Here is a 576,716-nt window from a genome sequence, read left to right as displayed (position 1 = left end):
CACATAACTATTTAGATGGTTTAGAATACCGGTGTGTACATTTATGAGAGGGAGTGACAGTACAAAGAATACATTTACATTTTGTTATTACAGCCAAGAGTCATAAAGGCCCCAGGAGCATGATTGAGTGTTTATTGCATTGTGATGAAGGACTTATTGAATATCATCGAGTGCAAATAATTTAATTTCCCTTGTTCTGTGGGGGGGGGGGGGGGGGGGGTCCTCAGACTGATGTTACTGTAAACTCTAGAGACTAGGCTATGTGATAAATGTTTGTGTGGAAAGTCATATGAATAAATGAAAATATGAATAGCATGGAGTGGATTGGGAATTTTCATGATGAGTGATATGGACCGCATAGGCAATTACATAGCATGACTATGTGTTCAGGCTAGTTTACGGTGGGTCTATCAACATTTCTGTATACAATTGTCGCAGTGACATCGTGAACATTATATTGTCGTCCCACATAAAACTGGTCGCTGACGTTATGAAAATGTATGAACACAAGAACGACAGGACAGTCTGCATGACATCAGCAGCCTGGCGGACCAAATAGCAGAGTCGACATAGAGTAGATGTTACATTGATTGCAGAGTTGACAGATAGGGTCTAGAGTAGATTTTACATTGTTACTTTATTTATAAGGGACAATGCACATGAATTAACATATTAACAATATTACAATAATGCAACATCCATGTAAATGTGCCGGGGTTAGCCCGAAAGCTAATTTGCACCCGTAGTCCCAGGGTAAGTAAGGGCAATTACACAACCACAATACACATACTCACTAAAACGATACAAAATACAAATACATTACATCCAGTAATATATAATTCAAACAATCTTATTCGTAATAAAAACACTATCATCAACTGTTGTCTTACATATGAGGAACCACAGATAACTCATGTCTACAGGTTTGGATAGAGTTTAGCCATGTTTTCAATAAAAATGTAAAAGTACAATAATCAGTGCAGCTTCTCAAGTCCATGGGCATTGCATTACAGTATATTATATCTCTAACAGAGAAGGCCGATGTCACGCCCTGGCCTTATTATTCTTTGTTTTCTTTATTATTTTAGTTAGGTCAGGGTGTGACATGGGGAATGTTTATGTTTTGTTGGTTTTGGGTGTTTATTTGGTAAAGGGGTTATGGGGTGTAGTAGATGGTTTTGTGTTGAGTGTATATGTCTAGCGTTGTCTATGTTGGTTAGTTATCTAGGAGAGTCTATGGTTACCTGAATGAGTTCCCAATTAGAGACAGCTGATTTCGGTTGTCTCTGATTGGGAGCCTTATTTAGGGTAGCCATAGGCTCTCATTGGTTGTGGGTAATTGTCTATGTAAGAACGTTTGTAGCCAGTGTGTGTAAGTGCACAACGTTTGTAGCTTCACGGTCGTTTTGTTATTTTGTTGTTTTGTTAAAGTGTTTTTGTGTCGTGTTCATCTTCGTGGTGTAAAATAAAAGAAGATGGCGTATTTTCCAACTGCTGCATTTTGGTCCGTTAATCCGCCACACGATCGTGACAGCCGATTGACCGAATTTACTGTGTCGAAAAGGGACAACGCAATCCCCTCTAGTTACTGCTCTTGTTATCCTGGAGGGGCTTTCCTTGAGCACGATGTGCTCTATGAAGGTGTGGAGGTGCAGGATCTTGAAGACAAGGCTTGCATCTACATACTGGTTAAAGCTATCCAGACTGAATACATTATGTTTGTGAATGATGTGACAATGGTGGTAACTGTTTGGTTTGTTATCAAAACTCTTATGAGTGATTCAACTGGTTTCAGACTAGTAGCTCCTGCTTGTGACCAGCATGTGAGGCAACATCTCAGCTGTGAGAAGATCATAGAGTGCATATATAGTTTGGCGGTCTCCAGAGGAATGAAAGGTCTTATAAACCTAAAGTTGGATAATCCAAACTTGACTCTGTTAACCACCTTCTTCAGATGTTTTTTGAATGTCAGGTTGGAGTCTAAAATGACACTGAGAAGTTACCTGAAGTTAGACACAACTTTCAGATTCTCGCCATTAACAAGAACAGCTTGTTGGGCATAATCAATGGATTTCTTAGAGAAGTACATACAAACACTCTTGTCAATATTTAAATGTAGGCAAGAATCAGTCATCCATTTAGAAATGTGTACCATAGCAACATCTTGTCTATTTTTTTGTGAACATACAGGACTGTATCATCTGCATACATCTTCATGTTAACTTGTGGGCAAGCAAGTGGGAGATCATTTATAGATGGTTAACAGAAGGGGGCCTAAAATTGACCCTTGGGGGACCCCAATGTTATAGTAAAGACAGTTCGACTGATTGTTCCCCAGACGAACCCCAAGGGACTTCTGTTTGTCAGATAGGAATAAAATCAAATCAAACATTATTTGTCACATGGACCGAATACAACATTAGCGTGAAATGCTTACTTATAAGCCCTTAACCAACAATGCATTTCAAGAAAGAGTTAAGAAAATATTTACCAAATAAACTAAAGTAAAAAATAATAAAAAGTAACACAATAAAATAACAATAACGAGGCTATATCCAGGGGGTACCAGTGCCAAGTCAATGTGCGGGGTTACTGGTTAGTCGAGGTAATTTGTTCATCTAGGTAGGTGTAAAGTGACAGTGCATAGATAGTAAACAGTGAGTAGCAAATGGTCTATGACTTGGGCGACTGGAGACTTTGACAATTTGTTGTGCTTTCCTCTTACACCGCCTAGTATATAGGTCATGGATGGCAGGAAGCATAGCCCCAGTGATGTACTGGGCCGTACTCATTACGGTAAGCACCTTACGCTAAGATGCCGAGCAGTTGCCATACCAGGCGGTGATGCAACCGGTCAGAATACATCCAACTAATGGCTTCAGTGGACACATTAAGGTAGGATAGTTTGGATAGGATGACCTCATGATCCACAGTATTAACCTGTTGGGGATGGGGGCGCTGTTTAGACTATTTATGCTAATGTGGCTAATTTTTTAAACGGCTTCCCACAAAATCCTTGATCGTACAATATGCATATTATTATTATTATTGGATAGAAAACAGTCTATAGTTTCTATAGGAGTTGAAATTTTGTCTCTAAGTGGAACAGAGCCCATTCTACAGCAATTTCCCTGACATGGAGTCAGATTTGAGAAACGTTGGCCACTTTTCTGAAGTCATTTAAACGGGCACTGTCGTTGCTATGACTATACGGACACTTCTTACGTCTTCCCCTGGATGCCTTTACGTGATGACGATTCCAACGGGCTCGATTGCTCGTTCACAGGCCCTACAAATGAAAAAAACCTTTAGCTAGCAAGTCTTTTCTTGCTGCGTAACGCGCGTGGAAGACACCGACCCTCTCCTGTTCCAAGCGTTAGTTTAGCCTGTTATATTTCTCCGGTCATCTTTTCACTCGTTATAGGAGTTACAAACATCACAAAGTAGTTAATTTAAAGCGTTTTATAGCAATTTATATCCGTTTAGTGCGATTTTGGGACATTTATTTTTGCAACGATGTGAAAAGTTGGGAACGCTTTTCAGTTCATCCCGAACGTAGTTGACATTTCCACATGGCAAGAGGACAGCTTTCCACCAAAAGACGATTTCTCCCAAGAAAGGATCCTTTGCCCAAGATACTGATGGAAGAACAGCTCAAGGTAGGACATTTTTATTATGATAAATCGTGTTTCTGTCGAAACATTTTAGTGGCTTAGGACGCCATGTTTTTTGACGTAGCTTCGCTTGGCGCAAACTGTATTGAAAAGTAAGGATAAATTAAAAAATGTAATAACGCAATTGTATTAAGAATTAAATTGTCTATCAATCCCTGTCCACCCTATATTTTTTAGTCACGTTTATGAGTATTTATGTATAAGAGTAGATCACTGTCTAAGTGGCGCAAGGACGTTTTCTTTACCAGCTTGTCTACATTTCACATTGTCTAACCATGATTTTGGTGGCTAAATATAAACATTTTCGATCAAACTGTATATGCATGTTGTAATGTGATGTTACAGGAGTGTCATCGGAAGAATTCTGAGAAGGTTAGTGAAAAAATTAATATCTTTTGGCGATGTTGACTTTTATCGCTCACTTTGGCTAGAATCAATGCTGGGCTGCTAATTGCTATGTGCTAAGCTAATATAACGATTTATTGTGTTTTCGCTGTAAGACACTTAGAAAATCTGAAATATTGTCTGTATTCACAGGATCTGTGTCTTTCGATTCGTGTATGCTGTGTATTTTTACGAAATGTTTGATGATTAGTAGTTAGGTAAACACGTTGCTCATTGTAATTATTCTAGTCCATTTGTGATGGTGGGTGCAATTGTAAACTATGCCATATACCTGAAATATGCACTTTTTTCTAACAAAACCTATCCCATACCATAAATATGTTATCAGACTGTCATCTAATGAGTTTTTTTGTTGGTTAGGGGCTATAAATATCTTAGTTTAGCCGAATTGGTGATGGCTACTGGTGTTGGTGGACAAATAAAAGATGGTGGATTATGCTAATGTGTTTTTAGGTAATAGATGTACATCTTTACATATTGTGTCTTCCCTGTAAAACATTTTAAAAATCGGAAATGTTGACTGGATTCATAAGATCTGTGTCTTTCATTAGCTGTATTGGACTTTAATGTGTGAAAGTTAAATATTTTAAAAAAATATTTTTTTTGAATTTCGCGGCACTGGTTTTTCAGTGGGGGGGGGGGGGGTGTGCCGCTAGCGCCACGCTGATCCTAGACAGGTTAAAGTCCTTTTTAAGATCCAAAAAGACTGCGCGGACTTCACCACCTATGTCCAGTTAAGATTTAATGCAAAATAGCAATTGGCTGTTTTTGTAGAATGGTTATGTCACACCCTGATCTGTTTCACCTGTCTTCGTGCTTGTCTCCACCCCCCTCCAGGTGTCGCCCATCTTCCTCATTAACCCCAGTGTATTTATACATGTGTTCGCTGTTTGTCTGTTGCCAGTTCGTTTTGTTTCGTCAAGCCTACCAGCTGGTTTCCCTTGCGCCTTTCTGTCTCTAGTTCCTGTTTTCTAGCTTTCCCTGTTTTTGATCATTCTGCCTGCCCTGAGCCTGCCTGTCATTCAGTACCTTGTCATACCACCCTGGATTACTGACCTCTGCCTGCCCTGAGCCTGCCTGCCGTTCTGTACGTTTCAGACTATGCTCTCGACTACTGACCTCTGCCTGCCCTTGACCTGTCGTTTGCCGGCCCCCCTGTTTTTGTAATAAACTTTTGTTACTTTGAAACTGTCTGCATCTGAGTCTTCTCCTGAGCCTTGACAGGTTAGTTCTGAATCCAAAATGCATTTGATTGAGTTGAGTTGAGTATTGAGTTGCCCTGATTGAGGTGATCAGTCAGATGATCAGCCACCCATCTTTCAGCTACTTTTGATAGCACTCGAAGAATGCTTATAGGTCGGTAATTTTCCACCAGTTTTGGGTCACCATATTTTAAAACAGGTATCACTGCAACAGACTTCCAAGCATTGGGGAAGAACCCATATTTGATAGACAGATTAACTAGATGTACAATAGGGGTAATCAGAGAATATTTGTCTCTTCAGGGATAAAGTATCTTGACCAAATACGTTTTTTGTTGTAGAGCTCCTGAAGAAGCTAATAATACTGTCCACTGCTGACGCGGAGATTTCAGGAATGATGAATATCGGTTTATTATTATTATTATCCACGGGAGTGAGAACTGTGGTCTTGGTTGAAAATCTTTGAGCCAGTTCCCTGGCAGAGCCAACAAAAAAATAGTTAAAGGTGGTGGATATGAAATTGGAGTCTTGAATTAGAATTACATTAACCTTTAATTCAGGATGTTTTTTTGGGACTTTTCAGCTCCTCTCCCTGTTAGTTTGAGATTTTCCCAAATCACTTTGCCATTTCCTTTAGTTTCATTGATAACTCTGAATAACTCTGCCTTTGCTTTTATTATATTCCTTACCACCGTATTTCTCAGTGATTGTCACGGCAGCCTTCCCTTTCTTCACTAAAAGAGGGGGTGAAACAGGGATCGGACCAACACGCAGCGTGGACAGCTGTCTCTGATTGAGAACCATATTAGGCTGGACACAGAAACAGACAAACTAGACACAACATAGAATTCCCACCCAGCTCACGTCCTGACCAACACTAAACAAGCAAAACACATAAGAACTATGGTCAGAACGTGACAGTACCCGCCCCCCCCCCCCTGAGGTACGGACTCCGAACGCACCCCTAAAACTCAAGGGGAGGGGGTCTGGGTGGGCATCTGTCCGCGGTGGCGGCTCCGGCGGTGGACGAGGACACCACTCCACCACTGTCTTTGTCCCCCTCCTTAGCGTCCTTTGAGTGGCGACCCTCGCCCCCGACCATGGTCCAAGAACCTTCACCAAGGCCCCTCCTAAATATAGACAACTCAGGACAGAGAGGTAGCTCAGGACAGAGAGGTAGCTCAGGACAGAGGGGTAGCTCAGGACAGAGGGGTAGCTCAGGACAGAGAGGTAGCTCTGGACTGAAGGACAGCTCAGGACAGAGAGGCAGCTCTGGACTAGATGCAGCTCTGGACTAGATGCAGCTCATGACTGGAAGGCAGCTCATGACTGGAGGGCAGCTCATGACTGGAAGGCAGCTCATGACTGGAAGGCAGCTCCTGACTGGAAGGCAGCTCCTGACTGGAAGGCAGCTCCTGACTGGAGGGCAGCTCCTGACTGGAGGGCAGCTCCTGACTGAAGGGCAGCTCATGACTGGAAGGCAGCTCATGACTGGAGGGCAGCTCATGACTGGAGGGTAGCTCATGACTGGAGGGTAGCTCATGACTGGCGGGCAGCTCATGACTGGCGGGCAGCTCATGACTGAAGGGCGGCTCATGACTGGAAGGCAGCTCATGACTGGAGGGCAGCTCATGACTGGAAGGCAGCTCATGACTGGAGGGCAGCTCATGACTGGAGGGCAGCTCATGACTGGCGGGCGGCTCATGACTGGCTGGCGGCTCATGACTGGAGGGCAGCTCATGACTGGAGGGCAGCTCATGACTGGCAGGCGGCTCATGACTGGCAGGCGGCTCATGACTGGCTGGCGGCTCATGACTGGCTGGCGGCTCATGACTGGCTGGCGGCTCATGACTGGCTGGCGGCTCATGACTGGCTCCTGACTGGCTGGCGACTCTGGCGGCTCCTGACTGGCTGGCGGCTCTGGCGGCTCCTGACTGACGGACGGCTCTAGCGGCTCCTGACTGACGAACGGCTCTGACGGCTCGGGACAGACGGGCGGCTCTAATGGCTCGGGACAGACGGATGGCTCAGATGGCGCTGGGCAGACGGATGGCTCAGATGACGCTGGGCAGACGGATGGCTCAGATGGCGCTGGGCAGACGGATGGCTCAGATGGCGCTGGGCAGACGGATGGCTCAGATGGCACTGGGCAGACGGATGGCTCAGATGGCGCTGGGCAGACGGATGGCTCAGACGGCGCTGGGCAGGCAGGCAGCTCAGACGGCGCTGGGCAGACGAGCAGTGCAGACGGCGTTGAGCAGACGAGCAGTGCAGGCGGGGTTGGGCAAACGGCCTACTCCGACCTGCTGAGGTGCACAGTAGGCCTGGTGGGTGGTTCTGTCACGGCAGCCTTCCCTCTCTTCACTAAAAGAGGGGTTGAAACAGGGATCGGACCAACACGCAGCGTAGCCAGTGCTTAACATGTTTAATTACAATAAACGTGAACACTTAACAAATAACAAAATAACAAACCGTGAAAAACCGAGACAGTCCTATATGGTGCAGACCACAAACACAGAGACAGGAAACAACCACCCACAATCCCCAACACAAAACAAGCCACCTATATATGATTCTCAATCAGGGACAACGATTGACAGCTGTCTCTGATTGAGAACCATATTAGGCTGGACACAGAAACAGACAAACTAAACACACAACATAGAATTCCCACCCAGCTCACGTCCTGACCAACACTAAACAAGCAAAACACATAAGAACTATGGTCAGGATGTGACAGTGATGCAAATATACGTCTGTCATTATTCTGACCAGACTTCAGTCCCTTTATTTCAAGGAAAGATCCCGTTCTCTCATCTGCCTAGAGATCGTTGAGCTATGGTAGAGATGTTTTCTGTCTTGGCTTACGTTGAAATTTCCTGGTAAAATAGGTATCCACTCTGTCAATAGCTGACAGAAATGTTCTATATCCAGACTCTGGGTCTTCATTGCTTAACAGCTTAGACCAGTCAATTTGATTTATAGCTGCATCGTAGTTACTCTGCTCACTTATCAGGATTTTTTTATCGTACTGTTGCACGTTAATATAGTTCTTAAATCTCTTTTTTAGTGAGATTTCTAACCACCAATGTTACATTGTGGTCAGATATGCCAGTTAGTAAGTTAATGGACTTATTTATTTGATCAGGTCTGTTAGTAAACACCAGATCAATTTGAGTCTGGGATGTCTGTGTTACTCTGGCTGGTCCTTGTATTATTTGAGTCATGTTGAAATACTTTGTGCTCTCAGAGTTTTTTCCTGATAGTTTTGTTTCCCCAGTTTATATTGAAATCACCCAAGAAGATGATCTCCTTCTTATGATCATATTCTTTAAGCATGGCAATTAGATGGTCATAAAATTAGATATCAGTTGTTGGTGGTCCATATAATCCAATAATGGTGAGAGACATATGAGGGGAGAGGAAGACATTTAAACCCACACATTTAATGTCATTGGCATGCTTCCATCAGATACGATTTTATTTCAAATTTTAAGCAATCCATAAGCAATCGACCCCCTATGCCCCCTCCCCTGTCCCTCTTGAATATGGAATATCCAGGGACATTAAAGGCAGAAATATGAGAAGATTTATTCAGCCATGTCTCAGAGAAACAGGAAAAAAAATCAAGATTAGAGTCATTCAATAAATGTTCTAACTGTTCACTTTTAGATATAATGCTATGAATATTCAGATGACCTCCTAATAATCCTCTAGGCTTGGAGCGAGGGTCCCAAAGCATTTTAGCCTGATTAACGGTTTCAAAAAGTTTCATGGTGCAATGTTTTCTAATAGCTGAGTTAAGGGAACTGAGTTTGTCTCAAAGACGGGTTTTGTTTGGGACAAGAGTTTGCATTAAAATGAGATTATCTGCAGATTGCACATTCTCTTAAAGCATGTTAGCGACAGAGGTTATGTTCACATAACCAGCATGTCCTTCTCTGAACCTGTCACGACTTCGGCCTAAGTTGGTCCCTCTCCTTGTTCGGGCGGCGTTCGGCGGTCGACGTCACCGGCTTTCTAGTCTCCACCAATCCATGTTTCATTTTCGTTTTGTTTTGTCTTTATCATACACACCTGGTTTCTATTCCATTAATTATGTTCCCTATTTAACCCTCTGACTTCCCTCTCTGTTTTGTGTGTTATTGTTTGTCATGTGGGTTCGTGTTGTTAGTGCTCTGGATTATTGTGTTTTTTCCTTGTTGGAACTTTACTTATATTTTGAGTACATTTTGGACTATTACTTATATCTGTGTCCTGCGCCTGACTCTGCATTTTTCCATTCACCAACACCCTCACACAACCAGATAATACAGGCTACTCAAATATAGATTACTTCAGTCATTCATGTTCCACCATTCATCAATGATTTTGGTTTGGATTGCTAATTAGGGGGACATTTCTCCACTTCTCCCAGAATTACATCGTGATTCAGTGGTGTAAAGTACTTAAGTAGTACTTTAAATTATTTTTACTTAAGTAGTTTTTTGGGGTATCTGTACTTTACTTTACTATTTATATTTTTGACAACTTTTACTTCGCTACATTCCTAAAGCAAAGAATGTACTTTTTACTCCTTACATTTTCCCTGACACCCAAAAGTACTTGTTACATTTTGAATGCTTAGCAGGACAGGTCTAATTCACACACGTATCAAGAGAACATCCCTGGTTCTCCCTACTGCCTCTGATCTGGCAGAGTCACTAAACACAAATGTTTAGTTTGTAAATTATGTCTGATAGTGTGTCCCTGGCTATCCGTAAATTTAAAAAACTAGAATATCGTGCCGTCTGGGTTGCTTAATATAAGGAAATTGAAAGTATTTATACTTTTACTTTTGATCCTTAAGTATATTTAAAACCAAATACTTTTAGACTTTTACTCAAGTAGTATTTTACAGGGTGACTTTTACTCAAGTCTTTTTTCTTTTAAGGTATCTTTACTTTTACTCAAGTATGACAATTGAGTACTTTTTCCACCACAGCCCATACCTGCCTTTTTTTCCTGCAGATGACCTAACTCCAGGCTCTGATGGGGAGCTTGGTATCCTGGGCCGCTTAGGTGTTTGTTGACTGAAGGTCATCATTGATGTTTGGCTGTCTTTTATATTCCTCAAAGTTGCACCGCCTTCAGGGTCCCTTATTATCCTCAGTTTTCTATTGGGTTATGATTGTCACTGGTCTCGGTGACTTTCCCAGATTCATTTTCAGCATTTTTCCTCTTCTTCTTCTTCTTCTTCTTCTTCTTGGAATGAAAGGTCATTGTTGTAGACTCTGGATCACCAGGTACCAACTCCAATGTTTCATTCACTCCGTCTTTGTCCTTGGGAGCCGATAAATGATACTCTTCAACCTCAGTTTCACTTTACAGTATGTAATTTCAGCTGAGATATGTGATACGTCTGCCCTACTCATGGGGATAGGATTGTTGTCCTGCACATAGTGTGAAAATGTTTCCTCTATGCACCTTACGCTGTCCAGTGTAGTAGGACTGTACTCTACCATCTCCTGACCCCATCTAGCGTGGGATTGTGTCTGCCAGTCATGTCTACGCGCAGAAACTCAGTCACAACACTATCAACTGCTTATTCAGGTAGCTCTTTAACCTGTTGGGGATGGGGGCGCTGTTTAGACTATTTATGCTAATGTGGCTAATTTTTTAAACGGCTTCCCACAAAATCCTTGATCGTACAATATGCATATTATTATTATTATTGGATAGAAAACAGTCTATAGTTTCTATAGGAGTTGAAATTTTGTCTCTAAGTGGAACAGAGCCCATTCTACAGCAATTTCCCTGACATGGAGTCAGATTTGAGAAATGTTGGCCACTCTTCTGAAGGCAGTTAAAAGGGCACTGTCGTTGCTATGACTATACGGACACTTCTTACGTCTTCCCCTGGATGCCTTTACGTGATGACGATTCCAACGGGGTCGATTGCACGTTCACAGGCCCTACAAATGAAAAAACCCTGAAGCTAGTCATTCTTTCCTTGGTGCGTAACGCGCGTGCTGGTCACCGACCCGCTCCTGTTCCAAGCGTTAGTTTAGCCTGTTATATTTCTCCGGTCATCTTTTCACTCGTTATAGGAGTTAAAAACATCATAAGGTAGTTAATTTAAAGCGTTTTATAGCAATTTATATCCGTTTAGTGCGATTTTGGGACATTTATTTTTGCAACGATGTGAAAAGTTGGGCACGCTTTTCAGTTCATCCCGAACGCAGTTGACATTTCCACATGGCAAGAGGACAGCTTTCCACCAAAAGACGATTTCTCCCAAGAAAGGATCCTTTGCCCAAGATACTGATGGAAGAACAGCTCAAGGTAGGACATTTTTATTATGATAAATCGTGTTTCTGTCGAAACATTTTAGTGGCTTAGAACGCCATGTTTTATGACGTAGCTTCGCTAGGCGCAAACTGTATTGAAAAGTAAGGATAAATTAAAAAATGTAATAACGCAATTGTATTAAGAATTAAATTGTCTATCAATCCCTGTCCACCCTATATTTTTTAGTCACGTTTATGAGTATTTATGTATAAGAGTAGATCACTGTCTAAGTGGCGCAAGGACATTTTCTTTACCAGCTTGTCTACATTTCACATTGTCTAACCATGATTTTGGTGGCTAAATATAAACATTTGCGATCAAACTCTATATGGAATGTGTAATATGATGTTACAGGAGTGTCATCGGAAGAATTCTGAGAAGGTTAGTGAAAAAATTAATATCTTTTGGCGATGTTGACTTTTATCGCTCACTTTGGCTAGAATCAATGCTGGGCTGCTAATTGCTATGTGCTAAGCTAATATAACGATTTATTGTGTTTTCGCTGTAAGACACTTAGAAAATCTGAAATATTGTCTGTATTCACAGGATCTGTGTCTTTCGATTCGTGTATGCTGTGTATTTTTACGAAATGTTTGATGATTAGTAGTTAGGTAAACACGTTGCTCATTGTAATTATTCTAGTCCATTTGTGATGGTGGGTGCAATTGTAAACTATGCCATCTACCTGAAATATGCACTTTTTTCTAACAAAACCTATCCCATACCATAAATATGTTATCAGACTGTCATCTAATGAGTTTTTTTGTTGGTTAGGGGCTATAAATATCTTAGTTTAGCCGAATTGGTGATGGCTACTGGTGTTGGTGGACAAATAAAAGATGGTGGATTATGCTAATGTGTTTTTAGGTAATAGATGTACATCTTTACATATTGTGTCTTCCCTGTAAAACATTTTAAAAATCGGAAATGTTGACTGGATTCACAAGATCTGTGTCTTTCATTAGCTGTATTGGACTTTAATGTGTGAAAGTTAAATATTTAAAAAAAATTTTTTTTTTGAATTTCGCGGCACTGGTTTTTCAGTGGGGGGGGGGGGGGGTGCCGCTAGCGCCACGCTGATCCTAGACAGGTTAATTGTACCTTGAACTGAGTTCTGGTCAGCCACGCACGACTTCAAACTGAAAGGATTATTCCCTTTGAACACAACATGTTTTCCTCTGACTGTTATTCGTCTGATCAGAAGCTTTGCCCTTTCTTAGTCAGAAGATATATACTCTAGAGTGCAAGTACTCTCTGTACTGACCTCAAGTGGTTTGGATGAATTTCATGCATGAGACTGTGGTAGAGCTCCACCTACTTAATGGGGTTGGCTATGGCCTCCTCCTTTGTCAAGATTTCTCTCTCCATGATAAAAATAGGATAAACAGTCTCCTTTGAGGAATTTCGTCCGACAACCTTGATCCAGGTCTCTTTTTCCTTTACATCAGTTTTTGCATCGCTGGAAAAAGCCATAACTACAGCAGCCATTTTTAATTGTAGTATTATTGTTTAAAGTAATTTGTTAAACATTAAAATGTACTCTGTGGATTCAGTGTTCTCCAGCAATTGAAGCTGCTTAGTTGGGCTGAAAACTTAGACAAAAGGAGATGTCAAAACATAACAAAACAAATGATGGATATATCTTTCCGGACCTTACAGGCTGTCGGTCGATAAATTCAAAAAAGAAACAAACAAAACAAAAAAATAAAACTGTTTAAGACAGTAATTTATTATTACTATTATAATGTATTTTTTCCAATTTCGAATTTGCGTCATTGCAGTCACTCCCCAACAGTAGGCGCTAGAGCGCGATAAGCCATGTAAAGCCCCCCCGGCCCGACCCTCCCTTAACCCAGACGGCGCTGCGCTGATTGTGCGCGGTCTTGTGGGACTCCCGGCCACGGCCAGTTGTGGCACAGCCCAGGAAGGAACCCGGGTCTGTAGTAACGCCGCTATCATGGCGATGCAGTGCCTTAGACTGCTGCGCCACTCGGAAGGCCCAAGACAGTAATTTAAACAAAAAGGTATCCAATATACCAGGGGATCCCTGCCCACACTCAAGCAGCCATTTTGAATTAAGGAGTTGACATATACTATTGAACCATGGGGGAGGTGAGGCATATGACACAGACAGGCTGATTATAAAGACTGGGTTGGTCATGGTAAGAGAGTTGCTCCAGTCTGGTCAGGTATATTCAAGGCTGATAGCAAAAGAGAAAAAGCCATTAATTTCTGAGTCTAATGGGTTATTTTTCACCTCTGCAGAGCATAACTCTGCCATCTGCTGCAGGGAGCAATTCTCACCGTCTCTACCGTCTCACTGGAGATAGAGATGGGCAAATGGCAAACCTGAGTGTTACACTGAACAGCTGAGTACAATGCTATACACACACTGTAAACACACACACACACGCATAAGCCAATAAAAGCATGCACATACACAGACATCTGTGTGTGCACATACAGTTGAAGTCGGAAGTTCACCTACACTTAGGTTAGAGTCATTAAAAGTCATTTTTCAACCACTACACAAACTTTAGGTTTGGCAAGTCGGTTAGAACATCTACTTTGTGCATGACACAAGTAATTTTTCCAACAATTGTTAACACAAATTAATTTTAAACAAGGAACACCTGTTAATTGAAATGCAGTCCAGATGACTGCCTAATGGAGCTGTTTGTGAGAATTCCAAGAGTGTGCAAAGCTGTCATCAAGGCAAAGGGTGGCTACTTTAAAGAATCTCAAATATAAAATATATTATGATTTGTTTAACACTTTTCAAACACTTTTCACACTTTTCAAAAGAAATCAGCCAAGACCTCAGAAAAAAATTGTAGACCTCCACAAGTCTGGTTCATCCTTGGGAGCAATTACCAAATGCCTGAAGATACCGCGTTCATCTGTACAAACAATAGTACACAAATATAAACACCATGGGACCACGCAGCCGTCATACCGCTCAGGAAGGAGACGTGTTCTGTCTCCTAGAGATGAACGTACTTTGGTGCGAAAAGTGCAAATCAATCCCAGAACAACAGCAAAGGACCTTGTGAAGATGCTGAAGGAAACACGTAAAAAGTATCTGTATCCACAGTAAAAGGAGTCCGATATCGACATAACCTGAAAGGCCGCTCAGCAAGGAAGAAGCCACTACTCCAAAACCACCATAAAAAAAGCCAGACTACGGTTTGCAACTGCACATGGGGACAAAGATCGTACTTTTTGGAGAAATGTCCTCTGGTCTGATGAAACAAAAATGGAACTGTTTGGCCATAATGACCATCGTTATGTTTGGAGGAAAAAGGGGCTGGTCTGCAAGCCAAAGAACACCATCCCAACCGTGAAGCACGGGGACGGCAGCATCATGTTGTGGGGGTGTTTGCTAACACACCTAAATTGTGTTAGCTGCTAATGCTATTTCCTAGTTAGCTGGTAGCTATCTAATAAATGTACTGAGTCAGAGCAAACGTAGCTAGCTATACAGCATGATACTAGTGATGGTGTAGGACTAAATCTTCATGTTTGTGCAACAGTGTCTTCTAAATCAGAGGAAAGCATAAATATGTTAGCTACATGAAGTAGCTAAGGGAACATTTATTGTAGCCAAAATATTATAGGGTCCCCTAGGAAACACTGACCAACACTTTGGTTCCTACCCTAAACACAATTCTATTTTTCTAGTGGGTGTGTGAGTGGACACATTTATATTATACAAATACGTTTATCTGGCAGTGGAATCTGTTTATGTAACCCAATGAAAAAGAATGTAAAGAATGTGGAATAGATTCATTCAATGCAATCGATATTCCAGAATTCCATGAGAAACGCAGTACCATGCCTTTCAGTCGCTTTTCCCAAAGCTTAATGATCAGATTATTTGAATCAACTGTGTAGTGCTAAGGTAAAAACCAAAACATGCACCCCTTGGGGTCCCCAAGGCCGAGTTTGGGAAACCCTGTTTGCAGTATTTTTGCGGTAATATTTTTTGCTGTTATTTCTGTACCATAGTGCTATACCAGTGGCATTATATGTCTAGTTTATATTTTTATGGTCATATTTTTTGTTGATATTCACGCCATATACAGCCATAATAGTGCCATAATATGTGTTTTGCTGTATAATTGGATAACTGCATAACAAGGCATGGGAGGGTCTGTATTTGTAATGTGTGCTGCCGATGTGACCTCTTCCATAGGGAAGGCCTGTCACGATCGTGTGGTGGATTGACGGACCAAAACGCAGCTTTAGGAAAATAAGCCATCTTCTTTTATTGGTGAAGAAGGCAAACGAAACAAAAACACTTAAACACTAAACAAAACAAACAAACGATCGTGAAGCTAAACAACGATGTGCACACACTGGCTACAAACGTATCACATAGACAACTACTCACAACAAATGAAAGCCTATGGCTACCCTAAATAAGGCTCCCAATCAGAGACAACTGAAATAAGCTGTCTCTAATTGGGAACTCTTCCAGGTAACCATAGACTCTCCTAGATAACTAAACATACATAGACAACGCTAGACACCTGAACTCAACACAAACCCATATACTACACCCAATAACCCCTTTACCATAGAAACACCCAAAACCAACAAAACACAAACATTCCCCATGTCACACCCTGACCTAACTAAAATAATAAAGAAAACAAAGAATACTAAGGCCAGGGCGTGACATAACCCCCCCCTTAAGGTGCGAACTCCGGGCGCACCATTACACAGTCTAGGGGAGGGTCTGGGTGGGCTTCCATCCATGGTGGCGGCTCCGGCTCTGGTTGTGGTCCCCACGTCACCACAGTCCCTAACCGCCTCCTTAGCTTCCTTCAAATGACCCCCCTCCACATTAACCCCACTGCATTAAGGGCCAGTTCCGGACTAAGGGGCAGCTCCGGACTAAGGGGCAGTACCAGGGTAAGGGGCAGTACCAGGGTAAGGGGCAGTACCAGGGTAAGGGACAGCACCAGGATAAGGGGCAGCACCAGGCTGAGGGACTGCAGCACCGGACTGAGGGACGGCCCATGGCTGGCTGACGGATCTGGCTGCTCATGGCTGGCTGACGGATCTGGCTGCTCATGGCTAGCTGACGGATCTGGCTGCTCATGGCTAGCTGACGGATCTGGCTGCTCATGGCTGGCTGACGGATCTGGCTGCTCATGGCTGGCTGACGGATCTGGCTGCTCATGGCTAGCTGACGGATCTGGCTGCTCATGGCTAGCTGACGGATCTGGCTGCTCATGGCTAGCTGACGGATCTGGCTGCTCATGGCTAGCTGACGGATCTGGCTGCTCATGGCTAGCTGACGGATCTGGCTGCTCATGGCTAGCTGACGGATCTGGCTGCTCATGGCTGGCTGACGGATCTGGCTGCTCATGGCTGGCTGACGGATCTGGCTGCTCATGGCTGGCTGACGGATCTGGCTGCTCATGGCTGGCTGACGGATCTGGCTGCTCATGGCTGGCTGACGGATCTGGCTGCTCATGGCTGGCTGACGGATCTGGCTGCTCATGGCTGGCTGACGGATCTGGCTGCTCATGGCTGGCTGACGGATCTGGCTGCTCATGGCTAGCTGACGGATCTGGCTGCTCATGGCTAGCTGACGGATCTGGCTGCTCATGGCTAGCTGACGGATCTGGCTGCTCATGGCTGGCTGACGGATCTGGCTGCTCATGGCTGGCTGACTGATCTGGCTGCTCATGGCTGGTTGGCGGCTCTGGCAGATCCTGTCTGGTTGGCGGCTCTGGCAGATCCTGTCTGGCGGGCGGCTCTGGCAGATCCTGTCTGGCGGGCGGCTCTGGCAGATCCTGTCTGGCGGGCGGCTCTGGCAGATCCTGTCTGGCGGGCGGCTCTGGCAGATCCTGTCTGGCGGGCGGCTCTGGCAGATCCTGTCTGGCGGGCGGCTCTGGCAGATCCTGTCTGGCGGGCGGCTCTGGCAGATCCTGTCTGGCGGGCGGCTCTGGCAGATCCTGTCTGGCGGGCGGCTCTGGCAGATCCTGTCTGGCGGGCGGCTCTGGCAGATCCTGTCTGGCGGGCGGCTCTAGCGGCTCCTGTCTGGCGGACGGCTCTGTAGGCTCATGGCAGACGGGCGGCTCTGTAGGCTCATGGCAGACGGGCGGCTTTGCAGGCTCATGGCAGATGGGCGGCTTTGCAGGCTCATGGCAGACGGATGGCTCAGACGGCGCTGGGGAGACGGATGGCTCAGATGGCGCTGGGGAGACGGATGGCTCAGATGGCGCTGGGGAGACGGATGGCTCAGATGGCGCTTGGCAGACGGGCAGTTCAGGCATCGCTGTGCAGACGGCAGACTCCTGCCGGCTGAGGCGCACTGTAGGCCTGGTGCGTGGTGCCGGGACTGGTGGCACCGGGCTGGGGACACGCATCTCAGGGCTAGTGCGGGGAGCAGCAACAGGACGCACAGGACTCTGGGGACACACAGGAGGCTTGGTGCGTGGTTTAGGCACTGGTGGTAAAGGGCTGGAGACACGCACCATATGGCTAGTGCGTGGAGGAGGCACTGGTGGTACAGGGTTGGGGCGGGGAGGTGGCGCCGGAAATACCGGACCGTGCAGGCGTACTGGCTCCCTTGAGCGCCGAGCCTGCCCAACCTTACCTGGTTGTATGCTCCCCGTCGCCTGACCAGTGCGGGGAGGTGGAATAACCCGCACCGGCCTATGTAGGCGAACCGGGGACACCATGCGTAAGGCTGGTGCCATGTACGCCGGCCCGAGGAGACGCACGGGTGACCAGATGCGTTGGGCCGGCTTCATGACATACGGCTCAACTCTCAGTCTAGCCCGGCCGATACGTGGAGCTGAAATGTACCGAACCGGGCTATGCACGCGTACAGGAGACACTGTGCGCTCTACTGCATAACACGGTGTCTGCCCGTACTCTCGCTCTCCACGGTAAGTACAGGGAGTAGGCGCAGGTCTCCTACCTGACTTCGCCACACTCCCTTTAAGGCCCCCCCCAAGAAATTTTTGGGTTGTACTCACGGGCTTCCAGCCTTGTCTCCGTGCTGCCTCCTCATATCGCCTCCTCTCGGCTTTAGCTGCCTCCAGCTCTTCACGAGGAAGGCGATATTCTCCCGGTTGTGCCCACAGCCCCTTACCATCCAGTATCTCCTCCCATGTCCACGAATCCTGTGTAGGTGGGTCCTGTTGCCGCTTTCCATGCCGCTTGGTCCTGTAATGGTGAGTAGTTCTGTCACGATCGTGTGGTGGATTGACGGACCAAAACGCAGCTTTAGGAAAATAAGCCATCTCCTTTTATTGGTGAAGAAGGCAAACGAAACAAAAACACTTAAACACTAAACAAAACAAACAAACGATCGTGAAGCTAAACAACGATGTGCACACACTGGCTACAAACGTATCACATAGACAACTACTCACAACAAATGAAAGCCTATGGCTACCCTAAATAAGGCTCCCAATCAGAGACAACCGAAATCAGCTGTCTCTAATTGGGAACTCATTCAGGTAACCATAGACTCTCCTAGATAACTAAACATACATAGACAACGCTAGACACCTGAACTCAACACAAACCCATATACTACACCCAATAACCCCTTTACCATAGAAACACCCAAAACCAACAAAACACAAACATTCCCCATGTCACACCCTGACCTAACTAAAATAATAAAGAAAACAAAGAATACTAAGGCCAGGGCGTGACAAGGCCGGCCTGTTGGACAGAGGTAGAAAGAGCTTACCCTGAGTTAATAATTGAGAGCGCCAATGAAGACTATCATAGAACATCAGAATATATATACAATATATAATTTTATTAACGCATTACGTAACCAGGAACCAGTGTTAAGGACATCTATTCTCAGTGTTGTTTCTGGAATTACTGTTCAATACACAGCATGGCCTATCCTTCCTATCCTTACTTCTCAGAGTTTAGCCGCTTTCAGCTCTTCGCATAGGAGAACACAGGTACCATTTCCAATCCGCGGCAGAACAATGTCTCTATCTCTCTCAATGACCTGAGCACACCTCAATCTGACCTTGTCTGGACCCAATCATCATCATTCAATACCTACCGTAGGGCAGAGAGGAGCTGTTGATGGCTGCTGTGCTGTGGAGGAGATATGGGAGTCTCTGTGGTCACTGTAGTCTCTATAGGATTACTACTCAGGTTCTGTTCTCTCTCACCTCTTACACGCACACACACACACACACACACACACACACACACACACACACACACACACACACACACACACACACACACACACACACACACACACACACACACACAGACCTGCCCTGTTGGAGACACTTCCTATAGTCCTTGTGTGCACTCCACACTCTGTGGGAACCATAACCCTGTGGATGTTTCTGGGGAAGATTAATTAAGGGCATCGTTGCGGGTCACAGGAGAAAATAGATAACACAATCGTGTTCGTGAGTCTCATCTTTCCATAAAGGAGTCATAATAGTTTGTAGGCCAAACCGTTCGGACGCTACAGATCATTTTGTGAGAAGACCGCTCTAGGTCTGTCACCTTTCACTGCAGATGCGGAAGTGGATACTGTGGATTGAGGCAACAAAAAACCCCAGATAACTCTATCTTAAACGGACAGATTTTTATGTTTTTATTATTATGCTAATTAGATTTCCGCGGCAGCACGGACATCGACTCTAGAGTTTTTTTATAGCAAATTTCCTGCAATTCTTCAGTTTGCCATGACTTATGCCATGTTAATGATATCTGATTGAGAGGGACTAACAAAATCAATGGGGGTCACTTGGAGGTCAGGGATCCTGGGCACGTGCCCGGTCTGTATTCGTCCATGAAGTTTAGATTGCTGCCTAGACTAATTTACCAATCTAAATATTGTTAGCTGACATGGCAAATTGAGTCACTGTCAGTGACTGACATAACAAGAGAAACTGCTGATGCACAACCACGTTTCTAAATTGCACCTTGCGTTCTCTATTCTAACTATTAACAGTAAGATCTCGAATGAGTTAATCAAAATAAAAATAAAAATTTGGGGGGTCGAGGGTCTCCTAGCGGCAGAGGGGGCCCTAAGTTACCGATTATGTCGCTTATGCCTGGAGCCGGCCCTGACATACGTACTCGAAAACACAAGCATATACAGTACACACACACACTTTCCAACACATTTTTCCTGTGTTCTCAGCAGGAAATATGTTCTGTAATTCTGCAGGTGTTCTCTGGGTAGACCAGATTTGCACAAGTATGTGGTACATTTTAAAAACTCTTAATGCAAAACTAGATACAGATCTTCCAAAAGGCAGTTGTTTCAAAACCCTAAGCCCATTTTTGATTGACTAAGTACAACACACAAAATCATAGTCACTTAATCAGTGTTTCACATTGCAATACATGTTCATATAAAGTAATTGCCTCTCAGAAGGCAATGCACAGATTATTTTTGATGTGATTATTTAACATTTTGTTAAAAGGCATTTTAAAAATGACTTAATCCGACTGCTCTCAATTGATGATCACTTAAATATTTAGTAAACATATAGATTTAACATGTAAACTGTTCGTCTACTACAGATTTTGAGAACTACATAAGAGAGAGTGACCAACAAAATCAATGGGCGTCACCTGTAGGACAGGGCCCCTGGGCCCTGAGTGCCCGGGCGGTATTCGGCCATTAAGTTTAGATAGCTGGCTAGACTAATTTACCAATCTAAATATTGTTAGCTGACATGGCAGCTGCTCTCAATTGATGATCACTTAAATATTTGGTAAACCTTTTATTTTTTACTTTTGATACATAAGTATATTTAAGACGAAACAATTTTAGACTTTTACTCAATAGTATTTTACTGGGTGACTTTCACTTTTACCTGAGTCATTTTCATTTAGGGTATCTTTACTTTTACTCAAGTATGACAATTGGGTACTTTTTCCACCACTGATGTCTGTAAAGTATCAACTCAAAAAGTAAGACATATACTCACATGTACTACTGTGACTATGACTATCATAATTTTACTTCACAGAAAGTTGTACTGTTTGTAAAAACTCTATTGAAATCAAAGTTTGTTTGTTGCGTCAGCAGATTAGCAGATGTTACAGGAGGTGCAGCGAAATGCTCATTTCTAGCTGCTACAGTGCAGTAATACAATATCAATTCAATACCAAGCCGCAAATAATCCAGAAAGCCCAGAACAAGAAAGTCCAAAACACTACTTTACTAAAATTGCTTTGGCCAATACAGTACTATAATACCATAATATATGCAATTTATGTAGCAGAAACTTCTATCCGATGTGACCCCAGTGGGAATCGAAAACCACAACTCTGTTGTTGCTAGTGCGATTCTCTTTACATAAGTACAATACAATACTGTAAAATACAAAACACGATTACAATACAGGTGTAGATGTATGATTGCCATCCCCATGAGCGTACCACCATCCTCCTGGCCATGGATGAGGCATGCAATGATTTCAATCCAGACTGATGTCAGGCTTGGATTCACCATGCCAAAAGGTTTTTCCCCTGGTGCATGAACAATGAAGATATTTACTGCAATTTCAATGACAACCTGTGGCCAAACGCTCAAGACAGGCTCGATGCAAACTAGTGCCTGTGTCACATCCTGACCATAGTTCTTATGTGTTTTGCTTGTTTAGTGTTGGTCAGGACGTGAGCTGGGTGGGAATTCTATGTTGTGTGTCAAGTTTGTCTGTTTCTGTGTCCAGCCTAATATGGTTCTCAATCAGAGACGGCTGTCAATCGTTGTCCCTGATTGAGAATCATATATAGGTGGCTTGTTTTGTGTTGGGGATTGTGGGTGGTTGTTTCCTGTCTCTGTGTTTTGTCTGCACCAGCTAGGACTGTTTCGGTTTGCCACATTTTGTTGTTTTGTGTTGTAGGTGTTCACTGTTTTCGGTTAATTAAACATGTTGAGCACTGGCTACGCTGCGTGTTGGTCCGATCCCTGCTACACCCTCTCTTCTAGTGAAGAGAGGGAAGGCTGCCGTTACACCCTGCTAAACGTTTTCTTTCATTTCTTTAATTTGATTACATTGTGAAAGATGTATTCAATGATCACACCTTTGATCACAGGATAGAAATTATGGGAATTTGATCAGTCAATTGTAATGGGTAGTGCAAGTGTATTATTGTCTTAAGTGAAGACAGTTTAATTTACTGTAATTTACAGTAGTGTAGCATACTACATTCAAGGGGCAATTTTGAAACATCTATCTTAATTGTTATGCTATTGGATTAACTGGTTGTTAAAATACCTAAATTGAGAGGATATCATTGTGTCGTGTTTTGGTGATTTAAACCAATCTACTCATTATATTTCACAGTTTTATTTTGGATCAATGGTTGTGTGGTGAAAGATGTCTACAAACAAAACGAATGCACAATGAAAGATATTGAATGTGAGACTGGCTGCGTTACAAGTGTTACTATTTTGGAGTTTTGTACTAAGAGTTTTGAAAATTCTCCACATGAAGATTGTACCACTACAAATAACTGTAATCCCCAGTACACCACACTACTGGATGTCCTCCACAACTGTCACGTTCCTGACCTGTTTTCCTTTGTTTTGTATTCATTTTAGTTGGTCAGGGCGTGAGTTGGGTGGGTTTGTCTATGTTTGTATTTCTATGTGGGGTTTTGTGTTCGGCCTGGTATGATTCTCAATTAGAGACAGGTGTGTATTGTTTGTCTCTAATTGAGAGTCATACAAAGGCAGCCAGGGTTTCACTGGTGTTTTGTTGGGTGTTTGTTCCTGTGTCCTCACAGGACAGTTGAAGGTTAGTCACGTTTGTTGTTTTGTAGTTTGTAGTGTCTTGTTTGCTGTTTTTTCATTAAAAGATGGCTTATTTCCCTCAATCCGCATCTTGGTCCTATCCATGCTCCTTCTCGTCTAAGGGGGAGAACAACATTGACTGCCTTTACAGAAACACCCACCACAACAGGACCAAGCGGATTGAGGAGAGAGAAAAGGAACTACAGCAATGGGGAAAAGAGGAATGGACTTGGGAGGAGATTCTGGACGGAGAAGGACCCTGGGCACAGCCAGTGGAGTGTCGCCGCCCCAAAGCGGAGCTGGAGGCAGCGAAAGCGGAGCGGCGGCATTATGAGGCGCTTGCAAGGCAGAGTGGTTGGAAACCCGAGAGGCTCACCCAAAAATTTCTTGGGGGGGGGCTAAAGGGGAGTGTGGCGAAGCCGGGTTGGATACCTGAGCCAACTCCCCGGGCTTGCCGTGGAGTAAGAGGGCGTCGTACTGGTCAGACACCGTGTTATGCGGTGAAGCGCACGGTGTCCCCAGTACGCGTGCTTAGCCCAGTGCGGGCTATTCCACCTTGCCGCACTGGGAGGGCTAGGTTGGGCATCGAGCCGGATGCCATGAAGCCGGCCCAACGTATCTGGCCTCCAGTACGTCTCCTCGGGCCGGCGTACATGGCACCAGCCTTACAGGTGGTGTCCCCGGTTCGCCTGCATAGCCCAGTGCGGGCTATTCCACCTCGCCGCACTGGCAGGGCTACGGGGTCCATTCAACCTGGTAAGGTTGGGGAGGCTCGGTGCTCAAGAGCACGTGTCCTCCTTCACGGTCCGGTATATCCGGCGCCACCTTCCCACCCCAGCTCAGTACCACCAGTGCCTACACCACGCACCAGGCTTCCAGTGCATCTCCAGAGCCCTGTTCCTCTTCCACGTACTCTCCCTATGGTGCGTGTCTCCAGCCCGGTGCCTCCAGTTCCGGCACCACGCACCAAGCCTCCTGTGCGTCTCCAGAGCCCTGGACGCACTGTTCCTTCTCCCCGCACTCGCCCTGAGGTGCGTGCCCTCAGCCCGGTACCTCCAGTTCCGGTACCACGCACCAGGCCTAGAGTGCGCCACGAGAGTCCAGTGTGCCCTGTTCCTGTTCCCCGCACTCGCCCTGAGGTGCGTGCCCTCAGCACGGTACCTCCAGTTCCGGTACCACGCACCAGGCCTATAGTGCGTCTCAGCCGGCCAGAGTCTGCCGTCTGCCCAGCGGTGCCTGAACGGCCCGTCTGCCCAGCTCCGTCTGAGCCATCTGTCTGCCCAGCGCCGTCTGAGCCATCTGTCTGCCCAGCGCCGTCTGAGCCATCTGTCTGCCCAGCGCCGTCTGAGCCATCTGTCTGCCCAGCGCCGTCTGAGCCATCTGTCTGCCCAGCGCCGTCTGAGCCATCTGTCTGCCCAGCGCCGTCTGAGCCATCTGTCTGCCCAGCGCCATCTGAGTCATCCGTCTGCCACGAGCCATTAGAGCCGCCCGTCTGTCCCGAGCCAGTAGAGCCGTCCGTCAGTCAGGAGCTGCCAGAGACGCCCGCCAGTCAGGAGCTGCCAGAGACGCCCGCCAGTCAGGAGCTGCCAGAGACGCCCGCCAGTCAGGAGCTGCCAGAGACGCCCGCCAGTCAGGAGCTGCCAGAGACGCCCGCCAGTCAGGAGCTGCCAGAGACGTCCGACAGTCCGGAGCTGCCCTACAGTCCGGAGCTGCCCTACAGTCCGGAGCTGCCGTACAGTCCGGAGCTGCCCTACAGTCCGGAGCTGCCCTACAGTCCGGAGCTGCCACTCAGCCCGGACCTGCCGGAGTCCCTCAGCCAGGACCTGCCGGAGTCCCTCAGCCAGGACCTGCCGCCCCTTATCCCGGTGCTGGTCCTTATCCCGGTGCTGCCCCTTGTCCCGGTGCTGCCCCTTGTCCCGGTGCTGCCCCTTGTCCCGGTGCTGCCCCTTGTCCCGGTGCTGCCCCTTGTCCCGGTGCTGCCCCTTGTCCCGGTGCTGCCCTTTGTCCCGGTGCTGCCCCTTATCCCGGTGTTGCCCCTTGTCCCGGTGCTGCCCCTTGTCCCGGTGCTGCCCCTTGTCCCGGTGCTGCCCCTTGTCCCGGTGCTGCCCCTTATCCCGGTGCTGCCCCTTATCCCGGTGCTGCCCCTTCATTTAGGTGGGGTTAGTGGGAGGGTGGTCATTGGGAGGGGGATAAAGACGCGGGGATTGATTATGGTGGGGTGGGGACCACGACCAGCGCCAGAGCCGCCACCGTGGACAGACGCCCACCCAGACCCTCCCCTAGACTTTGTGCTGGTGCGCCCGGAGTTCGCACCTTAAGGGGGGGGTTCTGTCACGTTCCTGACCTGTTTTCCTTTGTTTTGTATTCATTTTAGTTGGTCAGGGCGTGAGTTGGGTGGGTTTGTCTATGTTTGTATTTCTATGTGGGGTTTTGTGTTCGGCCTGGTATGATTCTCAATTAGAGACAGGTGTGTATTGTTTGTCTCTAATTGAGAGTCATACAAAGGCAGCCAGGGTTTCACTGGTGTTTTGTTGGGTGTTTGTTCCTGTGTCCTCACAGGACAGTTGAAGGTTAGTCACGTTTGTTGTTTTGTAGTTTGTAGTGTCTTGTTTGCTGTTTTTTCATTAAAAGATGGCTTATTTCCCTCAATCCGCATCTTGGTCCTATCCATGCTCCTTCTCGTCTAAGGGGGAGAACAACATTGACTGCCTTTACAACAACGTCCTCACAAACCACATTCCTTCATGTCTACACTGTAAAAAAAAGTAACTGGTTCCAATAGCCTTTTTTTTTTTACTCAACTTTTCCGTCCAAGTGTTACCTGAACCCCCCCAAAATATATTTTTGAAGATAAAGATAAACTTTGCTCCAACTTGAGAAAACTTTGGCAAAATATGTCAATTTAACATTATGTGTTCGTTCAACTAGAAGTTTATTATTTGGGCATCTTGACTGAAAAGGGCTGTGCAACTGGTTACACACACAAACAATGATTTTAACATAGAACGCTTTCAACTTACATATTTGACACACCTTTACATGTTTGTTTATGCCGTAATTATTATTCGACATGTCCACACCCGGGATTTGAACACATAACCTCGTAGTTCATGGCTTTCTGATCTTCTGTGTCAATTATCAGTCAATCAGACTATTCTCTCATCATTGAATTGATTGACTTATTTAAGTGTTTTTGTTTTTTTTCTCTGTAGTTATCTAATGTTGTTGGGGAATATTACTCTATTTTAATGTTACTCCTTAATCACTATGATAAATACAATTGTTTTTCTTGAATGTACTTTGAACAGAGCTGAGATCTGCTTTGAAGTGCAAAGTGTAGCACCCTGATTTGTTTCACCTGTCTTTGTGCTTGTCTCCACCTCCTCCTTGTCCCCTATTATTCCCTGGGTATTTATACCTGGTTTGCCTGTTTGTCAAGTCAACCAGCATTTTTCTCAGCTCCTGCTTTTCCCCAGTCTCTCTTTTTCTCGCTCTCCTGGTTTTGATCTTTGCCTGTCCTAACGCTGAGCCCGCCTACCTGACCACTCTGCCCGACCCTGAGCCTGTCTGCCGCCCTGTGCCTTTGACACCACTCTGGATTATTGATCCCTGCCTGCCTTGACCTGTCGTTTACCTGCCCCTGTTGCTGTAATATTTTTTTTTTTTACTTCAACAGTCTGCATTTGGGTCTTACCTGAAACGTGATAAAATGAACTTGCTCAGTGTACTCGTGTGTTAAATACATTGCATGTTTATGTAACAGTCCTGACCTGTTTTATGTTGTTTTTGTATGTGTTTTAGGTCAGGGCATGTGTTTTGGGTGGGCAGTCTATGTTATCTGTTTCTATGTTGGTTTTGGTTGCCTGGTATGGCTCTTAATTAGAGGCAGGTGTTTTGCGTTCTCCTCTAATTAAGAGTCATATTTAGGTAGGGTGTTCTCACTGTTTGTTTGTGGGTGATTGTCTTCCGTGTTTGTGTTATGTTTGCACCATACGGAACTGTATACGGTTTGTTCGGTTTATGTAGTCTGTTTCCTATTCGTGCGTTCTTCGTGTCTATGTAAGTTCTCATGTTTAGGTCAGTCTACGTAGTTTGTTATTTTGTATCATTTCAAGTGTAGTTCGTGTTCGTTTTTCGTCTCGTTTAATAAATATGTGTTCAAACTTCGCTGCGCCTTGGTTCCCTCAATACTCCTCCTTTTCCGAAGATGGAGAGGAGGAGGATCACCGTTACAGAATCACCCACCATTCCAGAGCCAAGCAGCGAAGTAATTGGAGTAAGGGACAGGAAAAGAAGGAGCAATGGACATGGGACGATATATTGGACGGAAAGGGTTGCTACACTTGGGAGGAGATCCTGGCTGGTAGGGATCGCCTCCCATGGGAACAGCTGGAGGCACTGAGGAGAGCAGAGGCTACCGGAGAGAGGAACCGGAGCTATGAGGGAACGCGTCTGGCACGGAAGCCCAAAAAGCCCGTAAGTAACTCCCAAAAATTTCTTGGGGGGGGGCTAGGAGGTAGTGGGCCAAGGGCAGGTAGGAGACCTGCGCCCACTTCCCAGGCTTACCGTGGAGAGCGGGAGTACGGGCAGGTGCCGTGTTACGCAGTAGAGCGCACGGTGTCTCCTGTACGAGTGCATAGCCCAGTGCGGGTTATTCCACCTCCCCGCACTGGTAGGGCTAGATTGGGTATTGAGCCAGGTGTCATGAGGCCGGCTCAACGCGTCTGGTCTCCAGTGCGTCTCCTCGGGCCGGCATACATGGCACCTGCCTTACGCATGGTTTCCCCGGTTCGCCTACATAGCCCGGTGCGGGTTATTCCACCTCCCCGCACTGGTCGGGCAACCGGGAGTATTCAACCAGGTAAGGTTGGGCAGGCTCAATGCTCAAGAGTGCCAGTACGCCTCCACGGTCCGGTATTTCCGGCGCCACCTCCCTGCCCCAGCCTAGTACCTACAGTGCCTACACTACGCACTAGGCTATCAGTGCGTCTCCTGAGCCCAGTTCCTCCTCCACGCACTCTCTCTGTAGTGCGTGTATCCAGTTCGGTGCCTCCAGTTCCGGCACCACGCACTAAGCCTCCTGTGCATCTCCAGAGCCCTGAACACACTGTATCTTCTCCCCCTACTAATCCTGATGTGCTTGTCCTCAGCCCGGTGTCACCAGTGCCGGTACCTCGCATCAGGTATAGAGTGGGCTTTGAGAATACAGTGTGCCCTGTCCCTGCTCCCCGCACTAGTAGGAAGGTGCTTATCCTTAGCCCGGTGCCTCCAGTTCCGGCACCACGCACCAGGTCTACAGTGCGCCGTATCCGGCCAGAGCCATCCGTCTCCCCAGCGCCATCTGAGCCATCCGTCTCCCCAGCGCCATCTGAGCCATCCTTCTCCCCAGCGCCATCTGAGCCATCCGTCTGCCATGAGCCTGCAAAGCCGCCCGTCTGCCATGAGCCTGCAAAGCCGCCCGTCTGCCATGAGCCTGCAGAGCCGCCCGTCTGCCATGAGCCTGCAGAGCCGCCCGTCTGCCATGAGCCTACAGAGCCGTCCGCCAGACAGGAGCCGCTAGAGCCGCCCGCCAGACAGGATCTGCCAGAGCCGCCAACCAGACAGGATCTGCCAGAGCCGCCAACCAGACAGGATCTGCCAGAGCCGCCAACCAGACAGGATCTGCCAGAGCCGCCAGCGAGCCATGAGCAGCCAGAGCCGCCAGCGAGCCATGAGCAGCCAGAGCCGCCAGCGAGCCATGAGCAGCCAGAGCCGTCAGCCTGCCATGAGCGTCGAGAGCCGTCAGCCTGCCATGAGCGTCGAGAGCCGTCAGCCTGCCATGAGCGTCGAGAGCCGTCAGCCTGCCATGAGCGTCGAGAGCCGTCAGCCTGCCATGAGCGTCGAGAGCCGTCAGCCTGCCATGAGCGTCGAGAGCCGTCAGCCTGCCATGAGCGTCGAGAGCCGTCAGCCTGCATAGACCTGCCAGAGTATATCAGCCGGGACCTGCCCCTTGTCCCGGTGTTGCCCCTTGTCCCGGTGCTGCCCCTTGTCCCGGTGCTGCCCCTTGTCCCGGTGCTGCCCCTTGTCCCGGTGCTGCCCCTTGTCCCGGTGCTGGTCTTTATCCCGGTGCTGCCCCTTGTCCCGGTGCTGCCCCTTGTCCCGGTGCTGCCCCTTGTCCCGGTGCTGCCCCTTGTCCCGGTGCTGCCCCTTGTCCCGGTGCTGCCCCTTGTCCCGGTGCTGCCCCTTGTCCCGGTGCTGCCCCTTGTCCCGGTGCTGCCCCTTGTCCCGGTGCTGCCCCTTGTCCCGGTGCTGCCCCTTGTCCCGGTGCTGCCCCTTGTCCCGGTGCTGCCCCTTCTCCTGGTGCTGGCCGTTTATTTAGGGGATTTGAGTTTTAGGGTGGTCATTGGGAGGGGTAGACAGAAGAGGGGGGTGACTATGGTGGTGTGGGGACAGCGTCCAGAGCCGGAACCACCACCGTGGTCAACTGCCCACCCAGACCCTCCCCTGGACTTTGTGCTGGTGCGCCCGGCGTTCGCACCTTGAGGGGGGGGTTCTGTAACAGTCCTGACCTGTTTTATGTTGTTTTTGTATGTGTTTTAGGTCAGGGCATGTGTTTTGGGTGGGCAGTCTATGTTATCTGTTTCTATGTTGGTTTTGGTTGCCTGGTATGGCTCTTAATTAGAGGCAGGTGTTTTGCGTTCTCCTCTAATTAAGAGTCATATTTAGGTAGGGTGTTCTCACTGTTTGTTTGTGGGTGATTGTCTTCCGTGTTTGTGTTATGTTTGCACCATACGGAACTGTATACGGTTTGTTCGGTTTATGTAGTCTGTTTCCTATTCGTGCGTTCTTCGTGTCTATGTAAGTTCTCATGTTTAGGTCAGTCTACGTAGTTTGTTATTTTGTATCATTTCAAGTGTAGTTCGTGTTCGTTTTTCGTCTTGTTTAATAAATATGTGTTCAAACTTCGCTGCGCCTTGGTTCCCTCAATACTCCTCCTTTTCCGAAGATGGAGAGGAGGAGGATCGCCGTTACAGTTTAAAGCACTGTGTATAGCTATATAGTACCAACGTTTTTTTTTTAGGTAAGATGTCCAAATAATAGTTGAATGAACATATGAGGCAATTTCTGCCCGTTTTTTCATCTTTGAGCTAAGTTTGGGCCAACTAAAAATGTTAAGTTCAGTTAACACTTTGACCGAAGAGTTGAGCAAACAAAACAAAGGCGGTGGAACCAGTTACTTAATCATATTTAGTTGAAAGAACTAGATTTGTTTTACAGTGTATGTTATCCCATGACATTTTCTGCAGTAACTACAAAACACATTATTTCTAATAATAAATTGACATTGACACATAAGCAGTGTTGTTCTGGAACACTTTTTAATGGTCAGTGTGGATTCAGCAATTCATATTTTTTCCCTGTTTTATTTATTTTCTTCCCTGTACAGGTTTACTTAACCATTCAATTTTTCTGCTGATATTCATGAATGTCAAATAGATTTAAACCCGAGCAGGTTGTTATGTGGAGGCAGCAGATGGATAACGATTGGCTGTTGAGTGGCTGATGGAAATTAAAGCTGTCCTTTATTACCTCTTTATTCCCTCCATCTCTCTCCCACATCCTACCTCTCTCCTCCCCATCCCTACACCTCTCTTCCCCCATCCCACCACCACCACTCAACCACTGCTAAAGATAGCAGCCAGTGACATACCCAGAGGTGTATAAAATGTCAGGATTACAGTGATGGAGAGGCACGGTAATGAGATGATAATTGTGTGTTTTCCATGCCTTAGATGTCAACAGAGAGAACAACAAGCTCCTTGGATGTCCCTGTCAATAAATTGCTGAAGCATACAAAATTACATTATATAGTCGATTAGAGGGCTGGAAAGTGCTAGCCATTATATTGGCTAGCACTTTACCTGAACCGTACCAGTCAAAATGGCTGCACTTTCTCTGTCATAAGTATGGCCAAATGCAGGCTCAACGCAAAGCACTGTCAAAACGACAGTCAAATTCACAAAAATAGTAAATTATTAATGGCAGTTCAGGTAGTGTAAGACTGTTATATGATGTTTGTTTTGAGGGGGGAAAAGTTTGTAACATATTCATTCCTGGTTGGCAGAAAATTGGCCACATGTAATCATTGCATATTTTGTAAAAAGGGTTTAAAATCAACATTCAGCTGCTTTCATTGTATGAATTGTATATATTTTATTGTTTCTATGTGTGATGCCTTCTTGCACATTAAATATCTCCCTCTGGGATATTAAAGATTGATTGACAAATTAATAAACTGACATCAGCAAGGGTGGCTTTTGACATTTTACGATGCCATACGTACTAGCTGATGCCATTTTAATGTTGGATTTACTGTACTGTCTCCCTCTTCATTACAACTGCACACATACTGTATGTGAAACTTCATGTCAAGAAATATACTTTGTTTTATGATGATGAACATTGTCCATATAGCCTCTTCCACTCAACCTTAAAAATAATTGAAACTAGTATATATAAGAATAACTCTAAACTACTAAAAAGATTCTTCCACCTTTATTAAACCTTCTTTACAGTACACTGTGAGTCACTTCCCAGTCTAGACACTTCCCAGTCTAGACACTTCCCAATTCTAGACAGTCTCAGTGTTGTATTAGGTGTTTTGCTAGTTCAGGATTTCACTATTTGATAATTATATATGATTGATGTTATGATTGTAAATTGTTTCACAATTTAGTCTTTGACTGCGAGAAACCAATAAAATCGACTACTACCACTATCCCCAGAGAGGTCCAGGCACCAGCAACGAAAGAAGTGTTTGGAGGGGGAAGAAAAATAAGACCCCGATGCGTCTGCTTCATCTTGGTAAACTCACCTACTACTCCTCTCCTCTCCGTCTCACTATTTTCACTGCGCCTGGGCTCTCCCCACTCTCCATGCGCTGGAGTCAGTGTCTGGGAGTGCCTGATAAGCTCAGAGGCATACGCCGGCAAGCATCTGGGCGTCGAACTGAGGGAGGCGCAGCCGAGGCAACCGGCAGGTTAGCCAGACCGACACGTCTGCTTCTACCATCAGAGAGGTCAGGAAATGCCTGAGTGTCTTCTCTCTGACTTTCTTTCCATCACTCTTTTATTTTTTCCTTCACTCTCTCCCTATCTGTTTCTCACTCTTTTCTTCTCCCCTTTCTCATCTCTCTGTCTTCTCTCTCTTCTCTCTCTTCTCTCTCCCCCTTCCCTCTCTCCTCCTCACTCTCTCTTATTTCGTTTTTTCTCCAACCCGTGGTATGACCGCTGTAACTCCCTATTAAGTAGCCCTGTGAGATTAGGGTGGACACGTTTATCATGGGGGGCTTAATACAGTGCCTTGCAAAAGTATTTATCCCCCTTGGCGTTTTTCTTATTTTGTTGCATTACAACCTGTAATTAATATTGATTTTTATTTGGATTTCATGTAATTGACATACACAAAATAGTCCAAATTGGTGAAGTGAAATGAAAAAAATTACTTGTTTAAAAAAATTCTAAAAAAAGGAAAAGCTTGTGCGTGCATATGTATTCACCCCTTTGTTATGAAGCCCCTAAATAAGATCTGGTGCAACCAATTACCTTCAGAAGTCACATAACTAGTTAAATAAAGTCCACCTGTGTGCAATCTAAGTGTCACATGATCTTTCTCATGATCTCAGTATATATACACCTGCTCTGAAAGGCCCCAGAGTCTGCAACACCACTAAGCAAGGGGCACCACCAAGCAAGCGGCACTATGAAGACCAATGAGCTCTCCAAACAGGTCAGGGATAAAGTTTTGGAGAAGTACAGATCAGGGTTGGGTTATTAAAAAATATCCAAAACTTTGAACATCCTACGGAGCACCATTAAATCCATTATTAAAAAATGGAAAGAATATGGCACCACAACAAACCTGTCAAGAGAGGACCGCCCACCAATACTCACGGACCAGTCAAGGAAGGCATTAATTAGAGAGGCAACAAAGAGACCAAAGATAACCCTGAAGGAGCTGCAAAGCTCTACAGCGGAGATTGGAGTATCTGTCCATAGGACTACTTTAAGTTGTACACTCCACAGAGCTGGGGTTTATGGAAGAGTGGCCAGAAAAAAGCCATTAAAGAAAAAAATAAGCAAACGTGTTTGGTGTTCGCCAAAAGGCATGTGGGAGACTCCCCAAACACATGGAAGAAGGTACTCTGGTCAGATGACACTAAAATCAAGCTTTTTGGCCATTAAGGAAAATGCTATGTCTGGTGCAAACCCAACACCTTTCATCACCACCAGAACAACATGTTTTTCATCGACTGGGAAACTGGTCAAAATTGAAGGAATGATGGCGCTAAATAGAGGGAAATTCTTGAGGGAAACCTGTTTCAGTCTTCCAGAGATTTGAGACTGGGACAGAGGTTCACCTTCCAGCAGGACAATGACCCTAAGCATACTGCTAAAGCATTACTTGAGTGGTTTAAGGGGAAACATTTAAATGTCTTGGAATGGCTTAGTCAAAGCCCAGACCTCAATCCAATTGAGTATCTGTGGTATGACTTAAAGATTGCTGTACACCAGCGGAACCCATCCAACTTGAAGGAGCTGGAGCAGTTTTGCCTTGAAGAATGGGCAGAAATCCCAGTGGCTAGATGTGCCAAGCTTATAGATACATACCTCAAGAGACTTGCAGCTGTAATTTCTGCAAAAGGTGGCTCTACAAGTATTGACTTTAGGGGGGTGAATAGTTATGCACGCTCAAGTTTTCAGTTTTTTGTCTTATTTCTTGTTTTGCATCTTCAAAGTGGTAAATATGTTGTGTAAATCAAATCATACAAACCCACCCAAAATCCATTTTAATTCCAGGTTGTAAGGCAACAAAATAGGAAAAATGCCAAGGGGGGGTGAATACATTTGCAAGCCACTGTATATGTTAAATAAAAAGCATGAGCTGGTGCACACCCGCCAAAAAGTTGGTAGAGGTGCTGACTAATGGCGAGTAAACCCTAAAAAGAAATAAAGCGATTTACACACTCTATACACAAGCTCCCAGTAATGTATCGCTTAAACTACCAACGTTTCAGCATCACTACAGTGAGACCATGCCGAAACGTTGGTGGTTTACCCAATAAACCATGTTGGTGGTTTAACCAATAAATGACTGGGAGCTTGCATATAGGGTTTGCGACACTCTTCATTTATTTTTAGGGCTTAAGATATGTGTCATCATCATCATCTCGCAGGTGCCGGGAGATTATCCTCTTCCATGAAGATTAAGTCTCCCCCCTCACATCCCCCCACTCGGTGGAATCTCCTCAAACTGGGGCAATAATTAAGCAAAGCTCATTCATATTCATGAGCTTCTTAATAACCCAGCCATGATTAGAGTTGGAGCTGAAAACCTTATGAAGATTTGGACACAACGTTGTCCCATGTTTTCTTACAGCGACGACGGTGTCCAATCTATTATTCATGTGTTTCTTTCTCATCATTATACTCCAAATGGATAATTATTATGTGGTTCTCAAAAGTTGCTGCGATACATATTGGTTGAGCTTGGAATGATACGCACAAAGCAACATCCTCATCAGAACTTTGCCATTCAATGAGTCTCTCGAGAGGTCAAGAGACAACGGTAAGCCCTGTGGCACTCCATTGGGGTATAGGCCTTCACATGACAGCTACTTTAGTCTCCATTTTTCCTGGCAGTTTGCTACTATAGCCAATAGCCGGTGGAGCTAGCTCCCTGAAAATGGCTGGGCTGTCTCTGATTGCTATTAGCATTCCTTTGTTGTCAATGTATTTTTCAATTAGAAATAGCTAATGCATTGCACCTACCAAACAACATGACAAGAATAGGCCCAGTTCTTAAGGGCTGATCCAACAATAGTCTGTGACCTTGCTAAGGCACTTTTAATGTTTCTACTGAAAGACAGTTCTTTCTTTTCCCCAAGTCTTTCAAGCTTTTCTTTGAAAGTTGTCTACTCCTGCGTCACAACATGCTGAGACATTCCGTGCGAGCAGAATTTCTTTGAGTCATTTGAAAGCAGTGGAGGCGGGTGGGAGGAGCTACAGGAGGACGGGCTCATTGTAATGGCTGGAATGGAATAAATGAAACGGTATCAAACACATCAAACATATGGAAACCATGTGTTTGACTCATTTGCATAAATTCTATTCCAGGCATTACAATGAGCCAGTCCTCCTATAGCTCCTCCCACCAGCCTCCACTCTTTGGAAAGTGCTGAGTCTACCATTTTATCAAAGTTATTGTACCATAACCACATCAGCTAGCATTGCCGCCACTAGATTCTTGGTAAGCAACAAACACAGAGAGAGATGCCATTTTGTGCAAACTAACCATCTCTTTACCCTATGTAGCTTACAGTAGAAAACTCCACAACTCTTTTGGAGATGCATATTTGCTCCAGTGTCCTGCCCTGCTTTATGAACCGCGGCTAATGTAATTAAATATGCAGAGGAATCTGCGTGAATCTTCCCATATGAGCCCAGAAGCGCTGCTGCTGCTGTGAGGATTCCTTCTGTGTTCGTTAGCATCCAGCCCTAGCTACCTACCTCCCTGCAGGCCGTCAATAAATATGTGTTACGTAAAACTACCGACTCCCCAAAAAACTCAAACAGATCTGCAGGAGGACTTAGCCGGCCATCCCTGGACACACACTCACTATTAATTTGTGTGTGTGTGTGTGTGTGTGTGTGTGTGTGCATACGTGCGTGCATGAGCCGAAGCCCAGGTCTAATGCAATGCAGGATGTTACCATCTAAAGACAGTGTGGACATACAGTGTTTCAGATGAGACAGACAAGGGAGAAGGGGATTTATCAGAGAATCATGGGGATTTGATAACAATACCTACAGTATACTGACATCAGTGGAGGCTCCTCAGAGGAGGAAGGGGTGGACCATCCTACTCAGTGAATTTCAGGAAAAATAAAAAATAAAGTTATTTTTATATAAAACTATACTAAATATGTTTATTCACGTGTCACCGAATACCTGATTAAAACACACTTTTTTGAAATTAAGATCTACAGTAGTTTCAACAGCACCTTCTAGGTGAACAGCTATTTTCTGTCCTCCTTTGGCTACATTAACTTCAATACAAAACCAAGGAGGCTCGTGCTCCAGAGACCTACAGGGTAATTATGGTAACTTCCGGAGAACATCCTCCAACCAATAAAATCTTTTGCAGTATGAACTAACATGTTGTCAATTCAATCAAAAGAAAAAAGAACGAAACGAGATTGAGATAGTGATTAGTGGTAGTTGAGAATTTTTGGGATATTATTAAATTCAAATGAGTTTCTTCAAACTACAGGAGAAGGAGGAGGTAGATTATATTTGCCTTGCTAACCAGAGTGCACTTTTCTCTGCCCGAATGGCTAGCTAATGCTAACGTCAATGTAGTTTTTTTTTTTTTTTGACGAAACCCTTTCGTTGCCCACATCAGATTCAAGCTTCTTCGAAAAAGCTGCATCGTAATCGACGAAGGTCTGCATATTCAAAATGCACAACACAAATAGACGGTAAGAAGAAGCAGGGATGTTCAAAAGGAGCTTTTTGATACTACTGTGTTTTTGGGCATGTAAGATGTGGCTTTTAGAGGGCACTGTGAGAGGGAAAGTTCCACTAACAAGGGGCACTACAAGGAGCTTGCAGAGGTAATTGCATGTTATGATGCATCACTGGCTGATCATATGGACATTTCTACTGTCTTCTCTGGTATGTCAAAATCAATTCAGAATGATTTGATAGCTTCAATCACATCATCCATTGAAAGTGAGATTTAAAGAGAGGTTGACGCAGTGCATTTTCTAGCAGTTGTCAGTTATCGTTAGGTATGTGGATGACCAGGTCTTTATTCAGGAACGTTTATTGGGCTACTTTGATGTATCGAGAGGGTATGATGTGCAGTCTGTGTTTGACTTTGTGAATTCTGAGATGTCTGAGTTTAACTTAATGGAGAAACGTGTTGCCAAACCTATGACCCTGTGTTTACAAAGGTGGATATCGACTTTGCTTTTGTGGCACAGTCGATGCCATGCAGGGCTACGGGCCAGAAGGTTGAGGGTTCGAGTACCACCGCAGAGGAGCTCACCCTCCCTGCCTGTTTCATTACTTCACGACCAGAGCCGGTTGCAGACAATGATCAGTTAGGGGGTAATCTGATTTTAACATTTTGATGCCATATTTATAATTATATAAAATATATGCAATGAATTATCCACCAACAGGTTTCTGTGCTAATGCACCACACAACCAATAAACAGATACTGACTTTGGGCACGTCAATATCATGGTTTGATTTTCAACACCACTATAAGTAGACTATGTGAATCTAGACAAACAGAAAAACACATCCCTCCCTACCTTGTAGGCTTGCCCAGTATCGAAGGCTTGGCATGAGAATCTCTGAATGTCATTCAACTTGTGGTGTTATGGAACAGATGTCTCTTTCCATTCATCAAATTGCCACTGCACAGTTTGGGTTGATTGATTGATTATATTTGTCAGTTAAAAAGATACAAATATACACAAATTATTTAAAAAATTACCTGGATTGCACAACAAAAGGGACTTATTTCCATTTTGATCCCTACATTTGCTGCAGCATATGCTACAGTAATATAAGGACTGAATGTGCATCTAATTTACACATCGCCATCTTCCTTTGGGATCAACTTATTTTGCTTTTCTATCGTGCATAATGTGCGGTAGCCTATATCATAGGCTATGTATTAGATAACAGCAAATTCATTTGGGCATTTGTGGGCTAGGGCTCACCAAATGTATTTACTGTAGGGCTTATAAAATGTACTTAATGTACAGTTCATCAGGCTCAGGTAGCATCAAACCACTCCTGCGTTGTCTTGGCTGTGTGCTTATGGTTGTTGCCCTGTTGGAAAGTGAATCTTTGCCCCAGTCTGAGGTTCTGAGTGCTGAGGTTCTGAGCGCTCTGTAGCAGGTTTTCATCAAGGTTCTTTCTGTCAAGCCTGACTAGTCTCCCATTCCCTGCCGCTGAAAAACATCCCCACAGCATGATGCTGCCACCACCATGCTTCACCGGAGGGATGGTGATAGGTTTCCTCCAGACGTGACGCTTGGCATTCAGGCCAAATGCCAAGCCTTTGGGCAAACTCCTAATGGACTGGTGATGTGCTGCAGAGATGGTTGTCCTTTTGGAAGGTTCTCCCATCTCCACAGAGGAACTCTGGAGCTCTGTCAGAGTGACCATTGGGTTCTTAGTCACCTCCCTGATATATGTCCTTCTACCTGATTGCTCAGGAAGAGTCTTGGTGGCCAACATTTTCCATTTAAGGATGATGTAGGCCACTGTGTTAATGGGGACCTTCATTGCTGCAGACGTTTTGGTACCCTTCCACAGATCTGTGCCTCGAGAGAATCCTGTTTCGTTCTACAATTTCTTTGACCTCCTGGCTTGATTTTTGCTATGACATGCACTGTCAACTGTGGGACCTTATATAGACAGGTGTGTGCCTTTCCAAATCATGTCCATCAATTGAATTTACCACAGGTGGACTCCAATCAAGTTGTAGAAACATCTCAAGGATGATCAATGGAAACAGGATGCACCTGAGCTCAAGTTCGAGTTTCATAGCAAAGGGCCTGAACACTTATGTAAATAAGGTTTGTCACAATTTACATTGTTGTAAATTTGCAAAAACTCCTGAAAACCAGTTTTCGCTTTGTCATTATGGGGTATTGTGTGTAGACTGATTAGGATATAATTTATTTAATACATATTAGAATAAGGCTGTAATTTAACTAAAAAGGGAAGGGGTCAGAATACTTTCCAAATGCACTGTCTAAAACAACAATTGAGGCATCAATCCGTTCGTTTCAATTCAAGCTATTACATCAAATGCTTGCTACAAAAAGAATGCTCAATATATTGGTAATTGAAAAGTCAGCCCTGTGCAGATTCAATGGAGCATCCATTGCTGGAGGTCCAGGAATGGTTGTTATGTCATAATATCAGGGTTCAGATGGACCTGCAAACTATGTTGTTAGGGGATCTGGAAAAATCATTAGACTTTTGGGTAAAGTATTTACTTTTACAGAGATATCGGTAGAAATGCTAGAAACAGGGGGGTTCAAGACCCTCATGAACAGTGTTGTAGTGTTGTAGTATCTGAAGTCTGGTCTCGAGACCACATATTGAGGTCTCGGCCTTGTCTCGGTGTCGGATTTATTTGTACTCGGTCTTGGACAGACATTGAGGACTTGTAATTTCTTCCCTAGACCAGCCGAGAGCAGCCGAGTTAAAAACTCATCATTATCAGCTTCCATTCAGTCAGCGCAAAAAAACGCTTTGCCAGGCAAAAATATATACACCCCTTTCTTGAAACATTAATATCTTAACAGCCTTATCTATTATAGACATGCTTGCACAGTGGCAATCCTATAGGCCTTCAGTGTGTGACAGGTTGGTGATTCTGAAAGGAGAGCAACCGTAATACCAGTGCACTCATGTAGGAGAGAGCACTTTTTGTAAAACACAAAGGGCCAGTGATTTAGTGTATACCCACTTTTCGTTCAGTGGACATTGCATATACTCACTTCTTAATCCCTAATTATGCATAGTTTAGTGGAGGTATACGATTGATCAATTATGTAGTACAATAGAGAAATCATGCACAAAGTAGCCTACGCAATCGCAAAGCATGTGAAGTATATAGTATATATATGTGAATATAGTATATATAGTATGGTGAAGCATATATAAGTATATATATGTGAAGCACATATAGCCTAGTTTCAGCTGAATATCATCTGCAGACAGCAAGAGTGTGCAGCTCTCAACTGGTTTTGCCATGGAGCAGCTCATAGAAGAAGGACATCGGTAGCCGGTAGGGTATGAAAGATCTTTCAACTTATGATCTCTACTAGGAAATGTTTACTAAGGCAACAATGGGTCTGCAAACCAGGTATTGAAAAAGTTTAATCCGAAGTGTTGGTTAGTAGGCTATTTTTCATCTTGGCTGTTTGCATCAGGGGTGTAGATATGGATGGGCCTGGGTGGACACAGATCCACCCGCTAGGGAGCCAGTCCCAAGCATTGTTGTGGACTTAGACCATCAAATGTGTTTATTTTTTCCTATAAAGAAGTGTGATTTTGAGAGTGAAAATCTGAAAGAGCTATAGGAAAACCCATAAAAAAACATAGGATTTTCCAAAGAGGGTGCAGTTCCTTCATTGGGACGGGCCGTTTGCGAACTTTTTGGCAAAATTACAGTAGAGTATACCCACTTCTCCAAGCACCACTACACCACTGCATAGGGCCGATGGAAAAACAGCAGTCACACACAGCATGATGTTAAAGGATAAGCAGTCCATAAACTCTGACATAATAAGCCAGTAGGTCCCAATCATAAGAGTACAAAAACATTTTAACCTGTTTGGAGTGCAAGCCCGACATCGGTACACTTATGACAACAGCCACTTCAAGTGCAGGGCGCGAAATTCAAAATATATATTTTTTAAATATTTAACTTTCACACATTAACAAGTCCAAGACACCAGATGAAAGGTACACATCTTGTGAATCAAGCCAACAAGCCAACACAAATTCGACCAAATAAAGATATAAATAGCCACTAACCAAGAAACAACTTCATCAGATGACAGTCTGATAACATATTTATTGTATAGCATATGTTTTGTTAGAAAAATTTGCATATTTCAGGTATAAATCATAGTTTACATTGCAGCTACAGTCAGAAATTGCACCGAAAGCAGACAGAAAAATTACAGACACCAACGCCAAATACCTAAATCCTCATCATAAAACATTTCTGAAAAATACATAGTGTACAGCAATTGAAAGACAGGCATCTTGTGATTCCAGACAATATTTCCGATTTATCAAGTGTTTTACAGCGAAAACACAATATAGCGTTATATTAGCTTAGCACAATAGCAAACATAACAACAGCATTGATTCAAGGCAAAAATAGCTATAATGTTATAAACCACCAAAATATATTAATTGTTTCACTAACCTTCTCAGAATTCTTCAGATGACAGTCCTGTAACATCATATTATACAATGCATATAGAGTTTGTTCGAAAATGTGCATATTTAGCGGCACAAATCGTGCTTAGACAATGAGAATAGTGTCCATAACGTCAAGCAATCTGTCCGGCGCCATCTTGTAAAGGCACCTTTTCTTATCGAATACTATTCATAAACTTGACAAAAAAAATACAGGTTGGACAGCAATTGAAAGACAAATTAGTTCTTAATGTAATCGCTGAATTACATTTTTAAAATTAACTTTACTGCGCAATACAGGCTGCGATAACGCAAGGCTACACTGCAGGAAATGGCGTCTTATGCATTTGACATTTTTCAACAGAACAATGAATTATCAGCATAAATAGTTCTTACTTTTAGATGAACTCCCATCAGAATCTTGGGAAATGTGTCCGTTGTCCAAAAGAATCGTTGCTAGGTTGGAGAACGTCGTCTTCAACGTTGCAATAAACAATAGCCATGTGGGCCAGAGATACCCAACTTCCTAAAACGTCACGAAAATAAATACCCGAAAATTGCAATATACTGACATAAACTGATATAATTTGGTTTAAAATAACAACATTACGATGTCTTCAACACCTATATCGAATAAAAACAGAGCCGGATATATCTAGGAGCTAATACGGGAGTTTCTAAAATGACATGCCAAGACCCTTCCTGCGTCAGAGCGAAGAGTGGAAAGATGGGACACTTTGGTTCCAAGCAATTTATAACCTTTGGGACCTACGTACAAACTCCATTTCAACTCTCCCTATTCGCTGACACCCAGTGGAAGGCGTATGCAGTGCATCTCAACCAATAGAGGACAGGCAAATTAATACACAGGTCTCAGAACAGCCAGCAAAATTCTGCATTCTGACATACACATAGGAAAATTGCTCTAAGTCGAGTTCTGTTTCACTCAGAGAAATAATTCAAACGGTTTTAGAAACTAGAGAGTGTTTTCTATCCAATAGTAATAATAATATGCATATTGTACGAGCAAGAATTGAGTACGAGGCATTTTTGAAATGGGCACCTTTTATCTGGCTACTCAATACTGCCCCTTGAGCCCAAAGAGGTTAAAGTGGAACTGACATCGTTTTAACTACTTTGCAGATATGAAACAAACAGACAATCATAATATCAGTCAAACACAGTTTATGGAACAAAAGCAACTTCATTAGAGGTTTTAGAAACAGGTTCTATTTGACTCAACGTTCCATAACGTACACTTAGTCATTGTTGGCAGAATAGATTGATACAGTTCAATTTATGATTAATATAATTCACCAATACATTTCACGGTAGTCCAACAAATATTGCTATCAGGTTGTAAATCTTTTTTTTTCACCTTTATTTAACCAGGTAGGCAAGCAAAAAAAGGCCATGGTGGCGAAATAAATACAATATAGCAAGTAAAACTGTAAATCAGCTGTAAATCACAGCTGGCCTGGTATATTATTTGCCGCCTCCATTCTGGATGCACTGTTTAATTTTCAATGGCTCAATATTCTGGACAAAAACAGACGAATGTAACTAAAACTGGGAATGTCGATAACGTTAGCTAGAAAGCTAGCTAGCTAGCTGCTAGGGGGATGTCTTGTTATGCCATTGGAGGAGTGGGTGAGTGACTGACTTTTCCCTCTCATATCCTTTTTCGGTGGCTATACACAGCTAGAGATGCAGGTATCATTTGGTTAGCTAGCAAGAACTTGAACGACTGTTATCCAGATCAAATCAAAGTTTATTTGTCACGTGCGCCGGTGTAGATCTTAGTGAAATGCCTACTTACAGGCTCTAACCAATAGTGCAAAAAAAGTGATAGGTGAACAATAGGTAAGTAAAGAAATAAAACAACAGTAAAAAGACAAGCTATATACAGTAGCGAGGCTATAAAAGTAGCGAGGCTGCATACAGACACTGGTTAGTCAGGCTGATTGAGGTAGTATGTACATGTAGATATGGTTAAAGTGACTAAGCATATATGATGAACAGAGTAGCAGTAGCGTAAAAGAGGGGTTGGCGGGTGGTGGGTGGCGGGACACAATGCAGATAGCCCGGTTAGCCAATGTGCGGGAGCACTGGTAGGTTGGCCCAATTGAGGTAGTATGTACATGAATGTATAGTTAAAACTTCTTCTGGCTGCAAGCCCGAGGCCGGCCACAATATGACAACAGCCACTTCAAGTGCAGGGTGCGAAATTCAAAATATATGTTTTAGAAATATTTAACTTTCACACATTAACAAGTCCAATACAGCAAATGAAAGCTACACATCTTGTGAATCCAGCCAACATGTCCGATTTTTTAAATATTATACAGCGAAAACAGCACGTATATTTATGTTAGCTCACCACCAAATACAAAAAAGGACAGACATTTTTCACAGCACAGGTAGCATGCACAAAGCCAACCTAACTAACCAAGAACCAACCAAACTAACCAAGAAACAACTTCATCAGATGACAGTCTTATAACATGTTATTCAATAAATCTATGTTTTGTTCGAAAAATGTGCATATTTCAGGTATAAATCATAGTTTACATTGCAGCTACAATCAGAAATTGCACCGAAAGCAGACAGAATAATTACAGACACCAACGCCAAATACCTAAATACTCATCATAAAACATTTCTGAAAAATCGATGGTGTACAGCAAATTAAAGACAGGCATCTTGTGATTCCAGCCAATATTTCCGATTTTTTAAGTGTTTTACAGCGAAAACACAATATAGCGTTATATTAGCTTACCACAATAGCCAGAAACACAAGCCATTTCCCAGCAGCAAAAGTTAGCGATCGTAACAAACCAGTAAAAGATATATAATTTTTGACTAACCTTGATATTCTTCATCAGATGACAGTCCTATAACATCAGGTTATACATACACTTATGTTTTGTTCGAAAATGTGCATATTTAGAGCTGAAATCAGTGGTTATACATTGTGCTAACGTAGCTACTTTTTCCCACAACGTCCGGATATTTTTCTGACACTTTTTCTGACACACATATTCTGACCAAATAGCTATTCATAAACATAACTAAAAAATACATGTTGTATAGGAAATGATAGATCCATTAGTTCTTAATGAAATCGCCATGTTAGATTTCGAAAAATAACTTCATTACGACATACAGCTTCGGTATAGTTAAAGTACCCAAAAGCTGGGCGCCGACGACTATTTCACATGTACGACAGATATATGAAATAGCATCATAAAATGTTTCCTACTTTTGCTGATCTTTCATCAGAATGTTGGACAAGGGGTCCTTTGTCAAGAACAATCGTTGTTTGGATTTAGAACGGCCTCTTTCCCTCTCGATTTATCAAGCACACTAGCCAAGTGGCACGAATCTCTCCATGTCAACAAACGGAAGAGAACGGAACACGGCAAAACTCCCGAAAAAATTTCAATAATCTGATTAAACTATATTGAAAAAACATACTTTACGATGATATGGTCACATGTCATCGTCACATAAAATCAAAGCCGGAGATATTAGTCGTCCATAACGGCAGCTTATCAGAAGGCAAATCCAGGTTCCTTCTCGCGCCTTCCTGAAAACAGGAAATGGGTGACACGTCATGCGGAGAGCATTTATTCGACCCCAGATCAAGTTATACACTCCATTTCTTCTCTCACTGCCTGTCGACATCTAGTGGAAGACGTATGAAGTGCATGTATACTGATATATATGAAGCCCATTTATAGGCAGGTCCTAGAACAGAGCATCGATTTCAGATTTTCCACTTCCTGTCAGGAAGTTTGCTGCAAAATTAGTTCTGTTTTACTCACAGATATAATTAAAACGGTTTTAGAAACTAGAGTGTTTTCTATCCAATAGTAATAATAATATGCAAATTGTACGAGCAAGAATTGAGTACGATGCCGTTTAAATTGGGCACGATTTTCCCCCAAAATGAAAACAGCGCCCTCTGTCCTCAACAGGTTAATGCAATCAGGATGCACCGAAATTCAATTTCGAGTCTCATAGCAAAGGGTCTGAATATTTATGTAAATAAGATAAATAAGTGTTTTTATTTATAATAAATTAGCAAAAAAAGATAAAAACCTATTTTCACTTTGTCATTATATAGGTAGATTGATGAGGGAAGAAATTAATAAAATCCATTTTAGAATTAAACAGTGATGTAACAAAATTTGGTAAAAGTCAAGGGGTCTGAATACTTTCCGAATGCAGTGTATTTGCAGAAATCCATTCAGGTGTATTTTGTGGCTTTTGGCAAGTACGTTCCAATGATCTAAAGTTGCGCTGTTGCAACTGCCTGTAAACATAGTCCAATTCAAAGTGAATGATGCAGGCCCGTGTGACAAATGGCTTGTTTGTATAAAGGCCTACTGTAGTTTTGATTGGCTATAGCGCACCGGTCTGTGTAGACTCCGGTCCTGGACAAGACAGATGTTTTTATTCGGTTCTATTTACTGCAGTGTCTATTAATTGTCCAAATGCACAGCCGTTTTCCCACTCTATATTGGTATAGCATTTTCACAAATGCCTTAGTATACGTATTTCCCAAACATTCTAAGAATGTATGAAAACTTGAAAATGACCTAAGTGGTCGCCTGTCAGAAAATGTTTAAAAAAGCTTCATTTTCTTCCTGGGGTTGTACATGAACAGATTTGGATAATATTTAATGTTGCGAAAATGAAATGCGGTCAGTTCCACTTTAAATGCAACAATGTTTCATACACATAAGTTATTTTCAAAGAGATGACTAACAATAGCAAGCATGCTGCAATGAAAAACACAATTCCACTCCCCAGATGAGGATAATTTGAAACTTAGCTTCTCCCTTTTCAATAATAACTTTCAACAAGCTGTTAACGCTTCAAACTAGCCGACAACAAAAGCTAGCTAGCTAGACCATGTGGAAACCACTGCTCGCTATTGCGCAGTGACCTGCTGGCCTTCAAAAAGGCAGAAGTTTCTAAAAGATTTTTTTTTTTTTGTAAAAACAGTCCCACCCGTTAAGTCAAAATGTGATTGGTTGATTCCACTGTCACTCCAAATTTTTGCCATGATACAGTTGAAAGGCAGATTCCTATATTTACCTTCTGATGCCAATGGCTGATTTAGCTAGCTAGATTTATCTCCCCAGAGACTAGCAAAGAAAAATGCTGATTGGATGTTTTTTTCTCTTCAGTGTTAACCCTTTCCTTTCCAACAAAAACAGAAAACATTAAATCAGAACATCATTGAAAATAATAATATTATTCTAATTATTATTTTAGAAATCCTTAGCCCTTCTCTGAAGGCGTGTTTCCCACTTTGTTTGGGTTAGTTACAAATTGTAGAGTGGATCTATTTCCCTCAGCATGCATTTATTCACTATTTACAATGTCTAAAGAATCCATATGTTATTCTGAAATATGAACACAGAAATACTGGATATTTCAAATTCTTATTATGGTGGTGATTTGCCAAAATTACAATAATGGTCTTGAACTGGACTTGCAGTTTTCTTGTCTCGGTCTTGTCTCCGTCTCGGACCACTTATCCCACTCCCAGTCTCGGGCTTGACTCGGTCTTGCCCTCCCTCCCGTCTTGGTATTGACTTGGACTCGATTTGCTCGGGTCTTGGTCTTGAATCGGTCTCGCCTTAGGTGGTCTCGAACACAACACCGCAAAAATAAATAGCTAAATGGTATTATACTGGGAAAGATGGGTTAATCAGTGGGTTGTGGGTTGGAGTTAAAATGGTGGATTGACCGCTGTGGGTGAAAATCCAACACCTGCAGAGAAAGGAAATTAGGAAAATGTGTATAATTATTTAACTACATGTACCGTACATGTGAGCGAAAATAGCTGTAAGTAGCAGTAGAAGTATTGTTTTCCTTTAGTTTACTCCAATCAGGGGAGGGGGGAGGGGGTTGGGGAAAACATACAAAAAAATACAAATAAGGGGGATTAGAAATTACGCAATCAATCAAACTGATAGAGCTCCAAATCTATCGGCAATATTAAACTGGTATAAAAACAACCCTGACTTCATACTGTAATGCCGTAATACTGAAATATTGTAACACCGTAATGATGGAACACTGTAAAGTTGTGACAATGTAATGCCATAACATTGTGACGTTGTAATACTGTCACACTATAAAGTTTTAATACTGTAATGCTGTAACATTTCTAACCTTGTAACACTGTAACTCGGTTAATCTGTAATGCTGTAACGCTATAATTAGTCCCTTACCCACAGGGAGAGATTAAGCAGAAAGAAAACCCGGGCCAACCAAGAGATACATTCAAATAATAGCAAAAATATCAGCTCTCGATAGAAAGTTTCAAAACATTTATTGAATTTTTACTGGAAAATTGTCACCTGTAAAAATAAATAAAACAAAGTATATCATAAGCCTATATACCGGTGCCAAGAACTCTATCATAGTTCTACAGTGGAGCAGTACAGTGGTGGGAATAATCCATCACTTTCTCCTCACTTCCCTGCACTGCACTGCTCGCTTACACAGAGAGAAAGGAAAGAGAGGAGGACAGAGAGAGAGGTAGAGAAAGAGACAGATACAGAGATGGAAAGAGCACTTGGGGGACGTTCCATGGAACACGTTACATTAGAGCAGTATTTAACGTCGGACGTGTTAAGGCCGCTAGAAAGTCCTGTCTGTAATGTCCTTGTACATCTGACTTACTGAATGAATGTTGGGTACAGGACTAGGAGTAGATAACCAGGGTTAGAATGTGAATATAGAATAATGAGCCTGGACAAAAGGAAGATGGATCACATTAATCTAAGCAGCAGAGGATTTTTTTTATTACAAAGTGAGTAGCTAGCTCCTATACTGCAGATGGTTGTGTGGCTGACACTGCAGCCTTGGCGTTTGATGGGCAATTAGCAAGGGTGCTCTCGCCTGAGTTTGTATCATGATGATCCATTCATTTCCGCACTGTAATTATGTGTATAAGGCTCCTCATTTGGAAAACATTGAACTCATCAATCTTTTTGCACCCGTTTTCTAATTCGTCCCATTGAGAGAACCCTGGGGGACGCCCAAACCGCACACTTAATTGCCCTCTTTCCAAACAGCCCCTAATTACAACCCCAGCACTTTAGATCTCGTTAGGAAAAAGATAAAGATCCTCCTCACTCTTCTTCTTTTTGTGGAGCAGTGTTCTCGGTGCATAAAGGAAGAGAGAGTGAGGGGGAGAGTGAACGAGAGAGATAGAGAGAGAGAGAAAGGCAGAGCAGAGAGAGGGAGAGAGAACGAAAATGAGAGAGCGAGAGAGTGAGAGAAAAAGACAAATTCCCTAGTCACCTTGCTCTCTGGCAGCTGCACCCTGGATAAACAAACATGCGCCGCTGCACATCAGTCAGACAGCTCTACACTGCTCTGCTCAACTCTGGGGTTTGATTAAAACGCTCTCTGTTCTATATCACTGTGGCCTTGCTGCCCCCAGCACCCAAATAAATGAATTAATAAATAGCGAATGGTTGTACTAACGGGGCGACTGACTGAGCGTTGGTGCTGTGGCTCGGTGGCTAACGGCTAGTGGTATAGTTAGTGGGTCCCTTTGACTAAGCGAATGGCAATAGATGACACACACACACACACACACACACACACACACACACACACACACACACACACACACACACACACACACACACACACACACACACACACACACACACACACAAAGTGGTATCTAGGTATTGCAGATCAGTTGGGTTTTGGATCATCATCCAATGTTCAAAGGATTACAAGCGAGCGAACATTCCGTCCCTTCCTCTCCTCCTGCTCTCCCTCCTGACTAGGTATCCCCTTTCCCTTACTTCCTCTCTCCTCCTTTTCTCACAATCAACTACCACATCACTGGCAAGAGTGCAGGTGTTGTGTCCGCCTCGATGCTCACCATCCACATTCAGAGTAGAAAGGTGAAACAACTGTCAAATAGACACTGTATTTCTGTAGCTGTGTTCTGAGAGTAGGCTAATATAAGAGCAATGGTGAATGTGAGGTTGGCCCAGAGCTCTTCAGCACACAGAAGAAAAGCAATGGGTCTAGAGCAAGCAGAGAAGCATTTTTCATGCTGCAGATGGGAGCTGGCGGTCAGACAGACTTTATGATTCAAATATATGTTTTGTCCTGCAGAGTATTAGAAAACGGTTGTCTTTCTGCTTTGTATGCGTTAGCCCAACTATTGTATTAAAAAACACATCTTTGTCACATTATTGACACACTCAGCATTCGCTGCTTCAAGTTAAGTAGCCTACCTCTTGTCTCCTAGTTGGGCCTGCAATATCAAGTGAGCCTATATGTGCTGTCTCTGTGAAATAGAGTAGGCTGCGGCTAACTATGCATGGGCGGAGAATCTTGCGGCAGTTATCTTTCCAAGGAAATTAACTCAACCAAAGTGAGTAGAGGTGCAATCCAAAAAATCGATCATAATTGAAAAGGCGCTACACTCGCACAGTGAGCGAGCGTTGTGCCTCCTTCTTTTCAATAAATATTGATTGTCCATTTATTTGTCTCTGCCTGCAAATCGTCCCGCTACTAAAAGGTAGGCTATATCCTATCTGCAAGACGTAGCTCAAGAGAAAGTGTAAGTGTCCGCTTTTTGCTGCTTCAAGTTCAGTAGCCTCTCCTCTTGGGCTTGTGAAATCAGGTGCGTGTGTAGTCTATATTCGGCCAGATCACCCATGATACAAGTCCGTGTTTGACATCCATCCATGTCTGAGGACGTTGGGAGATGATGTGGAAACCGGCCACTAGGGGCAACAGTGAGCACGGTTAACTTCAAGTAGGTTTTGCTAGGGTGTTGTGGATGGGGATGTTGGATGGGTGTAAGCATCTGCCTCTGATTCCAAAGGTTGTACGTTTGAATAGAGCGATAGAAAGTTGTTTTAGTCTAGCTAGCTAAGTTAGCTGAACAACAGCTGGTAGCCATATCTAGGACTAAAAATAGAAGATGTTTTGCAATCGGAGATCTATTGTATCTTGATTTGATTACCTCTTCTCTTTTTAGTCGTAGATATGGCTACTAAATAGCTAACTATAACGTTACAACCAGCCACCTGAAGCTAGGTTTACCAGCAAATGATAGCACATGACTGGAGTTGGCTAGCTAGTTAGCCTGGCACCTGCTAACTTGTTACTATGCGCCAGGCCTCGCATTTGTAACTTTTTAGCAAACGTGTAACATCAGCAACTGTAAAATGTTTTACTAGCTAGCTGTGTAACATAATTGTCGAGGGTTGACATTGGTTATCATGATGACCGTGGATGCTCTTCAAAATCACAAAATTATAGGCAAGATAGGATTCCAAACAGATGTAACTAACAACTATTGCTAAGTTTAGTAGCTAACAGTGAGGAGAAATAATAATGCAACAATTTAACTGTTGTAAAACTGATAAGCTGGTTTTACTATTCAAATATTTGCCTAAGCTTGCCTGTTAGACATGGCTGTAACTAGATACTGTCTGCCTACCTACCTAGGCTCATTTGAACAGTCTGGTCACTGTGCAAAGGTTGAGGCAAAGGTACATGTTGTAAATGTATCTCTGTGCCTGTGCACATGTATGCATGTTCAACTAGTCTACTCTAATGTTGTTATGCCGGCCCAGTTCAACTGTCCTTCAAACTGTGCAGTGGAGTATCATTTATGATCTTTTTTTCTCTTATGGACAATACTGTGTGCTGCCTGGGCTTCGTCCTGGAGAGGATTCTTGCAGAGAAACAGAATACCTTTGCCTGCGTGTGTCATTGTAGCAGAACTATATCCATCTTGATGGATTGAACATTATGCTGGATTTCAAGCAAAAGATGACTCAAGAGGAACTGAATGGCAGTTTGATCATGACAACACTCCTCCCACAGCTGTACAAGTGTTCCCTGAGCTGTACTTTCATCATGACCATCTCTCCCATCATCTGTTGATCACCAGTTATTTTAGCTACAGATTGTTACACCATATAATGTAATTTAACCAAAGATTTTTGATGCCATTAACGGGAGTTACAGGATAGGTACTGTTCAGTGTGCCCCCCCCTAAAATATAGCTGACAGATCTTCTTATAAAAGTTATGATGCAATGTGGGCTTTGTTGAGTAATTCATTTAACATCTGAAAGAAATTGTTTAAAACAGGACAAATCTGAGGGGGCACGTGCCCTTGTGCCCCGTATGGCATGACGTCTTCTTTATGCACACACACACACACACACACACACACACACACACACACACACACACACACACACACACACACACACACACACACACACACACACACACACACACACACACACACACACACACACACACACACACACACACACACACATCCCTGTGGCCTGGGCTGAATATCAAGGTTGAAAAAACACCACCTGAGCCATGTCTACCTGGGCCAGACCACACAGCTGGCCCACACTGAAACTAATGGCCGGGTTCAACAGGGATAGAGAACACACACACGGAAGCATGCACGCACACCAGCACGCCCCGCGCGCACACACGGGCAAGAAAGTCTAGTGGACTCACAAAGCTAAGCAAAGTGATGCACAAAAGAAGAGTAAGGACAAGGTAAAGTAACCCGAGTAACTACTGTGCATGCGCAAGCATGCCAAAACACACGCATGCAAGCAAACACACAGAAACACGCAAGGAAGAGTAAAGACAAGGTAAAGTACACTGAGTTACCGAAAACTACTATGCATATAAAAGGAACAGAACATGGTGAAATTAGACTTGACTCTTTTTTTCAGTAAAGAAAAGTACTTTGAGAACGCGAAGTGTTGAGTAACTACATGTGAGTCACACGCAGTCTTCTTTTTCTAGTTTTTTTCCCCCCTTTAAGTGTATCCACATGACCATGACAAACACCTACTTGTCAAGTTAGTCACCTTTCCAGGTTTATCTGGGCTGATTGAAAGGTACTGTAGGTCTCTTACTGAGTAATTTATGAGTCCAAACCACCATAATGAGATATAACCCAATGAGGGCCCCAGGACTTGGCTTTTTCACATTTTAGAGGGACTATTAGAGCCACAGTAAGCATGTTGAGGTTGATCTTAGTGAGGTTTAACTGACTAGGATGAAAAAAAGCAGTTTTACTGAGCAATTATTGACATCATTTTAGTGGGGTAATATTAAATCATATACTGTAGATTATATATACCTCACATGCAAACCGTTATAAGACTATGCAATTAGCTTATTAAAATGTTTATCTGACTCCATAAAAATTGTTTAGCAATATGCAAGCAACTACAGTTGACTTACAGTAATTGTCCAAGAAGAACTAAGAATTGTTTATATCAGTGGCAGATTTTTAATTACATTGTACAAGGCATAAAGTGCAAGTTACAAGACAATACTGACATCAACATAGCATTCACAATCTAGACATACAAAACGTACAGTTAAAAGCCAAAGAATGAACAAAGATATGCCCACTAGGCTAGAAGCCTAGGGAATTAGAATTGATCATACAACCGGATACACGATAGGATACACGATAAGAGGCATTTACTGTAATTATATTCACAACATTTGTGACTCTTTCAAACCAAAACCAACAACCACAGCCCAATCAAACAATACCAACTTACAGTAACCTGATCACACAGGCCCAATCTCCACAGGATGTCACCAGCATGTAAAGGCTTCTGTGGGAGATGACAATATAGATAATAAACCCCCTTTGCATAGAGTAGTTAGAGTTCCCCTTGTGCAGATACAAATTACCACAGAGATCATACATCCATATAGATAGCATCAGAGTTCTCTTCAGTGGACACGTTTCAGACATTTCTGTGGTCAATTCTCTGGTTACAGTTAGAAAGAGAGATACACCCCCCCCCCCCCCCCCTCAACAGGAAGGGCTGCCTTGCACTTGAGAATTGTATCAGGCCATTTGCCATGATGACCCAGAGGTGACAAAGAGCACATCCATTAGAGCAGAGCTTACATCATCATAGAATGTCTTATTTAATGAATAACCTATTGGGAGTCACTGTCTATCACAATTACTTAATGTATCTGTGCGTATGTAACAGGGTAGAGGTGCCTCTATTACATGATATACAGTAGGAATGCGATCGTGAACCGTGAGCTTTCTATTGGTCAATTTGAACAGATTGTTTCTGGTTGCCTTCCCCTGCTCAGATGTTGCATGCGTCAACCAATGGTTGCGTGCCACGTCATCGACTGTGCTGTTGAGCACCAGATAGTAAGATCTGGCATGCGTCAGCACCGCCTGGTCATAGGAACGCTCCGTCTGTGTTTGTGTTAATTGATTGCAGGTGTGATTGTGACAGCACCTCCATCTGTTATCAGAGGTGGAGGTGGATTCACAATTGTACTACCAGGACTCCATCTCTTTTCAGTCTCTGTGTAGTTGAAAGTGCTAATTGTCAGTATTCTGAGTTCAATTTGTTTTGTGACTGTGTGGGGCTTGGAGACAGGCAGCAAAGATATTTATTGTGTTTTACTGTTTACTTATCTGAGACCTTTGATATTTATCCATACTCAGATGATTGTGTGAAGTTTGCCGCGCCTACTTTTAAGATTTGCTGTGCCTCTTGAGATACATTGATTTCCTAGAGAATTGAACATTGCGTGTGAACACCGAATTATTGCCTTTGCATTAAAGACTTGAGACTCACATGCAAACCTCACCTGCCACGTTGCGTGCACAAGAGTTGGAAAATAAATGTACACATGTTATTCAATCATTTTGCTATACCTCTCACGCGCGTGAACGAACATCTGCGCAGCCAAAGGCTAAAATAGAACTTGGTTCTATTTGAGATGCTCAACGCGCTGCACGTCCCCTCCTTATTGGATATCAGGAACATACAGCCCCACGTGGATGCTTGAAAGACAAACGAGGAGAGATTCATTAAAGATTACGAACTAAACTAAATAGGTTTCCCTTTTAATCTGTGGATTAATCGTCAGCGTTCTTATCTTTGTCTCTCTGGGATCTCCGTAGCACAGTGAATAAATGACCTCTCGGATTGTTATATTTCCATCTTTAAGGTAATTACCATGTTTGAATCTGGGCTGAGATGCCTTTTGTCAGGTAATCTCACGCTGAGAAGCCAATAAAAGATATATAATCTAAATCAAATCAAATGTTATTTGTCGCAGGTGCAGCAACATGCTAGTGTTTCTATCTCCAACGGTGCAGTAATACCTAACAATACACATTAATCCCCAAAATAAAGACATTCTGAAATATCCAACCGGCCTCACAACGGCAGACCACGTGTATGGCGTTGTATGGGTGAGTGGTTTGCTGATGCCAGCGTTGTGAACAAAGTGCCCAATGGTGGTGATGGGGTTATGGTATGGGTAGGCAATGGCTACAGATAACGAACACAATTGGATTTTATTGATGGCAATTTGAAGGCACAGAGACACCATGACGAAATCCTGAGGCCCAATGTCGTGCCATTCATCTGCCGCAATCACCTCATGTTTCAGCATGATAATGCATGGCCTCATGTCACAAGGATCTGTAGCAATTCCTGGAAGCTGAAAAGGTCCCAGTTCTTCGATGGCCTGCATACCGTCGTGGCAATTTCCCGTATTACCAAATGAGGAGAGTTACAAACCACACACCAGTAAGTTATACTTAAATTTCATCTTTAATAATGTGAGCTTTAAAATCGCCCTTTGACTCTCAGATCAATTCAGTGTCTATAATGAATTCGGAGAGTGCCTACAAAAGAATACCAAGATCTTTTACAGCCAAGATACACCCCCCTAGTCGACAAGACAAACCACAGATCTTAGGAACAGTTCACAAAGAAAGACTTTTACTTGAGAGAGCAGTATCCCATAGCCAGATAGCATTCGCTATAAATTATTGTTCAGTTTGGTCTCTAAGACGAGGTTCTAATCTCGTTCCTGGTACTTCATAGTACAAAAACATTACCTCACTATCTGGAATGCTCTTCAGGCTTTATTGGCCAAAGACATCGTAAATCTCCTCTGTCAGTACTATCTCATAGAGGCCCATCCTCAGTGGAACACTGAACACACAATAGTCGACAGATTCTATTCTGTCGAATAAAACAGCCATTCTAATGCAATACAAAGATTATAATATAATCTTTCAAGCACTATAACATAATCTCGCAATTTTCCACGACAATACTCACCAGACATGTCACCCATTGAGCATGTTTGGGATGCTCTGGATTGACGTGTATGACAGCGTGTTCCATTTCCCGCCAATATCCAGCAACTTCACACAGCCATTTTAGAGGAGTGGGACAACATTCCACAGGCCACAATCAACAGCTTGATCAACTCTATGCGAAGGACCACATGAGGCAAATGGTGGTCACCAGATACTGACTGGTTTCTGTACATATACACCTACTCATTCAAAGGTTTTTCTACATTGTAGAATAATAGTGAAGACATCATAACTATGAAATAACACATATGGAATCATTTAGTAAACAAAAACGTGTTAAAGAAATCAAAATATATTTTTATTTGAGATTCTTCAAAATAGCCATCCATTGCCTTAATGACAGCATTGCACACTCTTGGCGTTCTCTCAACCAGCTTCACCTGGAATGCTTTTCCAACAGCCTTGAAGGAGTCCCCACATATGCTGAGCACATGAATCCATGTTTTCTTTCATAGTTTTGATGTCTTCACTATTATTCTACAATGTAGAAAATAGAAAAATAAAGAAAAACCCTTGAATGAGCAAGTGTATCCAAACTCTTGACTGGTAGTGTATATATAGTTGAAGTCTGAAGTTTACATACACCTTAGCCAAATACATTAACTCAGTTTTTCACAATTCCTGACATTTAATCATAGTAAAAAGTCCCTGTCTTAAGTCAGTTAGGATCACCACTTCATTTTAAGAATGTGAAATGTCAGAATAATAGTAGAGAGAATGATTCAATTCAGCTTTTATTTCTTTCATCACATTCCCAGTGGGTCAGAAGTTTACATACACTCAATTAGTATTTGGTTGCATTGCCTTTAAATTGTTTAACTTTGGTCAAACGTTTCGGGTAGCCTTCCACAAGCTTCCCACAATAAGTTGGGTGAATTTTGGCCCATTCCTCCTGACAGAGCTGGTGTAACTGAGTCAGGTTTGTAGGCCTCCTTGCTCTTTTTCAGTTCTGCCCACACATTTTCTATGGGATTGAGGTCAGGGCTTTGTGATGGCCACTCCAATACCTTGACTTTGTAGTCCTTAAGCCATTTTGCCACAACTTTGGAAGTATGCTTTGGGTCATTGTACACATGGAAGACCCATTTGTGACCAAGCTTTAATTTCCTGACTGATGTCTTGAGATGTTGCTTCAATATATCCCCATAATTTCCCTCCCTCATGATGCCATCTATTCTGTGAAGTGCACTAGTCCCTTCTGCAGCAAAGCACCCCCACAACATGATGCTGCCACCCCTGTGCTTCACGTTTGGGATGGTGTTCTTCAGCTTGCAAGCATCCCCCTTTTTCCTCCAAACATAACGATGGTCATTATGGCCGAACAGTTCTATTTTTGTTTCATCAGACCAGAGGACATTTCTCCAAAAAGTACGATCTTTGTCCCCATGTGCAGTTTTTTTTTGTGGCTGTTATGGAGCATTGGCTTCTTCCTTGCTGAGCGGCCTTTCAGGTTATGTCGATATAGGACTCGTTTTACTGTGGATATAGATACTTTTGTGTACCCATTTCCTCCAGCATTTTCACAAGGTCCTTTGCTGTTGTTCTGGGATTGATTTGCACTTTTCGCACCAAAGTACGTTCATCTCTAGGAGACAGAACACATCTTCTTCCTGAGCGGTATGATGGCTGCGTGGTCCCATGGTGTTGATACTTGAGTACTATTGTTTGTACAGATGAACGTGGTACCTTCAGGTGTTTGGAAACTGCTCCCAAGGATGAATTAGACTTGTGGAGGTTTCCAGTTTTTTTCTGAGGTCTTGGCTGATTTCTTTTGATTTTCCCATGATGTCAAGTGAGTTTGATGGCACTGAGTGATGGCACTGAGTTTGAAGGTAGGCCCATGATGGCACTGAGTTTGAAGGTAGGCCTTGAAATACATCCACAGGTACACCTCCAATTGACTCAAATGATGTCAATTAGCCTATCAGAAGCTTCAATAGCCATGGCATCATTTTCCGGAATTTTCCAAGCTGTTTAAAGGCACAGTTAACTTAGTGTATATAACCTTCTGACCCACTGTAATTGTGATACAGTGAATTATAAGTGAAATAATATGTTTTGTAAACAATTGTTGGAAACATTGTAGTTTGTTTACAAGAAATGTTTGGAGTGGTTGAAAAACGAGTTTAATGACTCCAACCTAACTGTATTTAAACTTCCGACTTCAACTGTATTCAGACCCCTTCCCTTTCTTCTCATTTTGTTACATTACAGCCTTTTTCTAAAATGTATAAAATAATTTTTTCCCTAATGAATCTACATACAGTACCCAATAATGACAATGCGAAAACAGTTTTATTTACAAAATAAATCAATAACTTAATTACGTAAGTATTCAGACCTTTTGCTATGAAACTCAAAATTTAACTCAGGTACATCTTGTTTCCATTGAAACAAGAAAGATGTTTCTCCAACTTGATTGGAGTCCAGTTGTGGTAAATTCTATTGATTGGACATGATTTGTAAAGGCACACACTTGTCTATATAATGTCCCACAGTTGACAGTGTATGTCAGATCAAAAACCAAGCCAAGAGGTTGAAGGAATTGTCCGTAGAGATCCGAGACAGGATTGTGTCGAGGCACAGGTCTGGGGTAGTGTACCAAAACATTTCTGCAGCATTGAACATCCCCAAGAACACAGTAGCCTCCATCATTCTTAAATGGAAGATATTTGGAACCACCAAGACTCTTCCTAGAGCTGGCCGCCCGGCCAAACTGAGCTATTGGGGTCAGTCTGACAGAGCTCCAGAGTTCATGAGCGGTTTGCTGATGCCAACATTGTGAACAAAGTGCCCAATGGTGGCGGTGGGGTTATGGTATGGGTAGGCAATGGCTACAGATAACGAACACAATCGCATTTTATTGATGCCAATTTGAAGGCACAGAGACACCATGACGAAATCCTGAGGTTCAATGTCGTGCCATTCATCTGCCGCCATCACCTCATGTTTTAGCATGATAATGCATGGCCCCAAATTGCCATCTATGGAGATGGGAGAACCTTCCAGAAGGACAACCATCTCTGCAGCACCTCACCAATCAGACCTTTATGGTAGAGTGGAATCCACTCCTCAGTAAACGGCAGATGACAGCCCGCTTGGAGTTTGCCAAAAGGCACCTAAAGGACTCGCAGACCATTAGAAATAAGATTCTCTGGTCTGATGAAACCAAGATTGAACTCTTTGGCCTGAATGCCAAGCGTCGTGTCTGGGGGAAACCTGTCACCATCCCTACGGTGAAGCATGGTGGTGGAAGCGTCATGCTGTGGGGATGTTTTTCAGCTACAGGGACTGGGAGACTAGTCAGGAACGAAGCAAAGTACAGAGAGATCCTAGATGAAAACCTGATCCAAAGTGCTCAGGACCTCAGACTGGGGTGAAAGTTCACCTTCCAACAGGACAACAACCCGAAGCACACAGCCAAGACAACGCGGGAGTGGCTTCGGGACAAGTCTCTGAATGTCCTTGAGTGGCCCAGTCAGAGCCCGGACTTGAACCTGATCGAATATCTATGGAGAGACCTGAAAATAGCTGTGCAGCAATGCTCCCCATCCAACCTGACATATCTTGAGAGGATCTGCAGAGAAGAATGGGATAAACTCCACAAATACAGGTGTGCCAAGCTTGTAGCTTCATACCCAAGAAGACTCGAGGCTGTCATCATTGACAAAGGTGCTTCAACAAAGTACTGAGTAAAGGGTCTGAATTCTTAGGTAAGAATTGTTTGAAAAAAAAGTTTTATAAATTTGCAAAAATTTGCAAAACCTGTTTTTGCTTTGTCATTATGGGGTATTGTGTGTAGATTGATGAGAAAAAACAACAATGTAATGTGTCACATATGCTCCTGCCACGCCCTCTAGTGCTCATTGTGTGCCTCCTTGACCTGCCGCCACTCCCCCAGTGCTCTCTCCCTCTCCCTCTCTATCTGTGTGTGTGTGATTGTGTGGGCGGAGACAGGTGTGCTGGAGTCAGAGCAGATCCCCACCAGCTGCAATCTGTTCCATAATCAAGACCTCTACATATACTCAGTTCTGCCACTTCCACACTGCCAGATTGCAATCTCTGCTCAGTCAGTCCATGTTTCAAGTCGTTTGTTTTTGTTTTCCCTTGCCTGACATTGTTTTCCTTTCCGCTGCAGTTCTGCCCGCTCTGATTCTGGTCCCTGTCTCCAGTCCGATTTCTCGTCAGTCCTGCTACTCTGTCCTGGATTCCCCACTCTACACTCCCTTGGATCCCCCTCCGGACCTGCTTAGCATGTCCCAACACCTCTCACTCCAGCCTCAGTCTCTGCACCTGGTTTCCGGCAAGCTGTTTTTCAGTCTCTGGGTCCCATTGATGCACCTGTACTGTCTATGCCTTCTAGATGGTAGCAGGTTGAACAGGCCGTGGCTCGGGTGGCTGAGGTCCTTAACAATCTTCTTGGCCTTTCTGTGACACCAGGTGCTGTAGATGTCCTGGAGGGCAGGCTGTGTGTCCCCGGTGTTGCGATGAACTGACCGCACCGCCCTCTGGAGAGCCCTGCTCTTGCAGACGGTGATACAGCCCGGCAGGATGCTCTAAATGGTGCATCGGTAGAAGTTTGTGTGGGTCTTAGGGGCCAAGACAAATATATTCAGCCTCCTGAGGTTGAAGAGGAGCTGTTGCTCCTTCTTCACCACACTGTCTGTGTGAAGGGAACATTTCAGGTTGTAAGTCATGTGCACACTGAAGAACTTTCAGCTTTTCACCCTCTCCACTGAGGCACCTTCGTTTTGTTGACATTGAGGGAGAGGTTGTTTTCCTGGCACCACACCACCAGGGCCCTCACCACTTCCATGTAGGCCATTTCATCGTTGTTGGTAATCACTGTTGTGTCATCAGCAAACTTGACAATTGAGTTGGAGACATGAGTGACCACGCAGTCATGGGTGAACAGGGAGTATTTAAAAAATATATTTTTTACCAGGCAAGTCCGTTAAGAACAAATTCTCATTTTCAATGAAGGCCTAGGAACAGTGGGTTAACTGCCTTGTTCAGGGGCAGAACAACAGATTTTTACCTTGTCAGCTCGTGGATTCAATCTTGCAACCTTTCGGTTACTAGTCCAACGCTCTAACCACTAGGCTACCTGCCAACCCAACTACCTGCCACCCCAGTATAGTAGGGGGCTGAGCACGAACCCTTGTTGCGCCCCCATGTTGAGGACCAGCGTGATGGAGATATTGTTGCCTACCTTCACCACCTGAGAGAGAGTGTGTGTGTGGGTGTGTGTGAGAGTGAGCTGGCATCATGCATGCTTGTTTGTGGTGTGTGTGTGCTTTCCCGGCATCATGCATGCCTGCGTGTGTGTGTGCTGCGTCATGCATGGCAGTGTGTGTGTGTGTGTGTGGGAATAAGGCAGGTTGTCATCTCATACCTTCTGCTGTTGAATCTTAACATGATCTGAATGATTATCCTGCTTCAATCACTTTGTCTCACATCAGCCCAGAGAGGCTGCATGCAACATGGTGAACGTTACAGCTAGATTTGCAAAGTCTGGAAACTTCTATGGTTTTCCAGAAATTCCTGTTGGAAGATTCCTGGAATCAGGAGGGAAAACGCAGGAATTATCCAGAATCCTCCAACCAGGATTTTGCAAAAGTTACTCCAATTTTGCAACTCTAGTTACAGCTGATGGAGGTTTTCTGCTGCATCAAATACATTTTACAGAAAAGAATGGAGAACATTTCACAGTACACATTTAGTATTTACAGTATAAATGTCATTCAAGACTTCTTCCTGGGTACAAACTGGTTGTCACAAATAGGAGAGACCTGGAAATCATGTAACCATTTTCACAATAGTTTTTATTGTTGTATTGTTCCAATTTGATGCGATGCAATTTTTCTTGGTCTGAATCACCAAAAAACTGTCTTTGTTTTGTTTGTTGTACAACTTGATAAGATGAATAAACCACGACAAATCGTCATGGTGATAGCTGTTCTGTAAATATCATTGGTGGTCATCAACTGGATTTATTAGATAAGCAGAATAACAGTAATTTTAAATACTGTAGCTCAATTAATAGCTCAATGAATTCAGTGTCTTAAACATGTCCAATACCTGCTGTGGCAATTTTAGCACTTTCTTATAGAGCAGTGAAACAATTATGGATGATAAACCTTGAGTATTTTTTAACAACATGCAAAAACCGATCAGATTGTTTTTGAATATATGGCAAGGCAGACCTTTATAAATGAGAATATTAAACAGCTGCATGGGGGTAATTGAAACGTAGACATTTAGATTTGAAATCTTACCGTTATAGTCATAGAAAACAAATAGAGAAATAGACACCACTTTGTTTCACAGATATTTGGTATGTTGATGGCTCATGTACTTTATCAAGATGACCAGGGCAGTCATGTCCAGAGGGGATAGGGGGAAAAATGTAGTTTTAAAGGCCTTTATCATAATGGTGTTTGTACAGAAAAATAGAAAATGCAATACACCACTGGGTTTCATGAAATAGTGCTCTACTTTTGACAAGGGGCCACAGGGCACAGTGTAGGGAATAGGGTGCCATTTGGTGCCGGCTGGGCCTTCATTAATAAGCCAGTAGACTCCCCTTCACTTGTTTAGCTCCTCTATTTTTGTGCTCTAAATTAATGTCAAAGTCACACAGGGATTTCCACTAAGGACAGAACACACACATACACACAGGAACCCAATCTATCTTTCACACACAGTTGATATGGCCAGAAATAATATCATTTCTTTTGCCAGCCCACATTAATATGCTGTTGTCATACAAAACACGATTATTGTATCATTTCTTCCCTATTTGATGCATAATCACCATCGTGATGTAACAATGATTAAATAAAGAATTCCATGCCCTACGTCGTGACAGCTTCCCTATTAATAACGTGTCAGAATCAGACCTATCTAATGAATATTAAGAGTGGTGGCAGTGTGGGGGGGCTGCATCCCTCCCTCCCTGCTCCCAGCCCATCTCTCTCAGGTGGTCATGGAGAATATTAAAAGGCCTGGTTTCCATTATAAAGGAAGGAACCTCAGTCAGTGTGGTTAATTCCCCCATCTGGTGATGAGGTGCAGCGCCTACTAACTCTGAGTTGAGTCACACCCCTATATGTTATCTCTCTCTATCACAATCCCTGCTGTCTTTTCTCTCTTTCTCTCTTTCAGACTTCTCTCTCTTTCTCTCTCGTTCTCCTTTCTCTACTATAATCTGTCTCCCTGTTTCTCTCTCTCTCTCTCCCCCCCATCTTCTCTCTCCCCTCCTCTCTCTGCCTCATCTCTCTGTGGAGTAGGGGTTTTGGAGCATGTGTCAGTCTGTTTCTCTGAGACCAGGCTTTGGATTAGGAAGCATGTTCAACACCTTGTACCTCAATCTGTCGTCGGCTTCTGTGGCTGAGTGCTGTTGAAAAAAGGCACACAAGCCCTGACAGTTTGAAACACACACAAGACCTGACAGGCTGGTCCAACAAAAGGTGTGGAAAGTAAGAGGCGATGGAGTTTGAGAATGTTGGAGTATATTCTCACTGTGTTCTGATTGGCTGAGTCAGAGATGGAGATTTTACAGTGCGAGAGAATTCTTTAAGATTGCAACATTAGATAGGCAACGCATTAAATAAAGGAGAGCTGTATAGAATTTTGAAGAAGGGCTGTCTCATTCTCTCTGTCACACACACACCGGCATATATTATATTCAGACAGTTTGACAACTGCAGTAGAAAAAAAAGTGATCTTGTCAGAAAGGTGGCAACTTAATTCTTAACCTTAGTGTTCCTACAACTACTACAGATACTAATAGCATAGTGCGCTTGAATACATCTAGAGACTAACACTAAAAACATTAAAACATACAATAGCTTTCTAGATCCAGGGTTGGAGACCTGGATCTATATATAAACTATCAGAGTGGAAACTAACCTTTGCTGGCTGTGAGATGAACAGAGGAACAGAGGAACAGAGGAACAGAGGAGGTAGAGAGACACCGTGGGATCAGATAGCACTGAGAGCCACATAACCCTGAAATCTCAAAGACCGCAAGCCATGTCAGACAGCGTAGAGAGAAGGACACGTGGACATATTTGCATGGAGGCTAATTTACGTCAGTCAGTGAAATATTTTCAAATCTGACCCGGAAAACTTCAACTCTGGATTACCAGTGAGATTTTGAACTCTCTTCAGAACAATCTTTCAGTAGAAATTCTGGTGTACACTCTTAGAAAATAAGCGTTCCAAAAGGGTTCTTTGGCTGTAGGTTCTCCACAGGAGAACCCTTTTTGGTTCCACAGCCTCTGTGGAAAGGGCTCTACCTGGAACCAAAACACTTTTACCTGAAAACAAAAGGGTTCTTCAAATGGTTCTCCTATGGGGAAAGCCGGAGAACCCTTTTAGGTTCTAAATAGCACCTTTTTTTGTAAGAGTGTAGGACAGATGGACTGACACATGCACACACACATACAAACGTGAGTAGTCCTGACAAGCTAATGACAATCCTATTAAACAATGACACATGGTGTGTGTTGTGTGTTGTGTTGTGCTGAAATATGACATAGAAACATGACAGGAGTCACCTTACTCACCCACAAGACAGTTGTTCACAGCTATCTAGTTTGATGTCATATCATGCACCTTCGACAGATTCAACACAATCTCCTTTTCACCCTATTTCACATATTCACATTTCGAATCTGTTTTTCTTGTACATCGCTCACTTTTTATTTCTTGAATCTTACACCCCCATACCGTCACTGTATGTACTGAGATCATTTTCCCAAAAGGCCTAAAAAAATCTGGTTTTCAGGGGAAAAAACTACAAACTGAAAGAACTGTCTCTGCTTTGAGTGAGCCAGTACAGGGGAACAATTGCATTTTAGCTAAAAGGAAAAACCCAACAACCTTGAAGTTGTACCTGCAGTACACCATGAGAGAAAGTTACATCACATGAAAGGACTGATCCATTGTCACTGTCAATATCTGAAACAGTGGGGAAAGAAATCTCCTGCACATCATTTCAGATATTGACAGGAAAATATACTCCATATTATAGTGTTTTGGTCTGCTTTCTACTCTCAGACAGCGTTATGCATAGAGATGAAACTGCCCTCCCTCCCTCTCTCTCTATGTCCTGGTGAGAAGGGCCACTCAGGCCCACACCACCACCAGCACCACCACCAGAGCCCTGTGGCTCCCATGCCATTGATATTCCTGTGAGGGCTCAGCAAAGTAATGCCTCTCATTTGTACCTAAGGCACAGAATAAGTGGCAGTCTTTACCCTGACAATCTGGCGTTTTGACTTCAAAGGGCTATGTGGAGAAAGATCCTATTATTCTGCCACTGCACAAATCATTAGACTCCAAATCTCAGATGCGGCCATTGAGGAAAGTGAGTGGTGAATTAATACAGAGCCGCTGTAGCTGTACCAGAACTCTGCTGATGTGTGTCCCTAATCCTGATGTGGTTGTTGGGGGGAGCGGTGGGTGGTTGTGTGTGTGTGTGTTTGTTTGTGTGTGTGTGTGGGAGAGGGTGTTAGTGGCCATTGGTGAGTGTTAGTGTCACACATGTACTCTATGTGCAGGGCTATTAAATTGTAGATCATGTCTATATCTGCCTCACTTCAGGACCATGGACAAGGACAAGAGGTACACACAAAGCGGTAAATTGTGATTTATGCAATGGCTATTCTTTGTCTTTTGTTGGTGAATCCCTGCACTAGTGGGAGTAGTTATCAGAACCCTGTACTCTCCACAACCACCCAGCAGAGTTGTAGCACCAATCACACCTGAGCACAACAGACCAGCAAACACACATTAATAAGCCTAAGGATCAAAATACTTTTGTTTCTGTCATCAATTACTCGAGCGAAAGACCAAACTTTAATCTCTTTTCATGAAAATATAACAACTCCTCTTATTAACCTAACTTCAAAGTTGTTATGCGTCAGGCCTGTCCTGCAATCTCGGAAGGTTTTCCGCCCAGGGATGAGTCATCCATGTAATATTAATGGAGGTAGGAGACGCACACAACATGTTTTAAGAATGGGAAGTAGATGTGTCATTAGTAGGGCCAGGAGTTTTTCCAGACCATGTGACCCGATCAGGAAAAACTCTGGCGCTCTAGTAAATCTTTGGCTGTAGTCATGGACTACATAGGCTTTAACAGGGCTCAGAGTAGTTCATGGTCAGGTCACAGGGTTAGGAAATACGCCTGACTCTAGCCCAGATAGTTGGACTAGGTGCAAGCCAAATAAAGGTAAAAATAAGAGTGCCAGTATCAAAGATTTCAGTATTCAGTTTTTTCAGTATTTCAACCTGAGGGGGAGAACGTTTCACCTTGATGTTTTACATACATGTCAGGAACTCCACTTAACGCTATCGCTTCTCCAGGCCACTGAGAAACCCACCCATAAAACGTTTTAAAAATGTATACCAAACATCATCCACTTCGATCTCCAATGCTAACTCTCCACACACCTTCCCGCTGATAAGTGCACACATGCATCATAAAACCAAATAGAACAGCAAAGCCATATAAATCATGTAGGGGAACAGACTCTGAGTGCTGTAGTAATTCATCTAATGCTTTCTGTTTCATATACTGTACCGGTCACTCCAGCCATTGCTCACTGGTCTTGCCATACCTGTCTCTGAACTCTCTGTAAGTGCATGTGTTCTTTGACAATCGACTGGTGTAAAAGCCTTAGATAAATAAATCTATTGATTCTAAACTGATTCCCATTCTGGCCGGAGCACAAATTTCAGTGTTCGACAAACTATGTCAGTCTTTAGTGTGTGTTAGGCTTGTAGAGTTGTAAAGAATGATGTTGGACAATTGTTGTGGTATGAATAATTTTTATTTGATCCAAGGTATTTTCTCATCTATCATTATTGAAAACACTTCTGCTTTGGCAATGCTTACAATGTCTTGCCCATATAGCTGTGTTGATATAAATGTGATATTTTGCTTAAACAGTTTGCCTATAAAACATTTCTAAGTGAAGAAAGTCACAGTAGTCATCTGGCTCAATTACAATTTCTGTACAGCCCAACTGATTTTCTATTAGTACAGCTTGACTCAATGCTATTGTGCCTTACTTATTAGTTGGCTGAAAAGCTGAACGTTTTTGGGTTCCTGTCCACAATTCATGAATGCAAATTCATAAACGATATTGCCTCTCCTCTCACTCACAGGCTCGCTGTGAGTGAGATTGTTGGTAAATTGTTTTGCTGATGGAGCGGGCCGGTGAAAGGGAGCAAAAGAACGCATCAGAGCCTGGGATCTCCCCCCTTGGAGCGTCTCGTTTCTGGGTTGGTGTTATCTGATCACAGCCCCTTCCATTCCTTCCACTTCAGCGACCATCCTCATAACATAACAGAAGAAGACAAGAGAGCTCCAAACTCCAACCACTTTCCCATTATGCAAACTATTTCCCCTAACAAAACCATGCTTGGTGCCCATCAATTCAGTTAGAATGCATCCATTTGATCTCCTCCTCCCTCCCCTTCTCCTTCTTCCCTCCATACTTCTGAAAATAGGGTATATTTCTTATGCAGAGCGTTGGTGTGTTGGCATTCTAGCAGGTGGGGAACAGAAAAGGCTCTTACTCACTCAATAAATGCATATAACACCCCTCTTTGAAGAGGCTGCCTCTTTCTATGGCGAGAAATATAATTATACAAATGTATGGGGAATACCGTCCGTACGGCAGTAAAAAACTAAGTTGCACTTCTATAGCCCCGGGTTGTTTAGATGGGTGGTTTAGGACACTGCCATTACATGTGAATATAAGGTTATAAATAAACACTAAGAAACATGTTCCGTTAACTCTTTAAAAGCCCTGAAGCCGGGAGAGGCCCTACCAAAAAAATACCCCATCGCTTAATCCTTCTCTATTCTGGAAAATTCTCTTAGAGTAATACCATCAAACACATCCGCATCGTGGGTAAAGCCAAGGGAAAATAACCACTCCACAAGACTGGACAAGCTGAGAACTACTGAGATGGGTTATTTCATTTTACTCTTTGATGTTAAGAGCTCGACTAGAGGACAAGTGAGATCACAATATTTAACCTGTACATTATGTACAGTGTGGTTCATTGGTACATGATCAATGCACTCCAGAATGATATACTTTATGAGGTCGAAGTTCTCCACCTATATGTTATTGAAAGCGGTCCATCGTTACGTTATCGATTCATGTTTGAAAATGTATAACAATCAATGTACCTGTACATACTACATACTACAAACCATAGATTAAATACATTGCTCCCTATGTTTGAAACATTTCTCAAACAGAAACCATAACCTCACATATTCCAATACACAATATCTAAGTAACAAGTTGCCAGCAGGGACTACAGTACAATTGCCATTGAGTTGTTGGTCAGTCAGTGGGCATGTTAAGTGGGTGAAGCCATTTTGTTTTCCAGTGTGGAGTCAGCTAAGGACAAGATAGCTTTGTTCTATTGCAACATCAGACTCTGGCCTCCAAAGCGGAACATCAACAGGCTTCTCATCAATAGAAAATGATGTCTCTTTGTGTGCCTGTGCCCACACTCCTTTTACTGAGCTGGCCTCCATCTCATAAAACGATCAATACCATAGAACAGTTTCTGAGAAATCCAAGCTGTTTTTAACTCGTCACTGTCCAGTAGAAATGTGCTGAGAAAACATACTGAACTCTATAGGCTCTGCGGCAATCGTACACACACACACACACACACACACACACACACACACACACACACACACACACACACACACACACACACACACACACACACACACACACACACACACACACACACGCTTGCTTAATCAATTATACACGCCTGCAGCATGTCTCGCCAACTCATACACAAACATGGGTTTTATTAACGGACTCAATCTGTCACTGATCCTCACGTAGGCGCATCCTCCACGTTGTTAAGAACACTGGTATGCAGTAGGTTGATCACAGCAGATGAGATGAACAATCTTCATTCAAAAAGCCAAAAAAAGCAACAAGATGAAGAGCCTTTCTCAATGAGAGTTTGTACCTTTTCTTCTATTTCCTGTGATTCACCAGAGAAGAGCATCATATAGAGTATGATTACAGTATGACAGATGTCTAATGACATGCTAAGCACCCTCATTGAGCGCTAAGCGCTGCATGGTGTTTAAACATCTGAGCCCCGGGAACGTACACCTGCTATTGTCCCATTATCTATTGACTATGGTGTCACTGTCAGTCACAGGGTTTACAGATGACAGACCAAATATCGGTGTGATGTTTAACATTCATCATGATGAAGTCTTCAGTATTCAAAGTCACAATAGTAGAGTGCACTCTTCTGATGGGACTATAATCTGTGACAATGTGATTTGCATTGCCAACTGATTCGTACATTAAAAGCAAAGCGAAGTGTAAGTCAATGAGGATCCAGGATCAACATAGTTCAATGACAATCCAAGATCAACATACTGTAGCTAAATGTTGATCCAGGATAAACACAACTAAAGGACGATCCAGAATCTACTCAACTAAAGGACGATCCAGAATCTACTCAACTAAATGACGATCAGGATCAACACAACTAAATGAAAATCCAGGATCAACACAACTAAATGAAAATCCAGGATCAACACAACCAAATGAAAATCCAGGATCAACACAACTAAATGAAAATCCAGGATCAACACAACCAAATGACGATCCAGAATAAACACAACTAAAGTTTTCAGTTTCAGATTTACCTTCCTTTTGGTTGTTCTATGAATTAAAAGGGGTCTCTAAAAATGAAACTAATTTCGTCAGAAAGCAATCTTGACGGCAATATGATACATGAATTATTCACTGACTTTTCGATAGATGATCGCTTCGACTAAATTTCCCCAGTTTCTCCCCCACAGCTTGTCTTATGCATGCCAAAAAGGAGGTGTTGATGGATGAGGTGTAACTCAAACAGGAGGTGTTGCTCAATGACATCGCCTCAGATTTACTACATTGACACGAAACAACAAACAGGGAGACTAAAAGCGCAACTGAAGGTAATAAACAACGTATCTGGTAGAAAACAGCCCGTATGGCATCAATATTTTTTCAGAAACATTTATTAGAGTGTCAAAATTTACTACAAAGTGTAAATATAATTTTCGTCATAAAGTAAGTATCGTCCAAAACAGAGATTTGTAAGTGAGTTCGTCATGACTTACTTGAGGTTGGGTTTTGATTTCGACAATGCTCACTTGCCCACTAACACAGGAAACCCAGCTGCAGCTCTATACAATCCTACCGCAGCAGATCAGACTTTCTTTACATAAGACAATAGGTAGTGCATTTTTTTTATTTGAGAAATTGTGCACCAAACACCTTAGCTACATGTAAAATTGTGCAACTAAAACCTCCTCGACAAAATATCAAAATGAATTACAGATTTCTTGAGTTATTCGCTGACTCTTTTGAGGAAGTGATACTGGCTTTGTTCCTATGGTGTCTCATGGTGGGCTAAGATTAATGATGTCACATCGAACCATACCCCCAAGACTGAAATCACATTTTTCTTAATGAGCAACAAAGTCGCTCTTTGAAGGACTAGGTTATCTTTGAAATATTCATTTTGATGTCTCACAGTGAGATTTGCTCAGAATCACAAAAGCTTGAATAACCAATCAAACGTCTGACGGAGACAGACAGGTCGTGTGGCGAATGAGGTGAGGACCTCACTTCATTACAAGGAGCCACTCTCCTGCCCTCTGGTCATTTTTGCTTATCTTCCTTGCAAAGAGCACCACCTTTTTTGTATATTCTGTAAATTCTGGAGAAAAAATTCTGGAGATCAGAGATCATATACACTGCTCAAAAAAATAAAGGGAACACTTAAACAACACAATGTAACTCCAAGTCAATCACACTTCTGTGAAATCAAACTGTCCACTTAGGAAGCAACACTGATTGACAATAAATTTCACATGCTGTTGTGCAAATGGAATAGACAAAAGGTGGAAATTATAGGCAATTAGTAAGACACCCCCAAAAAAGGAATGGTTCTGCAGGTGGTGACCACACACCACTTCTCAGTTCCTATGCTTCCTGGCTGATGTTTTGGTCACTTTTGAATGCTGGCGGTGCTTTCACTCTAGTGGTAGCATGAGACGGAGTCTACAACCCACACAAGTGGCTCAGGTAGTGCAGTTCATCCAGGATGGCACATCAATGCGAGCTGTGGCAAAAAGGTTTGTTGTGTCTGTCAGCGTAGTGTCCAGAGCATGGAGGCGCTACCAGGAGACAGGCCAGTACATCAGGAGACGTGGAGGAGGCCGTAGGAGGGCAACAACCCAGCAGCAGGACCGCTACCTCCGTCTTTGTGCAAGGAGGTGCACTGCCAGAGCCCTGCAAAATGTCTTCCAGCAGGCCACAAATGTGCCTCCACGTCTCCTGATGTACTGGCCTGTCTCCTGGTAGCGCCCCGCCAGCATTCAAAAGTGACCAAAACATCAGCCAGGAAGCATAGGAACTGAGAAGTGGTGTGTGGTCACCACCTGCATAACCATTCCTTTTTTGGGGGTGTCTTACTAATTGCCTATAATTTCCACCTTTGTCTATTCCATTTACACAACAGCATGTGAAATTTATTGTCAATCAGTGTTGCTTCCTAAGTGGACAGTTTGATTTCACAGAAGTGTGATTGACTTGGAGTTACATTGTGTTGTTTAAGTGTTCCCTTTATTTTTTTGAGCAGTGTATATATATATATATATATATATATATATATATATATATATATATATATATATATAATTTTTAGAAGATGGGGAGCTCTGATCTCCAGAATCTTTTCAATTTTCATGACAGAACATTAGGAAGCAGAGGGAGAAAGTATTTGGAGGGAGACTGAGAATAAGGGCACAGACAGTCGGCCGAGCCGGGGCTCAAACCCCCGTCGCAATGGGGAATGTGTGGAAATTTGTTCTTTTGCTTTTCCTACTCTTCGTCTCCTGTGGTAGCTAGTGTCACACGGCTAGCTACTGAGACTTGGCGAGCTCTCGCCGCAAGGCTTAGCTAACCGGGCTAACTCGATGCAAGGCCAGCTATACCACCGAACAGCTTTTCTACCTGGAAAGGTAGAATTGCTAGCTTTCTCTCTCATTTAGAACAGCCCACTTCCCTTTGTGCCATGTTGATTAGACTGACCATCCTAGCTTCACAGCTTATCGGTCGAGAGACACACTATTGTTCAACAAAAGACTAGCAAAGCACTCGCTTTCTTAGGCTAGTATTGTGCTAAGTAGCTAGTCTTTTAGGGACTGTAAAAACAGTGTCGGAACTGGCACCCGGAGAAAAATGGGGAAGGACCAAGATTTTTCCATTTCAGTCAGGGGCAGGGTTGAGTATTTCAGTCAGGGGGAGGATTACGTCTAGTCCAGGGGAGAGTCATGTAGTTTGTATTTGATGACATTTCAGTATTGCTCAGTGTTTGAGAATTTGCTTCTTATTATACCTCAATGTGTGCTCGATGCTGCCCCTCACCCCGGATTATCTGCTGGGCATGCAATAACAAGTGCGCCTAGTGCGGTCCCAATCAAATGATCCATAGCCTATACTATAGGCTATTGGCCTAGGCTATACGAAGTGCGTGCTAAGAGAAGCATAGGGCAAAGCTATATTTCTAAGAAAATGTACTCCCTTCCTGAGGTTTGGAGTACATTAAACTAGGCGACATTGCAATAAGCCTACACACTGTATGGATAGGGTATCCCATGAGTCCTGGCTTACCCAGCGCTTGCTGATGTAAACCCTTTGTGCTGCCTAACCAATGGCTGTGCTTTGTACGGTGGCACTTCAGGAGGCGAGTCAAAGGCTTTTTCCCAAATAATCTATATCTGTGCACGCGGACGAGGCTACTGATGAGAAGATGAGACGGAGCACTGGAGGTACATTTTGATAGCTTGCTACGGCTATAATTGATTTTCTTAAAAACAACATGTTTCGTTGTGCATGATGAAGCTTTTTATTGGAGTTATTGACCTCACAATAAGCCAGATTTTAGAAATGTATGTAACATGCATTACATTGAAGCGGGAGCCCCGGCACAATCAATCGGAGATCAATCAGAGACTGTGCATGTGTGCTGAAAGTAGGCTAATTTGAGAAGGCCAAATTCATTTAAACTGTTCAATATTCATTTAACTTTATTGACAACAAGAGGGCTTTGTGTTGGAGCCTATTTCTTCCTAACAGTTTGACATACAAAATTTAGGCTTCAGTTGAAGTCTGAAGTTTACATACACCTTAGTCAAATACATTAAACTCAGTTTTGCACAATTCCTGACATTTAATCATAGTAAAAATGTCCTGTCAGTTAGGATCGCCACTTTATTTTAAGAATGTGAAATGTCAGAATGATAGTAGAGAGAATGATTTATTTCAGCTTTTATTTCTTTCATCACATTCCCAGTGGGTCAGAAGTTTACATACACTCAATTAGTATTTGGTAGAATTGCCTTTAAATTGTTTAACTTGGGTCAAACGTTTTGGGTATCCTTCCACAAGCTTCCCACAATAAGTTGGGTGAATTTTGGCCCATTCCTCCTGACAGAGCTGGTGTAACTGAGTCAGGTTTGTAGGCCTCCTTGCTCGCACACACTTTTCAGTTCTGCCCACAAATTGTCTACACGCTTGAGGTCAGGGCTTTGTGATGGCCACTCCAATACCTTGACTTTGTTGTCCTTAAGCCATTTTGCCACAACTTTGGAAGTAAGCTTGGGTTCATTGTCCATTTGGAAGACCCACTTTCAACCAAGCTTTAACTTCCTGACTGATGTCTTGAGATGTTGCTTCAACATATCCACATAATTTTCCTGCCTCATGATGCCATCTATTTTGTGAAGTGCAATAGTCCCTTCTGCAGCAAAGCACCCTCACAACATGATGCTGCCACCCCCGTGCTTCACGGTTAGGGTTGTGTTCTTCAGCCTGCAAGCATCCCCCTTTTTCCTCCAAACATAACAATGGCCATTTTGGCCAAACAGTTCTATTTTTGTTTCATCAGACCAGAGGACATTTATCCAAAAAGTACGATCTTTGTCCCCATGTGCAGTTGCAAACCGTAGCCTGGCTTTTTTATGGCGGTTTTAGAGCAGCGGCTTCTTTCTTGCTGAGCGGCCTTTCAGGTTATGTCGATATAGGACACGTTTTACTGTGGATATAGATACTTTTGTACCTGTTTCCTCCAGCATATTCACAAGGTCCTTTGCTGTTGTACTGGGATTGATTTGCACTTTTCGCACCAAAGTACGTTCATCTCTAGGAGACAGAACGTGTCTCCTTCCTGAGCGGTATGACAGCTGCGTGGTCCCATGGTGTTTATACTTGTGTACTATTGTTTGTACAGATGAACGTGGTACCCTCAGGCGTTTGGAAATTGCTCCCAAGGATGAACCAGACTTGTGGTAGTCTTGTGGTAGTCTTGGCTGATTTCTGTAGATTTTCCCATGATGTCAAGCAAAGAGGCACTGAGTTTGAAGGTAGGCCTTGAAATACATCCACAAGTACACCTTCAATTGACTCAACTGTCAATTAGCCTATCAGCTCCTAAAGCCATGACATAATTTTCTGGACTTTTCCAAGCTGTTTAAAGGCACAGTCAACTTAGTGTATGTAAACTTCCGACTTCAACTGTATATTTGAAAAGATCTGAAATCTCCCTCTATAATATAATTAGGAATACCTACTGTACAATGATTAACAGATAGAAAAACCTGTGGGCTCTATTTGTGATCACTCTCACTTTCTGTAGACAAGGTCAGACTTTGGAGAAAGCTGTAAATGACACAATGCATTTTCAATCCAACTTTATTCTGAGTGCATTTCACCCAAAAAACGCAACATCACTTCACAGAAATAGCGGTGAGAAAATAAAGAGAAAATATTTTCATAACATTGACATCCACTTTCTCACACTAGAAGAGGCTCTAAGAACCTGTCTCTCACAGAAAAGAAGAAGAAAATCCTCCATTCTTTGAGATGACCATTGTCACGTTCCTGACCTATTTCTGTTAGTTTGTTATATGTGTTAGTTGGTCAGGACGTGAGTTTGGGTGGGCATTCTATGTTTTCTGTTTCTATGTTGGTTTATGGGTTGCCTGGTATGACTCTTAATTAGAGGCAGGTGTTTGGCGTTCCTCTAATTAAGAGTCATATTTAGGTAGGTGTTTTCACAGTGTTCGTTGTGGGTGATTGTCTCCTGTGTTTGTGTATGTCATTACTCCACACGGGACTGGTTTCGGTTTGTTTGTTCAGTGTTTTTTATGTGTAGGCTTTTTTCCCTGTTCGTGCGTTATGTGAGTCCGTCGTTCAGATCTGTCTACACCGTTTATTTGTTTTGTTAGTTTATTAGTCAAGTTCGTGTTTTCGTGTTTTTTCTTTAATAAATCATGTCTACAAACTCAGCTGCATTTTGGTTCGATCCCTGCTCCTCCTCTTCATCAGAAGAGGAGGAGGAAAGCCGTTACAACCATAATAATGAACACTGCTGATGAATAGATCGATGGACTGTTAATGTCATTACTCTACTTTGATATAATACTTTTCAAAGTGTTCTGTTTCACTCACTCTGTCAACTCTCTGTCTCTGTCTACGAAAGAAAGCTGTGGGATGTGAGGGACTGTGGTCGTTTCATACCGACAAATCTTCTGCTTTAGGTGTGATGTCTAGCCATTTAGCTGTCTATCCAGGGAGAGGTAGTCTGATGTCTCTGGTACTCTAAGGTTTCTCAGGTGACTCGCTGGCTCAGGGATGGTTGTCGTTTGATTGTGATGGATGTGTTAGGTGGGGATGTGAACCAGCTGTAAGAGCTCGGGTTTGTCCATCTGTCTCTGCTGATTACCGTGGGATTGTGCAGCCAGTTCTGGAAGGACGGACATGTATACAATGAATAACCAAGGAAACGCCACATTAGAGGGTTTTTACAATGAGCGTTTCTAGTTCAAGACGGCAATGGGTTCTACAATGCTGGTTCTGGTTTTAGGGTCCAAAAGGTTCTACAGTGAAGGTCCTGGTTCTAGGGTCCAATGGGTTCTTCTATGATGAGGGTTCAAGTGCTAGAGTTTACTAGAAAGGGACAGTTTCTGTGTAAACTCTGTGGCATGCAAAGCATAGGCTTCTGGAAACATTCTTTGTGACAATAAAAGCTCTCCACAAGCAAGCCACAATAATGCCCATCAAGCAATAATACATTTTATACATGTTAAGCAGTGATGCAGTCTGAATCAATTATGCATTTTAGAGACTAGCAAAGCTCAATTCATTGTTTCTCATGCAACAGCGAGTAATGGAAAAAGACTGTTTTTTAACAAGGCAGAGGGTATGATTGTCCTCAAACAGCCTTGAACAGTACGACAACAAAACATGGATTTATTGCTGAACTTTGAATCTGATTGAAAATCTGAGAAGTGTTCTGAAAACCCCCGTGGATTGTTTCCTCTGTATTGATCTGATTCGCAGCAAGATTCTTTGGATAATTAAGTTTGCGTTTGTTTGTTTGTGAGTATGTGTAACAGTCCTGACCTATTTATGTTAGTTTTTATGTGTTTTTGGTCAGGGCATGTGTTTTGGGTGGGCAGTCTATGTTATCTGTTTCTATGTTGGTTTCGGTTTGCCTGGTATGGCTCTTGATTAGAGGCAGGTGGTTTGCATTTTCCTCTAATCAAGAGTCATATTTAGGTAGGGCATTTTCACTGTTTGTTTGTGGGTGATTGTCTCCTGTGATGTTTTCGTGTTGTCGATGTATATTCACAAACGGGACTGTTTGGCTGTTCGTGTGTTTCGATGTAACGTTCCTGTCCGTGAGTTTACGTTTGTGGTGTGAGTTTATGTTCAGGTTCTGTTTTACGTCGTTTTGTTATTTTGTAGTTTTGAAAGTGTTTTGTTTTCGTGTTGCCATCTACATCGTTGTAATTTATAATAAAGATGGCATATTTCCCAGACTCCGCATTTTGGTCAGAAGATCCTTCTCTCCTCACCTCATCTGAGGATGAGGAGAGCGACAGCTCTTACAGAATCACCCACCAAAATACAGAGACCAAGCGGTATGGGAATGCTCGACGGCGCAACAAGAATTTCTGGACTTGGGAGGAGATTTTGGACGGTAGAGGACCTTGGGCTCAACCAGGGGAATATCGCCGTCCTAAGGAGGAGAAGAAGGCAGCCACAGCCCAGGAGCGCTGGTATGAGGAGGCAGCGCGACGACGCGGTTGGGAGCCCGTGAGTAAGACCCAAAAATTTCTTGGGGGGGGGCACACGAGGAGTGTGGCAAAGCCGGGTAAGATACCCGAGCAAACTCCCCGTGCTTACCGTGGAGGTAGAAGGCGTCGTACTGGTAAGAGACCGTGTTATGCGGTAGAGCGCACGGTGTCCCCAGTACGCGTGCTTAGCCCAGTGCGGGCTATTCCACCTTGCCGCACTGGGAGGGCTAGGTTGGGCATCGAGCCGGGTGCCATGAAGCCGGCCCAACGTAGCTGGTCTCCAGTACGTCTCCTCGGGCCGGTGTACATGGCACCAGCCTTACAGGTGGTGTCCCCGGTTCGCCTGCATAGCCCAGTGCGGGCTATTCCACCTCGCCGCACTGGCAGGGCTACGGGGTTCATTCAACCTGGTGGGGTTGGGGAGGCTCGGTGCTCAAGAGCACGTGTCCTCCTTCACGGTCCGGTAGACCCGGTGCCACCTCCATGTACCAGTCCTCCGGTGGCAGCCCCCCGTACCAGGCTGTCTCTCCGGGTTCTCTCTCCTGCTGTTTCCTCCTCTCCAGCGCAGCCAGTGCCTAGACCACGCACCAGGCTGTCTCTCCTTCTCCTCCCTACAGAGCCATCCGTCTCCCCAGCGCCATCTGAGCCATCCGTCTCCCCAGCGCCATCTGAGCCATCCGTCTCCCCAGCGCCATCTGAGCCATCCGTCTCTCCAGCGCCATCTGAGCCATCCGTCTCCCCAGCGCCGTCTGAGCCATCCGTCTGCCATGAGCCTGCAAAGCCGCCCGTCTGCCATGAGCCTGCAAAGCCGCCCGTCTGCCATGAGCCTACAGAGCCGTCAGCCAGACAGGAGCCGCTAGAGCCGTCAGCCAGACAGGAGCCGCTAGAGCCGTCAGCCAGACAGGATCTGCCAGAGCCGTCAGCCAGACAGGATCTGCCAGAGCCGCCAACCAGACAGGATCTGCCAGAGCCGCCAACCAGACAGGATCTGCCAGAGCCGCCAACCAGACAGGATCTGCCAGAGCCGCCAACCAGACAGGATCTGCCAGAGCCGCCAACCAGACAGGATCTGCCAGAGCCGCCAACCAGACAGGATCTGCCAGAGCCGCCAGCGAGCCATGAGCAGCCAGAGCCGTCAGAGAGCCATGAGCAGCCAGAGCCGTCAGTGAGCCATGAGCAGCCAGAGCCGTCAGTGAGCCATGAGCAGCCAGAGCCGTCAGTGAGCCATGAGCAGCCAGAGCCGTCAGAGAGCCATGAGCAGCCAGAGCCGTCAGAGAGCCATGAGCAGCCAGAGCCGTCAGAGAGCCATGAGCGTCGAGAGCCGTCAGCCTGCCATGAGCGTCGAGAGCCGTCAGCCTGCCATGAGCGTCGAGAGCCGTCAGCCTGCCATGAGCGTCGAGAGCCTTCAGCCTGCCATGAGCGTAGAGAGCCGTCAGTCTGCCATGAGCGTCGAGAGCCGTCAGCCTGCATGGACCTGCCAGAGCCGTCCAAACAGGACCTGCCAGAGTCCTTCAGCCGGGATCTGCCCCTTGTCCCGGTGTTGCCCCTTGTCCCGGTGTTGCCCCTTGTCCCGGTGCTGCCCCTTGTCCCGGTGCTGCCCCTTGTCCCGGTGCTGCCCCTTGTCCCGGTGCTGCCCCTTGTCCCGGTGCTGCCCCTTGTCCCGGTGCTGCCCCTTGTCCCGGTGCTGCCCCTTGTCCCGGTGCTGCCCCTTGTCCCGGTGCTGCCCCTTGTCCCGGTGCTGCCCCTTGTCCCGGTGCTGCCCCTTATTCCGGTGATGGTCCTTATCCAGGTGCTGCCCCTTGTTCTAGTGCTGCCCCTTGTCCCGGAGCTACCCCTTGTCCCGGTGCTGCCCCTTGTCCCGGTGCTAGCTGTTTATTTAGGGGAAGGTAGTGTTAGGGTGGTCATTAGAGGGGGTAGACAGAAGAGGGGAGTGACTATGGTGGTATGGGGACAGCGTCCGGAACCGGAACCACCACCGTGGTCAACTGCCCACCCGGACCCTCCCCTGGACTTTGTGCTGGTGCGCCCGGCGTTCGCACCTTGGGGGGGGGGTACTGTAACAGTCCTGACCTATTTATGTTAGTTTTTATGTGTTTTTGGTCAGGGCATGTGTTTTGGGTGGGCAGTCTATGTTATCTGTTTCTATGTTGGTTTCGGTTTGCCTGGTATGGCTCTTGATTAGAGGCAGGTGGTTTGCATTTTCCTCTAATCAAGAGTCATATTTAGGTAGGGCATTTTCACTGTTTGTTTGTGGGTGATTGTCTCCTGTGATGTTTTCGTGTTGTCGATGTATATTCACAAACGGGACTGTTTGGCTGTTCGTGTGTTTCGATGTAACGTTCCTGTCCGTGAGTTTACGTTTGTGGTGTGAGTTTATGTTCAGGTTCTGTTTTACGTCGTTTTGTTATTTTGTAGTTTTGAAAGTGTTTTGTTTTCGTGTTGCCATCTACATCGTTGTAATTTATAATAAAGATGGCATATTTCCCAGACTCCGCATTTTGGTCAGAAGATCCTTCTCTCCTCACCTCATCTGAGGATGAGGAGAGCGACAGCTCTTACAGTATGTTTGCGTATGTGCGCTTTCAATTCTGTAGTGCCAGTGTGTTTGCGTGCGTGTGTGTGTGTGCACCTTCGCATTCATGCAGCAGGCGTTATGTTCACGCAGAAACACACTCTTACGTAATGAGATGGATACAGAGTGGCTCATAATGAGTTAGCTGTGTGTGTGTGTGAGTGTGTGTGTGTGTGTGTGTGTGTGTGTGTGTGTGTGTGTGTGTGGCGTGTATGTGCAGCTGCTACAGTAATGACTTAGTTGGTGCCTCACCTTTCCAGATGAAGTCTTCTCTGTGATCACCTCTCTCTCTTCTCCCTGTTGGCCACGTTTCTACAGTACCATCCTGCTTCCCACTAGTGAGTCACACACACACACACACACACACACACACACACACACACACACACACACACACACACACACACGCACACACACACAAACACACCAGCTAAATTATAAAGACCTGTGTATTAAAACATGCAGAGGAAATTTCAAGTTAGTTAACTCTTTCCTGACTGGATTGCATTAATTCCATGTGGTTACAGGGTTAGTTCGGCTTAGTTACAATGGTAGAACGTAAACAACTCAAAGGTGAACAGTTTAGGCATTCATTCAGAGTGGTTAAGGTTAGGGCTATGATTCTGGGAAGGCTTAAAATGAAATAATTTAAAACGACGTGCTTACAACATTGATGTTGAGTAGTCTGAGCAGCGAGTTCCGATCCAAGAGTTTGCACCCAGCGCTGGGCAGTCGTTTTTCTTTTTATTCTTTTTTTGCATTGAGGAAGGCATATATCGACGTCCTCATTACCTTTTTAAACGTCCAAAATCTAAATATTTTTCTTGAGATCAGGCTGGGCTAACAAACCTCTGGTAAAACAGCATGCAGAGACAGTACGCTGTTCACTCCCTAGATAATGAGGTCTAAGTATGTGATCACACCAGCGGTATTCAGGCAGAGATGCTATTTATAATTCCAGAGGACATTATGACAGTATGAAAATAGTTTAGATGTAATGTGTTAGTCATGTGACATACACTGAGTACACAAAACATTAAGAACACCTGCTCTTTCCATGACATAGACTGACCAGGTGAAACCAAGTGAAAGCTATGACCCTTATTGATGTCAGGTGTTAAATCTACTTTAATCAGCGTAGCTGAAGGGGGGGAGACAGGTTATAGGAGGATTTTTAAGCCTTGAGACAATTGAGACATGGATTGTGTATGTGTGACATTCAGACGGTGAATGGGCAAGACAAACAATGTAAGTGCCTTTGAGCGGGGCATAGTAGTAGGTGCCAGGAGCACCGTTTTTTCGTCTAGAACTGCAATGCTGCTGGGTTTTCCACGCTCAACAGTGTCCCGTGTGTACCAAGAATGGACATTCAGCCAACTTGACACAACTGTGGGAAGCATTGGAGTCAACATGTGACAGCATCCCTGTGAATCACTTTCGACACCTTGTAGACTCCATGCCCTGATGAATTGAGGCTGTTCTGAGGGCAAAAAGGGTGGGGGGGGGGGGGGTGCAACTCAATATTAGGGAGGTGTTCCCAGTGTTTGGTATGCTCAGTGTATGTGGGGATCAGATCTCTAATCTATGTCAAATTAAATAAAATTGTAATTCTCACATGCTTTGTAATAAGAAAGCATGAGCTGGCACACCAAATGATTTAGTGTAGAGGTGCTGACTAACGGTATAAGGGCACAAGGTGAGACCCAGATGCAGACACAAGAAGCAGATGGTTAAAGTCCAAGATGTTTATTAACAATCCAAAAGGGGTTGGCAAGACAATAGTCGTGGACAGGTCAAAGGTCAAAACCAGTTCAGAGTTCCAGAGGTACAGAATGGCAGGCAGGCTTGAGGTCAGGGCAGGCAGAATGGTCAGGCAGGCGGGAATGGAGTCCATAAAACAGGCAAAGGTCAAAACCCGGGAGGACAAGTAGAAGAGAATAGAAAAGCAGGAGCACTAGAAAAAAGACGAACTGGCACAGAGAGACAGGAAACACAGGGAGAAACACACCGGGGGGAAATAAGCGACACCTGGAGGGGGTGGAGACAATAACAAGGGCAGGTGAAACAGATCAGGTTGTGACAAACGGGGAATAAACTGTAAGCTATAAAAACAAAGAGAGTCACACACTCTATGTATAAACTCCCAGTAATTTATTGGGTAAACCACAAAAGAAAACAGTATTAAAGACTTTCAGGATCACTGTGCCTTCTTCAGGGTAATGTCATGATTGCCTGAACCACGTTTTGTAGACAAAACAGTGCAATTAGTGCAAAACCTGCTTTGTAAACAACAGGTGTAGACAGACAGTGAAACGCTTACTTACGGGCTCTTCCCAACAATACAGAGAGGAAAAAAGAGAAATAATAGAAAATCATAACACATGAACACATACACAATGAGTAACGATATATACACAGGGATCCCTTTTACATCCTAGCTACACACACACACACGCACACACACACGCACGCACGCACACACACACACACACACACACACAAACACACACACACACACACACTCACACATGCACAGGCTTGAGGAGAAAGCGTTACATGTAAGGGATTACAAAATAATGGTGACTGTAATCCGTTGCGTTACCAGCAAAACGAGTGTAATCAGATTACATATACTTTTGAAAAACTAGATGATTACTTCAAGGGTTACTCTTAAATTCAGAAAGGATGCTTGCGGGGGAAAAAAATCTTTGACACTTCAGTGTTTTCTCAGTGACATTCAAATCAGCATTGAAAAAAGGCTGAAGTTTAATCTTGTTTCCACCTGAGCGAGTCTGACCACAAGTCAGAGACCACAATAATGACACACCAAATGTGTTTGATGGATCGCGGGGAAAGAGCAGGAACAGGCTTTTGTAGGCCACAGTCCAAGCTCTGTCTTCCAATGGTGCGACTGCTGTCGGCATCCAAAGACGATCCAACTTGAATGAACGCTTGGAGGTAAGGATGACAGCAGTGGTTTAGTCTACGACAATACAGATATCACTTATTATTGATATCTACAATAGCTCATTGATGTGAATCACACTGCCGCTCTCTCATTTAGCTATTTGCGCCTTACGGATTGTGGTTGTTGTGGATGGCTGTTCACAAATCTAAATGTGTATTTCAACCCAATAATGGTTAAATTGAAGAAGTTTAAGGTGCCTATCAATCATTGTTTTTGAAACCAGTGGACAGCCAGTGAAGAATGCGCTCTTGCAACAGCTGCACAGTGCGGATCCAAGCCTATGGAATAAAAGTGGGTCTTTTATTGCTCAATCTAATTCATGCTAATAAAAAATATTATTGATTCATGCTAATAAAAAATAGTATTGATTATTGAAGAATATAACTTATGAAAGCCTAATGAGCTTAGTTCAACTGTCACACTCCATGAGAACCCAAAATATAAGCTTATTTTTCTCTCCAATGTTTGTAAACATTGTAAATGTAAACACACACTGTATAGCCTCATAACATGGTTAAAACAATCATTTTAATACCATGGATGGTCAGTCCTTACATCCATAGCTCTGTCTATTAATCTGAGAGTGGTTACATTTCTCCAGGCCCATCCCTCAGCTTTTTACCAAAACAGAGGCAGGGCGTCGAATGTGTTATTGTTTCATCTGTGGATTTGCCCTTTAAACTGCTGCATGTTATCATGATATCCAAGTGTTACCAACAAAAAGGTCAACAACAGGCCTATAGCAAATGCAGCATATGGCATTCATTTTTCACATGTAAATAGCACTTTTCAGTGCTCAAAGCATGCCATTCCATGAGCGCAGCATTTATTTTCCAACTCAAATCAATGAGCTCAATCAGTCCTCCATGACCTCAAAATCATAAGCAACAGAGTAGGGCTGGCTAATAAGTCCTTAGTTTTGGGGTCATGCTCAGGTAAAATAATATGGCTAAACTATTCTTCCATATGTCCAAGTCCTGTTCTTGAAGATCAAGGGGTATAACATTTATTGGAATGACTGGAATATTGACAGACTGGTTTTTAATGTAAAGATCTAATTGAATAGTAATATTATATGTAGTGGGAAGAGATGGGTTAGAAGAAGCCTACATTACAAACCCATAAAGTAAAATGTAACATCTATATATAGCCAGCTATGTAAACCTTAACATAGATTTTTCCTGCAATAGATGTTGTTCAATTGGTCCCAGCAGCATACCACCCTGCATACCACTGCTGGCTTGCTACTGAAGCTAAGCAGGGTTGGTCCTGGTCAGTCCCTGGATGGGAGACCAGATGCTGCTGGAAGTGGTGTTGGAGGGCCAGTAGGAGGCACTCTTTCCTCTGGTCTAAAAAAATAAAATAATAATTATCCCAATGCCCCAGGGCAGTGATTGGAGACACTGCCCTGTGTAGGGTGCCGTCTTTCGGATGGGACGTTAAACGGGTGTCCTGACTCTCTGAGGTCATTAAAGATCCCATGGCACTTATCGTAAGAGTAGGGGTGTTAACCCCGGTGTCCTGGCTAAATTCCCAATCTGGCCCTCAAACCATCATGGTCACCAAATAATCCCCAGTTTACAATTGGCTCATTCATCCCCCTCCTCTCCCCTGTAACTATTCCCCAGGTCGTTGCTGCAAATGAGAATGTGTTCTCAGTCAACTTACCTGGTAAAATAAATAAACCATACATTTTTGTCTTCTTCTAATGCTCTTAAGGGGAAAGTAATCTAAAAGTAACTGCATGTAATCAGATTACATTACTGAGTTTGGGTAACCCAAAAGTTATGTTATTGATTTCAATTTTGGACACTTAACTAGTAACTTTAACAGATTACATTTAGAAAGTAACCTACCCAACCCTGCTCACGCACGCACGCACACACACACACATGCACACACACATGCACACACACACAGCAGGTATACTGCGTGTCGCTGTGTCTTCCACAGTTGAATTATTCATGTCATAAAGCCTGTCCTCTCCTGGTATTTGTGGAGGCAGCTTTACCTTACACAGTACAACCCCTATTACCTCTCTCCATCTCACCCCTACCCAACCCACTGCATATCCCCCCCCCCCTCCCTACTACACAGGTAATATGGGTTGATTTGGGATACATCCCTGGTATCTGTGGAGACAGCATCTTCCAAGGGTTACACGCCAACAGAGAAGTGGCTTTATGGGGAACGGTGAAGGCTATGACTGCCCTTGTTCTTCCACACAACCTCTTCCCTCTGTTTTCTCTCTCTCTCCTCCCCTCTCTTCATATCTCTCGCTATCCCTCTGTTACACCCTCCCAACCTTCTCCCACCCCACCTTTTCCATCTGCTTCTCCCCTTCCCTCTACCCAGCCCACACATCCCCTGTTATCCCCTCTCCCTCTCCCTCTCCCTTGTTCCCCCTTTGCTGTTTTGATCTCGATGTGACTTTATGGTGAACTCCTTTTCTACCGTTCCTGTCCACCCACTATACATCGCTCGTTCTCTCCTGTTTTCCTCAATGTGACTTTATTAGGATCACCTCTCCCTCCCTCCCTCCCTCCCTCCCTCCCTCTCCTCCAGTTTCCCTAGTCTCAGAGGACATCTCCTCTTTCCCTCCCTCGTTCCCCTGTCCCATGGGACACCTCTGCTCCTCTATCACTATCCCTCTCTCTCTCTTTCCCTTTCCCCCTCCCCCTATGTGCTGCTGAGCCTGGGCTTTTCTCCATTCAGAGCAGATGCCACCACCACTGACCTATCATCAAATGTGTCCCCAATCCATGTGCATCCAGCATGTCTCTCTCTCTCTCTCTCTCTCTCTCAAAATTCAATTCAATGGACTTTATTGACATGGCAAGTTCATTATTACTTACATTGTCAAAGTAAACATATCTAAAAATAAAAATCAACTATATATGTATATATATACAAAATATATATATATTTATATATAAATAAATGGTGGGACCAACAGCAATAATAATAGTAGTAGTGGACATGGGATTACCATTAACAACAACTACAACAACAATATTAATCAGAACAACAATACATTAAAGCAATGGTAGTAGACCAGTCTCAACTGAGAAGACACATGACCTGGTATGAAAGACAAAACAAAACAAGATGGGAAATATTATCAACATTACTTTGCACTTTTCACTGGCTGTCCCTCAGGTTGTGGCAGGAGGACACATATTTGGCTGCCAAAATTGCACATTTTGGCTTTTCACCCAATAAATATTTGATTTTTTTCTTCATATTGAATTATAATTTTGGGAAAGAAATATTCTCTTAGTTCTGAGTATTTGTCACAGTGCAATAGGAAATGCAGCTCTGTCTCTACCTCTCCCCTGGAGCAGAGTGAGCACAGCTTGTCCTCTCTGGGCAGCCAGGTTTGTCTGTGACGACCGGTCTCTATAGCCAGACTGTGCTCACTGAGTCTGTACCTAGTCAATGTTTTCCTCAGTTTTCTATCAGTCACAGTGGTCAGATAGTCTGCCACCATGTACTGTCTGTTTAGAGCCAAATAGCATTGAAGTTTACTTAGATTTTGGTGGTGTCTTTCCAATAGGTGATATGCACTGTTCAAAAAAATAAAGGGAACACTTAAACAACACAACTCCAAGTCAATCACACTTCTGTGAAATCAAACTGTCCACTTAGGAAGCAACACTGATTGACAATAAATTTAACATGCTGTTGTGCAAATGGAATAGACAAAAGGTGGAAATTATAGGCAATTAGTAAGACACCCCCAAAAAAGGAATGGTTCTGCAGGTGGTGACCACAGACCACTTCTCAGTTCCTATGCTTCCTGGCTGATGTTTTGGTCACTTTTGAATGCTGGCGGTGCTTTCACTCTAGTGGTAGCATGAGACGGAGTCTACAACCCACACAAGTGGCTCAGGTAGTGCAGTTCATCCAGGATGGCACATCAATGCGAGCTGTGGCAAAAAGGTTTGCTGTGTCTGTCAGCGTAGTGTCCAGAGCATGGAGGCGCTACCAGGAGACAGGCCAGTACATCAGGAGACGTGGAGGAGGCCGTAGGAGGGCAACAACCCAGCAGCAGGACCGCTACCTCCGCCTTTGTCCAAGGTGCACTGCCAGAGCCCTGCAAAATGACCTCCAGCTTTTGCCTTCGTTTTGGTATCAATAAGAGTGTGGAGGGTGTAAATGTGGTCTGTTGTACGATAATTTTTTTGAAATCCAATCTAGCTTCTGCTCAGGACGTTGTGTTCGTCAAGGAAATGATGTAGTCTGCTATTTATAATACTGCAGAAAATTTTCCAGTTGCTGTTAACGCAAATTCCTCTGTAATTATTTGGGTCAGATTTGTCTCCATTTTTATAGATTGGTGTGATCAATCCCTGGTTTGTAATTGTAATTTGGGTATCCACGGGATTCTGACAGTCATTGACTGCTAATTCAAGGATTTGTAATTTTTCTTGTATATCTTTTTGTTCTGGGCTCTTTGTTATATTGCTGTAGAGGTTTGCAAAGTGATTTCTCCACATATCCCCATTTTGGATAGCCAATTCCTCATGAGGTTTGTTTAATTTATTCCAATTCTCCCAGAAGTGGTTTGATTCTATGGATTTCTCAATTCCATCCAGCTGATTTCTAATGTGCTGATCCTTTTTTGTTCTTAGGGTGCGTTTGTATTGCTTCAATGTTTCCCCATATTGAAGGTGTATATTTTTGTTGTCTGGTTCTCTGTGTTTTTGATTAGATATATTTCTCAATGGCTTTCTTAGATTTTTGCAATCATTATCAAACCATTTTTCATTATCTGTTATTTTTGGTTTCTCTCTCTCTCTCTCTCTCTCTCTCTCTCTCTCTCTCTCTCTCATGGGGCCCTTTTTCATGTTTATTTATAGGTTGCTGTTGGTTGATAGTAACTGCCATTCAGCCTGTTTTATCACTTTTCTGAATAACCTCGAACTATCCTTTGACCTGTTTTTGTCGGATTGTCTAATTTCATAAGTCCGCACGTTTCTTGATGATTTAACCCTCAGCTCAAATGACATTTCAGGAGCTGTCATCTTCTTTCTTCACCCTTTCTCACACTTCCCTCTCCCTTCTCCATGAAGAATCCCTGGCATCTCCCCTAACCCCAGTCTTTCCCTGGGGGCCTGCAGAGGTGCGATTTCAGAGGGACAGAAAAGGAAAACACAACACTCAGTAAGCAGCGCTGCATAAGGGAAGGGGCAGAGAGATAAAGGGTTTAACCAACCGAGCAGGAATTTGGTTGGTGAAGCGGATGGAGTGAGAGAGAATCAAATAAAAACACCTTCCCATCCCAAACAAAGACGTTGAGGGTACATACGCATCATCAAAACATGAAAGGAAATATGAAATATGCTCTTTCATATCTCATCAGTAATGAACCACGGGAGAAATGTGTTGTGGAGGGAGAGAGAGTACAGAAAAGGAAGCTAATGTGTTCTAAACTAAGGGTGATGTATTCGTTCCAGCAGGGGTCCCCTTGGTATTATGGAGAGATGTGCATGCATAAGCAACTAACCAGGTATCGATCCTGGGTGGTTTGTGCGATTCAAGACTGCATTAGCCCACTGAGTTAAAGCCTAGTCGTCATAGTGTTGGTCCACATGGTGCCGTGGTGCCATGTACATGTATAACAGACTTGGTATTGATTCCAAGTCGCCTGTGTGACTCAAGACCACGTTAGCCCTCTGAGCTCAACTCTAGGCATTTACTCGGCGTGATAACACACTAAGCTAAAACCTAGGCATTAACTATGGGAGCTAACACAAGTTGTCAGGTCTCAAGGAACTGCTACTAATCTTGAGAGCATTCAATGCTCCGCCTTTTGTTAGGCGGCAATATATTGATCCGTGTGGATAAGATAGCACCAGCTCGACTGATGAGAGATTGATTGAACAACACAGACTGTATGAGTGTCAGTTCAAAACTCATCAGAAGAGACTAACCTCTGCTGGCACTTTATTCGGCCGGAGAGATGAGTCCGTTTGAATATGTTATGTTAACAGACATTCTCCCACCCCTCACATATTGGAAAATATATGCACCTCCCCTCCCACCCAGGTCTCACACCAAATCCCCCCCATTTTCCCCTCCCCCGTGTCCAATCGTAGCCATGTTTTAGCATGATAAGGTACAGTGTATGTTACCAACAGATGCATTTCTGCGTTTCCAGTCATGTGAAATCAATAGATTAAGGCCTAATGAATGTTTTAAGTTGACTTATTTTACTGTGTTACAGTTAAATACATCTTTAAAATGGTTGCATGTTGCATTTATATTTTTGTTCAGTAGTTATGTAAACTTCTCAGAAACTACAGAGAAAAAGCCTACATGGGGAGATAGTTGGGCGAGGTTGTCTGAAAGGAAACCAACAAGGAGACTTGTGTTTATGGAGGTCAGTCTGTTATTTTTTAAATCAGTTTTCAGTAAAGCGGTTTGCTTTTATGGCAGCCACAGGGTCAGTCGTGCTCTTAACAGAACATAACAGATCTGTAGACATGTACATATACGGTTAAATTGGGCTCCTTGAAGTATACAACATTGATAGAAAAGAGAGCCAACAAAGGCATTTTTCAACATACAAGGTTCTAATGCTCAGAAACCTGAAATAAATTGTTGAGATTGCTTTGAGATTTTGTATGCTATGCCCTGATCTCCTTAAACTCTACTTAACCTTGGTTGTAGGCAGGAGAGCGGTAGGTTTAAGTGGTGAAATACCTCCATTACCTTTACAAGCTTACATACTTGATGGGCCAATCAAGCAGTGTTTGTCTATTATTATAACTCCTTCTGCATGTTAATGTCCGGACCTTCTTCTGTAAGGATCAAAACGGGGAAAAAAACATTGCCGTGTAGCTCAGGCGCAACCTTTTCAACTGCCAGGCATGTCTTGAGAGCACCCATGAGCTGTAATCTGAGGACGTCTCTCAGCCAAAGCTCCTGGAAGACGCATCCTTCCTTTGAAATACTGAGGAGCTTTGAAGCAGTCTGCACTCCTCTTTCCCCTCTTGCTTTTCCCCTCTTCCGTCACTTTTTTCATCTTGTCTGGCAGATGTTTGGCTGGATGATTGCAATGCCATACTTGCAACAGTGCCTATTTGGCCGGATCCGTTATCCCTCATGGTATACATTTTATTTATTCACATTTGCAATGTACAAATTCTAATAAAAACAATCAAAGTTCATAAAGTTGTCTTTTCGTTAAATCTCTTACCCACACAAAAACACATAATTGTCACGCTGGTGTAAAGGATTTGGAGACGCAGGGATACATCATCTGGGTTTTTAATACACCAAAACAAACACGTGCACAAAACATGTACCCAAACAAAAGACCGAGGGTAAACCTCGTAGAACGACACGGGACGAGACCCGTAATACACAATGCACAAAACAGGTAGCACAGGCTGAGCCAACGCATAGGTACTCACACGACCAATGGACAATAATCGACAGCCCAATGGGGAAACAAAGGGCACATTTATACAAATACAATCAGTGAGGAATTGGAACCAAGTGTGCGTAATGACAGTTCAGTGCAGCCTAGAAGGCAGGTGACGACGACCTCCAGAACCGGTTAACAGAATGAGCAGCAGTACCAGGGGGCTCCGTGACAGTAATGGGAAAAAGTACATTTTCAGCCCTATTTCAACCCGGCCGGCCCGGGTTTATGGTTTGCGGAACATTATAACCTACTGTATGTGTGAGACCAACAGGTGGCGGTGGCTGTCTGAGAAGCATGCCTGTATCTTTCGCATAACTAGAATGTGATTCACTCTCTCCCTCTCTGCTCTGATAGACATGAGCCTACAACTCTCATCTCATCCAGCGATGCACTTAATAAATGTATTCCTTATAGAAATCATAGCTGCGCAAAGTGTTCTGAAGGAACTGAAGCACCGCTGTATGAATTGAAATACATTTGCCAAAGATACAGAATTACTGCTGTCTGTTAAGAAATAAATGAAATAATCGGATTAGCCTACTACACCATGAGAAGGCCTATAGTAATGTCGCAGAGGATCAATAGCCTCTTGTGGATTGTGGCCCAATAACAAGGAATAGCCAACAGTCGGGAACGAGCGTCAAATCTGTCAGTGAACAAACAGCATGCAGAGAAAACAGGCCTTTCTCAATATTACAAATACAACCCATGGAAAACACAGGTTGGAAAGCAAATGGCTCCTGCTGAAAAGAGAAGAATCTATGCTGTAGCCTACATAAACATTTCCAAATATTGTTTAACAAAGTAAAACATCAACAGTGAGTTAGCTGCGTGTCATTGGGTGAGTCAGTGGGACTGGAAAGCATTTTTAGGACTATCATTTTCTCAAGGGGGAGGGGTTCAATGTAAATAGTCCAGGTGGACATTTGATTAGTTTAGTTGTTCAGCAGTCTTATGGCTTGGGGGTAGAAGCTGTTAAGGAGCCTTTTGGTCCTAGACTTGGTGCTCCGGTACCGTTTGCCGTGCGGGAGCAGAGAGAACAGTCTATGACTTGGGTGACTGGAATCTTTGACAATTATTTGGGCCTTCCTCTGACACCACCTAGTACATACAGTTGAAGTCGGAAGTGTACATACACTTAGGTTGGAGTCATTAAAACTTGTTTTTCAACCACTCCACAAATTTCTTGTTAACAAACTATAGTTTTGGCAAGTCCGTTAGAACATCTACTTTGTGCATGACACAAGTATTTTTTTTCCCACTGTATCACAATTCCAGTGGGTCAGAAGTTTACATACACTAAGATGACATCATTTGAGTCAATTGGAGGTGTACCTGTGGATGTATTTCAAGGCCTATTTCAAGACGTACTTTGGTGCGATCATTTAGGCAGGTTACCATCGCTATCTTGGGCACAGGGACTACAGTGGTCTGTTTGAAACATGTAGGTATTACAGACTCGGCCAGGGAGACGTTTATTTTTTTTTGGGGGGGTGGATCAGCTTAATATTGCGGAAAGAATGTTGCTTCCAATGTAATTGTCTGCATCATTTCCAATCCCCCATATTTTTTTGGGTAAACATATATATCCATTCACGTATGCATACATATACACATATATACATACACATACCTACATAGACATACATACTTTTTTTAAAGAGTATACCTTTATTATTATTCCCCGCAAACCCTACCACCGATCCCCCAATTGGAGTAAACTGATAAACATTTCTGTTTTTACCTTCAATTTATACATCTTATACACATTTTACAGACACAGTCTACTTTATAATAGTTCTCTCTTGTTTGTTCTTAGTCCTTCCTCTATTTCTGTTGTCCATCCAGTTTGATTTCCACTTGTAACTGTGCTATTTCACAATAGCTCCGCACCTATACACATTTCACAGATCCCGTATGCCCTACATTGTTTATCTTGTTATTAGTCCCACCCTTCAGTTCCACTCAACCCTTCCCATCTATCTTCCAACATCATCCATTTCGGATTTTTATTTGCCATATATTTTTCAACTGTGCTGTGATGCTTCACAAAAGATTTGAATCTTCCTATTCTCATAGCTTCCACGGATTGTAAATTAAAAATAATTTTTTTTGCTAAAATAATTATTATATTATTGATTGATTGACTATGGCTTTTCAGATCCCCCAGTATTGCTATCTGTAGCGTTAGTTCTACGCAAATGTTGCAATTCTTCAACCATTCCTGGACCTGTGACCAAAAACGAGCTACATGCGGACAATACCAAAATAAATGGTCTAATGACTCTGCCTCCTCACAGCAGAATCTACAGAGCTGGGAAGATTGTATCCCCCATATATATAACATTCTATTAGTTGCAAGAATTTTGTACAATAATTTAAATTGAAAAATTCGAAGTTTTGAATTAGGCGTTGTTTTGCGTATCAATTCATAAACCATGTGCCATGGAATGGGTACATCGAAAATCTCTTCCCAACTATTTTGCAATTTATATGGTAAGTTTTTTGGTCCTTAAATGAAATTGGTATATGTTTTTATTTATCACACTTTTCTTTAACCATTTATGTTCTTTAATATAAGGCCGACATACAAGTTCCTTACTTTTATCCCCTTCCACCTGCCTCTTCCATTTTTGTGGTAATGCTGCAATTAATTGGTTGTAATTTTGGGTAGAGCAGACATTTCCATATGTCTGTGTTAGCTGCATGTGTGACATTACTCCACCAGTCCTATTTATGATATCATTCACAAAAATTATACCTTTTTTAAACATTTCTTCGATAAATACAGTTTTTTTATCAATTACTATATTTGAATTTAACCACAAGATTTGTTGTACTATTTGTTCCGTCCTTTCAGGTGGATTAAACTGAAATTGCAACCAACTTTCTAAGGCTTGTTTAAAAAATAAAGATATTTTGGAGATTATTTCCTTTTCAAGCAACCGAAAGTGAGCAGGTGTAATCTGAATAAAGGGAAAAAGGCCCTTCTTGAACATAGGATGAGACATTCGTACCAATCTACTAGAGAACCAGTTTGGATTTAAGTATAACTTTTGTATGACTGATGCCTTTAGTGAGAGGTCTAATGCTTTAATATTTAATAATTTCTGCCCTCCGAATTCATATTCGTTATATAAATAGGCCCTTTTAATTTTATCTGGCTTGCCGTTCCAAATAAAATTGAATATTTTTTGTTCATATAATTTAAAAAGCAGGTCACTAGGTGTAGGCAAAACCATAAGCAAATAGGTAAACTGTGATATGATTAAAGAGTTAATCAGGGTGATTTTCCCACAAATAGACAGGTATTTTCCTTTCCATGGTAGCAAGATCTTATCTATTTTTGCTAACTTTCTATAAAAATGTATTGGAGTGAGATCATTGACGTTGAAATTGTCAGTGAAGACACTTGCCAGTTGGACCGCGCATGATTTGAGTACACATCCTGGTAATCTGTCTTGCCCTTGGCTTTGTGAATGACCGGTTTAAAGGTCTTGCTCACATCAATGCACTTATTGATGAAGCCGGTGACTGAGGTGGTATACTCCTCAATGCCATTGGATGAATCCCGGAACGTTTTCCAGTCTGTGCTAGCAAAACAGTCCTGTAGCGTAGCATCCATGTCATCTGATCACTTATGTATTTAGTGAGTCACTGGTACCTCCTCCTTTAGCTTTTGCTTGTAAGCAGGAATCAGGAGGATATATATATGGTCAGATTTGCCAAAAGGAGGGCTAGGGAGAACTTTGTATGCGTCTCTGCTTGTGGAGTAAAGGTGGTCTAGTGTTTTTTTCCCTCTGGTTACACATGTGACATGCTGGTAGAAATTAGGTAAAAAGGATTAAAGTTTACCTGCATTAATGTCCCTGGCCACTGTAAGCGCCGCTTCTGGATAAGCATTTTCTTGTTTACTTATGGCCTTATACAACTCGTTGAGTGCGGTCTTAGTGCCAGCATTGGTTTGTGTGGGTAAATAGACGGCTACGAATAATATAGATGTGAACTCTCTTGGTAGATAGTGTGGTGTACAGCTTATCATGAGGTATTCTACCTCAGGCAAGCAATACCTCGAGACTTCTTAAGTATTAGACATCGCGCACCAGCAGTTATTGACAAATAGACACACACCCCTGCCCCTCGTCTTACCAGATGTAGCTTCTCTGTCCTGCCGAAAAATGGAGAAGCCAGCCAGCTCTATATTATCAGTGTCGTCATTCAGCCATGTCTCTGTGAAACATAAGATATTACAGTTTTTAACTTCTTTGGGACTGGGGGTCAGTATTGAGTAGCTTGGATGAATAAGGTGCCCAGAGTAAACTACCTGCTACTCAGGCCCAGTTGCTAATATATGCCTATTATTAGTAGATTTGGATAGAAAACACTCTGAAGTTTCTAAAACTGTTTGAATGATGTCTGTCAGTATAACAGAACTCATATGGCAGGCAAAACCCCAAGAAAAAATCCAACCAGGAAGTGGGAAATCTGAGGTTTGTAGTTTTTCAAGTCATTGCCTATCGAATATACAGTGTCTATGGGGTCATATTGCACTTCCTAAGGCTTCCACTAGATGTCAACAGTCTTTAAAACCTTGTTTGATGCTTCTACTGTGGAGGACGGGGGAATGGGAGCTGAATGAGTCAGAGGTCTGCCAGAGTGGCATGAGCTGGTCACACGCGTTCACGTGAGAGCGACCTGTGTTCCATTGCATTTCGACAGACAAAATAATTCTCCGTTTGGAACATTATTGAAGATTTGTGATATAAACATCCTAAAGCTTGATTCTATACATCGTTTGACATGTTTCTACGAACTGTATTATAACTTTTCGTTTGAACTTTCGCCTGGACCTGCCCACGCGTCGTGAGTTTGGATTGTGTATCAAACACGTCGGAAAAAAGGAGGTATTTGGACATAAATGATGGACTTTATCGAACAAATCAAACATTTATTGTGGAACTGGGATTCCTGGGAGTGCATTCTGATCACGATCATCAAAGGTTAGTGAATATTTATAATGCTATTTCTGATTTTGTTGACCACAACATGGCGGATATCTGTATAGCTTGTTTGAGCTCTGAGCGCTGTACTCAGATTCTTGCATGGTGTGCTTTTTCGGTAAAGCTTTTTTGAAATCTGACACAGCGGTTGCATTAAAGAAAAAATCTTCATCCAGTTCGAGGTGAGTAATCGCTGTTCTGATGTCCAGAACCTCTTTTTGGTCATAAGAAACGGTAGCAGCAACATTATGTACAAAATGAGTTTTAAAAAAATCTTAAAAAAAAAAAAAACTAACAAAACAGCACAGTTGGTTAGGAGCCTGTGAAACGGCAGCCATCCCCTCCGGCACCATTATCTACTCACCTAGGCCTAGGCTATTGATGGATTCAACACAAGGTCGTTTTTATTGATCTCAGATTCTCAGTTTGTAAGTGTCAAAGTAGCCTGCCATTTCGATCATTTGTGAAGTATTACAATTTAAATGACATAGAATTGCATTAAATGCATTTATAAAAGGCCACATTTTTCCCGGACCCTAGGCTACTAAAAATCGTGCCAATGTGTGCATTTTCTGTAAGTGCCTCGACTCTTCTGCTCTATGTCACTACGCAAACGCAATTATATGCATGCAATGCTTTATTATGAAGGTGATTTTTTTTCTCATGTGGTCTGGTACCTCAGAACTCCCACACACCCCTCTCGCACTCACTTTCTGTTCCAGCACCTCCCGATTTACAAATTAAGCACTGCCTTGTACCCCCCTGTGGATTGGCACAGCACTGCTAGTCGCCTGCCATGTGGCCTTGTCTGGAAATGCCAGAATGTGTGTGTGTGTGTGTGTGTGTGTGTGTGTGTGTGTGTGTGTGTGTGTGTGTGTGTGTGTGTGTGTGTGTGTGTGTGTGTGGAACGTCAGATCTTCAAAGGGATAAAACCAGCATGGTTCAGTTAGGGAAAGAGAGTGAAACTGTGTAAGAGAGAGAGAGAGTCACCAGAGCTCACCATATTGGGGTGTAGTGGTTTTATAATCTCTTGGGACCAACCACACCTTGGCATAACTTATTTTATAACCTCTGTCATTGATCGTTAGATGGTTGGACTATATCAGATGCTTCCTACTGATCTAAACTCACTGTTTTTGCAGCATTTTATGCTCTTTGATTATGATGACAAAACACATGTCTAATACACAATGACATCACCAATTAGACAGTCCTTTATATCAATAGGGTTGGGTAGTACATGTACATGTAACCTGATTACACTACCAGCAAAAATATTGTAATCTGATTACAGATACTTTTGAAAAACTAGATGATTACCTCTTGGATTACTTTTGTGTAAAAATACATTATGACACCTTTCTGTTTTTGCAAGTTTAAGTTTGTTGCACCTGAATCCGTCTGACTACAAGTCAGAGACGGCTATGATGACACAACACATGCATTTGATGGATCCTTTCTGTCTTCTTCTAATGCCACTTAACTGGAAAGTAAGCCAAAAGTAATCAGATTACATTACTGAGTTTAGGTTAATGATTTAAGACGACTAAAGGAAACGCTTCTCATTCATGTTACGTACAAACGTACATGCATACTTGACATTTCACATCTCTTGTTACTGTGACGTATGCAAACAACTCAAACAATCAGCTCACAGAACATGTCAAGGGGTTTGAAGATTTATGTCTAACCTACTTTGAAATGTGTGTCCAAGAAGTTATGCTGTTAATTCACAACAAACATAAACACATTGGGTAATATTTTATTTGGATTGTCAATTTTTAGATTCTCTATAGATTATTACTGAGTATCAGTATTTAGCTATCTACTAATCCTAACCTTTTACCCTTATCCTAACTCTAAACATAACCATTACTCGATCCCTAACCTTAACCTTAACCCTTATCCAAACCCTCATTCTAACCCTAACCCTAAACTTAGCAAGCAGTTGCTTATCAACAGATAGCTTGGTGATAGTATAACCATCTGTAGAGCATCTATAGATGGACAATCAAATTAACAACAAGCTCTCACAGTCTTAAGTCAGAATATGACATTTCTCAAACATCAAATTTTGAAGTTGTTCCAAATGTCAAATTTGAAAGTGTTTCAGGTTAAGTTTAGGCATTAACTCCAAACTATTAAGGTTAGGCATTAACTCCAAATAGTTAAGGTAAGTATTAAGGTTTGGGATAGGCTTGAAAAAAGATATAATAACAACTTGATTCAAACATGCAACCTTTGGAACCAGATGCAGAAACTTACGCTCATCCTCTATCCCTGTCCACAATGCCCTAGCAAAACCTAAACATACATGAAGGTAACAGCGCTCACTGTTGCCCCTAGTGGCCAGTTTCCACTTAATTTCCAGATGTCCTCAGACATGGATGGATGTCAAATACTGACTTGAATATTTATTTTTATTTATTTCATCTTTATTTCACCAGGTAGGCCAGTTGAGAACAAGTTCTCATTTACAACTGCGACTTGGCCAAGATAAAGCAAAGCAGGGCGACAAAAACAACAACACAGCGGTACACATAAACAAACGTACAGTCAATAAGAAAAATAGAAAAATCTATGTACAGTGTGTGCAAATGTAGAAGAGTAGGGAGGTAAGGCAATAAATAGGCCATGGAGGCAAAATAATTACAATTTAGCATTAATACTGGAGTGATATGTGCAGATGATGATGTGCAAGTAGAGATACTGGGGTGCAAAAGAGCAAGAGGGTAAGTAATAATATGGGGATGAGGTAGTTGGGTGTGCTATTTATAGATTGGCTGTGTAGAGGTACAGTGACCGGTAAGCTGCTCTGACAGCTGATGCTTAAATTTAGAGAGGGAGATATATTTACATTTACGACATTTAGCAGACGCTCTTATCCAGAGCGACTTACAGTAGAGTGCATACATTTTTATTACATTTTACATACTGAGACAAGGATATCCCTACCGGCCAAACCCTCCCTAACCCGGACGACGCTATGCCAATTGTGCGTCGCCCCACAAACCTCCCGGTTGCGGCCGGCTGCGACAGAGCCTGGGCGCAAACCCAGGCCAGGCGCGAACCCAGAGACTCTGGTGGCGGAGCTAGCACTGCGATGCAGTGCCCTAGACCACTGCACCACCCGGGAGGACAGATATAAGACTCTAGCTTCAGAGATTTTTGCAATTCGTTCCAATCATTGGCAGCAGAGAACTGGAAGGAAAGGTGGCCAAAGGAAGTGTTGGCTTTGGGGATGACCAGTGAAATATATCTGCTGGAGCGGGTGCTATGGGTGGGTGTTGCTATGGTGACCAGTGAACTGAGATAAGGCGGGGCTTTACCTCGCAAAGACTTATAGATGACCTGGGTTTGACGAAGGATATGTAGTGAGGACCAGACAACGAGAGCATACAGCTCACAGTATATGGGGCTTTGGTGACAAAACGGATGGCACTGTGATAGACTACATCCAGTTTGCTGAGTAGAGTGTTGGGGCCTATTTTGTAAATGACATCGCCGAAGTCAAGGATCGGTAGCATAGTCATTTTTAAGAGGGTATGTTTGGCAGCATGAGTGAAGGAGGCTTTGTTGCGAAATATGAAGCTAAATCTAGATTTAATTTTGGATTGGAGATGCTTAATGTGAGTCTGGAAAGAGAGTTTACAGTCTAACCAGACACCTACAGTTGAAGTCGGGAGTTTACATACACCTTAGCCCAATACATTTAACTCAGTTTTTCACAATTTCTGACATTTAATCCTAGAAAAAAATTCCCTGCCTTAGGTCAGTTTGGATCACCATTTTATTTTAAGAATGAGACATGTCAGAATAATAGCAGAGAGAATGATTTATTTCAGCTTATATTTCTTTCATCACATTCTCAGTGGGTCAGACGTTTACATACACTCACTTAGTATTTGGTAGCATTGCCTTTAAATTATTTAACTTGGGTCAAATGTTTTGGGTACCCTTCCACAAGCTTCCCACAATAAGTTGGGTGAATTTTGGCCCATTCCTCCTGACAGAGCTGGTGTAACTGAGTCAGGATTGTAGGCCTCCTTGCTCGCACACGCTTTTTCAGTTCTGCCCACACTTTTCCTATAGGATTGAGGTCAGGGCTTTGTGATGGCCACTCCAATACCTTGACTATGTTGTCCTTAAGCCATTTTGCCACAACTTTGGAAGTATGCTTGGGGTCATTGTCCATTTGGAAGACCCATTTGCGACCAAACTTTAACTTCCTGACTGATGCCTTGAGATGTTGCTTCAATATATCCACATAATTTTCCTGCCTCATGGTACCATCTATTTTGTGAATTGCACCAGTCCCTCCTGCAGCAAAGCACCCCCACAACAACGTGCCAGCCACGTGCTTCACGGTTGGGATGGTGTTCTTCAGCTTGCAAGCCTCCCCCTTTTTCCTCCAAACATAACGATGGTCATTATGGCCAAACAGTTCTATTTTTGTTTCATCAGACCAGAGGATATTTCTCCAAAAAGTACGAGCTTTGTCCCCATGTGCAGTAGCAAACCGTAGTCTGTCTGTTTTATGGCATCCCCATAGAGACTGCCAGAGGTCTGGACAACAGGCTTCCGATTTGACACACTGAACTCTATCTGGGAAGTAGTTGGTGATCCAGGCGAGGCAGTCATTTGAAAAGCCAAGGCTATTGAGTCTGCCGATTAGAATGCAGAGACTGACAGATATGAAAGCCTTAGCCAGGTCGATGAAGACGGCTGCACAGTACTTTCTTTTATCAATGGCGGTTATGATATCGTTTAGGACCTTGAGCGTTGTTGAGATTCACCCATGACAAGCTCGGAAACCCAAATGCATAGTGGAGAAGGTATGGTGGGATTCGAAATGGGCGGAGATCTGTTTATTAACTTGGCTTTCGAAGATTTTAGAAAGGCAGGGCAGGATGGATATAGGTCTATAACAGTTTGGGTGTAGAGTGTCTTCCCCTTTGAAGAGGGGAATGACCGTGGCAGGTTTCCCATCTTTGGGGATCTCAGACGATACAAAAGAAAGTTTGAATAGGCTAGTAATAGGGGTTGCAACAATTTCGGCGTATAATTTTTGAAAGAGAGGGTCCAGATTGTCTAGCCCAGCTGATTTGTAGGAATCCAGATTTTGAAGCTCTTTCAGCACATCAGCTGAAAAGCATGGCCAGCCGTGGAAAAATGCTTATTGAAAGTATCGATTATCGTAGATTTATCGGTGGTGACAGTGTTTCCTATCCTCGGTGCAGTGGGCTGCTGGGATGAGGTGCTTTTATTCTCCATGGACTTTACAGTGTCCCAAAACCTTTTGTAATTAGTGCTACAGGAAGCAAATGTCTGTTTGACAAAGTTAGCCTTAGCTCTCCTAACTGACTGAGTATATTGGTTCCTGACTTCCCTGAAAAGCTGCATATTGCGGTGGCTATTCGATGCTAATGCAGAACGCCACAGGATGTTTTTGTGCTGGTCAAGGGCAGTCAAGTCTGGGGTGAACCAAGGGCTATATCTGTTCTTAGTTCTACATTTTTTGAATGGGGCATTATTTAAGATGGAGAGGAAAGCCCTTTTGAAGAGCAACCCGGCATCCTCCACTGACGGGATGAGGTCAATATCCATCCAGGATACCCAGGCCAGGAGTATTTAGGGAGCGTTTGTATCATGGGTGACCTGCCTGCCAATGAAAGTGGGATCACACCTTGCAAGGCCAGCCCTTTTAAAGAGGTCTGCTCTGCAATGCTGTTTTGGGTCATGGTTGGAGAGGAAGTAGGAAGAAAGGAAACAATCGAAGCTGCACCGTCAGCACAGGAGGGACTTCCTTGAACCGCTGAGCTGCATCACTGATTTGCTGTCACTTACTGTCACTCACATAAAGGAATTATTTGCAAATTGCTAAACTTTCCCCCTTAGATATATTAAGAGAAAGGGAATTACCTCAGAGAGTGGATTGGAAAGGGTTGCCCTTAACCACAACTGTTCCAGATTGGTGGTTACTTGTTGAGATGAGAAAGAGAAAGAGAGACCTTGTTAGCGAGAGGTTTCTGGATGTATTGGTGCGGGGGAGCAATCAATCACTTTAAAGCAGGGGTGGCAGTTTGGTTTTAAAAGTGTGTGGGGGGGGGGGGGTACAAAACCTGGCGGGGGGGTCTGTGAGTACTCCCCCTGGTTCTTTTTGGGCATCTAAAGCACATTTCCTGCATTTTTACACAATCCAATATGACATCTCTATTTAGAACAAAAGGTAAGCAAAAGGCCCACTGTCATCAAGCTAGGTAAGAGATCATTATTAAATATGTTTAAGTGATTAATAAGACTGAACTAGATCAAAGGTAATCCAATAATTCCCTTAACAAAAATATAAATGAAACATGCAACAATTTCAAAGATTTGACTGAGTTTCAGTTCATATAAGGGAATCAGTCAATTGAAATGGATTCATTAGGCCCTAATCTATGGATTTGACATGACTGGGAATTCAGATATGCATCTGTTGGTCACAGACACGTTAAAAAAAGGTATGGGCGTGGATCAGAAAACCTGTCAGCATCAGGTGTGACCACCATTTGCCTCATGCAGAATGACCCATAGAGTTGATCAGACTGTTGATTGTGGCCTGTGGAATGTTGTCCCACTCCTCTTCAATGCTGGATATTGTCAGGAACTGGAACACGTTGTTGTACACATACTGTAGATCCAACGCATCCCAAACATGCTCAATGGGTGACAGGTTTGTTGAGTATGCAGCTCATGGAAGAACTGGGACATTTTCACCTTCCAGGAATTCTGTACAGATCCTTGCGACATTATCTTGCTGAAACATGAGGTGATGGCAGTGGACGAATGGCACGACAATGGCTCATATAATTAATCTCATAGGACTAATAGTACTGTAAAGCTATTTTTACTTGCACACAATATAGCTGGGTTGCCCCATCCCGTCCCTAGGGGTCCACCAACCTTCAGCGCCCCAACCCAACACACCCCACTCAGCTTTAGATTCTTGCTTTCGGGTGTGTTAGGCCAAGGCCAGAGTGACAATCCACAGGACAGCAGACCCCCAGCGCCAGGAACGAGCATCCCAGCAGCTAAGGATTACCTAAATAGGTACCTCCCCTGACGTGGGGATATTTTCAATACAGACTCCTTTAGTCGCACTGTATTCCATATAAGGCATCCAGATATTATGAAAGTTGCCCAGTAATCTTGTAATCAATCAAATCTAGTGATATATAACTTGACATTGTGGGAGGATAACCAACCTTACAGATAATGGCAATGCATTACTTAGCTGCTATCAATGCTTGGTTACACAGTTTCTGTTACATCTGCCCCTGCCATGCCCTCTACGTCTCATCCTGCATCTCCCTAACCTGCTGCCACTCCCCCAGTGCTCTCTCCCTCTCTCTCTCTGTGTGGGTGCATCTGATTGTGTGAGTGGAGACAGGTGTGCTGGAGGCAGAGCAGATCCACACCAGCTGCAACCTGTTCCATAATCAAGACCTCTACAAATACTCAGCCCTGCCACTTCCACGCTGCCAGATCGTAATCTCTGCTCAGTCAGTCTACAGTTCAAGCCGTTTGTTCCTGCATAGATCTTGTTATCCTGTTGTGCCTGTTTTCCCTAGCTTGACGCTGCTTTTCTCTCCGCCACAGTTCTGTCCGCTCTGCCTTTGGCCCCTGTCGCCAGTCCCTCGTCTCATCAGTCCTGTTTCCCTGCCCTGGACTCCCACTCTACGGCTTCCTTGGATTCCGCTCCGGACCTGCTTACCCTGCCCTCGCTCCCTTTGCGCCAGCCTCAGCCTCAGTCCCCGCCCGAGCCTCCCCTGGCCTGCACCCCATCTTCCCTCCGCTGTTCAATAAATACCTTAGTTACCTTATCCGTCTCCTTGTCTGAGTCTGCACTTGGGTTCACCTGCTTCGCCCCGCTTAACAGTTTCTTCAGATAAGTCTCCTGAAGGGAGAATCTTTAGACATGCTGAGATAAAAAAACATACTCTTTGGCAGAATTCAGCCAACCTTCACAAGACCATAACACATGCAAATCTGCATGGCCAGGCAGACTGCACGGCCAGGCACGACTCCAACACCATCATTAAGTTTTCTGATTTAGCCCCCTTGACGCTCTGGCCAATTATTTGTTTACCTATGGATAACACGAAAACATCCTATACAGCTCTGCTGGCAACAATTTCATTACTCTTTTTTTGTAGACGTTTACTGACACCGGCCATTTTCAAAGTGTGTTGTATTCTTTATCTTAAGACATGTAGCTCGCTAGCTAGGTAAACAATGAACCTAGCTAGGTAAACAATGTGTAAGATTACACACGTCGCGTAATGTTAGCTAACGAGCCAGCCAACGATAGCTAGCTAAACAACAATGAACATAGAGCCAAATCATGTCGTTACTACACTGTATGAATATGCTGGGAGCTAAGCAACCAGGTTCAATGTTAGCTAGCTAACATTAGGCTCTAACTACAAAGCAAACAGCTCTGAGACGCAAATAATAACGTCAGCTAGGGAGCCAGCCAGCCAACGTTAGCTAGCTAACAATACACTTTAGCTTGAAATGAAACAACTTTCTGTCAAAATAAGAAACGTGTAATATCTGAAAATGTAGCTAGCTAACGCTAGACTATCTTACCTGTATACATCATCATGCAGAATGGACGCGTTTCCCTGTCATGGAGGCATGCCACACTTGCCCTTAGTTTGAAGATGTAATCTAGAGACAGTTTTTTTCTCTTTAGCTATCATACTCTAATTCCACTGATTTCAAAACTTGATCGTCCAGAAAGTGGAGAGCAACACTTAGCTATGCAGCTCCACTACATGATATATTACAAATTTAACAATTGTATGCATATTTACCTATGGCATACAAGTTTGTTATTAAGGCTCTTGAAAGTTAACATGTTCCAGAAGGCATTTCTACCAAAAAACACATAAAAAAATATATATATGGTAAAATGCCTCTCCTGTGAAATCGTGACTTGCGACATACGCCTAGATATTTATAATGGAAAGAAGTGGAGGGCTCTTAATAAACAACATGAGTCAAAGTGATATAAAAACATGCAATCATCATTGAAAAGGAAAAGGCACAACGCGCTGAAAAACATCCCCACAGCATGATGCTGTCACCACCATGCTTCACCGTAGGGATGGTGCCAGGTTTCTTTCAGAGGTGATGCTTGGCATTCAGGCCAATGAGTTCAATCTTGGTTTCATCAGACCAGAAAATCTTGTTTCTCATGTTCTGAGAGACTTTAGGTGCCTTTTGGCAAACGCCAAGCGGGCTGTCATGTGCCTTTTGCTGAGGAGTGGCTTCCGTCTGGCTACAGCCCTAAAGGCCTGAATGTTGGAGTGCTGCAGAGAAGGATGTCCTTCTGGAAGGTTCTCCCATCTCCACAGAGGAACTATTGAGCTCTGTCAGAGAGAGCAGCGGGTTCTTGGTCACCTCCCTGACCAAGGCCCTTTTACCCTGATTGACCAGTTTGGCCGGGCGGGCAGCTCTAGGAAGAGTCTTGGTTGTTTCAAACTTTTACCATTTAAGAATGATGGAGGACACTGTGTTGTTGGAGACCTTCAATTGCTGCAGAAATGTTTTGGTACCCTTCCCCAGATCTGTGCCTCGACACAATCCTGTCTCGGAGCTCTACGGACACTTCCTTCGACCTCATGGCTTGGTTTTTACTCTGAAATGCACTGTCAACTGTGGGACCTTATATAGACAGATCCATGTCCAATCAATTAAATTTACCACAGGTGGACTCATCTCAAGGATGATGAATGGAAACAAGATGCACCTGAGCTGAATTTCAAGTCTAATAGCAAAAGGGTTTGAATACTTACAGTACCAGTCAAAGGTTTGGACACACCTACTCATTCAAGGGTTTTCATTATTTGCACTATTTTCTACACTGTAGAATAACAGTGAAGACATCAAAACCTTGAAATAACACATGAAATCATATAGTAACCAAAAAAGTGTTTAACAGATCAAAATATATTTTAGATTTTTCAAAGTAGCCACCCATTACTTTAATGACAGCTTTGCACACTCTTGGCATTCTCTCAACCAGCTTCACCTGGAATGCTTTTTCAACAGTCTTGAAGGAGTAACCACATATGCTGAGCACTTGTTGGCTGCTTTTCCTTCCCTCTGCTGTCCAACTCATCTCAAACAATCTCCATTGGGGTCAGGTCATCTGATGCAGCATTCCATCACTCTCCTCCTTGGTCAAATAGCCCTTACACATTCTGAAGGTGTGTTGGGTCATTGTCCTGTTGAAAAACAAATGAAAGTCCCACAAAGCGCAAACCAGATGGGATGGCATGTCGCTGTAGAATGCTCTGCTATCCATGCTGGCTGTGTGCTTTGAATTAAAAAATAAATCACTGATGATGTCACCAGCAAAGCACCCCCACACATCACACCGCCTCCTCCATACTTCACGGTGGGAACCACACATGCACAGATCATCCGTTCACCTACTCTGCAGTTGGAACCAAAAATATCAAATTTGGACTCATCAGACCAAAGGACAGACTTCCACCAGTCTAATGTCCATTTCTCGTGTGTCTTGGCCCAAGCAAGTCTCTTCTTCTTATTGGTGTCCTTTAGTAGTGGTTTCTTTGCAGCAATTTGACCATGAAGGCCTGATTCATACAGTCTGCTCTGTACAGTTGATGTTGAGATGTGTCTGTTACTTGAACTCTGTGAAGCATTTATTTGGGCTGCAATTTCTGAGGCTGGTAACTCTAATGAACTTATCCTCTGCAGCAGAAGTAACTGTGGGTCTTCCTTTCCTGTGGCGGTCCTCATGAGAGACAGTTTAATCATAGCGCTTGATGGTTTTTGTAACTGCACTTGAAGGATCTTTCAAAATTCGTGAAATTATCCTCATTGACTGACCTTCATGTCTTAAAGTAATAATGGACTGTCGTTTCTCTTTGCTTATTTGAGCTGTTCTTGCCATAATATGGACTTGGACTTTTACCAAATAGTGCTATCTCTGTATACAATCCCTACCTTGTCACAACACAACTGATTGGCTCAAGAAGGAAAGAAATTCCACAAATTAATTTTTAACAAGTAACACCTGTTAATTGAAATGCATTTCAGGTGACTACCTCATGAAGCTGTTTGATAGAATGCCAGAGTGTGCAAAGCTGTCATCAAGGCAAAGGCTGGTGTCACGCCCCTGACCTTAGAGAGCCATTTTATGTCTCTATTTGGTTTGGTCAGGGTGTGATTTGGGATGGGCATTCTATGTTTTGTTTTCTATGATTTTGTGGTTCTATGTTTTGGCCGGGTATGGTTCTCAATCAGGGACAGCTGTCTATCGTTGTCTCTGATTGGAAACCATACTTAGGTAGCCCTTTTTTCCCTCCTTTGGTTGTGGGTAGTTGACTTTGTTAGTGGCACTTATGCCCTGTAAGCTTCACGGTGGTTTTTGTTATTTATTGTTTTGTTGGCAACATTTTAACAAATAAAAGAAAATGTACGCCCACCACGCTGCACCTTGGTCTTCTTCCAGCATTGGCCGTGACAGGTGGCTACTTTGAAGAATCTCAAATATAAAATATATGTTGATTTGTTTAACCTCTAACGCCTCACAAACCCGGATCCGGGAGCACCCCCATCACAAAAGCTGACTAGCATAGCCTAGCCTAAAGTTACAGGGATATCATAAAATAAAATGTTCATGAAATCACAAGTCCAAGACACCAAATGAAAGATACAGATCTTGTGATTCAAGCCATCATCTCTGATTTTTAAAATGTTTTACAGGGAAGACACAATATGTAAATCTATTAGCTAACCACGTTAGCAAAAGACACCACTCTCATACTCCACCATTTTCTTACTGCATCAGTAGCTATCACACATTCGACCAAATAAAGATATAAATAGCCACTAACCAAGAAACAACCTCATCAGATGACAGTCTGATAACATATTTATTGTATAGCATAGGTTTTGTTAGAAAAATGTGCATATTTCAGGTATAAATCATAGTTTACAATTGCAGTCCCCATCACAACTGTCACTAAAATGACTAGAATAACTACAGAGACCATTGCGTATTAGCTAATTACTCATCATAAAACATTTCTTAAAAATACACAGCGTACAGCAGATGAAAGACACAGATCTTGTGAATATAGCCAATATGTCAGATTTTCTAAGTGTTTTACAGCGAAAACACAACATAGCGTTATCTTAGCTTACTACAATAGTCAGTCACACAGCAGCATTGATTCAAGGCAAAAATAGCAATAACGTTATAAACCACCAAACGCTATTAATTTTTTCACTAACCTTCTCAGAATTCTTCCGATGACAGTCCTGTAACATCATATTACACAATTCATATAGAGTTGGTTCGAAAATGTGCATATTTAGCCGCACAATTCGTGGTTACACACCGTGGTTAGTGGGCAAACAATCAAACAATCTGTCCTGCGCCATCTTGGAAAGGCACCTACTCTTATCAAAAGCTATTCATAAACTTGACAAAAAAAATACAGGTTGGACAGCAATTGAAAGACAAATTAGTTCTTAATGCAATCGCTGAGTTAGATTTTTAAAATTAACGTTATTAGACATACAGTGTGCGTTACAGCCAGACTAGTGCCGCAATAATGGCGGACAAATGCGTTTACATTTTTCCACATAAATACGGAATAACATCATAAATAGCTCTTACTTTTGGACAAGCTTCCATCAGAATCTTGGCGAAGTGGTCCTTTGTCCAAAATAATTGTTGCTTGGTTGTAAAACGTCGTGTTCAAATTCGGAAGTAGCAGCTAACAAGTAGCTATAACAAACAGCATGCCCAAAACTTTATACTCAATACTAAGGAAATTCCGAAAATAGCAATATACTCGCATAAACTGATATAACTCGGTTTAAAATAACTTCGTTATGATGTTTCTAACACCTATAACGAATTAAATTATAGACGGATATAGCTAAGGTCAATAACTGAGCGTTCCAAAATGCCATCCTGAGGTCTTGCTTTGCGTAATGGCGAGCGTTGAAAAGATAGGTCCTCTCGCTCCTTGGCCTTTTATAAACTCTGGGAACTACGCAGAAAGTCCATTCCACTTCTCATTGGTTACTGACATCCAGGGGAAGGCGGGTGCAGTTCATGTCTACCCATAGGATACATACAGAGCTTTAAAAACTGATCCGAGAGCAGAGCCTAGTTTTCAGACCTTCGCAGTTCCTGTCATGGATTTTGCTTCAGAGAGAGTTCTGTTTCACCCACAGACATAATTCCAACGGTTTTAGAAACTAGAGAGTGTTTTCTATCCAATAGTAAGAATAATATGCATATTGTACGAGCAAGAATTGAGTACGAGGCCGTTTACATTGGGTACACATTTGTGCTATGTCGAAATGGCACCCCCCTAGTGGCAAGAAGTTTTTAACACTGTCACGCCCTGACCTTTGAGAGCCTTTTAATTTCTCTTTTGGTTAGGTCAGGGTGTGATTTGAGTGGGCATTCTAGTTTGTCTATTTCTTTGTTAGTACGGGTATGGTTTCCAATAAGAGTCAGCTGTCTATTGTTGTCTCTGATTGGGGATCATACTTAGGCAGCCCTTTTTCCCACCCTTAGTTGTGGGATCTTGTTTGTGTGTAGTTGCTTTCGGCACTTCATATAGCTTTACGTTCGTTTTGTATTTTGTTGTTTTCTGGAGTCATTTAAAATAAAAGTACAATATACGCCTACGACGCTGCACCTTGGTCTCCTTCTAACTACGGACATAACAAACACTTTTTTGGTTACTACTGTAAGGCCTGGATGTCGGAGTGTGAAGTCAAAGCGCAGGAAACAGCAGGTGCAAATACAAATGTTCTTTAATGAACACGGACAAACTAGGCCACCCTACTAACACACTGGGTGTACTTCTTAACCAACCCCAGACACGGGGGAAACGAACACAGTCCAGTAAACACGTAGCACAAAACCAACACCACTACTTACAAACAAACAATCCCGCACAAAGAAACGTGCGGGCCGGCTGACTAATAAGCCCAACTAATTAACCCTAATACAAAACAGGTGCACCCAATAAACACATAGGGAGGGGGAGAAAAGGATCAGTGGCAGCTAATAGGCCGGTGACGACGACCGCCGAACGCCACCCGAACGGGAAGGAGAGCCTGCCTCGGTCGAAGTCGTGACAGTACCCCCCCTCTGACACGCGGCTCCCGCAGCGCGCCGACACCGGCCTCGAGGTCGACCCGGAGGACGAGGTGCAGGGCGATCCGGATGGAGGCAATGGAAATCCCTCAGCATAGACGGATCCAAAATGTCCCCCACCGGTACCCAGCACCTCTCCTCCAGACCGTACCCCTCCCAGTCCACGAGGTACTGCAGGCCCCTCACCAGGCGCCTCGAGTCCAGAATGGCCCATATCGTGTACGCCGGGGACCCCTCGATGTCCAGAGGGGGAGGAGGGACCTCCGGCACCTCACCGTCCTGCAGGGGACCAGCTACCACCGGCCTGAGGAGAGACACATGAAACGAGGGGTTAATACGATAATAGGAAGGGAGTTGTAATCGATAACACACCTCGTTTATTCTCCTCAGGACTTTGAAGGGCTCTACACACTGCGGACCCAGCTTCCGGCAGGGCAAGCGGAGGGGCAGGTTTCGGGTCGAGAGCCAGACCCTGTCCCCCGGTACAAACACGGGGGCCTCACTGCGGTGGTGGTCGCGCTCCTCTTCTGCCGTCCACTAGCTTGTTGGAGAGATTCCTGGACGGCCCTCCATGTCTCCTTGGAACGCTGCACCCATTCCTCCACCGCAGGAGCCTCGGTCTGGCTCAGATGCCATGGTGGCAGGACCAGCTGGTACCCCAATACACACTGAAAGGGGGACACGTTAGTAGAGGAGTGGCGTAGTGAGTTCTGGGCCATTTCGGCCCAGGGAATGTATCTCGCCCACTTCCCTGGCCGGTCCTGGAAATACGACCGCAGAAACCTACCCACCTGGTTCCCTCTCTCCACCTGCCCATTGCTCTCAGGGTGATACCCGGAGGTCAGGCTGACCGAGACCCCCAAACGCTCCATGAACGCCCTCCATACTCGGGACGTGAATTGGGGGCCCCGATCAGAAACGATGTCTTCCGGCACCCCGTAGTGCCGGAAGACGTGGATGAATAATGCCTCCGGAGTCTGTAGGGCTGTAGGAATACCGGGCAACGGGAGGAGACGACAGGACTTCGAGAACCGATCCACAATCACCAGTATTGTAGTGTTCCCCTGAGACGGGGGAAGATCGGTCAGAAAATCTACGGACAGGTGCGACCAAGGCCGTTGTGGAACGGGGAGGGGTTGTAACTTCCCTCTAGGAGGGTGCCTAGGAGCCTTACTCTGGGCGCATACCGAACAGGAGGAAACATAAACCCTAACGTCTCTCGCCAAGGTAGGCCACCAATACCTCCCCCGAAGGCTCCCCACTGTCCTCTTCACCCCAGGGTGACCCGAGGAGGGTAGAACGTGAGCCCACCGAATCAATTTGTCCCGAACACCAAGCGGCACGTACTTCCGCCCCACCGGACACTGAGGAGCGGGTTCTGCCCGTAAAGCCCGGTCGATGTCCGAGTCCACTTCCCACACCACTGGTGCTATCAGCCTTGAGGCGGGAAGGATGGGAGTTGGTTCGGTGGGCCGATCGTCCGAGTCGTAAAAACGGGACAGTGCATCCGCCTTTACGTTCTGGGAGCCCGGTCTATACGTTAACGTAAACTGGAATCGGGTAAAGAACATGGCCCACCTTGCTTGACGTGGGTTCAGTCTCCTAGCTGCCCGAATATACTCCAGATTCTGGTGGTCGGCCCAGATGAGAAAAGGGTGCTTAGCCCCCTCAAGCCAGTGTCTCCACACCTTCAGGGCACTGACCACTGCTAACAACTCCTGGTCCCTAACATCATAGTTACGCTCCGCTGGACTGAGTTTCTTCGAGAAGAAAGCACAGGGGTGGAGTTTTGGTGGCGTACCAGAGCGCTGTGATAGCACGGCACCTACCCCAGCATCGGACGTGTCCACCTCCACTATGAATGCTAGAGAGGGATCCGGATGCGCCAACACGGGCGCATCCGTGAACAGCGCCTTCAACCTGTTGAAAGCTCCGTCCACTTTTGCTGACCACTGCAACCGCACCGGACCCCCCTTCAGCAGTGAGGTAATGGGAGCTGCTACCTGGCCAAAACCCCGGATAAAGGCTGCACCTCTTTTACCGTGGTCGGAGTCGGCCAATTACGCACGGCCTTAACATACAGTACCAGTCAAAGTTCAGACACACCTACAGTACTCATTCCAGGGTTTTTCGTTATTTTTACTAGTTTCTACATTGTAGAATAATATTGAAGATATCAACACTAAAAAATAACACACATGGAATCATGTAGTTGTCACGACTTCGACCGAGGCAGGCTCTCCTTCCCGTTCGGGTGGCGTTCGGCGGTCGTCGTCACCGGCCTATTAGCTGCCACTGATCATTTTCTCCCCCTCCCTATGTGTTTATTGGGTTCACCTGTTTTGTATGAGGGTTAATTAGTTGGGCTTATTAGTCAGCCGGCCCGCACGTTTCTTTGTAAGTAGTGGTGTTGGTTTTGTGCTACGTGTTTACTGGACTGTGTTCGTTTCCCCCGTGTCTGGGGTTGGTTAAGAAGTACACCCAGTGTGTTAGTAGGGTGGCCTAGTTTGTCCGTGTTCATTAAAGAACATTTGTATTTGCACCTGCTGTTTCCTGCGCTTTGACTTCACACGCCGACACCCAGGCCTTACAGAATCCCGCACCCTAAAATGGAGTCAGCAGGAGCAGCGGCCAACCCTCTCCCATCGATGGAGGAACGGGTGCTCCATCATACCACTGCTCTCCACCGTATTGGATCAGCGATGGATTCGATGATAGAGCGAATGGACCGATGGGAGAGGAGTGGTCTCCTCTCTCCACCTTCGGCTCCTCCAGCCCAGGACTCTCCATTCCTCGGCTCCAGCGCTCTCTGTCTGACACTCCCGAGGGATTATGATGGATCGGCGGTGGGGTGCCAGGGGTTCCTACTCCAACTGGAACTGTACCTTGCCGCCGTAAGACCCACTCCCTCGGGAGCGGAGATGGTGAGTGTCCTCGTCTCCTGCCTCACGGGTCGTGCTCTGGAGTGGGCCAACGCAGTCTGGAATGGCCCGCGCTGGAGTTCCGGACCCTGGCTGCAGGATCTGGGTGGAACGACAGGGCCCTTATTGATCACTACCGGTGTGGTCTCCGGGAGGACGTCCGCAGGGAGCTAGCATGTCGGGACACTGCTCTTTCCCTGGATGAGCTGATTGACATGTCCATCCGTCTGGACAATCTGCTGGCTGCCCGCGGGCGTTCTGAGAGGGTCCTGTACGTTCCACCACCCAGCCTCTCCGCTCCTATTCCGATGGAGTTGGGAGGGGCTGTGCCGAGGGGTACCGGAGGAGGAGGCTCTCCCTAAACCAGCTGTGGTCGGAGAGGACACATGGCCGATCGGTGCTGGGGGGGGTCGGTCTGGGAGTCGAGATGGCAGGCGGAACGCTTCTCGATCACCCCAGGTGAGTCAGCACCAAACTCACCCAGAACCCCCTGTTAGTCACATGTTTGTCTTGATTTTTTTCCTTAATTTTTTCCCCTCTTCCCAGCATGGGGCGCTAGTCGATTCAGGCGCAGCTGGGAACTTTATGGATCGCGGACTCGCTCTTAGGTTAAGGGTTCCGCTTGTGCCGATAGATTCTCCCTTTCCCGTGCACTCCCTAGATAGCCGGCCATTAGGGTCAGGGGTGGTCAGGGAGACCACGGTCCCCCCGGACATGGTGACGCAGGGGAATCATAAGGAGCGTATCAGCTTTTATATTATTGATTCGCCTGCGTTTCCAGTGGTGCTAGGGATTCCCTGGCTGTCCCGGCACAATCCTAAAATTTCGTGGAGACAGGGGGTTCTCCAGGGGTGGTCAAAGGAGTGTTCTGGAAGGTGTTTGGGAGTTTCCATCGGTGCCACGTCGGTGGAAAGTCCTGACCAGGGTTCCACGGTGTGCATTCCCCCCGAATATGCCGATTTGGCAGTCGCTTTCAGTAAAAAGAAAGCGACTAAATTACCACCTCATCGACCGGGAAGGGATTGTGCGATAGATCTCCAGGTAGACGCTGCGCTTCCCAAGAGTCACGTGTACCCATTGTCCCAAGAGGAGACGGTGGCTATGGAGACATATGTCACTGAGTCTCTGGGACAAGGGTACATTCGGTCCTCCATCTGACCCGCCTCCTCGAGTTTCTTTTTTGTGAAGATAAAGGAGGGAGGTTTGCGTCCGTGTATTGATTATAGAGGTCTAAATGCCATCACCGTGGGGTTTAGTAACCTACTACCTCTCATTGCTACGGCAATGGAATCATTTCACGGAGAGCAGTTCTTCACAAAGTTGGATCTCAGGAGCGCGTATAGTCTGGTGCGTATTCGGAAAGGAGACGAGTGGAAAACCGCATTTAGTATCACATCGGGCCATTATGAGTACTGCGTCATGCCGTATGGGTTAAAAAATGCTCCAGCCGTTTTCCAATCCTTTGTAGACGATATTCTCAGGGACCTGCACGGGCAGGGAGTGGTTGTTTATATCGATGACATTCTGATCTACTCAGCCACTCACGCCGCGCATGTGTCTCTGGTGCGCAAGGTGCTTGGTAGACTGCTGGAGCATGACCTATATGTCAAGGCTGAGAAGTGTGTGTTCTCCAAACGAGCCGTCTCTTTTCTGGGTTATCGCATTTCCACCTCGGGCCTGGTGGTAGGGAGTGACCGCATTAACCTGTCTAGGATGAGAGTGCCGCTAGCGGCACTCCCCCCCCACCCCCACTGAAAAACCAGTGCCGCGAAATTCAAAAAAAATATATTTTTAAAATATTTAACTTTCACACATTAAAGTCCAATACAGCTAATGAAAGACACAGATCTTGTGAATCCAGTCAACATGTCCGATTTTTAAAATGTTTTACAGTGAAGACACAATATGTAAAGATGTACATCTATTACCTAAAAACACATTAGCATAATCCACCATCTTTTATTTGTCCACCAACACCAGTAGCTATCACCAATTCGGCTAAACTAAGATATTTATAGCCCCTAACCAAGAAAAAAACTCATCAGATGACAGTCTGATAACATATTTATGGTATGGGATAGGTTTTGTTAGAAAAAAGTGCATATTTCAGGTAGATGGCATAGGTTACAATTGCACCCACCGTCACAAATGGAATAGAAAAACTACTTAGAGCAACGTGTTTACCTACTTACTAATCATCAAACATTTTGTAAAAATACACAGCATACACTAATCGAAAGACACAGATCCTGTGAATACAGACAATATTTCAGATTTTCTAAGTGTCTTACAGCGAAAACACAATAAATCGTTATATTAGCATAGCACATAGCAGCCCAGCATTGATTCTAGCCAAAGTGAGCGATAAAAGTCAACATCGCCAAAATATATTAATTTTTTCACTAACCTTCTCAGAATTCTTCAGATGACACTCCTGTAACATCATATTACACAATCCATATAGAGTTTGATCGAAAATGTTTATATTTAGCCACCAAAATCATGGTTAGACAATGTGAAATGTAGCTCAGCTGGTCAGAAAATGTCCTTGCGCCACTTAGACAGTGATCTACTCTTATACATAAATACTCATAAACGTGACTAAAAAATATAGGGTGGACAGGGATTGATAGACAATTTAATTCTTAATACAATCGCGGAATTACATTTTTTAAATTATCCTTACTTTTCAATACAGTTTGAGCAAAGCGAAGCTACGTCAAAAAACATGGCGTCCTAAGCCACTAACATTTTTCGACAGAAACACGATTTATCATAATAAAAATGTCCTACTTTGAGCTGTTCTTCCATCAGTATCTTGGGCAAAGGATCCTTTCTTGGGTCCAATCGTCTTTTGGTGGAAAGCTGTCCTCTTGCCATGTGGAAATGCCAACTGCGTTCGGGATGAACTGGAAGCGTGCCCAGCAATTTACAGCGTTTCAGAAATAAATGTCCCAAAATCGCACTAAACGGATATAAATTGCTATAAAACGCTTTAAATTAACTACCTTATGATGTTTTTAACTCCCATAACGAGTAGAAACATGACCAGAGTAATATTACTCCCTCCACTAATGCTTGGAACAAGTGCGGGTCGATGTCCTCCACGCGCATTACGCAGCAAGAAAAGACTTGCTAGCTACAGGTTTTTTTAATTTATAGTGCCTGTGAACGCGCAATCGACCCCATTCAAATCGTCATCACGTAAAGGCATCCAGGGGAAGACGTAAGCAGTGTCCGTATAGTCATAGCAATAACAGTGCCCTTTTAACTGACTCCAGAACAGTGGCCAAAATTTCTGAAATCTGACTCCATGTCAGGGAAATTGCTGTAGAATGGGCTCTGTTCCACTTAGAGACAACATTTCAACTCCTATAGAAACTATAGACTGTTTTCTATCCAATAATAATAATAATATGCATATTGTACGATCAAGAACTTTGTGGGAAGCCGTTTCAAAAATTACACGATTAGCATAAATAGTCACAACAGCGCCCCCATCCTCAACAGGTTTTAATAAGGTATTTCAGTTTTTTTATTTTTAATACATTTTCCAACATTTCGAAAAACCTGTTTTCGCTTTGTCATTATTGGGTATTGGGTGTAGATTGATTCAATCTCTTTTAGAAAAAGGCTGCAACGTAACAAAATGTGGAAAAAGTAAAGGGGTATGAATCCTTTCCGAATGCACTGTAAGTAGAGACTAGAGCTGACCTGGCTGTGGTAGCTACTAAGTAGTGTAGCTTATTCATTCACCTCAGTCAAGAGGGAATGAAACATTAGCTAACGTTATATGTCAGTTACAATACTAGCTCACCACTGTGAATCAACACAATTTCAGCTTTTTTATCTGAAGTTAAACAGCAGTTACCTTGCCAGCTACCCCAGTCAACTAAAGAGTAGCCAGTTTCTGCTCTGCATGCTTTTACAACATGCTGAAAGTGCACAACACATTCACGCTGAACTATGCTTAACTCTCCGGGGCTGGTCGAGCCAACCTTCCAGAAGCTTTGCCTCAACAGCCTGTCAGCCCGCTTTGAGGTATCTGTGGGGTACTAAATTCAGCCGGCTGAACACTCCAAACAGCCTACCTGACCACTCGGAGGCGTACACATGGTCCAAAAGCACACTGTTGCTGCTTTTTGTATCACATTGCAATGATAAAACTGGGGGAACAAAAATGCAATTTCACAATGTGTGGGAGGACATGATCCCCCGTCCCCAGTAAAAGTTATGCCCCTGCTTCAAAGCATATTTTATTCAGACTTAAATAAGCCATTACCTGTTATTTTCTGATTTTGTCATTTTATCTCTGCTAGCTAGCTATATGCTAATTATTTGTTTAGCATAGCAATGTTGAATAAATAGAATTATTACAATTAACCAGAGAAAACCAGATAACCAGGGAATATAACTAACTACCAGCCCGCTCAGGTAGCAACTTCAGACCGGGAGACTCATGTGGTGGCGCACAATTGGCACAGCGCTGTCCGGGTTAGGGGAGGGTTTGGCCGGCCGGGACATGCTTGTCCCATCGCGCTCTTGCGACTCCTGTGGCGGGCCGGGCGCATGCACGCTGACACGGTCGCCAGGTGTACAGTGTTTCCTCCGACACATTGGTACGCCTGGCTTCCGGGATAAGCGGGCATTGTGTCAAGATGCAGTGCGGCTTGGTTGGGTCATGTTTCGGAGGACACACGGCTCTCGACCTTCACCTCTCCCGAGTCCGCATTTGAGTTTCAGAGATGGGACAAGACTGTAACTACCAATTGGATACCACGAAATTGGGTAGAAAAAGGGAGAAAATTATAATAAATAAATAAGAATCCAATGCGGCCATGGAGGCAAGGGAAATGATGGCTGTGAGTGGCCATCGGTGTGAGTGCTCACTCAAGAGTTATTGGTAGCCCCTAACATGGAGCACAGAAAATACTGGAGTTCCATTTTAGCAAGCAACAATGTGAGAGACGAGCACTGGCTGTCACCAACCAGTGCCAGGACCATGGAAAGTTCTTCCACTCGTGTGCCATGATTGGAACGTCACTAAATAACTATCGACTAGCCCGCATGGGTAGCAACTTCAGAATGCAAAAACCAATTTACTCTTTAAAATAATGTTTTTAATAAAAAAATGGAATTCCTATTTTTATAAATATGTTGGCAACCATTTTTATAAAAGCGTGTGTTTGTGTGTCTATGTGTGTGTGTGTGTGTGTGTGTGTGTGTGTGTGTGTGTGTGTGTGCGTGTGTGTAGCAAGTGCCTGGTCTGCAAATGGAGTCAATGGATTATTGACCTAAACCCCTGACAGGTGCGAGGAAGCTGCTCCCTGTGGCGACATGCTCATTGACAAGGCAGAGGCTGCATGCAGTGCCCACGCTCCAGCATTCCTTATCTACACAAAGTTAGACCTCCTCTCCTTTATATCTTTCTTTCTCTATTTGACTGTCTCACAGCGTTCTTTCTTTCTTTCTTATCTTCAGTTCCGAGATCCTTCATTGCCCTGAGATCACCATCACAGATTCTTTGATAGACTTTAGGGATCCTCAGGGTTCCACAAACAGAGCTAGAGAATTCCATCCCTGTTCCATATGGATCTCCTCAGGGAATCTACCCATACCTGAGAAGCAACATACATTGAGTATATAAAGCATTAAGAAAACCTGCACTTTCTGTGACATAGGCTGACCAGGTGAAAGCTATGATCCCTTATTGATGTCACTTGTTAAATCCACATCAATCATTGTAGATGAAGGGGAGGAGACAGCTTAAAGAAGGATTTTGAAGCCTTGAGGCAATGGAGACATGGATTGGGAACACAAACTATTTAAGTGCCTTTGAAAATGGCATGGTAGTAGGTGCCCAGGCCATGTGCATCGGTTTGTGTCAAGAACTGGAACACAATTTTCACGCTCAACACCCAAAGGACACCACCCAAAGGACATCCAGCTAACTTGACACAACTGTGGGAAGCATGGAGTCAACATTGGCCAGTATTTTGACAGAGTCCATAGCCCAACAAATTGAGGCTGTTCTGAGGGCAAAAGGGGGGAAAGGGGGAGAATATGTTAGAATGATAATGGTAAACAGTAGATAATTAATAAAGAATGTCATCCTGTCTGATTTCTTTCAGAGTCTGCCTCGTTAGAAGACATGAATAGATTGTAACATTTACTGTGAAGAAATGACAGTGAAATATTAATTTTCTCCTTGATTAGATAGAACTGATGAGAAACTCAAAGCTTAATTAGGCATAGATAATGACAGCTTATAGGTTTACTGGAATAAAAGTGAAAAAAAAGACTGAAATGTCTGTTCTTTATATTTTTTGTCTTACGAGGGTTTAAACTAGCGAGTAATGTCATTAGCGGTTATAGCTAGATGATAAGAGATGAAGACAGCAGTTTTTTTGGGGGGGGGGGGGGGGTCTCGACCCGATCCATGTTGTCAAACAACATCGCCTTTAAGAAGGCATTCTAGTCCTCCGTAACCTCTTAACCATTCACGTTTTGTGCTCAAGTGGATTCATGCCGTAATTATCTTACTATATCATTTGTGACAGCTCTTCCAGAATGTGTGATGTATTCAACTCTAAAGGAATATTCTGCTCCAGTGATATGCCAGAAGGGGTCTTCAGGAAGCAGCCATTTACAGAAAAAAAAAAAAAAAAGTAATTGTGGATGTAATTATTGTATATATATTTGCAGTGTGCATGGGCGCTTTCAAATATCTCAGTTTGTGAGAGCGAGCGCAATAATGAGGCATCATTATCACAATCCAAATTTGCAAAAAATCTTCACTTGCATGCCAAGCAAACACATACTGGAACACTTCTACTGACTATTCATCGATTTTTTTATATACAAAACATCACTTCGGTGTAAATGTCCCTGATACCAATAATAGCTGACTGCCTTTTTTATCTCCATCGAAGCACACAAACCCAGACCTTTAGAAAATGTAATATTTCCTTTGAAGTTTAGTCGCTGTGAAGTTTAGTCGCTGCTATTTGTGTGACAACAAACAACCTCTGGGGTGTAGATGATTGACAAGTTGTGACACATAATTAGTCACATCCTGTCGTTCTATTCCTTCATGGAGACTGTCAGGCTGATCTGCCACAACACCTGACAGCGTCAGCGGCGGAACGGGAGAGGTGTACGCCAGATAAGACAGTGTCCCTCCATGCAAAGAGAAAGGGTTGAACTTTATACCTCGAAGTTTGTACCCAGTGGAATAAAACTCGACTTTGTTTATCCCTGTGGGGCAGTTGTAACCAGGCCAGATCTCAGTTTCCTTTCAGGTCTTGTTGTTAGCATAGCAGATATGGATAGTTATTTTGTAAAGCCATGCAGCTCTGCATATGAGACCCACTAGCTTCACCCACCCATGGAATACTATTTAAGAACACATCTGCAACAGAGCTCCCTTCTGGAGGTTTGTTTGTGTGTGTGAGCGTGTGTGTGTGTGTGTTTTCACATGTTGAGCTTAAATTTCACATGTTAAATCATATTTTCATATGTATTAAATTGACAGTTCAGATGTTAACACCACCTTTTCACATGTGAGATGTTTTCACCTCACATGCGAATTGCAGTTGCACGTGAAATTTGCGGTTTCACATGTTAAAAACTGTATCGTGAAAATCTCATGTTCACAGGTGGAATTGTAGTTCCCAAAGGTGGTGCAGTAGCAGTGTTACCACATACGAAATTGCAAATGCTGTAATGCAGTTCTGTAAATAGGTAACAGCCTACCTGAGTATAACAATTCAAGTGCGTTCAAAGTAATGGTTTCTTATTTCCGAGCCATCCATTCTGAGCGTTACTGCTGCAGGCACATGCCTCTCTTCTTCATACGTAGGTCTGTGACCGTTGGGAAAAACACAATGAAAGAACCGAGAAACTAGCTGTCGCGACCGTCTGTTGATGAAATGGACCAAGGCGCAGCGTAGTGAGCGTACATAATTCTTTATTAACGATGTCACCAACAAAACAATAAACCTCCAAACGAAACGTGAAGCCAACGTAGTGCTCACAGGCAACCAAACATGGACAACTACCCACAAAACCAACATGGAAAATGGCAACCTAAATAGAATCCCCAATCAGAGACAACGATAAACAGCGGTCTCTGATTGGGAACCAATTCATGCCACCATAAACCTACATTCCCCTAGACAATATATAACTAACCAAACCACCCTTGTCACACCCTGACCTAACCAAATAATAAAGAAAACAAATATAACTAAAGTCAGGGCATGACAGTACACCCCCCCCCCCCCCCCAAGGTGCGGACTCCTGGCCGCAAACCTAAACCTCTATGGGAGGGTCTGGGTGGGCATTTCTCTGTGGTGGCGGAGGTCGACCTCGGACTGGGAACCCTCGCAGCGGGCCCCAAACTGGGCGCTCCGGGCTGGAGGCTCCGGACTGGAGATCGCCTCTGGAGGCTCTGGGCTGGAGGCCGTCTCTGGAGGCTTCGTGTCATGTCTCACCCCTGGAGGCTTCTTGCCATGGATCATCACTGGAGGTTTCTTGCCATGGATCATCACTGGAGGCTTCGTGCCATGGATCATCACTGGAGGCTTTGTGCTATGGATCATCACTGGAGTCTTCGTGTCATGGATCATCACTGGAGGCTTCGTGCCATGGATCATCATTGGAGGCTTCGTGCCATGGATCATCACTGGAGGCTTTGTGCTATGGATCATCACTGGAGGCTTCTTGCCATGGATCATCACTGGAGGCTTTGTGCCATGGATCATCACTGGAGGCTTCGTGCCATGGATCATCACTGGAGGCTTCGTGCCAATGATCATCACTAGAGGCTTTGTGCCATGGATCATCACTGGAGACTCTGTACCATGGATCATCACTGGAGGCTTCTTGCCATGGAGAGACACACAGGAGGCCTGGCTCTGGGAGCAGGCACAGGACTCACCAGGCTGGGGAGACATACAGGAGGGTTAGTTCTTGGCCGAGGCACAGGACTCACCCAGCTGGGGAGACCAACAGGAAGCCTTGTCCTTGGCCGAGGCACCGGGCCGTGGAGGCTCACTGGAGGTCTCGAGCTAAGAGCCTGCACAACCCGTCCTGGCTGGATAGTGACTTTGGCCCGGCACGTGCGGGGCGCAGGCACAGGACGCACTGGGCTGTGCAGACGCACTGGAGACAGTGCGCAAAGCCGGCGCAGGATATCCTGGGCTGTAGAGACGTCCTGGAGGTCTGGAGAGCAGGGCTGGCACACTCCGTCCTGGCTCGATTCCCACTCTAGCCAGGCCGATGCGAGGAGCTGCCATGTAGCGTACCGGGCTGTGAACGCGCACTGGTGACACTGTGCGCTCCACCGCATAGCACGGTGCCTGACCAGTATGACGCTCCACCCGGTAAGCACGGGGAGTTGGCTCAGGTCTACAATCTGACTGAGCCAAACTCCTCGTGTCCCCCCCCCCCCCAAAAAAAAATGTTTTGGGGCTGCCTCTCGTGCCTGCTCCGCTGTGCCACCTCCTCAAGACGGCGATGTTCTCTCGTCTGTCCCCAGGGTCCCTTGCCTTCCAGGATTTCCTCCCATGTCCAACTCTCCAGGTAACCACGCTGCTTGGTCCTCTTGGTTGGTCCTCTTGGTCCTCAGAGTGCTAGTGACACTAGCACTCTGCGTATTCTTATTTATCCTGTTTACCATGTTACTATTAGCTCTGTCAAAGTTAACAAGTTAAACTTGAGTTACTTTTTGTAAGTTTAGGCCACAATTTGTTTTTAATTGCATCGTCTTAAAGCGTTCAATATACACTGAAAATACGCTTGGCTTTCTTTGCAAAATAACTATGAATTAACTGACTTAGTGTCAAATAATTGTCAACATACAACATCCCATTAAGGTGACATGTGTGTGTGGGATGTTCACTGTATTACAACAGCGGGTCTATTTTGTTCCAGCTGCTGGCACATTCTTTACATTTATAATTCACCTGTGGGAAAACGGAGGCTCTCTCTAGATTGTTTGTGAGGAAATTACCTCTGCCCTCGACTTGCAATTAAAACCGATAAATTAATCTCTTGCACTGCTCTCTTCCAAAGTGGATATCTACTCAACTAAAGTGGAACGTTTGGAGACAGTGGCCAATGTGCCAGATGGGACTCCATGACCTGGAAAGAGTGTGAACTAAGCTAGAAGGGGGAAAAAATTAATCTCCAAATAAAGAAAATAGAATCACTCGAAAATCATTCACATAAATTCAACGTGTGGTTCACTGGACTTGAAACTGGTGTGGAAGCACGGAACCCAACTCCCTTGATGAGCAATCTTTCCTATGAACTGTTTAGGCGTTAGAATCCGGGTCCCATGCTGCTGATAAATACTGCGCACCATATGGGTCCTCTCCGGAACGAATCTCGGTGAATGATTGTACAATCCACAGTTTTGAAGTCAAACTGCAAATTGTTCGCCTCGTAGCACAATCCGGGGTTCTGACCTATGTGGAGAAGAGGATCAGCGTATGTGACTGACCGGATCAAATCGGTCTTATGTAGCAAAGGTTTTGACATTGGTAAAGAGTAGAGACTCAGAGCTACAAAATGGTATATCATACACTGCATTTTTGAGGAACAATGGGAAAGTAATTCTGCTTTGAAAGTTGATAAACTTGTAAACTCACTTTTGAGAAAAGGGCCATTGAATGTTTTGGTACCTACCGGAGAGCTCTCCTTTGTCGACACCCATTCAGCATTGTTCACACCGTCTTTTAAGCCAGCCACACCCATCTCTTTAAGGATTCACATATGAGGTCATGTGTTAAACAGTGAGTAGTGTAGTAAAGATTAAGACTAAAGTGGTAGTAGCCTATAATAAGGAAAGTTCCCAGGTAAATAGAAAGTGTCCAGATCCAAATATTTTATAAATATTACATCAATCAAGAATTGTACTTTTGAATTCCATAAAGTCAGTGTGGAAGAGGTGGACTCGTTTTACTGTGGATATAGATACTTTTGTACCTGTTTCCTCCAGCATCTTAACAAGGTCCTTTGCTGTTGTTCTGGGATTGATTTGCACTTTTCCCACCAAAGTACGTTCATCTCTAGGAGACAGAACTCGTCTTCTTAATGAGGAGCAGGCTGCCTAAGTATGATTCCAAATCAGAGGCTGAGTATTTGTAGAGGTCTTGATTATGGAACAGGTTGCAGCTAGTGGGGATCTGCTCTGACACCAGCACACATGTCTTCGCTCACACACACACACACACACACACACACACACACACACACACACACACACACACACACACACACACACACACACAGAGAGGGAGAGGGAGAGAGTACTTGGGGAGTGGTAACACAATTTGAACAAATTATGAATTTGTGATTAGTCGTGATTAATCACAGCAAAACCTTCAATTAACTCGATTATTCATCTATTCCTATTTTACAACCCTATTTGACCTTAAATGTGAAAATGTGACGCGGAGACACAGGATGAGCAGTAGAGGGCGTTGCAGGAGCAGATGTGACAGAAAATACACACGTTAAAGTGTAGCGGATATGAGTCGGTTGCTCATGGTCACGTGATGAGGTAGCTCTGTCTGCGACTTCAAAGTTAGCATTGGCTCTCTTGGTTGAATGATCAAGATTGGTTCTGGGTTCATGCCAGTTACAAAAGCACACGTGAAACTTTGGGAAACCACATGTGTTTTTTCACATGTGATTTTATTCATTATACATTTGTTTTGTAAGGGTATGTACTTCATGTGTGTGTAACCTTTTCCAATGTGTGTGTGTAAACTTAGCCATCCCCAAGAGCACGCTGGGAGTGACAGCCAGTCGACAGACAGAGTGAGACAGAGAGAGGGAGATGGAATGAGAGAGATAAAAAGGGAAGAACAAGTAAAAGAAGGATAGAGAGAGAGAGAGAGAGAGAGAACCATGGTCATTACCCTGCAGGGTCATTATGCCCCATCCATCCCACGTCTGCCACGCCCCCCTCGCCCACGCTGTGGGCCTGCTAATTGGCCCAGTGTACAGTGTGCTGTTTCCTGAAGCACTGGAGCACCGGGCCAGTCTGATGAAGGGCACTTTGGGGGAATGTGGTGAGCTCAATTTGGCTCTCTGTCGCATCATGGATTCATAGAAAGGAGAGAGGGATGGTGAGGGGGTGGTCTCTGAAGGAAAGGAGGAAGGAGAGAGGGGAGGGAAGGATGAAGGATGGGGAATAGGGGATAGGGATGTTGAGGGGGTGGTGCATGGAAATGTGGAAGGAGAGAGCGGAGAGCATAGCCGCAAAGTCGCTGGTGATACAGACATATATATCCACTAATACAGGACTATTAAAGGCTCAGGAGATTATTCCATTTAATTAGATCTGCTTTCATATAGTTGACTAATGGAATAAAGTTATCTTTATATATTTTTTGTTTGCTGTCACTTATTAAGCATCCTAAGTATTTCATATTTTTTGTTGCCCACTTAATGTATCGCTATATATTTTTTAAATTCTTATTTTTCAGGGGGTGCTGCAGCACCCTCAGCACCCCTACTTCCCGTGGCTATGGGGAAGGGGGATGACGAGGGGTGGTGTCTTGAAGGAAAGAAGGAAGGAGAGAGGGGAGAGGGATGGTGGTAGTGTCTTGAAAAGAAGGACAGGTACAGTAGAGGTGGGAGTGGGAAGGAGGGGGCGCTTGGGGGCCTTGGGGTTTGCCCAGAGCTGTAGACAAGAGCACACTTCTCATGAATGCACCTAAGTGGCTTAGAACCAGCACAGATGGTTATGTTGTCATTGGATAATGAGCGACTAGAGTTTTGATCTGACTCTACATGGCTCTGATTTACTGAGGGGTACACGGAGGGGCATCTTCTACCTTCAGGCCTCATTATTTTGCTGTTTGTCATTCCATTGTATTAAGTCTCACTCATTGAACCTCCAGTCAGCATCATGTCTTTGTTACTATGTCTCATTCCAAATGATGTCTCTGCAATCACATTGTCTGGAGGGGGTGGTCCAGTGAGAATTACGTTTTGTAGTGAAAAAAATAAAATGTTGGAACTTAAGTAGGAATACGATCTTTTACTTCAGGTTAAACTCAAACAAAGCATACTACTTAATGACAAACAAACCTGCAGCTCTCACAAAACAAATGCATGCTAAACGAGTTATAATTTTACAAGATAAAGACACAAAGATGGTAATTAGAAACAAAAATGCGATTAAAACAATTTTAAAAGCTGCTTTGAAAATGTATATATTAAACAACAGTGGGACGGACGGATCATACAGCCTTCTTAGACTCAATAACTCTGAAGGAACTATCAGCAGACTTAAAATTTGAATTAGAAACAGAGATCCCCCAAGAAGAAATAGTGGATATTGTTAAAACATTAGCATGGAGAAAAGCACCAGGAATGGATGGCTTTCCCATAGAACTCTATTCAACATTTGGGGACAAAGTAGCCCCCTTATTTACACAAGTGAAAACACACGTCACTTAATTCAATACATCCAAGTTTCATCTATCAAACAGTTATTTCAGTTACAGTGCATTTGGAAAGTATTCAGACAACTTTCCTTTTTTCACATTTTGTTACATTACAGTCTTATTCTAAAAAGGATAAATCGTCCCCCCCCCCCTCATCAATCTACACACAATACCCCATAATGACCAAGCAAAAACAGGCTTTTAACATTTTTGCAAATGTATTACAAATAAAAAAACTGAAATATAACATTTACATAAGTATTCAGACCATTTACTGAGGACTTTGTTGAAGTAACGTTGGCAGGGATTACAGCCTCGAGTCTTCTTGGGTATGACGCTACAAACTTGGCACACCTGTATTTGAGGAGTTTCTCCCATTGTTCTCTGCAGATCCCCTCAAGCTCTGTCAGGTTGGATGTGGAGCGCCGCTGCACAGTCATTTTCAGATCTCTCCAGAGATGTTTGGACATTCAGAGACTTGTCCCTAAGCCACTACTGCATTGTCTTGGCTTTGTTCTTAAGGTCGTTGTCCTGTTGGAAGGTGAACCTTCACCCCAGCCTGAGCGCTCCAGAGCAGGTTTTCATCAAGGATCTCTGTCCTTTTCTCCATTCATCTTTCCCTCGATCCTGACTAGTCTCCCAGTCCCTGCCGCTGAAAAACATCCCCCAGCATGATGCTGCCACCACAATGCTTCACCGTAGGTATGGTGCCAGATTTCCTCCAGACGTGACGTTTGGCATTCAGGCAAAAAAATTCAATCAGACCATTGTTTCTCGTGGTCTGAGTCTTTTAGGTGCTTTTTGGCCAACTCCAAGCAGGCTGTCTTGTGGCTTTTACTGAATAATGTTTTTACGTGTCTATTTTCAATGGATAAAGCTAAGAACATGAACAGCTTCCTAGTTAAGAACACTATAACAATATGGAAGGAAATGAAACGTATTCTACAAGAACCAATATCACTCCCTAAAAACACAGCCTTATGGAACAATCCTTGGATAGCTTTTCAGAATTCACAGATTAAATTGGTCCACATGGGAAACTAAAGGCATAGAAACCGTAAATTACATGGTAACAAGAAATACATTTTTTTCCTTGACAGAATAAAAAAAAAAATTAGACTGACCAATTTGAACACTTCCGAATACATGCAACTTAAAAGTTAGATATCATCAGAGTAACCTCAAGGGAATCTTATTTGAGTCAGAAAAGGATGTTCGTATGATAGGGAAGATATACAAAACTTGGCAGAGAGCATATCCAACTGACAATCCAACAAAAAATATAAACCAAGATGTAAAAAGAACTGATGTTGGTTCAAGATGGAGGGAAAGTTGGATCATAACTACAGTTTATGAAAATATATGCTTAATCCAGTATAAAGTAATGTATAGAATGTATTATATAAGAGAGTCATGTCTCAACTGTAAAACTAATAATGACTCAAACTAATAATGACTATGTTATAGTCTGGAAGTTGTGAGCGGAGCTAGAAGGTTGGCTGTCAGATGTATTACAATGTGAACTTGCTTTTAATCTGTCTGTCTGCAAATTTAAAGACATGTCATATGGGGCTGTAGTGAGATGAGTAATGAAAAAAGAATCATCCATCTTGAAAAAATGTTTACTAAAAACTTGGAAGTCAATCAATCCGCCATCATTGACCCAATGTAAAAATCAAAGGATTTATTATTTAAATATTTAAATAGCATGGGCGACCGAGAAAAACAAATTGGTACAATTTAAGGCCAAATGGCAAACAATAATGTAGGCACTAGGAATGGGGGTGGGACCATGCAGTTCTGGGCAGATGAGATGTAGTTATTTTTTGTGTGCGTCTGTAAGTTGTTGTTATTTATATATGTTTTTGGGGGGAAATGTAAAAAAAAAAAAAAAGGGGGGAAAAAACATGATATATATACAGTGTATGTATATTTTTAAATATGTTTTGTGCAAGCGGTAACTTTCCTCTTATGCTGTGTATTCCACACATACTGTTCCTGCCTAAGCTTTAATAAAACCTCTGGAATTTACTCACAGATATCCTTGTTAAAATGATCTTGACAGGTCGACAAGAACTGAACCGTATGTTAGCTTAGATGCCTTACAAGGATACCAACTAAAACGTTTTATTGTACAAGACTAATCTGCATGTTGAGCAGTTTGAATGCTTACTGCTGAGAACAGCAATTTAGCAGCAAAGTTGAGGGCCTTGGTTAGGAATGCAGTGGTGGCAGAGAGAGTGAGAGAGAGAGAGAGTGAGAGAGAGAGAAGCCTTGTCTATTCCAATTTGATGGATGTCTTCCTCACCTGGCAGTAGAGAGGGAGTATATTGGGCTGACTCAGGACCTGCCACTGGAGAGGACTCATTGAATATCTAAGAGCAGCTGGCCTTTAGATCCAACGGCCGCAACAAACTTTATTTTAAGGAGAAACCGGTTTCATAGAACTTCTACTCAATTAATGCAGATTTTTTCCCTCAGAACTTTTCAGCCATTGATTTTTGACTCGTCATAAGAAGAGGCAGTTCTGATCTTTTCAAAAATCTAAATGTATTTGCAGTGTACTTGATGAAGTCTGATGAAGACCAAAACTACTTCACACATTTTAAGGAAGATTGGGAAACATAGTATATATGTTGGCATTGGCAGAGAATTATAAGCAACTTATTGAAACATTTTGCCAACAAGTCTACAAATCAAAGTGAATGCTAGCAACTACTGTAGTTAGCTAAATATCCCCCACCAAACTATACATAAACAGCTCCAGGTTTTGCTAAAGATTAGAGGGCTCCTCATTCAGAATCAGCCTTGAAAGACCTGATGTCACTCGCGCACACACACACACACACACACACACACACACACACACACACACACACACACACACACACACACACACACACACACACACACACACACACACACACACACACACACACACACACACACACACACACACACAAAGAGCATACTCACATACACACATAGAACCCCACACACACACACCCACGTACATTATTGATGTGCTGGGATTATCAAATTGCAATAGAGAAATGGGAATGTGAAATAATCATAAAGGGGTGTACTGGCTGTAAGCTCTCTGGAGAGGGTAGAGAGGGATAGAGATGCCAGAGTGATGGAGGCAACAGCCAGGCTAGTGAGCAGAGGACTGTAGACCTCTACTCTGACAGCCGGTCCCAAATCACTCCCTATCCTTCTCCACCTCGGTCCTAACCCTTTCGATTTGGGCAGATCTATACTGATCTATACTGTACATTTTGATGATAAATGTCATGCCCTTATACACCCCCATGCCCCCCCCCCCACACACCCTTCAAATTCACTCCCCCTCTTTTTCTCTCCCCACCGTCCTGTCTCCCTCTCTCTATCCCTCTATCCCCCTCCTCTGTATCTAAATCGGTTCTGCTCTGGCAGTCTCTGTTCTTTAATCCTATCTGTAGAAGACCCAGCGGTCCTGCATTATGGAGTGATGTATGCTAATTTGGCCTGGCTGCTAAAATTGAAATTATACTGGAGCTCTTGGTGACACCACACTGACAATATCATCAGAAAATACACTGTGTTATTATTACACAATAAGCTGGGGTAAAATGTAATATATAAAATGTTGTCAAATTTGATCAACAATGAATAATACACCAAGGGGCTCTACAACTACCTTTATGATGAGGCCTTCCATCTGTTGTCTGAGAATAAGTCTTAGACATCAGACGAGAGAGAGAGAGAGAGAGAGAGATTGAGTGTGATTGATATCTGAATAATTTATTTACAAAATGCTATATCCACCTAAAAAAAAAATCACATTTGTGTTTTTTAAGCAGAAATTGTTGCTTATGTTTACCCTCATGTGCACCGGAGCGCCAAGTATAGGTCCAAAAGGCTTCTTAACCGTTTCTACCCCCAAGCCATAAGACTGCTGAACAGCTATTCAAATGGCTACCCGGACTATTTGCATTGAACCCACACCATTTGTTACGCTGCTGCTACTCACTGATTATTATCTATAAGTAGTCACTTTACCCCTAGCTACATGTACACATTACCTCAACTACCTTGACTAACCTGTACCCTCGCACATTGACTCAGTACAGGTACCCCCTCTATACGGTGCATTCGGAAAGTATTCAGACCCCTTTACTTTTTCCACACTTTGTTACTTTACAACCTATATTAAAATTGATTAAATCGTTTTTTCCCTCATCAGCCTACACACAATACCCCATAATGACATGGCAAAAACTGTTTTTTATTTTTATTTTTGCAAATTAAGTATTCAGACCTTTTACTCAATACTTTGTTGAAGCACCTTGGGCAGCGTTTACAGCCTTGAGTCTTCTTGGGTATGATGCTACAAGCTTGGCACACCTATATTTGTGGAGTTTCTCCCATTCTTCTCCTTGGATCCTCTCAAGCTCGGTCAGGTTGGATGGGGAGTGTCGCTGCACGGCTATTTTCAGGTCTCTCCAGAGATGTTCGATCAGGTTCAAGTCTGGGCTCTGGCTGGGCCACTCAAGGACATTCAGAGACTTGTCCCGAACCCACTCCTGCATTGTCTTGGCTGTGTGCTTAGGGTTGTTGTCCTGTTGGAAGGTTAACCCTCACCCCAGTCACCCCAGAGTTCCCAAGCGCTCTGGAGCAAGTTTTCAAAAAGGATCCTTCTGTACTTTCTGTATCTTTCCCTCGACCCTGACTAGTCTCCCAGTCCCTGCCACTGAAAAACATCCCCACAGTTGCACCCCTTTTTGCCCTCAGAACAGCGTCAATTTGTTGGGGCATGGACTCTACAAGGTGTTGAAAGCGTTCAACAGGGGCTGGATGCCCTTTGGGTGGTGGACCACTCTTGATACACACGGGAAACTGTTGATCATGTAAACCCCAGCAGCATTGCAGTTGTTGACACACTCAAACCGGTGTGCCTGGTACCTACTACCGTACCCCGTTCAAAGACATAATCTTTTGTCTTGCCCATTCACCCTCTGAATGGCACACCTACGCAATCCATGTCTCAAGGCTTAAAAAAGACCCTCTATGGGGCGGTTTCCAAAACAGAGTTTTATTTAAATCAGGACTTGGCTAACTCTACTTAAATGAATCCAGATGTAAAAAATTGCTTCCTTAGCCGTTGCTTAATTTCAGATGAATTAGTTCTAGACTAGGGCGTCCCAGATTAAGGTGAATAAGGGCAAACCAGTTCATCTTTGTGTAGGCTGATTTCATTAACGATGTGCAAAAGCCACTGATGGGACACTAATGTCTTGTGTTGTCACGATCGTGTTGACATGAATGAGAGGACCAAGGCGCAACATGATATGAATACATCTTCTTTAATTACAACGACGAAGATGAACACGAAACACTTAAACCACACTAACAAAAACAACAAACGATCGTGAAACTTCAAACGTAAGTGCACACACAAACTACTTACGTCGACATATACATATACAATGACCCACAAACAGCTAAAGCCTATGGCAGCCTTAAATATGGCTCCCAATTAGAGACAACAGAAATCAGCTGTCTCTAATTGAGAACCCATTCCGGCCACCATAGACTTTCCTAGACGACTACACCCAACATAGACACAGCTAGACACATACACTCAACACAAAACCATAAACTACAACCAACACCCCCTCTACCATATAATACCCCAAAATACACACATACCCCATGTCACACCCTGACCTAACTAAAATAATAAATAAAACAAATAATACTAAGGCCAGGGCGTGACATGTGTGGAATTTGAGCAAGTCACCTAAACTAAACAATGGACAGAGGTAAAATAAAATGTTCAAAGAAGTTAAGTGGTTTAAAAAAAACAACTCTTAAAGCGAATTATGTAAAACCACCCAATTATCGATAACGAACAGCATTATTCCTCCACAGAAAACAAGAAAAATAATGCCTGGACTACCATTTGTAATGAATTCAACTGAAATGAAAAAGTGAGCAAAAGCATGCCACAACAACTTTATTGTTGGCCCACTTCTACGAATCAGAGTAATTTTGAAATGTTCGTTTTCTTGTTTTAACAACACAATGGTGGCTAAATGTACTTTTGTGACAGAAATGTAACACAAACAATATCATACATAATTACTAATATCATTTTTATATTGTCTTGTCTTTCTAAGGTTCTGTGGAAAAACATTTAAATCACATTTTAGAAGACAAATACTGTTGCCTGTTGGCAGCATTTCAAGACTGGTAAAACCACAGAGATGAGTTGGGGGACTTGTTGACTGGGATCATTGATAGCCAGCAACCCGTGGAAGGTATCCTCAATAAAGACTATTTGGACAGTTCAGATGGGGGACCGTTCCAATCCTCATTTTGTAGGACACATTCATTCAACATGTGCCATCCTCGGACTGCAGGGGATATTTAATGTTGCCTGTCATCTCTTGCACTCCCATAATAACATGATGTAATGAACTCAACTCTTAAAGAAATAATGTTCTCTAATGCAGCAATGTAATAATTTTCTGGAGGCAGATGATCACCATAGCTTGGACGGGATGAAGGTCAGCCCACTACATCTGCAGCAGCCAGGAAGGAAGATTGTGTCACTAACCAGGGCCGGAGGACAAAGACAAGGCTGAGCATGCATGAGAAACTGGCCATGGAATTTCTTGAGCGTAAGCTAATCTATATAAAAGAAGAGCATGATATGAAGAGGCAAATCCTTCATGTTGAGTTGGCTATGGCGTGAAGCAGCAGCAGTACCAATGTTCTACTATGTACCAATGTTCTTCAAGAACCAGAACTGTTCGGTGTCCCAATATTTCCATTTGTGAATTAATAACCTTTTTTTAAGAATCCATGCCTATTGTTTATTTCAATCACTTTGTTATGAGAGGTGCCACACAGCAAAAGCATCTTTCACCTGGTGCGGATTTGAGCTTGGTTGTACCATTGTTGCTCAGGTCCTATTGCATGAAGATGGTCTTTGCATACCCACCTTCACCAAGTTTGATTCCACTATGTTGTCCTCCTTCAAGGTGATCATACATAGAGGAATTTTGGAAAATCCTTGAGTCGTGAGTGTTGGAGAACTGCAAATTGGGAGTGCACACACTTTGTACATTTCTAAGAGAAACCGTTTTTAGGATTCCTGTACTCCTCAGCATCTGCTGTAGAGGGACACTTGATGGGAATATGATATCCATATGTACAGCCAATGACTGCAGGGAAGTTCCCATATTCATGGAACTCTACCTTGTAGTTGGCTTGGGCAGCAGCATCAGGGAACTTTATATAACTGTCAGTTCACATATAGCATTGCAGACTTTGTGGACTATTCTGCATACAGTCGGTTCACTTACACCACACAAATCTCATGTTTCACGATGGAAGGTTCCAGATACCAAAAACCTTAAGGTGATCAGTACTTGTAGGGCAGGAAGGATAGGCCTTCCCAAAGAAAGTCAGATGAATGCCTTGGCAGAAGCAAACAAATGTCAGCTGAATTTTCTTTGTACATATGGAAACGGTCAAGGAAATTGATTTAATCAAAATCCTTCAGTGGGTTTATCCGGTCTATAATTGCTCTTCTGTTTGGCCTTGGTGGTGCTCTTTGATCATCATTGAAATAGTCCAGGTAATCTATTTTCCTCCATTGACAAGGTCAACCTAGGGGCCCACATCCATTAATCTGAAGTCAAACCTGCCTCTGCCAGGTTTAATTTAAGCCTTTGCTTATATCTAGATGAACTCTAATCACCCTTCTCGAAATCCAACTTTTTAAATCTAGACTAGGTCAAGTCTGAGTCTATTTTAAACCATGTCTGAAAAATTCCATTTCAGTTAGTCCAGTTTAAAAGTGCAATTTTGTCTAGGATTAGGCTTAATCTGTGGCTGCGATTAAGCCTACTAAAATAACATGTGGAACTGTTTAAAGATGGTCAAACCATTGATTATTTAGCTATTTGATTTTTAGGACACTTTAGGTATAAAATAATCTAAAAATGTTTTTGATGAAATATTGAATTTGGCCTTTACTACTATAACCCAAAGAAACACATTGAATGGAAAAAAAGCATTCAAAATATAGATCATAAGGAATACGGTTTTGAAGTGGCTGTCCTAAATCTAGAATAAATAAGAAAGCTCAGGATTGAGATGCATCCCATGCAAAAAATAACATCTCTAGCATAAACTGACAAATCTGGATGGGGATTTTTGTATTACGTTAGATTGACGCACATGTCCACCAATAGACTCTGTCTCCTCCCCTTCATCTACACTGATTGAAATGACATCAATAAGGGAGCATAGCTTTCACCTGGATTAACCTGGTCAGTGTATGTCATGGAAAGAGTTCCTAATGTTTTGTATACTCTGTGTATATCAGTTGTTTAGCTGGAATGGAAAGTTCATATCCTGTACACTCACTGGCCAGTTTATTAGGTACACCACCCGATTCACAAAAATGTATCACTCCTACAGACAATGAGTCACGTGGCCGTGGCTCACGATATAAAGAAGGCAGAGAAGCTTTCCGTTACTGTTCGATTGAACGTTAGACTGGGAAAAACGAGTGAACTAAGCGACTTTATGCGTGGTGTGATCGTCAGTGCCGGGTACGCCGGATCCAGCATCTCAGAAACGGCCGCCCCACTGGGCTTTTCACGCACGTCAGTGTCTCGGGTTTCCTGAGGAAGCTGTGACAAAAAAACATCCAGTCAGCGGCAGTCCTGTGGGAGAAAACAGCTCGTTGATGAGGGTTTGAAGGAGAATGGCAAGAATTGTGCACACTAACAGTGATATCCAGATCGGCATCTCGTAACGCACAACTTGTCAGTCCTTGTCAGCAGACGGCCACACCGAGTTCCACTACTATCAGCTAAAAACAAGAAGAAGCGGATCCAGTGGACACACGATGACCAACGCTGGAAAATTGAGGAGTGGAAAAACATTGCCTGGTCTGACGAATCTTGGTTCCTGTTGAGTCATGCTGATGGTAGTGTCAGGATTTGGCATAAGCAGCATGAGTCCGTGACCCCAACCTGCCTGCAGTCAACGGTATAGGCTGGTGGCGGTCGTGTCATGAGGTAGGGAATGTTTTCCTGGCACAGGTTTGGTCCCATTTACATACCCCAAAGAATTCAGGCTGTTCTAGAGGCTATATGGGTGTTTTGAATCACTTAATTTGAGTCACTTTGCTACAGCAGGAAAATAATCCTGCAGGAACAGCAAATTGTTCTGTAAATGATAGTTAATGGACATTTCTTTTAAGTGGTTGATACATTGTTCGCTAGGGCAAATCAAATCTGACATTTCAAAGTGAAAATGAATAACTTTAGAAGCCTTTTAAAACTTTGACTGAAAAAACCCTCCTCCTCACAGCTGCCCATGTCCCCTAATGTTGGTGATGTGGTTGTTACTGACAAGGAGCACATGGCTGAGCTCTTTAATCACCACTTCATTAAGTCAGGATTTCTAATTGACTCAGCCATGCCTCTTTGCCTGTCCAACATGTTTGTACTTTGTTTTGCACTGCTGCCATGTTGTGCTGCTGCCATGTTGTGTTGCTACCGTGTTGTTGTCATGAGTTGCTACCATGCTGTGTTGTCATGTGTGGCTGCCATGCTCTGTTGTTGTCTTAGGTCTCTCTTTATGTAGTGTTGTGGTGTCTCTCTTGACGTGATGTGTATTCAATGTATTTTTAATTCCAGCCCCCTTCTCTGCAGGAGGCCTTTTTCCTTTTGGTAGGCGGTCATTGTAAATAAGAATTTGTTCTTAACTGACTTCACAAAAAAAAGATTGCATTTGCAAAATTATCAGCAACAAAGGAGTGATCAAATTAAGATCCTCCATCTTTAAGAAACTGGCCACTGATTGTATATTTGACTGTGATATGTGGTTGTCTCACCTTGCTATCTTAAGATGAATGCACTAACTGTAAGTCTATCTACAGTTAATAAGAGCATCTGCTAAATGATAAAAATATCAAATGCTTTGATTCATTTTTAAACTTTTTTTAAGCTATTGATGTCACAAATGCATAATTTGCACAATTCTTTAATGACAATCTTGTTATTTGTTACATTTGACTGTAAAATGTAACAGTTCTACTTATTTCTCTGAGAGTGAGGCAATTATGTGTCTAGTGTTTAAAAAAAAAACATGATGAACATGATTATTTGTCTCTCTACAATGAAATCATTAAGTGATAGCTTTCAAACAAATACATGTCTGTCATTGAACAACCCCATGCCACACTTTAACTGTTCTGACAACCTCCACTGACTGTGTGCACCTTAGCACACATGCACTCACTCACAAACAAACAACACACACACACACACACACACATGCTACACACACACACAATTGCTGCTACCATATTATTATTTGCTATACATAATACTTCACAATTTAAAAACTTGCCCCCCACATCCCCCCCCTTTCTCTGATACATTAGTAAATATTGTACTATAAATTGTACCTTTCTGTATTACTGTATTTCTGTATTATACAGGAGTCTTTGAAGCGTCCTCTGTAGCCCCCTCCTGCTGTTCAAAGACCATCACTGACATTTTCTACAACAAATCTGCCTCCAGAAATAAAAGCTTCTCCCAAGTGGGTGTGACACCTACTCCCATTGCCTGCTGCACTGCTGCTTGGATTCCACCTGGTGATCTGTTCACCGTCTGCGTGGGCCTGTCTCCCAGGCTGGTACAGGTACAGTTGAAGTCGGAAGTTTTCATACACTTAGGTTGGAGTCATTAAAACTCGTTTTTCAACCACTCCATAAATTTCTTGTTAACAAACTATAGCTTTGGAAAGTCGGTTAGGACATCTACTTTGTCCATGACACAAGTAATTTTTCCAACAATTGTTTGCAGACAGACTATTTCACTTATAATTCACTGTATCACAATTCCAGTGAGTCAGAAATGTACATACACTAAGTTGACTGTGCCTTTAAACAGCTTGGAAAATTCCAGAAAATGATGTAATGGCTTTAGAAGCTTCTGATAGGCTATTGACATCATTTGAGTCATTGGAGGTGTATCTGTGAATGTATTTCAAGGCCTACCTTCAAATTCAGTGCCTCTTTGCTTGAAATCATGGGAAAATCAAAAAAAATCAGCCAAGACAATAGAAAACAAATTGTAGACCACAACAAGACCACAACAAATTCCTTTTTGACTCAGCCATGCCTCCTTGCTCATCCAACATTTTCCTCATCCCCCACCCCTTCTAATGCTACTACCCCCATTGCTTCTCCCTCTTTTCCCCCTGCCCCGCTACAAAGTTAATCTCCGCAGGCAGTCACTGAATCCAAGGTGCTAAAGGAACTCCTTAAACTTAACCCCAAAAAACCATCAGGGTCAGATGGTTTAGACCATATCTTCTTTAAGGTTGCTGCCCCTATCGTCGCCAAGCCTATCTCCAACCTTTTTTAACTTCTTGCAACTATAGGGGGTGCTGTTTCAAATTAGCATAATTGTCTCCACAGATTAAACTGCCTAGTACTCAATTCTTGCTCGTACAATATGCATATTATTGTTATTATTGGATAGAAAACACTCTCTAGTTTCTATAGCCGTTTGAATTATGTCTCTGAGTGAAACAGAACTCATTCTACAGCACTTTTCCTCCCAGTGTGTGAGATTTAGACATCTTGGCCTCTGGTTCCAGATCAGTTTTAAAAGTCTCTGTTAATCCTATGAGATACAAACACTGCCCACGCCTTCCTCTAGATGTCAGTAAGTGGTGACAATTTGAATGGAGTCGATTGCGCAATCATTGGCTCTATAAATGACAAAATACCGGATGTAGCCTTCCTTTGGACACTGCGCTCAATGCAAGAAGGATATCTGACTGGCCTTTTTCCAAGCATTGGTTTAGCCAGTAATATAGCGTCGGTCATCTTTTTACTTGTTATAGGTGTTAGAAACATCATAATGTAGTTAATTTAAACCGTTTTATAGCAATTTATATCCGTTTAGTGCGATTTTGAGGCATTGCTTTGTAATAGACTTTGAAGCTCCGGGCACGTTTCGGGGTCCCGGTCGTACGTTAGTGGGCATTTCGACGGACAAGTGGACATCTTTCGACCAAAAGAAGATTAGACCCAAGAAAGGATTCATTGTCCAAGATTCTGATGGGAGAACAGCTCATAGTAAGAACAATTTATGATGATAAATCGTGTTTCTGTCGATAAATGTTAAACGTTTATGCCGCCATCTTGTTTGCTATAGCTTCACTTGGCGCAACCTGTATTGAAAAGTAAGGATAATTGAAAAAATGTAATTCCGCGATTGTATTAAGAATTAAATTGTCTATCAATCGCTGTCCACCCTGTATTTTTTAGTCAAGTTTATGAGTATTTATGTATAAGACTAGATCACTGTCTAATATGGTGCAGGACATTTTCTGACCAGCTGAGCTACTTTTGTCATTGTCTAACCATGATTTTGGTGGCTAAATATGCACATTTTCGAACAAACTCTCTATGTATGTTGTAATATGATGTTACAGGAGTGTCATCTGAAGAATTCTGAGAAGGTTAGTGAAAAGATTAATATATTTTGGCGATGATTACGTTATCGCTCTCTTTGGCTAGAATCAATGCTCTGGTAATGTTTGCACATGTGGTATGCTAATATAACGATTTATTGTGTTTTCGCTGTAAGACACTTAGAAAATCTGAAATATTGTCTGTATTCACAGGATCTGTGTCTTTCGATTAGTGTATGCTGTGTATTTTTACAAAATGTTTGATGATTAGTAATTAGGTAATACACGTTGCTCTATGTATTTATTCTAGTCTAGTTGTGACGGTGGGTGCAATTGTAAACCATGATTTCTACCTGAAATATGCACATTTTTCTAACAAAACCTATCCTATACCATAAACATGTTATCAGACTGTCATCTGATGAGGTTTTTTCTTGGTTAGTGGCTATCAATATCTTAGTTTAGCCGAATTGGTGATAGCTACCGGTGTTGAGAGAAAATGGTGGACAAAGAAAAATGGTGATTTTTGCTAACGTGTTTAGCTAATAGATTTACATTGTGTCTTCCCTGTAAAACATTTAAAAAATCTGAAATGGTGGCTTTATTCACAGAATCTGTATCTTTCATTAGGTGTCTTGGACTTGTGATTTAATGATATTTAGATGCTACTATTTAATTGTGATGCTATGCTAGCGATGCTAATCAGTGTGTGGGGGGGGGGGGGTGCTCCCGGACCCGGGGTAGAGGCTCGTGAAAGGTCTCTAGGGTACATGAGACGGTAGCGGCCCACCTCTGCAACAGCCAGTGAAACTGCAGGGCGACAAATTCAAAACAACAGAAATCCCATAATTAAAATTCCTCAAACATACATGTATTTTACACCATTTTAAAGATACACTTGTTGTAAATCCAGCCACAGTGTCTGATTTCAAAAAGGCTTTACAACGAAAGCAAACCACAAGATTATGTTAGGTGAGTGCCTATTCACAGAATAACACAGCCATTTTTCCAGCCAAAGAGAGGATTCACAAAAAGCAGAAATATAGAAACTAATCACTAACCTTTGATGATCTTCATCAGATGACACTCATAGGACTTCATGTTACACAATACATGTATGTTTTGTTCGGTATAGTTCATATTTATATCCAAAAATCTGAATTTACATTGGCGCCTTACGTTCAGAAGTTACAAAACATCCTTTGATTTTGCAGAGAGGCACATCAATTTACAGGAATACTCATAATAAACATTGCTAAAAGATACAACTGTTATGCATGGAATTTTAGATGCACTTCTCCTCAATGCAACTGCTGTGTCAGATTTCAAAAAAGCTTTACGGAAAAAGCAAACCATGCAATAATCTGAGTCGGCGCTCAGAGCCCAATCAAGACACAAATACATCCGCCATATTATGCAGTCAACAGAAGTCAGAAATAACATTATAAACATTCACTTACCTTTGATGATCTTCATCAGAATGCACTCCCAGGAATCCCAGTTCCAGAATAAATGTTTGTTTTGTTCGATAATGTCCATCATTTATGTCAAAATTCCTCCTTGTTGTTCTAGCGTTCAGTACACTTTCAAACTCACAACGCGCGCGCAGGTCCAGCGGAAAGTATGGACGAAAAGTTTAAAAAGTTATATTACAGTCCATAAAAACATGACAAACAAAGTATTGAATCAATCTTTAGGATGTTTTTAACATAATTCTTCAATAATGTTCCAACCGGAGTATTCCTTTGTCTTCAGAAGTGCGATGGAACAGAGCTCGCTCTCACATGAGACGCGCATGGTCAGGGCATGTTCAGGTCATGATAGACCTTGCTCATTCCCCTCTCCTTCGGCCCCACTTCACAGTAGAAGCATCAGACAAGGTTCTAAAGACTGTTGACATCTAGTTGAAGCCATAGGAAGTTCAAAATTACCAATATCCCATTGTATCTTCAATAGGGGCTGAGTTGAAAATCGACCAACCTCAGATTTCCCTCTTCCTGGTTGTATTTTTTCTCAGGTTTTTGCCTACCATATGAGTTCTGTTATACTCACAGACATCATTCAAACAGTTTTAGAAACGTCAGAGTGTTTATCCAAATCTACTAATAATATGCATATTCTAGCTTTTATGGCTTTGTAGCAGGCCGTTTACTCTGGGCATGATTTTCATCCGGACGTGAAAATACTGCCCCCTACCCCAAAGAAGTTAACCTATCTCTCCTTTCTGGGGAGATTCCCATTTCTTAGAAGGCAGCCGCAGTTCATCCTTTATTTAAAGGGGGAGATCAAGCTGATCCTAACTGTTATAGGCCTATTTCTATTTTGCCCTGTTTATCAAAGTGTTGGAAAAACTTGTCAATAATCAATTGACTGGCTTACTTGATGTCTATAGTATTCTCTCGGGTATGCAATCTGGTTTCCACAGGTTATGGATGTGTCACTGCAACCTTAAAGGTCCTCAATGATGTCCCTGAGGGGTATTTGGCCTGGTTTGCTAACTACCTCTCTCAAAGAGTGCAGTGTATAAATTCTGAAAATCTGCTGTCTCAGCCACTGCCTGTCACCAAGGGAGTACCCCAAGGCTCAATCCTAGACCCCATGCCCTTCTCAATTTACATCAACAACATAGTTCAGGCAGTAGGAAGCTCTCTCATCCATTTATATGCAGATCATACAGTCTTATACTCAGCTGGCCCCTCCCCGGAGTTTGTGCTAAATGCTCTACAACAAAGCTTTCTTAGTGTCCAACAAGCTTTCTCTACTCTTAACCTTGTTCTGAACAAATCCAAAACAAAGGTAATGTGGTTTGGTAAGAAGAATGCCCCTCTCCCCGCAGGTGTTATTACTACCTCTGAGGGTTTAGAGTTTGAGGTAGTCACCTCATACAAGTACTTGGGAGTATGGCTAGACGGTGCACTGTCCTTCTCTCAGCACATATCAAAGCTGCAGGCTAAAGTTAAATCTAGACTTGTTTTCCTATATCGTATTCGCTCCTCTTTCAACCCACCTGCCAAACTATCCCTGATTCAGATGACCATCCTACCCATGCTAGATTACGGAGACATAATTTATTGATCGGCAGGTAAGGGTGATCTTGAGTGGCTAGATGTTCTTTACCATTCGGCCATCAGATTTGCCACCAATGCTCCTTATAGAACACATCACTGCTCTTTATACTCCTCTGTAAACTGGTAATCTCTGTATACCCGTCGCAAGACCAACTGGTTGATGCTTATTTATAAAACCCTCTTAGGCCTCACTCCATCCTTTCTGAGATATCTACTGCAGCCCTCATCCTCCACGTACAACACCCGTTCTGTCAGTCATCTTCTGTTAAAGGTCACCAAAGCACACACATCCCCGGGTCACTCCTCTATTCAGTTTGCTGCAGCTAGCGACTGGAACGAGCTGCAACAAACACTCAAAGTGGACAGTTTTATCTCAATCTCTTCATTCAAAGACTCAGTCATGGACACTCTTACTGACAGTTGTGTGATATATTGTTGTCTCTACCTTCTTGACCTTTGTGTTGTTGATAGTACCCAATAATGTTTGTACCATGTTTTGTGTTGCTACCATGGTGTTGTTATGTTGTGTTGCTACCATGCTGTGTTGCTGTCATGCTATGTTGTCTTCTATTTATGTAGTGTTGTGTTGTCTCTCTTGTTGTGATGTCTGTTTTGTCCTATATTTATATTGTATGTATTGATTTATTCATTTTTAATCCCAGGCCCCCGTCCCCGCAGGAGGTATTTTGCCTTTTGGTAGGCCGTCATTGTAAGTAAGAATTTGTTCTTAACTGACTTGCCTAGTTAAATAAAGGGTAAATAAAGGTTAAATAAAAAATACAGTGTTTATTCTATTCTACTGAGCCATTTACTTTATGTTCATATTCTTATATTTTATTATTTCTTATTGTTGTTGCATTATTGAGAAGGAACCTGCAAGTAAGCATTTTGTTGGATGGTGTATACCATGTGTATCCTGTACATACTACTAAAAAAACTTTAAACTTGAGCCATGATTACATAGTGAAAAAACACACCAATCTTTTTCCTAAGTTCTATACGCAATATAAGCTAATTTACCAATAGTTCTTATAGCGTTTTGGAAAGAAACTCTTCATGTATAAAACATAAATTATTGACACCCTTGATAAAGATCAAGGGTGTCAAAAAAAGAAAAATATGCAAATGGTATTATTTTACAAAAACAATTTCTCAGAGAAATATATTTTGTTGAACAAGTAGATGTAGTGATCAAAATTATTAAAACCATTGTTTTTTCACCATGCAAGGATTTTTTGATTTATTTATTTTGTATTTAACCTTTATTTTTTTTATTTAGTTCACCTTTATTTAACCAGGTAGGCCAGTTGAGAACAAGTTCTCCTTTACAACTGCAACCTGGTCAAGATAAAACAAAGCAGTGCGACAAAAACAACAACACAGAGTAACACATGGAATAAACAAACGTACAGTCAATAACACAATAGACAAATCTGTATACAGTGTGTGCAAATGAAGTAAGGAGGTAAGGCAATAAATAGGCCAATTGTTTTGCTGAGTAGAGTGTTGGAGGCTAATTTGTAAATGACATCGCCAAAGTCAAGGGTCGGTAGGATAGTCAGTTTTACGAGGATAAGTTTGGCAACATGAGTGAAGGAGGCTTTGTTGCGAAATAGGAAGCTGATTCTAGATTTCCTTTTGGATTGGAGATGCTTAATGTGAGTCCAGAAGGAGAGTTTACAGTATAACCAGACACCTACGTATTTAAAGTTGTCCACATATTCTAGGTCAGAACCGTCCAGAGTAGTGATTCTAGTCGGGTGGGTGGGTGTGGGCAGCGATCGGTTGAAGAGCATGCATTTTGTTTTACTAGCATTTAAGAGCAGTTGGAGGCCACGGAAGGAGTGTTGTATGGCGTTGAAGCTCGTTTGGAGGTTTGTTAACACAGTGTCCAACGAAGAGCCAGATGTATACAGAATGGTGTTGTCTGCGTAGAGGTGGATAAAAGAATCACCCGCAGCAAGAGCAACATCATTAAAATATACAGAGAAAGAGTCAGCCCGAGAATTGAACCCTGTGGCACCCCCATAGAGACTTCCAGAGGTCCAGACAACAGTCCAGACAACCTATTTAACTAGGCAAGTCAGTTAAGAACAAATTCTTATATACAATGACGGCCTACAAAAAGGCAAAAGGCCTCCTGCGGGGACGGGAGTTGGGATTAAAAATAAAATAAAGATTTTACATAAAAGAACACTACATAAAAGAGAGACCTAAGACAACAACATAGCATGGCAGCAACACATGACAACACAGCATGGTACATTAGCAACATAACATGACAGCAAAATGGTAGCAACACAACATGGTAGCAGCACAATACAAGGTACAAACAGCACAAGGGCAAGAAGGTAGAGACAACAATACATCACGCAAAGCAGCCACAACTAAGAGTGTCCATGATTGAGTCTTTTAATGAAGAGATAAAACTGTCCAGTTTGAGTGTTTTTTTGCAGTTCGTTCCAGTCGCAAGCTGCAGCAAACTGAAAAGAGGAGCGACCCAGGGATGTGTGTGCTTTGGGGACCTTTAACAGAATGTGAGTGGCAGAGCGGTGTTATTTCAGACCCACTGTATATTAGAGAGAGATAGAGATAGAGATAAGGTACATGTGTAACATTATGTCAATTGTAAGATTGAAAATGAAAAGCTAGCATGCAAAGAGCAATTCCTTGCTGACGGTACTGTAGAAATGTAAAGATCAAACTTTATCTGTGAAACTTCCCTATCTTGAGCTAGTGATTCTACAAGAAGCTGCTAACAAGATTATATCGGTTCACCTTTACTCAGTGGCCACAGAGCGTAATTCAATACAATCTTCTTCCACCATTGTAACACTATTTACAGTAGCCTTCAGTGTGACTTTGAAGGTGGAACTCTCGACAAGTGCCCCTTTTCCAAGGCTGAGTGCCAGCGTACTGTATACCTGAGCCTTCTACATTTGCAAGAGAAAATGGAAGAAATACTTCATATATCTGATGTTGTCGTAATTCACACGACAAGCTAATTATAATCCTATCACTGTGATATCCTTCCACTTAGTAAGGTAGTGATATCACCAGTGTATTCAACACAAATTAAAGAACAATCCTTGGCTCAGAAATGGACAGTCAGTCATTTGTATTTAGCCCATGCTGTAGGTGTCATGCATTGAACATATCTCATTAGTCTACAGGAGAATGGTTCTGGCCTGTCTACTGCTAAAGCGCTTTATAATCCAACTGTGATGAGCTCCTTTCTCATCTCACAAAATATTATAGCCTCCCGGAATCTGATTCACATTTCTCTTCCTTTTTCACCCGGCTCTGGGAAAGAGAGAGAGTCAGACTTCCTTGAAGTTAATGACATTGTCACAGCACCTTATCAAATTAGCAGTGTGTAAGCAATAACATCTGGCAAATACATGGTGCATGTAATGTCTGCTGAGCCTCACTACTCCTCAGAGAGAGATTTTGATTTTGATTTATTAGGATCCCCATTAGCGACAGCTAGTCTTACTGGGGTCACATAACGAAAAAGACATTACAGACCAACAAAAAAAACTTTACAAATGACTTTACAATTGACATACAGAGAGAGGGAGGGAGAGAGGGAGGGAGAGAGGGAGAGGGTGTGGAGAAAGAGAGAGACGAAGTGAGAGGACACAGGGAGACACAGGGAGAGGAGCAGGGAGAGAGACAGGGAAAAACAGAGGAAGGAAGAGAGAGGGGAGAGATACAAGGAAAATATATAGGAGAGAGGAAGAGAGAGAAAAAGAGAGAGAAGCGTGACCAAAGCCACAGAGAGTGAGATAGAATGACAGAGAGAGAGAGACCAATACTCCTTAAACCTTCAAGGCTACCCACCTCTTGTAATTAGTAAAACCCACAGTGGTAAAAAAAGATAGAGACCTACAGTCTTTAATAAAATATTAAAAGCCTAATTAAAATGAGTTAGGCCTTCCAGCCTACACTCTGAAGCTTAACGAACCAAGACGTCTTTATATAACACCTCAGCCGTAATGACAGGATGGGAGACTTGACTTCAGTTGATCTGAGAAATGAATCAATTTAATAATACTTGACAGATCAGTGCAGAGAGAATCTCATGTCAGACATATGTGTATGATTGTTTCGTCATGTTACGTGTGAACCACAGAAAGAACATGGTTGATGCTAAAGTAACATCTAATGAGGATCCAAAGGATCAAAAATATCTTAGATTGAATCTAATCTTATTGTACTGTCTCCTGTTACAGAATCATCTTAACTAGAATGGAGCGCTCACAGCTTCTCACTGCTGGCTGTCTGGCAGCACTCTGAGCCTTGACAGTTAGTGTTGGCTGGCCACCCATGCTGTCACTGTAAGTCTTTCCCTCCAATGGAGAGCCAGCTGGCCTGGCTGAGACTGATTCACATTCCACCACCAGCACACTGGAGACTGAGAGAACTCTGGGAGGACAGAGGAGAGGAGGGAAGGGCAGGGGAGGAGGGGGGATAGGGGATGGCATGAGAGGAGATCCCAGCAAACAGGGGACGGCCTGAGAACATTTGGCGACGTTCCCATTAGGTCCCTTAAGGGTTTCGCCGCAACGTTATCCCACTGAGAATGTAGCGTGATGGTCCCAAGGGAATGTTCTCTGGGGGACCTTTGTGCAGTTCCCTGTAAGTTCCCAAGACGTCACTAAGGACCATGTCAGGAACATTTTGACGTTCTCAGGACTTTCATTTTACTGGTCATCAGGACGTTGCGTGATGGTCCCTAAGGATCTCTGGGGGACATTTTTATAGTTCCCGGGTTTGTTCCGGGACGTTTTTAAGACTTTCTTGGGACGTTGTGTCATGGTCCCCTCAAGGTACCCTGAATGTTCATGGGATATTCTCTCATGGTCCCCTGGAAGTTTTGTCTAATTCCTAGTTTGTCCCTTGGACGTCACCGAGGACGTTTTTATGAAGCTCCTGGTTAGTTGTGTTATGGTCCCCTGAAGGTCTCCTGAGCCTTCTTGGGACGGTGTGTCATGGTCCCCTGGAGGTTTTTGTAACTGATGGTCCCATGTGTCCCAAACCATTATAAGTAAATTAATGAAATGATATGGGGATTTTAAGGTAAGTAGTAGGAGGTACGGCTACAAAGTGTAAAATCTTTAATCAATGACAATCTGATTACTTTCATGATGTTGGCCTGGGGGTAGGTTTATGACAGTCATAAATACCTCTTTCCCCCTTTTTCCCTCTCCCTACTATACTGATGTGACATAAGAAAACCCCTTGGTTAACATAGAGATTCTGGGAACATCAGAAGTTGGGGGGAAATGAACTATATTCTGGTAATCCGACCAACTGAACATATACGGTGGTACTTAAGGTATATTATGTCAGTTCGGTTGCCCTCTGACACATTCTCATCAATGATAGAATGACATAAACTCTACTGTGGAAAGTCTAAACATCAGAGGTATCGGATTCACATGGAATTGTTGTTTAATTCAAATGTTTGGATATGAAATTATTTGTGAAGAGATGAAATGTAATTTTAGCTTCCAAATGAGAGATTTGGGTTTTCATAAGTTTGGGCCTCTGCTCAACCAGGTGCCCGCCCCTGTGAAGAGACATGGGTTAAAAACTTTTCAGACACACCCCTCTCCCTCCACTATATAAAGCCATTGACAAAAATATAACCTTCTGTTCCGAGGAGATAAGGGTGACGATCCCATGTCAGAATGGTTCAGATAATAACTACAGAACTAAGCCAACATCAGCATGAACTTTGGTTGTGAATGGTATGAACTTTGACCTCGTATTCACTACAGAAGTGATACCTCCTAGCCGTTGACTTACAAACGCAGGTTAGGAAGGACAGTCAGAGTATCCCGTCTACTACACAACGACGTTACTACAACGTATCCAGTGACCACCAGAGACATTCTTCAAAGGACAGAGGACTCGGTTTGGCAACACGGTCTTCCATCTACCACCAACCTACTGAAGCGCAGCTAAGAGTAAATATTTATTGCATTTTCCTTTTCCAAATGTGCGGTAATTTAGAATGCATAAGATACTGTATTTACGATAGCACAGCTTCGCCTCTGTTCCAGTCCCCCGCTCTTTCACTAAAACCCAGCCCCCTTTCCTTTGTGTAACAAGCTGTCATATCTGTTCCGCCCGCTAGGGGCGTTTTCTTTTATGACGGCAATTTGTAATCAAGTTATGATTTAATTGTGTATGTGTGATTCTGTGTGATTAGTTTGGTATTTAGTAAATAAATAATTAAACCCAATTTTGTATTGCTGATTCAACTTGTTACCCAGGATTCTTGCAGATAACCAAGAATTTACAACTTTCAGATGCGACTGAATAAGATGACGATTAATGTTGACTGCTATTGATGTAAAATATTACTAAATCTTTAAGAGTTTATTCGGAAGATAACAGCTCTATAAATATTATTTTGTGGTGTCCCTCTCTAGTTAATTACATTTACATGATTAGTTCAATCAGGTAATATTAATTACGGAGAAATTATTTTATAGAATAGTATGTCATAGCAATTAATCCGGCATAGCCAAAGACACGACATTACATTTGACATGATCACTTAGTACTGCCTTTCGATATGACCACATGTAACTCAAACCTCTGGATTTGGGGTACGCTGACATTTCTGCTCCGCACAGTCTGTAGAATTTCTGAAGTCCCCTACACATTCATTACTTATAATACATACAGTGCATTTGAAACTATTGAGACCCCATCACCCTTTCCACAGCCTTATTCTAAAATGGATTGAATGAAACAAAATCCTCATCAATCTCCATACAATAATGACAACGCAAAAACAGTTTTTTCGTTTTTGCAAATGTATTAAAAATAAAATGGAAATACCTTATTTAAATAAATATTCAGACCATTTGCTATGACTCGAAATTGAGCTCATGTCACACCCTGACCATAGTTTGCTTTGTATGTTTCTATGTTTTGTTTGGTCAGGGTGTGATCTGAGTGGGCATTCTATGTTATATGTCTAGTTTGTCTGTTTCTGTGTTTGGCCTGATATGGTTCTCAATCAGAGGCAGGTGTTAGTCGTTGTCTCTGATTGGGAACCATATTTAGGTAGCCTGTTTTGTCATTGTGGGTTGTGGGTGATTGTCTATGTGTAGTGTTTGGTGTCAGCACTATGATTCGTTAGCTTCACGTTCGTTGTTTTTGTATAGTTTCGTTAAGTGTTCTCTGTGTTAATAAATATCACGATGAACACTTACCACGCTGCATATCTGTCCTCCGATCCTTCCACCTGCTCTTCCTCAGACGAGGAGGACGACGAGCGTGACAGCTCAGGTGCATCCTGTTTCCATTGATCAACCTTGAGATGTTTCTACAATTTGATCGGAGTCCACCTGTGGTAAATTGAATTGATTGGACATGATTTGGAAACACCTGTCTATATAAGGTCCCACAGTTGACAGTGCATGTCAGAGCAAAAACCAAGCCATGAGGTCGAAGGAATTGTCCGTAGAGCTCCAAGACAGGATGTGTCGAGGCACAGATCTGGGGAAGGGTACCAAAACATGTCCCCATCATTCTTAAATGGAAGAAGTTTGGAACCACCAAGTCTGACCGCCCAGGCAACCTGAGTAGTCAGGGGAGAAGGGCCTTAGTCAGGGAGGTGACCACGAACCCGATGGTCATTCTGACAGAGCTCCAGAGTTCCTCTGTGGCGATGGGACAACATTCCAGAAGGAGAACCATCTCTACAGTACTCCACCAATCAGGCCTTTATAGTAGAGTGGCCAAACGGAAGCCACTCCTCAGTAAAAGGCACACGACAGCCCGTTTAGAGTTTGCCAAAAAGTACCTAAAGGACTCTCAGACCATGAGAAACAAGATTATCTGGTCTGATGAAACCAAGATTGAACTCTTTGGCCTGAATTCCAAGCGTCACGTCTGAGGAAAACCTGGCACCATTCCTACAGTGAAGCATGGTGGTGGCGGGATCATGCTGTGGGGATGTTTTTCAATGGCAGGAACTGGGAGACTAGTCAGGAGCTTGAGAGGATCTGCAGAGAAGAATGGGAGAAACTCCGCAAATACAGGTATGCCAAGCTTGTAGAGTCATACCCAAAAAGACTCTCTCTCAACTAGTAACCATGGCCGAATAACGACCGGGCACGCATGGCACGTGCCCAGTGGCCTCATTGATTTTGTTAGTTATTCTCACACTGAGATTATATAAACATGGCAGAAGTAATTTCAAAATGTGTAGAATTGCAAAAAAAAATCTTTAAAACAGCAAAAATGTTGCTCCATCCAATGGCAAAATTGATTAAATTTAAGAAAAGTAGCTGCAAAGTTGCAATTTTTTTCTCTCTGCCCCATGGCAAAATGAGTACATTTGCAGAAAACTTGCTTTAAAACTGCAATATTTGCTCTATGCAAAAAGTGTAGAAATGCAGGAAATTATTATTATTATTTTTTTTCTCTCCAACGTCAAGAGGGGAGCCACTAAAATGTGGGGACCCCCAACTTCTGCATCTATTGATGTCTGATTGCCCAACAATCTGCTCACTCACCTCATCCCCTCCTCCCTTCTCCGTCTCTGGAGACCTCCTTCCGTTCCTTACCGCCCTCATCAACACATCTGACGTAAAAAAAATCCCGTTCTCCAGGACCTAAGGGGTCTGCCTAATAACCAAACGTTGATCCACCTGATGTCTTCCATTACCAACCACCCTCCATCTTTTCATTACATCATCGACAGCTACTGTTATCATCATATTGCCATTATCTGCTAAGAAGGTTTACTTGCTGTGTCATACTGGACATATAATGTGAGATACACAGATGGACTTAAAACACCAGCACTCCAAACACACTTCAAGTCCTCCTTCTGAGACTGGCTGCCTGTGTAGAACAAGTGACAGAACCACCCACCCAAACAGCACCCACCTCCAGTTTATGATTGTCATGTCAGTGTATTAAAAATCTGTGAAAATAAATGTATGAAATACCTGTACCATAAAAAGATCAAAGTTTATATATTTACATTTTAAATATTGCCAGGTTGGTTTTCACAGCTGTTTCACAAGGTGTTCATTGTTGGAAATTGTAACGTATCTGTTACAGAATCCCCCTGCCCGAGAGCACTATAGGACGCTATATCACTGTTTGTATGGGCATTTGTTCATTTGGTTCCTGGAGCTGCGTTGTCTGTCTCTCACCAATCCTCGCCCTTTTTCCCCCTCACCTGAGAGATCAATATCTCCTCCAGCTCATGACTTCGGCCAATCGGACAATAGCCATGTGTCTCACCACTGTGCATGCTCTAGCCATGCAGTCTCTCCAGGCCCTGATTGGCTAGCCAGCCTGACCCACGCTCTCCAAGGGAGTAAATATTGCCCGTAACTGAACGGTGTACATGGGATGCGTGACTACAAAGTAAGTTGCTGTCGCTGTTGTTATCATTTCAGTATGTGGAGTAGCAGTATTCCATGTAGTTGTCATTTCTATTATCATTATGTTACTACTAATTGTTTGCAAGGGTGAGTTTTTGCTCTTATGTGTTTCTGTGCAATAGCCTACTATTTGTGTAATATACAGTCCTCGCGATTATTATTACTGTGCTATTGCCATGCTAGTCATTCATTGGGTGTTACTATGTAATACATAGTTATTAAGTTATTATTAGATACAGTCCTTGTTGTTCTATCCCATATCTCATTCTATCGTTCTTTGCACATATCTATTCAGGTCAGTGTATTCATCTCCTGTATAGGATATTTATGAACTCTCTGTTTGTGTCCATTACAGAAGCCTACCCATCTTCGCCTGTGTGTGTTTTAAAGTTACTGTGTGTATTAACTCTTGGGCTGCTTTATTCCCCTCTAACCGGAGGCGGTGTCAGTGAGTCACAAACCAGTACAATACGTAGAGCCGGGTCGCTATCTTTCATGTCCCTTGATGGTATTTGTTAATTCAACATTGTTAATTGTTGTATCCTGGGACCTACAGTAGGTATATATATATTTTTTTTTTCAACCACAAGGGTGTACTAATGAGTTATGCAAGATATTTATTTTTTTAGTACGAATGAAATAATATTATTTCTGTGTAGACAAGACAAGCGGAGGGCAGCTCAAAATAAAAACATGCCAGCCAGACAAGCCAGTGTATAAATCAAATTGATTTGCATATAAATGGAGTGGAAATTAGCTGACTTTGTGATCTGTAAGGTAAGTCACTTTTAATGTGTCAAGTAGATTACAGGTTTTCTTAGCTTTTTCCTCAACATAGTCACAATTAAGACATAGATTTCATGTTGTTGAATTGTTAAAAAGATACCCAAAAGTAGTTTGAAGTAATGTTTTCATCTTGTTAGTGTCGTGAAGTAATATATATCATATTAGTACATTATGCTGTATATCAAAGGAGGTTGGTGGTACCTTAATTGGGGAGAACGGGCTCGCGGTAATGGCTGGAGCGGAATGAGTGAAATGGTATCAAACACATGGTTTCTCTGTGGTTTATTCCATACCATTTGCTCTGTTCCAGCCATTATTATAAACCGTCCTCCCCTCACCAGCCTCCACTGCTGTATATACCTCACATGCAAATCATAATAAGACTAAGCCATTTCAATTAGCCTGATAAAATGTTTATCTGACTCCATAAAGATTATTTAGCAATAGGCAAGAGACTATAGTTGAGTTAAAGTAATAGACACTCAAGAAATGTCTGAGAATTTAATTCTAAATACAAGTATACAATAGACTGTAAAATGAATGGATTCACATACAAGGCATGAAGCTTAAGTTACAAAGCATTAACAAGCATTATGAGGAATTCATCTAAGTATGATCAGAGAGCAAGAGAGAGACAAAGAAACCATGCCTTGAGCTCATGGTTCATAGCTCATGGGAGAGAAAGAAAGAAATAGCGAATGAACAAAATAAAATGTCACCACAGCAGTTCACGAACAAAAGAAGAAAGAGAGACAAGGAATCTAAGACCTTTTATAACATCGGAGTTGTTTCGATTCAAAATTGACCAAAAGCGTTACTGTAAAGTTAACCTCCAATCAGATATCAGTCCTATATGATGCTATCACAACAGAACCTCTGCTTCTCAGAGGTGTGGCAATAAGGGTTGGCAAGACAACACAGAGGAAATATAACGACACAAGACGAGACCGAGATGCAGACACGGGAGGCAGATGGTTTGAGCTCTGATATTTATTATAGTCCAAGGGGTAGGCAAAAGGCAGGTCGGGGACAGGCAAGAGTTCATAACCAGGTCCAACACAGTACAGAGCGGCTGGCAGGCTCGAGATCAGGGGAGAGCAGAATGGTCAGGCAGGCGGGCACAGAGTCCGGTCAGGCAAGGGTCAGAACCAGGAGGAAGAGAAAAAAATGAGACTGGGAAAAACAGGAGCGAGGAGAAAAACGCTGGTTGACTTGGCAAACAAGACGAACTGGCACAGGCAGTTGGCACAGGCAGCTAGATAGGAATGCTCCGTTCTTCTTTGTAAGATCAAAACACACAACTGAAGGTACATCACAAAATCACATATTCATTCACACTTCAATGATCATAAAATAGTCTGTTTGGATTGATCAACAGCAACTTCAGATGTGGTTTTGTCAAAAAATATATCAAAGATAACTGAATCATATATGACAGTTTATTTGAAATTAAAACTTTCCAAATCTCTGCAGTGAAGTGATATTTATCATATAAGTATATTATATATACAGTGCATTCGGAAATTATTCAGACCACTAGACTTTTCCCCCATTTTGTTATGTTACAGCCTTATTCTAAAATTGATTAAATTGCTTTTTCCCTGATCAATCTACGAACAATACCCCATAAAGAGAAAGCAAAAACAGGTTTTTTGAAATTTTTGAAAATGTACTAACTATAAAAAACAGAAATATTGTCACGGCTGTCTTCGTCCTCCTCATCTGACGAGGAGAAGCGAGAAGGATCGGAGGACCAATACGCAGCGTGGTAAGTGTTCGTCATTTTAATGGAAAAACTGAACACTACAAAACAACAAAGTTACAACCGTGAAGCTAATGAACAATTGTGCTGACACAAACAGTACACATAGACAATCACCCACAACCCACAATGACAAAACAGGCTACCTAAATATGGTTCCCATTTAGAGGGAACCATATTTAGGTAGCCTGTTTTGTCATTCTCAGTCCCTACCCCTGAAAAAGAGTTCAATCTTGGTTTCATCAGAGCAGAGAATCTTGTTTCTCATGGTCTGAGAGTCTTTTAGGTGCTTTCTGGCAAACTCCAAGCAGGCTGTCATGTGCATTTTACTGAGGAGTGGCTTCTGTCTGGCCACTCTACCAAAAAAGCCTGATTGGTGGAGTGCTGCAGAGATGGTTGTCCTTCTGGAAGGTTCTCCCATCTCCCCAGAGGAACTCTGGAGCTCTCTCAGTGTGACCATCAGGCCTGACCAAGGCCCATCTCCCCTGATTGCTCAGTTTGGCCAGGCGGCCAGTTCTAGGAAGAGTCTTGGTGGCTCCAAAATTCTTCAATTTAAGAATGTTGAAGGCCACTGTGGTTTTGAGGACGTTCAATGCTGCAGACATCTTTTGGTACCCTGCCCCAGATCTGTGCCTCGACGCAATCCTGTCTCTGAGCTCTACGGACAAATCCTTCGACCTCATGGCTTGGTTTTTGCTCTGACATGCACTGTCAACTGTGGGACCTTATATAGACAGGTGTGCCTTTCCAAATCCTATCCAATCAATTGAATTTACCACAGGTGGACTCCAATCAAGTTGTAGAAACATCTCAAGGATGATCAATGGAAACAGGATGCACCTGAGCTCAATTTCGAGTATCATAGCAAAGGGTCTGAACAGTTATGTAAATAAGGTATTTCCCATTTTATTTTTATACACCCGCAAGATTGCAAGTAGATTACTAAGAATTAAAAAAAATATCTATTTTAGAATAAGGCTGTAATGTAACAAAACGTGGAAAAAGTCAACATATACTTTCCAAATGCACTGTACCTCACATGCAACACACAATAATTCTAAATAATTAGCCTATTAAATTGTTTATCTGACTCCATAAAGATTATTTAGCAATATGCAAGACTATAGCTGAGTTACAATAATAGGCAATCTAGAAATGTTTGAGAATGGAGTTCTGAAGAAAGAAAGACTCCCACCACAGCAGTTGAGGAACAAACAAAGAGAGATAGACCGTGAGTCTAAGACCCTTTTATAACATCTGAGTTGTTTGGTTTGAAAATCTGAGTTGTTGACCAAAAGCATTACTGTAAAGTTAACCTCCAATCAGATATCAGACCTACATGACTTAATCACAACAGAACATCTGCTGCTCAGATGTGTGACAATGGGGGTTGGCAAGATACACACAGAGAATGCTGAATTCCTAAGACAAAAGAGGAAATCCTTGCATACAGTTGATAAGAAGAGTCACTTCGGGGCCTGGGCTGCCCTACATTAGCTGAACAAAACTTGTTTAAGGAGCAAAATTGTAGCGGAAATCAACTTTGTTTACATAGTGGGGATGAAAAGAATGTAAGTTTGGCTGCAACGATCTCCAAAATTCGACGCAACGTCCCACCGTTGACATAGAAACGGGTGCTAATATCTTAAAATGAAATCCCCTTGGAACACAGGGTAGGGGGACACTATTTGGCATTGCAGGCTAGAGGAGAGGAGGAGACAAAGGAATCACTCCTTTCAGTTGGTCTGTCAGTTCGTCCTTCAGTCAATCAGTCAGTCACTCTTTTGTTGTTGTTTTGATTGTTTGAAAGCAGGAAGTCACCCCCACTTTTTAGGAAGTCTCCCTACAGTCATTGCTGAGTCCACTTTGAGACATTCCTACATTACACTCTTAGAAAAAAAAGATGCTATCTAGAACCTAAAAGGGTTCTCCGGCTGTCCCCATAGGAGAACCCTTTGAAGAACCTTTTTGGTTCCAGGCAGAACCGTTTTGGTTCCAGGTAGAACCCTATTGGATTCAATGTAGAACTATTTCCCAAGAGGCTTCTACATGGAAAACAAAATAGTTCTACCTGGAACCAAAAAGGGTTCTACCTGTTCTCCTATGGGGACAGCCGAAGAACTCTTTTGGAACCCTTTTTTCTAAAAGTGTATTAGTCATTAGTCATGCTTCTGCACTTTACAAGAACCCAATCTTCAAAAACCTTCATCAGTTGTGGAGAGAGATTATTTTGTTTATTTATTTAACTAGGTAAGTCAGTTAAGAACAAATTCATTTACAATGATGGCCTACACCGGTCAAACCCAGACAACGCTGGGCCAATTGTGCGCATCCCTATGGGACTCCAAATCACGGTCAGTTGTGATACAGCCTGGAATCAAACCAGGGTGTCTGTAGTGACGCCTCAAGTACTGAAATACAGTGCCTTAGACCGCTGCGGCACTCAGGAACCCTGTGTGGGAGATGTGGAGAGGTAGAAAGAGAGAGAGGTGGAGAGAGTCATAGAAGTTTGAGAGGTAGAGAAGTATTGAGGGGAAGAGAGAAATAATGGTTGAGAGAAGTATTGAGAGGAAGAGAGGTAGAGAGACAGGTGTGATTATCTATTCATTATACCCCCCTTCCTATGCTCCTGGCATCCCCGGGCCCATTAGGCACCCCCGGGCCCATTAGGATCAGCAGTAGGGTCAGCAGGGCTGAGGGAAGCATCACACAGTAATTAGGACCCCTCAGTCTGCTCCACTCACTACAGTTCTGCTTTGCTGGGCTCAGGACTACCTTGTCGTGTGGACACACACACACACATGCACACACAGACAAGCCTGCAAGCACACGCACACACACACACCTGTCAGATCAAGTCAGGCAGGGCGATGGGTGTATCTTCATCAATGTATGAGCTTGACACCTTGATAAGCTCATTTCCTGACGATGGATCACGGCTCTTCGTACTTGGCAACTTCAACCTCCCGTCGTTTGCGTTTAATTCATTTCTTTCCAACTCTCTCTTTCCCCTCCTTGTCTCTTTTGACCTCACCCTTTCCCAATCACCTCCAACTCACAAGGCAAGCAATACGCTTGACCTCATCTTTACTAGAGGCTGCTCACCTACTAATCTCACTTCAACCCCCCTCTGATCACCACTTTGTTTCCTTTTCTGTCTCCCTTTCCTCCAACCCTAATCATGTACCATCACAATCTTCACTCTCTCTTCTTCTATCCTATCATCTCTCCCTTCTGCTAAATCCTTCTCCCTCCTGTCTCCTGATTCTGCCTCTTCGACCCTATTCTCCTCCCTTTCCGCATCCTACGCATCCTGGCCGGCTGGCTCAACCCTTCCCTCCTGCTCCGTGTCTGATTTGACTCATTGCGAACTTACAGAACAGGGCTGTGTGCAGCTGAGCGAAAATGGAGGAAAACTAAACTTTCGGAGGACCTATCATCCTTTCACTCCCTCCTCTCTACCTTCTCTTCCTCTGTATCTGCTGCTAAATCCACGTTAAATGTCAAGCTTCTGCCTCTAACCCTAGGAAACTCTTTTCCACCTTCTCCTCCTTCCTTAATCTTCCACCCCTCCCTCCCCCTCTCTGCGTACAACTTTGAAAAAAGGATGACAACAACCGCTACTCATTCACTCAGCCTATTTAGTTCACTGATCTCACTCACACAGAACTACCCTATGCCTTGACCTCTTTCTTCCCTCTCTCTCCAGATGACATTCTGCTACTAGTGAGGTATGGCCCCCGGACAACCTGCCCGCGACCCTTTCCCCTCCTCCTTTCTATAGACCATCTCTGGAGACCTTCTCCTATTCCTCACTTTCCTCATCAACTCATCCCTGACCACTGGCTGCATCCCCTCTGACTTCAAAATGCTCAGAGTTGCTCTTTTCTATGTCATGGAGGCTCTCCGCACTGCCAAAGCTGTTCTCATCCTCCTAGATCTATCCACTGCCTTCGACACCGTGAACCATCAGATCCTCCTCTCCACCATCTCAGGGCTGGACGTCTCAGGCTATGTGCACTCTTGGATTGCATCCTGCCTGACGTGGAGAGGATCTGTGTCTGCACCACGTACTCTCACTACTGGTGTCCCCCAGGGCAAGGTTCTAGGCCCTCTTCTCTTCTCTCTATACACCAAGTCACTTGGCTCCTTCATATCCTCACATGGTCTCTCTTATCATTGCTATGCGAATGACACTCAACTACTTTTCTCCTTCCCCTCCTTAGACACCCAGGTGCCGACACGCATCTCTGTGTGCCTGGCAGATATCTCAACTTCGATGTTGTCCCACCTAGCTATCTTAAGATGAATGGACAAACTGTAAGTTTCTCTGGATAAGAGCGTCTGCTAAATTACTAAAATGCCATAATAGTACGCCTCTAACTATATGGTTAGTTAGAATTGAACACATTTCACCTTCTTGGAAATGCTAACACTGGGAAACATGTTGCCTCCAAACATTGCCCAGACCAGGTGTGCTAATGCTTCCTTCACATTTATGTTACTGTGATACCAGCAATGCAAATTCTGTAAATGCAATGTAATTGGAACTTAAACATCCATTTAGTCTTCATTTTGGTGAGTTGCTGAATGAGAATGCCCCAAAAGCGATGCGTAGGCCTGTCAGATGAACTGTGATTCTCCATCACGTTGCGATAAATGCTGCAATGGAGAATCTCCATTACCCAGCCATGAGTGTCTGTCTTTATCTTACTTCCATTAGTTACATGCAAGCAAGCCACAATAGATGCCTGTCCAGCAATTAAATGACAGAGAACATTTTTGGCGAATGCTGGAAAATAAGTATTATTTTCAAGGTTTGCATTCTTCCCTCCCTTTCCCTCTCTCCCTATTTCCACTACTATGTTTGAGCTGATGCACATCCAACTCAACATCCAGGTTTTGGTTGGAAATAAGCATACTAACAGTATCACATTAGAATTAAAGGAAAGGGGAATTAAAGAAATGGGAATGGCAATGGTGGCTTTATTTCAGAAGTCATTTGCATCATCATTCCTCTCAGCAAAAAATGTGTCTCATTTCCTAATGAGCAAGGGAGCAGATTTAACGTTCAGTAGCTTATGAAATCAAGGAGTTGCAACATACTGTAAATTCAACAACGACTCTGGCACACCACTGAGAACCTAAATTATCCTGAAAATTAGTAGGCGCTCTATTCAAATCAGATCCGCTTTAGCTGACATCCGCATAGCAGTTGCTTTGGCATAGCGGTTGTTTCGGAGGTGTTGGAGGTGGAACTGCGTTAAAGCGGTCAAATCCACCAGCAGCTCCTGGCATTATACCTGAAGCGATTGGCTGCACACGGAGTTGCATTAAGGAATCCCATGCAGTCTTGTTTACAAGTTTGAACACTGAAATGTGAGATATAATCTACTCTTCGATTTGGCCAATAAAAATCCACATTATTTAATGATTTTGAATTTGAGCATCATTATTTCTATATAGCCAACACTTTCTCATTCTGAACTTCTAAAGCGAGTATGATCAAGAGCAGCTGTTCACCGATTTGACAGCGCCAACGCAGTTCCACCTCCGACGCAGCCAAAACATCAGCTATGCAGGTGTTGGCTGTCGCCGATTAACGCTTGATCTGATGGAATCTAGGCCTTGTAGATCTCTTGCCTGACAACTCAAATGGAATTATTCCACTGCTGTAGGTTTGCTACATACTTCAGACTGAGACTATAATTGAAGTTTTCTTCGATGGAGTTTAATGGTGGTTGGCATCCAATACTTATGGTGCATTAACGCCACCAACTGTACGGGGGTAAAAAGGAAACTCCATACGGTGATGGGAGGTGGGGGGCTAATCCACATAACCTAAAACACAAAAAAATTACTTAACAAAACCTATATTTTACTCCCTCAATTCTTCAATCTTCCATATCTCCCTCCCCAGGCTCTGGGACCTGAGGAGGTATCACTGCTCGAGACAGAGCTTCATGTTACTCCTTCCCTGAGAAATCCTTTAGTCCCCGGAACCGCCCTGCCGCATCCACAATAATGTCCATCTTCCTGGACTGTCCCTCCTCTTTAGCCGTGCCATTGATCGCCATTGCCATAAAATTCACAAAGTCCACCTTTACACGTAACATCCCTGGATCCTGCTGGTGGAAAGCGAACTCTGCAGCCTGCATTAAAGGCCTTCCCAACACCATAGAGTGCTCAAGAGTACCTTTTGTTCCCTCCACCTTTTTGACAGCCTCTACGTATGAAATCCTCTGGATGGCCATTACTATGACAACCTCATGTAGCTTCATGCTTTCCACCACAGGTGCAACACTTTACAGCTTCTTCATAAGAAACACCATGCCCTTCTTTTCCACAAATTCTAAATCTTGGATTCATCCGCCTGCAGACACTCTTTACATTGCAAGGGCCAACGTTGAAATCAGATGTGGTAACGTCAAAATGAGAGGTCTTGTACAAAACAAAGTCACCAGCGATTGGATCATCTCTAACCAATCAGAGTACCAAAGCCAATGATGAATTTTCAAAATGGCACTTTACCCACATGTGTTCTGGCTCTGGCCCAACCCATTGGCTTCTGGGACCAATCCGAATGGTGCGAATGTGTTTGCGTTCTAGAAATTGTTCGAGAGGTACTCAGATCTAGACTCATTGCGTAGAAGAAACGAACGTCTGTGGCCGTGCCATAGCGATTGGCCGGAGCAAGGAGTTTGGGTAGCCAGGCAAGTAGATTTCATGCATGCGCTTAGAAGAGGGCACCAGTTCTCTTGACGGTGGTGCAGTATGATGTGTTATGAATAAATATGTATAAACGGGTTTAATAATTGTCGCTGAACTTCTGTCAAATTCTAACCAGTAAACCAGGAGAATGAGTGCACAAAAATACAGTAACTTAGAGTACAGTTCTGCACTAAAGGTCAGTAATGTACTGTCTGTGCGTCTGCTCCTTGTAAAACATCATGAATCTTTAACGTGGCGACACAACTGTACTGAGTGAGTTGAGATTGTTCCCAAAAGCACACTTGACTGTAGCTTTACTAAAATAGCTCATGAGTTGACTTTATTTCGCAACACTTTACCACACTTCCTTTCGGTTTTCACTCAACCTCAGCCATAGTGATAAGTGCACATCTTTGTCTGACTCTACTGAGTTTTGACTAGTAGTCTGATTGAGTTGGTGAGCTCTGCAGGATACATTATGACAGTTGTCACAGTGGGGTGAAGCATGGGTTTGAAAAACTGAACAAGGTGTCAGTTTACAGTTTAGAAACAGCCAAAGTCTTCAGGTAAGACATTTCCACATCCATATCTGTCAAACACCATCCAGCCAGCCTACAGCCTCCACGGATAATCTCTAAAACCCTATGACACACCACAGAGAGAGCATCCCCTAAGGCTATTCCTCACTAGATATATTAGATATATTTTGGTTCTTGCCGTCAGTCTCTCCCTTGAGCCTGTGTGTTTGATAGAGGTGAAACTAGAAAACACACTGCATCAAGTACAGCCATAAAGAAATGTCTAATCCCACCGACCAAAAGCACTCCTGTTTGTTGAAAGGTGAGGTTTTTCATTGCATATTAATTAGTATGTACTGTATATATAATACTATACCCACATGGTAGGATAACCTGCAACATCCAAATACCTAAGCCATAACTCCAGTGGGTGCGGTACTATAATTCATATATTACCTGAAAAGTTGAATTTTAGGTACGGGTTGATTGTCCCTATAGTCCTGACGTTAGTTCACTGTTATTAAATATGAATAAGCCAGCCATGAAGTGGGCATACACCTGGGAATAGTGTCAGCAATAACACATTTCTGTTGTATTAATATTTAAAATGGCACACATCGACAGCCTTTGTTTTAACATACAACCCTGAATTCAAAGTCCTGATCAATAACGTTGAATTCTAATCATCCCTGACAAACTATGAGATTTCTTAGAGTTCACAGTATTTGCAGAGTCATCGCCGGGCATAACTCAAACTTTCCCTTGACTCATGCATTGATGTCAGTATTATATTGCAAAACCCATTATTACCCCTCCATTGGGGCAGAGAGAGCACAGAACAGAAAAGCCAATGGGTAGTGTATAGCTCTGTGTGTGTGTGTGTGTGTGTGTGTGTGTGTGTGTGTGTGTGTGTGTGTGTGTGTGTGTGTGTGTGTGTGTGTGTGTGTGTGTGTGCGTGTGCGTGTGCGTCTTGTTCAAAGCCATGTTTTATCAGTCCATTACTTTTCAAAGACAGCCACAACAGAATTGGATGCTGGTTGAAAATGAGGGCATGACAGAGTGTGATGGTGCAAGACAAGCAACGTTTATCAACCAGAGGATAAAAGAAACACAAGGCGCACTAGGTTGACTGGCTTCAGGGTGTTCTATCTAGAATATAAATCACATCTTATGTACTGAAGTACTTTGGACTTGGACTTTTAGATAAACTTTTATTTTCCCGAGGGAACTTAATTGGTGATGTCAGGCACATACAAACACAAAATAATGAACATAACAGCATGTTACATTGTTATACATAGTGCACAACACCCAACAAAAAATTCACCAATTAAATATCCAGTCTAAACAATTGTGTATATATCCGTCCTGTAGACATGTACAGTGGGGTCTGGAATTATTGACACCCTTGATAAAGATGAGCAAAAATTACAGTATAAAATAAATCATTCCAATACTGAGCAATATTGTATGCTCAAAAAAGTTTGCGTGGCCAAAGAGCTATATTTTCGTATCATCCAACAAATGTAAACGTCTGGAGTTTGCTAAAAGCCATTGGCACTTGAATTGAAACCGGTGCTTTGGTCAGATGTCATGAAAATAGAGCTCTTTGGCCACGCACACCAGTGTCGAAATTAGAATGCATAAGCAGAAAATCACATTTTACAGTAGGTATGGGGTTGAGGATCTTTGATATTATAGGGCTATTTTGCTTCCACTGGTCCTGGGGCCCTTGTAAGGTTGAAACTTGGCCACAAGTGGATCTTCCAGCAAGAAAAAAAAAACACACATCAATATCAACAAAGAAATGGTTAATTGGCCATTCTTCAAAGGCCATCTCAGTCTCTGGATTCATAACCCATTGAAAACATATGGTTTGAATTGTAGAGGGCAGTCTATAAGCGCAGGCAAATGATATCAAGGATCTGGCAGGATTCTGTATGGAGGAATGGTATAACATTTTGGATCCCACTGTATATATCTTTTTTGATAGTTTTCCTGTTTTTTTTTACTCAGATCAGTCCTGTAGTATCCCACAACATATATTGCAGGCTGATTAGAATTCTTTGCTCTGTGGAGGTAAATATCTTGTCATGTAAATCTAATCTTGTTGGCATATGATGCAGACGAAACAACAATTTTTAGACCAATATGCAATATTCATCCTTCATAAATAATTAATTTGTTTGCTCACAGCTCAGCTGCAAGTGACTGTGGGGTGTATATGCATGGTAGAATGAAGCAGCATTTATATTTTATCCACATACAGCGCTTTAACCCATACTTCATTGCTTTCTGCGATTGCTCCCGGCCTCAATAAGGCTTTAGAAAATAGCTCATTTTCATAATCAGACCCTTCACGCAAAATCCCACACAGTGCAAACAACGAATGATTACAATGCAAATTAATATAACTTATTTAGAAGTTTGTGTTTTAATTTTTTTTTTTTATCTACATAAATTCAAAAACAAGATGGCGCCGACAGACATGGCAGCTCTGCTTCTAGCTCCAAAGCAACTTTGCAATATATATATATATATATATATATATATATATATATATATATATATATATATATATATATATATATATACACTGCTCCAAAAAATAAAGGGAACACTTAACCTGATGAGGATAGAGGGCGCTATTTATACTATGGGGGAAAAACGTGCCCGATTTAAACGGCCTCGTACTCTATTCCTGCTCGTACAATATGCATATTATTATTACTATTGGATAGAAAACACTCTCTAGTTTCTAAAACCATTTGAATTTTGTCTGTGAGTAAAACAGAACTCATTTGGCAGCACACTTTCTGACCCGGAAGTGGAAAGTCTGAAAATTATGCTCTGTTCAAGGGCCTGCCTATAAATGGGCATGACACGTATTACTATGCATGCACATCATACACCTTCCCCTAGATGTCAAGAGGATGTGAGAGAAAACCGTGCTGTTTATCTTGGTCTGAGGTGGAATATATCCTCTTGGCACGACGAGTCATCAATTTCCTGTTTTCTGGAGAGCGCGCAGATGGACCTGGAATTGCCTTTTGAAATGCCGTCGTTATAGGCGACTACTATCTCCGGCTTTCATTTTATTTGATACATGTCACAATATCATCGTAAAGTATGTTTTTTCAATATAGTTTTATTAGATTTTTAAAATTTATTCGGGACGTTATAGGCGTGTTGCGTTGTGTGCCTTTTTTCAGAAAGGAGAGCTTCGCGCCACTTGGCCAGTGTGCTTGCTAGTTCAAGAGGGAAAAACGATGTTCTAAATCCAAACAACAACTGTTCTGGACTTGTTAATGTGTGAAAGTTAAAAATTAAAAAAATATATTTTTTGAATTTCGCGCTCTGCCTTTTCATTGGAATGTGGGAGGATTTCCGCTAGCGGTTTTATTAGATTAAATAACTATACATAAACGTTACTAAAAAAATACATGTTGTATAGGAAATGATAGATACACTAGTTCTTAACTTTTTGCCACTAGGGGGGTGTCATTTCGACATAGCACAAATGCGTCTCCAAATTAAACTGCCTCGTACTCAATTCTTGCTCGTACAATATGCATATTATTATTAATATTGGATAGAAAACACTCTAGTTTCTAAAACCGTTTGAATTATGTCTGTAAGTGAAAGAGAACTGGACTTAGAGCACTTTTCCTATGTCTGTGTGAGAATGGCAAATTTTGTCATCTGCTCTGAGACCTGATTTTAACATTGCCTGTCTTCTATTGGTTGAGATGCACTGCATACGCCTTCCCCTGGTTGTTAGCGAATAGGGAGAGTTGAAATGGAGTCTCTACGCAGTTCAGAAAGTTGATAAATTGATTGGGAACGAGGTTGCCAGCCTTTCGGATCTTCGCGCTGGCACGGAAAGGGTCTTGGCATGACTTTTTAGAAGCTCCCGTTTTAGAAACTAGTTATATCCGGCTCTGTTTTTACTCGATATAGGCTTTACAGACATCATAATCTTGTAATTTTAAACCGATTTATATCAGTTTGTCAGTATATTGCGATTTTCGGCCATTTCATTTTCTGATGTTGTATTGAGTTGGGGAGCTCTCTCTCGAATGCCATTCTGTACTGCTAATTGCAACGTCGAGGGAAACATTCTCCAACCCAGCAACGATTCTTTTGGCCAACGGACACCTTTCCCAAGATTCTGATGGGAGTTCAGCTAATAGTAAGTACTATTTATGCTGATAATTCGTTGTTATGTTGAAAAAGTAAAATGCATAAGAGGCCATTATTTTCAGGGTAACCTTGCGCTATCGCACCCTGTTTTGCACCCAGTATTGCGCAGTAACGTTAATTTTAAAATTGTAACCCAGCGATTGCATTAAGAACTAATTTGTCTTTCATATGCTGTCCACCCTGTATTTTTTAGTCAAGTTTATGAATAGTTTTCGATAAGAGTAGGTGGCTTTCCAAAATGGCACCGGACAGATTGCTTGATTTTTTGCCCACTAATCACGTTGTGTAACCACGAATTGTGCGGCTAAATATGCACATTTTCGAAATACTATATGCATTGTGTAATATGATGTTACAGGACTGTCATCTGAAGAATTCTGAGAAGGTTAGTGAAAAAATTAATAGCGTTTGGTGGTTTATAACGTTATTGATATTTTTGGCTTGAATCAATGCTACTGTGTGACTGACTATTATAGTAAGCTAAGATAACGCTATATTGTGTTTTCGCTGTAAAACACTTAGAAAATCTGAAATATTGACTATATTCACAAGATCTGTGTCTTTCATCTGCTGTACGCTGTGTATTTTTAAGAAATGTTTTATGATGAGTAATTAGCTAATACACGATGGTCTCTGTAGTTATTCTAGTCGGTTTGGGGAGAGTTGGGATGGTGGCTGCAATGGTAAACTATGATTTATACCTGAAATATGCACATTTTTCTAACAAAACCTATGCTATACAATAAATATGTTATCAGACTGTCATTTGATGAGGTTGTTTCTTGGTTAGTGGCTATTTATATCTTTATTTGGCCGAATTTGTGATAGCTACTGATGCAGTAAGAAAATGGTGGAGTAAAAAAATAAGTTGTCTTTTGCTAACGTGGTTAGCTAATAGATTTACAAAATGATGGCTTTATTCACAAGATCTGTATCTTTCATTTGGTGTCTTGGACTTATGATTTCATGAACATTTTATTTTATGATATCCCTGTAACTTTAGGCTAGGCTATGCTAGTCATCTTTTGTGATGGGGGGGATCCCGGATCCGGGTTAGGTAGGCGTTAGAGGTTAATGCAATCGCCGTGTTAGAATTCTAAAAATAGCTTCATTACGACATCCAGCTTAGGTATAGCGAGAGAGTACCCAAAATCTGGGCGCAAACGACTATTTCACATGTTCGACAGATATATGAAATAGCATCATAAAATGGGTCCTACTTTTGATGATCTTTCATCAGAATGTTGTACAAGGGGTCCTTTGTCGGGAACAATTGTTAGTTGGATTTAGAATGTCCTCTTCTCCAGTCAATTAGCACGGAAAGCTAGCAAAGTGACGCGAAGCTCTCCTTCCTGAACAAAGGCACACAACGCAACACGTCTAACGTCCCGAAAAAATTTCAATAATCTAATAAAACTATATTGAAAAAACATACTTTACGATGATATTGTCACATGTATCAAATAAAATCAAAGCCGGAGATATTAGTCGTCTATAACGACAGCTTATCAGAAGGCAAAACCAGGTCCCTTCACGCTCTCTCCAGAAAACAGGAAACTGGTGACACGTCATGCCGAGAGCTTTTATTCGACCCCAGATCAAGTTATACACTCCAGTTCTTCTCTCACTGCCTGGCGACGTCTAGTGGAAGACGTATGAAGTGCATGTATTCTAATAAATATCAAGGACATTTATAGGCAGGCCTGTAACGGGCTTCCTCTGTCTCTTCATCCGAAGAGGAGTAGCAAGGATTAGACAAAAATGCAGCGTTGGAGTTATACATATTATTTATTACAAGGAACCAGACGAAGATGGAAAACTCTTGAACAAATACCAAAACAAAAAACGAAGTAGACAGACCTGGACTACGAACTTACACGTAACAAAGAACGAACGAACAAGTACTGACTACAAACAAAACGAACTCACGATACAGTCCCGTATGGTGCAACAAACACTGACACAGGAAACAACCACCCACAACAAACAGTGTGAAAACACCTACCTTAATATGACTCTCAATCAGAGGAAATGAAAACCACCTGCCTCTAATTGAGAGCCATATCAGGTCACCCATTAAACCAACATAGAAACAGAAAACATAGACTGCCCACCCAAACTCACGTCCTGACCAACTAACACATACAAAAACTAACAGAAAACAGGTCAGGAACGTGACACAGGCCCTAGAACAGAGCATCGATTTCAGATTTTCCACTTCCTGTCAGGAAGTTTGCTGCAAAATGAGTTCTGTTTTACTTACAGATATAATTCAAACGGTTTTAGAAACTAGAGAGTGTTTTCTATTCAATAGTAATAATAATGTGCATATTGTACGAGCAAGAATTGAGTACGAGGCCGTTTGAAATGGGCACCTTTTACCTGGCTACTCAATACTTCCCCTGCAGCCCAAACAGGTTAAAGACTAAAATACCAGAAAATGGTAATACCCTCTGAAACTCTTTATCGAAGAAGAGTACACAGGAACATTCAGTCTACAGCTGTTTATGCACTGTTAGCCTAGGAAACTTGACCAAAGATGAGGGACAAAGAACAAGTTCCTCTCACCACTATAGGTATCTCTAGGGTATCTATTCTAAACAAACAGAGCAAAGGACAAGGACCGCTGAACACCACGTGGTAAACCTCTAGAAGATCTGTTCTAAACAGACACTCCGAGACCAAGAAGCTACGACTACAAAGGACATGGTGATCTCTGGTGGCCACCAGGGACTTACACAACCAGAGACCTTCTGTCGACTGACTCCACAGACTGATCGGAGGTTTACAACAGAGAGAGACTACAAAGTCATACGAGCGTAAATATGTACCTTGCATTTTTAAATCCGAATGGGCGGTTGTTGGGGTGCTAAATATCCATATTTACGATGAGCGTATTATTCATCTGTATGTACGATTGAATCCCTTTGTTGTCCTCCTCCCACTCCGGATGTACGATTGAATCCCTTTGTTGTCCTCCTCCCACTCTTTCTCCACCCACCCTTTCATTGTGTAACACGCCTTCATACCGGGTTAATCCACTAGGGACTTTTCATTGCATTATGTAGTAATCAATGTATAATCTATCCTGTGTGTGTGTTTATGTAATTCTGTATGATTATTTAGTTAGTTAGTAAATAAATAATTAAGCCAATTTGTGTACGATGATTCCTCATGGAGACGAGGATATTACGACGTTCAGAATGAGACTGAGGGATAACGGATAGTATATTGAGATGTTTTGATATTTCTGAGTTAATTCAGGAAACATTAAGGTCGTTAAATAAACTTTCCCCGTGGTGCCTCAGATTACTTCTTAATTAATTGTTATTTGATTAATTTAATTGCGTAATAATTGAACGTGGTATGTCATTTGTCGATGAATAGCTATCATCGCATTAATGGTAGCAACATAACGACAACTCAATGAAAGCTCTGGTTGTCCCGCTTCACATGTTGGTCTCCACTCTCGTCTGAGATGCAGTATATATAAATATTTGCATAGGGAGCGACACTTTTCTGGCCTATCCAGACAAAGGAAAACTCTACAAAAGGAAACTCTACCGAAGTTCTATCAACACATTGCCTGTAGTACTCGATATCCTCTGTCTGTGAACCTGCAACTCCTCTTACAATATGGCATATGAAATGGGGGGGGGGGGATTATTTTTGTAGAATTGAAACATGACTGCTTTCTCTTGGTCACAGAGGGACTTCATGCTTAAAGCTGAAGTTGTAACGAGTTAACAGGCATTTGAATGGCGTCTGCGTCACTCAGAGGACGCTGGGCAGAAAAATGTCTGTTGTCAGTTATATGAAATGGTGACAATTTTGTACTCACTAAGTATGATCATATTTATATTATAGTTACAAGAAAGTCAAAATATTATAGTGAATCATTTATAATTTGATTGTTACTATATTTAGAAAGCTTTTCAATCCTTTTGATCCCTATTACCCCACTATTTTTGAATAAGGAAAAAATAATATGATTTTTCACATTTGTGTCATATTTGTACTGGGTACTTGAGCTTGTGTCCTCAAAGGTGACTACACTTCATCAATTTATGACAATTTGTTAGTTGCTAAAAGGGGAGATTTTAATCTCTCTGGCGGTATCACAATTACTAGTGTAACGGCAGCCTTCCTCCTCTTCACGAGAAGAGAGGGTGTAACAGGGATCGGACCAACACGCAGCGTAGCCAGTGCTCAACATGTTTAATAAAACGATAAACAGTGAACACTTACAACGAATACAAAATAACAAAATGTGGCAAACCGATACAGCCCTATCTGGTGCAGAGAAAACACAAAGACAGGAAACAACCACCCACAAACCCCAACATAAAACAAGCCACTTATATATGATTCCCAATTAGAGACAACACAAAACACCTGCCTCTGATTTAGAACCATATTAGGCCAAACATAGAAACAGACAAACTAGACACAACATAGAATGCCCACCCAGCTCACGTCCTGACCAACACTAAAACAAGCAAAACACACAAGAACTATGGTCAGAACGTGACAACTAGATATTGTTTATCTTCTTATGGCTGCAAGCTCTAAGTCGGGATCAATATGACAACAGCCACTTCTAGTGCAGGGCGCGAAATTCAAAATATATTTTTTTGAAATATTTAACTTTCACACATTAACAAGTCCAATACAGCAAATGAAAGGTACACATCTTGTGAATCCAGCCAACATGTCCGATTTTGAAAATGTTTTACAGCGAAAACAGCACGTATATTTATGTTAGCTCACCACCAAATACAAAAAAGCACTAACATTTTTCACAGCACAGGTAGCATGCACAAAGCCAACCTAACTAACCAAGAACCAACCAAACTAACCAACAAACAACTTCATCAGATGACAGTCTTATAACATGTTATTCAATAAATCTATGTTTTGTTCGAAAAATGTGCATATTTCAGGTATAAATCATAGTTTACATTGCAGCTACAATCAGAAATTGCACCGAAAGCAGCCAGAATAATTACAGACACCAACGTCAAATACCTAAATACTCATCATAAAACATTTCTGAAAAATCGATGGTGTACAGCAAATGAAAGACAGGCATCTTGTGATTCCAGCCAATATTTCCGATTTTTTAAGTGTTTTACAGCGAAAACACAATATAGCATTATATTAGCTTACTACAATAGCCTACCACACTACCCCATTCATTCATCAAGGCACGTTAGCGATAGCAATAGGCACGTTAGCGATAGCGAATAAACTAGCAAGATATATAATTTTTGACTAACCTTGATAAGCTTCATCAGATGACAGTCCTATAACATCAGGTTATACATACACTTATGTTTTGTTCGAAAATGTGCATATTTAGAGCTGAAATCAGTGGTTATACATTGTGCTAACTTAGCATCTTTTTCCCAGAATGTGCGGATATTTTTATGGCACTCAACTATTCTGACCAAATAACTATACATAAACGTTACTAAAAAATACATGTTGTATAGATAATGATAGATACACTAGTTCTTAATGCAATCGCCGTGTTAGAATTCTAAAAATAACTTCATTACGACATCCAGCTTAGGTATAGCGAGAGAGTACCCAAAATCTGGGCGCAAACGACTATTTCACATGTTCGACAGATATATGAAATAGCATCATAAAATGGGTCCTACTTTTGATGATCTTTCATCAGAATGTTGTACAAGGGGTCCTTTGTCGGGAACAATCGTTGTTTGGATTTAGAATGTCCTCTTCTCCAGTCAATTAGCACGGAAAGCTAGCCAAGTGGTGCGAAGCTCTCCTTCCTGAACAAAGGCACACAACGCAACACGCCTAACGTCCCGAAAAAATTTCAATAATCTAATAAAACTATATTGAAAAAACATACTTTACGATGATATTGTCACATGTATCAAATAAAATCAAAGCCGGAGATATTAGTCGTCTATAACGACAGCTTATCAGAAGGCAAAACCAGGTCCCTTCACGCGCTCTCCAGAAAACAGGAAACTGGTGACACGTCATGCCAAGAGCTTTTATTCGACCCCAGATCAAGTTATACACTCCATTTCTTCTCTCACTGCCTGTCGACATCTAGTGGAAGACGTATGAAGTGCATGTATTCTAATAAATATCAAGGACATTTATAGGCAGGCCCTAGAACAGAGCATCGATTTCAGATTTTCCACTTCCTGTCAGGAAGTTTGCTGCAAAATGAGTTCTGTTTTACTTACAGATATAATTCAAACGGTTTTAGAAACTAGAGAGTGTTTTCTATCCAATAGTAATAATAATATGCATATTGTACGAGCAAGAATTGAGTACGAGGCCGTTTGAAATGGGCACCTTTCACCTACACCTACTCAATACTGCCCCTGCAGCCCAAACAGGTTATTGCCCTCACATAATAAATCATATATTTTGGGTATGTCTATTTAGGCTGAAATATACATTTTGACATTATATTTTAAGTCCAAGTTCAGCAAAAACATGATTTCCTGAGTTTTATATACACTACACTATGAAGTTTGAATAATACTGTGAAAATGCAGCCATTTCTATCTCCATATTGTATAATTTCTGGGTAACAATTACTGCAAGTACCTTAGTGTGATTGTCTTCAAATAATCAAAAATGTAAAAAATGCTTCCTTCGCAAAAAGCAATTTCTCAAGCAAAAATCTTTCAAGGACTGCCTGGGATTGGTCTGAGTTTGGAGAGGAAAACTGAAAACTAGCTGTTATTGGCAGAGAGGTTTGGAAGTATCTTTCTTATTGGTTTACTAACTAATTTACCACCTGGTGATGTCACCAGGTAGACCAAAGCGCCTTCCCACCAAAACAGGCTAAAATATCAGGCAGTCTTTTCAAACAGCTCTTACTCTAAAAGGGCACTATCATAATTCCCTCATAGTGGGACGGCAGGTAGCCTAGCGGTTAAGCACATTGGGCTAGTAACTGAAAAGTTTGCGCTTCGAAACCCTGAGCCGGCTCTGTAATTTTTTTTTTTTTTATGTGCCTTTGAGCAAGGCACTTAACCCATAATTGCTGCTGTAAATCGTTCTGAATAATAGTGTCTGCTAAACGACTAAAATGTAATAGTTTGGAAATATACTGCACTGGGCCTTTAATGCCTTTATCAGGACAGGATTTAGATTTCCAGTCATTCAATTCACAAAATAATCTTAGACCTCATGAATTTGTAACTGAGTCAATGTGCAATACTAAGCTGATAAAATCACATGGGACAGAATCAATCTGCTGAGTCAAACTGAATCACTTGGGACAGACTAAATCTGCTGAGTCAAACTGAATCACTTGGGACAGACTAAATCTGCTGAGTCAAACTGAATCACTTGGGACAGAATCAATTACCACATCAATAGGTCCCAGGGGTCATTAATACATCAGCTGGGCTTACTGAATTATTAATGTCATATGAATCACATGAGTTGTCATTGGTTTGAGAAGGAAGTGTTAATTTAGCACCTTGATTAATGTGGATATCATCAGTAGCGGTGCGTGGGTAAAATCACTGGGGAAACCAAGCGCCCCCTAAAAATTATGTGGCTGTCCATGGTTCTGATTTCTGTGTGCGTGTGTGTGTGTGTGTGTGTGTGTGTGTCTGTGTGTGTGTGTGTGTGTCTGTGTGTGTGTGTGTCTGTGTGTGTGTGTGTGTGTGTGTGTGTGTGTGTGTGTGTGTGTGTGTGTGTGTGTGTGTGTGCGCGCGCGCGCACGTTCATGCAAGTAGAAAACATGTTAACTCACCCTACTTATAGAGAAATGCCAACCCCCCCTCTTTCATGTTGACGAAACAGTCTATGGCTAAAATGCTTGCACGCTAGCCTAACTTCCATTCATGAGCAACGTTAGCTAGTTAACATTAGCCTGCTACATCTAGCTACAAATTGCTAGCTACATACCTAACTTCTCTCCTCTCAGGCCAGGGGCACAACAATGTATGTTTAATGGTTGGATCAGAATTGCCGATATAATCATTGGCCATTACAGAGAATTAAGTAAAACCACAAGTCCAAATCCCTATCTTCATCCATGGCTAATTTAGGAATGGAACAATTTTAGCTAGCTGGCTAGCTAGCCACAGGAGGACAACAACACAACGAGATGAGAAGCTTCCCCTGGCTTCCCTTGACACTTGTTTGGGGTGTGACAGGACCATTCACTCAGTTTAGCTATTGGCAAATTTGTGGTAACTTCTTTTGTCAAGGGAGGCCAGATGCAACTCGACACTGGCTTCCCTTGCCTTTAATACTACGGGCAGAAACAATGTCATACTCGTTTGGACCAGGCAGCATCAGATAGATGGCCAACACGTAGAGAGAGAGTGGGGTGCTGTTTATAAAAAAATATATATATATATTGGTCAATGTTTTGGGGAAGCCTGGATTTCCCTGACATCCCTGAATACACGCCACTGGACATCATATTACAGTTTCAGCCACAACACTGTTCAACACTTCACCGCAGTGAGCAGAGACAAGTTTAAACTTTGACTGTACAGAAAACGTTGCACTATGTTTCCTCTGAGTTGGTCTGCCATTTAACTCAACGACTCATTGAATCCCATTGACAATTCAGCCTGCCTAAGCCCATATCTCCGTGGGACTCTCACAAAGGGGCCACCTTTTTCGATTCTGACAGCATCTTGATACCAACTGCCATGAACCACTGCACATCATTGTACCTCAACCTACCTCTTTTCACCCTGGTAATGTGTGTAAACGCTGCTGACAGCGCCTCTGCTGACATGAATACTGAGTGTGTCTAACCAGGTTGAAGAGACAGAGGGAGAGAGGTAGGGAGACAAAGAGAGAGAGGGACTGTGATGCTATTGAGGAGAGAAAGAGAGAGAAAGGAAGAAGAGTGACTGAACAGCTATCAGGGGTAAGAGGGGGGTGTATGTGATATGCCTATCGGGGCCAGGAGAGAGATAAAAAAGAGAGAGATGTGTGTTGGAGGGAACACTTGTAGAAAAGACACACGTCAAGCCTGCCATAACCACACTTTGTTTCTTCAGTCAGGCACATGCATGTCTTTCCGTCTCACATCATGGTGGGAAACAAAGGGGTGATAGTATCACACTGAATGGCGAGAGCATAGGATGTAAATGCATAGACAGCATGTTTAGCATTTAAAAGAATGTATTTGTTTAAAAATGCGTTTGTAGTTTTCGGAGTATCATCCTCATCCTCACAGAGTGTTTGAATGAACCTTGACATGAAAAACCCCCAGTGCTTTTGATTCAGACGGAGAACTGCACTTAGCCACTGATAAAAGTGTCAACAAAGGTCTATTTGGGAATCACATATATGTCTATATGTATTCACCCCCTTGAACTTTTCTCACATTTTATTGTAATGGTAAATGTGGTGAATACTTAGGCACTAGTTTAAGCACTGTACCCAAAGTTATTCATTCAATATTAGGGTCATTCCACATGCCTTTTGGACATGCACACTTTTAAGAAATGATCTTTAAAATATTTCTTCTTTCAACGTTCAATTGCATGGAGGATAACTTTATCAGGCATCAAAATCCTATGAACTAGGAGCATTTTATCTGCACGTCTACGACACCGTTTGTCAACCCTGTTACAGACAATTGTGTATGTAAGTGCATAAAATGCAACCTTTTCTCATTGATCAAGTATCCCTTGTACAAAGAAATTCACATACAGTATAAAATCAAACTGATAAAATGACCATTGAGCCTCTAACAGGTTGGAACATAACAGGGTTGAGGTTTTAGGTGAGTGTTGGCCGTGGGACCACATGGTTTTCGTGAATGATGAATGATACTGTACATACACTATGTTTCACACATAATGAAAGTCAAATCAAATTCAAGTTTTCCTTTCTCGCCATGCTGTTCAGAGGATCCAAGCGATGTCACCTGCTGTCAATCATTTAACTTGGTGGAACGGTCCATTATGTTAAAGGGGTAAATCGTTTTTTATAAAACAGGGTTGACCTTAAAATGAGGGACAGACGTAAATGCATCACTAACCACATGAATATAAATAATCATCTTCACAAATGACTTTGTCAAAGCAGCAAAATAACTATGCCTTTACAATGATGGTGAAACTTGTAGAATCTTTGGATTAAGTTGGTTGAAATCTTTCTAGAATTGACACAGGGTATGACGAAGGGACATGTCAAAATGCTGCCTTTTTGTACTTTAGCACACCTTTATTCATATAAGAAAATCTGATTTATTAAATTCTCAATGTGGTCTATATTAAAGTGCACTTCATTTAATGTAACAGGATTTCAAAAATTAAATATTGGTGCATCATTTCTGCTTAAAATATAAAAAGTTACCCATTACGTGAAACGACTCATTAAATAATCTTGCCTGAGACCTAAGATGTGCCTTACCTCCTGTGTGCTTTAGCTCGGTGGGCTAACACCTGTGGCACACAGACCAAAACCAAATCTGGCTGCCATGCCAAATAAAATATGTGTGTCCACAAAAATTAACCACAACAACACGCAACCAAATCAAATTCTAGGTTGCAACTTTCACTTCAATCAAATTCTAGGTTGCAACTTTCACTCCAATCAAATTCTAGGTTGCAACTTTCACTCCAATCACAGTTTTCTCTGCCGAGGCATCCTATTTTTGCTGAGAGAACCTTCCTAAAGACCCACTGTGGAACGTTCCGGCCTGTCCGGTGAATCTCCAGAGTTCTAAGCATTTTGAGTTGTCCCATGCAGTGAGCCATGTACAATTATACAATTTCCAGTACATACAAAAATATTAATAACATGCAGCGCCTCCTATGAGCCCTGCCTAGCCATTCCACTCCATATGGGCCTAGAAGCCTTGGTGTCTCTATGTTAAGTACGTCTCCCAAGGTCTTCCTTGAGGAGAAAGGTAATGGTAGAGTGTTTGAGCCATCAAAGTGCTGCTTTGAATCCTGACGCTTGGGGACTCTGTCATGTGCCTATCTCACAGCTCCCCTGGTGGGCGTCGAACAAAGACTCCCTTGTTGAACAGATAGAAGTTCAAAGTAATCATTCGCTTCAAATGCCACATTTGAGCAGTGATGTTGACAATTTAAACGGAGCAACAGGGAGCGGCACAAAGACAAACAGAGCCAGGGCTGTGTTCATTACTGTACCCTGATGAGACTGGAGATGGGCTTTGTTGTTCAGCACCATCACTGTGCACAAGCTCTGAGCATGGTGGTGGAACTCCAACTACAGTTGCCACAGGTGGCTATTAGAGGACAGCATTTTGGAAGCAATGGAATGGAAACAATACATAGTGTTCTGTTCTGGATTTGTTCATGTGTGCTGTAATGCAAAATCCTGCCTGTATGTTGGAATACAATAACCTCCAATAAATTCATGTGTTTATTGTCATAAATCGTCTCTGTGTGTGTGTGTGTGTGTGTGTGTGTGTGTGTGTGTGTGTGTGTGTGTGTGTGTGTGTGTGTGTGTGTGTGTGTGTGTGTGTGTGTGTGTGTGTGTGTGTGTGTGTGTGTGTGTCGAAACTGAATTGTTGGTTCAGTCATGCAATAAATACACTATTTGGGGTTACTGTAATATAGACTAGTGTGTGCAACTTTCTCAAGTTACAATTATTTTCTCTGCACCTTGTTAAATGTTCTTTTCAGCTCCGACTCCATTACCGTAGAACTAAAAAGGATTGTAGGCATGGGGTTCTAGCATGGCTGTTATGTGCAATAGCAACACTCTCTCTGTTAGGGACTTTTATCTAAAACATTTTCAGGAGGGTCTGTGCTGTTTCCTCACCAGTTTACTTTACAATTCTACCTGTAACAACGGTGAACAGACATATTTAACTACATGCCATCAACAAGCTAGCCATCTGCCACAAACACAGGAATTAACTCTATACACCCCACCCACCGGGCACAGTCGTCAATTAACGTCTATTCCATATTGGTTCAACGTAATTAAATTGAAATGACGTGGAAACAACGTTGATTTAACCTGTGTGTGCCCAGTGGGAAGTGTATAAAAAGAAAACAAATGATCTCCCCAAACCTTAAGATATATCTTCTATGTCTGTGCCTTACAGCCTCATATCGCCACGGAAATCCAATAAAGCCTCCACTGGGACTCTCCAGGAAGAAGCCATCATATCTATGAGCCTTTAAATTAGGTTAAATGGACATGGAAGCACTCTCCACTGAGCCATCCCCAGTATAGTGCAACTGCAGCTCCATCCATCTCGTATGGTCATTATGAGTGGTGCTAGTCGGATACGTAGGATATGAAAGGATCCATCATGGTTCACTGGTGAAGAGGAGCGAGTGGACCTGGAGGGTGTCTGATCAACAGTAGACAGATAGAGTTCAAGTCTGAGACAGAGTTAAAGTCTGCAGAGTCCTTTGTGGCCCCCCGGTGTAGACATCCATATTGGATGGATCATTCTAAAGGTACATTCAGAAAACAAAAATATCTTCAGAATAACAGATGCTGTATTAATATCAACCGCAAATCGGAGATGATGTCACAATGGCTTTCACGAACACATAGACGCAGACACGCAGACGGAGATGCACGCACACACACACAGAGGGGGACTTTAGATTACATAATAACCACACACACACTTCTGCTGAAGAGGCCTCGTTGAGATAAAACAAAGCAAATGTTCACTTGAAAAATAAGAACAAGTCTTCCCTGTGTTTCACACTGCGACTATCTCCACGGGGTACCTTTTTAATCTCAAATTGATAGATTGGTTTAATCACTTGGATATTTGTGTTGAATTCAAGACACATTTCCAGCTCTTCCATAATAAATGAGACAATTTCATCAACTTATCTGAGCTTTCCTCAACATTTTACATTTCTCACGAATAACATAGTCCATTTCTGGTATGGCTGTTGCATAACTTAAATCGAGTGGGTCATTAATGTGTGAGATGAGGCCTAATCACTGACATGTTGAAGTGTAAATTCCACAACTTGAAGTGAATTGAAGATGTTAGGGTGATATTGAATTGTAAAATAATGAGAATCAGTGCTAAACATTAAAGTACTGTATATCCCCTAAAGAGATGCATACTATAGATTACATGGAGAGGGGATAAACTATTAAACTTTACAACTATTTAAAGTTAAAACTGAAGTTAGTTAGCTGAAACGTGTTCTAGAAAAACAGTTACGCTAACTAGCTTTAAGTTGCATCACATTTAGTATTTAATCAATTATCTGTCAACTAGATTTTGCTGCTCTTAAAGCAGTTTGAGTCAACTGGGTCTGCTCTAAGAGCAGAACTGTCAGTACTGGCCTCAACACAGTCAGTACTCCATACTCCTCTTTATTTATTGTATTCCCTTTTAATGATGTAAAGTGTGTACTCGTGACTAATGTGAAATGCACTTAAAATGAACTTTTCTTAACTGTAAAACATACATTATTGAGTTGGGATGTAATTTTGCTCCTAGGCATGTAACGATCTGGGTCAGATCTGGATGGAGTCGGGAGTGAGTGAGAACGCTGTGTCTGGACACATCCAGCTCATCCTACCAGCTTGACCGTATATCACAACACACACTTAGTCTAGAAGCAATTGTTTTCTATTTAATCTAAATCAGGTATTCCCCTAGGGATACACGCAATGCCATAGAGGGTATGCCAAATAAAATGATTCACATAAATAAAAATATTTATTTTATCTTTATTTACATTTTCAAACAGTCCATTTAGATTTTCCAACGGGGCTATACATTTGGGTGAGTTTTTTCCCCCTAACCTGAGTAGCCTCGTTCCACTGCAAAAAAATTGTGAAATAGCAAAATAACAACACAATGTCAAATACAGGTAGCCTAGTCAAATAATTAACATCCAATCACATTAACAGTTTCTCTCTCGCGGGAATTCCACTAATGGTCCGTATGTAGCCAAACGTAGCTCATTCTGTTTGCTCAAAAATTGATAAATGGTTAAAAAAAAGTAAGGCCCGCGTCCATAGAGACACATACCAGCTCTACTGGTAGTACTGCTACTACCAGCAGTACTACAACTTCTACTGTCGACGACACAAGTTGTTCCGCTTCCACGAGCACATCCAATGCTAGCATCAGTCATTCTACATTTGTTGTTAGCCCAGCTAGCATGGACATTGACAGTTGTGAATCTGATGCAGCCGAAGAGCTACTGCCCACTTACCCGGGAAAGCACCGAACAACAGACAGGGACGTTGGACCATCGAAGAGGAGCAAATAGGATGAGAATTACATTGATTTGGGGTTCACTTACATTGGTGGTAGTGCCTTTCCTCAGCCACAGTGTGTTATATGTGCAAAAGTACTATCTCACAATTCGATGAAACCTTCACTCTTGTACAGACATTTAGAAACAAAACATGCCAATTTGAAAAATAAGCCACAGGAGTTTTTGGAGTGAGAATTAAGACAACTTTCGAGTATTAAGACATGTATAAAAGCAACAGATACCATTAATAAGAAGGGGTTAGAAGCGTATTATATGGTGAGCTACCAAGGGACTAAGACAAGCGAGCCCCATACTATTGTGGAGGACTTAATTCTTCCTGCTGCCGCGGATATGGCTTGGACAATGGTTGGGGAAAAGGCCAAAACAACTATACATACAATGACTTCATCAAACAACACGAAGCAACAGTGACATGGCAGGAGATGTTTTGAAACAATTATTGCTTTGCATACAAGCCAGTGAATTCTATTCATTACAGCTGGATGAGTCAACAGGCGTGGCGGGCCTGGCACAGCTCCTGGTATATGTTTGTTACGTTTATGGGGGTGTAATAGCTGTCGCTTTCCTCATCCTCGGACGAGGTGAGGAGAGAAGGATCTTCAGACCAATATGCGGAGTCAGGGAAATATGCCATCTTTATTTATAACGAAAACTGATGACACGAAACAAAACACTTTAACAAACTACAAAATAAGAAAACGACGTACACGCAACCTGAACATAAACTTACATGGACAAACGTAAACTCACGAACAGGAACGGACATCGAAACATACGAACAGCCAAACAGCTCCAAAAGTGAATACATCTAACATAACGAAGACATCACAGGAGACAATCACCCACAAACAAACAGTGAGAATGCCCTACCTAAATATGACTCTTGATTAGAGGAAAATGCAAACCACCTGCCTCTAATCAAGAGCCATACCAGGCAAACCGAAACCAACATAGAAACAGATAACATAGACTGCCCACCCAAAACACATGCCCTGACCATAAACACATAAAAACTAACATAAATAGGTCAGGACTGTTACAGGGGGGTCAATTAAGGAAGACAGGACAGCTTTGTGACTATAAATGGACTTTGGTGGTCAAGATGTGTTGAAACTATATCTGTACGGATGCCGCAAAAGCCATGACAGGGAGACATAGTGGAGTGGTAATGCGTGTGCAAGCAGTTGCTCCCGATGCTACTTGGATACACTGCAGCATCCACAGAGAGGCTCTTGCTGCCAAGGGAATGCCTGACAGCTTGAAAGATGTTTTAGATACTACAGTGAAAATGGTTAACTTTGTTAAAGCAAGGCCCCTGAACTCTTGTTTATTTTCTGCGTTATCAAGGGGCAAAGTATTGACACCTTTTTTTAAATTGAGAGACAAGCTTAAAGTTTTCTTTACTGACCATAATTTTCACTTATCTGACTGCTTACATGCTGACGAGTTTCTCACATCTGGGCCTATCTGGGTGATGTTTTTTCTCGCCTGAATGATCTGAATCTAGGATTACAGGGACTCTCTGCAACTATATTCAATGTGCAGGACAAAATTCAAGATATGATTAAGAAGTTGGAGCTCTTCTCTGTCTGCATTAACAACAACACACAGGTCTTTCCATCATTGTATGATATTTTGTGTGCAAATGAACTCAAGCTTACGGACAATGTCAAATGTGATATAGCGAAACACCTGAGTGAGTTGGGTGCGCAATTACGCATGTACTTTCCCGAAACGGATGACACAAACAACTGTATTTGTTATCCCTTTCATGCCCTGCCTCCAGTCCACTTACCGATATCTGAACATTAGAGCCTTATCAAAATTGCAACAAGCGGTTCTGTGAAATTTTTATTTAAATCAGAAGCTACTCCCAGATTTCTGGATTGGGCTGCGCTCAGAGTATCCTGCCTTGGGAAATCAAGCTGTTAAGACACTGATGCACTTTGCAACCACGCACCTATGTGAGAGTGGATTCTCGGCCCTCACTAGCATGAAAACTAAATACAGGCACAGACTGTGCGTAGAAAATGATTTAAGACTGAGACTCTCTCTTATACAACCCAACATTGCAGAGTTATGTGCATCCATTTAAGCACACCCTTCTCATTAACCTGTGGTGAGTTATTCACAATTTCCTATGAACAAATAAGGTTTTATATGTAAGATGGCTAAATAAAGAGCAAAAGTATTGATTATTATAATATTATTATTTGTGCCCTGGTAATATGAGAGCTCTTTGTCACTTCCCATGAGCCGGGTGGTGACAGAAACTCACACTCATTCTCATGTTTAATAAATGTATCGTATGTGTGTGGCAGGCTTACAAAGATGGCAAAAAACAATATTTGAGAGTGCACTGACCCTGGTGCTGGAGGGGGTACGCAGCTTGAGGTTGAATGTTTGCAGTGGTACGGGACTATAAAAAGTTTGGGAACCACTGATCTAAATAAATGTCTGAACTCATAACACAAGATTTGGTGGCCTGCGTGGTTAGTGCTACAGACCCGAGCACACATGTATGGCCTAGTCTACACCAGTTCGAATCAGACCCACTGCCCTTCTCTGGCAACCTGTCCTATCTTTCAAGTCTCATTTTCCCTCTACTCTACTCATTTTCCCTCTACTCTCCCTCTACCCTCATCTCAATAAAGTAAATAAAACCCCACAAATATACACTCAGTGGCCAGGTTATTAGGTACACAAATCTAGTACTTGTTGGACACCCCTTTGCCTCCAGAAAAGCCAGAATTTTTCTGGCCGTGGAATCTACAAGGTGCGTCATTCAAACTTTGCTCAATTGGTTTCAAGGTACAATGTTTTTCCACTCCTCAATTATCCAGTGTTGGCGATCGTGTGCCCACTGGAGCCGTTTCTTCTTGTTTTTAGCTGATAGGAGTGAAACCCAGTGCGGTCATCTGCTGCAATAGCACATCCGTGACAAGGACCGATGGGTTTGGGATTCCAAGATGCTGTTCTGCACACCACTGCGTACTACGCTGTTATTTGCCTGTTTGTGGCCCTCCTGCTAGCTTGCACGATTCTTGCCATTCTCCTTCGACCTCACCCATGAATGAGCCTTTTTTACCCACAGCACTGCCACTGACTGAATGTTTTTTGTTTGTCGCACCATTCTCTGGGAACCCTAAACACTGTCGTGCGTGAAAAGCCCAGGAGGCCGGATGTTTCTGAGATACTGGAACCGGAATGCATGACACCGACGATAATACCTCGCTCAAAGTTGCTCAGGTCACTCGTTTAGCCCATTCCAACGTTCAATCAAAAAGTAACTGAGTGCCTCGACACCTGTCTGCCTGCTTTATAAAGCAAGCCAAGGCAACGTGACTCACGTGACTCACTCTCTAACTGAGAACCATTTTCATGAACGGGGTGGTGTACCTAATAAACTGGACAACTGAGTGTGTGTATATATATAAACACACACACACACACACACACACACACACAGTGCATTCAGAAGAGTATTCAGACCCCTTGACATTTTATTTTGTTACGTAACAGCCTTATTCCAAAATGGATTAAATTAGTTGTTTCCTCATCAATATACTCACACAATACCCATAATGACAAAGCAAAAACAGGTTTTTTGATTTATTTAATAAAAACTAAAATAACACATTTACATAAGCATTCACTTATGTAAATGTGTTATTTCAGTTTTTTTTAAATAAATCATAAAACCTGTTTTTGCTTTGTCATTATGGGTATTGTGTGAGTATATTGATGAGGAAACAACTAATTTAGTTGTTGAAGCACCTGTGGCAGCGAATACAGCCCTGAGTCGTCTTTGGTATGATGCTACTTGGCACACCTGTATTTGGGGAGTTGGAGTTGGACGGGGAGCATCACTGCACAGCTGTTTTCAGTTTTCTCCAGAGATGTTTGACTGGGTTCAAGGCAGGACCTGGTCAATGACCTGAAGAGAACTGGGACCACAGTCTCAAAGAAAACCATTAGTAACACACTACGCCGTCATGGATTAAAATCCTGCAGCGCACGCAAGGTCCCCCTGCTCAAGCCAGCGCATGTCCAGGCCCGTCTGAAGTTTGCAATGACCATCTGGATGATCCAGAGGAGGAATGGGAGAAGGTCATGTGGTTTGATGAGACAAAAATAGAGCTTTTTGGTCTAAACTCCACTCGCCGTGTTTGGAGGAAGAAGAAGGATGAGTACAACCCCAAGAACACCATCCCAATCGTGAACTTGGAGGTGGAAACATCATTCTTTGGGGATGCTTTTCTGCAAAGGGGACAGGACGACTGCACCGTATTGAGGGGAGGATGGATGGGACCATGCACCCTCAGTAAGAGCTTTGAAGATGGGTCGTGGCTGGGTCTTCCAGCATGACAACGACCCGAAACACACAGACAGGGCAACTAAGGAGTGGCTCCGTAAGAAGCATCTCAAGGTCCTGGAGTGGCCTAGCCAGTCTCCAGACCTGAACCCAATAGAAAATCTTTGGAGGGAGCTGAAAGTCCGTTTTGCCCAGCGACAGCCCCAAAACCTGAAGGATCTGGAGAAGGTCTGTATGGAGGAGTGGGCCAAAATCCCTGCTGCAGTGGGTGCAAACTTGGTCAAGAACTACAGGAAACGTATGATCTCTGTAATTGCAAACAAAGGTTTCTGTACCAAATATTAAGTTCTGCTTTTCTGATGTATCAAATACTTATGTCATGCAATAAAATGCAAATGAATTACTTAAAAATCATACAATGTGATTTTCTGGATTTTACAGACCTCTACATGCTTTGTAAGTAGGAAAACCTGCAAAATCGGCAGTGTTTCAAATACTTGTTCTCCCCACTGTAGGTATTCCTCTTGCTCAGATGGGATAGGGCAGTGTGCAGTGCGATGGCATTGTCTGTGGATCTATTGGGGCGGTATGCAAATTTAAGTGGGTCTACAGTGTCAGGTAAGGTAGAGGTGATATGATCCTTAACTAGCCTCTCAAAGCACTTGATGTTGACAGAAGTGAGTGCTACGGGGCGATAGTCATTGAGTTCAGTAACCTTTGCTTTCTTGGGTACAGGAACAGTGGTGGACATCTTGAAGCAAGTGGGGACAGCAGACTGGGATAGGGAGAGATTGAATATGTCCGTAAACACTCCAACCAGCTGGTCTGCACATGCTCTGAGGATGCGGCTAGGGATGCCATCTGGGTTGGCAGCCTTGCGAGGGTTAATACGCTTAAATGTCTTACTCTCGTCGGCCACAGAGAACGAGAAACCACAGTCCTTGGGAGCGGGCCGCGTTGGTGGCACTGTATTATCCTCAAAGCGGGCAAAGAAGGTGTTTAGCTTGTCCGGGAGCAAGACAACAGTGTCCACGACGTGGCTGGTTTTCTCTTTGTAATCTGCTATTGTTTGTAGTTCCTGCCTTAATCTGAAGACTGGTATTTATCTAATCAACTACCGAGCAAGACGTTGGTAGGTTTTCCCTTTGTAATCCGTGATTATCTGTAGACCCTACCACATATGTCTTGTTTCTGAGCCGTTGAATTCCGACTCCATTTTCAAATGAAATGATATTAAACTTTATTTGTCACATGCGCCAACTACTTCCTTACCGTGAAATGCTTACTTACAAGCCCTTAACCAACAGCGCAGTTCAAGAAGGAAATATTTACCAAATAAATTAATGTAAAAAATTATAAAAAGTAACACAATAAAATAACAATAATGAGACTATGTACAAGAGGTACGGGTACCGAGTCAATGTGCAGGGGTACAGGTTAGTCGAGGTAATTTGTACACGCAGGTAGGGGTGAAGTGAATATGCTTAGATAATAAACAAATGGAGGGGGGGGGGGGTAAATGTAAATAGTCCGGTGGCCATTTAATTAGTTGTTCAGCAGTCTTAAGGCTTGGGGGTAGAAGCTGTTAAGGAGCCTTTTGGTCCAAGATGTGGTACTCCGGTACAGCTAGCCGTGCGGTAGCAGACAGAACAGTCTATGACCTCGGTGACTTGAGTCTTTGACCATTTTTGGGGCTTTCTTCTGACACCGCCTAGTATATATGTCCTGGATGGCAGGAAACTAAGCCCCAAACTACGCAATACCTTCTGCAGCGACTTACGGTCAGATGACAAGCAGTTGCCATACCAGGTGGTGATGCAACCAGTCAGGATGCTCTTGATGGTGCAGCTGTAGAACCTTTTGAGGATCTGGGGACCCATACCAAATCTTTTCAGTCTCCTGAGGGTGAAAAGGTGTTGTCATGCCCTCTTTACGACTGTCTTGGTGTGTTTGGACCATGATAGTTTGTTGCTGATGTGGACACCAAGGAACTTGAAACTCTCGAACCGCTCCACTACAGCCCCGTTGATGTTAATGGGGGCCTGTTCGGCCCGCCTTTTCCTGTAGGCAGAAACTCAAACAGGAGGTACCCGTCACAGTGGGAACAACATTGCCTATACACTTCCCGAGGATCTCAGTCACCGTGTACGTGTATATGTCAATGTTATTCTCAGAGGTTACCCGGAACATATCCCAGTCCACGTGATCAAAACAATTTTGAAGCATGGCTTCCGATTGGTCAGACCAGCGTTGAATAGACCTTAGCACGGGTACTTCCTGTTTGAGTTTGTGCCTATAGGAAGGGAGGACCAAAAAGGAGTCGTGATCTGATTTGTTGAAGGAAGGGCGGAGGAGGGCCTTGTAGGCATTGTAGGGGGAGTAGCAGTGATCGATCGTTTTAGCAACACGAGTACAACAGTAAATGCGTTGATAGGACTTTGGAAGCGTTTTCCTCAAATTTGCTTTGTTAAAAAGCAAGGTATATATGGGGTAATCTGCTATCTTGATGAGATACTTATCACAGGTTGTGACACAGAAAATCACATGAGAAATCTTGAAGAAGTGCTAAAAAGAACAAGTCTGCAATCTGAAAGTTAAAAAAGATAAATGTTCTTTCTTGCAGAACAGCGTGGCGTATCTAGATGCAGAGGGGATACACCCCATGAAATAAAAAACTGAAACTATTGAGAAGGCTCCCATTCCTAAACACCACTGAGCTCAGGTCTTTTCTTTCATTACTTAACTTAGCAAAAAAGAAACATCCCTTTATCAGGACCCTGTCTTTCAAAGATCCATCGTAAAAATCCAAATAACTTCACAGATCTTCATTGTAAAGGATTTAAACACTGTTTCACATGCTTGTTCAATGAACCATAAACAATTAATGAACATGCACCTGTGGAACGGTCATTAAGACACTAACAGCTTACATACGGTAGGCAATTAAGGTCACAGTTATGAAAACTTAGGACACTGAAGAGGCCTTTCTACTGACTAAATTGCAATGTCTGTACTGTGAGACGCCTAAGACAGTGCAACAGCAAGACAGGACGGACAGCTGATCGTCCTCGCAGTGGCAAACCACATGTAACCCCATTTGTACATCCGAACATCACACCTGCGGGACAGGTACAGGATGGCAACAACAACTCCCCGAGTTACACCAGGACACACAATCCCTCCAACAGATGACTTGCCAATCACTGCTAAAGATATATCACTTGAAACGGAGAAAGATCCTGTATTGAAAATGGTGAAGTAGTATGTAATATCAGGTTGGCCAAACCGTGTACCAAACGAAGTCTTTAAACCTTACGTCAAAACAAAGCTTGAACTTACCATTGAGGATGACTGTATTCTTTGGGGTTACAGGGTGGTGATTCCACAAAGCCTGCAAAGCAGACTATTGGCAGAGCTACATGAGAGTCATTGGGGTATAGTTAAGATAAAATCCTTAGTTAGAAGTCTTCTCTGGTGGCCTACTCTTGATGAAAATATTGAAACTGAGGTCAGAGACATATGCAAGCAGTAGTGTAGCATGCCTGCAAAAGTGCCAGTACATACATGGAAATGAGCATCAGGTCCATGAGAGAGAATTCACTTGGACTTTGATGAAGACCACAAGTAAACGTTTTTGGTTGTTATGGATGCTTATGCTAGATGGCCAACAATTGTACACATGCAGAGTCCTACTTCAGCTAAAACTGTTGAGGTACTCAGAAATCTGTTTGCTTCCTATGATCTGCAACCCAGGAAGTAGTCACACATAATGGCACACAATTCACTTCCTGTGAAATGTAAATGTTCTTAAAATTGAACGGTATTGAGCATACCACATCACCTGCATATCACCCAGCTTCAAATGGGTTAGCGGAAAGGCTAGTGCAAAATCTTAAGACGTCGCTAGCTAAGAACAGAGCATTGTGCAGCATTGTGTTGCTAACTTCCTATATGGCTACCGCAACAAACCACATCCTAGTACACCAGTGGAGGCTGATGGGAGGAGCTATAGGAGGACAGGCTCATTGTAATGGCAGGAATGGAATTATTGGAACGGAGTCAAACATGTGGTTTCCATATGTTTGATGTGTTTGATACCGTCCCATCAATTCCATTCCAGACATTACAATGAGCCTGTCCTCCTATTGCTCCTCGCACCAGCCTTAACTGTAGTACAATGAAAATGCCAGCAGAGCTTTTCTTAAAGAGGCAGGTCCATATACAACTGTCCCTGGTCAAAACACAGTTCTCTTCGAGGGTACAGACTGAAGGGTCACAAGTCAACAGTGACAAAACACAGGTCAGATCCTTCTCTGTTGATCAAGAGGTCTTGGGAAAGAATTACAGGGGAGGAGAAAAACGGTGAATGGTGTGATAACTAAGGTCCTGGGTCCTGTCACATACATGGTTAATGTTGAGGCTAACTGTGTTAAAAAACAGGTGAATCAGATGTTTAACATCATGCCAAAGAGACAAGATGATGCTCTTGCACAGGGAGATGGTTCACTTTATGTAGGTGGATCTCGGGATTATGATGTTGATGACATTGATTTGGACATTGAGATGGACAATACGATCAATGTGCCTCAGAGCACAGCTACTGAAGCAGTTGAGATGCCTCCTCCACAGCCTCAGAATGTTGTTCCGAGACCCCATCCTGTCAATAACAAACGCACACCACAGAGGCTGGACTTTGAAAAGGACTACTGGAAGAACACTTTTTTTTAAATGATGTAAATAAAGAAATGTGTAACACATTGTTTTGAAGAATCCTGCTACCGGTAAAAGGAAATGTTAAAATACTGTAAATGGGTTTTGTACTCCGAAGTTTTTTGTTAAAAAATAAGAGAGTATGGTTCTCAAAACTAGTTGAATTTACAGGGGAGGAGCTGTACTGTTTGAGAGATAAGCAGCATGTTATTATGCACATCTGGTTGAAATGGTATGCACATGTTCAGTGGGTGATATTGTAAATATGTATCTGATTGGATATGCATAGCTTAATTGGTTGTTGCCAGACTATTCAAGTGTGCTACCTTTGAGCGGGTCCAGATGGCTATGAACAGGCTATGTTGTATCCACTGTCATGTTGTAAATAAACCGTCCTCGTGATGTTAAACCTTTATACTGTCGAGTTTCTCTTTGCAAAAACTAAAAAGAACCCGCTTCCTTTATTAACCTGGCATGCAACACAGTTGAACTGTTGAACTCTTAGAGCAGCAAAATCTGCTGTGGTTAACACAGTTCTGTTCCAATAGCAGCATCCCTGTTCATTAATGTTGCTACTACTATAACAGCAACACATTTAGATGCCTAGTTAGCCTGCAGGCGTAAATTGTTTACTAGCAAGCTAACTAAGGGCTAAACTGTTGGTTAGCGAACATTAGCTAGAAAAATACATTTTAGCTAACTAACTTTAGCCTGCATCACAATTAGTATCTAATCAACTCATTAGACTAGCTGGAATCAGGACGTTGATGTGCAAAATGAATAACTTGCTGGCTATATTCAACTTACCTTGTTTTGCTTTCTTGCTGCTCACTCCTGGCGAATTTTGTTCTTCCTCTTCTTCCCTCAATTTTTTTTCTGAATCCAGTCATGTGACACGTCTACTCCCCGCCTGCTCTCAGTTTGGTATTCCTGCCTCCTCTCCATTTTCACTGGGGACCTGACGCAACCAATTATAGTCCTTTCAGCTTTGAGAACATGTTTGAGTAAGTAAAACCGTTTCATCAGGGGTGACAAGTCCATCTTCCTCAACATAGGCTACATTAATTTTGCCCTCCATCGATGATGATGTCTGTGAGTGTTGGTGAGTGAGTGTGAGAGAGAGAGAGCGATTAATATAGTCAAAACAGGAACATTATACATCTGGCTAGAAATGACTAAGGATATTATCTCAACAGAGAAAAATGTTCCCAAGTCGGAAGTTTACATACACCTTAGGCAAATACATTTAAACTCAGTTTTTCCATTTAATCCAAGTAAAAATTCCCCCGTCTTAGGTCAGTTAGGATCACCACTTTATTTTAAGAATGTGAAATGTCAGAATAATAGTAGAGAAAATGATTTATTTCAGCTTTTATTTCTTTCATCACATTCCCAGTGGGTCAGAAGTTTACATACGCTCAATTAGTATTTGGTAGCATTGCTTTTAAATTGTATAATTTGGGTCAAACGTTTCAGGTAGCCTTCCACAAGCTTCCTACAATATGTTGGGTGAATTTTTCCCCCTGACAGAGCTGGTGTAACTGACTCAGGCATGTAGGCCTCCTTGCTCGCATACGCTTTTTCAGTTCTGCCCACAAATTTTCTATAGGAATGAGGTCAGGGCGTTGTGATGGCCACTCCAATACCTTGACTTGGTTGTCCTTAGGCGATTTTGCCACAACTTTGGAAGTATGCTTGGGGTCTTTATCCATTTGTAAGTACCATTCGCGACCAAGCTTTAACTTCCTGACTGATGTCTTGAGATGTTGCTTCAATATAGCCACCTAATTTTCCTCCCTCATGATGCCATCTGTTTTGTTAAGTGCACTAGTCCCTCCTGCAGTAAAGCACCCCCACAACATGATGCTGCCACACTTGTGCTTCACGGTTGGGATGGTATTCTTCGGTTTCCAAGCCTCCCCCTTTTTCATCCAAACATAACAATGGTCATTATGGCTAAACAATTGTATTTTTGTTTCATCACGCCAGAGGACATTTCTCCAAAAAGTGCAATCTTTTCCCCATGTGCAGTTGTAAACCGTAGTCTGGCTTGTTATGGCGGTTTTGGAGCAGTGGCTTCCTCCTAGCTGAGCAACCTTTCAGGTTATGTTGATATAGGACTTGTTTTACTGTGGATATAGATACTTTTGTACCTGTTTCCTCCAGCATCTTCACAAGGTACTTTGCCGTTGTTCTGGGAATGATTTGCACTTTTCACACCAAAGTACGTTCATCTATAGGAGACAGAACACATCTCCTTCCTGAGTGGTATGATGGCTGTGTGGTCCCATGGTGTTAATACTTGCGTACTATTGTTTGTACAGATGAACGTAGTACCTTCAGGCGTTTGGAAATTGCTCCCAAGGATGAACCAGACTTGTGGAGATCTACAATTTTGTTTCTGAGGTCTTGGATGATTTCTTTTGAATTTCCCATAATGTCAAGCAAAGAGGCACTGAGTTTGAAGGTAGGCCTTGAAATACATCCACACGTACACCTCCAATTGACTAAAATTTTGTCAATTAGCCTATCAGAAGCTTCTAAAGCCATGACATCATTTTCTGGAATTTTCCAAGCTGTTTAAAGGCACAGTCGACTTAGTGTATGTAAACTTCTGACCCGCTGGAATTGTGTTACAGTGAATTATAAGTGAAATAATATGTCTGTAAACAATTGTTGGAAAAACGATTTGTGTCATGCACAATGTAGATGTCCTAACCAACTTGCCAAAACTATAGTTTGTTAATTAACCAAAAAATTGTGGAGTGGTTGAAAAACTAGTTTTAATGACTCCAACCTTAGTGTATGTAAACCTCCAACTTCAACTGTATATCCCCCCCCCCAATAGAATCCCCATACTTCAACGATGACAGCTTCTCTTGGCAGTAGTACTATAGATTACTTTATCACTGTCCTCAACCTAGAGTCTCTCAGAGCGTTCACAGTCAGCCAAATGACACCTCTATCAGATCACTATTTTCTACATTGAATAATATTAGTGAAGACATCACAACTACGACATATGACACATATGGAATCATATAGTAATCAAAAAAAGTGTTAAACAAATCAAAATATATTTTAGATTCTTCAAAGTAGCCACCCTTTGCCTTGATGACAGCTTCACACACTCTTAGCATTCTCTCGACCATATTCATGAGGTAGTCACCTGGAATGCTTTTCCAACAGTCTTTAATGAGTTCCCACATATGCTGAGCACTTGCTGGCTGCTTTTCCTTCACTCTGCAGTCAAACTCATCCCAAACCATCTCAATTGGGTTGAGGTCAGGTGATTGTGGAGGACAGATCATCTGATGCAGCACTCCATCACCCTCCTTCTTGGTCAAATAGCACTTACGCAACCTGTGTTTTGGGTCATGGTCCTGTTGAAAACAAATTATAGTCCCACTAAGCGAAACCAGATGGATGGCGTATCGCTGCAGAATGCTGTGGTAGCCATGCTGTTTAAGTGTGCCTCGAATTCTAAATAAATCCCTGACAGTGTCATCAGCAAAGCATCCCCACACCATAACACCTCCTCCTTCATGCTTCACGGTGGGAACCACACATGCAGAGATCATCCCTTCACCTACTCTGCGTCTCACAAAGACACAGTGGTTGGAACCGTTAATTGAAATGCCTTCCAGGTGATTGCCTCATTAAGCTGGTTGAGAGAATGCCAAGAGTGTGCAAAGCTGTCCTCACGGCAGATGGTGGCTACTTTGAAGAATTTCAAATATAAATATATTTTGATTTGTTTAACACTTTTTTTTGTTAATTCTGTACATGATTCAATATGTGTTATTTCAAAGTTTTGATCTCTTCACTATTATTCTACAATGTATAAAATAGTAAAAATAAAGAAAAACCCTGGAATGAGTAGGTGTGTCCAAACTGTTGACTGGTACTGTACATGATAAATTACAAATCTTTCAATCATCTATTAAACCAGTGGGTCCTGGTCGTCTTTTTCAAAATAATTTGAATGAACTACAGGACAAAATGAAAACCCTCAAACCCAAAAAGGCCTGTTGTGTTGATGGTATCCTAAATTAAATTATAAAATATACAGACCACAAATTCCATTTGGCTATACTTAAACTCTTTAACATTATCCTCACCTCTGGCATCTTCACCAATATTTAGAACCAAGGACTGATCACCGCAATGCACAAAAGTGGAAACAAATTTGACCCCAATAACTACTGTGGGATATGCATCAACAGTCACCTTGTGTCACGCCCTGACCGTAGAGAGCTTTTTATGTCTCTATTTTGGTTTGGTCAGGGTGTGATTTGGGTGGGCATTCTATGTTAATTTTCTATGTTTTGTATTTCTTTGTGTTTGGCCGGGTGTGGTTCTCAATCAGAGCCAGCTGTCTATTGTTGTCTCTGATTGAGAATCATTCTTAGGTAGCTTTTCCCCACTGATGCTTTGTGGGTAGTTATTTTCCCCACTGATGCTTTGTGGGTAGTGTTTCTGCACCTGACAGGACTGTTTTGGGTTTTCGTTCATTCTCTTTGTTATTTTTATTATTAGTGTTCAGTTGTAATAAAAAGCATGAACACTTACCACGCTGCGCTTTGGTCCGATCCTTCTTCAACAGACAACCGTTACACCTTGGGGAATTCCTCTGCATTATCATTAACAGCAGACTCGCACATTTCCTAAGTGAAAATAATGCATTGAGCAAATGTCAAATTGGCTTTTTACCAAATTACTATACGACAAACAATGCATTCACCCTGCACACCCTAATTGACAAACAAACAACAAAAACAAAGGCAATGCTTTGTAGTTTTATTGACTTAAATAAAAGCTTCTCACTCAATTTGGCATGAAGGTCTGCTATACAAATTGATGGAAAGCGGTGTTGGGTGAAAAACATTGAACATTTATTTCAACAGGGCCGTGGGGTGAGACCCACCCACTTCAACACATACACTACCTGACCAAAAGTATGTGGACACCAACTCGTCTAACATTTCATTCCAAAATCTATGAACAGCCCTCCACTCTGCTGGGGTTGGAACACTGCTGCGGGAACTTGCTTCGCCTCAGCCACAAGAGCATTAGTGAGGTCGGGCACTGAGGTTGGGCGATTAGACCTGGCTCACAGTCGGCGTTCCAATTTATCCCAAAGACCTTTGATGGGGTTGAGGTGAAAGCTTTGTGCAGGCCAGTGAAGTTCTTCCACACCAGTCTCGACAAACCATTACTGAGCTCTTCAGTAAGGCCATTCTACTGCCAATGTTTGTCAATGGAGATTGCATGGCTATGTGCTCGATTTTATACATCTGTCAGCAATGGGTGTGGCTGAAATAGCCAAATCCACTAATTTGAAGGGGTGTCCACATACTTTTCTAGATGTAGTGCATATCAACGAATTGGCGAGGGCACCAGAGGAGTCTGTAGCACCAGGCCTCACCTTACTAGAATCTGAAGTAAAAATGTCTACTGTTTGCTGTTGATCTGGTGCTTCTGTCCCCAACCAAGGAGGGCCTGCAGTAGCACCTAGATCTTCTGCACAGATTCTGACATGCCTGGGCTCTGAGAGTAAATCTCAGTAAGACAAAAATAATGGTCTTCCAAAAAAGGTCCAGTTGCCAGTACCACAAATACAACTTCCATCTAGACACAGTTTCCCTAGAGCACACAAAAAACTATACCTACCTCAGCCTAAACATCAGCACCACAGGTATTTTCCACAAAGCTGTGAATGATCTGAGAGACAAGGCAAGAAAGGCCTTCTACGCCATCAAAAGGAACATAAAATTCAACATCCCAATTAGGATCTGGCAAAAAAATACTTGAATCAGTTATGGAACCCATTGCCTTTTAGGGTCATGGGGTCTGGCGTCTGCTCACCAACCAAGAATTCACAAAATGGGACAAATACCAAATTGAGACTCTGTATGCAGAATTCTGCGAAAACATCCTCCGTGTACAGAGTAAACACCAAATAATGCATGCAGAGCAGAATTAGGCCGATACCAGCTAATTATCCAAATCCAGAAAAGAGACGTTAAATTCTACATTCACATAAAAGGAAGCAATTCCCAAACCTTCCTTAACAAAGCCATCACCTACAAAGAGATTAACCTAGAGATGAGTCCCCTAAGCAAGCTTTCTACAACCACCTAAAAGGAAGCAATCCCCAAACCTTCCTTAACAAAGCCATCACCTACAAAGAGATTAACCTAGAGATGAGTCCCCTAAGCAAGCTGGTCCAGGGGCTCTGTTCACAAACACAAACAGACCCCACAGTGCCCCAGGACAGCAACAACAGCACAATTAGACCCAACCAAATCATGAGAAAACAAAAACATAATTACTTAACATATTGGAAAGAATTTACCAAGAAACAGAGAAAACTGGAATGCTATTTCGCCCAAAACAGAGAGTACACAGTGGCAGAATACCTGACCACTGTGACCCAAAATGAATATGTACAGATTCAGTGAGCATAGCCTTGCTGTTGAGGGAGGTCACCGTAGGCAGACCTGGCTCTCAAGAGAAGACAGGCTATGTGCACACTTCCCACAAAATGAGGTGGAAACTGAGATGCACTTCCCAGCCTCCTGCCAAATGTATGGCCATATTAGAGACACATATTTCCCCCAGATTACACAGACCCACAAAGAATTTGAAAACAAATTAAATTTTGATAAACTCCTAGGTTTATTGGGTCTTGTGGAGTCTCTGTCACGCCCTGACCTTAGAGATCCTTTTTATGTCTCTATTTTGGTTGGTCAGGGCGTGAGTTGGGGTGGGCATTCTATGTTTTGTTCTGTGTGTTGTATTTCTATGTGTTTGGCCTGGTATGGTTCCCAATCAGAGGCAGCTGTCAATCGTTGTCTCTGTTTGAGAACCATACTTAGGTAGCCTGTTCCCAACTGTGTTTGTGCGTAGTTGTTTTCTGTTTTGTGTATTGCACCATGCAGAACTGTTCGTTTGTCTTTTTTTGTTTTTTTTGTTCAAGTATTCAGATTTATTAAAAGGTATTATGAATACTTACCACGCTGCACCTTAGTCTTCTCCTTCTCCCGACGACGTTCGTTACGGACACTTTAATAACGTTTACATACTGTTTTACGCATTTCCTATGTATATACTGTATTCTACTGTATTCTAGTCAATGCCACTCTGACATTGCTCCTCCTAACATTTCTATATTTCTCAATTCCATTATTTTACTTTGAGATTTGTGTGCATTGTGAATTGTTAGATACTACTGCACTGTTGGAGCGAGGAACACAAGCATTTTGCTACACCTGCAAAAACATCTGCTATATATGTGTATGTGACCAATAACATTCTATTTGATTTGTGACTTGTTGTCTCAAGGAAAGGGCAACCAGTGAAGAACAAACACAAAGTAAACACAACCCATATTTATGTTTATTTATTTTCCCTTTTGTACTTAAACTATTTGCACATCGTTATAATACTGTACATAGCCATATGACATTTGAAATGCCTCTATTCCTCTGACATTTTTGTGAGTGTAATGTTTACTGTTCATTTTGATTGTTTATTTCACATTTGTTTATGATTTCACTTGCTTTGGCAACTTAAACATATGTTTCACATGCCAATAAATCATTTTGAATTGAATTGAGAGAGAGAGAGAGAGAGAGAGTGTGTGTGTGTGTGTGTGTGTGTGTGTGTGTGTGTGTGTGTGTGTGTGTGTGTGTGTGTGTGTGTGTGTGTGTGTGTGTGTGTGTGTGTGTGTGAGCGTGCGCGCCCCTGTGCATTCAGGTGTTTGGGGTTGTGGTCCTCTCCTCCTGCCTTTCCTCGCTGCAGAAAAGTAGAGTGCTGTAACATGAATAGTTAGATATCTCATATATGAGACCCCTCTGTAGACTCTAAGAGTTACATCAGTAACCCTGTTGTAGCCTACGGCCAATCAACTGAAGACAATAACAATCAACGAAAGCGCCTTGTCTATAGAGAAGTGAATAGATAAGTCGGAATATGACCGGGCATCTCGAGGTGTTTGCTGTTGATTGCGGTGATCCGTTATCTCTACAGAATTCCAATAAATCTCTCTCTTTCTCTTTCTATCTCTCAATCCAGCAGCTGCACTCACCCACACGTCTCGCCTGACGCTGCGCGTAGACTTCCATACAGATGAAGGCTGGAAGTCACGCACTCCTTGACGTAGCGAGAGACCGGTTGCAGTGCCGCTCCGTCTCCGAATCAGCGCAGCACGTATTGCGCAGCGTGACTGATGCTCAACTCCCCCCATATCCGCCAATCCAGCCGGTAAAATACCGTTATCCTATAAAGTGGGAAGAAAAACGACGAGAAGCTTCTCATTTTATTCTACACCGGAATCATACCGGCAATCTGGTGCACGCACTGCTCTCTTCCCCCTCCCTCTCCCTAAACCGGACTCACCCTCCTCTACATCAACATCCCCACCGGAGATGACTCGCGCACGGCGTCGAGATGCAGTGCTGATGTAGCGCTGTGCTGATAATCGCCGTTCTAGAACTCACCTGCTTGTAGCAGCAGGCAACCGTTTTTTTTCCCGAGCAGCAAATTGCAGAGAATATAGTTGTGATTTAAATGGTAGCGCTTTTCAAATGGCAGTTCATTGATTCTATCTAAACAGACACAGATAAAGACATGACAACCGCTGGAACCGCTGAGGAACCATGTCCCTGGTTATCTTCTCAACCATTCCGCAGCCAGGAGCATCAGTGTGACCACTCAGTGAGGAGCCCAGAAGATCAGCACTAACGTGACGGACAGGACCGAATATAGTCTACATCAGTCTTGGGTCCCACCTACCTGAAACAGCCTAGTTCGTCCACTGTCATCACTGACTGACTGTAGGCTAGGGCGTACTATTCTGCTCTACTCTGTCTCTCTTTCCTGGCTCTATTTTCTACAGAACCGCCAAGACATCCATTGGCTCACTATACGAGCACAACACCGCTTTTTCAAGTGAATTCGTCAGCCCTTGATTTATTTTGACAGTGTACTGAGGTGAAAACGCGCCTTTTTGCCTTCTGTGTTCATAAATTCAAGGCGTAACGCATTCAGAACATAAATTAATCAGCACCCGGATTGGAGCGGCAGCGGTGTTCGGTGATCTATCTATGCACGCGAGTTCCGCCTCGCCAACCTCCTTCCTCGCCCCGGAAAGGACTTCTCGCCTTTGAGAGCTGGAAATGTTGAGATTAACGTAAAGGATGGACCTAATAATTTCTGTTTTGGGGCTCCTGACGCTGTCTCTGGAGAGCATCCGTTGCCAAGGAGTGTACGGTAAGTGTGCCTTATCCCTCCCACGGGTTGCAACAAACGTGATCATGACCTTGTAAAATAATTGCAACCGTACTATCTACCTGGCAACATAGCCTATATACACATACCCTCCGATGCTTTCTCCATAGAATCATATAGTACTGATGTTGCACGGGGTGTTGAATTACATTTTATAGACTGGTGAGTGACCCGCGCCAGGTTATTGAACAGAGAATATATCACAAACTGTCTAATTCCGATCAAATCCTTCACAAATTATTCGTTTAAATATTGATTATCATTCACAGTCGAGTATGTCCCTCCGTTGTTAGAGTCGATGTGGGTGCATATTGAGGGCCGTCTATGTATCTTAACCTATTAAGTATAATGTTTTACGTTTCTAGATTCAGACAATGTGACCGTCACATTATTGGGTTAAGCGTCTCCTAACAGTCATCAGTGAGCGAGTACTGTTATGTATAAACTTTTGGTATTCACCAACATCAATGGTATTCAAATAATGTATGAGCAGAGAGGGTCTATCTATCTCTCCTTCTCTCTCTCTCACACACACACACACACACACACACACACACACACACACACACACACACACACACACACACACACACACACACACACACACACACACACACACACACACACACACACACACACACACACACACAGACATCAGTGCAACTTCTAGTTTTTATCTACATTTGTTTGAGTTGTCAACTAACATGAAATCAACAAAATATTTCACTGTCATAAGATTTAGGTTAAAAGTTGGGTGAAAAAGAAACGAAATTCCCTTACATAGATACATTTTTGGAAATCCAATCCGTTTCCATGTTGATTCAAACAGAGTTTTCTGGTTGAAATGATGTGGAAACAAGTTGATTCAACCAGCTTTTGCCCAGTTGGACAGGAGTGTGCAAACAGTGGCACTGACTGATGCTGCCTTGGCTGAATAAGCATGTGTGTTGAAAGCAGTGGGGCTCTCACTGCTCTGCGGTAATAATGTGAATCACAGGAGCCAGTGGAGCCACCTCACCTCTGATCTGGATACATGGGGACAGACAGCACTGACCTACAGCTGCTGCTACTAGTGGCAATGACCTGAGAGAAGATTGTAGACCAGAGAGAAAGCTCCGGTCAGATCCTGGGTTTAAGACTGCCGATGCTGGTGGTGATGCTTTACTACCAAGCAGGCATGCTATGTACTAGTGGCATTATCCAGAGCCAATGAGGGTCGGTCAAACTGAGGGGTTCAATAGAGACTGCTGATGGGGATGTAATACATGACATTACCAAGCAGCCCCTGCAAGGCCTCGTGGCATAATGTGTTGAATATCACCTTGGGAGGGTGTCCCGTGAAACTGTGATATGCCACTGATCACATGGTCAATGCTACTAGTGCTTTGTACTACTTCTACTGCTGTTGACCAATGAGGAAGCTGCAGACTATAGGGGGTCAAGTAGAAACGGGTGATGGTATAATAATATCATGGCGATGCAGTGCCAAGCTGGCATATTACCCATATTTTGGTACCATTCCATAGATTTTGTTTCATCCAATGCCTATAGTGCTAGAAGGTGGATTGAGAGGTTTGCTAACTGGAATGGAAGCAGGACACACCTGCTGATAGAGGGTTATGACGTTGTACTAAGCATGCAATAAGGACCACTTCAGTGGGCTTTGTTCACAGTCACAGCAACACAAAATGATTCAGTTGTTCACATATGTATTTAGTGAGATGCTTTATGCTTGTACATACGATTCTCTTGCGCTCCGCTATGGAATGTATGGCAGTATCCCACACACTGCCAGGGTTGGGCATATTGGCTTCTTTTCTTGTCACATTTGCACATGCGTTTTAACCAGATATTACATAGGGCTGCACGATATGGGCAACAAATCGACACTGAACCAAAAATGAACTTAACATGCAACAATTTTACAGTTACAGTTCATATAAGGAAATCAGTCAATTGAAATAAATGCATTAGACCTTAATCTTTTGATTTCACAAGACTGGGAATACAGATAACTTTAAAAAGAAAAGTAGGGTCGTGGATCAGAAAACCAGTCAGTATCTGGTGTGACCTGTTGATTGTGGCCTGTGGAATGTTGTCCCACTCATCTTCAATAGCGGTGCATTTGCCCACTGAAATCGGTTACGACGCCGAACTGCAGTCAGGTTAATAAGACCCTGGTGAAGATGAGGAGCAAACAGATGAGCTTCTCTGAGACGGTTTCTGACAGTTTGTGCAGAAATTATTTGGTTGTGCAAACCCACAGTTTCATCAGCTGTCCGAGTGGCTGGTCTCAAATGATCCCGCAGGTGAAGAAGCCTGATGTGGAGGTCCTGGGCTGGCATGGAAAAACGTGGTCTGCGGTTGTGAGGCCAGTTGGATGTACTGCCAAATTCTCTAAAATGACGTTGGAGGTGGCTTATGGTAGAGAAATGAACAATCCATTTTCTGGCAACAGCTCTGGTGGACATTCCTGTAGTCAGCATGCCAATTACTCATTCCCTCCCCAAAAATTGACATCTGTGGCATTGTGTTGTGTGACAAAACTGCACATTCTAGAGTGGCCTTTTATTGTCCCCAGCACAAGGTGCACTTGTGTAATGATCATGCTGTTTAATCAGCTTCTTGATATGCCACACATGTCAGGTGGATGGATTATCTTGGCAGAGGAGAAATGCTCACTAACAGGGAAGTAAAAAATGTGTGCACAACATTTTAGAGAAAAAGCTTTTGTGCAAATGGACAATTTCTGCAAAAACAAAATTCAGCTCATGAAATATGGGACCAACACTTCACATGTTGCGCTTAGATTTTTGTTCAGTATAATTTAGATATTTTTTTTACTAAATATTGCGATTTGACTTGCAATATAGATCAAAACACTTGGGTGAACTGTTTGAATCATATAAATAGAATGATACATTAAAAAGCAAAGTGGGCCTCCCGGGTGGTGCAGTGGTCTAGGGCACTGCATCGCAGTGCTAACTGCGCCACCAGAGTCTCTGGGTTCGCCCCCAGGCTCTGTCGCAGCCGGCCGCGACCGGGAGGTCCGTGGGGCGACGCACAATTGGGCTAGCGTCGTCCGGGTTAGGGAGGGTTTGGCCGATAGGGATTTCCTTGTCTCATCGCGCTCCAGCGACTCCTGTGGCGGGCTGGGCGCAGTGCGCGCTAACCAAGGGGGCCAGGTGCACGGTTTTCCTCCGACACATTGGTGCGGCTGGCTTCCGGGTTGGAGGCGCGCTGTGTTAAAGAAGCAGTGCGGCTTGGTTGGGTTGTGCCTCGGAGGACGCATGGCTTTCGACCTTCGTCTCTCCCGAGCCCGTACGGGAGTTGTAGCGATGAGACAAGATAGTAATTACTAGCGATTGGATACCACGAAAATTGGGGAGAAAAGGGGATAAAAAAAAAAAAAAAAAAAAAGCTAAGTGGAAAGCAACATCATTATTGTTCAGAACAATCTCTTGACTGCATTTTACCTAATGCTTGGAACAATCTGTTGACTGCATTTAACCCAATGTTGGGAACAATCTGTTGACTGCATTTAACCCAATGTTTGGAACAATCTGTTGACTGCATTTTACCTAATGCTTGGAACAATCTGTTGACTGCATTTAACCCAATGTTGGGAACAATCTGTTGACTGCATTTAACCCAATGTTTGGAACAATCTGTTGACTGCATTTGACCTAATGTTGGGAACAATCTGTTGACTGCATTTTACCTAATGCTTGGAACAATCTGTTGACTGCATTTAACCCAATGTTGGGAACAATCTGTTGACTGCATTTAACCCAATGTTGGGAACAATCTGTTGACTGCATTTGACCTAATGTTGGGAACAATCTGTTGACTGCATTTAACCCAATGTTTGGAACAATCTGTTGACTGCATTTTACCTAATGTTTGGAACAATATGTTGACTGTATTTGACCTAACAGAACAGCATGCAAACGTAGTTCTTTACATTCATACCCGTATACAGGTTGAAAATGGCAGATTTGGACACTGATAAGTGCCTCAATTGGAATGCAGTGGATGTCCAGTAACATGCTATACATGACGTCAGAGCTTCACAGCTCTGTATGGGTTTTGACTGGCAGCCGTTCCAAACTTGAGCACTGTGCGTGACAAGAAGTTGCCCCCATCCCTCCCGCTTATTGGGCAAGTTATGCAAATGTTTTGTTGTTTGAATTGAGGGAAATGCTGTAAATTACAAAGGAATCTATGTATTTTTAAAATATGAATTGCCTCGTGAAAACCTTACACTGTAAAATCGTATTCAATAATTTAGCCGGTACTGTTGGCAATAGAACAAGCTTTCAAATGATGCTTACTTTTCTAAAATAGCATTTTTTGGATTGCTTAAACAACAACGTTAATTATGTGAAGGCAGGGATGTAGGGCTGTATTCCAACCAAAACTACTACAAGTGTGCTCGCTCTAGTTCCTCAACAGCAAATCTAGGAGAGCTAATAAAAAAAACACCTTATAGTTGAAGACTCTTCTTAGAGTCAAAAAATTGCATTGTAATGACGTAGGAACTGTGTACACTTTGGAGAGGTGTGAGTCCAACAGTTAAACCTTTCTTTCAAACCCTTGTCATTTTTTTGGTCTTATGTTGCACCTACCCCAAGTGTTCCACAAATGTTCTTATCATGTTACTGAATGTATCCAGAGTATTTTCAGATTTGGTTATCAACAAACGTCACAAAAAGTACAGTTCATGTAAAATGCACATAAAAATCAACCGTGTAATGTTTCGATTCAGTCTTGTCAGGTGAGCTGTTATGTCCTCAGTTTGAGTCTAATCATTTTCCCATCATCTTCAAACTGTTCCCTTTAAATTGCTACCATAGTAATGCATATGCTTTCCATATTTCTTTTGTAAGAAACATTGAAATTTAGCCTATCCATATAGGCCAATTCCCACGAGTGTAAGGAGTTTAAAGTGGATCTAACAGCGAGGTGGAGGAACTGCGCCGCTTGAGTGAGGGGGCGGGGCTTAGTGTGTGTGTGTGTGTGTGTGTGTGTGTGTGTGTGTGTGTGTGTGTGTGTGTGTGTGTGTGTGTGTGTGTGTGTGTGTGTGTGTGTGTGTGTGTGTGTGTGTGTGTGTGTGTGTGTGTGTGTGTGTGTGTGTGTGTGTGTGTGTGTGTGTGTGTGTGTGTGTGCGTGCGTGCGTGCGTGCGTGCGTGCGTGCGTGTGTGTGTGTGTGAAGCAGCCGAAAGAGGAGACAAAAAACTGAGTAAACTATAAAAACGTCACATGCGGCTGACTCATTTCAAAATATTGCATGCGATAGGAATCTCTTGCGAAATGGATATTACACATGTCAATATTGCGATATCGATGTGAATTCGTAACGCCCTAATATTACAGTAGAAAGGCCTATTCACTATTCAAGGTATAACACTGTCAATATGCCATAAGGCCAATTACCTAATCCCAGAGATACACAAGCGATCTCTTTCTTACCATCAGAATTAATCAAACGCATACATAGGGAGACTTCCTGCGTAAAACTACAGGCCTGCAAATTGGCGTCAGCACTGAACAGCAGCCCTCGGTTGAAAGAGAGAGAGGAACAGATGAAATTGTTTGTGGTCTTGTCTCTTTCAGAGAAAGGAAAGGGGGGGAGAAAAGGGGTGTTGACCAACCAGATCTCCCCCCGTCCCTCTGTCCGTCCGTCTTCCCAGGGCTTTCTACACATCTGTCTGCTAGGGCTTGTGGTTCACTGGCTTTCTATGTGTAGGGGCAGACTTTAAGGCTCATTTATATTGACATCCCCCATTGGGTAATGAGATATCACATGCCTTCAAGAGACAGTGAGAGAAAGTGTGAGAAAGAGAGAGTGAGAGAGACAAAATATTCTTGGTGGCTTTTTAGGAAGATCCAAAAGGACTAAGACCACTAAAGGCTCTTAACCCCCTATCCCCCCTCCCCCTTAAGCTTATAATAAGACAACATGTACGTGCCCTCCCCCTTAAGCTTATAATAAGACAACATGTACGTGTTCATGCCCTGCGTGACCGCATCAGAGCAGTAGCTTGTGGCAAAGACTTCATGTGATGTGAGCATACAGTATAGTGTAGATCATGCTTGATTATGTCGGAAGGAGCCTCTGCCAAAATACGCTGGACATGTTCAAAGCAGTATACAATATACAGTACATACAGAATGGGGATGGCTCCAGAGAAATGGGTTGAAATGGGAGGGTTTTTTCCAGGGTTCAAAGTCAACATTTATATTTGATAGATGCAAAATGACAATATGCAACATTCCATTGTTTGGGAATAGGAAGTATACGGGAACCATGCATGGCATCATAATACATCATAATGATGCTAAACGGACACTAGTGAGGAATGACCAACAATGAGTAGGATGATTATCTAAGATGATACAAGACATCTTGACTTGTTACCAATTTCTATGTTTGTATTAATATATAATATTTCTCTGTTCCATCACATATATTCACATTCTGTACCAGTTTAACAAAATGCATGGTGCAACACATGGACATGACGCTTGTTTAGATAATACTGTACACATCATTCTATTCACTGTAGTATTCTGTTGCCATTGTAGATGTCAGTCCGACTCTGTTTCGGGGTCGATATGATCTTGTAGCAGTCTGAGATGATTAAATGACTCTGCCAGAATCATTATTGAGGGCTGATGAAGGCCGGTCAGAGCTTCAAAGCTGCAGGCCACAGAGGTCTAAAAAGACACTACACTACAAGTAATACTGCTGTAACATCTGCCCCCCCCCCCCCCCCCCCCTGTCAGTTTCATTCTTATTAAACCAGCGTCAAATTTGAGGGGAATCGTGGATTTTGTGATAGAGGCACCACATTTCACACACAAGTCCTTATAAGTGTATTTAGCGTTTGCGCCATCACCAGGGCTCGAAAGTGCGATCAAGTTGATTCCGTTATTTTGGGAGCAATGTGCACCTAGGAATAAAATCTCCCAGATAATAATTGCTGTAATGATACGTCTTCACTGTGCCGTTCTTTCAGAATGCCCTATAGAGAAAAAAAGTGAGTGCAGCCTTTGCACCATAACTTCAGAGAAAACGTCTTGCTTCTAGCCCAACCACGTCAAAAGATCTGACCCATATAACCAGAGCAGCATTTTTATCTTCCTATAGCGGATCGCAGGTACTGCATTCTACATTGATAAACCATGTTGTAGGCCTGTTCTAAAACTACTCTTGCGCTGTTAACCATTTATTTACACTTTGTTTGGTCATGTTACCACATTAGCTAACAACCTGGTAGCTTCACCAGTTTATCCAAACATTTGGGGGCAAGGAAGGAAAGGAAAAGAGATAGCTTCTTCAATAGATCAATGATCTTAGCAAAGAATGAATGACGGAACTCTTGCATGTCTTTATCACAAACCTGGCATTTTTTAAGAGACAGTGTACAATTTGCCTCAATAGGAAAATAGTGCTTTTACACAATGTAGAAACCTTAAATTTCACATGACAGGTATTCCTATCAACATTAGGCCTTTTATAATAAACTAATGTCTTTACAATGTTACATATTAGTTTCTAGGGCACAAAATGTGCTAGAATTCTAGGATTCATATAGACCCAATATAGGCAGTAACTCAATCAATAAAACAACTGTATTTTCTTGTGCTCGTAAATCATATCTGGTGCTCCTAACTTTAAAAATGTTTGATTTATATTACCCCCCTGGTGACCATTCCAATATGGCCTCCAACCAGCTCCATACGGCCATATTAGACAGGAGTCACACAACCATATCTCCATAAATAATACGAACAACAATTTTAAAGCATACATATGACATATTCTCCACACCACCTTAAACATTTTAAGCCATCACTGGGATTTATTTACCAATTATTTATGTGTATGCAGTACACTACCGGTTGAGAGAATGCCAAGAGTGTGCAAAGCTGTCGTCAAGGCAAAGGGAGGCTATTTGAAGTATCTCAAATCTAAAATATATTTTGATTTGTTTAACACTTTTTTGGTTACTACATGATTCCATATGTGTTATTTCATAGTTTTGATGTCTTCACTATTATTCTGCAATGTAGAAAATATAAAAAATAAATAAAAACCCTTGAATGAGTAGGTGTTATAAAACCTTTGACCATTAGAGTATATTTAAGCAATAAGGCCCGAGGAGGTTTGGTATATGGCCAATATACCACCACTGGTGTGTATTCATGGATGCCAAGGTAAGCCATGCTTCCCCAAAAAATGAATGAAAAAAAACCCTAGTTAAATAAAGGTTAAATATAAATAAAAATAGCCAATCAGCTTGGAGCTAAACTGAGTGAGCTCAACTGTGAATGAGCCTAGTGCCCCAAAAAAAAGGTCAAAGGAAGGCAGTTTGGATATGGCTTCACACCAATCACATTTAAAAGCCAAATGTCATTAACAGAAAAAACTTGAGTTGTTGCACCTGGTTGTGGTGTTGTCCCCAGGTGGCTAGTTAGCAGTGGTGTAAAGTACTTAAGTAAAAATACTTTCCCTGACACCCAAAAGTACTCGTTAGATTTTGAATGCTTAGCAGGACAGGAAAATGGTCCAATTCACACACTTTTCAAGAGAACATCCCTGATCATCCCTATTGCCTCTGATCTGGTGGACTCACTAAACACAAATGCATCGTTTATAAATGTGACCAGATTCAGGAAATTAGGCGTATGTCGCAAGTCACAACTTAACAGGAGAGCCATTTGAACTTCATTTTTTTTTTTTAAATCAAAATGTGTTTTTTGGCAGAAATGCCTTCTTGAACATGTGAACTTTCATGTGTCTTAATAACAAACGTGAATGCCATCTATAAATACAAATACAATTGTTAAATTACGAGCCTTGTTGGTTAAGCCACAGAAAAAGTTATCAACCTTCCCACTAGCCATGATTGCCTGAGAAAATGAGTGGGCTGGACATGCCGAGAGAGGAGTTTGGATTGGTCTGCCATAGAAGCTCGTCAGTCTGTGTTGGTAATCATGTCGAACACGGCTTTTAAAAACATTTATTGTGTAGTGAAGCTACATAAGTGTGGCTCGACTTTCTGGAGGATCAAGTTTTGAAATCAGTGGAATTAGAGTATGATAGCTAAAGAGATGGAGGAAACACCTGTCTCCGGATTACATCTTCAAACTAAGGGCAACCGTGGCATGGCATTCCTGACAGGGAGACGCGTCCATGTACGATGATGTATACAGGTAAGATAGTCTAGCGTTAGCTAGCTAACGTTACATTTTCAGATATTACACGTTTTCTCATTTTGACAGAAAGTGGTTTCCTTTCAAGCTAACGTTAGCTGGCTGGCTCCCTAGCTGATGTTATTATTCGTTTCCTAGAGCCATTTGCTGTTCTCGTTAGAGCACCCTAGCATTGTTGGCACTGTTCATTGTTGTTTGACTAGCTAACTTTAGCTGGCTGGCTCATTAGCTAACGTTATGTGACGTGTGTGAACTTACACTTTGTTTTCCTAGCTAGGTACATTGTTTACCTAGATAGAAAGCTATATTTTTTAAGCTAAAGTGTACTGCTAGCTAGCTAACGTTAGCTGGCTGGCTCCCTAGCTGACGTTAATCATTTCCCAGAGCTGTGTGCTGTTCTAGTTAGAGCCTAATGTTAGCTAGCTAACATTGGACATGGTTGGTTAGCTCCCAGCACTGTGGCATTATTGGCACTGTTCATCATTTAACTAGTTAACGTTGGCTGGCTGGCTCGTTCGCTAACGTTACGTGACGTGTGTACAACACCCATTGAATATGGCCGGTAAACGTCTGCAAAAAAAGTGTAATGCAATTGTTGCCAGCAGAGCTGGTTAGGCTGTTTTCATGTCATCCAGAGGTAAACAAATCATCGGCCAGAGCGTCAAGTGTGCTCTTCGAGAGTGAAACGAGATGGGTGGGGCTAAAGCTTAGGGTGAGGGTGTGAATGATGCTGAATGGGTTTAGACAAAGAAGAGCTCTTCACTAGATAGCAAGACATTCAAAGGCAATTTTCTCAAAGTGAGTTTGCAAGTTGATCAACTTTCAAAGCAGAATTACTTTCCCATTGTTCCTCAAATGCATTGTAGTATATACCATTTTGTTTTCTGAGTCTCTACTTTTATATAACGTAAAAAACACAATTTCAAATTTTGCTGCATAAGACCGAATCCAGGTGGTGAGTCACAAATTAAGTCTGGGTGTTAGTGTGACCCTCGCTATCCGTAAACATTTTACGTTAAGAAAATTGTGCTATCTGGTTTACTTAATATAAGCAATTTGAAATGTACCTTTACTTTTGATACTTAAGTATATTTTTGTAATTACATTTACTTTTGACACTTAAGGATATTTAAAACCAAATACTTTTAGACTTTTACTCAAGTAACATTTTTCTGTGTGACTTTTACTTTTACTTTTACGAGTCACCTTAACAGAAAATTACTACTTTTACTCAAGTATGACAATTGAGTACTTTTCCACCACTGCTAGCTAGTGTCATGATGTTGGCCTGAGTGGGGGAAGTTTATGACCCCCATAAATACCTTTCTCCCTTTCCTCTCTCTTGACCCTACAGAAGGACTCTTGAAAGGCCTTTGTTAAACATATAGAGTCTGGGAACATCAAAAGGTGGGGGGAAAGGAACCATATTTCGGTAATCCAACCAGTTGAAAATATGCATTGGTACTTATTGAATATGATGCCAGATCAGTTGGCGTCTGAGACATTCTTACTAATGATAGGATGACATAAACTGTATCTTGGAAAGTCTACACAGATTCACATGAAATTGTTGTGCAATTTAAATGTTTAAATATGAAACTATTTGTGAAAAGATTAAATGTAATTTTAGCTTCCAAATGAGAGAATTGGGTTTTCATAAGGTTAAAGCTCTGCTCACTCAGTGGCCCCGCCCATGTGAAGAGACATTGGTTATAAACTACAAAACACGCCCTTCTCTCCCCTCCTATATAAAGCCCTTGACGGAAATGTACCTGTCACTCCCTGACCATAGAGAGCCCTTGTTTTTCTATGGTGTAGTAGGTCAGGGCGTGACTAGGGGGTGTTCTAGTTTATAATTTCTATCTTGTGTTCTAGGTTATATATTCTATGTTGGTGTTTTGTATGATTCCCAATTAGAGGCAGCTGGTAATCGTTGTCTATAATTGGGGATCATATTTAAGTAGCTATTTTTCCCACCTGTGTTTGTGGGATATTGTTTTGTGTTTGTGCATGTGCACCACATAATCACGTTTAGTTGTTCGTTTATTGATATATTTTGTTTTGTTTAAGTTTCTCTTTGAATTAAATATGTGGAACTCAACATCCGCTGCGCCTTGGTCCCGTTCTTACGACAGCCGTAGGAGTACCTTTCTGTTCCTAGGACGTTAGGGCGACAGTCTTACGTTTAAAAGGGCACAGATAAGAAGCTGTTCCAAAAGGACAAAGACCACTAAGCCAAGCTTAGAGAACCTAACGAAATTAGCTTGGAATTTCAATGTGAAGGTGACAACCTACACCCCGGAAGGATGAATTTTGACTATACCAGCCAGAATATAGCATGAGCTTAAAAGTATGGCAACTTGGTATGATCTTTGAACTCTTATTCACTCCAGAAGTGATCCCTCCTAGCCGTTGAGTTAGCAGCAGTCGCTAAACGTGGGCTAGGAGAGGACGGACAGAGTATCCATTCTATCACGTTCCAGTTCACCACTAGACATTATTCAGAGGACCAGAGATCCATAAAGGACAAACCGACCTTCCATCGACGACCAATCTACCGAAGCGCAGCTCAGAGTAAATATTTATTGCATTCTCCTTTTTCAAATGGGCGGTTAATTAGAATGCATAAGATTCTGTATTTACGATAGCATAGCTTCTCCCTTTGTTACTCAGTCTTCCCGCTTTTTCACTCAAACCCAACCCCCTCTCTTTGTGTAACCAGCCGTCGTATCTGTTCCGTCCACCAGGGACGTTTTCTTTATGACATAATTTGTAATCAATGTATGATCCATTCTGTGTGTTTTATTAAGGTATTTAGTAAATAAATAATTAAACCAAATTTTGTATTGCTGATTCAACTTGTTAGCCAGAGTTCGTGAAGAAAACCAAGAATTTACAACTTAAAGATGAGAAGGTGACGGCTAGGAGGTATCACTTCTGGAGTGAATAAGAGTTCACAAGGTGACGATTAAATATTGACTGCTATTGATGTGAAAGATTACCAGGTCTTTAAGAGCTTATTCAGAAGATAACAGCTCTATAAACATTCTTTCATGGTACCCCGACTTTCTAGTTAATTATCTACATGATTAGCTTAATCAGGTAATATTAATTACAGAGACATTATTTTATAGAATAGCATGTCATATCACTTAATCCGGCATAGCCAAAGACACGACACTAGCTAGCCTTTTCCTATATTAGCCATGGGTGGAGCTAGGAATTTGGACTTTATGGTTTTACTTAATTTTCCGTACTGGCCAATGATTATAACGGCAGTTCTGATCAAACCATAAATTTTTACATTGTGTCAATGGTCTGAGAGGATGGAAGTTCAATATGTAGCTAGGCCAATTTTAACTAGCTGGCAAATCGTTGCCCATAAAAGGAACTTAGGCTATCAAGCAAGCAATTTAGCCAGCTAGCCTAGAACAACAAAAACTAAAAGTGTGTTCTGTATGACACAGTCATAGATTGTTTCGGGCAACATGAAAGAGAGGAGGACGGCATTGGCGTTTCTCTACAAGTAGGTTGTCAGTATTTTTTTCTCTACTGACACACACACACACACACACACGCGCACACACACAAAATCAGTGCCATGGACAGAAACATGACAAAGAGCTTACATCGATTGGACAAAACTTTTAGTTGTCACTGTATTAGACTAATCATAGGTGATTTGATAATGTTGAAAATGAAATGGTGCTAATAAACTACGGTTTGCAGGGCTCAAACCACCCAGTTTATAATGTTGGCTGGCTGACAGCCAGTTGTATCATGTGCAAGGCACAGCTGAGCATAAATTGAAATTATTTGCTAATAATTTGCTTTATATTTTACTGGACTGATGGTCAGTCTGAGTGGAGGGAGGGAGAGATTAGCAGAGGGTCCACCTTTTACCAGCCCAGCTCCTTTCCTCCAGTGAGACTGACCAGAGAGGGGACACTGTCTTCCACCTAATGGTGAAACGCGAGTTGCGTCGCATTATTTCCGCCTCATGCACAAATTAGTCTTGTTATGACCAGAGAAAGTTAAATATTCCTCGATATTAAAATACGATGCTACTAATAATAATAAAAATGCAGGCCTATCGATACACTTGGCTACTCATTCATTGCAGCTGCAACTCGAGTGAAAGTAGGGAGAAGCACGTTTTATGATTTGTAAAAGTGTTGAATAGCCTCCCGAGTGGCGCAGCGGTTTAAGGAACTACGTTGTAGTGTTTGAGGCATCACTACAGACCCGGGTTTGATCCTGTGTTGCATCCAGCCGCAACTGGGAGACCCATGAGGCGGCGCACAATTGGCCCAGCATCGTCCGGGTTAGGGGAGGGTTTGGCCGGCCGGGATGTCCATGTCTCATCTCTCTCTAGTGACTCCTGTGGCGGGTCGGGTGCAGTGCACGCTGACACTGTCGCCAGGTGTACGGTGTTTCCGTCGTGGAAGCTGTAGGAACAGTGATTTGAGCTGATTGGCCAGCACAGTAAGCGTAATTGATTTAGCCACACCTCTCCTGGTCCACCGGGTAGGCGGAGTTTGTCCCTTCCGACAAATGAAATGGTTCAAAATGGGAACACTTTGCCTACCCGGTGTGAGGGCTTCAGAATCAAGTGCACCTACTGCCAACAGCACAAGACGTTGGCTTTTCTACAGAAATGTTTGGTGATCGACTAGGAATGTCTGACGAGATCGACTGGTTGGTGACCACTTGTCTAAATGATAACATGAAATAAGGGAGAGGAACAAGTCTTGTTTTCTTCATGTTTTGAGGACCATGTCTTCGTATGATATGATGAAACTGTAGCTGTGAGTTAAAGTGAAAGTAGTATCTTCATCTGGAGACAACACCTTTAGTTTGCATCACAGTCTCTGACAGACAACTGCATTGGGAGCTCTGAGATGCTCCTGATCATGTCTCTCCATTGCTCCACAGAGGCAATAGAAGCAAAGTGCCCACCTCTTCTTTCCCTCTCTTGCGTTGCCATTGAAGTCCCTGTGATTCCTGGGGTTTCTTTTCATGAGGCTTGGTTCAGACGCTTTGGCTTCTAAGCTATGCAAATGCTTTCCGCCAGTGAAACTAAAGCCGTCTTTGTTGGTTCTCAGAAGCCTCCTCCACAAAGTCCTTCATCAATGCTCTTGGATCTGGACCCTCACATTTCCCACCATAATGAGACACCAGAGAACTCTCCCTCCCTCTCTCAATCTATCTCGCTGTCGTTATCCCTCTCTTTCTCTATCTCTCCCTTTCTATTTGTCGTTATCTTGCTCCCTTCTTTCTCTGCACACTCTGCTAGCACACAACCCACCAGGGGAGAATGGGGAAGGGATGAGACTGAGAGGTGGGGTACGGGGGGGTGGCGTTCCGAACAGCAGAGACACTTTGGAGCAGTGGAGTGGTGGGCATATAAGGGACTGGTCTGTACCCCTGGGTGGGCCCTCAGATTGCTAGTACTCTCTCTCATACTGGCGAACTTACTCACACAGAATGTCAGCTCTCATAGGACCCAGACTTAGGAGACTATTGTGCTCTGCAGTGCTTGGAAAGCAGGCACCAGTTCATACCTGAGATTGGAACCCGTACACATGTGATTGCTGCTAGTTCCTCATCTGATGTGAAAGTTACTCATATAGAAAGCCAGCTCTCACAAGACCCAGTCTTTGGAGAGTTCCCTCTGTTTAATGTTGGAAAAACAGGAGCTAGGTAGCAGCCAATCTACAGTATATAGCCTAATTAGCCTACTCCTGTCTACACAAATACATTACATTATTTAAAGTTGGCTACTAAAGCATGATTTGGCCACAGAGGATAATTAGCTTCTTTCAAAAAAAAAAGTTGTGATTTGTTTTAAATCGCATTGCCTACAGTCGGAAGGAAAGACAGCACGCGCGACAAATACGCACGGGAAATACTAAATACATGATTGTTAAGTAGTAGAGAGGCCCAGCCAGGTATATCTCAATATTTCAAAATACAAACGCAGGAAAACATAGTTTTAAGCAAATGGTTATTGTTGTAAAGAGAAGACAATTAAAAGTATTTTAGTTATCAAAATTCTCAACTTATGCACCCTCTCCTTTTGTGCTTCTCTGCCTGTGTGTGTGCCTTTGCTGTGAGTTCTGTTGCAGACTTCTCGCACTCTCTTTTGCTACAGAATTTTGTGGGAAAAGTCACGAAATGCTATCAAACCATAGAAACCCTTGATGTCAAAACTCTGCAAAGGCAGTCTGAAAAGTAATAACATTTGTTGCTCAACTCTTATACTAATAAAAGTCTCTGGAGTGGTCTGAAAATTTGATAAATATAGTGACAAAGTCACTAAATTGGCAACACCGCAAACAGACACTGGACCCAATACCCTAGTTTCAGACTCCTATTTATCCTTACACCTTTGAAGACTCTAGTCAGTTCCATGCCAGTCGTAAGAACTTAGATGTTTTACACTATATATACAAAAGTATGTGGACCCCCTCAAATTAGTTGATTCGGCTATTTCAGCCACACCTGTTGCTGACAGGTGTATAAAACGAACACACAGCCATGCAATCTCCATAGACAAACATTGTCAGTAGAGTGGCCTTAGTGAAAAGCTCAATGACTTTCAATGTGGCACCATCATAGGATGCCACCTTTCCAACAAGTCAGTTCATCAAATTTCTGCCATGCTAGAGCTGCCCCGGTAAACTGTAAGTGCTATTATTGTGAAGTGGAAATGTCTTGGAGCAACAACAGCTCAGCCGCAAAGTGGTAGGCCACACAAGCTCAGAGAACTGTCCTCGGTTGCAACATTCTCTACCGAGTTCCAAATTGCCTCTGGAAGAAACGTCCGCACAAGAACTGTTCGTCGGGAGGTCCATGAAATGGGTTTCCATGGCCGAGCAGCCGCACACAAGCCTAAGATCAGTATGTGGAATGCCAATCGTCAGCTGGAGTGGTGTAAAGCTTGCATGGACTATGTATTGGACTCTGGAGCAGTGAAAACGTGTTCTCTAGAGGGATGAATCACACTTCACCATCTGGCAGTCCGACGGAAGAATATGGGTTTGGTGAATGCCAGGAGAACTCTACCTGCCCCAATGCATAGTGCCACCTGTAAAGTTTGGTGGAAGAGGAATAATGGTCTGGGCTGTTTTTCATGGTTCATACTATGCCCCTGAGTTCCAGTGAAGGGAAAACTTAACGCTACAGCATAGAATGACATTATAGACGATTCCATGCTTCCAACTTTGTGGCAACAGTTTCTTGTTTCAGCATGACAATGCCCCCGTGCACAAAATGTTAGGTCCATACTGAAATGGTTTGACGAGATCGGTGTGGAAGAACTTGACTGGCCTGCACAGAGCCCTGACCTCAACTCCATCGAACAGCTTTTGGATGAATTGGAACGCCGACTGCGAGCCAGGCCAAATCATCCAACATCAGTGCCCAACCTCACAAACGCTTTTGTTGCTGAAAAGTAATTCCCCGCAGAAATGTTTGAACATCTAGTTGAAAGCCTTCTCAGAAGAGTGGAGGCTGTTATAGCAGCAAAGGGGGGACCAACTCCATATTAATGCCCATGAGATGTTCGACGAGCAGGTGTCCACATACTTTTGGTCATGTACTGTATCTCTGAACACTCAAAAGCTTGTTTCTCCTCTGACTGTTGGATAACAACACTCGGTGGAGTCTAGAAATCCTGACTGGCAATGTGTCCAGCCTGAGACATCATTGTGGGCAGCTCGATGGTGAGAGATTTTTGCCTGTCTTCTCTCTGCGGACCGACCAAGCTCCACTGTCACCCAGGAGCTGGTGTCCATGACGTCAACTCTCTCCTGCCGACGGTTCTGGCCAACTACTCCAATATTGACACCATCGTCACTAACGTAGATTTTTAACGACCTTCTCACTGAAACATGGCTGTCTTCTGACTGTAGCGCTGCTTATATTGAGTGTATGAACAATACTCTGTCACCTGTTCTGTCTTCTTCTTGTGATGATTTAGTTGATAACTTAAATAGCAAATTAAGGGCAACCATTGATGCCATTGCTCCAGGAAGTTTGAAAAAGGACACATCCAAATAGAGAACCCCTTGAATGAGTTAGGAAACAAATAAATGAAAGAGAAATTGCAGAAAGGCAGAGCGGAAGTGGAGAATGTCAAAGTTGCATGTCCATTATGATATTCTGAGAGAGCAACTTGGCATATATAACAAGGCAATTAGAAATGCCAGACAGGCTCATTTTTCTAACTTGATCACTAATAATCCAAATAATTTGAGGGCTCTTTTCGACCACTGATGGCCAGATAAATCCTACCCCGTGACTGTCGTCCACATCTAAATGTGATGAGTTTGCTGCATATTTCAAAAATAAGATACCCGGCCTAATGTTTGTTATCAGTGAAGCAAGACCTGATGAGAAGTTTGATGATATGGGCCCTAGCCTACCATGCAAAGGTACTATGGATTTATTTCCCCTGGTTGACACAGAAATGCTCAGGAAAGCGATATCACAACTTAAGCCTTCTACCTGCCTTCTCGATCCTATCCCCACCATCTTCTTCAAAACAGTTTTTAATTGCATATCTGAAGAAGCGCACGGTATTGTATCAGACAATCTCCAACCTTCCATTCTTAATCAAAATTGTGGAGAAATTGGTTTTCAAACAGCTAAATTATTTTTTAAAGTGCCAATTGTATTTTTTACAAATTCCAATTTGGTTTTCGGGCCCACCACAGCACAGAGACAGCCTTAGTTAAAGTGGTAAATGATCTTAGAGCCAACACAGATGCCAAACAGCTCTCTGTCCTTGTACTCTAGGATTTAAGTGCTGCAGTCAACACTGTTGGCCATGATGTCCTTCTGGACAGACTGGAGAGGTGGGTTGGCCTCTCCGGTCCATTTCTAAATTAGTTTAGGACCTATTTAGCCGGTCAAGATTTTTGTGTCACCCTTGGTAAACATAACTCAGAGAAAATACATAACAAATGTGGCGTTCCACAAAGGTTTGATTTTGGGTCCGGTACTGTTCCGCTTATATATGTTACCTCTTGGCAGCGTTATCAGAAAGCACAGTATGGATTTTCACTGCTACGGAGACGACACACAACTTTACATTTCTGCGTCACCAGGATTTTAACTCCATGGATAAATTACAAGACTCTATTAGTCACCAGGATTTTAACTCCACAGATAAATTATAAGACTGTATTAGTGATTTAAATACTGGGATGGCTCACAACTTCCTCCAGCTAAATCAAGACAAGACTGAGGTACTTATTGTTGGAGCCAAAGCACAGAGAGAGAGTCTGGCTGCACATTTTAATTCACATTCAATAAAGATAAAACACCAGGTGTTATTTTAGATGATGAACTCAATTTCGAATCACACATTAGGAATGCGACCAAAATAGCTTTTTACCACCTGAGGAACATTGCCAAAGTTTGGCTGTTTCTCTGTCAGGCTTATACAGAGAGACTCATCCATGCTTTTATAATAAGCAGGCTTGACTACTGTAATTCTCTCCTGACTGGTCTACCCAAGAAAGCCATTGGTCAAGTACAAAACATACAGAATGCTGCAGCACGGGTACTGACCAAGATCAGACGGAGAGCACACATTACACCAGTTTTAAGGTCTCTGCACTGGCTGCCTGTGATTCATTTTATGATTCTTCTATTGGTTTTTAAATCAATCCAAGATTGTGCACCCCAATACATGTCAGACATGCTTTTAAGTTACATACCCTATAGGTCCCTCAGGCCATCTGGCACTGGCCTTTTAACTATCCGAAAGCCTAGGACCAAGAGGCATGGAGAGGCAGCCTTTAACTATTATGCCCCCAGCCTTTGGAATAGCCTGACGAAGAACCTGAGGGGGGCAGAAACTGTGGGCATATTTAAAAGAGATCTTAAAACACACCTTTTCAGCTTTGCTTATCCTTAGGGTGCTTTTTAGTCATTCTGTTTTTATTGTTATACTTTAGTTTTTTATCCTCTTATGTTTGTTGTTTAGTAAATATTAAAGTTTTTTTAAAATCATTTGAAGCATTCCATGTCTGAAATGTATAAATAACGCTTGATTTAATTTGACATGCCATTAAGTTATCCTGAAACTCACACCTCGCCATTGTTATAGCCCCCCCACCCTTTATTGCCCTCCTGTTACAGACCCACCACCCCTTACACTAACTGCTTTCCAGTTCCTTGGTTTCCACATCACCAACAAACTATCATGGTCCAAACACAAACAAGACAGTTGTGAAGAGGGCACGACAACACCTTTTCCCCCTCAGGAGACTGAAAGGATTTGACATGGGTTCCCAGATTCTCAAAAAGTTCTACAGCTGCACCATCGAGAGCATTCTGACCGGTTGCACCACCGCCTGGTATGGCAACTGCTCGGCATCTGACTATAAGGCACTACAGAGGGTAGTGCGTGCGGCCCAGTACATCACTGGGGCCAAGCTTCCTGCCATCCAGTACCTATATAATAGGCGGTGTCAGAGGAAAGGACAAAAAATTGCCAGAGACTCCAGTCACCCAAGTCATAGACTGTTTTCTCTGCTACCGCACGGCAAGCAGTATCGGAGCACTAAGTTTAGGACCAAAAGGCTCCTTAACAGCTTCTCCCCCCAAGCCATAAGACTACTGAACAATTAATCAAATGGCCACCGGACTATTTACACTGACCCCCCCCCCCCCCCCCCCCCCCCCCCATTTATTTTGTACACTGATGCTACTTGCTGTTTATCTATGCATAGTCACTTCACCCCTACCTACATGTACAAATTACCTCAACTAACCTGTACCCCTGCACATTAACTCGGTACCGGCACACCCTGTATATAGCCTTGTTATTTAATTGTGTAACTTTGAATTATTTTTTACTTTAGTTTATTTGGTAAATATTTTAACTCTTTCTTGAACTGCAATTTGTGGAGTGGTTGTAAAAATGAGTTTTAATGACTCCAACCTAAGTGTATGAAAACTTCTGACTTCAACTGTACATATACATTAAAACACATTTTTCAAACACTCCACAAATTTCTTGTTAACAAACTATAGTTTTGGCAAGTTGGTTAGGACATCTACTTTGTGCAAGACACAAGTAGTTTTTCCAACAATTGTTTACAGACATATTATTTCACTTATAATTCACTGTATCACAATTCCAGTGGGTCAGAAATGTACATACACTAAGTTGACTGTGCCTTTAAACAGCTTGGAAAATTCCATAAAATGGTGTCATGGCTTTAGAAGCTTCTGATAGGCTAATTGACATAATTGTAAGGGCTGTCGTTCTCCTCTTCCTCAGATGAGGAGAGGAGAGAAGGATCAGTGGACCAATACGCAGCATTAGGGAAATATGCCATCTCTTTATTGACACGACGGCACACGAAAACAAACACTTTTACAAAATTACAAAACAAGAAAACGACGTAGACGAAACCTGAACATGAAGTTACAAAACTAAACGTAGAACTCACGGACAGGAACAGACTACATCAAAACGAAACGAACAACCAAACAGTCCCGTATGGTGCAAAACATAACACAGATACGGAAGACAATCACCCACAAACAAACAGTGAGAACACCCTACCTAAATATGACTCTTAATTAGAGGAAAACGCAAAACACCTGCCTCTAATTAAGAGCCATACCAGGCAACCAAAACCAACATAGAAACAGATAACATAGACTGCCCACCCAAAACACACGCCCTGACCATAAACACATACAAAAACAACATAAAACAGGTCAGGACCGTTACAATAATTTGAGTCAATTGGAGGTGTACCTGTGGATGTATTTCAAGGCCAACCTTCAAACTCAGTGCCTCTTTGCTTGACATCATGGGAAAATCAAATGAAATCAACCAAGACCTCAGAAAAAATTTTGTAGACCTCCCTAAATCTGGTTCATCCTTGGGAGCAATTTACAAACGCCTGAAGGTACCACGTTCATCTGTACAAACAATAGTACGCAAGTATAAACACCATGTCACCACGCAGGCGTCATACCGCTCAGGAAGGAGACGTGTTCTGTCTCCTAGAGATGAACGTACTTTGGTGCGAAAAGTGCAAATCAATCCCAGAACAACAGCATCTTCAGGTACAAAAGTATCTATATCCACAGTAAAACAAGTCCTATATCAACATAACGTGAAAGGCTGCTCAGCAAGGAAGAAGCCACTGCTCCAAAACCACCATAAACAAGACAGACTACGGTTTACAACTGCACATGGGGACAAAGATTGTACTTTTTGGAGAAATGTCCTCTGGTGTGATGAATCAAAATACAACTGTTTAGCAATAATGACCATTGTTATGTTTGGAGGAAAAAGGGGGAGGCTTGCAAGCCGAAGAACTCCATCCCAACCGTGAACGACGGCGGTGGCAGCATCATGTTGTGGGGATGCTTTGCTGCAGGAGGGCCTGGTGCACGTCACAAAACGGATGGCATTATGAGGACAGAAAATGATGTGGATATATTGAAGCAACATCTCAAGACATCAGTCAGGAAGTTAAAGCTTGGTCACAAATGGGTCTTCCAAATGGATAATGAACCCAAGCATACTTCCAAAGTTGTGGCAAAATGGCTTAAGGACGACAAAGTCAAGGTATTGGAGTGGCCATCACAACACCCTGACCTCAATCCTATAGAAAATGTCTGGGCAGAACTGAAAAAATATGTGCGAGAAAGGAGGCCTACAAACCTGTCTCAGTTACAACAGTTCTGTCAGAAGGAATGGGCCAAAATTCACCCAACTTATTGTGGGAAGCTTGTGGAAGGCTACCCGAAACGTTTTTTAAAGGCAATGCTACCAAATACTAATTGAGTGTATGTAAACTTCTGACCCACTGGGAATGTGATGAAAGAAATAAAAGCTGAAATAAATCACTCTCTCTACTAATATTCTGACATTTCACATTCTTAAAATTAAGTGGTGATCCTAACTGACCTAAGACATGGAATTTCTACTTAGGATTAAATGTCAGGAACTGTGAAAAATTGAGTTTAAATGTATTTGGCTAAGGTGTATGTAAACTTCAGACTACAACTGTATATGAAAGAGTAGTAAAAATAAACAGGCAATGTTCTGTGTGTTCTGACCTCTGTGCCAGCCAAGGCGGGGGGGTACAGGTCGCAGTGGTGAGTAGTATATGGGGCTTTGGTAACAAAACGGATGGCACTATGATAGACTTCGTCCACTTTGCTGAGTAGAGTTGGAGGCTATTTTGTAAATGACATCGCCGAAGTCAAGTATCGGTAGCATAGTCAGTTTTGCAAGAGTATGTTTGGCAGCATGAGTGAAGGAGGCTTTGTTGCAAAATAGGAAGCCGATTCTAGATTTAATCTTGGATTGGAGATGCTTAATGTGAGTCTGGAAGGAGAATTTACAGTCTAACCAGACACCTAGGTATTTGTAGTTGTCCAGGTATTTGTAGTTGTCCACATATTCTAAGTCAGAACCGTCCAGAGTAGGGATGCTAGTCGGGCCGGCGGGTATAGGCAGCAATCGGTTGAAGAGCATGCGTTTTGTTTTACTAGCTTTTAAAAGCAGTTGGAGGCCACAGAAGGAGTGTTGTATGGCATTGAAGCTCGTTTGTTAACACAGCGTCCAAAGAAGGGCCAGATGTATACAGAATGGTGTCGTCTGCGTAGAGATGGATCAGAGAGTCACCAGCAGCAAGAGCAACATCATTGATATACAGTATATACAGAGTAAAGAGTCGGCCCGAGAATTGATCCCTGTGGCACCCCCATAGAGACTGCCAGAGGTCCAGACAACAGGCTCTCCGATTTGACACACTGAACTCTATCTGAGAAATAGTTGGTGAACCAGGTGAGGCAGTCATTTGAGAAACAACGGCTATTGAGTCTGCCGAATCTGTGGTGATTGACAGAGTCGAAAGCCTTGGCCAGGTCGATGAAGACGGCTGCACAGTACTGTATTTTATCGATGGCGGTTATGATATCGTTTAGGACCTTGAGCATGGCTGAGGTGCACCCATGACATGCTCGGAAGTAGTGGTAACCAGGTGGAAAGCATGGTCAGCCGTAGCAAAATACTTGAAATTATCGGTGGTGACTATGTTTCCTAGCCTCAGTGCAGTGGGCAGCTGGGAGGAGTTGTTCTTATTCTCCATGGACTTTACAGTGTCCCAAAACTTTTTGGAATTAGTGCTACAGGATGCAAATTTCTGTTTGAAAAAGCTAGCCTTAGCTTTCCTAACAGACTGTGTATATTGGTTCCTGACTTCCCTGAAAAGTTGCATATCGTGGGGGCTATTTCAATGCTAATGCAGTACGCCACAGGATGTTTTTGTGCTGGTCAAGGGCAGTCAAGTCTGGGGTGAACCAAGAGCTATATCTGTTCTTAGTTCTACATTTTTTGAATGGGGCATGCTTATTTAAGATGGTGAGGAAAGCACTTTTGAAGAATAACCAGGCATCCACTACAGACAGAATGAGGTCAATATTTTTCCAGGATACTCTGGCCAGGTCGATTAGAAAGGCCTGCTCGCTGAAGTGTTTTAGGGAGCATTTGACTGTGATGAGGGGTGGTTGTTTGACCGTGGACCCATTGCAGATGCAGGCAATGAGGCAGTGATCGCTGGGATCCTGGTTGAAGACAGCAGAGGTGTATTTAGAGGGCAAGCTGGTAAGGATGATATCTATGAGCGTGCCCGAGTTTACGGATTTGGGGTTGTACCTGGTAGGTTTCATGATAATTTGGGTGAGATTGAGGGCATCTAGCTTAGATTGTAGGACGGCTGGGGTGTTAAGCATATCCCAGTTTAGGTCACCTAACAGTAAAAACTGAAGATAAATGGGGGGCAATTAATTTGCATATGGTGTCCAGGGCGAAGCTGGGGCCTGAGGGGGGTCTATAACAAGAGTGAAAGACATATTTCTTGAAAGGTGGATTTTTGGAAGTAGAATCTTGAATTGTTTGGCACAGACCTGGATAGTATGACAGAACTCTGCGGGCTATCTCTGCAGTAGATTGCAACTCCGCTCCCTTTGGCAGTTTTATCTTGTCGGAAAATGTTGTAGTTGGATGGAATTTTCAGAATTTTTGGTGGCCTTCCTAAGCCAGGATTCAGACACAGCTAGGACATCAGAGTTGGCGAGTGTGCTAAAGCAGTGAATAAAACAAACTTAGGGAGGAGGCTTCGGATGTTAACATGCATGAAACCAAGGATTTTACAGTTACAGAAGTCAACAAATGGGTGCGCCTGGTGAATAGGTGTGGTGCTGGAGGCTACAGGGCCTGGGTTCACCTCTACTTCACCAGAGGAACAGAGGAGGAGTAGGATAAGGGTACGGTTAAAGGCTATAAGAAATGGTCGTCTAGTGCGTTGAGAACAGAGAATAAAAGGAGCAGATTTCCGGGCGTGGTGGAATAGATTCAGAGCATAATCTACAGACAAGGGTATGGTAGGATGTGAGTACAGTGGAGGTAAACCTAGGTATTGAGTGACGATGAGAGCGGTTGTGTCTCTGGTGGCACCAGTTAAGCCAGGTGAGGTCTCTGCATGTGTGGAGGATGGGACAAAAGAGCTTTCTAAGGCATTTTGGGCAGGGCTGGGGGCTGTACAGTGAAATAAAACAATAATAACTAACCTAAACAGCAGTAAACAAGGCAAATTGACATTAGGGAGAGGCATGTGTAGCCGAGTGATCATAGGGTCCAATGAGCAGCAGTAGGTGAGTCAGGGAGCCATTCGGTAGTTGCTACTACGCTAGGCTAGCTGGGGACACGGCGATTCAGAAAGCCGGGGCTAGCAGATGGGTCTTCGGCAACGTCGCAATGGAAAAGCCTGTTGAAACCTCCTCGGACAATTACGCCGGCAGACCAGTCGTGATGGATCGGGGGGGCTCTGTGTCGGACATAAAGGGTACATGCCAATTTGCAAAAGAGGTTTTGTAGCCAAATAATTAGCCGGAAGACCTCTTTGGCGAGCCGGGAGATGGGCCCAGCTCAAGGCTAGCTCAAAGCTAACTGGTGCTTGCTTCGGGACAGAGGCATAGCCAGCAGGCGTTAGCCAGCAGTAGCCACTCAGTTTGCAGCTAGCTAGCTGCGATGATCCGGTGTAATGGTCCAGATCTTGCGATAGGAATCCGGTGATGTGGTACAGAAAAAGCAGACCGATATGCTCTGGGTCGATATCGTGCTGTGCAGACTGGTAGGTATTGACCGAGCTGAAGCTGGCTGGCGTCCGAGTTAACGGTGCAGACCGCTAGCAGTGGCTGGGCTCAGTCCTGATGGTAGGGCTGTGCTGGACGTGGTTGCTCCGGTTTTCATTCTGATGGCGCTTTTTCTCCCCGTAATCACGCCTGGCCCTTCTTCTCCGTTCTGCTGACGCAATCAGGTCCTCAAACTCGGGGAAGTGCCAGGGTGGAGAAGTTATTAAAAATGCATCCGGGTCCTCTGGGTCTGTCTTTACATCAGACATCACCAGTGAAATTACAGGAGACAATAAATGATTCTGTCCAATAAACAACTCTGGAATCTCAATTAATCTCAACGCTAAAAAAGCACACACAAATCTGTGGAACAGGTCTCAACTTTTTAAAATTCCGTACGGTATTTACAATGTATGGATTGGTTCACATTTGTAAACTAAACTGCCTCTGGTGCCACCGCCTTCACATTTGTATGTCCCATTCCTTTGCTCCCTCTGTCTGAGTTGTCCGATGACTTATGCCTGTCTCTCTCTTTCGGTATGATATAGATTTGCAGCTGCATCTGAGGAGTCAGTGTGGTGTATTACAATGGTTAAATGCTTCAAAATCCTTGAGAAAATGTATGGGACTCTTCACCTTCAAAATCTGCCATGCTCCACTTTCCATCTGTCTACCTTAATCTCAGCTGACTAACCAGCAGACAGTACATGGGTGTTGTGCGGACTGTTCTTCCTGAGACATGAGAAAAAACATGATTCATTATTTATGATATTCACACCACTAATTCATGTTACGTATATGGCCTTTAGCCTCTTTAGCTACCTACCACCAATGTGCAAGTTGTAAAAGTTAAACATTGAATTTACGGTTGGTTCGTTCCGTCTTACTCGACGAACGCCTGTCTCCCTTTCTGGTGCATTCTCTGGATAAGTGCTCTGCTATAGCTGCTGCTGTTGGAATAGTTGGAATAGTTGAGCTACTTGTGTCATCAGTCTTTCGTTCATATCAGTTAGTGTTGTAGTCCAGCCTCTGATTCAGCCTGGAACTTACATGATGAGTTGTTGGAAATCCATGCCCTGGTTTGGTGATGCACAGTTCCCTTGCACAAAGAGACTCCTGGTGGGCCTGCGGGTCCCACAACTAATTGTATAAATTAAAAAAATAAACAGGCAGTAACCTCTTGTCTCCTTTGCTGTATTTTAATAGGCTTGTTTAGCTAGCTAATTAATTACCAAGCTATCCATTCTTCCACCAATGTTGGGTAGCTAACATTAGCCAACTATGCTTTGGTAGCTAGTTAAAATTAGCTTGTTTTATCATGTTACAAGTAAAAATCCATGTAACATGATCATTTTAACTACAAAATGTGTTAACCAGCTAGCTAGCAACGTTAGTTTTTGACATGTAATATTGGCTGTAGTAATTTAACTTCTGCTAATGTTACAGCTGCTACAGCGCTATCTAGAAGAGGTAGCTATGCTAGCTGTTTTATCAGATTGCTTTGTTGACAAATATTAGGACTGCATTTGGAAGGTTATGGCCTTGGGGTATAGAGTATTGTGGACTAAGAGTACAGTTATAAACATTATCCATAACCATTTCCATGGCTTGGTGTCACATTGTTAGCTACAGGAATATATATTTTTAAATAGCCTCCAGTAGAAAACACCCCCCAATGAATTGTTGTGCCTTGCAGAGTTTTCAAATCGTATTCATTTGATTGGTAATTTTCAACGGTCACACCCTCACTTTTGGTTTTGTTCATTTGATTGGATTATTTACCTTTAAATCACGACACACTCCCTTTTATTCCCCTGTATTTCAGTTTTTGCCAGTGTTTCATGAAACTACACTTACTGTCCCATCAGTGCGTCGCTCCCAATGACTATATATGGTCGCTCTTTGGCAAAAATGTTTTGGTTCGTATACAAGTAGACCAGATGCAGCTGCTATTGCATTGGTGTCTATGGGAGAGCCACCGCTTAAGTAGACCAGAACTGTGTTCATTTTTTCAATGGTAAAACATCTTCATTTATCAACCATCTTTGGCTCTAGGTGCACAGATACATAGCCAAGACTTGGCTCAACGTGTGTATTGGTAATTCTATAGAATATCTCTGCCTCACATATTATTGATTGTCGATTGGCTGTAAGAATAGACTGGGTTGCTATCGTGTCAAAGCGCAGGCAGATTACTCCATCATGGACTGGATGGACAACGTCAGAATGAAGTTCACAAAATGCAAGGGAGTATGTTGACACAGGTGAAGACCAAGTCAGAGAAGAAAACAATAGAGACTGAAACTGGGGCCAGATTCTCTGAAATATTTAAGTAGCCATATTTCATGCCCGTAGACATGTCTGTAGTTGACCCTATGCATAATATTTTACTGGGGACAACAAAATATGTTTTTACCATCTGGAAAAATATTGGTGTGCTGGATGATTAAATACTATGAAAAATTCAGCTATAAAATTGATGCACTGAAAGCACCTACAATGCACAATAATGGAAATATTGGACATGCGTTTACTTCTTATTAGCTCTTAACGGCTTTGTGGAGGATGCCCATTATGATTGCTGGACCCATTTTGTCAAAGTTTGTACCATCTTGTGTAAAAGTTGTGTCCAAATGGAGTTGGAGAGGCTCATTGCCACATGCAACCGTTCTGTGAGAGCTTTGGAAGGTCGCATGGAAAACAGTATTGCACACCAAATATGCACCTCCATAGCTACTTTATGAAATTATTTTTGACTATGGTCCAGTATATGGTTTCTGGTGCTTTCATTTGAGCGAGAAAATGGATTCATAAGCAAACAGAAGACCAACAATCACAGCATCTCAGTTCAGTAAATGAGCATGGTCTTGCCAACTGACTATGAGGAACTTGTTTGCAGGTGGTCATGAGAGATGACATACATGTAGGTCCTGATGGTACCAAGTACTTACATGCCATTGATCAGAGGGAGAATACGGATCTGACCAGTGTTGAATGTGTAGTGATCTCAGACATTACTTGCCTGCCATTTTGCCTGCCCGGATGTTTGTCATAGCAATGAAGATAGGAATTATCTGTATAGTCTTCACATGAATGTAACCAAACAAGGATCTCACCATTGTACAGCTGGCAGAACAACGTGATAAGGTAGACATGCTGGGAGAGGTTATGAGCACTGATCAAGGTAGAAGTTTTTGCTCATCATGTGTACTTGCAAAGTGGCTCGCCACGGACAGACAGACGGGCACACCACGCGTTCAACCAGATGTAGAGCGAACACCAGGCGTAGTAACACAATTGTTCTCTGTTCGGATGTGCTTGTTGGTCCAGCACATGAAAACGCACACATTTCTCATGCCATGGCTCGTGTAAATTGTTTCCTGAAACCTCCAAATCAATATCATTTCAAGACCCCTGTTGAGGTTTGGTGCAACGCATTGAACTCTCAATCAGCGGCACAGTGCATTCCAGTTCAAGAATTATGAAGGGCTGCACATATTGTCGGTTTAAAGTTCAGTTTGACAGGACTACAGAGACAGTCAATGTGGCAGTACCAGCTTCAAGCAGGGCTGCTTTTTAGGCATTATACTAACTTGGAGGTGAAACTATGAGAAATCAAGGGGCCTAGCATCGGGAATTTGAGAGCAAAGCCACAGTTTATTTTTTAAATTGTAGCAGTAATAAACGTTTTGATGATTTCGTCATTGTTTGTGTTTATTTTATGAAGTGTGTCATGCTTTTCAGATGTTTTATTATACATGTTTATATGGAACTCTGCATTGTACTGTGAAACTGTGTGAGGGGTTAAAATCCCATTTGTCAGCCAGCCTTTTTAGCTTGGCCTTAATAATCCTCTACGGGATCAGTGTCCCCCACGTGGTAGAGTTGAGCTAACGTGCGCTAATGTGATTAGCATGGCGTTGTAAGTAACAAGAACATTTCCCAGGACATAGACATTTCTGACATGGGCAGAAAGCTTAAATTATTGTTTCTCTAACTGCACTGTCCAATTTACAGTAGCTATTACAGTGAAAAAATACCATGCTATTGTTTGAGGAGAGTGCACCATTATGCACCAATTTGGCACATTTGGGCAGACTTGATACAACATTTTGAACAGTAATGCAGTGGTTCATTGGACCAGTCTAAAACTTTGCCCATACACTAACTTTGCCCACACACTAAATTGCGCCTACATTGGAATAATACATTGTGGCCTTTCTCTTGCATTGTGGCCTTTCTCTAACTCGGGCAGTTGTTGTTGCCATCCTGTACCTGTCCTGCGGGTTCATGTTCGGATGTACCGATCCTGTGCAGGTGTTACAGGTGGTCTGCCACTGCGAGGATGATCAGCTGTCCGTCCTGTCTCTTGTTGCGCTGCTTTGGCATCTCACAGTACGGACATTGCAATTTATTGCCCTGGCCACATCTGCAGTCCTCATGCCTCTTTGCAGCATGCCAAAGGCACATTCATGCAGATGAGCAGGGACCCTGGGCATCTTTCTTTTGGTGTTTTTCAGAGTTAATAGAAAGGCCTCTTTGGTGTCCTAAGTTTTCATAACTGTGACCTTAATTGCCTACCGTCTGTAAGCTGTTAGGTGCATGTTCATTAATTGTTCATGGTTAATTGAACAAGCAGGGGAAACAGTGTTTAAACCCTTTACAATCAAGATCTGTGAAGTTATTTGGATTTTTACAAATTATCTTTGAAAGACAGGGTTCTGAAAAAGGGACGTTTCTTTTTTTGCTGAGTTTATATAGTGCAGGGTTATATAACCGGGTGGAAGCCGTTTACTGATGGCTATTTAACAGTCTGATGGCCTTGAAATACAAGCTGTCTCTTGGTCCCAGCTTTGATGCACCTCTACTGACCTCGCCTTCTGTATGATAGCGGGGTGAACAGGCCGTGGATCGGGTGGTTGATGTTCTTGATGATCTTTTTGGCCTTCCTGTGACATCGGGTGGTGTAAGTGTCCTGGAGGGCAGGTAGTTTTCCCCCGGTGATGCGTTGGACAGTCCACACCACCCTCTGTAGAGCCCTGCGTTTCCATGCAGTGCGGTTGCCGTACCAGGCGGTAATACAGCCCAACAGGATGCTCTCAATTGTGCATGTGTAAAAGTTTGTGGTTTTTAGGGGACAAGCCAAATGTATTTAGCCTCCTGAGTTTGAAGAGGCGCTGTTACGCCTTCATCACCACACTATCTGGGTGAGTGGACCACTTCAGATCATCAGTGATGTGTACGCTGAGGAACTTGAAGCTTTCCATCTTCTCCACTGCGGTCCCATCAATGTGGATAGGGGCGTGCTCCCTCTGCTGTTTCCTGGAGTCCAGATCAGCTCCTTTTTTTTGTTTTATGTTGAGTGAAAGGTTATTTTCCTGGTACCACACTCCCATGGCCCTCACCTCCTCCCTGTAGTCTCATAATTGTTGGTAATCAGGCCTACTACTGTTGTGTCGTCTGCAAACTTGATGATTGATTTGGATGCTTGCGTGGCCACACAGCCATTGGTGAACAGGGAATACAGGAAGGGGCTGAGCACGCACCCTTGTGGGGCCCCTGTCTTGAGGATCATTGAAATGGAGGTGTTGTTTCTTACCTTCACCAATTGGGGGCGGCCTATCAGGAAGTCGGACCCATGGCCCCAAGCTTATTGATGAGCTTGGAGGTTACTATGATGTTGAATGCTGAGCTGGAGTCAATGAACAGCATTCTTACATAGGTATTCCTCTTGTCCAGATAGGGCAGTGTGCAGTGTGATGGCGATTGCATCATCAGTATATCTAAGCAAATTGAAGTGGGTCTAGGGTGTCAGGTAAGGTAGAGGTGATATGATCCTTAACTAGCCCCTCAAAGCACTTCATGATGACAGAAGTGAGTGCTACGGGGCGATAGTCATTTAGTTCAGATACCTTTGCTTTCTTGGGTACAGGAACAATGGTGGACATCTTGAAGCAAGTGAGTAAGACATTTAAGCATGTTAAAACCTGTTGATGATAGGGGGCGCTATTTACACTTTGGGGGAAAATCGTTCACAATTTAAACGGCCTCATACTCAATTCTTGCTCGTACAATATGCATATTATTATTACTATTGGAGAGAAAACACTCTCTAGTTTCAAAAACCGTTTGAATTATTTCTCTGAGTAAAACAGAACTCATTCTGCAGCACATTTCCTGTCAAGGAGTGAGATTTCAGAAATCGAGGTCCCTGTTCTGGGTTCAGTTTATAAGTCCCCATGTAAGCCATCGGGCTACATGCACTGCACACGCCTTCCTCTAGATGTCAGTAAGTGGGGAGATTTTGAATGGAGTGGATTGCGCAATCTGGGACCTTTTATAAGACCGTGGCATCTTATAAGACCGTGACATCTTTCAACCCAAAGACGATTGTTCTGGAGAAAGGACACATTGCCCAAGATTCTGATGGAAGCTCAACTAATAGTAAGCAGTCTTGATGCTGTTAATTCGTACTTATGTTGACAAATGTCAGATAATAATTCCGCCATGAATTATGGTGCGGTCTCGCTTTAGCGCACGCTGTATGCTTGAAGTAACATTAATTTAAAAAATGTAACCCAGCGATTGCATTAGGAACTAATTTGTCTTTCAATTGCTGTCCAACCTGTATTTTTTAGTCAAGTTTTGGAATAGTTACTGATTAGAATAGGTGCCTTTTCAAAGTATTCTCCTGCCATTATCTGGGCAGCTTTGCTACTTTTCTCATTGTATAACCACGATTTGTGGCGCTAAATATGCACATTTTCGAACAAACTCTATATGCATTGTGTAATATGATGTTATAGGACTGTCATCTGAAGAATTCTGAGAAGGTTAGTGAAAAAATGTATATCTTTTGGTGGTTTATACGTCATCACTATGTTTGGCTTGATTCAATGAGCTATTGTGATGTTTGCTATTGTGCTAAGCTAATATAACGCTATATTGTGTTTTCGCTGTAAAACACTTAGAACATCTGAAATATTGTCTGGATTCACAATATCTGTGTCTTTCAATTGCTGTACGCTGTGTATTTTTAAGAAATGTTTTATGATGAGTAATTAGGTAATACACGTTGGTCTCTATAATTGCTCTGGCTGCTTCGGTGCTATTTTTGACGGTAGCTCTGATGGTAGCTGCAATGTAAAACTGATTTATACCTCAAATATGCACATTTTTCGAACAAAACATAGATTTATTGTGTAACATGTTATAAGACTGTCATCTGATGAAGTTGTTTCTTGGTTAGTTTGGTTGGTTCTTGGTTAGTTAGGTTGGCTTTGTGCATGCTACCTGTGCTGTGAAAAATGTCTGTCCTTCTTTGTATTTGGTGGTGAGCTAACATAAATATACGTGCTGTTTTCGCTGTAAAACATTTTAAAAATCAGACATGTTGACTGGATTCACAAGATGTGTATCTTTCATTTGCCGTATTGGACTTGTTAATGTGTGAAAGTTAAATATTTCATTTTTTTTTTTTTTGAATTTCGTGCTCTGCCTTTTCAGTGGAATGTGGGAGGAGTTCCACTAGCGGAACGCAGGGGCTAGACAGGTTAACCCTCACAAGGCTGCCGGCCAAGACGGGATAGGGAGAGATTGAATATGTCTTTAAACACTCCAGCCAGCTGGTCTGCGCATGCTCTGAGGATGCAGCTAGGGATGCCGTCTTGGCCGGGGGCCTTGTGAGGGTTAACATGCTTAAATGTCTTACTCACGTCGGCCACAGTGAAGGAGACCCCACAATCCTAGGTAGTGGGCCGCGTCGGTGGCGCTGTGTTATCCTCAAAGCAGGAGAAGATGGTGTTTAGCTTGTACGGAGGCAAGACGTTGGTGTTCACGACATGGCTGGTTTTGCCTTTGTAGTCAGTGATTATGTGTAGACCCTGACAAATATGTCTCGTGTCTGAGCCGTTGAATTGCGATTCCACTTTGTATCTGTACTGACATTTTGCCTGTTTGAGTACCTTACGGAAGGAATAACTGCACTGTTTGTATTCAGCCATATTCCCAGTCACCTTGCCATGGTTAAATGCGGTGGTTTGCGCTTTCAGTTTTGCTCGAATGCTGCCATCTATCCACGGTTTCTGGTTGGGGTAGGTTTTAATAGTCAGTGGGTACAACATCTCCTATACACTTCCTGATGAACTCAGTCACAATATCTGTGTATTCGTCGATGTTATTCTGATGCTACTCGGAACATATCACAGTCTACGTAATCAAAACAATCTTGAAGCACGGATTCCGATTGGTCAGACCAGCATTGAATAGACTTTAGCACGGGTACTTCCTGTTTGAGGTTCTGCCTATAGGAAGGGGCGAAATGGAGTCGTGATCAGATTTACAGAAGGGAGGGCCTTGTAGGTATTTCTAAAAAAGTTCAGTAGCAGTGGCCCAATGTTTTCCCCGCGCGAGTACTATAGTCAATGTGTTGGTAGAACTTCGTTTGCGTGTTTTTCTCAGATTTACTTTGTAAAAATCCCCAGCTCAATAAATGTTGCCTCAGGATATGTGGTTTCCAGTGTATTTCTTTGAGGGCCGTCGTGTTATCAGCTTGAGGGGGAGTATACACAGCTGTGACCATAACCGAAGAGAATTCTCTTGGGAAGTAATACGGTCGGCATTTGATTGTTAGGTATTCTAGGTTAGGTGAACAAAAGGACTTGGGTTTCTGTATGCTATCACGATCACACCATGAGTGTGAATCATGAAACATACACCCCCGCCTGTCTGCACAATGTACTGAGAACCCAGCTCGCTGTATGGACGGGGACAGTATATCACGAGAGAGCCATGTTCCATGAAACAGAGTTTGTTACAATCCCTGATGTCTCTCTGGGAGTAGATCCTCGCCCTGAGCTTGTCTACTTTATTAACCATAGACTGAACATTATCAAGTAATATACTCAGAAGCAGTGGATAGTGTGCACGCCTCCTGAATCGGACTTGAAGTCCACTCTGAATACCTTTTCTCCGCCGGCGATGTTTTGGAGCTGGAATAAGTTAAATTTCCCTGGGGGATACAAACAAAGGATCCAACTCGGGATAGTCATATTCCTGGTTGTAATGTTGGTGAATTACCACCGATCTGATATCCACAAGTTATTTCCGACTGTATGTAATAATACCCCAAAAATTCTGGGCTAGTAATGTAAGAAACAAAACACGCAAAAACAAAATACTGCAAAGTTTCTTAGGAGCTAGAAGCCGAGCTGCCATAATTGTCGACGCTGTCTTATCGTTAAAGATATTCTGACTTATATGTACACACTGGGAAACAATCCATTTTACACAGTGCGAGTGCGTTTTGTGTTGTGCTCAAAAGGGTCTGTGCGGAAACACAGACTTTTGGGTGAAAAATGTTGAATAAATGTATGGATTGAAAAATTCCAAAAGACTTTGACAGCCATAGAAGTAAGCTGTCATTGTCTAATGTTTAACTTCCATTATAACCATACACTGCTAGTTTGTGATGTGAGCTGGACAGTTTTCAACTCAGCTATAACCTGACGACTAGTGCATTCGGAAAGTATTCAGACCCCTTGACCTTTTCATTATGTTATTACGTTACGGCCTTTTCCTAAAATGGATCAAATATTAAAATATCCTCATGAATCTACACATAATACCCCATAATGAAAAAGCGAAAACAGGTTTTTGGAATTGTTTTAAAATGTATAAAAAAATGACAGAAATACCTTATTTACGTAAGTATTCAGACCCTTTGCTATGAGACTCGATATTGAGCTCAGGTGCATCCTGTTTCCATTGACCATACTTGATGTTTCTACAACTTGATTGGAGTCCACCTGTGGTAAATGTAATTGATTGAACATGATTTGGAAAGGCCCACGCCTGTCTATATAAGGTCCCACAGTTGACAGTGCATGTCAGAGCAAAAACCAAGCCAGTCGTTGTCCTGTTGGAAGGTGAACCTTCGCCCCAGTCTCTGTACTTTGCTATGTTCATCTTTCCCTTGATCCTGACTAGTCTCCCAGTCCCTGCCGCTGAAAAACATCCTGCTGCTGCCACCACCATGCTTCACCGTAGGGATGGTGCGAGGTTTCCTCCAGATGTGACGCTTGGCATTCAGGCCAAAAAGTTCAATCTTGGTTTAATCAGACAAGAGAATCTTGTTTTTCATGGTCTGAGAGTCCATTAGGTTCCCTTTGGCCTTGGGCGCCAAATTCAACAGCCAGTGAAACTGCTGGGCGCCAAATTCAAATACAGAAATATTCAGAAAACAAAACATATTTTACATAGGTTTAAAGATGAACTTCTTGTGAATCCAACCACGGTGTCAGATTTTAAAAATGCTTTACGGCGAAACTACCTCACGATTATTTGAGAACATAGCCCAGCAGACAAATCATTACAAACAGTAACCAGCCAAGTAGAAGAGGTGCACAAGTCAGAAATAGAGATAAAATTAATCCCTTACCTTTGATGATCTTCATATGGTTGCACTCAGCAGAAATTAATTTACTCAATAAATGTTCCTTTTGTTCGTGTCACGAATCCCGCCGAGGATGGTGCCTCTTCCTGTTCGGGCGGCGCTCGGCGGTAGTCGTCACCGGCCTACTAGCTGCCATCGATTCCTTTCTTTTTGTTTCTGTTAGTTTGGGCTGATTGGGTGCACCTGTTTTGAGTTTAGTTTGGTGGGTAGGCTATTTAAGGGCAGGTAGCCCGCTGGCTGTTGTGCAGGCTTGTATTCTGTTATGTTGTGGTTGGATTGTAATGTGGATTTTGTTATTTTCTGTTTACAGTTTAGTCCGTTGTTTTTGGACTCGTCTTTTTCATGCGCCCGTGTGTTTTAGGGCATGATCGTTTGGAAAATAAATCCTCATTATTGAAACCTGCTCTCTGCGCCTGACTCCATCCACCCAGTACTCCTATCAGCTCTGACAGTTCGATAAAGTCTCTTTATATCCAAAAACCTTCGTTTTGTTAGCGTGTTTTCTTCAGTAATCCACAGGCTCAAACGCAGATAAAAAATCTAAATTGTACCCGTAAAGTTCATAGAAACATGTCAAACGATGTTTATATTCAATCCTCAGGTTGTTTTTAGCCTCAATAATCGATAATATTTCAACCGGACAATAACGTCTTCAATATAAAATGTAAACAAGATAGGCACTCTCTCGGTCGCGGGCATGAAAAAGCTCTGTGACACGACAGGCTCCACTCATTAAGACTGCTCTTACTACCTCATTTTTCAGAATACAAGCCTGAAACAATTTCTTAAGACTGTTGACATCTAGTGGAAGGCATAGGAACTGCAATTTGAGTCCTAAGTCAATGAATACTGTAATGGCATTGAATAGAAAACTACAAAATAAAAACAAAAACTACTTCCCGAATGGATTTTTCTCAGATTTTCGCTTGCCAAATCAGTTCTGATGTTATTTGATGTTATTTTAATGGACAAAAAAATCTGCTTTTCTTTCTAGGACATTTCTAAGTGACCCCAAACTTTTGAACGGTACTGTATGTAAATGTGATAATTCAGTTCTTTATTTTTAATACATTTGCAAAAAAAAAAAAAAAACAGTTTTTGCTTCATGGGGTATTGTGTGTAGATTGTTGAGGAAAAAAAACAATTTAATACATTTCAGTTTGTGGCTGTAACGAAACAAAATGTGGAAAAAGTCAAGGGGCCTGAATACTTTCTGAATGCACTGTACATCTTGATGAAAAGTGCAGACCACAAAGAATTGTAAATGCAGGCTTGTTTACGTAGGCATGTCATTAACTATGATCATGATGACAGTAGCTTGTTTCATACTGAAATCACTCTTATGCCCCCTTTAATGTAGCTACAGTATTTCTGTATGTTAATCTGAACCGGCAGAGACTGCATTCAAATAAGTACACGTACACATCGAAAGACATTTGATCTCTAGAGTTAGCTAAGCTAATGTAGCAGGAACACACGGCACCCCTTTAGTGACGCCGGAGAAACGCAGTGATCGGATAGGTTGGCTGGCGCGGCGCACATAGCCTTTGACTGACTGTGTAACTATCCCGGCCCACACAGACATTCTGAGTGCTGCTTCTGTGAAGTGATGTCTGTTGTCATGGCAACGCTATGCGAGGCGCCACATTCCTCTTTTCACGTCCCCTGACTTCCCTTCGTTGCCTCCCTCTCCTCCCTCTCTCTCTCTCTCTCTCTCTCTCTCTCTCGCTCTCTCTCTCTCTCACAGTTACTTTCTCTCTCAGCCTCTTTCTTTCTGTCTCTCTCCGTTGCTCTCTCTCGCTGTTGCATGCCAGAGAATTAATAGCTGAAACAAATGTGAAGTGATTGCAGCCTGAAAGGTCCTCGCAGCAGCCTGACACGTGTGTATGAGCACAAGAGAGTGCCGGGAAAGAGAAGAACAGAGAAAGAGATGAGAGAAATTGATTTTGAGAGAGCGAGGGAGCTGGAGTAAAATAGAGAGACATAGAGAATGAGAGGAAAAGGAACAGAGGGAAAGGACAGAAAGACAGATTTTGAGAAAGCGAGAGAGAGATGGAGGAAGAGAGAGAGAGCAAAAGACAGCGGGACAAGAAAAGAAGAGAGTGAGCGGCAGAGGGAGAGAGTCTTCAGAAATCACCTCCGTGCCATCCTTAGGGAGGCAACTGGAGGACGAGGAAGAGGGCTACTTATCTCTGTAGCGAGTAATGTTTAAGTAGCTCTGACAAGCAGGAACAGTGGTGAGGTAAACGTGTTGACGCCTTCAGTAGTCTGCTTGTTTCAAACCCCAATGATAAAGAGCTCAGACGGCAGGGGGGCTGCACACTGCAACCACATCCCTCTCTCTCTCTCTGTTTCTCTCTCTTCTATTCTTTCTTTCTGTTTCTCCCTCTCTCTCACTTGCTCTCTCCCTGCACTGTGGCAGATTTGCTAACACAGCTCACAGTGTGGTATCTGTGTATATCGTTTATGTAGGGCACCGCTTTGTGATGTAGACAGAGAGACAGAAATATTCATGGAGTGTTCGTTGTGTGATTTATCACAGCGTTCATTCGTTTTGTTGGTTCCTCCACACATCCAACAGTCACTCAGAGACAGGAAGCAGGATTCAGGATTCGTCACAGGCTCCCAGCTCCTATCATGTGTGTCTGGTCCAAAATGATTGATAAAGATGCGCAATAGACTGTATAAAAATAATTAATACAAATAATGAGCTGTATTGATTGCTCTATACATTTGGAAAATGATATTATTTTATAAACAGAAGCACATGTAGAAAAGTACCTCATAAAATATGGTGGTGGATCTTTGATGTTATGGGGCTATTTTGCATCCACTGCTCTTGTGGCTCTTGTTAATAAGTAATACATTTTTTTAATTATTATTGGCACCTCTGTTTTCAATACTCCAGCACCCTCTACTTGCAAGGATAACAAAACTGAGCAGTCAAGTTTCAGCCTCCTGGCATAGGAAACCAGGTTTTTGGCAAAAATGTCCTGGTACTTGATGTTCATGATGCCATTGACCTTAAAGAGACACATCGCATTTTGGAAATCTCAATTCGGCTGGGAAAATGGCTGTAAAAATATTTCTGTTCGACTTAGAGAAATAATTAAAACCTTTTTAGAAACTATAGACTGTTATCTATCCAACAGTAGTAAATATATGCATATTGTAAAATAAAAAATTTCTTAAGAGGCCGTTTGAAAATGTGCACATATTTTCCAGTTTTTTCAATATTCACCCTGCAGCCTGAAGAAGTTAAGCAAAATCTCCTTCTCTAAAGAGTATAAAATAATGTAATAAAAAAAATATAGCATGCAATATAGCTTTGTATTTGTAGAATTCATTTTCAGTGGTGTAAAGTACTACTTAAGTAGTTTTTTAGGGTATCTGTACTTTAATATTTACATTTCTGACAGCTTATACTTTTACTTCACTACGTTCCTAAAGGAAATAATGTACTTTCTACTCCATACATTTTCCCTGACACCCAAAAGTACTTGTTAAATGTGGAATGTCTAGCAGGACATGAAAAGGATCAAATGCATGTACTTATCAACATAGCATCCCTTGTCATCCCTATTGCCTTTGATCTGGCAGACTCACTAAACACAAATGCTTCATTTGTAAACTATGTCTGAGCATTGAAGTGTGCCCCTGGCTATCCATAAATAATAAAATAAAAAAATAGAATAAATGGTGCCATCTGGTTTGCTTAATATAAGGAATTTGAAATGATTTATACTTTTACTTTAAATACTTAAGTATATTTTAGCAATTATATTTACTTTTGATAGTTAAGTTTATTCAAAACCAAATACTTTTAGAGTTTAACTTGAATCGTTTTATTTTAAGGTATCTTTACTTTTACTCAAAGATAATAATTTTGTAGAAAGATGGCGCCGACAGATTGGGAAGCTCTGCTTTTAGCTCTTAAACAACTTTGCAGTATTTTGTGTTTTTATGTGTTATTTCTTACATTATTAGTCCAGGACATTTTTGTGTTATTTCATACAGCCATAAATAACTTTTAGATATCAGAGCAGCGGTAACTCACCATCATTACGACCGGGAATATGACTCTCTCCGAAATTGGATCCTTTGTTCGTACCACCCAGGGCAATTGAACTGATTCCAGTGCCTGATCCAAAACACTGCCGGCTGAGAAGAAGTATTTGGAGTGGACTTCTAGTCCGACTCAGGAGGCGCGCACACCTTCCACCTCTTCCGAATATATTACTCACTAATCTTCAGTCTCTGGATAATAAAGTAGACGAGCTCAGAGCGAGAATCTCCTACAGAGAGACATTGTAACATACTCTGTTTCATTGCTCTCTCAGGATATACTCTCTTTGTCCATACAGCCAGCTGGGTTCTCAGTATATCGCGCAGACAGAAATAAAGAACTCACCAAGATGATTAACCACTCATGGTGTGATTGTGATAAGGTACAAGTCCTTTTGTTCACCGAGAATACCTCACAATCAAATGCCGACTGTATTACCTCCCAAGACAATTCTCTTCGGTTGTTGTCTCAGCCGTGTATATTCCCCCTCAAGCCGACACCACAACGGCCCTCAAAGAACTTTGGTGGACTTTATGCAAACTTGAAACCACAAATCCTGAGGCCGCATATATTGTAGCTGGGAATTTTAACTAAGCACATCTGAGGAAAATGTTACCGAAGTTCTATCAACACATTGACTGTAGTACTAGCGCTGCTAAAACACTCGACCACAGCATTCTCCAACCCGCCCTCCCATTGGCAAATCTGATCACGACTTCATTTTGCTCCTTCCTTTAGGCAGAAACTCAAATAGGAAGTACCCACGCCAAGGACTCTTCAACGCTGGTCTGACCAATCGGAATCGACACTTCAAGATTGTTTTGATCACGCACATGTTCCGGGTAGCCTCTGAGAAAAACATTGACGAATACACGGATATGGTGACGGAGTTTATCAGGAGTGTATAGGAGATGTTGTACCCACTGTGACTATTAAAACCTACCCTAACCAGAAACCGTGGATAGAAGGCAGCATTTGGACAAAACTGAAAGTGTGAACCACCGCATGGCAAGGTGACTGGGAATATGGCATAATATAAACAGTGTAGTTATTCCCTCCGTAAGGCAATCAAACAGGCAAAATGTCAGAATAGAGACAAAGTGGATTCACAATTCAACGGCTCAGACACGAGACACATGTGGCAGGGTCTACAGACAAGCACGGACTACAAAGGGAAAACCAGCCACGTCTCGGGAAACCGACGTCATGCTTCCAGACAAGCTAAACACCTTCTTCGCCCACTTTGAGGATAACACAGTGTCACTGACGCGGCCCGCTACCAAGGACTGTGGGTTCTCCTTCCCTGTGGCGGACGTGAGTAAGACATTTAAGTGTGTTAACTCTCGCAAGGCTGCCGGCAAAGACGGCATCCCTAGCCGCGTCCTCAGAGCATGCACAGACTAGCTGGCTGGAGTGTTTACGGACATATTCAATCTCTCCCTATCCCAGTCTGCTGTCCCCACTTGCTTCAAGATGTCCACCATTGTTCCTGTACCCAAGAAAGCAAAGGTACCTGATCTAAATGACTATCGATCCGTAGCACTCACTTATGTTATCATGAAGTGGTTTGAGAGGCTAGTTAAGGATCATATCACCTCTACCTTACCTGACACCCTAGACCCACTTCAATTTGCTTTCCGCTCCAATAAATCCACAGACGATGCAATCGCCATCGCATTACACACTGCCCTATTCCATCTGGACAAGAGGAATACCTGTAAGAATGCTGTTCATTAGTGAAGATAGGAAACAACACCTCCACTTCGCTGATCCTCAACACAGGGGCCCCACAAGGGTGCGTGCTCAGCCCTTTCCTGTACTCCCTGTTCACCCTTGACTGTGTGGCCATGCACGATTCCAACTAAATCATGAAGTTTGCAGATCACACAACAGTAGTAGGTCTGATTACCAACAATGACGAGACAGCCTACAGAGAGGAGGTGAGGGTCCTGGGAGTGTGGTGCCAGGAAAATAACCTCTCACTCAATGTCGAAAAAACAATGGAGCTGATCATGTTCTTCAGGAAACAGCAGAGGGAGTAAGCCCCTGGAAAGCTTCAAGTGTAACGGCTGGTGCTCTCCTCATCCTCGGATGAGGTGAGGAGAGAAGGATCTTCAGACCAAAACGCAGCTTGCGGGAAATAAGCCATCTTTTATTTATAACAACGATGAAGATGGCAACACGAAAACAAACACTTTAACAAACTTACAAAATAAGAAAACGACGTAGAACGAAACCTGAACATAAACTTACATAACTAAACATAAACTCACGTACAGGAAACAGATGACATCGAAACGAAACGAAACAAACAAACGCTACAGTCCCGTGTGGCACGAACATACATACTGACACGGAAGACAATCACCCACAACGAACACTGTGACAACGCCTACCTAAATATGACTCTTAATTAGAGGAACGCCAAACACCTGCCTCTAATTAAGAGCCATACCAGGTAACCCAAAACCAACACAGAAACAGAAAACATAGAATGCCCACCCAACCTCACGTCCTGACCAAAACACACATAACAACTAACATAAATAGGTCAGGAACGTGACATTACCCCCCCCACAAGGTGCGAACTCCGGACGCACCAGCACAAAGTCTAGGGGAGGGTCTGGGTGGGCATCTAACCACGGTGGTGGCTCAGGCTCCGGGCGCGGTTCCCACCCCACCATATTCCATCCTAGCTTCCTCCCTCCAAGAATGTCCACCCTCTTTTTTCCCCCACAAAATCCTCTTAATAACCTACCTAATAAGGACAACACCGGGACAGAGAGATAAATCAAGACAGAGGGATAGATAAGAATATAGAGGTAGATGAAGATAGAGAGGGAGATCAGGATAGAGGGGCAACTCCGGACTGAAAGGCAGCTCCGGACAGAGAGACAGCTCTGGACTGATGGGCAGTTCTGGGTATCTAGCCTTTTCAGGCTGAAGGGCAGCTCATGGCTGACTGACGAATCTCGACGCTCATGGCTGGCTGACGGCTCTTGACGCTCATGGCAGGCTGACGGCTCTCGACGCTCATGGCAGGCTGACGGCTCTCGACGCTCATGGCAGGCTGACGGCTCTCGACGCTCATGGCAGGCTGACGGCTCTCGACGCTCATGGCAGGCTGACGGCTCTCGACGCTCATGGCAGGCTGACGGCTCTCGACGCTCATGGCAGGCTGACGGCTCTCGACGCTCATGGCAGGCTGACGGCTCTCGACGCTCATGGCAGGCTGACGGCTCTCGACGCTCATGGCACTCTGACGGCTCTGGCTGCTCATGGCGCTCTGACGGCTCTGGCTGCTCATGGCTCTCTGACGGCTCTGGCTGCTCATGGCTCTCTGACGGCTCTGGCTGCTCATGGCTCTCTGACGGCTCTGGCTGCTCATGGCTCGCTGGCGGCTCTGGCAGATCCTGTCTGGTTGGCGGCTCTGGCAGATCCTGTCTGGTTGGCGGCTCTGGCAGATCCTGTCTGGTTGGCGGCTCTGGCAGATCCTGTCTGGTTGGCGGCTCTGGCAGATCCTGTCTGGTTGGCGGCTCTGGCAGATCCTGTCTGGTTGGCGGCTCTGGCAGATCCTGTCTGGCTGACGGCTCTAGCGGCTCCTGTCTGGCTGACGGCTCTAGCGGCTCCTGTCTGGCTGACGGCTCTGTAGGCTCATGGCAGACGGGCGGCTTTGCAGGCTCATGGCAGACGGGCGGCGTTGCAGGCTCCTGGCAGACGGATGGCTCAGACGGCGCTGGGGAGACGGATGGCTCAGATGGCGCTGGGGAGACGGATGGCTCAGATGGCGCTGGGGAGACGGATGGCTCAGATGGCGCTGGGGAGACGGATGGCTCAGATGGCGCTGGGGAGACGGATGGCTCTGGCCGGATACGGTGCACTGTAGACCTGGTGCGTGGTGCCGGAACTGGAGGCACCGGGCTAAGGATAAGCACCTTCCTACTAGTGCGGGGAGCAGGGACAGGGCACACTGTATTCTCAAAGCCCACTCTATAACTGATGCGTGGTACCGGCACTGGTGACGCCGGGCTGAGGACAAGCACATCAGGATTAGTAGGGGGAGAAGATACAGTTTGTACAGGGCTCTGGAGACGCACTGGTAGCTTAGTGCGTGGGGCCGGAACTGGAGGCACCGGGCTAGATACACGCACTACAGGGAGAGTGCGTGGAGGAGGAACAGGGCTCAGGATACGCACTGGTAGCCTAGTGCGTAGTGTAGACACTGTAGGTACTAGGCTGGGGCGGGGAGGTGGTGCCGGAAATACCGGACCGTGGAGGCGTACTGGCACTCTTGAGCATTGAGCCTACCCAACCTTACCTGGTTGAATACTCCCGGTTGCCCGACCAGTGCGGGGAGGTGGAATAACCCGCACCGGGCTATGTAGGCGAACCGGAGAAACCATGCGTAAGGCAGGTGCCATGTATGCCGGCCCGAGGAGACGCACTGGAGACCAGACGCGTTGAGCCGGCCTCATGACACCTGGCTCAATACCCAATCTAGCCCTCCCAGTGCGGGGAGGTGGAATAACCCGCACTGGGCTATGCACTCGTACAGGAGACACCTTGCGCTCTACTGCGTAACACGGCGCCTGCCCGTACTCCCGCTCTCCACGGTAAGCCTGGGAAGTGGGCGCAGGTCTCCTACCTGCCCTTGGCCCACTACCTCCTAGCCCCCCCCCAAGAAATTTTTGGGAATTACTTACGGGCTTTTTTGGCTTCCGTGCCAGACGCGTTCCCTCATAGCTCCGGTTCCTCTCCCCGGTAGCCTCTGCTCTCCTCAGTGCCTCCACCTGTTCCCATGGGAGGCGATCCCTACCAGCCAGGATCTCCTCCCAAGTGTAGCAACCCTTTCCCTCCAATACATCATCCCATGTCCATTGCTCCTTTCTCTCCTGTCCCTTACTCCGTTTAGTTTTCCCTTGCCGCTTGGTCTTAGCGTGGTGGGTGATTCTGTAACGGCTGGTGCTCTCCTCATCCTCGGATGAGGTGAGGAGAGAAGGATCTTCAGACCAAAACGCAGCTTGCGGGAAATAAGCCATCTTTTATTTATAACAACGATGAAGATGGCAACACGAAAACAAACACTTTAACAAACTTACAAAATAAGAAAACGACGTAGAACGAAACCTGAACATAAACTTACATAACTAAACATAAACTCACGTACAGGAAACAGATGACATCGAAACGAAACGAAACAAACAAACGCTACAGTCCCGTGTGGCACGAACATACATACTGACACGGAAGACAATCACCCACAACGAACACTGTGACAACGCCTACCTAAATATGACTCTTAATTAGAGGAACGCCAAACACCTGCCTCTAATTAAGAGCCATACCAGGTAACCCAAAACCAACACAGGAACAGAAAACATAGAATGCCCACCCAACCTCACGTCCTGACCAAAACACACATAACAACTAACATAAATAGGTCAGGAACGTGACATCAAGTTCCTCGGCATACACATCACTGATGATCTGAAATGGTCCACCCATATAGACAGTGTGGGGAAGAAGGCGCAACAGGGCCTCTTCAAACTCAGGAGGCTGAAGAAATTTGTATTGGCACATAAAACCCTAACAAACCCCTTTTACAGATGCACAATTGAGAGCATCCTGTAGGGCTCTATCACCGCCTGGTACGGCAACTGCACTGCCCGCAACCGCAGGGCTCTCCAGAGGGTGGTGCGGTGTGCCCAACACATCACCGGTGGCAAACTACCTGCCCTCCAAGAGACCTACAGCAGCCAATGTCACAGGAAGGCCAAAAATATCATCAAGGACAACAACCACCCGAGCCACTGCCTCTTATGGGACCAATCAGAACGGTTTGAATGTGTTCGCATTTGAAATGTTATCGGGGAGGAGATCAAATCCAGACTCATTGTGAGCGTGCCGTTTAGCCGAAGGGATGTGGATGGGTAGCCAGGCAAATGGATGAAAGGACTGACTGACCATCAATGATACTGTGTCAACATTTTAGCTTTAACCATGTTTTGAGGCTATGTAGTGTTTGTTTACATTTACCTTTTTCACAAACATTGGAGTAAAACAAGCATATATTCCGGGCTCTGATGGGTTACAAAAGTTGAACTAAGCTCATATAAGTTATATCCTTCAAGAATCAATGGGTTAATGTATAAGTCCAAAAATGTATGTCGCAATTGCGATCTCTATTTGATACTGCAACTTCGGAAATGGAGGTCTACTATCTTACACACTCTAAAATGGTTATTTGATATCGTTCTTTGATACTGTGTTTAACTGCCACCACTGCCATATATAGGCTTACTGAAGTACTTGTATTATTTAAAATGGCTTCTCTTCTTTTTTGTGTCAAACCCACTTTGTTCCTAACCTCAATGTTTCACAGAAGGCATTGCTCTCTTGGGGATATCCTCGCCAACCAATTAGGTGAATGGAATCCTGCAGGGAAGCAAGGGAAGTTTACTCTCACGTGACACACTTACTTCATTGACAATTCACAAGCTCTAGAGAAGGAGCAATTCTTGAATGGATGTACTATTCTTATATTGTCAAGGGCTGACAAAGGTCTATTTACAATCAAATTAAAAACAGTTTTATTAATTGTATCATCATATATCTATTGAAGTCCGTAAAATATTCTGAGGACCTAAATGGTTAACATTCGTCATGACGCTTATACACAGTTTAAGAAACCTTCCAATAAAAGTGTTTTATTGTTCCAATACAAAATCCTTACCAGAGGCTTTGATGTCTCTGTAGAGAGATTCATAAATGTATAATATCCCCGAGCTGACTGCCATCCAGGACCTCTATACCAGAGGAATATATGTCAGAGGAAGGCCCAAAAAATGGGCAAAGACTCCAGCCACCCAAGCCATAGACTGTCCTCTCTGCTTCTGCATGGCAAGTAGTACCGGTGCACAATGTCTGGAACCAACAGGACCCTTAACAGATTCTACCCCCAAGCCATAAGACTGATAAACAAAAGGCTGCTAAATACAGTAGATAATCAAATGGCTACCTACATTGACCTTTTTTGAACTAACTCTCCTGCACTGACTCCAGGGCCGTCTCTAGCTTTTGGTTGGCTCTCAGACAGATTTTTAGCAAATTTCCTGCAATTCAAAAAATGTTGCTATGACTTATGCCATGTTAATTATATCTGAGTGACTAACAAAATCAATGGGGGCCCCTGGATGTCAGGGCCCCGGGGCAAATATCCTGCATGACCGGTAGGTATTCGTCCATGATTACTACAAGTTTAGACAGCTGGCTAGACTAATTTACCAATCTAAAAATGGTTAGCTGACATGGCTAATTGAGTGACTATCAGTGATTGACATAACAGGAGAAAAATTGCTATCCTATTGCCTAGTCACTTTACCCGTACCTATATGTATACATATACCCCGGGACATCGACTATGTATTGGTACTCCCTGTATATAGCCATGTTATTTGTATTTGTTATTGCTATTCGTTAAAACTGTGTATTTATTCCTTGGGTCATTATCTCAATTTTTATTTCATATGTTTTATATTTATCTGCATTTTTGGAAAAGGACCCGTAAGTAAGCATTTCAGTGTTAGTCTGCACTTGTTGTTTACGAAGCAAGTGATGAATACAATTTTATTCGATTTAAAAAATATATTATTTGATAACACAATAGCTTACCCAAAAGAGCATAAGAATTTGTTCAGTTCCCATCTACAGCTTAGTATAAATATTTAATATGATATTTTGTTGTGAATAGGGTGAGGAACAAAATCAGATGTGATTGAAGCAATACATTTTTGTTACCGGATGGTAGAGGATGACTGCTAGCAGAATGCGTGGGCTGTTTCTTTTCTTCCTCTTTCCTTTCAGGCGGAAGGGAAAATACTTACAAAACGACCCCCCCCCCCCCCCCCCCCCCCACCACCCCGTGATCAGACAAACATACATACCATGGTTTCAAGGCTGGTCGTAGGCAGTCAGCAGTAATGAATGGCGGCTGATATTTGAATGCCAATGTGTGAATACCAGGGAGAAAAAGGGAGACGAGAGGTAGTCAGTAGTGCTTTTTGAGGTTAGCCCGGGTTCAGTTCTATTATTTAAAAAAATGATCACGGCTTTCCGATTTTGCTTTCAATAATTTTTTTTTCAACATTAAATGCACTAAAGCAGTATGTGGGTTGAATTCTGGAACAACACAGAATAAAACATTTAATCAAAGTCCCATGATGGTATTGAATGCCCATTACTGCTTTTGACTTATTAACCGTAATTTATTCACATTACTTTACTTTAATAAAATAATTTTGTTGTGTATATCACATTTATTTTATTTGACGACTTTATGATTTCATTCCAAGTTATCATCTCATCTCTATAATTGTTGCCTATGTTGTCCGACAAAAATCCCTATTTTAGTAGTTCTTCAATAAATAAGGCCTACTTTTATGACTGCTGAGTCCCAACTATCAATCACTTAGATCGTGTATTTTCAGGTAGAAATACCTCGTGAAGCAACTGCTCTCTATCCCTCGATCGTGCATTCTGTCTCTTCTCACAGTGTCTGGGCCACACTAACCTAACATAGCAGCCGTAAAAGCAACACACAGACTGGACAAGTAGGTGCACAATGGATTATGGTTGTTGTAGTTAATTACCATGTTGTCTGCTCTAAACTATGTAGACTTGTTGGAAACTACAACTCCCTACTACATCACACAGTTTGTCTTGATCTGATTTATCTCTACAGAAACTGTACAACGTGTGCATTGAGCTCACAGAAAAAAACCTGAACTAAATGGAATTCTAATAATTGAACTGTCATCGGTCAATTAGTTGTTTAAAAAATGAAGGGGAAAAAAACAGACATTTTGGTTAATCGCTTAACACTAGTAGTCAGACAACATGTTCTGGAGAGAGAGAGCAGGAAATAATGTTATTTTGGTAGGTAACCATGCTTCAGTATTGTATTATGCCCATATTCTTCTGTATTGCTACACTTGTCTTTAGAATTACATTCAGTTAGTGGAGAATTAAACCACAATAGGACAGTAGGACCTTGTTTAGACTCGTCTACCAGACGGATCTACCGATTACCCTGGGACTAGGTTAGACCTTGTGTATTGTAATATTGTAAGAAAAGTAAATTCATTTAAGTGTAATGTTACATTGGGGCGGCAGGTAGCCTAGTTGTTAGCGCGTTGGACTCGTAACCGAAAGGTTGGTGGATCAAGTACCCAGAGCTGACAAGGTAAAAATCTGCTGTTCTGCTCCTGAACAAGGCAGTTAACCCACTGTTCCTAGGCCATCATTGTAAATACGAATTTGTTCTTAACTGGCTTGCCTAGTAAAATAAATATGTCCAAATGGCACGCTATTCCCTACAGAGTGTGCTACTTTTAACCAGTTCAAAGTTGTGGACTATATAGGTTATAGGGTGCCATTTGGGACTCACTCTAAGTGTTCTAGCCACTGCTCTCTCTGTCGTGTTGGTGTTAACTGCTTTGTGTCTAGCTGCTGTGTCATCACGGCTATTAGCATATTCACCAGGCTGTGTTGTGAGTCACTATGCACAGTGAGAGAGCACAGATACACTGGGTCATAAACCTGTACGTCAGAAGGACTGGGAAGAGAGTGTAATGTTTACTGTTAATTTCTTTAATTGTTTATTTCACTTTTGTTTATTATCTATTTCACTTACTTTGGCAATGTAAAAATATGTTTCCCAAGCCAATGAAGCTCTTCAATTGAATTGAAATTGAATTGAGAGAGAGAGAGAGACTCAAAACAAGAATGAGAGTTTGGGAGAATGATACAAAACAGCAATTATGTCATGGAAGTGACAATAGAGAAAGAGACTGAGTGGAAGAGAGAGATAGAAGAGTTACATTTATACAAGGTTGATCGACAGTGGGAGAGTTGGAAAGAGAGGGAATGAGAGACAAAAAAAGAGAGCCTCCGAAATTGAGTGTTTTCAATGACTGGACTAGAGAGGAGTAGAGACCTGTCAACAGCAACATCTTAGTGTCTATGACAGCTGCCCACAGCAAATCTCAATCTAATACACACACACGTACACACACACATACACACACACACACGCACGCACGCACGCACGCACACACACACACACAGCAATAGCAGCAGGGAGTGACAGTCATCGTCAATGTCACCCTTGTCTTTTCACAGGAAGGTCTGACTCTCTTTCTCGCTCTCCCCCTCTATCTCCTCTCTCCTCACTCTTCCTCTCCATCTCTTCCTCTATCTCAGTCTCTCTCCCTCTCCCTAATCTTCCTCTCTCTCCTCCGTCTCCCTCTCCATCTCCCTCAATCTGTCTCCTCCTGGAGTGTCTGGAATATGTAACTGGCAGCGTGTGTGCCATGTTCAAAGCTGAGGCCTCAGGGGCCCAGTACTGGAGCCTCAGTAAATGGCACTGGCCTCCTTTTGGAAAGCTAGCCTGTAGCCCCCACTCCTAAATCCAAGGGATGCTTGGCTTTAGGAGGCTGGTCCAGATTGGCTGGTTTTGGCTTTGTTTCACCAATTACCTATCCTCTGTCCAAAACAGTTGGAAAGGTTTTATATCTGGAAGTGAAGTAGCTACCATTGAGCTTAGGTTTACTGGTTGTAGTTGGTGCTGTTGGGTTGTGCTGTAAATGTCCAGTGTATGTGCAGCTTTATTAGCTACCTTTTTATTGTACAGTAACAATGCAAGTCGTATAAATGGTTTATGACTGTATTATATGGTAAGTCACTCCTTCCACAACCAATGTGTGGCTCCTTTCCTTCAGTGCCAATGTGACTGTGTATTATTCATGTTGCAATAATGGTGCTAGCGACCTTCCCATCATCGACTTGTACGTTTTAGGTAATGAAGAGTCTGTGATAATTAGATAAATACCAGAAAATCTCTTCCGCAGTTCTACATGCAAGATTATTTCCTCAGGCTTCAATAGCTCCTATGACGAGGGAGGGGGGGGGGGGGGGGGGGATGATTAAACGTTTGGAATCTATGAATCTCTGAGTGTAATATTATTCCCAGTACTGTATACCCGGGAAGCTATGTCTTAAATTAGTTTTGGTTCCCTATGCGTTTGCTTTACTGATTAGATGTGTGTGCTGTATAAGGTGTTGGGAGGTAACTCTCTATGGCCCTGTCCATACTCAAGGTGTTCAACTGATGCATAACAGGGTTTTTCTACTCAAAAGTGTATGTGTGTGTATTCTCAGTGCATCAGTGTGTGCGTCGGTGTAGTTGCATATGTGTATCCTCGCTGGATTGGCGTGTTGCTGCCAAGGTAATTGGATGTGTGAATGGCCACCTAAAACTCCCCTGTAGCCCCGGGCAGGTGGGGGGGCCTAGCAACTCTCTGAGTCCCTCCATGACTCTCTGGAACACTCCCCAACCCAGAGGAAAGATGTGTTTCTACACTGGCTTACACCATTGTCCTCCTGTTTCTGTCTTCTCTACTAGCTCTCTCACTGGAGCATCAGAGTGTAGGTCCAAAATTGTACCCTATTCCCTATGTACTGCACTAGTTTTGACCAGGGACCATAGGGCTCTGGTCAAAAGTAGGGCACTATATAGGGAATAGGATAGCATTTTGGACACAGACGGAGAGAGACGTTGGCCGTTATTAAGAAGGCATAATAGTAATACACGTACCCCTTTCGTCTGAAACTCGTCAGTCTATTCTTGTTCTGAGAAATGAAGGCTATTCCATGTGAGTTGGAAGAAGTTGAAGAAGTTGAAGATCTCATACAACACTGTGTACTACTCCCTTCACAGAACAGCGCAAACTGTCTCTAACCAGAATAGAAAGAGGAGAGGGAGGCCCCGGTGCACAACTGAGCAAGAGGACAAGTACATTAGAGTGTCTAGTTTGAGAAACAGACGCCTCACAAGTCCTCAACTGGCAGCTTCATTAAATAGTACACGCAAAACACCAGTCTCAACGTCAACAGGGAAGAGGCGACTCTGGGATGCTGGCCATCTAGTTCCTCTGTCCAGTGTCTGTGTTTTTTTTGCCCATCTTAATATTTTAATTTTTATTGGCCAGTCTGAGATATGGCTTTTTCTTTGCAACTCTGCCTAGAAGGCCAGCATCCCGGAGTCGGCTCTTCACTGTTGACATTGAGACTGGTGTTTTGTGGGTACTATTTAATGAAGCTGCCAGTTGAGGACTTGTGAGGCGTCTGTTTCTCAAACTCCAGCTGCAGATAATCAACTAGTCTAAAGAAGGCCAGTTTTATCGCTTCTTTAATCCGAACAACAGTTTTCAGCTGTGCTAACATAATTGCAAAAGGGTTTTCTAATGATCAATTAGCCTTTTAAAATGATACACTTGGATTAGTTAACACAACGTGCCATTGGAACACAGGAGTGATGGTTGCTGATAATGGGCCTACGTCGTTTCCAGCTACAATAGTCATTTACAACATTAACAATGTCTACACTGTATTTCTGATCAACTTAATGTTATTTTAATGGACAAAAAATGACAAGGACATTTCTAAGTAACCCCAAACTTTTGAATGGTAGAGAATATATACGGTACACGATGTACAGTATGTATATACGGTATGTACTCATATATATGTATGAAGCAAGGTATGTTGTATATTTGATCCCCTCTCCTCACATCTCGCCCACCTGCCCTTGTCGACCTCACTGAATCAGTCCAGTATAGAAGCAGTAGGGATATGGAGGAAAACCTAACTGTCATTCAAACCTGAGAACGCAGAGCAAAAAATCCCAGGTTCACTTAGACCAAGGTTTCCCAAACTCGGTCCTTGGATTTGCCCTAGCATTACACATCTGATTCAAATAATCAACGCTTGATGATGAGTTGGTTATTTGAATCAGCTGTGTAGTGCTAGGGCAAAAACCAATATGCTCACCCAGGGGGGCCCCCAGGTGCAAGTTTGGGAAGCCCTGACTTAGACAGCCTGCATGCCTGCCTGCATGCCACACATCTAAATGGGTCCCCTCTGCAGTTTAGTGGTATAGCCCAAATTGCACCCTATTCACTACGTAGTGCACTACTTTTGACCAGAACCCATTGAAAGTAGTGCACTATATAAGGAATATGGTGCCATTTGGGACACAAACCTTCGGACTTCATCGTGATCACTTAGACTGGCTGCCTGGCTGCATGTCACACGTGAACGGACCCCTCTCTGCAGTATAGATGTCTTAGCCAGTGATACTCAATGGTGTCTTAATGTCGCCACCAGGCCCTCTCCTTAACTAGGAAGTGATATTAATAATGCCTGACATAGAGAAGGTCACAAAGAGGTTCCTTTATACTGAGGATGAGGACGCCTCATTTGAGGAGTTTGATCAGAGTGTGTTTACCGTTCACTGCTAGTGCAGCCATGCTCCTGTGGAGCAGCAAGGATGCACATGCACGCTGTGCACACACACTGGGATCCGCCTCTTGGGAGCGAGACAGTCTCTTCCTGCTGTCGAGGCCTATGGGGAACCTACGTCACCTCATGAACATCAGTAATGCGTGTGTGTGTGTGTGTGTGCTGCAGGCGCCCCTCAGCCCGATGGACCGACCTCCTGCTGACTCACACACTCCTGAGGAGAGCAAGGAGGGAGGGGGAGGAAAGATCTGTCGTTCTTCCCCCTTCTCTACACTCCTTTATTTCTCACCGGATCAACCGTGACCTGGTTTTGTGGGGGAGGTTGCAAAAGACTCAGCTAGGGTTTCTGGGTAAGGCGGGATCTCTAGCCAGGCAGGGGTGGAGGAGGAGGCATAGAGTTGAGGTAACCTATGTTGACAGCTTTGGCTTTCTCCCTCTCACCTCCTACACACACATTACGCACACACACACACACACCGACAGACAGAAACACACACAGCAAACACACAAAAAAACACACACACCGATATGCATGGCTGGAAGTGACAGAGGATGGTGAGAAGGAGAAACCCTACAGACAGACAGCAAGGATTAGGTCACCGACCGGTGAAAAAAGGACACTTTCTACTGTAAAAAGAGGGTTAGGGGTGAAAACTGTCGAGCACTTTACTACTATTGCATTCAAACTGTATACTTATTACATTCAGTCAAAAATGCACACATACCACCACACACACAGATACATACACAGATACACACCCCCCCCCCCCCCCCCCCCCACAGAGGATGTGAGACAAGTGAACATGCTCCTGCTCCATTTGTTTTCCCATTAACAGGCCTGCTGTACATGTTATAGGGCCATTTCACACTGAGCGAATGGGAGACGACCATGTTGATGAGGTCATTAAACTGCCGCCCACTCCAAGAGAGAGGAGCTTCTTGGGGATGCAGCTCACTGTTGGCATGGATACCCAAAATTCAGACGTTTGTAAATGCAATGGATTTGACTGCCGTGAATGTGCACAACGTTGGTTTATGTAGCTCTTTAGGACCAGAATTGGTGAGTAGTACTACACATCCTCCCTCCATACATCAGTGCACAGTAGTGTTATTCAACCCTGGTCCAGGAGAGCTACGGAGTTCAAAGGTCAGGCTTTTTTGTAGTTGTACAGTCTGTCTGAGGCTGAGAGAACTCTGTTGGACGGTATACAGTAGTTGGTCATGATGGAATGCAGTTGGTCATGATATAACCAGGTGGCTTAGCAAACAAGATCCATCAGAGAGCAACGCAGAGATAGGATAGCCTGTGTACCCACGCTTGCCTCTGAAGTGCCGACCATGTCCTGAGTACCCTGGTCCTCCTCTGTGTCAGTTGATTTTGTGTGCCCCGTGCTGTGCTGGCCCTGTCTGTATTTGGGATAGACCTTGTTCCAACATGGTTTGACCACGGCCTCTACACATCAATACAACAGTTGACTGTGCAGCCTGGTCCTTCACTGCCAGTGCTGTGGACGACAGTAACTAAACAGTAGCTTGTGTAGCCTGCACAGTGTAGCTCAGTGCAAGCTCAATGTAGCCTGTTCTTGCCTTACCAGTGCTGTGCTGTACAGTTAGTGTAGATAGCAGTAGCTGGCAGGCAGGAAGGCACGGGAGGATGTCTCTAGGTCACAGCCCATTAGTCAATTTCCTATTACACAGTAGAGGTGCAGATTAAGCCGATGTGAGCCAGATTGGTCATTTTACTCAGGTCTCATTGGATATAGATTACTGTACATACAGGATGGAATAAAGGTAGAAGCCTGGCGAATAAATAGTCTGTAAACTACAGTATACAGTAAACCTCTTCGTGGGATATTTGTACATCTTTTTAGATAAACTGTGTGCTTAATCCAAATTGTCTAGAATACAACGGGGATATTTTCCTTATACTTTATTCCTAAAAGATTACTCTTTCTGTTTCTCTCATTTTGCGGAGTGCTTTATCTGTAGGTAGGGGCTCATCCCTTCACAACCAAAATGTTTTTTTTTTTCATAAAGGGTATTATACTTTGGATCGTTAATCATATAAAAAAGAATATCCACTGCTTTCAGAAAAAGAACTAATACAGTAAGCTGTACATGAGTGAACCTAGATGACGCTGTACAAAAGGACAGAGGAGGACAAAGAAGACAAATTAAAAGTTTATTTCCAAAACGCTATACCCAACAAACCGGGAACATTCCCAGAACATTGGCTAAGTTTCCCATTAAGTTCTAGATAGGGTTTTATCTAACATTAGCATGATAACATCCCAAAAACATTCACACAATGTTTTTGAAAACGAAATATGTTTTGTTTATGTTTTAAATTAAATATCCTTGGAATGTTCTCCTAACATTCACTAAAAATAACATCTGTAACAACCTCCACAGAACATTCCCCAAAAGGTGTCCAGGTAATGTAATAATACAATGTACCAGTAATGTTTTCCCAGCAAACCAAAATTGGTTCAGTGAATTGGTTCCCAGAACATTCGTTAGGTTGTGGCAAATGTTCTCATATCACAAAAACTGTCCAGTCATGCTCATGATTATACAATGTTTGTATAAAACATTTGCCTGAGGTTGCAAGAACGTTCCCAGAACACGTTTTGTCTGTTCTTTAAATGTTCCCAGAATGTTTGATTTAAGTTGTGGGAACAGTCTGGTGGGAACTTTGTGGGAACATCACAAAATATATGTTCCCAAAAGAGAACAACTGTCCAGTTGTGCAGAAGATTCTGCAATGTTTCTTTTAGGGTGCAAAAAAACATTCACCAGATGTTACAAGAACGTTCCCAGAACACTTTTTCCCCTAAAACATTTTATTTAGATTGTGGGAACATTGTAGGGATATGACAGGAGTAGGTTCTCAAAACACTAAAACTGTCTTAATATAAGGACTCTTCAAATTATTTATACTTTTACTTTAACTTTTGATACTTAAATACATTTTAGCAATCACGTTTACTTTTGATACTTAAGTACTTTGATTACAGTACCAAATACTTTTACACAAGCAGTATTTTACTGGATGACTTTCAATTTGACTTCAGTCATTTTCTATCAAGGTATCTTTACCTTTACTCAAGTATGAAAATTGGTTACTTTTTAAGATTAATACAATTACTATAAGTCGCTCTGGATAAGAGCATCTACTAAGTGACTTAAATGTGAAATGTCAATGTTTTACATACAGATCTCATATTACTGTATTGAATTATAAAAAAAATACAAATAAATACAAAATATTGATGTCACAAATGTATCATTTGAACAGTTCTTTATTAAAAATGTATCGTACTAAACAGTAATGTATAAACTCAACATGCAACAATTTCAAAGATTTCACTGAGTTACAGTTCATGCAAGGAAATCAGTCAATTGAAATAAATGAATTAGGCCCTATTCTATGGATTTCCCATGACTGGAAATATAGATATGCATTTGTTGATCACAGATACATAAAAAAAGAAGTGTGGGCATGGATCAGAAAACCAGTCAGTATATCGTGTGACCACCATTTTCCTCATGCAGCGCGACACATCTCCTTCGCATAGAGTTGATCAGGCTGTTGATTGTGGCCTGTGGAATTTTGTCCTAGTCAGTTGCACAACTGAAGGCATTCAACCGAAATGTGTGTCTCGCATTTAACCAAAACCCTCTAAATCAGAGAGGTGCGGGTGACGGTCTTAATCGATGTCCACGCCATCGGCGCCTGGGGACCAGTAGGGAGAAGATTAAATGATCTCCTTTGAAGGTGCGTCAGGTGGCTGCGGCGTTGGTAGCGATGGCGGCGTCTGCATCAGATGAGAGGGAGACCATTATTAATATGCAGTGACACTGGCATAATGAAATGATCCTGGACGGTATGTCAAGGATCATAAAATTGGCCAAGGTGCCTTTCGCTCATAGCATACTGAGAGTTGCTACAGCTACCACAGATCCGTTGTAAATCATCATTGTCGCTCCGATAGAGGGAGAGAGAGCTATATAGAAGGAGAGAGACAGAGAGAGAGATATAGAAGGAGAGAGACAGAGAGAGAGAGAGATATAGAAGGAGAAAAACAGAGAGAGAGAGAGAGATAGAAGAAGAAAGACAGAGAGAGAGAGAGAGATAGAAGGAGAAAGACAGAGAGAGAGAGAGAGAGATACAGAGAGATATAGAAGGAGAAAGACAGAGAGAGAGAGCTATAGAAGGAGAAAGACAGAGAGAGAGAGTTATAGAAGGAGAAAGACAGAGAGAGAGAGAGAGAGAGATAGAAGGAGAAAGACAGAGAGAGAGAGAGAGAGAGAAGGAGAGAGAGAGAGATAGAAGGAGAAAGACAGAGAGAGAGAGATATAGAAGGAGAAAGACAGAGAGAGAGAGATATAGAAGGAGAAAGACAGAGAGAGAGAGAAGGGTGGGGTGAAAGAACTACCTTAGTGTTTTTATTAGACTGCCCAGACAAAAGTATACTTAACAAAAACACAACTGAATTTTTATTTTACTACGCAAGTCAGTAAAGAACAAATTATTATTTTCAGTGACAGCCTAGGAACAGTGGGTTAACTGCCTTGTTCAAGGGTGGAACTACTACTATTTGAACCTTGACAGCTCAGGGATTTGATCTTGCAACCATTCGGTTGCTAGTCCAACACTCTGACCACTAGGCTATCTGCCGCCTACAGCTTGTATAAGGAAGTCAGTCAATTGAAATACATTCATTAGGCTCTAACATATGGATTTCACATGACTGGGAATACAGATATGCATCTGTTGGTCACAGATACCTTAAAAAAAGTAATGCACTAAATAGGGAATAGAGTGCCATTTGGGCCCTATAATTACTAAAGGATCTGTTGGCATAGCTTTACCTTGAACTGGCGTTGGTTACAAGGACTGAATAAAACTGTCATAATCATGACATAACACGACAGCTTTTTCACAACTACTTTTTACAATTACAATTTCACAACACAAATCATTCCATTAGATCTGCTACTAGCCAACCGGTTTACCTCGAGTGTTGGCGATCTGTTTCTACAGTGCAGTTCCTCTTAGAAGAATCAAATTGGTTCAGTATGATTGAAAAGTGAAGCACATTATACGTTTTTCTGTTCCTGTGCTCTGTACTGGACATCATTGTTGTGGATTTTGTCATGTATGGCACCTTAAGGCTCTTGAAACAAGATGAATCTTTTGCTCTGAAATGCCAGATCGGTGGGGTTTGCACTTTTGGGACTATTCCATTGGTTCCATCGAGCCAGGCAAGCTCAATCAAGTGCATCAACCAATACAATTTGATCCAAGGGAAGAAGGGGAGCGAATCGGGCCACAGCCAGTGTGTTGTAGTACTGAGAGAGAGTTCCTCTCAGAGTGTAGTAGCTAGTACTAAGAGTTGAGAATCGAGATACACAAACAGAGTACTGAGAGCTATACTCACAGGGTTTACTGTTACTGAAAGATAGATACACTCACAGTGTATTACAGTAGCACTGAAAGATCCTTTCCACGGTATGGACATCGCTGTGAGTAACCAGGACACTACAGTGAAAGAAGCAGATGCATATGCTCATTAAAACCTATGAAGAGGAGTCAACTGGCTGGAGATCTAGAGGTGAAACAACATTATCCACGCAGGAAATGCTGAACGACTGGGTAATTGACATTTCTCCCCCCCCCCGCTCGCTCCTCTTCTCCCATCCTCCTCATCCCTCCATCATCCCCCTGATAAATCATCTACATGAGCTGTCATCCATGACTGATTTTCACATTTTTGTATTTCAGGGAGGACGCTTTTGCTCTGTGTAAGCATCATTAGGAAGCGGCCTATTGTCCATGGCGCAGTTGAGGCGGATCCCAGTGTGTGTGTGGGATGGGATGGCATGGTGGTAAATCTAGAGTAGGGGAGGATTATGGTGCGGATCTCAAGCACAGCATGTATATTGGCAATAAACTGTACATGCTAGTACACAACGGTAGTAAACTTCGCATGATCTCAAAACAGATTAAGAAATACTACACACTGTGTTAAAATGTCTCGTCACCTCATTTGACTTTTTCTTTTGTTTCCCCCAAGGAAAGTAAAGGTTGCTCGAGGTTGTTTGCTGACGCAATTCACATTTCCGCTGTGGTGTTCAAGCTTCCATCAGAGTTTTCTACGCCACGTGCTTATTAGGCCATTTTAGCCAGTTGAGAGGTGTTGCCATGGTAGCTCTGCACTTCTTTGTATGTTTCCACTTGAGCAGCCAACACTGAAAGCAGTGTTGACATCACGTCATTGTTGGAGACACCTATGGAGACAGCGAGGCTGAATGAATGACAGTCTGTGAACACTTCTGTTCTGTTTTGCTTGTCGCCAGCCGATCTTGTTGCTAACTCCACTGCAAGTCAATGACAATAAGTCCCATTCATAAAGTATACTGTTCTTTAGATTCAAATGGTGTATGATGAGGTTCAATGTCATTTCAGTTCAGTTATATAAACGTACAAATCAATGTCAATTTATCAAAACTAAATGACCAAAATTGGAGTTGGAATATCAGTTTATGGGAATTTAACTCAACCAATGTATGGTACCATTCAGATTCCCCTTTGACTTCTCTGGGTTGTAATGACCTTTTTGAGGTTTTTTTCTTCTTCTGATTGGACAGTGATCTAGTCCCTCTGAGTGCTATGGTTATGGTGCAGTATGGTTGGCTGGCCAGGGCATGATCACTTATCAAATCAAATTGTATTGGTCACATACACATGGTTAGCAGATGTTAATGTGAGTGTAGCGAAATGCTTGGAGAACGTGAAGCGAGGAGGCCATCTCTGTCGGCGCCAGAAGTGTATCTCACTTACTGGGGGAAATGGACTTTGTTCAAACACAATACTCTGGGTGGCTCTGAAGATTACGCGCGCGCACACACACACACACACACACACACACACACACACACACACACACACACACACACACACCCACACACACACACACACACACACACACACACACACACACACACACACACACACACACACACACACACACACACACACACACACACACACACACACACACACACGTACACACACACACACACGTACACGTATTGAAGTACCGTATGAACTCGCACATACTTACCTACACATGAACAAATGCATGTTCACGCTTGCAATCACACACAGTTTACTGTGTGTGGAATGGACAAAATGGAGGCATGTTCCTCCTCCAATTTCCTCTAGGTGTATTGTCTTATTGTCCATTAGTCTAAGTGTCACCAGTTTATTGCCTTGTAAGTGATGGGTCATGGCTGGATAACAATTTATGGAGAGGAAAAGGGAGATTTCTACCCATGTAGGATCAATGATTGACCCCTCTCAGAACATATCTCTGTCATTTGGATAGTCCATCTGTAGATGCTCTACAGACTATCAGTAACATTTCAACCAACTGTCTATTAACCCTAACCCAAACTTTAACCCTTATCCTAACCCTAACATTAACCTTAACCCTTACCCTAACCCTTATTCTAAACCTAAACTTAACCTTAACCTTAGCAAGCAGCTGCTTATCAACACATAGTTTGTTGATAATATGACCATCTGTAGAGCATCTACAGACGAACTATCCAGATTATCCAAATAAAGTGTGACCAAGTTATTATTTTTTTATATCAATGGGATATTACCTGTATAAATCAATAAACAGTGATGGGCTGGATCAAAAGCCAATGCACACAGACACCACAGTCCTCCAGAGTAGCAGTGTGACTGGCGTATCTCAGGTTACAGAGGCTCATTGATAATCAGACCACGGGGCTGACTGAGTGTGTCTGCAAACACAGAGCTCCTCAGTGGCCTGCCCTGTGCCCCGCGGAGTATACTGCCTGATCTCTGCTGTGGTAGCTCTCTGTGTGCTGTCCCTCTCTCGCTTATCCAAATGTAGACACACCTAGGGTTGAGAAATACTGATAGGTTACATCTGCCTACATACAACACAATTGGCTATTCAGGAAATTGTAAGTTGTTTACCTATAATGATTGTAGAGAAATGTAAACTTTGTTGTCAGTGATGGACCTAGCTTGACCAGCGTAGTTTTCAGAAAACTAAAACTGCTTCTAACATTATTTCTCTTATAACACAATTTTTGATATCGAAATTCTAACAACGTAAGTGTTTAAAGAGACTTCTTTAGAAAAGTCAAAGAAGGTGGGTGGCATGACTTAAAAAATTGCAGACATATATACAAAAGTATGTTGATTCGGCTATTTCAGCCACACTTGTTGCTGATAGGTGTATAAAATCAAGCATACAGCCTTGCAATCTCCAAAGACAAAGATTGGCAGTAGAATGGCCTTACTGAAGAGCTCAGTGACTTTCATAGGATGCCACCTTTTAAACAAGTCAGTTCGTCAAACTTCTGCCCTGCTAGAGCTGCCCCGGTCAACTGTAAGTGCCGTTATTGTGAAGTATAAACATCTAGGAGCAACAACGGCTCAGCCACAAAATGGTAGGCCACACAAGCACACAGAATGGGACCGCCGAGTGCTGAAGCACGTAGCGTGTAAAGATTGTCTGTCCTCGGTTGTAACATTCCCCACAGAGTTCCAAACTGCCTCTGGAAACCATGTCAGCACAATAAGTGTTCGTCAGGAGCGTAATGAAATGGGTTTTACATGGCCAACCAGCCGCACACAAGCATAAGATCACTACTCCAGTCAAGCGTCTACTGAAGTGGAATAAAACTTGCCGCCATTGGACTTTTGAGCATTGGAAATGCGTTCTCTGGAGGGATGAATCACGCTTCACCATCTGGCAGTCCGATGGATGAATCTGGGTTTGGCGGATGCCAGGAGAACGCTACCTGCCCCAATGCATAGTGCCTTCTGTAAAGTTTGGTGTGAGGAGGAATAATGGTCTGGGGCTGTTTTTCATGGTTCAGGCTAGGCCCCTTAGTTCCAGAGAAGGAACATCTTAACGCTACAGCATAGAATGACATTCTAGACTAATATATGCTTCCAAATGTGGGGGCTGTTATAGCAGCAAAGGGGGGACCAACTCCATATTAATGCCCATGATTTTGGAATGAGATGCTCGATGAGCAGGTGTCCACATACCTTTGGTCATATAGTGTATTTCAATTTTAAATTCATTATGCAGTCAAAATGATCGCCTTTGCGCTTCGAGATCTAATGAGAAGAAGAGAGGGGTGAGGTGTGTGTGTGTGTGGGCTGCCTGCTAGGGGCTTGGCACAGCGTTTGCTACAGGTGACACCCTCCCCTGCTGGGAACTGAAATGAACTTCTACAAAACTTACAGAGACTTCAGGGAGGTTGAAGGGGGTCTTAGGGGGAGTTGCGGCAGCAAATTAATGGGTTTCATTTTCTAAACTTTTCTAAACTTTTTCGTAACTGAGCCTCTAAGGTGTATCTGGGACAGTAGGAAGTGATCAGTCGGCACGAAATGCAAAACATTCGTATTGGATAAGTTAGGTAGGTAGTAGCCTACATTCTGCTTTTCAAAACGTTTTCTCCCATTTCATGCCTACTTAACACAACCCTATATAACAGCTTGAACGGATATTTGTATATCATTTCAAATGAATTGTTAATTTAACTGAAATATTTTGTGATATGATTGCATCTTATTTGAGGTCAAATATTCATCCAATTCTTTATTTGAGGGGAATCATGCTTTTTTTGGGGGTGCGGCACGTTTTATACAACGGTCATTATCTTTAAAGAGCTCTCATTCCTTTGGAATGAACGTGAATAAAACACCAGATTTTCCCCCAATGACACAATAAAATAATAACGGTTGGAAATGGCACGTTCAGTTTTATTATCGCAAATGAAAGATGAAGGTCCCCGATTAATTCTGTGACGCCTTCAGTCCTGTTTTAGATGATTTGGATGATCCCGTGTGTTCATCACCAAAGCAAATTGTAATTGCCAAGAGATAAGAATCATTTCAAGGGTGTGGTCTCCCAAGCATTTATCTGTAAGTGCAGCTGCCAGCTCGAATACCTAAAGTATAAAAGAAAAGGTGTAGGACTTTTAATCTAAGACATTTTTTTAGGACAACTGAGTCATTTCTCGACTTGTATGTCTCAATGTCACAAAATGTTACTGCTCCCAATATTAAAGTTTCTGTAAAATAGATGTGTATGTTCAAGTATAGAAAGGGCATTGTAATTTGGAAGATACTGATACTGATTGATACTGGAGTATTTACAGCAGCGCCATCCCATTTCTGACACCAATATAGCTACTTGAGTCTGACACCAATATATGAGTCTGCCAGTCTAACACCTTTCAGCTATTACCTGAAAAGGTATGAACCTCCTGGGAAGGTCACTGCAGTTATGGATGGTACAGAACATTATTATGGAAGAATTTAATGCCAGAATAGTTATTTGTGAAAAATGATGGATCCTAAGAGAGAAATTCCCCTTTTCTTTCCGTGGAATTGTACTCAGTTCCTCTAGAGCTCTCCCCGCCACTCAGCATAAGCCGTGTGTTGCCTGTTCCAAATCCATCTCTGAAACAAATCACCTCCGGACACCTCACGCTTTCTGTCATACCTGTCAAAAAGAAACAGCTCAGATGACAGATTACAACGATTCCCTCTTTTCTCCTTCATTTGTTCCTCTACTGACCTGGCCCCTGCTAAATCTCCGTTTGGCATTGGGGTTGGTTTCTAAAGAGAGGAACTGAGGTAGCGAGGGTTGTTCTGCAGTAGGGAAGGCATTAGGGGACGCTCCAGTCTGACAGGTATCTATAGATGCCATTGACTTTAAATTAAAGCAACGTGTGAGGTGATCAATCATAAGAGCCAACTCCGGACAACGACTCGGTGTGATGCATTGGCCCCCTCTTCCCCCTTGGCTTTTTTTGCGATAGCGCTTCACCATCAGAACTAAATTACCTCAGTGACCCACACTCCTCTCTGCTCCTCTCTCCTCTCCTCTTCCCTTGTGCACTCCAGAAACCTCCACCATTTTGCACTTCACAGAGCAACACAGTTTTTTAATACCTCTTACAAAATGTTGCGGCTTTACTACAGTATGCTGGACTACATTATGAACTGTTTATCTAAGTTGGAGTTTCTACAGCTCAGCGTTCAACACCATAGTGCCCTCAAAGCTCATCAATATGCTAAGGACCCGGGGACTAAACACCTTCCTCTGCAACTGGATCCTGGACTTCTGACGGGCCGCCCCCAGGTGGTAAGGGTAGGTAACAACACCTCCGCCACGCTGATCCTCAACACAGGGGCCCCTCAGGGGTGCGTGCTCAGCCCCCTCCTGTACTCCCTGTTCACTCATGACTGCACGGCCAGGCACAACTCCAACACAATCATTACATTTGTCGATGACACAACAGTGGTAGGTCTGATCACCGACAACAACGAGACAGCCTATAGGGAGGACGTCAGAGACCTGGCAGTGTGGTGCCAGGACAACAACATCTACCTCAACGTGATCAAGACAAAGGAGATGATTGTGGCCTACAGGAAAAAGAAGACCGAGCACGCCCCCATTCTCATCAATGGGGCTGCAGTGGAGCAGGTTGAGAGCTTCAAGTTCCTTGGTGTCCACATCACCAAAAAACTAACATGGTCCAAGCACACCATGACAGTCGTGAAGTGGGCACAGCAAAACCTATTCCCCCTCAGGAGACTGAAAATATTTGGCATGGGTTCTGAGATCCTCAAAAGGTTCTACTGCTGCACCATCGAGGGCATCCTGACTGGTTGCATCACTGCCTAGTATGGCAACTGCTCGGCGTCCGACCGCAAGGCACTACAGAGGGTAGTGCGAACGGCCCAGTACATCATCAAGCTTCCTGCCATCCAGGACCTCTATACCAGGCGGTGTCAGAGGAAGGCCTTAAAAATTGTCAAAGACTCCAGCCAGCCTATTCATAGACTGTTCTATCTGCTACCACCTGGCAAGCGGTACCGGAGTGCCAAGTCTAGGTCCAAGAGGCTTCTAAACAGCTTCTACCCCAAAGCCATTAGACTCCTGAACATCTAGTCAAATGGCTACCCAGACTACTCGCATTGCCCCCCCCCCCCCCCTCTGCTCTCCGCATCACTGCCACTCTGTTGTCATCACTTGAATTAACTTTACCTACATGTACATACTACCTCAACTAACCAGTGCCCCCGCACATTGACTCTGTACCGGCACCCCCCTGTATATATTGCTATTTTTTTACTGCTGCTGTTTAATTACTTGAAACTTTTATCTCTTATTCCTTTCCATATTTTTTTCAAACTGCACTGTCGGTTAGGGGCTCGTAAATAAGCATTTCACTGTATGGTCTACACCTGTTTTATTTGGCACATGTGACTAATAAAATTTGATTTGATTTGAGTTTATTATGTAGTTTAAGTCAGCCATAGACAAATATATGTTTTCACCTTCTAGCTATGGATTGTATAGACTGTCAAATCACAGGAGGCTGCGGAGGAGAGAACGGAGCAAATGGAATGGCATCAAACACCTGGAAACCATGTGTTTGATGCATTTGATACCATTCCACTAACTCCGTTCCAGTCACGAGCCCGTTCTCCCCAATTAAAGTGCCACCAACTTCCTGTGTGTCAAGTATGTGATGTAGATTATACCTTGGTTACTGTTGCTATGTGTAGTATATTCATCTTTATGGGTGATCCAGTGTTTGGAAGTGCGTGGCAAAGGTAAGAAATGACTGTGGCTGACTGCACTTTAAGTAAGGGGAAGTGCAGAAAAAGCGGCTATGGTTTCTTGATGGTGGTGTACAGACAGTTCTCTCTGTTGGACTTCGGAGGATGCAGACCGTATACAATTTTTTTTTAAAGTGAGAACTCAGCCGCTTTGTCGGTGTTGGAATGTATGCTGTGCTCTCAACGGAGGTCAAAGTATCAGTGTCTCAGCAGTTGATGTGTAGACACGCGCACACACACTACTGGATCTAGAATAATCCTGGCAGCGCGACTGCATGGAAATGACAGGAAACTCAGGGGACAGTCTTTCACCTCTCTCTCTCTCGCTCTCCCGTCACTCTCTCTCTCCCAACTCTCTCCCCCTTTTTTTCCCTCTCAGTACAGTGCAGGGTAACTGTTCAATTTCATGCTCCCGTGACCCTCTCACCACACAAGGTATCATACTGGCACACACTATGTCAGGTTGGTTATGGAGATAAAAAAAAAAAAAAAAAAAGGGTTTCAATCACTTCCATGTAGTAGTAGTGGGCTTGGATTTGGAGATACATATTCCATATGTAAGATATTTCACTATGGAAAATATAAGCCTGAAGTAGTTTTGATTAACTGGAATGACTGCACAACCCTATTGGGCCACATATGAAAATAAAACTATGTCAACCAACGGAGGATAAATCTGCCTCTTAGCTTGATTCATTGGCCATCTGCCCGCAGCGGCATCGTAAATGCACGATTGATACGCTGTATAGAAATTGGTCATGGTCGCTTATGAAAAGTATAAACACAGAGACAGTTGACAGCTATTTTATACACAAAGCTTCCGCCATTGAAGCTTCTTCTGATGTATGGTAGATCCACGATAGGAATACAATAAAGGGGCAGTGCAGTTAAAAACGTGATTTCCTTTACCACTAGAACATTGTCGGGCGTCCCTTTTAGCACACGCATCAGATGCATATCAACCCGCAAGGTGCGACTTGATAAATATACTAAACAGAAATATAAACGCAACATGTAAAGTGTTGGTCCCATGTCTCATGAGGTGAAATAAAAGGTCCCAGAAATGTTCCATACACACAAAAAACTTATTTCGCCTTGTGCTGGGGACAATAAAAGGCCACTTTAAAATGTCATATTTTGTCACACAACACAATGCCACAGATGTCTCAAGTTTTGAGGGAGTGGGCAATTTGCATGCTGACTGCATGAATGTCCACCAGTGCTGTTGCCAGAAAATTTAAAGTTAATTTCTCAACCATAAGTCACCTCCAACGTTGTTTGAGAAAATGTGTCAGTACATCCAACTGGCCTCACAACCGCAGACCACGTGTAATCCGGCTTCTTCACCTGAGTGATCGTCTGAGGTGGGGAGGGGGTGCTGAGGAGTATTTATGTCTGTAATAAAGCCCTTTTGTGGGGGAAAAAATCATTCTGATTGGCTGGGCCTGGCTCCCAAGTTAGTAGGCCTATGCCTTTCTAAGGCCCACCCATGGCTGCGCCCCTGCCCAGTCATGTGAAATCCATAAATTAGGGCCAAATTAATTGATTTATGTTGACTGATTTCCTTATATGAACTGTAAACTCAGTAAAATCTTAGAATTTGTTGCATGTTGCATAATTCTTTTTGTTCAGTGTAATTCGTAAACTATCGTAAAAGATTAATTGCATGAAGAAATATTTATGGAAATATGTAAATAATTTTTATTGTATTTGTTTAGAGTCAAAAATATATTTGTATGATTCTAAAAAGTCCTAGAAAATTGTAGGCCTATTGTAACGACTCTCGTCGGTGGAAAGAGAGGAGGACCAAAGCGCAGCGTGGTACGTTTCCATATTTATTGGAACACTTTTTCAACACGAACAAAAACAATAAACAGACGAAAACCGACGAAGCTACAGTCCTGAACATGGGAACACAAAATACATGAACACACGAACAGGAACAATCACCCACAAACAAACAGTGAAAACAGGCTACCTTAATATGGTTCCCAATCAGAGACAATGACAAACACCTGCCTCTGATTGAGAACCATATTAGGCCAAACAACAAACCCAACATAGAAACACAAAACATAGAATGCCCACCCAGCTCACGTCCTGACCAACTAAACAAAGACTAAACAAAGGAAATAAGGTCAGGAACGTGACACCTATATCCTATTTGCGTTTCCCTTACAATAAAAACTTAACAGTTTGTTGATTTGATTAGTAAAAGAGTTGAAGTAATTAAAAGTCCAGTTAGAGCTTCTTTTGACAAAGTAGAAACTAAAAAGAAAATAATAAGCCAGGTGCGCAGGGGAAAGTATTTGCTGCTCTCCTAAAAAAAAAAGCACAAGTGAATGAACAATTGTGAAGGATGAATTGCATGAAGAAATATTTGTAGAAATAGATTTATGACAATATACAAAAACAGTCATTTGTTGATTGTATCAGACACTGTATTGTGCCCTTATACCCGTGCCTTAGGCATGAATCAATCTCGTCTACGCTTTATGTTTTGGGTACGCAGTCAGCTTCTGGGCTTTGTGTGAGCAAGCCCCACAAACAAATCGGTTGCACTGCACACAGTTTTCATGGGCCTTGATTCGTTTGCACCTGCCGACTTAACATTGTGTCTTCTTTTTCCCGAGTGGGAGCTGTGGTGCTTGGGGAAGAGGGAGAGCAGGTCTCATTTGACTCTGTTCTGGTTTTTCTGCGGTGAGGCATCGGAGGCAGAGGCTCGAAGTCAACATCAGAATCAGATGAAGACTCTTCATCAGCAATGTAGATTTCAAGCTCAATATCTGATCCTCCATCTGACTCCTACTCCTTTAAATTCTGCATTATTTGCAGTGCTGTCAGTGCATCCATTTGTTTGTTTTGGCTTGCCATTGTGTTTTGGCTTGCCATCTTGCCGTTGTATGTTGTACTTATAGCCTGATTTGAATCTCTGAGTGGAGATTATATAGACTACTATTTCTAGCCTTTCATAATAATATAATTAGACTGCCCATAATGCCCACAATTCTTCATCATTATTACACTATTGTTCTAAATTCAATCACCCTCTTCACCCTCATCATTCAGATCACCCTCTTCACCCTCCTCATCATTCAGTTCATTGAAGTCACATGGACCATTATCAGTTTCAATCTGGCTTCTATCGCCCGACAAAATAGCATATTTTAATTTTGAAGTTTCTTTTGTTAACAGTTTTTGCTTAGTAACTAGAGCAATGCTGCCGTGCAAGTGGTCATGTGCTGAATGAATGGACAGCTTGGATATTCTTGGAAAAAGTCAAATCTGGAAGAAGAGCTGCAGCTCTTGAATTTTGAGAGTTATTTGACAAAGGTAAGTGTCATAGAAACTGCAGAATATGCTATTTCTGATACTATATAGAAATCACCCACTTCACCCTCCTTATCATTCTGTTAGGCTTCATTTACATTTCAGTTGTGAAGGTGCACAATTATTGCCCGTTCATCCATTTGTCATTCATTCAGTGAGGAGAGAGAGATGCATTAGCGCTTGGCTGGGTACCAACGTCCTACTGCGCATTGTCTTGGTGGGTTAAGTTAGGAGTGAGAAAGAAAATAGGTAAAAGGCTCTAAATATTGTGATTTGTAATTTCAAAATTCTGACAAATGAGCCATGTAAAATGCAAACATTTAGGAAAAGTCAGGGAAGGAGGACAGTTTTTTTGGGGGGGGATATTTTTATTTACAAAATCCAACGTCTTTGACCGTTGGCCTCTGGCAGTTCTAGTGTTAAAAAAAGAATATATATCTACACTATGAGGTCAAAATAACACTGAAATTGTGAAAATTATGATAATGCACTTTTTGTGTAAGAGCTGTTTAAAAAAAATGCCTGGAAATTCAGCCTGCTCAGGTTGGAGTTTTTGGTCCACATGCCATCACAATCAGGAATTATGCACATTTGTGGCCTGCTGGAGGTCATTTTGCAGGGCTCTGGCAGTGCTCCTCCTGCTCAAAGGCGGAGGTAGCGGTCCTGCTGCTGGGTTGTTGCCCTCCTACGGCCTCCTCCACGTCTCCTGATGTACTGGCCTGTCTCCTGGTAGCGCCTCCATGCTCTGGACACTACGCTAACAGACACAGCAAACCTTCTTGCCACAGCTCGCATTGATGTGCCATCCTGGATGAGCTGCACTACCTGAGCCACTTGTGTGGGTTGTAGACTCTGTCTCATGCTACCACTAGAGTGAGAGCACCGCCAGCATTCAAAAGTGACCAAAACATCAGCCAGGAAGCATAGGAACTGAGAAGTGGTCTGTGGTCACCACCTGCAGAATCACTCCTTTATTGGGGGTGTCTTGCTAATTGCCTATAATTTCCACCTTTTGTCTATTCCATTTGCACAACAGCATGTGAAATTTTTTGTCAATCAGTGTTGCTTCCTAAGTGGACAGTTTGATTTCACAGAAGTGTGATTGACTTGGAGTTACATTGTGTTGTTTAAGTGTTCCCTTTATTTTTTTGAGCAGTGTATATATATAATGTTTTCACTTTGACTTTATGGGGCATTGTGTGTAGATTTGGAACATAAAAAAATATATTTTAGAATACGGCTGCAATGTAACAACATTTGGAAAAAGGGAAGGGGTCTGAATACTTTCCGAATGCACTGTATAACACATCACCAAACAGAACTGGAGTTATTATAGCCAGTTTTAGGAAGGCATGTTATTTTTTTGAATGGTTTTCCCCCGTTGCCCCTCCTTCTCCCAACAGTATGGCCTGTTGAAAGACAGTTGAAAATGCAGTGCCCAGCTGATAATGACCCTGACAATTGCCTCAACTGAACCTAAACTATACCGAAACAAATTTTACACATATAACAACAGATGAAATACATTAAGTAAAGTTTGATGATGAGAAAGGGGAAGAATGGGTGAGTTGATGATGAAGGGGAAGCGGATGATGCATAATTATGTAATCACCAATTGTGAATGAAGAACAGGGACGACCATTCTATTGTATTGATCCAGTCTAATTAGAACCTTAATATGGCATGTACCCTATATTAGTCCACTGGATCAAAGCAGTCTAATCTGGCCTGCTTGGAGAATGCTACACAGTGAGAGCGTGCATAATTGAACATGCTAAACGGCTTTCAATATCTGGGGAAATATCCACATTGGTGCAGCAGGCGCCAGTGTCGGAGAATGTGGTGATGAGGCTTGTGGAACCTTATGTTGGCAAGGGGAAGAATGTCACCATGGACAATTTATTCCCTTCACTGTCATTGGTGAACAAGTTGCTTGCAAAGAAAACAAGTCTGGCCTACACCATGAACAAAGCGATATGGGATCAACCTCTACGCAAAATAAGACATCTGCACAGCCGTTGTGGAACAACAGTGCGGAAGAATGACAAGACAACAGACACAATAAAGAGAAAACCGGAGTCTTTTACCCACTACAACCAAACAAAGGTATGTCAAAATCCCACCACTGTCAGGAAACCTTTGGGGCGGCAGGTAGCCTATTGGTTAGACCGTCGACCGCTAATCGAAAGGTTGCTAGATTGAATCCCAGAGCTGACAAGGTACAAATCTGTCGTTCTGCCCCTGAACAAGGCAGTTAACCCACTGTTCATATGCCATCATTGTAAATACGAATTTGTTCTTAGCTTACTTGCCTACTTAAATGAAATTAAATACAAAAAAAGTGTGTCAAGCATGTGAAAGTTACACAAATTGTGTTAACTGTCAGGACAAGGGATGTGAGCTCAATTAAATTAATCTAATGCCTTTGAGTGAAGATCTACACAAGCTGACAATAATTGACTGTTTATGACTGCTGTCATATCTACATATCTAGTCGGACGTTTACATACACCTCAGCCAAATACATTTAAACTCTGTTTTTCATAATTCTTGACATTTAATCCTAGTAAAAAATCCCTGTTTTAGGTCAGTTAGTTTAACCACTTGATATTAAGAATGTGAAATGTCAGAATAAAAGTAGAGAGAATTATTTATTTCAGCTTTTATTTCTTTCATCACATTCCCAGTGGGTCAGAAGTTAACATACACTCAATTAGTATTTGGTAGCATTGCCTTTAAATTGTTTAACTTGGGTCAAACTTTTCTGCCACGATCGTTGAAATGAGTAGACCAAGGCGCAGCGCGCGTAGAGTTCCACATAATTTTAATAAACCGAAACTCACTGAACAAAAACAACAAACAACCAACCAACCAAACAAATGAAACGTGAAGCTACTGTTGCGCACTCAGGCAACTGAATGTAGACAAGATCCCACGAATAACCATGGGGAAATGGCTACCTAAATATGATCCCCAATCAGAGACAACGATAAACAGCTGCCTCTGATGGGAAACCATATCAGGCCACCATAGACATACAAATTCACCTAGATGACCCACCCAAGTCACTATCACGCCCCAACCAACACAGAGAATAAACAGCTTACTATGATCAGGGCGTGACAGTACAAAGGTGCGGACTCCGACCGCAAAACCTGGCTCAATAGGGGAGGGTCCAGGTGGCCATCTATGGTGGATTACACAGGACGTCGGGGGCGGCTCTGGTGCGGGGCGCATCGCCGGAAGCACCGGACCGTGGATCGTCGCCGGAGGCTCCGCACCGTGGATCACCGCCGGAGGATCGTCGCCGGAGGAACCAGGCCGTGGATCGTCTCAGGAGCTTCCGGACCGCGGCCCGTCTCAGGAGGTCCCGGACCGGGAACTGTCGCCGGAAGCTCTGGACCGGGAACTGTCGCCGGAAGCTCTGGACCGGGAACTGTCACCGGAAGCTCTGGACTGGGAACTGTCGCCGGAAGCTCTGGACTGTGGAGGCGCACTGGAGACCTGATGCGTGGGATCAGTACAGGTGGCACCGGGCTGATGACGCGCACCTCAGGGCGAGTGCAGGGAGGAGGCACAGGACGGACCTGACTGGGAAAGCGCACTTGAGTTAGAGTGCGAGGAGTTGACACAGGACGCACTGGGTTGTGAAGGTATACTGGAGACCTGGTGTGTATAGCCGGCATTAATTGTTCCGGAACTTTAACACATGTTTCAGGACGAGTACGGGGAGCTGACTCAGGTGGCACCAAACTGTCAACACGTTCCTTTATTCCAAATCCGTGCGTCCTCCAACTCAACTCCCCCATTTCTCTCTCCTCCGAATTCTCCTTCTTCTCCCAGAATGGCTCTGGCTCACTCCTCGGCTCCGCCAACTGCTGCATGTGCCCCCTCAAAAAAAAATATTGGGGTTTCTGTGGCCTACCCCCCCTGACTTTGTCGCTGTCCCTCCTTCACTGCTTCCAACTGCCTCCATGGCAGTCTCTTCTTTGGCTTGCAAGCCTCCCCCTTTTTCCTCCAAACATAACAATGGTCATTATGGCCAAACAGTTCTATTTTTGGCTTAACAGTTCTATCAGACCAGAGGACATTTCTCCAAAAAGTATGATCTTTGTACCAATGTGCAGTTGCAATGTCATGTTTTGTCTTTGATCTTCATGTCTTGTCCCTGTGCTTCCCTCTGCTGGTCTTATTAGGTTCTTTCCCTCTTTCTATTTCCTCTCTCTCCTCCTTCCTTTTTCCCTCTCCCGCTCTCTCTCTCTATCGTTCCGTTCTTGCTCCCAGCTGGTTCTCATTCTCCTAACGACCTTATTTACTCTTTCACACCTGTCCCCTATTTTGCCCTCTGATTTGAGTCCCTATTTCTCCCTCTGTTTTCTGCTTCTGTCTTTGTCGGATTCTTGTTTGATGTTTGCTGTTCTGTGTCCTTGTTCCGCCCTATCGTGTTTTTGCCTTCATCAGATGCTGCGTGTGAGCAGGTGTCTAGTGGTCGCGTCTCCAGTCGTTCATCTCTACTGACGAGAGGATTTCAGTTTTCCTGTTTTGTTTTTACCTTAGATATATCAGGAGTATCGTTTTTGTCTAAGACTGGAATAAAGACTCTGTTTCTATTTCGTCGCTTTTGGGTCCTCCTTCATCAGCATAACAGAAGAATCCGACCAAGAATGGACCCAGCGACTACGGATTCTCTCTACACTACCGTCAAGTTCCAGGGAGCAATGCTCGGCAGACACGAGCAGGAATTGTCTGCTGCTCGTCATGCCGTTGAGACCCTGGCCGCTCAGGTTTCCGATCTCTCAGGACAGTTTCAGAGTCTTCGTCTCGTACCACAAGCTACTTCCTGGTCTTCCGAGTCTCCGGAACCCAGGGTTAATAATCCACCATGTTACTCTGGACAGCCCACTGAGTGTCGCTCCTTTCTCACCCAGTGTGATATTGTGTTCTCTCTCCAGCCCAACACATACTCTGGAGAGAGAGCTCGGATCGCTTACGTCATATCACTCCTTACTGGGCGGGCTCGGGAGTGGGGCACAGCTATCTGGGAGGCAAGGGCTGAGTGTTCTGACGTTTATCAGAACTTTAAGGAGGAGATGATACGGGTCTTTGATCGTTCAGTTTTTGGGAAGGAGGCTTCCAGGGGTCTGGCTTCCCTATGTCAAGGTGATCGATCCATAACGGATTACTCTATAGAGTTTCGTACTCTTGCTGCATCCAGTGACTGGAACGAGCCGGCGTTGCTCGCTCGTTTTCTGGAGGGACTCCACGCTGAGGTTAAGGATGAGATTCTCTCCCGGGAGGTTCCTTCCAGCGTGGACTCGTTGATTGCACTCGCCATCCGCATAGAACGACGGGTAGATCTTCGTCACCGAGCTCGGGGAAGAGAGCTCGCGTTAGCGGGGCTTCCCTTCTCCGCATCTCGACCATCTCCTTCCATCGGCTCAGAGACTGAGCCCATGCAGCTGGGAGGTGTTCACATCTCGACTAAGGAGAGGGAACGGAGAATCACCAACCGCCTTTGCTTCTATTGCGGTTCTGCTGGACATTTTGTCATGTCATGTCCAGTTAAAGGTCAGAGATCATCAGTAAGCGGAGGGCTACTGGTGAGCGCTACTACTCAGGTCTCTCCATCAAGATCCTGTACTACCTTGTCGGTCCATCTACGCTGGACCGGGTCGGCTGCTTCCTGCAGTGCCTTGATAGACTCTGGGGCTGAGGGTTGTTTTATGGACGAAGCATGGGCTCGGAAACATGACATTCCTCTCAGAGAGTTAGGGAGGATCACACCCATGTTCGCCTTAGATGGTAGTTCTCTCCCCAGTATCAGATATGAGACACTACCTTTAACCCTCACAGTATCTGGTAACCACAGTGAGACCATTTCTTTTTTGATTTTTTGTTCACCTGTTACACCTGTTGTTTTGGGTCATCCCTGGCTAGTATGTCATAATCCTTCTATTAATTGGTCTAGTAATTCTATCCTATCCTGGAACGTTTCTTGTCATGTGAAGTGTTTAATGTCTGCTATTCCTCCTGTTTCTTCTGTCCCCTCTACTCAGGAGGAGCCTGGTGATGTGACAGGAGTGCCGGAGGAACATCATGATCTACGCACGGTCTTCAGTCGGTCCAGAGCCAACTCTCTTCCTCCTCACCGGTCGTATGATTGTTGTATTGATCTCCATCCGGGGACCACTTCTCCTCGGGGTAGATTATTCTCTCTGTCGGCTCCCGAACGTAAGGCTCTCGATGATTATCTGTCTGCTGAAGGCATTCAGATGGATCCCGCTAAGGTCCAGGATGTCAGCGATTGGCCTGTTCCTAAGTCACGTGTCGAGTTACAGCGCTTTCTCGGTTTCGCTAATTTCTATCGGCGTTTCATTCGTAATTTCGGTCAAGTGGCTGCCCCTCTCACAGCTCTGACTTCTGTCAAGTCTCGCTTTAAGTGGTCTGGTTCCGCCCAGGGAGCTTTTGATCTCCTCAAGAAGCGTGTTACATCCGCCCCTATCCTTGTTACTCCTGACGTCACTAAACAATTCATTGTCGAGGTTGACGCTTCAGAGGTGGGCGTGGGAGCCATTCTGTCCCAGCGCTTCCAGTCTGACGATAAGGTCCATCCTTGCGCTTACTTTTCTCATCGATTGTCGCCATCGAAACCCGAGGGGATTCTCCCTGAAGGGCGTGTTGTCGGGTTGACTGTCTGGGGAATTGAGAGACAGGTAAAGCAAGCACTCACTCACACTGCGTCGCCGCGCGCTTGTCCTAGTAACCTTCTGTTCGTTCCTGTCTCTATTCGTCTGGCTGTTCTTCAGTGGGCTCATTCTGCCAAGTTAGATGGTCACCCCGGCGTTCGGGGTACGCTTGCTTCTATTCGCCAGCGGTTTTGGTGGCCTACTCAGGAGCGGGATACGCGCCGTTTCGTGGCTGCTTGTCCGGACTGCGCGCAGACTAAGTCAGGTAACTCTCCTCATGCCGGTCGTCTTAGACCGCTTCACATTCCTTCTCGACCATGGTCTCAGATCGCCTTAGACTTTAGTACCGGTCTGCCTTCGTCTGCGGGGAGGACTGTGAGAGCCGCCAATAAACGTAGGATTAAGAGTCCTAGGTATTGTCGCGGTCAGAGAGTGTGGCTTTCCACTCGTAACCTTTCCCTTACGACAGCTTCTTGCAAGTTGACTCCACGGTTCATTGGTCCGTTCCGTGTCTCTCAGGTCGTTAATCCTGTCGCTGTGCGACTGCTTCTTCCGCGACATCTTCGTCGCATCCACCCTGTCTTCCATGTCTCTTGTGTCAAGCCTTTTCTTCGCGCCCCCGTTCGTCTTCCCTCCCCCCCTCCCGTCCTTGTCGAGGGCGCACCTATTTACAAGGAACGGAAGATCATGGACATGCGTTCTCAGGGACGTGGTCACCAGTACTTAGTGGAGGGGGAGGGTTTCGGTCCTGAGGAGAGGAGTTGGGTTCCATCTCGGGACGTGCTGGACCGTTCGTTGATTGATGATTTCCTTCGTCGCCGCCAGGGTTCCTCCTCGAGTGCGCCAGGAGGCGCTTGGTGAGTGGGGGGGTACTGTCATGTTTTGTCTTTGATCTTCATGTCTTGTCCCTGTGCTTCCCTCTGCTGGTCTTATTAGGTTCTTTCCCTCTTTCTATTTCCTCTCTCTCCTCCTTCCTTTTTCCCTCTCCCGCTCTCTCTCTCTATCGTTCCGTTCTTGCTCCCAGCTGGTTCTCATTCTCCTAACGACCTTATTTACTCTTTCACACCTGTCCCCTATTTTGCCCTCTGATTTGAGTCCCTATTTCTCCCTCTGTTTTCTGCTTCTGTCTTTGTCGGATTCTTGTTTGATGTTTGCTGTTCTGTGTCCTTGTTCCGCCCTATCGTGTTTTTGCCTTCATCAGATGCTGCGTGTGAGCAGGTGTCTAGTGGTCGCGTCTCCAGTCGTTCATCTCTACTGACGAGAGGATTTCAGTTTTCCTGTTTTGTTTTTACCTTAGATATATCAGGAGTATCGTTTTTGTCTAAGACTGGAATAAAGACTCTGTTTCTATTTCGTCGCTTTTGGGTCCTCCTTCATCAGCATAACATGCAAACCATAGTCTGGCTTTTTTATGGCTGTTTTGGAGCAGTGGCTTCTTCCTTGCTGAGCGGCCTTTCAGGTTATGTCGATATAGGATTAGTTTTACTGTGGATATAGATACTTTTGTACCTGGTTCCCCCAGCATCTTCACAAGGTCCTTTGCTGTTGTTCTGGGATTGATTTGCACTTTTCACACCAAAGTACGTTCATCTCTAGGAGACAGAACGCGTCTCCTTCCTGAGCGGAATGACTGCTGCGTGGTCCCATGGTGTTTATACTTGCGTACTATTGTTTGTACAGATGAACGTGGTACCTTCAGGCGTTTGGAAACTGCTCCCAAGAATGAACCAGACTTGTGGAGGTCTACAATTTCTTGGCTGATTTCTTTTGATTTTCCCATGATGTCAAGCAAAGAGGCACTGAGTTTGAAGGTAGGCCTTGAAATACATCCACAGGTACACCTCCAATTGACTGAAATTATGTCAATTAGCCTATCAGAAGCTTCTAAAGCCATAAAATAATTTTCTGGATTTTTCCAAGCTGTTTAAAGGCACAGTCAGCTTAGTGTATGTAAACTTCTGACCCACTGGAATTGTGATACAGTGAATTATAAGTGAAATAATCTGTCTGTAAACAATTGTTGGAAAAAATGTACAAAGTAGATGTCCTAACCGACTTGGCAAAACTATAGTTTTTTGACAAGAAATTTGTGGTTGAAAAACAAGTTTTAATGACTCCAACCGAAGTGTATGTAAACTTCCGACTTCAACTGTACATTCATTATAATGCCTTTATTGCTTTTGTGCCGAGATTCACTATTTATCAAGGCCACTTGGCCACTTGGCGCTTCTAATTGATGTTTTCCTCTGTTGACCGTGTGACTTGGTGCTTTCTGTTTCATACTTGTAACAAAGACACTGCACAAATAAAAAAATTGATTGAACACTTTTATTCTGGTGTTTATTTTTTAAATATGTCTTATATAGTAACATAAACCAATAAATACTTTTGTGTTATTTTAAATAAAATTCAAATCTTATTCAAATTGTACCCGAGGCCTTCATAAACATAAACAAATGGTTATTTTTGCAAAAGCATTTATTAAATATATGAATTACACTGTTAGAATGACTGCTCTTTAGCATGAAGTGGGGTCCATCGAGGCCCAGCGGTTCTAGTGTTAAGACCCTGAAAATATAGCCTCTCGTGACAAGTATAAGGGCGATTTACTCCCTCAAATTAAACCTTTAGACCCAAACAAACTAGTGAGAAGTTCAATTCCTCTCAACATGAAGCAACATATTGAGCAGGAGGACACAGATTCCTGTAACTTGGTAATGTGAATTTGCTAGATAAAATAGCTGTGTCCAGTGATTGGGAGGTGTAGGGGAAAACATTAAAGAAAAATCGGAAATAGTGCTTTTCCATTCCACATACCTTGTTTTGTATGTTTTCAAACTTGACTGGTTTGATTTTGTTTGACTTGAAAAAGAAAAGGAGAGGCTCACTCTCTAGGAGCTCAGATGCAATAACGTTTCGACAGACAAGCTGTCTTCATCAGGGTATAATGACAAACACTGCGGGTCACTAATTTATGTACTTTGAAAGGACACACACAGGTGTCTGTAAACATGGCCCGGGTGTGGCTTGATTTCATTGGTTGATTTACAGATATAAATAACATATAAAAAAGCATGAATGGATAACATACGATCATAGGTACAATTTGGTTACATAAGCCAACACACATTTACAATGGATAGCAAATACACAACAATCACAAGAATGGCTTCAGATCAAAGTCTACGTTGAGACCGAAGGGAGCACGGGTCTTAAAATGAAAGATCCATGCGGCCTCTCGTTTTGACAATAAATTGTCAAGGTTTTGTTGGACTCCCTGCACAATATTCAGAGATGATTTGCAATGTGACAAGCAAAAATATCTTCACTATGTGAGGAAAGTAGAGCCAACCCTTATACTGAACACTTCAATACACACACGTATTCATGTGCACACCTGCACACAAGGGTCCGGGCGGGCGCACGCACGCACAAACACACACACAAACACACACTTTAGATATATTTGTCCAAATGACTTCCGAGGTGAAACTACAAAGGATACATGTTAGGTCTGCAGCCAGTTATTGTGAAGAAAAGGTTAGATGTCACAACAGAAAGAAGGCAGCAGTGAGATAATCTCGTTCCCAGATGGTAGTGTCCGCCCAAATGCGTAAAGAGTCTGGTGGACCAACACGTTAAACTTGATCTTTGCATCGCAGTGCTAGTATCGTCACTACAGACCCGGGTTCAATCCCAGGCTGTGTCGCAGCCGGCCGCGACCGGGACACCCATGAGGAGGCGCACAATTGGCCCTGCGTCTTCTGGTTTAGGGGAGGGTTTGGCCGGCCGGGATGTTCTTGTCCCTTCTCACTCTAGCGACTTCTTGTGGTGGGCCAGGCACACGCACATGCACTTCTGTCGCCAGCTGTACAGCTTTTCCTCTGACACATTGGTGCAGCTGGCTTCCGGGTTAAGCGAGCAGTGTGTCAAGAAGCAGTGGCAGGGTTGTGCAGGCTTGTGTTTCGGAGGACGCGTGTCTCTCGACTTTCGCCTCTCCCGAGTCCGTACGGGAGTTGCAGCGATGGGACAAGACTGTAACTACCAATTGCGGAGAAAAAGGGGGTAAAAAGTACAAAAATAAAAAAACTCCAGAGAAACACCCGACACATAGGCATTGGCTTAACCTCCTTATCTAACTACCAACCAATCATGTTCTCCCACAACAACGTCCTCCTAACCCTCCCCACGCCTCGCGGTTGTGTGATTTGCTCAAATTAAATGATGACAAATACTTCTCAAATACTTCTCAGTAGGTCACTCCAATATAATTCAATGGTCACTTCCATTAATGCCAACTTTGAATCGTTGATATCCTAGCTTTGCTTTATATGTGCGGTGCGCAATAGCCTGGGGACAAGATTAGCGGCGAGGCAACAGTGCTTGCTGATGAGGTTCTTCTAATTCTAAAGAAAACAGTTCCACGGTTACTGTAACAATCAAAACCATCACCATCATTGTCATTGTCATATTTACCATCATCACCATCATCACCAACATCCCCATCGCTCATCAAATAGCAGCAACATCAGCACAGTAGAATTCTTAACGCCCCCCACCTCCATCTAGTCTAAATCAGACAGTTTTTCTTTAGATTTGATTTAGCAGACTCTTGTGGACACAGTGTACTTTCCCTTTGCCCCAGTCTACAGACAGACACACTTTGCCTAGCTGGATACAGACACAGTTTTATGTTCCAGCATCCAGCCATGCAGCTCACTCAACAAAAAACAATTGAATGTTCCACTGTCTGGAGGAGAAGGATCAGAGGACAGCAGAACTAGCGTCATCAAAGTCATTTCAAAGAAATGACTTTTTCAAAGTAGTACAACAGAACTGCTGAAGGACTTTTGACCCTTCTCCTTTGTTGTTGTACACTTTCCCTGTCTTTATTCTCTATTCGGATTGTTTGTCCTATGTTTTATTTATCACATTCCCCTGCAAGCGCAACACTCCACTGAATTAATGATGTCTTTAATTGGTGCCATACACAACTATATTGAGTAAAAAATATCTTAAATGCACAATATATCTCTACAGGGACAAAGTGTCCTCCTAGGAACATTATGTTATAACCAAAGCGATAATTTTTTAAAAAGCATTTAGATTAAAGGGAGCAATTTCCATCCACATCGGCCCTAGCTGTCCCGGAGCATTAGCGAGCTGAATGGTTATTTAGTTATTTAATGTGTTCAACACTTAAACACAGTATGTCCCAACTTTGGGATTCCCAGCGCTCACTGTTCACTATGTGCTTATACATGGAGAGTTGTATATCTATTAAAGATGCACTCTGGGATCTTAAGCACAACAAGTTCGTAACATATTGCATGAATTGGATGACGTACTACATACTTGGATGATGAGGTACAAAAGAACAACAGGGACCCGTTTTGACTCACGAGCACCACTTTCAAAATTACTGGATGAAATTATACAAAAGTTTGAGAGTGCATCTTTAAATTCATTGTTTTCTTCACCAATATAGGCCATCAACTATGGTAATGGCTTGGTATCTGTAAACTGTATTGGAATATCAAACATGCATGACAATGAAGCTGTGAATGGGAGTGATTGGTATAGCATTGCCAGCATGCCAATAGATCATGATCTTAGAACCAATTTTGCTGAAAATGTTTTCAGTGACTTCAGAGCTTATGATGAAAACTACAGTACCAGTCAAAAGTTTGGACACACCTACTCATTCAAGGATTTATCTTCATTTTTACTATTTTCTATGAAATAACACATATGGAATCATGTAGTAACCAAAAAATGTAAAACAAATCAAAATAGATTTTAGATTTTAGATTCTTCAAAGTAGCCACACTATGCCTTGATGACAGCTTTGCACACTCTTGGCATTCTCACAATCAGTTTTACCTGGAATATTTTCCAACAGTCTTGAAGGAGTTCCCAAATATGCTGAGCACTTGTTGGCTGCTTTTCCTTCACTCTGCTGTCCAACTCATCCCAAACCATCTCAATTGGGTTGAGGTCGGGTGATTGTGAAGGCCAGGTCATCTGATGCAGCACTCCATCACTCTCCTTCTTGGTCAAATAGCCCTTACACAGGATGGAGGTGTGTTTTGGGTCATTGTCCTGTTGAAAAATAAATCATAGTCCCACTAAGCCAGCAGCATACCACCCTGCATACCACTGCTGGCTTGCTTCTGAAGCTAAGCAGGGTTGGTCCTGGTCAGTCCCTGGATGGGAGTCCAGATGCTGCTGGAAGTGGTGTTGGAGGGCCAGTAGGAGGCACTCTTTCCTCTGGTCTAAAAAAAAAAATATATCCCAATGCCCCAGGGCAGTGATTGGGGACACTGCCCTGTGTAGGGTGCCGTCTTTCGGATGGGACGTTAAACGGGTGTCCTGACTCTCTGAGGTCATTAAAGATCCCATGGCACTTATCGTAAGAGTAGGTGTGTTAACCCCGGTGTCCTGGCTAAATTCCCAATCTGGCCCTCACACCATCATGGTCACCTAATAATCCCCAGTTTACAATTGGCTCATTCGTCCCCCTCCTCTCCCCTGTAACTATTCCCCAGGTCGTTGCTGCAAATGAGAACGTGTTCTCAGTCAACTTACCTGGTAAAATAACGGTAAAATAAAAATAAATAAATAAATAAGCGCAAACCTCCCCTTATCAACACACCCTACACTCAGTACATTCCAAACTTTAATTGCACCCACCATCTTTTTTTATTTTTTATTTAACAAGGCAACTCAGTTAAGAACAAATTCTTATTGTCAATGACGGCCTATGAACAGTGGGTTAACTGCCTTGTTCAGGGGCAGAACGACAGACTTTTACCATGTCAGCTCGGGGATTCGATCTTGCAACCTTTCGGTTACTAGTCCAATGCTCTGACCGCTAGGTTACCTGCTTCCACATATACCTTCCTCATATACCCCATATACCTTCCCCCTACAGATAACCATTAACCTCTGGTGTAGCCCCTCAGCTATGGCACCCCTCAGGTCTCTATTTTAACTAATGATTAATAACATTTAAAGTTCAGAAATCCAAACAAATCAATTCCATATGTGTTATTTCATAGTTTTGATGTCTTCACTATTTTTCTACAATGTAAAACCCTTGAATGAGTAGGTGTGTCCAAACTTTTGACCGGTACTGTACACTGGACACAAACTGAGAATCTCCTACAGATGCCGTATCTTAATTTGATCATCCTGTTACTGCAGGATTTTTGCAAACATTGTTTTTTCGAGATTTAAAAAGGCTTCTAAAGTTTGTAATTTCCACTTTGAAATTGATCAACCCCGACAAAACATTTCCATTAAATATAATCCCCATAACAATTCACATTTCCGGTTCTGCAGGATTATTTTCCTGCTCTGTGAAACTGACTCAAATTATGATTTGGCATCTGTATAGTATGGTGGGTTATGATTGACCTACTGGAAAGGATTGAGTCTTCTTACTCTGCTATGGCAGAATGAGACGACTGATTGAGACAGTGGAAGGCCATAGAAATCAGCTGTGTGACCCTGCTTGGTCTGTTACTGTCATTACGTCTCATTGTGCCACTCTTATAAATATCACACACACACACACACACACACACACACACACACACACACACACACACACACACACACACACACACACACACACACACACACACACACACACACACACACACACACACACACACACACACACACACACACTGAGTGATTACCATGGCACAGGAGGTTCGTAATTATATCACTATAGCTGCAATTATGTACCCCATCGTTGTTGTTCTGCACTAAACGGTTGCATGCTCACACACACATTCATACACACACACGCACACACACACAGGATAAGTGTAGGTGGTTGCGGCTGAGGTTGCTTATTATGTGTTGACAAACTAAACAGCGAGAATAAGTCTCTGAGTAATTATGATGTTAACTGTATTTTAATGCATGTTGTTGAGCATGCTGTGGTTGTCGAAGTAGAAAGTCACTGTAAACTGCTTATTTTTATCACTGTTTTCCTTCCTTCCTCCCTACCGTTGTAATTGAACTGCTGTCTGGCTGACCCGGCTCTTTGATTAATCGTGACTTTTACAGAGTTAATTGAGGGAGGGAGGGACAGGGGCCATTACTTAGGAGGTGTCAAGTTGGGAGGATGGAGGGGAATGGGGGGGGGGGGGGGGGGTATACGGCACTGCATCTCAGTGCTAGAGATGCAGATGCAGCGTCACTACAGGCCCTGGTTAGATTCCAGGCTGTATCACAACCGACGGTGATTGGGAGTCCCATAGAGCGGCGCACAATTGGCCCAGCGTCGTCCGGGTTAGGGTTTGGACGGGGTAGATCGGCATTGTAAATAAGAATTTGTTCTTAAATGACTTGCGTAGTTAAATAAAGGTTAAATCATAAAGCTGAAGTCGGAAGTTTACGTATAATTAGGTTGGAGTCATTAAAACTCGTTCTTAAACCACTCCACACATTTCGGTTAGGACATCTACGAAGCAATTTTTCCAAAAATTGTTTACAGACAGATTATTTCACTTATAACTCACTGTATCACAATTCCAGTGGGTCAGAAGTTTACATATACTAAGATGACTGTGCCTTCTAAACAGCTTGGAAAATTCCAGAAAATTATGTCATGGCTTTAGAAGCTTCTGATAGGCTAATTGACATAATTTCAGTCAATTGGAGGTGTACCTGTGGATGTATTTCAAGGCCTACCTTCAAACTCAGTGCCTCTTTGCTTGACATCATGGGAAAATCAAAAGAAATCAGCCAAGACCTCAGAAAATAAATTGTAGACCTCCACAAGTCCGGTCCATCCTTGGGAGCAATTTCCAAACGCTTGAAGGTACTATGTTCAGTTGTACAAACAATAGTACGCAAGTATAAACACCATGGGACCATGCAGCCGTCATACCGCTCAGGAAGGAGACGCGTTCTGTCTCCTAGAGATGAACGTACTTTGGTGTGAAAAGTGCAAATCAATCCCAGAACAACAGCAAAGGACATTGTGAAGATGCTGGACTAAACAGGCACAAAAGTACCTATAACCACAGTAAAATGAGTCCTATATCGACATAACCTGAAAGGCTGCTCAGCAAGGAAGAAACCACTGCCCCGAAACCGCCATAAAAAAGCCAGACTAAGGTTTGCAACTGCACATGGGTACAAAGATCGAGAAATGTCCTCTGGTCTGATGAAACAAAAAAATAACTGTTTGGCCATAATGTCCATCGTTATGTTTGGATGAAAAAGGGGGAGGCTTGCAAGCCAAAGAACACCATCCCAACCGTGAAGCATGGGGTGGCAACATCATGTTGTGGGGGTGCTTTGCTGCAGGAGGGACTGGTGCACTTCACAAACTAGAAGGCATCATGAAGGAGGAAAATCATGTGGATATATTGAAACAACATCTCAAGACATCAGTCAGGAAGTTAAAGCTTGATCACAAATGGGTCTTCCAAATGGACAATGACTCCAAGCATATTATCAAAGTTGTGGCAAAATGACTTAACGACAACAAAGTCAAAGTATTGGAGTGGCCATCACCAAGCCCTGACCTCAAACCAATAAAAAAATTGTGGGCAGAACTGAAAAAGCGTGTGCGAGCAAGGAGGCCTGCAAACCTGACTCAGTTACACCAGCTCTGTCAGCTTGTGGAAGGCTAACCAAAATGTTTGACCCAAGTAAAACAATTTAAAGGCAATGCTACCAAATACTAATTGAGTGTATGTCAACTTCTGACCCACTGGGAATGTTATAAAATAAATACAAGCTGAAATAAATCATTCTCTTTACTATTATTCTGACATTTCACAGTCTTAAAATAAAGTGGTGATCCTAACTGACCTAAGATAGGGAATTTCTACTAGAATTAAATGTCAGGAAATGTGAAAAACTGAGTTTAAATGTATTTGGCTAAGTTGTATGTAAACTTCTGATTTCAACTGTATATATGTATATATATTTTTAAATACATCTATACATCTATACATCTAATACAACTAGGATGTTTGGTGCAGTATTTTTCAATTTAAAAATCTACAAGAAAACGAGTCGTCTCCCGTTGAATGACAACAAAGACTTTCCTGAAGACTCCCTATTGTTGACCAACCACTGACAAAGGGGCATAGACTTCGGCCAAACTGTTGACCAATCACTGACAAAGGGGCATAGACTTCGGCTATCAACTTCGGCTTTCCTCAACAAAACATTTTGTGTGCCCGAACAACCCAAGAAAACCTTACCGAAGTCCAAAATGAACAAAAACATCATAAAATGTTGTCATAATATATGCACAGTCTTCCCAACTGTTTCGGGCTGGGAAGCATGCGGACACCTTCATAGAGAAATGATGTGAGTCACTCTCACAGGGCACAGGGGTCTGGGTTTCTCTCCATCTCTCTGTCTCTCTCTCTATCCATTTATTTGTTTCTATTTCTTTCCTTTGATTTCTCATGTCCCTCTATCCCCACAATCACTCTTTCTCTCATTTCCGCTCTAGTCTATGTCTCTTTTTCTCTCTTGCTCTCCCTCTTTCCATCTGCCCTCACTCTTTCTTTATCTTAACCTCACTATCTCTCTCTCCCCCCTCTCTCATCAGACACCTACAGAAAGAGAGAAAGATGGAGAGAGAGGAAAAAGAGAGAAGGAAAGAGAAAACGAAAGAAAGAACCAAACACCATCCCTAACCTTTCAAATGAGTACCTAGTTATCGCCCGTGTCCCACAATGGCTTTCTCTCACTCTGCCTCACACCCTGGTTTGATTCTGTCACCAATGGCACTCTACAGCTGCTGTTCCTCAGGAGGTGACATACTGTACGTTCGACAGCCAGCCACCCAGGAGAGAGAAATCTGGGGGATTCTTACTAAATAACTCCCTCTTTGATTTACACATTTACAAACACTGCCTTAATCATATAATTTATCTTAGTGGCAGACATGTTATTATCAGACGTGTTGCATCGTCGTTCAGTGTCTCCCCATCTTGCTTTGCCATTTAAGAAATGTCATCATCTAGATTTAACAGAGCGTCGGCCCGATAGTGATGTCATGTACCGCAATGCTATTGAGGCGGTATGCATGAGATTTGACAAGCAACAGCTAGTTGCGCTATTCCCAGTCTCTGTCGGCTACTGTTGCCGTAGCGAAGTCAGTTTGAGTGTCAAAGTAGCTAGTAGAGACGGGACAAGCTGTTTGACTCTGTGAGTCTCTGTGAAAGCTAGCTGATAAAAATAATTATAAAAACACATGCGAGTGTTTGTATTTCTTCAATCTCTCTCCCTGCTAATCGTCCCCAGCAGGAGCTGTAGCCCAATAACACAGACCTTCTGTTTCCCTCTCTTCCCACTCCTCTGTTATTCTTTACAGTTTAGATTATGTGCAGAATTCACTTGTTTTTCTGACCTCTTCTTCCGTTTCGCGCACAAGGGGCCCTTAATGGTTGACTTTTTGGCGACCCCTCAGAGGCGTTGGAAGCAGACACAGATTGTAATATCAAACAAGGCCTCTCTGCTCCGCCTGGCTCGACTCTGTGGCTCTAGATCTGCCCATGAAAGCACAAACACATTCTGAGTAAAATGCTTTTATATTCACCTCACTTGCATTAAAATGGATTTAATTCAGGCCCTTGTTCAGGAAGGGGACTGGTTGGTTTATCTATTCAGGCTGTATTACAAAACAAACACTTCACCTTTGTATTTATACCTCAGACTTCTGCAACGTCTGGCATAACGAGGAAGGAAAAGAGGCCCTTTGATATTTCTGTTTCAATTCTACTCCTGAGTGGAGAGGGTTTGTTCTGCAGGAGGTCCCAACCTCCGCCATGTTCAGACTGTCTCAAGTGCTTGGCTGCGCCCTAAATGGCACCCTATTCCCTATGTATTGCATGACTTTTGACCATGTGCAGCCCAATAATTGTGCCTGGGTACTATTTGGGACACAGCCTGGTCTAGATAAGATGTTAGCGTTACATTGTGGAGAGAACATTTTCATTTCATATGGCTGGGTATTAAAGGTCCAATGCAGACGTTTTTATCACAAGATCAAATCATTTCTGGGTAACAATTAAGTACCTTACCCTGATTGTTTTCAATTAACAACTGTCTGGGAGCGGTCTGAATGGGGAGGGGAAAACTGAAAACTAGCTGTTATTGGCAGAAGGGTTTGGAACTCTCTCTCTCTCTCTTTCTCTCTTGGCCTGCCAAAACTCCATCCCACCAAAGCAGCCCGAAATATCAGGCAGTCTCTTCAAACAGCTCTTACACAAAAAATGGCATTATCATAATTTTCACAATTTCACAGTATTATTAAAATCACGTTTTTGTCTGCACTGAGCCTTTAAGGCATAGACGGTGAGCAAGCGAAGCTTATAATGTTCGAGGAGAGGCAGGTAGACTGGTCTAGGTTAATAATAACGTGGTGGGTGGGAGAGGAGCCACGGCTAGACAGACAGACAGACAGACAGACAGACAGACAGACAGACAGAGACAGACAGACAGACAGACAGACAGACAGACAGACAGACAGACAGACAGACAGACAGACAGACAGACAGACAGACAGACAGACAGACAGACAGACAGACAGTGATGGTGGGCTATCTGATTAGCTCTAACATTTTTTAAAGTGATTAATGATGTATAATAACTTAGAATACTCGTATGCATGTTTTGTTTTCCTTGATCATTAGTTTTAAGAGTTTGTCCAGAAAATCTGTTGTTTCAACAGTATTTTATATGCATGTATATAACGACATGTTTGGCCCCTCGATGTCATGTTTTTAATTTACTCACCGAAAATAAATAATTTGATCATTATCTCCTCTGCACTCAAATAAAAGAATTGCAGCACACCGTGGTTAAAAATAACCTGTGCTTTCACCTCCTTAGCTGACTCTAAGCCCAAACACTGTACAAATAAATACATGCACGGATGTAATTCTCAGTAGACTCATAACATCATAGGGAGTAAAATATCACACCACGCAGTGAAATTTGGCTAATGTGAAGTCGCCGATGCAACTCTGTGGTTTCGACACTCCTCGTCTCAAATCCAACTTCTCCATCCTCCCACTCTCTGCTCTGTCTCTTACCCCTTCGCTCTGTCTCCTTCCCTCCTTTATTGCTCTCTCTGTTCTACCTCTCTCCCACTTACTCTTTTCCCCACTCTCTCTAACACCCCTCTTCCGATCGCTTCCCCATTCTCTCTCCCTCCATCTCTCCTTCCCCTGTAAAAATGCAGCGAGGGATTCACTGGGGTGTAAAGTACAATTGCCCGGCATGGGATTTCAAAGCAGAAAATAGAGTGAGTGTTGGGCAGATGAGACCAACTGAGTAAAGAGTTGGGCAGATGAGTCCAAGCGACTAAACTCATTTCTCTGCAGGGTCATGGAGTTGTGAGAGTGCCTGTTTAGTGGAACACTAGCCTTCCCGCATCTTTGGAGAAACATGTGTATTAGCTATGCTCAAGGCCCTGTGTGTGTGTGTGTGTGTGTGTGTGTGTGTGTGTGTGTGTGTGTGTGTGTGTGTGTGTGTGTGTGTGTGTGTGTGTGTGTGTGTGTGTGTGTGTGTGTGTGTGTGTGTGTGTGTGTGTGTGTGCGTGCGCGCGTGTGCCCGAGTGCACGTGCATTTGTGTGATCAGTTCATGGGACTACAGCTCTGTGTCATCCAATTGCACCTTTCTTTTGTTGATGTTTTTCCTCTCAGTACTACATATTAAAGTGTAACTTACCGTGTTTGAACTACTTTGCAGATATGAAACAAACAGACAATCATAATATCCATCAAAAATATAAAATTCCCAGTTTAGGCCACAAAATCAACTTTATAAGAGTTTTTAAAAATAGGTTCTATTTGACTCAAAATCTCATGATGTACATTAAGGCGTTTTGGGCAAAATAGATGGATGCAGTTCAATGCATGATTTACATAATTCACCAATACATTTCCTGGCAGTCCAACAAATATTGCTATCAGGTTGTAAATCACAGCTGGCCTGGTACATTATTCGCTGAGTCCACTCATTCGGGATGCACTGTTTCAGTTTCAAGGATTCAATATTTTTCACAAAAACAGACGAATGTAACTAAGGTTGGAATGTCAATACAATCAAACTAGCAAGGGCAATGACCATAAGTCAGTCATAACGTGGCTAATAGGCTAGAACATCTATTTATGTAGCTATTTATTTAGCGAGCTAAAAACACGGAACCTAACGGTAGCTAGCTAGTGGAGCCTAACATTAGTTAGCTAGTGGAGCCTAATGTTAGTGTAACGGATGTGAAATGGCTAGCTAGTTAGCGGGTACGCGCTAGTAGCGTTTCAATCAGTTACGTCACTTGCTCTGAAACCTAGATATAGTGTTGCCCCTTGCTCTGCAAGGGCCTCGGCCTTTGTGGAGCGATGGGTAACGACCGTGCTTCGTGGGCAATCGTTGTTGATGTGTGCAGAGGGTCCCTGGTTCGCGCCCGTGTCGGGGCGAGGGGACGGTTTAAAGTTATACTGTGATATTGGTGCTGTTGACCCGGATCACTGGTTGCTGCGGAAAAGGAGGAGGTTGAAAGGGGGGTGAGTGTAACGGATGTGAAATGGCTAGCTAGTTAGCGGGTACGCGCTAGTAGCGTTTCAATCAGTTACGTCACTTGCTCTGAAACCTAGATATAGTGTTGCCCCTTGCTCTGCAAGGGCCGCGGCTTTTGTGGAGCGATGCGTAAGGACGCTTCGTGGGTGACAGTTGTTGATGTGTGCAGAGGGTTCCTGGTTCGCGCCCTGGTCGGGGCGAGGGGACGGTTTAAAGTTATACTGTTACATTAGCTAGCTAGCTAAGTTGCTGCTGGAAGGATGTCATGTCATTGGGAGGAGAGGGTGAGTGACCAACTTTTTCCCCTCAACCTTTTTCAGTGGCTACAGCTAGAGATGCAGGTGTCATTTGGTTAGCTAGCAGGAAATGTGAATAAATTTGCTAGCTAGCTAGCTATGCTGAACTTGAACAACTGTTATCCAATTAGCATATCTCTTGCGTTCGTAATTCACTCTAGCTATCTTTTTCGATTTCAGAGCACTCTCATATGAGTGTGCCAGAGCGCACAAAAACTGATGAATTTACGAATGCACAACACCCGCTGAATATAACTGTGTCAGTAAACGTCAGCAAAAAAGTAATTAAATTGTTGCCAGCAGTATAGTTACAGTCGCCAACTCTCTAAATAACATGTAAACAGCCTAACCAGCTCAAATAGGGTGAGTAAAATGGTCAGAGTAAGGTGTTCTCATTTGTGTCTGGAAGTAGCTAGCAAGCTAGCCTACTTTAGCCAGTTAGCTTGGGTGCTTGACTGACTGCCATTGTGAGGAACGCTCGGCCAGAGCATCCAGTGTCAATAGTGCAGTGTGCTCTCTGAAAGCTCGGAGAGTGAAACGCTCTGAATTTATGAACAGACAATCTGACAACGCTCTGAATTTATGAACGACCCAGATCGCACTCGGACACACTGGAGGCAATTTACGAACGCACCTTTAGAGGTCAATCAAATGTATTTGGTATCAATCAAATGGTTGGGCAGGCAAGTTCCCATTGTCAAAATATGGTTTGGGACAGTCATGCATTGGCAGGCAAGCTGTAGAAGGACGAGCAGGCTCTATTTCCCATCGTTTATCAGTGCAATTTTGACGGCCAACTAGCTGAACAATTTTGAGAGGGTTTTTTGTTCATCTCGCTATGGCTAGCGTTAGTTGTTGATCCTGTTGTTGTTGTTGATGTGCATACCTGAGGAGGAGATAGCCTACCTTTTCATGTTTGTTTGATCATTAGCACTGTAAAGTTCCCAAATATAAGAGGACTCTGGTGGAATTTACATATTTTCAGAAATCCATTCAGGTGTATTTTGTGGCTTTTGGTGAATTTGTTCTAATTATCTAAAGTTGCATTGTTGCTACTGCCTATAAACACACAGTCCAGTTCAAAGTGAATGATGGCAGGCCTATATGGCAATTTACTTATTTGCATAAAGGCCTACTGTAGCTCTGATTGGCTATGGAGCACCGGTCTGCTTAGAGGGGACAGGTTTTTATTAGGTTTTATTTACTGCAGTGTCTATTAATTGTCCAAACGCACAGCCACTTTCCCACTCTATATTGCTATAGAATTTTCACAAATGCCTTACTCTACATCATTCCTAAACATTCTATACATTTATAAAAACGTGAAAATGACCATATGTACGTGCTCGGTTATCAGAAAATGTAAAAAAAATATATATATATTTCATTTTGCTTATACACTGTCAATTCCACTTGAATTATTAAATCACTGTTTTATTACCCATTTTGTTTGGATTGTTTTTACACACAAACTTAAATACAATAAAATAAGCGTATATTACCTCAAAAATAAATAGTTTCGAACCATTGATTGCATATTCAGCCTCACAGCCTCACAGATCCCAAGGCTCTCTTCCTCTTCTTCTTCTACAGAGAAACCAACCAACCAATATATTAAACATTAATCATGTTTACAGCCCAACGGAGGCATATAGAAGCTATTCCCTCAGACCTTTGGTGTTACAGAATCAGGATGAGGCAGAGAAGGATATCTAGAGAGTGAGACAGAGAACGAGAGAGCGAGAGAGAGAGAAGAAGACCTCCTGTAATGAGTATGTTTTAACCTTTTACTGCAGTGGTCTAAATCAGGGTCGCACAGTGTTTCTTGGTAGTCTTAAGTAAATATACTTTGAAACCAAAGTATACACCTCACACACATGGTTATCGGCTTAAAAAAAGAAGACACGTGTACCATGTCAGGTATAGAGTTGAAACGTATTCTGTCTTGAGTTTGCATCCCAATATTACACTTTATATACATCACAGAAGACTGAAAAATATTTTTTTAAACGTTTGACATTGAAACACTTCCCAGCATTTAAAAAATAATAATGTTTAGGGGGTGCTGAAGAGTTATTTCTGTCTGTAATAAAGCCCTTTTTTAGGGAAAAACTCATTCTGATTGGCTGGGGCTGTCTCTCCAGTGGGTGGGCCTATGCTCTCCCATGGCTGTGCCCCTGCCCAGTCATGTGAAATCCATAAATTAGGGCCTAAGGAATTTATTTCAATTCACTGATTTCCTTCTATGAACTGTTAATCTGTAAAAAATAATATATAATAAATAATAATAATAATTGTTGAATGGTGCATTTATATTTTTATTCATTATAGCTTATACAATGTACAGTCAGGCAACCTGGGCATTCCGTATTATTCTGTATGTTAATCCGACACACTCCATTTAGTATGATATTTAAGTTACGTTTCATATGGTTACATAAGACAGATGGTTACTTGAGGTAAAAATCTAAGGTTCGAATTTCATCACGGACAACTTTAGCATTTTAGCAACTTTTCAACTATTTACTACTTTTTAGAATAGAATATAATAGAATAATACTGCCCCCTACTGCTGGTCAGGTGTATTTATTTGAAGGATCAGTATGATGTGCACAATAGATTGTTTTAATGTGAAATTAATATGGTTGATTTTTAAGGTTAGGGAGAAGTGCAGTGAATAGTGCCACTTTTTAGGACGTCAATATAAATGAATGTATTTATGGTTGTTTGTAATTTTGTCTTGTCTTTTAATCATTATATGTGTTATTGTTTTTACCATCGAGGACCACTTTGGAAACGAGCGTTTTAATTAATACTTTCAAGTGATGTCCTCTGGGTCCACATTGTACATTTTGTTGTATATGTCTGTTACTCAAAATAAATTCAATTAAATTGTCCATCCAGGATGGACATTTTTCTTTGGCACCACCTTCCATTAAAAGGATCACATACCCAAACATACATTCTCACATCATACACATTTCAACCAGTCAGTCCATCATGTTGCATCCACTAACAACATAGAGGACATTAATACATCGCTGTCCCAACTGCACTAGATAGATAAGTACATATACTAATACAATTTACTTTGCATTTAGTAGTCCAACAGCACAAGGAACGAATGAATGTTTGAACACGTTCTTCTTGGCCATGGGCATTCTGAAGCGCCGGCCAGAGGGATGACTCTCCAACTGAGGGTGTAGTCTAGAGGGTGGGAGGTCTCCAATGACAGCCAGTGCCTTCTTCTTGGTTGCCTTGTGGAACAGACTGCTCAACTGTGTCTGTGGTCAACCAATTACTTTGCTGGCTGTGTTTACCATTCTGGTCAATTTGCTTTTGCTCCTCTCACTCAGATTACCATACCAGACTGTCTTATTGCATGTGAGGATGCTCTCCACCAAGCTGCTGTACACCCTCTCCAGAACAAACCCTTTCAATTTTCTGATTAAAAACAGGCGCTGGCTTGCTTTTTTAAGAATACAGTCTGCATTCTCTGTAAAACTCAGCTTGTTATCAATTTGTGTCCCTAGGTATTTGAAACACTCATTGGGTCATTGGCAAGTTGTTGCCATTGATGATCAGCTCCTTTGTTTTTTCCACATTGATGTGGAGGGCACTTGACCGGCACCATTCTTGAAGGTTATTGGTCTGTTGAAAATAGCTGTCCCCATCTGATGAGTCCTACCAGAGCCATGTCATCTGTGTAATTGAAAAGGCTCACATTGTTTCCTTGGATCTCCATCTCATTAGTGTAGATAGAGAACAACAACGGTGAAAGGACACACCCCTGGGGAGCCCCTGTGTTCAGGGTCAGTTCATCAGAGAGGACCCTCTGTAGGCGGTCAGTTAAAAAGTCCTTGATTGCATGGCTGTGTGCTCGATTTTATACACCTGTCAGCAAAGGGTGTGGCTGAAATAGCAAAATAATCTAATTTGAAGGTGTGTCCACATACTTTTTTATATATAGTGTATCTTGACTCAACCTGGTCTCAGAGAATTTCGTTATATTCTGTAGGTAATTCCGAGAAACTCCATTTTAGATTATTTTCAACTACTTAGCATGCTAGCTAACACTTACCCTAACCTTAACCCTTTTAACTTCCCCCCTCCTCCAACCCTAACCCCTAACCCCTAGCCTAGCTAACGTTAGTGAGCTAGCTAACATTAGCCACCTAGCTAGAATTCGTAACATATCATACATTTAGCAAATTCGTAACATATTGTATGTTTTGCAAATTTATAGCGTATTGTACATTTTGCTAAACCGTAAAATATAAAGCATATTGTAATTCGTAATATATCATATGAAATGGGTGATGGACATCGACAAATTAATTCATAACGTACGAAACCTAACATATTATACTAAATGGAGTGTCTTGGATTTACGTACAGAATAAAACTAAATGTTCTGACACCAGGTTGAGTCAAGATACACTTTATATATGCAAAGGTATGTGGACACCCCTTTATTTTGCTATTTCAGCCACATCCTTTGCTGACAGGTGTATAAAATCACGCACACAGCCATGCAATCTCCATAGACAAACATTGGCAGTAAAATGGCCCGTACTAAAGAGCTCAGTGACTTTCAACGTGGCACTGTCATAGGATGACACCTTTCCAACAAGTCAGTTTGTCAAATTTTCTGCCCTGCTTGAGCTGCCCCGGTCAACTGTAAGTGCTAAAAACAACAGCGGCTCAACCGTAAAGTGGTAGGCCACACAAGCTTACAGAACGGGACCGCCGAGTGCTGAAGTAAAAATCGCCTGTCCTCAGTTGCAACACTCACTACTGAGTTCCAAAGTACCTCTGGAATCAACGTCAGCACAAGAACTGTTCGTTGGGAGCTTCGTGAAATGGGTTTCCATGGCTAACCGTCGGCTGGAGTGGTGTAAATCTCTCCGACATTGGACTATGGAGCAGTGGAAACACGGTATCTGGACTGATGAATCACGCTTCACCATCTGGCAGTCTGACAGACAAATCTGGGTTTGGCGGATGCCAAGAGAACGCTACCTGCCCCAATGCATAGTTCCAACTGTAAAGTTTGGTGGAGGAGGAATAATGGTCTGGGGCTGTTTTTCATGGTTCGGGCTAGGCCTGAGAAACCTTAGTGCCCCACCATAAAATTACATTCTAAACAATTCTGTGCTTCCAACTTTTTGGCAACAGTTTGGGGAAGGCCCTTTTCTGTTTCAGCATGACAATGTCCCCGGGAACAAAGCAAGGTCCATACAGAAATGGTTTGTCGAGATTGGTGTGGAAGAACTTGACTGGCCTGTACAGAGCCCTGACCTCGAACACCTTTGGGATGAATTGGAATGCCAACTGTCAGCCAGGCCTAATCGCTCAACATTAGTGCCTGACCTCACTTATTCTCTTGTGGCTGAATGGAAGCAAGTCCCCGCGCAATGTTCCAACATCTAGTGGAAAACCTTCCAAGAAGAGTGGAGGCTGTTATAGCAGTAAAGGGGGAACCGACTCCATATTAATGCCCATGATTTTGGAATGAGATGTTCAATCAGCAGGTGTCCACATACTTTTGGTCATGTAGTGTATATTCATAAAGTCTTAAGGATGCAGATACCATTAGGCCTCTTAGGGAGGGTCTGCTTAATGTATTCAGAGACCAACACTACATCATATCATTATGGATGGTACCATACAATATAAAAACACTTCAACCTGTCTTCCCACACGGCGAAACGCGGCCACAACGTGGCGAAATAAGGAGAAATGCGAGTGGTTTAAGAAAGGTTAGGGATAGTTAAAACAACTGTTTAAAGCGAGGTTCAAATAAAGATTGAACCAGGAAGTAAAAGTGTAATTGGGAATTGCACACAGTGGTTTACGCCCATCTACCACCCCACCTACCAACCTGCTTGCAAACTTTTTTGAATCTACTTTCCAAGCGTTCAATATCACCCTACTACACGTAATTGTCTATGCGCAGACGGAAAGTGGTAGTGACCGGTTTGCAGAGACTATAGCTAGCATCTATGTATCAACACAAAGGACACATTCACATTCACACTCAGTTATTTTGCAGACTTGACCATCTTAAAACAGATGCCATAGAATTTGCCTTCTAGATTGACTATTCTAGCTCACATGTTTCTTTTGCATTGGTTGTAACAGGCAGGCTTACCAAGATGGATACATCTTAGCCATGTTGTTTTCAACAACCATTAGTGCTCAATTAGTGGCTAGCTGTAATGTTCTGTATAATGAAGGCATCGAATCAAAGTTTATTTGTCGCGTACACAGATTAGCAGATGTTGAAGCAGGTGCAGCAAAATGCTTGATATTGCAGTGATATAGTGTGTGAAATGCTAGCGTGTCTGAACAAGCATACTTTATTTATTGGATGCAGGGAAGCAATTAGCTGTACAAACTGTAAGCCATTTCATTTGAGGATTCGTTTGAAGTACTGTATACATCATTTGATTGTAGAATCGTAAATCAGGTTCCAGTAGAATGTTTACAGGCGTAAGACAAATGTTTTCGGAAAATCACACCACAACAAAAAAGCTTTACAGTCCAGCGTGATACAGAGTCATACCAAGTCATGGCTAAGGGCCTAAAGCAGAGATTTTATCTCAGTACTGTTTGTATTATCTTTCTCTCTGACATAAATCACATTACTGTGGACTTTATGAAAGGGTGAATAAAGAGATCAGAGTGTGTGTGTGTGTGTGTGTGTGTGTGTGTGTGTGTGTGTGTGTGTGTGTGTGTGTGTGTGTGTGTGTGTGTGTGTGTGTGTGTGTTTCCCCAGATTTGCTGTGTATGTGTTTCACAATTGGATAACCCGGCTAGTTGTGCAGGTAATCCAATTTGCGTTTGAGAATTGGCACACGGCAGGAACAATACCTCTATGATGTATGGCCCATCCATTCCGCTGTACTCCATTAGTAATGCCTTCCAGTAGAAAGTAGATCTTATTTAATTATGTCCCTGTGTATATCTGGCCACAGAAAGGGTTTGTGCTCGGCTCTAAATGTCTGTGTGTACAGAGACAGTAGTTGGCCCTGTCGACCTTTACAGCCACTCTCATAACTCATATCAAACCAACGTTTATTCGTCATGCATACAGGTTACAGCAGGTGTAAACGATGCAGCGAAACGCTTACTTGCAGGTCCCTCAACACAGATGTAGGGCTGTGTCTTGTTCCAGAAAGATGTTCACTTCACTCCCAACTGCCCTGATTTACTTCCTGTCATATCTTTGATAGACGTGGATAGGCAGAGCATAGGTAATAGATTCACCCATCCAGCCATATCAGATCTGCAAATGGGAGTTAGCACGATAGGGAGTTAGCAAGAGAAGATGGGAGGGAACAATTTATTGGATTGAGACACAACCAGAACATACTCCCTACTAGCCCATTTTAACAGACCTCTTATCTTGTTGAGTATGTCTGGGTCTGACTGTGTCTGAATCTGTGACAGTGTGTGGGCAGATAGGCAGGCTAGCCAGCCAAACAAGTACAACAGTCAATGAACAATATCACTTTAGTTAATGGACTATTAGACGATGGGTTTAACATTAACAGTAAGTGTAGTGGTGTTGAATGGGAGAGAGTGCCAGGGAGAGCGTGGGGCTGGTTGTTACCATTTAACAGATATAAACTCAGCAAAAAAAGAAATGTCCTCTCACTGTCAACTGCGTTTATTTTCAGCAAACTTAACATGTGTAAATGTTTGTATGAACATAACGAGATTCAACAACTGAGACATAAACTGAACAAGTTCCACAGACATGTGACTAACAGAAATTGAATAATGTGTCCCTGAACAAAGGGGGCGTCAAAATCAAAAGTAACAGTCAGTATCTGATGTGGCCACCAGCTGCATTAAGTACTGCAGTGCATCTCCTCCTCATGGACTGCACCAGATTTGCCAGTTCTTGCTGTGAGATGTTACCCCACTCTTCCACCAAGCACCTGCAAGTTCCCGGACATTCCTGGGGGGAACGGCCCTAGCCCTCACCCTCCAATCCAACAGCTCCCAGACATGCTCAATGGGATTGAGATCCGGGCTCTTCGGCTGGCCATGGAAGAACACTAATATTCCTGTCTTGCAGGAAATCATGCACAGAACGAGCAGTATGGCTGGTGGCATTGTCATGCTGGAGGGTCATGTCAGGATGAGCCTGCAGGAAGGGTACCACATGAGAGTAGACTTCCCTGTAACTCACAGCGTTGAAATTGCCTGCAATGGCAACAAGCTCAGTCCGATGATGCTGTGACACACTGCCCCAGACCATGACGGACCCTCCACCTCCAAATCGATCCCGCTCCAGAGTACAGGCCTCGGTGTAACGCTCATTATTTCGACGATAAACGCAAATCTGACCATCACCCCTGGTGAGACAAAACCGCGACTCGTCAGTGAAGAGCACTTTTTGCCAGTCCTGTCTGGTCCAGCGACGGTGGGTTTGTGCCCATAGGCGATGTTGTTGCGATGTTGTTGCCGGTGATGTCTGGTGAGGACCTGCCTTACAACAGGCCTACAAGCCCTCAGTCCAGCCTCTCTCAGCCTATTGCAGACAGTCTGAGCACTGATTGAGGGATTGTGCGTTCCTGGTGTAACTCGGGCTGTTGTTGTTGCCATCCTGTACCTGTCCTGCAGGTGTGATGTTCGGATGTACTGATCCTGTGCAGGTGACATTATTTCCTAAAGGACTTAATGATGAAATGCCTATGTATGTTATGTTGTGAATTTGAACATGAATTATGTCCCTATTTAAGATTACTCTGATGTTTTTCTTGCTATGTCCTCATTGTTGTTTTACAGACGTATTTAATACGTCTTATTTACACACTTCATTTGAATATTTATGAAACGCATATTGTTATATTTGGTAGCACTTATTTGTTTTTTCTTCGCCTCCAACCGCTTTCTATGCGTGGAATGGATGTGGGTGGGGCTAGGTATACATAAGGGCGCTAATTTAAAAAAATTCACAAAATCTCTGACGAAGGCCGTGAGGACGATACTTAAGCGTATTAAAGATCAGTGACACTATCAAGAGCAGTGTACGATTTCCCTTTTCATTCAGATTCTTCAAAGTAGCCACCCTTTGCCTTGATGACAGTTTTGCACACTCTTGGCATTCTCTCAAAGTAGGTGTGTCCAAACTTTTTACTGGTACTGTGTACTTAACAAAAATATAAACACAACATGTAAAGTATTGGTCCTATGTTTCATGAGCTGAAATAAAAGATCCTAGAAATGTTCCATACCTCGAAAAGCTTATTTCTCTCATCTCTCAAATGGAGCGTGCAATTGGCATGCTGACTGCAGGAATGTCTACCAGAGATGATACCAGAGAATAATGTTAATTTCTCTACCATAAGCCGCCTCCACTGACGTTTTGGAGAATTTGGCAGCACTTCCAACCGGCATCACAACCATAACCAACCCAGGGCCTCCACATCCGGCTTCTTCACTTGCGGAATCGTCTGAGACCAGCCAGCCGGACAGCTGATGAAACTGTGGGTTTCAACCAAAGAATCTCTGTACAAACTGTCAGAAACCGTCTCAGGGAAGCTCATCTGCGTGCTGACTGCAGATCGACATTATAACCAACTTCGATGGCCACTGGCACACTGGAGAAGTGTGCTCTTCATGGATGAATCAGTACCGAAGGCAGATGGCAGACAGCATATATGGCGTCGTGTGGGCGAGTTGTACGCTGATGTCACCGTTGTCAACAGACTGCCCATTTTGCCGGTGGGATTATGGTATCGGCAGGCATAAGCTACAATATGATAATGCGCAGCCCCATGATGCAAGGACCTGTACACAATTTGAAATGTCCCACTTCAATGGCCTGCATACTCACCAGATATGTCACCAATTGAGCATGTTTGGGATGCTCTGAATCGATGTATATGACAGCGTGTTCTAGTTCCGCCAATATCCAACAACTTTGCACAGCCATTGGAGTGGAGTGGGACAGCATTCCACAGGTCACAATCAACAGCCTGATCAACTCTATGCGAAGGAAAAGTGTTGTGCTGCATGAGGTAAATGGTGGTCACACCAGACACTGACTGGTTTTCTGAACCACATCCCTACCTTTTTTAATGTATCTGCAACCAAAAGACGCATATCTGTTTTCCCAGTCATGGGAAATCCATAGATTAGGGCCTAATGGATTTATTTCAATTGACTGATTCCCTTATATGAACTGTAACTCAGTAAAATCTTTGAAATTGTTGCGTGTTGCATTAATCTTTTTGCTCAGTGTATTATATGAGGTGGATAAAAAAATGTGCCCTTAGATATGAAGCAGAAATAATAATGTGATGTTTTCCTTTTTGGCATAAAATAAACCCACCACGGTACCAAGTCAACAACGCACCAATCAGCACAATGTAAACCTCAATCAGAGAAAATACCAGTCTTTCTAGATAGAGTATACCCTCCCCACTCCTGTTTCATTTCGATAGGCTTAGTAAACACAGCCCAGCATGACATTTTTTCCAGTACATGTTAGTAGTGCTAGTCTTCCAATACCAGGCAAATCTAGGGGCCTAGCATGGTGAGAGAGCCCTGTAAACCCATCGCTTCCTGGGCAAGAATATTGAAGTGTTCGGGCTTGCTGGCTGGGCTTAGCAGCACAGCTCCCCAAATGCAAGAGTTATGGATGGCACAAACAGCTCCCCACTGGATGTCAGGGTTATGGATAGCCCTAAATAAGCCTGCCAGCAGGCAACCCCAGCAGCCAGCCTGCACCGTGTCCATTGATAGGACGATCAGTTAGCTCCATGGTCACAGCAGCCAATCACCCAAGAGTTTGTTGGCTGGCGACACCCAATCCTTCAACGGTTGCCAGATAGCAACTCCATTCTCAGCAAGCTCTTCCTGGCTCCTGACTGGTGGTCGCCAACCATAAAGGAAGCTTCTGGCTTGCTATATCCAATCATCCAAGGGCTCAACAAGATATCACAGTGTCACGTAATTTCTTGACGTCCTTGGAACAACAAGTCTATTTTTGACTAATAAACTGACTTCATCTCCAGACGTCCTGTATTTAGGTACACGGCTCCAGCATGAGCTCCAGACAATTTAGGCTCACAAAAACAACTCTAGGGTGAAGTTCAGGCATTAATTACAATTGGTTAACAGTTCATGCATTAATTTCCGAATGGTTAAGTTAAGGATACGTTTTGGGATAGGGCTAAAACAAAAACCAACTCCACTGGTCTTGCTACCTCTTTGTGGAAAGATGGCATGGTGGTCTAACCAGTGACTGCAGGTTCATAGACTGCAGGTTCAATCTCAGCTCCAGGCACTTGTTTAGATATTTTTTTTTTTTCAGCGGACGGTTTTGACTGCGTCTCCCGACGTCCTGGGGACCTGCAAAAACATCACATTTCGACTTGAATCTGGAGTGATCTCTCTGCAGGGCTGGTTGGAACTAGCCTATCGTAAGAGAGCTGCTGCCTGCTTCCAGACAATCTGGGCTTTATCCTCCCCTACAGATGCCCGATTAGGGTTGTTTAGGGAAATCAAGTGGGCTCAACAGGGCTGTCATGCCAATGTGGCACCACAGACATAGAGACTGGAGAACAGGATAGAGGGGAAAAACCCACTGAGGCTTAGTCAACTGGAACAATGCTATATTGTTTGTGTGTGTGTTTGTGTGCTTGTGTCCCTTTGTGTGTCATTTCTAGTTTATAGATGTGTCAGTAGGCTCTGTACAGCCATATACCTCAGTAAAACAAGCATTGTTAATAATCACTACCATGAGATGCTAGACACTGTTAAGTCGTAAGGCCTTAACAGCAATATATATTTACCACCCTGGACCCTACACGGTTAATCCTCTTATAACGGGGATTTAAACATGTATTGACGTAAGGAAGTGTGTGTAATCTGATTATAAGGATACAGTATACAGTGTTTACAATGTCTTTATAGTATACCATTGCATGGCCTCATAACACATAAAATAGACCTTTGTTTTGTGATTGTTTGGTGATCGTGACTGTCGTCATGTGATACAATTTGGCATTTTGGTTCTGCACAATAATCCATCTGTAAATAGTGATATTCACTCAGTGTATACACACATTTGGAATGATTGTGTGGCATGATTGTGTATGTTTGTGTGTGTGTGTGTGTGTGTGTCTGTGCACACATGCACGTATGTAGCATCGCCATCAAACAAGTAAACACTGCAGGGTTCCACACACCAGTGTCCCCTCTACAAGACTACTTCAGCCAATCAATATGTATCCACTAGAGCATTCAACAGCATGCCAATAGAACAAAGAATTCCCCCAAATTCAGCTGCTGTCGGTTAGAAAGAAACCGGTATCATTCCACATTCCAGTAGAGGAATGTGGAATTACATTTGGCTAGGTATGGCTGTTAAAGACTTGTCAATCCAGCGACATTAGGTTTCTCTATGGAACTAAGAGTTTCAGCAACTCACAGGAGTCATCCTGTCAGTGGTGTTGTAGTAGCAAGGCTGACAGTCCACATGAGCATATCATCACATTCTTCATAGCAATATGTAGCCGTTTCAGCACTTCTGGTCCAGCACCATGGACAGCGGCACTGACAGGGCACAGCTTCTCAGTGCTTCTGTGGAACTACTGTGGCTGCCTGTTTTATACTTTGAAAGACTTTGAGCAGAGCTGGAGTTCACTTCACTCCTGTGCAGGATGGGCAGAGCTTGCACTTTGGGGAGTATTCCATTGGCTCCATACAGACAAGATAAATGAAGTGTACATCAAGTATATGAAGGTTCTTGATATGCATACAGACATGTATTCGATCCAAGTCTGCTTCCACAGCTGGTCTCTCACAGTCCGTCTTCCTAGATGATCTATGCTGATGGAATGCTGATGAAATGTTGATGTAAGGCTGATGTAATGCTGTTGTAAGGGTCATTTAGAACAACAGTTTAGGGACAGGAGCGCATGTGAGTGCATTAACGGGTGTGATCAACGGCTGCTGGCAACTCATGCTGAGGGACAGTGATCAACTCAAGTCTGGTCAGGTTTACTTAATGACAGTGATGTAATGGTGTACGCATGTGCTGAACAGTCAACCCAATGTTGTGTCATCCATATGAGTCAGTGCCTTTCTGCTGTTACTGGTAGTGTTTGCACACATACAAGCATATTTCAATGGTGCCGGGTGTACAAAATGGGGGATACAAAATGGAATTACCTGTGCACTGTTAGATGATCCCCGAGTTTTAATGTAACAGTGTTTCGACCATCGGTGGATCGTCTGTGTGTTTTTTCCCCTCTTATTATCCATTCGTGTTGTTCACCTATAATGAGACTACATAAGGTTTTGTTTTAGAATACACCCAAGCCTGAATCATAAGGACGTTATTGCTGTACTCTTTTATGATGTAATCTTTCCCCTGATTTACCAACCTCTAGTTCTGACATCAGCTGGCAGAAGCTTAGCTTCTACAGTGGTGGTCCTGGATCATGGGTCCTGCGGCCTCCTGATAATGACTCTGGGTGGGATAACAGAGACAAAGGGAAACTAGGCATTGTATACTGTTATTGTTCCCTTGTGCACTATTCTCTCTCTCTCTCTCTATTTATGTCACTCACACACTCACCAATCGCACTCTCTTTCTCTGTCTCTCTGTCTCTTGCTCACTCGCTCAACAAACACGCACGTACGCACGCACACGCACGTCCACAAGCAAGCATTCATGCACACACGCTGAGAAGCCCAACGGGGCCGTGAAACTAGCAGAACATGTATAATGGTCTTAAGGGGTTGTTCTGAAGACATTAAGCCTAGCGTCAACGAGACCCAGCTGTTTGGGCTTTTTTTTCACATGCATTTGTTTGTCAAATGTAGAGTCTCTGTCCCTGCCAAGAACCCCCTCTGCCTCTCTCTGTGCCTCTCTGTCTCTGCCAGTCCAGGGCCATGGTGACAGGCATGCTTTAGCCAAATCACATTTAATCTCTCCATTGGCTGTCTGTGGATAAAGCTGTCCCGTCTCTCCTCTGTCGGCTAGGGACATGGAGGGCCGGGCTGTCTCTCCGGTGGGACCTTATTTTGCTTCCTCCAATAAACACACAAGCTAGCATGGATGCACACACATACACACAAACACACACATTCCCCCTACTCCCTCACTGCAGGGGAAGTTATTTCATTTATAGCACATACACACTCCCCCGGGCTGTGGTGTGTGTGTGTGTGTGTGGGGGGGGGGGGAATTCTGACACTACAGCCAACCTGAGACACACAGTAGAGGTCTGCACACGGGACTTATTTTTTCATCTCTCCCGCTGCTTTTCATACTGCACCCCCTGCCTGCTCTTGCTGGCTTCTCGTCAGTCTCCCACCTGCCACCGCGACAACTGGCCCCGAACCCAACCGCAGTCCTGCAATGTTATTGTAGTTGTGTGTAACGTAGCTCGCTTTGCAGCCCCGGTCCCAGCAATATTGTCAACCTAGCCAAGATCAAAATGCGCCAAAAAAATACAACAGATTCTCATATGGCCCATTATGCTATCGGTATTATTGGGCTATATCAGTCGATAGGGTCGACGTAGTTTGAAAGAGAGTAGAGTTGGGCGAAATATACGAGTGGACACTTACTTGACTTGAGCTACATTTTGCATAGCCTTTAGGAGCGGAATGATAGGCCTACCTGTGTTGTACATATTTTCAGTCAATGTCGGAGTCTGAACGTAAATATTTCCAGTCAATGTCAGGTCTAAACTATAGAAGATCATATTTAGGAAGTTCAAGGTAACTGCGCTGTGTTTCTCCGCCCATATAGCCTAGTCTACAGGCTATTTGATTGAGACCACACATAGATGCACTAGATCTCGCAGGCACAACAAAAGAGAATAAAGGTAGGCCACTGAATGTAAATCAGCAAGAATTAGGCTATTAGAGTTTGTGACTATTGCGACAGAGGAGCTTTTAATCAAATATATAATGAATAGTCTTCAAAACAGAAAGACAACCGTTTCAAAATAATCTTGTATAATTTAGGAGCCAGACAATTTGCAGGCAGACACAAATAAGTGTGTTATCAATATTTATTTCCAGTCAATGTCGGAGCCTAAACTAATACCCTATCATATTTAGGAAGTTAGTTCCCATGGAAAGACAACTGCGGGTGCTTCTCCGCCCATGCATATAGCCTACATGCTATTTAATTGAGACAACACATAAGGCACATTTGATCTTGCAAGCCCAACACAAGAGTAGAGGTCGGCTACTGAGTAGAGGTAGGCTACTACTTGTCCTATGAACGTTTGTGACTAGTGCGACAAAGAGGTGCTTTTAATACAATATATCACACACACAAAACAGAAAGACAACCGTTCGAAAAAATAACAACAAATATATATTTTCATCCCAAAGTTCATCCTGCTCCAGCCCGCGTCATGAAAAAATGCTGACCAAGCCATAATGCTCTCTCTCGGGGCCCTCGGGAGGGAATGTGGCTCTCTAACACACATCTTACCCTAAATACTACAACAGCTAGCCTAAATTTCACTGGTACTCGATCTACCCTGCATAGGTCACTGTACATGTATAGTTAGTCGACCCTACATATCTCAGAGCCCAGATGGGTTAGGTCAGGTTCTGTCATCACAGCATTGGAGAGAGAGAGAGAGGCACTCAATGTAGTGCCCTACATAAGTGTCAAGGGTGTTGGGTGTGCACATGGGAGCAGTGAGCAATTGATTGGTGCATATGTGCTTGCACCTGCGCTTGCGTCTGTGCACGTTTGTGTGTGTGTGCGTAAGCTTTTTATCTGTTCATGTGCTTGATATTTTTGTGTGTGCGGCTGTGTGCGCGAGAGGGGAGCTCGCGTATGGGTGCTTTTACAGCATCTCTGAGGATCATTCATTACGGTTGTTTCTCCAGTTTCCTCCTCTGCTGCTCTGTGCTGGTCTCAGGACTGATAGCATGTTGTAGAGATACTGGCTTATTGGAGTAAATTGCATTAGCACCATGTTGCCTTGCGCCCTAGGGTCTTATCCTAAGCCTCCTTTGTTTTAAGTGGCAGCCGTGTGTGAAGCTTTTCTCTCCCCAGCCAAGGCTTTCATTCCTCTTTTCCCCCTCTGGAATGTACTGCTGGCGGATTTATCCCCAAATGGCAAGACCCACTGCAGGCTCTGTCCATGTGCATGACTAGTTAGCAATTGTTGCTGGCATCAGTCTCAATGTTAATCAATCTACGTAGCAGTTTGCGTGCTAAATGCTATTTAAGGGCGTTACGCTAACAAGCTGAGTAAAGGACAAACAGTGAACAGTCACAGTGGTGCAGTAAGAGGTGGGCGTGTGATTAGCGTCTCGGGTTAGCGCGTGCAGATGCACTGTGTCTGGGAGTCCAAGTGCAGCCTGCAGGAGGATTGTTGCGACACACACATGCGCACACACACAAACACATACATGCACATACACACATACACACACACACACATAATCGCTAGGCTTATTAGCGTGTTGTGAGACCAGAAAGATCTGGGGACGAATGTGGATCTCTGCTTCAGGGTGTGAGTCTACTGAGTGTTTTGGAACAGGAAACCACACTGATACGGTGAAAGGGACAGTATGTACCCATCTGATTTTACTACATTTTTCCTTTTACCCTAGTCTTGTTCACTGCTCACGCCCTGAAGCGACTAATGACGAGACTCCTTTTACCCAAACTGCACAGATTTGAGTTCAGTTTACCTTCCACGGTCTAACCTAAACCATTCGAGGGAGAAACGAATACCCAGACCTATGATCAGCCTCTAGGGGTCAAATTAATTCGACCCCATCATTCACGGCCCAGTGGGCCTAGCGTGCATCCCCAGGCTCACCTACCGTCTCTCCTTTGCTGAGGTAGAGGAGACATGGACGATTGACCTGATCTGGCCCCCCCAACCCTGCCTCTCTGCCCATGATCCCACTGGGCCTCTCTTCTCTCTCTCTCCCTCCCTCTCTCTCTCTACACAGGGGTGAACCGCAGGCAGAATCAGTCCTCATAAATATCAGCATGGTCGGCGGAGCGTAAGGAATAGAGAGACAAACATCACACACCTGTGCTGTAATTACATGGGGATGGACGCGCTGTAGAGTAGTGGAGTTACAATTGGGTGCGCAGGACCTACTGGAGAGAGAGGGATTGCACCGGTTATTTCCCTCAAAAACCTTGTTACAAATGATCTATGTTATTTCTCTGGACAACTCACTAGAACAGTTTGAGAAATACGATTCTTTTACGCACAGAGGATTGATCACCAAACTTTTTTTTTTATTTCCTTTTTTTTTGTCATTGCTGTGCGGCTAGATTGTTTAGAGGTTTGTTTGTAGATGTTTTGATGTTTAATGAGGGGACAGACTACCTGCAATGCTATCAAATGAAGGTGAATAGGCATGTTGAGTGTTGACGGGATACATGATACCTGCAGATGCTGTTCAATTGAACCGTAATCCCCCCCCAAAAAAGCTAAACCCGTGACTGTGGAAAATCAGGGCCCAGACCCCACAGATTTTGGATCGTGTGTATCATAACAAGGTCATCACGGGGCCAGCTGGGTGATCATTTCATCAAACAGACAGAAATCAATGGGGGAAGTGTGTGTGTTTGCGCGTGCGCGTGTGCCTCCTCAGCGCCACTCCCTTGACTCTGTTAAAACTGATAACCTGTCCCTCGGAGTCCATCCAGATAGCATCTAGATCGATTTAGATCTCTCCACGTTTGGAAAGTCGAAGAGAGAGAAGGACCATGGGAAACATGTACACCAACATAAAAAGCTTAGGGGAAGTGCATAGAATGAAAAAAATGTTGTTTCTTCACTCATTTCTTCACACACTTTCTTTCCCCAGTTATACATATAGGATCTCCAATGCAAATTGTGTGAGTTAATTTCTTTGACTTTGTGCTTGTAATGATTAGGATGTACTAACTGTTCTGTTTGTCCTCTACAGCACCCCCTACGGTCCGCATCGTGCACTCGGGCCACGCGTGTAACGTGGAGGAAGAACGTCACACAGAGAGAGTGTACACCATCCGGGAGGGAGAGACCCTGGAACTCACCTGTCTAGTCACAGGACACCCACGGCCACAGGTCAGTCCACCGGCCAATCACTCTGTACAGCCAATCAGGACACTTATCACTGCACCCACCACTCTCTTTCTGAACCATGAAAACTTTGGAACCAGTTCAGAAGATATCCAGTCCAATTTAGATGCTCTTAGACTCGGTCGGTGCCATTTAAGATTAGGGAGGATCATTTGTTTTATTTATATGAGCATATCATTATTTCTATTACAGCATATTGGATGACTGTCATTCATATTCCATTCACCCAGCTCAATGTAACATTGATAGGTTTAGGCTACTACATGATACTCAAATTTGCCTTAAACGCATCATGAGGTTGCTACAACCTAGCCTACAAATCAAAGTGTATAATGTAGGTGCACAGGTCGGGAGACAAATTAGAGTAATCAAGGTGACAGAAAATGTCACATTCAATACCGCCTTGCACACTCTTGCCTGCATCTAGTTGATCTGAAGTGTAATCATTCGTCCAAACACCCACCACTCTCTACAACGAGAGTTTCTATTGGACAAATTGAGGTAGGTCCAATAGAAACGTTTTGCAACAGAATCGGCAGAATGAATATACCCCTGATCACCCGCACACACAGTGCACTTTCATAGCAGCCACACACAACATCATCACTTTGCTCGTTGTATGACGCCTTCTTGCATCTACGCTCTCTCTTCTTCGCACCTTGTCCCTTCACTTGTGGACTTCAGTGCACAACACAACAGCTGTCTGTGACCAGGTGCAAAAACCTCTTCAAGCCAAACCTTCATACCGTAACCGCTAACATTAAACAGCCTACGTCATTGTCACCATATTAACATTATAGAAAATAAACTAGAGCTAACGCATTAGTAAACCCACAATTCAATTAATGTGTACAATCATGCAGTGTACAATGCAAGCAGTTCAGCAGTTACACCGGCGGGCCCTGGTGGCAATATATTAATTAAACAGAAAGCTTACCTTGACTTGGAAGAGTTGCAGTGTTGGGTAGCCTTAGCCAGCTAGCTAACATAAATAGTATTCCTCTCTATTTGAGTCAAGTTGTTGAGTAGGCTAAATTAGCCACATTAGCGAAGTAAATGAAAGGCATAACTAAGAAGAAGAAAAAGCTACTTCTCTCTATCTATCTTTCATTCTCTTTCTCTCTCTCTCTCCCTCTGCTTCTTCTTCCTACTTTTTGAAGAAAATAATTTGTTCAAAACTGTTCAACTATTGTCTTTCTCTCTCTGAGTCAACTACTCACCACACTTCATGCACAGCAGTGCTAGCTAGCTGTAGCGCACGCTTTCAGTATTAGATTCATTCTCTGATCCTTTGATTGGATGGACCACATATCCGTTCATACGGCAAGAGCTCTGATAGGTTGGAGGACGTCCTCCGGAAGTCCTCATAATTACTCTGTAAGTCTACAGAAGGGGGTGAGAGCCATGAGTTTTATTTAAAAAGGATAACTTTTTCACAATAGCAATTTTTGGAAATTCACTGCGTAGCATGGTCCTCCCCTTCCTCCTCTAAAGAGCCTCCGCTGGAATCAGCACCACAGAGCTCTCACTCCACATGTCTCCCCACTAAACCGGCTTATAAAATTAATCCGTCAATTATTGTTGCTCCGTATTGTACTGTGCACCTGCAAATTCCTAATTAAAAGCTGGCAGATCTAATGAGAAGTGTGAAGACAGAGCAGCAACCGCGTCTGCCAACTCAACATCGCAACACAAGTAAGTAAGTAAATAACTAAAAACAGGAAACAACAGTGCTGTGTGATATGAATGCGGAGGAAAGCGGGTTGAGCGAGCAGAATGGGTCCTCAGCATCCTAACAAGGAGCTTTTTATCTATGTTCTCCGTGATTCCAACCAATTAAAGTGTTGAGCTCTTGACATCTTCAATCGCATGCTTATTCTCACCTGTGATGAGACATCAAGCGCTCGTTCAGATGAGTGCCATGTTGCAGAGCGTTCAGGTAGTAAGATATAGGTATGTCGAACAGACACGATTCTCTGTCATGTAAAACATGACTCATGCCAGCTCTGCAACGATGAAGCGATGGATACAGACACTAATAAATAAATGAATACTACATATCCATCAATTAAGAAGTACTTCGTGTTCAGCACTGTATTCATTTGCTTGATTAGACAAATTCAATGTGTATCTGGGAATGGGATCGACTCCCATTTACATTCATTCATATTTTGTTCCCTTTCGATCGATATATGTGTACGATTCTTTTGTACACGTCCTGTCCTGTTGATGCGGATGCAGAGAAGGCTATTGATTTTTATATTCCCTTTGAAAAGGTGAAGGACACTTAAATTAGTGAGACACTCGACACGCGATTCATCTTCGGCTCTCATCCGTGGCGACAACTTGTTCTTTCCTCCGTCTTGACTTCCATACTCTTGATTCATGTTGGGGGAAAAAAAGTGAGAGAGGGAGAGAGAGAGAGGGAGGGAGAGAGAGATTACAACAGAGGAGAGAGAAAGATAAAGAGAGAGAGAGAGAGAGAGAGAGATCAAAGAGCTACATGGCAGTAGCAGGAGAGGCGGGATTTCCTTTGAAAGGGAGTCATTATGAGCCTCAGTCAGATCCCATGGCATAGGAGGAACAGGGTTGTCATTCTGGGCTTAGGGAGGGAACAGCCTGGGTCTCTGGTGGTTCTGGTGTGAGTGAAGGGGGTTGTCGGGACTCATGCTACAAAGTAGATGGGAAGAGTAGAGGGTTATTTGAGGGTAGTCTGTACTAGTGTACTAGTCCCGAGGCTGTTGGTAAAACATAAGGGATGTCAGTCCTCATCAAGGATAGTTGTATGTGAACAATAACAATTCATCTTTCCATTAGAATGAAACATTTATCTTCTGAGCGTGTTCATAATCTTAGCTCCGGGTTGGCTTTGTTTATCCCCTCCTTCTTCTTCTCCTTAAAGTTCTGTCATTTCTTCTTCTTCATGCTAATTTGACTGAACTTGTTCCTCCTCCAAGAGAGGAGCAGATCCGTAGCCCTGAGTACGCCACTATTCTAACCAAAGGTTATATGTCGTTTTTAGACAAGAAAGAAAAGAAAGATATCGTTTTGATTAGGAGGAACCTTCCTCCCGTATTTTTGAATTGCATGGGTTGGGTTGAAAGCAAAACGATGATCTGAAAGGAAAGTGGACAATAAAGTAGTCTTCTATTCTTATTGAAGTTAGCAGTGTTATGAAAAGCAACGTATAGTTAACTCACATGCTACCTCTAAGGTAACACTTTACTTGACATCTAGCGTCGACACGTTATGACACGGTCACAACCATGTCATAACATGTCGTAACAGTTGACATACCTTGTCATAACCTGTCACAAATGTGGTCACAACACTGTCATGACACATATATTTAGACCCGTTGTGACATACTGTATATTGCGTTATTTTATGACTGGTTATGAGACCTACATTAATAGTGGCAAATCCCACAAAACCTACCACACAAGGCAAAAAAATCCGTTATTACACCATAGCCTAGTTGTCAACAGTATGTTTACGTTATATAACATTTTCTGAAATTGACCATATTCAATTGTCATTGTAATTGCACACACATTGATGTCAGACATGCACCTGCCCCGATGCTCTGTTGCTGATGACTGGGATGAATGCAGGAGCAGATTTCAGGAGCAGGACAAGACACCCTTTTTATGACTGATGACTGACATAGGCCTATCACGTACATGTCCATATCTGACATATATGATTCTGATGGTTATAATGCTTCTTGACAGTGTCATAAAGTGTATTTTCTACACGTTCTTGAAAATATGCTGAAAAAAACATGGCGGTAAAGAATTCATTACAACAACAACAAAGGATTTAAGAAACAAACTTTCAAACAAAAGGAAACGTCTTGGCAGGAAAAAAATACAATTGAATAAATGTGGGTTTTGACAATCCTATGGAGGTGTCATAACCTGCCATACAATAACACAATGCACTGTATGTCACAACAGGTGTAAATATATGGGTCAAGAAAGTGTTATGACTATATTATTACAGGTTATGACAAGTTATGTCAGCTGTTATGACATATTATGACACGGTGACACACCGTGTCAGAACGTGTTATGACGCTAGGTGTCAAGTAAAGTGTTACCAAATAAAAGTCTATGTGGAATTGAACTCACGACTACCACTATCCACCAAGCCACTGATCCCTATGGACCTCACTTGACATTGAAGTCTAATCGTCATTGCGACATTGTGCCATTGAAGGTCATCTCTATAAAGTCATGTCACAATTCCTGCACTACTTTATTATAAGCAAACACACAAAGATGACATGTCCTCATTACCAGACAGACCTTGTGTTTCTCCATCAGTAAGAACTACCAGTTCTCTGAGTAATACCTTTACTCAGACTGAGACTTGTGCGAGCCAGTATCACACAAAGCGAATGGCCAACTGCGTACTAAACAGGGCCGTCGTTGACAATTTTCACCAGCGATGAATTATTTTTATGTCTGTCAAGAACCAACTCTCTCTAAATTACCCGCAAACCCCTCAGGTCCTCCCACTGATGGAGGCTTTGGCTCTAGTCCAACCAGGCGGAAGCTTTCTCTCAGCATGGCGCTCTCTGTCCCATGTCACACAGACACACCCACACACTGCTAACCTCACGACATTGACACACCTCAGCCTCCTATTATGGGATGCCTGTCAAGTTTGGACCTGTTGGCAGGCAGGAGCATCGCTCGGGCAGGTTCCCAGGGAGGGGTCAAAAGGTCATGGGAAGGACTTGTAAGTCAGGGCTCTAGGAGGAAAGAGATAGCGATATGCGGTGTGAAGCTGGCGGTCTCACTCTTTCTCTCTCACCCTTTTCCTCTCTCACTCTTTCTCTCTCACCCTTTTCCTCTCTCACTCTTTCTCTCACCCTCTCCCTCTCTCTCTCTCTCTGTGTCTTTCGCCCTTTTCATCTCTCTTTCTCTTTCTCTCTCACCCTCTCTCTCTCTCTCTCTTTCTCTCTCTCCATCTCTCTCTCTCTCTCTCTTTCTCTCTCAACCTCTCCCTCTCTCTCTCTCTCTGTGTCTTTCGCCCTTTTCATCTCTCTCTCTCTCTCTCTCTCTCTCTCTCTCTCTCTCTCTCTCTCTCTCTCTCTCTCTCTCACTCTCTCTCTCTCTCACTCTCTCACTCTCTCACTCTCTCACTCTCACACACACACACACACACACACACACACACACACACACACACACACACACACACACACACACACACACACACACACACACAAGTTTTGGCCCTGGAGTGGGGAGTGTGGCTATAGCTGCCCCATGTGATTCTGGGATACTGTAGAGTAGTGTATTCTCATGGAAGGATATAGCTACTGTAGAGAGAGTGTAGTTTATCCAGGGGTTAGTTGTGGCCTGGACTGCAGTGTGTTCCTAGCCACCCCCATTCTCCCTGGGCTACGGTACAGATAGGTTTATTTGAGTCCTATGAATCCCAGTGTGAGTCATCAATAACCACAGGCTTTACAGAGAATTCTTCATTTAGGGAGACCTAAAATTGCAACATTTTACTATGCAACTGTATTGCGTAATGTTAGGACTACTGCAGTACTCTGGAACTTTCTGTATAGTCTTTGGTATTTGTGATTCAGACATTTCACCCTTCATGAAATGTCATCATTTGGATGTTTGGATAGTTGGATCTTTGGCTCTCATTGTTTATGATACCTGTTGATTTGGACATTTTGTGATTCAGACCTTTTGAGTTTCTTTTTTAATAATGCAGATAGATTGTAGTTTCCATCAATGCAATTGTCTGCATCATTTTCAATCCCCCATATATATTTTAAAAATAGATTTAGATAAAATAGATTTCCCCCAGACCTTTGAGTCTTAGTTGAAATGAACAGTATTCCCCACAGATGTAGGATCTTCATTTGAGCCAGTTTGCAACTCCAGAAAAATAATCCTGCGGCAACAGAAAATGTGAATTATTCTGTGGATTCCAATTAATGGACATTTTTGTGGGGGTTGATAAAAAAATGTAAGTGGAAATGACAAACTTCAGAGGCCTTTTTAAACCTCAAATACACTACAAGTTTAACATTTCCTGCGACACCAGAAAGTTATCCTGCAAAAGGGTGATCAAATTAAGATCTGTACGTGCAAAAGAATATCGGGTGCCATGGAGTCACAGTATTTATCCCGTCAGTCTGTGATATGTACTCGTAGCTGATTTTCTCTGGTCATTTTATTTTCATACTTGGCCACACTTGGCTGCACAGAGACCTTATCTGACCTCCTCCCTCGTACCCCCTACAGAACTCAACGATGGTAAGCAATTCAAAAACAGTCAGAAGTTAGGACAGAGAGCAGGGGCGGACATGGCTGTGTTGACCATCGCTGCTGGCAGTTACTGTTGGATTCAGATCCAAGCAGAATAGCAACTTTACATAAAAGCAAATGTTGATCTTTGTATCAGAATGCCAAAGACGAGACTGACTGACTTACAGGGAGAATAGCATTATCATAGTAATGACTTTCTCTCAATTCTTCTTCCCTGCTGTAAACAAAAAAATGTCATGTTTTCTAATGCTCTTTCTGGTGGATATGTAAAGGTTGAACTCCTGACCTCCCCGTCTAATTAAACATTGTTAATTGTATATACATTGTTAATTGTATAATTGTACATTATTTGAGAGAACTACAAGGGTATAAGCAAACATGTAAACTCATCTTATTATAATAGCGAGTATGGCCCAACCCATCCACTACTCTCAAATCTCCAATGTCTGTCTTAGGGCAAGAAAGAGTGTCAAACCGTACTTTCAGGCATACTCTAATTCTTACAGAATCCCCCAGTGGATATACACAGCTTTCAGAAAGTATTCAGACCCCTTGATCTTTTGATCTTTGATCCTAATTTTGTTACGTAACAACCCTCTTCCATAATTGATTATATCGTTTTTTTCATCAATCTACACACAATTCGCCATAATGACAAAGCAAAAACAGGTTTTTAGAAATGGTTGCTAATTTACTAAATCTAAAAAAACATCACATTTACATAAGTATTCAGACCCTATACTCATTACTTTGTTGAAGCACCTTTGACAGCGATAACTGTATTGATTCTTCTTGGGTATGACGCTACAAGCTTGGCACACCTGTATTTGGAGAGTTTCTTCCATTCTTCTCTGCGGATCCTTTCAAGCTCTGTCAGGTTGGATGGGGAGCGTCGCTGCACAGGTATTTTCAGGTCTCTCCAGAGATGTTCATTATGGTTCAAGTCCAGGCTCTGGCTGGGCCCATCGAGGACATTCAAAGTTTTGGCAAACTCCAAGGGGGCTGTCATGTCCCTTTTACTGAGGAGTGGCTTCCATCTGGCCATTCTACCATAAAGGCCCAATTGGTGAAGTACTGCGGAGATTGTTGTCCTTCTGGAAGGTTCTCCCATCTCCACAGAGGAACTCTAGAGCTCTGTCAGAGTGACTTTCGGGGTCTTGTTCACCTCCCTGACCAAGGCCCTTCTCCCCCGATTGCTCAGTTTGGCCGGTCTAGGAAGAGTCTTGGTGTTTCCAAACTTCTTCCATTTAAGAATGATGGAGGCCATTGCGTTCTTGGGGACCTTCAATGCCGCAGATATGTTCCTCGACACAATCCTGTCTGGGTACTCTACGGACAATTTCTTCAACCTCATGGCTTGGTTCTTGCTCTGACATGCACTGTAAGCTCTGGGACCTTATATAAACAGTTGTGTGCCTTTCCAAACCATGTCCAATCAACTGAATTTTGCACCGGGGGACTCCAATCAAGTTGTACAAACACCTCAAGGATAATCAATGGAAACAGGATGCACCTGAGTTCAATGTTGAGTCTCATAGCAAAGGGTCTGAATACATATGTAAATAAGGTATTTCTTTTTTAGGCTTTTTATAAATTAGCACAATCTTCCGAAAATCTTTTTTGCTTTGTCATTATTGTCACGTTCTGACCTTAGTTCCTTTGTTATGTCTTTATTTTAGTTTGGTCAGGGCGTGAGTTGGGGTGGGCATTCTATGTTGGTTTTTCTCCTTTGTTATTTTGTTTAGTGTTCTCTGTTTATTAAATATAATGATGAACACTTACCACACTGCGCTCTGGTCCTCCTCTTCTTCCACCCACGACAAGCGTTACAGAATCACCCACCAACCAAGGACCAAGCAGCGTGGTATCGGGCAGCGAGTTCTGGACTCCTGGACATGGGAGGAGATTTTGGACGGTAAAGGACCCTGGGCACAGGCTGGAGAATATCGCCGCCCCAAGGCAGAGCTGGAGGCAGCGAAAGCTGAGCGGCGGCGATATGAGGAGGCAGCACGGCAGCGCGACTGGTACGAGAGGCAGCCTCCCAAAATAATTGGGGCCGCTATAGGACAGCCCCCCGAAAGTGTCATGAGAGTGTGGGCATCCAGCCAGGGCGTATTGTGCCTGCTCAGCGTGTCTGGTCTCCGGTACGCCGTTTCAGTCCAGGGTATCCTGCGCCGGCTCTGCGTGCTGTGTCTCCGGGGCGCTGGGAGGGTGCAGTGCGTCCTATGCCTGCGCTCCGCTCGTGCCGGGCGAATGTGGGAATTGGGCCTAAGGGGGTGGTGCGCGTAGTATGCGCGGGGGGTGGTGCGCGTAGTATGGGGTGGTGTGCGTAGTATGGGGTGGTGCGCGTAGTAAGGAGGTGCGCGTAGTATGCACCAGATCTCCAGTGCTCCCCCACAGCCCGGTCCTTCCGGTGCCTCCTCCAAGCACCAGGCCTCCTGTAGGTCTCCCCAGCCTGGTGGGTCCTGTGGCGGCCCCACACACCAGGCTGTCTCTCCATCTCCTCCCTCCAGGTTCTCTCTCCAGGCCAGAGCCGCATGAGCCGCTCGTCTGTCCTGAGCCACCCGTCTGTCCTGAGCCGCCTGAGCCGCCCGTCTGTCCTGAGCCGCCCATCTGTCCTGAGCCGCCCGTCTGTCCTGAGCTGCCTGAGCCGCCCGTCTGTCCTGAGCCGCCTGAGCCGCCCTTCAGTCCGGAGGCGCCTGAGCCGCCCTTCAGTCCGAAGCCGCCTGAGCCGCCCTTCAGTCCAGAGGCGCCTGAGCCGCCCTTCAGTCCGAAGCCGCCTGAGCCGCCCTTCAGTCCAGAGGCGCCTGAGCCGCCCTTCAGTTCGGAGGCGTACGTCAGTCCAGAGGCGTCCGTCAGTTCAGTGGTGCCCTTTACTAGGGTGTCCAATCCAGGATCGGTTACGAGGGTCGCTGCTCCTAAGGTGCCACAGAAGTGGGCCGAGACTATGGTTGAGTGGGGTCCTCGTCCCGCTGCCGCGGTAAATGTCCACCCAGACCCTCCCCTATAGGTTCAGGTTTTTGCGGCCGGAGTCCGCACCTTTGGGGGGGGGGGGGGGGGGGGGGGTAATGTCCCGTTCTGACCTTAGTTCCTTTGTTATGTCTTTATTTTTGTTTGGTCAGGGCGTGAGTTGGGGTGGGCATTCTATGTTGGTTTTTCTATGTTTTGTTCTATTGTTCATTTTCTATGTGTTTGGCCTAGTATGGTTCTCAATCAGAGGCAGGTGTCAGTCGTTGTCTCTGATTGGGAGCCATATTTAGGTATCCTGTTTTTCATTCTGTTTTGTGGGGGATTATATGTTCTGTTCTGTGTTTATGTCACCTGACAGAACTGTTGCATTTCGTTCTCCTTTGTTATTTTGTTTAGTGTTCTCTGTTTATTAAATATAATGATGAACACTTACCACGCTGCGCTTTGGTCCTCCTCTTCTTCCACCCACGACGAGCGTTACAATTATGGGGTATTGTGTGTTGATTGCTCATGATAAAAAAAAAAAATCAATCTTAGAATAAGGCTGTAAACTAACAAAATGTGGAAAAAGTCAATGGGTCTGAATACTTTCCGAAGGCTCTGTGCATAGCACCCACCCAGACACACAATCTCTAGCACCCAGACGAAGAAAGTAAGGCAAAAATATGAGAGCAAAATGGCCGTGGGGCTCCAGGAAAAACTTACAAAGCCTCCCAGTCAGTCAGATAATGTGGTCTACCACCATGTGAAACAAACAGTAGCACTTTCCCTTTGAAAACCACAGAGGCTATTTGAATATCCACTTCTTAGTGTCACTCGAACAATACACTTATTGATATTGGCGCTGTGCTGGAACTCAAAAGCTCTTTACACAAATGGCAAAGGAGAGGAAATGAATGGGAGGATATAAGCTGGTAGAATATTGAATTCAGCTGAGTTCTTCATAAGCTATCTCTCTGTCTCCCTCCCTCTCTCCCTCTCTCCCCCTCTCCTCCATCTCTTGCGCTCTCTCCCTCTCTCGCACTCTCTCCCTCTCTTCCTCTCCCTCTCTCCCCCTCTCCCTGTCTCCCTCTCTCCCCCTCTCCTCCCTCTCTTGCGCTCTCTCCCTCTCTTGCGCTCTCTCCCTCTCCCTCTCTTCCTCTCCCTCTCCCCCTCTCCCTCTCTCCCCCTCTCTCCCCTTCTCCCTCTCCATCTCTCTCTCTCTCTCTCTCTCTATCTCTCTCTCTCCCTCTCCCTCTCTCCCCTTCTCCCTCCTCCCTTTCCATCTCTCTCTCTCTCTCTCCCCCTCTCCCTCTCTCCCCTTCTTCCTCTCCATCTCTCTCTTTCTCTCCCCCTCTCCCTCTCTCCCCTTCTCCCTCTCCAACTCTCTCTTTCTCTCTCTATCTCCCCCCCTCCCTCTCTCCCCCTCTCCCTCTCCATCTCTCTCTTTCTCTCCCCCTCTCCCCTTCTCCCTCTCCATCTCTCTCTCTCTCTCACTCTCTGTCTTTCTGTCTTTGCATGATGGGAGATCTGGAGAAGAAGTGGAGGAGAGGAAAGAAGAGAAAGGATGGAAGAAAGAGAATTCAGACAGAAACTTTGGCTCTATCTAATTTATGCTCATAACTTATTTAACTCCTGAGGAGGAGAGGTTGTTTTTATTAACTCATGCTGTCCTTAACTGGCATAATAGGGAAGAAATGTACTCAGTGTTTAGTGACGTAGGCTTGCTGGGCTTCACCATCGATCGCTTGCTGAGTTGAGAGGTTTTTTGGTTCAGTGCTTCTGTATCTACTTGTCACATTTTTTTTCTTCCAAAAAGCACTTTAGTTTTGACGTTAATATAACCTCTTTAAGTCAGTATGAAAGTCTTGTACACAGAAGAAGTAGCCCCTGTGTGTGTGTGTGTGTGTGTGTGTGTGTGTGTGTGTGTGTGTGTGTGTGTGTGTGTGTGTGTGTGTGTGTGTGTGTGTGTGTGTGTGTGTGTGTGTGTGTGTGTGTGTGTGTGTGTGTGTGTTTTGTGTGTGCGTGCGCTTCAGGTCAGATCTGTGAGTTATAGTTCAGTTTTAATGCAACGTAGAGACCCTGGCTAGTTTGTATGACGTACAGAGACCTGGGCTAGTTGGTTGGTTCCTCGCCCTCTATGAACAACTGGACTCTTGTCAAGCTAATAATAAACTCCATGGCTCCATCTGAAGACTCTTCTCTCCCTCTCTGTCTCTGCTTCTGGCCCCTGGCTTGGACAAGATCCTTCGGAGTAAGATGGAATCGTAGGGTTTGGACCCCCTCTGATGCAACACACACATACACAAAGACGCACACATGCACACACACATCACACACACACAGTCACAAAAGGGGGGTGAGAATGATACGATATGCTGCCTTGCCTTCTCTCTCTCTCTCTCGCTCTCGCTCTCTCTCTGTCGCTCTCTTCCCCCCCTATCTCTCTCTCTCTCACTCTCTCTCTCACTCTCTCTCCGTCGCTCTCTTTACCCCTCTCTCTCTCACTCTCTCTCTCTCACCCTCTCTCTACCTCACTCTCTCTCTCACTTTCTCTCTCTGTCTTTGCATGATGGGAGATCTGGAGAAGAAGTGGAGGAGAGGAAAGAAGAGAAGGGATGGAAGAAAGAGAATTCAGAAACTTTGGTTCTATCTAATTAACTTCTGAGGAGGAGAGTTTTTTTTTTTTTAACTCATGCTGTCCTTAGCTGGTATAATAGGGAAGAAATGTACTCAGTGTTAAGTGACAGGCTTGCTGAGCTTCACCATTGATAGCTTGCTGAGTTGAGAATTGTTTTTGGTTCAATGCTTCTGTATCTACTTGTCTAATGTATGGGGGTTTGAACCCCCTCTGATGCAACACACACATACTCTAAGAAGAAACAGGGGGTGGTAAGGGGGGTGATAATGAGACAGGGGTGATAATGATACGATATGCTGCAATGCCTTCTCTCTCTCTCTCTCTCTCTCTCTCTCTCTCTCTATGAATATATATATTCATATATACACTGCTCAAAAAAATAAAGGGAACACTTAAACAACACAATGTAACTCCAAGTCAATCACACTTCTGTGAAATCAAACTGTCCACTTAGGAAGCAACACTGATTGACAATAAATTTCACATGCTGTTGTGCAAATGGAATAGACAAAAGGTGGAAATTATAGGCAATTAGCAAGACACCCCCCAAAACAGGAGTGATTCTGCAGGTGGTGACCACAGACCACTTCTCAGTTCCTATGCTTCCTGGCTGATGTTTTGGTCACTTTTGAATGCTGGCGGTGCTCTCACTCTAGTGGTAGCATGAGACGGAGTCTACAACCCACACAAGTGGCTCAGGTAGTGCAGTTCATCCAGGATGGCACATCAATGCGAACTGTGGCAAAAAGGTTTGCTGTGTCTGTCAGCGTAGTGTCCAGAGCATGCAGGCGCTACCAGGAGACAGGCCAGTACATCAGGAGACGTGGAGGAGGCCGTAGGAAGGCAACAACCCAGCAGCAGGACCGCTACCTCCGCCTTTGTGCAAGGAGGTGCACTGCCAGCGCCCTGCAAAATGACCTCCAGCAGGCCACAAATGTGCATGTGTCTGCTCAAACGGTCAGAAACAGACTCCATGAGGGTGGTATGAAGGCCCGACGTCCACAGGTGGGGGTTGTGCTTACAGCCCAACACCGTGCAGGACGTTTGGCATTTGCCAGAGAACACCAAGATTGGCAAATTCGCCACTGGCGCCCTGTGCTCTTCACAGATGAAAGCAGGTTCACACTGAGCACATGAGCACATGTGACAGACTTGACAGAGTCTGGAGATGCCGTGGAGAACGTTCTGCTGCCTGCAACATCCTCCAGCATGACCGGTTTGGCGATGGGTCAGTCATGGTGTGAGGTGGCATTTCTTTGTCGGGCCGCACAGCCCTCCATGTGCTCGCCAGAGGTAGCCTGACTGCCATTAGGTACCGAGATGAGATCCTCAGACCCCTTGTGAGACCATATGCTGACACATGCACATTTGTGGCCTGCTGGAGGTCATTTTGCAGGGCTCTGGCAGTGCACCTCCTTGCACAAAGGCGGAGGTAGCGGTCCTGCTGCTGGGTTGTTGCCTTCCTACGGCCTCCTCCACGTCTCCTGATGTACTGGCCTGTCTCCTGGTAGCGCCTGCATGCTCTGGACACTACGCTGACAGACACAGCAAACCTTTTTGCCACAGTTCGCATTGATGTGCCATCCTGGATGAACTGCACTACCTGAGCCACTTGTGTGGGTTGTAGACTCCGTCTCATGCTACCACTAGAGTGAGAGCACCGCCAGCATTCAAAAGTGACCAAAACATCAGCCAGGAAGCATAGGAACTGAGAAGTGGTCTGTGGTCACCACCTGCAGAATCACTCCTGTTTTGGGGGGTGTCTTGCTAATTGCCTATAATTTCCACCTTTTGTCTATTCCATTTGCACAACAGCATGTAAAATATATTGTCAATCAGTGTTGCTTCCTAAGTGGACAGTTTGATTTCACAGAAGTGTGATTGACTTGGAGTTACATTGTGTTGTTTAAGTGTTCCCTTTATTTTTTTGAGCAGTGTATATATGAATATATATATATGAATATATATATATATTAATCTATATATATATTAATCTATATATATATTAATCTATATATATATATATATATATATATATATATATATTCATCTATATATATATTCATATATATATATATATATATAGATATATATATATATATATTCATCTATATATATATTAATCTATATATATATTAATCTATATATATATTAATCTATATATATATATATATATATATATCTATATATATATTCATATATATTATATATATATATATATATATATATATATATATATATATATAGATGAATATATGAATATATATATTCATATATATATATTCATATTCATATATATATATATATATATATATATATATATATATATATATATATATATTCACATATATACTGTACCAGTCAAAAGTTTGGACACACCTCCTCAGTAAATGGTTTTTCTTTAGTTTTTATATTTTCTACATTGTAGAATAGATGTTGGATGTTAATTTTAGCCAGTTTGCTACAGCAGGAAAATAATCCTGCAGCTACAGGAAATGTGAACTCTTACGTGGATTACAGTATATATAATTAATATATATAATTATATATATAATTAATTAATGGATATTTTTGTAGGGGTTGATATATCTTTTGTGAGGGAAAATCAAGTCTGACATTTCAATTTCACGTATGCTCCCTCTCTGGCGCTCGAGATCAGCAGGCTGCTCATTATTACGCACACCTGCCGCCATCGTTACGCGCAACTGCGCCACATCAGACTCACCTGGACTCCATCACCTTCCTGATTACCTTCCCTATACATGTCACTCCCTTTGGTTCTTTCCCTTGTTTCTGTTCCATTTTCTTTTTCACGTCTGTACACTACTCGTGTTTCTTGTTTTGTCCATGTTCGTTTCTATATTAAATGATTCACTCCCTGAACTTGCTTCCTGACTCCCAGCGTACACATTCCAGGAAGCTTTTTAAATCCTCAAAGAAACTAAACGTTTTACATTTATTGCAAAGTTTTCCTGCAACAGGGGGATCAGATCCTACATTTGTACATCACCTATGAGGATACACAAGCGCAAAGCAAAATGCAGTGATGTCTAGCCATAAATCGACAGTATACTATGACAAATGATTTAAACGTTGTTACTGATCAAAATCTTAGAAAAACCTTGACTAAGTACAAACTTAATGAGCATAGGCTTGTCATTGAGAAAGGTAGACACAGGGAAACCTGGCTCCCTGTAGAGGAAAGACTGTGCAGTCACTGCACCACGGCAAAAATGGACACATAGCTACATTTCCTGACAAAATTGCAAAAATATAAAGCAATTAGAGATTTTTTATTTCCCCAAATGTGAAATCGTTATTGAAGGTTTCCAAGACCTCTCTGATGAGAAGAGATTACCCATCCTGTTGGGTGGGGGAGGACGCAGAGAGCTGTGGGTTGGCATTGCTGCCTCTCATAAAATGAGGGATTGTGTCTGACCGATCAACCAACCTGCACATGTCTTTGTGTTATATGCTTATTTATTTACTGATTTCCAATACAACCCCACCCCCCTCACCCTTGATTATTGCTGTTACTGATTGTCCTGTTCGTGACAATGTTGATTATTTCTGATGTTATTGATATTGTTAATGAATCACTCCGTTTCCAAAGTACACTTCGGCAATATGTACGCCATTACGTCATGCAAATGAAGCAAGTGAAATTGAAAATTGAGAAAGAGAGAAAGAAAAAGAGAGAGAGAGATACACGATGGAGGGTCAATTACACCTCCATGTTGTAGACCAGAGGAAAAGACTGAACGCCAGTTCACCTTTCATCACCACCCCCTGCCACATGGTTAAGGTTGTTGCGCCAGTTAGTGAAAGACAGTGAAGCTGTGAATGAGGGTTTATCAGATAGAGATATCAGATCTCCTTTGAGGGCGGTAAGAGTCAGACACAATATATTGGGTGATAAAGTGTGGTTGTAATAAAAAAAAGGAAATTGGTAGAGAGTAGGGGCTCACCTTTCCAGGGCTGATAGAGGTTAACAATGCGCAGTAACCTGATAAAGACCAGGATGGCTTCCAAACGGTGTAACTCTAGCTAGCTAGAAGATTCTTTTTAAATTCAACAAACAGTGAGCAGACATGTGCTTTCTTGTCGTTGCTATTTCTTTATCATTTCTTTATATCCAGTCCTTGTGCCACACCTACCCCTTTAATCACCGTGGAAGACATTCATCAGTGGCCTATGCACCTAAATTAAAGAAGCCAAGGGCTTTATGTCAAGTAGGTCATCTAACCAACCACGTGTCCTACACAGATCCGATGGACCAAGACAGCAGGCAGCGTGTCGGACCGCTTCCAGGACTCCAGCGTGTTTAACGAGACGCTGCACATCTCCAAGATCCAGAGACACCAGGGAGGACGCTACTACTGCAAGGCCGAGAACGGCCTGGGCTCCCCGGCCATCAAGTCCATACGGGTCGACGTCTACTGTAAGTACTGTACATTACCTTCGGACACAGTGGTTGGGTCAAGGTTGTTTCCTTCTTATTCAAATGTACTTCCTCAACGTAATAACGTTGCATACAATTCAACGTGGCTAGTTAGTATACCATTCCCTTTTGATTTTAGAGCTGCAAAATGTAACTTTTTGGGCGACTCGACCAAATACACATAGACATTTGTGTTATATTTGTCTCATTGAAAGCAAATCTAAAAAGTGGTAGATCGGTTCTATGTGTGCGCTATTTCAATGCTTCCCTTAAGTTTTGTTTTTGCATCTTTTACTTTCGGATTTCTGCACCACTTTCAAACAGCTGAAAACACAAAACTGTTGCTTATGGAAAAGTTTTTTCACAGCGGTTTAGATGGTACGATGATTCTCTACACCATGACTGCTTGTTTTGTCACATAAACTGATATTAGGAAAACTATTTGAATTTTAGCAACCAGGAAATGGCGGAGTGATTTCTGCATAGTTCATCTTTAAACTAGAATTCAACCATAAGTTAACGATAAGCTTTTAAGGTGTGGTTTATTCCAATTGTTGCACAATTCAATCAAATGTCAGTCAATACTAAATGTTGAATTGGGGCCCTATCTAGACATCCTGTGTGTGTGTGTGTGTGGGGGGGGGGGGGGGGGGGGGGGGGGGGCTGTACAGTAGACAACAGTATAAACAACCCAACCCAGTAGCTTCCACCCTAGTCAACCTAGCCATTAAACAATAGTGAGGTCTGATTGGAGTTGTCTGGGGCACCCAACAACTCCTCAGACGTGCGCTTAAATGGAGGACGGTTTGTCTCATCTGAACCCTGGACAAGCAAACATTATATAGCTCCCAGCCAGAACCTCCCCAGATCCACCACTCTGTGACACAAGCACATTAAACCAGCACTTTCCCTTCTGTAACATCATCGCAAGCGATAAACCTTTTGGCCTGTGTTCTCCTCTTCTCCCACTCTCTTTGTGGCAGAACACAGAGCAGTCTGCAGTCCTGTCTCATTCTTGCCTCTCGTCTGTCTCCACCTCTCTTCGGCCTCTGCCTCTTTCTCTTCCTCTGCCTTCGCCTCTCCTCTCTTCTCCTTGGTCAGGCAGGGGTTACCAAAGTAAGTGGAATCGCTTTCATCTGACATCTAAAGCCTCTGCTCCAGCTCCAGTGACTCCTGTCAGTCTGTCACGACATTTCGGGTCTGTCTGTGTGGCTGGTGGTTAGCCTCAAGGCTCTTTCTCTGCCTGCTCTCGCTTTCTCTCTCTCTCTGATCTCTCTTTCTCTCTCTTTGCTATCTCTCTCTCTCTGCCTTTCCCTCTGTCTCCGTTCTCTCACTCTCTCACTCTCTCTCACTCTCTCTACCTGCCTCCTTCTGGACCCTGGGTGTCTGTGTGGCTCTCCGCCCTTGTACCTGTTTATCAATACTGACTTGAGTAGAGGCTGTGGAATAGAGGATGGTTAGAAAGCTTGGAACTTGGAGGAAGGAGGGGGAAGAGGAGTATTTTACTCTCTCCTTGTCTCCTTTCCTTCATCTGCACTGGACTGCCATATAGGCTTGGTGGTGGATGTATACTAGACATTTGCTTTCTCCTTTTCAGTTCTTCCACACTGTTAACTGTAAACTATTGAGACAGACAACAGGCCCTGGTCGGACAGCGACTAACATCCCAGTGTCACTGTTTTAGCTTGATAACAGTATGATTAACGGAGTTGACCTGTGGCTCTCTGGGTTGCCATGGCTAGGGCTGTGGCGGTCATGAAATTTTGTCAGCCGGTTATTGTCATGCAAAAGACTGCCGGGTCTCACGGTAATTGATCGTTAATTAACCACAACATGTTTAACATCTCCAGGTGTCACGGCAGCCTTCCCTCTCTTCACTAGAAGAGAGGGTGAAACAGGGATCGGACCAACACGCAGCGTAGCCAGTGCTTAACATGTTTAATCACAATAAACGTGAACACTAACAAATAACTAAATAACAAACCGTGAAAAAACCGAGACAGTCCTATCTGGTGCAGAACACAAACACAGAGACAGGAAACAACCACCCACAATCCCCAACACAAAACAAGCCACCTATATATGATTCTCAATCAGGGACAACGATTGACAGCTGTCTCTGATTGAGAACCATATTAGGCTGGACACAGAAACAGACAAACTAGACACACAACATAGAATTCCCACCCAGCTCACGTCCTGACCAACACTAAACAAGCAAAACACATAAGAACTATGGTCAGGACGTGACACCAGGCTCCACTCGTACAAGCCTCTGATGTGCGCCTTTGGAACATCTACATTTCAAACTTGTTGAATAAATCAATTGAATATACACCATCACAATAAATACATTATTTATGGTAGGCAGGCCTAAAGAAACATTATGATATGTAGAAAATGTATTTCATAAGAGCAGAATATGAGTTGGCCTACTGTATGTTATCTGGCTATGCGCTAGGCTTGTTCATTTATCAGACAAGATATGCCTATAAGTCCTGTGCCATTATTTCATATTGTATGATTTTATAGTAAGAAGAATATAATTGAACTTAGCTGAATAAAATATAATGGATATTTGTCCCATTCAGAAGTTGAAGTGGCTATGTTGAGCGTAAAAGTGATCTAGATTTAGAGTTATTTGGCAACTTTAGTTGTGAATTATACAAACCTTAGAAAGTCTTAGAATTCAATGGATTTATGCGCTCTGTTCCTTGCCTCATGCTGTACACGCTGTTCTCTCATCAAGTGATCATATTTTCACCCGTCAGACTATTCTCAATTTTATCTTGTTTTTACTAATATGTCAAATACGTTTCGATTTAGAATGGCCCATGATCAAATTTACAGGGACAGGGGCAGGGGGAAAAATTAATATCATCCGTATGCACTGGAATAGTGAATGGAGGCTGCTTTCCAGCGGGTACGTTTTTCACTCATGTTGGATAGGCTACTGCGGTCATTTTCGCAGCACCACAGGTGATATTCTGCCCAAACTCTGTATGCCATTGGCTCTCCAATCCTGTTCCTGCAGCTACCCAGTGCTTAATTTGGGAAATCAAGGGAAATTTGTTTGTGAACATCGATAGTAACCTTTTCACAACAAAACTCATTTCATGAAACTGTTGACAGCACCTCTGTTGATGCAGTGCTGGAGAGAGGGGAGGACATAGAAACTCGTGATCGTGAGATATTCTGTATAGCTAAAGGTAATGTGTCAATCTATTAATTATGAAAATTAAAAAAGGCCCTATTACTAGGCTGTTCAACATCTAAAAAAAAAGATAATTGTAGGCTAAATCTGAATTGGTTTAATTTAGGCTAGACCAATTATGTAGCAAAGATATCTTAAATCAGTATTTTTCAAATGTTTTTCTGTCATGTGTGTAATAGCTGTCGCTTTCCTCATCCTCAGATGAGGTGAGGAGAGAAGGATCTTCTGACCAAAATGCGGAGTCTGGGAAATATGCCATCCTTTTATTTAATACGAAAAACTGATGACACGAAAACAAACACTTTCAAAACTTACAAAATAACAAACGACGTAGAACGGAACCTGAACATAAACTCACATAACAAACGTAAACTCACGGACAGGAACGTTACATCGAAACACACGAACAGCCAAACAGTCCCGTAAGTGAAACACATCGACAACGACGAAGACATCACAGGAGACAACCACCCACAAACAAACACTGTGAACCGCCTACCTAAATATGACTCTCAATTAGAGGAACGCCAAACACCTGCCTCCAATTGAGAGCCATACCAGGCAACCCTAAACCAACATAGAAACAGATAACATAGAATGCCCACCCAACCTCACGTCCTGACCAACTAACACACAAAAACTAACATAAATAGGTCAGGAACGTGACAGTACCCCCCCCACAAGGTGCGAACTCCGGACGCACCAGCACAAAGTCTAGGGGAGGGTCTGGGTGGGCATCTAACCACGGTGGTGGCTCAGGCTCCGGGCGCGGTTCCCACCCCACCATAATCCATCCTAACTTCCTCCAACATAGAATGTCCACCCTCTTTCTTCCCCCACACAATTCTCTTAATAATATATTAAATAAGGATAACACCAGGACAGAGAGATAAATCAAGATAGAGGGATAGATAAGACTATAGAGATAGATGAAGATAGAGAGGGAGATTAGGATAGAGGGGCAACTCCGGACTGAAAGGCAGCTCCGGACAGAGAGACAGCTCTGGACTGATGGGCAGTTCTGGGTATCCAGCCTTTTCAGGCTGAAGGGCAGCTCATGGCTGACTGACGACTCTCGATGCTCATGGCTGGCTGACGGCTCTCGACGCTCATGGCAGGCTGACAGCTCTCGACGCTCATGGCAGGCTGACGGCTCTCGACGCTCATGGCAGGCTGACGGCTCTCTACGCTCATGGCAGGCTGACGGCTCTCGACGCTCATGGCAGGCTGACGGCTCTCGACGCTCATGGCAGGCTGACGGCTCTCGACGCTCATGGCAGGCTGACGGCTCACGACGCTCATGGCGCTCTGACGGCTCTGGCTGCTCATGGCTCTCTGACGGCTCTGGCTGCTCATGGCGCTCTGACGGCTCTGGCTGCTCATGGCGCTCTGACGGCTCTGGCTGCTCATGGCTCGCTGGCGGCTCTGGCAGATCCTGTCTGGTTGGCGGCTCTGGCAGATCCTGTCTGGTTGGCGGCTCTGGCAGATCCTGTCTGGTTGGCGGCTCTGGCAGATCCTGTCTGGTTGGCGGCTCTGGCAGATCCTGTCTGGTTGGCGGCTCTGGCAGATCCTGTCTGGCTGACGGCTCTAGCGGCTCCTGTCTGGCTGATGGCTCTAGCGGCTCCTGTCTGGCTGACGGCTCTGTAGGCTCATGGCAGACGGGCGGCTTTGCAGGCTCATGGCAGACGGGCGGCTTTGCAGGCTCCTGGCAGACGGATGGCTCAGATGGCGCTGGGGAGACGGATGGCTCAGATGGCGCTGAGGAGACAGATGGCTCAGATGGCGCTGGGAAGACGGATGGCTCAGATGGCGCTGGGGAGACGGATGGCTCAGATGGCGCTGGGGAGACGGATGGCTCTGGCCGGATATGGCGCACTGTAGACCTGGTGCGTGGTGCCGGAACTGGAGGCACCGTGCTAATGATAAGCACCTTCCTACTAGTGCGGGGAGCAGGGACAGGGCACACTGTATTCTCAAAGCCTACTCTATTCCTGATGCGTGGTACCGGCACTGGTGACACCGGGCTGAGGACAAGCACATCAGGATTAGTAGGGGGAGAAGATACAGTGGGTTCAGGGCTCTGGAGACGCACTGGTAGCTTAGTGCGTGGGACCGGAACTGGAGGCACCGGGCTAGATACACGCACTACAGGGAGAGTGCGTGGAGGAGGAACAGGGCTCAGGATACGCACTGGTAGCCTAGTGCGTAGTGTATACACTGTAGGTACTAGGCTGGGGCGGGGAGGTGGTGCCGGAAATACCGGACCGTGGAGGCGTACTGGCTCTCTTGAGCATTGAGCCTGCCCGACCTTACCTGGTTGAATGCTCCCGGTTGCCCGACCAGTGCGGGGAGGTGGAATAACCCGCACCGGCCTATGTAGGCGAACCGGAGAAACCATGCGTAAGGCCGGTGCCATGTATGCCGGCCCGAGGAGACGCACTGGTGACCAGATGCGTTGAGCCGGCCTCATGACACCTGGCTCAATACCCAATCTAGCCCTCCCAGTGCGGGGAGGTGGAATAACCCGCACCGGGCTATGCACTCGTACAGGAGACACCGTGCGCTCTACTGCGTAACACGGCGCCTGCCCGTACTCCCGCTCTCCACGGTGAGCCTGGGAAGTGGGCGCAGGTCTCCTACCTGCCCTTGGCCCACTACCCTTTAGCCCCCCCCCAAGAAATTTTTGGGAGTTACTCAAGGGCTTTTTCGGCTTCCGTGCCAGACGCGTTCCCTCATAGCTCCGGTTCCTCTCTCCGGTAGCCTCCGCTCTCCTCAGTGCCTCCAGCTGTTCCCATGGGAGGCGATCTCTACCAGCTAGGATCTCCTCCCATGTGTAGACACCCTTTCCATCCAGAACATCGTCCCAAGTCCACGAGTCCTGATTATTTGGTCGCTGCTCGTAGTCACACTGCTTGGTTCTGGACATTTGGTGGGTGATTCTGTAATAGCTGTCGCTTTCCTCATCCTCAGATGAGGTGAGGAGAGAAGGATCTTCTGACCAAAATGCGGAGTCTGGGAAATATGCCATCCTTTTATTTAATACGAAAAACTGATGACACGAAAACAAACACTTTCAAAACTTACAAAATAACAAACGACGTAGAACGGAACCTGAACATAAACTCACATAACAAACGTAAACTCACGGACAGGAACGTTACATCGAAACACACGAACAGCCAAACAGTCCCGTAAGTGAAACACATCGACAACGACGAAGACATCACAGGAGACAACCACCCACAAACAAACACTGTGAACCGCCTACCTAAATATGACTCTCAATTAGAGGAACGCCAAACACCTGCCTCCAATTGAGAGCCATACCAGGCAACCCTAAACCAACATAGAAACAGATAACATAGAATGCCCACCCAACCTCACGTCCTGACCAACTAACACACAAAAACTAACATAAATAGGTCAGGAACGTGACAATGTGTAATATGCAGTTGGCTATGTATTGTATATTGGAACAATCATTCTTTTTATTTCAGGTTTTTTTTTCGGGCTTGGGCTCATATATAGGCCTATGCTTATGCATAAGCGCTAATATGCTAATATGGGTGTTTTGAATGAACCTTCGTGACAGTTGCTGCTCAATATGCGATATTTGACTAGAATGTCGTTATAAACAAAAGCCAACTTTTCGGGACAAAGACATGTCTTATATGGTCAGAAAGCTTAAATGATTGTTAAGCTAACTGCGGTGTCCAATTTACAGTATATATTACAGCAGGAAAAAATACCATGCTATTGTTTGAGGATAGTGCACAACAACAAAACACTTTTATCCAGGCAACTGGTTTGATACATTCACCTCTGAAGGTAAATAATGTACTTTCATTCAGTAATCTTTCTCTGATTTGTCATCCTGAGGGTCCCAGAAATAAAATGTGGCATAGTTTTTTGATAAAATCTATTTTTATATCCTAACACAATCCACGTTCTGAACAACGTTTCGCATGAATTCCAACTTTTTCAACAAAACTATTTATGAAATGTAATACGCTAAACCTTGTCTCACCCAGTCAAGTTCAGTTTTTGCGCCTCAGACACTTTAGACGACAACCAAACCTTGTTTCATCATTCTACATTACATATTGGCTACACAATACGTCAATTAGCCCGTGAAGGTCAGCCATCATTATGCACCAATGAGAAGGGTGGTGTTCACTTGATAGACAGTGTCTTGGTCCAATGACCACCTTTTGTTTTAATAGCTAGCTAACATAGCTAGCTAGATAGCCAATGAGCTAGGCTTTACACGAGTATGTGATGGCCCTTTGTAGGACTAACGGCCATTGTCCTATGGTTGCGAGCGACGCAATTCATTCTCCATTGAAAATCCACAGGACGCAGGGGAATGGAAAAATGGAAAAAGTACAACATGGCTACTTAGAGTATAAACATTTCGATGAGATTATTGCAGAAATTGACCAGGAGAGTGACACAAGGAGTCCTGCGCACAAGAGAGATTGGAAGGAGAATGTACTTTTAGATCAGTAAGTAAAATATGTTTTTGCTTGTCGTACAAATCTAGTTTTTTAAATGGTTGCATATCAATTTAAAGTATTTGTCTTTGATTTCTATATATATAAATACAATATATAGACCTGAGGCATACAATATATAAGTATAGGTTATGTGTATGTTATGTTGGCTATGACATGTTCTGGCTGTGGTTTTTGAGCGTCTTGTTGTCTATTGGTCCACATATTTCATTATAGTGATTGTGTTCTACATAATTTATAGAATATATGTTTATAGATATGTGTATCACGTTTGAAGGTAAGACCCAGGTGCAGACAATGTCGAAGTAACAAAAGTTTATTAATTCGAACACGGGCATGCAAAGGTACAGGACGGCAGGGAAGAGTCAGACATGGTTTTAAATTGACGCAGAAAAGGTAGGACTAATACGGAGGGTACGGGGCAACAGAGGACGAACAGCAGAGGGGCTAATGATCTTGGAGCGGGGGGAAAGGTCTCTGTAGCCGTGGCACTATAGCTGTGTGCAAGCCCCCGAGTCGATGAGTACCTGGAGAGACTTGGACTGGTCTCCCCACCGCAGGATTGCACAGCGAGGGGGGTGAGCAAGGGGAGATGGAAATGTTTCTTTAAGGCCCACCATAGTAATCACACCAACGAATGAGCTAGGTCTCTTGAAGGGACAGGTAGACAAATAATGACCGGCAGTACCGCAATACAGACAACTCTGGGTCTCAAGTCTGCGTACGCGTTTGGCTGGAGACAACCTAACCCTGCAGAGCCGCATCGGCTCGGGAAGAGGTGAATCGGCAGTCTCCGGGGGCTCTTGGAGGGACTCGGATAAGCTCGGATCCTCTCGGGGACTTCCAGAGTTCATCGGATGTCAAGTGGGATCCTTGAGTGAGCAATTGGGACCGCAATCGGACCTCTTCTCCCTCCTATGTTCCCGTAGCCAACCATCAATCCGGATGGTTAAAGTGATTAGTGAGTCGAGATCTGTTGGTAGTTCTCGGGCTGCCAGCGCATCCTTTACCTTCTCCGATAATCTGTGCAGTAATGTGTCGAACAGCGCTTCCGGATTCCAGGTACCCTTTGCTGTTAGCCTGCGGAACATCACCGCATAGTCTGCCACCCGGAGGGTGTCCTGCCAAAGCTGGAGTACCCTCCGGGCAGCCTCTCCCCTGGACACCGGAGCCTCAAACTTTTCTCACCTCCGCCATGAATACCTCCAGACTGAGGCAGACGGCAGATTGTTGCTCCCACACCGCCTTGGCCCAGGCGAGTGCCCTCCCGGACATCAGCTTAATAATGTATGCTATCTTCGAGCGGTCCGAGGGGAACGAAGAAGGCTGCAGATCAAAAAACGAGGGAGCACTGGGAGAGAAAGGCCCCGGCAGGTTCTGGAATCTCCATCGTAGAGCTCTGGGGGAGGTAAGCGGGGTTCCCGGGAAACCGGGGTGACGGTGCTGCTACCAGCCAGGTTACTGAGGGGCTGTGAGGTTACCGTCGTGGTAGGCTGCCTGGTAGGCAACCCACGGAATTGCTCCCGCAATGCGTCCAATGCTAGGTTGTGACATTCGACCACGTCCTGGAACCGTTCCATCAGACCACAAAGCAACTCCTCGTGTCTACTAATGATGGTTCCTTGGGAGGAGATGGCAGTGCGGAGCTGGTCCAAGTCTGCTGGGTCAGTCATGGCCAGTTCGTACTATCACATTTGCAGGTAAGACTCAGGTCCAGACAATGTCGAAGTAACAAAGGTGTATTCATTCGAACACAGCAGGCCAAGGTACAGGACGGCAGGCAGGCAGGCTCCGGGTCAGGTCAGGCAGAGGTCAGTTTATCAAATCAAATTTCTAATCAAATCAAATGTATTTATATAGCCCTTCAGCTGATATCTCAAAGTGCTGTACAGAAACCCAACCACAGATGGCAGATTGAGGCAGACACTCTATAACCAGAGTAGTGTGGCAAGGTACCGGACGGCAGACATGCTCAGGGTCAGGGCAGGCTGAAAGGACAAAACCGGGAAAACAGGAAAACAGGAATATAGACAAGGCAGGAGCAAGGGGGAAAACGCTGGTAGGATGGCGGAAAATGAGATGATGGGTCCGATCCTTAAGAGGTTTCATCCCCGTAGAAAGCACTGTCCGTTCCGTTGTGTTAGGCTTTGAAACAACATCCACAATAAATGTTTTCCACTCAGTTACAACCTATTGTTCAACTTCTTTCTTCAAATTGACCAATCACAGTAAGGTGAGTTTTAAAAGCACCTACTGTTTTGATGATAAGTGTTTGATGTGATTTTCGATGTCAGAGTGATAAGAGGCAATAGAGTCCTGAGTACCAGGCCATTAGCGACCTGATGATCGTTAACGAGTTGGGTAGGCTACTACTAATTAATATCCAGAGTGCATAAGAGGAGATTACCGTGACTAAATGGTCATGTAGAATTTTACTGCGGTCATGACTCATGAATGCCGGTGTGGCGGTAATACAGTCACCACAGAGCGTTGGGCCAGTAACCTGAAGTTTGCTGGATCAAATCCCCGAGCTGACAAGGTAAAAATATGTCGTTCTGCCTCTGACCACGGCAGTTAACCCACTGTTCCCCGGGCGCTGCAGTTAACCCACTGTTCCCCGCACCTCTCTGATTCAATGCGGGTTAAATGCGGAAGACACTTTTCAGTTGAATATATTCAAATGGACAACTGACTAGGTATCCCCCTTCCCCCCTTTCATAACAGCCCTAGCCATGGCAGTGTTTACAGTTTCATCCTGAATAGCCACCATAGGAGGTTTGCTGAGCCTATCAGAAACATCAGCTGTGACATTCATTCAACCAATGATGTCATCCAATGCTCTCTCCAGTTGGCTCCCTGTCCAATGAGGTCCTGAGTTGTGCTCTCCAGAAACACTCTGTGTCCATTGGAAGGGGATTAAAAGGGACAATCAATTGTCAAAGACATTGTACAATACTTTCAAGTACTTTAGCCTTTCAAGCTTGAATAGATCATTATCTCATCTTGTAAACTCTTCATATTTATCATTGAGTATACACTAAATATGTAATGCTATGTCCTTCATATTGTAGAGCCTTAAAACAGGACTTTATATGACAGTATTCAAACAGCAGCAGCGTTTAAAGCGTTGCGTGGATGCCCTTGTCTCTGGCCTTGTAGTGCATGTGTACTTCATTAGCACAATGTTGTATTGCACATCCAGCAGAAAAACACTGGCTTTCCCCATAGAAATGTTATAGCTGTCCCCCAGGGGTGGATTTCATTGATGGGCCTCTTTTGCAGCTTTCACTATTTTTAGTGCTTTGCAGCCTTGATTTTTAATTTGCATTAGAATTGCTGTTTGGGCACCAGGACTCAACAGAAACACCTTGACAAATTGTGTTGACTGTCTGTTTTTCAGATGTTGCACCGCTGTGTCTTTTATTCATACCAATGTGTTTATACTACCCAGAAGTGTAACCGCTAGTTAGGATGGACACTTCTATTATGCTTGAGGGACGATACACATATGAGAGAGAAACATGTAAATGTGAAATGAGAGAGACAGGAATTTAGGAGGGCGTGTATTTCAATGTGAATATCTTGTTTCTAAAGTGAAGTATTTTCTTCTGTTCTTTAAAAAAAACATGTATTGCTTTTCCTTCCCAGTCCTTTTGAAACCGGAGGGGTATACTAAGAAGCAAGCTAGATCTACTCAGGGTTTTCTGAAGCTAGCCAGCTGCAGTTAGCTTCACATTCCAGCTGAGGCTTCATCCGTACTGTGACGGTGGATATTGCCTGTCACCCTGCCGCCTACTCTAGCAGGCTTGTAACTGCGCGTGCTTGTCGCACGTGGCTAGCCGAACGCCAAACTCTTTATTGAGACGATCAATCAATCCATGGGTGAGTCAGTGACACATTCTCATTTGTGCCAAAATCAAAATGAAATTAAAGTTTTCTTGCAAATTCAGCAGGCTATGGTGTGGACTCTGCTTTTTATTTTATTACTTATTATTAGTGCCGTCTTTGGTGTGCTTATCAATGCACAATCCCTTTTTTCCCACTATCGATAAAATTATACAAAGGTTTTACTGTGTGTGAAGTTTCAAATGCATTATATCATTACTAAATGTCTAATGTTATAGGTATTTTAACAGTACACATTTTTTGCACACAAAATTAAAGGGAAGATGACGCAAGAGGGAGGGAATCTGATTTCATTGGTCCTCAACTTGTGGCTCAGACCATCTCATTAGGGATATTGGAGTTTGCCCTGAGTTAGCCTGCCTCGAAGCAGATTAGATCTGAAGGATTCGTTGCCATAGAAATTTAGCTGGCTAAAAGGTGAGCCACCTTCATGGTACCGGTTATCCCGAGTTGAACTCAGAGTTGAGCAAAGTTTTCTCGCTAACTCCTCAAACTACATTCGTATTATAGGGCTCAGGTGGCTTCTTTTAAATTTGGAGTGTAAATACAGGTACTTCCAGATTTATTTATTCATACAAGCATACGCTGGAGCGGCCATGACTCACAACGTCCAATAGATACAGAATGAAATTAAATGAAGGAAGGAAAGAGAGAAAGGGAGAATTCTCTAAATGTATTGCCCAGGTTAGAAAATGAATGAAATGAAAGAAGGGAGGTGCCCAGGTGGCTTGTCTAGCTTTAGCATTGCTATACTAACTCAGAAAGACAGACAACTGCAGGATGGGTTAATGGTAAACTTATCTCTGCAGTGCAGAGGAGCTGATATTAGCCCTAGCAGGCCTAGCAGACCCAACGATAACTCATTTAAAATACCCACCGAGCTCGGCGAAGCCCCCATCTAAGCACATTTCTACATGCTGACTCCTTAGAAGATGTGTTTGTCCATTGTGAGGTCTGCAGGAATAGATGCCCACACAGAAGTTAATAAAGAACTTCCTCCATTGATCGATTGGTAGTTTTGCTTTTCTTGAGAAGCCTTGAGCCTCTTCTTCTTCAGTTCCTAGAAGGGTCTATTTATTACAAAGTTTTTCATTTCATCTGGGCTGTATTGCTGTGTGTGAAGCTGCATTGCTATATCTAGTAGACAAAGGCCTAAAGTATTTCAGCAGGGGCTTATAGCTGACATTAAACTACTTCATCGGCAGGTGGAATTCACATCTCTAATGTTATACATTTCTGACATGAAAAGAACTAGGAGAGTACAATGGACTCCAATGAAGTACAAAAGACTAATGTTTTTCACGTGTGCCCATGCATTTATCAGGAGCATTTAATAAAGAGCATGTACTTGAATCGAGACTGGAAAACTTTAGTGCACTTGAAATGAGTTTGTACTTATCCGAAGCGCACTTGTCAGGAGTCGACGTTACAGGGCCTCTGGGAGTATTCAGACCCCTTGACTTTTTCCAAATTTTGTCACGTTACAGCCTTATTCTAACATGTATTAAATCGTTTTTTCTCTCATCAATCTAAACACAATACCCCATAATGAGAAACCATTAACCTGTTGGGGATGGGGGCGCTGTTTAGACTATTTATGCTAATGTGGCTAATTTTTTAAACGGCTTCCCACAAAATCCTTGATCGTACAATATGCATATTATTATTATTATTGGATAGAAAACAGTCTATAGTTTCTATAGGAGTTGAAATTTTGTCTCTAAGTGGAACAGAGCCCATTCTACAGCAATTTCCCTGACATGGAGTCAGATTTGAGAAACGTTGGCCACTTTTCTGAAGTCATTTAAACGGGCACTGTCGTTGCTATGACTATACGGACACTTCTTACGTCTTCCCCTGGATGCCTTTACGTGATGACGATTCCAACGGGCTCGATTGCTCGTTCACAGGCCCTACAAATGAAAAAAACCTTTAGCTAGCAAGTCTTTTCTTGCTGCGTAACGCGCGTGGAAGACACCGACCCTCTCCTGTTCCAAGCATTAGTTTAGCCTGTTATATTTCTCCGGTCATCTTTTCACTCGTTATAGGAGTTACAAACATCACAAAGTAGTTAATTTAAAGCGTTTTATAGCAATTTATATCCGTTTAGTGCGATTTTGTGACATTTATTTTTGCAACGATGTGAAAAGTTGGACACGCTTTTCAGTTCATCCCGAACGTAGTTGACATTTCCACATGGCAAGAGGACAGCTTTCCACCAAAAGACGATTTCTCCCAAGAAAGGATCCTTTGCCCAAGATACTGATGGAAGAACAGCTCAAGGTAGGACATTTTTATTATGATAAATCGTGTTTCTGTCGAAACATTTTAGTGGCTTAGGACGCCATGTTTTTTGACGTAGCTTCGCTTGGCGCAAACTGTATTGAAAAGTAAGGATAAATTAAAAAATGTAATAACGCAATTGTATTAAGAATTAAATTGTCTATCAATCCCTGTCCACCCTATATTTTTTAGTCACGTTTATGAGTATTTATGTATAAGAGTAGATCACTGTCTAAGTGGCGCAAGGACAAATTCTGACCAGCCGAGTTACATTTCACATTGTCTAACCATGATTTTGGTGGCTAAATATAAACATTTTCGATCAAACTGTATATGCATGTTGTAATGTGATGTTACAGGAGTGTCATCGGAAGAATTCTGAGAAGGTTAGTGAAAAAATTAATATCTTTTGGCGATGTTGACTTTTATCGCTCACTTTGGCTAGAATCAATGCTGGGCTGCTAATTGCTATGTGCTAAGCTAATATAACGATTTATTGTGTTTTCGCTGTAAGACACTTAGAAAATCTGAAATATTGTCTGTATTCACAGGATCTGTGTCTTTCGATTCGTGTATGCTGTGTATTTTTACGAAATGTTTGATGATTAGTAGTTAGGTAAACACGTTGCTCATTGTAATTATTCTAGTCCATTTGTGATGGTGGGTGCAATTGTAAACTATGCCATATACCTGAAATATGCACTTTTTTCTAACAAAACCTATCCCATACCATAAATATGTTATCAGACTGTCATCTAATGAGTTTTTTTGTTGGTTAGGGGCTATAAATATCTTAGTTTAGCCGAATTGGTGATGGCTACTGGTGTTGGTGGACAAATAAAAGATGGTGGAATATGCTAATGTGTTTTTAGGTAATAGATGTACATCTTTACATATTGTGTCTTCCCTGTAAAACATTTTAAAAATCGGAAATGTTGACTGGATTCATAAGATCTGTGTCTTTCATTAGCTGTATTGGACTTTAATGTGTGAAAGTTAAATATTTTAAAAAAATATTTTTTTTGAATTTCGCGGCACTGGTTTTTCAGTGGGGGGGGGGGGGGGTGTGCCGCTAGCGCCACGCTGATCCTAGACAGGTTTAACAGTAAAAAAAAAAAAAAGAAATCTAATTTATATTAGATGTTTTACTCAGCACCTTTGGTAGCGATTAAAACATAGAATCTTCTTGGGTATGACACTACAAGCTTGGCACACCTGTATTTGGGGCGTTTCTCCCATTCTTCTCTACAAATCCTCTCAAGCTCTGTCAGGTTGGATGGGGAGCGTTGCTGCGAAGCTATTTTCAGGTCTCTCCAGAGATGTTCATTATGGTTCAAGTCTGTGCTCTGGCTGGGCCACTCAAGGAAATTCAGAGACTCGTCCCGAAGCCACTCCTGCATTATTTTGGCTGTGTGCTTGGGGTCGTCGCCCTGTTGGAAGGTGAACCTTTGCCCCCAGTCTGTCCTGCGCGCTCCCAGTCCCTGCCGCTGAAAAACATCCCCACAGCATGATGCTGCCACAACCATGCTTCACCGTAGGGATGGTGCCAGGTTTCCTCCAGACGTGACGCTTGGCATTCAGGTCAAAGAGTTTAATCTTTGTTTCATCAGACCAGAGAATCTTTCTCATGGTCTGAGAGTCTTTTGGTGCCTTTTGGAAAACTCCAAGCAGACTGTCATGTTCCTTTAACTGAGGAGTGGTTTCGTCTGGCCACTCTAACATAAAGAACTTATTTGTGGAGTGCTGCAGAGATGGTTATCCTTCTGGAAGGTTCTCCCATCTCCACAGAGGAACTCAAGAGCTCTGTCAAAGTGACCTTCAGGTTGTTGGTCAACTCCCTGACCAAAGCCCTTCTCCCCCGATTTCTCAGTTTAGCCGGGCGGCCAGCTATAGGAAGAGTCTTGGTGGTTCCAAACTTCTTCCATTTTAAGAATGATGGAGGCCACTGTGTTCTTGGGGACCTTCAATGCTGCAGACACCCTTCCCCAAATCTGTGCCTCGACACAATGCCGCCTCGGAGGTCTACGGACAATTCCTTCAACCTCATGGTTTGGTTTTTGCTCTGACATGCACTGTCAACTGTGGGACCTTATATAGACAGGTGAAACAGATCAGGATGTGAAACTGAGCTCAATTTCCAATCTCATAGCAGAGGATCTGAATACTTAAGTAAATAAGCTATTTCTGTTTTTGCTTTGTCATTGTCGAGTATTGTGTGTAGATTGCTGAGGATTTTTATTTATTTAATCAATTTTAGAATAAGGCTGTAAAGTAACAAAATGTGGAAAAAGTCAATGGGTCTGAACACTTTCCAAAGGCACTGTATTGTATATACCACCAATGTGACCATGGAAGTGGTTCTAGGACACTTTAAAGTGGGAAAATGATCAAATAGATCATTTTTACACTGGAGGGTTCTGTGGGCTATGAGTCACCCACCAATTAGTGCCACTTTTGTAAATCACCTTCTGACAGTTCCATAAACAACCCATTGCTTATCTTTAACAGCCTTCTTAATGGCTCAGCCTCAAAATGTTACTACAACCAGAAATTACCGTTACTTAACCCTTGTGTGGTGTTCGGGCCTGTGGGACCCATTTTCATTGTTTACTAAAATAAAAATGATACAATGGATTCATTTTTCAACCTGAGACTCATTGGCCTTGGCTCATTTTCTGTGAAGAACATGTAAAATAACCGATTTCCATTGAGTGCACACTATTGTGTTCAGGTCCACTGGACCTGAGGGTAATAAAAGTGTGGAAAAGTGTGTGTGTAGGTGAAAACAAGTAAAAAGGAAACAAAAAGGTTTGTTATGTGCCTTCACTCTGTCTTCCTCCTCCCTGGGCCTGCTGTTTCAACATAGCACCAATAACCTGTCTGTCTCCATGCATGTCTGCCTGTCTCCCGCTTTTCTCACACTCTTTACCCTTTGTAGTATGTGAAACTACACAATGTCTTGCGGGAACCTGCACAATGTTATTACAATACATTATTTCTATACATTATTTCAATACATTGTAAAAAAAATGATGTGTTTTCCCACACTCTACCCCAGCCAGGTGCAAATTGGGGGTGGAACACAACAAATAAATAGCTTTGCATGTGTGGCTCCTTACCACAATCAATCAGTATGGCAAAAAGACTCTCTGCTCAGAGGGCTTTAGACATTTTTTTTGCAGAGGAATTAGCTACCTCGCATGGCTGCCAATGTGTTAAGGATGCAACTAGGCCCGACACGGATGGTGGTTACTCATGTGCAGGACAAAAAGTCTTCTTTTGAACTGTTCATCCCAGACGCCATCCAGAAAATCATTCTGGACTGCACTAATTTGGAGGGAAGGCGTGTTTTTGGAGAGAGGTGGAAGGAGATGAACCAACTCATTTACATGCATACTTTGGGGTTCTTATCCTTGCTGGTGTTTTCAGATCCAATGGGGAATCAACAGAATCCCTGTGGGATGCAGAAACTGGCTGATAACTTTTCTGTGCAACAATGTCTCTGGAAAACTCCCATATTATTTCCAGGAATATCTGCTTCGATAACCAAGACACCAGACCAGCTTAGCGGCAGAGAGACAAGCTAGCTGCAAACAGGTCAGTGTGGGACAAGTGGGTGGACCGCCTTCCCCTGTTTTACAACTCTGGGCTTAATGCTACTGTTGATGAGCAGCTTATGCCATTTAGGGGTCGCTGCCCCTTCAGGCAGTACATACCGTCTAAACCCGCAAAATAGGGAATCAAGACCTGGGCTGCCTGTGATGCTGCTTCATCATATGCATGGAACTTGCATAACAAAAACATAACAATGGTCATTATGGCCAAACATGTCTTATTTTGTTTCATCAGACCGGAGGACATTTCTCCAAAAAGTATGATCTTTGTCCCCATGTGCAGTTGCAAACCGTAGTCTGGCTTTTTTATGGCTTCCTTGCTGAACGGCCTTTCAGGTTATGTTGATATAGGACTCCTTTTACTGTGGATATAGATACTTTTATACCTGTTGCCTCCAGCATATTCACAAGGTCCTTTGCTGTTGTTCTGGGATTGATTTGCACTTTTCACACCAAAGTACGTTCATCTCTAGGAGACAGAACGTGTCTCCTTCCTGAGCGGTATGATGGCTGCATGGTCCCATGGTGTTTATACTTGCGTACTATTGCTTGTACAGGTGAACGTGGTACCTTCAGGCGTTTGGAAATTGCTCCCAAGGATGAACCAGACTTGTGGAAGTTTACAATTTTTTTTTCTGAGGTCTTTGCTGATTTCTTTTGATTTTCCCATGATGTCAAGCAAAGAGGCACTGAGTTTGAAGGTAGGCCTTTAAATACATCCACAGGTACACCTCCAATTGACTCAAATGATGTCAATTAACCTATCAGAAGCTTCTAAAGCCATGACATCATTTTCTGGAATTTTCCAAGCTGTTTAAAGGCACAGTCAGCATAGTGTATGTAAACTTCTGACCCACTGGAATTGTGATACAGTGAATTATAAGTGAAATAATCTGTCTGTAAACAATTGTTGGAAAAATTACCAACTTGCCAAAACTATAGTTTGTTCACAACAAATGTGTGGAGTGGTTGAAAAACGAGTTTTAATGACTCCAACCTAAGTGTATGTAAACTTCCAACTTCAACTGTATGAAGCATGTGAAGTTTTACTGACATCTTTCAAGCTTTTCTGCCGTATTTTCTTTCAAATCTTTATTTTCTGATGTGGCTCACGTGTCGTCTTGATGGTTTTCTTTTCTCTTTCAATAAACTCCTCTCCTCCAAAGAATACATCTGAGTAGCATCATGCTTGATTTAGTTTCACATGCAAGGTCTTGCTCACTGCATATTCCGTACCTGTTATGCAGTGAGCCAGAGACTTTGGCAGAAACACAGTGTTGAGAGAATAACATTCGAGCTGCTCGCAATAGAGCTGAAGCCAAGCCAATGGTTATGCATGATCACACTCAGAGGTCCTGACTCAGACACACGTGTCAAAAGGCTTAAGACGCCATGACACACACACGTCGCCTCAGCTATGTAGGCTAACACACAGCACAGAGCCAGGACAGTGTGTGCGTGTGTGCGTGTGTGCGTGTGTGCGTGTGTGCGTGTGTGTGTGTGTGTGTGTGTGTGTGTGTGTGTGTGTGTGTGTGTGTGTGTGTGTGTGTGTGTGTGTGTGTGTGTGTGTGTGTGTGTCCAACGCTGTAGAAGAGCTTCCTCTGTTTTATGTTTACCTAGCGTCCAGCATCGGAGTGGAGTTGAGTTCATCTGTCAATGCCAAGGCCATGCGGTCAGGGACAGTGTTTGTTTAGTGGCTTTACCTGCGGTGGGTTTAGATCCCAGCCAGTCAGGAGGTGTGCTGCTTCTTATCTCATCAGGAGTCCATTTACTGTCCGTCCTACTGCAGGGATAATTGGGTTACCGTGTACATAACGAAGAATTGGGGACAGCACCCGGTGTCACAGGCCTGTTTGCCCCGCTGTTCGTCCCGTTCGCCCCGAAGACAGTACAGGTGCATCAAAGCTGGGGCCGAGGGACTGAAAAACAGCTTCTATCTCTCTATGACTGCATGGCCTCGCACGCCTCCGACTCAATCATCGAGTTTGCGGACGACACGACAGTAGTAAGCTTGATTACCAACAAGGACGAGACGGCCTATAGTGAGGAGGTGAGGGCCCTGGGAGTGTGGTACCAGGGAAATAACCTCTCACTCAATGTCGAGAAAACAAAGGAGCTGATCGTGGACTTCAGGAAACAACAGAGGGAGCACCCCCCTATCCACATCGGCGGGACCGCAGTAGAGCAGGTGGAAAGCTTCAAGTTCCTCGGCGTACACATCACTGACGATCTGAAATGGTTCCACCCACAAAGACAGTGATGTGAAGAAGGCACAACAGAGCCTCTTCAACCTCAGGAGGCTGAAGAAATTTGGCTTGACAGCTAAAACCCTCACGAACAGATTCACAATTGAGAGCATCCTGTAGGGCTCTATCACCGCCTGGTATGGCAACTGTACTGCCCACAGCCACAGTGCTCTCCAGAGGGTGGTGCGCTCTGCCCAACGCATCACCGGGGGCACACTACCTGCCCTCCAGTACACCTAAAGCACCTGATCACAGGAATGCCAAAAAGATCATCAAGGACAACATCCACCCGAGCCACTGCATGTTCACCCCGTTAATAACATCCAGAAGGCGAGGTCATTACCGGTGCATCAAAGCTGGGACCGAGAGACTGAAAAACAGCTTCTATCTCAAGGCCATCAGACTGTTAAATAGCCATCACTAGCCGGCTTCCACCCGGTTACGTAACGCTGCACCTTAGAGGCTGCTGCCCCATATACATAGACTTGAAACACAATACACATTTAATAATGTTTACTTTTAGGTTGTGTGTATTGTGTGTATTGTTGTGAATTGTTAGATTTTACTGCTCTGTTGGAGCTCGAAACTTAAGCATTTCGTTACACCCGCAATAACATCTGCTAAACATGTGTATGTGACTAATAAAATTGATTTATTTTGATTTATATGCAGATTGTAGTGTGTGTGTGTGTGTGTGTAGTATGTGTGGTAGGAGGCTCTCCAGGGGATGTATTGATCCTGGCGTTCATGTAGAGGCAGGAGATCTGAGTGTGTGTGTTCATGTAGAGGCAGGAGATCTGAGTGTGTGTGTGTGTGTGTGTGTGTGTGTGTGTGTGTGTGTGTGTGTGTGTGTGTGTGTGTGTGTGTGTGTGTGTGTGTGTGTGTGTGTGTGTGTGTGTGTGTGTGTGTGTGTGTGTGTGTGTGTGTGTGTGTGTGTGTGTGTGTGTGTGTGTGTGTGTGTGTGTGTGTGTGTGTGTGTGTGTGTGTGTGTGTGTGTGTGTGTGTGTGTGTGTGTGTGTGTGTGTGTGTGTGTGTGTGTGTGTGTGTGTGTGTGTGTGTGTGTGTGTGTGTGTGTGTGTGTGTGTGTGTGTGTGTGTGTGTGCGTGTGTGCGTGCAGGAGATCTAAGAAGTAGGTTCAATAGAGGGAGTAGAGAATGGAAGACTACATCATCATCAGCTGTCCAACTCACTGCCTTGCCCACTTTTGAAAGACTAAGTATCAGTCATACAGTGCCTTCGGGAAGGTATTCACACCCAGGTTTACCCAGACATTTTTGCAAATGTATTAAAAAAAACAGCAGAAAAAAACGTATTTACATAAGTATTGAGACCTTTTGCTATGAGCCTCGAAATTGAGCTCAGGTGCATCCTGTTCCCATTGATCATCCTTGAGATGTTTCTACAACTTAATTGGAGTCCACCTGTGGTACATTCAATCGATTGAACATTATTTGGAAAGGCACACACCTGTCTATATAAGGTCCTACAGTTGACAGTGTATGTCAGAACAAATACCAAGCCATGAGGTCGTAGGAATTGTCCGTAGAGCTCCGAGACAGGATTGTGTCGACACAGATCTGGGCAAGGGTAACAACATTTTTCTGCAGCATTGAAGGTCCCAAGAACACAGTGGCCTCCATCATTCTTAAATGGAAGAAGTTTGGAACCACCAAGCCCGGGGGAGAAGGGCCTTGGTCAGGGAGGTAACCAAGAACCCGATGGTCACTCTAACAGCGCTCTACAGTTCCTCTCTGTTGATGGGAGAAACTTCCAGAAGGACAACCATCTCTGCAGCACTCCACCAATCAGGCCTTTATGGTAGATTGGCCAAACGTGAGCCACTCCTCAGTAAAAGGCACATGAAAGACCGCTTGGAGTTTGCCAAAAGGCACCTTAAGACTCTCAGACCATGAGAAACAAGATTCTCTGGTCTGATACAACTGTTTGGCCTGATTGCCAAGCGTCACATCTGGAGGAAACCTGGCACCATCCCTACGGTGAAGCATGGTTGTGGCATAATCATGCTGTGAGATGATTTTGATTTTTGATTTTCAGCGGCAGGGACTGGGAGACTAATCAGGATTGAGGCAAAGATAAACAAAGGGAAGTACAGAGAGATCCTTGATGAAAACCTGCTCCAGAGCTTTCAGGACCTCAGACTGTGGCGAAGGTTCACCTTCCAACAGGACATTGACCCTAAGCACACAGCCAAGACAACACAGGAGTGGCTTCGGGACAAGTCTCTGAATGTCCTTTTGTGGCCCAGCCAGAGCCCGGACTTGAACCCGATCAAACATCTCTGAAGATACCTGAAAATAGCTATGCAGCAACACTCCCCATCCAACCTGACAGAGCTTGAGAGGATCTGCAGAGAAGAATGGGAGAAACTCCCCAAATACAGGTGTGCCAAGCTTGTGCTTCAACAAAGTACTTCAACAAAGTGCTGCTTCAACAAAGTGCTTCAACAAAGTACTGAGTAAAGGGTCTAAATACTTACGTAAATGTGATATCAATTTTTTTTATTTGTAATGAATTTGCGAAAATGTATAAAAACCTTTTTTTGCTTTGTCATTATGGGCTATTGTGTGTAGATTGATGAGGGGGGAAAAAACGTTTTAGAATAAGGCTGTAATGTAACAAAATGTTGAAAATGAAAAAGTCAAGGGGTCTGAATACTTTCCAAAGGCACTGTATATTGTGTTTATTCCTACAAAGCTAATTGACCCTTTGGGAGATGACACAACTATGAACCTGAAGGATTTCCTTTGCAGCATAAAGAAACCCCACCAAATATTATCCCTCAAAGCTATGATGTCATGTTGCTTACCATCTCACTCTTCTTGATTCACAAAAACACATATTCTATTCTGCTCTACGATATCATTTGAACTATATTGCATGGGGGAGATATTTTGATCCGTTCAGATGATGTATGTATGTCGAGACGGAGATGTATTTGGCCTCGAAGATGTTTTATATGTAAAATGATTTGGCATGTTGAATGCTGAGACCCAGGCCCTGGTGACTTATCTGAGGCCTGTTAGAATCAGCACAGGATGAATCAGCACGTTGTCAACATTATGTGTACATTATGTAAATGTTTGCTGCCGTGGTTAATGGAGGTAAGGCCGGTTCACGATTGGCCATTAATCTCTCAAGGTCTTCCTGCTCTGAGGATCTAGGGAGGAGGACCTTTAATCAGTGGGCGACAGGATCCCTCTGCGGCTGTCCATGCAGACAATGCCTGTGTCCCAAATGGCACCCTATCTCTTTATAGTGCACTACTTTTGTCCTTCCTCAACTACTTATAATGACCCGTATAATCGTACTACAAGCAGTAAACGAGCCACATTGCTGTCTATAAGTCATTTGGTTTAGGAAAGTATTGTAGTTTGATTTCAGTGAACTTAATCTGTTGTCTGTAGATACATTGTCCATCCCATTCTCCATATGAAACTTAGAACATACAATAGACTTATACATACACGATAACAGCGTCTTTTGGCTACAAATATACATTGAATTACATGAAGGATAAAACATGTATAGGAAAATACGTACAGTATGATTTGTGATTGAATGTCCATAGCTAGATTCTGGACAACATAAAGATAAGCCCAAATCATCACAATCCCATCATTTATTTTTATTTCACCTTTATTTAACCCGGTAGGCCAGTTGAGAAAAAGTTCTAATTACAACTGTGACCTGGCCAAGATAAAGCAAAGCAGTGCGACAAAAACAACAGCACAGAGTTACACATAAACAAACGTACAGTCAATAACACAATGAAGAAATCTATTTCTGATCGATAATGGTTTATTTACACAGTGCTTGGTGTGTTATTGCGAAAGGGACATGTAGTAGTGTTGACTGAAGAGGTCTCTGGAGAATCATAAAGGCCATTACTGGAGACTCATGACTGGTTGAAATGTAGAAATCAATACCTAAGGAGACCAGGAGACCAGGACTGAGGGGACAAATATGGAAAAGAATGGTACAAATATGCTTCGTCCTAGAATTCCTATTGGAGCATTTTTAACAGAAGATAGTCTACCGTACATGTATCCTTGAATTTAGCTGTAGGATTGTTGCTTGGATCATCTTGAGTGGGTGTTGTTATTTAGCGTACAGAACAGAACAGGGCTGGGTCTGTGGCGAGATGACTGGTGAGAAGAGATGGGCCGAGGAAGAGGAGATTAACTACCCAGTGTAGGGGTCTGTGTGTGTGTCTCCATTACCCCCCCCCCCCCCACCCCCACCCCACACACACACACACATCTCTATTGGGGCTCACTATTCCTCCACTCGGAGGAAAAGAGGGGGCCGCTGACGTCTCATTAACTCTCTCTTCCACACACACACACACTAACTAACACACACACAACACTTTCACAAACTCACGCACGCCACACACCCCAAAAAAGGCAGCCTAATCGAAAGAGAGCAGGTACCGTGGAAGATAGAGATGAGTAGTTCGAAGTAGAATGAGCCACCCTGAACCGGTGATCCAGTTCCCAGAAACACAGCAACGAGTAGAACAACAGAGCAGAGACTGGTGAGCTACTACACTGTAGGATACTAGCTCAAAGCTGAGACACTATAGTTTGGGTAGATGGAACATTGGCTAGAACTGGAGTTCGAACCTTTAACTGGAGTTCAAACGTTTTAATTCAGTTCTTACGAGCTAATTCACTAAGACCTTGTGGATGCACTGTATGTGCACCTATTCAATAGTAGCAACTAAGTTACAGTATTATCTCATCAGGCATGCACATGCATTAGACACATTTGGTCTGGTCTAGCGACTAGTCCACGCTTCATAATGTTATATGGACTAGCGCACATTAGGTTAATTCAAGTTTACATGGACCAGTGCACACTTTATATGTCTAGTCTTTAGGGACTAGCAACCACTACATAATGTCTATTGCAGGGATTAATATGCATGTCATTATGTGTGCCTTTATCTTGCGGTGTAACAGAATATACCTTCCAATGTTAACGGTATGCCTGCCCTCTATATCCCTTTCAGCGCTGCCACTAAAACACCACGAGCAGTACATTACCTAACGCTCCATTGTGTCCATCTGCATCAGCACAATAATCGGTTCTAATTACATCTAACCAGGGCTGATGACTATGATGTGTGATGTGCTCCCACAGACGTTAATGCACAGCTCATCTCCTGTTAACGAAGAGACTGCAGGTAGCAGTTAACTATATGTACAGATCTAGGATCAGCTTTCTCTCCTTCAATTCTAACTTTTAGCTCAGTGGTAAGGGATAGCGTCATCTTACTCCTATGACACGAGGGAGGCAGATGAGGTGAGAGAGGGAGAGGAGAGGCAGAGAGAGAGAGTTTTCCTACTCTCCCTCCCTCCCTCCCTTCCTGCACCATCAAAGCTGAAGTCTTTCAGGTGAAAAGAGAAGATTGAGATGCTGATTGAATAATTCAGAGGTTGTTACGAGGCAGAAAGACAGCATGCCAAACAGTGTGTGTGTGTGTGTGTGTGTCTGTTTGTGTGTTTGTTTCAAGCAGCAGGACAGCATTTCAAACGGCAAACATGGCAGGAGTGCCAGGGTGCCCTTCTGAACTACAACCCAACTGGCCCTTGTATTCCAACCTGTGTACACGTAGGGAGAAAATGCCCACAGGCATTCACAACTCCACACACGTACATACACACAAACACTTTACTCTGACTGGGAAAGTTCCTCGTACACACACACACACACACGGACTCCAAAATCTTGGACACGACCTTACAAAAGGGTATTGTTTTATTTGAAAGGGTAAACTATGTAGAAGGTTTCTGCTTCCTTGCAATTATAGCGGAGCTGCATAACATCAGACAGAAACATTGCTATTCATTTGTTGGTATTTATAAATCCTGAATACAAATCACATTGGCCATTCACAAAGTTAATGAGGTTCATTCGGTTCATAAATGGCATTGTAAATTCACAGCGTTTTTGGACAGCGTTTTTGTGAATGTTAATAAATGTTTGCCAGGTGTCACACAACACATCAGTAGGTATTTTTCAATTTAATATCCCCTTGAACATGAAGTTCATGATGATAACACTGGATGCGTCCCAAATGGCAACCTATTCCCTATATAGTGCACTACATTGACCAGGGACAAACCTGATATAGTGCACTACTTTTGACCAGAGCCCTGGTCAAAAGTAGTGCACTATATAGGGAATAGGGTGCTATTTGGAATGTGCCCACGGTCTACTTCCTGAATATTCAATATAATGCCATTGACATTTCCATCCGGGAGCAGATTGCCAGTCCTTTATCAGCCTAGGGGATTTCAGAAGGCTTCCTTTATGGTTATAGCCCACACTGGAGCTGGGTTAGACTACACAGTCTGGCATGATAATCATAACATTTAAATCTATAATGGAACAGAGGCCATGTGCGCATTACCATAATTACTATCCAGAGAGATCCACACACATTTCACATAGCTCAGCACTCGCTGCAACCAATGAGAGGGTTTATGTCTGTCTGTCTGTCTGTCTGTCTGTCTGTCTGTCTGTCTGTCTGTCTGTCTGTCTGTCTGTCTGTCTGTCTGTCTGTCTGTCTGTCTGTCACTATTTCTTTCTTTCCCTCTATCCTCTCACTCTGTCTGTATGTCTGTCTGTCTGTTTTGCTCAGGATGGAGAAGTATTTGTCACTTTGATCCTCTGCCTCTTAACACCAGAACCGCCATAGGCCAACGGCCACTAAAGTTTGATTGTGTAATCAAAAGCCATGTCCTGCTCCTGACCCTAATACCTTGTCCCGAACTGCCGCTCTTTTGGGTAAGAAGTAATGCATGTATTTACGTGTTGAAGGTCTTCGTCGGGTATCTCTGTTGGGCCCAGGCCTTCGTGGAAAGGGCTCCGCTGTGTGAGAAGGGTCGATTGGCCCTTCTTCGTTCTCAGGTGTAAGTCTCTGATTGTCCACAAGAGGTCACAATGTCCTTCTTCTTATTTGTCTGTTTACTTGCACTCGTTCTGGAAGTGTGGTCTTCTGATTAGCCGTGTCGATGATCCCCAGAGTGGTGATGAGAGTAGTGTAGGCGACAATGATTTGAAGAGAATAACCGGATGGTCCTACTTAAATTCACTTTCTTAGATACAGTACCCAGAACTGCTACTCAACCGTAGTATTGATTGTTAGAGGTTCCTTTGTCTTCTTCGTGCTGATTCTCAGGGTCGTGACTAATGTAGACCTAGCTGCAGCTTGTGGTCCTTCTAGTCCCGTAAATTAATTCTTAACTCAATCTTTTATACCTTCGGGTAAAAAGGGGGAGTTTTCGTCATGCTGGCACGCTCTCTGGGCTCCCTGGGGCGTGGCTAGTTATGAGGCAAGGTATCATAATTACTATGATCTCGTTAGAGAACTAAAATCCCAATCCTATCGTCACAAAAACATTATCTTTATCCGTGATATATTCTACACAACGTAAAGAATGTAAACCTGATGAACACAGTGTAAAGCTCTTCAAGTTACAATGTTTTCGTTCTAACCTTTATATAACAATTTTAATGACATCACAAAATAGACATTCATTTTCCGTCTCTCATCATTCCCAACATTCGGATGTTGAAATATATTGTCCCAGTGTTCATTGCTCGATGTTGAGCTTTTGTGCGGTAAAATCTTCTGTAACAAACAGACATTCCATTCACCCATACTAGAGACCAGAAAGGAGTCGTCTGCTGAATTACAATTTACAATCGAAGTGAGGTCACAAAAAAGAAACGCATCAATCCCCCCCCTGCGGGTGAGACGGCTCTGTAGACTCTCCTCACAGGAGAGTCATGACACTATGCTGCAGCAAATGTAGGTCCTACCTGTCACAAGAAAAAAAGTTACCATGACAAGATGATAGATCTACAGTACATGCATTGTGAACTGCGCTCCATACTGAGATGGGCTGTATGTCCCCGCCCTGAGCGTTGATGGTGGATCATGCAGAGAGGCTGTAGAGAAGCCAGATAAAGACATTGCATATAATTGAACAGTTCTATTTCACGTCATTTTATATTTCACGCTGTTCAAATAAATAATTTATTATAATTTTGGGGTTTCTCGCAGTTATTTATCCTGGGAAAAGAGAGTGGTTTTGAGGGGTAAATCTCTGTAACCAGGTTCCCGCCATTCAACCCTAGATGGTACCCAGCCAGGCACTAATGCGTCTCGCTCTCCTCACTGAATGAATGAATTACAATTGAATGAATGGGCGATAATTGTGCACCCTATTCCACAATTCCATTTAAATTAGGTATTTATTTTTATTTTTTTATTTATCCGTTATTTTACCAGGTAAGTTGACTGAGAACACGTTCTCATTTGCAGCAACGACCTGGGGAATAGTTACAGGGGAGAGGAGGGGGATGAATGAGCCAATTGTAAACTGTATTGTATAACAGAATGATAAGAAGGGGGAAGAGGTTGATTTAATGGAGAAAGACAATAGTGTAATGATGAGTTTTTGTTATGCCTATTTATCAGCTGCAAATTATTTGATTGCTCACCTTGCGGGTTGATACCGTTCTCTTTTACATTTTACATTTGAAACAGAAGCTGTTATGGGACTGTTTTATTTACTGTAAATCTATTACTAGTCAAATCTATTGTAAGGGAAACAAGTAGGCCTTTAGAATAATGAAAAACATATCCTTGACACTACCTATGTCGATGAGCGGGAAACAAACAATGCCATTTAACCTGCACAGCCGGCCCATCGAAACTACACCTAAACTACAGTACCAGTCAAAAGTTTGGACACACCTACTCATTCCAGGGTTTTTCTTTATTTTTACTATTTTCTACATTGTAGAATAACAATGAAGACATCACAACTATGAAATAACACATATGGAATCATGTAGTAACCAAAAAAGTATTAAACACATCAATGTGTTATATTTGAGATTTTTCAAAGTATCCACCCTTTGCCTTGATGACAGCTTTGCACACGCTTGGCATTCTCTCAATCAGCTTCATGACGTAGTCACCTGGAATGCATTTCAATTAACAGGTGTGCTATGTCAAAAGTTAATTTGTGGAATTTCTTTCCTTCTTAATGCGTTTGAGCCAATCAGTTGTGTTGTGACAAGGTAGGGATGGTATACAGAAGATACAGTAGCCCTATTTGGTAAAAGACCAAGTCCATATTATGGCAAGAACAGCTCAAATAAGCAAAGAGAAATGACAGTCCATCATTACTTTAAGACATGAAGGTCAGTCAATCCGGTTCAAGAACTTAGATTTTTATTTCAAGTGCAGGAATCCATCAAGCGCTATGATGAAACTAGCTCTAATGAGGACCGCCACAGGAAAGGAAGACCCAGAGTAACCTCTGCTTCAGAGGATAAGCTCATTATAATTAACTTCACCTCAGATTGCAGCCCAAATAACAGCTTCACAGAGATCAAGTAACAGACACATCTCAACATCAACTGTTTAGAGGAGACTGCGTGAATCATGCGTTCATGGTCGAATTGTTGCAAAGAAACCACTGCTAAAGGACACCAATAAGAAGAAGAGACTTGCTTGGGCCAAGAAACACGAGCAATGGACATTAGACCGGTGGAAATCTGTCCTGTGTTCTGATGAGTCCAAATTTGAGATTTTGGGTTCCAACCGCCGTGTGTTTGTGAGACGTAGAGTAGGTGAACGGATTATCTCCGCATGTGTGGTTCCCACAGTGAAGCATGGAGGAGGAGGTGTGATGGTGATGGTGTCTCAATGGATGAATGGGTGATAGAAACTGATAATGGGGCATGTGACTTCAATGAACTGAATGATGAGGAGGGTGAAGAGGATGATTGAATTTAGAACAATAGTGTTTTTTATTTTATTTCACCTTTATTTAACCAGGTAGACCTGGACAAGATAAAGCAAAGCAGTTCGACACATACAACAACACAGAGTTACACATGGAATAAACAAATACACAGTCAATAATACAGTATAAAAAAAGTCTATATACATTGTTTGCAAATGAGGTAAGATAAGGGAGGTAAGGCAATAAATAGGCCATGGTGGTGAAGTAATTACAATATAGCAACTAAACACTGGAGTGATAGATGTGAAGAAGATGAATGCGCAAGTAGAGATACTGGGGTGCAAAGGAGCAAGATAAATAAATAAATACAGTATGGGGATGAGGGAAGTTGGATGGGCTAATTGCAGATGGGCTATGTACAGCTGCAGTGATCTGTGAGCTGCTCTGACAGCTGGTGCTTAAAGTTAGTGAGGGAGATATGAGTCTCCAGATTCAGCTTCAGCAGAGAACTGGAAGGAAAGGTGGCCAAAGGAGGAATTGGCTTTGGGGGATGACCAGTGAAATATACCTGCTGGAGCGCGTGCTACAGCAGGTGCTTTACCTAGCAAAGACTTGTAGATGACCTGGAGCCAGTGGGTTTGGCGACGAGTATGAAGCGATGGCCAGCCAACGAGAGAGTACAGGTCGCAGTGGTGGGTAGTATATGTGGCTTTGGTGACAAAATGGATGGCACTGTGATAGACTGCATCCAATTTGTTGAGTAGAGTGTTGGAGGCTATTTTGTAAATTGCATCGCCAAAGTTGAGGATCGGTAGGATGGTCAGTTTTACAAGGGTATGTTTGGCAGCATGAGTAAAGGATGCTTTTTTGCGAAATAGGAAGCCGATTCTAGATTTAATTTCGGATTGGAGATGCTTAATGTGAGTCTGGAAGGAGAGTTTACTGTCTAACCAGACACCTAGGTATTTGTAGTTGCCCATATATTCTAAGTCAGAACCGTCCAGAGTAGTGATGCTGGACGGGCGGGCAGGTGCGGGCAGCGATCGGTTGAAGAGCATGCATTTAGTTATACTTGCATTTAAGAGCAGTTGGAGGGTACGGAAGGAGAGCTGTATGGCATGGAGGTTAGTTAACACAGTGTCCAAAGAAGGGCCAGAAGTATACAGAATGGTGTCGTCAGCGTAGAGGTGGATTAGAGAATCACCAGCAGCAAGAGTGACATCATTGATGTATACAGAGAAGAGAGTCGGCTCGAGAATTGAACCCTGTGGCACCCCCATAGAGACTGCCAGAGGTCCGGACAACAGGCCCTCCGATTTGACACACTGAACTCTATCAGAGAAGTAGTTGGTGAACCAGGCAAGGCAGTCATTTGAGAAACCAAGGCTGTTGAGTCTGCCGATAAGAATGTGGTGATTGACAGAGTCGAAAGCCTTGGCCAGGTCGATGAATACGGCTGCACAGTATTGTCTCTTATTGATGGCGGTTATGATATTGTTTAGGACCTTGGGCGTGGCTGAGGTGCACCAATGACCAGCTCTGAAACCAGATTGCATAGCGGAGAAGATACGGTGGGATTTGAAAGGGTCGGTAATCTGTTTGTTAACTTGGCTTTTGAAGGCCTTAGAAAGGCAGGGTAGGATAGATATAGATCTGTAGCAGTTTGGGTCTAGAGTGTCACCCCCTTTGAAGAGGGAGATGACCGCGGCAGCTTTCCAATCTTTGGGAATCTCAGATACGAAAGAGAGGTTGAACAGGCTAGTAATAGGGGTTGCAACAATTTCGGCAGATAACTTTAGAAAGAGAGTGTCCAGATTGTCTAGCCCGGCTGATTTGTAGGGGTCCAGATTTTGCAGCTCTTTCAGAACATCACCTATCTGGATTTGGTTGAAGGAGAAATGGGGGAGGCTTGGGCGAGTTGCTGTGGGGGGTGCAGGGCTGTTGACCGTGGTAGGGGTAGCCAGGTGGAAAGCATGGCCATGCTTATTGAAATTCTCAATTATAGTGGATTTATCGGTGGCGACAGTGTTTCCTAGCCTCAGTGCAGTGGGCAGCTGGGAGGAGGTGCTCTTATTCTCCATGGGCTTTACAGTGTCTCAGAACTTTTTTGAGTTTGTGCTACAGGATGCAACATTCTGTTTGAAAAAGCTAGCCTTAGCTTTCCTAACTGCCTGTGTATATTGTTTCCTAACTTCCCTGAAAAGTTTCATATCACGGGGGCTATTCGATGCTAATGCAGTACGCCACAGGATGTTTTTGTGCTGTTCAAGGGCAGTCAGGTCTGGAGTGAACCAAGGGCTATATCAATTCCTGGTTCTCAATTTTTTGAATGGGGCATGCTTATTTAAGATGGTGAGGAAGGCACTTTTAAAGATTAACCAGGCATTCTCTACTGACGGCATGAGGTCAATATCCTTCCAGGATACCCGAGCCAGGTGTATTAGAAAGGCCTGCTCGCAGAAGTGTTTTTGGGAGCGTTTGACAGTGATGAGGAGTGGTTGTTTGACCGCAGACCCATTACAGATGCAGGCAAGGAGGCAGTGATCGCTGAGATCTTGTTTGAAGACAGCAGAGGTGTATTTTGTGGGCAAGTTGGTTAGGATGATATCTATGAGGGTGCCAGTGTTTACAGATTTGGGGTTGTACCTGGTAGGTTCATTAATAATTTGTGTGAGATTGAGGGCATCAAGCTTAGATTGTAGGATGGCCAGTGTGTTAAGCATGTCCCAGTTTAGGTCCCCAAGCAGCACGAGCTCTGAAGAGAGATGGAAGGCAATCAATTCACATATGGTGTCCAGGGCACAGCTGGGGGCAGAGGGTGGTCTATTGCAAGCGGCACCGGTGAGAGACTTGTTTCTGGAAAGGTGGATTTTTAAAAGTAGAAGCTCGAATATTTTGGGTACAGACCTGGATAGTAAGACAGAACTCTGCAGGCTATCTCTGCAGTAGATTGCAACTCCGCCCCCTTTGGCAGTTCTATCTTGTCGGAAAATGTTATAGTTAGGGATGGAAATTTCAGGGGTTTTGGTAGTCTTCCTAAGCAGGGATTCATACACGGCTAGAACATCCGGGTTGGCAGAGTGTGCTAAAGCAGTGAAAAAAATGAACTTAGGGAGGAGGCTTCTAATGTTAACATGCATGAAACCAAGGCTTTAACGGTTACAGAAGTCAACAAATGAGAGTGCCTGGGGAATGGGAGTGGAGCTAGGCACTGCAGTGCCTGGATTAACCTATACATCACCAGAGGAACAGAGGAGGAGTAGGATAAGGGTACGGCTAAAGGCTATAAGAGCTGGTCGTCTAGTACTTTCGGAACAGAGAGTTAAAGGAGCAGCTTTCTGGGCGCGATAGAATAGATTCAAGGCATAATGTACAGACAAAGGTATGGTAGGATGTGAATACAGTAGTGGTAAACCTAGGCATTGAGTGATGATGAGAGAAATATTGTCTCTAGAAACATCATTTAAACCAGGTGATGTCACCGCATGTGTGGGAGGTGGAACTAAAGGGTTAGCTAAGGCATATTGAGCAGGCCTAGAGGCTCTATAGTGAAATAAGACAATAATCATTAACCAGAACAGCAATGGACAAGGCATATTGGCATATTGACATGCGTAGCCGAGTGATCATAGGAGTCCAGTGAGTAATGAGGATGAATGAGGATGAAGAATTGTGGGAGTTGTGGGCTGTCTAATTATTTATTATGAAAGGCTAGGAAATGGTAGTCTATATAATCTCCGCTCAGAGATTCAAATCAGACACTGAGTACAACATACAATGTGTGTAGTTCACAATGGCTAGCCGAAGCAAGCGAATGGACATACTGACAACATTACAAAGGTTGCGGAATTTAGATGAGTTGGAGTCAAATAGAGGATCGGATGTTGAGCTTTAAATCGACGCTGCTGATGAAGAGTCTTCATCTGATTCTGATGTTGACTTCGAGCCGCCGATGCCTGATCCTCGCCACAGAAAAAACAGAACAGAGCCAACTGAGAAGGTGATCCCAACTGCCACAGTGAGACAGGAGTCTGGGAAGGACGGCACTGTTTGGGGAGAAAGGTGTGACGAGTTTGTGACAAGCAGATGTTGCAGCACATCAGAGATTGTACTGTTGCTAATGCACACGGAAAAGGAAACAGTACGTGGGACATGTCTATGGAAGAACTCAAAGCATTTATTGCACTCTTGTATGTCCACGGGGCATACGGTCGAAAGTAGTCATTTTGGTCTGATAAGTATGGGATGTACTTTTTCTGAGAGACCATGGGAAGCAACCACTTCTGGGAGATTTTGTGACACCTGCGGCAGGTACACACAAAACAAGGCCCATGAAAACTGTCTGCAGTGAAACCGATTTGTTTGTGGGGCTTGCTCACACGAAGCTCCGAAGCTGTGTGCTGCCTGTGGACCCAAAGCATGAAGAGAAGACGAAATTGATTAATGCATAAAGCCACGTGTATAAGGGCATCCTTTACAATTGTTGATGCACTGGTGCTTTTGTTTAGGAATACTACATTGAACAAAAATATAAACGCAACATGCAATAATTTCAACCATTTTACTGAGTTAAAGTAAATCAGTCAATTTAAATCAATTCATTAGCCTCAAATCTATATATTTCACATGACAGGGGCGCAGCCATATGCCCACCTACTTGGGAGCCAGCCCCACCCGCTGGGGAGCCAGGCACAGCCAATCATAATGAGTTTTTAAACACAAAAGAGCTTTCATACAGACAGAAATACTCCTCAGCTGTCCGGGTGGCTGGTCTCAGAGGATCCTGCAGGTGAAAAAGCCAGATGTGGAGGTCTTGGGCTGGTGTTGTGAGGCCGGTTGGACATACTGCCAAATTTTCTAAAATTTCATTGGATGTGGCTTATGGTAGAGAAATTAACATTAAATTATCTGCCAACAGCTCTGGTGGACATTCCTACAGTCAGCATGCCAATTTCACGCTCCCTCAAAACATGACATCTATGGCATTGTGTTGTGTGACAAAACTGCACATTTTAGAATGGCCTTTAATTGTGCCCGCACAAGGTCTTTAATCAACAAAGGAGAAATGCTCACGAACAAGGATGTAAACAAATTTGTGCACAACATTTGAGAAAAAGAAGCTTTTTGTGCGTATGCAACATTTCTGGGATCCTAAGAGATTAGATTAGTGATAGAGTAAGTCCAGTTACAGGTTCTTTTGACAAAGTAGAAACAAAAAAGATCATAATAATGTAACCAGCCAGGTGCACAGATGAATTATTGTACAAATAAAGGTAATCAAATAGATTACACTGTAATGCTTTTATTGTAAGGGAAACGAAAATAGGCTATAGGCCTAATTTTTTTATAGGACTTTGTAGAATTATACAAAACATATCCTTGACTCTATCTAAACATTTTTTTATTATTATTATTATTCATATATTTCCAACAATATTTCTTCATGCAATTAATCCTTTACAATAGTTTTTGCAGAATTTATCCAGCGTTGGTGCTTGAGTTTGCACACCTTACGGGTTGATTTGCATCGGATGCATATGTTAAAGGTACGCCTGGCAATGCTCTCTATTGGGTACTTATAGGCTGAAATACCGGGCAGTTCTACAGTAGTGTTAAGCCACTGTCCCCTGGCACTGTCTATTTCACTCTCATGTTTTTTCTCAATCTGTCTGTCTCTCTCTCCCTCTATCTACACTGTGGGAGAGTTTTGTGTTAGATTGTTAGACTTTCACACAAATATCAACGTTGTCACGCCCTGGTCTTAGTATTCTTTGTTTTCGTAATTATTTTAGTTAGGTCAGGGTGTGACATGGGGAATGTATGTGGTTTTTGTAGTGTCTAGGGTGGTTGTAAGGTTTAGGGGGTTTATTAGAGTAGTTGGGTTTATGTGTAGTATAGAAGTCTAGCTGTGTCTATGGTGGAGTGTATGTTTCTAGGTATGTCTATGGTTGCCTGAGTGGGTCTCAATCAGAGACAGATGTCTTTAATTTGTCTTTGATTGGGAGCCATATTTAAGGCAGCCATAGGCATCATGCATTTGTGGGTAATTGTCTATGTTGAACGTAAGTCGTTTGTGTGTGCACTTGCGTTTGTAGCTTCACGGTCGTTTGTTGTTTTGGTTAGTTTGTGTATAGTGTTTGTTTCTTGTTTTTCCCTCTCTTACAAAATAAAGAGATGTATTTTGCATACGCTGCGCCTTGGTCCACTGTCATTCAAGAAGACGACCGTGACAAACGTTATTGAATGGGCTTGCCTATTCTCAGCTGTCTCTCATTTATTTTACTTTGTGGTTGAGTAAGGGGGGAGAGAACATCCATCCACACGCGCCGTTCCAATGATGGCGCCTGTGTGAAAGAGATATCTCTGTCTCGTTCGGCGAACTGAATATCTCTAGGACAGCAGATATTGGTTCTAGTGAATTATGTCATCCACCATTCTCAATGCTGCCTGTCAGGGAGGAGGAGAATAATAATATCTCTATCAGACATGGAGGAAATGGAAAGTGTGTGTGTGTTTGTGCAGTGTTGTATAGAGCCAGTCGCCTATTATAGATATACAGCTAGTTATTACTGAATCTAGCCATGGACCAGGAGATAGGGGTTACCACATGACACTGAGAGCAGCAGAGAGATGGTGGGAAAGGAATTATGGTATTGTGTACAGTAAATGGCTTGGTGGATACATGTATTTCATAAGGGGACCTGGGTAGGGCAGAGGGTAATGTATCTCACAAATAGAGCATACTAGCCTACAGTATATGGCCTTTATGAATGAGTAATTGAACAAAACTACCTCATTCAGCAAATTGTGAAGCGTGTGCACTTTATTTTTATGTATCGTTGCTGATTTTTTTTCGTTCACTTTCTTGATGCCATGAAAAGTAATGCGTGTCGCCACATCAGTCTAAATGCATAGGTTCCCATTTAGCTGGCACTTCTCTTTAATTGCTGTAATGTTCTGATGATTGTAACGTGTCTTCTCCGATACATTTACCCTGTGATTTCATTCGATGGTTTTTTGTGTTTCTGTCTCGCTGAGGTAGTGGGTTTCATTTGCAAACAGCTATCAGCTAAATGTATTCCGACTTCGGTTAGACAAAGTCCCTTCCGTTCACTCCAACTTACCTCGAACAGACACTTAATCTTGTTCTTCCTCGGGTTACAATTTCACCAGCCAGTCTTAATGTCTGAAATCATCCATCTTCCCTTCACAGAGCGACACGTCACTTTTGCGGCCAGCAGAAACCTATTTTTCACCTCTTTTTTGCTTCCAATTTATTAAAGGCCCAATGCAGTCAAAAACTTGATTTGCCTGTGTTTTATATTTCCACACTATGAGGTTGAAATAAAATTGTGAAAATTATGATAATTCCCTTTTAGTGGGATGTCATTTTTTTTTACTCTTAAATGTAATTGCAGAAATGTAGATTTCCGGCTAAATTGACATAGCCAGAAGTAACTGCTTTTCATGAGCAGTTATATGATAAGGACATGCATAAATGTGGTATCATTGAAAATAAAACACCTGGGAGATTATAAGGAAATGGTCAGAGCATACAGTATATAGGAATAGCACAGTTCAGATCGCACAAGATCAAGGTAACCATTTTTTGTTTTTTTCTTATTTTGAAAGTCATCTTTCATGGACAAGCCATAAGTAAATTACTGATGAACAGAGTGGTTAACACATCAGTTGGCTTCCACAACAAGTTAAAAACCTCTGGGAAACAAATTGTATTGATAGACACAACAGCTAGAACTCTACAGACGTTTTAGTAAGGGGTGTTCAGGTGTGTCAACGGACATCTTTAAGTCTTCCCTCAAGCTTTCCGAAGTGTCCTCCAACTGTGGGCCTACAGGTTGTTTGGGTCCGAACCTGGGTGGAACTGGCTCCACATAATGTTCAATGACTGTATGACATCTGTCCTCAGGTTCATCTCCCTCTGTTGTGCTGGGTCCAGTGCTGGTTCTACTGCCCCTACCTCTGCTCCTCCCTCTTCTCTGTTGAGGCCTAGGTGTCCCCTTTGCCCCCCCCCCCCCCCCCCCCACCTCTAGATGAACTGGCTGGGGGTAGTGGAAGAGGACTGGAGGGGTGTAGTGGTGGAGCTTGAACCATCAGTAGAGACAGCATTAGAGACAGCAGTGGGGGTTGTGGATCTGGCAGTGGAGGTTAAAAACCTTGACCGGTGGGTGGGGGGGGGGGTGCTTTCTGGGGGGTGGTTAGCTCCCGAATGTCATCATCCTCTCTGTGGGGAATACAATAAAGGAATATAAAGGGATCAATGCTGCTGTAAGATACACTTGACTCATTTGACAAAACTACATTACTGTAATGTAAAAGAAAACACCCAGCCTAAACTTGGTTACAAATTCCCTGCTGGTGACTTTTGGCACGCCGTTTTACAGCCCTTTCTCAATGACTAACACCGTAAATGCCTAACTCCTTCAGTAGGCTCCCCTTCCCCAATGGACATAGCAGGCCAGGGGGATTGTAAACGGACTCTTCACAACTGGCCAGGTGAGAGAGAAGAGCACCAAGCTCACCTCTGCCCGCAAAGCATCTCAGAGTAGTAGTGCTGATCTAGGAGCAGTTTGGCTTTTTAGATCAGAATGAATAAGATTATATGGACACTGTCTGCAGAATGCCTCACACAGAGGTGTGAGACAAACACACAATGCAAACAGTGGGACACGTAAGAGACAAAGGAGCAATGGCCACAAGAGTTTGACGGCCTCCTAGCAGGGGTGTAGACAGATATTAGTTGGGTGGGTGGGCCTGGCATGGCCACCCTATCATGACTAATAACTCATTTTTGTTTATTTTCTACCATAAAAATAAAAAAAACTCCATCCTACCAAAACAGGCTGAAATTTCTTTTCAAACAGCTCTTATTACACCAAAGCGGAATTATCATCATTTTCACAATTTCACAGTATTATTCCAACCTCATACTGTGGGAATATACACTGAGTGTACAAAACAGTAAGGTCACCTGCTCTTTCCATGACATAAACTGACCATGTGACTCCAGGTGAAAGCTATGATCCCTTATTGATGTCACTTGTTAAATCCACTTCAATCAGTGTAGATTTTTTTTTTTTTATAATAATTTTTTTATTTAACCTTTATTTAACTAGGTAAGTCAGTTAAGAACAAATTCTTATTTACAACGATAGCCTAGGAACAGCGGGTTAACTGCCTTGTTCAGGGGCAGAATTACAGATTTTTACCTTGTCAGCTCGAGGATTCTATCTAGCAACCTTTCGGTTACTGGCCCAACGCTCTAACCACTAGGCTACCTGCCACCCCACTAGATGAAAGGGAGGAGACAGGTTAAAGAAGGATTTTCAAGCGTTGAGACAACTGAGACATGGATTGTGTATGTGTGCCATTCTAAGTGTGAATGGGCAAGACAAAATACACTACATGACCAAAAGTATGTGGATCCCTGCTCGTCTCATTCCAAAATCATGGGCATTAATATGGAGTTTCTGCTATAACAGCCTCCACTCTTCTGGGAAGGCTTTCCACTAGAAGTTGGAACATTTCTACGGGGACTTGCTTCCATTCAGCCACAAAATCAAATAAAATGAAATATAATGCAATTTTATTGATCACATATTTAGCAGATGTTATTACCGGTGTAGCGAAATGCTTGTGTTCCTAGCTCCAACAGTGCAGTAGTATTGTAACGGTCCTGACCTGTTTTATGTTGTTTTTGTATGTGTTTAGGTCAGGGCATGTGTTTTGGGTGGGCAGTCTATGTTATCTGTTTCTATGTTGGTTTTGGTTGCCTGGTATGGCTCTTAATTAGAGGCAGGTGTTTTGCGTTCTCCTCTAATTAAGAGTCATATTTAGGTAGGGTGTTCTCACTGTTTGTTTGTGGGTGATTGTCTCCTGTGGCGTTGTATGTATGTACCATACGGGACTGTTTGGCTGTTCATTTATTTTGATGTCGTCTGTTTCCTGTCCGTGAGTTTACGTTTAGTTATGTAAGTTTATGTTCAGGTTTCGTCAACGTCGTTTTCTTGTTTTGTATTTTTGAAAGTGTTTTGTTTTTTCGTGTTGCCATCATAGTTTTTTCCAAATAAAGAGATGGCCTATTTCCCTACTGCTGCATTTTGGTCTGATGATCCTTCTCTCCTCTCCTCGTCCGAGGATGAGGAGAGAGACAGCCCTTACAGAATCACCCACCACGCTAAGACCAAGCGGCAAGGGAATGCTCAACAGAGCAACAAGGACTCCTGGACTTGGGAGGAGATCCTGGATGGTAGAGGACCTTGGGCTCAGCCAGGGGAATATCGCCGTCCCAAGGAGGAGTTGGAAGCAGCGAAGGCTGAGAGGCGCTGGTATGAGGAGGCAGCGCGGCGACGCGGTTGGGAGCCCGTGAGTCAGACCCAAAAATTTCTTGGGGGGGGGGGGGGGGGGCACACGAGGAGTGTGGCAAAGCCGGGTAGGATACCCGAGCCAACTCCCCGTGCTTACCGTGGAGGTAGAAGGCGTCGTACTGGTAAGACACCGTGTTATGCGGTAAAGCACACGGTGTCCCCAGTACGCGTGCTTAGCCCAGTGCGGGCTATTCCACCTTGCCGCACTGGGAGGGCTAGGTTGGGCATCGAGCCGGATGTCATGAAGCCGGCCCAACGTATCTGGCCTCCAGTACGTCTCCTCGGGCCGGCGTACATGGCACCAGCCTTACAGGTGGTGTCCCCGGTTCGCCTGCATAGCCCAGTGCGGGCTATTCCACCTCGCCGCACTGGCAGGGCTACGGGGACCATTCAACCTGGTAGGGTTGGGGAGGCTCGGTGCTCAAGAGCACGTGTCCTCCTTCACGGTCCGGTAGACCCGGTGCCACCTCCATGTACCAGTCCTCCGGTGGCAGCCCCCCGTACCAGGCTGTCTCTTCGGGTTCTCTCTCCTGCTGTTTCCTCCTCCCCAGCGCAGCCAGTGCCTAGACCACGCACCAGGCTGTCTCTCCTTCTCCTCCCTACAGAGCCGTCCTGCCATGACCAGCCAGAGCCGTCCAGCCAGGACCTGCCAGAGCCGTCCAGCCAGGACCTGCCAGAGCCGTCCAGCCAGGACCTGCCAGAGCCGTCCAGCCAGGACCTGCCAGAGCCGTCCAGCCAGGACCTGCCAGAGCCGTCCAGCCAGGACCTGCCAGAGCCGTCCAGCCAGGACCTGCCAGAGCCGTCCAGCCAGGACCTGCCAGAGCCGTCCAGCCAGAGCCGTCCAGCCAGGACCTGCCAGAGCCGTCCAGCCAGGACCTGCCAGAGTCCCTCAGCCAGGATCTGCCAGAGTATCTCAGCCGGGACCTGCCCCTTGTCCCGGTGCTGCCCCTTGTCCCGGTGCTGCCCCTTGTCCCGGTGCTGCCCCTTGTCCCGGTGCTGCCCCTTGTCCCGGTGCTGCCCCTTGTCCCGGTGCTGCCCCTTGTCCCGGTGCTGCCCCTTGTCCCGGTGCTGCCCCTTGTTCCGGTGCTGCCCCGTCTCCTGGTGCTGGCCGTTTATTTAGGGGATGTTAGTTTTAGGGTGGTCATTGGGAGGGGAAGACAGAAACGGGGAGTGACTATGGTGGTGTGGGGACAGCGTCCAGAGCCGGAGCCACCACCGTGGTCAACTGCCCACCCAGACCCTCCCCTGGACTTTGTGCTGGTGCGCCCGGCGTTCGCACCTTGAGGGGGGGGTTCTGTAACGGTCCTGACCTGTTTTATGTTGTTTTTGTATGTGTTTAGGTCAGGGCATGTGTTTTGGGTGGGCAGTCTATGTTATCTGTTTCTATGTTGGTTTTGGTTGCCTGGTATGGCTCTTAATTAGAGGCAGGTGTTTTGCGTTCTCCTCTAATTAAGAGTCATATTTAGGTAGGGTGTTCTCACTGTTTGTTTGTGGGTGATTGTCTCCTGTGGCGTCGTATGTATGTACCATACGGGACTGTTTGGCTGTTCATTTATTTTGATGTCGTCTGTTTCCTGTCCGTGAGTTTACGTTTAGTTATGTAAGTTTATGTTCAGGTTTCGTCAACGTCGTTTTCTTGTTTTGTATTTTTGAAAGTGTTTTGTTTTTTCGTGTTGCCATCATAGGTTTTTCCAAATAAAGAGATGGCCTATTTCCCTACTGCTGCATTTTGGTCTGATGATCCTTCTCTCCTCTCCTCGTCCGAGGATGAGGAGAGAGACAGCCCTTACAAGTATCTAACAAACAGTGCAGTAGTATCAACAAACTTTACAGTTGGCACTATGCATTCGGCTGGTAGCCTTCTCCTGGCATCCGCCAAACCCAGATTAGTCCGTCGGACTACCAGATGAGGAAGCGTGATTCATCACTTCAGAGCGCTCGTTTCCACTGCTCCAGAGTCCAATGGCGGCGAGGTTTACACCACTCCAGCCGACGCTTGGCATTGCGCATGGTGATCTTAGGCTTGTTGCGGCTGCTTGGCCATGGAACATTTGAAGAGGTGTCCACATACCTTTGGTCATGTAGTGTATTGAAGTGCCTTTGAACGGGGTATGGTAGTAGGTGCTAGGCGTACTGGTTTGTGTCAAGAACTGCAATGCTGCTAGGTTTTTCCACGCTCAACAGTTTCCCATGTGTATCAAGAATTGTCCACCACCCAAAAGACATCCATCCAAATTGACACAACTGTGAGAAGCATCCCTGTGGAAGCGCTACACGTTGTAGAGGCCATGCTGAGACAAATTGAGTCTGTTCTGAGGGCAAAAGAGGGGAGGAGTGCAACTCAACATCAGGAAGGTCTTCTTAATGTTTTGTGCACTCAGTGTATATGGAATACAGGAAAATCACATTTTTGACTGCACTGAAAACTAGCTATTAATAGACCAATAAGAAAGAGAGTTCCAAACCTCTCTGCCAATAACATCTAGTTTTTAGTTTTACCCTCCCAACTCAGACCACACCCACAAAGTCCTAGCAAAGTTCTTGCTTGAAAATTGCTCTTTGCAAAGAATAATAAAAAATAAAATGTTTTGCCATTTTAAGTACCTTACTGTGATTGCTTTCATTTAAAATGGCGACAAAAAAAAGAAACAGACATTTTTAACTCAATATAAAATAAATTCTGGGCAACAATTCTGTACCTTACTGTGATTGTTTTCAATTAATTGTTAGCCAGAAATGATTTGATATTGAGTTAAAATGGACTGCATTGGACCTTTAAAGAAGGGTAGCTAGGCACTTTTAGGAGCTGCTTTTAGGCCTCAGTGTTAAAGGATGGGAACTTTTAGGAGCTGCTTTTAGGCCTCAGTGATAAAGGATGGGAAAGAGGGGGAAGGAAGAGGCCCCGCTTCAGAGCATTAGGGCTTTTTGCCAGGTAATAGCTGCTCTCACTGATAACACTCATCCACGACTCTCTCTCTCTCTCTCTCGACCATCCACCAAAATATCCCCTTGCAATGAGAGCAGAGGACGCTCCGCCCCATACTGAGGGGATGATTGCAGTAGACAGCCACTGGATCTACCACCTCATTAACCCGGCATCTGGATGCCTGCAATTTGCACGTCCCCCCCCCCCCCCATTCCCCCTCCTTTCTCCGTCCCTTTCTTTTAGCAGAGATTGAAAGCAAATTGCTTATCTTAGACATAATGAGAATATTTCTACCCGTGGAAGGATAAACACAACAGTTTGAGGGAGGTCGATTGGCGCCGCATTGTAATCAACCTGGGATAAATGATTAGTGCCACAGCAACAGGGTGAAATTAATCCACAGCCCTCTGACACGATGGGCTGACGGACTCAAAGTCTTATGGGTGTTCTGATCTCTCTCTCTCTCTTTCTGTCTCTCTCTCCCTTCCAAATGACTGGTGGAGATTAGATAGAGAGAAGGAGGGAGGGAGATAGAGAGGGAAAAAGAGGTGGGGAGGGAGAAAGAGACAGGGGGATAGAGAGAGGGGGGTGGGAGAGAGATGTGTGTGTATCTTTGGGAGAATGGACATGAAAGAAAATGTGTTTCAGGTTTCGAAGTGATAATTATCTGCTTTATTCCTTGTGGCTTTCTCTTTTAATCCAAACCTCTCGTCAGCCCATTTGACAAACCCCATATTTCGGTATAGAGAATTGTTTTTTCATATTCATCATGAATAGCTAGCGTCCAATGTCTGTGTTCTAGTTTCTCAATGACTATTACCAAAATTAATCTACTGTCCTGTAGTACTGATGAAATCAACCGGATAGTCGTGAAAGCATGAAGTATGAAGTGTACACTAGCATCCTTGTCATTTAATGTGGACTTCCACTAGAGAACCGCCATCATTAACATTCTCCATGGTCCCTGCCTGCAGAAGTGTTTGTATGACTCATTTGTCATATCTAATGTACAGTGCTTGAGTAAATGATATGACATGCCATCACCACCCAGTCTGTCTGTCTGTCTGTCTGTCTGTCTGTCTGTCTGTCTGTCTGTCTGTCTGTCTGTCTGTCTGTCTGCCTACCTGTCTGTCTGCCTACCTGTCTGCCTGCCTGCCTGTCTGTCTGTCTGCCTGCCTGCCTGCCTGCCTGTCTGCCTGCCTGTCTGTCTGTCTGTCTGTCTGTCTGTCTGTCTGTCTGTCTCGCTCTCTCTCTTTCCCCCTTTCTCGCTCTGTCTCTCTCTTTCCCTCTCTCTCACCCTCTCTTTCACTTGCTCTCTCTTTCTTCCGCTGTCTCCTTCTCTCTCTCTCTCACTCACTTGCATCTGAAACAGGAAGAACTCAACATTGTGTTGCGACTCTCTGGTCAAGACTGTGTGCTGAGTGGGAGTGAGAGCGGCCGGTGACGTAATAAAAGGTTAACTTGGTGCCACGGAGCATTGAGCTGTACATGGACAGATTTACTTGCCTGGGCAGCACCCGTTAAACCTGCAATTACAAACCCTAACAACTCTGTAGCGGAGCCTATACCACAGCGTTCACACACACACACACACACACACACACACACACGCATGCACACACACACACACCTCTCTGGGCTCTGTACATTAAGCTTCACTATCATCAGAGCGTGACTCCTGAAGGAAATTGCACAAGAGCGACATGCAAAGTAACATCCTCACAGCAGAGAGAGAGAGGACGGATGGTGAAGGTGGAATTTTGTTTGAAATTCATCCAATTTTTATCCAGTGCGTACATTTCCATATATTCATATTTATCTCTCCACACTGTGCTCCTAGCATCAATCCACTTCCTCCGTGCATACATTTGATTATAAATAGTTCCGCCTCCCCTCCCAAATTGTCCGTAGCACGCACACACACACACACACACACACACACACACACACACACACACACACACACACACACACACACACACACACACACACACACACACACACACACACACACACACACACACACACACACACACACACACACACACACACACACACACACACACACACACACACACACACACACACATACATACACATCTACTAGCTACCCTCGCTCTCATTAACAGGATAGTTGACAAGCCCCAATCAGATTGTGCATTCAGAGACACGTGTATCCATCCCAGGGTAGATACGATACGGCTCCTTCTGAATCACTGCCTTTCCGTCACACTCCCTAAATTGAGTGTCTGAATCAGGCAGAGAGGAGGGGGACCAGGGAAGAGCTGGAGATAAGATGTGGGATTCATACACAAACACACATACACGCACACACAAGCTTGCATACCTACACACGTGTGAATACACACCCCACATACACACACGCACACTCACACAAATACCAACGCCATCCTCCCTTCTTCTCCATAATGAATCAGTGTATTTATTTAGAGTAATGTGCACAGCCAAAACGTTTCCAGTCAATCGCTCTGTCTTTTCCTCGGCATGGCTGTCAGTCTCTCTTCTCCCAGAGATAATTGCTGCCCATAGCTGAGCTGAGCCTCTGTAATGTAATGACACACACGCACACACGCACATGCGCACACACACACACACACACACACACACACACACACACACACACACACACACACACACACACACACACACACACACACACACACACACACACACACACACACACACACACACACACACACACACACACAGCGAGTAATGTAATGGCTTTTGGATGAAGTATTGACCACTGCTAGGGTTTGATTAAGGTGCTGTAGGCCAGAGCATGTAACTGAGGAATCAGCATTCTGGTCCGTGCCTGTGTGCAGGGATTTTCCTGCCACTGTAATCCTTGGGCGGGCCGCCTAAGTCCAAACAGTTTAAAAAATAAATAATAATAATAATATTTTTGGGGTTAACTCATTTTTGTGATGGAAAAACTCTTGAAATGTAAACTTAAATGACTGAAACCAGATATAAAGTATGTAGAAATGATAATGTATCTATATGTATATAGATCACCAAAATATAAGCTAGACAGTCAAGGAGAATTAAAAAACAATGAATTAGCCATGGCAAACACAGCATTAGCCATGGCAAAATGCATAGATTCGCAGGAAATAAGCTGCAACATTTTATCTTAGCTGCATGGCAAAATGTGTAGAATTGCAGGAAATGTGCTTTTAAACTGCATAAATGTCTTTCAGCTCCATGGCAAAATTCATAGAATTGCAGAAAATTTGCTTAAAAATGCAACATTTTTACTACACCGCCAGATTGGGGCCTCAAATGTAGCCCGGGCCAACCACTGACCTTCCCCCCTACCACGCCCCCTGCCACGCCCACCACCGAAACCCCTTTTTGTTCCAGAAAAAAACCCTGGTGTGTGTGTTTGCGTGTGTGCGGTGCCGCCAGCATGCTCCCTAAATAGGTCCTGGGGTTTAACTCAGAGGGAGGACAGGGCGATACTGACAGTCTGAATTCAAGGCATGCATCCATTGATTAACCTCTCCAATTCAATGCCTAATATCGTTTTCTCAGCAAACGTTTAGCAGTGGAATGAAAATAGTTGTACATGGAGATTGAGATTGAGAGATAAGCACATAAGGTCATCCGTAATCGTTTAGGGTATTTTAGCATGAGGGGATAACTTGCATTGGTTTTTTCTTAATCAATTCCATTTAAATTGCCTGTTCGCTTGCGTTGAGAACTGATTGCATCTCAGAGGGAGATGAAAAGGGGAAATGGACTAGCCCCCTTTAAGTTTCTTTGACATGATCTTAAAAAGGTGAGCATTAGCATGCTAAAAGACAGACAGAGTTATGATGAACACCCATTTGCCAAAGGCTTTAATCGCCAGGCGAGTAGGATGATTAACTTTGAATCCGTTTAATCAACCGCGAGTGCTTTGCTCAAATAGCTAACTGTCAGACAGATGGGGAAAAGTTCCCTCTGATGTGTTGGGAAATGGGAGCAAGGAAACAGATGTTAATTTACTGATCTCCTGTTAGGGACAAGAGGGCAACTAAATAGTAGAGGGATGCGCATCAGCGAAGTGTTTGCGCAGGATATTAGAGATTTCTTTTGCGGCCCTTTCCCATGTCTGTCTCTTACAGGGCTTTCCCTTTGAAAGCTGTGCGTGCTAGCTCATCGATTAGGAAAGCCAAGGGGATGTATTGATCCTGGAGTTCATGTGGAGGCAGGAGATCTGAGAGTCTGTGTGTGCAGCCTGGGTGCGTGAGTGTTTGGACCTCTGCTTCACTGTCGAGCTTGTCTCACTCTTTCCCTCACTTTTCACCTCTATTAGGCTGCCTGCAGGTGACCGATATGCAATACTGCAATCATGTGTCTTTCTTGTTTTTGGTAATGGAGCCGTTTGATTGATTATTTATTTGATTGATTTCTTGCCTGAGTGACCAATTCATTGATTTTACTCTGCCTTTTTGTCCAGAGTTGGCCTAAAAGAGAAATTGGGGTCATTGAAATACAATAAAGTATGACATCCGTGTTAATTATCAATAATACAACTGTCATATTGGTTAGGTAGCCATTCAATTGATTTCTCAATGGATTCATTACTTGCACGATGGATTTTGAGGGAAAGGGGGATACCTAGTCAGTTGTACAACTGAATGCATGATGGAATGATTCATTCATTGATTCATTGATTCATTGATTCCTTGATTCATTGATTCATTGATTCATCAATGGATGTACCTCTCCCCTTCCTCTGTTCCTCTCTGTCTCCAGACCTGGATGACCCTTTAGTGACGGTGCACCAGAGTGTAGGAGAGGCTAAAGAACAGTTCTATTACGAGAGGACGGTGTTCCTGCGCTGCGTGGCCAACTCCAACCCCCCAGTCCGCTACAGCTGGCACCGCGGACGAGACGTCCTCTCACAGGGCTCCGACAAGGGAGTGGAGATCTACGAACCATTCTTCACACAGGTAAGGGGGAGGCAATATACTATACAATTACTGTATATCAGGGTGGGGTTCATGTAGAGATCTCAATATACTATAGACTCTGCGTTCGTGTGACCCCTGGGTGGGCTGATTTATACACTGCTCAAAAAAAAAGGGAACACTTAAACAACACAATGTAACTCCAAGTCAATCACACTTCTGTGAAATCAAACTGTCCACTTAGGAAGCAACACTGATTGACAATACATTTCACATGTTGTTGTGCAAATGGAATAGACAAAAGGTGGAAATTATAGGCAATTAGCAAGACACCCCCAAAAAAGGAGTGATTCTGCAGGTGGTGACCACAGACCACTTCTCAGTTCCTATGCTTCCTGGCTGATGTTTTGGTCACTTTTGAATGCTGGCGGTGCTCTCACTCTAGTGGTAGCATGAGACGGAGTCTACAACCCACACAAGTGGCTCAGGTAGTGCAGCTCATCCAGGATGGCACATCAATGCGAGTTGTGGCAAGAAGGTTTGCTGTGTCTGTCAGCGTAGTGTCCAGAGCATGGAGGCGCTACCAGGAGACAGGCCAGTACATCAGGAGACGTGGAGGAGGCCGTAGGAGGGCAACAACCCAGCAGCAGGACCGCTACCTCCGCCTTTGTGCAATGAGGAGCACTGCCAGAGCCCTGCAAAATGACCTCCAGCAGGCCACAAATGTGCATGTGTCTGCTCAAACGGTCAGAAACAGACTCCATGAGGGTGGTATGAGGGCCCGACGTCCACAGGTGGGGGTTGTGCTTACAGCCCAACACCGTGCAGGACTTTTGGCATTTGCCAGAGAACACCAAGATTGGCAAATTCGCCACTGGCGCCCTGTGCTCTTCACAGATGAAAGCAGGTTCACACTGAGCACATGAGCACATGTGACAGACGTGACAGAGTATGGAGACGCCGTGGAGAACGTTCTGCTGCCTGCAACATCCTCCAGCATGACCGGTTTCGCGGTGGGTCAGTCATGGTGTGGGGTGGCATTTCTTTGTGGGGCCGCACAGCCCTCCATGTGCTCGCCAGAGGTAGCCTGACTGCCATTAGGTACCGAGATGAGATCCTCAGAGCCCTTGTGAGACCATATGCTGACACATGCACATGTGTGGCCTGCTGGAGGTCATTTTGAAGGGCTCTGGCAGTGCACCTCCTTGCACAAAGGTGGAGGTAGCGGTCCTGCTGCTGGGTTGTTGCCCTCCTACGGCCTCCTCCACGTCTCCTGATGTACTGGCCTGTCTCCTGGTAGCGCCTCCATGCTCTGGACACTACGCTGACAGACACAGCAAACCTTCTTGCCACAGCTCGCATTGATGTGCCATCCTGGATGAGCTGCACTACCTGAGCCACTTGTGTGGGTTGTAGACTCTGTCTCATGCTACCACTAGAGTGAAAGCACCGCCAGCATTCAAAAGTGACCAAAACATCAGCCAGGAAGCATAGGAACTGAGAAGTGGTCTGTGGTCACCACCTGCAGAATCACTCCTTTTTTGGGGGTGTCTTGCTAATTGCCTATAATTTCCACCTTTTGTCTATTCCATTTGCACAACAGTATGTGAAATTTATTGTCAATCAGTGTTGCTTCCTAAGTGGACAGTTTGATTTCACAGAAGTGTGATTGACTTGGAGTTACATTGTGTTGTTTAAGTGTTCCCTTTATTTTTTTGAGCAGTGTATATATATAAATAAGTGTGTCCCCAGAGACTGCTATGGGAAAGAGAGAGGGAAGAAGAATGAAAGAAAGAGACAGAAAGAGGTAGGAGAGAGAGCAACAGACAGATTGCACTATCAGAGATGATATAAGCAAGCGAGCCTGAGGTACAGTAGTTGGCTGCCCTTCTGAGTCTCCAGTACCCTCATTTTCCTCTCCCCTCCTAGTCCACCTCTTCTTTTCTCCCCTTTTCTGTCCTCTTCTCTCCTCTTCCCTTCTCTCTCTTCCCTCCATCCTACTTCCTTCCCTCAGCCCACCAAGCGTTTGTACAGAGCAGAGATAAAACACAGGCGTGGCATTTCAAACCCAGCATGGGAATGTGGCCTGGTAATTAGCCAGGAAGTGACACGCTTTCATTGAAGGCTCCCTCCTGCTCTCTCTTCCCTCCTGATCTCCCTTCTCCCCCTACCCCTCTTCCCTGCCTTATTCCCTGTGGCGAGCATTAGAAGAACAGAAAGATCAGGGGACGCGTTTGAAGTCGCAGTGTTTTTTCCCCCATTGCTAAATACCAGCTTACCGTTTCTCTCTGGCGAAGGTTAAGAGAGGAGAGAGGGATGGTGTTATGGGTGGAGAGCAGAGGGGGGTGGTGTTAACTTGTGTTGGGAGGTCATTCTAGAACACTGTGACCAGGTCTTGTTGAGGTGGCTGTTGAAAGCTTTTCTGGCGTGGGTGTGTTGATCACACAGCTGTGTGTCTGTACACCCAGACCTACAATCAAGCAGTTTCTACATCCATTCAATCATCTCTGGGGGAGGCAGCTAGCCTAGCGTTTAAGAGCATTGGGCCAGTAACGGAAAGGTTGCTTGTTTGAAACCCCGAGCCGACTGTTGATGTGCCCTTGAGCAAGGCACTTAACCCTAATTGCTCCTGCAAGTCCCTTTTCTTAATTCCTCCATCCAACCCTCTCTCGTACAGCCCCTCCTCTCTCTATCCTTCATCCATCTTTCCATGGTTCCCTCCAATCTGTTACACTTCTCACACAACCCTTAATCTGTCATCCGTCCTTCCATATGTCTTTTCTCCATCCTTTTCATTAACCTCTTTCATATCCTTGTCCATCCCTCTCACCAATCCCTTACATCTCTCCCACCTACTCCATTCCTTCCTCCAACCCCCTTCATTCCTTCCTCTCTCTCTCTCCCTCCCTCCCTCCACCCCCTTGTCTTTCAAATAGATATATGTTCCTATTTGTTTCCCACTGTGTTAAACTGGCCTCTGAATCATCATCCTCACCAAATACATCTCCCCCTATCAGCCAAAGCCAGAGAGGAGGTAACACGACTGCAACCACAGACTGAGTCCATCCCCAATCAAATACAATTAATGTATAAATGTCATGCAATATGATGATGATGATCATTGGGGGGAATGAAAGAGATGAGTGATTATGGTTTGTGAGGACTGTGACTGGGATTTCTGTGGACTGTGATTGTGGCTAGTGAGGACTGATGTGCCAGGCTGACTGAAGTCCTAATCTGACCCCTTGGTGGATAGGAAGGAGATTAAAGACTCTTATCACATCCCATCACAGAGCTTGGTCTTCGTGGAGGGTCGAAGAAACATAATTGAGACACCCAGCATCACAGATTGTTCTGAAATTGTTTCTGTTAGAAACAGATGAGTAGCGTTCCTGCAACATTATTTTGTTGAAATGTAATTAGATCTCTGAGAAATTAAGCTAATTAATGGCCACTTTAAATTGTAGGATTCATATAATATTAAATAAATGTGGTACCTAACATCCGATTTGGGCCAAACTTGTTTCTAACAATGAGTTAGACATGAGGAATCCAAAGAAATGTTCAAAAGCCACCCTTGGACCCAATCCCACCCCAGCATGTCTATGTCTGACAAGTAGTATGGAGCTGCAGCTTGGAGTTTTGTTTCTTCATTCTATGTAATGTATTCCCAGCTAATTTAGTGATTCCCCCCCCCCCCCCCCCCCCCCCCCCCCGCCTGTTTATAGAAATGAGTGATTGAAGTTATGTTTACAGTTGAAGTCGGAGTTTACCCACACTTAGGTTGGAATCATTATTAAAAGCCGTTTTTCAACCACTCCACGCATGTCTTGTTGACAAACTATAGTTTTGGCAAGTCAGTTAGGACATCTACTTTGTGCATGACACAAGTAATTTGCCACACATTGGTTTACAGACATATTATTTCACTTGTAGTTCACTGTATCACAATTCCAGTGGGTCAGACGTTTACATTCACTAAGTTGACTGTGCCTTTAAACAGCTTGGAAAATGTCAATTAGCCTTCTGATAGGCTAATTGACATCATTTGAGTCAAATGGAGGTGTACCTGTGGATGCATATCAAGGCCTACCTTCAGACTCAGTGCCTCTTTGCTTGAAATCATGTGAAAATCAAAAGAAATCAGCCAAGACCTCAGAAAAGAATTGTAGACCTCCACAAGTCTGGTTCATCCTTGGGAGCAATTTCCAAACGCCTGAAGGTACCACATTCATCTGTACAAACAATAGTACGCAAGTACAAACACCATGGGACCACGCAGCCGTCATACCGCTCAGGAAGGAAACACGTTCTGTCTCCTAGAGATTAATGTATTTTGGTGCAAAAAGTGCAAATCAATCCCAGAACATCAGCAAAGGACCTTGTTAAGATGCTGGAGGAAACAGATATAAAAGTATCTATATCCACAGTAAAACCAGTCCTATATCGACATAACCTGCAAGGACTCTCAGCAAGGAAGAAGCCACTGCTCCGAAACCGCCATAAAAAAGTCAGACTAAGGTTTGCAACTGCACATGGGGACAAAGGTCATACTTTTTGGAGAAATGTCCTCTGGTTTGATAAAACAAAAATAGAACTGTTGGGCCATAATGACCATCGTTATGTTTGGAGGAAAAAGGGGGAGGCTTGCAAGCCGAAGAACACCATCCCAACCGTTAAACACGGAGGTGGCAATATCATGTTGTGGGGGTGCTTTGCTGCAGGAGGGACTGGTGCACTTCACAAAATAGATGGCATCAGGAGGAAGTACAATTATGTAGATATATTGAAGCAACATCTCAAGACATCAGTCAGGAAGTTACAGCTTGGTCGCAAATGGGTCATCCAAATGGACAATGACCCCAAGCATACTTCCAAAGTTGTTGCAAAATGGCACAACAAAGTCAAGGTATTGGAGTGGCCATCACAAAGCCCTGACCTCAATCCTATAGACAATTTGTGGGCAGAACTGAAAAAATGTGTGCGAGCAAGGAGGCCTACAAACCTGATTTAGTTACACCAGCTCTGTCAGGAGGAATGGGCCAAAACGTATTGTGGGAAGCTTGTGGAAGGCTAACCAAAATATTTGACACAAGTTAAACAATTTAAAGGCAATGCTACCAAATACTAATTGAGTGTATGTAAACTTCTGACCCACTGGGAATGTGATGAAAGAAACAAAAGCTGAAATAAATCATTCTCTCTACTATTATTCTGACATTTCACATTCTTAAAATAAAGTGGTGATCCTAACTGACCTAAGACACTAATTTTTACTTGGATTAAATGTCAGGAATTGTGAAACACTGAGTTTAAATGTATTTGGCTAAGGTGTATGTAAACTTCCGACTTCAACTGTATGTCCGATCCTACATCTTAATGTTACCAGGTTCTGACCATTATATTGTCCTGTTCCATTTTTCTTCTTTTTTAACACTTTAACCGCTGGGCCTTGAGGGATGCCCCTTCAAGCTAATGAGCAGTCATTCTGACTGCAACATTGTAACAGTGTAATTAATACATTTCATATATGCTATCACTAAAATAATAATTTGTTTGTGTTCATGAATGTGTTTTGGAATTTAGGTAACATTAGAATATACAGTACCAGTCAAGAGTTTGGACACACCTACTCATTCAACTGTTTTTCTTTATTTTTACTATTTTCTACATTGTAGAATAATAGTGAAGACATCAAAACTATGAAATGACACATATGGACTCATGTAGTAATCAAAAAAGTGTTAAACAAATAAAAAAATATGTTATACCCTTTGCCTTGATGACAGCTTTTGATTTGTTTAACACTTTTTGGGTTACTAAATGATTCCTTATGTGTTATTTCATAGTTTTGATATCTTCCCTATTATTCTACAATGTAGAAAGTAGTAAAAAAAAAAAAAAAACCTTGAATAAGTAGGTGTGTCCAAACGTTTGACTGCTACTGTATATTTTTTAAATTTCAAATAACAAAATAAAATGTTCCTTAGTTTAAGTTAGTGAAGGCAACATGTAAAAACAACATTTTAATGATTCGTGGAGTGCCTTCGTTATAACTATGAAACAGAAAGCATATTTGTTGGAACTTGGTAACAGCTTATTTGTATTCATTTTTTTATTTTTTTTTACTAAATACCCGAACGACAATGATGAACGCCAGCAAAATGCGCATCAAATGATGGAAACAGTAGCCTAAACATTATTATAAGCTCCATGTGTGCTTGATAAATGGTGAAAATCAGCCTAAAAACAATAATGGTATTATAATGAATATAAATCAAATCAAATCAAATTTATTTATATAGCCCTTCGTACATCAGCTGATATCTCAAAGTGCTGTACAGAAACCCAGCCTAAAACCCCAAACAGCAAGCAATGCAGGTGTAGTACCACGGTGGCTAGGAAAAACTCCCTAGAAAGGCCAAAACCTAGGAAGAAACCTAGAGAGGAACCAGGCTATGAGGGGTCGCCAGTCCTCTTCTGGCTATGCCGGGTGGAGATTATAACAGAACATGGCCAAGATGTTCAAATGTTCATAAATGAACAGCAGGTTCAAATAATAATAATCACAATAGTTATCGAGGGTGCAGCAAGTCAGCACCTCAGGAGTAAATGTCAGTTGGCTATAAGCGTCAATATGAGAGAGGTAAAAAAAACGTTAATTATTATCAGCTCTTGCGTTCACGCGTTGGTATCAGTTTGATTTCATTCAGCGGTTATCCCTTGTCCTGACAGTCAACACAGATCTTCGACACTCTCACTTCCTTGACACACTCCCCACAAACACGTCTCTTGCAGGTGACACATGTTTCATGGGTTCTGTTCTTTGTGCATCTGGCCACCAGGCACTGTCTCCTCCCCAGGAGCTGTGCGCAACGGCTCACGTGGAATCTTTGCTGCTGCCTTGGCCCTCATACAGTATGTGTCTCACGTAGCCCCGTATACCAGACTCATGATGAAGTCTCTCCTGGGCATGGTGTTGTTCATTCACTGCTTGAACAACAGGTGTGCTTTAATAGCAGCCAAGTCAAGCATGTTATAGAACACAGCAACAGGCCAACGGCGGGCGCATCCTTTCACAGAGTACAGCCGCGCCATCGGATCCAAAATATCCACACCAACATATGAAACAGAAAAGAATAGAAAACAGTAGGATCATTTTGCATAAGTTTATATGTGGCGGTGCTTATTAAGTAATATTGACATCCCTTTGTTTGGTTGTAGTGCGTAATAGTATAGATTGCAGCTGTCGGTTGCATGGTGATCACTGCAGAAACGTTCTTTCTTGCCTTGCATTGGTATAGTGAGAGTTTTGTCTTGTCATTCTTCAGCACCACTGTGGAGCACAATGGCTGTGCAGCTGCCTTATTTTGCGCAGAGGGAGGGAGCTCCCGTCTCGCTTTGTTCATGGTGCCGACTAGGCTTGTTGTATTTGCCAGCAACTTGTTCACCAATGACGGTGAAGAAATTGTCCATGGGGACTTTTCTCCCCTTGCCAACATACGTTTCCACAAGCCTCATCAGCACATTCTGCGACACACCTGCTGCCCAACGTGGATGTTTTCCCAGATATGAAAAGCCATTCAGCATGTACTTGGTGTCGATGTCAGTGGCTAACCAACACTTAATTCCAAACTTTGTCGTGTTTACTCGGCAATGTATTGCGTAAAGCCACAACGAGCTTTTGTTGGGAAGAATTGTTCATCAACAGTGATGTTCTTTCCTGGTTTGTAACATGCAATGCTGTTCTGTACAAACTTCTTCCAACCGTTTCCAGGCGTCGCATTCTCATTTCTTTGTCATCAAAACGGAGGTAACGCATGATCTTTCTCAAGGTATCCTCTGACATGGTTTCTCCAAAGAATGGTATCCTGTACATGTATGACCAGAAGCTCACCGTGCTGCATATACCTGCTCTATCCACGGAATGCTCCACAGACATGCATCATTGAAATGAACGCTCCCAGCTCATCAACAGAAACAGATCCCAGGCAGTGTCTCTTTGATCCCTGTGCATCTGTTACAGTACAGTCTCTGATGTATTGTAGCATGTCCACGTAACATAAAAAAACGAAAGCTGGTGAGTGCATTGCTGATGTTGTTTTTTTGCTTGATGTGTAGGGCCTGCTCTCTCGGTGATGACATGTTGTGCTGTTGTCATCGGTTTGTTCTATCCAAATGGTGCCATCCCTCCCTCTTTTCTGTCTCAAGGTTTCATTTGGTGGTGGAGCAGGCACCTGCTCAGTGCGCACTGTTCTGGCTTTTTTGCGCTTAGGCCTCGGAGGTGTAGGTTATTCAAGTCGAGGCTCAGAATCAGAAAAATAGTCATCAGAGATGTCAGGATGAATTTCTTCCCCACCATCTGAGATATTTTCATTCCGATCTTGTAGCGGTGCTAACTCAGCATATGCATCCATTCGTCTTGGTTATCTTGCCATTCTACATTATGCAGACTCTCACTGTGTACTCCAAATAGGCCAGAGTAGACTGATAAAATTGCTTGGATTTGGTGGACTGATATAGGGTACACACCATTTTGAGATTATAATTAGAATATACCAATTCAATAGAATGGCCTGCCCTGTTCTTCATTCACAGTTGGTGATTACATAATTATATTTTCACTTCGCCTCGCTCATCAACTCACCTTTTCTCCCCCTTTATCACCCATCGCACTTTACTTCATTTTATTTCATCTGTTATGTGTGAAATACATTTTGGTATAGTTTAGGTTCAGTTTCGAGGCAATTATTGGGGTGATTATCAACTGGGCACTGCACTTTCCAATGTCGGGAGAGTGAGTGGAGCAGGCCCTACTGTCGGAAAAACATTCAAATAATGACATGCCCTCCAAAAACTGGTTATAACTCCAGTTCTGTTTGTGATATTATGATTCTATCAAGGCAGTGTGTTATATAGACTTATTTAGGGAAAGTCAAGGATGGAGGGTGGCATGACTTTAAAAATAAAATTCATTACTGAGCAGTCAAAATGACTGCTTTAGCAGTTCTAGTGTTAAAGAATCCCCCCTCAATGTTAAAGGGATAGTTCACCTAAATTACATATTGGTTTCCTTACCCTATAAGCAGTCTATGGACAAGGTATGACAGCACCATGCAATAGTTTTGTTGTCCGCTGTTTCAAATGCTACATTTTTAGCATTTTGTGGCACAAATTCAAGGCAAGTCAATGGTACCTATATTAGCATACAAGCATGTCCAAATCATCCTGAAGTATCAAAATATTTATTGTATAATTCAATAATGTTCCTTATAGATGATTTGTTTATGAAGCACGGAAATGTTAATATACTGTGGGTACCATTGATTTGCATTGGATTTGTGCCACAAATGCTAGAAAGTTAGCATTTGAAACAGTGTCCAGGTAAACAAAACCAAAGCATGGGTTGCTGTTATACCTTGTCCATAAACTGCTTACATGGTAAGGAAACCAATATGTAATTTGGGTGAACTATCCCTTTAACAATGATTGGGGGGGGTTCTTAAAAAAACACCTAAAAGTAGGAACAACACCATTTGGGGTCAGAACCTGGTAATATCAGCATGCAGGATGGGACATAAAACTAACAAATTGAATGACTAATTTCTCTTAACAGGGAAAGAAAGACATCACCAAATGCATTACATAGGATGAAGAAACAATACTCCGGGCCTCAGCTCCATACTACTTGTCAGACATAGAGCACTGATACAGTATACTCGTTGTTAGGGTTGGCGTGGGGTGTGGGGGTTCTGTGGGTTGACAATTTCTTTGGATTCCTCATGTCTTACTTACTAAGTTTCCATCCACAGTTTTTATGCAATTTAAAGTCATACCGTATAAAACAAAACCCAAGACAACTGTAATGAAAACAGCAAGTTTTGGTACCATTTTATAAATGCTGACATATCATTTGTTCGTTCGACATGCTGGGATCTTTTTGTGTCTGTAAATCAATAATGAACTAAATGGCGGTGGAAACGTGTTTATGCGCAAATATTGATGTAATAACATGATATCGACGTAAACTTGGAGTCACTCGACGATATGGTGTGTGGTCCTCCCAATATGTCTCGGGAAAGCATGCAGTTTATTAGGCTACCGATTAAATAACTTATGATGAACTTCACAGGGAGGTGAAAGTGCACAGTGATCTTGATGCGCCTTTCCGACAAATATTGAGAGTCTGATTCTGGTGAATGGATGATCAATGCTTGACTGCCATATGACAAATACAAATATTCTCACTATTATCTACAATAATCTCATCATGTAGACTAGCCTTTTGTATATACACTGTATATACAAAAGTATGTGGACATCCCTTCAAATTAGTGGATTCGCCTATTTCAGCCACACCCGCTGCTGACAGGAGTATAAAATGGATCACGCAGACATGCAATCTCCATATACAAACATTTGCAGTAGAATGGCCTCAGTGAAGAGTTCAGTGACTTTCAATGTGGCACAGTCATAGGATGCCACCTTTCCAACAAGTCAGTTTGGCAAATTTCTACACTGCTAGAGCTGCCACGGCGCAACAATGGCTCAGCCACAAAGTGGTAGGCCACACAAGCTCACAGAACGGGACCACCAAGTGCTGAAGTGCGCAGTGCGTACAAATCATCTGTCCTTGGTTGCAAGACTCACCGAGTTCCAAACTGCCTCTGGAACCAACGTCAGCACAACGCCAAGCGTCGGCTAGAGTGGTGTAAAGCTCGCCGCCATTGGACTCTGGAGCAGTGGAAAGGCGTTCTCTGGAGTGGTGAATCACGCTTCACCATATGGCAGACCAACGTCCAAATCTGGGTTTGGCAGATGCCAGGAGAACGCTACCTGCCCGAATGCATAGTGCCAACTCAGAAGTTTGGTGGAGGAGGAATAATGGTCTGGGGCTGTTTTTCATGGTTCGGGCTATGTCCCTTAGTTCCAGTGAAGGGGAATCTTAACGCTACAGCATACAATGACATTATAGATGACTCTGTACTTCCAACTTTGTGGCAACAGTTTGGGGAAGGCCCTTTCCTGATCCCGCATGACAATGTCCCAGTGTACAAACTGAGGTCCATACAGAAATGTTTTGTCGAGATCAGTATGGAAGAACTTGACTGGCTTTCACAGAGCCCCCACCTTTACCCCACCTTTGGGATGAATTTGAACGCCGACTGCAAGCGCGGCCTAATCGCCCGACATTGGTGACCTCACTAATGCTCTTATGGCTGAATGGAAGCAATGTTCCAACAGCTAGTGGAAAGCCTTCCCAGAAGAGTGGAGGCTGTTATAGCAGCAAAAGGGGGACCAACTCCCTATTAATGGCCATGGTTTTGGAATGAGATGTTCAATGAGCAGGTGTCCACATACTTTTGGTCATGTAGTTTATTTTCTTAATGTGCATTTTAGAATATTCGCATGAACATCTGTCGTCATTTGGGTGAAAACCTAGCTATAGTTAGGAAAACTTGTTGTCCAAATCGGATGTGAGGTACTATATTTATTGAATATTACATGAATCCTATATATTAAAATGGCCAATTTGGGTGCAATCAATTAGCTTAATTTCTCAGATTTCAAATTACATAAAAAAATTAAATAGTGTTTCAGGAATGCTTACCTGTTTCTAACTAGATAAATAGTTTCAGAACAATCTGAGATGGTGGGTGCAATGGCTTGCTGAAATGACATAGAACAACCCTGGAGTCACTGTCTCTGTTTGTCAGGCTACTGTGTGGTGGTGGTGGAGTCAACCAAACAGACACACACACAGTGAAACTAAAAGATCCCCGCTGTCCGATGTGGAGTGGTGTAGCATGTGGACCACGTTGTGTGATCCATGGTGTGTTTGGCATCAGATTAAATAAGGAAAAGCTTTGATATATTATGATGACTTGTTTTACAGTGAACTTCATGCAGATGTCTTCCTTGTTTCGTGATTTCCAGTAAATGTGTATGGCATTGAGTTTCAACATTTCCTGAAAACCCCTGTGAACTATTGGAACGTTTCCAGAATTTTGCAAGCCTGGAATGAAGTGGAGATACTTCATGAAGTGTGTTTATTATTGTGTTAATTCTATTTGCACACATTTGCACACTAGTGTTGTTGTGGTTGTGTATCTGAGCTGCAGGGGGAGACGAAAATCTTGAAGCTGAAGAACCTTCGTCCTCAGGACTACGCCAACTACAGCTGCATCGCTTCTGTTAGGAACGTCTGTGGCATTTCCGACCGAAACATTGTCTTCAAACTCACCAACAAGACAGGTTAGTCTTCAAACTCACCAACAAGACAGGTTAGTCTTCAAACTCGCCAACAAGACAGGTTCATCTTCAAACTCGCTAACAAGACAGGTTAATCTTCAAACACACAAACAAGACAGGTTAGTCTTCAAACGCACCAACAAGACAGGTTAATCTTCAAACTCGCCAACAAGACAGGTTAATCTTCAAACACACAAACAAGAAAGGTTAGTCTTCAAACGCACCAACAAGACAGGTTAATCTTCAAACTCGCCAACAAGACAGGTTAATCTTCAAACACACCAACAAGACAGGTTAGTCTTCAAACTCGCCAACAAGACATGCACCATAAGGTTTATCAGAAAACAGCAAACCTTCATCCTCTTCTTCTTCCTCTCCAGCGTCTCCCTCCATTAAGCTACTGGTGGAGGATCCCATCGTGGTGAACCCTGGCCAGACGGTGTCCCTGGTGTGTATCAGTACGGGTGGGGAGCCCAACCCCACGCTGAGCTGGGTCAGCAGCTCTGACAGCCTGCCTGAGAAGAGCGTGGTGAAGGGTGGAACACTCACCCTGCCAGCCATCACTTCAGATGAGGCTGGGGTCTACAGCTGTGTGGCCAGTAACAACGTGGGCAACCCAGCCAAGAAGTCTACCACAATAGTGGTCAGAGGTGAGAGGGGAGCAGGAGTGGGTGTTTGTTGTAGGTGGAGTGTACAATACATATATTGTAGAATCCTTAGAACAGCACTGTCAGCCTTGTCAAGAGGTTCCGACCTCTAGGTATAATGACTTACTGTATGAAATGGACTGACAGAGGCAAGGTCAGAGATTTTATTCCCGCTTAGGCTGCTCATGGGCTATTTCTTTGTGAGCTAATCCGATTTTCAACATTCAAGTGAAAGGAATGGTTATTCATATGGTTACTACTTTCTTTTGCTGCTACGGAGTTAATACAGTATGTGAGCCTTGTTTTACTACAACTGACATATCTCACTTTTGATGTTGCATTAGGAAAGCTGTATTGCCTGTACGATCCTACAACACACGGGGCTGTAGTTGGAGACACTTGATAGTATGTCAACATATTCCATATAGTGTTACAACTTCTGTGCAATAAACGGTAGGGTGAAGCCAATAGCATGGGGATGCATGTGAAACCACTCATTAAAGATACTTATTAACGGCCAATTAGAGTCATTAAACCATGGCAGTCAAGCTGAAGGCATTACAGGCTGTTTGCCAATCAACTGGGATGAGGACTTAGCGTCCAATTCTCTTCCCCTCAAGGTAATTGACACACGAAGAAGCTAATAATTGCAGACTTGCCGTTGGGAGCAGCCAATGTGTTAAGGATTTAGTGTCCACGGCTCTTTCCCTCAAGGTAATTCATACATGGAACAGCCAATAATTATAGACTTGCCTTTGGAGGATCCATTGGTTCTCCGGCCGTATAGTAGGATGAGACATTTAAATGTTTGATTTATATAGTGTGAGTCTTAAGTGTTGTGGTGAGTTGAGTGAAGACTGTGTTGCCGGAGAGACTGGGATGAACTCAGTGAAGTAGGACAAGCACTTAGCACAGTTCATTTGGTCATGCTGAATATGACAGCTGGTTAGGATAGTGGTGGTGGTGTGTGTGTGTGGGCATGTACGTGTGTATGAGCATGCATATTTTGTGTCTGTTCATATGTGTATGTGAACAGATTTACACAGTATATGTGTTACTATATGTTTAAAGTAGGGATATTTGTGTACACATGTTTGTGTATCTTTTTGTTGATCACACTCTAGTCCTTGAGAAGCCCTCTCGTGCGGGTGTTGCCAAAGGGACTGTCTGTGTTTTCCACAGATCTGTCGTCAGCAGATGGTGGCGTTTCTGACCATGCTGTCCCACCAGCCGTGCTGGCTCGCCATTTGGCTCGCCCCCTCCTACAGTGGTGTGTGTGTGTGTGTGTGTGTGTGTGTGTGTGTGTGTGTGTGTGTGTGTGTGTGTGTGTGTGTGTGTGTGTGTGTGTGTGTGTGTGTGTGTGTGTGTGTGTGTGTGTTTGGCTTGCCCCCTGGTACAGCTCAGCATGCTGTTGGTTCACCGCAGCTCCACTACCATGATCTTTTCATGGATTAAAGGAAGGAGACACGTCTGTAAATGCAGGTCAATGCCCTGTGTTTTTAGTCCAGATCACACAACGTTTGGCAACAAAGGATACTTTAGTGACACAATGACCTGGACAATGAGATATATTCTCCACCTCTGTCAACACTAAGTTCATTTGTTAGAGAATGTGTTTGCTGTAAGGTTTGTGTGTGTGCGCGTGTGTGCGTGCTTGTGTGTGCTTGCTTGTATGTGTGTGTAACTACTGCATGTCTGTGAATTGTTCACTACACGGGTTTATCAAACGTGAAGCGACAGCATGCAGTGAGAGGAACATCTAAGAGACATTGCCTTGCGTTCATTTCCTTTTCCCCCACCAATACCGTTTACACACCTAATACTGTACCTACGTTTCCTAGTACTGTAGCTACCTTTCCTAGTACTGTAGCTACCTTTCCTAGTACTGTAGCTACCTTTCCTAGTACTGTACCTACGTTTCTAGTACTATACCTACATTTCTAGTACTGTACCTACGTTTCTAGTACTGTACCTACGTTTCTAGTACTGTACCTACGTTTCCTAGTACTGTACCTACGTTTCTAGTACTGTACCTACGTTTCTAGTACTGTACCTACGTTTCTAGTACTGTACCTACGTTTCTAGTACTATACCTACGTTTCTAGTACTGTACCTACGTTTCTAGTACTGTACCTACGTTTCTAGTACTGTACCTACGTTTCCTAGTACTGTACCTACGTTTCTAGTACTGTACCTACGTTTCTAGTACTGTACCTACGTTTCCTAGTACTATACCTACGTTTCTAGTACTGTACCTACGTTTCAAGTACTGTACCTACGTTTCCTAGTACCATACCTACGTTTCTAGTACTGTACCTACGTTTCTAGTACTGTACCGACGTTTCTAGTACTGTACCTACGTTTCTAGTACTGTACCTACGTTTCCTAGTACTGTACCTACGTTTCCTAGTACTGTACCTACGTTTCTAGTACTGTACCTACGTTTCTAGTACTGTACCTACGTTTCTAGTACTGTACCTACGTTTCTTGTACTGTACCTACGTTTCCTAGTACTGTACCTACGTTTTCTAGTACTGTACCTACGTTTCTAGTACTGTAGCTACGTTTCTAGTACTGTACCTACGTTTTCTAGTACTGTACCTACGTTTCTAGTACTGTACCTACGTTTCTAGTACTGTACCTACGTTTCCTAGTACTATACGTACGTTTCTAGTACTGTACCTACGTTTCTAGTACTGTACCTACGTTTCTAGTACTGTACCTACGTTTCTAGTACTGTACCTACGTTTCTAGTACTGTACCTACGTTTCTAGTACTGTACCTACGTTTCCTAGCACTGTACCTACGTTTTCTAGTACTGTACCTACGTTTCTAGTACTGTACCTACGTTTCTAGTACTGTACCTACGTTTCTAGTACTGTACCTACGTTTCTAGTACTGTACCTACGTTTCTTGTACTGTACCTACGTTTCTAGTACTGTACCTACGTTTCTAGTACTGTACCTACGTTTCTAGTGCTGTACCTACGTTTCTAGTACTGTACCTACGTTTCTAGTGCTGTACCTACGTTTCTGGTACTGTACCTATGTTTCTAGTACTGTACCTACGTTTCCTAGTACTGTACCTATGTTTCTAGTACTGTACCTACGTTTCCTAGTACTATACCTACGTTTCTAGTACTGTACCTACGTTTCTAGTACTGTACCTACGTTTCCTAGTACTGTACCTACGTTTCTAGTACTGTACCTACGTTTCTAGTACTGTACCTACGTTTCCTAGTACTGTACCTACGTTTCCTAGTACTGTACCTACGTTTCTAGTACTGTACCTACGTTTCTAGTACTGTACCTACGTTTCTAGTACTGTACCTACGTTTCCTAGTACTGTACCTACGTTTCTAGTACTGTACCTACGTTTCCTAGTACTGTACCTACGTTTCCTAGTACTGTACCTACGTTTCTAGTACTGTACCTACGTTTCTAGTACTGTACCTACGTTTCTAGTACTGTACCTACGTTTCCTAGTACTGTACCTACGTTTCTAGTACTGTACCTACGTTTCTAGTACTGTACCTACGTTTCCTAGTACTGTACATACGTTTCCTAGTACTGTACATACGTTTCTAGTACTGTACCTACGTTTCTAGTACTGTACCTACGTTTCCTAGTACTGTACCTACGTTTCCTAGTACTGTACCTACGTTTCTAGTACTGTACCTACGTTTCTAATACTGTACCTACATTTCTAGTACTGTACCTACGTTTCTAGTACTGTACCTACGTTTCTAGTACTGTACCTACGTTTCTAGTACTGTACCTACGTTTCCTAGCACTGTACCTACGTTTTCTAGTACTGTACCTACGTTTCTAGTACTGTACCTACGTTTCTAGTACTGTACCTACGTTTCTTGTACTGTACCTACGTTTCTAGTACTGTACCTACGTTTCTAGTACTGTACCTACGTTTCTAGTACTGTACCTATGTTTCTGGTACTGTACCTACCTTTCCTGGTACTGTACCTACGTTTCCTGGTACTGTACCTATGTTTCTAGTACTGTACCTACGTTTCCTAGTACTGTACCTACGTTTCCAGTACTGTACCTACGTTTCTAATACTGTACCTACGTTTCTAGTACTGTAGCTACGTTTCTAGTACTGTACCTATGTTTCCTAGTACTGTACCTACGTTTCTAGCACTGTACCTACGTTTCCTAGTACTGTACCTACGTTTCTAGTACTGTACCTACGTTTCTAATACTGTACCTACGTTTCCAGTACTGTACCTACGTTTCCTAGTACTGTACCTACGTTTCTAGTACTGTAGCTACCTTTCCTAGCACTGTACCTACGTTTCCTCCCTGTGCGTTCTTAAAACAGTGTGCTTTGCAGGTGTGTGATGTGGAGAAATTAGTGGTGCTGGAGGTATCAAACATTCAGAATCAAACAATGTTCTGCTGTTGTCTCGTTGTCTCGCCTGACAATTCCTCCAGGACTGTCTTCCTTCCAAATGACTCCAAATGAGACATCAGCCATTTCAGTCAGCAAACACACACCAACTCACACACACAGGCATCCCTCCAGAACACGCACAGGCTCTACACTCTCTGTGAGGGGGGTTCTGTGTTATTAATAGCAGAGAAAAACTGCAATGGGTTTCATAGTGAGCCTGCCTGCTGATATTATTTAGGCTGTAGTTGGGAATTGTTAGGGAAAAACAAACCCCTCATGACGTGACTTGTAACAACCTGGATGTCAGCATGTAAATCAACATGTGAATGACTCAAATTTGCTCTGGAATACATTCTGGTCCGGAGCTGCATACATTTCCATTCATAAATGGCAAAAGTAATGGTCTGCGTGAATGGGCCTGACAGACAGACTAGAGAGTTGGGCAGCGGCAGTCAGGACTGGGGTTATTTGTCAGTGTGTGTAAGTGCGGTTGTTTGTGTGTGTGCGTGTCCTGCTGGCCTGTGACTGAACTTGTCAAGTTCATTAGAGGTCAACCAAAAGGTAATATACAGCACAACGGCCTGTCACTCGCCACGTCCAAACATTGGCATGTGTCAGTGTGTGTGTGTGTGTGTGTGTGTGTGAGCATTAACGTGTGGAGGCATGGTGCGAATGTGTGATAGTACGATGATAATCAGAGTGGGGTGTGTGTGTGTGTGGTCGGGGTCTGGGGTTGGATGGTGTGTGTGTGTGTCTGGTGGGGGTCTGTATGGCGGGGGTCTGGTGCTAATGTCTCTGTCCCCTGTATGCCTTTACCCTTGACTAATGTCCCCGAGAAGAGGTAGGTAGAGGAGAGAGAGAGCCATCTGGCCCTGAGAGGACCGCTAAGCTAAACCTGCTGATTACCAGTGGGAGAGATGAATGGACGGATGGAGGCCATTGTGTGGTGCCAAAGGAGAGATGGACTGACAGAGAGGGAGAGAGACTGGGGCTAGAAAGAGAGAGATAGGTGTCAGTGCCATCTTGTCAGCCAGTCTTAAGAGGAGGGTTCAGGGCTAGTGTGTGTCTGTCTGTCTCTGTGTGTATGTGAATTTCTGTGTGTGTGTGTGTGTGCACGTGCCTGTAATTGTGTCATTGTACCCACGTCAGGGGCATGTGTCCCCTCATTAGCTAAGCAGCTCCCATGAGGGGGTATTGTAATCAGCCGTGTGACTAGAGTCCTCTATGGACCAAACCCCAAAAGAGACTTCTTTCTTTGTGTCATTATCTACTTATTCATGTTACAGGCCACCCATTATTATTCACCACAGCTACTGTACCACCATGGAGACTATTACACACACACGAGTAATGTCTTAAAGCCAGGGAGAATAGTACACTCTCTTTACAGGGATAAGCACTTTGGCTCAACAAAACACGCAGGAGGTTGCATCATGATTCATATTCATAGAGGTAAATAAAATCCAGGTAACTAGAAAGGATCCTATTCACCAGTGCCCTAGTTACAATGTAATCAGTGTAACCTCTTTAGATCGTAGAAGAAAGAAAGAAATTGCGCGGCATAGTGGAGTGTAGTAAGTGTTTAAACAGTTCCTTCCATTGTCCTTCTGATAATGCAGAGTGGAAAAGTCTTCTGTAGAGCGCAGGTAGGAGTGAAGAGCTTTTAAAAGAAACGTCTTACTGAATACAGTATTTATTGATCATGTCTTTCTCTCACGCACAACCATGGTCCTGGTTCGGTGACAGAACTGTTCAGAGTTGTGAAAGAACCAACTTCCAAAAGCCTTTTCATTAATAATGCATGGTGAATGTGTGTTTGTGCACGTTGACTTTCATTTTGTGCCTCGGTGCTCACGGTACTTAAGTGCTTTTAACTACTGCAGTGAGCTAAATCAGGGTCACACAGAGTGTTTCTTGGTAGTCTTAAACACATCTACTTTGAAACCAAAGTATACACCTCACACACATGGTTATGGGCTTAAAAATAAAGAAGACAACGGTACCATGTCAGATATAGAGTTGAAATCTATTCAATTTTGAGTTTGTATCCCAATATGGCACTATATATACATCACAGAAGACTGAAATATAACAAAACTGTTTGAAATGAATAACATTCCAACCATGAGGTCAATAGAGGACGATTTGGTCATTTGAATGCAGGAAAGGTCTACATTCAGTAAGTGTTTCTGAGCTGTTTTTTGTATTCAGGCTCTCTCCTCTCCTCCAGCATGGTCTCATAGACTAGACGTAACATAGTCAATTAAAATCTGGGACATAAAATTTGTATATTATGGCAAGAACAGCTCAAATAAGCAAAGAGAAGTGACAGTCCATCATTACTATAAGACATGAAGGTCAGTCAATCCAGGTCAAGAACTTTGATTTTTTATTTCCAGTGCAGTCACAAAAACCATCAAGCGCTATGATAAAACTGGCTCTCATGAGGAAAGTAAGTTACCTCTGCTGCAGAGGATAAGTTCATTAGAATGAACTGCACCTCAGATTGCAGCCCAAATAAATGCTTCACAGAGTTCAAGTAAAAGACACATCTCAACATCAACTGTTCAGAGGAAATTGCATGAATCAAGCTTTCATGTTCGAATTGCTGCAAAGAAACCACTACTAAAGGACACCAATATGAAGAAGAGACTTGCTTGGGCCGAGAAACATGAGCAATGGACATTAGAACTGTGGTAATCTGTTCTTTGGTCTGATGAGTCCAAATTTGAGATTGTTGGTTCTAACCACCGTGTCTTTGTGAGACGCAGAGTAGGTGAACGGATGATCTCCACATGTGTAGTTCCCACCGTGAAGCATGGAGGAGGAGGTGTGATGGTGTGGGGGTGCTTTGCTGGTGACACAGTCTGTGATTGATTTAGAATTCAAGGCACACCCTTGAATGAGTAGGTGTACCCAAACTTTTGACTGGTACTGTACATACACACATATACATGTACAAAAATAAATAACACAATATCCCAACATACTGCCCCTTCCCTCCCACATCCTCTCATATCCCCTGTTGGTCAACATTCTTATTTCTGATAAATAGAAGGCAACTGTTCAAAAAAGGAAATTAAAGGCTGCCATCTCAAGAAAAAGTAATCAATACAACCTCTCAAAGTGTACCAAGATGTTACAGTGGGAGGTTTGGAGGATTTCCAATTAAGCAAGATCTGCTGGCGGCTATGAGGGAAGCAAACGCTACAATGTCTGCTTTACTTTTAGTGAGACTAGGTAACAAAGATGGAACTCCAAATATAGCAATCAAAGGACAAGGCTGCAGGTCAAGATCTAGAATTTTAGGGAGAGTATTAAAAAAAAGGATGACCAAGACTCAGACAGCTTAGAACATGAATGAAACATATGGGTGTGGGTTGCCGGAGTGATTGGACATCTGTCACGTGTCATTTGTGTCTGGGAGGAATTTACAACATTTTTCTTTGGTGTAGTGAATTCTGTGCAAGTAACTGTAACAGAATTAAACTTAATTAGTACATGAGGATGTGGAGTTAGCCCTATGGGCCTCCTCCCACCAGTAAGGTCAAGTTCAAGTTCACTACCCCAGTCTGTCTTGATTTTGTTTATTGGAGAGGGTTCAGAGGAAAGCATAATGTCATATAATCTAGAAATCAGACCCTGCCGATTCCACAGCAAAAAAAAAAAAAAAAAATAGGTGGTTGTTACAAATAGGGCTTAGAAGAGAAGGGGCAGAAAGTCTAAAATGTTGACGATATTATTCCCAGATCAGTGAGGCACAAGTAAGAGCAGAAAGGGAGGATGATTGGCAGGGGTGTGCTTCTAATGAGCACCAGAACGTAATCTTTTGAATATTGGTTGTTCAATAGTAAAGCAGTAAATTTGGAAGTGCCAATCCTCCATCATGTCTCGTTCTTTTAAGTTTTGCTCTATGTATCCTAGGTGATTTGCCTGCCCAGATAAAATGACTGACAAGCCTATCCAACTTGGTAAAAAATGATTTCGGCAGAAAGATTAATTGTTCCAGCTAAGAAGAGAGGCAGACTATCCCAGCATTTTAAGTCTGCTTTAACTCATGTGACTAGACTTGCAAAGTTAGTTTTATGGAGGGTAGCCAGAGAATGTGTCATATTCACACCTAAATAGGGAAAACCAGAGGGCTCCAGGGGGAATTTGCTTGGCAGTGGGGTTGATCGGAAAACATTCACTTTTCTGAATGTTTCATTTGTAACCTGAGAATGATCCGAATGTGTCTAAAATATGCAGTATGTTATTGACAGAGTTCACAGTGTTAATGATATATAACTGTAGATAATCTGCACTTTGAACATTTTGTGTTCTTCACCAGCTCGGTCGATTCCAGTGCATGGTGATGATAATTGTAAGGCCATGGAAAGCGGTTCTATCGGAACTGCAAAAAGGGAGCGGGGACATAAGACACCCTTGACCGGTCCCTCTGGAGAGAGGGAAGTATTTTGAATGTTGAGAGTTGGTGTGTACCCTAGCCATTGGGGAAGAATAGAGCAGACGTATCCATGAGATGAAATTGGACCCAAAACCAAATCTTCCCAAAATCTTAAATAAATAATCCCACTCCACCCGGTCGAAAGCCTTCTACGCATCAAGAGAAACAACAATTTTGGGGTGTGGAGAGACAGAAGGAGAGAATTTAATGTTCAAAAGACGGCATACATTGGAAAACAGTTGTTTCCCTTTGATGAAACCTGTTTGATGATCAGATATGACATCCCGTAGGCAGGGTTCCAACCAGCATGCTAGAACCTTAGATAATAGTTAAACATCAGCGTTCAAAAGTGAAATGGGCCGATATCCACCACATTACGCCGGATCTTTATCTTTTTTGAGGGTAAGTTAGATAAAGGCTTGAGTTAGCATCGGGGGGAGAGAGCCCTGTGATATGGAGTCCGTGAACATATCTAATATTAATGGGGCAAGTTGATCTGAGAATGTTTTATACAAATCGACGGGGAAGGCATCAGGGCCTGGGGCCTTGCCAGTTTGCATTAACTTTAGACCCTTTGTTATCTCATCTAGATGCAGAAGGTTATCCAGAAGTTTACTCATGTCCATATCAATGGATTGAATATCCAAAGTATCTAAAAAGTTCTCCATAGCCGTATTATCTGATGGGGATTTGGATTTGTAGAATTTAGAATAAAATGACACAAAAGTTCATATTAGGGGGTTCACTTGTAAGATTATGGGAAGATTCATATACCTGAGAGATGAGATGCTGACTGGCGTTTAAGTTGGTTTGCCAAAAGGTGGCTGGCCTTGTTACCATATCCATAGTACGCCCCCTTAGTTTGTTGCAACAGAAACTCTGCTTTATCAGTGGAAGTCTTATGTAGCAAAATTTGAAATTGTGTTTGTTTTTTTACATTTGGATAAAAGCAGAGACACAGAGCTGCAAAATGGTATATCATACACTGCATTTGAGGAACAATTTGGAAAGTACTTCTGCAAAAGCGCTTTCTACATTCATGACCCAAATGGGTTGTGTTGATCCATGGCGCTTCCTCCACCCGGACACAAAGGACTTCACCTACTTTTCTCATGTTCAACAAACCGACTCGTGCATAGACAACTTTTATTTTAGATAGTAACATTCTCCCCTCAGTTAAAACAACATATTCTGCTATAGTAATTTCAGAACATTCCCCCCCACATTCCGGACTTAGCTCTTACTCCGAACGCAAAAAAAAGAAGATTTAACACGACCCTATGTATTTCTATTTCTATTAGCTAACCACAACAGCAAAAGACTCAACCGCAAATTTTTTTACCGCATAGGTAGCTATCACACAAAACCGACCAAATAGAGATATAATTAGTCACTAACCAAGAAACAACTTCATCAGATGACAGTCTTATAACATGTTATACAATAAATCTATGTTTTGTTCGAAAATGTGCATATTTGAGGTATAAATCATAGTTTTACTTTGCAGCTACCATCAAAAATATCACTTAACCTTTCACGAGCCTCAACCCCGGATCCGGGAGCACCCCCCCCCCCCCCCCACACACTGATTAGCATCGCTAGCATAGCGTCACAATTAAATAGTAGCATCTAAATATCATTAAATCACAAGTCCAAGACACCTAATGAAAGATACAGATCTTGTGAATAAAGCCACCATTTCAGATTTTTAAAATGTTTTACAGGGAAGACACAATATGTAAATCTATTAGCTAAACACGTTAGCAAAAGACACCATTTTTCTTTGTCCACCATTTTTTCTCAACACCAGTAGCTATCACCAATTCAGCTAAACTAAGATATTGATAGCCACTAACCAAGAAAAAACCTCATCAGATGACAGTCTGATAACATATTTATGGTATAGGATAGGTTTTGTTAGAAAAATGTGCATATTTCAGGTATAAATCATAGTTTGCCATTGCAGCCACCATCACAAATCTCACCAAAGCGACTAGAATTACTACAGAGAGCAACGTGTTTTACCAATTTACTCATCATAAAACATTTCTTAAAAATACACAGCACATCGCAATGGAAAGACACAGATCTTGTGAATTCAGACAATATTTCAGATGTTCTAAGTGTTTTACAGCGAAAACACAATAAATCGTTATATTAGCATACCACATATGCAAACGTTACCCGACCATTGATTCAAGCCAAAGAGAGCGATATCGTTATGGCCAAAATATATTAATTTTTTCACTAACCTTCTCAGAATTCTTCCGATGACACTCCTGTAACATCATATTACAACATACATATAGAGTTTGTTCGAAAATGTGCATATTTAGCCACCAAAATCATGGTTAGACAATGACAAAAGTAGCCCAGCTGGTCAGAAAATGTTGTGCACCATATTAGACAGTGATCTAGTCTTATACATAAATACTCATAAACTTGACTAAAAAATATAGGGTGGACAGCGATTGATAGACAATTTAATTCTTAATACAATCGCGGAATTACATTTTTTAAATGATCCTTACTTTTCAATACAAGTTGCGCCAAGCAAAGCTACACCTAACAAAATGGCGGAACGTGCGTTTAACATTTTTCTACAGAACAACGATTTATCATCTTAAATATTTCTTACTATGAGGTGATCTTCCATCAGAATCTTGGGCAATGAATCCTTTCTTGGGTCTAATCTTCTTTTGGTCGAATGATGTCCTCTTGTCTGTCAATGCCCACTAACGTTCGACCGGGACCCCGAAACGTGCCCGGTGCTTCAAAGGGCACAACAAAGCAATGCCTCAAAATCGCACTAAACGGATATAAATTGCAATAAAACGGTTCAAATTAACTACCTTATGATGCTGATAACACCTATAACGAGTAAAAATATGACCGGAGAAATATTACTGGCTAAACTAAAGCTTGGAAGGAGGCGAGTCCGATGTCCTTAGCGCGCCACGCGCAGGCAGCCAAAGGAAGTTACTTCTGGTATTTGGTGATTTATGGACGCACTGATTGCGCAATCGACTCCATTCAAAGCGTCATCACGTACTGACACCCAGGGGAAGACGTAAGCAGTGTCTGTTTCTCCATAGCATTTACAGTGACCTTTAAACTGACTCCAGATCAGTGGCCAAGATGTTTGAAATCTGACTCCCTATCATGAAAAGTGCTGTAGATTGAGTTCTGTTTCACTCAGAGACAAAATTCCAACGGCTATAGAAACTAGAGAGTGTTTTCTATCCAATAATAACAATAATATGCATATTGTACAAGCAAGAATTGAGTACTAGGCAGTTTAATCTGTAGAGCAAATTATGCTAATGCGAAACAGCACCCCCTATAGTTGCAAGAAGTTAAGCAGCCAGAATAATTACAGAGAGCAACGTGAAATAACTAAATACTCATCATAAAACATTTATAAAAATACATGGTGTACAGCAAATGAAAGATAAACATCTTGTGAATCCAGCCAATATTTCCGATTTTTTTTTAAGTGTTTTACAGCGAAAACAAGATATAGCATTATATTAGCTTACCACAATAGCCAAACACACAACCAAATTTATCAGCAGCAAAAGGTAGCGATAGCAAATAAACAGCAAAAGATATAAAATTAATCACTAACCTTGACCAACTTCAACAGATGACAGTCTTATAACATCATGTCACACAATACATATATGTTTTGTTCGTAAATTTGCATATTTAGAGGTACAAATCTTAGTTTTACATTGTGAATACGTAGCCAAAATGCACAAAATTCTCCGGAGATATTTTGGATAGTCACCTAATCTAATCAAAGAACTCATCATAAACTTTACTAAAAAATACATGTTGGACAGCAAATGAAAGATACACTAGTTCTTAATGCAATCGCCGTGTTAGATTTTTAAAAATAACTTTACCATAACAAACAGCTTACGTTATAGCGAGACGGCGGCCTCAAAAAGGAAGGAAAATAGGACTAAACATTTTACACAGAAATGCGAAATAACATCATAAATGGTTCTTACTTTTGCTGAGCTTCCATCAGAATTTTGTACAAGGAGTCCTTTGTCCAGAATAAATCGTTGTTTGGTTTTAGAATGTCCTCTTCTCCTGTCGAATTAGCAACCATAGCTAGCCATGTGGCGCAAACATCACCTGACGCAAAGAATAGAAAATTCCAAAACTCGCAATAAACGTTGAATAAACTGATACAACTGGGTTGAAAAAAACTACTTTATGATGTTTTTATCACATCTATCAAATAAAATCAGAGCCGGAGACATCCACCGTCTATACCTAACGCTTTTCAGAAGCCAATGCTGATGTCCTTCCCGCGCCTTGGTAGACAAAGGAAATTGTGGTCACGTCATTCCAAGAGCTCTTGTTCGACCTAAGATCAAGCTAGACACCCCATTCCACCTCCCACTGCATGTTGACATCTAGTGGAAGGCGTATGAAGTGCATGTATATCCATAGCTTTCAAGCAATTGAATAGGAAGGCCCTGAAACAGAGCCTCGATTTCAGATTTTTCACTTCCTGTCAGGAAGTTTGCTGCAAAATGAGTTCTGTTTTACTCACAGATATAATTCAAACGGTTTTAGAAACTTGAGAGTGTTTTCTATCCAATAGTAATAATAATATGCATATTGTACGATCTAGAATAGAGTACGAGGCCGTTTAAATTGGGCACAATTTTTTACAAAGTGGAAATAGCGCCCCCAAATTGACAAGAAGTTTTAACTTAAGTAGCAAAATTTGAAACTGTGCAGAGACACAGAGCTACAAAATTGTATATCATACACTGCATGTGAGTAACAACGGGGAACAATTGTAACCTCCCTTTTTGAGAAAATGGCCTTTTAATGTTTTTGTACCGACTGGAGAGAGCTTTTTGGTCTACACCCATTCAACATCGTTCACACCCTCTTACGCTTTAGACCCCACCGAAACTCTGATCATTTTACTCGCCCTAGCAGAGCTGGTTAGACTGTTTTCATGTTATCCAGAGCATTGGTGACTGTAACTGTGCTGCTGGCAAAAAAATGTATTATGCTTTTTTGCCGACCTTTAATTACATAATTTATTCTGCACTCTGGCACATTCAGACGAAAGTGCTCTGAAATCGCAGTAGATGGCCAGACTGAATTTACGAACGCACCCGAAATGGTTACTTGCATCTGAGATGCGAATAATAAGACAATACACATAACGCTGGACTATCTTCCATGTGTACATCATTCATGGATGGACGAGTCTTCCTGTTACGGATGCCATGGTTGAACTTAGTTTGAAGATGTAATCCGGAGACAGGTGTTTTCTCCATCTCCTTAGCTATCATACTCTAATTCCACTGATTTCAAAACTAAACTCGGTCCTCCAGAAAGTGGAGAGCAACACTTACGCAGTTTTACTACTCAATACATTAAAAAAAGCAACGTTAGATAGGATTATCTACACATACTGACCAGCTCAAATAGACAGAAGCGTGCTATATTGCAGACCAATCCAAACTCATCTCTCGCCATGTCCAGCCCACTCATTATTTAAGCCAATCATGGCTAGCGGGAAGGTTGTTGCCTTATTCTTTTGCGAAACCACCTAGGCTCATAATTTAACAATTTTATTTTCATTTACAGATAGCATACAAGTTTATTAAGGCACATGAAAGTTCACATGTTCAAGAAGATATTTCTGCCCAAAAACACATTCTGATCAACAACAAAAAGGTTTACTTTCAAATGGCTCTCCTATGAAGTAGTCACCAGCGACATTACCCTAGTTTCCTGAAACGGGTCACATAATGTGATTCAGCACCACTTAAAAATTATTTGTATACTTGTTAGAGTCCTAAAGCTGCTCCGGAGAGAAAAGTATGTCACAAAATTAAATGTGTGAAGATAAATTAACTGTGATCTAAGCCTTGCAGGAACCAACCCAGACATGAATCGAAATTGTTTATTCAGAGCTATCTAATAGAACTCAGAGTTTTTTTTAATGGAAGCTTCTCTAAAGTCAAACATGTAAAGTGTGGTGTACCGCAGGGCAGCTCTCTAAGCCCTCTACTCTTTTCTATTTTTACCTATGACCTGCCACTGGCATTAAACAAAGTATGTGTGCCAATGTATGCTGATGATTCAATCATATACGCATCAGCAAACACAGCTACTAATGTCACTGAAACCCTTAACAAAAGGTTGCAGTCTGTTTTGGAATAGGTAGCCAGTAATAAACTGTTCCTGAACATCTCTAAAACTAAGAGCATTGTATTTGGTACAAATCATTCCCTAAGTTTAAGACCTCAGCTGAATCTGGTGTCATGACGAGGCCCTTTCTCTCTCTCCTAACCCAGGTTTTGTTATCTCAGGTCATAAATTCTTGGCAGAGACTCTCTCCCCCTGGTCATGCAGAAAGAGAGGGAGAGAGCACAGAGAGATAACAAAGGCCTTCACTTGGCCAAACTCCTAAATCCCCAAAATCAGAGAATTAAATAATATTTTTACTTTTGAGAATGTGGGAATGGTCCGTGGACACATAATGGACAGTTATGACAAGTGTGTTTCATTTGGTGATCTCATGAAGGTCAGGAAACACACATAACGGTATCTTTTAAAGTGTACATTTCCCAGCTGTCAGGTTTACATCTAAATATTGTGAAACGTATGTGATTAAACATGAAACTATTTGTGAAAAAATGTAATGTTATATTATTAACATTCTAAATGAGAGTATGGATTTTCATATAAAGATTAACTAGTCAGTGGCCACACACCCGTGAGCCCAGACATCACATTAGGAATCATAGAACCGCCTCTTTTTTGACGAGGAATTAACCCACTCCTGAAGAAATTTACACCATACCAAAACATGCCGGGTGACGCTGGTGTGTGAAGTCTTTCAAACTACAACAAGCCAAAGAAACCCACGGTAAGCCAGACTAAGACCATGCAAACCATAAGACCAGAAAACCATCCCACGTGGAGCATTAGCTACACGGCTGGAGATGGTTAGACTCTGAGACTATATATTCACTACAGAAGGAGCAAATTCTAGACGACACGAAATTCCGGTCTGCAGTTAGAAATTACGTTAACCTAGAACGAGAATACTGACAACCGCCGATGCATCAATCTATGAGAATCAAATTAAATCAATTTATATAGCCCTTCTTACATCAGCCGATATCTCAAAGTGGTGTACAGATACCCAGCCTAAAACCCCAAACAGCAAGCAATGCAGGTGTAGAAGCACGGTGGCTAGGAAAAACTCCCTAGAAAGGCCAAAACCTAGGAAGAAACCTAGAGAGGAACCAGGCTATGAGGGGTGGCCAGTCCTCTTCTGGCTGAGCCGGGTGGAGATTATAACAGAACATGGCCAAGATGTTCAAATGTTTATATATGACCTTCATGGTCAAATAATAATAATCACAGTAGTTGTCGAGGGTGCAGCAAGTCAGCACCTCAGGAGTAAATGTCAGTTGGCTTTTCATAGCCGATCCTTAAGAATATCTCTACCGCACCTGCTGTCTCTAGAAAGTTGAAAACAGCAGGTCTGGGACAGGTAGCACGTCCGGTGAACAGGTCAGGGTTCCATAGCCGCAGGCAGAACAGTTGAAACAGAGAAGTACTCCAGATATAACAACCTGACCCTAGCCCCCCGACACATAAACTACTGTAGCATAAATACTGGAGGCTGAGACAGGAGGGGTCAGGAGACACTGTGGCCCCGTCCGATGATACCCCAGGACAGGGCCAAACAGGAAGGATATAACCCCACCCACTTTGCCAAAGCACAGCCCCCACACCACTAGAGGGATGTCTTCAGCCACCAACTTACCATCCTGAGACAAGGCCGAGTATAGCCCACAAAGATCTCCGCCACGGCACAACCCAAGGGGGGGGCGCCAACCCAGACAGGAAGATCACGTCAGTCACTCAACCCACTCAAGTAACGCACCCCTCTTAGGGACGGCATGAAAGAGCACCAGTAAGCCAGTGACTCAGCCCCTGTAGTAGGGTTAGAGGCAGAGAATCCCAGTGGAGAGAGGGGAACCGGCCAGGCAGAGACAGCAAGGGCAGTTCGTTGCTCCAGAGCCTTTCCGTTCACCTTCACACTCCTGGGCCAGACTACACTCAATCATATGACCCACTGAAGAGATGAGTCTTCAGTAAAGACTTAAAGGCTGAACATTTCTGAGAACATTTCTGAATGCTACTCTGAAGTATCCATTCTAACCACCAGAGCCGCGAAGACTTACCAGAGACTCTGATGAACCCTACAAGACGATCGAGGATTCCCAACAGAGAAGCCAACAACGACATACGGGCGTAAATATATATATACATTGCAATTATTCTCGAATGAGCGGCCGTTCATGTGGAAAGGGTTAGCATTTCAATGAATATAATTATAGGCTATGTGTAATGAATCCATTTTGTCTTTCCCGCTCTTTCTCAGTCCCACCCCTTTCCTTTTGTCTACCAAGCTGTCATATCTGTTTAGCCCACTAGGGACTTTTCTATCATTGTTAGTAACCAATATCTACTGTTTGTTTGTTATGTATTCCTGTGATAATTTAGTTAGTTCATAAATAAATAAGCCAATTTGTATATTGCTGATTCATTATGGAAACTAGGGTTCGTGCATATAACCAAGAATTGTACGACGTTCAGATGAGACTGAAAGAAAGTAAAGAATAATTAATGATGACTGAAATGTAAGAGCTCTTTAGATCTCTAAGAATTCATTTGGAAAACGGAACTCCTTAAATAAACTTCTCCATGGTGCCCCAGTTTATTAATGCATGAATTGTTAAATGATTTAATTCAATCACGTAATCAATTAAACGTTAGGTATTAGATTTGATAAAATAGCATGTCATCACATTAAGGATACTAAAGATACAACACTGGTAATGAATGGTGTAGCTGTTGAACAAGTTGATGAGACTAAATTACTTGGTGTTACCTTAGATTGGAAACTGTCATGATCAAAATATATAGATCCAATGGTTGTAAAGATGGGGAGAGGTCTGTCTGTAATAAAGAGATGCTCAGCTTTTTTTGACACCACACTCCAAAAAGCAAGTCCTACAGGCTCTAGTTTTGTCATTGTTTTTACTATTGTCCAGTCGTGTGGTCGAGTGCTGCAAGGAAAGACCTAATTTAGCAGCAACAGACCCAGAACAGAACGGCACGTGTTGCACTTCATTGTATTCAGAGGGCTACTGTAAATACTGCATGCCAGTGTCTCTTGGCTAAGAGTTGAGGAGAGACTGACTGCCTCACTTCGTCTTTTTGTAAGAAACATTACAATTCCAAATTCTTTGCATAGTCCACATACACACAGCTCTGACACACACACTTACCACACCAGACATGCCACCAGGGGTATTTTCACAGTTCCCAAATCCAGAACAAATTCAAGAAAGCATACAGTATTATATAGAACCATTATTGCATGCATCTCCCATCTCATTTAATGAACAGAAAACCTGGTTTCAAAAAAACTGATAAAGCAACACCTCACGGCACAACTCCTCTCCTCTATTTGACCTAGATAGTTTGTGTATGTATTGATATGTGTGTATGTATTGACATGTAGGCTATGTGGGCCTTTTGTAAATTGATGTAGTTCTGTCCTTGAGCTGTTCTTGTCTATTAGTGTTCTGTATTATCTCATGTTTCATGTTTTGTGTGGACCCCAGGAAGAGTAGCTGCTGCTTTTGCAACAGCTAATGGGGATCCTAATAAAAAATCAAATACCAACATTTGTTGAGACGTGTCAGGAACAGTCTTCAGTCTTTCACCCACCTGCTGACATTGGTTTGAGTCTGGTTTGAGTCTGGTTCCTTAGTGTGCAGGCTTGTGTCACTCTCTTTCCCTCTGTGCCCCCCCCCCCCCCTTCTTCCCTCTGCTCGGCTCCATCATCGCAATGTTTTGCACATTCAATTTCCTGTGTTTAAATCTGACATGCAGGTTTTGTATTCATTTTTCTTTTTCGCCAAACTGAATATGATAATGTCTCAAGGGAATTGCTAGATGAAAAGATTTCTGTAGCGCCATCTTTTTGTGTGTGTGTGTGCAGACGAGATGAATTGTACAGCAGCAGAGTTGGGAAACAATGCAACATAGATTAGAATGAAATCAGCCCACTTTTCTTTTCGCTCTGATTTGATGACGCTGTTTGAAAGCTAAACTGGATTAGCCATAAGTATCTTTCCATTGATATTTCTCAAATGTTCTGCTTTCTGTGTGTGTGTGTGTGTGTGTGTGTGTGTGTGTGTGTGTGTGTGTGTGTGTGTGTGTGTGTGTGTGTGTGTGTGTGTGTGTGTGTGTGTGTGTGTGTGTGTGCGTGTGCGTGTGCGTGTGCGTGTGCGTGTGCGTGTGCGTGTGCGTGTGCGTGTGCGTGTGTGTGTGTTCATTTAATGACTTCCTCTCCAATCAATGAATGCAACACTTGTTTGATTGGATGAATCACATCTCAGACAGACTGTGACTGGATAAAGTGAATCTCAGACAAACATACAGTATTTCAGTCTGATCAGCCAGCAGTTTGCTACTTTACAATTTGACGCCCAATTCAAAATCAATTTACTGCACCCTTCTAAAAACGTGTTGCACTGTTGCTGACCCCATGTTGCCTTTAACCTCTCAACTGTTGTGTTTGTTGTCTCAAGAGGCCGGGGAAAAGCAAAAATACACATTTCCTTTCTAAAAAAAGGAAACCATTTTCTCCATTATTGTTCTACAAACAGCAGAAAAACACTTAAGTGTATCTTTTGTCTACAGTGTCAAATAAAGGGCAATGTGGAATTACTCCTGTGGCTGCCACTTAAACACACACATGGATTGTACCTCTCTCACTTTCTGGTGTGTCTGTCTCTATGTTCTCTCCACAGCGCTGAAGAAGGGGCGTTTCTGGATCACCCCTGACCCCTACCACAATGACGACAACATCCAAATTGGCCGCGAGGTCAAGATCTCCTGCCAGGTAAGAACACACACACACACACACACACACACACACACAATCCCCTTTTCACACGCATACTCAACTATCCACTCCTTCCAGGTGGAGGCCACGCCCCCTGAGGAGCTGACATTTGGTTGGCTGAAGAACGGGCGCGCCATGCGTAGCTCTGAGCGAATGGTGATCACCCAGACGGACCCTGACATTTCCCCAGGCACCACCAACCTGGATATCATTGACCTGAAGTTCACTGACTTTGGCACCTACACCTGTGTGGCTGCGCTGAAGGGAGGGGGCATACCTGAGATCAGCATAGACGTCAACATCTCCTCCACTACTGGTGAGTCTCACACACCGCCATGTCAGAGCAGGAGATTGACTTAAACACTTCTCCACACTCAGCAATAACACACACACATCAGCATTTCGCCACTGTGGCGGATAGAGACTTCCGTAAGACTACACAGTGTATGTATCCCAAATTGTATCCTATAGCCTATACTGTATAGTGCACTACTTTTGACCAGAGCCGTATGGGCCTTGGTCAAAAGTAGTGCACTATATAGGGAATAGGGTGCCATTTGGGATGTACACAGACACGTGCATGCATACAGTACATCATCAAGACTAACACACACACACACACACACACACACACACACACACACACACACACACACACACACACACACACACACACACACACACAGACACACACACACACACACACACACAGACACACACACACACACACACACAGACACACACACACACACACACACACACACACACACACACACACACACACACACACACACACACACACACACACACACACACACACACAGCAATAGAAATGTTCTCTTCTGCTGAAACATACACACTCTGGAGAAATACACTTTCATAATTCCTCTATTTCCCACAAACACATTAAATGGTAACCTATTGAATTTGCCCCTATCAATTAGCATGTGGTATTGTTTCCACAATGTGACCTATTTCCTACCCCAAACTAATCCGAACCAAACATCCAATCCTGTTGCCTGGTATCCAAACTCAATTTATGGGCTTCACCACAAATTTCACCATGATCCCTATATAGTGTACCTCTTTTGACCTGGGCTCTGATCAAAATTACTGCACTAAATAGGGAATAGGGTGCCATTTGGAATGTTACCATTTGGAATGCAGACATGCTCCAAAACTAAATCCATTCCTTTCATCTAATTGGCTGCTGCTACTACCATTTGTGTTACTAACATGACATACATTCATTACATGCATCGTGTCTCTGGGAGACTTTAAATAAGGATATTCTGGTGATTAGAATGGTGGCTTCATTACAAGTGAATAAGCTGAAGATATACAGCACATACCCAACACAGTGAGTTTGTGGAGGGTACCATCGATACAGTAGGAAAAGAAAAGGGCAGAAGTTTGTATTGGTAGTGGTTAGGGAAAGAATGGTAGGTGTTAAGGAGGAGGAGAGGGCTATGGGTTAACAAGGAGAAGTGATTACACTGGGTCGGGAGGGGGGTTGGGGGGTATCATGTGTAATTACCACTTAGAGGTCAATCAATGATCTCCCATCCTGCTGTGTTGTGCCACCTCCCATTAACCCATCGCTCATCTCCTTTGCTAATGGACGGGACCTAATCGATAACATACCTCAGACGAGAGGTGCTCCGATTGGGAATTTCCACTTGGAATTCCTCTGCCAAACAGGCATGCAGTTTCTCATCTAGACCGTTGTCGCTCCGAGATTGGAATTACCAAAGGGAGCCGGTTGTGTTCCTGAAGAAACATTCCGAGTTCGCTGGCCGCTGATTTGGTGTGTTTGAAAGGCGCCAGGGCATGGTAGCTTCCTGATAAGTGTGTGTGTGCGCGTGCGGGCTCGCGTTTGTGCGTGTGCGCTTGTGTGTGTGTGTGTGTGTCTGCCTGTGCATGCTTGCCTCTGTGTGTGTAGCTATGGCAAGCCTCCTCACTCTCTTTACTACACACACTCTGTGACAACACACCCTGCTGCCATTCACTGCAGCAACATGAAAGCCTCTTGTCGAACTTCGTACATAATTACCCTAATATAATCCTTTGATAATCCCCTGTGCTATAAAACAGTGGGATCAATCGTACTTGTCCAGTTTGTTTCCTCATTATCTTCTAAGTAGTGCAGCCTTTCCCTTTGGAGTGTGTCTGTCTCTGTCTCTCTGTGTGTGTGTGTGTGTGTGTGTGTGTGTGTGTGTGTGTGTGTGTGTGTGTGTGTGTGTGTGTGTGTGTGTGTGTGTGTGTGTGTGTGTGTGTGTGTGTGTGTGTGTGTGTGTGTGTCACACTCTGACCTTAGAGAGCCTTTTTATATCTCTTTTTGGTTAGGTCAGGGTGTGATTAGGGTGGGCATTCTAGGTTTTCTGTTTCTATGTTGGTGTGTTTGATTTCCAATCGGAGGCAGTTGTCTATCGTTGTCTCTGATTGGGAATCAGATATAAGTTGTTAGTTTCCGTTTGGGTTTTGTGGGATCTTGTCTTTGTTTTGTTGCATGTTTTGCACTACGAAGCTATACGTTCGTAGTATTGTTTATTGTTTTTGGTGGAACATTAATAAAGAAAATGTACGCCTACCACGCTGCACCTTGGTCCGGTCTTTCTACCAACGAGAGACGTAACAGTGTGTGTGTGTGTTTGCGCGTGCATGCGTGTTTGTGTGTGCCTGGCCGAGACTCACCGACGCAGAAACACACTCTTTAATGTGAACCATCACTGCTGCTGTTTGAGAGAAGAAGAGGTAATCATACCTCTCTTTATGATTATCATATAATATGAAAGGGCCTTTTGTGCTTGGTCTGTTTTTTTACGGTGAAGGTTGTTTTAAGTTGCGGCGGTTTGAACACGATGAAAGAGTTGCGTGCAGACACAGTGATTCATGTACAGGTAGAAGAGAAAACGAACATACAATTCTACTGTGTGCTGCCTTCGTCATTGCCCTTCCGTAGCTTTCTTTGGGGACTACATTGAGATGTTCTGAAGTAGTATGATCACTGTGTCGAGAGAAATTGTTGTATCTCCTTGTTTTGTATCCTGGCTGTCGCTCTGTTGTTGTTAGCCAATGACTCAGCGGTTTATTAGCCTATTAGCCAATGGTGCGGCTGTGCACTGAGTGGTCAGTCTCGGTCCTGGCTGGCGGTCTGTTTGGGCTAACTAAGCCGTCTCTGATGTTCTCCAGAAGGGAGAGAGAAACTAGTGGTAATTACAGTCTCTTAATATAAGCATTTAGAGCAGATTACACTGCAGCTCTGCCAGGGCTACTGGCCATGGAAGTGTTATGAAAAAGATGGGGCCTCACGCTGTTGATGTATTTGGAAAGAGATGGGGCCTCACGCCCTAGAAGTGTTTGGATAGAGATGGAGTCTAAAGTATCTCAATCCTGAACACTGTGAAACTCTCTCACAGCCAAGTGCGGACCCAGGCCAGTCCAACTAAACTAGCACATCTTATTCTAGCCCAGCTCCAGCCGTAGTCATGCTTAACCACCCCCTGCCATGCCCAGCCCTGCCCAGCCCAGCCTCCAGCCCACCCCAGCCTCTTCTACCCTACTGCAGTCCTAGTCCCCCAGCCCCAGCTAAGCCCAACACTCATTATCTACAACACAGACAGAGAATATTCCTACTCTACTGTACTTTTCACTACACTTTTATCCCCACAGCTTTCATTAGTCACCCCCACCCCACAAAATAGTGCTAATATTTACAATCATCGCACACTCATTAAGTATCCAAGTCTCTTTTTTTTCTTTTGGGCACCCTGAGATTGCACAGTTAATGGTTTATTCATGTGCAGTATCCAAACGAGAGCCCAGATTTCCCCATCCAATACCAACAGAATTAAAAGACTGGCGAGAAGAAAAGAGGAAGAGAGGAACGGAGGAGGGCGCATTTTCACGCTATAGGATAAAATGCAATTAATCTTAAATTTAGTGTCCCCCTTTAAAGGCCTACTGCAGTCAAAATACAGATTTTCTTGTTTTGTTAATATTTTCACACTATGAGATTGGAATAATACCGTGAAAATTGTTATGATAGTGCCCTTTTAGTGTAAGAGTAAAAAAACAACAAATGTAAAAGTAAAAAGTAGCTAATTTAAAAAAAGTAAAAGTAGGCCTCCAGAGTGGCACAGCGATCTAATGCACTGCATCACATTGTTAGAGGCATCACTACAGATCCAGGTTCGATCCCAACCGGCAGTGATCGGGACTCATAGGGCGGTGCACAATTGGCCGAGCGTCATCCGGGTTAGGGGAGGGTTTGGCCGGGGGGGACTTTACTTGGCTCATCGTGCTCTTGTGGCGGGCCGGGAGACTGCAGGCTGACCTCGGTCGTCAGTTGAACGGTGTTTCCTCCGACACATTGGTGCAGCTGGCTTCCGGGATAAACGAGCGGTTATTAAGAAGCTCAGTTTGACAGGTCATGTTTCAGAGGACGCATGAAGTCTTTGCAGTGAAGAGCAGTCCAACACAGCTAAGAATACACTTACAAGCTGCAGAGGCAGGCAGTCCTGTGTTCAGTTTGATAGACAGCTTCTTTATGTATGGAAAGGAATGAAGCAGGTCCATCTTGTCTGACACACAGGCAAGGTACCCATCCAGATCCCCTGTACCTTGTGACCTTTTGGGCATCATTCACTGCTCTGTCTCGTGCTATGTCATTGTGTCAAGATGATGCTTCAGGTAGACCAAACCTGCATGGTGGCAATTACACAACCTGCAATTACACAACATCAGAACAATGTAATATTTTTGCATATTTTCCTTCATGTGGCTACTTAGTTCATCATATCACTGACATTACAATAGCCCGAACAGAAACTTTCCATACTTGTTATTGTCAGATACTGAGGCTTGTAGTGAGTTTGTCAAATGTTCTCTGCTCTAAAAAGTTGTCTAGTATTGTGGTGAGTCCATGTCTAGCTGTACCTTTTGTGTAGACTCACACAATTATATGCAAGATTAATTAATTAAAACCAGCCCATCAATTGTTCTCCCTCACGTCACAAACACACACAATAAAATTAGAATCATGTGTTGACCAAACAGAGAGAGACTCTGATGTTGAATGAATACATCAATCATGAACGTTAATGTAATGAATGATAGGCCTACTTAAACTCTCATTAATATGTCATGAACTGCTTCATAAAGGTGTTATGAATGCTTATGTAAAGGTTAAGCCCCAGGCCCCTGTTATACTAGTTTTACCCAGCAAACATACATTTTATGTGATGTAATTGTGACATTTGGATATTATATGCTTCCATACATCATCTGAGTGATCTAACTAAATATTGTTAGCTAAAAGAAGAATACAAATGGACCTATTCTGAGACTTACTGAGTCTGACTTTTAGGTGAACGGTATCCTAATTTAGACAAAGTACATAGCTAAAATTCCTAGCTAGATGACCAAGCAAGCTAACGTTAGCTAGCTATCTAGTTCACTTACTGATGTTAGCCTAGGTAATGTTGTAAGCTAGCCCAGATAATTTACATGGCTAGTTAGCTAGCCACCACCACACATAGTGACACTGACGTGCTAGCCACAATAACGGCTATTACAATTGGGTGGTCCTTAGTCATGTAGCTAGCTAGCTAGCTAACTTAGTTGCAAGTATAGCTAGCTAATATTAGCCTGCTAGAATGCTAGACAACTAGGCTACAAGCTGCTAAAGCCATCCATAGCCAAATTGATGACCATTCATATCTAGTTAGCTACATGTTTTGATTGGTCACTGACTAAACAGCGATGATCCGTTTTTCTGGCTCCGGGTGGCAATCACCCGCAAACGATCAGTGCCATCACGATCTACTATTATGGATAGCCTATAAAATTGTACTGAATAACGAATGGTTTTAAAAAGGTAGTACAGTACTTCATTCAAAACATACTTAAGTAAAAGTGCTTTGCTAAGAAGCAATTTCGTAAAACTTTTTTACCATTTTAATTGATTGCAATTGCAATAAGGTACTTAAAGATGCATTCTGGAACTCTGTGTAATTTCAGGCAGTAGATTTGAAAGTGGTGTCCACGAGCCAAAAGTGGTCCCGTTTTTTTGTGTACCACATCATCAAATTGTGCAGTGCTAAAATTATTATTATTTTAAAAACATTTAGCAATTTGTGTTATATGTTACCTTGACTAACCTGTACCCCTGCACATTGACTTGGTACCGGTACCCCCAGTATATAGCCTCGTTATTGTTATTTTATTGTGTTATTTTTTTTACTTGAGCAAATATAATAAAAACTCTGCATTGTTGGTTAAGGGCTTGTAAGTAAGTATTTCACGGTAAGGTCTGTTGTATTCACGGGTAACTTGTTGTATTCGGCACATGTCACAAATCCAATTCGTACTATGTTACGAATTTCTTGTGCTTAAGATCCTGGAGTGCATCTTTAACTGTTTCCCAGAAATGATTTGATATTGAGATGAAAATGGCTGCATTGGACCTTTAATGAAGCTGTAGAGAGAGTGAGAGCGTTAGGGAGAGTGAGTGGGAGAGAGAGAGAGACAACGAGAAAGTGCGAGAGAGAGACGCGTTTATTCTCAACACAGGGAGAGTAATCTTTGCATTAGCCGGTTAAGGTGTATTTAGTAGAGGAGGAGACAGGGACACTCAGACTAACCTATGGTGGCGTCCTTGGCATGCCTTTCATAAAACCTGACTGTCCTTATTCCTCTCCTCCACTTTGACTCTGAAACAGATTCCTCATCAAAACTAGCATGTGCTGAACTTTATCAGTGGATTGCACAAGTTAAGTATTTTTGGAATAGTAGGAGAATAAGACACACCTGTTTTCAGTTAGCCCTATTCTTCTTCACTTTGTCTTTAAATCCCATTGAGCTCCTAATTAAAACCCGTGGTACATTGGTCATAAACAGAACATTGTAGCAGCATTACACCTGTGGTTGCACACACAAGAAATAGAAAACCGTGCCTGTTAGCGATGGGATACAAACATTTGTAATTCCACATCTTACTCCCAGTGGTCTCCAACCCAGTCCCAGAGAGCTACAAGCTCCACTGGTTTTCATCGTAGCTCCTTGCTCGGCCTGAGCCATGTAGTAATTGATTAACAAGAATGCTTTTGGGGATAGAAAATCACCTCCATCTCTCCCATGTTTAAGTAATGAATATGTTCCTGATAAGCAGTTTCTCAATCATCAGCCAGTTCCACACTTGGGATACCCAATAGCACATGGCGGCTCTCCAACCAAATTAATAACTGCACTTAATAAAAATTAATTAAGGGCTGATTCAAAATAGGCACCAAGCTGTATTAATAATAAACACTGGTGAGAGCCACTGGCCTTCCAGAAGCATGGTTCGACTTGGAGACAACCTCTAATTTGTTTTAATTAATTTGAGATATCTGAGTCGGGTAACATTACTCTATGTGACCCTCCTCTACTTAATTCAGCCCCAGTGCACTCACTTAAAGGGGAACTGCACCCGCTGATTTGGCCTTGTTTTTTGTCTTGCTGCTCAAGAAATGCTGGCAGCCATGACAGAAACCAAACATAAGTTGGTTTGATGTGGGTGTTTTCTTGGGTGTGTCTTTACCCCCACCAATCTGTCAGAACCTTGCCCCCAGCATTCACAACAAACACACCTCCTACAGGTTGAGTTCAATAACTACAGGCAGGGCGAGGTGCCAGGGGAAGTTTTGAATAGGTCAGTAGCCTACAGAGTAATATGAGAAGAATGCAATTGCTGAAATATGTAGATATTCTAAACTAAGTGTTTTGATAACTTTCACATGTAGTAACAGGTTCATGTAGAATCAACAACCCTTTATGTAATACCATAGGAGCAGTGTTCTGCTAATATAACATTTCATCTTTCATTGTTATTCCCAGTTGATATGGATACTGTGCCTATCAGCATTTTGTAGGTTGGTAATGGGGCTACCTTGGCAAACATGTCAGAGTGATCATACTTTCCTGTGTGTTGTCCCGTATACAACAGAAGTTCCCTGGTCCTGGTGCAGAATACACAGACATACACAAATGTTATACTGAGTGCCAGGTCTCTCTCCATTCAGAGACATCAGTACCAAGCCCCTCTGTCAGTCTGGACTTCATCACATCATCTTGCAAGTCTCCATGTTCTGGCTCCATACATGTTTCTGTGAACACATACACACACATAGTTATATTGCCAATGTCATTAAGATAGGTCATATCTGACACACAAACAGGTACTATGTTGAAGTTTGAAGAGGTCAGACTAAACCTACCTAATTCTGTTATAATTCTGAGCAAGGCAAGAGGTGAGGCTTGAGGTGAGGTCTTTGCCAGAACCCCATTGATGATCATAGCAGTGTAGATCAGCTCCTGGCCACTTATCAAAGTTACTGGTCGGTGCCACACACACAGGGCACTGATTACATTATCAATGGTGGTTATGATTAGCCTGGTGGAACCTACATGATCGCTGCATTCATCTCTATATTCCACTTCAGATACCATAAAATGTGAAGTGAAATAGAACGGTGAACACAGAGATCAGTCTGGTTGCACCAGGAAACAAATAATGTCAGTTTACATATAAATTGTGTTTCACAATTGGGTTGTCAAATGTATTAAAGTAAGGAAGAGGGTTACCTTCTGAATTTGTACAAATGATGAGCCTGTAAAAGCTGCCGCTGACAGGTGAAGGTTGCTGGCCGGATACTTGCCAACCTGCTCCATGTTCCATTTATAGGAATGTTCACAGTGAGGGTATGTCTGCATGATGCTGATGAGAGCCACTTTGCTGGTCAACTTTATGCTGCATGTTCAGCTGCAAACTGGACATCTCTCGAACAACTACAGCAGGCAATCGTATGAGGTAGTTTTGACTGGGAGGGACTGTGACAGGGTGATATAATACACAGCCAAGTGGTCAATGGCATTTTATTTCATAGGAGTCCAGGGAGACTGGCAACAACGGAGGAGGTGTCACAAGGGTACTTGTGTCGCATGACACATTTTTACTCAGAGGTCTTGCCTGACAAGCTGTGAAAATAGCAAGTGAACAGTGCATGAAATTATTTGGGGATGTCGCTAAACCATTGCAATCACATTGCTGGACATGTTATGATACCCACCTTTGTTCCTTCTGGTAGGTCACCGGCATCCATTCATGACCAGGGTATCAGTCTGGCGCCCAACTGTGCACTTTGTCTAACAGAAAAACATGACCAACGATTGCCATCATCCCTTAATTATAAACATGATCTCAATAAATCATTTGGAAGCTGATTCTAGCTCGTTTGGAAGCGAATTCTATGCTTTACAGATGTAGACTGACTGGCCACAGATTGGATTCGATTCAGGCCGGTGACACCGTTACACTATACAACAAACTGTGCCGCGTTTCGCTATGGCCCTGGGTTGGCTTGAGTTTTGGGGCTGCTAGTTAGTACACTGTTATAGTCAGGCGTGAGTTAGCTATTACCACCATAGCTGCATCCAATATTTTTTTGTGCCCTAGACATGGTTTTCACCTCGGCGGCTCGTGACTGTTTTGTCTAATTACTCTAACTTAGAGTGCCGTGGAAATATGATGACGTTGCTAAAATAGGCAAACAGTCCCATGTAAACTCAGTTGGTAGAGTATGGCACTGGCAACGCCAGGGTTGTGGGTTTGATTCCCACGGGGGGAACCAGTATAAAAGTATATGCACTCACTTCTGTAAGTCGCTCTGAATAAGAGCGTCTGCTAAAATGTAAATAATTCATAGGAAACAACTTTGCCATATTATGAGTAGAGAGATGTCAATGTTGCCATTGCTGTTACTAGGAAAGTTTGTCAAAAATAACCAGCGATCCTAATGTTAGCCAGCTAAAATACGGTGGTCCCCTCAATCTTAGTTAGCTGTGCTAAAGTTATACCACAGATAGAACAATGAGACAGATATTTCACTGGATGTATAAATGTGAAGCATCCAGTTGGTGTTTCCAATCACTACCAAATATGGTGATGAGAGGAATCCCAGTGGAATGGAGCAATATGGATTTTGGCCGACATTCTGCATATTTTCTCATTGATGAAACATTTGATCTCCGTACAGTTTTCTGTTTCCAAAACTAGAATCTTTTAACAAACAGAGTGGACTGCGTTTTAGACTTTACACTTTACACAAAGTTTCCAAATAATGCACTTTTTAGAAGTAGTGCAAGGGCGAATTGAGTTGTTGCACACTTTCCCTAACGTAAATATGCTAATAAATGCTAGAACGCGCCAATAGGATCTCACTAGCTCGTTATCGGCTCTGCCCACCTCATTGCTTTTTCTGCCCAATATGATTAATTTGTTCCCATTGGAAATGACAGGCTCTGGTCTATCTTGGGTTAGTTTAAAAACATTTTTGGTTATACTGCATCTAAAGTCAACCTGGTGTATTCACAAACATGATAAAAGGATTTCCTACTAATTATTAACCTCCTTATCAAAAGTTACTGTGTTTCTAAGCCAAATCCGAGATGTATTGAGGTGGGCTAACGTTAGCCAGCTAGTAGCTAGATGGTAGCTAGCTATCTAACATCAGCTATGTTAGCAATGATAGTGATAAAGATGACCAAAATACACATAACCAGATACATAAACAACAGTCTATGGTCTAGCTACCCGGTATACTCACCACCGCTGGGGACCAACGGACTACAACCACCTATTCCCGCTTGATGGGGTCCTTCAGCATGGCATGCAAACCATAGTTGTTGGCTGAGCATTCTGCTGGAAGCATGCGTTTTATGTCAATTCGTAAAGGACTTTTCAGTTTAAAGGTCTTTGATCCTTTGAACACGTTGGTTGGGGGGCGATGAATCAACGGAGCCCCATTCAATGAAGGGAAGCGAACTGGGCGGAAGGGCGATTTGCATGTTGGAGCTTGGCAAAAGGGGGCATGATTTGTTGACATCCAAACACAACCTTCATTTACTCGTTGTAACGCACTTAGGTTCCAATCTGCATTTTAGACGGGACTGACATCATGACCAGAATTATCCTATTTGCACTTTTAGTCAATTTTAACACTAGAATAAATGTTTGACTCATCGACGCCACATTGTCCTTAGTTCAACCGTCCATCCCTCTCTCGTCAGGACTAACAGGAAGTGAGAGGTTCTGATCATCCCAGTGACCATGTTATCTGGTGACTGTAGTGAACTGTCATGGCTGCCACTGCAGACGTTGCTGATGTGATGTGAACTGTTTGTTGATCTGCTCTAGGCCTTCAGTCCGGCTCACTGAGCCTGATAAAGGAATCCTGGATGGCATATTCACGTTGACTCATGATACCTTCAGTTACCTGTTCAGGGCCAGTCCTGGCCATTCTGCAGCCCTAGGGGAGACAAAGAATTGCCACCCCTACAAGAATATTCCTAGTAACCAAATGTTGTTGAAAAGACTTATAAAATATGTATTTTTCCAGACGTTGAAATTAGGTTCAATGTAGGTTCTGAATGAAAGGTGTAAAGATGTATTTCCAGACATGGAAATCAGATTCACTTTCAGTTCTGAATGAAAGTTGAAAGTAGGTATTTTCCCGAACGTTGAAAATGTGTATTTTCCGTGTATTGAAAATACACATTTTCCGGATGTTGAAATCAGCCTCATTTTCGGTTCTGAATGAAAGCTGAAAATATGTAATTTATAGTAGTCTATATTTGGGCCAAATCAAGGCTGGTCCAACCGAACATAGACGTATATGTCTGGTTCAGATTTGGTCCGGAGTGGACCAATTATTTTCTCAATGGACGTGGAAATCATGCCAGTCCAGACTGCACCAAAAAAAATATGTCCAAAAGGCATCAGCTTCAGTCCATGCTTACTCAGGTACAGCCTACAGCAGGGAAACTCCAGTCCTCAGGCCGGAGTGGTGTCACACTTATTCCCCATCCCTAGTCAACACAGCTGATGAAACGAATTGCATTCTAAACTGAAGATCATGATTAGTTGATTATTGGTGTCAGATGTGTTGGGGGAAAAAGTGTGACACCAATCAGGACCCAGAGGACTGGAGATCCCTGGCCTACAGTGTCGTCTGAAATTACATTTTAGGAATGCCCATCTATGTGGTAGGTGTTGGTCTGTGCTTACTGGGTGTAGCCTACCATGTCGGCCTGCAAAATAATTTTATGAATGCCCATCCATGTGGTAGGCCCACCTTTTGTAAAACAGGCATTGCATTGTCTTTTTTAGCCCTGGTTCCGGATTAAATTAGGCGTTTTGAGCTCTGAATATCAGCCACTCAGAAGGAGTTATCCTGAGCCTATTTACAATGTTTTTACACAGCGGGAAATGCAGAAGTATTTTTTTCCCCGCTATGATCAGCTCATAAAACATTTTAAGGATACAAACTTGAAACCACAGATTATGACAATTTAGCCCACGGGATAAAACTCCTGGTCACTAGTTGTGAGTAGCCTGATTGTCCATACCATGTTGTCCATTTTACTTTGACCTGTCCTGTTTTTAGGATATGTTGTTTGTTAACATGTCAGCATATTTTTATTTGATTGGGCGCCATTTACGTCAGGCTATTTGATTGGAGAAACCTGCTTGATGTCTCCAGGCTACAGAAAAGGCCACATACTCTTTCTATAATATCCTATCAGTGCATTCAGAAAGTATTCAGACCCCTTCACTTTTTCCATATTTTGTTACATTACAGCCTTATTCTAAATTGTAGAAATGTTTGTATTGTTTATTCACCAATCTACACATAATAACCCATAATGACAAAGCAAAAACTGTTTTTTTTTTAAATGAAGGAAATATTACATTTATATAAGTATTCAGGTTTTTGGAAAATTTGCAAACACTCTAAAAACCTGTTTTTGCATTGTCATTGTGGGGTATTGTGTGTAAATTGATGATCATTTGTATTTATTTAATCAATTTTAGAATACGGTTGTAACGTAACAACATGTGGAAAACGTTAAGGGGTCTGAATACTTTCCAAATGCCCTGTATATCTGCTACTATACATGATTTATGTTAGATTTTTTTAAATAATACTGCATGTTGGTGGAGTGCCGCAGTGAGGCGTCTCTCCAACAGCCTCCTCGAGAGGCGTGCTGGGAATGGACAAGGTAAATATGTTGCGTCGCTGCCTTTGACAAAGTGGGCACTGCTTATCATAGGTCAGCATCAGCGCTACCTAAAAAGCAAATACGCCACTGGTTGAGAGAAATTGTCATTGTTTTGGGGCAGAATTTAATTAGGTTTTATGTCTTGTTGCAGATGAGTCTTGCTCAGTTTATCTAAATACAGTGACTCACTCAGCCCTACCTTCAGTGAGTCAGTGTGGAAAACCAATCCCACAGCTACCAACTGACCCGCGGCAACCACAACACAAACAGGTACAGGGCTGGCCCGCTCATTAGGCAGGATTAGGCGGAGCCCTCGCCAATCTGCGGACGCCTAATCCTGCCTAATGAGCGGGGCAGCCCTGTACCTGTTTGTGTTGTGGTTGCCGTGGGTCAGTTGGTAGCTGTGGGATTGGTTTTCCACACTGACTCACTGAAGGTAGGGCTGAGTGAGTCACTGTATTTAGTTTCTATTTTATCTGTCGATTCAACCAACTGTACCCACTCTATTGCGGTTGACTTGTACCTAATGAACTGCATATTGTACGTCAGCTTAATGAAATCCTCTTCTAAAAGATCAGATTTTATTGTTGTAAAATAGTCTGTAAGTCTAACCATGACAATAAAACCTCTTTCGATGATGGAGGAGGCTGCTGTGAGCCCCTGTTTGTGAAATGACAATCATCATGCCTGTGGAGAATCTCATTTTCCGTGGTGACACTCATATGGCCAGACCACAAACCTTTCAGTGATGTTCAGTGTGGAGTTTCTTGGGAGAAGAAAGCACCGCGATAGGCATCAGGGCTCACGCACATACAAACATGAACGCACGCTCGCACTTACTCACCCAAGCGCGCACGCACGCACACACACACACACACACACACACACACACACACACACACACACACACACACACACACACACACACACAATCTAGGCCTGGAGGAATGCCCCTGTGTGTGGAGCCTCAGTGGCTGTGAGTGGTGTTAGTTTCTCCCCTGTGCCCTCGTGGTCTGTCAGCCTGCTAAGCCCTTTTGAGCCCCCGCAGGACAGACACAGTATATTCCTGAAGGCCAACACACACACAAAAACACACACACTGTCCCCACAGGGGTGAAGCTCAGAGGAGTGGCTCCACAGAGAGCGCTGTCACAGAGCAGTCGAGTGACTGGCTTAGAGCCATCACACACAGTCTCTCTGTCTCTTTCTCTCTCTCTCTCTCTCTCTCTCTCTCTCTCTCTCTCTCTCTCTCTCTCTCTCTCTCTCTCTCTCTCTCTCTCTCTCTCTCTCTCTGTCTTTCTCTAAAACACACTCACTTGAGCAGAGTGCAGCGTTACCATAGCAATGGGAAGTGATGTCACAGCACTCACCCAAAGAGGCCAGTTGAGTTGTTGTTTGTTTATTTTTTGTGTCATGCGTGCAGTCCTATTGACCCCACACATATGCCTGAGCTGTATAAAAATAACAAGCAACAAACATTCCATATTGGCAGTCAGCTCACATAGCCAGGTGTCTGTTGCGGTGGTAGTGGCAGATCCCTGGAAGGCACAGCCTGGCTGCGGTACAAACAGAGGGTCCGGCCCCTGCCTGGCACTGAGGGTCTGTGGGGAAATCAACCCTTTCACTCAAACACACCTTGCACATGCATGCGAGCACACACACCTCAGCAGACACACGCAGTTCAAGATGCGTGTGCTTCTTTAACTGTCACACACACACACACACCAACCAGTGACAGAGAGAGTGTGTGTGTGTTGCCACACGAGGATGATGGCAGCAACAGCGACAGCTCCGCAAGGTTACATTACGATGGCATTCTCCAGCCAAGAGCACAATCCAGCAGCTGTAACTACCCACTGGGCTAGAGAGACGTGGAAAGACGTCCTTCATGTTGGTATGGAAACTCAGAGAATATGCCTCATGTCGAAACTCTAATGGCCTGTTGTCCAAACATGTGGCTGCATTGCCACACTGGATATTCAGAACTGGGTAAAATTAGCAAAAGGGGATAATATGCTATGGAAGTGTGTCATGGATTGGTGTTATGTGATCGCTAGAGATAGTGAGAAAATGACTCTAATCCATCTTGTTATGTACTTTGCTAGTGCTTGACCATTGATAGTGGTTACTCTTTTTTTTTACTACCCATTGTTGCAGTAATGTCCCTAGTGAAAACAAGTAATGGACGTGGTTAAATGTTGGATAAATTCTTCATCAGCGACTGATGTATGTGTTGTGGTTTAATAGACATTTACTAGTTACGTACCGTGTTCATTGTACCCGTCTGTCTTCCCATTTAAGAAGACTTGGTGAAACAGGTGTTTTATTTGCGAGTCTTTAGGTTCAGACCGAACATCACGTAGATCACGTAACCGGGGTCAGAAAAAAAGTGATTTCATTCATTCTGGGTCAGATTGACTGTTATTTCATCACTATCATCATCATACAGATTTATTGGAAGTGGAGTTTCAATATTGCTTCAAATGATTGGGTGGAATTTCAACATCATTTGAGTCCATCGAGGGTTGTGTTGAAGTCAGGAGCTGGAGCTTTGTGTAATGTCTGAGGTTTGTTGGGTATGATTTCATGACTGGTTGGTGTTTATTGCAATGTTTATTTGGATCAGAGCTGCAAATCTGTCTCTGAGTTTAGACACACACACACACACACACACACACACAAAGAGGCTGTGTTTTATAGGCAGGTTTTCTAATAGAACAACTTTACTGTGTCCAGCCCACTAGATTACCCCGTTGATCCAACCTGCCAGAGCCCATGTATTTTATCCTCAGCCCCAGGACACAATTGCACGCGTGCATGTACAGTACGTACACACAACACATACACACAAACACACATACACACACACAGGGGAATCAATGGAGACCTCTCGGTAGGAATGTATCCTTTTACTCTGAACATTGCCCCTGTTTCTTCATTGTCCACTCACTACTGGCCCTTCAACTTCCCCTCTAACTACATATTTATAGGGACAAACTTTGTTGTTTGACCCTACTAATGGTTCTGCATCCATCACCGGATGTAGAGAGTTCAGGAATAACTTTTTGTTGAATGGTTTGTATCCTCAGAGTTTAGGAGAAGCCTTAACTGTGTGTGGGATCCGATTTTCTGGGTCTTGTTTGATCTAGATTTGTTGTTGTTGTGCTTAAAGGTAGACTCAGCGATATGACATAGATGCAGAAAGTAAACAGCATAATGGGTCAATTTCCGGGCCAACAACTTGACGCACGAGGTTCAACTTCTCTGCTGTTATCGTCAAGGGTTGAAACCGGTTAAGGGAAAAGAACTGAAAATAAATAACAAAATAATTTGAGGAACAGAACCCGAGCCGAAAACAAAAGTGATCTATACTGTTCCAGAACAGAACTGTTATTTTAAAAGCATAGGAACTGGTTATTAACATTATTTTACATTCTGCAAAAATTGCAACAAAGCGCCTATGCAAAGCCCTCACTCTGTCACTCAGAAACGTATTCCAGCATCTGCTTGCCAGCTGGGAATCTTTGACACTGGGTGTGCGTGTGTGTGTGTAGGCTACCTGCCCTTCCCATCTGAAGCATAGGTTATGGTAGCCTACTGACGACATTACAAGTGTAATTCATAAATTAAGGTGAGATGTTTATTAGAGAAGAATGAATGTACTTTTTAATTCCTAGTTAAAGATACTATAGCTACCACGTTTCACATTGAATTTATTAACTGCAAAAATGTAAGATGGGTTTTTAATTCTAAACTCAGCAAAAAAATAAACGCCCTCTCAATGTCAACTGCGTTTATTTTCAAACTTCACATGTGTAAGTAATTGTATGAACATAACAAGATTCTACAACTGAGTCATAAACTGAACAAGTTCCACAGACATGTGACTAACAGAAAGGGAATAATGTGTCCCTGAACAAAGGGGGATCAAAATCAAAAGTAACAGTCAGTATCTGGTGTGGCCACCAGCTGCATTAAGTACTGCAGTGCATCTCCTCCTCATGGACTGCACCAGATTTGTCAGTATTTGCTGTGAGATGTTACCCCACTCTTCCACCAGGGCACCTGCAAATTCCCGGACATTTCTGGGGGGAATGGCCCTAGCCCTCACCCTCCAATCCAACAGGTCCCAGACATGCTCAATGACATTGAGATCTGGGCTCTTCGCTGGCCATGGCAGAACACTGACATTCCTGTCTTGCAGGAAATCACTCACAGAACGAGCAGTATGGCTGGTGGCATTGTCATGCTGGAGGGTCATGTCAGGATGAGCCACATGAGGGAGGACGATGTCTTGAGTATTGAGATTGCCTGCAATGACAACAAACTCAGTCCGATGATGCTGTGGCACACCGCCCCAGACCCTGACGGACCCTCCACCTCCAAACTGAACCCGCTCCAGAGTACAGGCTTCGGTGTAACGCTCATTCCTTCGACAATAAATGGGAATCCGTCTATCACACCTGGTGAGAAAATACCGCGACTCATCGGTGAAGAGCACTTTTTTCCAGTCCTGTCTGGTCCAGCGATGATGGGTTTGTGCCCATAACCGATGTTGTTGCCGGTGATGTCTGATGAGAACCTGCCTTACAACAGGCTTAAAAGCCCTCAGTCCAGCATCTCTCAGCCTATTGTGGACAGTCTGACCACTGTTGGAGGGATTGTGCATTCCTGGTGTAACTCTGGGCAGTTGTTGTTGCCATCCGGTACCTGTCCCGCAGGTGTGATGTTCGGATGTACCGATCCTGTGCAGGTGTTGTTACACGTGGTCTGCTAATACGAGGACGATCAGCTGTCCGTCCTGTCTCCCTGTAGCACTGTCTTAGGTGTCTCACAGTACGGACATTGCAATTTATTGCCCTGGCCACATCTGCAGTCCTCATGCCTCCTTGCAGCATGTCTAAGGCACGATCACGCAGATGAGCAGGGACCCTGGGCATCTTTCTTTTGGTGTTTTTCAGAGTCAGTAGAAAGGCCTCTTTAATGTCCTAAGTTTTCATAACTGTCACCTTAGTTGCCTACTGTCTGTAAACTCTTAGTGTCTTAACGACCGTTCCACAGGTGCATGTTCATTAATTGATTATGGTTCATTGAACAAGCATGGAATTCAGCGTTTAAACCCTTTACAATGAAGATCTGTGAAGTTATTTGGATTTTTACGAATTATCTTTGAAAGACAGGGTCCTGAAAAAGGGATATTTCTTTTTTTTCCTGAGTTTAGTTCTGATCTGTTAGCTAGCTAGCTCGCTAATGTTTTCTCTGGTCCAACGTTGAACCAACTTGGAAGTTCAAAGAGATTCAAAGTTCCTCCATAGAAGCTGCTCCTTCGTAGGTATAATTCTGTGGGCCTAATGCATGTTATAACAAGATGCCCAGCGCTTCAAGGCAAGCTCCCTCCATCCTCTCGCTCTCTCCTCACCCTCGCACCCCACACTGTGACTGTGAGCACAGTGTGTGTGTTTGTCTTTCATTACGATTAAACATACTGTTACTGCAAAATACAACTTGCTCTTAACAACGTTCTAATACATTATATCGCTTACCCACTCCACAGCAAGCTGCTCTATCCACATTGATTGATGAAGTAATTAAATGTTGAGTGAAATGTTAAAAAAATATATATATTTTAGAAGTTTAAAATGGAACAGAAAGGAACAATACAAACTGGTACTTTTTTGGGGCTCAAACCGGTTCAGAACTTTTCTGGTTGGAACAGTGGAAGGGAATGAAAAAAAAACATTGGTTCTGTTCAGAACAAAGTGATTGGAAAATCATTTTGGTTTCAACCCCTGGTTTTGGTGTGTACAGCGTGAAGCGAACCCATGCACATGCGCCGAGATTGTGTGTGGCTGTTTGAGACCGACGTCTTGCAGACAGTATGTCTGCGGTGCTGCTCATGACAATGTAATTTCACTGAGTCTACCTTTAGAGATAGGTCAGTACTTATCATGAGAAGTTGTGCTCACCTGGCTTACCTGGAAAACTAAACTGAATGATTTATGATGATGATGATGATAGTCATGGTGATGGTCATGGTAGTGATAATGACTGAGAGAAGGTCTCTTTGGTATAGATTTGTGGTTGAAGTTCCCCTCTTTTGCCTCATGTTTAGAGAGGACAAGACCTGACTCCTTAAGTCTGATCTTATTGGAAGCAAATCTATCAGATTTCTGATGCATTTTAGTTATTGATTCCCCTCTTTGACCTTCGTTCATGACGTCTGTTTGTGCGTCAGCTCTTCATTGCATTGTCCATTGTTTTACCATTGCTTACTTACATTTAACCCTTTCTCTGCTGATCACCATGTTTGGTGAATGGTCATACTGTTCCCTACCTACTTTAATCCAAGCTAACAGCCATCACTCCAACTCTCTCCGTGGCATGGATCTCCATAATAGCAGTGTGTGTGGCCGAGACTCAACTCAAGTCATACTAGCAATGTGTGTATGTGGCCGAGCACTCAACTCAAACTCCATCAAATCCATTGCAACATGGATGCTCATTCGCTTTCCCATCCCTCCCCCTCTCCCCCCGTCGACCATTCCCCCTTACCCCGCCAACCGACTTTCTAGAGCCCCATATCAGTCCCTCCTCTGTTTTTCTCTTTCTTAGTTCCCCCCAACCTGACAGTGCCACGGGGTAAGAGCCCCCTGGTGGTTCGGGAGGGTGACACGGTGGAGCTCGAGTGTCTGGTTTCAGGGAAGCCCAAGCCCATTATCCTGTGGTCTCGGGTCGATAAAGAGGTGCCCATGCCGGATGGGAGCCTGCAGGCTGAGAGCTACGACGGGGTGCTGCGGATTGTCAACGTGTCCAGAGAGATGACCGGCTCCTACCGCTGCCAGACCAGCCAGTTCAACGGGTTTAATGTGAAGCCCAGGGAAGCTGTGGTGGAGCTCATCGTACAATGTGAGTAGTGGGTAATGGTATGAGTCTGGAGGATTGTGTGGGGTAGGTATGTGTGGGTGGGATTGTGTGGAGGATGTCTGTTTGTGTTTGATTGGGGGTCTTCTGGTGCTTGTTTCTTATGTTTTGTGTTTCGGTGTTTGTATGTTGTGTCTGGATTGTCTGTGATCGGTTTTGTGGTAGTTCTGTCTATTTGCCTTGTTCTTAATAGCCTCATTCAGACCAGACCGCACTGAATGTGTAATCGTGTATGTGCTTCTGTGCACTTACATTATGTGTGTAACAGAACATTACAGCAGCCTCAATGGATCTCATCCCTCTCTCTTTCTTTCTCTTTCTCTATCCACTCCATACCTCTCGCCCTCCCACAGCCATCCAATGTTCCTTTGAAGGGAAGGGTTTAAAATGAGTCCCATCCTCTATAGCTGCACTGTCAGGACACACATATATGCACACTCACATAGGCGCCTGAGTAATGGGGCAGATGGAGCAGATGCATCCCCACATTCAAAATAGGGGAGCAAACATATGTTTTTATAACCCCACTTTATTACCAAAATAGTATAATGATCCATTGGGCAATTTGTCATTTTCAATAATTAGTAATGTTTTGAGCTAGTCTGTATTAAATGAGATCCATATTAGATCCATATTATATGTTAAATAATAATTAACAGATGACATGTTGCACCCCCTCCCCCTGTCGCCTCAAGATTAATGGTTTTGCCGGCTGGAAAGTGTTGCTTCCCTCCCGACGCCACAGTTTTGGTTCAGTGCAGTTAGAAAGCTCTAGTTGCACCACTGGTGTTTAAAATTAATATGCACCTGCAAAATACATGTTGGTTGTGCTGTTGTATCGTTGTTTCATGTCTGATGCTCTCAGGGTGTTGTTATATATCATTTGAGAGGTGGGCACCACAAACCAATTTTGTAATTTCACTTTACCTGTCAGAGGTATGATGAGCACGGGCATGTCTGATTAGGCTTCACTGTATCACAGCATCTGGTAGAATTGAAATTGCTTGTGTCCTCTCTCCTCGCCTCCTTCTAAAAACCCATTGGAGGAGAAGGTCAGTAGGGAAGGACCTCTGGCTTTCTCATCCAATGGATTTTTAGAAGGAGAGAGGGCACGAGGAGTATTCAATTGAGATTCTCCCGCTGACTTACAGTTAGTTGCCTTCCATCAGCCTACCAAAGTTTGCAACTTTGCAGAAAACTGCATATCTGGTAGTTTGTGGGCTGTCAATGAGTAGATCATGAGTAGCTCAATTATATTGAACAAAAATGAAAAGGCAACATGTTGGTTCCATGTTTAATGAGCTAAAATAAAATGCACAAAAAAGCTTATTTCTCTCAAATTTTGTTCACAAATTTGTTTAAATCCCTTTTAGTGAGAATTTATCCTTTGCCAAGATAATCCATCCACCTGACAGGTGTGGCATATCAAGAAGCTGATTAAACAGAATGCTCATTACACAGGTGCACCTTGTGCTGGGGACAATAAAAGGCCACTCTAAAACTAGCAGTTTTGTCACACAACACAATGCCACAGATGTCTCAAGTTTTGAAGGAGCGATGATGATGGTGTACTTACTACATGCACATGCTAAAATAAGGAATGAGGTGGGTAGATAACTAAGTGTGTCATTGTAGCAAAGTATTTATGAACTAAAAATCATATCTCTTAAACCTTTCTTTAATTTTTGTTCTATTGTCTATACAATAGGCGATAATTGATTTTGGCCGAATAGTCCTTGCATATTTTGCCGAAAAACCTTTAGGCCTACCAATATAAAAAATTTAAAAAACGAACTCTGCATCTCTGATCAGCCTGGCAAGAATGGCCAAATGGATCTCCAGTGGCTTTGCAAGTGTGGAGAGGTTATTCTCTGCTGCCGGCCTGCTCTCCAGGCACCACCGCATGAGCCTGAAGCCAAACTCATGTTTCTAAAAATGAATTCTAAAAATGAATTCAAAGGTACTTAGTCATTTTTTGTTTAATTTCTATTTATTCAAAGTAAGTCACGGTCTATAATGCACAATTTATAAACTATAATGATTTACTACAACAAAATGTGACTCGTTTCATCACTACTTCACAGGATAGCCATTTGAACATAAATATAATTATTTTTGTATGTGTTTTTGGGCAGAAATGCCTTCTGGAACATGTGAACTTTCATGTGCATTAATAATAAACGTGTATGCCATCTGTAAATACAAATGAAATTTGTTAAAGTACGAGCCTAGTTAGCCATGGAAAAAGCAGGAACCTTCCCGCTAGCCATGATTGGCTGAGATAATGGATGAGCTCGACATGCCGAGAGATGAGTTCGGATTGGTCTGCCACGCTTCTGTCTATAACATGAGCTGGTCAGTATTTGTAGGTAATCCATTCTAACGCAGTTTTTTTTTAAAGATATCAAAGTGTTGCTCTCCACTTTCTGGAGGACCGAGTTTTGAAATCAGTCGAAGGCCCAGTGATAGGTACGGAGATGGAGAAAATTCTGGCCTTTGTTTGCAAATATGGGTCGAAAAGAGAACACACAGAAGGCTGTATAAAACACCTGTCTCCGGTTTACATCTTCAAACTAAGAGCAACCAGGGCATTCGTGACAGAGAGGGAGAAGTGACCATCCATGTATATGGGTAAGATAGTCTAGCTAGCTAGATTTTCAGATATTACAGGTTCCTAATTTTGTCAGAAAGCCGTTTTCGTTTCAAATTAAAGTGTACTGTTAGGTAGCTAGCTAACGTTAGCTGGCTGGCTTGCTAGCTAACGTTACTTGTATGATCTGTGTAGTAATATTATTCGTATCTCAGAGCCATTTGCATTGCTAGTTATAGCCTAATGTTAGCTAGCTAACATTGAACCTGGTTGGTTGGTTAGTTACTTGCAGATTCATGCAGGGTAGTAATGTTATGAGTTGGGATTATGGTTCATTGTTTAGCTATCTAGCTACATGTCTAAACAAAAGACTCCACTATGCAAGTAACCATTTCAATAGAATGTTCATCATGTCACTGCGGCAACTGTCGATAGAAGTAGTTGGTAAATTCGCACTGGCTATCTACTCCGATTTCAGAGCACTCTCCTCTGAGTGTGCCATAGCGCAGAATAACTGACGAAATTAAGAAACACTCAACACCCGTTGAATATGGCCGGTGTCAGTAAATGTCAGCAAAAAAGTGTAATTAAATTGTTGACAGCAGCACAGTTACAGTCACCACTGGATAACATAACATTCTAACCAGCTCTGCTAAGGTGAGTGAAAGGGTCAGAGTTAGTTGTTCTCTCATGTGTCTGGAAGTAGCTAGCAAGCTAGCCAACGTTAGCCAGTTATCTCGGGAGTTTGACTGCTGCTGTTAGGTCAGAACACTCGGATCAACCCTACTCCTCGGCCAGAGTGTCCAGTGTGCACTCTGAACACTCTGAGAGCGAAACTCTCTGAATTTACGAACGGACATTCTGACAACGTTCTGAGTTTACGAACACCCAGGGCACACCCGTAGTATAAACCAGCCTTAGTCTTGAAATCTTTGGTGGTTTCGTACATGGCCTCACATCTGAATCCTTAGAGATGGGCGGGGCTAAGGCTTAAGAGGGTGTGAACGATGCTGAATGGGTGTAGACAAAGAAGAGCTCTCCAGTAGGTTTACCAAAACATTCAAGGGCCATTTGTCAAAGTGAGATTACAAGTTTATCAACTTTCAAAGCAGAATTACTTTCCTATTATTCCTCAACTGTAGTGTATGATATCTAATTTTCTAGCTCTGAATCTCTACTTTTATCCAATGTAAAAAACACAATTTCAAATTTTGCTACATAAATCCGAATCGAGCTGGTCGGTCACAAATGCTGACCTCTTTATGTCCCTACCATGTCGCACACTCGCAAATGCTTCACAATGTATTTCTTTGTAGGCTATAGCCTTGAAATAATTGAAATAATATAGCCTGAATGATTATTTTTTGTTCCTTCTTCCTTCTGTCTGGCTCCTGACCTATTTAGAGTGTTTTTATGCAGTTTAATATGACATGTAGCCTATTTGAAATAACGTAAGTTTACATTCACCTTTTCAAGTGTATTCAAATACTTTTCATTCAAATCCATATGGTTTGGTTTCAATACTTCAAAACCAAATGGTAGGTCCAGGTATTCACAAAAATAGATGGTGTTGGTTAAATTGTGATTTTAATGAATGAAGTGAATTTGGAGTGGCAGTTTTTTCCCCTGTGAGCGAAAGGAAATGCTGCGCTGGAATGGAGCGCAAGCACCACTCCATGAGCGATGAACGGGATTTCTGACCGCTCAACTCCGCTCACATGCTCTGTAAGATATGTCACCCATCGAGCATGTTTGGGATGCTCTGGATAGACGTGTATGACAGCGTGTTCCAGTTTCCACCAATATCCAACAACGTCGCACAGCCATTAAAGGGGAGTAGGATAACATTCCACAGGCCACAATCAAGAGCCTGATCAACTCTATGCAAAGAATATGTGTCGCACTGCATGAGGCAAATGGTTGTCACACCAGATACTGATTGGTTTTCTGATCCACGCCGTTTCCGTCGCTACACCAGGTAGGCTCGTAGTTTAACAATTGTATTCATATTTATAGATGGCATAAAAGTTTGTTATTAAGGCACATGAAAGTGCACATGTTACAGAAGGCATTTCTGTCCAAAAACTTATACAAAAATAATTATATTTATATTCAAATGGGTATCCTGTGAAGTAGTGACGCGCGACATATGCCCAGTTTCCTGAAACGAGTCACAAATGTACTATCAACTATCCTTAAATGTATGTGTTGATTTTAATAATTTATGCTATTGGTTCGAAATTCATGAAAATGGACCAACATCGCAATGTTGCGCAACCACACTTTTGCCTTACAATATCAATCAGATTAAAATGGGTCACATAATAGCTATATTAACCATCATTTTCTCATCTCATTTTAATGGGAAGGTAGTAGGATATGTTTCTCACCATTTTCACTGACTATTCATGCCTTACCCTATCAATCAAGTGCGCTCCAGCTGTCCTTGCCATGCCCGCTCCACGTGTCTTGATAGATTAAACTTTTATATTCTCTTCACAAACAGCAAACTCATCAGGCTTATCACATTTCGATGGCTTAATACAAGGTAATTAACCCTCAATCATAAAGATATATATATTTTAACCACTAACCAACCTGTCGACAAAAGAAAAGCTTATGTGAGAAGCTGCTCCATCAAGTCAATTGATTGAGGCATAATTCTGATTATGTCAAATATAATTTTCAAACATTGTCACTTGTTGACATTTTGCTAACATCATAAAAGTAAAATGAACTAGAGGAGACAATGGCCTATGCTTATTCAGGCTACCTCTGGCGAGCACATGGAGGGCTGTGTGGCCCCACAAAGAAATGCCACCCCACACCATGACTGACCCACCGCCAAACCGGTCATGCTGGAGGATGTTGCAGGCAGCAGAACGTTCTCCACGGCGTCTCCAGACTCTGTCACGTCTGTTACATGTGCTCATGTGCTCAGTGTGAACCTGCTTTCATCTGTGAAGAGCACAGGGCGCCAGTGGCGAATTTGCCAATCTTGGTGTTCTCTGACAAATGCCAAACGTCCTGCACGGTGTTGGGCTGTAAGCACAACCCCCACCTGTGGACGTCGGGCCCTCATACCACCCTCATGGAGTCTGTTTCTGACCGTTTGAGCAGACACATGCACATTTGTGGCCTGCTGGAGGTCATTTTGCAGGGCTCTGGCAGTGCACCTCCTTGCACAAAGGCGGAGGTAGCGGTCCTGCTGCTGGGTTGTTGCCCTCCTACGGCCTCCTCCACGTCTCCTGATGTACTGGCCTGTCTCCTGGTAGCGCCTCCATGCTCTGGACACTACGCTGACAGACACAGCAAACCTTCTTGCCACAACTCGCATTGATGTGCCATCCTGGATGAGCTGCACTACCTGAGCCACTTGTGTGGGTTGTAGACTCCGTCTCATGCTACCACTAGAGTGAGAGCACCGCCAGCATTCAAAAGTGACCAAAACATCAGCCAGGAAGCATAGGAACTGAGAAGTGGTCTGTGGTCACCACCTGCAGAACCATTCCTTTACTGGGGGTATCTTGCTAATTGCCTATAATTTCCACCTTTTGTCTATTCCATTTGCACAACAGCATGTGAAATGTATTGTCAATCAGTGTTGCTTCCTAAGTGGACAGTTTGATTTCACAGAAGTGTGATTGACTTGGAGTTACATTGTGTTGTTTAAGTGTTCCCTTTATTTTTTTGAGCAGTGTATATACAGTACATTATATATATCATTATATATATCATTGAGTTAATAAAGCTACATACAAACATGCTCTCTTTTTTGTTTTCTTGAGTAAGGCCGCTCCTAAATGCAGGTGTTTCAGCCTAGCTCAGTGCTTTCTGTGGTGGTGGGGCAAGCCAGCAGAAAATACAGAGTGTTGCTCCGTGATTGGCTCAATGTTTGTCACTCATGGGGACTCATGTCACTGTCAAGTGAAAATTTTAGCCCTTCGGCTGCTGCCATAGAAGTGCCCATCCAAGAAGGCTCAGGGTCATTGACCACAGATATAATTACATAAAATCATGTTATATGTACAGTAGCTTTGATTGGACTGATCATGTCAACATCATACTTTCACAATCTTAGCTAGCATTCATCATCATGAATCAAGTTGACAATCTACTGGCAAATCCTTTTTAATCCTTGTCATATGAAGAGAAATAATGAAGAGTAATTATCAGTAAAACGTATCGGTGGTCATTGGCCATTGGACATAAACATTACACAACAAGTTCGAAATCGCAAATTCAACGAGTTGTTTGGAAGGAATCAGTGACAGTGGCTGTGTGGTCCCAAATATGGGATTAAGGAACTCTTTTCCAAGTTTTATTTATCCTACGGTTCTGACTTGGTGTACAGGGTGACCACTGTAAGAACAGCCCATGTTCTGAATTCTTTCGCTGTATATTTCAAAAGTGCTGTCACGATCGTGTGGCGGATTGATGGAACAAAACGCAGCATTTGGAAAGTAAGCCATCTTCTTTTATTTTAAAAGATGACGAAAAATAAACACGAAACACTTAATACAAACTAACAAAAACAACAAACGATCGTGAAGCTAATAAACGTTGTGCACATACAACAGGCTACAAACGTTCTGACATAGACAATTACTCACAACCAATGAGAGCCTATGGCTACCCTAAATAAGGCTCCCAATCAGAGACAACCGAAATCAGCTGTCTCTAATTGGGAACTCATTCAGGTAACCATAGACTCTCCTAGATAACTAAACATACATAGACAACACTAGACACATGTACTCCACACAAACCCATATACTATACCCAACAACCCCTTTACCATAAAACACCCAAAACCAACAAAACACAAACATTCCCCATGTCACACCCTGACCTAACTAAAATAATAAAGAAAACAAAGAATACTAAGGCCAGGGCGTGACAAGTGCTAAACAAATAGTTATATTGACTAACGTTACGTTCGTCCTAGCTCGCTCATGAACGTCTTAATCGAAGTTATGGATTGCCTCTTATCCGCTTGTTGTCCGCTTATGCCATAGTTTGTACATCTCAAATGTCATTAGAAACCACATTTGTTTTAGCAAGTCAGCCATATCAGCTATGTTTTTTTTAAAGGCAGTAAATGAGGCTGAATGAACTGTTTCGCTGCCAGACAAGGAAGGCTCTGCTGATAGCCAGGTGTAGCTGTGGTAAGGTGTTGGGACTGCTGTTGGGACAGCTTTATGTAGGCCCTAACAGCTTTTGGGCACTGTTTGTCACCGTTATAGTGCAGTAAATGTATTGTTTAGTGCTGTGTTGTGGCTTTGCTGACATGCATTCAACTTTAACATTTTTTTGCCCCACCAAGATTTACATGCTAAAATCGCCACTGCTATGCGCAAAATGAAAAAGTACAGGATATTTGTAACAGGATAAAACAGCTCTGCTGTTTCCACCCTCATTGCATCAAATATTTATGCTGCTGAGACATTTTAAACATTTTCATGGTGACACTGTGACAGCGCAAAAAAATAAGTAAGACGGACGTCGAAACTCAATCTTTAACCAGAGATACTATAAAACTATTTGGTAGAATTTGCTTTGAATAATATACGTTTTGTCTTGAAGATGTTTTGTCTTGCTTTGACTCTATCGTTCCATAGGCCAACAAGTACTTTTGTGGGGCACAACAAACCAAGCTAAGCAGCACACAGTTCTTCTCTCTAAATTCCCTTTCCCCTCTGTCTCACTCAATTGGGTGTCTCACTCACTCAATTGCCTTCCGACCGCTCCCTCTATACATGCATCCTGAGTGTGCACACATGCTCCCATTAGGCCTACATAAATAAATGCCTATAAAATGTATCTAACTGATGGGATACACAAGCTACATTCCTTGTGAAATAACAACAGTTTTATCACAAATTCAAAATGGACTGGTTGATTGAAGTAGGGAAATATGTGTTCCAACAACGAACTGCAGTTTTGGAATAATTACGTCCTGTCTATTTTCCACTTTGGCTACTTGCAAACTGCTAGTGCCATTTAGAACAGGTTAGCCTAAGGCTAGGCTATAACCACCCTACACATAGAAAGGTTCCACACTGAAAACATGCATAAACATTAGTTTGATAAAGACAACAAGCATATTTTGATCAGAATCTGTCACGATCGTTATAATGAGTGGACCAAAGCGCAGCGTGATCTGGGTTCCACATCTTTTATTTATAGGTGAAACTCACAGCAAAACAAAAACAATAAATCTCAAAATGAACCGTGAAGCTAACAATGGGGCTAACAGGCAACTATACATAGTCAAGATTCCACAAAGTACAAAGGGGAAATGGCTGCCTAAATATGATCCCCAATCAGAGACAACTCGGTTGCTCGGTTTGTTGTGCCCCACAGCTGCCTCTGATTGGGAACCATACCAGGCCAACATAGATGTATAAATCACCTAGATAACCCACCCTAGTCACACCCCGACCTAACCAACATAGAGAATAAAAAGCTCTCTATGGTCAGGGTGTGACAGTCCCCCCCCCCCCCCCCTCAAAGGTGCGGACTCCGACCTCAAACCCTGACTCAATAGGGAAGGGTCCGGGTGGGCATCTACCGTCGGGGGCGGCTCCGGTGCGGGGCGAAGTACCCACTCCGCTCTCAGATACGTTACGTCATCTTCTATGGCGGCTCTGGTGCGGGGATCGTTGCCGGAAGCTCCGGACCGTGGATCGTCGCCGGAGGCTCCGGACCGTGGATCGTCGCCGGAGGAACCGGACCGTGGCTCGTCGCCGGAGGAACCGGACCGTGGATCGTCGCCAGAGGCTCCGGACCGTGGATCGTCGCCGGGGACTCCATACCGTGGATTTTCGCCGGAGGCACCGGACCGTGCATCTTTGTCGGAGGCACCGGACCGTGGATTTTCGCCAGGGGCACCGGACCGTGGATCGTCGCCGGGGACTCCGGACCGTAGATCGTCGCCGGGGACTCCGGACCGAACACAATGGCATTTTATCGATGGCAATTTGAATGCACAGATACCGTGACGAGATCCATTGTCATGCCATTCATCCGCCGCCATCACCTCATGTTTCAGTATTTTAATGCATGGCCCGATGTTGTAAGGATCTGTACACAATTCCTGGAAGCTGAAAATGTCCCAGTTCTTCCATGGCCTACATACTCACCAGACATGTCACCCATTGAGCATGTTTGGGATGCTTTGGATCAACGTGTACGACAGCGTGTTCCAGTTCCCGCCAACATCCAGCAACTTCACACAGACACTGAAGAGGAGTGGGACAACATTCCACAGGACACAATCAACAGCCTGATCAACTCTATGTGAAGGAGATGTGTCGCGCTGCATGAGGAAAATGGTGGTCACACCAGACACTGACTGGTTTTCTGATCCACGCCCCTACTTTTTTTAAGGTATCTGTAACCAACGAATGCATATCTTTATTCCCAGTCATGGGAAATCCATAGATTAGGGCCTAATGAATATATTCCAATTGACTGATATTCCTAATATGAACTGTAAGTCAGTAAAATCTTTGATATTGTTGTGTTCATATTTTTTGTTCAGTATAATTTTCGTTGTTGGACATAAAAGACTGTAAATTCATCAGGAAATCAGCTCAAAGTGACTTTAATTTAGGAAATCTGTTCCCAAGAATTCCCACGCATAAATAGAGCGGCATATGTGATTGTATCCCAATGTAGGCTAATCAAGTTTTGAAATTATTATGTATTATTTGGCAAATACTTTATCCGTTTGGGATTCTTGCTGTTCGTTTGCAGTGTACTCATTTTTTATAACTATGTTCCACCACCCCAACCATCCGCTCAAGGAAAAATTGTCCCAAGGCTGAATGTAATTGGGGACTCCTGTTGTAGAGAGTGAGGTGAGGTGAATGATCTTCATAGCGGCTAAATCCTTTGTTTACTGTTTCAGCCGCTGCATCAGTGCGGAGCCAAGCCCAACCGCTAACCTTTGATATGTGTTGTCTGTCATCAGCGTTATAATCACAATCAATTCTATGACAATTGGCTGTTTAGTCTTCAAAGCACATCAGAACTTCATTAATGTTCCTCACAGAGCCAACTCATTAATGACTGAACTCAGATGTGATGGCCATGTCAAAATAATACCTTAAAAAAAAGGAACAAAAATTAAATGTCCCCTCTTCCCCAATAACTGTGGTCACTTGAGTTCCTACTCCATCATACTTCCATTATAGTCATGTTGTGATTGATTACTTGTTCTATAAAGGGTTATTACGGTGTGTTCCATATACACACCTAGGGCGGGTTTCCTGGATACAGATCAAGCCTGGTTTTGGACTAAGGAGCACTTTCAATAGAAAATCTCCTGTTTGTGATTATCTGGTCAGTGAGTATTTTCTTGGCTTTAGAGGGAATAAGTACAAGAGTTTTGATTGAACATGTGAGGGCCAAACTAACTAACTAACTGGGCCATGTGAGAAAACAATGGGGATTCGAGCCATGGAAACTTTAAAGCACCAATAACAATAGAATTTATGGCACACAGTCATAGAATCAACCCTTTCCCTAAGTTTTCCTATTTCCTATAATCACTTGCCAGAGAAACCGTATGCATTCACCCGGCGCCATGCATGGATTGCTTTAATTTCCCTCATTCACTCGTTCTTTTTTCTACTTTCTCCTGAAAAACTTCCATCTCTGTGAATGAGTGATACTGCTTTGAATCCCAGTCTTTGATTTTAAATATTCCATTCAAATCTACATTAATGAATACAAAATGAATACTAGCGGGAATAAATTAGCCTTCTGCTAATTAGCCGTTAAGCCATCTTAGAATGTCACATCTTTAGGAGAAGTGGGGTTTCAATGGAAGGGAGTACAGTACTGCACTGGAGCTAAGGGGCTGTTCTGAAGCCTGCGGTGTATGTGCGAGTGCGTGTGCGTGTGTGTGTGTGTGGATGGGTGCCTGCCTGTCTGAAAGAAAAAATCTTCACAGGGGGAATCCATATTTATGAACTGAATACAACTATTTTTAGAACACAAGGCCAGAAAGAAATGTGGGCATTTATCTATATGCCAACTGTGTGCAACAATGCCTAATTTATCCTAACCATTACAAATATATCCTAATTGCTAATTCAGTCAATAATAAACAAGTGCCATTTTAAAATGTATTTATTGAATCCGCAATATCAACTGGTTATATTATATTGTTGAACACAATCGTCAGAAAGGCATTAACCTCCGCAGTGGCACTTGATTGTAGAAGCCTATGGCTTTTATTAATTTAGCCCTTATCACAGTAAAAACACACTGATTTTATAGTAAAAAAACATAATGTAATATTACAGAATAAAATATAACAGAATATTTTTCCAAATGAAAAAAGGTTGGCCGCGTGGAGTGACATGGATTTTGCATCTGGAACAATTATTCTCAGAGTGACAATAAAAAACGGGTTCAATCTGGCGAGTTGAAAGACAATTTTTTCAGGGATACCAACCAAAATCGATCTACTTTTGACAAACACTTTACATGATACGTTTACATATATTTGTTCAGTCTACAGTGCATTCGGAAAGTATTCAGACCCCCTTGACTTTTTCCACATTTTGTAATGTTACAGCCTTGTTCTAAAATTGAGCAAATTGTTTTGTTTTTCCTCATCAATCTACATACAATACCCCATAATGATAAAGCAAAAACAGTTTTATCAATTTTAGCAAATGTATAAATATAAAAAAACAGAAAAATCACATTTACATAAGTATTCAGACCCTTTACTCAGTACTTTGTTGAACACCTTTGGCAGCAATTACAGCCTCGAGTCTTCTTGAGTATGACGCTACAAGCTTGGCACACCTGTATTTGGGGAGTTTCTCCCATTCTTCTCTGCAGATTGGTTGGATGGGAAGCGTCGCAGCACAGCTATTTTTAGGTCTCTCCAGAGATGTTCGATCGGGTTCAAGTCCAGACTCTGGCGGGGACACTCAAGGATATTCAGAGACTTGTCACAAAGCCACTGCTGCGTTGTTTTGGCTGTGTGCCAAAACAATCCTGACTAGTCTCCCAATCCCTGCCGCTGAAAAACATCCCCCCAGCATCATTATGCCACCACCATGCTTCACCGTAGGGATGCTGCCAGGTTTCCTCCATACGTGATGCTTGGCATTCAGGCCAAAGAGTTCAATCTTAGTTTCATCAGACCAGAGAACCTTGTTTCTCATGGTCTGACAGTCCTTTAGGTGAAAGTTGGCAAACTCCAAGCGGGCTGTCATGTGCCTTTTACTGAGGATTGGTTTCCGTCTGGCCACTCTACCATAAAGGCCTGATTGGTGGAGTTTTGCAGAGATTGTTGTCATTCTGGAAGGTTCTTCCATATCCACAGAGGAACGCTGGAGCTCTGTCAGAGTGACCATCGGGTTCTTGGTCACCTCCCTGAACAAGGCCCTTCTCCCCCGATTGCTCAGTTTAGCCGGGCGGCCAGCTCTAGGAAGAAACTTCTTCCATTTAAGAGTGATTGAGGCCACTGAGTTCTTGGGGACCTTCAATGATGCAGAATTTTTTTGGTACCCTTCCCCAGATCTGTGCCTCGAAACAATGTTGTCTTGGAGCTCTACAGACAATTCCTTTGACCACGTGACTTGGTTTTTGCTCTGACATGCACTGTCAACTGTGGGACCTTATAGACATGTGTGCCTTTCCAAATCATGTCCAATCAATTGAATTTACCACAGGTGAACTCCAAGTTGTAGAAACATCTCAAGGGTGAGCAATGGAAACAGAATGTACCTGAGCTCAATTTAGAGTCTCATAGCAAAAGGTCTGAATACTTATGTAAATAATGTATTTCTGTGTTTTAAATTAAAGAATCTAAAAACAGTTTTCACTTTGTCATTATGGGATATTGTGTTTAGATTGATGAGGGAAAAATGTATTTAATCCAATTTAGAATAAGGCTGTAACGTAAAAAAAAATGGAAAGGGGAAGGGGTCGGAATAATTCATACATTTTTTGCCCAGAAAACTTTGGGGGAGAAGTAAAATCACCGCCCACGGGCTGCCTTTTGGGAATCCCGCTCTACAACAACACTGTAGATCCTCATGCCTCACACACGGGCAGCTGCAATGCAATGTGTGGGGAGGAAAATAGAGTTAAGGTGAATATTGTGCCTCACAGCATCTCCAATGCAATGATGTGGGAAGAAGCAGATCTTAAGTTGAATACAGCATATTCTGAAAAGTAATGTAGCCACGTTTTTAATTAGGTGTGTTGGTGCTGAGCTAGAGCCAATTCCCTGTGGTTCACTCAGGTGGTTCAATCAGAGGGGCGACAGGTAACCTCGTGGTTAGAGTGTTGAACTTGTAAGCGAAAGATGATGATTTATACTTTAACTTTTGGTACTTAAGTATATTTTACCAATTCCATTTACTTTTGATACTTAAGTATATTTAGAACCAAATGCTTTTAGACTTTTACTCAAGTAGTATTTTACTGGGTGACTTTCATTTTTACTTGAGTAACTTTCTACTCAAGTATGACAATTGGGTACTTTTTCCACCACTGTGAATGCTTGCCTGGTCTGGCCCACTCCTGCACTCTCTTTCTTCTGCTTATTTTATTCTCTCAGCGGAGGATCTGAACGGATGCAGCTCCTCTTCCCTCCATTCTTCTTCTCTCAGCAGAGATCAATTTACTCTCACCAGGAGCGATAGGTCATGATAATCCAGCCTGCCTTCGTATCGTAAGGGAGCGGCAGCGAGACTCCCGTTTTGTTTTAGGGTAGCACAATTCGATCTGGAATAGAAGCAAACAAGATAACAAGCGGCCACTAACTCAAAGGTCTGTCAAAGGCCTCAAAAGCTTTTTAGCATCCCTCTGCAATCAGCTGCATTAATGAAAATATCTGTTAGGCAGGCTTGCCTGTGCCTGCAGAAGAGAAAGCATGCCATGCCGCTTCTCTTCATCAGGAAAACATGCAGGTAGAACAAAGATTAAACTACCCTAATAAGATTTACCCATACCATGGAAAACTTTGAATTTTGTTCCTCTAATAGGATATGAATAAAGAGAATATGTCCTCCGTCTGCATACAGCTACATAAAAGGTGTCAGATATTCAAACAAAAGAGAGAACGTTCCATATATTCAAACAAAACCCTCTGATCTATCTCCAAAGCCATTTCGATAAGAATAATGTGCACCATGGAACACAAACTCATCTAGCTAATAAGATGGTAAATTGAACTATCCTCCTCTGAATTAATCATCATCCCTCCATACTATTACGTGAGTCATACCGACGGCTAATACATTCAAATTACCTGTGCCAGTAACTGAATATAATCTGAATACTAAAAACCGACAGTGTAATATTTTACATAAGTAAAAGGTGTCTCTATACCGTTTCCCCTGTTACATCCTAAGAGACTAAAGAAATAGTCCCTCAATGAAAAGTATTCCTCTGCCCTGAAGATCCATCTTCACTCAGAGTCAAAAGTAAAACCAGTAATAACAACATGTTTGTTCCCTTGAGTAGCAGTAACCTTTGAACAACCACCGCCATGGTAGGTGAAGAAAACTCAGGCCACTTTCAGGGGTGAGGGAAGGAATATTCAGGAAGAAGAAAAGGTGCTACGTAGAACCATTTGTCTCCATACAGGGAACCCTTTTTGGTGCTAGCTAGAACCCTTTGCCTTGCAAAGGACCCTTTTGGAACCCTTTTTCCTACGGGTGTAGGGCTTAGGATGCCATTTGGGATACATCCTGAGGCTGCACAGACCTACTGGTCTAAAAGCTATGTTGACGTAGTTGTGTGTCCACGTTTCCATGGTGACCAGTAAAGGTGGATAAGGGTGGCTTTAAGAGGTTTTAGTGATACACTGATGGAGGTCTGAAATGGATAGAGCTGAAGTGGATGGATAGATGAGGCCAGGAATCAGTCAGGTAAGGATTAGGACTACAGTACATGTCTGAAGTCACCGCTTACACACACACACACACGTTTGGGTCAAATGAGTGATATCTTGGCAGACAACTATATTCTTTGGCACCAACTTCCCAAAGCAGTGTTTATAGTGAAGCCAGTTATTAGAGGTTAAGCATTGATTAATCAATCATCATATCAGTGTATATTTTCATGGCCCTTTTTACCAGTCACAGAGTACTAAATACACTGGCACAGCGCGGCTTCTCTGGACCCAAAAAACAAATGTGTCAGCTACTCACAAAGTATAGACTACCGATCGCTGTCCATGGTTCTGAAATTGTGACTTCTTTCGGCTGCCTAACGATAGACTATCAGATGATGTGGCGCTAGTGCTTGTAGTAGCCTATAGCTTTGCTTTAATGGATACGTGTTTATTTTTATTTGGTTGTCATTTTCTCCTACTGTTTATGTTTCATGAAGCTATAGGCTTACGGTGTCGCAATGCTGCTATTTAGAATGCTGGCTGGCGACAATAATGTATTTACTTGTTCAATAATTAAAATGGGAAATTCAAACATTGCAGATTGTAAAATGAAATTTATATGCAACAGTATACTAATCAGTAACCAATATATATATTTATAATATACAGCTGTCCTGTAGGCCTATCTCTCTCGCAGTTTAGATATAAAGTTTGTGCTGTGTAAAGCCAGTCTATTAATGGCAAATAATACAATCAGTCCACCGTCAAAAGAATAGCTTACTAGGGATTGTTTCATTATGCCGACAATGCAGTCTAGACTACTAGGCTAGCTATATACTGTATACAGTATTTATCTGGAGGCTATTTATATTAAGGCCTACACATTGGAACTCGGACTCCACGCAATTCGTCTCGTCACTCGTAGGTTTACCAGTGTTTAGAAAATGGCCGTCGCTCTCGTGAGCGCTGCTTGGTCTCTGGCAGTCGTCAGCTTGGTTTTCTGGGAGTGGAGGAGGAGGAGAAGGAGGGCTCGCACTCTAACTATAGAAACTGTCACTATTCTCGAGGGAAGAAGAGGAGGAGCAAGGCCACTGTCATTGTCGGGCCGGGTAGAGAGGGCTCTGTCGGGACTGGAAGGCTGCTAGTGAAATAGCCTCCTTGCCTGTGACGGTGTTTCGTCAGTCGAGGACAAGGTGGTAGCTTTGCTGATGTGGTAAGGCGGGCTGACACCGGCTCCGCTGAGAAATAGGCGGCAGAATAGAAATTTGATGCATGAAAACTATGTCTCACCAACTACCCATGTAGGTTGGACATCACAAACACTTTGCTTGCTATGTGTAGAAATTGAAAAGGAGGGTTAGTGTCAAAATGTTTCATATTTTTTTAGAACATTTAGACAGGTGTGAGATGAGGGGCATATTTTTACAGAAGTGGGAGGAGAGGGTCATTGTTCTATAGGTACAGTACATAGTATGCATTGTATCCAGATCGATTGTAACTGTTATGCACTAGTATTTCTGTTGTGTATTCAGTGTGGTTTCATATACACGATATATACAAAAGTATGTGGACACACCTTCAAATTAGTGGATTTGGTTATGTCAGCCACCGGTTGCTGACAGATGTATAAAATCAAGCACACCGCCATACAATCTCCAAAGGAAAACATTGGCAGTAGAATTGCCTTACTGAAGAGCTTTGGGAATTTCAACGTGGCATCGTCATACGATGCCATCTTTCCAACAAGTCAGTTAGTCAAATTTCTGCCCTGCTAGTAAATGTTTTTATTGTGAAGTGGAAACGTCTAATCGCTCAGCCGCGAAGTGGTAGGCCACAAAAGCTCATAGAACGGGACCGGCGAGTGCTGACATGCGTAGCGCGTAAAAATGACCTGTTCTCAGTTGCAACACTCACTACCGAGTTCCAAACTGCCTCTGAAAGCAACAACAGCACAATAACTGTTCATCGGGAGCTTCGTGAAATGGGTTTCCATGACCAAGCATCTAGACAATTCTGTGCTTCCAACTTAGTGCCACAGTTTGGGGAAGGCCCTTTCCTGTTTAAGCATGACAATTGCCCCATGCACAAAGCGAGATTCATACAGAAATGGTTTGTCGAGGTCGGTATGGAAGAACTTGACTGGCCTGCACAGAGCCCTGACCTCAACCCCATCGAACACCTTTGGGTTGAATTGGAACGCTGACTGCGAGCCAGGCCTAATTGCCCACCATCAGTGCCTGACCTCACTAATGCTCTTGTGGCTGAATGGAAACAAGTCCCCGCAGCAATATTCCAACATCTAGTGGAAAGCCTTCCCAGAAGAGTGGAGTGTGTTATATCAGCATAGGGGACCAACTCCATATTAATGCCTATGATTTTGAAGTGAGATGTTCGACGAGCAGGTGTCCACATACTTGTGGTCATGTAGTGTATGTAATATACTCAGTTCCCATCCAGGCGCCTTACCTATGTTGCTGTACAGTGCCAACATGTTCCCACAGAGTTTCTAAACCCAGAGGTGCAGCTTCGCAAGACTTCTGGGAATGCTTGCGAAACAGACCAAGCAGACCAGGCTGGGGTTTGAGACGTCAATTAGAGAAGCGAGAAATTCTTCCTTAGTGGAAGAAATCTAAAGAAATCTAAATTCTTCTTTATTCTCAAAATCTAAAGGCACAATCTAGATTGGAGTCAACTTCTTAAGTACAGTAGTTGAACATGTTATCATTCCAACCTTGTGAAAGTGACAAACTGACCCTTTTTTTATTTTCGCCAAAAACAACTTTGATTTGACGGACTGCACATGCGCAGTTCAGTGCGAGACGACCGTTGGACCCGATGACGTGTTTCTGCGCATGATCTTGGCTCGGCAATGTCGCCATTACATCACCTACAAGTGTGATCCGAGATTTCTATTGGAGAAGCAGTTCCTGCCTATCTTTATACTGTACTGTCTTTGATGTTACTGTGGTACAGACACTTTCCCTCCCCATCTCTCTCTCACTCGCCCTCTCCTTTCTTCCCTCTCTCTCTCCCGCCACGTGAGAGCGACCCAATCCCTCTGAGATGTTTTTCTCGCCTGCGTTTCCAGACCCCAGCGTGAGCGGGGAAGAGAGCGAGCAGCAGCATGCCTTGGTGGCGTGCCATCTGCAAAGCCGTCGTGTTTAGTAACTCGATCAAGGGGCCGAGGTACAGTCCTCTGAAGCAAAGAGCATTAGAGGCGTGAAGGAAGGCGCCAAGCGGGGCCCAGTCGACAGCTTTGATATGTAAAAACCTGCATCTGTTCGCTGCTCGGCTAGCTGGCCGAGCCAGAATGGGAGGTAGGGAAGGATTGGGAGGCCTCGTCTCGATGCTGCATCCAGAAAATATGTGTTGGCTCTAATAGAAACGCAAAGCAAGGGCAGAAATCATATCTCCAGCTGTGAAACTCTAATGTTCTTATTAAAACTAACTCCGTGAATCCCTGAGTGTATGAGGAGAGAAGAGAGGGATAGAGAGGGAAAAAAAAGAGAGAGGGATAAAAGAGGTATCCTGGCTGGACGGTGTAGGCTGTCTGTCTGTCAGGATTGGAACAATTGAGTTCTCTCTCTCTCCCTCTCTCTCTCCTCTCAGCCCCTGAGCAGTGTAAACGCAGCCGCCCATGCTTATATTATCCATGTCCCCATTCTGCTGTCTCTCACATCCTCTCCTCCCTACCACGTTACGCCGCTGCTATTGTGTGATTCTCGCCCCGAGCGGAGCAGCAGCTCTAACTGACATTCATCAAAAGAGTGGGATAAAGAGACTGTTGTCGGAGAAAAATGCACGGAATTATACGATTATTGTTTTTAATTAATTTTCTTTTCTGCATCAATAAAGGCGAGTACGACAGCCCCCGGGAGCTACACTCTAATATGAATCACTATCACCCCCTAAACTAACACTTACTAACGCCAAATGAATCTCCACACATGACATTACATAACACGGCCTTATGAGAACACTACATTTGGGGCCTGAAATTTGAATACTACCATTTTTATAGAACAATATTGAATTGATCAGCTGCGTTGAACGAATGGCGTTGCGGCAGCAAAGGTCAGCGGATGTGTTGGTTGTGAACATGAAGCTGGGATAGAGTAATCTCTTTAGATGTTTATAACTAAGCCAAGATAGAACAGAGTGTTGTTGCAAATTAATCGTAGTGGAGGTGGGCGGAGCCAAGCACGAGCTAGTGAGATCCGATTGGCTCTTTCTAGTATTTGTTTGCATATTTCCATTAGGGAAGGACTATTCTGTGAAGTGCGCGTGTGCAATAACTCATTTCACCCTTGCATTCCTTCTAAACAATGCAATTTTTTAAAAACTTTGTCAAAAGGTAAAGTCTACAAAACACAGTCCACTCTGTTTGTTACAGGTTCTAGTTTTGGAAACAGAAAACTGAATGAAGATCATATGTTTCCTCGATGACAAAATGAGTAGAATGTTATCCAAAATCCATCTCTCCCACTGCCAGCCACAGGCTTCCTCTTATCACCATATTTGGTAGTAAGTGGAAACACCAACCGGGTGCTTCACATTTACACATCCAAGTTGATGGCGGAGATAAACCTATTAGTGATTCTATGAAACTACCACATTGATTACATTTGATACTTTTTAGGTAATAGATTATCCCTCTCTATAGTCAGTGGTCTAAAGTACTTCAAGTAAAAAAATACTTTAAAGTACTACTTAAGTCGTTTTCCTGGGTATCTGTACTCTACTTTACTATTTATATTTTTGATAACTTATACTTTTACTGCACTACATTCCTAAAGAAAATCATGTGCTTTTTACGCCATACATTTTCCCTGACACCCAAACACCCTCGGTACATTTTCAATGCTTAGCAGGACAGGAAAATGGTCCAATTTACGCACTTCTCAAGAGAACATCCCTGGTCATCCCTGCTGCCTCTGATCTGGCGGACTCACTAAATACACATACTTCGCTTGTAAATTATGTCTGAGTGTTGGAGTGTGCCCCTGGCTATCTGTAAATAAAAAATAAATAAAAATGGTGCTTAATATAAGGAATTTGAAAAAGGTTTGTACATTTACTTTTGATACTTAAGTATATTTAAAACCAAATACTTCTACTTTTACACAAGTAGTATTTTACAGGGTGACTTTCACTTTTACTTGAGTAACATTCTATTAAGATGTCTTTACTTTTACTCAAGTACGACAATTGGGTACTTTTCCCAGCACTGCTAAAAGTTGAATACCAATATGGTAATGCAGACCCTGCTGTTGGAAGTTCATTATTTCATTTATCTCTGGCCTTAGTGGAAGCAGCTAAGAGGGGTGCGTTCAAGCGACGCAGCATTGTAGTCTGCATTATTCAACAGCATGGAGACTCTTTATGAATAGTTCAATCGCATTCATCATTAAATATGCCATCAGTTTGACTAGCTAATAACTGTTAGATCCTGTATCAGAATGCAATATCAAAACACGTTGGATTTCCAAAGGTTGCACACAGAAGAACGCGAGAGTTCTCTTTAGGTAAAAGGTCTATATTTTCGGGTGTTGCCTGCGGAAACACGCAGGCTGTGGAAAGGCAATGCAGTGAGGAAACACGTGACAGGTCTGTATGGTACTGTATTGGCTCGTTGGCTTCGAACGGTGAGGAATTGGCGTAAATCTGTGTTGTACCCATGTGGTGGTGGTGGTGGTGGTGGTGGTGGTGGGGGAGATCCAATAGCACACCAGTTATACTGAGGGAGAGGCAACACCCACAGGATGGGGGGTGGGGAGAGAGGGAGGGAGGGAGAGCAAGATTGAGAGAGACAAGAATAGGCTGTTGGCTGTGCCACATGGGGAGAACTGGTGAACCTTGAACCCTAACACACAAAGGGAATGGAGTCTGCCTAACAACATACCACATGGTTAAACACACATACACACACACAAACACATCCAGCAGTGAGTGTGTCTGTGTGCCCGCTGGTTAGTGTCTACTTTGTGTCACTCCCTGATGGAAGCATCAGAAGTCTGAGTCGAGGGAAATTAAATCTGAATGCCAAGCTTTTCCCTGAACCAGTGACATACAGTGTCTCTTACAACATGGATGCAAACACACACATATCACATACATACACACATACAAACACATACATCCATGTGTCCACTGGGTTTATGTACACTGCTCTACGTATTTATTTGCACATTTCTAAACGCAAAAACAGACATGGATAAAAAATACCCTCAAGTACTGTACATTCTGTCCTGTCGTCTCATATGAAAAATTTAATCTCAAATCCAAAATGCTGGAGTATAGAAAAATGTGCATCCCTGTCCAAATAAATATGTAGGTGAGTGTATATTTATGATGTAGAGTGCATTCGGAAAGTATTCGGACCCTTTGTCTTTCTGGAAGGTTCTCAAATCTCCGCAGAAGAACTCTGGAGCTCTGTCAGAGTGACCATCGGTTTCTTGGTCACCACCTTGAACAAAGCCCTTCTCCCCCGATTGCTCAGTTTGGCCGGGTGGCCAGCTCTAGGAAGAGTCATGGTGGTACCCAACTGCTTCCATTTAAGAAGGATGGAGGTATTGCGTTCCTGGGGACGTTCAATGCTGAAAACATTTTTTGGTGCCCTTCCCCAGATCTGTGCCTCGACACAATCCTGTCTCGGAGCTCTACGGACAATTCCTTTGACCTCTTGGCTTGGTTTTGGTCTGACATGCACTGTCAACGGTGGGAACTTATAGACAGTTGTGTGCCTTTCCAAATCATGTCCAATCAAACGAATTTACCAAAGGTGGACTGCAATCAAGTTGTAGAAACATCACAAGGATGATCAATGGAAACAGGATGCAGCTCAGCTAAATTTCTAGTCTCATAGCAAAAGGTCTGAATACTTATGTAACTAAGATATTTGGAGGGGGTTTTGCAAACGTTTGTAAAAACCTGCTTTCGCCTTGTCATTTATGGGATATTGTGTGTAGATTGATGAGGATTTGTATTTATTTAATACATTTTAGAATAAGGCTGTAACATATCAACATTTGGAAAAAGGGGAAGGGGTCTGGTCCTTACTGAAGGAGCATGTTGCGGAGTCTTTATGGGAATCTATAGGGAAATGGCATCCAAACGCTGATGTTTTCCCCTTGTGAAACCTGTGACATTCACTAAATATACAAAAGTATGTTTACACCCCTTCAAGTTAGTGGATTGCTGACAGATGTATAAAATTGAGCACACAGCCATGCAATCTCCATAGACAAACGTTGCCAGTAGAATGGCCTTCCTGACGAGCTCAGTGATTTTCAATGTGGCACCATCATAGGATGCCATCTTTCCAACAAGTCAGTTCATCAAATTTCTGCCCTGCTAGAGCTGCCCCAGTCAACTCTAATTGCTGTTATTGTGAATTGGAAACATCTAGGAGCAACAACGGCTCAGAAGTGTAGTGGTAGGCCACACAAGCTCACAGAATGGGACCGCAGAGTGCTGAAGCGCATAGCACGTAAATATTGTCTGTCCCCGGTTGCAACCCTCAGGTTTGAATTCCAATCTGCCTCTGGAAGCAACGTCAGTACAAAAACTGTTCATCGGGAGCTTCATGAAATGGGTTTCCATGGCCGAGCAGCCGCACACAAGCCTAAGATCACCATGCGCAATGCCAAGTATCGGCTGGAGTGGTGTAAAGCTCGCCGCCATTAGACTCTGGAGCAGTGGAAATAGGTTCTCTGGAGTGATGATTCACGCTTCATCATCTGGCAGTCCAACTGACAAATCTGGGTTTGGAGGATACCAGGAGAAAGCTACCTGCCCGAATGCATAGTGCCAACTGTAATGTTTGATGGAGGAGGAATAATGGTCTGCGGCTGTTTTTCATGGTTCTGGCTTGGCCCCTTAGTTCCAGTGAAGGCAAATCTTAACGCTACAGCATAGAATGACATTCTAGACTATTTTGTGCTTCTAACTTTGTGGCAACAGTTTGGGGAAGGCCCTTTCCTGTTTCATCATGACAATGCCCCTGTTCACAAAGGGAGATCCATAAGAAAATGGTTTGTCGAGATCAGTATGGAAGAACTTGACTGGCCTGCATAGAGCCCTGATCTCAATCCCATCGAACACCGTAGGGATGAATTGTAACGGCAACATCAGTACCCGACATCACTAATGCTCTTGTGGCTGAATGGGAAAGTCTTCCCAGAAGAGTGGAAGCTGTTCCCAGAATAGCAGCAAACGAGGGACCGGCTCCATATTAATGCCCATGATTTTGGAATGAGATGCTCGACATACTTTTGGTCATGTAGTGTACATGTAGGCTACTGTCTGCCTAGCAACATGCCACATGGACACACATACACACACACACGACACACACACACACGCTCAACCAAGTGGTCTCAGACAGCAGCTGTACTGGGCCTTTGTCAGTCTTGTGAAATCAGTTTTCACCTCAAGGGTATAGCATGTAAATGAAGGTCCTGTTCTCTTTGCAGGCTGTGTCCCCTTCCTTTCTCTGATGTTTGTGTGTCTAAGGCTGGGGAGAGGCCCTCTGTCCTCCTTACTGCTGTGTTCCTACACACTCATTACAGTCACACACACTACCCACTGACTGATGATGGATTACTACTGAGCTCCATGGTTAGTCCTCAAACCTGCGACACACACGCACGCATGCTAAATGACTAAAGTGTAAACGTACACACACACACTCAAAACACACACCCAGACACACTCTCCCCGAAACAGGGACATTGCAGCAACCCAGCGCCCTCACTACCTTACCATCCGCCCTTACTGTTACACGAAGCACACAGTTTCCCAAACAGCGTTTCCACTGGAGAAATACTGGAGGGATAAGGCCGTAAAGCCTATGTGTAGTTTAAAGACGTTCCCTTACGTTTTTTCTTCAATTTGCCATGGCTTCTGTATTTATTTGTCTTTCTGTGTGAAATTGAACTGCACTTACTGTAATTTGGTCTAGTGCCACTCAGCGAGGCTGAGGAGCATAGTGCCTGATTCGCAGTCTTTCTACACAAGCCTACAATTTTAATGTTATAAGTGGAGTTTCAGTTCAGACTCCATCCTTTAAGACTGTGCTAGTTGTTTCGCTTGGTAAAAGCACAGGCCTGCTTCATTTAAGGAAGGAGTAGTTTGCTGGTTTCTGTTTTCATTGAGCCAAGATTAAAGGAGTTCTCTGTCTCTGTCACTGTCACAAGTATAGTTAACATACACCACCACACACACACACACACACACACACACACACACACACACACACACACACACACACACACACACACACACACACACACAAAGCAGTTGGGTGAGGTTATTCTTTTTACATTCGTACCTTGCAGGCAGCTAGTCCTTATCCGGGTTCTTTGTTTAATTTATCATTTAAGTAATTCATTAAAACCTTGGTTCTGAGAGGCTAATGACCAGGGCTTGGGGGCACGTGAACCAAATGTCCTTTTGGATTACTATCTTCAGCCCTCATGTTGCTGTTTCAGCTCTCCCTTCCTCTACCTCTGACCCAGAGCAATTGCTACACACAACAGCAACACCACAGTAACAACACAGAAACACCAGCACAGCTGCTCTACTCTACACTGTGGCATATGCTAATTCTGGGCAATTAAGCCTCTTGTGTGTAATTCTCTTTTTTTCTCCTCTCTCTCTGTGTTGTTTTAAAACCCCACTGTGACTTCTGTCAAACATCTGTATAGAGAGTGTGAAGATTGTCAAGTCAGAGCATCATTAGGAGAGAATATATTTAGTCATAAGCACACACACGCTTGCTTACAACACCTCCCACACAAATTAACATACTTAACACACATACCTCTCTCACCTCACACACACACACACACACACACACACACACACACACACACACACACTCTCTCTCTGTTTCTCTTTCTCACACACATACACACCTCTCTCACCTCTCACACACACACACTCTGTTTCTCTTTCTCACACACACACACACCTCTCTCACCTCTCACACACACACTCTGTTTCTCTTTCTCACACACACACTCTGTTTCTCTTTCTCACACACACACACACACACACACACACACACACACACACACACACACACACACACACACACACACACACACACACACACACACACACACACACACACACACACACACACACACACAGCTCTCCTGATTGTAATGCCTACCAACCAGGGCCATGGGCAGAGTCAGGCTCTTACCTTGAATGGATGTGTCTGGGTGAATTATTAACATGAAGAGGTCTGGTCTGGTGGAAGAGGAGACACAGCCTGTCTCATTCTCAAATAGCTTATTCATTCATTCATTCATATACTTCTCCCCATTTTGGAGATTCTTCAGATGCAGTTTGTCATCTCAGTCACCAGATTCAGATCACGCGTGACATATTCTGTTTTAAACATTTGTTTATTTTTTTGTTTCCGATTAATTGAATACTTTGTATTAATTGAATGATTAGTTGTTATTCTTGGTTTCTCATCTATCAGTGAAGAGTATCGACATTCCGATATGCTAATTATTGTCCGCTGGTTTCCTAAGTGTTTTTGATACTCTTCAATTGAGTCAACTAAATCTCATTTCAGTGAAGAGTATCGACATTCCGATATGCTAATTATTGTCAGCTGGTTCCCTACGTGTTTTTTGATACTCTTCAATTGAGTCAACTAAATCAAATTTTTTAACATAAATTGTGTTTTTAGCTGAAGTAACATCCAGTCCACTCTGTTACCTCAGTTTCCTCTTCCCCTTTCTCGCTCTCTCTCTCAATGTTTTTTCTTTCTCTCTGTTGCTGTGCCTCTCTCTCTTTCTCTGTCAGTTTTTCTCTCTATATATGTCTCTCTCTCTCACACTTTATCCCTCACATACCTTCCATCTTTGGGTCTCGAAGTGTACTTTGAGGACGAGAGTACAGAGCTCCCTTGTGGAAAACTAGCTTCCCTCGAAGCGATCTTGAGTGGTTTGTGTCATTCCCATAACCTCCCACAGTGAGCTGAGTAAATGACACGGATATACCTCCCCCCTCTCTCGCTGTCTGGCTCTCCTAGGTCCCTGGTCTAACTCTGAGAGTTTTTCTCCCTTCCTTCCCAAGTGTCTCCTCTTCCAATCCATCTCTCTGTGTCCCTCCCAAACCTTAAACCTCCCAAACCCTTCTAAGTCTGAGTCTCGAAAAGGTAGAATGAGAGATGGAACTGCAACTTCTAGCCCTGCACTGTTGCAAAAAATCCTGCTGTTTTTGATAACTGACTGGCAGTCAGCTACCTGTAAGTTACTGTCGAAAAAGGTACAGTATGTTACTGTACATTCCAAAGAAATGTTGGTTTAACTTTACATTATTATACACTTTGCAGTCATGTACTGTTAAACCAAATTTTCTTTAAATGTAAAGTAACATACTGTTTCTTTTTTTTTACAGTAACTTACAACTTACAGGATCTTTTTTACAGTGCAGTCTTTCTACTTCCCCTCCCACTGTGAAATAAAACATTAAATAAGACTACTTCTCTCATCATTAACGCTCTTTCTTTTTCTTTCAGAGAGCCTCTGTGATTCATCCTGGTTCACCCTAACCCTATACTAGTCTAACTGCTTCCTCTTTCCTCCCCAGACCCTCCGTCGGTGGAGCCTGTGTTGTTAGAGATGCGTCAGGGTCTGGGCCGGCCGGTGGCAATGAACTGCCGGGTCCTGCGTGCCCACCCCTCCCGGGTGCTGCGCTACGAGTGGCGGCTGGGGAACCGCCTGCTCCACGCTGGACATTTCGACCAGAGCGACGAGACAGAGTACACCGTCAAAAGCCTCAACCGCGAGGGCTGGGGGGAGTACACCTGTGATGTCAACAACGAGGCGGGCGCTGGGCGCTGCACCTTCCTGGTCACAGGTAAGGAATACTTGATGTTTTTAAAACGCATTTGAATAAAGTTGAATTTGATACTTCCTGTTCTCAGTTGCTGACATCACTCAATGTGGTTTGTAGCCCGCATTCTGACTTTCCTTGTCCAGTGTCAGTATGCTAGTTATACTGAACAGAATTTAGATTGGCTATTTCACTACGTCTCAAAGCACTTCACATTTTATGAGGTATAACTTACATCTTTCCTTCACATTGAGTTAATGAAACCCACCCACCTGGGTAACCGAGCAGCCATGCTGTGCCCCATCTCTGTAACAGAGTTCTGAAGCAGGATGAGGTTTCCCTATCCTCCATCATGGCAATTAAACTTCCCAGCGATGTATCCTTAATGGCTGAATGATGTGAATGATGTCTGTAGCAAATTGAAACTTGCCTGTCAGACGGGTAGGTAGATACAGAACGTGTCCCATAAGGCAATTGATTGAAAAGGAGTAGGCGAGACGGGCGACAGCCTAATACAGATTGTCCATTTGAATGTGAGAGATGTCTTGTATAAGAGCCATGTCAGTCTTAACACTTACTTTTACACATCCCCTAGTGTGCGTCCCAAATGGCACCCTATTCCCTATAGAGTGCACTACTTCTACGGGTCCTGGTCAAAAGTAGAATACTATGTAATGAATAGGGTGCCATTTAGGATGTGGCTTTCTAGATTACTAATGACAGCTCGCACTATACAGGAAGGACCCGATCCTTCATACAGGAAACAGATTTGTTAGGTAATTCATTGTTATTCCACTCCGGCTATGTATTTTTAGATTGCCATGCAGCAGTGTTTGTGGTGGAGCGCATGAAAATAGCAGGAGGAGCAGTCAGTGGCCGTGTCATCGCTCACACAGAGTGCTTGTGTTTTATGACAGGGCCAGATTAGTTTAGAGTGGCAGAGAGAGAGAAAGAGAGACAGATAGAGAAACACAGGTTGAGGAAAGGAGTACGAGTGAAATAGACAGTGCCAGGGGACAGTGGCATAAGTGGCAGAGGATCAAAGTGACAAATACGACTCGGTCCTGAAACGCTCCGTTTCTGATGGGAGGTCTGGGAGGCAGAAACCTTTGCCATGATCCTGCGGCTCGCTCGCTCTCACCCTCCCTCTCTCTCTCTCTCTCTCTCTCTCTCTCTGTCCCTCCCTCCGTCTGGTAGAGATGGACAGTGTCTGGTCTGTGTGTCATATATCAGCCCAGCCCCTGAGGAGAAGGTAGAGTGGAGGAGGAGAGGAGATCATCCCCTCCGGCCGTTTGCTTTTCTCAGCGGGTCTCGTGTGCCATCGGTCACCTGCCACCTTCCTTCCCTCGCTCTCTACTTCCATCCCTCCTGTCCTACTTTCCTCCCTCCATCATCTCTACAGCAATCCCTCCATCCCAGTTCACACAGATTCCTACCATTCATCCCTCCCTCTAGCCCTCCATCCATCCATCCTCTATCAAATTCTCCCTCCATCCATCTCTCCCTTGAGCCATCTCTCCCTTGAGCCATCTCTCCCTTGAGCCATCTATCCCTCCCCATGTCACTCCCTCCACCTCTCCCTCCTCCAGCCATCCCTCCAGCCCTCCTTCCATCTCTCTATCCTCCCTCTCCCTTCATTCCTCCGTCCCTCTCTCCCTCCATCCCTCCAGCCCTCCCTCCATCCCAGTGCTCCAGATTCCTACCATCTGGATGTGTCTGCTGCCAAAGGTACGGCAGCTCAGTTAGTTAGCGGCCCCCCGGGGTCCTGGAGGGAGCCCAGTGCTGAAAATCCACATTGGGCTCCACTGTACCCTATCCTTCCCTTTACTCCCTCACTTAACCACCCCTCCTCCTCCCATCCTAAAACATGAGCTCTTCCAAAGCACCCAGCTTCACCTAATCCCCCCCTACCACCATCACCATCTGAAAAGATGAGGCTGGTCCGATCCCCGAGTGTCTGCAACGGTGGCCAGACATAATGGCATTTTTTGTCCTTATTAACAGCATATCGTTCCGACTGTATATCGACTGGGGTTTAGCGATCAGAGAGGGAGTTAAGTAGTTGACCTGTTAATGAATGGACAGATACAAAATCGTGAATGCCAAGACAGGTCAGTAGTGGAGAAAGTAATCACATGGGAACTTAGATTGATCCATAGATTGCCTCAAATGACATTTGTTTTGGTTCTTTGTGTTTGTTGCCCTAAGAGCAGTCCAAATTCCCTGGCATAGATCCACTCTTCACTCAATATTTAAGACGGCTGAGGAAAGGGTGCTAGGAGTTTGTGTAGCAGTTTGTTAAAGAAGGGAAAATGGGCATATTGTCACGATCGTCTATGGGTGAGAGAGAGGACCAAGGCGCAGCGTGTGCAAAATTTATCTCTTTTATTTTAGAGAAGGGAAAAACACGCAACAAACACTATTACAAAACAGCAAACGATCGTGAAGCTAAAGACGTAAGTGCAAATACAAGCTACAAACGTACAACATAGACAACTACCCACACAAGCCTACTGCCTATGGCTGCCTTAAATATGGCTCCCAATCAGAGACAATGAATTACAGCTGTCTCTGATTGAGAACCAATCTAGGCAGCCATAGACATAACTAGACAACTACACTCTACTCTGCCCCATACACATACAACACCCCTAGACACTACAAAAACACATACATATATTACTAACAAAGAATACTAAGGCCAGGGCGTGACACATATCATATTGGGAAACAACAAAACTTCAATGCACGTCAATCATTCACTGTGGAGGTAAGCTCTGATATGGTAGAAGACTGAGGCAATGCTATGAATGCAGAGAGAGAGAATGTGAGAATGAGGGAGAGCAGAGAGACGATCAGGTCTGTGTATAGTAAAAATGTATCAATCAAAGCCATTGGCCGAAAGCCAGGGTGGGTTGATTAAACCCAGGGTCTCAGTCATTACACCAGGGGGCACACACAGGCATGCCCACAAACACACACACACACTCTCCAAAGCCTGGCATTAGGCCATGCTCAGGGGCAAACAGACACACACTTTATCACACTGATGGTCAGGAGCCAGGCCAGGGGGCGTTTGTGTGTGTATGTGCATGCCAGGCTGGGGGGGGGGGGGGGGGGGGGGGGGGGGGGGGGTTACATCTGGTGGCTGTGGCTTTACAGAGATGAGATGGCCCTTCAATCCTGCCAGAGCAGAGTGGCAGAGTGTTAGCCAGCGTCTTTAGATGGTTTAATCTGCACTCCTGAGCCCTGGCAGGACCCTTGCACGACAGGGTAGAATGAGCCCCTCAGCCCTCCATCTCAGCTTGCCATACACCACTCAGATCCCCTGGACGGAACTATTTCTCTGCTGCTCTTCAATTGTGGTCCTTGGGAACCACATGGTGTGCAGGTTTTCATTTTAGCCCAACACTATCATACCAGCATTTTCAAAGGGTTTAATCTCCTCCGCTGAGCCTCGGCAGGATAGGATAGTGTTCTTCAATCATGGTCTTAGGAACCTTCGGTCCTGGTGAGAGCGTGCCGGTTTTTGTTACAGCCCGACACTAACACATCTGTTTCAGTAATTAATAAAGGTTTAGTGATTAGTTGAATCCGGTGTGCTGTAACCAATGCCTGCACTCCCTGTGCGTCCTCAGGACAAGGAATGAATAATACTTTCTAAGGTCAATATAGAGTAAAATGTTTCCGTTAGGAGCGTGATGAGAGTATTTACGAGAGAAGAGAATACCTGGGGTTTTCTACCGCCGCAGTCAAATTGTTTCTCCATTACATACAAAAAAATGAGTGTTCCTTAAGGGTTCTTTGGGAAGGGTGATGGTTCTATGTGGAACCATAGTGACCCAATGAACCCTTTGAGCCTTTCATTTGTTCTTTCAGTTCAAATAAGGGTTCTTTCCTCTTTTAGTGATAATTAAAATGGAGGTGCGGCGGCTCGTTTGAATATTTGGGGTCGTGGTTTGTCACAGCTCGTTTTGTGCAACCGTGAGTGAGAGTGTGATTCCAGTTTATCTAATCTGTTGTGTTATACTATTACTTGTTATGTATTACTATGGCCAGTGTTGGTGTCTTGTGAAAGACTCACCTATGACCTTATGTCAATTGAGAATGGTTGGCTAAGTCAGTAGTTTTCAATTCTCTTCTCAGGGACACCCAGCTGTTCCATAGCTTGCACACCTGATTCAACTTGTTACTAAACACATGAAGAAAAACGATGAAATTTTAACAATATAATATGGCTATTAAACCAGAATAAAAATAATGTATGGTTCTACAAAGAACATTTGAGCTTGAGAAAGGTTCTTTATAGAACCATTCTCCATAAAGGTTCTATAAAGAACCATAAAAAAGTTGTTCTATATCGACCGCCATTGTAACCATGGTGGAACCCTTTTTTGGTGCTACTGTACATAGATCATTTTTTTGTATTGTTCTTTATAGTAAAAAAACGTTTCTTTTTGGCACCATACGGGGTCATTTAGAAGCATTATGAGCATGGTTCAGTTTGCTACACCAGGAAAATAATCTTGCAGAAATATGAATTATGATTAGAATGAATGGACATTTTTTGTAGGCCTTGATAAAAAAAAATATCGCAAATCAAGTCTGAAATTTACGTGCAGCTTATTACGTGCAGCTTATAAAGGCTTCATAAAGCCTTCATAAACACTACATAAATGTGTCACAAATCATCTATAACCATATGTCATGCTCTATAAAGGTTATAAAGTGGCATAACTGTTAGACATAACCACCAATGTCAAATGTGACATAACCCACTATGTCAAATATGACATAAACCTGTGCTTTATAAAGGGTTGCATTAGTACTGCTTAATAAAAACTTTATAAATCATTTTCAATTTAGACTTTACAAAGCTTTTATAACCTTACCATTGTAACAGTATAACTTTACGTCCGTCCCCTCGCCCCGAGCCGGGCACAAACCAGGGACTATCTGCACACGTCAACAACTGACACCCACGAAGCATCGTTACCCATCGCTCCACAAAGGCCGTGGCCCTTGCAGAGCAAGGGGAACCACTACTTCAAGGTTTCAGAGCAAGTGACGTCACCGACTGAAAGGCGGCTAGCGCGCACCACCGCTACCTAGCTAGCATTTCACATCGGTTACACCATGCATCTTGGTAGAGCATTACCAGGATAGTGGATTTGATTGTCGGAACGCTAAAAAAGTGGCGATTTTCACATGTAGATCTTGGTGGGGCAAACTCAACCATTTCTTTTTTATGCATGCCAGCAAGCCCATACACTACACTAAACAATACCTTAATTGCACTATAACGGTTACAAATGGTGTCCACAAACTCTTAGAGCCTAAATAAAAGCTGTCCCAAAAGAAGAGCTTTCCTTTCAGCACCATGGAGTGAATCCTTACCACCGCTACACCTGGCTATCAGCTGAGCCTTGTCTGGCAGCGAAACAATTAATTCAGCCTCATTTTTACTCCCTTTTAAAAAACCATAGATGATATGGCTTAAATAAATATGGTTTCTACTGACTCCTTGTGGATTAGCGTAACTCGATAAGAACCGCATTCTCTTTCAATAATACCGAATGGCAACATGAGTTTTGACTTTTGAGCCATACACAAACATTATTACATTATGTTCAGTAAATTCAAAATGTTTGTTCTTATCATTAACACTGAGCACTAAGTATAAGCAAGTGCAAGCAAACGAGTTGCAACAAGGTAGGCCTTCGTTCAAAATGGACACCAACAGAAATTCAGAAAAAAACGTTAGTTCAGATAAATTCTGCAAGATGTTGAGGCCTTAAAGGTACTCTTCTTTACGTCACCAGAGAGAGAGAGAGAGAGAGAGAGAGACAGAGACGCAGCATTGAAAGTACCTAAATAGGAAGGAAAATACAATCATGAGGATCCACTTTTATAGCCATATACTGACGCACAGACAGCACATTGCTCAAACAAAACAACCATCACAATATCAACTGGAATTACATGGGTCTATTACTGAACTTTCACTGGCAAACATGGTTACAGACGCAACAACATTATATATTATACAACGGGTGGGTCTAATTCTGAATGCTGATTGGTTAAAACCACATTCCAGCCGGTGTCTATACCACAAGTTACCACCGGCCACTAGCCACTGTCTCATCAGCCCAGCCAGGCAATTTATCAACTTGATCTCCACCATAAAAAGCATCGAGACATTTTCACATGTATTTTACACTACCATTTAGTTTTCAACAGCGGATATTTGTATAAACCTTGCTGTCTGTCTCTCCGACATTTGCAACATTGTTTCATTATTCAAATTCGATCTCCTGCTGTCCAATAGTAATGAACGTGTCAGGAGTCGGGACGAGACAGACAGACAGGCAGCGTTTTTTCAGCCAGTCGAAATCATGAATCAGCTGGCATAATTTTTATGGATATATACGAAAAAAGGTCAATTGAAAAAAGGTCAAATGAAATGCAGCTAATTTGCAGTCTTTCCAGCTTCAGTTTGAAGTAATTTACTGTAGCTGTATTGTTGGCTAGCTCCCCTGAACAACAGTGTCCTGACAAGTGAGCACATTTTCTATGCCAGGCGAAATCACGCATCATTAGCTCATTGGTGCCACAGGGTTCAATTCTTGGACCGACTCTCTTCTCTGTATACATCAATGATGTCGCTCTTGCTGCTGGTGAGTCTCTGATCCACCTCTACGCAGACGACACCATTCTGTATACTTCTGGCCCTTCTTTGGACACTGTGTTTACTAACCTCCAGACGAGCTTCAATGCCATACAACTCTCCTTCCGTGGCCTCCAATTGCTCTTAAATACAAGTCAAACTAAATGCATGCTCTTCAACCGATCGCTGCCTGCACCTGCCCGCCCGTCCAACATCACTACTCTGGACGGTTCTGACTTAGAATATGTGTACAACTACAAATATCTAGGTGTCTGGTTAGACTGTAAACTCTCCTTCCAGACTCACATCAAACATCTCCAATCCAAAGTTAAATCTAGAATTGGCTTCCTATTTCGCAACAAAGCATCCTTCACTCATGCTGCCAAACATACCCTTGTAAAACTGACCATCCAATCGATCCGCGACTTCGGCGATGTCATTTACAAAATAGCCTCCAATACCCTACTCAATGAATTGGATGCAGTCTATCACAGTGCCATCCGTTTTGTCACCAAAGCCCCATATACTACCCACCACTGCGACCTGTACGCTCTCGTTGGCTGGCCCTCGCTTCATACTCATCGCCAAACCAACTGGCTCCAGGTCATCTACAAGTCCCTGCTAAGTAAAGTCCCCCCTTATCTCAGCTCGCTGGTCACCATAGCAGCACCCACCTGTAGCACGCGCTCCAGCAGGTATATCTCTCTGGTCACCTTTGCCTTTACCTCCCTTATCTCACCTCATTTGCTCACATTGTATATAGACTTATTTTTCTACTGTATTATTGACTGCATGCTTGTTTTACTCCATGTGTAACTCTGTGCTGCTGTATGTGTCGAACTGCTTTGCTTTATCTTGGCCAGGTCGCAATTGTAAATGAGAACTTGTTCTCAACTTGCATACATGGTTCAATAAAGGTGAAATAAAAATCAAATAAAAATTGTTATGGATGTCAAAATTAATGTCACTAGAAAACAGCTTCAGCAAATGCAACTGCAGCTACTTTTCTGTTATTCTGACTGCACTTTTTGATGTGACCATACGTTAGCCGTAGTTGGCTAGCTAGCAAGCAAGGGATGAGAACGTTGCCAGTCAGTATGGCAATGGAACATTTAGAAGGAACGACTGGGTCACGTCCATAGATACAGAACAAAAAGACTGAACGACTGTCGTGTCTTTAGCAACCCTAGATTTGTGTCGGGACTATATCTTGTGGAAGGATGAAATAGTATGAATAAATTAATCAAAATAAATGTTTTAATGAAAGTATATCAATCATTATTTGAATATGTTGGCAACCCGTTGTATAAAAGCAATAATGCCCTCGAAGCCGGTGTTTGGAGGATATATTGGCACGGTTTGCCAGCCCTCGACGAACAACACCCGTGGCAATACTGTATATCCTCCAAACACCAGCTTCTCGGGCATCATCACTTAAGTATCCCCTCCTCATAGAGAAAAGCACATGAGCTAATTATAATTCACAATGAAAGCAAAACAGTGAAATGCATCATTCCAACATTGCCTAAAATTTGGAAAAAGATACTAATGCTAATGAGACCAATATAACAATTGAGATGTACAAACTATGGCATAAGGGAACAATGAGTTGCTAATAGGCAAGCCGTAATTTCGATTAAGACATTAATGAGCGAGCTAAGGCAGACATATGACTATTTGTTCAGCACTTTCGAAACGGAAAGTGACAGAATTCAGAGCATAGTCCGTTCTTACAGTATTCTCCCTGTACACCAAGTCAGAACCGTGGAATAAATAACGGGGGCATATAAGCATATAAGCGAAAGCATACCATGCATTATCTGAGGACAGCGCCCCACACCAAAATAATTTTCCAAACCAGCACAGGCGTCACAAAATCCCAAATAGCGATAAAATAAATCACTTACCTTATGAAGATCTTCCTCTGTTTGCAATCCCAAGGGTCCCAGCTATACAACAACTGGTTGTTTTGTTCGATAAAGTCCTTCTTTATATCCCAAAAATGTCAGTTTATTTGGCGCGCTTGGTTCAGTAATCCACTCTTTCAACATGCATACAAACGAATCCAAGAAGTTACCAGTAAAGTTCATCCAAACAAGTCAAACGATGTTTCTAATTTATCCTCAGGTACTCTAATATCTAAATAAATGATCAAATTTAAGACAGAGAATAGTATGTTCAATAGGGATAATAAATAACGAAGAGTGCGCACCTCATTCATTAGACTACATTTCTAATGAGAGACACCTTGGAAAAACTTCAACTACTCGGTCATTTTTCAAAAAACAAGCCTGAAACCCCTTCTAAAGACTGTTGACATCTAGTGGAAGCCATAGGAACTGCAATCTGGGAGCTATTTATTTGTATATCCGATAGACAAGCATTGAAATGGACTGTGACCTCAAAAAAACTTTTTCCTCAGGTTTTCCTCAGGTTTTCGCCAGCCATATCAGTTATGTTATACTCACAGACATTATTGTAACAGTTTTAGAAACTTCATAGTGTTTTCTATCCAATGCTTCCAATTATATGCATATCTGGGCCTGAGTAACAGGCAGTTTACTTTGGGCACGTCATTCATCCGAACTGAATCCACTGCCCCCTAGCCCCAAGACGTTTAAAACCACCTCAGGGGATGACTTTTGAGTTCTGGGAAAAATCTAAGAAACTTACATTTTTTGCGTGTAGTTGCCCTTTAATTCAGTGTGCATGCCCTGCACTGTTGTTTGGTTAGCAGTGTTTTGTGTTTTGTGATGAGTTCGCAAATCAAATGCACGCTTGTGGTGCCACTGGACTGCAAAAAAAGGAGGAAGCTAACATTTATTTATTGTAATTAAAATTAATTTGTAGTAGTTAAGTGTTGAGTTAGATTCCATGGTTATTTCAAATAATTTCTGTGACAAAGAAATCTGCAAGGTAGGAGGCTCAGCTAAATAAAAAAAATCACCCTAAATACAGCCACGTCTCGTAGGAACGTCATGAGATTTGTAAATGAAAGAGAATATAATAATATGAATCAAATGGAGTTTCCCATCTCCCCATTTAGAGTATTTCTGGCGCAGCACAGACCTTATCCAGATGGTGAGACAGAGGCATTTCATAACAGATCTACTAACTTTCTTTGTTGTTACTTTTAAGGTAGGAACTAACATGCCCCACATCCAGCAGGCAGAGAGGCAAAAACCATTCGTCTGCCAGCTCATGGACAAGCCACACTATTCACAGCCCTGTGTAATGTCCAATGTAAATACGTTACTGGACATTTTGAAACGTATTGTATTTGTAGTGTAAAAAAAAAACTGTATGGTTTGAACATATCTTTCATGATTATTTGTTTTAGCTGTTATTGATCATTATCTAAGTGTTAAAACATTTGCATTTACATCATTCAGCCTTTATGGATGTATTATGAATGACCGAAGGTGTGTGACTTTAAAGTAAATACAGTGTCATGCGATATAGAGTCTTTATGGATGTGTTATGAATGACCGAAGGTGTCTCACTTCAAATGAAGTATTACAGGATACGGCATAGGGTCAATAAAGAGGTTATTAACGTTCTGCTAATTTATGAAGGTTCTCTCATGATCCACAGGTTACTGTAAGGTGTGGGCGGTATTTAAAAAGGTTGATGGACCCGCAAAGCTTTCATTTGTGTGTGTTTGTGTACTTAAGAACATGTAAGTCGGTTCCAGAAGAAAACCACTTTCATTTTACTTATATTGGCAGATATTGCGCACACAGCACATATAAATCTGGGATATCAACCATTTAATGTTGGCTTTAGTGGGAGTGACCATAGAATTATATCAGAGGGACCTTACTGAGTAAAGTATTTGTAATCAGGTTATGTCCTCTGCTAGCAGAAACGTTCCCCCTGGTCATCACTTGTTAACACAGCGTCAAAGTCATAATTATGTCAAAACCCTACCCATTTCCACAATTTATCTTCTTAAAATTGTAATTTAAACCTAATCCTGACTAACGAAGGCCAAGTTTGATGTGTTGGTCCACCAGACCGTCCGCGAGATTAGGAGTAATGTGACAAACATGACTTCACTTTAGAGCGCGTGCCATCCTTCAGCACAACATGTCACCCTTGATAAAGCACATGTTCCTATCATATTCGACAGAGTGGGTTATGTCACATTTGACATGGGTGATTATGTCACACAGTTATGCCACATTTATGAACCCTTTATAAAGCATGACATACTGTTATAGACGCTTTGTAACACACGTATGTAGTGCTTATGAAGGCTTTAGGAAGCCTTTACAAGCTGAACGCCATTTAAAGCGGGACTGCCTTGGACAACCTCGACTACACTACACGTTTGCATTCCCTGCTGTACAGGAACATTCTCAGCAACAAACGAGGGATCAAATTGAGATCCTACATCTGTATAATCTTCAAAAACTGTTCTATATAGCACCAAAATAGGTTCTGCTATGGTTACAAACCCCTATCTGGTACTATACTAGAACCATTATTTTTGAGTGTGTGGCTGTCTGACAGTGATGGATAGCCGATGATGAGTGACACGATGTGCTGTAGAAACCAACAGGGAGCATATGACTAGTGTTATCTATCGATCAGTTATATAGGAATCTGTCCGTCCTGAAGGACAGAAGCATACTGTATAGGTTATATAAAGTCATGTGACGTGTAATCCTTTATGATAGCCTGAAAGGCATATGTATAAGCAGCGTAGTGTCATTACTATATGTAAAAAAAAAAAAAAAAAGATAATGTGACGATTAAGCTAAATATGTCTTTACTTCAACCGTTATTATAACAATAGTGAAATTGTAACCATAGCTCAGTTGATATTAATAATACATCCATCTCCATTTCCCTTGGTAATCAGAAGCCAGACTGGAACATTATAATGTTCTTTGTCGAGACATATTTGTTCGACAAAAGCACTGTGATGTTTGGGGAGCAGAGTTAGAGTCTCATGAGGGAAACAGATTTGTATGTGTTTCTTTGAGCAACTCTATTCTTTGAACCCTTCTCCAAACCCAGGCTAGGGGACAGTTAAGCCACTGGAAAACAAATATGTCATTGGGTGTTTGTTGCCACCAGTGCAAACACTGGGAATAGTTCACTCCAGAGCAGGCTTTTGTTCTTCACGCGTTGCTGAAGTTTGGGTTTAACATAATTTAGTTTTGTCACTTTTTCTATTTCTTTTGCTTTCAATGAATATTAAAATACATTTTATGCAAATTGGCATAAGAACTGAATTTATCGTTTTACTCATAGATCCAAATTGCTATTCATTTAACGTGGTCATTAGCCTACATCTAGCTGCTTTATGAACCTTGTGACTGGAGCAGGTTGTGTGTTTATATGAAGCCTCAGCTACAATACAGCCTACATCTGTGTCTACGGGAGGGAGGTGAAGACAGACTAGCATACGGCTGCTGGACAGCTTCTAATGAATCGAATTATGTTTATAATCCATTTAAATCAAATGGGTAGTGGTGGTGGCAGGTCGGTATAAGCGATTCGTAGCTAGTTGTAGTAGCCCATTGTTTACTACGGTGTTCCATCATGTAGTAGCTTGATAATGCACAACAAATGATGTACTTTGGGAAAATGCTTGCATTCATTACATACCAGTCATGCATGTAATCTATTGAAAGCTAAATAGACCTCTAGTAATTAAAATCATTTGGTTTTGTTTCATTTGCGTTGCTTGACCTTGCTTGCTTTGTGGTTGGTCGCACTCCGTGCTCCAGTCTATTTCAATTGTAGAGAGAGCGAGGGAGAGAGAGAGAGATGTAGAGAGAGAGAGAGAGAGATGTTGAGAGAGAGAAATAGAGAGAGAGAGAGAAAGAGAGAGATGGGCGGGGGTGAGAGAAAGCAACATGGGGAGATGGAGAAGAGCTATTGTTTTCTTCCCCAAAACCTGTGTACAGAAACAGGTTTTTCGACCCTCAGATCAACGCTGACTTTTCATATTACATTAATATACAGGATGTCCTTTCAGGAGTGGTTTTCTGTGACAAGTGTATGACCTTTGAAAGTCACATGTCTACAAAACATAGAAAGAATAACATTAAAATTAAATTGGCGAGACGAGAAAGAGAGAGAGAGAGAGAGAGAGACAGAGACAGAAACATAGACAAAGAGAGTGACTTGTCCCTGGGAGTTTCTGTAACATTTCCCAGCATGGTCTCAGCTCACAACTGCCAGGTATAATCGTATTGTATTCAGTTTAGTTCTTGATATTTTCTCTACAATTGTTTTTACTGGAAAGATGACTACTGTAGAATACAGTTATGCGATGGTTAGTTACATATCTCAAGTGCATGCTAATTTTGGGAATACATTCTCAAAACGGCATATACTTCCCTGAACAGAAGAGATGGTTAGGAATCCATGAATTGTTTTTGCATCTCATGACTTGTGAAAACATGGTTGACTGGATTCTAAACTCATTCTAAACTGTGATACAAAGAGCATGATAAATAGCACATTTAAAACCATTAGTATACACTTCCTGTATCCAAACAGGTTTCTATGGTAAAGATACCAAAACACATTCCCCAAGATATTGTTCAGCTCTAGCGCTATTGGGTTTCTTCCTCTTGTTCTATGCAAATTATATTATCTTGTTGATGAATGAGTGTTTTTTTTTTGGTGTGGATTAGAATATTGTATTTTAAACAGCTTTATCCATTTATAGGCTTGTGGTCTTTACTCGGCTGTCCAAACAAATGCAAAGCTTCATTAACCTGATTTATTGTCTATAGGACTCAGGACAGAACACGTTCAGGAAAGATTGTGACTTATTATCTTAGGTGATTATGAGAATTGATCAAACTGCTGAGTGGCTAAAAGAAACAGTCAATCTTGATTTTCCCCCCAAGCGGTATACAACCTTTTTTATCAGTATTTTGTTGATGGGTTTTAGAAGTTCTATCTTCAGAAACTGAATTGATTGATTGTAAACGTAGAGGCTTAACCTCTGAATTGATTGTTTGGATGCTAAATCAGATTTGTTGAGTTATGTTATAGGGCTCCCTTGCAAAAGAGACCTTGGTCTCAATCGGGCTTCCTTCTAAAATAAAGGTCAAAAACGTTTAACCTCTTAAGCATTTACGGGATCGGTGTCCATATACCGGGATGGTTGTTGCTAACGTGCGCTAACGTGCGCTAATGTGACTAGAATGACGTTGTAAGTAACAGCAAACTTTCCAGGACATAGACATGTCTTATATGGACAGAAAGCTTCAATTATTGTTAATCTCACTGCACTGTCCAATTTACAATAGCTATTACAGTGAAAAAAGACTATGCTATTGTTTGAGGATAGTGCACAACAACAAACTTTTATCACGGCATCTGGTTTGATACATTCACCTCTGAAGGTAAGTAATGTACTTACATTCAGTAATCTTGCTCTGATTTGTCATCCTGAGGGTCCCAGAGATAAGATGTAGCATAGGTTTGTTTGATCAAATCCATTTTTATATTCAAATGTAGGAACTGGGTTCCACTGTACAGTTCGAACCCCTGCTGTCTCTAAACTAAATCAAACAATAGCTTCGCTCATTTGAACCAAACGGAAAGGGTTGGATACAGAAGAAGACAACAAATCAAATCAAATGATAATGATTACGTTTGCATACTGTATTTTGCTCATTTTATCGTGGGTGTACCGAAGCGCTTATGTTCCTAACACTAGTCTTAAAGCCATGATGTTGTGAGACAGAAATTTGCCCAGTGAACTTTTTACCCTTTGTTCTCTTTTAAAAAGTGACCCAGTCCCTTAATTCTTTCCACTATGATGGCCCTTCTGGCAGGCAGACACCTGATGGAGCTGTGGTCTGTTTGGTTGACACTTCCCAGCCTGTGGGGATAAACTCCACTGATTGGTTCACACTCTTCACACTCTAGGTTGACCCTCCCAAGCCTGCGGGACTAAACCCTTAACTCTGGGGATCATTAAATGTGTCTGGGAGTCTGCATAGAGAGTCTTAATAAGTCATCGATGACATAAACCGCCATGGCAGCTCTAATAGACTTTGCTGCAGGAGAGATCAGCAAGTTGCTCTGTCTCAACTTCATATTGTCAGATCACTGCATCGCTTTATTTGAGTTAGCATTAGGCTCTGTCTTGACTATCGCTATTAGAAATCCTCCCCTTTTTTGTTGTGCTTCAGTAGACTGAATTTCAACAGATACAACTGTATGAACCGCTTCCTGTTTTGGTCCCAGCGAGAAGAATGTTATACTGTCTTTAGAGAGTCTCCTCTTGAATGCTATTTTTTTTTAAACTATTAGTGTGTTTACTTTGACCTGTGAGAAATCTATTTTTGTTGGCTCTCTGTCTCTTCTGTAAAAATGTAATATGTCAAGCAGCCCACTTCAGAACACCGTACTGAACACACAGTCGTTTTCTGTCCTGACAATAACACAGTTGGCCATGTGGCTGGCGATCAAATCAAACAGCTTTATTGACAAAATACCTGAGAAAGATTGACAGACTTCTGTAAAAAAGAACTCACACAGCTGACTCCTCATCAAACTGTGGTAAATACAGGGCTGCTGGAGGCAACTCTTCTGGTTGATGCCTTGCAGCCATTTTGTGGAATAATACACAACATGACATATTTGCATTTTGGTAACCCAAAATAAATCGCAAATATTGTGCCGTATGTGACCTTATTTATCTTGATCCAGTATCTCTGATACGTATGGATTGGTTCCCTTACTCCCTCGATGCCACAGGTAAAGCTGAACAAAAACGGAAAATGCCAAAACAAAGATGAATTAGTCCTAAATATTGGTTTTTGTTTACAGGGAAGGCGTATCCCCCAGAGTTCTACTACGACACGTACAGTCCTCTGTGGCAGAACCGACCTACAGTCTACGGCTTCAAACTGCAGTGGACCCAGATGAATCCCAACGCCGTGGACCGCATTGTGGCCTACCGCCTCGGCATACGACAGGTAGGTGTGTGCGTGTGCATCCTAACCCTAACCCATGAATATAGAAAGGCCTTACATATGACAGAAAAGTAACATGATAGGAATATCAGAACAACCAGTCAGGGACATAGAGGCTCTGTAGATACTCCCAACCCATATTCTATGCATTGCTTGCTTGTTATTGTTCTCCTTGGACAGCTCCATCGGCCCAGTGGAGAGAGAGCACCATGTGTAGAAAGGAGTGGCAGCCATTGGTCCTGTTTACCTGCAGATGAAGGCTTCAGATGACAGGCAGTCAGCATTGATTTATGGTTGTCAATCTCTCTCTCCTTCCCACTACCACTGATCCCTCCTCTCTCTTTTTTTTCTGATCACAATTTCTTCTCTTTTTTATATTTGACTTTCACAACCTACAGAAATATAATGTAGAAACGTACGCTACTGTAGGTCTCTGCATGATTCTGTCTGTCTGTTGATGGTCTGAGAATGTTGATCATGGGAGTTTTGATCACATTAACCCCAACTATTACAGGGAAATATGCTGTAGTATTTGTTAGCTTTTATTGGTTAAGTGGAAGCTCTTATTCAGAGCCACTGCATTACAGGCGACAGTTAAGCCTTCTGAACTGACGTCCTCACATTGAGTGAGTCTAATACCGAGTCTAATAGCTGTAGTTATACTCTGTTTTTCCGATAAATTATATAATTCCATATTTGTTTCCTACTACACCCCTTCCGGGATTTACGCTTGAAAAACCCATTAAAACCGGGCTTGTTTCTGTACCTCAAGGATTTTTCTGTCAACAATTTCAGTCGGCTTGTTTGTTAATGAATTTGGTTGCATTCATGTGATTCGTTCATTCGCCGCGGGAGCCAATGGTACGCCGGCTTCCTGCTTGCCAGGCAGGCTGGTTTTCGAGAGCTTGCCAGGAAGACGCATTTACTCTCCCTTCGCTGGAATTCAACTGGTCCTTTTTACAATTTCACAGATTAATTCTGCGCTGGTGCTAAAATGGGCCGACAGTAATTCAGCAATCACATTAACATTATAATCTATTTTGCTGTTGTTTGGAGAGAAAAAGAAAAGGCAAGGAAATAGTCCCGCCTGTTTGCTCGCTTTTGTTTTTCATTTCCTACCTGGCAAGCAGAAAATCGTTGTTTGCGAGAATTCATTTTCCTTTACACTTTTTTTCCTCCCAAGGTAGTGGAGTGCATCTCAACTAGGCTGTGTGTCCCAGGCCTCCCTACCTGCTGTTGTCTTAGATACAGGAGGTATTATGCTTTAGGGGAGTTAAGAGGGGGCCCATCGGTAACATTTACCTTGAAGGTGAGCCTCTCCTTCATGTTTCATCTGCCAAGAAATGATTGAATCTTGACCCTTTTTCTTTTCCACTTTTCTTCCTTCGCAATGAGGACTCTGTTTTCATCGCTCTTTGCCATTGAGAGAGCGATGGAACATGAATGAGTAAGGAGGAGAGAGGGAACAAGAGAGAGAGAGGGAGAGTGAGAGGGAGGAAGGAGGAGGAGTGTTTCCCTCCTTCATAAATAAATAAATGTTTAGATACCCCCGGTAGGATGCTGGGAGGAGTGAGCTGAGACAGTGGTGCAGTAATGAAAGCGTTGGCACATGGACCGCTCCTCCACTCCTCTGCTCTATCTGCTATTTATAGCCATGAGCAGAGCAGCTAACACTACGCCTGTTCTGTTATGTTCCCCCTCCATTCCCACATAATCATTATCATTTCCCCTTCGCAGTTGCTTTTGAATTAATACTGAGGCCTAGTGGGTTTTATGCCTCTATAATGGCTCTCTGTTATTGTCTGGGGCCTGGTGTGAAAGACAGACGGACAGACAGGCGGACGGGTAGAACAGGCCGGTTGGGCCGAGGAAAGAGAGTGTGAGGCCCTAGTTGAAAGGAAGGAGCGTATAGGAGCGAGGAGAAGCACAGAGCAGGATCACGGCGCACCTTGGCAGTCATGGCTGTTGTCTGTCTGTGAGCTTCACTTCTGAACACTCTACTTCCATGTCAGCCCACTGCAAAGACAAGGCAGCCTTTCTTTCTACTCTCTGTCTCTCGCCTTCTGTTCCTCTCTCTTGTTCCACCCTTCTTCCCTCCTGAAGCATCCTCACGCTGCAATGACAGCCTTATCCTTTTTACTCTCTCTCTCTTTCTCTCTTTCTTTCCCTCCTTCTCTCCTTTGCTGCAATGAAGCAATGACAGCCTCTTCCTTCTTCCTCTTCTCTTTCTGTCTCTCTCGCTCTCTTGCGCCTCCTCCTCCTCAGTCAATTGATCTGTCAGTCAGTGTTGGATCAGTGAGCGGGGCGAGGAGCAGCACAGATCAATAGCAGCAGACTAATTACATGCAGCCAATCAATCTCTCTCTCTCTCTGTCTCACCCTCCCCCCTCTCTGTCTCTCTCTGTCTCCCCCTCCCCCTCTCTTTCTGTCTCTCTCTCTCTCTCTCCCTCCTCCTCTATCTAACTCTCTCGCTCCCTCTTCTCTCTCGTTCTCTCTCTCCTAATGTTGAAAGCCACTTTGATTAGTCCTGCGTTTCACTCTGCACCCGTCTCTTTGATCAACTTCTCTGGTTCTTAAAGGTACCATAAAAATCCCACAAACTGTTGCTGCAATCAAGTGAATTTAGATGTGATATGGCACTCTGCCTCTGTCTGACTCCCTGTGAAGAAACACTAGGAGTGAAAAGGTAATGAGTTACACGCAGAAAATGATAATTGCATCAAGTCAAACAAACAATAATGGGAGAATAAAACAGAAGTACCAAACCTAAAGAAGTTGAACAGAGACGCACTGTTGCAAATCACATTAAAATAGTAAAAGGCTTCTGTAATGAGCAATTATAGATTTAATTAACTATTTAAAAGACAATTCTGTTCCCTGATGGTGGAAAGATGGAGTCATCAGCTTCCATTTGTTCAGTCAGAGTTTGAGGCAAAGTGGTTCTGGAGCCAAGATTGGCATTTAAGGCCTCCATCTGCCCCGAACAGCATTGTACACACTTCATCATTCACGCACACACACATGCATGGATACTCGTATGCACTCATATTGTATGCACACACACACACATGGACACATCGGCATTCATGCACACACACACAGACACACTTCATCAAACTCATCTCCAAACCCTTGCAATTCATGCAAATTAGCAGAGGTGCCTTTTGGACTCTGTGGTACAGTGGAAATTAAAAGGGTTGGGGCAAACTGTTACAGCCTGTCTACAATTATAAATAACAGACAAAACCAGAGCTATTTACCTGTGAACCTAACTCTTAGTTGGTAATTACACAGCAGACTCACACTGGTTAATTACTTAATTGGCACTGGCCTACCAAACACACACCCACAAATGCACACACACACACACACACACACACACACACACACACACACACACACACACACACACACACACACACACACACACACACACACACACACACACACACACACACACACACACACACACACACACACACTGCACATCCTTACAAACTCATCCATTGCTTCTCTCTCTCCCTCTAGTCTCACTCTCCCTTCCTCTCTATCCTGGCAACACACATTCGCAATGGCATATGGTGACTATTTGTGATGCAGGAGCTGTTACCATTCTCTTTTCCAGGTCTCTGCTATCCTAACTGATCCTCTAGAAGAAAATACATCCTTCTTTTCCCTTATTCTCTCTCATGCTCAAGCCCTTTCATGGTTCCCAATGGATGTGGAATGCATCACTTGCCTCTTTGAATTCCACGCTGGTTCAAAGCCACATTGCCATTGTATCACCAGGTATGAATAGCAGTATCCGTGTGAGGATGACTTAAATTAGATCATCACCTGAAAGCGGGTTCACGGGAGAGCAACGTCTAAAGATGTGATGGAAAATTCTGTTTACGGTTAGTCTCTTTTAAGGCAGGGGCCCGGTCTGTGTGATGCGATGCATAGAGAAACATGTGGACCGTGGTTAGAGGGAAACTTCAAAGATGACCATGTTTGATAAGGTGCTGTTGATAAGGATGAGAAGGAAAACTCAAGGAGTCTTGAGAATGCATCACTACTGGTCATGCCCCCTTCCTTGTAGAGATGTGTAGACTACATTCATGACACGAGACTCATTCCAATCCAATCTGATTCAACCTGTGCTCACTTTTCTTCTCTGTGTATGAAGGCAACACTGGTTTGTGGGAGTCTCATAGTGTTCTTTACACTGTGTGTGTGTGTGTGTGTGTGTGTGTGTGTGTGTGTGTGTGTGTGTGTGTGTGTGTGTGTGTGTGTGTGTGTGTGTGTGTGTGTGTGTGTGTGTGTGTGTGTGTGTGTGTGTGTGTGTGTGTGTGTGTGTGTGTGTGATTCTAACTCTGTTGTCATGTGTCCTCCCGTCCAGACGGGGCTCCAGAGGTGGTGGGAGCAGGAGATCCCCGTGGATGGAACCATCACCAAGGGAGAGCTGAACACACACAACCTGACAGAGCTCATCAAGCCTGCGGCCTACGAGGTGCGCCTCACCCCCATCACACGCTTCGGGGAGGGGGACTCCACCATCAGGATCATCACCTACAGTGGTGAGTAGACCATTGGATTGGTATGTTTAGGGTTACAAATTCCTGTAATTTCCCCCAAATTCCAAGGATTTACAGATATCCTGGTTGGAGAATTCTGGAAATCCTGCTAATTTCTTAGACATTTTGGGAAAGATACTAGAATTTGATCTATTTGATTGGGAATGTAACAACCCCAAGCAGGTGTATATTGTATGAAAATGAGGAAAACTGTTCAATGTGAAGTGTGGATGAAGTCAGTGGTCTCCTACTCTGGAACTGAACTACAGCTACAAGGTAACATCCTTCATTAGGTATGTCTGTCATCCTGTGATGATCCTGTGATGATGTAGTCATGACAACTAGACCTCTGAACACAGCGGTTGAGGTTGTTAAGAGGTTGTTAAACCTGTCTAGGATCAGCGTGGCGCTAGCGGCACCCCCCCCCCCCCCCCCCCCACTGAAAAACCAGTGCCGCGAAATTCAAAAAAAATATTTTTTTTAAATATTTAACTTTCACACATTAAAGTCCAATACAGCTAATGAAAGACACAGATCTTGTGAATCCAGTCAACATTTCCGATTTTTAAAATGTTTTACAGGGAAGACACAATATGTAAAGATGTACATCTATTACCTAAAAACACATTAGCATAATCCACCATCTTTTATTTGTCCACCAACACCAGTAGCCATCACCAATTCGGCTAAACTAAGATATTTATAGCCCCTAACCAACAAAAAAACTCATTAGATGACAGTCTGATAACATATTTATGGTATGGGATAGGTTTTGTTAGAAAAAAGTGCATATTTCAGGTAGATGGCATAGTTTACAATTGCACCCACCATCACAAATGGACTAGAATAATTACAATGAGCAACGTGTTTACCTAACTACTAATCATCAAACATTTCGTAAAAATACACAGCATACACGAATCGAAAGACACAGATCCTGTGAATACAGACAATATTTCAGATTTTCTAAGTGTCTTACAGCGAAAACACAATAAATCGTTATATTAGCTTAGCACATAGCAATTAGCAGCCCAGCATTGATTCTAGCCAAAGTGAGCGATAAAAGTCAACATCGCCAAAAGATATTAATTTTTTCACTAACCTTCTCAGAATTCTTCCGATGACACTCCTGTAACATCACATTACAACATGCATATACAGTTTGATCGAAAATGTTTATATTTAGCCACCAAAATCATGGTTAGACAATGTGAAATGTAGACAAGCTGGTAAAGAAAAAGTCCTTGCGCCACTTAGACAGTGATCTACTCTTATACATAAATACTCATAAACGTGACTAAAAAATATAGGGTGGACAGGGATTGATAGACAATTTAATTCTTAATACAATTGCGTTATTACATTTTTTAATTTATCCTTACTTTTCAATACAGTTTGCGCCAAGCGAAGCTACGTCAAAAAACATGGCGTCCTAAGCCACTAAAATGTTTCGACAGAAACACGATTTATCATAATAAAAATGTCCTACCTTGAGCTGTTCTTCCATCAGTATCTTGGGCAAAGGATCCTTTCTTGGGAGAAATCGTCTTTTGGTGGAAAGCTGTCCTCTTGCCATGTGGAAATGTCAACTGCGTTCGGGATGAACTGAAAAGCGTGCCCAACTTTTCACATCGTTGCAAAAATAAATGTCCCAAAATCGCACTAAACGGATATAAATTGCTATAAAACGCTTTAAATTAACTACCTTATGATGTTTTTAACTCCTATAACGAGTGAAAAGATGACCGGAGAAATATAACAGGCTAAACTAACGCTTGGAACAGGTGCGCGCCGGTGTCCTCTAGGCTCATGACGCAGCTCCCAAAGAATGACTAGCTTCAGGGTTTTTTCATTTGTAGGGCCTGTGAACGCGCAATCGACCCCGTTGGAATCGTCATCACGTAAAGGCATCCAGGGGAAGACGTAAGAAGTGTCCGTATAGTCATAGCAACGACAGTGCCCTTTTAACTGACTTCAGAAGAGTGGCCAACATTTCTCAAATCTGACTCCATGTCAGGGAAATTGCTGTAGAATGGGCTCTGTTCCACTTAGAGACAAAATTTCAACTCCTATAGAAACTATAGACTGTTTTCTATCCAATAATAATAATAATATGCATATTGTACGATCAAGGATTTTGTGGGAAGCCGTTTAAAAAATTAGCCAAATTAGCATAAATAGTCTAAACAGCGCCCCCATCCCCAACAGGTTAACAACAGGAAGACGAGACAGGTTGCTAACAAACAGAGAGGTCAGTTGTCAGGGAAGATAGGCAATGATTATGATATTGACTAGATCATCCAGTGCCCTAATAGATAATAAAGTGCATACTTATTGATCTGACAAAATCATTTAGATTGTTGACAGCGAGTGAAGCTATCTATGCTAGCTTGGCTATCTATGCTAGCTAACGCAAAATAAAATGTTGACAGAAAAAAAAAGCTACAGGAGCTAGCTTAGCTATCTATGCTAGCTAACGCAAAATAAAATGTTGACAGAAAAATAAAAGCTACAGGAGCTAGCTTGGCTAGCATGCCAACCCAGAGAGCCAAAAACACATACAGTGTCTTTAGAAAGTATCCACTCAAGTCTTTGCACACCTGGATTGTACAATATTTGCCCATTATTCTTTTTTTAAATTCTTCAAGCTCTGTCAATTTGGTTGTTAATTATTGCTAGAAAGCCATTTTCAAGTCTTGCCCTAGATTTTCAAGACAATTTAAGTCAAAACTGTAAGTAGATAACCAGTGTAGACTCCAGTGTAGATATGGCCTTGTGTTTTAGGTTATTGTTTTGCTGAAAGGGGAATTTGTCTCCCAGTGTCTGTTGGAATGCAGACTGAACCAGGTTTTCCTCTAGGATTTTGCCTGTACTTAGTTGTATTCCGTTTCTATTTATGAAAAAACAATCCCTAGTCCTTGCCGATGACAAACATACCCATAACATGATACAGACACCATCATGATTGAAAATATGAAGAGTGGTACTCAGTGATGTGTTGGATTTGCCCCAAACATAACGCTTTTTATTCAGGACTAAAAGTTAATTTCTTTGACACATTTTTTGCAGTTTTACTTAAGTGCCTTGTTGCATGTTGTGGAATATTTTACTTTGCACATGCCTTCTTCTTTTCACTCTGTCATTGAGGTTAGTATTGTGGAGTAGCTACAATATTGTTGATTGAACCATCCTCAGTTTTCTCATCACAACTATTAAACTCTGTAAGTGTTTTAAAATCACCATTGGCCTCATGGTGAAATCCCTGAACAGTTTATTTCCTTTCCGGCAGCTGAGTTAGGAAGGACACCTGTATGTTTGTAGTGACTGGGTGTATTGATACACCATCTGAAGCCTAATTAATAACTTCACCATGCTCAAAGGGATATTCAGCATCTGCCTTTTTTATTTGTACATATCTACACTATATATACAAAAGTATGTGGACACCCTTTCAAACTAGTGAATTCGGCTATTTCAGCCACACCCGTTGCTGACAGGTGTATACAATCGAGCACACCGCCATGCAATCTCCATAGACAACATTGCCAGTAGAATGGCCTTACTTTCCACGTGGCACCGTCATAGGATGCCACCTTTCCAACAAGTCAGTTCGTCAAATTTCTGCCATGCTAGAGCTGTCCACGGTCAACTGAATGTGCTGTTATTGTTTTTATTTTTTATTTTACCTTTATGTAACTAGGCAGGTAAGTTAAGAACAAATTCTTATTTACAATGAGGGCCTACCAAAAGGCAAAAGGCCTAAAAATACATTAAATAAAAATATAGGACAAAACACACATCACGACAAGAGAGGCAACACAACACTACATCAAGAGAGACCTAAGACGACAACATATCATAGCAACAACACATGACAACACAGCATGGTAACAACACAACATGACAACAACATGGTAGCAACACAACATGGCAGCAGCACAAAACATGGTACAAACATTATTGGGCACAGACAACATCACAAAGGACAAGAAGGTAGAGACAACATTACATCACAGGACATCACAGTGTCCATGAGTCTTTGAATGAGGAGATTGAGGTAAAACTGTCTAGTTTGAGTGTTTGTTGCAGCTCGTTCTAGCTGCAGCGAAGTGAAAAGACGAGCGACCAAGGGATGTGTGTGCTTTGGGGACCTTTAACAGAATGTGATTGGCAGAATGGGTGTTGTATGTGGAGGATGAGGGCTGCAGTAAATATCTCAGATAAGGAGGAGTGAGGCCTCAGAGGGTTTTATAAATAAGCATCAATCAGTGGGTCTTATGACAGGTATACAGATGACCAGTTTACAGAAGAGTATAGATTGCAGTGATGTGTCCTATAAGGAGCATTGGTGGTGGCCAAATGGTAAAGAACAGCTAGATGCTCAAGAGCACCCTTACCTGCTGATCTATACATTTAGTCTCTGTAACCTAGCATGGGTAGGATGGTCATCTGAATCAGGGTTAGTTTAGTAGCTGGGGTGAAAGAGGAGCGATTAAGATAGAGGAAACCAAGTCTAGATTGAACTTTAGCCTGCAGCTTTGATATGTGCTGAGAGAAGGATAGTGTACCATCTAGCCATACTCCCAAGTACTTGTATAAGGTGACTACTTTAAGTTCTAAACCCTCAGAGGTAGTATTCACACCTGTGGGGAGAGGAACATTCTTCCTACCAAACCACATGACTTTTGTTTTGGAGGTGTTCAGAACAAGGTTAAGGGTAGAGAAAGCTTGTTGGACACTCAGAAAGCTTTGTTGTAGAGCGTTTAACACCAAATCCAGGGAGGGGCCAGCTGAGTATAAGACTGTATCATCTGTATATAAATGGATGTGAGAGCATCCTACTGCCTGAGCTGTTGTTGATGTAAATTGTGAAGAGCATGGGGCCTAGGATCATGCCTTGGGGTACACCCTTGGTGACAGAAAGTGGCTGAGACAGCAGATGTTCTGACATTATACAGTGCACGCTTTGAGAGAGGTAGTTAGCAAACCAGGCCAAAGACCTCTCAGTGACACCAATACTCCTTAGCCAGTCCACAAGAATGGAATGGTCTACCATATCAAAAGCTTTGGCCAAGTCCATAAAAATAGTAGCACAACATTGCATAGAATCAAGGAGAATGGCGACATTTTGAGGACCTTTAAGGTTGCAGTGACACATCCATAACCTGAGCGGAAACCAGATTGCATACCAGAGAGAATAGACATCAAGAAATCCAGTGAGTTGATTTTGACAAGTTTTTCCACCACTTTTGATAAACAGGGCAAAATAGAAATAGGCCTATAACAGTTAGGATCAGCTTGATCTCCACCTTTAAATAAAGGACTAACGCTGGCTGCCTTCGAACAAATTGGAACCTCCCCAGAGAGAAGAGACAGGCTTGGCGATTATAGGGGCAGCGGAAAGTGAAGTGGAAATGTCTAGGCACAACAACGGCAAGCTCACAGAACGGGACAGCTGAGTGCTAAAGCGCGCAGCGTGTAAAAATAATCTGTCCTCGGTTACAACACTCACTACCGAGTTCCAAACTGCCTCTGGAAGCAACGTCACCACAATAACTGTTCTTCGGGAGCTTCATGAAATTGGTTTCATGGCCGAGCAGCCGCACATAAGCTTAAGATCACCATACGCAATGCCAAGCATCTGCTGGAGTGGTGTAAAGCACTCTGCCATTGGACTCTGGAGCAGTGTAAACGTGTTCTCTGGAATGATGTATCATGCTGACAGTCCAACGGACGAATCTGGGTTTAGCGGATCCCAGGAGAACGCTACCTGCCTGAATGCAAAGTGCCAAGTGTAAAGTTTCGTGGAGGAGGAATAAAGGTCTGGTGCTGTTTTTCATGGTTCGGGCAAGGCCCATTAGTTCCAGTGATAGGAAATCTTAATGCTACAGCATACAATGACATTCTAGACAATTGTGTGCTTTGGGGAAGGCCCTCCCCTGTTTCAGCATGACAATGCCCCGGTGCACAAATCGAGGTCCACACAGAAATGATTTGTCGAGATTGGTGTGGATTAACTTGACTGACCTGCACAGAGCCCTGACCTCAACCCCATCAAATACCTTTGGGATGAATTGGAATGCTGACTGTGAGCCAGGCCTAATCGCCCAACATCACTGCCCGACCTCACTAATGCTCTTGTTGCTGAATGGAAGCAAGTCCTCGCAGCAGTGTTCCAATATCTAATGGAAAGCCTTCCCAGAAGAGTGGAGGTTGTTATAGCAGCAAAGGGGGGACCAACTCCATATTAATGTCCATGCTTTTGGCATGACATGTTCGACGAGCAGGTGTCCACATACTTTTGGTCATGTGGTGTATTATTCGGTGCCCTTCTTTATGAGGCATTGAAAAACCACCCTGGTCTTTGTGGTTGAATATGTGCTTGAAATTCACTACTCAATTGAGGAACCTTACAGTGTGGGGTACAGAGATGGGGTAGCCAATAAAAAAATCATGTTAACCACAGTTTTACTCTTGCACTTATAGGCTTGCCATAACGAAGGCATAAACATTTCTAAAAACATAATTCCACTTTGACACTATTGGGGTATTGTGTGTAGATCAGTGACACAACATCTTAATTTAGTCCATTTTAAAGTCAGGCAATATCACAACAAAATGTGGAAAAAGTTAAGGGGTGTGAATACTTTCTGATGTCTGTTAGCTACTCTAGTTAAGCTTTAGGACCTGTGATTGAGAAGCACTCTGACACTGACTGTGCTGCTAGCTTGTCACACACCGTCTGCCTGCCTGCTTGCGATGCTGTGTTCTTCAACCTGAAATGATCTGCTGCCTTACTGCTGTAGTTTTGAATTATTCCATTTTACTGCAGCTCATCAGAGCTGTGAAAGGCTACTGCTGCAGTGCTGAGCGGCTCCAAGCCCCAGTGTGCTCGTATGTGTGTGTGTGCGTGTGTGTGCATGTGACTGTGCAAATAGCTAATTACTGTACCCTAGGCCAAGGAATTGGCCTAGGACTGCACTACCTTCCACTACTACACAACCGCAGGCTAGCGGAAAGGCTGTATGCTAGGGATTGGCTTCCCCAATCAAAAGCCCTGGATTAACACCAAGGTTGGCGCTAAAGTAAAGGACAGGGCTACCGCAAACAGGGCTATCGTAGACAACCTTGAGACTACAGTCAAGGACAGGAATAAGTACAACAAGGCCCTCTATGACCTCTGCAGAGTCATCAAACGAGCAAAAGGAAAATATAGGAAAAAGGTGGGATCATATTACACAGGCTCTGCCGCCCGCTGCATGTGTTAGGGGCTACAGTCCGTTACGGAAGACCCAACTGTGATCTGCCAAACGATGCGTCGTTACCAGATAAACTCAATGCATTCTATGCAGTCTTTGACAACAACAACATGGTGCCGGGTGTGAGGGCCGACCCAGAGGATTGGGTGATCTCGCTCTCCGAGGCCAACGTGAGGAAGCTCTTCAATCAGGTCAACACCTGCAAGGCTACGGAGCCCAACGGTATTCCAGGGTGGGTTCTCAGAGCATACGCAGAACAGCTGGCAGGCATATTCACGGTAGTTTTCAACCTCTCCTTGTCCCAGTCTGTAATCCCTACTAGTTATAAGATGACCACCATCATTCCTGTCCACAAGAACTCTAAGGCTTCATGCCACAATGACTACCGCCCTGTAGCACTCACTTCTGTAATCATGAAGCGCTTTGAGAGACTGGTTCTGGCACACATTAACTCCACCATCCCAGACACCGTAGACCCATCCACATCAACGGGGCAGCAGTGGAGCAGGTCGAGAGCTTCAAGTTCCTCTGTGTCCAAATTACTAAAGACTTCAAATCACATAAGACTTTAAAAATCCTCTAAAAGTTGTACAGCTTTTTATAAATAAGCATCAACCAGTATTTATATCAGGCTGTGTGGTAGGAAGGCCCGGAAAATGGTTAAAGACTCCAACCACCCAAGCCATAGACTATTCTCTCTGCTTCCGCACGGCAAGCGGTACCGGTGCAGTCTGGCACCAACAGGCTCTTGAACAGCTTCTGTCCCCAAGCAATAAGACTGATAAATAGCTAACACAATAGCTACAGACTATCTGAGTTAACCTTGTATCCTTATTGACCTTTTATTTATTTATTTTGCACTGTCTTTATGCACACTCACAGGGCCCTACACTCTCACACACACACTCGCTCTATCTGATCACTCACACATAATATGCACATACATTTATACTGACTCTACACACACTCACATACAAACTGCTGCTACTCTGCTTATCTTATTCCCTGTTGCCTAGTCACCTTACCCTTATACATACAGTATCTACCTCCATCACTCCAGTACCCCTGCACATTGTAAATATGGTATTGGAACTGACCCTGTATATAGTATGCTGACTTACTTATTGTGTTCTTCATATTTCTTCTTATTTCTCATGTTTTTGTTTGTAGTATTACATTGTTATTGATTATTGCATTGTTGGGCTTTGAGTTTGCAAGAAAAGCATTTCACTATACTTGTGCATGTGACATTGAAACTTGAAACTAGCATATGAAATATTGCTGGAATTACCATGCTGCAATCTGTATCACTCTCAAACTTTGTGATTCTTCATATAATGAATAGAGGAACTGTGTCGAATGAGTGAGTGAGTGGACATCCCTAGGCAGATCATGTAATCAAAGCAGGGACATCGAGAATCTGATGAAAAGATATGTCATTATTACACTGTTATTATACCATCTGAGGTTAGCTAGTTGATAGGAAATAGAATTGTCCTAATGTTCCATAGTGTTTTTTGAGTTGCAGGAAAGTAAGATAATGACTATGGAGCAACATTAGACCAATTTCCTATAGACCTAGATTGAGTTAGACCTAACTCATCATTGTCTTCTGTGATGATGTCTATGACGATGGCCTAGTCCAAAGATTTGGGTCTGACAGTAAGGCAGGATGCGCAATCGCTCCTATGAGGGCCAAATAACAGAGGATAGCAGGTTTACTGTGTGTTTGTTGGTGAAAACTGCTTAGTGTCCCATGCTGGCTGGGGTATGAAGAATGGCAGTGTCACCACTCTCCCACACTCTCTTGGATTCTGCTGTTGTGACAAAGTCAGCAGCTGTTTGCTGATCCAACAGCCCTTCCAAAACAGATTGAATGTGTAGGTGACCACCTTACTGTCACACACATTGGCAGTATGGCAACGGCTCTCTATTATAGGTTGCTTTTGTGCTGAGATATCATGTCTGCATCATGTTTCTCCTTGCATCAAACCTTCACTAAATCTGACTTTGAGTATATCCAGCACTGTGCTGTGTGTGACCTCTCTATCGCCCCTCTAGCCCAGGTCAGGGGGTCACTGGTAAGCCAGTTGTGTGATTATGTTCTCTTACTTCTCTCCTGTCTGTGTCACTGTGTTCAGGGACAAGGCTGAGCCACCCCCTGCAGTTTACACTACTACTGTTAAACTCATCCAATGCAGAAGCTCAGGGTGAGGGGAGTCAAGTCACTCTCGCCAATTTGTCCTCTTCTATTCTCCTCTCCTTCCCTCTCTCAATGCAGGACACAAGCTGGAGTTTGAAGAATAGTGATAGCCGGTGGATGCATCCACAGAGAGCTAGAAAGAGAGACATAAACAGAAAGACAGAAAAAAAAGAGATAGAGAAAACTCTTCAAATGAAGGACACACAGATGTGATCCCAAAGTTATTTTGTCCTTGAGATTCAAGCAGTTTCTAGAATTCAGTGATTATTCCGATGGGTGGTTTTGAGCCATGAACACGCCGTCACACAGTCTTTCTCAGAAAGAGATGGCTGCTCTCCAAAACCAGACCCTTTAAATGTGATTGATGTGAATTTTGGAGAGCAAGCGGTGGCCGGGATTGTGGATTGTCTGTTTATGAATGGTCGGGTTGCCTTTGAACGATCTGCTTTGTAATACAGTTGCGGACCAGCGGACAGGGCAGCCTGCCAAGATGAAGTATCTCTGTGTGTGTGTGTGTGTGTGTGTGTGTGTGTGTGTGTGTGTGTGTGTGTGTGTGTGTGTGTGTGTGTGTGTGTGTGTGTGTGTGTGTGTGTGTGTGTGTGTGTGTGTGTGTGTGTGTGTGTGTGTGTGTGTGTGTGTGTGTGTGTGTGTGTGTGTGTGTGTGTGCGCGCCTGCGCGCATGTGTCCTGGCCGGCCCCTAATGTGTGTGGCGGTCAATGAACTCATATCATATCACAGTGAACATGGTGGATTTGAAACGAGATGCACTGGCAGACATCTAGTAGACATTTCTCACTGGAGTATGTAAGGTTATTCAACAGAATTGTAAATGAATAAAGTGATACTATGTCCAGACTAGTATGTCAAAGTAGACAGTGTGCAGTGACACAGAAAGACAGAAAAAACGAGAGAAAGAGAAAACTATTCAAATGAAGGACACACAAATGTGATCCCAAAGTTATTTTGTCCTTGAGATTCAAGCAGTTTATCACAAGTTTTGTGTTTATCTCTGTTGCATTTGGATGGAAAACACAGTCTGTGTCCCAAATGGTACCCTTTTCCCTACATAGTAAACTACTGTCCCAAACAGAAAAGTAATATATGGCAATATGCAGTATGTATATCACTTATGTTTATATGGACATATATGGTGGAATCAATATATGCCCATATATGCTTATATATGCATCCACACATATAAGTACATATACTGAATGTCACATGTATGGTGAAATATACAATAATTGGAATTCCAATTCATCCCAAAGGTGTTCGATGGGGTTGTCAAGTTCTTCCACACCGATTATTCCTCCTCCACCAAACATTTCACTTTTAGCACTATGCATTGGGGCGGGTAGAGTTCTCCTTGCATCCGCCAAACCCAGATGTGTCTGTCGGACTGCCAGATGGTGAAGCGTGATTCATCACTCTAGAGAACGCGTTTCTACTGCTCCAGGGTCCAATGGCAGCGAGCTTTATACCACTCCAGCCGATGTTTAACATCGGGCATGGTGATCTTAGGCTTGTGTGCAGTTGCTCGGCCATGGAAACCCATTTCTTGAAGCTCCCGATCAACAGTTTTTGTGCTGATGTTGCTTCCAGAAGCAATTAAGAACTCGGTAGTAAGTGTTGCAACTGAGAGCAGACGATTTTTATGTGCTACGTGTGTCAGCATTGGATGGTCCCGCTCTGTGAGCTTGTGTAGCCTACCACTTAGCGGCTAAGCCGTTGTTGCTCCTAAACGTTTCCGCTTCACAATAACAGCACTTACGATTGACCGGGGCAGCTCTAGCAGTGCATAAATTTGACAAACTGACTTGTTGGAAAGGTGTCATCCTATGATTGTGCCGTGTTGAAAGTCATTGAGCTCTTCAGTAAGGCCATTCTGCTGCCAATATTTGTCTATGGAGATCGAATGGCTGTGTGCTCAATTTTATACAACTGTCAGCAATGGGTGTGGCTGAAATTGATGAATCCATTCATTTGATGGCGTGTTCACATACTTTTGTATATATTGTGTATATGTGCATATATGTATAATACTTACATGCTCATATGTGTGACAGATGTAGTATTAAAATGTGTATTACATATATCAATAGGTGTAGAACTTACAGTGAAATGCTTACTTACAAGCTCTTAACCAACAATGCATTTTTTTTTTAAATACCTACAAAAAAATGAAATAAAAGTAACAAATAATTAAAGAGCAGCAGTAAAATAACAATAACGAGGCTATATACAGGCGGTACTGGTACAGAGTCAATGTGCGGGGGCACCAGTTAGTCAAGGTAATTGGGGTAAAATGTACATGTAGGTATAGTTATTAAAGTTACTATGCATAGATAATAAATAGAGAGTCGCAGCAGTGTAAAAGGGCGAGGGGCAATGCAACTAGTCTGGGTAGCCATTTGATTAGATGTTCAAGAGTCGTATGGCTTGGTGGTAGAAGCTGTTTAGAAGCCTTTGGGACCTAGACTTGGCGCTCTGGTACCGCTTGCAGAGAGAACAGTCTATGACTAGGGTGGCTGGAGTCTTTGACCATTTTTAGGGCCTTACTCTGACACCACCTGGTATAGAGGTCCTGGATGGCAGTAAGCTTGGCCCCATTGATGTACTGGGCTGTACACATTACCCTTTGTAGTGCCTTGCGGTCGGAGGCCGAGCAGTTGCCATACCATGCGGTGATGCAACCAGTCAGGATGCTCTCGATGGTGCAGCTATAGAACTTTTTGAGGATCTGAGGACCCATGCCAAATCTTTTCAGTCTCCTGAGGGGGAATAGGTTTTGTCGTGCCCTCTTCACGACTGTCTTGGTGTGCTTGGACCATGTTAGTTTGTTGGTGATGTGGACACCAAGGAACTTGAAACTCTCAACCTGCTCCACTACAGCCCCATCGATGAGAATGGGAGCGTGCTTAGTCCTCCATTACCTGTAGTCCACAATCATCTCCTTTGTCTTGATCACGTCGAGGGAGAGGTTTTTGTGCTGGCACCCCACGGCCAGGTCTCTGACCTCATTCCAATAGGCTGTCTCGTCGTTGTCGGTGATCAGACCAGTGTCGTGTGAATTCAGTACTGCGAGAGAATTAGTCATTTCTTCAAACAATCATCTTTATTTAATATCGATTAATTATTGCAATAATGAGGCTGGTCGACCCCCTACCCTTGAGTGTTGGATCGAGTAACCTAACCTTTACACAAATGCAGAGTACTATATGTAGCTGACACTAACAATGCCTAGTCATGGTTGGTTCAACCCCCCTCATGCAGACCGAAGAGCATCATAACCCACTCTCTGTTCATCCTGTCATTATCTGCAAGTGGGTTGTTGTCTTAACCCCACCCTGGCTTAGTTTCCCAGCTGCAAGGATGATTTAGGACAATGAGTCTATCTCTATCTCGGTGACGCCCACCACATCTTGTCTTTGTAATGCGGTCTTTAACTCATTTGTCAGCTCAAGCCATCTCTAGTGACCATACGCCCAGATTAGCTGCAGGAAACTAGAGTGTAGACCAGGAAAACACAGACACTAGCAGGACAGAAATGTCTTACTATTAGTTAAATTTGAATTGTTAGAACCTCTTAACTTCTCTGCGCTACGGATCCCTTTTACGGGATCATTTTCCTAAACAACCGCTGAATTGCAGGGCGCAAAATTTTACTACAAATATTTGTAATCATGCAATCACAAGTGAAATATACCAAAACACAGCTTAGCTTGTTGTTAATCCACCTATCGTGTCCGATTTTGAAAATATGCTTTGCAGCGAAAGCAATCTAAGCTTTTGTGAGTGTATCAATCAATGCTAGGACAGCTAGCCCCAAATTAGCATGGTCACGAAAGTCAGAAAAGCAATAACTCCCCAAATACAGGTGTGCAAAGCTTGTAGCGTCATACCCAAGAAGACTCAAGGCTTTAATCGCTGCCAAAGGTGCTTCAACAAGTACTGAGTAAAGGGTCTGAATACCTATGTAAATGTGATATTTCAGTGTTTTATCTTTAATAAATGTGCAAACATTTCTAAAAACCTGTGTTTGTTTTGTCATTATGGGCTATCGTGTGTAGATTGATGAGGGGGGGGGAAACTATTTAATCCATTTTAGAATAAGGCTGTAACATAACAAAATGTGGAAAAGTCAAGGGGGTCTGAATACTTTCCGAATGCACTGTTTGTCACATTTATATATGGGTCTTAAATCTATAATAATATAGTTTTAAATATACGTCACTTCTTGGATATATAAGACCATATAGGGCTATATATTACTTTTCCGTATTGGGTTGACCCGGGCTGGGCTCTGGTCAAAGGTAGTGCACTATATAGTGAATAGGGTGCCATTTGAGACACACTAACTGTAATCACATACCAAGCGTCCACTTATTTCTAGGACTCCAGCAGATTGTCAAATCTAGTTAGTCTAGTAATGCATTACAGTATACTGACTCAGTAAAGGGCATTTGTACAAGACATTGCTAAGAGGTGTACCTTCAAGTGTACAAGCGAAGAGTACACTCATAAGCACTATCCCTAACTAACTTGATTATTGATTGAATTGTTTACTCTCCATGATGAAATGCACACAAGTACCATTGAGAAATGGTTTCACAGCTTGCCTGGAAGCTCTTAGCACCCATAGTTCACACAGTATGACATTTCCAGCCTATAGTGTTCAAGAATGCATCTCATATGGCTATGCTACAATGAACACAATGTCTTTGATGGGACATTCACAACTTATTGTTTGGGAACTACAGCGTCTTGTTTACAGACATTGGACTGTCTTGTCAGTGGTGTGAAAAGACTCATTTAAAAACTCCAGTCTTCATTTCCCTTCACCGTCTAAACCTGGACAATCAGACCAAATTATTTTTAAGCATGCTGTGCTCATTTTCATTAGGCCTATTTCGTCTTGTCATAGGCTAACTCAGTTCACTTTTCATTTTCAAAAAACAATTACTGTACGAGATAGAGATGGAAATATTCTGAAAGACCCCATGCAGTCTTGTCATATTATTTTTAAATCATCACTGTGTGTGTTTATTTCATGAAAATAACTACAAAACATATTTGTCATCATTTATTTCCCTGAGCCTCCTTTGGCCCTTGAAATGCTCAGTCTAATCGTGTGGGCATTAGGAAACAAATTTGAAGATATTTATATACATAGCCCTGATTGGCTGAGAGGATCATCTAGAACACATCCCCCAACCCCTTACCCAGATGAACAGTCATTTTCGTGTGTGTGTGTGCACTTGTGTGTGTGTGTGTGTGCGCTTGTGGGTGAAGGTGTTGAAGGGCAAAGGGGGAAAATATGACTGAACCACACATTAATTTAAACTGAGGCTGTGTGACTCAGAGGTTGCAAGTAAAATAACAGTCAAACGAAGCATATTTTCATAAGCAAGGCCTGAAAAAGAGGTAGAGGGGGAAGGGGCGTGTGGAAAGAAAGGGGGAAAGAGAGGGGGATGGGGAGTGTGGAAAGAAAGGGGGAAAGAGAGGGCGAAGGAGAGTATGGAGAGAACAGCCTGGGAGTGCTCACTAGAGAATATAATAATAGAACTCTGTCAGAAAAGCCAGCAGCATCTGTTTCACAGGCGCACGGCTTCAGCATGTAGCCCTTTCCTGCAATCAAATGGCCAAATCTCCCTCTAGTGGCCTCATGGGTGGAAAATTATTAATATATTTGATCATTTCATAATTAATAAACATATTTATTTTTTTAAAGGCGAAAATCCGGTGTTTCTATGTCAAACGGTTTTGTTATATTTCAGTCTTCCGTGATGTATATAAAGTGTAATATTGGGATGCAAACAAAAAATGTAATCAAAAAACGGAAAATGTAACTCTATATCTGACATGGCGCCGTTGGGGCTGCTCTGCTCAATGAAGAGACATGAAAGAGCAGTTAGCTGTTAGCTAACTTTTCGTCACTTTAAACTCCGACAATAATCTCTCCTGTCTTATATTTGGCGAGTTGAAGCTCTTCTGGCACCATCTTTTGATCTTAGTCAGATATGACTGTACTGCACAGCAGAGCGCGAGCAAATGGCTCAGCTTCAAAATGTTAGGGATTCATTTAGTGATACCCGAGCCCTGCCTGTACTCTAGTTATTGATGAAAAAAACAGGCCCTACCTAACCCTAACACAATATATTATGTCTAGGTCATAGAACTGTCTCATGTACAGCCATGCTCAGTTACAGTATATCTTCATAATAAACAACTATTTAATTAGCTGGACTTAGTCAAAGGGCTCATGGACTAAAAGAAAGAGAATATCGAAGAAGAGTAATATACATTAAACACTTTCAAGATGACGGTAATTGTATTAACAAGGAGACGGGACACTATAGGGTTAGCTTGAGGAACGTGTTTAGTAAGATCCCGGGTATAGGGTTAGCTTGAGGAACGTGTTTAGTAAGATCCCGGATATAGGGTTAGCTTTAGGAACGTGTTTAGTAAGATCCCGGATATAGGGTTAGCTTGAGTAACGTGTTTAGTAAGATCCCGGATATAGGGTTAGCTTTAGGAACGTGTTTAGTAAGATCCCGGATATAGGGTTAGCTTGAGTAACGTGTTTAGTGAGATCCCGGATATAGGGTTAGCTTTAGGAACGTGTTTAGTAAGATCCCGGATATAGGGATAGCTTTAGGAACGTGTTTAGTAAGATCCCGGATATAGGGTTAGCTTTAGGAACGTGTTTAGTAAAATCCCGGATATAGGGTTAGCTTGAGGAACGTGTTTAGTAAGATCCCGGATATAGGGTTAGCTTTAGGAACGTGTTTAGTAAGATCCCGGATATAGGGTTAGCTTGAGTAACGTGTTTAGTAAGATCCCGGATATAGGGTTAGCTTGAGGAACGTGTTTAGTAAGATCCCGGATATAGGGTTAGCTTTAGGAACGTGTTTAGTAAGATCCCGGATATAGGGTTTCCGTTCAGAAAATGTGGTGATGGACATTTGACCGGCATCATTTTAATTTACCGGACATTTGAGAATCGTACCGGACTCGTATGCATTGTGTCAGAGCTGCTAGGAGTACTGGGTGGAGGAGTCAAGCGCAGAGAGCAGGGATGCAAGAACGTGGATTTATTTTCCAGTAGACAGGGAAAAACGATCATGCCCTAAACACACGGGCGCATGAAAATACGAGTCCAAAACACAGGACTAAACTGTCCAGAAAAAAAATAATAAATCCACAATACAATCCAACACCAAGTAACAGAGAAACAAGCCCGCACAAAAGCCAGCGGGCCTACTGCCCTTAAATAGCCTACCCACAAAACTAAACTCAAAACAGGTGCACCCAATCAGCCCAAACTAACAGAAACAAAAAGAAAGGAATCGATGGCAGCTAGTAGGCCGGTGACGACGACCGCCGAGCGCCGCCCGAACAGGAAGAGGCATCATCTTCGGTGGGATTCGTGACACATTGGGTGTGTAACCTGATTAGGGTGTCCACCCACGATGCTCAGAATGACAGAAATCACATTTAAATGATAGATTAATAACTATCTCAACAGAACATGCAACTCGAGGATTAAACTGTGTGCAGTTAGAACAACTGTCCGCATTTGCTTTTCCTCAGCCAACAAGACGAGTAATGAACAGCAAAATCACTAGCCTATGTCAATCTACTATCCCTCATAGTACAAAAGTTGACCTATCCTATTGGTCAGCTTCTCGTTCTGTGCGTGATATAAGTAGCCTTTTCCAAACAAACTGGGACATTTGTGGGAGGATAGATCCCAAATTCATACAACCAGTAGGCCTAGACTACATACAAAAAAAATAACAAAAAGCAATGATGCTGATGCAACAGATCAGAACGTTTAGCTTCAAATGTTAATAAACTATTATGTCTTTACTTATTAAGTGCAGCAATGCAGTAGGCTATGCACGATTGTTCGTTCCATAATGCAATTAGCGGGAAAACACTGTTGTCAAAAGTTGGTTTCTTGAGACAGTGATGAAAATATCCTTTGAAATGTACAACTAGTAATATAACTAGAATTGTGCCTTTTGGTTACTGGACAATGAAAGAAAGTTGATTTTAAAACCAATAGATCATGAAAGAAATAGGCTACTGGTTTCAATGGAATATGGAAGTCTTTATAAAAGAATTGCCTTCACGTTTGGTCGTGTTTTGGCTTTATAAGTACTGTAGTAGTACATCATGCTACACTGATGGTGATGTGTGAAACTTTCCATAAAGATTAAAACTGTCCTTCTTGCTTTTATTCTCTCCTCTTCTGTCCTCTCCTCTCTTCTCCTTTCTTCTCCTCTCTTATCATCCTCTCCTCTTGTCTATTGTCTTTTTTCCCCCTCTCCTTTCCTCTTCTCTTTCCTCCCCCCTCCTCTTTCCAACTTCAGACACTTTTAGTTATAGTCCATCATCCTCTCCCTCCCCCTTCCTCTCCTCTTTCCTCTGTTCCACTAGCTCTTATTTCCTGTCCTTCTCCCTTTAATTGTCACAGATTGAGAAACAGCCATCCTTGTAGCTAAATTGCAACAATGAGTCAGAAAAATGTGTTCTATTACATATTCTAGAACGTTCGCTCAGGCCTTTCAGTTTGCCTCAGTGTATAAGAGACCCGACTGGCCCTTCAATTCTTAATCAATATTCCTTTACACATGTTTTCTTTGTGGGGGATGATTTGTTATTGCTTGTTTTAATCGAGTGGATTCAAATCAATTTGTCGCTGTGTTCCATAAATCATTGTTGGTGATGGGTTCTGACTCCTAAACTTGAAATAATGAGTCCCATAGTCAGGCTACTACACCAGAAGTTAATGGTTATCTGTAGGAGGAATGTGTATAGTGGAGGCAATTAAGCTTGGAATGTACTGACTAAAAGAAAGGCCATCATCACATGGTTGCAGTCACTGATAAGGGTTGGAGAGAGGTGGTTTAGTGAGGAATGGGGGCCCAGGTCAGGTCAGATTGAGGGAGAAGGAACAGTTTATTGCCCGCATCACTTTACATCTTTATTGCTAGGCAGGAAGTTATGTTTAAAGGGAAGGAGGACACCACACACAAGTTGGGGTATATATACTGGGGCTGGTGGAACCATGTCTTTGTCTTATGCAGCTGTATGACCCAGTGGGTGAATAAACTTGGTTTGAGCGCTACTAATCGTCCGTGAGTTTTTACTTGGTTCATTTGGAACCTAACATTGGTAAAGGTGACACAGTTGGGCAGTTAAGCTGATGTATCACATCTATTCACAGGGACAGGAATCGATCATTAAAACGTCATGCATCTTCCTGACAGCTTAAATTGTATTTACTCCCCAAAACATTCACTGCAGGGCTAACTGGTTTATATTGAAACAAACCGCGTTTTTTACCCTTGATGTTTCTGTGTTTGCCACGGAGCTAAACCCTCTGAAATGATCAATGAGGAATGTTGAAGAAGCCAGGCAGAGAAGAGGCAGGTGGAATGCATAATGACCCTGACAGATATTTTGTTAGAGGAACACTGTACTGGACTAGAGCAACCATTTTATGTAGAATTTCACCTCAGTCGTTCTTCTCGTGTTTATGTAACTGTAGTGATGAGGATGGTATGATAGACAGGTCACCAATGGGTTGCCGGATATAATTTATAGGGTTGAGTTTTCCTGTCTATGTGACCAGGAAAAACTCTAGGCCCTAGTTAAAAGTTATGCAAGGCCTTACGTTTTTCCTCATCACTTCACATATTCACACATTCTGTGCCTCACATGCCTCGTAGTGTATTTAATTAAGTTAGGGCGCTTGTTAGTGGAAGTCACCTTGGTTAAGGACATCAGCAAGGCAAGTAAAGGGTAATAGTGATAATCTGTTTTATTTATAAGCTCATTAATGTGGTCGGGCTATTCTTAGTAATCCCAATCTCACACAGTAGATAGAGATAGCAAAGAGAGAGAAGTGTGTGTGTGTGTGTGTGTGTGTGTGTGTGTGTGTGTGTGTGTGTGTGTGTGTGTGTGTGTGTGTGTGTGTGTGTGTGTGTGTGTGTGTGTGTGTGTGTGTGTGTGTGTGTGTGTGTGTGTGTGTGTGTGTGTGCGTATGGACAGATTTCAGATGTGTACAGTATCCTCTTTTATTTCAAATGTCTTTCATTTGTTATTGGATCCCTTCCTATCGTTAACTCTGATAATGATTGTGTATGCTGCACTGGAGATGATTCCTCTATCAGTTATGACATTTAAAAGTTGATTAACATGTCCACTTCCGATGGGGGGTTGAAACTCTACAGCTAATTGTACTCTGAGAGAATGTAGAAGTTGAGATGATGGCCATCAGGAAACAGACGTCAAAGTCTACCAGATGCTTCTTATTTTCAGTCATGACATCTTTCTGTTAATAACGTTAAGTCACACACTGTTTGTGTACTACGACGTCATGATCTATTGTGAGTCAGCACACGTCAAAGACAAAACCCAAACCATTGTCAGCAAACTGCTGTTTAAATGATGTACCACTATTGTATTGTTTACTAATAGCTTTCTCTCCCTCTCTTTCTGCCATTTTGTTTTTCAGCTCCTGTCAACCCTCACCTGAGTAAGTAACAGCTTTATTTATTCATTAAGTCTGACCAATCACTTAGCATGTTTCTGAACATTATGAGGAACTTCCCTCAGACCTGAACTAGGCAGAGCTGAGCAGCTCTGGGAGCAGCATGGAGACTTGTTGGTTGTGGAGAGTCCTGTGGAGTAGTTCTACTGTAATTCTCTATATACAATGAGCTCCAAAAGTGTTGGGACAGTGACCATTTTTTGTTGGTTTTGGCTTTGTACTCCAGCACTTTCGATTCAAAATGATACAATGACTATGAAGTTACAGTGCAGACTGCCAGCTTTAATTTGAGGGTATTTTCATTCATATCGGGTGAACCGAAATTACAGAGCTTTTTGTAAGTAGTCTCACTTTTTAGCGGACAAAAGGTATTTGGACAAATTCACTTATACTGTATGTGTATTAAAGTAGTCAAAAGTGAAGTAATTGGTCCCATATTCATAGTATGCAATGACTACCGTACATCAAGTTGGAGACTCTACACCTTTGTTGGATGCATTTGTTTTGGTTGTGTTTCAGATTATTTTGTGCACTGTTGTAAGTGGTAAGTGGTTAACATGTCTTAGAGGTATGATTTGTACTGTCTACACTTTAACCTCATAGTCATTTCAAATCCAAAGTGCTGGAGTACGGAGCTAAAACATCAAAAACGTATCACTGTCCCAATATTTTTGGAGCTCACTGTAACTACACTGGGAAGAGCGGCTTAATATTCCGTAGGAACAATGTGTGGAGGAGAGTAATTTTCAGTGTGTGTATATGTGGGCATGGGGTGAAGGGTGGGTGTGTGCGTGCATGCATGTGTATAGTGCTTGTTAATAATGCATTTCATGTGTTCTCTCCAATGTTCGCACATTATGTGATAATCAGGTGCCATGTCCATTCCCGCTACAGGATCTTATTACAGGAAAACTCCACATTTACTACTTCCTACTTCACAAGCACTCATTTGCCGAAGTATATTGTGTTAATGTGTTGGGTTAGCAGCCGGTACCGCATACAAATCCCAAATATAATCATTACCAGCATCATTATCAAACCCCCTATAGATCACAGCCAATCTTATCTAAACTACACATCTGATCTGCACACCTCCTCCTTGCTCCTCCTCGTCCTCCTCCCCATTTTCCATCTCCTCGTCCTCATCACCTCATTCCCCCCCAACCCAACCCTCCCCTCCTAATCCCCCTTCTATCTCCAGGTCCATTTAGCTTACAGTGGATTGACATTACCAGCGAGACTCTAGGGGCCAGACCCCCATTTAGATCTGCATGCATGAAGGCTGGAGGGGAGAGGAGTCAAGAGCTGAGGCCCATCTCTCTCTTTCTGGCTGTCTTAGCTGGGCCTCACACTCTCTGTGTGTGTGTGTGTGTGTGTGTGTGTGTGTGTGTGTGTGTGTGTGTGTGTGTGTGTGTGTGTGTGTGTGTGTGTGTGTGTGTGTGTGTGTGTGTGTGTGTGTGTGTGTGTGTGTGTGTGTGTGTGTGTGTGTGTGTCTCGCTCTCCCTTTTTCTCTCCCTCCTCTCTCTCTCAATCACTCCCTCTCTCCTCATCTTCTCTCCACTACGTGTGTAAAGCCTCGAGCTCCTGCCTCCACCGAGGTCGCCACTCCAAACTGCTCCCAGCTACCTTTTAATAAATCAATGAATATTTATCACACGCTCCTGTATCTAGAATCTAAATGCTGTTTTTTACCCACCCTTTGAGGACAGTTCTATTTCTAAATGTCTTCTGATTATATGGTATTGATGTCATATTATATTGTTCCATATAAAATAAAATTGTATTTGTCACATGCGCTGAATACAACAGTGAAATGCTTACTTACAAGCACTTAATCAACAATGCAGTTTTTAAAAAAATAGTTAAGAAAATATTTACTAAATAAACTAAAGAAAAAAGTAACACAATAAAATAACAATAACGAGGCTATACTGTATACAGGGGGTACCGGTACAGAATCAATGTGCCGGAGTACAGGTTAGTCGAGGTAATATGTACATGTAGGTAGGGGTAAAGTGACTATACATTGATAATTAACAGCAATGCAAATAGTCCAGGTAGCCATTTGATTAATTGTTCAGCAGTCTTATTACTTGGGGGTAGAAGCTGTTAAGGAGCCTTTTGGTCCTAGACTTGGCACTCCGGTACCGCTTGCCGTGCGGTAGCAGAGAGAACAGTCTATGACTTTGGTCTGAGGACCCATGCCAAATATTTTCAGTCTCCTGAAGGGGAATGGGCATTGTCGTGCCCCCTTCACAACTGTCTTGGTGTGTTTGGACCATGATAGTTTGCTGGTGATGTAGACACCAAGGAACTTGAAGCTCTCAACCCGCTTCCCTACAGCCCTGTCAATGTGAATTGGGGCGTGTTTGGCCCTCCTTTTCCTGTAGTCAGCAATCAGCTCCTATGTCTTGCTCATGTTGGAGAGGTCTCTGACCTCCTCGCTATAGGCTGTCTCATCGTTGTCGGTGATGAGGCCTACCACCGTTGTGTCTTAAGCAAACTAAATGATGGTGTTAGAGTCATGCTTGGCCACGCAGTCGTGAGTGAACAGAGAGTACAGGAGGGGAATAAGCACGCACCCCCGAGGGGCCACCGTGTTGAGGATCAGCGTGGCAGATGTGTTGTTGCCTACCCTTGCCACCTGAGGGTGGCCCGTCAGGAAGTCCAGGATCCATTTGCAGAGGGAGATGTGTAGTCCCAGGGTCCTAAGCTTAGTGATGAGCTTTGTGGGCACTATGGTGTTGAATGCTGAAATCTCATCAATGAAAAGCATTCTCACATAGGTGTTAATTTTGTCCATGTGGGAAAGGGTAGTGTGGAGTGCAATTGAGATTGCATCATCTGTGGATCTGTTGGGGTGGTATGTGAATTGGAGTAGGTCTAGGGTTTCCGGGATGATGGTGTTGATGTGAGCCATGACCAGCCTTTCGAAACACTTAATGGCTACCAACGTGAGTGCTATGGGGCAAGGTTACCTTTGCGTTGTTGGGCACAGGGACTATGGTGGTCTGCTTGAAACATGTTGGTATTACAGACTCGGTTAGGTAGAGGTTGAAAATGTCAGTGAATACACTTGCAAGTTGGTCTGCGCATGCTCTGAGTACACATCCTGGTAATCTGTCTGGCCTTGTGAAAGTTGACGTGTTTAAAGGTCTTGCTCACATCATGTACAGAGAGCGTGATCACAAAGTTGTCCGGAACAGCTGGTGATCTCATGCATTCATCAGTGTTGCTTGCCTAGAAGCAAGCATGAAAGGCATTTAGCCCGTTTGGTAGTCTCGCGTCACTGGGAAGCTCATTGCTGGGTTTCCCTTTATAGTCCGTAATAGTTTGCAAGCCCTGCCACATCCGACAAGAGTCAGAGCCGGTGTAGTAAGATTCAATCTTAGTCAATATTGACGATTTGCCTGTTTGATGGTTCGTTTGAGGGCATAGAGTGATTTCTTAAGTGTCCGAATTAGTGTCCCGCTCCTTGAATGTGGCAGCTCTAGCATTTAGTTTGGTGCGGATGTTGCCTTTAATTCTGGTTGGGATATGTACATGCATATGTACATGCGGTCACTGTGGGCACGACGTCATCGATGCACTTATTGATGAAACCAGTGACTGAGGTGGTATACTCCTCAATGCTATTGGATGAATCCAGGAACATATTCCAGTCTGTGGTAGCAAAACAGTTCTGTAGCTTAGTATCCACGTTATCTGACCACTTTCATATTGAGCGTGTCACTGGTACTTCCTGCTGTAGTTTTTGCTCGTAAGCAGGAATCAGGAGGATAGAATCAATGTCAGATTTGCCAAATGGAGGGCGAGGAAGAGCATTGTACACATTCTGGGTGTGGCGTAAAGGCGGTCTAGAGTTTTTTTCCTCTGGTTTCACGTGACATGCTGGTAGAAATTAGGTAAAATTGATTTAAGTTTGCCTGCATTATAGTCCCCGGCCACTAGGAGCGCCGCTTCTGGATTAGGATTTTCTTCTTTGCTTATGGCTTTATAGAGCTTAATAGAGAATCGACAGCTATGAAAAATATAGATGACAACTTTCTTGGTAGATAGTGTGGTCTACAGCTTATCATGAGGTACTCTACCTCAGGCGAGCAAAACCTTGAGACTTACTTAATATTAGACATTGCACACCAGCTGTTATTGACAAATAAACACACACCACCACACCTCGTCTTACCGATGCATGGAAAACCCAGCAAACTGTATATTATCCATGTCATCGTTCAGCCACAACATGAAATTATATCGTTTTTAATGTCCCGTTGCTAGGATAGTCTCGAACAGAGCTCATCCAGTTTATTCTCCAGTGATTGCACTTTGGCCAATAGGATGGATGGTAGAGGCAGGTTACCCACAAATTCTCACAAAGGACCCGGATCTGCCACCCCTGTATTTTTATATATTTAACCTTAATTTAACTAGGCAAGTCAGTTAAGAACAAATTCGTATTTACAATGACGGCCTACCCCAGCCAAACCCGGGCAACGCTGGGCCAATTGTGCGCCTCCCTATGGGATTCCCAATCACGGCTGGATGTGATACACATTCGAACCAGGGACTGTAGTGACCCCTCTTGCACTGAGATGCAGTGCCTTGGACTGTTGCGCCACTCGGGAGCTCGTTGGTCTGTTGTATCTCTGTCTTCTCTTCATGCGAATGACAGGGATTTGGGCCTGGTCCGGGAACAACAATATATCCTTCCCGTCAGAATCATTAAAGAAAGAATCTTTGTCCAGTTCGAGGAGAGTAATCGCTGTTCTAACATCCAGAAGCTATTTTCGGTCATAAGAGACGGTAGTAGAAACATTATGTACAAAATAAGTTACAAACAATGTGAAAAAAGACACAAAATAGCACAATTGGTTAGGACCCTGTAAAACGGCAGTATCTCCTCCGGCGCCATTATAATTATAATAATGAGTTATACACTGCTCAAAAAAATAAAGGGAACACTTAAACAACACAATGTAACTCCAAGTCAATCACACTTCTGTGAAATCAAACTGTCCACTTAGGAAGCAACACTGATTGACAATAAATTTCACATGCTGTTGTGCAAATGGAATAGACAAAAGGTGGAAATTATAGGCAATTAGCAAGACACCCCCAAAAAAGGAGTAATTCTGCAGGTGGTGACCACAGACCACTTCTCAGTTCCTATGCTTCCTGGCTGATGTTTTGGTCACTTTTGAATGCTGGCGGTGCTCTCACTCTAGTGGTAGCATGAGACGGAGTCTACAACCCACACAAGTGTGTCAGGTAGTGCAGTTCATCCAGGATGGCACATCAATGCGAGCTGTGGCAAAAAGGTTTGCTGTGTCTGTCAGCGTAGTGTCCAGAGCATGGAGGCGCTACCAGGAGACAGGCCAGTACATCAGGAGACGTGGAGGAGGCCGTAGGAGGGCAACAACCCAGCAGCAGGACCGCTACCTCCGCCTTTGTGCAAGGAGGTGCACTGCCAGAGCCCTGCAAAATGACCTCCAGCAGGCCACGGCCAATACTCTTTGAGAATACCATTGGGGTTACCTCACAGTAACCTCTGAACTCTAGCCTTAGGCCTTCCCATTGCCACACTTGATTCACAACCTATGTGTTTTTCAACAGTAGTACTATAGCATTTCAATTTACAGTATATAATGCACTGCCACCATTCATGGTTCAATAGTGTTGTCCATGGTCAGAGATTACATTCCTCAAGCCATAGCTCTTAGCCTCACAAAGCTACCTGATCCCGCGAGCTTACATTAAACGCTGCACAGATATCAGTGCAATGTTTAATGTAAGATCGCAGGATCAGGTGGCTTTACGAGGCTAAGAGCTCTCTCATTGTTAGAAACACATGCATCGACCCGTGTTGATTTTCACATGATTAACTTCAGTAGTATGTCCTCTGATAGAATGCATTGTATAGCAATCAAGCATGGTCCACTAGATTGATTCATGGTCAGCTATCTGAAGACATTCATAGCGGTCAATCGTGATCCACTAGATTGACTCATGGTCAGCTATCTGAATCGATTCATTGGGGGAACTCAGCTTCACTGCTCTCATTGGTAGACATGCATAATAGTACCCATTGACCCATGTGTTTATTCACATGATCAACACAAGAATACAACAGCAGGTCCCATTATAGAATGTACCAGCGCCATTCATTCATGGTTCAGTAGCCAATGTCATCATGGTTATTTTATTGTGTTTCTATTTCCTTTTATATTTAGCAAATATTTTTCTTACTTTTTATCTCTGCATTGTTGGGAATGGGCTCGTAAGTAAGAATTTCACAGTAAAGTCTACATCTGTTGTATGCGGCGCATGTGACTAATACAATTTGATTTGATCTACTATAGCCATAGCGATACCATGAGGGGGTTCTAGTTTCACATTTTTTATGTCTACATTTTGACTGTCTTATGACTATAACAGTGTTTCTCTGTCCGTGTTTCATGAGAGATACTGCAGCGTTCGTCTATGACTTTAAAACCATAGACATATGTTAAGGTTCTAGTATTTCTATTTCTATGATGACTACAGCGGGGGGGGGGGTTTTTGTCCCGTGCTTCAGGAGAGTTCCACTGCAGCTTCGAAGAGGAGCCCATCTGCATGTTCACGCAGGACAAGAACGACGACTTTGATTGGACGAGACACAGTGCGGCCACCCGTGACACCAAGTACACGCCCAACACCGGGCCTAGCGACGACCGCAGCGGATCCAAACAGGGTGAGCCAACCAGGAAGGAAGACACAGCTATGTATTGTTGTGATGTCATAGGGATCTTAGGTGCACTGTGTTTGGGAAATCGTCAATGCAACGAAGAAGGACATAAGGTAATTGTTTTGCCTCACATGTAGCTACATTAGCCAGCTTAACTAGCTAGAGTTATTTACACTTCTTTGCAATTGGTTAGCTACCACTCCAGGTGGCGTCAGCGTATTGGAACGGTTGTCTTTCTCTGTGATCTTTTAGAAAGCGTATTTTAGTCTTGACCCTGGTAGTCCACTCAGCACAGATGCTGTACTCACAACACACTACACACGGGCCAATATCAACACAATGGAACATGCAATAAACAACCATCAGCCCTCTCATTTTCATGGTACTCATCACTCTCGCTTTCGCTCTGTCTCTGTCTCTCAACCACCCCCTTCTCTCTCTGGTTTAAGTAGAAATGGAACATACAGCAGTTTACAATGTAAACACAGGCAAACTGTTTTAATATGGCACACATACATTTTCTTGGACGAGCAGAAAAAAGACTAACTACAAGCCAACAAAAGTGCGTATCTTTCTATAGTGGTGGAGAGAATAGTTTCTGTGAGTGGCTGCTTCACAACAACTGAGAGAACAAAAAGAGATTGGAAGAAAGAACAAAAAAATTAATCAAAGGCCTCCCACTGGTGATAGTGAAGGACAGATGGAGTCCAATACTGTAACTTAGAATTGGTATGTAATTTACTGCTGGCACAGCCAATCAAGGATGACCTGAAGGAGAACCACACACACACACAGGTCACCATGGTGACTCAATCTATCTGACACCAGACACACGTCACACTACTCAGTCACACACACACTCTGTGAGAAATTATGCTAGTTGGCCTGTGTGTGTCAGTCCTGAGGGAGAGTGAGCAGTAATCTAGTCTTTATTGGAATGCAGCAGAGGCAGTAGACAGCTCTAGGAGCAACAGCAGCTGAAGTTGTAAATAATGTATTGGCTTTAATCACTCTAATGGGATAAAACTGTCCAGCATTTCATTACCAGCCCACCATTCCTAAGGGGCTGCAATTATCTGATGTCAAATTCAACAGAAGAAGAAATTCTATTTGATTTTGACTGGAGGGTGTGAAAGTTTGTTCTCCGTCCAAGCTACATTCCCTTGCCACAAAGTGGGACTGTAGATGGGGTCTGGAATGAGACTTGCGGTTAGTTTCACTGGTGATTCTCCTATGAAAGTTTCAGATTACCTTGAGACATGACCATCTAATCTGTCCTCTCTGCCCTCTGGTTTATCTTACTAGAGAGAAAATAAGTCTTTAGTGGAAATTTACTTTCAGTACTACCTGCATGGTTGGAGCCGCCGTTTCCGTCGCATTGTTTTTCTATGAAGGATTATAGGATATTGAGGGCTTGTTACATTATAACAATCATATTTAATACACTTTTTAAAAGGGCTTATAGCAAGAAAAATCTATGGGAACATAGTAGGTGATTTGTCAATTCGATAATATGCTTTCCAATAAACCCAGCACAAACAATTTCTCATCGCAAATAATATGCTTCAGAAATAATAAGAATAACCCCCCCCCCCACTAATAATATAATTTCAATGCCTAATTTGTATAAACACATATATTCCATAAACCTCATCAATGACCCAGTAACCTTAAATTACCTTTTTGTTTTGGTTAAGGGTACTCAAGTTTAGTCGAGACTCACCCCAAAACTGGAATGGAATGTCTCTTCTCTTCTTTTCCCTTTTCAATTCCTTTTAGTTCATTCAGTTCAGTTTATAGTCTTTGCGCATTCAAATAATACTCCCCCCCCCCCCCCCCCCCCCCACATAAAAGAAAAGGTAAGTTGGCCGTGGAGGATTTCCAAAAAGATAAGGAAAAACTGATCTCACGGTGTCTTGAAGTCACGTCCGCGCTCATGAAACTTTCTCCGCTATCCATTTAGAAAATCCACAAGAAGGAAATCATCTTGACAGGTCAGGAACATGATCACAGTGCACAAAAGTAAATCTAAAGCAAGGCAGACTACAGTATTTTTCCATATCTTTGAAACTGGCACCCCGGAGTTTCACCTGGGCCATGTCCGAAATCTGGCTTGTCTACTACTTACTTAAACTGCATACTGCGTACTAATCGTACTACGTATTATTTATCCCATACTGTTTATTTAAAAGTATGAAGTATGCAGTATGCCACTACGTACAAGAAAACTGGGAACTCAGAAACAAAACGAGCCTGTATAACGTATGTAGGTTAAGAACTTTTTTGAAAGAGCACAGTTTGAAATAAAGAAAGAGAAAGCCAGTTGTACAACTGACTACCTTCAACTAAAATGTTTTATTTCACCTTTAACCCAACCCCTCTGAATCAGAGAGGTGCGGGGGGCTGCATTAATCGACATCCAAACACAATCCTCTGCATCAGTTTACTAAGAACAGGCAGCAAACTGATTGGGTGGTTGTTAGAGCCAGCAAAGTGTGCTTGACAATTTTTAGGCAGTTTTGCTTCCTTCCACGCCTGTGTACACACACTCCTTTAGGCTTTGGTTAAAGATATATCAAAAAGGGCTGGCAATACAGTGTGCTACCCTTCTCAATAGTTTCCCATCAAGGTTGTCTATACCTATTGGCTTATCAGAACAATCGTTTTTCCACCTCTCCCTCGCGAAATTGACCTAATTTAAAACATAAATCCTTCTCTTTCATTATTAGATATTTTACACAAAAATATGATGGTTCACTGTTCAATGTTGTCATTCACTTCTGAGTTTTTCCATTTTACTAGTGAAATAGTTCTGGAAATGTTTGGCAATATCAAACGGTTTTGTTATAAAGGTAAAATGTTCCAATGCTCTCTGGCAGCTTTCATAGCTGGGATAAATTGTTCCCACCTCTGGTGCGTAGCTTCAGAGAAGTCCTCGTTGAGGAAGATGTTGGTTCCTCTCAAGTTCTTGGCTCTCTCCAGAACAGCCATCTTGTCCTGAACCCTTAGTGACTTGACCACTGTCGGCCTGGGTCTGTCACAAAACTATTTGTTGAATAGCTTCACGGTCGTCTGTTTGTTGTTTTTGTTCATTTGTTTCGTCTTCATAATAAAGAAGATGTTGTTCTATCACGCTGCGCCTTGGTCCACTCTGCCTCATTACGACGATCGTGACAGGTGTGCAGGTTTCTTTTCTCTAATTGTTATCGTGCACCAAGAAGATGGCTCAGGTGTGCGAGTGCATTTTTTTATGTTGAAATTTTGAAAGTAAAACACACCAACAGTAGATGTACTGATATCGATTTTTTATTAGTATTACAAACAAGAAACACTTTTCAATGAGAACAGAAATCCACTATGGGTTTTAAAAAAGGTCTTCATCAAAAACAGTACAAAATGAATAAATGAATAGCTACACTGAACAAAAATATAAACGCAACACGTTTCAATATCTTTAAAAATAGGTTACCTGTTAGTGAGCATTTCTCATTTGCCAAGATAATCCATCCCCTGACAGGTATGCCATATCCAGAAGCTGTTTAAGCAGCATGATCATTACACAGGTGCACCCAGTGCTGAGGACAATAAAAGGCCACTAAAATATGCAGTTTTGTCACGCAACACAATGACACAGATGTCTGATTTTTCAAAAGAAAATGGTGGTGTTGTCAGCCAATTGTGAATATTTTATCTCTTTGTCTTGTATCTGAATACCCCTAAAACTATCCTTATTTACAGTATATCACAAAAGTGAGTACACCCCTCACATTTTTGTAAATATTTGAGTATATCTTTTCATGTGACAACACTGAAGAAATGACAGTTTGCTACATAGTAAAGTAGTGAGTGTACAGCTTGTATAACAGTGTAAATTTGCGGTCCCCTCAAAATAACTCAATACACAGCCATTAATGTCTAAACCGCTGGCAACAAAAGTGAGTACACCCCTAAGTGAAAATGTCCAAATTGGGCCCAATTAGCCATTTTCCCTCCCCGGTGTCATGTGACTCGTTAGTGTTACAAGGTCTCAGGTGTGAATGGGGAGCAGGTGTGTTACATTTGGTGTCATTGCTCTCACACTGCCTCATACTGACTGGTCACTGGAAGTTCAACATGGCACCTCATGGCAAAGAACTCTCTGAGGATCTGAAAAAAATTATTGTTGCTCTACATAAAGATGGCCTGGGCTATAAGAAGATTGCCAAGACCCTGAAACTGAGCTGCAGCACGGTGGCCAAGACCATACAGCGGTTTAACTGGACAGGTTCCACTCAGAACAGGCCTCGCCATGGTCGACCAAAGAAGTTATTGAAGGAGATGAAGGAGGGATCAGCCCAGAACTACACGGCAGGACCTGGTCAATGACCTGAAGAGAGCTGGGACCACAGTCTCAAAGAAAACCATTAGTAACACACTACGCCGTCATGGATTTAAATCCTGCAGCGCACGCAAGGTCCCCCTGCTCTAGCCAGCGCATGTCCAGGCCCGTCTGAAGTTTGCCAATGACCATCTGGATGATCCAGAGGAGGAATGGGAGAAGGTCATGTGGTATAATGAGACAAAAATATAGCTTTTTGGTCTAAACTCCACTCGCCGTGTTTGGAGGAAGAAGAAGGATGAGTACAACCCCAAGAACACCATCCCAACCGTGAAGCATGGAGGTGGAAACATCATTCTTCTGGGATGCTTTTCTGCAAAGGGGACAGGACGACTGCACCGTATTGAGGGGAGGATGGATGGGACCATGTATCGCGAGATCTTGGCCAACAACCTCCTTCCCTCAGTAAGAGCATTGAAGATGGGTCGTGGCTGGGTCTTCCAGCATGACAACGACCCGAAACACACAGCCAGGGCAACTAAGGAGTGGCTCCATAAGAAGCATCTCAAGGTCCTGGAGTGGCCTAGCCAGTCTCCAGACCTGAACCCAATAGAAAATCTTTGGAGGGAGCTGAAAGTCCGTATTGCCCAGCGACAGCCCCGAAACCTGAAGGATCTGGAGAAGGTCTGTATGGAGGAGTGGGCCAAAATCCCTGCTGCAGTGTGTGCAAACCTGGTCAAGAACTACAGGAAACGTATGATCTCTGTAATTGCAAACAAAGGTTTCTGTACCAAATATTAAGTTCTGCTTTTCTGATGTATCATTTACTTATGTCATGCAATAAAATGGAAATTTATTACAGACCTCTACATGCTTTGTAAGTAGGAAAACCTGCAAAATCGGCAGTGTATCAAATACTTGTTCTCCCTACTGTATGTCTGCCCTTCATAAAACCAGACTGGGTATCGTCAATGATTTGGTCAAGACCTTTTTTAAGTCTTTCTGCAAAGATGGATGAAAGTAGCTTTCCATCATTGTTCATTAATGTGATTGGTCTCCAATTTTATAACATCATAGAATCTTTGTTTGGTTTGGGTATTACAGAAATTAGGCCCTGTGTCATAGAAACAGGCAGGACCCCGAAATCAATTGCCTCCTTAAAAACATGAAATATAAATGCACCAATATCCTCCTGAAAATATTTATAGAATTCACTGATAATGCCATCATTCCCTGGAGATTTGTTCTCTTTATACTTGCTGATACATTTTTTAATTTCATTAATAGAAATAATTTCATCACAAGACTTTTGGAAGTCTTCATCTATGAATTTTGCATAGTCTTTGACAGAGTCTAGAAAGGCAGATATGTCACTAGTAGGACAGGCAATACTGGTATAAAGGTTACCATAGAATTCGGAAACATATTTTGAAATGTCTTTGGAGTTTTTATTTTCTTTGCCATCTATATTGAGCTTATGAATAGATGTAAATTCAGAATTTTTTCTTTCTAAATTGTAAAAGTATTTTGTCTTTTTTTCACCTTCCTCCAACCATCTCCTTCTTGATCTTACAAATGCCCCGTTTGCTCTCTCTTCATACATTCGGTCCATTTCCAGTTGTAAAGAGAATAACTGACCCTTTCCTTCTTCATCAAGGTCCTCCATAGAGATTAGAGAAAGTATTTCCTTAACAAGTTTATCTTCCCTCAATCTTTTAAGTTCAGCAATTTCTTTACCTCTCTTCATGGCTGTTTATCTTATTTCATACTTCATTAATTCCCAATATTTCCCATAAGACTTAAATAGTTGGGCTTTCCTCCAATTGTCTTGTATAATATCTTTGGCATCCATCTTGAATTGATCATCTTCCAACAGTCTACTATTGAGTTTCCAATAACTCCGATTCAGTTTAACTACAGATCTATTCATATTTAAAGATAAGAATATAACTTTATGATCGGTAAGAATTAATGGTTCAATTGATACCTTGACTACAGCATTATCTAATGAATTAGAAATCAACCAGATGTCAATTCTTGACTGTCTGGACATGTCCTTGTTACTCCAAGTGAATTCCTTTTTATCAGGATATTTAGATCTCCAAATATCGACTAATCCAAGACATAGATTATTAAACTCAGGATTAACAATGCTGGATCTGTTAGGAGGGGGATATCTGTCAATCATCACATTAGATACAGAATTAAAATCTCCACCTAAGATAATTTTGATATCCTGAAATACACCTATAACTCTATGAATTTCTTCTTCAAATTCTTGAAATAATATCCTGTTGTTTTGTTTGCTGTTGGATGCATAAATATTCAACAATAAAAACATTTCACTGTTAAAATTAACCAACGTCCAGAGTGGTCAATCTTACTACGGATGACCTTCCCTTTAAATGCACCTCTTAAAACTGCGACACCTGCAGAGTGCTTGTTGCCATATGATAACCAGATATCGTTACCCCATTGATTTTTCCAAAAAGATAGATCGGAAGAACAAGCATGGGTCTCTTGTAAAAAGTAAAAGTCTGCATTAAACCGTTTGCAATACAGGAAAATAGCCTTACACTTAAGTAAATTACGAATAGCCCTGACATTAATTGAACAAAGAGATAAAGACATAAACTTCAACCAACAACCTTGTTATGCTAATATAAGCTTTTCCTAAGGATATGTAACTCAAAAGGATTTCCATCCCATTATTAACCTCTCCAACAAAAAAAACAAAAAATATTGGTCATAAAGTTACCAAAGTATTCTTACTCCCACAAGGGGGAGACTTTGTGTAGACTTTACAATAAGCAGTTATTCACCTATAGTTAGTGTTCAGTTTACCAGTTCTCAGGTCAGCCTTTTCTCATTCAAGTGTTTGTGTACATTTTTATAATAAAAGGCTGCTTTTCACCTGGTAATCAGTTTTTTGGCCTGACAGTTCTGTCCAAGTTAGACTCTGGCTCTCACTCAAATGTTCTAAAACATTGAATTCCTGGGTAAGCTATGAAAACTCGCAGCCCAACTCTTCCAATGCATTGTGGCTATGAAATTCCCGAAAAGTGTGCAGCGAATTCTATTAGATAAAAAGTCAAAATGAGTATAACATCCTGGCATTTAAAACATACTAGATTTGATAAAATTCACATATACAGTGTAGGTGGTGGGCGGAAGCATCGTATCTGCTTTAGTTTTCGAGATGATCAGTCTTTGGTGAGGGAGGAGCTGGTTTTTACATATTGTGTATATTTATTTATTCTGAACACATTTCTGTTTGTTGGGTATGTAATTTCTTGCATTTTGTTTCATGTTCGCTACAGTAGCTGGACAGGCAAACGCTGCCAAGTGCTAAACAGCAAACCAATCAAAACGAGTGTACTATCCAGTTACCATCTCTGCTGATCACGTCTGCCAATTCCCTGTATCTAAGGTACTAAACACAACTGGTGACAGCTTGAGAGAGATCTCCCTCCGACAAACTGCTATGGATAAAGTTTTTTTTAAATATTTGTAATCTATTTCGTTATAGAAATATGATCCCGTTGATGCAAGCTGTAAAATAACTCCTATCTTTACTTAGAATGCAGTAACCTTATCAATGTAGCTAGCTAGCTTCAATAAGTAGACCTGTTGCTATAGGACAAGTATTGTAATTAGGACTCACTAATTTCATTCATACTGACAAATAAGAAATGCCACATTACCCCTGTCAATAGGCCTAGTTGGAGTTAGCTACATATTGTACACCATATAATGTGATATAACCAAAGATTGTTGGTATCCATTACTGGACGTTATAGGTTTGCCTATACAAGATAGATACAAGATAGATTATTTAACAAACCCGGTATTGGCAATACTCTCTCTCTTCGTTCTCGATTCTGGATAAAAGTGATCTTATACAGGATTTACTATATTTTATTCTCTTTCTGAGTTTTCTCTGGTGTTTGTAGAACCGCCTGCAACTGGACATGAACATGTATAAGATATACTGTTTTCCAGAATCGAGAACGAAGAGAGTATCGCCAATACCAGGTTAGTTGAAGAATCTATGGCTGCATTTTGTATAGTCAAACCTGTAACAGCCAGTAATGGATACCAAAAATCTTTGGTTATATCACATTATATGGTGTACAATATGTAGCTAAGTTGGAGTAGGATGCAGAGCAGCCTGCCTCTGTCCTTATACTAGTGGCTGTACATTTTTAGTCTGTCGAGATGTTCAATTCTAGCTCAGAAACTGCAATCCACTCTCACTTTTGTCTCCCATAATCTATTCAGCTCTCCTCTCCAGTGTCCTGCTCCGTGAGATCAACCAAGTGATATTCACCAAGCATGTGCTCAACTAATTCCCTCACCTATGAGGAGAACCATCGTACTGCAATTTGAACTAGCCCTAACATCACTATTAGACATTGAGAACCACATATGCATCTGCCTGTGGTCTTTTCTTTGTGGCTTTTGTCTTATACAGTCTACACAGTCCAGTGCATTTTAGAGTTGAAGAGCACTAACTACAGATACACATGCTTGGTAGAGCATCTCAAAGACTAAATTCAATATAGAATCAGTCTGAGGATAGTGAGAAACAGATTATGTTTTACTATTGTAACATGCGGTGATGAGAATTCTATTGTCCCCATCAGGAGCCCAGGCTTTTGTCATAGATGGTAGAGTTCTCATCTCTGGACTATGCATTCCGCTGAAGCACTTCTTTCTCTTTACATCCATTGGCTACATTGGTGACCAGGGTGGGATCCTTCCGATACACCTATGGGGTCTGGGCACACAAATTCTCCTAGAGGTGGGGGAATACAGAGGCATGTGTTGATGACAGTTCTACTGTCTCCATTAGAGGCGCAGGCTTTAGGCATAGATGGTAAAGCGCTCATTTCTGGACTGCAGCGTTGTAAGATTGTGCCCCCCACGGCACCTCTTTCTCTATACACATAGATTAGTAAGTTACACTATATTTAGATACTTCAAATACTGCCTGAGACACCTTTGATATTTGTCTCCGTACTCAATAAATGTGTTCTTTGTTCAAATGTACAGTATGCATGAAACGTAGATTATGGAAAACATGCTTCACAGTCAGTCATAGTTCGTAATAGAATAATGGATTGGCAAGAATTTGGCACTGTCAAATTTTAGAAGGTTAGTAGGAAAGTTTGGCTAGTCTTTTAAACCTCTTAAATATATTCACTGAAAATGTAGTATTTGAAACTTAAACATTCATTTCCCAACTGCTTTTTCTATAATCCTGCAGACTCCTTATCATTCTCCAAACCTTATATTCCAATGCATCCAAAGTTATGCATGCCCACCATGGTATTGGGCAGCTACTGACATTTGAGAACTCATCTGGTTTACAAAACAAACTCAAGCCATCTCATTGCAGAGCACATTGTATACATTTTGCCCATAGGCGGAAATCCCAGGGGGGACGGGGGGGACACGACCCCCCCATCTTGGGAAAAATATGATTTGTCCCCCCCCAATATATCACTGTAAACATAACTATGTAATTTCAATAATATTAATAATACGCAATGAAAGCACTTGTGCTGATTATAGACACTTAATAGCGCATTTAAATTTCAAAAGATTGCGACCCCCCCCCCCCCGCCCTTTGCCTCACAATGGTTTGATCCACTGCCAGTTCTTTAGCTGGCAAGGTAATAAAGGGTTCGTATCTACTGTCCGAAAGGGACATGTACGTAACTGACGTGAGGTTCATTCAGTCAATCCATAGCAGGTCCATAGCAATGTTATTTATTTATTTTTATGTTGGCAGGGTTCACACACTAGTTGAATTTGCAGAGATAGCGCGCAAACTAAAGCAAACATTAACTATCAAGCTAGCTAGTACCTATTCCATTTATGTGGCGTCGTCAAAGATGGAATCTTTGCTATCGTCAGTTTATTCCAAGATCAGCATGCAGCTGTAGTGCTTCGACGTCCCTGTGATAAGGTTAGCAATAAACTGAAGTCCAAACTGAACAGAACAGAACTACACTCTCTTCTACCATTGTCTTAAATATATATAATGGTCTCGTTGCAAAAGATAAATTGTCGCTAGTGAACTTTTTTTATTTTATTTTATTTCACCTTTATTTAACCAGGTAGCAAAGATTATAGCAAACACACAGAAACGGAATTGGTGCTCGCTAGCTTTACAAATTCAGCTATTGTTGGAAGCCAGCCAATATGAAACAAACTATTTAAATTACAAAAGGTTGCAGCATGTGTTGTGTAAATGTGTGTGTGTGCAGCTAGGCCAGCCAGCCAGCCAGGTAGAAAAATGGCAGAAAAAAGTAAGAAGACGGACATCAGAGTATTTGTCAGTACACCAAAACGCATAGTAAGAACTCTAGTATCCTAATATCTCAAAGACTAGTTGATAAAATGTTCATAAGAAAGAAGTTAAATGCTAATGGAAATGTTTCACAATGATGTCATTAGGCAGAGCAGGCAACAGATGGCACACAGACAGCAGAGCTGGGGACAGATATGCAGGGACAGATTGGCAGAGACAGGGAGTCTCAGGTAAGTTTGTTGAGTCTTTGTTTGGCAACATTATGAAAGGTTCTCAATTTTTTTGACTTGTAAAATAGGGACATAATTGGAAAATGCCATGGATACCCCCACTCTCAACTTAAACTGGTGACTAAACTAAGATTTGTTTACGGCAATGGTATTGCTGTTGTGATTAATTGTGTAGTTTTGGGTACCGGTAGTTAGGAGTACGGCAAACACCTTATTTATTTTCTAGGAGACAGACTGAGTCAGTTAGGGTGGTGAAAGGGAAAGAGCCAGGGAGAGAGACTTCAGAGGACAGTGTCACAGCCACGGCAGGACCAAGTGTCACCCTTGTTGCCAGCAGCACCAGTATAGGGGACAGTGGCACAGCATTGTCCAGTTACCACAGTGATGGCACAAAACCATATCAGCCACACCCACAATTTATAGAACCGCAAACTCTTGCCAACAGAGTGTTGACGTTTCAAGAGAGATGGTTTCGCGATTTCCCCTGGCTACATTATAACCCATCAATAAAAGGAGTGTTGTGTTTTCACTGTAGCCAAGGGTTTTCAAGCCAGCCATCTTTTGGCCAAAGAGCTGATGCTCCCTTCATTAGTGCAGGATTTAGGAACTGGAGAAAAGGCATTGAAAAATTCACAGCACATCAAAATTGCCAAACCCACCGCCACTTTGTAATTGTAACAGCACACCAGCTAAATCCAATCAGTGTCCAGTTATGTCCAGCGCGTGGGGTAAACAGCAGGATGACGCAAGGCATTGCTTGATGAAAATTGTTAGTTCGGTGCGGCATGTAGTAAGACAGGGACAAGCCTTTAGAGGCCACACGGATGACAGTGGGAATTTATACCAGATTTTGAAACTTAGGGCAGAAGAGGATGATCCCATTTTACTGAAGTGGTTAACAGAGCGTACCACAATGTACACAGGCCCAAAAGCACAGAATGAAATTCTGAACATCATGGCCAATAGTCATTCGAGGCATTGCAGCTGAGATTAGGTCTCTTCCGATTGTACAATTTTCATTAATTGTTGATGGTACTCAAGATGTCTCTGGTGCTGAACAGGAGAATGTCTGTCTGCGTTATGTTGACCATGACCTTGTCCCTCACGATGAGTTTATTGGGCTATACAGGGTGTCGGAGACAACAGGCGAGGGCATTGCGAAAGTGCCAACTGATGTGTTGTTGAGGAAACCTGCAAACATATGCTCGGTTCTTTTGTTCGGTAGTGTGTATAGCAGTGGTTCTCAACCTTTTTGGGGTACTGGAACCCCTGCATATTTTGAGGCAAGGCAGGCAAGGTTTTGAGCGGTCCTCAGGGACCTCCACCCCCTCTATATTATATGTAAACTTACTGGAAACCTTGTGGTACTGACTACATTCATTACACTTTTTTATTTCACGGACCCCTTGCAATTAGTCCATGGATCCCTGTTTGAGAACCCATGGTGTAATTGATAGTTGTTCTTTTGTTTAGTAGTTTTCAGTACACTTACAAATGATTTATTTCATGTTATTTTATTTAAAATGGCATACTTTGTGCGACATACTTGTCCATAGCTGCTGTTTGAAGAGTTGAGACACTGAAAGATATTTTGTTTGATTTATTTGGGTTTTTCATTGAAGTAGTTATTTTGCTTTTAGAACTGTACTTATTTTAAGCTTTTTGTTCTTGCAAAGATATTGTAGACTCAGGCCAGGTGCACATATTTAATGACTATATAAATGTATCAGAAAAAGTCAAATTAAAAGGTCAATTCAATACGGAGACCAACTTTGTGATGGTTCTCAATGGAGATTCTTTTAGATGTGATCACACCATGTTCATTGTATTTATGAAAACTACACCCATACAGTGTACAGTACCATTGTCACCTACTGACCTTTCTTGATATTGCTGGTTGTAAGTACGAATACCTGCATACATACTGGACTGGTAAGGAGCACTGCAATAACTATTATTAGTAGTAGAATTATAATGATTTAAACATTTGAACAAGTTGGGAAAACCCTTCAGTTAACTACTGTACCTATCAATTATCCAGTTGTAGGAATTATGGTTCCTCAATATACATTTAACAACGTATGCTATGTGTTACAGCACTACTTTTGGTGTCCCCCTCAGGAATTGCTCTTGAGAAAATTTAATGTAATTGTCCCCTCCAAGGTTGATCTCAGATTTTCGCCCCTGATTTTGCCCAGCTGTTTTTTAGAGAAGATTCAATTGCTGTGTTGGCTAATATGCATATTCTATGCAAAGTATTTGATTTAATGTTTCTTTACGCCTGCAACTAGTTACTTGAAATTAGTCATATAATCATGCCAAAACATGATTCAAAAATGGAATTCAGCAGGCAAATTTACATTTACAGTAGCTGGCTAGGATAGTCAAACCGTAACATTGGCTATCATTCAATAAATTGGCTAAGTGGTCAACAGAGTTACATCTTCATTCTATCAATACAATTTGTATTGCATGCTGCAAATTTCAAGTGCACTCAAAAACAGATATTTATCTTATTTCAGACTTTGGGAGCTCATCACACAAATACAGAAATCAGCTCGAGTTTTAATAAGAGCAGACAGAGTGTTGAAATATACTTTGTATGATAATGTGCAAGAATTGAATGTGCCAACATTTTTATAGTCATCATAACAATGTTTTACTGTCATATACAAAATATCAGCTCCTCCCTCGAAGGGGATTGATTCGGCCCACCACCTAATACTGTAAAACGTTCTATTTTTGCATACAGAGAATGTGTCATGTGAAATTGCATTGTTACCCGCTTTTCGTTGCATCCCCATATCTAATTAATCAGCTTTTGTCAAAACCGAAATGAGTATGACATCTGGTCATTTTTAGTATACTCGATTTTCAAAATGTCACATACTATAAAGCTTTCACAAGTATGGGTATTCGGACATGACCCCGGTGTCTTTTGGAAAATCTCAATTATACTCCTCGTGTCTTCTCTCCTTCTCGAAACCCATTGGAGGAGAAGGTCAGAGGGGAGGGACCTCTGGCTTTCTCATCCAATTGGTTTTGAGAAGGAGGTGAGGAGAGAGGAGTATGCAATTGAGATGCTCCCTTTCTCTTCCAGGTAGGCTATAGCAAACACACCTCTCCCCACCTGTTCACCACTTCCTTCATTCTCGGGGGCTCTTTTTAGTCCACAATAAAGAGCAATAGCAATGGCGTCTTTTTGTAGGCACTAACTCTGCCATGGCTCGTTGGTCAAAGCCTTTGGGGAAATTAATAGGGTTTGCGGAGGGGTTTTGGATAAACGCCGAATATAAGGTCTGTGATAAACACAGGCTTAGGAGATCTTATATGTTTTGTTCCATGAGATAATACTATGCTACAGACTCCAAATTCACTGACAGAGATGCCAAAATACGCTTGTAGGGAGCGACTGTGTTGGCTGGATACAAGGTTGTCTTTTATGTGGTCAGGGTCCACTGAGTGAGCTTCATTGATGCCACCTGCTGTCGGGTGTGGAGTTATTAGGGGAAGGGTGTTGAAAATGGTTGACTTGACTGAACATAGACAGAGAGATATAATGTGTGGCTTTAGTTCAACAACAAACAGACATGCTTACTGTACATTATCTTGGTGAATGGGACCTACCCACATGCAGGGTGTAGTCAATTTTAATTGGTTTAGGGCAGAACAAACGTGATTGGTTTCTAAAAGTTCAATGGGCAAAGTTTGCCAGATGCACATCTTTTGAAAACATGTTTTGAACTGAGAATTTTGTAAATAAAATGTTATGAAATCATTATTGTGTTACAGTAGTCAGACAAGTGTGAAAATATCGCTAAGATACAACCGGTCTCCTGACTTGAAGCGAATAGTCAAATGTAGCAAGCTAGCAGCAACATGCTAAGCTAATCAGCGCAAGCTTGCTAGCTAAGCATTTAGAAACCTCTTAGTTACTAATGTTAAATGAGTACATAGAGCTAGCTAGCTAGGTGTTGAACATACAAGTAAGTAATTTGCCTTATTGAAATGTTAAGTTGAATAAGCCATATGAACTTTGAAAAATGGGGATGACAGATATGCTGCCCCAGGCGCAACGGCAACGTAAGAAGCTAAGCTAAACAGAGCTAGTTGATTAGCAGATAGCTAACTCTTACTAATGTTGAGTCATAGAATAGAACTAGCTAGCTAGTTAGGTTTCAAATATACCTGTCACATGTGCTCCCTCTCCGGCCTCTAGGTCACCAGGCTGCTCATTATAGCGCACAACTGTCACCATCGTTACGCGCACCGGCGCATCATCAAACTCACCTGGACTCCATCACCTCCCTGATTACCTTCCCTATATATGTCACTCCCTTTGTTTCCTTCCCCAGGCGTTATTGTTTCTGTTCCAGTGTCATGTCTGTGCGTTGTTCGTGGTTTGTATTATGTTGTGTTTATTTATTAAAACACTCACTCCCTGAACTTACTTCCTGACTCTCAGCGCACATCGTTACATATTAACGCCTCACCTAAGGGAAGCATTAGGGAGTGTTTTTTTGTGTCAGTGGGAATGAAGTCGGGTCCGGGAGCAGCTTCAGGCTCAGCCAGATCGCCAGGCTCCCCTGCCTCCGCCGGTTCGTCAGGCTCTCATGCCTCAGCCGGTCTGTCAGGTTCCAGCGCCCCAAGCCGGCGACAGGTTCCTGCGCGTCAACAAAGGACGCCCTTTGGTTGGCGTCCTGCGGCTGGAGCCGAACACGCCGGGGAGGGGGTACCGTTACCTATGCTCTCTCTCCAGGTGCTCTAGGACGCCATGTTCCCGCGCCTCAGCAGAGGTGACAGGTCCGCTCCTGATTGTCATTTTGGTCATCAGCCTGCCCAGCTGGAACCGACAGGCTGGGGAGGGGGTACTGTCACGTGTGCTCCCTCTCCGGCCTCTAGGTCCCCAGGCTGCTCGTTATGGCGCACACCTGTCACCATCGTTACGTGCACCTGCGTGTCATCAGACTCATCTGGACTCCATCACCTCCCTGATTACCTTCCCTATATATGTCACTCCTTTCCTCAGGCGTTATTGTTTCTGTTCCAGTGTCATGTCTGTGCGTTGTTCGTGTTTCTTGTTTTGTATTATGTTGCGTTTTATTTAAACACTTACTCCCTGAACTTACTTCCTGACTCTCAGCGCACATCATTACAATACCAGTAACTCAGCTCCTGCTTATTACAAATACTTAGTTGAATTTTTATTTTTTATTTTTTTTATTTCACCTTTATTTAACCAGGTAGGCAATCATTCTCATTTACAATTGCGACCTGGCCAAGATAAAGCAAAGCAGTTCGACACATACAACAACACATAGTTACACATGGAGTAAAACAAACATACAGTCAATAATACAGTGAAAAATAAGTCTATATACAATATGAGCAAGTGAGGTGAGATAAGGGAGGTGAAGGCAAACAAAATATATATATAAATAAATAAAAATATAAAAAGGCCATGCTGGCGATGTAAAGGCAGTCAATGTTGTTCTCCCCCTTTAACGAGGAGGAGCATGGATAGGACCAAGATGCGGATTGAGGGAAATAAGCCATCTTTTAATGAACAAACAGCAAACAAGACACTACAAACTACAAAACAACAAACGTGACTAACCTTCAACTGTCCTGTGAGGACACAGGAACAAACACCCACAAAACACCAGTGAAACCCTGGCTGCCTTTGTATGACTCTCAATTAGAGACAAACAATACACACCTGTCTCTAATTGAGAATCATACCAGGCCGAACACAAAACCCCACATAGAAATACAAAACATAGACAAACCCACCCAACTCACGCCCTGACCAACTAAAATGAATACAAAACAAAGGAAAACAGGTCAGGAACGTGACAGAACCCCCCCCTTAAGGTGCGAACTCCGGGCGCACCAGCACAAAGTCTAGGGGAGGGTCTGGGTGGGCGTCTGTCCACGGTGGCGGCTCTGGCGGTGGACGAGGTCCCCACCCCACCATAATCAATCCCCGCTTCTTTATCCCCCTCCCAATGACCACCCTCCCACTAACCCCACCTAAATGAAGGGGCAGCACCGGGATAAGGGGCAGCACCGGGATAAGGGGCAGCACCGGGACAAGGGGCAGCACCGGGACAAGGGGCAGCACCGGGATAAGGGGCAGCACCGGGACAAGGGGCAGCACCGGGACAAGGGGCAGCACCGGGACAAGGGGCAGCACCGGGACAAGGAGCAGCACCGGGACAAGGGGCAGCACCGGGACAAGGGGCAGCACCGGGACAAGGGGCAGCACCGGGACAAGGGGCAGCACCGGGACAAGGGGCAACACCGGGATAAGGGGCAGCAGGTCCTGGCTGAGGGACTCCAGCAGGTCCTGGCTGAGGGACTCCAGCAGGTCCTGGCTGAGGGACTCCGGCAGGTCCGGGCTGAGTGGCAGCTCCGGACTGTAGGGCAGCTCCGGACTGTACGGCAGCTCCGGACTGTACGGCAGCTCCGGACTGTACGGCAGCTCCGGACTGTCGGACGTCTCTGGCAGCTCCTGACTGGCGGGCGTCTCTGGCAGCTCCTGACTGGCGGGCGTCTCTGGCAGCTCCTGACTGGCGGGCGTCTCTGGCAGCTCCTGACTGGCGGGCGTCTCTGGCAGCTCCTGACTGGCGGGCGTCTCTGGCAGATCCTGACTGGCGGGCGTCTCTGGCAGATCCTGACTGGCGGGCGTCTCTGGCAGATCCTGACTGGCGGACGGCTCTAGCGGCTCCTGACTGACGGACGGCTCTACTGGCTCGGGACAGACGGGCGGCTCTAATGGCTCGTGGCAGACGGATGACTCAGATGGCGCTGGGCAGACGGATGGCTCAGACGGCGCTGGGCAGACAGATGGCTCAGACGGCGCTGGGCAGACAGATGGCTCAGACGGCGCTGGGCAGACAGATGGCTCAGACGGCGCTGGGCAGACAGATGGCTCAGACGGAGCTGGGCAGACAGATGGCTCAGACGGAGCTGGGCAGACGGGCCGTTCAGGCACCGCTGGGCAGACGGCAGACTCTGGCCGGCTGAGACGCACTATAGGCCTGGTGCGTGGTACCGGAACTGGAGGTACCGGGCTGAGGGCACGCACCTCAGGGCGAGTGCGGGGAACAGGAACAGGGCACACTGGACTCTCGTGGCGCACTCTAGGCCTGGTGCGTGGTACCGGAACTGGAGGTACCGGGCTGAGGGCACGCACCTCAGGGCGAGTGCGGGGAGAAGGAACAGTGCGTCCAGGGCTCTGGAGACGCACAGGAGGCTTGGTGCGTGGTGCCGGAACTGGAGGCACCGGGCTGGAGACACGCACCATAGGGAGAGTACGTGGAAGAGGAACAGGGCTCTGGAGATGCACTGGAAGCCTGGTGCGTGGTGTAGGCACTGGTGGTACTGAGCTGGGGTGGGAAGGTGGCGCCGGATATACCGGACCGTGAAGGAGGACACGTGCTCTTGAGCACCGAGCCTCCCCAACCTTACCAGGTTGAATGGACCCCGTAGCCCTGCCAGTGCGGCGAGGTGGAATAGCCCGCACTGGGCTATGCAGGCGAACCGGGGACACCACCTGTAAGGCTGGTGCCATGTACGCCGGCCCGAGGAGACGTACTGGAGGCCAGATACGTTGGGCCGGCTTCATGGCATCCGGCTCGATGCCCAACCTAGCCCTCCCAGTGCGGCAAGGTGGAATAGCCCGCACTGGGCTAAGCACGCGTACTGGGGACACCGTGCGCTTCACCGCATAACACGGTGTCTGACCAGTACGACGCCCTCTTACTCCACGGCAAGCCCGGGGAGTTGGCTCAGGTATCCAACCCGGCTTCGCCACACTCCCCTTTAGCCCCCCCCCAAGAAATTTTTGGGTGAGCCTCTCGGGCTTCCGTGCTAGCCGCGTACCCTCATACCTGCGCTCCTGGGCTGTGGCTGCCTTCTTCTCCTCCCGAGAGCGGCGATTCTCTCCCACCTTAGCCCAGGGTCCTTCTCCATTGAAAATTTGCTCCCAACTCCATTCCTCTTCTCTCCATTGCTTTAGTTCTTGTTCTCTCTCCTCAATCCGCTTGGTCCTGTTGTGGTGGGTGTTTCTGTAAAGGCAGTCAATGTTGTTCTCCCCCTTTAACGAGGAGGAGCATGGATAGGACCAAGATGCGGATTGAGGGAAATAAGCCATCTTTTAATGAACAAACAGCAAACAAGACACTACAAACTACAAAACAACAAACGTGACTAACCTTCAACTGTCCTGTGAGGACACAGGAACAAACACCCACAAAACACCAGTGAAACCCTGGCTGCCTTTGTATGACTCTCAATTAGAGACAAACAATACACACCTGTCTCTAATTGAGAATCATACCAGGCCGAACACAAAACCCCACATAGAAATACAAAACATAGACAAACCCACCCAACTCACGCCCTGACCAACTAAAATGAATACAAAACAAAGGAAAACAGGTCAGGAACGTGACAGGCGAAGTAAATACAATATAGCAAGTATAAAAAAAGAAAAAAAGTAGAGATAGTAGAGATAGAAATAATGGGGTGCAAAGGAGCAAAATAAATAAATAAATACAGTAGGTAAAGAGGTAGTTGTTTGGGCTAAATTATAGATGGGCTATGTACAGGTGCAGTAATCTATGAGCTGCTCTGACAGCTGGTGCTTAAAGCTAGTGAGGGAGATAAGTGTTTCCAGTTTCAGAGATTTTTGTAGTTCGTTCCAGTCATTGGCAGCAGAGAACTGGAAGGAGAGGCGGCCAAAGGAAGAATTGGTTTTGGGGGTGACCAGAGAGATATACCTGCTGGAGCGCGTGCTACAGGTAGGTGCTGCTATGGTGACCAGCGAGCTGAGATAAGGGGGGACTTTACCTAGCAGGGTCTTGTAGATGACCTGGAGCCAGTGGGTTTGACGACGAGTATGAAGCGAGGGCCAGCCAACGAGAGTGTACAGGTCGCAGTGGTGGGTAGTATATGGGGCTTTGGTGACAAAACGGATGGCACTGTGATAGACTGCATCCAATTTATTGAGTAGGGTTTTGGAGGCTATTTTGTAAATGACATCACCGAAGTCGAGGATTGGTAGGATGGTCAGTTTTACAAGGGTATGTTTGGCAGCATGAGTGAAGGATGCTTTGTTGCGGAATAGGAAGCCAATTCTAGATTTAACTTTGGATTGGAGATGCTTGATGTGAGTCTGGAAGGAGAGTTTACAGTCTAACCAGACACCTAGGTATTTGTAGTTGTCCACATATTCTAAGTCAGAGCCGTCCAGAGTAGTGATGTTGGACAGGCGGGCAGGTGCAGGCAGCGATCGGTTGAAGAGCATGCATTTAGTTTTACTTGTATTTAAGAGCAAATGGAGGCCACGGAAGGAGAGTTGTATGGCATTGAAGCTCGCCTGGAGGGTTGTTAACATAGTGTCAAAAGAAGGGCCAGAAGTATACAGAATAGTGTCGTCTGCGTAGAGATGGATCAGAGAATCACCAGCAGCAAGAGCGACATCATTGATGTATACAGAGAAGAGAGTCGGTCCAAGAATAAGGCACATAAACTTAAAAATTGGAATGGACTGTTAAAATGATTAACTGAACTAGTTGGCTAAGCAGCTCTTACTAATGTTGAATCGTAAAATTGAGGCAGGTCTCATATGCCAGTACATGGAAAAAAAGAAGCAAAAATAAGTGGTAAGAGATTAAACTGGAATGCACTGTTTAAATGCTGCTCCAGGGGTATTCATGTTAGTCTGGGTAAAGATAACCATAGGATAGTATTTAGATAAATCCATGGCTTTTTGTATTACCTTGTGTGCTTGAAGTCTGCTCTTGACCCCAAATAAAATGTCTGTCCCTGGTGCAGCATAAAGTCTGTTCTAATTGTTGTGTTTATAAAACAAATATAAACCTTTTCACACGTACCAACAAACGTGTGTGGTATTTCTACAGTGGTCCCTGCAGTGTACGCTCAAACCAGTTTGACTAGAACGCGTATTTACAATGTCCAGTTTCGATTGACGCAACAGTCAGCGTTTGAGCTGGCCACACTGTTTTTTTTTCACAGAAACACTTTGCACAAACACAGTCCTTACAAAGTTATGTCCTGAATGTGAGCAGTTTATTTTGGATGCAATGTTCAGACATTCACATAAGTAGCGACTGCATAACACAATTCTCATCCAAACCGGAAAATGTAGGTTGCATTTGTCCTAGTGCTAACAGAGGAAAGATTGGCGTAACAGAAGCGGTCATATTTAGATATTTATTACTATTTATAACTCATCACATCACTGATCTAAATAATTGATCTAAATAATTGTTCTAAACAATTGAGTAAAACACTTTCTAGAAATCAGTAGTAATCCGACGATGGATAGTTGTGCAAGCCGCCATGTTTGTTTTTTCGCGTCAACCGAAGATAAGAGGAGACCAGATGAGTTTGGTCTGTTTGCAAGTATACATGCTGAAGGGGTTGTGTTGTCTATGATTATTCACTTCCCTTCATTCACTTCTGGAAGTTTACTCAAAAGATGAGTGAATCATTTTGAGTAAACATCTTTGTTCTGACAGATGCAGAATGCATTGTATAATGTCAACAAACAATATAAAACTCAAAGTTGTAAGAAAATTATTTCAATTTGACACATTTAAACATAGCCTATAGATAATTAACAGGCAGCGAGTGTTAACTGTCCCGTTGCGTAACAATCCCATGTCAGAACAGTGAGTGCGTTCTGTGCATGAAACAACTCATGCTATGGCGACCGTTCGAGATATTTGGAACTGACGTGTGAAAATGTTAACAGATAGTTTGCTGATATTATGACCATCTGTAGAGCATCTCCAGATGGACTATCCAAATAAAGTGTGCCCGGGCAGAACAAATTTGACTGGTTTCTAAAAGGTTTAACAGATTCACAACTTCTGAAAACAAGGTTTGAACTGAGAATATTGAAAATAAAACTTTGAGTTACAAGTTGTAATGTTTTGAAATCATTATTGTGTTCCAGTAGTCAGACAATTGTGACAATATCTCTAAGACACAACTGGTCTTCTGACTTGAAGCAAAGAGTGAAACGTAGCAAGCTAGCTGCAACATACTAAGCTAATCAGCGCTAGCTAGCTAAGCACCAACCTCTTAGCTACTCATGTTGAATTAATAAATAGAGCTAACAAGCTAGGTGTCAAATATACAAGTAAGTCAGCTAACAGTTATGCTGTCCCAGGGGCATACACGTAAAATGCTAAGCTAAATGTAACTTTTCTGAGCAGAGAGCTACCTCTGCCCTAAACCCATTCAGATTCTTTCTGCCTGTAGAACAAAGTTGACTACACGTTCTGTCAATCTGCTACTATCTCCCAAGAGAGCATGCCTGTTTTACATGAACCTATACAGAACACCAATATATATATAACATGCGGGAGTAATCGTTGGCGTGTAGTAAACAACCTTGTTATTTGGTGTATTGTGTTGTGTTCTCCCCACACTACAGGTTTCTACATGTACATCGAGACGTCCCGGCCTCGGAAGGAGGGTGAGGTGGCGAGGCTGGTCAGTCCCTTCTTCAACGTGGTGCCCAAGAACCCGTATGGCATCGCCAACCCCCCAGCATACTGCTTCAGTTTCTTCTTCCACATGTACGGCAAACACATTGGTAAGAAGGACATTTGTCTTTTCCCCTCCAACACAAAACATCAAGGAACAAACTAAGGACATGTTCCTGTCACCGATATATTAATTCTCTGTATTCTCTCCTCAATACATTGATCATAAGAGCAAATCCCCGAGCTGACAAGGTAAAAATCTGTCGTTCTACCCCTGAACAAGGCACTGTTCCCCGGTAGGCCATCATTGTAAATAAGAATTTGTTCTTAACTGACTTGCCTAGTTTAAAGAAAAAAACATTTAGTGACTTCTATTGAGATTAGAAATAAATAATCGCATAGCAACATGTTGTTATCATCCGTATTAGATCAATTATGAGATCCTTAATTTTGCTGGATGGATCTATTTCGAAATGCACTAGCTCGGGCAAAGCAAACATTAGCTCAAATACAGGTTGCTACACATGGTGGTGTAGATCAGCATGTTATTTGTGAAACATGTTCTGAATCAGATGGCCTATTCTAAAGTCTTTGTCAAAATGTAACATCTATTCAAAACAGTGACCAAAACTTCAGTTCCTAACCTGTCATAACTCCTACCTGGCTTTTTCATTTGTTGTCATGCTAAACAACACCAACCTTAGAATTAGAATAAGCATTCTATGTCTATGATTCCAACAGTTCACCCAATTGTATTGAGCTATATTGCAAGTCAAATTGTGATATTGGTTTGAAAAAGCACAACTAGATTTTTTGCCCATATCATGCAGCCCCAGCTATTTGGTGGCACAGAAAGAAAGGAGAAGGGATATCTTCTTCATGAGATGTACTTCAAACGTAAGTAGGATTCATATACTGTAGGTCCAATGTAGGCTATATCTCAATCAATTTTTTATAAAAAAAAAAGAAAAAAATCTGGTGCTCCTAAATTGCATGTGATGCTCCTGACTCTTTTTTTTTTAATTAGTAGCACTAGTGCTACCAATTAAATGTTTCAATGAAGAGCCCTGACCACAGTATTTTTGTTTATTATTGTGATTTCTTATAAACTGTGATGATGTGGTTTCAGAGAGCGAGCGTTTATCTGAAAGCATCCCTGTCTACAACCATTTCCTCTCTCCCAGTGAAGAGGCACTCTGCTACTAATGCTCTGCTCCCAGACTCTCCTCACACTGGACCCAATCAGTGTGTGTGTGTGTGTGCGTGCATGCCTGCGTGTGTGTGAGTCGAGAGTAAGATTGGATATCTGGCAGTGAAGCCAGCTAGTACCAGCAAGTATCCTCTCCCCAGCTTGTACACTCCAGTGTGTGTGCATGCGTGCATCTGCATTTGTGAGTGTGTGTGTGTGTATATAACTCCACGGTGAAGACTATCAGTCCACCAGAGAGTAGTATACAGTACTACAGCAGCTTAGGAACAGCAGGGGAGGGAGGAACGAAATAGGACTAGAGATGTCCCTGGTCTCCCCTCTACTGATAATAGCGTAGGGTACCTCACCTCTTACATTGCCTTCTCATTGTCTCTGAGTGTCGCCAAGGTAGACTGCAGAAATAAATATGTTTGCTGTGAAGAGCTCTAAAGCGAATGCCATCGCTGTGTAAGACAACTGCTGTTGAAACAACATTGCACTGCACCAATCACTTAAGCGAGGGAACTGAGACTGGGGGAGCTAGCTAGCTACTGTACCATCCATCTGACAAAGGGCTGAGCTAGAGATAGCATCAAAATGAGCGATGTGGTTGATTTAGCTACAGACATATGTGCGTACACACACACACAGTGCATTAAGAAATTATTCAGACCCCTTGACTTTTTCCACATTTTGTTATGTTACAGCCTTATTCTAAAATTGATTAAATAGTTTTTTCCCCCCTCATCAATATACACACAATACCCCATAATGACAAAGCAAAAACAGGTTTAGAGTTTTTTACAAATGTATAAAAATACAAAAAACAGAGACCAGACTTCCTCTCACTCTTGCATTCCCTTATGCCATCAATTTGAATGGTTTGGGCGATAAGGGAGTCAAGATCCACCGGCAATTCCCAATCAGCTAGCTCATCCTTTACCTCCTCAGATAATCGATGCAAAAAAGATTCCCCGAATGTTGCTCCGGAGGAGGTAAGTGGGGTTCTCGGGGAGCCAGGATAGGCTATACAAACTCACCACAGATAGAGAAAAATTACTGGGTGATTGGGTTTTTCAGAGGTGGCAGGCAGCCTCTGAGCTAACTCCCTGATTTGCTCCATAATAGCCTTTAACCCATGGTCGTGGCGTTCCGTCAAGGACTTGAGCCCTTCCAAAAGGCCTTGTACCAACTCCTCATGTCTCCTAATGGTGGCTCCGTGCAGGGAGACAGTGTGGCGGAGCTGGTCCAAGTTTGCTGGGTCTGTCATGGCCAGTTCATACTATCAAGGCACAAGACGAGACACAGATGCAGACACAGAGGGCAGATGGTTGGAGTCTTACAATGTTTATTAATCCAAAGGGGTAGGCAAGAGAATGGTTGTGGACAGGCAAAAAGTCAAAAATAGATCAGAGTCCAGGAGGTACAGAGTGGCAGACAGGCTCGTGGTCAAGGCAGGTAGAATGGTCAGGCAGGTGGGTACAAAGTCCAGAAACAGGCAAGGGTCAAAACCGGGAGGACTAGAAAGAGGAGAATGCAAAAAGCAAGAGAACAGGAAAAACGCTGGTTGACTTAGAAACATACAAGACGAACTGGCATAGAGAGACAGGAAACACAGGGATAAATACACTGGGGAAAATCAGCGACACCTGGAGGGGGTGGAGACAATCACAAGAACAGGTGAAACAGATCAGGGCGTGACATCATCAAGGAAAAGGGTGGCTACTTTGAGGAATCTCAAATATATTTTGTTTTGTTTAACATTTTTTTGTTTACCACATGATTCCATATGTGTTATTTCATAGTTTTGATGTCTTCAATATTATTGTACAATGTAGAAAAAATAACGAAAAACCCTGGACTGAGTAGGTGTGTCCAAACTTTTGACTGGTACTGTAACTATTCAGACCCTTTAGTCAGTACTTTGTTGAAGCACCTTTGGCAGCGATTACAGCCTCAAGTCTTCTTGGGTATGACAGTACAAACTTGGCACACCTGTATTTGTGCAGTTTCTCCCATTCTTCTCTGCATATCCTCTCAAGCTCTGTCAGGCTGGATGGGGAGCGGTGCTGCACAGATATTTTCAGGTCTCTCCAGAGATATTAGATCGGGTTTAATTCCGGGCTCTGTATGGGCCACTCAGGGACTTGTGCCGAAGCCACTCCTGCGTTGTCTTGGCTGTGTGCTTAGGGTTGTTGTCCTGTTGGATGGTGAACCTTCGCCCCAGTCTGAAGTTCTAAGCAGTCTGGAGAAGGTTTTCATCAAGGATCAATCTGTACCTTGCGTCCTGACTAGTCTCCCAGTCCCTGCCACTGAAAAACATCCCCACAGCATGATTCTGCCACCACCATGCTTCACCGTCGGGATAGTGCCAGGTTTCCTCCAGATGTGATGCTTGGCAATCAGGCTAAGAGTTCAATCTTCGTTTCATCAGACCAGGGAATCTTGTTTCTCATGGTCTGACAGTCCTTCAGGTGCCTTTCCAAATCATCTCCAATCAATTGAATTTAACACAGGTGGGTTCCAATCAAGTTGTAGAAACATCTCAAGGATGATCAATGGGAATAGGATGCACCTGAGCTCAATTTCAAGTCTCATAGGAAAGGGTCTGAATACTTATGTAAATAATGTATTTCTGTTTATTATTTTTAATACATTTGCAAAAAAAAATATTTGGAACTGTTTTTGCTTTGTCCTTATCTTGTATTGTGTGTAGATTGATGAGCGGAAAATAAATGCAATCCATTTTAGAATAAGGCTGTAACGTAACAACATGTGGACAAAAGTCAAGGGCTCTGAATACTTTCCAAATGCACTGTACACACACACACACGCACACACACACACACACACACACCTTCCCTGTGTAGAGCGATATGCTTACCCTACCCTAGTGGAATGGACATGTGGTGTTGGCTCCAAACATCTGGAGTGTGGTAGGAATGGGGAGAGAGGGAGGAAAGGAGGTGGGCAAGGGGGGTCAGTGTGGAGATGAGAGATCCTCCAACGCTCGGCCGAGGTTGAGTAGGCCGTGACATTTCCAATTTGCTCAGATTGATCGCCAGCCAAGCCCCACTCTCCATCTCCTCCATCCACCCCTCACCCGTCTGTGTTGGAGCTCAGGCCCATAGCCCAGGCCAAGGCCTGTTATGATGAATGGGCCGAATGTCAAGGGCTGGAGACACACTCAGACATTTCCTCCCTCCGCCTTGTTGCTAGTATTGTGCTAGTATCTCTCTCGCTCCCTCTCTCTCTCTCTCTCTCTCTCTCTGAGAGGAATTCTTCTCTCTCTCTCTGAGAGGGATTCTATTCTCTCTCTCTGAGAGGAATTCTATTCTCTGCTGGTAAGGAATGTGGAATGTTTGTTTGGAACATTTGGAATCCACAACCCAGGAAATGTTGAGCTAAATGTTGTACTTACTGCCACTGATTAAATATTAGGAGTTTCCAACCAACATTCCCTGTATGTAACTCGCACTAGCACGCTTTATTGGCCAAGTGGAGCCGTTCACACCCTTGTTGCATTGATATTTAGTCTATATGTAAGGCTTTATCACAACAGATCCATAGGAACAGACATTCACTCTCGAAAAGTGGGTATGTGTGTTACCTTGACTGTTGTTCTGTGTGTTGTTCCCAGTGACTCACAGCAGAGTTGTGCCTCTGCTCTGTAGACCAGCGGTTCAGATTTACTTAATAAAGAGTTAGTTCGCTCACCCTCAGCTTAGAGAGTGTGGTGGCAGAAAGAGAGACTCGGAGATTAGAGAGAGAATGTGTGAAAGAGAAAAAGGGAGAGCGATGCTCTCCAAATTTTGCTAACTGTCCGTTAGCTATCTACCTGGGAGAAGGTCAAAACGAATTACTGAAGCACACTTCAAAGTTTGCCTTTGCAGCTGGTGTCACGTTTGTTTACAGGATTAAGTCCCAGAGTACACACACACACACACATGCTGTACACACACACACGCACACACCAAAGAGTCTCTTTTATGTGGAGCTTAGCAAAGTGGCCAGGGGATCAGGCCTGTTTCATTTATTAGTACTCCTCTGTAGCTCAGTTGATAGAGCATGGTTCTTGCAATGGCAGGATAGTGGGATCGATTCCTGCTACCACCCACACTTGAAACAGACCAAATCATCTGCTGAGGGGCATATTTTATTAGCTAGGAGTGCTAATTCTATATGTGCTCTGTGTAGCTTTCTATAGAGCTGAGCTCTCTCTGGGTGGATTTAATAGGAAGTGTCCAGTAGTTATAGAGGATTTAATCCTACCCTGTATTAAACTGTTTATCCCTTTGGGGTTTACTGTTGTGAGTCTATAGAAAAGGGATTCTCCCAAATGGAATTCTTAGGAGTGGACAGATGGAGAATTAATTGAAAGATCCTTTCCCTCCTTTTCTTCAGAATACCGCATTAAAAGCCTTATACACTACATTCAGTTCTGTGAAGTCAGTAAGGAATATCGCGGCGCATTTGCTCATCTGTATTATATAGGCTGTCCTTGCGACTAGTGGAAAGAAAGAAGACGCCAACGTTACTTCAACGTTTCTTCAGTGTTAGTCTGCAACAGCTCCAAATGCACGGACAGAGAGTGCAGAATATGCTTGTAGGGAATGCAGGAGTTGCCTGGAGAGCTGCATTCGTAGCACACACGCGCCTACAGTACAGGAGACGTCACTACACTACCTACAGTAGAGTACATTACAGTGCAGGTAGTTCAAAGACACTGTCAGCCAGGCTGACACCAGCTCAGCCAGATCCCCGTCCTCTCTCATGTAAACACTTCAACATACCCTCCCTTTCTCTCCTCTGCCATGTAACTCTCCTCTCCCACTCTCCTCTCTCCTTTTAAATATCAAAATAGGGTCACGGGCCAAAACAGTTTGGGAACCATCGCCATACAGTAAGCTGATGACGAAGCTAATAGACAAAGGACAGGACATATAGCTCTCTCTCTCTCAGAAGTGTACATAGTGGCCTGTACGTTAACACCATGACGCCTCAATCAGACCGACAGCGTCAGTGCATACCATTTTGTGGAGCTACACATGCATCTACCATCTACCATACAAGTTGATGCATACATCTATCCAATGTATATATCCATACAGAACGCACTGCAACTGCCTCTGCAACGCAATGCTGCGAGGCAAACACAGCGTTCCCATCGGAAATGAATGTACTTCTAGTGTACTGAAACACATTGATGCTGTCGATCTGATCAATGCGTGAAGGAATCATCTGCAGAGGAGCTGTAATGTTCACTTGAGTTCTGTTTAGTTATAAGGAACAGGTCAGCTTTCAACTGTTGCTGCTCATTGGCCTCATTGGCTCACTGTTGCTGCTCATTGGCTGCTCATTGGCCACCCCTCATAGCCTGGGTCCTCTCTAGGTTTCTTCCTAGGTTTTGGTCTTTCATGGGAGTTTTTCCTAGCCACCGTGCTTCTACACCTGCATTGCTTGCTGTTTGGGGTTTTAGGCTGGGTTTCTGTACAGCACTTTGAGATATCAGCTAATGTACGAAGGGCTATATAAATAAATTTGATTTGATTTGTATTGAAACCTGTTCTCAAGGCGTATAAATTGAAATGTACCGACTTGAAGTTTTTTTTTTTTTAAACAAGAATTCTCTTCACTTATCGGCCATTAGTTTTTAATTAAACTTTATTGTTACGTGTTTGAAAATAATTAATTGTCACATGGCAGAACCTTGGAATTAATAAATGTAACAAATTCATACGATCCCCAGTGAACATTTGCCACCACTCAACACCAGTTTTCTGCTCAGAAGACATGGATTTAGATTTTACAATGCAGAAGGCAGAGATTAATTCTAAGTGAATTCCACCTCAAGACACTAGTTAGATCCTCCACTCTTAAACTGGCATTGAAGATCAAGTTACAGGGCATTCAGAAAGTATTCATACCCCGTGGCTTATTCCACGTTTTTTTGTTACAGCCTGAATTCAAAATGGTTTAAATTTTTAAAACATTCTCGCCCATCTACGAACAATATGCCATAACAAATACTTAGTATTTTTATACAAATCAATACTTTGTAGAAGCACCTTTGGCAGTGATTACAGCTGTGAGTCTTTTTGGGTAAGTCTCTAAGAGCAACATTTGCCCATTATTCTATTCAAAATTCTTTGAGCCTTGTCAAATTGGTTGTTGATCATTGCTTTACAACCATTTTTAGGTCTTGCCATAGATGTTCAAGTAGATTTAAGTCAATTGTAACTCTGCCACTCTGTTACATACACAGTCTTCTTGGTAAGCAACTCCAGTGTAGATTTGGCTTTGTGTTTTAGATTGCTTTGCCATATTTTTTGCAGTATTACTTTAGTCCCTTGTTGCAAACAGGATGCATGCTTTGGAATATTTGTATTCTGTACAGGCTTTTCACTGTGTCAATTATGTTAAAATTGTGGAGTAACCTACAATGTTGTTGATCTATCCTCAGTTTTCTATCACAGCCATTAAACTCTGTAAATTTTTTAAAATCAATCCCTGAGTGGTTCCCTTCCTCTCCAGCAACTGAGTTAGGAAGAACGCCTGTATCTTATTAGTGACTGGGTGTATGGATACACCATCTAAACTGCAATTATTCACTTCACCATGCTCAAAGGGATATTCAAGGTCGGCTTTTTGAATAGGTGCCCTTCTTTGCAAGGCATTGAATCTGTGTTTGAAATGTACTGCTCGACTGAGACACCTTACAGATAATTGTATCTGTGGGATACAGAGTGTCATTCAAACATCATGTTAAACACTATTATTGCACACAAAGTCCATGCAACTTATTATGTGACTTGTTAAGCAAATGTTTTTTGAATTTAGGCTTGCCATAACAAAGGGGTTGAATACTTATTTACTCAAGACATTTCCGCTTTTGTAACAATTTCTAAAAACATAATTCCACTTTGATATTATGGGTTATTGTGTGTAGGCCAGTGACCAGAAATCTCAATCAAATCAAATTTAAATTCAGGCTGTAACACAACAACAAAAATGTAAACGTCAACAGGTGTGAATACTTTCTGAAGGCACTGTATGTGCTCGGTCAAGCCCTCAATATTGACGATTTGGGAGTTTAGGGAGCAGTCAAATGTATTGTCTCCTTATTAGGAGTAAAGAGAATTATTGTTTAAAAAAAAGACAACTTCAAGTCAGTACTTTTCAATCATTTGTACACATTGAAAACAGGTTAAAATTCAAATGAGCAGCAACAGTTCTTTATAACTAAATAGAACTCAACTGAACATTACAGGTGCAGATGATTCCTTCATGCATCTATCAGATCAACAGCCTCGTTGCGTTTTGGTACACCAGAAGTACATTCATTTCCAATGGAACTGCCTCTGCATAGCATTGCAGAGGCAGTTACAGTGCGTTCTGTGTGAATATATACGTTGGATGTATCCAACGTTTGCATCAACTTGTATGGTAGATACATCTCAGCCATGCTCAAGGTCCTAAATTATATCATAACCACCATCGATAAAAGACATTACTGTGCAGCCGTATTCATTGACCTGGCCAAGGCTTTCGACTCTGTCAATCACCACGTTCTTATTGGCAGACTCAACAGCCTTGGTTTCTCAAATGATTGCCTCGCCTGGTTTACCAACTACTTCTCTGATAGAGTTCAGTGTGGCAAATCGGAGGGCCTGTTGTCCGGACCTCTGGCAGTCTCTATGGGGGTGCCACAGGGTTCAATTCTCGGGCCGACTTTCTTCTCTGTATACATCAATGATGTCGCTCTTGCTGCTGGTAATTCTCTGATCCACCTCTACGCTGACGACACCATTCTGTATACTTCTGGCCCTTCTTTGGACACTGTGTTTACTAACCTCCATGCCATACAGCTCTCCTTCCGTACCCTCCAACTGCTCTTAAATGCAAGTATAACTAAATGCATGCTCTTCAACCGATCACACCTGCCCGCCCGTCCAGCATCACTACTCTGGACGGCTCTGACTTAGAATATGTGGATAACTACAAATACCTAGGTGTCTGGTTAGACTGTAAACTCTCCTTCCAGACTCACATTAAGCATCTCCAATCCAAAATTAAATCTAGAATCGGCTTCCTATTTCACAAAAAAGCATCCTTCACTCATGCTGCCAAACATACCCTCTTAAAACTGACCATCCTACCGATCCTCGACTTTGGCGATGTCATTTACAAAATAACCTCCAACACTCTACGAAACAAATTGGATGCAGTCTATCACAGTGCCATCTGTTTTGTCACCAAAGCCCCATATACTACCCACCACTGCGACCTGTACGCTCTCGTTGGCTGGCCCTCGCTTCACTCTCGTCGCCAAACTCACTGGCTCCAGGTCATCTACAAGTCTCTGCTAGGTAGCCCCACCTTATTTCAGCTCCCTGGTCAACATAGCAGCACCCACTCGTAGCACGCGCTCCAGCAGGTATATCTCACTGGTCACCCCCAAAGCCAATTCCTCCTTTGGCCGCCTTTTCTTCCAGTTCTCTGCTGCCAATGACTGGAACGAACTGCAAAAATCACTGAAGCTGGAGACTCATATCTCCCTCACTAGCTTTAAGCACCAGCTGTCAGAGCAGCTCACAGATCACTGCACCTGTACATAGCCAATCTGTAAACAGCCTATCCAACTACCTCATCCCCATACTGTATTTATTTATTTATCTTGCTCCTTTGCACTCCAGTATCTCTACTTGCACATTCATCTTCTGCACATCTACCATTCCAGTGTTTAATTGCTATATTGTAATTACTTCGCCACCATGGCCTATTTATTGCCTTAACTCCCTTATCTTACCTCATTTGCACACACTTTATATTGACTTTTTTTTCTTTCTTTTTTTTTACTGTATTATTGACTGTATGTTTTGTTTATTCCATGTGTAACTCTGTTTTGTTGTATATGTCGAACTGCTATGCTTTATCTTGGCCAGGCCGCAGTTGCAAATGAGAACTTGTTCTCAACTAACCGACCTGGTTAAATAAAGGTGAAATAAATAAATAAATAAAGATAGTAGATACATGCGTTCAGTATAGCTGCAAAGCTACACAAAATGGTATGCAATGACGCTGTCGATCTGATTGAGGTGCCGTAGCGTTAAAAGCCTCCTGTACACAGGTCCAATGCAAAGACTCAGTTACTCTATTAGTCTAGACTAGCATCAAACAAGGTTAAGATCCCCAGCAGAGAAAAGTCACCCCTGTGGGCCGTGCTGTGGGTTTAATTGTGGTGTAGAAGATGGGACTAGCAAAAAGGTGGTGGGTTCGATTCTTTTGCGTGTCTTCATGTGTTAGCTGTAAGTCACTTGAGATAAAAGTATCTGCTGAATGACAATAATGATATTGAATATCGGTCGGTCGATGTTACTTTAAGTTAAGGGTTGGCCTAAGCATCTGTTGAAAAAACTATATTCTGATTCATGCTGTGATATAGAACCGGTAAAAGCCCTTGAGCTGATTATTGGTAGCATTTGACCTTTTGAACCTTTCTGACTGTGTCTGGCCATATCTGATCGTGTTGTCTATTTCCTTAAGGGACCCTGAAAAGCTCGCTGCAATATTACATTATCGATGATGCTTATTGGCAATGCTTGACCGGATCTGACCCTAACCGTGTGTGACCGTCTCTGATCGCTTTTGACCGTGTGTGACCATGTGGCCTCTTTCTAATCTGTAGGGACCCTAAACGCTTTCCTGAGACAGAAGGGTCAGACAGCGGCCGAGGGGCCGGCGTGGTCGCTGAGCGGTAACCAAGGCGACCGCTGGAAACAGGCCAAAGTCAGCATCCACCCAACCGCCTCTTTCCAGGTGAGTAAGATTGGACATGTGATTGGACGATTCAGGAGTCAGTAATGAGACGAATCCTAACTTAAAGTCGATGCCTATAACTGCAATATATCTCTATCTCTCCCTCTATCTCTCTCTTTTTTTCCCTTACCTCAGGTGGTGCTGGAGGGTATCCGAGGTCCGGGCATCGAGGGGGACATCGCAATCGATGACGTCACCCTTGAGGAGGGAGAGTGTCGAGATCTACCCCCCATTAGTAAGCACATAAACACAGAAGGAGGAGTTTCTCCCTAATTGCTGATCTATGGATAGTTGAATGTTTAACACCCCGATGGATAAGATAAGGATTTGGGAGAGGGTAAGCTCATTGTAGAAATGTGACTATGGTTGCTTCTAGAGGCAGAATCAAGGTCAGTTCTGAAGTCAGTTAGGATTTGGGGGTAGATAGATGAATCTGATTGTAATCTGTGCCCTCTCTCTGCCTATGAGGAGGAGCACATCTACCTTGCAGCTAGCCTCTCTCTAGTAATAAAAAAAAACCTTGCTGATGTTGCCATAGCAACGGGGCCGTAATCACATGAATGATAGCAGTCCAGACGGAACGGAGCGACAGACCGCAGGGAGTGGAGCACCGTAATTTCAGAATGAGGGGAACAAACCGAGAGAGTAAGGGAAAATAGAAAACCGGGCCCGCAATTGACGAGGCGGCCATATTGACAAGTTAGGAGGGGGAGGACTATGTTCCTCACGGCAGGAGGGAGAGGATCTCTGGTTAAAGATTGGTTCTAAATGGACCTGTTACACACACATACACCGTTCTTTTTTCTTTGTCGTTTTGTACTTTTCATTTTCCGTGTAACTCTTTTTTTCCCCATCTGGTTTCATTTACGCAGAAAATTGGAGAACGGGCAATAAACTTGTTAGTTTGAATTTCAGTTTAGATTACAGATTGAAGGGTGCTTGATTGTTTTTATATGAATTTAATAAAGGGAAACACTTAGGTACAATTGTTACGGACCTCTCTAATGTGATATTGCTTTTTGATCAAATGAATACATTCATAACAATGCAGCTATGAATATGATTTTGAGCATAGACTGGTCACTATTTCATCTACATCTACCATGTAAAACAGAAAAATGTACAATGTCAAGTATAACTCCAGGAAGAATATCTTAATAAACTAAAGTAAACGAAACACTATCCAGTCATTATACTTCCGAGACCAACAGATCCAATGTAAGTCGTTTCAGACAGTGTGCTGTGCATTTGTCTGCAGTGAATCTGGTGCCATTATCATTCAGATCAGTTTAATCACTTCATTAGTAGTTAAAGAGTTAGTCACCCAGGTCGGGGACAGTCTCTAACTCTCTCCCTACATAATGGATTTACCATCGCTCACCGTGAATCTTACATGATCCTCACTGCCGCCGTGGAAAAGGCATGCGTTTTAATAAAATGTCTTATAATGTATCGTTTTGACTTCGCCTGGATATTGTTTCTGGAGATATTTTGGGGAGGAAATTCAAAATTGGGATTTCAGGGTCAGGATGACATCAACTGTTGTTAAACGTCTTATAATTCTGTCTCTGTCTCTGCCCCCTTCAGATCTCAGATCCTCAGCCCCGCCCACGTCCACCCATATATGGCCGCTGAGTGTCACCTTGGCGATGACCTTCCTGTGGGGTCGAAGGTGACCCTGCCCTGCGTCGTATGGCGGAGGCGAACGGTCCGACCCGGTCTCGGCACCGACCTCGACCCTGGCGTCTGTGTTCTTGTACCCTCAGCATCCAATCACCAAAGATCCAAGTATTTAGAAGGCGGCAGCGAGGTGTTCCAAACACAGACCACCACCGAGGGCCCAAAAAATACCACATAAATAGTAATAAAAGAAGATTCACAATTTTTTTTTTAAGAGACAACTTTTCCAGAAAATTGCTCCCCAATCGCAGGATTGTGAGCACATTTACGAGCGCAAAGCAAAGCCAGGTGTTGTGACGCCTGGACTTTAGTGGGAGTGTTCACTATCGCATTGGGGTAACTATTTGTAAAGCACAAGGACAATTTTGCCAGTCAATTAGGAAACTTGAATTGAAAGGTGTGGAGGAATTGAGAAATTGGTGAACATTTTGAGGAACAAAATAACTTTTCCTGGGCTTAACAAAACACATGGAATCAAAGATTTTCTGTGTTTTATCTTATCCTCATTGAGTTGCACCTGATGCGCATCATGGACACTTTTCTCTCTGCCCAGTCACCCTCACCTGACCTCCACACCTTGACATGTCTCTCTCTCGGCTTGGTGCTGTACTGTAGAAAACAGAAACTCAGACAATGTTTAGTTATCCATCCCAGTTCTCTCTCCCCTCTTGCCCAGTAGCTGCCTAAGTATTTCACAACACTGTGCTCACTAGTCCAAGGTATCTGAGACCAGGAATGCATGCCCAAGGTATGTGGAGCAGAGAGGAGGAGATGGGTAGGTGAGAGAGTTGAAGAAAGGTGTGGCAGAGAGGTGGAGAGGGGGAGGAAGAGCTTTGGGGTTAGTACAGATTAAGAATATAGGGTGGTGGAGGTCTGTAGCAGTCAGATAGGGATGGGTGCAGATGGACAGACAGACTGATGTCCAAGGCAATGTGGAAGGCAGTGGCATAGTGGATGAGAGAAGTAGAGGATAGAGACCAGTGTTGAAGGAGTGGAGAGGAGCAGTAGAGGATGGAGACCATAGGGGAAGGAGTGGAGAGGAGGAGTAGAGAATGGAGACCAGAGGGGAAGGAGTGGAGAGGAGGAGTAGAGGATGGAGACCAGAGGGGAAGGAGTGGAGGATGTAGACCATAGGGGAAGGAGTGGAGAGGAGGAGTAGAGTATGGAGACCAGAGGAGACGGAGTGGAGAGGAGTAGAGGATGGAGACCAAGGGGGAAGGAGTAGAGAGGAGGAGTAGAGGATGGAGACCAGAGGGGAAGGAGTGGAGAGGAGGAGTAGAGAATGGAGACCAGAGGGGAAGGAGTGAGAGGAGGAGTAGAGGATAGAGACCAGAGGGGAAGGAGTGGAGGATGTAGACCATAGGGGAAGGAGTGGAGGATGTAGACCATAGGGGAAGGAGTGGAGAGGAGGAGTAGAGGATGGAGACCAGAGGGGAAGGAGTGGAGGATGTAGACCATGGGGGAAGGAGTGGAGAGGAGGAGTAGAGTATGGAGACCAGAGGAGACGGAGTGGAGAGGAGGAGTAGAGGATGGAGACCAGAGGGGAAGGAGTGGAGAGGAGGAGTAGAGAATGGAGACCAGAGGGGAAGGAGTGGAGAGGAGGAGTAGAGAATGGAGACCAGAGGGGAAGGAGTGGAGAGGAGGAGTAGAGGATAGAGACCAGAGGGGAAGGAGTGTTGAGGAGGAGTAGAGGATAGAGACCAGAGGGGAAGGAGTGAGAGGAGGAGTAGAGGATGGAGACCAGAGGGGAAGGAGTGAGAGGAGGAGTAGAGGATAGAGACCAGAGGGGAAGGAGTAGAGGAGGAGTAGAGGATGGAGACCAGAAGGGAAGGAGTGAGAGGAGGAGCAGTAGAGGATGGAGACCGGAGGGGAAGGAGTGGAGGAGGAGTAGAGGATGGAGACCAGAGGGGAAGGAGTGGAGAGGAGTAGAGAATGGAGACCAGAGGGAAAGGAGTGAGAGGAGGAGTAGAGGATGGAGACCAGAAGGGAAGGAGTGGAGAGGAGGAGTAGAGGATAGAGACCAGAGGGGAAGGAGTGTTGAGGAGGAGTAGAGGATGGAGACCAGAGGCGAAGGAGTGAGAGGAGGAGTAGAGGATGGAGACCAGAAGGGAAGGAGTGGAGAGGAGGAGTAGAGGATGGAGACCAGAGGGGAAGAAGTGGAGAGGAGGAGTAGAGGATGGAGACCAGAGGGGAAGGAGTGAGAGGAGGAGTAGAGGATAGAGACCAGAGGAGACGGAGTGGAGGAGGAGTAGAGGATGGAGACCAGAAGGGAAGGAGTGGAGAGGAGGAGTAGAGGATGGAGACCGGAGGGGAAGAAGTGGAGAGGAGGAGTAGAGGATGGAGACCAGAGGGAAAGGAGTGAGAGGAGGAGTAGAGGATGGAGACCAGAGGGAAAGGGTGGAGAGGAGAGGAGAGGAGGAGTAGAGGATGGAGACCAGAGGGAAAGGGTGGAGAGGAGAGGAGGAGTAGAGGATGGAGACCAGAGGGAACGGAGTGGAGAGGAGGAGTATGGAGACCAGAGGGAAAGGAGTGGAGAGGAGGAGTAGAGGATGGAGACCAGAGGGAAAGGGTGGAAGACAGATGAGAAGAGAGGTTCTCTGGTCTTCACCAGCCAACAGGCCGACCCCTGCAGCTGAGGAACAGAAGCCACTTTCTGCCATGAAACAAAGTGCCTTCCGATTACAAACAGAACAGACCGAATTGCGAACCGGAATGGTAACATCAAACACACCAATGATGGTGATGAGGTTTCCTCTGCTGTCACTCATGATGGGCTATTTTTGACATGTTTCTTTTCACCCACAAATGCTGGTGGGAGGCACACTTGCTCAGAGGGATTCAGTTCAAGTCGTGTGTGTGCCTGCATGTGTGAGTGTGTGTTTTAGGGAAAGGATGGTGGAGGAAAGTCAGGCAGACCGGGGGGGGCATAGGTCACATGACTATTGCAAGTGGTCACAAACCAGGCAGTTGTGGCTGTTTTTTTTAAAAGGAGTTAGTGAAAATGCAGAGACTGGGTAAAAACAATGGACTACAAAGGGAGGAGGAGACTGTGGAGCTTCTCAGAAAGACAGTCAGAGATCACATACTGTAAGAGGACAAAGACACTCGCTATCGATCGATTGCTTCGCTCTTTCCGAAAGCGACTCCATCCCAGCCGAACAGCCCTTTTTTAAGGAAAAGAACAGAACTATTGTTATATAAACCATTGTGTTGTACAGGGAGGGGGGTAGGACGTGGCGACTGCAGGCTCTACGTTAGACGGAAATAAAGTATGCTCGCCCTCCACACACCTCCATCCTTTACATCCAACAATGTGTGAGAAAAAGATGAATAATGATGATAATAATAATATTGATATTTTATTACTCTAGCGAAAATGTTTCTCTGCTTTTACACAAACTGTGAAGATTGACTGTGGAAGAGCTACCTAAGACCCTCCATTACCTTAACTAGCTGGTTTTTAAAAACAACATATTGTAAAAAAAATAATTTTAAAAAAGACGAAAAGAAATTGAGAAAAAAATCCGTACATTGTTGGTTATAAAAAAAAAAACATTTAAGGACTTGTTGGTCTTGTTTCTTATATTTTTTCTGTTGGGAAAACTATCTGACTTTTGACTTCCTTTTATCTTCTTGTTGTCTCCCTTGCATTGCTGAAGTATCAAAAACCGACGATGGAAACATAAGCTAAACCTATTTGGTAGTTGTATAACTTGTACATGTAAAGAAGCTCTATTATAAAGGTTTATGATCAATGTTTTATGTTGGAGAACTGGAAGCACAACATATAAGCTCTCAACATATAAAATGCAGTATATATGGCACATATACCGTATGTGACCTGCTCAGACGAAGTCAGGCTTGTAGACCCCCGGGAAACACATTACACAATCATCGATTACGTTGACATTCACACAGTGTTACCCACCCAAAGAACACGAATGCAAAGAAACGATGTGGAAAAACGACCAGTCCCAGACGTTGTAGAACGAGTCTTACGAGACAATAAAGAACAAAGAATTTGGTTGGTATAGAGTTGGCATTTGGTTGGTATTGCGACTTTTTATGGCGCAGAAAACGTGTTGTGATGAGAAGACGCAGTACTGGAAGTATAAGCCTGGTTTGGTCCGAGCGGGTTGTGTACAGGTACGGGCATATGCAGTGTACAATAGGTGTGATGAGAAACAGATACATGTAAAGAAAAAATACCATACATAACTAAACAGAGCAGAATGATAGGCAGCCATTGTAGAGCATTAGTAACCTCATCTCATATTGTGTATGTTTTACTAGGACATTATAACATTCACCCGTACTGTCAATGCTGTAGAGTCTGGTTGTGTTCATGGGAAGAGGGAACTATTTCCTTTTTTTTTGTGCCCAGATCATATTGAATGTATATGAAAAATGAGGGTGCCATAATAAATCTTTGTTTGGACGCCTACCTACACCCTTTATAAAATACACGTTCACAGATATGCTACAGTTATTCATCTCCAGAAAATGATCCGTAGCGTTTTGCCACGCCCCATGTTGTCGACCTCCGAAACTTTTATGGCTTTCATTGAGGAACCAACTTGTTCATTGATTTCCTCTGACCTGGACACAGTCACTGTACTTGGCAATCTAACCACATACTGTATTGTACTCAAACAACTAATGACATGTTTTAAATTCAATAACAAGTCCCAAGTATATGTTGGTTTAATATCCATGTGCATTATTTTCATTTTGTGGGATAGGCTGGAATAAGAAGTGTACTAAAGTGACCCTACGTTTCGCTCTACTTCCCGAGTAAGGAACTGTGTTATGTTGAGCTCTGACAACTTTTTGTTCTTGGGATCCATGTAGGCACTTTATTGTCCATCATAACAGAAGGGCTTTGTCACGTTGTGCCATTCTTCACCAGGTGTTTAATATTATTACATCCCAATAATATAACATTTCACAGGAAGTGGCAACCCTTACCTGCATCGCTTCCTGTCACAATCGGTTTATGACCTTGGGGTGTCTCTGAAGTTGCTTCCTCCTCTTGTCTTCTCTCCTTAAACTGCTCTAAAAACACCCTAGGCTAAGTGGAAGCAACCTGATGGATATTTGGGAATTGGAATTTTGAACGTGTCACTATGTTTTCCTTTCAGTGAAGAATGACCAAAGGAGACGAGGAGAGGAAGCCATTGAGTTGCTACAGAAGAGTACTGAAGAGATCAAATTCTGTATTGTAAGTGATGTTTCTGAGAGCTGTGTAACGATTATGTTTCCTATCTTGTACTGTGCCAACTCCTTGTAATAATAACAACCTGTCATTCTTCTCTGTTCTGCGCTTTATTTATATATATAATTAGGCTTCTTTTTCACTGTATTTCTTTGGATCTATCACCAATTTTTTTTGTGCCATACCTGCAACTAATGCTAAAATAAATAAAAAATATATTTTATGTTCGGGTTGTTGAATTAGTCCTGTTCTGGGAATGGGAGATGGGCACGCCTGTTTGTACGTATCTGCTGCATGTGTAAATTCCTGAACAAGCACAATATTGTGTCGTCATTAGTCCCTGTACGTCCTCTCTTCTCCTCGACGCACAGGTTTGATCTCGACACCTTCGTCCCGGCAGTTTGCTGTCTCGCAGATGCCCACTTATTCTTCCGGTGATCACCTGTCTTCAACTCAAAAGAATGGAAACAAAAAGCTTTTGTGTTCTGTGCAAATTGTTCTTTTTACAGAGTGGTCCTGCACTTTTTGTGGAGCTGCCTACCGCTGAGATCAGCTATAAGCAGGGGGCAGCCTGTCTGGCTGCTTGGGGGTTAGCCAGGAGACTCTTCATCCAGCCCTCAGAGACAGGAGAGAGTGAGTGATAGTGATGAAAAGGACTGTGGAGAGGGAGATGAATTGAGGAATAACAAAAGGCTTACTATGAAGTGGGAGCTTGGATGAGAGAAGTTTTTAGACCACAGCGCCCCAAGAAGTCCTTTATGGAGTATCTGTCGAAATACCACACATCCTCAATTTGGCATTCAGTGTATAACCCACTACTGCCATGTTGTGTTTGCAATAAAACGAATTCATGTTTAAAGCAGGGAAAACATTTTTCTCTATAATTGCAGGAATCCCGTTTAGGCATCTCCTGTCAGATAAATTACACGGATGTGTTTGGGAAGTTGTGTACAGAAAGAGAGCATTGCTGTTGGGTAGAGAAACTACTCTCATCATGATCTCATCATGAATACAGTACGTGTCCTCATAAAACAGGCTCAGGTTCATTTAGCATCGCGTTACATACAGCACGGGTCAAAAGTTTGGATTGGACACACCTACTCATTCAAGGTTTCATTCTTGATTTTTATTCTCGAATAAAAGTGAAAACAAACTGTGAAATGACACATATGGAATCATGTAGTAACTACAAAAGTGTTAAACAAATCAAAATATATGTTATATTCTTCAAAGTAACCACTATTTTCCTTGATGACAGCTTTGCACACTCTTGGCATTCTCTCAACCAGCTTCACCTGGAATGTTTTTCCATCAGTCTTGAAGGAGTTCCCACATATGCTGAGCACTTGTTGGCTACTTTTCCTTCACTCTGCGGTCCAACTCATCCCAAACCATCTCAATTGGGTTGAGGTCAGGTGATTGTGGAGGCCAGGTCATCTGATGCAGCACTCCATCATTCTCCTTCTTGGTCAAATAGCCCTTACACAGCCTGGAGGTGTGTTGGGTCATTGTCCTGTTGAAAAACAAATGATAGTCCCACTAAGCGCCAACCAGATGGGATGGCATATTGCTGCAGAATGCTGTGGTAGCCATGCTGGTTAAGTGTGCCTTGAATTCTAAATAAATCCCAGACAGTGTCACCAGCAAAGCACACCCACACCACCTCCTCCATGCTTCACGGTGGGAACCACACATGCAGAGATCATCCGTTCACCTACTCTGCGTCACACAAAGACACGGCGGTTGGAACCAAAAATCGCAAATTTGGACTCATCAGACCTAAGGACAGATTTCCACCAGGCTAATGTCCATTGCTCGTGTTTCTTGGCCCAAGCAAGTCTCTTCTTATTATTGGTGTCCTTTAGTCGTGGTTTCTTTGCCGCAATTCGACCATGAAGGGCTGATTCACGCAGTCTCCTCTGAACAGTTGACGTTGAGATGTGTCTGTTAATTGAACTGTGAAGCATTTATTTGGGCTGCAATTTCTGAGGCTGGTAACTCTAATGAACTTATCCTCTGCAGCAGAGGTAACTCTGGCTTTTCCTTTTCTGTGGCTGTCCTCATGAGAGCCAGTTTCATTATAGCGCTTGATGTTTTTTTGCGACTGCACTTGAAGAAACTTTCAAAGTTCTTGAAATGTTCTGGATTGACTGACCTTCATGCCTTAAAGTAATGATGGACTGTCATTTCTCTTTGCTCATTTGAGTTGTTCTTGCCATAATATAGACTTGGTCTTTTGCCATAATATAGACTTGGCTCAAATGCATTAAGAAGAAAGGAAATTCCACTAATTAACTTTTAACAGGTACAGGGTACACCTGTTAATTTAATGCATTCAAGGTGACTACCTCATGAAGCTGGTTGAGAGAATGCCAAGAGTATGCTAAGCTGCCATCAAGGCAAAGGGTGGCTACTTTGAAGAATCTCTGTCACGACTCCGACCGAAGGTGGCTCCCCTTCCCGTTCGGGTGGCCCTCGGCGGTCGTCGTCGCCGGCCTACTAACTGACACTGTTTCTTTCTCCCCCTCCTTGTATGTTGATTGATTACACCTGTTATGAGTTGTGGTGATTGGTAGGGCTTTATTAGTCAGCCGGCCGCCTGTTTCTTTGTGCGGGATTGTTTGGTGTAACATTTGTGTACGTTTGAGACGAACGTGTTTGTTCCTGTTCGTGGGTTTTTGCTATACTGCTTTAGTCCCTGTGTTTGGGGCGTTTGTTTTGTTCGGCACCCAGTGGTTTTGTGAGGTGGCCTGTGTCCGCCGTTTGTGCAATAAAGAGCACTATTTTGAACTCTCTGTTTCCTGCACCTGACTTCAGACCCACGACACCCAGATCGTTACAATCTCAAAAAAAAAAACATTCTCTGTTACTACATGATTCCATATGTTTTATTGCATATTTTTGATGTCTTCAATATTATTCTACAATGTAGAAAATAGTAAAAATAAAGGAAAACCCTGGAATGAGTATGTGTGTCAAAACTTTTGACTGGTACTGTACATAATGTGAAACATGCATAACATGTGATTCCATACAATAGTTTTTAGTTTTTTTTAAAGATCTGTATTAAGTTGTCCTGTCATGAGACAGCTTCTGTCCGTGTCCCTAATACAGGTTTGGACCAAGTCCCCATAAGACATGTTTAAGCCGGGTCCTCATTGGAGATATTTTGTCCGTGTCCCCATAAAACATGTGTTAGCCGGGTCCTCATAAGAGATGTTTTGTCCGTGTCTCCACAAAACATGTGTTAACCGGGTCCTCATAAGAGATATTTTGTCCGTGTCCCCATAAAACATGTGTTAGCCGGGTCCTCATAAGAGATGTTTTGTCCGTGTCTCCACAAAACATGTGTTAGCCGGGTCCTCATAAGAGATGTTTTGTCCGTGTCCCCACAAAACATGTGTTAGCCGGGTCCTCATAAGAGATGTTTTGGTCGTGTCCCCACAAAACATGTGTTAGCCGGGTCCTCATAAGAGATGTTTTGTCCGTGTCCCCACAAAACATGTGTTAGCCGGGTCCTCATAAGAGATGTTTTGGTCGTGTCCCCACAAAACATGTGTTAGCCGGGTCCTCATAAGAGATGTTTTGGTCGTGTCCCCACAAAACATGTGTTAGCCGGGTCCTCATAAGAGATGTTTTGGTCGTGTCCCCACAAAACATGTGTTAGCCGGATCCTCATAGGAGATGTTTTGGTCGTGTCCCCACAAAACATGTGTTAGCCGGGTCCTCATAAGAGATGTTTTGGTCGTGTCCCCATAAGGCTGGTTGTTCGTGAGAGCTAGTGCATCTTGCCTATTGTTTTGTTGTTGTACGTGATGCCCTGTATGGGGGAACAGTGGGAGAGCATTGTATTGTTTTATGAGATGCAGGGGTTTGACATCTGTCTCCCTCTGCCTCCAGGCTACCCTCAGGCTGCCCTGAGATTTCCAGGCCGCTATGGACGTGTGTGTTGCGTACGTGTGTGTGTGTGTATGTGTGTGCTTGCATGTGTGTATGAGAGAAAGAGAGAATGTTTGTTTGGGCAGATTTTCCTAAACAGATTCATACATATAATTGATATATTGCATACACTTACAGTATCCAGTACTATCACATCTGTATAAACAGCCCAGTGGGTAAAGCTGTTTGAAAGGATGTGGTGTAAATCACGTGGTCACAATGGTGTTGTTTCAACCAGTTTTGGCAGCAGGTTCAGGCCTCAGGAAAGGCCTAGGTTTTTGATCCATTGTGTTTGAATGCTACGCCCAGTTATCTTGAGGGTCTTGTGTTACATCCTGCGGGATCTCCATATGAAGGCATTTATTTCACACAGTGTTTTAAAGCTACTAAGGTAAAGGTGTCGCCTTTATGATCTTGTTTTATCCCCTGCGTGGCCTCCATATAGTGTTACAAACCTCCTTTGTCCGGATGACAAGTTACTCTCATAAAAAAAATATATATTGTTTCTGCTGCTGATAACCCTCGGTAGCATATGCCCTTTAAAATCCTAAGCACTTTCTCTCTCTCTTCCCCCAGCCCAGCCCACAGATTGACCCCGTAGATCTACATTAGAATGCACACCTGGTATCTTATCCTGGCGAACAATGCCATTTTACATTACATTATATTCCCCTCTCTCCTTGCGATGCACCGCGACAGTGCTTTGTTTACATGGCTACCGTTGGCTTCCTGGGCGGAGGGGAAAATGTCATGGAATGTTAATGGGCCTCTAATGTCTCTCTGAAGGGGGCTAGCTGCGTCAGTCAATCCGAATCTACTCAGCCGTACCAGCTGTCTGTCAAAGTCAGTCAAGCCCAGTATCCAGACGATCATGTCTGATGCAACCTCGGTATTGACACGCTATGAAGGGCAATTTTGATCTGTTTTCCATCAACGGGCATCAGCTTGTGTTACGTTTGCCAGCGATTTTGTCATTTGCATTCAGTCGGGAGTGATTTAAGGAGATTAAGGACGAGCTTAGACATGTCAACGTCTTTTTGGATATCCATTAGAACTAAAAGCAGGGCAGGAGTTAGGAGTTTGGATTTGATTTGAGGTGAGTTAGGGCTCTTGTTGCCTCGGAATTTTTGTTGTTGTTTTGTCTGTGCCCTGATATGTGTTTTAAAATGGGTTTCAAATTTGTCAAAATGGCAGATCAACTTTAAGACCATCCACTAGAACAGTGTGCACAAACAACAATATGTAACACAGCTTTTTGGTCTTGTATGCCAAAGTCACACAGGCAATCCACAAACATCCCAGTGGCATAGCTAAAGTTGGTCCCATCCCCTTTCTTCATCACCTGCATCTCAATTTATCAACAGTCTGTTCCAAAACAGTCTTAAAGTAACTCTGTAATTATTAATTCTTCCATTATGAGTTATTACACCACACTCTCCATACATCATGAGCTCCTGTCACTCAAACACACACACACACACACACACACACACTCTTTTTCTCAACCCGTGGCCCTAAGACTTGCCTGTCCGCTCATGGGTGATGTGACATAAATGAATCCGTCTCATGTGGAGCCATCTCACCTCAGCAATGTTGACACAAAACTTCAACCTGAATTATTAAACCATCGGTCCGGTCGGAGGGGTAGCCAGCCCCCCACCCCATGCCTCCCTGACACTCCACGACCCACCACGCGTAACTAGGGCTTTTGATCAGAAAGCGGGGCCCGACGGCATGAGCAACACAGGCATCTGTGCTTGTATTCACAAAGCGTGTCAGAGTAGGAAAAGTGGCGTGTCCACTTAAGGGCGCGGCCTTAACATTTTGAACCTTATTCGTTGCAGGGTGGATTTCTTTCAAAATAATTACGATGATTCAACACATTGAATGCTTCGGCTTAAGTCTGGTACATTTCCCTGTTCAAATAAATGATTAATCAATTCCAAAAGTTACAGTGTTCGCATTCACGATCAGAATTTGACAGTCTCCAACGAAAGTCTACACACTCTAACTTTCTTTCTCTATGTGGAGTAGGATGTGTAGATCTGTAGGAAAAAAATATAGAATGTAATCCCTTTTTAGATGTAATTTTGAGGCACCAAAATGTGAAGACTGTGCAAGGGGTGTGTAGACATTCACTAGGTATTGAAGCAAATTCAGCGAATTCCCAACATTGACTCAAACCCTGGTCCAGTGACTGTCAAGCCAACACGTTAACAATTACGCCAACAGGTCGCTAGGTGTTGGTCGTTACATTACCCCCTTCCTTCGGGAGAGCGTGTCTCCACGGTTCTCTATGTCAAGTCCCTCACGTGTACATGCCTCTCCGGTGGCCGCCCTTGCTCCTTCCCACTTCTGACACCAATGTAACAAAATGGCGACTGCCTTAACAATGGAACTCTAGCAGGCTCTTTGGTATCCCATGAACTTACAGTGCCTACGGAAAGTATTCAGACCCCTTGACTTCTAACACATTTTGTTAGGCTACAGCGTTATTCTAAAATTGATTAAATTCCATCTACACACAATATAATGACAAAGCAAAAACAGATTTTTAGACATTTTGGCAAATTTATTAAAGATAAAAAAACTGAAAATCACATATACATAAGTATTCAGACTCTTTACTCAGTACTTTGTTGAAGCACCTTTGGCAGCGATTACAGCCTTCTTGGGTATGACGCTACAAGCTTGGCACACCTGTATTTGGAGAGTTTCTCCCATTTTTCTCTGCAGATCCTCTCAAGCTCTGTCAGGTTGGTTGGGGAGCGTCGCAGCACAGATATTTTCAGGTCTCTCCAGGCTCTGACTTTTTTTATTTTTTTATTATTTATTGAATATATGAAACATACAATATACTTGCAGCGGAGCCGCTCAACAACAACATCACACCAGTCATCCAACAGACTCCCATTCTGAGCGACACACAGAAGCATCCAGGGTCAATGCCCTGCTCAAGGGGACGTTGACCGATCTACCACCAGGCCAAAGAACGTGAACCCGAACCCTCCAAGATCCCCCCACAGTTCCCCAATAGCTGTCCCTCAACCACTAAAGACCCCTCCCACAGCCCCCCCCCCCCTCAAGAAGAAAAATAAAAAATACAATTAATTCCCTTCTCCTCCCCCAAGAACCCCCCAATGCACCAACAACCAAGAGAAGAACTACAGAGAAAAAAGAAAAAGACGGAAAAAACAGAAAACAATGCAAAAACAATTACAACAAAAAGCACATCAAGGACAACTAAAATCATAACAGATGCCTGTTAAAATCATTATCAAATGCCTTTTCAAAATCCGCTACAAATACCAGGCCTGGCTTCTTAGATGTTTCATGATGTTCTATTATTTCTGGTAGTTGTCGTATATTATCTCCAATGTATCGTCCATGTAAAAGACCTGTCTGATCAGGATGAGCAATATCTGGTAAAAACCCTTTTAATTCTGAGTGCTATGCATTTTGCTAGTATTTTTGCATCACAACATTGAAGTGTAAGGGGCCTCCAGATTTTTAGATAGACTGGGTCTTTATATTTGCCAACTGCCATCATTTTAATGATAGAGAAATCAGACCTTCCTGCTGAGTAGCTGACAGACAACCATTTCTATAGTAGTATAGAAATGTCTATAGTAGTTTCTATATAGTAGTTAAAACAATCTAACAATGGAGCTTTTAGTACATCAAAAAATACTTGATATACCTCTACCGGTATGCCATCAAGCCCTGGGGTTTTTCCAGACTGATAGGATTTAATAGCCTCAAAAAGTTCTTCCTCCTTATTTTGGCCTTCGCACTGATCTTTCTGTACATACGTTAATTTTAATAATTGTATATTATTTGGGAAGAATTCCTTACCGTGATCTTCATTCAGTGGGAGAGGATGAGACAGAAAAGAGAACATCTGCCTATAATAATTAGCTTCCTCTTTTAAAATATTCGGAGAATCATAGATGACTCCGTCTTCTGTAACGAGTTTCTGCAAATTATTTTTGTTAGCGTTCCTGTATTGGAGATTCAGGAAGAATTTTGTGCATTTTTCTCCATATTCCATCCAGTTTGCTTTATTTTTGTAATAGATTACATTAGATCATTCTTGAATAAGTTCCTCAAGTTCTTTTTGTTTTTCCTGTAACTTTTTTTGTATCTCTGTTGTATCGTTTTTATTGCTATCTACCTGTACTATTAGTTCATGGATTTCCCTTGTTAGTCTTGTCTCTCTAGCCAGAAACTGCTTTTTTATTATTGATGAATATTGAATTGAATGACCTCTGAAGGTACATTTAAACGTATCCCAAACAATAAGGCGATTTGTTGAACCTATATTATACTGGAAAAATTACGTTATAAATGATTTTGTCTTAGTTAAAAATAAGTTGTCCTCCAGTAAACTTTTTATTTTTAATTTTATTTTTTTACCCCATTTTCTCCCCAATTTTCGTGGTATCCAATCGCTAGTAATTACTACCTTGTCTCATCGCTACAACTCCCGTACGTGCTCGGGAGAGACGAAGGTTGAAAGGCATGCGTCCTCCGAAGCACAACCCAACCAGCCGTACTGCTTCTTTAACACAGCGCGCCTCCAACCCGGAAGCCAGCCGCACCAATGTGTCGGAGGAAACACCGTGTACCTAGCCCCCCTTGGCTGGCGCGCACTGCGCCCGGCCCGCCACAGGAGTCGCTGGAGCGCGATGAGACAAGGATATCCCTACCGGCCAAACCCTCCCTACCCCGGACGACGCTATGCCAATTGTGCGTCGCCCCACGGACCTCCCGGTCGCGGCCGGCTGCGACAGAGCCTGGGCGCGAACCCAGAGACTCTGGTGGTGCAGTTAGCACTGCGATGCAGTGCCCTAGACCACTGCGCCACCCGGGAGGCTCCTCCTCCAGTAAACTTTGACAAAATTTCCAATATCCCCATCCACGTGGAAAATCTATAAGAGCTATGTGAATGCCAATTAGATGATGATCCGATCGCATTCTGTCTCCTATTAAACTTTTTTAACCTTTAATGCAAGAGAGAAAGAGACAAGACGACTAGCTTGATTAAGTCTCTTCCATGTATATCTCACTAGGTCGGGGTTTTTTAGTCTCCAAATATCCACTATTTCTAATGTGTCCATAATATTTGTGATTTCCTTAAGGGCACCGTGATGATAGTTTGTAGAGTGATTATCTTTACGGTCCATTGAGTTACTTAACACTGTGTTATAGACTCCTACCATAATGATTTGATCATGTGTTGACTGTAAGTTCAATAAATGAGTATAAATATTTTCAAAGAAGCATGGATCATCCTGATTTGGACCATATAGATTAATTAGCCCAATGTCTTTTTTGTCCACTTTCATATTCAAAAAGATCCACCTCCCTTGCGAATCATTCCTGACTATTTGCACATTCAGATCGAAATGTTTGTTAATTAATATCATCACACCTTTTGAGTTCCTTTGTCCATGACAGAAACTTATTTCAACACCCCATTCCTTTTTCCACACAACTTCATCTAAGTTGCTTGTTTGTAGGTGACCAAATACTTATTTTCCACCATAATTTGCAAATAAATTCATAGAAAATCCTACAATGTGATTTTCTGGATTTTTTTTTCTCATTTTCCCTGTTATAGTTGAAGTGTACCTATGATGAAAATTACAGGCCTCTCTCATATTTTTAAGTGGGAGAACTTGCACAATTGGTGGCTGACTAAATACTTGTTTGCCCCACTGTATGTAATCATGTAGTGACCAAAAAAGTGTTGCACACTCTTAGCATTCGCTCAACCAGCTTCACCTGGAATGCTTTCCCAACAGTCTTGAAGGAGTTCCCACATTTGCTGAGCACTTGTTGGCTGCTTTTCCTTCACTCTGCTGTCCAACTCATCCCAAACCATCTCAATTGGGTTGAGATTGGGTAACTGTGGAGGCCAGGTCATCTGATGCAGCACTCCATCGCTCTGCTTCTTGGTCAAATAGCGCTTATACAGCCTAGTGGTGTGTTGGGTCATTGTCCTGTTGAAAAACAAATGATTGTCCCACTAAGCGCAAACCAGATGGGATGGCATATTGCTGCAGAATTCTGTGGTAGCCATGCTGATTAAGTGTGCCTTGAATTCTAAATACTGACCGTGTCACCAGCAAAGCACCCCCACACCATCACACCTCCTCCTCCATGCTTCACGGTGGAACTACACATGCTGAGATCATCCGTTCACCTACTCTGCGTCTCACAAAGACATGGCGGTTGGAACTAAAAATCGCAAATTTGGACCTGTCTAATGTCCATTGCTCGTATTTACCATACCACCCTGCATACCACTGCTGGCTTGCTTCTGAAGCTAAGCAGGGTTGGTCCTGGTCAGTCCCTGGATGGGAGACCAGATGCTGCTGGAAGTGGTGTTGGAGGGCCAGTAGGAGGCACTCTTTCCTCTGGTCTAAAAAAGGGTGCCGTCTTTCGGATGGGACGTTAAACGGGTGTCCTGACTCTCTGAGGTCATTAAAGATCCCATGGCACTTATCGTAAGAGTAGGGGTGTTAACCCCGGTGTCCTGGCTAAATTCCCAATCTGGCCCTCAAACCATCATGGTCACCTAATAATCCCCAGTTTACAATTGGCTCATTCATCCCCCTCCTCTCCCCTGTAACTATTCCCCAGGTCGTTGCTGCAAATGAGAACGTGTTCTCAGTCAACTTACCTGGTAAAATAAAATAAAAAGAAATTTAAAAAAATCTTGGCCCAAGCAAGTCTCTTCTTTTTATTGGTGTCCTTTAGTAGTGGTTTATTTGCAGCAATTCGACCATGAAGGCCTGATTCACGCAGTCTCATCTGAACAGTTGATGTTGAGATGTGTCTGTTACTCGAACTCTGTGAAGCATTTATTTGGGCTGCAATTTCTGAGGCTGGTAACTCTAATGAACTTATCCTCTGCAGCAGAGGTAACTCTGGGTCTTCCTTTCCTGTGGCGGTCCTCATGAGAGCCAGTTTCATCGTGATGGATTTTGTGACTGCACTTGAAGAAACTTTAAAAGTTCTTGAATTTTTTGGGATTGACTGACCTTCATGTCTTAAAGTAATGATGGACTGTTGTTTCTCTTTGCTTATTTGAGCTGTTCTTGCCATAATATGGACTTGGTCTTTTACCAAATAGGGCTATCTTCTGTATACCACCCCTACCTTGTCACAACACAATGTATTGGCTCATTAACGCATTAAGAAGGAAAGAAATTCCACAAATTCACTTTTAACAAGGCACACCTCTTAACTGAAATGCATTCCAGGTGACTATCTCATGAAGCTGGTTGAGAGAATGCCAAGACTGTGCAAAGCTGTCATCAAGGCAAAGGGTGGCTACTTTAAAATAATCTCAAAACTCTTTTTTGCTTACTACATGATTCCATATGTGTTATTTCATAGTTTTGATGTCTTCACTATGTAGAAAATAGTAAAAATAAAGAAAAACTCTTGAATGAGTATGTGTGTCCAAACGTTTGACTGGTACTGTAAATACATGCCACTTTGTAGGCTGACTGTCATTACACTTATGGTATTTGTAATAGATGTCCCTTTCCATTCAAATGGCAGGTGCACAGTGCGCTGGACTTATTTAGGAGTAGACGAATATGCTCAGGTAACCAATTGAATCTACTTTGTGAAGTGATTCGTTTGATAAACACTGGTTGTGTGTATGACACATTAACATGTAATTACATGTCTTTACTATAAAGCCCACTTAAATATTTTCAAGATGACATAGGAGGTCCAGTGAAAGAAAAGAGATGTTGCTGTATAATTCACTCTCTGGCTGGCATTTTTTTTTTTACCCCCTTTTTCTACCCAATTTCATGGTATCCAATTGTTAGTAGTTACTGTCTTGTCTCATCGCTACAACTCCCGTACGGGCTCGGGAGAGACGATGGTCAATGCGTCCTCCAAAACACAACCCAACCAAGCCGCACTGCTTCTTAACACAGCACGCATACAACCCGGAAGCCAGCCGCACCAATGTGTCGGAGGACACACTGTACACCTAGCTACCTGGTCAGCGCGCACTGCGCCCAGCCCGCCACAGGAGTCGCTAGTGCGCGATTAGACAAGGATATCCCTACCAGCCAAACCCTCCCTAACCCGGACGACGCTAGGCCAATTGTGCGTCGCCCCATGGACCTCCCAGTTGTGGCCGGCTGCGACAGAGCCTGGACTCGAACCCAGAGTCTCTTGTGGCACAGCCTTAGACCACTGCACCACCCGGGAGGCCTGGATGGCACTTTTAAGTGAATATACTGCTGTATGCTGATACCCTTATATATTGTAACAAAATGGTGACTGTCTTAACCTGTTGAGGACAGAGGGCGCAGTTTTCGCTTTGGGGGAAAATCGTGCCCAATTTAAACGGCCTCGTACTCAATTCTTGCTCGTACAATATGCATATTATTATTACTATTGGATAGAAAACACTCTCTAGTTTCTAAAACCGTTTGAATTATATCTGTGAGTAAAACAGAACTCCTTTTGCAGCACTGTTCTAGGGCCTGCCTATTAATGTCCTTGATATTTATTAGAATACATGCACTTCATACGTCTTCCACTAGAGGTCGACAGGCAGTGAGAGAAGAAATGGAGTGTGTAACTTGATCTGGGGTCGAATAATAGCTCTCGGCATGACGTGTCACCAGTTTCCTGTTTTCTGGAGAGCGCGTGAAGGGACCTGGATTTGCCTTCTGATAAGCTGTCGTTATGGACGACTAATATCTCTGGCTTTGATTTTATTTGATACATGTGACAATATCATCGTAAAGTATGTTTTTTCAATATAGTTTTATTAGATTATTGAAATTTATTCGGGACGTTAGGCGTGTTGCGTTGTGTGCCTTTGTTCAGGAAGGAGAGCTTGGCGCCCCTTTGCTAGCTTTCCGTGCTAATTGACTGGAGAAGAGGACATTCGAAATCCAAACAACGATTGTTCCCGACAAAGGACCCATTGTACAACATTCTGATGAAAGATCATCAAAAGTAGGACCCATTTTATGATGCTATTTCATATATCTGTCGAACATGTTGTACTAGTCGTTTGCGCCCAGATTTTGGGTACTCTCTCGCTATACCTAAGCTGGATGTCGTAATGAAGTTATTTTTAGAATTCTAACACGGCGATTGCATTAAGAACTAGTGTATCTATCATTTCATATACATGTATTTTCATTTCCTAACATGTATTTTCTAGTAACGTTTATGAATAGTTATTTGGTCAGAATAGTTGGAGTGTCATAAAAATATCCGCACATTCTGGGAAAAATATGCTACGTTAGCACAATGTATAACCACTGATTTCAGCTCTAAATATGCACATTTTCGAATAAAACATAAGTGTATGTATAACCTGATGTTATAGGACTGTCATCTGATGAAGGTTTATGAAGGTTAGTGAAAATTAATATCTTTTGCTGGTTTATTTCCTATCGCTAACGTGCCTATTGCTATCACTAACGTGCCTTGATGAATGAATGCGGTAGTGTGGTAGGCTATTGTAGTAAGCTAATATAATGCTATATTGTGTTTTCGCTGTAAAACACTTAAAAAATCGGAAATATTGGCTGGATTCACAACATGTTTGTCTTTAATTTGCTGTACACCATCGATTTTTCAGAAATGTTTTATGATGAGTATTTAGGTATTTGACGCTGGTGTCTGTAATTACTCTGGCTGCTTCGGTTCTATTTCTGACGGTAGCTGTGATTGTAGCTGCAATGTAAAACTGATTTATACCTCAAATATGCAAATTTTTCAAACAAAACATAGATTTATTGTATAACATGTTATAAGACTGTCATCTGATGAAGTTGTTTCTTGGTTAGTTTGGTTGGTTCTTGGTTAGTTAGGTTGGCTTTGTGCATGCTACCTGTGCTGTGAAAAATGTCTGTCCTTTTTTGTATTTGGTGGTGAGCTAACATAAATATATGTGGTGTTTTTGCTGTAAAACATTTAAAAAATCGGACATGTTGACTGGATTCACAAGATGTCTATCTTTCATTTGCTGTATTGGACTTGTTAATGTGTGAAAGTTAAATATTTCTAAAAAATATCTTTTGAATTTTGCGCTCTGCCTTTTCAGTGGAATGTGGGCCAGAGCCAGACAGGTTAACAATGGAACTCTAGCAGGCTCTTTGGTAGCACATTAATTTATGTCAGTCTCATTAAGACTATAGAACTGGCAGTGTACAAGCTTAACCGTTATTAACAGAGTCCAACGTAATACTTGAACTGGCACTTTCACCCACGGTTGTCCAAACAGAGCTAATCAAAGGCCACACCTCCAACAAGCCACACCTCCAGATCCTCTAATAGGCTGCCACTGCAATGTTACCCCCACCTAAGGAGTCAGTCGTCCCCGACAACCCCGAAATCCAACACAAAGTCCTGAAACTTGGATGGCGGTCTTCGGTGGTGTCGGTGTGATTGCCCTGGGGGGTGCCATCCTGACCCTGAGATGGGAGACTGCGGCGGCAGCTCACTGGTGGCTGTGGGGACTCCCACTCTGACCTTGCCCCTCACGAGGTGAACAAGGTTGGCAAGCCGCTGGCCGATGTAGTCCAAGAGTCCGAAACTGAATGCGGTAAACCACGTCAGAAAGTCGTTCCGGAACCATGCATTGCCCTTCCCAATAACTCATTAGTTTCAAGCTCAGACCACTCTTGCGCCGAGGGCTGTACACCTACACTTCTTGGCCAGGCCTTGAAAGGCTGACCTTGACAGCGGGAGTCGTATGTTTCACCCCTGCTGCCCTCAGTAAAAGGCACATGACAGCACGCTTGATCTTTGCCAAATGGCACATAAAGACTCTCAGAAACAAGATTCTCTGGTCTGATGAAACCAAGATTAAACTCTTTGGCCTGAATGCCAAGCGTCACGTCTGGAGGTAACCTGGCACCATGCCTAAGGTGAAGCATGGTGGTGGCAGCATCATGCTGTGGGTGTGTTTTTCAGCGGCAGGAACTGGGAATTGAGGCAAAGATGAACAGAGCAAAGTACAGAGAGATCCTTGATGAAAACCTGCTCCAGAGCACTCAGGACCTCAGACTGTGGCGAAGGTTCACCTTCCAACAGGACAACGACCCTAAGCACACAGCCAAGACAACACAGGAGTGGCTTCAGAAGACTCTGAATGTCCTTGAGAGCAAACACAGTCATGGCTGGTACTGGTAACTCTAAAATTCACATCATCAGATACTTCATCAGGGCGCGCAACAGAACATTGTACTGTCTACACTCGGTTTGTTGTTTATCATTTTTTTTTCATTAAATCGATTTTAATCAGAACTCAAGTTTTGTTACTAAGGATTCCACGACGCAGTTAGCCTTTACGGCTGGGACTGCAAGTTTGTGTTCCATTTTCTTCGGTGACACGATATGGATTACAATTATCATCATGAATATTAAGGTTATACGCACTACATGTTACACACAACCACACGCACTCAACCATGCAAATTGGCGTTATTATTTATTTGGACATCACACATTATAGTCTTACTCTTACACAGACATTGTACACACTCTCACTAAATCACATTCAATATCATACACATCAACCTACTCAGATTTACTACACACATTGCCCCACTGTATGTGTTATTTCATCGTTTTCATGTCTTCACTATTATTCTACAATGTAGAAAATAGTCAAACATAAAGAAAAACCCTTGAATGAGTAGGTGTGTCCAAACTTTTGACTGGTGCTGTATGTTAAAGTGGCACGTAAAGTTGTTAATTAACAATAAAACATTTACAAATGTTTGAAATGATTTCTTGTTTGTGTCTACCCTTGTTTCATAATTGTCCTCAATTCGCAAGAGGATGAATCTATTCAACCAGAAAAAGCATCCGAGCGAGGCAAAGAGCCCCCCCGACCCCCCCCCCCGTCCGTCTTATTATTTATAGCCCAGTTATCAGATGCTGTCGGGCCAAAAATAATATGATATGCCATACTCTTTTTAGCCGGAGATTGATGAGTCTTGCTGTTGGTGCACGTCTTGGACAAAATGATCAATATATTCAGAGACAACCTATCATAGCATGGAATTTCTGGGGGGGCCACGTGGGTGATCAATCAGATTTCACGGGGGGTTGTGGCCAATGGCCACCCTGGGCCACCCTCTGGACACGCCACAGAGTAGGAGTGCTGATCTAGGATCAGTTTAGCCTTTTAAAGCGTAATGAATCAGAGGGGGGACCTCATCCTACTGTATTTCAGCACTCCTACTATGAGGAGCTTTGTGAATATGGGCCCTGTGCTCTGTAATGTGACAGAAAGTTGTAACGTAGGAGAGAGGGACTCATCAGAACTGTTCTATGTGTCATGAAGAAGATACAATTTGCCCTCTTGTCGCTGATCCAGGGTCAGATATTGTTTGATGTATCACATTTTTTCTGGGCAGGATTGGTGGCAGAGAAATCCTAGATCTGTAGTTAGGTGCTTCTCATGGTTCAACCCTAAAATCGCTAGGGAAGACTCATGTGGTTTGTGGTAGAGTATTCTACCTCTGTATTCTACAGTACATGCCTCTAATGATTAAGGTTTTGATTGAAATGTTGGAAATTTGATCTTGAACCTGTGGTTAACTTACAGGCAACTTCATCTCCGTAATTCAGTAGTGTGTGTTTTGTGGGAGGTTAGTCATCAGATGTGTTTAGTATCTCAGTCACTCCCACTGTGATGACACCAGAGACCTTTAGATCATCAGTCTAACGTTGACGTCTTTCACAACACATTGCATTAACAGTGTTGGAGAAGCAATAATGACCTTTTCTATTAGTCATGTCCTGATTACACATTGTAAAAAGAACCACCCACACACTCTGCTCCATCCTGCTCTGTCTTATTGACGATAGTGACGTCGCTTAGCCTAGTGAGTGATGACAGAGACGAGGGGTGACTTTAAATGCCCTCGTTCAAGCCGCTTATTGGTGGAGAGCAACTCTTGCTATTAGAGAGTCAGAAAGTACACTTAGCTGTAAGTGTGATTGTTATACTAAAAGTATCTACTTTCGTACCAAAAGAATGAGGAAACAGTTCCAGACTTCTCAACCGAATCAGGTAGGACAGGAAATATAAGCTGTGAAAACATAAAATTATGACTTATCTATGGAAATATAATATCTTTGCAGGTTAGTAAAAGTTCATGCCCTTTCAAAGTACAGAACATTGTGTTGCTGCTCTAAAAAAAATGTATCTACCATTAAACAAGTTGATTCAAACCAACTGTGCTGCAAGAAGGGCCTGATTAATGCAGGGGATTACTGGGACTGAAGCCCCTGGGCCCAAGAGGAAGCAAAACAATTATATTTTTTATAAAGAATGTAGTATACTGTATATACACTACCGTTTCAAAGTTTGGGGTCACTTAGAAATGTCCTTGTTTTTGAAAGGAAAGCAATTTTTTTGTCCATTAAAATAACATCAAATTGATCAGAAATACAAAATGGCTAGAAACAAATAACTTTCTTCTGAAACTTGTCAGTTTATTCTTGTTCTGAGAAATTACGGCTATTCCATGCGAGAAATTGCCAAGAAACTGAAGTTCTCGTACAACGCTGTGTACTACTCCTTCACAGAACAGTGCAAACTGGCTCTGACCAGAATAGAATAGTGGGAGGCCCCGGTTCACAACTGAGCAAGAGGACAAGTACATTACATTAGTCTTCAAATGGCAGCTTCATTAAATAGTATCCAAAACACCAGTCTCAGTGTCAACAGTGAAGAGGCGACTCCGGGATGCTTTTACACAGAAAAAGGCATTTGCTTGCCTGGCTATAGCCGAATGTTAGCTAGCTAACATTGAACCTTGTTGGTTAGCTACATGCAGATTCATGCAGGGCAGTAAAGTCATGAGTTGGGATTATGGTTAATTGTTTACCTAGACAGCTAACGTTAGCTGGCTGGATCGCTAGCTAACGTCACGTGTATGATCTTATTATTCGTATCTCAGAGCTATTTGCTTGGTTTGTTATAGCCAAATGTTAGCTAGCTAACATTGAACCTGGTTGGTTAGCTACCTGCAGATTCATGCAGGGTAGTAACGTCATGAGTTGGGATTATGGTTCATTGTTTACCTAGCTAGCTAGCTAATGTTAGAAGGCTGGCTCGCTAGCTAACGTTACGTGTATGACTTTATTATTCATATCTCAGAGCCATTTTCTTAGCTAGCTAACATTGAACCCGGTTGGTTAGTTACCTGCAGACTATTGCAGGGTAGTAACGTCATGAGTTGTGATTATGGTTCAATGTTTACCAAGCTATCTAACTAACATTAGCTGGCTGCCTTGCTAGTTAAGGTTATGCGTATGACCTTAATATTCGCAACTCAGAACCGTTTGTGTTTGGGGTGTTGCTAGAAGTTGCAAAATGTTGACCGGCCTACATAACGAACCAAAGCGTCCATTGCTATGCTGGTTGCTATGGCTCTATTTTACCTTATAACGGTCGCGGAGGACGGAGGACGCGGGCAGTTCTAGTTCTATTTCACCTCATAAGTGCTCGCTCAGTATGCGCAAAATTTTGACTAATTGTGTTTGGTGTTTTTGACAGTGACTACCTACTGACTACCTAACTTTACTGCTTCAGAAGACTGGAAAGAGAACACTCTTTCTTTACCATACATATTTGTCTTTATATAAGAACATATTTTTTAAATAGGAAGAAATCATTTAAGCTGGTTTAAATTGACATTGCTACTGTACTTATTTACCTCAGCCTGCCTAGTCAGCTAGCTAGCTAGCCAGTCAGTTTTATTTAGCTAATGTTATCTAGCTAGCTAGCTAAATTTTATTGTAGCTTTTTATTTGTATGTAGCTTGCACTCAATGGCATCCCTCGAGGAGATTTTATTTTATCTTTCCAACCAGGCGAAGTACTATGAAGGCACCACTGGTCTTGACAAGAGACGCAACATTCGTAGGGGGCAGACAAATTCACAATTCAGGGTAAGCCCAGAAACCTGAAGGATCTGGAGAAGGTCTATATGGAGGAGTGGGCCAAAATCCCTGCTGCAGTGTGTGCAAACCTGGTCAAGATCTACAGGAAACGTATGATCTCTGGAATTGCAAACGAAGGTTTCTGTACCAAATATTAAGTTCTGCTTTTCTGATGTATCAAATACTTATGTTATGCAATAAAATGCAAATTAATTACTTAAAAATCATACGATGTGATTTTCTGGATTTTTGCTTTAGATTCCGTCTCTCACAGTTGAAGTGTACAAATTGATACAAATTACAGACCTCTACATGCTTTGTAAGTAGGAAAACCTGCAAAATCGGCAGTGTATCAAATACTTGTTCTCCCCACTGTATATATATATATATATAGAGAGAGAGAGAGAGAGAGAGAAAGAAAAGGAGAGAGAGGTGGAGAGAGAGGAAGAAAGTGAGAAAGAAAGGATGAAAGTGAGAGGGGGAAAGACAGAGAGAGATGTGGAGCGAGAGAGAAAAACAGAGGGAGAAATACAGCAGTGGAAATTCACCTAGATTTGAGTATTTCAACAACTGTTGTCTTCCAACTTGTTAGGCAATCACATGTACCTACAGGGGAAGGATGGCCAGCCACACAGGAGGGTGATTTTTACTGAGGAGAAGGAGGCCGTGCTGACTGAGATGCATGCTGGCCATTTCGGAGTGAAGCACATGATTGCCAAAATCAACCTATGCTTCTTCTGGCGTGAGATTGTCAAGGAGGTGGACAGCTGGGCAAGAGAAATAACCTTTTGTTTATCAATCACATTCTATTATATCTGATATTATTATGATTCAATTAATGTCATATCAGAGAGCACACAATGTTTCAATTTATCACTTTGTGCTCAAAGGTCAATGCCTGTCTAGCCTGCCAGGAGTTTGAGAGGGTGAGGACTGGCGCCAGAGTTGAAGCCCATCATTTGTTTCATCATGTTACATGATCGGTAAGTGACACTATAAACATTTTGCCTTGATAAGTTGTTTTGTAATGGCTGCTTTATTTGACCACTGCAGAGTTCAATATTACAGAATGTGTGTGTGTCAGTATCCTTAAAAATATAAAAATCTGCATACTGTGTGGCACAAATGCGGGTCAGAATGATGTAATCTTCTCTCTAACACTTTAAATGTTAGGGGTGAACCTCATCGGACACTTCACGAAATCCAGGAATGGCAATAGCTGGTGTCTGACGGCAGTAAAGGAAGAGAATGTGCTTAACATACATTCCCTTCTGTAATCCATTAAAAAGGGTGCTTTTTTTGGTGTTGATTTTTGTTTTGTATGATACCCATCAAGGACAAGACTGGCGAGGCCACCTCCAAGGTGATGATCTTCAACACGGTGGTTCTCCTGAGGTTGTCACGATCGTCATAATAAGTGGGTGAGAGAGAGGACCAAGGCGCAGCGGGAAATGAAGACATCTTCTTTTATTGGAGATGAAGACAAAACGAAACGAACACTATACAGTAACAAAACAACAGTGAAGCTACAAACGTTAGTGCACACACAAGCTACAAACGTTCAACATAGACAATTACCCACAAAACAGCTAAAGCCCATGGCTGCCTTAAATATGGCTCCCAATCAGAGACAACAATAACCAGGTGTCTCTGATTGAGAACCAATTCAGGCAACCATAGACTTTCCTAGACATCTATACTAAACACTAACCCATCTACTCTACTTAACCCCCTAAACCATACAACACCCTAGACAATACAAAAACACACAAACTTCCCCATGTCACACCCTGACCTACCTAAAATAATAATGAAAACTAAGGCCAGGGTGTGACAGAGGTCATTTTGCGCAACCGAGGTTGTGAACTCTGGAGCAAGGTACGGACGTTATAGGTTATATTTTCTCACCAATGTATTTTGCTGTTGTTTTTTTTACAATTTGTTTGTGTTTTTCCATGGTACATAGTCAGACATTGAAATATCTTCCATAGTCAATACATATCCCTTTCCCGGGGTCACTGCCAGGTAGGTACTGTTACAGTGTATGACCCCCAGTGGTCATGACACCATCCCAGAGTATCTCTCACAACTCATCTCTCTTTTATTTATTCCAGGGACCATCCCTTACCTCCCTTATCAACCCCAGTGACATAAAAAATTACAGACAGGTATCCATTATTTTCTGTCTGCCAAAAACATTATTGTATGTGTAATTGAACATTTCATTTAAATTTAAATCTTTCAATAAATGTATTTTAACCAAAGGTGTGGACTCGAGTCACATGACTTGGAGTCGAGTCAGACTCGAGTCACAAATATGACTTGCAACTCGACTTTGACTTTAACACCAATGACTCGTGACGACTTGGACTTGAGCCTTTTGACTCGACCTGGCTTGATACCCTCCCCAAGCCCAAATATTTAAAATTATGCTATTTTTAAAAAGTTTGCATCGCATTCATTTAACGGATTACAGTTTGAATCGGACAGCAGCCAATCAAATTGTGCCAGCTGAGAAAAGGTTGTGCGTGGCAGTGCAGAGGAACGTTTTCGAGTGAATTCAGATGGAGCCCTTGGAAAGATGATACCCAAAGTTATTATTTTCAGATATAAAGACTACGCTGTATCAACAAAAAAATGGATTGTAACTTGCAAAACATGCAGGAAGAAAATTACAGACGGAGGCGCAACAATTTCCAACTTTGTTCGACATTTGAAGCTGCCCAAGAACAGTAAGTCGTGGCTAATATAGCCGACAGCTATATATTTTATAACTTTACTAGTGTAGCATGTAGGCTAATGTAATGTTAAATCAATGAGCCTCCACACAGTCAGTCAGTGCGGGAACGTAATCATTGCACCCAAGATTGAGCAACAACTGGCTAGTCAGATGGTAGCCTACATCCTGCCTGATGTTACTGTTGTTCCTAAAACCATTGACATACGTTAGCCTACTGTAACCACACAGAGTGTGTGTGTGTGTGTTAAGGTTGGGCAATTGTGTACAAGCCTACATCGCCCGATTGTGCCTCATAGCGTTCCTCGATAGGTCAATCACTAGTGGGGGGGGGGTCTTTCTCATGGCTACCCATGTATTTCCATGGAAATAGAACGTTTATATGGAAAGTAATAAATATATAGATATTTTTTAAAGCATTCATGATTTGCGTAAATGTAATATACTAACTTATTCTTGTTAAAAATATGAAATGGTATTACATTTGGTGAAGAGCACATTATGACTTGTTTAGGACTCGAAACTCAGTTTAGGACTTGACTTGATACTTGACGGTCTTGACTCGGACTTGCCTGTCTTGACTTGGGACTTGAGTGCTAAGACTTGAGACTTACTTGTGACTTGTAAAACAATGACTTGGTCCCACCTCTGATTTTTACATACCTGATCTACCCGTTACCTGTGTGTTTACTTGTTTACATCTGCCTCCTACCCTTTACTCTGCTCCTGTTCTCCAGGATCTAGGGGTTCTGCCTAACACCCAGACAGACCTGATGTCCTCCATTACCAACCATACTCCAAATGTTCATTATATCATCCACAGCTACGGTTATTGCCAGGTTGTCATTATCTAACTTATAAGAACGTTTTATTGCTCTATCATACTGGGCACATAATGTGATATACACAGATGAGCTAAAACACGAGCACTGCAAACCCTCAGAACAAAGAGAGCAGCAGTGCCTGGACTTCGCAGTCTCCCTCTTTGAATCCCCGTTCCGAGACTGGCTGCCTGTTGAGAACAAGTGACAGGCTGAACCTCCCTCCCACACAGCACCCACCTCTATTCCACCTCCTCTATTCCACACACCAGAATTCAGTATTTCAGTCTATGTTTGCCATGTGAGTGTCTACAAAAAATCTGTGAAAAGAAATGAATGACAGGATCAAACTTTATATATTTAAATCTTCAATATTGCCAGGTCGGTTTTCACAGCTGTTTCACAAGGTGTTCATTATTGTAAATTGTAAGATATCCCTTGATGGTATTTGTTAGTTCAACATTATTCATTGTTGTATCCTCGGACGTACAATAGAAACATGTATTCAACCATAAGGATGTACTAATGAGCTATGCGAGAGATTTTTTAAAATCATAATAGGGAACAACGGAAATAATACAATTTCATTGTAGATAACAGAAGGGCACCTTAAAATAAAAACATGCCAGCCAGACAAGCCAGTGTATGAATCAAATTGATTTGCATATGAATGGAGTGGAAATTAGCTGACTTTGTGATCTGTAAGGTAAGTAACATTAATGTGGCATGCAGATTACAGATTCTTTGCTAGGACATGGATGGGAAGCTTTTTGGCAGGGGGACACTATTTGGCATGACAGACCCAAGAGGCAAAACATAGTAAAAAATGTAAAACCAAGAGGCTTTTAAAATTATTTTTGATGACATTATTTGTTTTATTATTAGAATGTCTTATCCAATCACAGGAGCCGCTCAATGTTCAAAATACACCAAAGAGCATAATTTAGCCACAGAAGATCAATAATTTAAAAATAACAGTGTATTAGGTTTTATCACAAGCACATACATTTGCCAAAATAAAGGAAACACCGACATAACGGGTCTTAACCCTTTGACGTGTACGTGATGGGAACAGTAGCAACAGAATATATGATGCAAAAAAACGCGTCTAAACAGCATTGTTGTCTGAAAGGATTCGAAACACTGATGGAAAATTAAGGTCTTCACAACTTTAATACTCAATTTCACCTTTTATTGTAAAAGATAAATGGAAACTTCATCATCCAAGCATCACACAGAACACATCCACAGCCAAACTCATTCCATAAACCAGTCTAAATAACAGGTTGTGCTGACAAAAAAACGAAACATAAGTTAGTGACCTAACAGCTAGACTTGTTTACAATGTACCACATCGATGGTGAGCACAAGGGAGAAATGTAATGTTATTTTGATAAGGAATACATGTCAGCTAAACTAATAGCAGCTAAATTCTTTATGATGGCTGCAATAGTTGTTTATGTTTGACAGGCGAAAACTCCCTAATCCCAGAATGCCATTCACTATAAAACGCAAATAAACAAAGTCAAAGACGGCTGCGCCCATTGCTCGAATAAGATCAACTTAGTTTGGCCACTTTTCAAGATATTATAGATCTTCGTTGTGCTTGTTACAGTGTCTACAAGAACCGGAGCACATGACTTGACAAGTCGTTTACAGTTTTTGCCAAATCACATAGCAAATAAAATGTTATCACCTCACAGATTATCACCTCAAATACAAGCCTACTGCCTAGCCGTAGCGCAAAAGCGAAACAGGGTTGCCATATTTGGATGAAACCATTTTAGGAGGTTTTGTAGTTAGTAATACTTAAAGTTTATACAAATGTAACCATGTGTGGGGAAGGAGATCGATATCTGGTCCACCCACGTAACATTCGGCCCATAGATGACACCAAAGCATTAACCAAGATAATCCTGTCTGGCTCCATAGTTTATGATAACTTTATTATATGTACAACCTCACCTCACTCATGCCATGGTCTCTGCACACAATATAGCTGATTACACGCACACACCGTTCAATCTGAAGATCCGCACAAACCACCTCACTTTGTTGCTTAGATGGATTGGTTGAATCAATGTTGTTTCCACGTAATTTAAATGAAATGACGTCGAACCGACGTAGAATAGACATTGAAGTGGCGTCTGTGCCCAGTGGGTACGCGTTCCTTTGTTTTTCTAGCTCCTTGACTCCATGGTAACAGATAATGTCTTAACTAACCTACCAGTCGTTCATTTTCCTCTCATCCTCTCTGGCAATCTTCTCCTCTCTTCTCTCATTGTTTCCCGTCACACGAGTGTCCTTTGAAGCCAACGCCACAACAAAGGATGCCTTTCTGTTTGAAGAAGAATAATAGGGGGGGGGGGGTGTAAATTCCCTGCAATTATCATAGCAATGGCTCCAACTTTCCTCGCAACTTCCATCCAACGACAAAAGACTTGCTTGAGGAAATCACATAGAGTACAGTATACTCCCCTCACTTCAAAGACAAGACAGTTAGAACCAGAAGGGAGATCCAGAGGAAAGAGTTTTACAGTAGAACACGCAGGCTTCCTTTAGAAGAATTTTAGCATCAGAATGGATTCGGGATTTCAGAAACCTCCCCAGTCTATTACCTTAGGGGAGGCCCCTCTATCTGAAACAACTTATTTTGTCAGTGCTTACATATCATTTCACTGGCCGGCTGAGCCTCCCTCCTCTCACAATCTGATGTGAGATGGCTGAAAATCATTTGAAGAACATGTGCTGCTGACTCCCAGTTACGCTATGCAGGTTCTTCCATCTTCTACCAATATAAGTGCCACAGTGTTTTGGACTGTTCCCCAATTGACTGCAGAGGACAGAAAGCAATTATTATATTATCCTATAGAATGCAACATTGTGTTGTTGGTGGTTTTGGTTGTTTCAGCTATGATTGCTTTTTGTGTGTGTGTGTGGGGGGGGGGGGGTTGGCTCTGTGGGGGTCATACTATGGGGGCATTTTTGTTCAAGTTTATCATGTTGGTCAAAGAATTCAAAAATGTTCCCACAAAGTATATTGTATTTGAATGAAACTGTTGTTTTATTAAATAACTTTAAGTGATAACTTGCATGTCCACCTATCAAATCTGCACTGTATCCACAATGTAAGATAACCTTTGTTTATCTGAAATCATATTGCAGTTCAACCATCTTATTATTCACGGCGTTATTCTTAAGCCCCTATGCTTACTAGGTGACAGTAAGTTTAAACATTTCTACATGTTGTGTTGTGGGACTAGAGTGTGACTCTCTGTACTTCACAGCGGCTGAGGTTCCAGTCATAGCCTGAAACACACCAACACCTGGGGAGGAGGTGCTGCCACAAAAGGACCTCAGATAGCTGAGACGGTGTCATGTAGCAGGCTAGGTGAGACACGGCTGTCTGGAAACCGAAGATGTGTTGTGAAAAATGTTGCCAGATGCATGACGTCAAACACACACGATACACACTGTTGAGACACCTCTCTGAGGTTGAGACGTGTGTGTGTGTGTGTGCCCGTATGTCCATCCGTCTTTCTGTCTACAGTAGATATTTATCTGTAAAAACTATAGCCAACCACCGACTCTTCTGCTATTAACTCCCTCTAACTTTTCATTTACCCTCCAACTTTGTCCAAATGTATTATCTTTATATTGGCTGTCTGCTAAACACAGTCAAGTGTACATTTTTAATTATGTGCTGGGCTCTGTTGTGTTGTGATGCTGGGTCCCTAGGTTGATGAGGAGATATTTACCAGGTTGGCTGAGAGTGAGACTGGGTCCATGCTGCGCCAGGGCCAATCAATAAGGAGGAACTGTAAATACTAGGTCATGTGGACACACAGACAGAGGGGATCCATTTCAGTGTAACGGAGGTGGTAAGCTGAACCAGACTGCTATCACAAAAGGAACCATTCACTTCAGACATGAAGACTTGTTAGCTGCCCGGGTAAATGCCAAGGAATTTGCTCAGCGGGCTAATGCAGTATTGTGGTACACAGACAACCCAGTCGATCACGAGAGCTGGTTCACTTACAAGGAAAGGAAGCCTCTAGAATATTGAGATTCAACTCATGCCTCCAATGGCACTGTCATTCACTATTCCCCATTTCATGAAATGACTGACAATAATCTTTAGTATTGTTCCTCTATTTTTGGGGTGAACTTCTGAGAGGTTCACAGCAGTGGCGGTGTGTGGGTAAAATCACTGGGGAAGCAGAGCCAGAAAAAAGCCATATTACAAACTATGTTGTGATAATTGTGTTGTTTGCTCTACAACCCATTCGTTCATATGACACCATGATAAAAAATGAGGCCGCGACAAGAAAAAGACAACAGTCACACAGTGGTGGAATAATTTCAACCACACATGTGTTTGTTTCATCACAAAACCAGAGAGCAACATCTGTCCGGTGAAGTCCACTTAAGTGATAATGCCCGAGAAGCCAGTGTTTGTAGGATATATTGGCAAACTGTGCCAATATATCCTCCAAAACACTGGCTTTGAGGACATTATCACTTTCATACAACGGGTTAACAACATATTCAAATAATGATTGACGTATTTGAATTAAAAACGTTATTTGGATGAATTTATTCATACTCTTTCAGCCTTCCACAAGATATATTCCAGACACAAATCAAGGGTTGCTACCCAAGCCGGCTGATCGTTCGTTCTATCGGTTCGGTTGCCAGAGACACAACCCGGTCGTTCAGTCTTTTTGGTCTGTATCTATGGACGCGACCGATTCTTTCGTTCTAAACGTTCCATTGCCATGCTGGCTGGCAACATTCTTATACCTCACTTGCTAGCTAGCCAACTACAGCTAACTTACAGTACATTCACGTCAAAAAAAAGTGCAGCCAGAATAACAGTAAAGTAGACGCATTTGCATTTGTTTAAGCTGTTTTCTAGTGACATTTATTTGGATACATCCATATCAATGAGCTAATGATGCGCGATTTCGCCTGGCATAAAATATGTGCTCACTCGTCAGGACACTGTTGTTCAGAGGAACTTGCCAACAACACAGCTAACACAATTACTTTGAACTTAAGCTGGAAAGACATCAAACTAACTGCATTTCGTTTTGTTTTACCTTTTTTACATTGACATTTCTTTGCATATATCCATAAAAACGATGCCAGCTGATTCATGATTTAGACTGGCAGAGAAACGCTGCCTGCCTGTCTGCCTCGTCCCGACTCCCGACACGTTCGTTACTATGGGACAGCTGGGGATCGAATTTGAATATTGAAACAATGTTGCAAATGTTGGAGAGAAACAGCAAGGTTTATACAAATCTCCTCTGTTGAAAACAACATGTTAGTCTAAAGGAAATGTAAGATAATGTCTAGATGCTTTTTATAGTGGAGATTGTTTATAAATTGCCTGGCTGGGCTGATGAGACAGTGGCATGTGCAGTCAGATGGAACAGAGTAAATAGGCATTTTAACATCACAGATTTATCCGGTGGTAACTAGTGGAATAGACACCGGCTAGAATGCGGTTTTAACCAATCAACATTCAGGATTAGGCCACCCGTTGTATAAAAAGCTAATATTGCATGTAACAAACAGTTACATGACCTACATGGTCAAGCAAGTTAACAGTTTACTAAACAACTACTGATTTAGAGCCACGAATAATTACCGCAAGTAAGCACAGAGCAAACAGGAGCACTGCCTCCTCTATTTCAGCACCATTTCAATTTACACATTTAAACATCATTAAATCAACTAGGCTATAAATACTCAGGATAATACAGTGAAAACAAACTTAAAGGTACCATAAACTATTTAGTCCAATTAATGTTGTTAAATAACATTTGGCTGTTCATGGCACTGATTTCTCTGTGTGTGTGTGTGTGTGTGTGTGTGTGTGTGTGTGTGTGTGTGTGTGTGTGTGTGTGTGTGTGTGTGTGTGTGTGTGTGTGTGTGTGTGTGTGTGTGTGTGTGTGTGTGTGTGTGTGTGTGTGTGTGTGTGTGTGTTTGTGTTCCTCCTAGTTTGACCAACAGCACTTCCTTTCTATCTATTTAACGTTACAATGCCATCAACAACGTTACAATGCCATCAACAACGTTACAATGCCATCAACAACGGTACAATGCCATCAACAAAGTTACAATGCTATCTATTTAACGTTACAATGCCATCAACAACGTTACAATGCTATCTATTTAACATTACAATGCCATCAACAACGTTACAATGCCATCAACAACGTTACAATGCTATCTATTTAACGTTACAATGCCATCAACAACGTTACAATGCTATCTATTTAACGTTACAATACCATCAACAACGTTACAATGCCATCAACAACGTTACAATGCTATCTATTTAACGTTACAATGCCATCAACAACGTTACAATGCTATCTATTTAACGTTACAATGCCATCAACAACGTTACAATGCTATCTATTTAACGTTACAGTGCCATCAACAACGTTACAATGCCATCAACAACGTTACAATGCTATCTATTTAACGTTACAGTGCCATCAACAACGTTACAATGCCATCAACAACATTACAATGCTATCTATTTAACGTTACAATGCCATCAACAACGTTACAATGCTATCTATTTAACGTTACAATGCCATCAACAACGTTACAATGCCATCAACAACGTTACAATGCTATCTATTTAACGTTACAATGCCATCAACAACGTTACAATGCTATCTATTTAACGTTACAATGCCATCAACAACGTTACAATGCTATCTATTTAACGTTACAATGCCATCAACAACGTTACAATGCCATCAACAACGTTACAATGCTATCTATTTAACGTTACAATGCCATCAACAACGTTACAATGCTATCTATTTAACGTTACAATGCCATCAACAACGTTACAATGCTATCTATTTAACGTTACAATGCCATCAACAACGTTACAATGCCATCAACAACGTTACAATGCTATCTATTTAACGTTACAATGCCATCAACAACGTTACAATGCTATCTATTTAACGTTACAATGCCATCAACAACGTTACAATGCTATCTATTTAACATTACAATGTCATCAACAACATTACACTGCTATCTATTTAACATTACAATGCCATCAACAACGTTACAATGCCATCAACAACGTTACAATGCTATCTATTTAACGTTACAATGCCATCAACAACGTTACAATGCTATCTATTTAACGTTACAATGCCAACAACAGCGTTACAATGCCATCAACAACGTTACAATGCTATCTATTTACCGTTACAATGCCATCAACAACGTTACAATGCCATCAACAACGTTGCAATGCCATCAACAACGTTACAATGCTATCTATTTAACGTTACAATGCCATCAACAACGTTACAATGCTATCTATTTAACGTTACAATGTCATCAACAACATTACACTGCTATCTATTTAACGTTATAATGCCATCAACAACGTTACAATGCTATCTATTTCATGTTACATTGCTATCTATTTAATGTTACAACATTATCAGGACTCCAATGTCCTAACATTGTCCTGAAAAGGTAGGAAAACAATGAAAGTTTGAAAAGTCAGGACTTTTTTCAGGTCCTGAATTTGTTCAAATGCTTTTTTAAGCTTAGGGGTTAGGCTTAGGTTGAGGGTTAGGGTTTTTGGAGTTAGGGTTAGGTTAAGGGTTAAGGTTGTGTTACTGTGTGTAAGTAGAAAAAACATGTTTACTCACCCTGCTTGTAGAGTGGTTGAACAACAATGCCATCCTCCTCTCTTTCATGTTGGCAAAATGGTCTATGACTCTTTCATTCAGAAGTACTTCTGCTTTTAGTTTTTGTTGTCATAGGCTACCTGGCTAAAAGGCTTGCTAGCCTAACTTCATTTCATGGGCAACAATGAACCAACTAAGTTAGCTAACTAGTTAACGTGAGCCTACTAGGCTACATCTAGGCTACATATTGAACTTCAATTGTCTCAGGACAGTGGCACCATATACTGTATGAATTTATGCTTAGATCAGAGTCGCTGTTATAATCATTGGCCTGTATGGACAATTAAAACCACAAGTCCAAATCCCCATCTCCATCCATGGTATAGGAAAGGGTTGATTTAGCTAGCTAGCTACTGCAGGACAACAACACAAGCAGACCAGAAACATACATATTCTTCTGGCAATGACGTTTTGCTTTTGATGTGATTTGATTGGTGAAGCAGTCTGGTCTCTCTGTCTTGTCTCGGAAAGTGAGGACTCATAATTTCTTCCTGAGACCAGTGGAGTAAAAAACACTATCAGCTTCCTTTCAGTCAGAGCATAAAACCACTTCGCCAGACCACATGCCAGACTCCTTTCTTGAAACATTCATATCTTAACAGCCTTTATATCTATTACAGACATGTTAGTACAGTGGTGAACCTATAGGTCTTCAGTATGTGACAGGTTAGTACAGTGGTGAACCTATAGGTCTTCAGTGTGTGACAGGTTAGTACAGTGGTGAACCTATAGGTCTTCAGTATGTGACAGGTTAGTACAGTGGTGATCCTATAGGTCTTCAGTATGTGACAGGTTAGTACAGTGGTGAACCTATAGGTCGTCAGTGTGTGACAGGTTAGTACAGTGGTGAACCTATAGGTCGTCAGTGTGTGACAGGTTAGTATAGTGGTGAACCTATAGGTCTTCAGTGTGTGACAGGTTAGTACAGTGGTGAACCTATAGGTCTTCAGTATGTGACAGGTTAGTACAGTGGTGAACCTATAGGTCTTCAGTGTGTGACAGGTTAGTACAGTGGTGAACCTATAGGTCGTCAGTGTGTGACAGGTTAGTACAGTGGTGAGCCGATAGGTCTTCAGTGTGCGACAGGTTAGTACAGTGGTGAACCTATAAGTCTTCAGTGTGTGACAGGTTAGTACAGTGGTGAGCCGATAGGTCTTCAGTGTGTGACAGGTTAGTACAGTGGTGAGCCGATAGGTCTTCAGTGTGTGACATGTTAGTACAGTGGTGAACCTATAGGTTGTCAGTGTGTGACAGGTTAGTACAGTGGTGAGCCGATAGGTCTTCAGTGTGTGACAGGTTAGTACAGTGGTGAACCTATAGGTCTTCAGTGTGTGACAGGTTAGTACAGTGGTGAACCTATAGGTCTTCAGTGTGTGACAGGTTAGTACAGTGGTGAACCTATAGGTCTCCAGTGTGTGACAGGTTAGTATAGTGGTGAACCTATAGGTCTTCAGTGTGTGACAGGTTAGTACAGTGGTGAACCTATAGGTCTTCAGTGTGTGACAGGTTAGTACAGTGGTGAGCCGATAGGTCTTCAGTGTGCGACAGGTTAGTACAGTGGTGAACCTATAGGTCTCCAGTGTGTGACAGGTTAGTACAGTGGTGAACCTATAGGTCTTCAGTGTGTGACAGGTTAGTACAGTGGTGAACCTATAGGTCTCCAGTGTGTGACAGGTTAGTACAGTGGTGAACCTATAGGTCTCCAGTGTGTGACAGGTTAGTACAGTGGTGAACCTATAGGTCTTCAGTGTGTGACAGGTTAGTACAGTGGTGAACCTATAAGTCTTCAGTGTTTGACAGGTTAGTACAGTGGTGAGCCGATAGGTCTCCAGTGTGTGACAGGTTAGTACAGTGGTGAGCCGATAGGTCTTCAGTGTGTGACAGGTTGGTGATGCTGAAAGGACAGCAACCGTAATACCAGGTCACTCATGTAGGAGAGAGCACTTTTTGTAAAACACAAAGGTCCAGTGGTGTAGTGGAGGGTATACGCAGGTATAAACTGTATACCCACTTTTTCAGTGGACATTGCATAAACTCACTTCTTAATCCCTACTGATGTGTATCTAGTTAGTGTAGTGGAGGTATACAACATCAATTATGTAGTACAATAGAGAAATAATTCACAAAGTAGCCTACACAATTGCAAAGCATGTGAAGTATATTCACGTGTGCGGCACATATAGCCTAGTTTCAGCTGAATATCATCTGCAGACAGCAAGAGTGTGCAGCTCTCAACTGGTTTTGGCATGGAGCAGCTCATAGAAGATTGACACCGGTAGCCGGTAGGTTGGAAAGACATTTAAATGTATAATATCTACCAGTAAACGCTAACTAAATCATCAATGGGTATGCAAAGAAGGCATTGAACACATGTAGTCTGAAGTGTTGGTTAGTCGGTATTTGTGATGTGCAATTGTCGTCATGCGCTGTTTGCATCACGGGAGCAGACATGGATGGGCCTTGATGGACAGAGGCCCACCCACTGAGGAGCCAGGCCCTGATGGGTCCATCGAAACAGATTGATGTGGTTTAAGCATTGTTGTAGACTTGTCGTTGTTCTGTTTTTAATTGAAAATCTGAAAAATGTATAGGAAAACTCATAAAAAATAATTACAAAATTATTCACACAAGGTGCCTTTCCTTTACTGATCAGGCTGTTTGGGAACTTTTTGTCAAATTTAGAGTATACCCACTTCTCCAGGTACCACTACACCACTGCATAGGGCTGATAGAAAGACAGCAGTCACACACAGCATCAAATTTATTTATATAGCCCTACTTACATCAGCTGATATCTCAAAGTGCTGTACAGAAACCCAGCCTAAAACCCCAAACAGCAAGCAATGCAGGTGTAGAAGCACGGTGGCTAGGAAAAACTCCCTAGAAAGGCCAAAACCTAGGAAGAAACCTAGAGAGGAACCAGGCTATGAGGGGTCGCCAGTCCTCTTCTGGCTGTGCCGGGTGGAGATTATAACAGAACATGGCCAAGATGTTCAAATGTTCATAAATGACCAGCATGGTCAAATAATAATAATCACAGTAGTGATACATCAAATAATAGTTTTTCCTAGCCACCGTGCTTCTACACCTGCATTACTAGCTGTTTGGGGTTTTAGGCTGGGTTTCTGTACAGCACTTCGAGATATTAGCTGATGTATGAAGGGCTATATAAAATAAACTTGATTGATTGATTGATAGTTATCGAGGGTGCACATCAGCAGGTAGCACATCAGCACCTCAGAAGTAAATGTCAGTTGGCTTTTCATAGCCGATCATTAAGAGTATCTCTACCGCTCCTACAGTCTTTAGAGAGTTGAAAACAGCAGGTCTGGGACAGGTAGCACATCCGGTGAACAGGTCAGGGTTCCATAGCCGCAGGCAGAACAGTTGAAACTGGAGCAGCAGCACGGCCAGGTGGACTGGGGACAGCAAGGAGTCATCATGCCAGGTAGTCCTGAGAGAAAGAAAGAGAGAATTAGAGAGAGCATACTTAAACTCACACAGGACACCGGATAAGACAGGAGAAGTACTCCAGATATAACAAACTGACCCTAGCCCTCCGACACATAAACTACTGCAGCATAAATACTGGAGGCTGAGACAGGAGGGGTCAGGAGACACTGTGGCCCCATCCGACGATACCCAAACAGGAAGGATATAACCCCACCCACTTTGCCAAAGCACAGCCCCCACACCACTAGAGGGATACCTTCAACCACCAACTTACCATCCTGAGACAAGGTCGAGTATAGCCCACTAAGATCTCCGCCACGGCACAACCCAAGGTGGGGCGCCAACCCAGACAGGAAGATCACGTCAGTGACTCAACCCACTCAAGTGACGCACCCCTCTTAGGGACAGCATGAAAGAGCACCAGTAAGCCAGTGACTCAGCCCCTGTAATAGGGTTAGAGGCAGAGAATCCCAGTGGAGAGAGGGGAACCGGCCAAGCAGAGACAGCAAGGGCGGTTCGTTGCTCCAGAGCCTTTCCGTTCACCTTCACACTCTTGGGCCAGACTACACTCAATCATATGACCCACTGAAGAGATGAGTCTTCAGTAAAGACTTAAAAGTTGAGACCGAGTCAGCATGATGTTAAAGGATAAGCAGTCCATAAACTCAGACATAATAAGCCAGTAGGTCCCAATCATAATAATACAAAAACACAGCCATTAAGCATTTCTCAATCGAAATGTATTACTTACTTCCCATTGCAAAAAAAACATTTCACGTTGAGCACACAAAGTAGCTGGTAACCTAAAGTTTATAGTGGAGCTGACATCGTTTTAACTACATTGCATACATGAAAAAAACACAATCATAATATCAGTCCAAAATATCAAATTCCCGATGTATGATACAAAACAAACTTTATAAGAGGTTTTATCATTTTCATACGTCTGTTCCAAATATCTCTAGCGGTCGCCTCAGCGTGAGTTGTTTTATGCACGTGATGTTAGAATGCACTCACTGTTCTAAAATGTGATTATTACTCAACAGGACAGTTAACACCCGCTGCCTGCTAATTATCTATAGGCTATGTTTCAACTTGTCAATTTCAAATTATTTTCTAACAAGTTATATTTTCTAACATTAGTTTGAATTGATGTGTGTTCCGCCTCCTCATTAATTCACATAGAAGTAGCCCATTTCAACGTTGGGGACAATTTACGTTTGAGGCTTTACTGAGCAGGACAAACTTCTCTCTTCAAACTTCTCTCTTCGAGGAGAGCCCACGCACTTCACCAATATTTGCGCAGATCAAGTATGCAGATATTTGCGTAGTCTTGCATGAACTTGAATATTTTCTGGCTGGTGCTCACATTGCCTTCCTTGTTGTTGTTACGACTTCCGCCGAAGTCGGTCCCTCTCCTTGTCCGGGCGGTGTTCAGAGGTCAACTTCACCGACCTTCTAGCCATCATTGATCCATTTTTTATTTTCCATTGGTTTTGTCTTGTCTTCCTACACACCTGGTTCCAATCCTATCAATTACATGTTGTGTATTTAACCCTCTGTTTCCCCTCATGTCCTTGTCGGAGATTGTTTTGTTTGTATGTGATGTGCATTTCTGTATTGGTATGCGACGGGTTTTGTACCCACTTGTTATTTTGTACATTTTGGTTGTTTTGGAGTTTGTCAGTATTTATTAAACAACTCTGTTTATACCAAGTTCGTTCTCCTGCGCCTGACTTCCCTGCCACCAACACGCACCCAATACAGTTGTTTTGCTCATAAATAATAACTTTGGACATGTTTGCATTCCTATCAAACTAAGTTTCTTATTTTCTGTTTATCATGTTGTCGTTTTTACTGTAGGCGCATACAGTATGTATGTATGGAGCATAATGTATTTACAGTTGTATTAATGTTTTCAAGTATTGGTGACAAATAATGCATCCCGATTATTGCATAGATTGTAATGGACACCTATGATATGGGTAAAATACTTTTTTGAAGGTTGTACTAATTATAATGAGCTAATGCTAAGCTATGTGCCAGCCTTGTGTATGTGTGGTGCCATGTTTGTTGACATTATACAATGCATTCTGGTTGTCACGTAAACATATGTCAGACCAAAGATGTTATAATGAGGTGAAGGAATGGTTCACTCATCTTTCAGATAAACTTCCAGAAGTGAATGAAGGGGCGTGAATGATTGTAGACGACACACCCCCTTCAACAGGTATACTACAAACAGACCAAACTCATCTTGTCTCCTCTTATTATCTTTGGTTGACGCGAAAAAAACAAACATGGCGGTGCGCACAAACTAGCCATCGTCGGATTACTTTCGATTTCTAGAAAGTGTTTTACTCAATCAGGGGTGAGCTCACCCGTGATGTGATTAATTATAAATAGTAATTTCTATTAGCTAATTCATATTGTAGTTTCTGTCAGCCGAGAGTTATACAAATATGACCGCTTGTGTTATGTCAAACTTTCCTCAGCGCTAGGACAAATGTAGCCTTGTCACGTTCCTGACCTTATTTCCTTTGTTTAGCCTTGTTTAGTTGGTCAGGACGTGAGCTGGGTGGGCATTCTATGTTATGTGTTTCTAGGTTGGGTTCATTGTATTAGCCTGATATGGTTCTCAATCAGGGGCAGGTGGTTTACGTTTCCTCTGATTAAGAATGGTAGGCTGTTCTCACTGTTTGTTTGTGGGTGATTGTTGCTGTGTCTGTGTTTGTTCGCCACACGGTACTGTTTAGTTTAGTTTCGTTCGTTCGTTCGTTTGTTCCTTCCTGTTCGTGAGTTCATTTTTATATGTTCTCAAGTTCAGGTCTGTTCACGTTGTTTATTGTTTTGTAGTTTGTTTAAGTGTTTTTCCATCTTCGTTTACATAATAAATAAGTATGTATTCAAACCACGCTGCATATTGGTCCGATCCTTGCTCCTCCTCAGACGAGGAGGAAGACAAGCGTTACAAGCCTACATTTACCAGTTTGGATGATTGTGTTATGCTGCAGCTACTTCTGTGAATGTCTGAACATTGCATCCAATAATAAACTGGTCAAATTCTGGACATAATATCTCGATATACTATCCGTCATCCATCAAATCATTTGCTCCTATTTCAGTTTCATTCTGAATGTCGTAATATACTATAAATCTGCATGAACCCTAGTCTCCATGATGAATCAGCTTACACAAATTGGCTTAATTATTTATTTCCTAACTAATGAAATAATCACACAGAAGTACATAAACACACACACAGTATAGTATTGAATATTAACATGATGTGATGAAAAGTCCCTAGTGGACTAACCCAATATGACGGCTGGTTACACTATGAAAGGGGAAGCAAAAGAGTGGGAGGAGAGGCAAAGGAATTCAACTATCGTACATACAGTTGAATAATACGCTTATCATAAGTATGGATATTTAGCACCCTAACAACCACTCATTTGGATTTAGAAATGCAATGTACATATTCAAGCTTGTAGGTCTTTGCCGTCTCCTCTGTTGAAATCGCCCGGTCCGTCTATAGGGAGTAATTTGACAGAAATTCTCTGGTTGTTTAAGCCTCAGGATATTCGTTAGACTGGATTCTTCAGACATTCCAATGGTCATTCTGATGATATCTCCCTCGTGTCATTTGTAGTTGTAGTAGGTTTCATTTGTTCTGGAAGTGTCTGTTAGAATGGATACAGCAGACGTACCAATGGTCATTTGAAAAGATCTTCCTTGCGTCTTTGGTCAAAGTTCTAGATTACTTTACATGCAAAGCTGCAGGCTCAGAGCTGCACTCATTGAGTTTCAGAGGGTCTTGTAGTTTTAGAACCATTTGTTACATGGTTTTAGAACCATTTGTTACATTCAGCTCATGCTGTACGTTGTCTTTAGTTTTAAACCATTTCTCAGCCATGTAGCCACCGCTCCACGCTGTCTGGTACCAACCCGGTAATGTACTGGTCTAATGTAAATTTCTTTAGGAGTCCTTTATAAGCACTCTGGTCAAAGGGGCATTCCATCCTTTGGCATAATGTCTGTGCTCACGTGGGCGTGTTTACTGACTGAGTAAAACTTTACATGAAAAACAATTATCTCATTTAGAAGGCTAAAATCACATTTCATCTTTTCACAAATAGTTAAATATTTAATCATATTAGAAGAACAACATTTAGAGGGATTATTTTCCCTCTCCATATTGCAGTGCAGAGAGAGAGGAAGTTTACGACCGGTCGTTAAATTTCTAGGCCCGGAAGAAGCTAGCTAGCAAGCTAGCCAACTTTAGCCAGTTAGCTTGGGTGCTTGGTAGGACAAGCATGCATTGGCAGGCAAGCTGCAGAACGACAAGGCTACAATTCCCCATCGTTTGTCAGTGCAATTTTGACGGCCAACTAGCTGAAAAAGTTTGAGAGGGTTTATTTAATGTTCCTTCGTTAGATTTTAGCTCATCTTGCTCTGGCTAGCATTAGTTGTTGATCTTGTTGTTGTTCAAGTGCGTAACTGAGGGAGAGAGAGCCTACCTTTTCATGTTTTTTTGATCAATAGGACTGTAAAGTTCCCAAATATAAGAGGACTCCCATGGTGTTTACATATTTGCAGAAATCCCTTCAGGTGTATTTTGTGGCTTTTGGCGAATGCGTTCTAATGATCTAAAGTCGCGCTGTTGCAACTGCCTATAAACACACAGTCCATTTCAAAGTGAAAGATGGCAGGGCCGTTTGGCAAATGGCTTGTTTGTATAAATGCCTACTGTAGCTTTGATTGGCTATAGCGCACCGGTCTATGTCGACAGATGTTTTTATTTGGCTTCATTTACTGCAGTGTCTATTAATTGTCCAAATGCTTGACCGCTATATTGCTATAACATTTTCACAAATGCCTTAGTGTACATAATTCCCAAACATTCTAAGAATTTATGAATACGTGAAAATGCCCATATCTAAGTGATCGTTGTCATATTATTATTTTATTAAGTGTCATATTCTTCCTGGGGTGTATATGAAAAGATTTCAGTAAGATTTCAGTTCCACTTTAAATGCAACAATGTTGGACACACAAAAGTTATTTTCAAAGAGATGGCTAACAGCAGCAAGTGCGCTGCAAAGCAAACAACACAGTTCCACTCCCCCTATGATGATCATTTGAGACTTTATTATTGAAAAGGAAGTAGCTAAAAAATTTGCAGCAATATCTTCTTTGACAACACCTGCTGCAGCTGCGGCAAATTAGCCGACAACAAAAGCTAGCTAGATAGACCGTGGGGAAACTGCTGCTTGCTATTGCGTATTGAACTGTTGGCCTTCAAGAAGTCAGAGGTTTTTGTAAAAACGGTCCCATCCATTAAGTCAAAATGTGATTGGTTGATTCCTCTGTCACTCCAAACACAGTTGCATGGCAGATGCCTTCATCCAGGTATAATGGCCTAGCCAATGGCTGACTTAGCTAGCTAGATTTATCTCACCAGAGATCAGCAAAGAAAAATCCTGATTGGATCTTTTGTTCTCTTCAGTGTTAATCCTTTCCTTTCCAACAACAACTGAAGAGATGAAATCAGAACATCATTGAAAATAATAATATCATTCTAATTATTATTATATGATTATAATAATTATTTTACATATCCTTAGCCTTTCTACGAAGGCGTAGAAGGCCCATTGTTCCCCACTGTGTTTGGGTTAGTAATCATTTGTAGAGTGGTTCTATTTCCCTCAGC

At 43.0% G+C, this 576,716-nt stretch overlaps 1 protein-coding gene across 5 annotated transcripts; it reads left to right on the top strand.

Moving 5' to 3' along the window:
• Positions 1–195,705: 195,705 nt before the first annotated feature.
• Positions 195,706–537,571, top strand: LOC129817225 (MAM domain-containing glycosylphosphatidylinositol anchor protein 2-like). Of its 5 annotated transcripts, none has more exons than XM_055872257.1 (18): positions 195,706–196,910; positions 305,741–305,880; positions 322,054–322,228; positions 369,881–370,077; positions 382,158–382,290; positions 382,668–382,937; positions 402,681–402,772; positions 402,854–403,091; positions 422,462–422,782; positions 449,878–450,147; positions 465,602–465,750; positions 470,129–470,306; positions 490,294–490,314; positions 496,904–497,059; positions 519,394–519,555; positions 530,323–530,453; positions 530,589–530,688; positions 532,041–537,571. In XM_055872257.1, exons 1-18 carry the CDS (start codon positions 196,838–196,840, stop codon positions 532,127–532,129), a joined length of 2,895 nt encoding a protein of 964 aa, XP_055728232.1. In that variant the 5' UTR covers positions 195,706–196,837; the 3' UTR covers positions 532,130–537,571. The 5 variants fall into 5 exon arrangements, with proteins under 5 accessions (XP_055728232.1, XP_055728231.1, XP_055728230.1 ...); XM_055872256.1 differs by having other exon boundaries at positions 382,155–382,290; XM_055872255.1 differs by having other exon boundaries at positions 382,152–382,290.
• The last annotated feature ends 39,145 nt before the right edge of the window (positions 537,572–576,716 follow it).

This window comes from Salvelinus fontinalis, chromosome 20, assembly GCF_029448725.1.
Source record: "Salvelinus fontinalis isolate EN_2023a chromosome 20, ASM2944872v1, whole genome shotgun sequence".
NCBI lineage: Eukaryota > Metazoa > Chordata > Actinopteri > Salmoniformes > Salmonidae > Salvelinus > Salvelinus fontinalis.
The sequence above is the reverse complement of the archived record's forward strand: the minus strand, read 5'-3'. Positions and strand labels throughout refer to the sequence as shown.

What these genes read in the sequence shown, in the direction of transcription:
- LOC129817225 (XM_055872255.1), top strand. Translation starts at nt 196,838, where the DNA reads ATGGACCTAATAATTTCTGTTTTGGGGCTCCTGACGCTGTCTCTGGAG. An exon ending in CAAACTCACCAACAAGACAG is followed by an intron (nt 382,291 to 382,667) that starts GTTAGTCTTCAA and finishes CTTCCTCTCCAG; the next exon opens with CGTCTCCCTCCATTAAGCTA. An exon ending in ACCGCCTCGGCATACGACAG is followed by an intron (nt 465,751 to 470,128) that starts GTAGGTGTGTGC and finishes CCTCCCGTCCAG; the next exon opens with ACGGGGCTCCAGAGGTGGTG.